Source organism: Tursiops truncatus, chromosome 15 (genome assembly GCF_011762595.2).
Source record: "Tursiops truncatus isolate mTurTru1 chromosome 15, mTurTru1.mat.Y, whole genome shotgun sequence".
In the NCBI taxonomy this organism is placed as follows: Eukaryota; Metazoa; Chordata; class Mammalia; order Artiodactyla; family Delphinidae; genus Tursiops; species Tursiops truncatus.
This window is the reverse complement of record NC_047048.1, coordinates 36,702,752-37,252,351: the sequence shown is the minus strand read 5'-3', so window position 1 is coordinate 37,252,351 and position 549,600 is coordinate 36,702,752. Positions and strand designations below refer to the sequence as shown.

The 549,600-nt window shown below is 55.2% G+C and overlaps 26 protein-coding genes, 4 long non-coding RNA genes, 1 other non-coding gene and 1 pseudogene across 141 annotated transcripts in view; 18 read left to right on the top strand and 14 right to left on the bottom strand.

The window, feature by feature from the left end:
• The first annotated feature begins 24,016 nt into the window (after positions 1-24,016).
• On the top strand, positions 24,017-51,686 carry CACNA1H (calcium voltage-gated channel subunit alpha1 H). 16 transcript variants are annotated; one of them, XM_073792510.1, is made up of 32 exons: positions 24,024-25,246; positions 25,352-25,485; positions 25,977-26,074; positions 28,218-28,377; positions 28,731-29,049; positions 29,178-29,270; positions 30,431-31,208; positions 32,394-32,836; positions 34,740-34,891; positions 35,664-35,849; positions 36,565-36,682; positions 36,978-37,133; positions 37,319-37,409; positions 37,567-37,775; positions 39,373-39,783; positions 40,293-40,393; positions 40,556-40,679; positions 40,758-40,826; positions 40,949-41,133; positions 41,411-41,537; positions 41,736-41,861; positions 42,089-42,178; positions 42,395-42,587; positions 43,192-43,209; positions 44,377-44,528; positions 45,352-45,461; positions 45,662-45,795; positions 45,993-46,067; positions 47,569-47,707; positions 48,396-48,510; positions 48,602-49,306; positions 49,910-51,686. In XM_073792510.1, exons 1-32 carry the CDS (start codon positions 25,154-25,156, stop codon positions 50,903-50,905), a joined length of 6,900 nt encoding a protein of 2,299 aa, XP_073648611.1. In that variant the 5' UTR covers positions 24,024-25,153; the 3' UTR covers positions 50,906-51,686. The 16 variants fall into 16 exon arrangements, 11 of the variants coding, with proteins under 11 accessions (XP_073648618.1, XP_073648620.1, XP_073648617.1 ...); XM_073792513.1 differs by lacking the exon at positions 43,192-43,209 and having other exon boundaries at positions 24,025-25,246; positions 42,395-42,614; positions 48,602-49,034; positions 49,149-49,306; XM_073792516.1 differs by lacking the exon at positions 43,192-43,209 and having other exon boundaries at positions 24,019-25,246; positions 42,395-42,614; positions 48,602-49,034; positions 49,910-50,271.
• Positions 51,687-53,492: 1,806 nt separating this feature from the next.
• On the bottom strand, positions 53,493-55,123 carry LOC101335427 (tryptase-2-like). The gene is made up of 5 exons (XM_019938889.3): positions 54,955-55,123; positions 54,617-54,788; positions 54,240-54,505; positions 53,924-54,087; positions 53,493-53,850 (listed from the first exon to the last, which is right to left on the bottom strand). The coding sequence occupies exons 1-5, from the start codon at positions 55,013-55,015 to the stop codon at positions 53,686-53,688; spliced, it is 828 nt and encodes a 275-aa protein (XP_019794448.2). The 5' UTR covers positions 55,016-55,123; the 3' UTR covers positions 53,493-53,685.
• An 18,440-nt stretch (positions 55,124-73,563) lies between these two features.
• LOC117308097 (tryptase-2-like) lies at positions 73,564-75,203 on the top strand. Its single transcript, XM_033839859.2, has 5 exons — positions 73,564-73,736; positions 73,908-74,079; positions 74,191-74,456; positions 74,609-74,772; positions 74,846-75,203. Exons 1-5 carry the CDS (start codon positions 73,676-73,678, stop codon positions 75,008-75,010), a joined length of 828 nt encoding a protein of 275 aa, XP_033695750.1. The 5' UTR covers positions 73,564-73,675; the 3' UTR covers positions 75,011-75,203.
• A 29,724-nt stretch (positions 75,204-104,927) lies between these two features.
• LOC141276501 (uncharacterized) lies at positions 104,928-109,498 on the top strand. Its single transcript, XR_012326153.1, has 2 exons — positions 104,928-105,271; positions 109,191-109,498. It is a non-coding gene; the product is annotated as an uncharacterized lncRNA (long non-coding RNA).
• A 2,415-nt stretch (positions 109,499-111,913) lies between these two features.
• On the bottom strand, positions 111,914-117,313 carry LOC141276502 (uncharacterized). Its single transcript, XR_012326154.1, has 2 exons — positions 114,759-117,313; positions 111,914-112,429 (listed from the first exon to the last, which is right to left on the bottom strand). It is a non-coding gene; the product is annotated as an uncharacterized lncRNA (long non-coding RNA).
• A 6,398-nt stretch (positions 117,314-123,711) lies between these two features.
• UBE2I (ubiquitin conjugating enzyme E2 I) lies at positions 123,712-139,089 on the top strand. Of its 4 annotated transcripts, none has more exons than XM_033839726.2 (7): positions 123,712-123,824; positions 129,696-129,771; positions 129,943-130,026; positions 130,968-131,040; positions 135,661-135,770; positions 135,895-135,974; positions 138,460-139,089. In XM_033839726.2, the coding sequence occupies exons 2-7, from the start codon at positions 129,706-129,708 to the stop codon at positions 138,521-138,523; spliced, it is 477 nt and encodes a 158-aa protein (XP_033695617.1). In that variant the 5' UTR covers positions 123,712-123,824; positions 129,696-129,705; the 3' UTR covers positions 138,524-139,089. The 4 variants fall into 4 exon arrangements, with proteins under 4 accessions (XP_033695617.1, XP_033695615.1, XP_033695618.1 ...); XM_033839724.2 differs by lacking the exon at positions 123,712-123,824 and adding an exon at positions 124,084-124,235; XM_033839727.2 differs by lacking the exon at positions 123,712-123,824 and adding an exon at positions 124,352-124,589.
• Positions 139,090-145,271: 6,182 nt separating this feature from the next.
• Positions 145,272-159,459, top strand: BAIAP3 (BAI1 associated protein 3). Of its 9 annotated transcripts, none has more exons than XM_073792500.1 (33): positions 145,272-145,391; positions 149,476-149,616; positions 149,871-149,958; positions 150,111-150,191; positions 150,513-150,620; positions 151,110-151,169; positions 151,301-151,367; positions 151,476-151,671; positions 151,920-151,964; positions 152,093-152,170; positions 152,282-152,384; positions 152,696-152,803; positions 152,896-152,991; positions 153,123-153,226; positions 153,466-153,586; positions 154,040-154,164; positions 154,257-154,545; positions 154,654-154,751; positions 154,855-154,906; positions 154,995-155,125; positions 155,281-155,404; positions 155,483-155,626; positions 155,719-155,811; positions 155,912-156,103; positions 156,183-156,251; positions 156,350-156,429; positions 156,498-156,606; positions 157,023-157,094; positions 157,239-157,319; positions 157,404-157,524; positions 157,608-157,731; positions 157,814-158,019; positions 158,112-159,459. In XM_073792500.1, the coding sequence occupies exons 2-33, from the start codon at positions 149,486-149,488 to the stop codon at positions 158,213-158,215; spliced, it is 3,600 nt and encodes a 1,199-aa protein (XP_073648601.1). In that variant the 5' UTR covers positions 145,272-145,391; positions 149,476-149,485; the 3' UTR covers positions 158,216-159,459. The 9 variants fall into 9 exon arrangements, with proteins under 9 accessions (XP_073648601.1, XP_073648603.1, XP_073648602.1 ...); XM_073792502.1 differs by lacking the exon at positions 145,272-145,391 and adding an exon at positions 145,429-145,766; XM_073792501.1 differs by lacking the exon at positions 145,272-145,391 and adding an exon at positions 145,798-148,016.
• Positions 159,243-161,799, bottom strand: TSR3 (TSR3 ribosome maturation factor). Of its 2 annotated transcripts, none has more exons than XM_033839722.2 (6): positions 161,664-161,799; positions 161,344-161,563; positions 160,795-160,988; positions 160,131-160,310; positions 159,894-159,957; positions 159,243-159,616 (listed from the first exon to the last, which is right to left on the bottom strand). In XM_033839722.2, exons 1-6 carry the CDS (start codon positions 161,773-161,775, stop codon positions 159,457-159,459), a joined length of 930 nt encoding a protein of 309 aa, XP_033695613.1. In that variant the 5' UTR covers positions 161,776-161,799; the 3' UTR covers positions 159,243-159,456. The 2 variants fall into 2 exon arrangements, with proteins under 2 accessions (XP_033695613.1, XP_033695614.1); XM_033839723.2 differs by having other exon boundaries at positions 161,365-161,563.
• On the top strand, positions 161,774-179,676 carry GNPTG (N-acetylglucosamine-1-phosphate transferase subunit gamma). Of its 2 annotated transcripts, XM_033839720.2 has the most exons (11): positions 161,893-161,992; positions 162,121-162,178; positions 162,263-162,330; positions 178,260-178,314; positions 178,381-178,464; positions 178,546-178,639; positions 178,707-178,821; positions 178,906-178,988; positions 179,068-179,199; positions 179,276-179,357; positions 179,452-179,676. In XM_033839720.2, exons 1-11 carry the CDS (start codon positions 161,941-161,943, stop codon positions 179,547-179,549), a joined length of 921 nt encoding a protein of 306 aa, XP_033695611.1. In that variant the 5' UTR covers positions 161,893-161,940; the 3' UTR covers positions 179,550-179,676. The 2 variants fall into 2 exon arrangements, with proteins under 2 accessions (XP_033695610.1, XP_033695611.1); XM_033839719.2 differs by lacking the exons at positions 162,121-162,178; positions 178,260-178,314 and having other exon boundaries at positions 161,774-161,992.
• UNKL (unk like zinc finger) lies at positions 179,654-224,719 on the bottom strand. 12 transcript variants are annotated; one of them, XM_073792508.1, is made up of 15 exons: positions 224,598-224,701; positions 223,099-223,308; positions 212,330-212,506; positions 211,849-211,982; positions 208,904-209,039; positions 207,334-207,451; positions 205,856-205,940; positions 205,226-205,311; positions 198,630-198,692; positions 192,291-192,468; positions 184,949-185,041; positions 183,905-184,132; positions 183,104-183,306; positions 182,755-183,016; positions 181,635-182,084 (listed from the first exon to the last, which is right to left on the bottom strand). In XM_073792508.1, exons 1-15 carry the CDS (start codon positions 224,672-224,674, stop codon positions 181,801-181,803), a joined length of 2,334 nt encoding a protein of 777 aa, XP_073648609.1. In that variant the 5' UTR covers positions 224,675-224,701; the 3' UTR covers positions 181,635-181,800. The 12 variants fall into 12 exon arrangements, with proteins under 12 accessions (XP_033695603.1, XP_073648609.1, XP_033695605.1 ...); XM_033839714.1 differs by having other exon boundaries at positions 182,759-183,016; XM_033839712.1 differs by lacking the exon at positions 181,635-182,084 and adding an exon at positions 179,654-181,414 and having other exon boundaries at positions 182,759-183,306.
• Positions 224,720-227,837: 3,118 nt separating this feature from the next.
• On the bottom strand, positions 227,838-228,899 carry UQCC4 (ubiquinol-cytochrome c reductase complex assembly factor 4). Its single transcript, XM_004310585.4, has 2 exons — positions 228,757-228,899; positions 227,838-228,680 (listed from the first exon to the last, which is right to left on the bottom strand). The coding sequence occupies exons 1-2, from the start codon at positions 228,786-228,788 to the stop codon at positions 228,305-228,307; spliced, it is 408 nt and encodes a 135-aa protein (XP_004310633.2). The 5' UTR covers positions 228,789-228,899; the 3' UTR covers positions 227,838-228,304.
• A 7,837-nt stretch (positions 228,900-236,736) lies between these two features.
• On the top strand, positions 236,737-237,534 carry PERCC1 (proline and glutamate rich with coiled coil 1). Its single transcript, XM_033841129.2, has one exon. The coding sequence runs from the start codon at positions 236,737-236,739 to the stop codon at positions 237,532-237,534; it is 798 nt and encodes a 265-aa protein (XP_033697020.1).
• A 657-nt stretch (positions 237,535-238,191) lies between these two features.
• CCDC154 (coiled-coil domain containing 154) lies at positions 238,192-247,583 on the bottom strand. The gene is given in 17 exon segments (XM_073792497.1): positions 238,192-238,575; positions 238,577-238,636; positions 238,927-239,010; positions 239,443-239,560; positions 239,933-240,009; positions 240,084-240,203; positions 241,226-241,363; positions 241,442-241,568; positions 241,918-242,042; positions 242,122-242,250; positions 242,323-242,424; positions 244,351-244,474; positions 244,825-244,920; positions 245,247-245,293; positions 245,481-245,652; positions 245,740-245,959; positions 246,074-247,583. Coding segments are annotated over 17 exon segments (1,977 nt in total). The 5' UTR covers positions 246,084-247,583; the 3' UTR covers positions 238,192-238,347.
• A 139-nt stretch (positions 247,584-247,722) lies between these two features.
• Positions 247,723-272,345, bottom strand: CLCN7 (chloride voltage-gated channel 7). 4 transcript variants are annotated; one of them, XM_033841125.2, is made up of 25 exons: positions 272,123-272,345; positions 264,517-264,588; positions 261,280-261,351; positions 261,120-261,185; positions 260,597-260,729; positions 260,255-260,364; positions 259,525-259,605; positions 258,591-258,653; positions 258,393-258,476; positions 257,792-257,885; positions 257,462-257,526; positions 256,952-257,068; positions 256,212-256,266; positions 255,814-255,874; positions 255,081-255,219; positions 254,183-254,276; positions 252,880-253,103; positions 251,341-251,392; positions 250,976-251,103; positions 250,704-250,789; positions 250,330-250,459; positions 249,702-249,761; positions 249,424-249,600; positions 249,082-249,162; positions 247,723-248,932 (listed from the first exon to the last, which is right to left on the bottom strand). In XM_033841125.2, the coding sequence occupies exons 1-25, from the start codon at positions 272,273-272,275 to the stop codon at positions 248,846-248,848; spliced, it is 2,484 nt and encodes an 827-aa protein (XP_033697016.1). In that variant the 5' UTR covers positions 272,276-272,345; the 3' UTR covers positions 247,723-248,845. The 4 variants fall into 4 exon arrangements, with proteins under 4 accessions (XP_033697016.1, XP_033697017.1, XP_033697018.1 ...); XM_033841126.2 differs by having other exon boundaries at positions 252,880-253,049; XM_033841127.2 differs by lacking the exon at positions 264,517-264,588.
• A 3,498-nt stretch (positions 272,346-275,843) lies between these two features.
• On the bottom strand, positions 275,844-280,887 carry PTX4 (pentraxin 4). Its single transcript, XM_073793240.1, is given in 5 exon segments — positions 275,844-277,393; positions 277,396-277,455; positions 279,129-279,330; positions 279,333-279,641; positions 280,271-280,887. Coding segments are annotated over 5 exon segments (1,293 nt in total). The 5' UTR covers positions 280,412-280,887; the 3' UTR covers positions 275,844-276,812.
• Positions 280,888-285,762: 4,875 nt separating this feature from the next.
• TELO2 (telomere maintenance 2) lies at positions 285,763-303,955 on the top strand. 2 transcript variants are annotated; one of them, XM_033840668.2, is made up of 21 exons: positions 285,763-286,070; positions 286,759-287,094; positions 287,608-287,885; positions 289,787-289,901; positions 290,074-290,244; positions 291,621-291,723; positions 291,894-291,962; positions 292,147-292,288; positions 292,378-292,514; positions 293,012-293,091; positions 293,312-293,413; positions 293,631-293,719; positions 293,812-293,903; positions 294,100-294,216; positions 294,327-294,398; positions 295,592-295,756; positions 296,205-296,296; positions 296,902-297,001; positions 297,179-297,243; positions 297,461-297,576; positions 298,351-303,955. In XM_033840668.2, the coding sequence occupies exons 2-21, from the start codon at positions 286,760-286,762 to the stop codon at positions 298,455-298,457; spliced, it is 2,547 nt and encodes an 848-aa protein (XP_033696559.1). In that variant the 5' UTR covers positions 285,763-286,070; position 286,759; the 3' UTR covers positions 298,458-303,955. The 2 variants fall into 2 exon arrangements, with proteins under 2 accessions (XP_033696559.1, XP_033696560.1); XM_033840669.2 differs by having other exon boundaries at positions 285,765-286,070; positions 289,833-289,901; positions 290,097-290,244.
• Positions 298,444-369,359, bottom strand: IFT140 (intraflagellar transport 140). 17 transcript variants are annotated; one of them, XM_073792487.1, is made up of 32 exons: positions 369,252-369,359; positions 368,435-368,493; positions 366,556-366,590; positions 365,475-365,652; positions 362,867-363,088; positions 356,574-356,695; positions 356,300-356,442; positions 354,580-354,755; positions 353,581-353,672; positions 352,886-352,992; positions 352,057-352,202; positions 348,872-349,075; positions 348,666-348,738; positions 346,672-346,763; positions 341,693-341,820; positions 340,015-340,132; positions 337,553-337,683; positions 336,986-337,154; positions 335,536-335,667; positions 331,635-331,834; positions 312,636-312,813; positions 311,876-312,066; positions 311,491-311,586; positions 311,158-311,290; positions 310,939-311,082; positions 310,451-310,579; positions 310,190-310,372; positions 306,772-306,978; positions 306,380-306,592; positions 306,142-306,308; positions 304,680-304,821; positions 298,897-299,677 (listed from the first exon to the last, which is right to left on the bottom strand). In XM_073792487.1, exons 4-32 carry the CDS (start codon positions 365,619-365,621, stop codon positions 299,471-299,473), a joined length of 4,392 nt encoding a protein of 1,463 aa, XP_073648588.1. In that variant the 5' UTR covers positions 365,622-365,652; positions 366,556-366,590; positions 368,435-368,493; positions 369,252-369,359; the 3' UTR covers positions 298,897-299,470. The 17 variants fall into 17 exon arrangements, with proteins under 17 accessions (XP_073648597.1, XP_073648588.1, XP_073648586.1 ...); XM_073792485.1 differs by having other exon boundaries at positions 368,435-368,576; positions 369,252-369,356; XM_073792482.1 differs by lacking the exon at positions 366,556-366,590.
• LOC141276498 (uncharacterized) lies at positions 305,170-307,878 on the top strand. The gene is made up of 3 exons (XR_012326151.1): positions 305,170-305,330; positions 305,704-305,761; positions 305,969-307,878. It is a non-coding gene; the product is annotated as an uncharacterized lncRNA (long non-coding RNA).
• On the top strand, positions 315,541-329,604 carry TMEM204 (transmembrane protein 204). Its single transcript, XM_033840670.2, has 3 exons — positions 315,541-316,429; positions 321,097-321,252; positions 328,858-329,604. The coding sequence occupies exons 1-3, from the start codon at positions 316,153-316,155 to the stop codon at positions 329,100-329,102; spliced, it is 678 nt and encodes a 225-aa protein (XP_033696561.1). The 5' UTR covers positions 315,541-316,152; the 3' UTR covers positions 329,103-329,604.
• Positions 363,980-364,051, top strand: TRNAE-UUC (transfer RNA glutamic acid (anticodon UUC)). The gene has a single exon. It is a non-coding gene; the product is annotated as a tRNA-Glu (tRNA).
• Positions 369,360-370,967: 1,608 nt separating the features above from the next.
• On the top strand, positions 370,968-438,982 carry CRAMP1 (cramped chromatin regulator homolog 1). Of its 7 annotated transcripts, none has more exons than XM_033840063.2 (21): positions 370,968-371,232; positions 373,288-373,634; positions 383,797-383,990; positions 390,099-390,252; positions 403,758-403,841; positions 407,059-407,107; positions 418,447-418,532; positions 418,995-419,118; positions 419,956-420,037; positions 420,527-421,693; positions 424,047-424,224; positions 425,900-426,081; positions 426,169-426,243; positions 428,265-428,346; positions 429,234-429,338; positions 429,456-429,634; positions 430,391-430,453; positions 430,944-431,190; positions 431,984-432,148; positions 433,080-433,225; positions 435,018-438,982. In XM_033840063.2, exons 2-21 carry the CDS (start codon positions 373,289-373,291, stop codon positions 435,180-435,182), a joined length of 3,873 nt encoding a protein of 1,290 aa, XP_033695954.1. In that variant the 5' UTR covers positions 370,968-371,232; position 373,288; the 3' UTR covers positions 435,183-438,982. The 7 variants fall into 7 exon arrangements, with proteins under 7 accessions (XP_033695954.1, XP_033695956.1, XP_033695953.1 ...); XM_033840064.2 differs by having other exon boundaries at positions 370,969-371,232; positions 430,959-431,190; XM_033840065.2 differs by lacking the exon at positions 429,234-429,338.
• LOC109550498 (protein BUD31 homolog pseudogene) lies at positions 407,114-414,826 on the top strand (annotated as a pseudogene).
• Positions 438,983-439,596: 614 nt separating the features above from the next.
• On the top strand, positions 439,597-456,406 carry JPT2 (Jupiter microtubule associated homolog 2). Of its 2 annotated transcripts, none has more exons than XM_019938781.3 (5): positions 439,597-439,751; positions 444,625-444,764; positions 449,929-450,071; positions 452,829-452,874; positions 453,760-456,406. In XM_019938781.3, the coding sequence occupies exons 1-5, from the start codon at positions 439,681-439,683 to the stop codon at positions 453,939-453,941; spliced, it is 582 nt and encodes a 193-aa protein (XP_019794340.1). In that variant the 5' UTR covers positions 439,597-439,680; the 3' UTR covers positions 453,942-456,406. The 2 variants fall into 2 exon arrangements, with proteins under 2 accessions (XP_019794340.1, XP_004332712.2); XM_004332664.4 differs by having other exon boundaries at positions 439,605-439,724.
• On the top strand, positions 441,283-443,891 carry LOC117308143 (uncharacterized). Its single transcript, XR_004522097.2, has 2 exons — positions 441,283-442,326; positions 442,655-443,891. It is a non-coding gene; the product is annotated as an uncharacterized lncRNA (long non-coding RNA).
• A 143-nt stretch (positions 456,407-456,549) lies between the features above and the next one.
• Positions 456,550-506,555, top strand: MAPK8IP3 (mitogen-activated protein kinase 8 interacting protein 3). Of its 12 annotated transcripts, none has more exons than XM_073792445.1 (34): positions 456,550-459,043; positions 459,199-459,906; positions 475,415-475,535; positions 477,690-477,760; positions 478,031-478,122; positions 481,436-481,459; positions 483,736-483,877; positions 487,137-487,383; positions 487,951-488,053; positions 488,299-488,417; positions 494,349-494,360; positions 495,222-495,239; positions 496,520-496,577; positions 496,873-497,025; positions 497,979-498,060; positions 499,304-499,434; positions 499,859-499,915; positions 500,007-500,177; positions 500,713-500,839; positions 501,017-501,112; positions 501,200-501,358; positions 501,874-502,039; positions 502,299-502,481; positions 502,552-502,741; positions 502,851-502,970; positions 503,046-503,126; positions 503,209-503,276; positions 503,398-503,546; positions 503,932-504,103; positions 504,187-504,300; positions 504,492-504,530; positions 504,721-504,900; positions 505,012-505,161; positions 505,237-506,555. In XM_073792445.1, the coding sequence occupies exons 2-34, from the start codon at positions 459,589-459,591 to the stop codon at positions 505,356-505,358; spliced, it is 4,035 nt and encodes a 1,344-aa protein (XP_073648546.1). In that variant the 5' UTR covers positions 456,550-459,043; positions 459,199-459,588; the 3' UTR covers positions 505,359-506,555. The 12 variants fall into 12 exon arrangements, with proteins under 12 accessions (XP_073648546.1, XP_073648547.1, XP_033695946.1 ...); XM_073792446.1 differs by having other exon boundaries at positions 459,176-459,906; XM_033840055.2 differs by lacking the exon at positions 481,436-481,459.
• A 338-nt stretch (positions 506,556-506,893) lies between these two features.
• Positions 506,894-508,228, bottom strand: NME3 (NME/NM23 nucleoside diphosphate kinase 3). Its single transcript, XM_033840083.2, has 5 exons — positions 508,093-508,228; positions 507,884-508,014; positions 507,618-507,719; positions 507,441-507,553; positions 506,894-507,325 (listed from the first exon to the last, which is right to left on the bottom strand). The coding sequence occupies exons 1-5, from the start codon at positions 508,136-508,138 to the stop codon at positions 507,208-507,210; spliced, it is 510 nt and encodes a 169-aa protein (XP_033695974.1). The 5' UTR covers positions 508,139-508,228; the 3' UTR covers positions 506,894-507,207.
• Positions 508,229-508,467: 239 nt separating this feature from the next.
• On the bottom strand, positions 508,468-509,722 carry MRPS34 (mitochondrial ribosomal protein S34). Its single transcript, XM_033840081.2, has 3 exons — positions 509,402-509,722; positions 509,210-509,252; positions 508,468-509,121 (listed from the first exon to the last, which is right to left on the bottom strand). Exons 1-3 carry the CDS (start codon positions 509,720-509,722, stop codon positions 508,829-508,831), a joined length of 657 nt encoding a protein of 218 aa, XP_033695972.1. The 3' UTR covers positions 508,468-508,828.
• Positions 509,723-509,948: 226 nt separating this feature from the next.
• On the top strand, positions 509,949-513,803 carry EME2 (essential meiotic structure-specific endonuclease subunit 2). 10 transcript variants are annotated; one of them, XR_004522096.2, is made up of 8 exons: positions 509,949-510,205; positions 510,309-510,445; positions 510,857-510,949; positions 511,924-512,017; positions 512,200-512,315; positions 512,510-512,683; positions 512,987-513,085; positions 513,567-513,618. XR_004522096.2 is itself a non-coding variant. In XM_033840074.2 (7 exons), exons 1-7 carry the CDS (start codon positions 510,073-510,075, stop codon positions 513,801-513,803), a joined length of 861 nt encoding a protein of 286 aa, XP_033695965.1. In that variant the 5' UTR covers positions 509,949-510,072. The 10 variants fall into 10 exon arrangements, 5 of the variants coding, with proteins under 5 accessions (XP_033695965.1, XP_033695964.1, XP_033695966.1 ...); XR_004522095.2 differs by having other exon boundaries at positions 513,176-513,618; XM_033840074.2 differs by lacking the exon at positions 512,987-513,085 and having other exon boundaries at positions 509,949-510,082; positions 513,567-513,803.
• Positions 513,529-518,381, bottom strand: SPSB3 (splA/ryanodine receptor domain and SOCS box containing 3). Of its 5 annotated transcripts, none has more exons than XM_073792473.1 (7): positions 518,244-518,375; positions 515,798-515,934; positions 515,222-515,391; positions 514,953-515,140; positions 514,771-514,873; positions 514,568-514,693; positions 513,529-514,339 (listed from the first exon to the last, which is right to left on the bottom strand). In XM_073792473.1, exons 1-7 carry the CDS (start codon positions 518,367-518,369, stop codon positions 514,005-514,007), a joined length of 1,185 nt encoding a protein of 394 aa, XP_073648574.1. In that variant the 5' UTR covers positions 518,370-518,375; the 3' UTR covers positions 513,529-514,004. The 5 variants fall into 5 exon arrangements, with proteins under 5 accessions (XP_073648574.1, XP_073648576.1, XP_073648575.1 ...); XM_073792476.1 differs by having other exon boundaries at positions 514,251-514,386; XM_073792475.1 differs by lacking the exon at positions 515,798-515,934 and having other exon boundaries at positions 518,244-518,381.
• Positions 518,382-519,361: 980 nt separating this feature from the next.
• NUBP2 (NUBP iron-sulfur cluster assembly factor 2, cytosolic) lies at positions 519,362-542,147 on the top strand. 19 transcript variants are annotated; one of them, XM_073792464.1, is made up of 10 exons: positions 519,362-520,200; positions 522,680-522,798; positions 523,840-523,994; positions 524,110-524,220; positions 524,326-524,395; positions 524,953-525,839; positions 526,186-526,292; positions 528,228-528,604; positions 528,710-531,740; positions 533,088-542,147. In XM_073792464.1, the coding sequence occupies exons 1-6, from the start codon at positions 519,362-519,364 to the stop codon at positions 525,096-525,098; spliced, it is 1,440 nt and encodes a 479-aa protein (XP_073648565.1). In that variant the 3' UTR covers positions 525,099-525,839; positions 526,186-526,292; positions 528,228-528,604; positions 528,710-531,740; positions 533,088-542,147. The 19 variants fall into 19 exon arrangements, with proteins under 19 accessions (XP_073648565.1, XP_073648571.1, XP_073648568.1 ...); XM_073792470.1 differs by having other exon boundaries at positions 524,953-528,604; positions 528,710-528,796; positions 531,069-531,140; positions 531,533-531,740; XM_073792467.1 differs by having other exon boundaries at positions 524,953-528,604; positions 528,710-528,872; positions 531,069-531,140; positions 531,533-531,740.
• Positions 526,485-529,723, bottom strand: IGFALS (insulin like growth factor binding protein acid labile subunit). Its single transcript, XM_033840068.2, has 2 exons — positions 529,589-529,723; positions 526,485-528,451 (listed from the first exon to the last, which is right to left on the bottom strand). Exons 1-2 carry the CDS (start codon positions 529,602-529,604, stop codon positions 526,647-526,649), a joined length of 1,821 nt encoding a protein of 606 aa, XP_033695959.1. The 5' UTR covers positions 529,605-529,723; the 3' UTR covers positions 526,485-526,646.
• A 1,818-nt stretch (positions 542,148-543,965) lies between the features above and the next one.
• Positions 543,966-549,600, bottom strand: part of HAGH (hydroxyacylglutathione hydrolase) — a 19,087-nt gene continuing 13,452 nt past the window's right edge. For 2 of the 3 annotated variants that reach the window (XM_073792478.1, XM_019938850.3), the window contains 2 exons: positions 544,746-544,825; positions 543,966-544,261 (listed from right to left, as the gene is read on the bottom strand). In XM_073792478.1, coding sequence (XP_073648579.1) covers positions 544,753-544,825 — 73 coding nt within the window. In that variant the 3' untranslated portion in view covers positions 543,966-544,261; positions 544,746-544,752. Of the gene's footprint in view, positions 544,262-544,745; positions 544,826-545,263; positions 545,373-549,600 lie in introns of those variants that run through there. The other variant, XR_002177049.3, reaches the window with a different exon arrangement.

The window sequence follows — 549,600 nt, the reverse complement described above, 5'->3', positions numbered from 1 at the left end:
CCGATTCAAACCGAGCAACCTGGACTGAGTGATAGGGATTCCCTGCATTTGTGTGTTTTCTCACTCAGGTGTCACCAGGACTCGGGGTGGGCAGGCCATTCAGTGTGGCCAGGATGGGGTGGCCAGGTCCTTCCCAGGATGTCCCTCGCCCTGGAAGGCCATGCTGGGCTCTGGGTCACGTTTCTGCATGCAGCAGATGGAAGGGGCCTTTGGGTCAGGCACCTGCTCACCTCTGACCTTGGGGCAGAGGAACAGTGGTGAAGAGGCTCACCGCACTTGCCGTGGGGGGCCCTTTACTCTGTCTCAGCCCTGGGCGGGGGAACTTCAGCACGTGAGTTCTGTCTACGGATGAGGAAACTAAGGGTCAGAGTGGATCCCTGCATGGCCCCCAGGATTCGGAGCTCAAGGCAGGCTGACGCAGGCGCCTGCTTTCTTTTAGTTTTGTTGAGATGTACACACATAAAGTGCTTCGTTCAGTGGTCTTTGTTATAGTCAGAGTTGTGCAACTATCACTACAGTCAATTTGGGAACTTTTTCATCACCCCAAAAGGAGACCCCGTCCCCATCAGCAGTCAACCCCCTCCCTCAGCCCCTGGCACCCACTGGCCTGCATTCTGTCTCTGGATGTGCCTGCTCTAGATGTTTCACAGAAATGGAATCTCATATAAGTGACCTTGTGTGTCTGGCGTCCTTCACTGAGTGTGTGTCCTCAGGACTCATCCAGGCTGTAGTGCGATGATGCGTCACTTCTTTTAGGGCTGATGCGGTGGGACGTTGTGTTCCTATTCACCCGTCGGTGGATGTGGCTCTTTGCACCTTTCAGCTGCTGTGAGTGGGGCTGCTGTGAGCAGTCGTGTCCAAGTTCTGTTGGGCATGTACCCAGGAGCGGAATTGCCCGGTTATGCAGAACCGCATCAGATTGCTTGAGATGCCAAAGCATTTTCTGAAACATTGCCTACTTCCTACCCCTTTGCGCCCTGGACTTGGGTCTCTGAGCCAGTGGGTCTGCAGCAACCTTCGCGGTAGTCCCCAAGAAGGCAGCCTTTGGGCACCGGACACCACACCCAGCCCGTGTCTGAGCCCACAAGTGAGCAGGACTCCCCCGCCTGACCTCCTGAAGATGCTCCTGGGGTGTCCCCCTGGGAGGCGGGCAGAAGAGGGGTCTTGGTGGCCTCCTGGGTTAAGCAGCCTTTCTGATCTGGATCTCCCTTCGATGGACCTTCCAGGCAGGGCCATCGGAACCACGTGGCCTGCCAGTCACTGCACATCCTGGCGCACAGGCGGGCACACGGGTGGGGTGGCGCCAAGCCCTGGGCCGGGTGGTGCCAGGCTGTGGGTGGGAGTAGCTGGTGTGTGTTTGCCCGGCATCCGTCCCTCCAACAGCCCTCTGGAGAATTTCAACACCCACACCAGGAATAAAAAAAAATTATTAATGAGCTTGGCGCGGTTGCCATGGGAACCTGTTGCTAATGAATCTCTGGGGTTTCCTTTTACCTCTGCAGAGCAGCTCGAGGCCCAAGCCGCGCTCCCAAAGACGACATGTTTCCGACTAATCAGGTTGCCGTGGCAACGCCTGTCACTAATCCCCAGCTGGGCTCCTGGTTTACTGGCTTGGCCTGAGTTACATAAAGCGATTTAGCACATTGAGGGCTGCTCCAGGATTAGAGACCCCTTGGCCCACCCACCCAGTGCCTTGGACACCAGTCTGCAGGGTGTCCCTGCTGCCCACCGTCCTACCTCCTAACAAGGGCCATCCCTAGGGTTCCCCAGACTCAGAATTCTAATGGAGGCGCCAGAGCCCGTGGTGTTTGGCGTTTTGTTAGAAGCCATGGAGGGTCAGATCTTTGCTTGGTCCAGCATGTGTGCGGTGCCCGGGGGCTGGCACCAGTAGGTGCTCATTGAATGCCAGGGAGACCAGCGGGTGGAGTGCTCATGGCTGGGAGCTGCGTCATTCCCAGGCAGCCTGGGGCCCCAGGGCCAGTACCCATGCCTCTGTCTGCCCCAGGCCTGGTGAAGGGAGGACATTCTAGCAGGAGCATGGGCTCCTGTACCCGAGCGATGGACCAGAAGCCTGGGGTGTGTGGTGGGAGGTGAAGGTGGAGTCCACCCTGTCATGTGATGGGAAGGATCCCTCGGTGACCGTCCACACCCTCAGCCCACTCAGTCCACATGGTCTGATCTGCTCGGATGCCAGCCTGATGCCCAGGACTGCACGCAGTGGGTGTCTGCAGTGGGCATCAAAGACCTTCCTGTTTTGTTTCTCCTGCTCGAGTATTTGAGGCACTACTGTGTGGCAGGTGCTGGCGCGGGGATGGGAAGTGCATGGATCCCACTCTCAGTGGTCCTTCTGTCTCCCTGGGGGCCCGGATCTAGGACAGGGTCAGCCATGCTGGGATGTACTGTGGACCCCCCCACCGACCTGGGTGGGGAGGCTATTGGACTTGGGGTTTGGGGTCTCTCTCCCGTGGCTGTTGGGCACCTTGCAACTGCCCAAGTGAGTGCTGGCTAGGAGGCAGGTGGCCCTTTCCCTGGTCACCCCCTATAGCTGCAGGTGGGGAGGGCTTCCCGGAGGAGGTGGTCTCCACAGAGCCCTGATAGCAGTGGGGTAAGAACAGGGTCCCAGTCAGGGTGATGCCCAGCATGTCTGTGGACCCCGATTACCCTGAGAGCCCCTCCGACGCCAGCTCAGGGGTCTGCTGGGGGCACCAAAGCCCGTGAACTGCTGAGCACACCCTCCCTCACACCCTTAGTCTGGAGCTGCCTTGTTCCAGGGCGTTTGGGACACCCTGAGCCGTGCCTTCTGAATTAGCCTGCTCAGGTGGCCATGCGGCTTAAACCACACAAACATGTTTCTGGACGTTGAGAGCAGGGCGTGGGCAGGGCTGGTTCCTCCTGAGGCCTGTCTCCTTGGCCTGTAGCTGTCTTCTCCCTGTATCCTCACATGGTGACCTTGTGTGCGTGTCGGTCCTGATCTTTTCTTACAAGGACATGGTCTGGATTAGGGTCCAACCCAGTGACCTCTTTTTTTTTTTTTTCTTTTTTTTAAGAAATTTATTTTATTTTTGGCTGCGTTGGGCCTTCGTTGCTGCGCACGGGCTTTCTCTAGTTGCGGCAAGCGGGCTTCTAACTGCAGTGGTTTCTCTCGTTGTGGAGCATGGGCTCTAAGCACACGGGCTTCAGTAGCTGTGGCACGCAGGCTTAGTAGCTGTGGCTCGCAGGCTCTAGAGTGCAGGCTCAGTAGTTGTGGTGCACAGGCTTAGTTGCTCCGCGGCATGTGGGATCTTCCTGGACCAGGGCTCGAACCTGTGTCACCTGCATTGGCAGGCGGATTCTTAACCACTGCGTCACCAGAGAAGTCCCCATTGACCTCGTTTTACTTTATCTCTCTAAAGACCCCTGCTCCAAATACAGCCACATTCTGAGGTCCTGCGGGCTAGGCTTCAACATAGGAATTTCCAGGGGAGGCCACTCTGCCCATAGCACATCCGCAGAGGCCCCCAGGCACTGGCTGGGCCCTCCCTTCATCTCTAGGGTTCTCTGGTCTTTCTGAGACCCAGGCAGCCCCCCTGGGGCACGAGGCAGAGCTCTTTCAGAGGGGAGCTTCCCCCACACCCTGCCGACAAGTGGTTCCCAACCCTCGTGGGTGCCTCCAGCCACAACCCCTTGGTTAGCCCTCTGCTGCTAGCCTTGGGGCCGCTGGCAGCACCCCACTCTGAAGCACCTGGCCGGTGAGGGTCTGAACCACAGACCTGAAACAAGGCCCACGGAGCTGTGCTTGTCCTGTGCCACAGCCCCATGGGGCCCTGGTGGAGGGGAGGCAGGAGCCACGGGACATTTGTTCTGAGAGGAGAGGAGGCTGGGGTCCCTCCCTGAGAACAGGGCTACAGCCTCATGGGGTCCTGGGTGGTGGGGTGGGGTCTGGAAATTGTTCCAGTTCCTCCGGTGAGCGGCGGCAGGTGGACGGATGGACAGGCGGAGGGTGAGACCCCGAAGCTTGACTGGTGTCTTGTGCTCACTGCCAGGCCATCTCACACACAGGGTGTCCCCTCCCTGGGCTGACACCACAGGCCGAGGGTCAGCTGTTGGATTGGAGGGTTGTCCCCTGGAGTTTGTAGCCACCCTGGGCTTGTCACACAGCAGCCCCCTCCTGACCACGTGCTCCTGCTCTGCTCTCCAGAGTCCTCGAGCCAGACAGGTTAATGCCTGGAGTGACCGCAGCCCCGCACGGAGCCATCCACACCTCATTCGTTACCCAGCAGTGCCCAGGGTGTGCGGGGCCCCCATTCCTCTGTGTGGCCGCCGAGGTCTTAGTCCAACTGCTCCGGCAATGTCAGGTTTCCTTCTGGAAGGAATGCATCTCACCTGTTGGTGGAGGTGCTGACCAGAGGCAAGAGGGCTGGGCGGCCGTGCCTCCCTCATGGCCGGGGCGTCCAAGCAGAGACATTGGGTGAACAGCCTGTGGAGGGATGTCTCCAGGGGGCTCTGCAGGCCCTCCCAGCCCAAGGCGGGACAGGGCAGAGGCAGGCTGGATAGTGTTTGGGGTCAGATGCCCAGTGTCCACTCTGGCCATCTGGGTTCTGCGGGTCAGCCCCCCAGGCCGTCTGTCACTCTCACAGTAGCTATGCCCTGAGGTGTGGCCGAGCTCATGTCTGCTGGCCCTTTGTGGCTGGGTGGAGGGGGGGGCCACGGGCCCGAGGTGCCCCCATGACTGGCCAGTGACTTCCTCTGCGTGCTGCTAGAGTAGGCAGATCTCTCGGCCACTGTTCCCCAGACACGTGGCCTGGGTGGGGGTGTCAGTTCAGGGATTGGAGTAGCCCCCGTGGCAGCGGACACCCCAGGGAAGCATCTCCTTCCCGGCCTGGGGCAGACCCAGATGGTGGCTGTGCAGGGGGCACTGTGCAGGGGGAGGGGCTCTCGGGAGCCCCCCGCCCCTTCATTGCTATTTGGCCCTCCCAGCTCCCGACATGCCACCTCCTCCCACCTGGGCCTTGGTCCTACATCATCTCTCTGGACCCCCGCAGGAAGGTGGCATCCTCTGGACCAGCCGCTTGGCCCACAGGCTGACCCACAGTGGAGCGGGCAGCCTCTGGCCCCACGCCTGGCGGCTGGAATTCAGGAATTAGCCCCTAAGTTCTGTTGAATGTCTGATGCCTGGAATTCCACCGCGGAGTGCACTCTGTCCCAGGGCTGCACCCAGTTCCAGGCAGGCCCACCCCCCACAGTCCCCCTGGGAGCGGGTGGGCAGGAAGCTGGGGGAGGTGAGCCCTGGAGCTTGGGGCAGGGGGTGCAGCCCTGCCCTCCACGGGGCCCCAGGCAGTGCTTGAGGGTGGACCTCTATGCCCAGCACACGCCAAGGCCTCTCCCGGGGCCAGGGTCGGGGCAGTGGGGAGGGTGTTCAACGTTCCCAGAGAGAGAGAGAGAGAGAGAGAGAGAGAGAGAGAGAGACACACACACACACACACACACACACACACACACACACGCTCTCTCTCACTCTCTCCCTCCCTCTCTCTCTCTCGCTCTCTCTCTCTCTCTCACTCTCTCTCTCCCTCTCTCTCTCTCTCTCTCTCCCCCCCCCCCATCGACAGCTGCAGGGGTCCCCATGCCTGCCGTGTGCCGAGCTTCCTTCTCAGGGGCTCGCAGGAGGCCCGGACAGGGTGGCATGACTCTGCTGGGGGCTGGGGTCCCAGCCCCCACTCTGTGCCTGCCAGTTCAACCTGGCCCTGGCCTGGGGTGAGCGGGTTGTGCGGTGTTTGATCTGCTCCCCTCTGCGTGGCCCAATCCTGCAGAACCACTTTGGGAAGTTCGGGGCTCCAGGAGGAGGCCGGGGTGTTTCCTGCACGTTTGAAATACGGCCGGTCTGCGGGCTGGTGGGAGCAAGCAGTGTTTTAATTCCTAATTTAGACTGTTTATCTGCAGAGCTCTGGAGGCGGGGCCGAAGAGACAGTGCCCCGCCTCACCCCTCCCAGGCGCCTCCCACCTCCAAAGTGCTCTAGCTGCCTGGTGGGCACGGGTGGGGGTCTGGCTTCTGGACCCACCCCCCCTGCCAGTCTCCTGGTGGCTTCCTAGACGGCCGTCTCTGCACCGTCAGCTGGGCACCACCCGCCCTCCACGAGGGACGGCCCCCTCCCCACGCCTTCTGGGCCTTTCTCTAGGAGTTGTGAGGAATCTGAGGCCAGGCAGACTCAGCTGTGGCCTCGTCTGAGTTTTACTGTGAAAGAGTAAAAGAGGGACTGGAGAAATGGGGGGAGGCACAGGAGGAAACCTGGTTGGGGAAAGCAAGCCTGCATCACCCCCCACCCAGGTCCCCCCACCTTGTTAATGACTGACTGCCCCAGGATCAGTGTCGTCTCTCCCACTTAATTAGAAAATACATTTCTTTCACTAGCCTTAACAATCTGGTTAAGGCCAGGCTGGCTTCCTGGTTGCCATGCTGACTGGGTTTGGACCCCTTCTGACGTCCCTCCCGCACATCCTCTGTGGAGGGGGCTGGGCAGGGGGTTGGCAGGCCCCGGGCCGGGACCCCTCTGCTGGCGGGGGACCCCAGTAAGCACCTGCTCTTGTCTCCTGTGTGAACCTCTGTATTTCGTCTTTGTCGCCGTGGTGTCCCCTTGCCTTGGGGTGCCTGTGAAATGCTTACTACTCGTGGGAACTTACGGCTGGGAGGGCGCTGGGCCGGGTGTACCCCTCATGCTGCAGAAGGCAGCATGTGGTCACCCTGGGGTCTGGGGGCCTGAGGGGCTGCGTGGGCCAGTGTGGGGCATCAGGTGTCCACGAGGTCATAGAGGGGTATGAGGGTGAGGTCCAAACTGGGGGGCTGGTGACAGCTTTTCTTGGAAAGGCCATCTGGGCTGGGGGAGCCAGTCCAGGCCTGCTGGAGGCTTTGCAGACCCCACAGCTGCCCCTCCAGGCAGCAAGCCTCCCCTCGGCCCACCTGCTGGCCGCAGCCCCCAGGTCCACCCCATCCAGAGCCAGCTGCCAAATTCCAAACCCTCACACCCCTGATCCTTGGCCTCATGGAAGCTTCCAGAAATGGGAGAGGGGCTCCGAAATGTACCTTCAGTGTCGGAGTGCGAAGGACACCCCCCGGGGCGGCTTCTGCCACCCCAGGCTCTGCCAGGCCCCCCAGGCCACCCTCCAAGCCCCCGTCCCTGCAGTGGGGCCTGGTCCACCTCCCCCAGGCAGCACGTGGCGCCGGCTCATGGCAGGAACCCGAGACATGGGAGCAGCAGGTGACCTGCGTGCTGGGAGCTTGGGGATTTCCTAATTAAAGGATTTATTATGAAAGCGCCCGGTGTCCTCCGCTGGGGCTTCCTGTAGCCACGGAGACAGATGTAGCCTTGTGGGGGCAGGGCGGGCTATGGGGGTCCCTGCCCCGGGAGGGTCCACCTGTGGGAAGGGTGGGGTTTGTTCCCCGCAGAGAGGCCTGCTGAGCCCTGGGTGGCCGGGCGGGGGTACATCTGGGATACTCTGGGCCCCAGCCAGCCCTGTGGTGATCTGCTCAGGCCTTGGGCAGATGCAGGAAGGGGGGACCTCGGGGTGCACGGGGTAGGGCCACTGACCCACACTGGGTGTGGGAATGGGCCTTTGTGTGGCCGGAAATGCTTCTGTCCCCTGTGGGTGTTGGGGCGTGTTTGTTCCTGGGGCGGGTCGGAACCCAGGGGTGACCTGTGGAGGGGCAGCGCGCCATAGGGAATTCATGAGAGGCAGTGGGTCCAGGACCTGGGGGTGGCAGGCCCAGTGGGCCCAGAAGGAAGCCCCCTGTTGGGGGGGGCTGGGGGGGCCTTGCAGGTGGCAGGGGTGGGGAGGGGACATCCTTCAGAGAGTGGGAGCCACTGGCATGGTGGGGCACCCAGACCCTGGGGTTGCCGGCTGCCCTGTTCTTCAGCCCCTGAAACAGAGGTTCCCGAACTCCAGGGCCTTGTGATTAATTGAAGCCCCCAGGGAGTCTCTGCATTGGGGCTCTGTCCTGCTGTTTATCTTCTTGGAATTTAGAGTTGAAGAGATTTAGAAATTGCTGTTTAGTCATTCATTTAAAACAATAATGAACTCATTAGTTATTAACATAGCATTTCCTTTTATGAAAAATGTATTTTCTGAAATGTAAAAATTTATCCGGAAAAGGGCCGTATTTAGGGTTTTGCAGGTCTCTTGACCGCCTGGCCTGATGGAAGAACCAGGGACAGCCGATCCTCTGCTCTGTGTGCCCGGGGGCGCCGGCAATGGAGGGGTGGGCCCCTGCCCCACCAGGGACAGCCAGCCTGGGGCAGCAGTGCTCACCTGAGGGAGGATTCTCCAGGCTCCTTCTGAAGTTCCTCTTCTTGGTGGGGATGCCATTGGGGTCCCCGCGTTGCAGATGAGACGTCAGGCCCCTCCCCCACTGCACCCACAGCCCCTCCCCACCCACACCTGTGGCCCCCTCCCCCAGCAGGGGCACCAGCCCCTTCCTGGATGTGTGGCAGCAGTGGCAGCAGTGAGAGTGGACAGCCCTGCTGTGCGGGGGAGGGGAGAGGCACCCCATTGTTGGTTTCCTTTTCCTGCCAGTTTCCAAGAATTCTACTCCAACATAATGGATCGAGTCATTAAGGGATCGATGCAGATGCGGGCGGCTGGAGGGGAGCCAGGATGGGCGAATCAGCACGCTGCACGGCTGTGAGCTCCCCAGGCCCAGGTCTGTGCTCAGGGGGCTGCTGGGCAGGTGGCAGCTGGTGGAAGGTGGTCACCACCACCAGCCCGGCCTCCAGCTTGTGGTGGAAGGTGGGGCCACGGGACCAGAGCCTCCTGTGCGTGTGGTCCATGCGTGTATGTCTGCACACATGCATGTCCTGATGAGGCTCCCCTTTGTTCGTGACTCAGAGGACAAGGGTCCTACTGTCTGCATAGCTTCTGTCCACAGCCCCACCTGATGTGAGGCCCTACTGTGTGCATAATCAATTGAGCGTGAATTCCTACTGTGCGCACAGGCCTAAATCCAAGCCCCGCATATTATAATTTGAGGTCCTGCTGAGTGTGTGATCCCATTGGGAGTAAGGCCCTACCCCTGCTGTGTGCATAGGTGTACCTACCACTTGAAGTCTGCTGTGTGCAGGGGTCTCCCGAGGGGCTGCCCTTAACTGGGGGGGTGAGCAGGGTGTGCTCTCAGGAGGGCCCCTCATCCCCCAGCAGGTGTGTGCGCACCCCATGAAGCCCCAGTTGTGGGGTGGGGAGGGGGTGTCCCACAGGACCCTTGCTCTTCATTATCCGATGCTGTGGGGGGCGGGTAAGGAATGTGGTCAGGAGGGGTTGCCTCAGTGACTTGGTGTCATTGGCCCCCGTTCTGCCTGTCCAGGCCCTCCTGTCCCTGCTGCTCTGTCATCCCCCACCCACTCCCACTCCAGGCCTGGGCTGGGGCTGGAGTGCCCCCAGATGGATCGCCTTGCTGGCACATGTAGCTGCTCGATGCATCACCTGTTCACTGTTCTCTGCCTGCCTCCAGGCAGGCTGCCCCTGTCTGTTCACTTGGTCCAAGGCCCTGGAGTAGTCCCTACACACAGTAGTTGCTCAGTAGAAGATTGAGTGAGGCAGAGGAGCTCTTGGGCTAGTTCAGGAAACTTCCTGGAGGAAGAGCCCTCGGCATGGGTTTTGAGGGATGGATAGGAGTCTTCCCAAGGCAGGAAGGTAGATGGGTATTGCAGGCAACAGACTTACTGGGACTGGACCCAGGAGGTCACATCAGGCAGGTGTGTCCCACTGCCTGCGTCACAAAGGGTCTGGGTCCTCCCCATTGCCCCATCATCCCCGCCCCCCACAGCCTGGGCTGTGCCCCTGGGTCCTCTGTCTACACCTGGCCTGGGGCTACCATGCTTCAGGGACATCCTGTTGGCTGTCCAGGGGATGGTGTCCCTGTGGCTGGGCCGCTGCCCCTCTGGTCAAGTGGCATGCCCCATTCGTGGGCTCCCATTTGGTGCTTTCCACTTCCCTGCAAATTGGCCAACATAATGGCTCAGTTGGGTTGTCAGCTTAAAGAATTTCAGCCCATTAAACGCAAATACTGTGCCATTTGAAATGTTTGTGCTGGGGCCCGCCCCTCTGATGGTATTGAGCGCGCGCCCCCCCCCACACACACAGCTCTAATTAGCATCTGATGGAGCTTGCAGTGCCATCCCGCCCCCCATCCGAATGTCTCCCACCCTTGTCTCGGCGTGTGGGGGTCCTGGGGGTCCCGGGCTGAGCACGTGCTGATGTTTTGGAAACGCCACAGCCCCAGACCCCACCTGCCTGTGCTCGTGGCTTTTCTGGAAGCTCTGAGGGCCCAGCTGTGCGTGGCCTGCCTGGGTTGGGTCTCTGTTGGGTCTGGGGGCCTGTACCTGTAGAGTCGGCGGTCGGCCACCTCTGCCTCTGGCAGCACAGGGAGCCCTGTCTGTGTGTGTGACCCAAGGTGCTGGGACTTCCTGTGGGATGAGGGGAAGGCAGCTTTGGCACTGAGGGTGGGGTGGGGCCACACCAGAGACTGCTGGCCCAGCTGCTCTGGGAGGCCAAGGGTGGGGTCTTCAGTGGGGCAGGTGGCCCCCAGTCATAGGCAGCAGGAAGCAGGGACCAAGTCTGTGTGTCTGGGAATGATTCCAGACACAAGAGCTTGGGACGAGGGACACAGGGTTGAGTGTCCACTGGGGCCTGGGGCTGGGCCGGGCCTGGGGCTGGGCCGGGCCTGGGTTCTCTGTGACCTGGTAGGTGACGTGCCCTGAGCCTTGGTTTATCCACTGGGAAAACTTCAGTGTTGGGAGGGCCCCCTGCAACAGGGGAGTCCCCAAGGTCCAGCTGTCTGTCTGGGCGACCAGAAACCGCCTCCCCCACCAAGCCACTAGGCCAAGTCTCTTCACCCAGCTAATGGAGCTTATGGGACAGGGCATCATGGCCATGCCGCCCCCCCCCCCCCGCCCAGGAGCTCCCAGCCAGGGGACAGGAAGGGTCTCCCAAGTATGTGGTGGCACTTGCTGTATTTGTCTGCACAGGGTGACTGTGACAAAGCACCACAGACAGGGCAGCTCAAACAACAGATGTTTATTTCCTCCCAGTCCTGGAGGCTGGACGTCCAAGATCAGGGCTGCTTTCTCCCGAGGCGCCTCTCTCTAGGCTAGTAAAGGGCCGTCTCCTCTGTCCTCACGTGGCCTTCCTTCAGTAGGTATCTGTGTCCCAATCTCCTCTTTTTATAAGGTACAGTCAGATGGCATTAGAACCCACCGTAATGATCTCATTTTCCCTTCATCACTTCTTTACAGATTCATCTACAAATAACAATCACATTCTGAGGTCCTGGGGGTAGTGTAGGAATTAGGAGGGGCCACAATTCAGCTCACACCAGGGAGGGCTGGGGGCCGGGGCCAAGAGGGGTCTCGAGTGAGAGGGAACAGCCCATGGGGGTATCCAGGCGGGGAAGGTGACCGCGACCAGGGCCAGAACGTGACCCTCACACTTGAGGTAAACGTGACTCTGACCCATGGTCAGGACTGTGCTCTGTTCTGTCCAACCCCCACCCCACAGCCCCGCACAGCAGGGGACCACCGGCCCTGAACTTTGGGCAGGATCTCCAAGGATGCCAGTGGTGGCGGTAGTGTGTAAATGTCATGGTCAGGTGCTGGGCGGAGGGGGAGCAGCGGGGCACCCGGTGGCCCTGGAGGGGCAGCGGCCTTGGGAGGTGCGGGGAGACAGCAGTACTGGGACACTGAGCCCAGGTCCAGTTACTTTCATTTTGAAATTGACTTTCTGAGGGTTTGGGTCTTCTTTTTAAAATGTCACTGCTGTTAATAACAGAGGCAGGGCTGAGGCTGGACACCTGGCATCCCAGCTCTATCCATTTTTACCCAAGATCCTGGGGGAATCTTGACCACCAGAAAGTTTGGAAAGGTGCCCGGGGGCTGGTGGTGAAGGTGTCTGGTCCCATCTGTGGTGGGGCGGCGGGGGCTCCAGGGTACCTGACCTCAGCCTTGAGGGGCCGTTCTCCTGTTCCACACCCCACCCCCACCCCAGAACAGGCCCTGGCTGACCCAGCCCTCAGCGCAGGGAGCCTGGGTGAACCCGGCATGTACCAGGTGCTGTGGGAGAGCAGGCAGGCCCCTGGCAGGCCAGGGCTGGCCTTCCTCCTCCTTAATAAGTGCCCGGTTGCTGGGCAACACTCATGGGGAAGCTGGGTTTGCAGAGAGCCGCCAGCGTGGGGTGTGGGCACAGGGTTGGCGCCTGCTGCGGAGCTGCCCGGGTGCCTGCTGTTGGGGTGACCAGGTACTGCGTGTGCAGAGATATATGTCCACACTTGAGTGTGTTCCCACCACGGTCACCAGGCTTCCCGGGTGTGAGCTGAGTCTTAACACAGAGGGTCAGACTGTGGCGTTACTGTCCAAGTGTGCAGAAGCATGAGGGACTCAGCTGCCGGGGGTCCCGCGCTTGGCGGGCAGAGCAGGGGGAGGCCAGGATGAGGCGGGCTGTGGGGGCCCAGCAGGGGGGCCCCAGGTGCGCTCACCCCAGTTCCCCCGTGGGAAGGAGCCTCCTGTAGCCAGCCTTCTGCAGACCCTGGGCCCCCTCTCTGGGGATGGCCTGCTGGCTGGGGGGGGCAGGGCACTCCAGACCACGTTCCCATGGAAGGAGTGAGCAGTCCCCCGGGGTCGCTAATTCCGGCCGCGGGCAGCTGTGCAGTGGCGCTGAGGCAGTTATTTCTGGCCTGGAGAATTCCTGCCCAGAGCAGGCCCCACAAGCCTGTCCCTTCAGCGGGGCGGTCATCTTCCCGAGGGGCCCCTCCTGGCCCCTCCTGGCTCTGTGCCCCCTGCCCACGCCTTTCCCTTCCAAGGTCCATGGGCTGTGCAGAGCCCCCCACAGAGAGACCAAGATGGGCGGAGGTGTGGCTGGAAGGGGGCCTCACCAGCGTTCGATCCCAGGACAGAGGCAGCCTGGGGGGACAGTTCCTGAGCCTTCAGCTGCTCCCAGCAGGAGCCACGCCAGAGCCATGACCTGGAGCTCCGTCAAGAAAGCTGGAAATGAGGGAGAGAATAGGGGCTGGGGGTTGGCTTCACTTTCAGGCAGCAACCTTCCTTGACGGTGGGGTGGGGGGGGCGGCGGCTCTGGGCCCCCAGGGCACTTGTGCATGCTGCCACCAAGTGGCTGACGGGGTCTTCACAAGGTTCCATGGCCTACACAGGGGCTTCCTGCCGGCATGGTGATTGGAGGTGGAGACAGGGCACTTTTCCACTTAATTATGCCTTGAAAAACTCCCGAATCCAGCTCTTTATTAAGAGCTGAATAGAGACGTTAGCACTCTTCCTAATTAGCATGGTCCTTAGAATCCCGTGCAATTAGGGAGCTGTGGGCATGTGCTCTGCTCCTAGGTGTCCTGTAGTCCTGGGGGTGGGGATCTTCCTCCCTGAGAAATATGACCGCTAGGCCTTCGGGGCCACCACCTGGAAGATGCGCACGTGTGTGTGTGTGTGTGTGTGTGTGTGTGTGCGCGCGCGCGCGCAAGAGCATGTGTATATGTGTGTGATGGTGTGTGTGCGTGATTATGTGTTTGGTGTACAGATGTGTGAGCGTGTACATGCAGTCCTGCTCGGATGCACGCCTGGACCGTGTATGGCTCGCAGGAACAGGCAGAGTACAGACATGCACACACCCAGCACACACAGGGGCAGAGGCTCACTCTTGCTGGGGCCTGGCTTTTGTGGGCTGCACCCGCCCCCTGGCCCTACCTGACTGGAGTCGAGGGGCTGCCCACTGTCCCGTTGCCCTGCTTGCCCTTCCCGTGGCACATGGTTGCGGACCACCAGGGTGAGAACAGTGCTTTGCCCGGATTAGCTCAGAAATCTCACAGGTGGTGGGGGCTGTGCGCCCAAGCTGCTCAGGATGACGTGGCAATTCAGACCCAGTGTCCTGGTGCTGGAGACCTGGGTCACGTCCTGCAGGCCCGAGTGCCCAGGGGACTGGGGGAGGGGTTCCGTGCAGACCTGGGTCAGAGCTGGCTTCCAGAGGAGCCTCTGGGCACAGCTCCGGAAGCCTCTTAGGGCCGCTGGCCCAGGGAGAAGCTCTCAGGAACACACTTGGGTCCAGGAGGAGAAAGAACGTTCCAGCAGCCTTGGCCAGCCACTTGTGGGGCGGTGAGCTCCCATCACTGGCGGGGGGGGGGGGGGGGGGGCGGCGGGCACCCGTGGGGAGTGGGCTTGCAGCCCCCCAGCTTCCCAAGGAGGTTGCCCTCCCAGGGACAGCTCAGCCCCGAGTCTCCCCCGCGTGACCTCGATCTTCAGCTGAGAACAAACAGCTCCATGTTTGGCTGACTCTCCTCGCTCCCCACCCGGCTGAGTAGAACTAGTGAGTCACACGGGCCCAGACTGTGGTGGGGGGACCAGGGTGGGGGGAGGCCAGATCCCTGCAGCAGGGGTCAGAGCAGAGGGACAGTCAGGGGAGGCCAACGGATGCCGCCTGGGCACAGGGGCCAGGAGAGCCCGCAGGTGGGACCCTCGCCCGCCTTGGTCCTCATGGTCTGCTCCTGACCCAGACCCCTGCCCCGCGTGACCACGGCAGGCCCCTGGCCCCCCGGGACGGAGCAGGAGGAGAGTGGGGTACTGTGCCCCACAGTGGCCTGGATGGATCCTGTTGCTGCGATGCTGGGTGAGCTGCGTCCAGGGAGTTCTAGGATAGGCAGGCAGACCTGTGCTTCCGAGGGGCACGAGTGGCCTCTGGGGACTGGCAGTCGTCTGTCCCCACAGATGTGGATGAGGGGGCAACTTGGAGCTGCCCATGGAAGACTGGGGCCCTTCCATGTGCAGAGCTGCTGTGGGCAGGGAGGGGGCCGACGGGCCCCTTTTATTTCTAACTTCAAATTACTCTGCCTGCAACTGCCATGAGGCCACACACCCTGCTCCTCACTGGTCCCTTGGGTCCCCCTCCTGCCCTCCCCACTTCTCAGACACTAACAGGATCCCTGTGGACCCCACCCCCTCCCCAAATTAAAACCCTGTGGTGGCTTCCTGTGGGCAGGTGGTGGAGACTGGGAGCTGAACTGAGGGGGTCCCTGGGCTGCGGGAGCCCCCGCCAGCCCTAAGCTGACCCAGGTCCCCCTCACCTGTTAGCAGCTTGTCGTCATGGCAACGGCGTCAGGGGAAAGGGAAACTTCCTTCTATCATGTCCTGAGCTGCCCCCTCCCTCTCCCCCTCAGAGGCCCCTTGGGAGACCCACCTTGCTCTTTCCTGGCCTTGGGATGGCCGTGCTCAGGCCCTGCTCTGGAAGTCCCTCGGGCACCAGTGGCTCCCACACCCTGTTGGGTTTGTCACCTGACTCTTGAGACAGGTCCTAGATGGCACAGTGGGCTTGAGTCCCTGGCAGCTGGCTTTGTTCTGAGCCCTTGGGGGCAGACACCTGCTCCCCACCAGGCCCTGGAGTCAGGACCCCTCCACGTTAGGAGGATCAGCACACCCTCAGGGGCAGGGGCCCTGCTTCTATGTCCCTGCAGGTAGTGGCCTGGGCACCCCCCAGGGAATGAAGGCAGCTGGCCTGGCTCACCCGCCAAGCTGCAGCTGAGGGGTGTAGCTGCAGAGGTGTCTGTGTCCACTTGGGGGGCTCCTGGTGGACGCAGCACAGCTGTGTTGGGGCCCCTTTGCCACCCAGATCCCCTTGTTTCAACCTGCCGGTCTTGGCCATGCTGGCCTATCTCCCCTGTCTGCAGTCCAGCGTGCGTGAACATGTGCATGTGTGTACACACATGTGCCAGGTGACCCAGATGCCTGTTCTGTCCCACTGTCTGGAGACCCCCAAATCTGCAGGAGAACATCCTGCCCCTGGCAGGGCCCCATCACTGTAGTAGGAACCTTAATTAATGAATTACTTCGCTAACTAATTAGCCAAGAGTGCTTGTGGAAGAACTGTCTCCAGCCTCTGGGGAAGGTGCATGTGCCCTGGGGTGCTGCACTGGTGCTACAAGTGAGACCAGACCCCCAGGCCAGGGCAGAAACGTTCAGGTTTCAGGGGTCTGTCTCTGCCTAGACCCTCTGGCTGCATGTGGAGGCTGGCAGCGGGGAAATGGGCCAAAGCCCACCCTGGGGTGGGGGAAGGCAGGCATACACAGGCCTCCATGCACACCCTCTGCCCTCTTAGTGCTGAGGGGGTTCAGTCCCAGGCTCCCAGGAAGCCCCCAGGCTGCCACACGGGCAGGATACCTGCCAGGGCCCTGAGACCAGGGAGCAGATCCCTGCCTGAGGGTCCAGCCTGAGTCCCTGGAGGTTTGGGCATCACTTGCAGAGGAAGGGGTGGAGACCCCCAGAGGTGGGGATCTGCTGAGGCCCTGGAGTGCAGGCCTGGAGCCCTGGGCCCTGCTGGGACCTGGGGGGTACACGAAGGGCCAGGCCCAGCCCTGGGGATACCCATGCTGACAGCCAGGGTGGATGCCAAACGGCATGGCCTCAGCACCACGTGTGCAGCTGCTGCCCTGCCTTTGAAGGCGGCGGAGGGTCCCCCATGTCCAAGGAGCCCTGCTCTCGCTTGGTCAGGCTCAGCCCCTGCCTGTTGGGCATCAGCTGCAGCCCCAGCCCCGTCTCATCCACACCCGTGAGCTGCTGACCCTGGGCAACCCTGAGCTCTGGATGCCCCACCCTGCCCCACCCCTCCCATTCCCACAGGCTGCACTGCCCTTGGGCCTGCCCATGGGAGGCACGTTTCAAACAGCATCACCCAAGATGAAGTTCACATATCATAAAATTAGCCATTATAAAGTGAACGGTTCGGGGACATTTAGTACATTAACAATGTGGCCGATCACTACGTCTCCCTAATTCTGGAATATTTTCTCATCTCAAAGGGACCCCCGCCCACCTTCTGCCAGCCCCTGGCACCCACTGATTCACTGCCTCAGGATTTGCCAGTTCTGGGTGTTTCATACAAATGGAACCATACAAAACATGGCCTTTGTGTCTGGTCTCTCGCTCACCACATTTTTAAGGCGCATCTGTGTTGTCACAGGTGTCGGTACTTCACTCCTCTTCATGGCTGAGTAACGCTCCAGTGCACAGATGGACCACACTCTGTCCATTTGCCTCTTGGACCTTGGGGTTGTCCCCACCTTTTGGCTGCTGTGAATGCGTGTGTATGTGTGTTAATCACTGGTTTTCGGGTCTTTTGGGTGTGAACTTGGACTGTGTGGGGACTTAGGGTTTAGCCGTCTGAGGAACTTCCAGGTGGTTTACTCCTCATCTCCCAGCCTCCCGGGTGTCCAGAGTGGGAGCTGCACTTGGACGGTGGCCATAGGTCCTGCCAGGAGCCTTCTGAGGTCTATGTGAGCTGGTGGTCCACAGAGGGCCCTGCTGGCCAGCTCAGCCATCACCATCCTGCCTGCTCCTCTGGGGGGTGCTCAGAACAGCCTGGGTGGAGGCCATCACAGGGCCACGGTCGTGGGTCCGGGGTGTGTGCCACCGGTCCTTCAGTGGGGTTCCTGCCGGTGTGAGGCTGATTAGGGCATCCTCTCTTGTTAGTGGTGTGTGTATCGGATTAAAAAAAAAACAACAACGCAGCTCTCTGTTCAGATACTGGCAAGGGGAGGCTGTTGTGAGTCTCCTTCCGTGGCAACGTTGGGAGATGTGGGTCACCGCCTGAGGGGCAGAGCAGGAGGCCCGTGGTCTCCCGCTGCCCTGGTGAGCATGGGGCTAAGTGTGTGTGCTTTGGGTGGGTGGGTAGCCCCAAAGCCAGGAAACTGGTCTGTCAACAGCCCACACGGGCCACAGCGCCTGGACTTCCTGACACCTCACCTTTGTCATTGCACCAACAATGCACGACTACAGTGTCCCCCTTCCTCTCCCCTGTCCTGGCCCCATCTTACCTCACCCGCAGCGGGCCACGTTCTCCCTGGAGTGAGGCTTCTGGACCTTTGCAGAGCTTGGCGTGCACGTTGCAAAGCAGCCTCCTGTGTTGCGCATTCTCCATAATGGGTCCCCTGTTCCCCACCGTGGGCTTTTCCTGCTCCATCGCAGGACGTGTTTGTGCCGATAGGACAGCACTGCCGCCTCCCTCACATTGAGACATTCGACGTGTTGGTCTTGGGATCGCAGATGCTGCTGCCTGGTGTGTGGTGGGCCCCCTGCACCTGGGCTGTGGACCTCAGGGTATCTGGGCCCACAGCCTCGGTGGGTCCGGGAATTGTCCGGTTCTTGGTGAACGTGTGGACAGAGGGCTCAGTTCTGGGGGCCGTGCTGTGCCAGGAGGGGGCCGGTCCTGGGGTCTCCCATGCCTCCCACTGATCCTCTGTCGCGGCTGGCTTGGGCCCCGTGGGGTATCGGGGCCCCGGGGCTGTCATTCTGCCTCAGCCAAGGCCTTAGGGCATGGGGCGCACTCACGCCCCCTCCTCAGTGGTCCAGCTGGTTCTTCCGCAAGACGCAGGAAGACAGTGCTTCCTCCCCCATAAATAAACATGTGCTTTCTTCCTCCAGCAGATTGGAAGCGCAAGGTTGAGTGCTTCCAGAGATGAAACCTGGGGCCACGTGGGCGTGCCGGCTGAAGGTGCCCGGGCGCAGAGCAGCAGGGAAGGGGCGGCCGCAGGGCCCCCTCCCCCAGGGCAGGGAAGGTTTTACCCACCAGGGCCCGCCTCCCCGGGCTGTGTGTCTACAGGTAGGTCTGGTGTAGGTCCGGTCGGGAGCCCCAGGACCAGCCTGGTGTCCACGCTTCAAGCTGGTCCTCACATCTCCCTGTCCGTTGGGGCAGCTCATCCATACCACACAGGAGGTCACGGCGCTGGATGTTGGGGTGGGTTTGGAAGCCCAGCCATCTCCGGCTCCCCACCCATGCACAGCAGCCCCGAGGGCCTCCCATATGGTGTGTCCAGCTTGGTCCTGCCTGTCTGCTAGGGGTCGAAATCACCTAGAGCCACCTCTTTCGTATGTGTGTCCTGGGCCCTGGCAGTGCGGGGAGGACGGGGCTTGGACGGCTGCTGTGGGAATAGGGCAGACAACAGGGGGAGAGAGGGGGTTGCCACGGTGGTTCCAGCTCAAGCCACTGTGGCCTGCCTGGGTGGTGGCCATGGCCATGGTGAGGAGGGCACAGGTGCTGACCCAGGCGTCCTGAGTCGGGGGCTCTGGGCCACCCTACCCTGGGCTCCCATTTTCCTGCTGCCGGGATCCCTCTGCTGCATCACTGGCCTGGGCACGTGGACGCTCACGTGGACTGTCGAGGGTTGGGCCTAAGGGAGCTGAGCTGGCCCAGCAGCTTGCTATGGGGAGCAGCCAGCTCAGGCCTTCTCATCCTCCTGAGAGCTTTGCCTCTGTGTTATCTCACGATGGCCATGGGGGGAGCATGGCCTGTGGGGTCAAGGCCTCGTTCCTACACAGCCCTGTGTGGGGGCCACTGTGACTGGAGGGGCCTGACTTCAGCCACTTCTGGAGACCCCTCCCTGCGGCCCTCGAGCCATCGTATTCCCCGTTGGTTTGTGGCTCTGGGTCCTGGAGCGGTGTCTCCTGATGAGGGACGCCCAGCTCCGCTGTCTGTCTCCTGGTGACAGCATCCAGCCCTTTGTCCCGCAGATCCTGCTTGCGTCCTCAGCATCCACAGCATGGGGAAGACATAACGTCCCCTCCCTCCGTGTGTCTGGGGCCAGCAGGGGGAGGGGCCGAGGTGGCCTTCATCAGGATGAGGGACGGGATGGGGGATACTTTATAGAAGGGGGTCTGGGAGAATCTCAGCATCTGAAAAGTAACTGTTGTCACCCCTGTTTTACAGGTAGGGAAACAGGCTAAGAAAGGGTGAGGGGTGGCTGGTGGTAGAATTGGGGGTCGGGTTCTCATCCCCGGACTCATGGAGTGAGAGATGGCCCATCTGTGGGCCCCAGAGACCCTGAGCCAGCAGGTCTGGGTGGGCTGTGGGCAGCTGCGTAATAATGAGAATTTGGTTTGGGGGGTCCAGGACCACCCTTTGGGTCACACCACCTTAAACCACACAGGCCTCGGGGACCCCCACCCTGTTCCAGGACCCTGGAGGCCACCATCATTGGTGAGAGACAGTGGCATGGCTGCCAGTGGGGTGCTGGCAGCCCGTGACGTGTGCTGATTGGCCTCGAGCCCCTTCTGGTCTCCACACACACTCCCCGCACGCCAGCTCCCCACCTCGCGGCATCATAGTGCAGAGATGACCATGTCTGCCCTGCTGCCCTCTGGGGTGGCCCCACTTCCGAGCTGGCTTCCAGGCGGGCCAGTGCCATGTTCCAAGCAGCCCTTGGTGTGCTTTTAACCATCTGGAAGTCCAGGAATAAGAAAGAACGTGGAACTAGAAACTCTGGAGTGGTGTGCCGCAAAACCTAGGCCCTGGGTGAGCAGGCCCTCTGGCTGCTGGGCGAGTGCCTCTCCCCAGCCCTGAGCTTGCCGGGACATGGCCACTTCAGCACCACGGACAGCGGCCACCATCCCTCTTGGCCTCCTGGCCCTCGGGGGCCGGGCATCGGATTTGTTTGGGGTGCATTGCTGTCATGGTCTGGGAGACCATGGAGCCAGCACCTGCTCTGCACTGACTGGGGGAGGCTGGCCCACGGGCATGGCTGCTGGGGTGGGAAGGTGGGTCAGTCCTTGCTGAGCCCCACCGAGGCTGCAGAAATGAGAAGGGAGGGAGGAGGGAGGAGACCGGAAGGAGGCTGATGCTGGGACAGGTCGGCCAAATGCTGGGAGGGCTTTGTGGGTGGAGTGTGGGACCCACGGGGGGGGTACAGCATTTGAGGGGTCCCTGGACGGACCAGTGCTCTGCTCCCACTGCTGATCCGTGCTCTAGCCCTGGCTCTGGGCTCATTTCCACACCTCTCTGGGGACCAGTTTCTCGCAAGTCCCCAGCCTGGGGACAGGCTGCCCCAGGGAGAGTCACTCCATGCCCCACTCTGCCCAGGCTGGACACCAGGGGCCTGTTAGGCCAGGGGACATCCCTGGGTCCTAATGGGTCAAGGCCTAGGGTGGTCTAGGAACATGGGTCAGGGGGCTCTCTGCCCTTCTTTCAACCTCTGGACCTGGGCAGAGCCTTCCTGGCTATGGGGTCCCATGGAGAGACCCATGCCCCCAGCCCCTCTGTGTGTGGCCAGGCCTCAGGCAGCACCACAGCCCCCCTGCCGTGCTGGCACAGCCGCCTCTTCCCAGCCACACATCAGCCTGGCTTCTCTGGACCCGCAGTGGAAATTGACTCTAATTTGTAGAATTTGGTTCAAAACCTAAAGGATTTTGAATTAAAACTCAGAAAATCCATCTGTGTAATTAAGCCTCTGGAAGTCAGTGGCCTTGTGATGAGAGTCCGGTTGGCACCGCCTGTCCTCAGCTGCCCACAAAGGCGTGACCAGGAAACGGCTGTGACGTGTGGGGCTGATGGAGCCCTCCCCCCACCGCTGGCGGATCACCTCTCTGGGCAGGGCCAGTGGGACCCTGTGCGTGGGGAGCTCCTCCCTGGGCAGGGTGGCTCTAAGTGCTTCTCCTGTGTGCACTTTGCACAGAAAGATGAGCAGGACCCCAGGAGCTCGTCCCTCCCAGGGTGTTTGGGGTGGTGGGGGAGGGGGGCTGGGGTGTATCATAGAATAGTAACCCCAAAGGGGGCATGCTCATGAGGATGGATAGGGAAATTTCTGGGCCGTGCTGACCGGGTTGGTCACCCCAGCCACATGGACAGTGTCCCCACCTCACACACAAACCTGTGCTCATCCTGCTGCATGGGGTCACTGTGGCCATGGAGGTTGTCCTGAGCCCCTAGGGCTTGCCTCCAGGGCAGGGGTGGCAGGTGGGGCCATGGGGCCAGTGGGGTCAGGAGAAAGCCGAGGTTGGTGGGTGGTTTTTGCTTGTTAGTGCTTTGGGAAGGTATCGAGGTAGGACCCCGGCCCAGGACCTCAAGCTGGGCTAACTTTGCAAGTTGCTGGGAGCCTAGTTTGTGGCTCTTGCTGGAGACTGGGCCCCCCTAGCCCCTGATCAAGTAACGTCTCATGGGTCCTGGCCAGCCCAGCCCAGGGCTCCAGACATGCACTGCACCGTTGAGGACCAAGGTTCTTAGCTCTGCTCAACGCCAGCTCCGGGGTCTATGGTGATCCCAGAGTGAACATGGGCATGGGCCTGGGAGAAATCGGGCAGCAGGCTCGCGACATCAGTCTGAGATGAGGGGCATGAAGCTGGTGGAAGAAGGGAAGAGCTGAGGGCTCAGAGGCAGGCTGGGCTGGGCTGGGCTGGGCTGGAAACCCTGATGCTCCTGGATGGAGCAGGATGTTCGCCATGTGGGAGGTGGGAGCTGGCCCGGCGGAAGCACTCGGGGTCAGGGGAGAGCTCGAAGAAGTGGGGCAAGGAAGGAGGGTCCCAGGACCCAGGAGCAGACAGTCCCCACACCCCCACTGCCTGTATGGGCAAACTGAGGGCCCAGGCTGCTCTGTGCTGTCTCCCTGCAGGGATTGGGGGGGGGGCCACGTGCCTGCAAGACCAAGGGTCCAGCCAGGCCTGGGGAGCATCTGAGCCTCGTGCGCCCAGACCCAGAGCTGCCTGCTCCCTGCTGTGTGGCAGTGTCCTCGCTGGTGGGACTGGGGGTGCTTGTCCTTCAGGCATGTCATCCACAGCTTTAGTGTTGAGAACCCACCCCACTCCTGGGAGACAGACAATGACACCCTTGCAGCCCCTCTTCCAGAGGTGCTGTTTGCAGCAGTGAAGGACAGAGGAGCCGTGCGCAGCTCCCAGGGGCTGCAGCCGGCGGGGTCAGGACACGGGGAGAGCTGCGGTGCCCTAGGACTGGCTTCAGTGTGTGGCCTCAGCATCCCATGACACAGCCTGGGACCCACGCCCGGTGCCCTCGGGCGAGTCACCAGAGCTCCCAGTCTGTGCAGGGCGGGCTGGACTGGCTGGCGCACAGTAGGTGCACTATGGGTGTTTGGAGCAGCTTTCGGCTGCAGCCCTCTCCTCCCCCCACCCCACCCACGGGGACCTTGCAGCACCCACAGGCCCTGACTGTGCGCCGAGCCACCCTGCCAGCCCTTCTCAGCCAGCTCCCGTTGCGCTGTCACAGGCCTGTGGGGTTGGGCCCTCAGCGCTGTCTTAGCAGGACGCTGATTTCTGTTTTTCTGCAGCCGAATCACAGCAAAGGCACTTGTTACTGCTGAACCCATTAAGTGTAATTATGGTGCTCTCAGTGGGAACGGGTAATTACATTGGTGGCCCAGTGCCACACTGTGCAGTGTGCCAAGGGCCAGGGGCTTCAGAGCGGCAACTGTTGGCCCTGCCCTTGCAGGGAGGCAGGGGGAGAGGGGTCTGGGCGGGGCAGGTTGCCGGGCCCCACAAAGGAAGGACACACATGGCCTGGCCTTCCTCCTGCCCTGATCCCGGGGCCTGTACACCTGAATAAGCATGCAGGCCCTGAACCTCCCCAGGCCTTGTCCTTCCCTGACTCCAGTCACAGCACAGCCTCTGCCAGTTTGTGAGGTACCCTTGGCATCAGAGCTCCTCACAGGTGGGGCCGCATGGACCCCTGGCCCAGTGCCCACATGTGGTGGAGCATGGAGTGGGCACTCATGGCCCTGGGACTGACCTTCATTTTGGGGAGCAGGGCCCTGCTGCTTTGGTCACCTCATTGATCCATGAGATACGCGTCCACCTACCCAGCTGGAGGAACACAGGGGAAACGGAGGGGCACCAAGGCTCCAGGTCACACAGCCAGTATGTGCTGCAGCCAAGGAACCTGAGGGTGGATGCGCTGTCCCTGTCATCCTGCCTCAGGCCCCTCAGCGCCGGGCGGGCTGGGGGCTGCAGGGCAGGGTGGGGACTGCAGGACGGGGTGGTCCCCAAGTGGGTAGGTGCAGGGTCTCAACACCAGGTTTCTCAGGCTGTCTACTGACACGCGGTGTTTTCCAAGTGCTGACTTCTCTCTCTTTAAAGGAAAGTCCCCCATCCACCCCGCACCAGCCCAGAGAAGACCTCTGGGGGCCTCCTGCTCGCGCCCTCACTCTCTCCAGCACAGGGCAGGACAGGCAGGCAGCCCCACAGAAAGCCCGCCTTGGAGGGTGAGGGTGGGTCGCGGTGGGAGGGGGTTCTTGACATGGGGGTGGTGTGTGGGGTACAAGGAATGCCTCCAGGGCCCTCCCATCTGACGGGCACTTACCTGCATCCAGGAGTTTGGGTGAAGCCCCAGTCCCCCAGCTGGGGATCCCCCCCACGCAGCCTATCCCCCATCGGGCAGCCCCTGGGTCACCTGCCTGGGGTGTGGGTCCCTTCCTCATACATGACACGGCCGGCCCACCACAGGGCTCCCCGATCTCCTGATGAGCCAACGGAAGCGAACATGGGGTGCACCCCTGTCTGGAGACAGCCACTGAGGGCGTCATAGCCAAAGTAATGCCATGGCCTCTGTGGCGCCACGGTGCCACCTGGTGGCCACTCCCAGAATGGCTGAGCATTCTGGGATCCTGGGTGACTTTTCGTTCTGAGGGCCAGCGACCCCACAGGGTGGCCAGGTTCACACAGCACAAGGGAATGCAGCCCTGGCTGCTGGCCCGGCGCCCTAAAGTCCTGGCTGGATACCCTCCTGCCAAAGGGAAGACTCTCCTGGACAGGACCCTTCACGGGCTGGCGGCTTCCACTCCCAGGACTAACTTGGGGCGGAGGGTGTCCTCACTCACCTGTCCTTCGTCCATGTCCCGGCCCCCTTCATCTGGGCACACAGTAGGGCTGCGGGTCCTCCGGGCCCAGGCACTGAGCTGGGCTCAAGTCCACATTGCTCATCGCCCATCGCTGTGGTCAGGGCGTTCTCCTTCTGCTGGGGTCACGGAGGGTTTCATGCAGGGCCAGGGGGAGAGGTCTTCAGGGCTGCCCTCATGAGGTGTCTGTGGTACTTGGGGTCCCAGCTGGACAGTGCTGGTGAGACTGCTAATTTGAGGGGCTGATCTCAGTTTAGGGCATCACAGTTGGGGGAGTCTGGCAGAGGGGCAGTGGCTGGCCTCCCGCCTCCATCCAGGGTCCTGCTGTACATGAGGGGTTGGCAGCAGTGTCCAGAGGCCGGTGTTGGGGGTCTGTCCCTCACTGCCCAGCTGATGGCCTGGGCACGGGGGCGCGGATTTTGAGGGACTGTCCCTGTGGCAGCTGTAGGGGGTGCTGGGGGTGGGTTCTGGGGCTCCCCCACCTGCCACATGGACCCTTAACTCGGCACCTGCCCCACATGGTTCGAGCACGTCAGCATGCTGGTCATCATGCTCAACTGCGTGACCCTGGGCATGTTCCGCCCCTGCGAGGACGTCGAGTGCCGCTCGGAGCGCTGCAGCATCCTGGAGGTGGGCGGGGCAGGCGGGGCGGGGCAGGCGGGGCGGGACTGGCCACAGGTGACCTGGGCTGGGTGTGAGGGGTGCAGGCCCAGCTCTCAGGCCCCTCTCCTGCAGGCGTTTGACGACTTCATCTTCGCCTTCTTCGCGGTGGAGATGGTCATCAAGATGATCGCCCTCGGGCTGTTCGGGCAGAAGTGCTACCTGGGCGACACGTGGAACAGGCTGGACTTCTTCATCGTCATGGCGGGGTATGGCCCTGCCCCACCGCAGACCAGACCAGGGCGGCCCCTGCGCCTGGCCAGGCCTGGCTGGGAGCCCTGCCCCCCTCAGACCCCATGGCAGCCCCTGGGTCCCCCAGGAAGAGGGATGGGGAGGTGTACTCAGGTGGTGCTGGGTCTGGGGGGTAGCTGGGTCTGGGGTGCCAGGGGCAGGACACTTGTCCAGGGCTCCCTGTGCCAGCACCAGGGACAGCAGGACAGACACAGGGTGATGGAGTGGCCTGTGAGTGGTGAGGAGCCCCCAGTGGTAACCTAAGGTTATACTTCCCCTGCGCTGGAGCCCACGCCAGGCTGGGTGCCTGGTGTGGGGACCAGGCCTCTGGCATGTGCTCACCTGCCCTGGGCCTCCTGGCCTCAGCTGGCAGGGTGCCCTGGAGAGAACCGTGTGCCCGCTGGCCTGGCTCTGACCCCAGAGCACCTGTCGGCCGCCTGAGCGCCCGTTCCCTCTGCCCCGCTCCTAGCATGATGGAGTACTCTCTGGATGGACACAACGTGAGCCTCTCGGCCATCCGGACAGTGCGTGTGCTGCGGCCCCTCCGTGCCATCAACCGTGTGCCCAGTAAGTGACTGTCACACCCGGGCCTGGGACAGGCGTGTCCTGCCAGCCCTGATGAGAGCTTTTGAGGACCCACTGGGGCACAAGGCCAGTAGGCCACACTGCCTGTGTGGCGTCTGGACGCTCTGGCCCCAGCCCAGACCCCAGTGCCGGGGTAGGAGAGGCTGGCCTCCTGCCACTCGCCATGGGAACCTGAGGATTTGCCACTGCTTTTCTGGGGAGGACAGAGCAACCCTGGGCCGAGTTGGGGTGTGATGCGCAGTCAGACTGTGTGGGGTCCCGACTCCCCACAGTGCTGCTGAGTGACAGGGGCCATTCTGAACCTCAGATTCCTCATCTGCACAGCATTTGGGGTCGTGCCCGGGAGCTGTGCAGGACTTGGTTGCTCTCTTGTCTGTCCCACCCTGGTTCTCAGGTCTGAGTTCTGCCAAAGGGTCTGGTGCTCAGGGAAGGGTGGAGAAGCTTCCAGGGGATCATGTGGCTGCTCGTTTGGAATGTGGTCTGTCCGGACCCAGGTCATCTGCCCACATGGGGCTGTTTGGGAGTTTCTGTGTCTTCCAAGTCTTCAGGGATGTGATCGAATTCAGCCGTTAATTTTCCTGGGGTTGTGTGTGGGTGGTGCCCGTGTGACTGTAAAGTGAGTATACACACACGTGCATGTGGGTCTGTGTGTGCTGTGTAGGTGTGCACAGCCTTTCTGGCTGCCTGGCCTGGGTCCTGGTGGCCTCAGCACTGAAGTCTGGGTGGTCAGGGTGTGTCCTGTGGCCCCTCCAAGAAGTCATACACCCCCAGTGTGGGTCACTCCCTCCCCCTGGGGCTGTCAGCTCCACCAAAGGGCAGGTGGGTGAGGTTTATGCTGTGAGACCCCTGGGCCTTCCTTCTGCTTGCCACCTGGCTATACCCTCAGGGATCAGACAGGGCTCAGATGCTATGTGATCCTGGGCAAGTACTGTACCTCTCTGAGCCTCGGTTTACCCAACTCTGAATATGATCCTCCTCAAGGATGGCTGTGGGTTGAGGTGAGGTGTCACACGTGGTTCTTGGCTCTGTGCCCAGCACCATCAGGCACTCAGTCTGCTCACCTGGACCCCCTTTCAGTGTGTGAAGTGATAATACAGCCCCTTTCACAACACAGATCTTCACTTTTCAGACCAAATGCCAGCAGCTTGGCCTTGCTCTGGGGACATGCCCTGGTCCCAAACAGGACCATGTGCCCCTCGCAGTGAGCCCCCAGTGTCTCAACTCTGGCTGCCTGGGGTCCACTCTGACGCTGGACCACATGTGGCCTTTTGAGCCAGCTGCTGTCTGGCCAGGGTGGTGCTCACTTTGTCCCTGATGAATCTTCCTCCTGGCCATTTCTGAAACTTAAGTGCTTCTCCCAGCTGTGATTCCCCGCTGTGACCCCAGGGGTCCCACCTCTGCCATCCAACAGCTCCAGGGTGCTCTCCACGAGGCCCCCTGGCTCAGCCCCCTGGCCCAGGGCTCTGCCTGCACCCTTAGGTCAGCTCTTGCTTGTTTCTGGAAACAAGTCTTATCTTCACTGAGGTCTGGGACGGGGGCAGGCCCGGGACCAAGGGGCGCATGGGGCTTGGCTGACCCACTCCCTCGAATAATTGGTGTACACGCAGCCCATCGCACCCAGGAACAAGAGCTTCAAAACTGCCTCTCAAAAGCCGCTTCCTGCCCTGGGGTGCCCATAGCCCCTGCTTCCCCTCCAGTGCAGGGCTCTGCTCAACGTGATTCTCACAGAGAATGGAAAGAACCGCTGGTTCCTGAACCCAGTATCTGCTGCAAGACCCCCAGGCTGCTGCTCGCATGCAGGAGCCTGGGGCCGCGGGACTCCTGGTCTGGTCACCCTGGGGGCCTGCCTGGCTGCAGTGTGTTCCCATACGGCATTCGCAAGGATCAGGGACCTCCCGCCCTGAGCCCCTCCAGGCCATGGCCTTGCTCCCCTCTGTGGTGTCTTACCGCAGATGTTTGTCCTTTGGGGCGTGCTGGACTTGGGGGGGCCCAGCTCATGTCCCTCACAGAGGTGCTGGTGTCCATCTGTGAATGGCAGAGGGCTCAGGGCTCCCAGGAGGGCCTGGCGCCTCAGGGATTACCAGGAGGGCTCTGCTGCACTGACCGGCTGCCCTGCCACCTGCAGGCATGAGGATCCTGGTCACGCTGCTGCTGGACACGCTGCCCATGCTCGGGAACGTCCTCCTGCTCTGCTTCTTTGTCTTCTTCATCTTCGGCATCGTGGGTGTCCAGCTTTGGGCTGGACTGCTGCGCAACCGCTGCTTCCTGGACAGCACCTTCGCCAGGTGCAGGGGCCCTGCCCACCCTGCAGGACATGCCCCAGTCTGCTCTTCCCAGGGCCTGCCCCCAGAGGCTCCTCCTCTAGCAGGCTCCTCCCCCTCCAGGCCCCTCCCCTCCCCACCCAGAGGTTCCTCCCCTAACGGGCTCTTCCACCAACAGTCTCCTCCTTCTCCAGGCTCATCCCCTAACAGGCCTCCTCCAGGCCCTGTTCCCAGGGACACACCCTTCCTGGAGCAGCACTAGCACTGGTGGGCCTGGGTCTGTCTCTGTTACTTTTGGTTTTTATTTGTGTTTCTATCTCTGTCTGACTGTGTCTGTTTGTCTGTTTCTCTCTGTCTCTCCATCTCTGTGCCTTCAGGAACAGCAACCTCAGCTTCCTGCGGCCATACTACCAGCCGGAGGAGGGTGAGGAAAACCCCTTCATCTGCTCCTCTCGCCGGGACAACGGCATGCAGAAGTGCTCGCACATCCCCAGCCGCCGCGAGCTGCGCGTGGAGTGCACGCTGGGCTGGGAGGCCTATGGGCAGCCACAGGCCGAGGGCGCAGGTGGCACGGGCCACCACACCTGCATCAACTGGAACCAGTACTACAATGTGTGCCGCTCAGGCGACTCCAACCCACACAACGGGGCCATCAGCTTCGACAACATCGGCTATGCCTGGATCGCCATCTTCCAGGTGGGCTCTGGGTCTCCCCTGCACTGGGCGCCCAGCACGCGGGGCCTGGGGGCTGGTACCAGGCAGGCGTGGAGGGCCCACTGCCCTCTCAGGGCCGTCCGTGTGTCCAGCCGCCTGCCCCCCACCAGGTGATCACGCTGGAGGGCTGGGTGGACATCATGTACTACGTCATGGACGCTCATTCCTTCTACAACTTCATCTACTTCATCCTGCTCATCATTGTAAGTGCAGGGGCGGAGTGGGATGCACGGGGCGAGGGGTGGGGGGGCGCCCCCGCTTTGCGACAGCCCTATCTCACATCCCAAGCTCCTCCTCTGTTAGCAGGCATCGTCCTGTCCCCGGGGTCCAGCGAGATCCTGCTTGTGCCCCTGGTGCAGCGCCGTCTTGGCCTTTGCTGGCCCTCTTGGGTCCCTGCACTTGACTGAGCTATAGGGCAGGGCGGGGGCAGCAGAGACCCAGGGCCGTCGTGTCCAGGGCAGGTGGGTGGGGGCCCTTGGTGGAGTTGGGGGGAGACTCTGTCCAGCCCCAGGAGGAGGTGGGCAGGGTTGGGAGGACAGAGAAGCCTGTGTGTGTGGGGAGGGGAGAGAGACCTCAGACAGTCCTTCAGGCCCTCCCATGGCCAGGTCCTATCAGGAGGCTGCAGGAGAGTCAGGATCACCTGTTGGGGTCACAGTCCCCCCACAGTGTACATGGGCTCTCAGCACAGTTCTCCACAGTATAGGTGTTTCCCCCAGGCACGGCCCTCCACAGGGATTGTGGCCCCCAGGGGTGGCCCTCACTTGGTTCTCTCAGTGGCCCCTGGTGCCTGGGGCGGGGTTTGAAAAGACCAGCAGTGAATTAAATCAGGCACCTGTCCTGCCTTATCTCAGACCATAATCACAAACAGCAGAGTGTCACCCGGTGACCCTGCCACAGAGGACAGTGCAGCCGTGGGGGCTGAGGAAGACCTGACCCGGGCGGGAGGGTGTGGCTGGGGACAGAGCTGAAGGACGAGGGGACAAACCACACAGATGACGGGAAGGCGGGTCTCCCCACATGTCCTGCAACTGTCCACAAACAGGCAAGGAGCACCTACCCTGCACCACCCATCCCAAATGCTGGGGCTCAACATCGGATCAGCAAGGACCCTGCCCATCACAGGGTGCCCTGCCGCCGCCGGCTACCCTGGGGCCATATCCCGGGCCCCTAGAACGGGCAGCGCACAGTGGGGCTCAGTATTTCTCTCATCAGGGGCTTGATTGTTGTGTAGAAACCACAGCTGCTGTCCTGGTCTCCTGCCCTGCCCAGTCCTGACGCCCAGGGCGGTGGGTCCCAGTGTCCCCGCTTCCCTGCCTCCCTGGGGCACTCGTCCGGTGAGCTCGCTGCCTCCCGCCCGCCACAGGTGGGTTCCTTCTTCATGATCAACCTGTGCCTAGTGGTGATCGCCACGCAGTTCTCGGAGACGAAGCAGCGGGAGAGCCAGCTGATGCGGGAGCAGCGGGCCCGCTACCTGTCCAATGACAGCACGCTGGCCAGCTTCTCAGAGCCTGGCAGCTGCTATGAGGAGCTCCTCCGGTACGTGGGCCATGTGTGCCGCAAGCTGAAGCGCCGTGGCCTCCGCCTCTATGCCCGCTGGCAGAGCCGCTGGCGCAAGAAGGTGGACCCCAGCGGCGCGCCGCACAGCCAGGGCGCTGGGCGGCGGCCACGGCGGGCGGGAGGGCGCGCCACCTCCATCCACCATCTTGTGTACCACCACCACCACCACCACCACCACCACTACCACTTCAGCCATGGCAGCCCACGCCGGCCAGGCCCCGAGCCAGGCGGCAGTGACACCAGGCTGGTGCGGGCCGGAGCACCTCCCTCGCCCGGACATGGGCCCCCTGACGCTGAGTCAGTGCACAGCGTGTACCATGCAGACTGCCACGTGGAGGGGCCACAGGAGAGGGCCCGGGCGGCACATGCTGTGGCCACCGCCGCCGCCGGCCTCAAGCTGGCCACTGGGCTGGGCGCCATGAACTACCCCACCATCCTGCCCTCGGCCGCAGGCAGTGGCAAAGGTGGCCCCGGGCCCAAGGGGAAGCGTCCTGGTGGACCCCTGGGAACCGGGGGGCACAGCCCACTGAGCCTGAGCAGCCCCGACCCCTGCGAGAAGATCCAGCATCTGGTCGGGGAGCACGGTAAGGACCTCACCCTGTGGGGAGCAGTGGGGAGTGGGGGATGGGCTCCTGGGACATCCCCGCCTGTGTGTGAACCCTCGTGAGTTCAGCCTTCCTCCCTTGGAGCCCTGGATGAAGGGAAGAAGGTGGGGGAGGTCCTGGGCACCTCAGATGGGAGAAGGTGCCCCCCCACCTCCATCCATCCTGTAGCCCTGAGCGTTTGCCACGTGGAAATAAGAATTCTGAAGCTAGAAAAAAAAAACCTGGGGCTGTGCTCCATTGCCCACGCCTGGCCCTGAGAGGGACCACCTGTCCATGGCCTGGTCATTTCTCAGGAGGAGTGGCCAGCCCCCTTTCTAGGTGGGGAGACTGAGGCTGGGGCAGAGGGAAGGGAAAGCCGAGGTCACAGAGCTCCCAAAGGCCGAGGAGAGAGGGGCCGGGGTGCCTCCCAGTATACTCGGTCCTCCCACCTGAGGTGCCGGCCTCACCCACCTGGGACGGGCAGGACACTGCGACCCCAGACACTGGCGTCCCATGCAGACTGAGGCCCTCCCAGGTGGCATGCGCGGGCAGTAGCCCTCAGGGTGCCTGGAGTGGGTAGAGGTGTGTGTGTCCTCACACAGTGAGGCACTGTGTCAAAATGCATGTGCCTATAGTCCTGCACTGCCCACTGGGGCAGGTTGGCCCCGCAGGGCTCCTGGCTGTGGGGCGTCTAAGCCGCCGCCGGTGCAGTCACCTGGGCCCCAGAGACTCAGCCGGGCAGGCAGCACCGAGCGACGATGGCTCCTGCGCGTCGTGACCTGGAATGTTCCCAGTCACGTCATCCGTTTAACGTGACTGCTGGAAAGTGGCTCACGTCACATTTCTGTGGACCGCGTGGCCCCCTGGTGGATGAGCCCCTCTGCCTCTTTTTAGCCTTGAGTGAACAGAGAGTACCTGTGCAGGGCGTGCATGTGCTCAGGTGTGAGTGCCCAGGCGTGGGCATGTGTGTCTGTGCATGTGCTCAGGCGTGTGCCGAGGTGTGTATGAATGTTCCCACATGTGTACATATACCCAGGTGTGAGTGCCCAGGCGTGTGCATGTGTACGATGTGCATGTCTACACAGACACCGTTCACCCCATGGCAGCCTGCTTGTGCATGTGGGTCCCAGGCACCTGGTGTTGCAGCTGAGCGGCCTGAGGCTGCCCACATCCTTCTCCCTGCAGGACTGGGCCAGGCCCCCAGCCGTCTGTCAGGCCTGAGCGTGCCCTGCCCCCTGCCCAGCCCCCAGGCGGGCACGCTGACCTGTGAGCTGAGTAGCTGCCCGTACTGCACCAGCGCCCTGGAGGACCCCGAGCTGGAGTTCAGCGACTCAGACAGCGGAGACTCGGACAGCAACGGGGTCTACGAATTCACACGGGATGTGCGGCATGGAGACCGCCGTGACCCCATGCAGCCACCCCCAGCGGCGGACACGCCAGACTCAGGAGGAACGCGGCGGAGGGCACAGCGTCGGGCGGTGGCAGGCGAGCAGGGAGGGCTGGGCCGTGTCTGGGCCTCCTTTAGCGGCAAGCTGTGCCGCATCGTGGACAGCAAGTACTTCAACCGCGGCATCATGGTAGCCATCCTCACCAACACGCTGAGCATGGGCATCGAGTACCATGAGCAGGTAGGCGGCCCGGTGCACCCTCCAGAGGTGAAGTGGGCCTGAATGGACAGCCCTTGGAGCGACCCCCGGGGAGCACGTTCCTCGTGTCTCCTTGAGACTTCAGTCTCTTACAGGGCCCCACAGAGGGGTTTCTGGGGGATGGGGAACAGGGATGGCGTTAGAGCTGAATGTCAGCTGTTGTGGCAGTTTTTATCAGCCACTCAGCAAACGCTCATGCTTCTCCTTGGCTGGGCCTCTGCTGAGGGGTGAATGGAGAAACCGTGGCTCCCGCCTGGAGGTCCTCCTGTCTGGGGTGGGGGTTTGAAATCACAATCCCAGAGGCAGCAGGGGGCTGAGGGCGCTCACCAGGCCACCCAGTGCTCTTCTCAGGATGGGACTCCCACAGCCCAGCTCTCACAGAGAGTGGCCCCCCCTTACATGAGCCAGAATGTGCCCACTGGAATGCCCCTGGGTGGCCCGGAGAGGCCAGTGGTATGGAATGGCCCCCAGAGGAGGAATTGTATGTGTGGTGCCTGGCCCCCCAGTAGCCCCTGCCCGGGACTGGGGCCTCGCCAGGGAGGAGCAGCGGCTGGGTCCGGCAGGGAGAGGGCGTCCACTCTGGGGACCGAGGCCAGTTCACTTTTTTTTTTTTTTTTTCCTGTTTTGGCTGCATTGGGTCTTCATTGCTGCATGCGGGCTTTTTTCTCTGGTTGCAGAGATCAGGGGCTACTCTTCGTTGTGGTGCACGGTCTTCTCATTTCTGTGGCTTCTCTTGTTGTGGAGCACGGGCTCTAGGGACACGGGCTCCAGTAGTTGTGGCTCGTGGGCTCTAGAGCGCAGGCTCAGTAATTGTGGCACACAGGCATAGTTGCTCCATGGCATGTGGGATCTTCCCGGACCAGGGCTTGAACCCATGTCCCCTGCATTGGCAGGCGGATTCTTAACCACTGCACCACGAGGGAAGCCCCGCGGCCAGTTCACTTTTTAATGACCAGGTTGCCTTCCTCGTTTTCCACCCTCTGGGCTTTTCAAGTCATTTAAGCTATGTTCTTTCATCCTGGAGCAATTCAGGGAAAATGCCAGCAGTGTTAGCCTCCAGCAGACCCGGCAGGGAGGTTCTCTTTGTGAGGGTGAGACCTAGGCAGGGACAGCAGCAGGCTGGAGGGAATCCCCGGCAAGGAAGAGCCTCTGCACACACACGTGTATACACACACGCACGTGCACACACGCACATACGCAAGGTTTACCTGTGCAGATGTGGACATGTGTACAGATGTGTACACGTGGGAGGCCCTGTGCACATGCACGGCACATGCAGGTACATGCAAACTCACATGTGCGCACAAACAGGCCACACACTGGCACACACACATACCAGCATTTACACTGGTGCAGGTGTGCACGCACACAGGCGGGCCAGCACATCCCCAGTAAGAGAGGGACCTCTGGGGCCTTCTGCTGACAGGGAAGGGTGTGCAAGGCCACCAGGGATCAGGGCAGCTCTTGGGAGGCACCAACTGTGTGCCCTGCACTCCGTGCACCCACATGCCCACCCTGGAACCCTGAGGCAGATGCTCCAGCCCCTTTTCCCATGGCCTGTGCTTGTGGGGTCTGGGGAAGTCTGTGGACTGTTTCTCAGACATGCTGGTGGGAAGGTCAGGCAGGGCCTGGGGAGGGCCAGGGACAGTCAGGGCCAGACAGGGAGGGCCAGGCAGGTTGGGGTCCAGCTGGAGGGGACATCGCTGGGGTCCTTGTTTTCTCCTCCAGACAGCAGCCAGTTGGGCTCCTTCTGAGATGCTGCCACAGCTCCTTGGCCCCTTGATGCAGACTTACCTGCTCCTAGTTCAGTGGAGCAGTCCCCCACCCCTGCTGAGGGGCACTGGGAGCCGTGGGTGGGCCCTGATGACGTCTCTGCTGCCCGCAGCCTGACGAGCTGACCAACGCCCTGGAGATCAGCAACATCGTGTTCACGAGTATGTTTGCCCTGGAGATGCTGCTGAAGCTGCTGGCCTTTGGTCCGCTGGGCTACATCCGGAATCCCTACAACATCTTTGATGGCATCATCGTGGTCATCAGGTGGGTCCCCACCGCCTGGGAGCCCACAGGGGCCGGGGAGGCTCTGGCTCGCCAGTGTCAGGAGACAGCCCCACACACATAGCAGAGTCCTAGCCAGCAGGAGAGGCCCTGCCAGCAGCATTTCATGGGATGGGATGTCTTGGGGCAGGATCCCCACCCCTCCCCACAAGCACTGTCGGGTACACACAGGTATGTCAGCTGCATCTCAGGTGGAAGTTTGTAGAACCTAGTGGAGCTGTTCCCTGCAGGAACAGAGTGGGCACTCAGTGGCCCTTCAGCCTCACAGCCGGACTCCACTCAGGGCTCAGAACCTTTGAGGAAGGCCAGCTTGCCTGAGGGGTGTCTGCTGCAGCAAAATCAACACAGAAATGAATTGGAGAATCTGGGGGAATTCCCTTCCCCAGGAGGAAGCAGGGCCCTCAGGAGTCAAGGGATCCCCCACTCTAACAAGAATAGACAAGCCAGGCACAGCTTGAAAGGCGGAGGAGCAGGAAAGGCCCTCACTTGAGAAGCTTCTGACTGGGCAGCTTCTAGGGGTCGGGCAGCCAGCAGGACAGCAGCTGATTAGGAGGCTTCAGAGATGTCACCGCCATCCCTCAGCCCTGTCGATGCCTTGATGCAGCTGAACCTGCTCCCAGAGTGGGGTTGAGTGGAGGCCACAGTGGCTCCCAGGCTGGTGTTCCTGCTTCTGGGAAGCGGGTATCCCAAGGTCAGGGTGGGCACAGGGATGCGCGGCCAGAGAAGGCCCCCCTGAGCCTCGGCCTGCCCACAGCGTGTGGGAGATCATCGGGCAGGCAGACGGCGGGCTGTCGGTGCTGCGGACCTTCCGGCTGCTGCGGGTGCTCAAGCTGGTGCGCTTCATGCCCGCGCTGCGGCGCCAGCTGGTGGTGCTCATGAAGACCATGGATAACGTGGCCACTTTCTGCATGCTGCTCATGCTGTTCATCTTCATCTTCAGGTGGGCGCGCCCGGTGGGCAAGGTCTGGGGCACTGAGCACATGCCTGCCCCCGAGGGGAGGCCCCTCCCACCGCGCTGGCCCCGTGCTGTGGCTTTGGGGCCCGGGGTGCCAGGAGCTTCAAAGTGGCAGCAGAAACTCAGTCACTGGTTCCTTTTGACAGGACTGACTGGGCACCTTCTGTGCCAGGCACCGGCGTACTGGGCTCTGCTCCCACGGCTCATAGCTGAGTGGGGTGATGGGACCGGCCCCCAGATGGATGGATTGGGGATCGTGCCCTCCCCAAAAGCCAAGAATGAGGGAGGCAGAGAAGGGGCGGGGCAGCCAGGCTGGAGTTTCTTGCTTCAGCTGCTGTTTGCTGAGCCCTTGCCGTGGGCCAGCTTGGCCCGGGGCCTCAGGCCTTGGGGAGGGGGCTAGGGCAGAGGGCAGCCCCAGGTAGGCTGGGTGAGACAGGCACCTCAGGTCCTGGCTGCTGCATGAAGCCAGAGTGGCCTCTGGTTGTCCCTCCTACTGCTGGCCTTGGTCTTCCCACCTATACAATGGAAACAGCTCGGCTGTGGGCACTTGGGAGGCCCCTGCAAATCAGAAAGCTGGGGGTCCGGGGGGAGGTGTAGAGGAACAGCTGCTGGGTGTGGAGGTGACCAGGCAGCACCCCCCATATCCCTCCACTTGTGCCTCCTCCCCCGCACTCACCGCATCCCTGTCTGCCGCCCTTAGCATCCTCGGAATGCACCTGTTTGGCTGCAAATTCAGCCTGAAAACAGACACTGGAGACACGGTCCCTGACAGGAAGAACTTTGACTCCCTGCTGTGGGCCATCGTCACAGTGTTCCAGGTAAAGCCAGGTGGGGCCGTCCCCTCATGTACATGGTAGTCCTTGGAGAGCCACAGCCCTGCTCAGAACAGCCCCAGGGCGGGCCGAGGCCTGTCCAAGGCCACAGTGAGTGACGAGCTGTGAACAGCAGCAGGGACATTGATTCTGGCCCCTGGGGTGGTGGACCTGGTCTCACTTGTCCAGAGCTCCTTCTGGTCCTAAGGGCCTGTCAGCATTTCTACAGCCAGACCCACCGTCCTGGCACCCCCTCGGCCCCATGTTGGGCCCACTCTGCCCCGCCACCCCTTTCCCCCAGATCCTCACCCAGGAGGACTGGAACGTTGTCCTCTACAACGGCATGGCCTCCACCTCCTCCTGGGCTGCCCTCTACTTCGTGGCCCTCATGACCTTTGGCAACTACGTGCTCTTCAACCTGCTGGTGGCCATCCTTGTGGAGGGCTTCCAGGCGGAGGTGAGGGGGGCTTCCAGGGGAGGCAGTGGGAGCCAGGCACATTGGGCAGACCAACATGGAGAGAATTCCGTCCTCCACCCGCTGGGCCCTTCCGTCCACACCTGCCCCCGTGCTGGCCTGGCCTTCCTGTAGGGGGGTTCCACCTGAGGGGAGCCTCACGTGTACTGTGTGCTCCTCGGGCACAGGGTGATGCCACCAGGTCCGACACAGATGAAGACAAGACCTCTACCCACTTGGAGGAGGACTTGGACAAGTTCAGAGACCTCAGGGCCACAGGTGCGCATGCGGGTGAGGGGGCGGGGCGGGGACAGGATGGAGAGGGAGCTGCCTGCCTGTCTGGGCACAGCTGGGACTCCTGTGGGCGGGTCCTGGGCGGGCAGATTATCCTTCCTGGGAGCCCTGCAGGCTCAAGCGGCCTCCTCCCCCCACCCAGAGATGAAGATGTACTCGCTGGCGGTGACCCCCAACGGGCACTTGGAGGGCCAGGCCAGCCTACCCCCTCCCCTCATCATGCGCACGGCAGCCACACCCATGCCCACCCCCAAGAGCTCCCCACACCTGGATGCGGCCCCTGGCCTCCTGGACTCACGACGTGGCAGCAGCAGCTCCGTGGACCCCCAGCTGGGGGACCAGAAGTCTCTGGTAGGGATGGTCCCCCGCCCTGGCCTCAGGGCACCTTCAGGCTCCACCCACCCAGTTCCTTAGGCCTTCCCCAGAGATGAGTGAGGGTCCCGCACACACACCCCCAGTCATACCCCAGGAATCCCTTGGCCCTGAGTGCTTTGTTTTCTATAAATGGAGCCAGAAACTGCCGTTTTTATGGGAGGAGTATGAACAGACGAGTAGACTGTCAGGCCGGAAGTTTATCTTCCAATTTGCAATCATAGATAAAAGCTGGCAAAGCGCACAGCATACAAGATGGGGAAAACAGAGAAGGATGGCAAAAAGGTGTAAAAAACTGAGTATGTGGGACTTCCCTGGTGGCGCAGTGGTTAAGAGTCCTCCTGCCGATGTAGGGGACACAGGTTGAAGCCTTGGTCCAGGAAGATCCCACGTGCCGCGGAGCAACTAAGCCCGTGTGCCCCAACTACTGAGCCTGCGCTCTAGAGCCTGCGAGCCACAACTACTGAGCCTGTACTCTGCAACAAGAGAAACCACCGCAATGCGAAGCCCGCGCACCGCAAGGAAGAGTAGTCCCCGCTCGCCGCAACTAGAGAAAGACTGCGTGCAGCAGTGAAGACCCAACCCAACCAAAAATAAAAATACAAAAAAAAACTAAGGATGTGAAGCAGGTGACAGAAGCCGGGTGGAGAGTTCCGTGCATCACGACCAACAGCACGCTGTGGAGCTGGAGCCCACAGGGTGTTTCCAGACAAACCCAGAAAACACCACCCCCAGCAGACACAGCCAGAGCCGGCTTCTGGGCTTCTCAGAAGGGCCCGGGAGGGGTGGGCAGAGCAGGACAAGCTAACCGTGGAGAGAAAGCGCAGGGATATGAACCTGGAGGAAAGTCCAGGCAAACCATCAAGGCAGGACGATCGTGTGTTGGTAACAGAAAAGGTGCAGGGCTGAGCCTTGGGTGGGCCGAGTGATCTAGCAACAAGATGCATCACAGCCAAGCTGCTAGGACGCTCTGGGAGGAGGACAAGGGCTGTTGAGCCAGGATTCCAGCTCAGCTCCTGCTGGACCCCTGAGGTGAAAACGATGAAGGGCAAAGAGGGTAGGTGCAGCAAAGGTGAAGTCCCCGGACCACAGTCCAGTTTATCTCCTGGATAAGCAGCACCCGGCTTCTCTTTGTGAGTCCAGAGTCTGCCAACTAGAAACTGATGTGGGGCCCCGCCCCAGAGATCCAGTTCAGCTGCTCGGTGGCATCTGAGGATGCCTGGTCCGTGGCTGGTCCCAGGCCCGCTGATAACCTTCGCCCACCCTCTGGTCCTCGAGCAGGCCCGGGAGGCCCACTCAGTGCTCTTGACGCTTGCTGGCCGTCTCTCCAGCTAGCTGTTGACCCACTGTGTGCCACAGGTGCCCCACTGAAGGTTCAGTGCCGCTAGTGTCTCTCCTTAGCAGGGCTGTCTGCTCGTTAAAGGAGATGATCCATGTACAGATGTCACGCATGGGTTTAAATGGTGATGCCATTGGATGCGAAAGGTCCCTGTGCCAGGTGCCCCTGAGGCCAGGATGTTTGGGGGTAACTTGGGGGGGGGCGTCCGACCTGCTCACTCCTGCCCCCTCCCCGCAGTCCAGCCTCCGCAGCTCGCCCTGCACCCACTGGGGCCCCAACAGCGCCTGGAGCAGCCGGCGCTCCAGCTGGAACAGCCTGGGCCGCGCACCTAGCCTCAAGCGCAGGAGCCAGTGCGGGGAGCGTGAGTCGCTGCTGTCCGGCGAGGGCAAGGGCAGCGGCAGCACAGACGAGGAGGCCGAGGACAGCAGGCCTGGTGTGGGAGCCTCGCCAGACACACGTGCCACACTGCTGCGGCGCACCGAGTCCCTGGACCACCGCAGCACGCTTGACCTGCGGCCCCTGCGGCCGGCTGCCCTGCTGCCCACCAAGCTCCACGACTGCAACGGGCTGGCCCTGCCCAGCGAGTTATTCCTGCGCATCGACAGCCACAAGGAGGACACGGCCGAGTTTGACGATGATGTGGAGGATGTGAGTGGGGGTGGGCCTCACGTCAGCCCCTCGCCTCCCCCTGTCGTGGGCTGGTTTCCCAGGTGGGGACTCGGGAGCAGCGTTCGTGGGAGGCCCTTGGGACGGGGGAGGGAAGCAGGACAAGCTGGGCAGGAGCTGATCCGACTGGTGTGGCCTCAGCTGATCCGCAGGGAGCTCTGGAGTGGGATTCGCCCCAGGGTCAGCCCCACCTCCAGCTGAGGGCTTGCTCTGAGCTGGAGTAGGTCAGCCAAGGAGAGCCCCATGGGAGGAGAGGGGAAGAGAGCAGAACCACCTTCTCAGCTAGGCACTTCTGCTGCCCTGGACAGTTTTGCTGGGAGGCCCACCTGGGCAGGGATCTGAGGATGGCCACTTACCGGCACCCCCCTGGACTCCCAGCGTAGGTCCCTCATCCAGTGCCCGGGTGGGTGGACAGGGCTGAGCCTGAAGGCAGGAGAGGCTGGGGGCTGCCCAGGCTGGGAGGGGCCCTGAGGACCCCCCCCCCTCCCCAGAGCTGCTGCTCCCGGCTGCAGAAAGTGCTGGAGCCCTACAAGCCCGAGTGCTGTCGGAGCCGCGAGCCCTGGGCCCTGTACCTCTTCTCCCCACAGAACAGGTATGGGGCACACCTGGGAGAAACCTGGGAAAGCTGACCCCTCCCTCTGGGCCCCTGCGTCCCTACCACGTGGTGAGCGCTGTGCTCCTCCCCTGGGACCTTGGGGACGGGAAGCAAGGGCTTGGCCAGGGCTGTCCCTGAACCCCCACCCCCGGCCCCCAGGCTCCGCATCTCCTGCCAGAAGATCATTGCTCACAAGATGTTTGATCACGTCGTCCTGGTCTTCATCTTCCTCAACTGCATCACGATCGCCCTGGAGAGGCCCGACATTGACCCCGGCAGCACCGTGAGGCGCCCTCCTTGCCTGGGAGGGGTGGGGTCCCGCCGTTGCGGCTGGCCCCTTCCATCATCCTGTCCTCTGCAGGAGCGCGTCTTCCTCAGCATCTCCAACTACATCTTCACGGCGATCTTCGTGGCCGAGATGATGGTGAAGGTACAGGGTGTCCAGGGGAGCCCAGGCATCTGTCCATCCGGCCTCACAGCCCTGCCCAGTGGCCCCACCCTGGCCCCGTGTGCAGCACGTATGTCCACCAGCCCCTCCTCTGTACCCACTAGGTGGTGGCCCTGGGCCTGGTCTCTGGTGAGCATGCCTACCTGCAGAGCAGCTGGAACATACTGGATGGGCTGCTGGTCCTGGTGTCCCTGGTTGACATCATCGTGGCCATGGCGTCGGCCGGTGGTGCCAAGATCCTGGGCATCCTGCGTGTGCTGCGCCTGCTGCGGACACTGCGGCCCCTGCGGTAGACTGGGCGGTGGGGCAGGGCCTGAATCGGGGATCGGAGCAGGGCTGGGGAAGGATGGGGTGGAGTTTGGGGAAGGTAAGGGTATGAATGGGCGGGGCTGTGGCTGGTTGGGGTGGGGCCAGAGGGTGGGGCGGAGCCAGAGGGTGGGGCAGAGCTGGGGAGGGAAAGGGCCTGGGGCCAGCAGGGGGTGGGGTCTTTGCAGCGCAGGGCTTTCTGTCTGGTGGCAGCTCCCTTGGGTGGGCTCAACAGCACATTTCTTCTGCTCCTCGTGCAGGGTTATCAGCCGTGCCCCAGGCCTCAAACTGGTGGTGGAGACTCTGATATCGTCACTCAGGCCCATCGGAAACATTGTCCTCATCTGCTGTGCCTTCTTCATCATCTTCGGCATCCTAGGGGTGCAGGTGCGTGGCTCTGCTTGTCTGTGGGACGGTGGTCTGTGGTCAGCAGCAGCATAGCAGCCCCGGGAGGGCCAAGGCCCAGGCAGGCAGCGAGAGAGACGTTGCTCTCTGTCCGGCTGCTCTGGGAGGCCCTGTGGGGGTGGGTCTGGAGCGTGGGGGTGCAAGGCCTGGCCCTCTGGGTGACTACCCCGCCCTGGTCAGCTCTTCAAGGGGAAGTTTTACTACTGCGAGGGCGCTGACACCAGGAACATCTCCACTAAAGCCGAGTGCTGGGCTGCGCACTACCGCTGGGTGCGACGCAAGTACAACTTCGACAACCTGGGCCAGGTGGGCAGGGCTGGGGGGTGGGGTGGTGGTCGGGATGGGGGGCAAGCCTGGCGGGGGTGACCTCACCTAACCTCGTCCTTATCTGTAAGGTGGGAGCGGCATGGCAGGTCTGCGAGTCGTGGGTGGGTCTGCTGTGTGTGGGGCTGTGGTAGGGGGTGTGGTCCTTTGGGGCGTCTCCCCAGCAGGAGGCCACGTCCAGAAGTAACCACCTTGCTCTGGCCTCGCAGGCGCTGATGTCCCTGTTCGTGCTCTCATCCAAGGACGGATGGGTGAACATCATGTACGACGGGCTGGACGCCGTGGGCATAGACCAGCAGGTGCAGTGGGCGGTGGGCAGCCCTGCTCCTTCAAGCAGACCTTTCTTCCCGTGTCCTTTGGTCATCTCAGGGAATGTCCCCCGAGAGGCCGCATTTGGCCTCTGAGAACTTCTGGAGAGTTCCACGTCGGGGGTCAGAGCTACCCTGCAGGCAGAGGCCATGCCCGGGAGGGGCGCCCTTGTGGGCAGGCACCCACGTGCCACTCCTGTGCCGCAGCCGGTGCCCAACCACAACCCCTGGATGCTGCTCTACTTCATCTCCTTCCTGCTCATCGTCAGCTTCTTTGTGCTCAACATGTTCGTGGGCGTCGTGGTGGAGAACTTCCACAAGTGCCGGCAGCACCAGGAGGCCGAGGAGGCGCGGCGGCGGGAAGAGAAGCGACAGCGGCGCCTGGAGAGGAAACGCAGGAGTAAGGCGCTCCCGGTGGCGGTGGCGGGTCGGTACCTGCGCGTCACCCCAGCCTTTTCCACCTGCCTGAGGCCCCCCTTTTGCCTGTGGGAGGGTGGCTGGGGACCGGGGGACCAGCCAAGGGGTGGCTCTGAGACCCGGCTGCTGCTGGCCTAAGCCCGGGTCTCCCTTGTGCTCGGCGCAGGGCTGTGCAGGCAGCAGCTCAGCAGCCTGGCCCCAGAGCCCCCTACCTGGCCCCAGTCCCCTTGCCCCACCCGCAACTCCGGCCTCACCGAGTGACTCTACACGCTTGCCCTTCTTGCCCTCAGAGAAGGATGGCTGCAGCAGGAGGTGGGGTCCCTTCCCAGGAGGTACAGGGGATGGATGAGGCCCCAGTTCCCACCCCCCACCACCGCAAGGGCAGGTTCACCCCATGAGTTTTCACGCCACGGTGGGGGGAGCAAGCAGAGCCATCCAAGACAGAGAGAGGGTCTTAGAAAACCCCACCCAGCTGGGGAGCAAAGAGGGCCTCTTCCAGGAGAGGCTGCTGAGCTGCCCGCCCACCCCATGGAGTCTCCTAGCCCTGCCCACCGCGGCCAGCTCAGACCATCTCCTTGTCTTTCCAGGCACTTTCCCCAACCCAGGTACCTGCCCCCGCCCTGCATGCCTTAACCCCCACTTCTGCAGGCCACTGCACAGGGCTGCGGACTGGCCTGACCTCCATCCCTCTGCCACTGCCACAGGGAAGGGTGGACATCGCAGGCGGGTGCCAAGCCCACTGGGGTCCACCGCAGGGTGGGCACGGGACGGCTGGGGTGGGCGCCGGGCGCCAGTGGGAGGAAGGGTTGCTGGCTCGCCTGCCTGGTGTCCATGCTGCTGCCTTCAAGCTCGTGTGTGTTCCTCCGCCCGGCCTGCATGCCTGACTGCTTCTCTGCTGCACTCTGGGAAGCCTGCCGGCCGGTGGCTACTCCATGTCCTCAGTGCTGGCCTGGCCCAACTGGTCACTGGCCCCTTTGGCTGCAAGAGCTGAGCCAAGCTTTCTAGTGACCGCATGCCAGACCAAGGAGCATGCGGGCCCCAGGGAGGGGTCGGTTCCCGTCGGCCCCCGCTCTACCTGGTCCCTGCCCACGGGCTTCTATGGCCGAGGTGGGTCCCCTATGCAGTGGTGGCAGCTATGCGCTCACCCAGTGGGAGCTCAATGGGCACTGATCTGCCCTAAAGAGTTAGAGCAGATGGAGCATTTAGTGCAGACAGACCTGCTGGGAGATGCACAACCTCCCCCCGCCACCCAGGTCATGGCCATCAACCTCAGATGTACCAGAGAGTGGGCAGACTCCAGACAGCAGGCAGTTGCCCACTGGCCTCCTGGAGTACAGGGAGTGGAGGGACTCTGGGCCTGGGGGCCAGGAGGCAGCACATGCCCAGCCTGGAAGATGGGGGTGTGGTAGCCACTCTGCCCTGCCCCCCAAGAAAGCTCCCATCTGCCCACCCTTCATCACTGAGGTGTCTCTGAACCCTGATGCCAGCTCAGGAGAGTAGATCACACAGGCCCTGGCTTGGGAGCTCCCGGCAGGGCGGGGTTTGGGCAGGGCCCCACGGCAGGACGCAGGTGGGGTCTCAGCTTCCAGGCCCACTCCTGGGGTCTGCCCTGGGGCTGGGGCCCTCTTGGTGGAGTAGGTCAGTGGGTGACCTGCCCCTGAGGCCCACGTCTGAGCCTGGGCCCTCCCCCAGCACCTCTACCCTCCAGCCCCTGGGAGGCAGCCCTCCCACCCCACCCCACCCACCCCCTCACCATGGCCCTCTTCCCACAGAGGCCCAGCGCCGGCCCTACTATGCGGACTACTCACCCACGCGTCGCTCCATCCACTCTCTGTGCACCAGCCACTATCTGGACCTCTTCATCACCTTCATCATCGGCGTCAACGTCATCACCATGTCCATGGAGCACTATAACCAGCCCAAGGTGGGGTTCGCTGCCTGGATACCCCACCCACCCTGCCTCTAGGCCTGCAGCGGGGAGGGCCGCGGCTGGGGTCCATTGCTCAGTGAGGTGGTGCCACACTAAGAACTGGGGGCCCCAGGTCTGCAGCAGTGCCTGAGCCCTCACCGGGGTTTATGGGGTACATGGATGTGTGGCTGGAACAAAGGGTCCTCCTTCCTTTAAAACCAGTGGAAACTCCCAGGGCACATCTGCCCCAAGGGCCTCCCCAACCCCATGAGAAGTCCCATCCAAAATGCTGGCTAAGGGAGTGTCCCCGAGTCCAGCAGCTTCCCAGACTGTGGATTTCACAGTCCAGGAAAGGCCAGACTGAGAGGGGGAGATGTCCTCTGATCGCATCGCCACCATTTCATTAAAGACGGGGACGCCCCCTCCTCCTAGAACAGCAGAGAGCCTCTGACTCTTTGGCTGAAGCTGAGCCCATCCGGAGGGCTGGCCCCTGCCCTGGGCTGTGGGTGGCTCTGGTCCAGGCAAGGCCAGAAGTCTGGGCTCCGAGGGGCAGGTTCCCCCACCTGGGAGTTGTCCCCAGAATGCCGCGAGCGTAAATCCAGGCGGCCCTCCCCAGCCCAGCACAGACCTGCATCCAGTAATAGCTGAGACCTGTCCCGTATCTGAGGAGGTGCCCAGGTCAGCAGAGGAGAGAGATGGAGCAGGGTGGACAGGGCACAGGTGCGGGGGCGGCGGGGGCGGGGGGGGCGTCCAGTGCTGCAAGGGGGCAGGAGGATGGGTGGGAAGGGGCAGCCGGCCAGGGAGCCTGACACTCAGGAGCCTGACACTCCATCCCCAGTCTCTGGACGAGGCCCTCAAGTACTGCAATTATGTGTTCACCATCGTCTTCGTCTTTGAGGCCCTGCTGAAGCTGGTGGCGTTTGGGTTCCGGAGGTTTTTCAAGGACAGGTGTGTGGAGCAGGGGCAGGAAAGAGCCGTGGCCTGAGGCCTGCCCAGGTGACGGTGCTGAGTAGAGGTGCAAGATGCCCTGTGGTGACACCAGGACATTTCCAGGGGACAGGGAGGGGACTCCTGGTGCTCTGAAGGGCTAGGGGTGCTGGGGAAGAGGCAGTGGCCAGCACTGAATCATGCCTGCCCGCCCGGCCCAGGTGGAACCAGCTGGACCTGGCCATCGTCCTGCTGTCCATCATGGGCATCACACTGGAGGAGATAGAGATGAACGCGGCGCTGCCCATCAACCCCACCATCATCCGCATCATGCGCGTGCTGCGCATCGCCCGCGGTAGGCCGCCCGCCTGTCCCGCCAGGGTCTCCGGGCTGTCAGGAGGGCCGGTAGACAGGGCTCAGGGGTCCACCTACCCCGTGTCGTTCCTCAACCCGCACTGGTGCGTCATGCTGGTGACGGGAAGTGGGGGGACGGGTGGTCCGGGTCTGGCCGGCCCCACCCCCTCCCCGCTAATGCTCGGCTCCCGGCCCTAGTGCTGAAGCTGCTCAAGATGGCCACGGGTATGCGGGCCCTGCTGGACACAGTGGTTCAGGCGCTGCCCCAGGTAGGTCGGCAGCTCGGGGGCTGGGCCTGGGTCTGGCTTCCCTGCTCCTAGGGTGGGCATCACAGACACCCCCAAGAGGACAGGCTGCAGGGAGGGCCTCACTCACTGTCAATCAGCACTCGTTCACCTGGTCGCCCCGTCTCGTGGCAACTGCAGTTACCAACCCCGCTCCCTGCCGGGTGCAGGGAGTAACTGAGCTGCTGGGCTGTGCTGTGAGAGGGGCGTGCTGCCTGCCTTCCGGGCCTCAGTCTAGTCTCTCTGGGGAAGACCAATGCCCAGTGCCCATATCCCCCAGTGCAATTCTGGACGCAGTGGGATTTGGGCAGAGGGCAGAGCCTGTGGCAAAGGTGTGCTTGTCGAGTTTGGAGGACCACACCCAGGGCTCAGGTGTTGGCCACAGGCCTCTCTCCTCTGGAGCCAGTTCAGGCCCTGCGACCTCGCGTCCTGTGCCCAACAGCCACCACACTGATCCTTTGTGGTCTCTTGAGCTGAAAGTCTTATTTCCCCATCTGTGCAGTACTCAGTCCCTCTGCCAGTCCACCTGACCAGCCATCCGTCCACATGTCCATCTGGCCGTGGATCTAGCCCTCTCAACTAGCCTTCCAGCTACCCAGCCACCCACATGTCTGTCTATCCATTCACACAGCTGTCTGTCCACCCATCTACCAGGTGTCCAGCTGTCCAGCATCCAGCCCTCCTGGCCAGCTGTCTGTCCACCAGCCCAGCATGTTTCTATCCACCCAGCTGCCTCCCCAGCTGCCCACTAACCCCCCAGCCCTCCACGCCCTCCACCTTCAGCCGGCCCCCACTGGTCCCCTTAGCAGCATTCCTCAGACCTGAGTTATACTCAGCTCTCCTTGCAGCCTGCCCAGTGTCTGTGGGAGTGACGGGAAGGGGTGGGGGTGGAGGATGGGAAACCCGGGCCTGGCCACGCCCCAGTGCCATGCCTCTGGGGGCCGGAGCAGGTGCTGGAGAAGAGGGGGAGCAGCCACATCAGGGTGAGGAGGCGTGTGAGGGTGCCCCTGCGCCGCCCCCCCACCCCATAGCCCAGAGTGAGCGTGAGCAGACGCTGGGAGGGTGGGCGGCAAGTTCACAGCAGAGCCTCGGGCAGGGGTCAGACCAGACCTCACTGTCTGCAGAGCTTCAGCCTTCACCTTGAGGTGGGGACCCTGAGGCTGGAGGCAGGCCCTGCACAGAGTCCACCAGAGCCCTCGGGAGGCCTCCCAGGTTCTGGGGAGCAGAGGAGCTGGAGGCAGCACCCTGGGTGCCGGGTGGGCATGAGGAGCCGAGCAGGGGCAGAGGCCAGCAGAGGGGCCTTGGGCACCAGGCAGGACAGGGAGCCCTGGGGGCCACAGGAGCTCCGAGGCCAAGAGGGATGGATTAAGAACAGGGCTCAAGGCAGTCCCCAGGAACTTGATGCCCTGCTGGGCGGGTCTTGGGTAAAGGGGGGTGGGGTGAGACTGAGGCCCCACTGACCTCATTCTGCTTCTCTCCTATGTAGGTAGGGAACCTCGGCCTGCTTTTCATGCTCCTGTTTTTTATCTATGCTGCCCTGGGAGTGGAGCTGTTTGGGAGGCTCGGTGAGTGCAGCCGCGCCGTGGCCCACACTCCAGACACGGGGTCCCAGAAGGCGCAGCATCACGCGTGAGCACACAGCCCGCGGATGGCTCCGGGTGCTGGCCAAGCTGAGGCCCTGGCCCCTGCTCCTGTCAGCCCTTCACTGTGAGGTGACTTGGCACATGCGAAAGTGCTGTGACAGACGCATGACGTGCACACAGACACGCACATGTGTTCATACCCAGGCCAGGAGGACAGAGCTGCACATGAGTGTGAGTGCACGTGCCCACACGCAGGTGTGACCTGAACTCCACCTGGTCCCCAGGGGACATGCTGCAGCAAGTCCTTAATTGTCACCAAGGATTTCCTCAGACCCCCAGGCGTGAGGCTCTGGCTAGTCCGGGCAGGGGTCCGTGGGGACCTTTCGTGGCAGCCCAGACCCTGTGGGAGCACCCTTCCTTTTGGGTGTCAATGAAGGCTCAGTGGGTTCAAGGGTCTGCCCAGAGGGGCTCCTCAGACCCAGCAGCTAGTGCCCCACAACCTGGATCTGGGCCGCCTCATGCCCAGGGCAGCCCTGTTACTCCTCAGAATAGAAGGGGGGCATGCTGATGCAGAGCTGGGCCTGTGCTGAAGGCATCCACCTGCCAGGGCCCCTGAGCTGTGCCACCACCCTGCATCCCAGAGGAGCGTGCCTTTCTCCCTGTGGGAGGGCAGGGCCTGTGTGCGGACTGGCCCCGACAGGCGGGCTGACCAGGTCCCTCCCGGCAGAGTGCAGTGAGGACAACCCCTGCGAGGGCCTGAGTAGACACGCCACCTTCTCCAACTTTGGCATGGCTTTCCTCACACTGTTCCGCGTGTCCACGGGGGACAACTGGAACGGGATCATGAAGGTACCGGCCCACGCGGTGGGCGGGGCGGTGGGAGTCCACGAGAGGCCCCGCAGACGGAGGTGGGAGCCTGCCCGCCGCCCTCCACCCGCAGGACACGCTGCGGGAGTGTGCCCGTGAGGACAGGCACTGCCTCAGCTACCTGCCGGCCATCTCGCCCATCTACTTCGTCACCTTCGTGCTGGTGGCCCAGTTCGTGCTGGTCAACGTGGTGGTGGCCGTGCTCATGAAGCACCTGGAGGAGAGCAACAAGGAGGCCCGCGAGGATGCCGAGCTGGACGCGGAGGTCGAGCTGGAGATGGCGCAGGGGCCCTCTGCCCGCCCCAGGCCCACGGCCCTGCCGAGCCCAGGTGCCTCGCCGGACGCCCCCAACCTGCTGGTCGTGCGCAAGGTGTCTGTGTCCAGGATGCTCTCACTGCCAAACGACAGCTACATGTTCCGGCCCGTGGCACCCGCTGCGGCCGCTCATCCCCACCCGCTGCAGGAGGTGGAGATGGAGACCTACGCGGGCGCCTCGGGCACCTCGGGTACAGCCCCATGTGGAGACAGCCAGGACCTGGGCGGGCGGGGCCGGCCAGGGCCGGCAGGGGCAGGGGTGGGGCCAGCGGCGAATGCACATTTCAGGCACCTTCTTGCCCCAGGCCCAGTCACCGCCCACTTGCCGCCTGTGGAGTCCTGCCCATCCCTCCAGGTCCCGTCGGCTATGTCCTCCCCGGCCAGGGGCGGCGACACCCTCCGTGCCCTGACCCCTCTGGGTGCAGCCCGCTCCCCTAGTCTCAGCTGGCTGCTCTGCACACAGGTAGGAGGAGACTTCCGGTCCGCAGCTGAGGCCTGGGGGCTCCGTGGGGGTTCCCTCCCCTTTTGAAGGATGAGTGACAGGGACATTGGGGAAGTAGGCGCTGTGTCCCTGGAGCCTGTGATGATGCCACCTGGCCATGGGGACCCGTGTCCCCTCAGGCGGCAGCCTCGCCCTCCCTCAGGCCCCCCCAGCAACCTTTCCTGTGGGCCTGGATGTACCCACAGACCACTCTCACCTGAGACTTCGGCCCCTCTCCCTTCCTCCCTCCTTGAGGTGTCAAGCTGAGCTGGTGGTGCCAGGCAGGCAGTGGTTGCAGCCTGGCTCTGTGCCCCATCGGGTCTCCAGAGGCCCATGGCAGATTCTGCCCATGGAAGCTTGGGCTCCAGCCCTCTGCTCATCACGGCCCCTTCCCAGCATGGCCAGCGTTGGTGGGGGCCCCTACACTAGGGTTGGGGGACAGTGCTTCCACACCAGTGCCTCGCAGCCCCATCTCACCCTGGCCCATAGCCTTGGGGGTCACGAGGTCTTCCTGGCCTGTGGTGGGGGGTGGGGTCCCTGTTGCCTGGGCTCTGGCTGGTCTCATATGACTCCATGTCTTTGCAGGAGGTAGTCTGCACAGAGTCCCTAGAAGGGCAGGTCGATGGTCCCAGGGACAGCAGCCCGGGCTGGGGAGAGCCTGGTGGGAAGACCCCAGTGAGGCAGGCGCCCCTGGGGCCCTCCTTGCGATCCCCACCCTCTTCCCCGCGGCCCACCAGCATCCGCATCCGCAAGCACACTTCTGGACAGAACTACATCTCCAGCCGGCCACCGGTCCTGGGCGCAGAGGAGGCTGAGGCCCCAGACCCGGCTGACGAGGAGGTCAGCCACATCACCAGCTCTGCCCACAGCCCCTCGGCCTCACCTGCTGCCTGTGGGGTGGTGGGCGGTGAGCCAGACCTGCACAGGCTCTACAGTGTCAATGCCCAGGGCTTCCTGGACCAGCCAGGCTGGGCGGACGAGCAGAGGCGGCCCTCCGTGGAGCAGGGCTGTGGGGACAGCTGCCCAGAGGCCGGGGAGGTGAAGACCCGGGCCCTGGAGGCCGAGCTGGCCCTGGGGGCACGCAGGAAGAAGAAGATGAGCCCCCCCTGCATCTCCATAGAGCCCCCCGCGGAGGACGAGGGTGCGGCCCGGGCCCCTGCAGCGGAGGGCGGTAGCACCACCCTGCGGCGGAGAACCCCATCCTGCGAGGCTGTGCCCCACAGGGACCCCCTGGAGCCCACAGACAGTGCAGGGTTGGACACTGCCGCCAAGGGGGAACGGCGGGTCCAGGTCCCCTGCCGCACGGAGCACCTGACCATCCCGAACTTTGCCTTTGAGCCGCTGGATGTGGGGGGCCCCAGGGGGGACCTGTTCTTGGATGGTGGCCATGGTGTCGCCCCAGAACCCAGACCTTCCTCCTCAGGCATCACGGCACCTCCCGAACCCCAGCAGACGGAGCCTCCAGTGGCCTCGGGAGACCCCCCAGAGGAAGGGTGGGGGCTGCACCTCACAGTCCCTGAGAGCCCACTGAAGAAGGGGTCCACCCCAGTCCTGGGTGACAGTGTGGACAAGCCCGTGTAGCTCGGGGTGCAGTGCCCACAGGCTTTGGCACTGGGGTTGGGGTGCACCCAGCAGGGTGGTGGCCCAGGCAGGGTTACACGTGGACCCTGGGTCCGGCCCCACTGAAGGCAAAGGTGCCGGAAGGATGTCATAACAGGGAGAAGGAGGCAGATGCAATTGTGGGCGAAGTGGAGCAGGGGGAGCCCACAGCCCGAAGCCTCAGTTAAAGTTGGGGATTTCCGAGTCTGCTGCCATGGTCCCAGGCCGTGCCAGTAGCCTGGTCAGCAGTCCCATAACGAGAGCTATGTCCAAGGGACAAGGACCAGAGAACACCAAAAGTAGAAAGGCAGAGGCCACCTAGCAGAGCCCCATTCTCACATCCGCTTATTTTTATACATGCTTAGGGCCATTTATGCCCTCCAGCTTCATCCCCAAGGCCACCGTGGTCACGCTTCACGTTGCTCACAGTTTGAGTTCTCATCCATTTGTCTCCACTGCTCATTGCTGTCTCATCCCCCCTCCAATACCCACTGCCCACCGTTCTGTCCCCCTCAGGATTCCGGAGAATGCTCTTGACTCCGGTCTCTGGGAAACAGCTGGTCACCAGGGAGTGGGGACCATGCAATAAGACCCTCACTGCCCGTGGGGCTTGGGCCGAGAGTTTCAGCTGATGCCCCCTTGTTTCATTTTGTTTCTGTTATAAATTCAGGTTAAACATTTGCAATAATCCGATGCAGAAAACTCGGCTTCTCAAGCCAAGGGGAGGGGAGGGGGGCAAAGCAGAGTGGAATAAATATTAACTTATTTAAGAAATGCGTTGGATTTCCACTGTCAGAATCGGTCCCTCACGTGGGTAGGTGGCAAGCCCATGGCCTTGGTGAGGGCCAACCTGGGTGATGCCTCCACCACCAGCAGCGGCACGGGGCTCCACAAAGCCCTCCTGCAGGCTCCCCCCCCCCCGCCACTTGGGCAGATCGAAGATAGAAAGCCCTCCTTCCCTGGAAAAGTAGAGCTCATCTTGGCAGCCAGAACCATGTGATATCATTCACACACTGGAGAAACAAGGACTGATCCAATTAGGAACAAGTTTCTGCCAGGGCTTCCAGCAGGAATGGGTGCTGTGGGAGCAGGGGGCAGGCCCCCGTGGGAGCGCTTCCCAGCTGGGCAGTCACCTGGGGTTGCAGGGGCCACCCCCCTCTCTGCTGTCTCCCTACCTGAAGGCTCTGACCCTAGACCCGCCCCACGCCTTGCTGGCTTCTCGGCCGCAGCCCTAGTGCACAGACCCCCAGTCACCCCTTCCCCGTGAGAGCAGGTACAGAAGGGGGCTGGGTCAGGATAGAACTTGTGATCCTCCACAAGTTCACAGACCGTGGCTGTGAACACAATGGGGGGCTGTACCCAACGCAGAGCTGGCTTCAGGTTAGGGTCCAAGCCCTTCTCTCCATGCAGCAAAGCAGGAGCCCAGCGACACTGGGACGGCAGGCCCCAGACGCTCTTCAGCTGCCTCTGGGCTGGGCTAGGTGGTGGGAGGTGCCATCCAGGGCTCTACCTGGCTGAGGCCGGGGCCTATTTGCTCTGACACGGGTGGGCAGTGAGTCCCCAGCATAGGGCCCAGGGCTGCACCCAGCCCCTCCCCCACTCCCCACCTGCCCAGCCCCTCCCCCACTCCCCACCTGCCCAGCCCCTCCCCCACTCCCCACCTGCCCAGCCCCTCACAGGAGGTGCCAGGGCTCCCTCTGGTGGAGGCTCCTGGAACTGCAGGGCTTCCCAGAGTGGGCGGCCCTGGTGTGGGCTTCGGGGCGGGGCACAGCTGGACCTGGAGTGATGGGGTCTGCAGACTCTCCTGCATGTGACCTTGGCCTCAGTTCCCACAGGGAGAATATGCTGACCTGGGCCGGACCCAGGGCTGCGGCAGTGGTTCTTCCCCCAGGCCCAGCCTCTGGCCTGCAATCTCCCTGCTGGAGAGGGGTCATAGGTCAAGGGTTAGAGGGCAGGAGGATGGGACAGTTGACTAGTTTCTGTGTAGAAACAAGGATGCGGAGCACAGCCCCTATCCAGTTCACCACACCGCCTGCAGTCAAGACCTGGCCCCTGGCCAACTAGAGGCCCTCCAGGTCATCCTGGAGGCAGAGGGAGTCGGGGAGTCCCCATCCTCAGCCTCGCATGCCAGGGATTGCCTGCCAGCCCTCCCCGGGGGCCATCCCCTGGGCTGGGTAGTCCTGGTTGTTGGTCTTGGGATGGGTAGGGTGGCGCTGGGGGAGGGGACAGGCTGCAAAAGCAAAATGGAGGGACCTGGCTGAGGGTGGTGATGCTCCGGCCCTTGACCCCATTGCTGGGTACCTGGTGCCCTGAGAATCATCTAAATGGCCCGTGTTTCTTTATCTGTCCCGAAACCACGATGCCACTCACCAAAAAGAGACACAAGCCAGTGTGCAGAGAAGTCAGCCCCGGGCACAAGGGGCAGGGTGAGGGCCATCCCCACAGCAAGGCATTTGCTCAGGGACCGGGGACCCACAGAGAGGGTGGCTGCACCTGGCTGGGCCCTGGACCCTTCCCTCTCCCTCAGCGACACCCACAGCCAGAAACACAGCGATGACCACATCTGCTTTTCATGATCTTTAATGAGCGTTAGTGCCCACTGTCCGCTCCCTGGGCTCGGGGCAGGGGCGTCAACAGGGGGTGCTCAGGGCAGGGGGCCAGGGAAGGTGGGGAAGGATGCCGCCTCAGCAGGAAGCAGCGGTGTGGGGACAGGAGGGGACTGGCTTCTCCGCTGATCCAGGTGGCAACCCTGGGGACCGGGCTCAGGGCTCCTCGGGGACGTACTGGTGGATCCAGTCCAAGTAGTGCGTGATGCGGGTGTAGATGCCTGGCCGGTTGGGCTGAGCACAGCCGTCGCCCCAGCTGACCACACCCGCCTGCAGCCAGGTGCCATTCACCTTGCAGACCAGGGGCCCTCCGGAGTCGCCCTGGGGAGGGGAGGGGTCAGCGGTGGCTGTGAGGCCTGGGCAGCTGGGGGCTGCAGGGGGACGCGAGACCCACCTGGCAGGAGTCTCTCTTGCTATTCCCGGCACAGAGCATGTCGTCCCGGACGATCGGGATGTTGTTCCCTGTGTACAGGCCAGTGTGGTATTTCATGTCACAGATGCTGTTTTCCACGACGGGGACCTTCACCTGCTTCAGGGGAAATGGCGGTGGCAGGGGTTCTGGGGGTGAGAGGAGAGGAAGGATGCTGCATCAGGAGAGTGTGGGATCACCGCCCTGAGCCGGCCGGTTGGGACCCTGTTCCCCAGAGGAAACCCCAGGTGGTGGAGCCGCGATGTGCCCAAGTCCCCCTCCAGCGGTCCCTGACACTCACGTCCCCTGTGCAAGTTGCCCCAGCCTGTCACCCAGCACTGAGTCCCCGGGCGAAAGGTCTCGGAGGCAGGGGGCAGGGTGACCGGATGGACGTGGCTGGAGATGTTCACGGGGTCCCCAAGCTCCAGCAGGGCGATGTCCGCCCCGTTCTCAGCTATGTAGTAGTTGGGGTGGGGGATGACCCTTCTGATGGGCAACAGCTCGTCCTGGTAATAGAGGTGCTGCTCCCGCAGCTGCACCCTGAGGACTGTGGGGTCTTGGACTTGCCTGGGGAGAGAGAGGGCCACCTACTCAGGGGCTGAGCCACCTCCGGGACACCCAGGAGCGTGAGTAGAGCCCCAGGCCCACCCCTACCCGCCCGGCCCTGTGGAGACTCACGGTCCGACGCAGTGGGCCGCGGTCAGCACCCACCAGGGGTGGATCAGGGAGCCCCCGCAGAAGTGTTTCCAGTACTGGGTGCTGAATCTCAGGCTCACCTGCCAGGGCCACTTGCTCCCAGGGGCCTCCCGTCCCCCTACGATGCCTGCTCGCTGCAGGGCCTGGTCTGGGGCTGGGGCAGGAAGTGCCTTCAGGACACGACACGACCCAGCCATCGGGCTCAGCCCTTCCCTGTGCCAGCACCACCCTGGGCTTCTCTGAACCCACCCACCCATCCCTGGGCTTGTGGGGGTGGGGTGAGGGGACAGAGACAGAACGGGCCCAGGGTCAGGACTCACCAGCGGCCGCATGGACCAGGCTCACCAGGAGGGTCAGCGCCAGCACCAGCAGATGGAGCATCTGGAAGGAGCGCGGAGGGGCAGCTGGAGCTTGGCTGGGGGTCTGTGGGGTTTGGGTTCTGTGGGGTGGGGTGTGTGTGGGGTGCGGGGTCTGCAGGCTGTGGGGTCTGCAGGGTATGGGGTGCAGGGTGTGGGGTGGAGGTGGAGTCGGGGCCCCTGGTGATCAGGGGCTCTGTCCAGGCCAGGGGGTCTGGGGCCTCAGTGCTCCGGATCTGAGGCTCGGCCACACTGCTCCACAGTGACACCCAGATGTTGGGGTCCCGCTGGGGGTTCTCACCTCGGTGGGCCCAGCTGCTTTTGCCCAGCCCTCTCTCCCTGCCTCTTATCCTCACAGAGCAGGACAGGGTCAGGGGAGGGATGCTGGTCATCCAATCCAGAGGGAGGAAGTGGATGACTCAGACTCAGTGCCTGAGTCCCTCTGGCCAGGAAGGGGCCCTGCCACACATCCCTGCCCCCCACCCTGCGATGGCAGAACCGATTCCTCAGTGAGGTCAAATAACGTCCATCTCTGGGTGTTATCTGAGCAGTTAACTCTGCCATCAGTGGAAACTTATTATCTGGGGATCTGAGTGCCATCAGCAGAGGGACAGGCAGAGGGAAGTAAAGGGGAGATGACAGGAGAGGCCAGTGCCAGCCTTCGCTGGACACTCCCCACCAGACCCAGCACCACTGTCCCTGTCCATCCATCGACCCCACTTCCTTACTCTCCCCTGGGCCTGCTCGTCACCCAGGGCCTCCAGCCCACCTCCTCACCCTACGGCATCCTGGGCCCCTGCTTCCCCCGACACCGCCACCCAAGTGGCTCCTCCTGTGCCCTAAGGGAGCCTTGCCCTGTCCCCACCCAGGACACCAACCTGGCTCTGGGGCCCGCCTGTCCCTGGCTATAGCAGAATCCGTCCCAGGTGACCAAGTGCTCAGCCCTGCCCCCTCCAGATTTTGTGTCAGCTGTTTGCCCTGTAACCTCGGGTCTCTAATGGGATCAAGAAAGTGTGTTGATTTGCAGTTTGTCTGGGGTGTGAGCAATGCTCTGTCTGGCTGTGGACATCTCTGAGTCTCTGAGTTGTGTATGATATTAGGTCAGACCCAGGCTCTGATTTTCCCATCAAGGTGTCTAGCTGTTTTAACACATTTTTGAAAAAACCATCCTTTTACCCACTGAATTACCTTGTCATCTTTCTCACAAATCACCTGGCCTTGTGTACGTCTATTTCAGGCTTTCTCCAGTTCCGCGCATTTTAACTAGAGCGCACTGTTGAGATTAGTTTGCTGAGAATTTCTGTTCGCCACAAATGGGTGTTGAATTTTGTAAAATTCTTTCTCTGCATCTAAGGAAGCGATAATACTTTTGCTGTTTTAGTTTGTTAATATGGTGAGTTACCTTGATTGATTTTCACATGTTAAACTAACCTTATATTCCTGCAATGAATTGTACTTGGCCATGATCTGTCATTCTTTTTATATTCTTAAGAACTCAATTTGCTAAAATTGTATTAAGTATTTTGGTGTCTCTTTATAGGACAGATGCTGGTCTGTGGTTTTCTTTTCTTATAATGTCTCTGTTTGGTTTTCTTATCAAAACTCCTCTTGGTCATGATGTATTATCTCCCTTGTATTTCTCTGCATTCAATTTGCTAATATTTTGTTTAATTCTTGTATCTATGTTGATAAGGGATATTGGTCTGTAGTTTCCTTTCTATAACGTCTTTGTCTAATTTTGGTAGACAGAGTAGTCCTGACCTTATCAAATCATTTGGGAAGCGTTTCTTCCTCTTCTATTTTCTGGAATAAATTATGTAGGTTTGATGTTATTTCTGCCTTAAATGTTTGGTAGATTTACCAGTGAAACCACCTGGGTTTGAAGTTTTGTTTGGGCAGTTGGGGGGGGGGGGCTAGAAATTCAATTTTAAAAATAGACATAGGACTACTCAGTGTATCTATTTCTTCTTAAGTGTTTTTGTGGTAGTTTGTATCTCTCAATGACTTAGTTCAATTCAAATTTCTGGGTACGGATTATTGACAATGTTCATTATTGGTTGGACATGTCGCAGGTCTGCAATGACGCCCCTCTTTCCTTCCGGGCGTTGGGGTTTGTGTCTTCTCTCTGTTTTTCTAGTATAGTCTGGATGACGTTTAATCCACTTTGCTTCTTTTCAAAGAGCCAGCTCTTGGGCTCGTGGGTTCTTCTTTGTCACTTCCCAGAGAGCGAGCCCCGTGCTGTCTCTCTCTTGCCTTGGATTTCAGGTTGGTTGTTTGCCCTGCAGCCCCAGTTCCTGAGACTTCAAGAAAAGCTGTGAGCTTGCAGTTTGTCTGACTTTTTGTTTTCTTTTAATGGTGAGAGTGATGCTCTTTTGAGTGTCTGAGGTCCCCAGGCAGAAGCCAGCACATGAATTCATTCTCTGCGTGCTCAACCCCCATCTAGTCTTTTTTTTTTAATAAGTTTATTTATTGTTGGCTGTGTTGGGTCTTCATTGCTGCGTGTGGGCTTTTTCTAGTTGCGACGAGCGGGGGCTACTCTTCATTGCAGTGTGCAAGCTTCTCATTGCAGTGGCTTCTCTTGTTGCGGAGCACGGGCTCTAGGTGTGTGGGTTTCAGTAGTTGTGGCACATGGGCTCAGTAGTTGTGGCTCGCAGCCTCTAGAGCGCAGGCTCAGTAGTTGTGGCACACGGGCTTAGTTGTTCTGCGGCATGTGGGATCTTCCCGGACCAGGGCTCGAACCTGTGTCCCCTGCATTGGCAGGCAGATCCTTAACCATTGCACCACCAGGGAAGTCCCCCCCGTCTAGTCTTGAAGGCAAGCTCCTGCCACACCAGGATCCCAGGCCTAGGCTCTAAATCTACCCCCTGCCCCCCCTCCACACTGGCTGCGTCTCCTGCAGCATCCTCTCATCTGGATCGGAACGCGCCCACTGACAGCCATGGCTGCACAGTTTGGTGGGAGAACGTGAGGGCCTTGGAGTGACCAGGCGAGCACGCTGATGCTCCCGCTGCTGGCAGGCCTTTGAGGGTGACCACAGGGCAGGGGGAGGGGCACCTGGCCCTCTCCAGACCCCTCCTGCCCTCCTTCTTGGCCCTGTGCCCTCACAGACCCCAACCAAACTCAGGCCCCAGGGCTCTGCTCTCTCAGGATCCGCCTCTGTGCAGATGGTCCTTGATGGATCTTACCACCAGGACCCTGCCCAGCCAGATGGAGGGGGATCAGTCACTGCAGGGGGTGGTGGCAGGAGAAAGAGCCTGGGGTGCTGAGGGCTGGAGACAAAGGTCCCTGCAGATGGGCTCCCGGAACGTTGGGACAAAGAGTAGGGAGGGCCAGGGTCCATCGGGCAAGGTGGGTGCTGAGGGCCCTGGGGTTCCCCATCCTGAGCGAGCCCTTGCAGCTATTCTGTGGCTGGAAGAGGCTGCTGTTGCCCTGGCGGATCCCAGGGTCACTCAGTAGAGACCGAGTCACAGCAGGATGCAGCCTGGGGGAGGGAGAAGGAGAGGGTCATGGCACAGTCCCAGCCCCAGCCCCCCTCCTGGCGTCAGGCTGCTCCCCCCGAGGATGGGCAGATGGTGGCCTCCCGGAGGAAGCTCCTAACTGGAGCAAGATCTGAGGCAAGCAGCGCCCCCGCTTTGTGGGTTCTCTATGTCGGGGGCACCCTGGGCCTTGGAAAGGGGCGGCAGGGCTCGGGGGCGCTTCTACCCCAGAGAAGGGCCAAGCTGAACCAGCATCCTCCCTAGGGGATGGCACCTGGGTGCTCAGGGCCCTGCACTCCGGGGCCCCGGGCTTATGGGCTGCAGGAGACCGCCCCAGGCCAGGAGGGCATCGCTGGGACCAGGATGCCCCTCCCTGTGCCTCCGCCTGCTTGCCTTCAAATGGGGACAGAAACAGCACCATGTCTCAGAGACCACGTCCAGGGGACCACACAACAGTGCCAGGATGGCCTCATTGGCCCGTGGGCTGTGCCACCACCTGGAGCCCCACACTCAGAAGGCCTCGTGCCCACTCACTGCTCTGCTGTCACCGTTTTGGGATCTGGAATAATTTTTTAACAAGGGGCCCTGCATTTTCAGTTTGTGCTGCCACCTCTCCCACCCCACCCAGATTACACAGCGGATCATGGGTGCCTGTGGCGTTTCTTCCAGGCAGCAGGCCTGAGCCCTGCAGGTAGGAAGCCTTGTGGGGAAGTGTGGTGTGCTCCTTTTCCATGGCCTCTGGAAGGAGTTACCAAACTTTGTCGTGTACCGACACATTTATTACCCTATGGTTCTGGAGGTCACGTGTCTGACATGGGTCTCCTGGGCTAAAGTCAAGTGTCGGCAGGTTGTGCTCTTCCTGGCGGCTCCAGGGGAGAATGTGTCTCCTCACTTTTGCAGCCTCTGGAGGCACTGCGTTCCTGGGCTCCTGGCTCCTCTGCCATCTTCAAAGCCACGTGGTGCAGCTCTCTGACACTGCAGCCTTCTTCCTGGCTCCTCTGACCACAGCTGGGGAAGAGCCTGTGATTTTTAAGGACTCACATGATGACATTGGGCCCATCAGGTAACCCAGGGTAACCTCCCATCTCATCACCAGAAGCACATCTGCGAAGCCCTGTAAACTGGCAGGATCACAGGTTCCGGGCATTAGGATGAGGACATCTTGGAGGGGCCATCCTTTTGCCCCCCACATATGCGATGGGGTGCAGGTGGGGAGTGGGGTCCCCAGTGCTGGAGTGAATTGAGCTGGGATAGGTGAGGGCCCTGAAGTGGGACCCAGGGATGGCCCTGGGGGGTCCCAGAGTCAGAGGACCTGGGTCTTTCCAGACCTGCCTCCGCCCTCCACACAGGGTGACCCCAGGCCTCCTGGGCCCTAGGAGGGGCAGCCTGGGCTCCGATTCCGCCCTCCCCCACCCTGTGCCTGGCTGATGGGGACAGGTCTCCTCCCCCAAGGCCACCCTCTCAGGTGTGTGGTCCTCACAGGCTCAGCGCAGGCCCCGTACACAGAAGTGGTGTCACTGTCATCCTTATGCGTATTTGTCACCGGGTCAAACGTGGAGCATGCGCTTTTTAGCCGCGGCTCCAGGCCTGGTGCTGGCGGGAAGGAGACAAGTCTGTGCCCCCCTCCCCCACCCTGTGGATCATCAGGTAGTTCTCCACCCTACCCCGGGATTCAGTTTTCCCCCACCTAAGAGGGGGTGGCTGACCTAGAAGATCTCAGAGGGACCCACAAGCGTGTGCTTAGGAGCCGGGCTGGGAGCTGGGGCAGGAAGGAGGGAGGGGCAGGAAAGTCCCGGCCCCTCCCAGAGGCCCTAATCAGCTCTGTCATCAGGCCCTGGCCGCACAGAGGACGGTTAGGAAGGGCAGCTGGGCAGCTGATGCTGTGCCTGACTGATGGAGACCACGGGACCTGGGGACAGGGACACTGGGCAGGGGGGCGAGCTGGCACAGAGACTCCAGTCACAGGGCCTGAGCTATCTCCACTGGGCTCAGTCTGGGCCTCAAACTGTATTCTGTATTTCTTTTTTTTTAATGTAATTTTTTAGAACAAGTTTAGATTTATAGAAAAATTTCAACGTTAGTGTAGATGCACCCGTGTATTCCTCATCCAAGCTCCTCTCTTGTTTTGTTTTGTTTTATTTGGTTTTGCTGGGTCTTAGTTGCAGCAGGCAGGCTCTTTAGTTGCAGCTCAAGGGCTCCTTAGTTGTGGCATGCGAACTCTTAGTTGTGGCATGCCTGTGGGATCTAGTAGTTCCCTGACCAAGGATCGAAACCAGGCCCCCTAGGAGCGCGGAGTCTTAACCGCTGGACCACCAGGGAAGTCCCTTCCTCTCTTGTTAACATCTTCCATTGGTATGAGTCATTTGTTAAAATGATGAACCAATATGATGCATTACTTAACTAAAGTCCATAGTTTATTCACATTTCCTTACTTTTCCCCTAGTGTCCTCTGTCTGTCCTAGGCCCCCTGTCCAGGCCCCACTTGACATTTAATTGTCTCATCTCCCTGGGCCCCTGTGGGCTGGGACAGAGTCTCCAGGCTCATTTGGTGTATTTCCTGCCTCAGTCCCAGAATCGGTCCCAGCATCATTTCTCCGAGGAGACCACTTCCCTTTACTGCAGGAGGACTTAGAGACCCAGATCCAGGCACAGGATGTGCTCGTTGCTCTTGGGGCGTCATTGCCCTCAGGCCCCCATGGCTGACAGAGCCAGGCTGTGTGTATACTGACTGGTGTGTATCCTCGTAGCCATGGTAACTTTATACGCATCCACCTGCGTCTACGTGAAGCTGCACTCTACTTCAGACTCACATCTCCACCTTGGATGCACCAGCACAGGGGTCACTCCAGCCTCCACCCCTGCTGATCTGGAACCTCCCACCCAGGCGAGAAGCTGGCTCCCTCGGGTCCCCATCCCGTCCCTCAGCTGCTCACGTCCAGCCTGGACGGCAGTGGGGAGACTACTCCCTACACCCCATGGGAACTGACTTCATCAACAGAGTGCATGCCCTGTGTGGCCCCTTAGCCCTTAGTCTCACGGTCCCACTCAGTCCTAGGGTGACCCAGGCAGCACCTGGTGCCCAGGGAGGTGGTTCCAAACACTCGTGAACGGTGGGTTGTCCTGCCTTGTCTGCACTTGGGTAGCAGGACTGCACCTCAGGATGTTCATCTCGCACCTGCGGGGGGACTTCTTGCTGTTTCCTGTTGGGCGCATGAACATGGGGCTGCTGTGAACGGTGCTGTTCAAGTCTTTTTGTGGAGGTCTCAGCTCTCTTTGAATGTTTCCCTGAACAAGAGGATTCCAGGCCCCTCCCGTCACTTCTCCAGGGAGCCCAGCGCCTCGGGGGCAAATGGTGCTTAGAAACCGAACCTTGTGATGGGTGACGCTGAGGCTCTTGGGGTTTCCTGGGATATAGCTAGGGAATGCGCACACGGGCTGACACGTGAGCACACACGGGCTCCCACACCTCACAGCTACAGTTCAGTATCTATATTGAAACCACCAGCTCTCCCCAGTCCCAGTTCCACACTGCGGGGTTTACTGCAATCCCCTCACCTGCCGGCAGCCCTCTCTGGCAGGTGAAACCCGGTTCCAGTCCCTAATCCCTCAACTTGTTTGGGTAGTGCTCACGTGTCACCATCTCCCACCCGTTACTCTCTCCCGAGCACAAGCCTTTTCGCTCAGCAGCACCCTCGCCTCTTCTCTGCAGCGTGACCTCCTCTCGGGCGAGCACAACTCCCACCCGAATCTGCCCAGCCCAGGCTTTGGACTGCACGGCTCAGAGGAAGGTGGGGGAGACTGTGGGCAGAGCCCGTGACTTTCCAGCATTTCAGAGGGTGTGTGGCAGCGTCTCCTTCCATCTGCACTTTCCCGATGGGTGAGCAGGTGTTTCTTGGTTGTGGCTCATCTTTGAGGAAGTATCTACACAAGCTGTTGCCCATTTAAATCATGTTGGGTGTTGTCTCAGAGGGTTGTAAGAGTTCTCTCCCCTCCCTCCTTTCTTTCTAAATCTGGATACAAGTCCTTTATCAGATACGTGCATTACAGATATTTTTCTCCAGTTAGGGGATTGTACTTTCATTTTCTTAACAGTGTCACTCTAAGTGTAAGTTTTAAATTTTGGCAAAGTCCCATTTACCAATTTTTTGTTTCTTTCAGTGCTTTTTGAGTCCCCTCTGCCTTCCTTCAGGTCATGAGGATTTTCTGCTATGGTTTCTTCTGGGTGTTTTACAGTTTTAATTTCTACATTTAAGTGTAAGATCCATTTGGAATGAATTACAAGTCGAGCATCAAGTCTCTTGTCTTCTCCCACACAGGTGACACAGTTGTTCCAGAAACATTTGTTAAGAAGGCCACACTTACCCTCTCTTGAAAACAAGTGACCATGTACGTGTGGGTCTTTTTCTGGGCCACTGTTCTATTGATCTGTACATTACCCTCCATTAATACCACACTCTCATGGTTACTGCATCTTTGTAGTAAGTCACCAAGGGCTCAGTGTGCAATCCACACTGTGAGTCGGTGCCTGGGGTCCCATGTGTGGACTTGTATCTGGGTAACTCCACAGCACAGGGCTGCTGCCCCCCTTTCCCTACAGCCTGTCCCCTACCCCAGAGCCTCCCCCACTGTCCCTCAGAGACCACCAGCCAGGAATACCCGGCCCAGGGGGCAGCCCCAATTGGCCAGACATGCTGTGTCCCCACGGCCTGGGGAGGCATGCCAGGCGAGCCCAGGCATGCGAGGCAGAGGATGGGGACTCCCTGACTCCCTGGCATCCTGGTCCTAACCCCACCCTGCCCCCAGGACAACCTGAAGGACCTTTGGTCGGCCAGTACCTGACTGCAGGTGGTGTGGTGAACTGAGTGAGGGCTTTGGCCACCCTAACTGACCCACATCCCAGGCTCTCCTGCCCTCCCGCCCTCTGACCCTTGACCCATGACCCTTCCTGGCAGGGAGGGCGCAGACCACAGGCTGGGCCTGGAGGAAGAACCACTGCAGCAGCCCTGGGTCCGGCCCAGCTCATCATCCTCTCCCCGTGGGAACTGGGGCCAAGGTCACACGTAGAAGAGTCTGCAGACCCCAGAACTCCAGGTCCAGCTGTCCACCTCCCACGCCCACGCGCAGTGCCGCCTGCTCCTCGGAGGTCCCAGGCCAGGGACGCAGCTGCAGTCGGACCTCCACTCTGCGACCGCGACCCAGTGGGCAGGTAAGGGGTGGCCGGGCGTCGAGTCCCTCCTGTCCCAGCATCTGTCCAGCCCTGCCCGGCAGGTGCTACGGGGCCTCTGCTTTTCAAGCCAGGCGCTCCCTCTGGTGAACACGCGGGAAACTGCAGGACTCCGGACGGAGCTGAGCTCGCGGCAGAAATAAATCCACTTTACTTGTGGGTGACACGATCACATACATAGAAAAACAAAAATCTTCTGCAAACACCAGAATAAGTGAATTCAGCGAGGCTGTGAGGCACAAAATCAATATGCAAAAATTACTGTATTTCTAAATATCATCCACCAGTAATTGGAAAATAAAAAACACAAAACAATTTCCTATAGAATTAAAAAAAAAACAACCCACTAATGATACATTTAAAGAAAGGTGTGCAAAGTCAATACAACAAAAAGTACAAAACGTCGCCGAGAGACATTTTAAGAGCCCTAAAGGGAGATGTGTCATGTTTCTGGATTGTTAAGATATCAATTAGATCCATTTTGATTTATAGCCTCATGCAATCCAAATCAATATGCCAGCGGCCCTACCTCTTGCAGAGATTGACAGTCTGATTCAAAAGTTAATATGAAAAGGGAAAGGACCTGGGATAGCCAAGAAAATTTAGAGGAAAAAGACAAAGATGGCTCACTCATCCTCTCCAACATCAAGACATACTCTAGAGCTGTAATAACCAAGACCATGCATTGGGGAAGGATGCACACAAAGATAAAAGGAACAGAACAGAGTAGATATAGATCCCAGAACTGCAGGACCACTTGATTCACGACCACGATGTCACTGATATTGAATGGGGAACGGGTGGCCTTTTCGATCAATGGTGCTGGGCTGATAAGATAAGCGTGTGGGAAGAAGTGAAACTGGGGCCCCATTTACACCAGACACAAAACTTAATTCACGATGGGTTTATGTGAAACGGGGGTGTTGACACAATGAAGCTTCTATACAAAACAGGAGAGTATCTTCAGTACCATGGAGTTCTTCTCACCCACAGAACGGAGTCAGTTCCATATGCACACAGCCACCTGGGTGGAACTCAGCATCGTTCCGCTGAGCAGAGGACATCCACACGGCACATGTGACACTTCCATGTGCAGCATTAGAATCAGCAAAACTAACCCACAGTGACAAAAATCATGACAGCGGCTGCCTCTGAGGGTGGTGGAGGAGGGTCTTGACTAGAAGGAGACGTGAGGAAACCTTCCAGGCGATATGTCTTGTTTTGGGTGGTGGTCACACAGGTGTTACAATCGTCACACTTCATTGAACTGGAGTCTCACAGTCTGTGAATTCTGTTGTATATTAGCGTTATCTCAGAAAAATATACATCTATAGACTTCCGGTTTCTGCTCTGACACATAAAGAGCTTGGAAGTCATGATTTCCATCCTCACAACAAGAAAGTGAAGAACAAACTGAAGGCCAAGTGAAGTCCCATGGGAGAATCTAGGTCACAGGGCAAACCTCTGTCCCCAAACCGGACAGGCAGATGATTACAGAGAAGCTCCCACTGAGCAGAAGCTTCAGAGCCTGAGAACACGTGCAGAGTGGCTGCTGGACACTGAGCCTGGAAGCTTGGGCATTAAAACTTCCTGGGGCACCAGTCCTGGGCGTGCTTGCACTTTGATGAGAGTTTCCTGCAGGAGCTGCACCAGGCTCTCAGGGAGAAGATCCAAGAAAAAAAGCCTTCAGGTTTCAAGCAGGGAGAGCAGAAATAATCAACTAGAAATGCACCCAGAGCTTTCTGTTGTCTGTGACAGAAGCCTGCCCTCAAGGAAAACCACTTCACCAGACCTGGGGAAGGACAGGTAGGCCACTCAGTCCCCTCCAGCCTTCCTGTAAGCCCACTAAAAAACTGAGACTTACTCATGGGATTATTGAACCTTTCCCCCACCCAATCAACAGGGCTCCAGCATAATAACAACTGGATCACAACTGAGAGGGCTGTGGACACAAGCTCTATTTAAGGAGGAGCTTCTAGGGAAACCAAAGGCAACAGAAGAGAAAGGACCAGGACACCAGAGGAATTTGAAGCCTCACAAACAGTCAACACACCCCAACTCCAGCCAGGTAAACACAAATCCTCACACTAAAGACCTATTTGTCTCGGCTCCTATTAGCCAGTACACTGTAGCCAGTTTCCACCAAAAAAATCACAAGGCATGCTAAAAGCAAGGAAAACAGTCTGAAAAGATAAAGCAAGCAATAAAACCAGACTCAGATAAGGCAGAGATTGGCAACTATCAGACTGAGAACTTAAAATAACTATGATAATATGCTAAGGGCTCTAATGGAAAGAGTGAACACTATGCAAGAACAGATGGGTAATGTAATCAGAGAGATGAAAACTCTAAGGAAGAACCAAAAGGAAATGCTAGAAATTAAGAACACTGTAACAGAAATGAAGAACTTCCAGTCAATATCTTACTGGAGTCCTCAATGATGTGATACGAAAAGGAAACAAAATGTGTACAGATTGGGAAGAAGACATAAAATTTTCTCTGTTTGAAGATGCCATGATTGTCCATTTAGAAAAATCCCAAAGAATAGACAACAAACAAATTCCTAGAACTAATATGGTATTGTAACAAGGTTGCAGGGTAGGTTAATATTACAGAGTCAGTTGTTATATTTTATATATTGCTATATACCAGAAGTGAAGAATTGGAATTTGAAATTAAAAACACAATGCCATTTACATTAACACTCCCCAAAATTAAGTGCTTAGGAATATTCTAACAAAGTATGTACAAGATCTATATGAGGAAAACAACACAGTTCTGATGAAAGAAATCAGGAGTCTAAATAAATGGAGAGATATCCATGTTCATGGATAGGAAGACAGTGTTATTAAGATGCCGAACATTCCCAACTTGATCATAGGTCCAGCACAATGCCAATCCAAATCCCAACAAGCTATTTTGTGAATGTTAACAGACTGATTCTAAAGTTTACGTGGAGGCTTCCCTGGTGGCGCAGTCGTTAAGAATCCGCCTGCCAATGCAGGGGGCATGGGTTCGAGCCCTGGTCCGGGAAGATCTCACATGCCGTGGAGCAACTAAGCCTGTACGCCACAACTACTGAGCCTGTGCTCTAGAGCCAGTGAGCCACAACTACTGAAGCCTGCGCGCCTAGAGCCCATGCTCCTCAACAAGAGAAACCACCGCAATGAGAAGCCCATGCACTGCAACAAAGAGTAGCCCCCACTCGCCGTAACTAGAGAAAACCCACGTGCAGCAATGAAGACCCAATGCAGCCAAAAATAAAATAAGTTAAATAAATTTTTTAAAAAAGTTTAAAAATATAAATAAATAAAGTTTACATGGAAAAGCAAAAGACACGAAATAGCCAACATGATATTGAAGAAAAAGAACAAAGTTAAAGGACGGACACTACCCAACTTCAAGACTTACTATAAAGCTATGATAATATTGATGAGAGAATAGACAAATAGATCAATGGAATAGGATAGAGAGCCCCAAAATGACTCATATAGAACAGTCATCTGATCTTTGACAAAGGAGCAAAGGCAATTCAATGGAGAAAAGACAAGCTTTTCAACAAATGGTGCTCAACATTGCTCGTCCACATGCAAAAAATGAATCTTAACACTGACCTTCCACCAAAATTAATTCAAAATGGATCATAGACCTAAATGTGAAATGAAAAATATAAAACTTCTAGAAGATAACATAGGAGAAAAATCTAGATGACCTCGGGTTTGGTGATGAGTTTTAAGATACAATACCAAAGGCAAGATCCATGAAGGAAAAAAATGGATAAGTTGGACTTCATAAAAATTATAAACTTCTGCTCTGTAAGAGACACAATTATAAGAATGAAAAGACAAGCCACAGAATGGGAGAAAATCTTTGCAAAACATGAATCACATAAAGGACTGTTATCCAAATATACAAAGAATTCTTAAAACTCAACAATAACAAAGCAGGCAATCCAAATACAAAAATAGGCAAAAAACCTAAGCAGACACCTCACCAAAGGAGATACAGAGATGGCAAATGAGCACATGAAAAGATGCTCAACATCATACGTCATTAAGAAACTGCAAATTAAAGCAACAATGAGCTACCACTACACACCTATTAGGATGGCTAAAAATCAAAAACACTGACAACACCAAACACTGGCGAGGATGTGAAGCAACAGGAACTCTTGTTCATTACTGGTGGGAATGCAAAATGGAACAGCTACTCTGGAAGACAGTTTAGCAGTTTCTCACCCTATGATCCAGCAATCACGCTCCTAGGTATTCATTTTCGCAAGTGAGTTGAAAAATTATGTCCACACAAAAACCTGCACACAGATGTTTATAGCAGGTTTATTCATAATTGCCAAAAACTGGAAGCAACCAAAGGGTCTTCAGTAGGTGAATGGATAAGCAAATTGTGGACCATCTCGACAGTGGAATATTCAGTGATAAAAAGAAATGCGGGGGGTGGTGGTCGCGGTGGGATGAATTGGGAGATTGGGATTGACATATATTGACTAACAAGAACCTGCTGTATAAAAAATAAAATAAAATTCAAAAATAAAAAAGAAATGCACTTTCAAGCCATGAAAAGACCTTAAATGTATACTGCTTAGTGAATGGAGCCCATCTGAAAAGACTGCATACATATGATTCCAACTCTAAGACATTCTGGAAAAGGCAAAACTATGGAGACAATAAAAAGATCAGGGGTTGCAAAGGGTTCAGGAGAGAAAGATGAATTGGGGGAGCACAGATGATTTTTTAGTGCAGTGAAACGCTTCTGTATGATACTGTAATGGTGGACACATGTCATTATGCGTTTGTCAAAACCCATAAAATATACAACACCAAGAGCGAACCCTAATGCCTACTGTGGATGTTAGTTAATAATAATGTATCAATACTGACTCATCAGGACTGACTTCCCTGGTGGTCCAGTGGGTAAGACTCTGTGCTCCCAACGCAGGGGGCCCAAGTTTCCCTGGTCGGGAACTAGATCCCACAAGCCACAGCTAAGAGTTCGCATGCCACAACTAAAGACCCCGCATGCCGTAAGTAAGACCTGGCACAGCCTAAATAAGTAAATAAAGTAAATATTTAAAAAATACCAACTCATCAATGATAACAATATACCTCACTAACACAAGATGTTCATGATGGGAAAATTGTGGGGGGCGGGTGTATCGGAACTCTGTACTCTCTGCTCAACTGTCTGTAAACCTAAAACTGCTCTAAAAAATAAAATTTTAGTTACTTTTAAATGATTATACAACTTCACATACAACTTCGCTTCATAACAATAGGCTTTAAATGTCTGCAGATCTTTTGTGTTACTGTGGTCACATACTTTACCTCCAAGTAGGCTATAAACCACACGGTACACTGTGTCAGTTGTTGCTTTAAAATAGTAACTTTTATCCTTTAAATGTTTTTTAAATGAGAAAAAAAAATCTTCTTATTCAGGCATTTCCATTTCCAGAGCTTCTCTTACTTTGTCCAGCTGTAGAGTTTTCCTCTGCTATCACATCCTACTGTCTCCAGAACATCCTTTTACATTGCTCGAAGTGCAGGTACACTGGCAATAGAGTCTCTCGGCCATTGTTTGACTGAAAAACTTTGTTTCACATTCCTTTTGTGAACGATATTTACTCTGGTTAAATAACTCAATGTACATAGTCTCTTTTTCTCTTTTCTTTTTTTTTTTTTTTTACTGATTTAACGATGACTCCCCCTCAGATTTTTTTTTTTTTTTTTTTTGGCTACTTTGGGTCTTCGTTGATGCTCACAGGCTTTCTCTAGTTGCGACGAGCGGGGCCTACTCTTCGTTGCAGTGTGTAGGCTTCTCATTGCGGTGGCTTCTTTTGCTGCAGAGCACGTGGGCTCAGTAGTTGTGGCTTGTGGGCTCTAGAGCGCAGGCTCAGTAGTTGTGGTGCACAGGCTTAGCTGCTCTGCATCATGTGGGATCTTCCCACACCAGGGATCAAACCCGTGTCCCCTGCATTGACAGGCGGATTCTTAACCACTGCGCCACCAGGGAAGTCCCCTGTCTTTGTTTCTGTGTACTGTGTTTTTCCTCCTGGGGATGTTTTTAATCTTCTCTCTCTCTCACTGGCTTTCAGCAATACACGACGTGCTTTGGCATGTTTTTCTTTAGGTTTATTCTATTTGGGATTCATTGAGATGGTTAGATCTCTGGTTATAGTTTCACCAAATATGGAAAGTTCAGGGCCATTAATTCCCCAAATATCATTTTAGTTTATTCCTCCTCCTCTCCTTCTGGGGCCCCAGATAATTTATGAGAGACTGTTCAATACTCCCAGGTGATTCTGTTAATTTTTTCCTGGCTTTTTCTCTCTGTGCTTCATTTTGGATGGTTTCTATTAGTATGTCTTCAATTTTACTGTTCTTTTCCTCTGTGTGTAATCCGTCAATAACTCCATCTAGGATGTATTGTTTTCAATGTAGAGATTTTATCGTTTGTGTCTAGATGTTTCATTCAGGTCTTTTTACAGCTTCCATTTTTCTCATCACACTCATGTTTCCTCTACCTGAACATACTTGTAACAGCTCTTTCAGCATCCCTGCCTGTGAACGCCATCATTTCTGGATCTGTTTAGAGTGACTGACTTTTTTTCTGGTTATAGGTCATCTTTTCTTAAAATTTCTTTTCATGCCTGGTAATTTTTTAAAACTTATTTTTTTAAATTGTGTCAAAATACGTATAACGTAAACTTGACCATCTTAACCATTTTTCAGTGTACAGTTCAGTAAAGTACATTCACATTGTGGTAAACCAATCTCCAGAACTCTTTTCATCTTGTAAAACTGAAACTCCATCCCCACTAAACAACCCCCCTCCCCATTCCCAAGCCCTGGCACCCAACTTTCTACTTTCTGTCTCTATGAATTTGACATCTCTAAGGACCTCATGCAAGGAGAGTCATACAGAATTCATCTTTTTGTGACCGTGCCTAGTAGTGTTTGATTGGACGCCAGACCTTGTGCACACTCTATGGTTGGTGGCTGGATTTTGCTATGTTACTTCAAACGTTTGGGGCTGTGTTCCTAAATGCCATTAAGTCATTTGGAATCTGCCAGATCCTTCTGAGCCTTGCTCGTCAACTTTGTCAGGGTGGGTCTGGAGAAGCGGTCCCTCTTGTGCTAACTTCACTGCACTGCTAAGTTGATGGGACTTGGCCAGAGCCGGGTATCACAAGGTTTCTCCAATCAGCTGGGGGACCATGAGACGTTCCCAGGCCTGTGTGAGCTCCCAGAATCCTCTGCCTGCTCCCCTCAGATGGTTCTTGTCCCTGACCTTGTTCCTGGTGTTGATGCTTTCCTCTCAAGCACTGGCAGGACCCCAGGGGACCCCTCCGGGGGCCTCTGGAACTCACTGTGTGCAGGTGTCTCCTCCCTGGCTCGCGGCCTCACGAGTTCTGGCTGCCTGGGGCTCCCCACCCCCTCACAGCTGCCTCCAGGTGCACTGTGGTCACTGTGGCTCTCGCCTCACCCTTTGCCCTTCTCTCAGGGGCAGTCCCACGCTGCCCCTTGCCCAATGTCTGAAACCACTATTTCGTGTACTTTCCCCAGTGTCTAGCTGCCTACAGTGGGGGGGTTGCACATGTCCCCTGTAACCCCATCTTGGCCGGAAGCAGGTATCCTGGGTGGAGGATCCTTACTGACCTCACTGGGCTGGATTCGGAAAGGTGGAGACGGCCTGGAGCACACGTTACCCTCACACGGAACGAACTCCCCTCCCAACACAGCAGAGCCTCTTCATCTCTTCTTTTCACGAGAACAGCGCTTGGAGCATGCCTGGTGGAGACCCTGAGGGTCCTGCGCTGGCTGTGTCCTCTGTCCTTCTGTTCACACTGTCCCAGATGTTACAGGGACCCTGAACTCCAGGTAGTTTGGAGAATATGGGCCAACAGTCCAGGGACAGGAGCATCTCTCTCTCTGAGATGGCTGGCAGGGTGGCTGTGCCTGTCCTGGAAGATGAGTGCCATGGGACACAGGCCATGTCCTCGGTGGATAGGTCTTTCCTTTACTCGGCTGTCACCAGGGCTGCAGAAGACAGTCCCCCCCACACACACACATGCCCCCAACTCTGATCTCCTCCATGCTCCCCCTGTCACCCCCAGAGCCCACCCCTGGGGAGGCCCACCCCCCAGGTCCCTCCTCCCCAGGGCAGCAGCCCACCCACCAAGGGTGGCCCAGCCCCACTTTCCTCTGGGTACCCCTGTCCCTGGCTGGCTGAGGCTCTCTGGGCATCTCCCAGGCTCCTCCCTGGGAGTCCTCCCCCTGACCCTTCTCACTTCAGGTCCCACCTCAGGCCAGTGGCTTGCGACGCCTGGGGAAGCAGGACCCCCTTGTCTGGCCGCAAAGACCACAGCCTCAGCCAGAGACCTCCCCATGGGCTACCCTGGAGCTGAATGCACCCATGGCCTTCACTTGTCACTCACTCATTCCACAGTTAGAAATCCACAGTAAGGTCAAGAGATCACTTGTTTTAAGGCCCTTGACGACACCACTTGTCAACAGCATCCCTTCCCAAGCCCGTGGGACACGTGGGACACAACCTTGCAACACAGGGAACTGCCTCTCAGAAACCTTGCAAACGTGACCCCCAAGATGATCGCTCAGTTTATATTGCATTTTCGTTATTAACTAGGTGAAATCTTTCTAATGTGCACATGGTCATTTACATTTCTTCAATGAATTGTTTATTTATTTGGTTATTACTGATTTTATATGAGGGACTTAAACTTTTTGTTATTACTGGGTTGCAAGCGTGAGGAGGTGGTCCTTGTGTACTAAGGATACTCACCTGAGAGGGTCTTCAGGGGGACCCATGTGGGATCTGTTAACTCCTTCCCATCACCTAGCCCCCTCCCACCCGCTTCGGTCTGGCCAGGTGTTGGTCCAATGTTAGCCAGTCAGAGCAATCACATCCTCGAGCTGCTGATTGGTCTGCTTCCCAGGGCTGAGCCAATCAGAGCCTTCCTTGGAGGTGCGGCCCTCTGTGCTCCCTAAGCCCCGCCAAGTCCCCTGGCGGGCCCTGGGCACCAGGGTGTCACCTGTTGTCCCTGCCTCCTCCACCGTGGTCTCCTAGGGTCCCATCTCCATCAATCCGGTGCATGGGACCCGGATGCAGCACCTGGAGGCGCTGGGACCAGTTTGTTGAGAGAATAAGTGAGCACCGTCTGCTAGAGGGAGGCCTGAGGTGGGGCAGTGGGCTGGAAGCCAAAGGTGACCAGCAGGCTCAGGGGAGAGTAAGGAGGTGGGGCGGATGGACGGACAAGTACAGTGGTCGCCTTGGCACTGCAGGACCGGGGACAGGGGTGGTGGGCCTGGTGGGGAGTGTCCAGCGAAGGCTGGCACTGGCCTCTCCTGTCATCTCCCCCTCACTTCCCTCTGCGGATGGCACTCAGATCCCCAGATAATAAGTTTCCACTGATGGCAGAGTTAACTGCTCAGATAACACCCAGAGATGGACGTTATTTGACCTCACTGAGGAATCGGTTCTGCCATCGCAGGGTGGGGGGCAGGGATGTGTGGCAGGGCCCCTTCCTGGCCAGAGGGACTCAGGCACTGAGTCTGAGTCATCCACTTCCTCCCTCTGGATTGGATGACCAGCATCCCTCCCCTGACCCTGTCCTGCTCTGTGAGGATAAGAGGCAGGGAGAGAGGGCTGGGCAAAAGCAGCTGGACCCACCGAGGTGAGAACCCCCAGCGGGACCCCAACATCTGGGTGTCACTGTGGAGCAGGGTGGCCGAGCCTCAGATCCGGAGCACTGAGGCCCCAGACCCCCTGGCCTGGACAGAGCCCCTGATCACCAGGGGCCCCGACTCCACCTCCACCCCACACCCTGCACCCCATACCCTGCAGACCCCACAGCCTGCAGACCCCGCACCCCACACACACCCCACCCCACAGAACCCAAACCCCACAGACCCCCAGCCAAGCTCCAGCTGCCCCTCCGCGCTCCTTCCAGATGCTCCATCTGCTGGTGCTGGCGCTGACCCTCCTGGTGAGCCTGGTCCATGCGGCCGCTGGTGAGTCCTGACCCTGGGCCCGTTCTGTCTCTGTCCCCTCACCCCACCCCCCACAAGCCCAGGGATGGGTGGGTGGATTCAGAGAAGCCCAGGGTGGTGCTGGCACAGGGAAGGGCTGAGCCCGATGGCTGGGTCGTGTCGTGTCCTGAAGGCACTTCCTGCCCGCCCCAGCCGCAGACCAGGCCCTGCAGCGAGCAGGCATCGTAGGGGGACGGGAGGCCCCTGGGAGCAAGTGGCCCTGGCAGGTGAGCCTGAGATTCAGCACCCAGTACTGGAAACACATCTGCGGGGGCTCCCTGATCCACCCCTGGTGGGTGCTGACCGCGGCCCACTGCGTCGGACCGTGAGTCTCCACAGGGCCTGGCGGGTAGGGGTGGGCCTGGGGCTCTACTCACGCTCCTGGGTGTCCCGGAGGTGGCTCAGCCCCTGAGTAGGTGGCCCTCTCTCTCCCCAGGCAAGTCCAAGACCCCACAGTCCTCAGGGTGCAGCTGCGGGAGCAGCACCTCTATTACCAGGACGAGCTGTTGCCCATCAGAAGGGTCATCCCCCACCCCAACTACTACATAGTTGAGAACGGGGCGGACATCGCCCTGCTGGAGCTTGGGGACCCCGTGAACATCTCCAGCCACGTCCATCCGGTCACCCTGCCCCCTGCCTCCGAGACCTTTCGCCCGGGGACTCGGTGCTGGGTGACAGGCTGGGGCAACTTGCACAGGGGACGTGAGTGTCAGGGACCGCTGGAGGGGGACTTGGGCACATCGCGGCTCCACCACCTGGGGTTTCCTCTGGGGAACAGGGTCCCAACCGGCCGGCTCAGGGCGGTGATCCCACACTCTCCTGATGCAGCATCCTTCCTCTCCTCTCACCCCCAGAACCCCTGCCACCGCCATTTCCCCTGAAGCAGGTGAAGGTCCCCGTCGTGGAAAACAGCATCTGTGACATGAAATACCACACTGGCCTGTACACAGGGAACAACATCCCGATCGTCCGGGACGACATGCTCTGTGCCGGGAATAGCAAGAGGGACTCCTGCCAGGTGGGTCTCGCGTCCCCCTGCAGCCCCCAGCCGCCCAGGCCTCACAGCCACCGCTGACCCCTCCCCTCCCCAGGGCGACTCCGGAGGGCCCCTGGTCTGCAAGGTGAATGGCACCTGGCTGCAGGCGGGTGTGGTCAGCTGGGACGACGGCTGTGCTCAGCCCAACCGGCCAGGCATCTACACCCGCATCACGCACTACTTGGACTGGATCCACCAGTACGTCCCCGAGGAGCCCTGAGCCAGGTCCCCAGGGTTGCCACCTGGGTCAGCGGAGAAGCCAGTCCCCTCCTGTCCCCACACCGCTGCTTCCTGCTGAGGCGGCATCCTTCCCCACCTTCCCTGGCCCCCTGCCCTGAGCACCCCCTGTTGACGCCCCTGCCCCGAGCCCAGGGAGCGGACAGTGGGCACTAACGCTCATTAAAGATCATGAAAAGCAGATGTGGTCGTCGCTGTGTTTCTGGCTGTGGGTGTCGCTGAGGGAGAGGAAAGGGTCCAGGGCCCAGCCAGGTGCAGCCACCCTCTCTGTGGGTCCCTGGGCCCTGAGCATCTGCCTTGCTGTGGGGATGGCCCTGCCCTGCCCCTTGCACCCAGGCCCACTTCTCTGCATGCTGGCTTGTATAGAGCACACATCTCCTAAAGGGAACAGCCGTCCCCTGCTATTGTCAGATCTCAGTCCCCAGAGGACTGCACCCCCCACGATTGTCTCATTTCATCTCACAGTCACGCCTGTTTCCCCTATCTCCCATCTGGCTTTTATTGGGAGTGTGTTCCTACTTATGAACAAGGCTGCTTTTCGATCTGCATTCTAGCACCGTCTCCTTATTGGTGATTGTGTTCTGGAGCAAATTCCCGGACAACCCCCGGGGGCGTTGCTACATCATTTTCAGAAAGGCTGTTCCCCTGTCTCCTCCTACCCGTGCACATCACAGCACTCCCCTCATAACTGCCAATGACAGAGATTCTTTGCTTGATCAAACTTTAGTCAGGCTCCTGAACCTTCTCCTGGGCCCAACTGTGCCCTTCCTGGTTATCTCCCATTTTACCAAGAACTCTGCTGAGTTGGTTTAGCAAGAACCCCTGCCCTTGGTACCCAATCTCCCTTGATATCTGATCAAAACCCCTCTCTCCCCGCCCTAGGTTTCATCTCCCTGGGATGTGTCAGTAGAAGCCTCTTTAGGGTGGTTTAAACAGAATTCCCCCAGACCTGCTGTCTCCTCTTGGAAATTCTCTGACCACCAACCCCTTGCTCCTTGGCTACAATCCCCACTTGTCCCTGCTTTCTTCGGAATGGCGCCCAGTTCTGTACTGGGGTCTCTTTTCCCCTGTTGCTCTGGTTTTCTTTGAATCCAACACCGTGACACAATGTGAAACACACTGGATACAAATGTGAGACGTAATATATCGTGTCGAAGCGTAATAATGTAAACATGATACAAGACACATAGTGTAATACATGTAATACACAAAACATAATCAAATCAATGTATCATACACTACACTGTGGGCAAAAAGGCATCATCCACATTCAGCATTTGAAATTCTTGTAATGAGTAGCATCCTTTTGCTGTTTCATTTTGCAGATTGCATTTATCTCATTCCTGGGGTGAGGGGAGGTGAACACTCCCTGTGTTTGTCTAACAGATCATTTCCTCCAGCAGCTCTGCTTCTCCTTGTTAGCGAGGCTCTTGGAGTCCTCGGTTTCTTTTCGTCATTTTAAGGTATTCAATGAAATGACTGCATTAACACTTTGTCTTCCACAGTTGCTGAAAATTGTTTTGTTGGCTTTGCAAAGTTGGAGGTGTTTGTGTTTACAGATTGAAGATTTGAATTGTTGCACACACAGGCACAGATACACTCATGCACATGTGTGTGCACTCACACACACAGACATACTTTGACGTTAATCCTCTAGAACCGGTTTCCACGTCAGGTGAGGCTCCAGAACCACTGAGGTAAGAGTTTCCTTTGTGTTTCCAAGTCCTTCCCCAGCCCCACCGGCCTCTGTCCCTGCATCCCCGCCGAGACTTGGGGACCGAGGGGCACTGAGGGTCCACCCAGCAGAGCCCTGGGGACCAGGGCCCTGGCTCTACACAGGCTCTCCCCCAACTTCCGACTCTGACTTGAAGCTACGTAATGGGGGAGGGGCCAAGGCTACTCATTATTCCTCTTAGTCTTGAATCATATTTAATTACAAACGTGGAGCATGTCCACTATAAACCCTTGAAGGATACATACATGTTACGAAGAAACCTCCTTCCCCTGTCCCACCAGGGATCATTCCTATCTGTTGTTGGGGTGATGACTTCCAGAATTTTCTTAAGCCTGTACAACATGGCCTTGGGCTGGATGGAGTGTGGAGGGAGGGGTATTTCAGGGGATCAGGTAGGTGGGAGGGTAAGAATTGGGCACTGGAGTCCCGGAGCTGCAGACCTGAGATGCTGCAGGCCGGGGGTGGGGCAGAGGAACAGGGCAGGGCATGAGCTTACACCCGGGGTGTCCCCGTATCCCTGAAAACCAGACCCAGATACTGACTACAGGTAAGAGTGAGCACGGCTCAATCTGGGAGGGTCAGGGCTCGGGCCAGAGGACAGACTGAGTGGGTGAGCTGTTGGTGCCAGGGGTGGGAGCCAGGAGGAGGGTCCAGTCCTAGATTTGGGACTGTCCAGGTGTCCTCCCAACATATGGGCCCACATGACCCAGTTATGCTGGGCGACAGGGCCCCTCACCCCATCCTGGGCCACGAGGGCATCCCCAGGGAGGGAGCACTTCGGGCAGGACACACCCCTCCCATGCCCCATGCCTCAGTTTGCCCTCCTGTCAAGTGGGAACAGAAACAGCACCGTGTCACAAAGATATCAAGGGGACATCGAGGGGATGGAATTCTGAGTTTCTTTCTCAACAGCAGGCTGGAACCCTGGGGGTGTTAAGGGCCCTGCAGGGAGCCATGTGATGGGGTGCAAGTAGGGAGAGAGGTCCCCAGTGCTGGAGTGAGTTGAGCCGGGACAGGTGGGGGCCCAGAAGTGGGACCCGGGGATGGCACTGGGGTTCCCAGAGTCAGAGGACCTGGGTCTTCCCAGACCTGCCTCCGCCCTCCATACAGGGTGACCCCAGGCCTCCTGGGCCCTAGGAGGGGCAGCCTGGGCTCCGATTCCTCCCTCCCCCACCCCGTGCCTGGCTGATGGGGACAGCCTCCCAGGTGTGCGGTCCTCAAGGGCTCAGCACAGGCCCCCCACACAGAGGTGGTGTCACTGTCATCCTTATTTGTCCTTATTTGTCACCAGGTCAAACGTGGAGTACACATGTCCAAGCCGTGGCTCCGGGCCTGGTGCTGGTGGGAAGAAGACAAATCTGTGCCCCCCTCCCCCACCCTGTGGATCATCAGGCAGCTCTCTACCCACCCCTGTGCCTCAGTTTCCCCCCATCTAAGAGGGGGTGGCTGACCTAGAAGGTCTCAGAGGGACCCACAAGGGTCCCGGTGCTTAGGAGCTGGGTTGGGAGCTGGGGCAGGAAGGAGGGAGGGGCAGGAAAGTCCCAGCCCCTCCCAGGGGCCCTAATCAGCTGTTATCAGGCCCTGGCCGGACAGAGGACAGTTAGGAAGGGCAGCTGGGCAGCTGGTGCTGTGCCTGACTGATGGAGACCATGGGACCTGGGGAAAGGTGGGGGGGAAAGAGACAATGGGGGGAGGGGGTGAGCTGGCACAGAGACTCCAGTCACAGGTCCTGAGCTGTCTCCACTGGGCTCAGTCTGGACCTTGAACTGGGACCCTCCTGAGAAACCCCAAAGACCAGGGTTGAGGAGAGGAGACAGTATGCTCAGCAGGAACCAGGGAGGGCTTCCTGGAGGGGGTGGCACTGACTCCAATCCCTGCCCAGGTGGGGAGAAAAGGCTTTGCAGCCAGGTCGCATAGGGTCTGACCTGGCCCTGCTGTAGTCTGTGTGCCCCTGAGTCGGCCACTTGCTACCAGGCCACAGTGTCCACATAGGGACAAATGCAGGTGACAGGCCCTCCCTGCCGGGTGTACAGAAGGAACAGGTGGAGCCTGCCAGTAGAGCCTGGCCTTCAGCTCCTCCTCTATCCCTCCTCCCCCATCCTGGGACTTCCCTGCTCCCTCTCCAGTTTCTGTGTGGGGAGGAGACTGGTTGCAAAGGGACAGGAGGGAATGTTTGGGATGGTGGGAATGTAGTAAACTTGATGGTGGTGGTGGTTACAGGGCTGTATACTTTTGTCCAAGTCTTTGAACTGTAGACTTAAAATTGGCAAATTTTAAATAAGTGGTTTTTTTTTTTTTTTTTTGCCACTTTGCAGCTTGTGGGATCTTAGTACCCCAACCAGGGATCGAACCCGTGCCCCCTGTAGTGGAACCATGGAGTCCTAGCCGCTGGACCTCCAGGGAAGTCCCAATAAGTGTGTTTTTAAATGATACCATAATAAAGCTGAATTTTTAAAAAAAGTTTGAATCATGGAAGTCTTTTTCCAAAGGTATTTGTCTTGAGATATGTGAGCACAAACCCATATTTGTCCCGGAAAAACAGTAACTTAGCATGGACTGAGCTGTGGGCACACAGACTTTCAGCTAATGAATATCTACAAAGCAGCCCCTGGGATGTGGTCATTTTCTAGCTGTGAGACCTCAGGCCAGTCAGCAAATCTTCCTGACCCCCAGCTGATTTCATTTATAAAAGGGAACTGACGTCGTTCCTTGGGGTCATGGTGGATGAAGCATGTCACGTGTGGGTCTGGAGCGGTGGGCGGCCCTGGGGCTCACGGGTCCCTTCCTCCTTCCTAATTTCTGGCCCTTGGGAACTCTGGCCCCGCTCAGAAGAAATCTTGCAAGGTGCCTAACCCACGCCACTGCTGCGTCTTGCTTGCTCCTCAGCCTCTCCCAGTGCCCCCACCACCCCACTACCAGCCCCTCTCATCACCCCCTCCCTTCCAACCCTCACTCAGCTCACAACAGCAATTTGCTACCGAGTAGGATGTGGCTGAGATGCTGGGAGACGCCTCACGCACCCAGAAGTCTCCATGAGGTGCCTGCACCCTAATCAGGAGACGCGTCCTGAGCCACAGCACCAGGGGGCCTCAGTCAGTGGAGAGCCTGATTCCAGGGCTGGGAAAGGAGACCCCGGGTCCCAGAGGGTGATGGACCTGGACAAAAGGGAATGCCTGCGGCTAGCTCAGCCCTTCTCCCAGTGGTCGGGGGCATCGGTGATGTGAGGGAATGCAGGTCTCCCGCCTCCAGCCAGGGCTGTGTGTACAGGTGCCTATGCACTTGTGTCTGAGCATCTCTCTCTCACGTAGGCTACCCTGCCCCCGGGGATGAATCCAGGGCTTGGAGTTGACACCAAGAACCCAGGGAGGAGGATGTGGGGGCTCAGGTTAGAGGTGCCCAGGAGCTGAGTTAGAGCATCTATCCCAGACCATCCTTGTATTAATGAGGAGTCTGGGGACCAGGGGGGATGTACTTTCCTGAGGCCATACAGCAGACAGCGGGAGCCGGGGGTTCTCAGGATCCATGCAGCCCCTCACCCAAGTGTCCCCTAAGAGCAGCCTCTTTCTCACACCCAATCAGCACACACGTGCACTGGGCCTTTCTCCGTACGGACGCCAAGGTCAGTCTAGCTGGTCAGCATCGGGAATCCAGAGGCTCCACCACAGTTTTTAGGTTTGGTGGGGGGGCCCCAGCAGGCTTTCAACAATGACCCTGGCTTCTTCCAGGGAGGGAAGAGGCCTTCCCAGGCTGGGACAGGCTACAGCAGCCGGGCCTGCCCTCCGCACAGGAGGCAGGGCAGCCGGGAGGCGCTGAGACGCAGACAGGAGGCAGGGGGCGTGCCTCGCGGTTCCACCAGGGACTCCAAGGCCCCAAGACCCCACCGCAGTCCCCTTTCGGCCTTGTCTGGACCCAGGAGCTGGGGCCCTGCCTGCTCGACCCCCGGACTGAGGAAGGTCCCCTCGGACTCTCTTCCTAGCCAGTGCCCGGTCCGGGTATAGGCAAGAAGCGGGGCCGAGACCCCCTTCCCAGCCAGGCCCGCGGGATTAGGCCAAGTCCAGGGGACCGAGCGCGCACAGGGACCCAATCAGGGCCGCCCTCCCTCCTTCGCCAGGGGCCACAGGGCGGGCCGGGCGCGCAGGCGCAGACCGCTGAGCTCTCTGCTCTCTCTGTAGGACGCCGGCAGAGCCTCTGACTTCAGGTGTGTGGCACAGGCAACGGGGCGGCTGCAGGTGAGGTTGGGAACTGGGCGTGCGGGAGGCACACCACAGGGTGGGGGTGGGGGGGGGCGCTCACGTTCTGTGCCTAGAAGGGTTGAGCAGGGCGGTTTTGGTGAAAAGTCCAGGTAAAGTCCCGGGATGGCGGAGCTACTGAGCAAGGTGGGGCAGGCCTGCTTCCCTACCCTCCCGGCTGCGCCCGCCCTGGAAGCTCCGCGCTCGCCCCGCAGTGTCCCGTGCCCCGAGGAGCGAGACTCGTGGAGAGACGCCAAAGAATGGGAAAAAGTCATTTCCTGCTTTTTAAACAAGAGACCCTGCCAGTTACACAGCCTACCCCGCCTAGGGCGAGCACCAGGCCTCTGCTTTGAGAGCTGGCGCCGTCCACAGCCTGCCCCCCTCTCCCCACCATACACACACACCCCACCCCAGACCACGGGCACACAGAGCACCCCTGGAGGGTCTCTGCTGAGGATAAGTGGTCCTGCAGCACCCCCCTGCCCCATGACAGTTCAAATGAACAGGCCAGAGAAACAGGTTACCAAGCATTTAGTGTTGGCGGGTGGGTGCCGGCAGCCCCCAGGGACCCCCCAGCTTGTGCTTCCATCCTGGCCCAGCTCTTTGCCTTAAACAGGTGCAAGTCAAACCGCTGTCATGCCTTGGCCATCTTTTGTCCGCTGGCCACATGGGGGTCAGGGTGGGGGTTGGGAGAGGCAGGGACAGCAAGGCAGAGTGGGGAAGAGTCGCACAGAAACGGGCAACTTGGGAGAGACGATGCAAGAATGGCAGGCCGCGCCCTGGGGAGGGGTCAGCCCCTGTGCAGGTGCCCTGGCAGGAACACTTGGCGCTGGATCCAGGGCTGGTAGGCAGAGACCCTGGCATACACCCCTGGGAGGCTGGGCTCAGCGCAGCCCCTGATGGAGCTCACCATTGCCACCTGCACTCAGCACTTGTCCTGGAGCTGGCAGACCAGGGGGCCTCCGGAGTCACCCTGAAAGAAGCAAGAATAGCAGACAAGTCCAGTGGGGCTCAGGTCTACGCTGCAGGGGGTGCGAGCTCTCAGACTGAGGCTGAAGTCGGGAAGCACAGGGACCGAAACGGCTGGATGCTGGGGCGGGGAGTGGGGGGATGCACAGGGCAAGCTCTTTGAGGCTCCAGGTAGCCAGGCAGGATCTCTGTCCTTGATCTGGTCCTCCTAGCAGCCCTGCATATCAGCTCTATCTGCCTCTTTTTTGTTTTTAAGAGCTGAGGCCTCTGAGGCTCAGAGAGGTCAAACAACTCGCTGAAGGTCACACAGCTAGTATACAGCATCGCTGAAATTCAATCACTTTATTATTATTCTGAAGCCTGGATGCTTCCCCCGATGTATGCTGCCTCCCTTACTAGTCACGTGGCCTCTTTGAGCCTGGACTCCTCTGTGTCTTTGCAGCACCTGCTCACCTCCCTGTGACAGCCGGAGCCCGAATTTTCTGGCTTTTTATTGTCAGAATGACTCTGGACCCATTCTTGTAAAAAGTATTCATCGAGCTCTGACTCCAAGCCAGACACTGTTCTACCTCGGGGATGAGACAAAGCCCCCAACCTCATGGAGCAAGATTGTAATATGTCCCCCCCTGGCCCAAGTCCAGGACCCAGCCTGCCTCTTGGGGTCACGTAGGGTAAGAGGGGACCTGGGGAGCCTGGCTAAGCACTGGGGAGGTGCATCACAGATCCTCTGTGAATGGGCCTCTGCTTCCTCACCCCACTGTACTTAAGGGGAAACAGGCCCAGAGGGAGCCAGTGACTCCCCAGGCCCTGCGGAGGATCGGGCCAGGAGCACTGGCCAGGGGTCCGACTTCGCAGAAGCCCTTCTGGCCCTGGAAATAGCCAGCACACAGCATCTCCTTGGCGATGGGCTCTGGGCGGTAGAACCTGCGGCACCCTGCAGGCTGATGATGTGCACATCCACCTCCTGCAGCCGGTGGGGGCTCCAGCAGAGCCACTGAGGGCAGAGTGGGCATCAGGGTGGGAGAAGGGGTCCTCGGGGACCACAGGTGGGGTGTGCAACCACGCCTGCTCTCTGGGGATGGCTAGGAGCAGCGATGGATGCGCCCCCTCCCCGGGTAGCCAGCTGCACGTCGTGTGGGCGGTGAGGCGGATGCCTGACCCGAGGTGAGTGGTGGTGCAAGATGAGGGCTGGGCCAGGCCCTTGGGGACAGGGTCGGGCAGAGAAGCTGCGGGTGACTCACTGCCTCCTCGCAGTGCGTTCTGCTCCACCTTGGGGCAGCTCCCTCCAGCCCCAGCCCCTTGCCTCTCACCCACCATTCTGCCTGAGGTCCCCCCAGCCAGTCACCCAGCAGAGGGTGCCCAGCAGGAAGTAGGAGCCTGGCGAGGCCAGAGGGGCCGATCTGATGGTGCAGGAGAAGGGCACGGGGCATGCCAGCTTCACCAGGGCCACGTCGCTGCCCTGCAGCACGTTCCCGTTGAAGGAGGGGTGCCGGACGATGCTGATGACGGCTGTGGAGACGGAGTCTTGGGGATTGGTGTACGGACAGACTCTCCGAGCTGGATGGTCAGGTCCTGCAGATTCACGGAGCTACGCGGGAAGCAGGAGGAGACATGATGGGCCATGAGGACAGAGAGTATGGTGGTGTCGGCCCCACCCAGACTGGCTCCTGCGGGGGGGAGAGGACCATGCACCTGGGAGCTTTGTTCAGTCCTGCAGACCCTCTCTGCTCAGCCCTGGCCCATGGGTCAGATCTAGGCTTGGGGGACACAGGGCTGGCCGCGTCTGGATGGGGAGAAAGACTCCAGCGTAAACATCCAGCCATGTGATAAGACGATTCATCCTTTGTCCAGAGCCCTCTGTGAGGCGGGGCCTGTGCTGCTGGGGGACAGAATGGACTGGGCCCCACTCTTCCCAGGCTAGACAGACAGCGAGGCAGGTGGTGCCCAGATGGTAGAGGGTGAGACCAGCAGTGGGCGGCAGGTGGGTTCTATGCCGGCAGGTGGGCAGGGCGGCCAGGGGAGCACAGTGGTTCCACAGGAAGTTGGGGAGGCATGTTCTCTGCAGGGGGTGGGGTGGCGGAGGGAGGCGGATGACCCCCTCCCAGCATTTGAGGACAGCTGAGCTGAGCCCTCAGGCAGGTAGGAAGTTGACCTGAGATGGGGACAGAAAGGGGTCCCCTGAAGAGAGAAGTGTGCAAAAGCTCCATGAGGCAGGGGACTCTTGATCAAAGCATCTTCTGAATTCCCACCAGGAAGCTGGTCTCTGCCCGAAGCCCTGTGCTTATTCAAGAGTGTCCTTGCTTTCCGGACACCGAGCGAGGTTTAAGTCACCCTGCAGGACTGTTCCTATTCCGAATGTCCCTTCTCAGGGTGTTGGGCTCACTGGGGCTGCAGAGGGTCCCACACTGCCTGGGTTCACATCCTGTATCTGCCGCCTGCTTATCATAGGGCCTCAGGCTCTGTGCCTCAGTTTCCCCATCTGGAAAATAGGGGTTTTAGTACCTACCTCAGGAGGTTGTCACGAGCAAAAAGTGATCCATGTAGTGTGCTTGGAACCATGCCTGCCTGCAGGAAGCCCCCAGGGACTGTTGATCATTATTCCTGGGACTTAATTCTACCAGGAACGTTCCAGAAAGGGTTCCAGCACCAACAGAAAGTGAAAGGTTTATTTACCCCCACATTACACTTGGGACCAGCCAGTTAGGTATTAATTATTGCACCTGTTAAAGTTAAGCTGACACCTTGGTTCAGCCTCGAGAGGGACTATCTTTGATTTCGAATTATCTCCGTGTGGAATTCAGCCTTGAGTTGCTTTAGGTTGGCTTTGTTTTGGTTTTGGTTTTCAAATACTGTCAAAGAGCATTTTGCTCTTTAAATGTTTTCTGCTTTCATGTACACCCATGTTCTTCGCAGCGTTATTCACAATAGTCAAAGGTGGAAACAACCCAAGTGTCCATCAGTGGGTGAATGGATCAATAAAATGTGGTCGGGGCTTCCCTGGTGGCGCAGTGGTTGAGAGTCCACCTGCCGATGCAGGGGACACGGGTTTGTGCCCCGGTCCGGGAAGATCCCACATGCCACGGAGCAGCTGGGCCCATGAGCCATGGCCACTGAGCCTGCGCATCCGGAGCCTGTGCTCCGCAACGGGAGAGGCCACAACAGTGAGAGGCCCGCGTACGGCAAAAAATAAATAAATAAATAAAATGTGGTCCATCCATACAGTGAAATATTATTCAGGCTTAAAAAGGAAGGAAATTCTGACACCTGCCACAACATAGATAAGCCTTGAGAACATTATGCCAAGTGAAATAAGCCAGATACAAAAGGACCGTTCTGTACGATACCACTTCTGTGCGGTCCTTACAGGAGTCAGATTCATAGAGACAGAAAGTGGAAGGCTGGGACTTCCCTGGTGGCACAGTGGTTAAGAATCCACCTGCCAATGCAGGGGACATGGGTTCAACCCCTGGTCCGGGAAGATCATGCTGTGGAGCAACTAAGCTCATGTGCCACAACTACTGAAGCCCGCGCGCCTAGAGCCTGTGCTCCGCAACAAGAGAAGCCACTGCAATGAGAAGCCCACACACCGCAACGAAGAGTAGCCCCCACTCACCGCAACTAGAGAAAGCCTGTGCGCGGCACCGAAGACCCAATGCAGCTAAAAATTAATTAATTAATTAATTAATTTAAAAAAGAAAGTGGAAGGATGGTCGCCAGGGGCTGGGGGAGGGGGATGGGCAGTTAGTATTTAATGGAACAGAGTTGCAGTTTTACAAGATGAAAAGAGTGCTGGAGAGGATGGTGGGTTTTGTTGTCCAACAACGTGAATGTATTTATTACCACTGAACTGGACACTTAGAAATGGCTGAGGTGGTAAATTTTATGTTATATGTATTGAACCACAATTTTAAAAATAGGAAAAAAGTGCCTACTTCCAAGTACTGTCAAATAATTAAAATATGTTTTCTTTCACAGTTTGAAGAAAATGCCAGTGTCTGAGGCAAATTGCTGAAGGAAAGCTGGATGCTGGAGTGACCCCAGCCTGCGGGCATCTGAGTCACCTGCGGGGGGCTGCAAACGGCAGTGAGTCCTGGGGGTGGTCGGGGGCCGGCACTGTCTTCCCCTCTAGCTGCCTGGGGCCTCTCAGCGAGTGGGAAGCAGGACTCACTTGGAGAAGAAGTGGGCGGCGGTCAGCACCCACCGGTGGCTGACGAGGCTGCCTCCGCAGACATGCTCTCCCTGCTCTCTCAGGCTTACCTGTCAGGGCCACTGCCAGGGGGACGCCACCATGCCCCCAACGATGCGGACCTCTGGGACAAAGCCGATCACTGGTGGAGAGATGGGTGGAAATGGCCCGAGGGTCACAGGTCAGCCCAGCAAGCCCCCCAGGTGGCCCCCCATGAGAACAAGGCCCAGGGGTGGGGCCCAAGGGTTGGCTCCCCTCCCACCTTCACCTCTAGATTCTGTCTAGATTCTGAACCCCAAACAGCTGCCCCATGGAACTTTCCACAGTGATGGACATGCTTGGTACCTGAAATGTGCTTGTGTGACTAAATTTTTAATTTAATGTTAATTAATTTAGATGCAAATGGTCCCTGTGGGTGGTGGATGGCTTCCAGGTTGGAGACCTGGGGAGGCCTCAGTCCCCTTGCTGGGAAGAGAGGCAGGGTCCCCTGGCTGTTGTTCTGAGGTTTAGGTGAGAGAAGGCCCGGGAAAGCTCGAGCACGTGGGGGGTTAGAAAGTCTTGGTCCCCCTTCTGGGTCTCAGTTTGCTCCTGAGCTGTGCACAGATGAGCTGCCTTGGGGAAGGACTTTGAAAGTTGTAAAAGGCACAGGACTGTGCGGATTCTCACACAGACCCGCAGGGCGCAGGGAGCAGGTTACGGTGCTTCAAGAACCGGTTGTTTTGGATGCGATCCCACACCTGTCTCTTGGGGGACAGAGCTGGGCAGAAAAAGTCAGGACAATTTGAGGGCCCAGGATGGACCTCAGAGCGAGGGGGACACAGGTGACTGGCCCCTGCCTCCCGGCCAGAGAATACCCAACACGGAGGGACCACAGACTGCCCAGGGGGGTTCTAGGGCAGCCGGACGCCCTGCCTCGGGACTCAGCCCTTTCTCCCAGGAAGGGAAACACGAGGAGCGCCAGAGGCAGCCACATCTACAGGCGGAGGAAGGTGGAGGATGCTGAGCCCCAGCACGGGGGTGAGGGGGGCAAGAGAGGCCTCCCAAGCTTTCCCCACAGCCATGGCCACGGCTGGGACGTGCTGCTGCCAGGGCTGGGGCACCTTCACTCACGTCCCCCCGCTGGAAAGACCAGGGATGCTGGAGAACCTGGCTCAGAGACGGCTTTGGCCCGGGGACCTGCCCGTGGGGGCCACAGCACCCCAGTCCCAGAAAGGACCACAAGAGAAGGTCTTCCCTCCTGCCCTCCAGGGACCCCCTCACCTGGAGGGACGTCTGCCGAGGGCCCAGTGGGGACTCCAGGTTCTCCTTGTGCCCTGGCGCCATCTGACACGGGGTTTGGGGCTCGGGGATCTGGTTCTCCACGTGCCAGCAGCCTGCGGCCAGGGTGATCAGCTGATCCCGGACAAGGCCAGGGCATTCTTCACTCCTTCCCTGCCCAGCCCGGCATCGCCTCCCCCACCCCTACCCCATGGGTCCTGCACAGGCTGAGAGCACTGTCTGGTGGGCCCCACCGGCCCCACCCAGGGCTGGCTGTGCCCCTGCCCAGCAGGGGGGTAAATCTCTCCTGGTCTGGGCTTACCTCCCATCAGGCCTGAGCCCTGTCCCCCCTGCAGGAGCGACCACAGGGTCCCCTGAGCATGAGTCACTGCCTGGGCCCTCTGGGCTTCCTCCTCTGGAAACTCTGGCCTCCAGTCTGTGGCCGCGAGCCCCAGGGTGATGGCTTTTCCTCAACCCTGCCCCTCACGTCCAAGCCCCTCAGAAGTAGCACTTCCTGAGGCCTGGGCTACGGCTGGAGAGGCTCCCAGCCCAGCTCTGTCCCCTCGTCCTACCCTCCCCGGGGAAGAGGGCCTGGTCCATCGCTGGCCACCCGGACCCCAGCTCCAGGCTCAGGGACATAGCTGCCTGAGGAAGGGACCTTACCTGGGGATCATTTTTCAGGGAACCAGGTGGGAATTCAGGGGAGAATCCCAGGCCTTGCGTGACGTTAAGTGTCTGCCTGGTCCAGGTGCTGAGGAAACCAGAGGAGGAGGGACGGGAGTTCCGGGAGCACCTGGCCTAGGAGCTGTGTCCCTGTTGACTCTGACAAGTGCCCGCGACACTGCAGCCGCCCTTATCTCTGGGCCCCTCAGCCAGTCACTCCCCTGCCTGCACCTGCCCTTGTGGCCCTTCAGCCTCGTTGGTGGAGGAGTGGTCGGAGGTGCTTAGAGCAGAGGCCCCAGGCTGAGGCCTGCGGACTCAGTGCCTGCGGACTTGCTGCCAGATCCAGGCCACAGGGCCCCAGAACGAGGCAGGAGGCACCGGAACAGGCCATGAGCCCAGTGCCCGCAGGTGCCCGGTGGGACCTGTCACAGGTACAGCTGGACAAAGCCTGGAAATGCAAACAGGGTCCTACCCATCCTGGAGGCATTTCGGGAGGAGACCCGGCAGCTGGGGGAGACCACCCCACTGGATGTTTCCTGTTTGAGTCGGTTCTTGGAATTATGTAAGATGGAGCAGCTGTGTCATGGCTACAGTCTGGTTATCCTGTAGTTAACATTTTCTTTTCCAGCCTTGCCACACAGCTTGCAGGATCTTAGCTCTTCGATCAGGGATTGAACCTGGGCCCCTGCAGTGGAAGCACAGAGTTCTAACCACTGGACCACCAGGGAATTCCTGCAGGTAGCTTTTTTTTTATTTGGTGGGAATTTCAGTATCTACAAAGCAGCTCAAAGAATATAGCTCAGAATATTATCTGTGGCCCTTGAGAAGACACTAAAAGTCCTTGACTTTGTTCAATGGCTAAACTATTATTTTTTTTGTCTTGCTTGACTGTTTTCCTTTGTTTCTGCATTTTTCTCATTTCTCTGATTAAATGTATTCCTTGGCTAAAGTTTTCCTCCAGACAAGAGGCAGGCAGAGGCATGGGGAGAGGGAGTGGCCTGTGCAGGGAAGGCCCCAGAGGGTCCTGTGCCATTACAACAGTGCTGTAACTCGGGGTTCCCAGAAGCTGGGGGACGGACGCCACCTCCCTGGATGTTCACATCTTAAGGAGAGACTCCCAGGTCCTTGAGAAAGACTCTACGGGGTCACAGAGCTGACAAGAGGCCTGTCTAGTCTTCAGAAGGGTTAGCAGGCATTTCAAAGAGAGGAGGGTGTTTACCCGTCTTCTAAGTAAATGATCTGAGGGAAGGGAGGGGGGATCTCTCCCCTTATTTTCTTTTTTTAAAAATTTATTTATTTTATTTATTTATTTTTGGCTGTGTTGGATCTTTGTTGCTGCGTACGGGCTTTTTCTAGTTGTGCCAAGCGGGGGCTACTCTTGGCTGTGGTGCACAGGCTTCTCATTGCGGTGGCTTCTTTTATTGCAGAGCATGGGCTCTAGGTTCGCAGGCTTCAGTAGTTGTGGCATTCGGGCTCAGTAGTTGTGGCTCGTGGGCTTAGTCCCTCTGCGGCATGTGAGATTTTCCCGGAGGAGGGATCAAACCCGTGTCCCCTGCATTGGCAGGCAGATTCTTAACCATTGCGCAACCAGGGAAGCCCTCTCCCCTTATTTTCTTTTTAATTAAATTAATTACTTACTTAACTTTTGGCTGCCTTGGGTCTTTGCTGCTGCGTGTGGGCTTTCTCTAGTTGCGGCGAGTGGGGGCTACTCTGCATTGTGGTGCACGGGTTTCTCATTGCAGTGGCTTCTCTTGTTGTGGAGCATGGGCTCTAGAGCGCAGGCTCAGTAGTTGCGGCGCACGGGCTTAGTTGCTCCGCAGCATGTGGGATCTTCCTGGACCAGGGCTCGAACCCGTGTCCCCTGCATTGGCAGGAGGATTCTTAACCACTGTGCCACCAGGGAAGTCCTCCCCTTATTTGCAACGGGGGAATTAAGCCTTTTATTTTAATCTTATTTGTCCTTAGAACACACACACTCACAAGTATTGGGTGCTTTCTGTGAAGAATTCCACAGGGAGGGAACAATACACTGGATACCACAGTGTCCACCAGGAGCTGAGGAAATCTTGTCTTGCTGTGATGGCTCTTTATTTTGTTGTTTTGGGTTTTTTTTAATTTTTTAATTGAAGTAGAGTTGATTTACAATGTTGTGTTAGTTTCAGGTGTACAGCACAGTGATCCAGTTACATATATGTATGTATTCTTTTTCATGTTCTTTCCATTATAGGTTATTAAAAGATATTGAATCTGGTTCCCTGTGCTCTACAGTGGATCGTTGTTGGTTGTCTATTTTATATATGGTAGTGTGTGTCTGTTAATCCCAAACTCCTAATTTATCCCTTCTCCTCCCCTTTCCCCTTTGGTCACCATAAGTTTGTTTTCTAAGTCTGTGAGTCTGTTTCTGTTTTTTAAATAAGTTCATTTGTATCATATTTTAGATTTCACGTATAAGTGATATATGAAATTTGTCTTTCTCCCACTTACTTCACTTAGTATGATCATCTTAGTATGATAATCATGTTGCTGCAAATGACATTATTTCATTCTTTTTTTAATGACTGAGTAGTATTCTATTGTATATACACCACATCTTCTTTATCCATTCATCTGTCGATGGACATCTAGGTACAGTTCCATGTCTTGGCAATTGTAAGTAGTGCTGCTATGAACATTGGGGTGCATGTATCTTTTCCAATTAGAGTTTTGTCTGTATGCTTGCCCAGGAGTGGGATTGCTGGATCATATGGCAACTCTATTTTTAGGTTTTTAAGGAAACTCCGTACTGTTCTCCACAGTGGCTGCACCAGTTTACATTCCCACCAACAGGGTGGCAGGGTTCCCTTTTCTCCACACCCTCTCCTGTGTTTGTCGTTTGTAGACTTTGTGGTGATGGCCATCTGACAGGGCATCTCTGCCTTGAATATGCTGCAGAGGAGCCGGGTGGCGCTCTCACTGTAGGGCGCGCTGCTTCACTCGCTTGGTGTTTTCAGTGGGTGATGCCTCGGCATCCGCGTGCCCAACCCCGTCCCCGTTCACGCACGTCTGCATCTGCAGTGACACCAGCATCGCCTCTTTCCGCGTCTGCCTGCAGTAGCCTGCACGGTAACAGGGCCACCCCCAACTCAGTCATTCATCTCAAACCTCAAGTTTGAGGTTGTGTCCTGATTCTGCTACCACGAACATGCACAGGGTGTTTCTGTTTGAATCAAGTACTGACAGGGCCGATCTCCCACCTCACACCCCCGAGGGCCGGCGGCCTGGCTCTGGAGCCTCACGGCCTCCAGCACCCGCCCTGCAGAGTGGTGGCACCTGTCATTGGCCTGAGAACGTCTGTATCCCTCGTTCTCCCATCTCTGGGTACCATCCTCTCAATCTTTACCCATCTGGGCTGCAAAATGGTACCTTCTGGATGCTTTAAAGAGCACTTCCTAGGGACGGGGCTGGGGGACCAGTTTTCTAATGCTCACATTCTGTCCCTTATTCTGAGAAGCCCCCTCGGTGTTTGTGGTCTGTCTCTGGGGCTGAGACTCATGGCCTGTTCATGGCAGCACGTGGCACCACGTGGCACCACGTAGCCTGGGCTTGGAGCCCCCATCACTCCCTGTCCTCACCCTGCCCTCAGCCTGAAAGGACCTCAGATCCCTGTTCTCCCGCATAAATCCTATCCAGACGACAGGAACCAGCTCAAAACTCGGCTCTCATCAAACGTGCCTGGTGAGAGCAGGGGCACGTGACCCACCTTCTACTCCATCGTCAGGACAGAGCCCCATGTCAGCCACGCAGTCTACAGGTGAAGACTCATCCCAGCAAAGACTCTCACACCCTGGCCCTGCTGTCGGTGCAGCTGGCTCACCTTCCAGAACCTACACAGCAAGACGGGATATCGGGCAGTTCCACCCACTGATGGGCTGGCTCCCTGGTCCCTCGGAAGGAATAACTCGGAGCCATATGTTCTCCTGGCTCCTGAAGAGCCTCGGTTACCCATAGTAGGAACACTCTCCACACACGTGTCACCAGCCATTGTCTCTTCCCCGCCACAGTTCCCTTCCTTTCCACATGGTGCCTCCCCTGAATCTTCCTCTCAGGGCAGAACTGAAAAAAAAGGCAGCGTGCAGCACCCTCCAGGGGCAGGGCTGGGCCGGGTGAGTCAGGCAGTTGGGGGATCCCGACTATGCCTAACGTTTTGAGAAGTCATAGATCATTTAAAAGAACACAAACCAGATGTTGTATCAGATCATTTGACAGCAAGTGGTGAAGAAAACAATTTAGAAGCAATCGAATGGCCATTTGAGGATGAGGGCAACATAAGCATATTCTCAGAAACCTTTGAACCTGTTTCAGTAAAGCTCTCATAAAAGGAAAATGTCCCAAGAGATATATTCGGCAAAGGAAATCAAATCTCATCATCAAGCCTACTGTTATCTTTCTAAAATAGATCATGTCAGAGAGAAAGAGAAGAGAGAACCACAGTAACCCAGAATTAACAGTCTAAATGATATCAAGATGTCAGATTCGAGGGGATGTGAGACCAGGAGATGTGAGCAGCTGATAAATGTCTTCTCTTATTGAGATTACATACAGACGTCTGTTCTAGAAGAAAGGGGAGAAGGAGGAAAAGACACGGAAATATTGGAACAGTATAAATGAGTAAATTAAGGTGGGAGAAACCAGTCTGACCATATCAGTGATTATATAAATGCAACAACAGTGAAGTCAACAATTAAAACACCACTGTTGAAGGTGGGTATCAGAAACACATCCGGATGCACACTGTTTACAAGAGAGGAGCAAATGTGGAAAGTAAAAGGATGCAAAAAGATATTACAAGCAAATACTAGCCAAAGGATAGCATGATTCATAAAAAGAAAATTTGGGATAAATTGATTTCACCACAATTTAGAACCTATGTTCCTCAAAAATCACTCCTAAGAAAATGAGAGGAGGAGTCACAGGGAGAAAATAATTGCAAAGCATAAAATACTTGTAACCAGAACATATAACAAATTCCCCAAATACCATCGTGAGAAAACAAAAACCCAATTAGAGAAATTGTTCAAAAGATGTAAACAGTTTGCAAGAGAAGCTATGAGGATGGCAAATAAGCACATGAAAATGCTCAATGGCCTTAGTCATTAGGAAAATGCAAATTAAAATAAAAGCAAACCAGTTAAAATGGCATTTTAATGCCATTGACAAAGCCAAGGGCTAGTGAGGATGAAGCAAAACACAGGCTTTCCGTGAACAAGGGAAATGGAAGCACATTCCCATGAAAACCTATATAAAAGGTTCAGGTTGGCCTTATGCATAATCACCAAAAACCTGAAACAATACCAATGTCCTAAACTGGTAAATTCAGGTGAAAAAAAAAAAGAAAGCAAGAAACTTCAAGTAAAAATAAATGAGAGGTTTTCCCTGGTGGCACAGTGGTTGGGAGTCCGCCTGCCGATGCAAGGGACACAGGTTCCTGCCCCAATCCGGGAAGATTCCACATGCCGTAGAGCAGCTGGGCCCGTGAGCCATGGCCGCTGAGCCTGTGCGTCCGGAGCCTGTGCTCCACAACGGGAGAGGCCGCAGCAGTGAGAGGCCCGCGTACCGCAAAAAAAAAAAAAAAAAAAAAGGGAGGTAAGCAAACAGCAGTGTATCCACGCAGCGGGGAGGGTTGGACAATGGATGCAGCCCAGAGGCCAGAGGCTGGGGCTGGGAGCGTGGCACACTGGGATTTTTTGGAGTGAGGTCATTGTTCTACACCTACAGTACAGTGGTGCATCTGTCAGAGCCCATAGCTCTGTACCCTGAAGTTGACAAATTTTACTGGATGTCCCTTACACCTCAATAAACCAGACCCTACAGAGAGATCATGGAAACAACAATTTGTGAAAATAATCGTGAAACTGGGACCATACAAAAAATCTTAAGGGAAAAATAAAAGCTCCAGGCATGGATATTTTAAAAATGAGCTCTACCAAAATTTCAAGCAATTGATCAGCCCAATTTTACACAAAGTCTTCCCCAAAGAGAGGGAAAGAGGGAGCCTTACACATCCTATTCTAAAATATCACCATAAGACTGATGTTGACACCAGATCAAAATCATAATAAGAAAGGAAAATGTAAACATCAACAGGGTTCTAAAAATTAATAAGTTGTACCCACCTGGGAACACAAGATAACATGACCAGGCTGGGTGTGTGCAGGAATTCAAGTTTGGCTTATTAATAATAGTCCATGAATGTAATCCACCACGTGGACAGACTAAAACAGAGAAATCATATGATCATCTCAATAAGCACAAAAAAAAATCATTCAATTCGTTAGGTAGAAGAATAAATCTCTTAGTCACAAGTGTTAGAAGGAAATGCCTTTACCTAGTAAAGCACATCTATAAAAAAAACCTAGAGGAAACATTACCCTAAGTGGATAATGATTAGAAGTTTCTTCTATAAAACAAACCAAAAAATAAGCCAAGGAATACTAGCCCCACTTTTATTTACCATGGTACTGGAAGTCCTAACAAGTGTAATGAAAAGAGGGGAAAAAGTGTCGCCTTTTTATATACCATCAGCAAACAGCTAGAAAGTCTAATGAGAGTACACCATTTTCAGAGTCTCTAGGAATAAATCTGTTAAAAGGGGTGCAAGAACTCTAAAAAGAGAAACTGTAATACATTATTAAGATTTTTCCAAGTTTTTATTGTGGTAAAATACACATAACATTTATCATCTTAAACACTTTAAGCGGACAGTTCAGTGGTATTAAATACATTCGTATTGTTGTACAACCATCCCCACCATCCTCTCCAGAACTCTATTCATTTTGTAAAACTGAAACTGTTTCCATTAAACACTAACTCATTATCCCCCTCCCCCAGACGCTGGTGACCACTATTCTACTTTTTGTCTCTGTGGATTTGACTCCTCTAGGGACCTCATAGAAGTAAGATCATAGAGTGTTTGTCCTTTTATGACTGGCTTATTTCACTCAGCATAATGTCCTCAAGGTTCACCCATGTTGTAGCCTGTGTCCCAATTTCCTTCCTTTTTAACCTGAATAATGTTCCACTGTACATATGGACCACGTTTTGCTTATCCATTCATCTGTCAATGGACACTTGGGTCGCTTCCACCTTTGAGCTGTTGTGAATAGTGCTGCTATGAACATGGATGTACTATTCGGATGCGTTTCTGAAGAGACCTAAATTGATGGAGAGATAGATCTTCGTCTTGGATAGGACAACATATCATGGAGATAGATGTTAATCTTTCTCCAAGTGACCTGCAGATTCAATGTGATTCCAGTGTAAATCCCAGCTGGATTTTTTTCATTGACTTTAATGAGATTTTCTGAAAGTAATACAGAATTCCTTTGGGCCAGCGATAGCACAGACAATTCCAAAGAACAGGGAGGGAGGACTTCCTCTATTAGCATCAGGACCTATTACCGACTGTTCTGGGGTCGTGCTTTCTCCCACTTCAGGTCAGATTGACTCTGGGCAGCCTGCCCCTCCCCCTTCCTCCTGGAGGGTGAGTGCTTGGCTGCCCCGTGTGGCCCCAGGTGGAACTGCAGGTCATTTGGCTCATCTGTCAGGCCTGTCCAGGAAGGTCCTTTGGGGGACAGGGGCGGGGGGCGGGGGGGTGGTGGTGGTGCGCCCAGGGGCAGGCAGGCAGCAGGTGACTTCTGCCTCGGTAAATGCAGCGAAGCTCCTGGAGCAGTGCCCAGTGCTGGGATGGTCAAGGGTGGCCCCGCTCAACCTTAGGCCACCAGTCCCAGCCAGGCCCGCCCCAGGGACCAGACCCCCAGGAGTGCTATATCAGAGGGGGTTCAGCTCCCGGCTTTGGGGGCCCAGCATCCCAGTGCCTTTTCCCTCTGGGAACAGCCTGCTTCCGACGGTGGTGGTCTCCACCCACTGTCCAGCCACGTCCGAGGCTGCCGCCATGGGTACAGGCCCTCCACAGTCTTGTGGGGTTGTTCCCTGTGGTTTGAAGGTGCCCACGGGGGCCCTCCAGGATGGGGAGAGCCTCCTCTGCCCATTTGAGGAAATGTGCTCCCGTTTCATGGAGGGGGCGGCTCGCCACCCCAGGGCTGTCCCCCTCCCCGTCACAGTCCTGGCCCCTAAGAACCCAGCACATAGCACCCTGAGCCTCAGGCCTCGTGTCCCTGAGGCACAGGCCAGGGTGGCTTCCTGCCCCCGGGATCCAGGTCTGGACAGAAACGTGGAGAGGGAGGAGAGAGCATCCTAGCTCCTCCAGAGTGGACCACACCATGGCCTGGGGCCCATACTCTCCTGGACCCCAAGCTTGTGAATGCTACAGAACGGGGCCGGATCCGTGTGTCCCCAGGCACCGCCAGGCCCCAGGTGGGACTGATTTTCCACAGCTGAGTCCTGAGCCTCAGGGAGAGAAATGAGGTCAGGTGAAAGGGGCTCACAGGATGGCCGGTCCCTGGGGGGTGGACCCTCCATCACCCGCAGCTCTGACCTCAACCAAGCAGGGGTGAGGGCCACACTCACCTTGCATCCCTGAAATGGGCACAGGTGGGCAGGATTCAGGGTCACCTTTACACCTCCTGGATTAAAACTCCTCCTACACTCTCTAGACCCCAGTCTTGTGGGTGAGTGTCCTGAATCAGCATCGCCGGGCTGGGGAGGTGGGGTTGGTGGTCAGAACAAACGCGCTGCCATTCCCGGTGGAAAGGTACAGACACTGAGATTAACCCACCTGAGCTCCCAGAAAGGTTCCTGGGAAAATGTCCCCATACCCAGACGGGGGAACCCAGCCTGATGCCAGAGCCCAGGGACCCCTCAGGGAGGACCCCCCACTGTTCCCTCAGCCAACACCATGATGCGTCCATGCCACTATCCCAAACCACAGCCAGGAGCTGGCTTTTCCAAGTTTAATGGGAAACAGGGTGAGCAGGAGGCTGCGGGCCACCCCACTGCTGAGAGACACCAGCATTCAGAGCTTCTTCCCATCTCTCCCTCCCCAAACAGGGGGGCCAGGAGGGTCTCGGGTGGTGAGGTGAAGGGGAGGTTTGAGAGGACAAGGCTGCCATTGGGGAAGAAGCAGCATATCAGCAGGGAAAGTTACCCATCTCCCCATCATGCAGACCCCAACCCGGCCCCATCTAGGGTCTGGGGGATGTACTGGCGGATCCAGGAGACATAGCTTGTCACCTGAGTGTAGACCCCAGGGAAGTCGCGATGGCCACAGACATCTCCCCAGCTCACGACCCCCACCTGGACCCAGGTGCCATTCCAGCTGCACACCAGGGGCCCCCGGAGTCACCCTGTGGGAAAGGCAGCCCTCAGCGAGCACCTCCACACGCCTCTGCAATGGAGCTTTGCGGGCTGGGAGGAGCCGGAGGACGGGTGGGCCTGGGGTCCCACCTGGCAGGAGTCCTGGCCCTCGCTCCTTTCGCACAGCATGTCGTCCTGGATGATCTGGTTGGTGGTGTCTGCAGAAGAGTTCTGATAGCGCTGGTTACAGACCTCGTTCCCCACGATGGGCACCTTCACCTCCTGCAGGTGGTAGGGTGGGGGCAGTGGCGCTGCAGGGAGGGGCTAGGTGAGTGCAGGTCCTCATTCTGCTCCAGCTGGCGTGGGGCTCCACTGGGTCTGTGGAGGGCATGGGGGCCCCACTGCCAGCCCTGACCCTGGGGTCTAGAACCAGCCACCCCTAGCCTTGGGACTCAGCTTCCCCACGGCCATTAACCCATCCAGCTCCAGGACGCAGGGCTCCATCAACTAGAATCTGGGCTCCATAAGCCTAAGGACAAGACGACCAAGGGCAGCATGTTCTCCCAGGAATTCTTTTTCCCTGGAAATGGATGGATCACGGGCTTGTCCTGAAGAAGTGCTCTGAGCCAGATGGGTTCAAGTGTTCACCTTCTGACACCTGAAACCACAGCAGGCCCCAGTTTCTCTCTTTTTTTTTTAGTTAATTTTTATTGGAGTATAGTTGATTTATAATGTTGTGTTCATTTCAGGTGTACAGCAAAGTGAATCAGTTATACATATACATATATCCACTCTTTTTTACATTCTTTTCCCATATAGATCATTAGAGAGTACTGAGTAGAGTTCTCTGTGCTATACAGTGGGTTCTTATTAGTTATCTATTTATAAATAGTAGCATGTATATGTCAATCCCAATCTCCCAATTTATCCCTCCCTAGCCCTTTCCCCCTTGGTAACCGTAAGTTTGTTTTCTACATCTGTGCCTGTATTTCTGTTTTGTAAATAGGTTCATTTGTACCATTTTTATTAGAGTCCACATATAAGTGATATCACATGATATTTGTCTTTCTCTGTCTGACTTACTTCACCAGTATGACAATCTTTAGGTCCATCCATGTTGCTGCAAATGGCATTATTTCATTCTTTTTTATGGCTGAGTAGTATTCCATTGTGTATATGTACCACATCTTCTTTATCCATTCATCTGTCAGTGGACGTTTAGGTTGCTTCCATGTCCTGGCTATTGTAAATAGTGCTACAATGAACATTGGGGTGCATGTATCTTTTTGAATTATGGTTTTCTCTGGATATATGCCCAGGAGTAGGCCCCAGCTTCTCGATTGCAGGTGTGTTCATCTACAGGAGGACAGTCAAGGTCCCAACACCTCCCAGCGGTCGCGGTGAGGACCACGTGAGAACCACGGGAGTGCCTGTCGTGGCCTGGCAGAGAATAAAGGCCCCGAATCCCCACGAACCTGCCCATCCGAGACCCCGGCCCTGTGCACATTCAGGTTCAAAGGGGAATTCCCCTCAAAAGATCAAACATAGAATTAGCATATGGCCCAGAAATTCTGTGCCTAGTATAGACCCAGAATAATTGAAAACAGCTGCTCTAACAGGTGCTGGTAGCCTCAGGCTCACAGCAGCGCGATTCTCAGGAGCCAAAAAATGGAAAACACTCAGGTGTCCATCAACGGAATGTGGTCCATCCATACTGTGGAATATTACTCGGCCATAAAAAAGGTCCATCCACACTGTGGAATATTACTCGGCCATAAAAAAGGAATGAAGCACTGACACTCACTACAACGTGGACGAGCCTTGAAAACATGTTCAGTGAGAGAAGCCAGACACAAAAGACCACACAATGTATGATTCCATTTATATGAAGCATCCAGAACAGGAAAATCCACAGAGATAGAAAGTAGATGGCAGTCGCCAGAGGCTGGGGAGGGGGAGTGAGTGCTTAATGGGGACGTAGCTTCTCTTTGGGAGGATGTTCTGGTGACGGATGGTGGTGATGGTCATACAACCATGTGAACGTATTTCATGCCTCTGAATTGTACAGTTAAAAATCATCAAAATGGTAACATTTTGTTGGGTATATTTTACCACAGTAAACAAGGAGAGGATTCGCCCAAATCACAGAGAATAAAGCATTTTCAGCAAAGCCACAAGCACCTGTATTCAACTAACATGACCCCTGTACCTCCTGGTCAGACTGGAGTAGGTGGCCACTCGATCCAGTGGTCGGTGTCCTTGTAAGAAGAGGTGGAGACGCTGGGAGATACACAGAGAGGACGGCCATGTGACCACGGAGGCAGAGGTTGGAGTGACGCAGCCGCCAGCCCAGGATGCTGGCATCACTGGAAGCTGGAGCCATCCTCCCCGGAGCCGCCCGGACACCTTGGTTTGGACTCCTGGCCTGCAGACTGTGAGGGTGCCTTCCTGCTGTTTTAAGCGCTCCCCCTACCTTCCCTAACCTTGATGCCCCCACCAGGAAGATCCCACCCACCAGCTGCCTTGGCCACACCCACAGGTAAGGACACAGCCCAGAGCCTGCTTTTCATGAGCTACAGAGGGAGGCAGGGGTCCTGGATACTCCCCCGACCCAAGCCCCACTTTAAGGCACAGTCTGGCCTCTACTTCTCAGCTGAGGGCAGGGCCAGGTGGGAGAGTCTCAGGGCAGGGGGACAGTGGAGGACGCCAGGTGAGGTGAAGAGCTGGCATCAGGGGCCCCGAACACCCTGGAGGGTCTGCCTTCAGCTCGTGCCGGCAGCACCCTGCTTCCCGCCCAGGGCTGAGGGGGTGAGCAGCCGCAGCGGTGGCCCCAGCACAGGTACGTGGTCACTCCAGGAAAGCTGGGGCGACTGCAGCCCTCCGACAGCTCACCACCCCTATCTGGAGCCAGGTTCCCTTCCAGGTACAGCACTGCACTGGGGCGAGGCCAAGTCTCCAGAGACCCTCACTCCCTCTTAGGGCCAGAGTCACTATCATCCTTGCCAAGATCCTGGTTACTCCAGGGGGGGCCAGAATCCCAGGAAATACTCAGGAAACAACCATGATCCAAAATGGCTGGGGGGGCCAGTAGGGAGGGGGAGTCCGCGTGCAGGAGGGTGGGGTCCTGCAGGCCCCGGGGCACAACCTCTGGGTGGGCGAGGGGCTTCTTCCCCTCATCCTCTGCTCACCGGCTGTGGTGGATGTGAGTTTGGGGCCTGTTCCCAGGGTCCAGCTGACAGGACAAGTCACAGAGGTGACAGCAAGAAGCCACAGGCCCTCGGGCCAAGCCTGATGCTGGAGCCAGACTTCCCGTCCCCCAGGGCCGGTGACCACAGCTTCTGAGAGGAGCCCCTGAGAGGTCCCTGGGGGCAAAGACAGCATCTGAACGTGACCCTCGGATAAGCCAGAACCAGAAATAAGAGGTTTGAGGGTTGTGGGAAAAATGTCTCACGACTATTATTGGCAAGTAATATGATTTCTTCCCGGAAAACCCAAAAGCCTCAACTAAAGAGGTTTTTAAATTAAGTTTCTTAAAATGTCGAGAAGGAAGATAAATGTTTTAAACACAAATAAGTAGAGAAAGAAGAAACTCATTCTTGTTTCCCAGTAATAACTGGGAGGGGCCGTAATGGTAAGGACTCGGTTTACAGCAGCACCCGCAGCACTGAACCCCCCATAATAGCTTTACGAGAAATGTTCAGAGTCCGTGATGACTACAAAACTCTCCTGAAAAGGAAAACAAAATGTCATGCAAGGTTACTGTCATCAAATGTCAACTCTTCAAAACTCCAAAGTGACATGAACTGCAGGAGAATCCGGTCGTTTTCATGAATGTTGAAGTGATTACCAAGTTTGTCTTGAGGGAAACACAGGGGAGGACGTCCACGGAGGCCACAAAGCAGAGCACGGGGCAGCCGGTGTCACAACGTTGTCACGGTGAAGACCAGGGGCTTCCAAACACACAGCAGTGGACGCACTGGCTCTCGAGCTCACCCCCTAAACCCCAGCCACAGAGACGGCAAAGTGGCTGCAGATAAATGGCAGCGAGGGACTTTCCTGGTGGCACAGTGGTTAAGGCTCCACGATCCCAAAGCAGAGGGCCCGGGTTCGATCCCTGGTCAGGGAACTAGATTCCCACATGCTGTAACTAAGGGTTCACATGCCACAACTAAGGTGCTCACCTGCCACAACTAAGAGCAGCACAACCAAATAAATAAATATTTAAACAGCATCAACTCAGGGGGACAAAGACAGAGGCCACAGCATCAATGTTGGACAGGCAACAAGCGAGTGTCTGGACACCGGATGGAGGAGACAGAGAAGCGGGGCCGGGGGAGCACAGCCCACTTTGCTGGTGGATTGAAGCCCCCTCACTCTGCTAGGAGGACACCCGGTGAAGGAGCCACCGTGTTCTAAGGGACCCAGGCGAGGGGGCTGGAAAGACAGTGTTCTCACAGGGTCTGTGAACAGGGAGGTTGTTTGAAACTCTGGTCACAGAGCTTCAGAGCCTCCTCGGGCGGGACGATGAGTTGCCCACCCGGGACACGGGCCCAGATTTACTCTTGGCAGAAAGTGAACAAGACTCAAGGCTTAGGACCACCCAGCACGGAGGAGGGTGGCAGAGGGGCATGAGGCTGAACACAGAAGGATTAGGAGGTCGGGGGAATTCCCTGGCCGTCCAGTGGTTAAGACTCCGAGCTTCCACTGCAGGGGGCACAGACGGGTTATATCCCAGATCGGGGGACTAAGATCCCACATGCCGCATGGATTGGCCAAAAAAAAAAAAAAAGGATTAGGAGGTCAGGACCCCAGCCTCCTTCCCCCTCCTGCACCCAGGGTCATGCCCCAAGGAGGAGGCTGAAAGATCCAGCTCTAGGTGACTGTGGGTCCCAGAAAAGACCAACAAACATGGGAATGGCACCTGGGAAGCCCAGTTTGTTGCCCAGTCATCTTCAAATAAAACAAAATAGTCGACAAGCCCAATGAGGGTGACAGATTCAAATCATCACCTGCGAGCCTCACTCGTATTGAACTTTTGATAAACACAGTTGTTCTCATCCATTAGGAAAATACCCTTGGCTATTCTGGGAGCTTTGGACATAAACCACCCTTAAAACCTAGGGATTTATTCTTTTTATCTTTTTTCTTTTTTTTTGGCTGGGCTGTGCAGCTTGTGGGATCTCAGTTCCCTGACCAGGGACTGAACCCAGGGTCATGACAGTGAAAGCACCAAGTCCTAACCACTGGACCGCCAGGGAACCCCCTTACTCTTTTTCTTTTTTTTTGAAGTATAGTTGATTTACAAGGTTGTGTTAATTTCTGCTGTAGAGCAAAGTGATTCATTTATATATACATACATTCTTTTTCATATTCTTTTCCATTATGGTTTATTACAGGATGTCGAAAATAGTTCTCTGTGCTATACGGTAGGATCTTGTTGTTTATCCATTCTAAATATAATAGTTTGCATCTGCTAACTGCAAACTCCCACTCCATCCCTCTCCCACTCCCCCTTCCCCTTGGCAACCACAAGCCTGTTCTCTATATCTGTGAGTCTGTCTCCTAGATGAGTTCATTTGTGTCGTATTTTAGATTCCACATATAAGTGATATCATATGGTGTTTGTCTTTCTCTTTCTGACTTACTTCACTTAGTATGATAATCTCTAGGTCCAGCCATGTTGCTGCAAATGGCATTATGTCATTCCTTTTTGTGGCTGAGTAGTATTCCACTGTATATTTATATACCACATCTTCTTTATTCATTCATTTGTTGATGGACATCCAGGTTGTTTCCATGTCTTGGCTACTGTAAATAGTGCTGGAATGAACATTGGGTTGCATGTATCTTTTCGAATTATAGTTTTGTCTGGGTATATGCCCAGGAGTAGGATTGCTGGATCATATGGTAACTCTATTTTTAGTTTTCTGAGGAACCTCCAAACTGTTTTCCATAGTGGTTGCACCAATTTACATTCCCACCAACAGTGTAGGAGGGTCTAGGGATTTATTCTTAAATAGGAAGGAAACAGTTGGGGGTCCCCGGAAAGTGGTGAATTAGAAACCAAAGTATAAAAACAAACCAAGACAAGTTATTCAAAGCTATTCAACTAACAATAGAGAGAATTAGAAGTTTAAGGAAACTCAGGGAGAAGATGCTGCTTTTGTGAAACAAGAACTACATACTGTGTGTTTTTTTAATATAAACTTATTTATTTATTTATTTTTGGCTGCGTTGTGTCTTTGTTGCTGTGCACAGGCTTTCTCTAGTTGCGGTGAGCAGGGGCTACTCTTCGTTGCAATGCTCAAGCTCTAGGCATGTGGACTTCAGTAGTTGTGGCACACGGGCTCAGTAGTTGTGGCTCACAGGCTCTTTAGGGCAGGCCCAGTAGTTGTGGCACACAGGTTTAGCTGCTCCGCAGCATGTGGGATCTTCCCGGACCAGGGCTCGAACCCATGTCCCCTGCATTGGTAGGAGGATTCTTAACCACTGCGCCACCAGGGAAGTCCCACTGTGTTCTTTTAATATGAAATAGAGAACAACCAGGTGCCCTTGAAAATTAAAAATATAACAAATTCAACATTCCATAAAAGAGTTGGAAAATCAATTCAAGGAAACTTCTTAGAAAATGGAACAAAAAGACAAAGAAGGGGTCTTTCCTATTCTCTTGACAACCTGAAAAGAGAACTGAGCTCAAGGTGGCCCCGTCCTGGCTGCACCAAGGGCTGTGCCTGCCCCAGCTGCCTGCCCTTCCCCCGGGGCAAGCTCTCGGGAACAGCCAGACAGAAAAGCAAACAGCTGTGACTCAGGCATAAGCCGCCTCAGCTGGGGAGGCAGCTGTTACTGGAACTCCACAGAAGCCCAGCCGCCCAGAGCCCATGGGCTCCCAGGGAGCCATTGCATGAGAAGCCAAGCTCTGGAACAGCCCAGCATTTGGGAGAAGTTGCAAAGTTGCAACCGTGGAGCCATCAGACACGGCTAGCCATTCTGGGTCACTCCAAGAGAGTTCCTGGGGTCACACTCTGAAAAAGTCCTGCTTTCTCCACAAGAGTGATGTCACACATCTCAAGAGACTGGAAACGAGGGAGGGGGCTCAGAATCCTCTACCCCCAGGGTGCAGGCGGAGTGGAGGTGTACTTGGCATGCAGAGACTCAGAGCATGCACCCCAAGGTCCCTGCTGCAGGTAGAGGGCAGTGTGCAGGAGGTTTCTGGGGAGTCAGCCACGGAGGGAGGCCCTGCTTCTTCCCAGCCAGGCCCTGGCCTTGGCAAGTAGACCCCGCTTTCTCTGCCCTGAGCCCCCGGGGGCCGGGCTGCGCTCACTCTCAGCCTTTAATTGCTGGTTAATCGCTCCCAGCTTCTTCTCTTTTAACGGGCACCTCCGCTGGGTTTACAATCACTGCTAAGCTCCCGGGCCCCAAAGCCCCCATCCTCCCCAGTTTCTCACACTGCCTGCTCCCCCGGCACAGCTGGACCCCACACTGCAGTCTCGTGCTACCCAGCGTCAGTGTGCGGGCCCAGCTCCAAGACCCCGCCCCAGAGTGGCCGCCTCGGGCCCTGCCTGGCTCCAGCTGCCATGGATCAGGCTCAGGAAGCCCACACTCAGGCGGGACTAGCACACAGGGAGTTTTATGAGGGTGGGGAGGAGGGCAGGACCGGGCAGAGGGAGAAGCTGGGCTGCCACGCAGTCAAGGGCTCAGCCGATGCCACATGGGGTTTGGGAGCAGGGAGGCCCCAGGCAGGAGGCTGGGGGGGGCCTATATAACCTCCTGTCGTCCGTTCGGGATACGGACGCCCGGGAGGGGGCCTGGCCTTGGTGAGCGGCCCCCCAGCCGTCCCTTAGAGATGAAGCGTGAGGGGCCTGCCCGCAGCCCTCCCAGCAGCGGGGGCAGCCGGGTCTCCCCAAAGGGATGTGTGAAGGGCATCTCTGAAGGAGCCACCGCTGACCACACAGCGCGTCCCAGGGCTGCGGGAAGGTGAGTCGGCCTCTTGCTTCTGTTCCTGGACAGGCTGCGTGGCCAAGCCTGATTCCCACAGGCAGGGGTGCATGACCCACTTTGGGGGGACAGTCACTACAGGGGCACAGACTAGGGTGGTCGGCTACACACCTCCCCATGTGCCAGGGAAGGAAGGAGAAATGGAGTTCCAGGAACAAGGGGAGCAGCACAGGGAAGGGCCTTCCATGCACCCTGGGATCCCGTGATGGAGGGAACCCGAGGAGGAGGGGTGCCGGGGCCCACAGGAGGCCGTGACACCCCTGTAGTGACGGTGGCTATGCAGTCAGTCATCCCTGGAGACCTGGGCGGGATGCCATGAACCAGGCCCCGGGTCACTCCCTCAACAGTTGCACCAACGTCCTGGCATGGCCCCACCTCCCCCCAGGCCCTGGAGGAAGTGGGGGCCGTGCAGATGGCCGGCCATTATGTCCTTCCTCCTGCTTCAGAGGGGGAGCCCCTAAATGCCCCAGAAGGAAGGGGAGGGAGCTCAGGACCCTCCGCTGCAGGGTAGTCAGCATCTCCCAGCACCTGTCACCATCCAGGTGTCACTGCTGAAATCTGCCCCCGTTTCCCACCCACCACAGCCCACCTGCAGGCGCGGCTCGGGGCTCAGGCCCCGGCGCCCTGGGAGGGGTCCGCACAGCTCAGCGCTGAGCCCGGCCTGGGGGGGAGTCGGGGAACTGCACTTTCCTCCACTCCGACCCCTCTCCAGCCGTTTACTCCAAAGCACCAGCCTTCCCGGGAGCCCTTGAGGGCAAGGCCGGGTCTCCAGTTTGTCTCTGGCCCGCGGGGGCTGGGGGGCTGGGCACGGAGTGGACACGTCTGGCGTTTGTACCACCCAGACGCCAACAGAAAACTGCCCAGGGGAGGGCGTCCGGCAGGCTGCGGCCACCAGGGGGCGGCAAAGAGCAAAGGCAGCTGCTCCTGGGAGTCCTTAACCTCCCCCATCTCCTGCCCCACGTTTTGTCTTTAAATTTGTTCAAATGTTGAATGAAACCTGGAATTTAAAAATCACATTGCTGTCAGAAGTGGAAAGCCAATATCACATTTCATGAGCAGAAAACCGACATTAAAGTGTGGAAAGTGGAAACAAAACATCTCTCGGCTCTGGGAGATGGGGGAACTGCCTGGCTCTCCAGCCCAGGGTGTGTCTGATGTGGGGGAGGGGAGAGAAACTGCCACTGTTCGGGGGGGGGGGAACCCCATCCCCTCTGGGCTCCAACCTCCTGGCTGCAGATGCAGGGCAGGCAGGTCACGGGAGCCTCAGAAACTGGGTGCTGTGGGCCCTCAGCAAGGCTCTTGGCCTCTCTGAGCCTGGGCTTTTCTGTCTCAAAATGAGGGGCGTTGTCTGCCCCTGGGGCATGGGAGGTGCAGGAGAGCTCAGGTCCTGCCTGGCCAGGCAGGCAGGAGGAAGACCAGGCTGTCGTGCTCGGAGAGTGAGGGGCCTCCATGTTCAGCAGGGTGATGTCTGCACCCCGCCAAGGCCAACAGGCTTTGGCTGAACTCGGGGTGCTGGGTTATATGGGTCATCTTCGTCGGCTGGCTGTGGTGGTAACATTTCAGCTGCCCAACGGGGACCCCATGTTTTGCAGTTATATAAGAAAGGAGGGGGTGGGGAGTTCTGAATGTTGGCTGTGCCCCTTCTGGAGCGTTCTGCAGGGAGTTCATCTGGTCTCTTCTTGGGGAGGGGCTGCACATCCCCCCACAAAACTTTTTAAACAAGATGCTCTTCTGTAATTGTCAGGTTGGAACTTGATGCAGGAAAAGCATCCCCAGGGGCTGACAGGGTCAGAGGGGACCCAGCTTGGTGGGGATCATCCAGGGAAGGTGTCGTGTAGGGAGGATACATACCTTTGTCGGACCCACAGAGGGCACGACATGGAACCAGCCTGGGGTAGACGGGGGTGGTGGTGGGGCTTCAGCCAGCAAGACTGTGTCCATATCAGATCATCAGTCCTAACATGGGCACCTCAGGATGAGGATGGCCACAGAAAACTGTGTGAGACCTGGACTTCCTGACACAGTTTTTCTCTAAATCTAAAAATGCTCTTGGGAATTCCCTGGAGGCCTAGTGGTTAGGATTCTGGGCTTTCACTGCCGAGGGCTCTAATTCAATCCCTGGTCGGGGAACTGATATCCTGCAAGCCACATGGCATGGCCAAAAGAAAAAAATATATATTCTTAAAGAATAAAGCCTAGGGACTTCCCTGGTGTGGGTAAGACTCCATACTCCCAGTGCAGGGGGCCTGGGTTCGATACCTGGTTGGGGAACTAGATCCCGCATGCATACCGCAACTAAGAGTCCACATGCCACAACTAAGATGCAGTGCAACCAAAATAAATAAATAAATATATTTTTTAAAAAAGAATAAAGTGTAGTTTGTATATATATATATATATATTTTTTTTTTTTTTTTTTTTTTTTTTTTGCCTATGTTGGGTCTTCGTTGCTGCGCGCGGTCTTTCTCTAGTTGCGGCAAGCAAGGGCTACTCTTCGTTGCGGTGCACAGGCTTCTCATTGCGGTGGCTTCTCTTGTTGCGGAGCATGGGCTCTAGGCACGTGGGCTTCAGTAGTTGTGGTGCACGGGCTTAGTTGCTCCGTGGCATGTGGGATCTCCCCGGACCTGGGATTGAATCCGTGTCCCCTGCATTGGCAGGCCGATTCTTAACCACGGTGCCAACCGGGAAGTCCCAAAGTCTATTTTAAATTGCTTGTAATTAACTAGGGGGAAGAAAAGAAAGTCTAAGACAGGCTCAAGGCATAGAGGGTGAGCTGGGGGAGGGGGCAGGTGTGGAGGTGACCAGTGGGGCCAGGCGGCCACAGAGCAGGATGCAGAGTGAAGGCACCATCAGATGGGCGGGCGTGAGATGTCACAGGAGACGCTGCATGTCCGGTCGCCAGGTAGAGTCCTCGGGGAGAAAGTGGCAGGAGCAACCCTCTCTATCCGCCCACCATGTCCACGAGAGAGGAGTGGTCCCTTCACTCGGCTGAGACACAGGATGCCAGCGACCCCTGCCACCTGGGCCTGCAGGACTTTCTGTCACCCAGGGGCAGAGGAAGGAAGGTGAGAACATCTGGCATCTGTGAGGACACCCTGCAAGTCCTGGGGACACATCCACGAGTGACAACTGCTGCAGGTGTGGGCAGAGCAGGGTGGAGGGGATGAATTGGGGCGCACGACCCACTGACCATGTGCCGGGGCTGCAGCCTTAGGAAGCCGTGTGTGGCTTCATGGCCGTGGGGTAGATGTGCAGGAACGTATGGGTTGGAAGTTACGTATCACCCAGTAAGCCGGGCAGACCTACAGGATCGGGGTGGGGGTCTCTTGCTGGCCCCTGCCTATGTGCCACCCTGCATCACACCGGTGGCGGTCCCCTGACCACACCTCTGGCTGACTCCTTGGTCAGTGACACCTGGGTGCCAGCCTCAGACACCGACTTCGCTGACTCAAGCAGAAGAGGGATTTCAGGAAAGGATGCTGGGAGTGCAGCTTCCACCTGGCGGGAAATAGGGCCCCATAGACTCCTGGCTCCCTTTCCCAGACTCAGTGAATTGGAATAGCATCCGCAAAAAATCCTGTCCACCCAGAACCTCAAAAGAGGACCTTATTCGAAAATACGGTCTTTGCAGGTGTAACAAGTCAAGGTCATACTGGATTAGGGCATCCTTAGGAGAGAAGACAGAGGCAGAGGGTGGAGTGATGTGTCCACAGGAAAGAGGATGACAAGGACGGCCAGGAGCTGGGAGAAGCCGGAGGGGCTAGAGCAGGTGCTCCCTCAGAGCCTCTGCAAAGAACCCACCTGCTGGCACCTCAATTGCAGACTTCTGGCCTCCAGAACCTTGAAAAAATTAATTTCTGTTGTTTTAAGTCATCCAGTTTGTGATACTTTGTTACAGCAGCCCCAGGAGAACAATACACCAGCCGAAACAAAATAATACCCTGGGAGTAGAAGGACGTGTGAGTTGGGGGCTGGGATCCCCGTGACAGAGGGCAGCTGAGGCCTGGCGTTGAGGGGAAATGGCTCAGGGCAGCAAGAACACCAGGACAGAGGGCTGAGCTGCTCACTAATTTCTCTGCCACATCAACCAGGCCGAACGTGAAGTCTTGTGTGATTGTGTACTTCTGTCAAAAACTCATCACATTGTATACTTAACGCTGATGAGTGTTATTAAATTACACCTCATTAAAGCTGCCTTTTTTAAAAGAGACTTTACAGGTACTGAAATAATGCACGCAGGACATTGGTGCAGAATTCTAAAGATCAACCGTCAGAAAGGAAAAATTTTAAACCTAGGTAATAACAAAATTTGGGGGAAGGCAGAGAAACGGGCGCTCTCGGTTCCAAGGTGAGTGGACTTGTTTCCCATGGCTGCTGTAACAAGCACCAAACTGATGGCTGAAAACAACAGAAATGTGTTAATTTTCTCTTTTTTTATTGGCGTGATGGCCACATCACTGCTGTCTCTGCCTCCATATCCACGTTGCCTCCGTGTCCCCTACGTGTGTCTATTATTAAGATGCATTCGGTTGCATTCAGGGCCCACACATGAAATCAAGACAGGCTTCTCCTCTCAGGAGCCGTCATCACATCGTTTGCCATATGATGTAACACCCACTGGTCCCAGAGGTGACGACACGGACAGATCTTTGGGGGTCAACATTCAACCCACTGCAGTGGAGTGGCGACAAGCACGGTCATCGGCCTGGTACTTAGTGAAGTGAGGCGTGCCTGTGCCCTGGCCCGACGTTCGCACCCCGGGCAGAGAGCCCAGAGAAGATTCCCTCACGGAGAATGAGATCACAAATCATCAAGATGCGAGCAGCATATGGAAGAAGAAGCAGCACATGAGAAGTTAACTCAGAGATGTGGCTGGAGTCCCCAGGCTTCACACTGAGTGAGAGGAGGAATCCCGGACTTCAGCTCTGCTTGGAGGGAACCTGACCCCAGATGGGCCCAGAGCAAACACCTGGGGGAGGGCTGGCAGGGAGGCCCTCCTGCCCCAGCAAGTGTTGCAACAGGGTTCCACCAGGGGGCGCAGCAAAGGCGGGTGGGAAGGACTGGGCGATTTCACACCCCAGGAGTATAAATCCCAACCGCTCGAACCCAGCACAAAGAGCAGGGCCCTCGGTCTTTCCCTCTGGGTCCTGATTCACCTTCCCTGAGGCAGGCGGGGCTGAGATACGAGGAGACGCATCCTCTCTGCCCTCAGACCTTCTCTCTGTCCACCAGGCTTCCTCCCCTCCTCTCCACAGCCCCGGGGTCACTCCCACACCTGGCTCCGAGGGCAGGAAGAAAACTGCAATGCTAGAGGTCAAGGGTGCAGACGGGGCCAGCAGCACACTTCACACTACAAGTGTCCACAAGAACCATGCGCGCGAAGGTGGAACTTTATAACCAAGATCTTTTTTCCCCTCTCAAGTCCCTGGTCTGTTTGAGTCAGCCAACTCAGTGCAGACGTTTCAGTTAGTGATCAGCGAGGGTTTGGCACGCAAATGTGAGCAGTTTCTGCAGCCCTAAAGCCCGTACCCGGAGCAAGAGTTTAAAAATCGGCGGTGGGTGGAGTTTACAGCGCCCGGCCGGCCGGCCCCCGGGGGGTGGGTGGGGGTGGGGCGTCCTAACAGCGCCGCCCCCACCTGCAGAGCCGCCAGGTGTCAAGAGACTGGTCCCACCTGCGGCCCGACCTTGGCCACGCCCCTCCTCCCGGCCCGCGCGCCCCCGTGTGGCCTGGAGGGGTAACTGCAGGCCCCATCTTTTTTTTTAAGATTTTTTTTTTTTTGCTGTGGACAATTTTTAAAGTCTTTGTTGAATTTGTTACAGTATTGCTTCTGTTTTATGTTTCGGTTTTTTGGCCGCGAGGCGTGTGGGATCTTGGCTCCCCCAACGAGGGACTGAACCCGCACCCCCTGCATTGGAAGGTGAAGTCCCAACCACTGGACCACCAGGGAAATCCCTGTTTTAAGCATCTTAACAGGCAGCGAGCAGTCAGTGCGCGGGCGGTCAGGGCCCCGCGGTCCTGCGGAAACTTGTCCCCGTGTCCCACCCACCACAGCCCACTTGCAGGCGCTGCTCTGGGCTCAGGCCCCCGTGCCCTGGGAGGGGCCCCCCACAGCTCAGCTCTGAGCCGGGCGGGGCGCACTTCCGTCCACTCCGGCCCATCTCTGGCCGTTTCCCCCAAAGCACCAGCCTTCCCGTGTCTCCGGTTTGTCTCTGGTCCCCGGGGGCGTGGGGGGAGGGTGCCGGGCATGGAGTGGACACTCCGTTTACACCACCCAGAGGCCAACAGAAAACTGCTCAGGGGAGGGCGTCCTGTAGGATGCGGCCACCAGGGGGCGGCAAAGAGCAAAGGCAGCTGCTCCTGGGAGTCCTTACCCTCCCCTATCTCTGCCCCACGTTTTGTCTTTAAATGTGTTCAAATGTTTAGCTAAGATCTGGATTAAAAACAAAAACTGTATAGCACAATCAGAAACGGAAGGCCAGTGACACTTGTCATAAATAGAACTACAACACAATAGTTAAAACGGTGAAAAATAAACTCAAAATGGATTAGAGACCTAAATGTAAGACTGGACACTTAAAACTCTTAGAGGAAAACATAGGAAGAACACTCTTTGACATAAATCACAGCAAGATCTTTTTTGATCCACCTCCTAGGGTAATGGAAATAAAAACAAACATAAACAAATGGGACCTAATGAAACTTAAAAGCTTTTGCACAGCAAAGGAAACTACAAACAAGACGAAAAGACAACCCTCAGAATGGGAGAAAATATTTGCAAACAAATCAACAGACAAAGGATTAATCTCCAAAATATATAAACAGCTTATGCAGCTCAATATTAAAAAAACAAACAACCCAATCAAAAAATGAGCAGAAGACCTAAATAGATATTTCTCCAAAGAAGACATACAGATGGCCAAGAAGCACATGAAACTTCTGCTCAACATCACTAATTATTAGAGAAATGCAAATCAAAACTATAATGAGGGGCTTCCCTGGTGGCGCAGTGATTGAGAGTCCGCCTGCCGATGCAGGGGACACGGGTTTGTGCCCCAGTCCGGGGAGATCCCACATGCTGCGGAGCGGCTGGGCCCGTGAGCCATGGCTGCTGAGCCTGCGCGTCCGGAGCCTGTGATCTGCAACGAGAGAGGCCACAACAGTTAGAGGTCCACGTACAGCAAAAAAAAAAAAAAAAAAACTATAATGAGGTATCACCTCACAGCAGTTAGAATGGGCATCATCAGAAAATCTACAAATAACAAATGCTGGAGAGGGTATGGAGAAGAGGGAACCCTCTTGCACTGTTGGTGGGAATGTAAATTGATACAGCCACTATGGAGAACAGTATGGAGGTTCCTTAAAAACTAAAAATAGAACTACCACATGATGCAGCAATCACACTACTGGGCATATACCCTGAGAAAACCATAATTCAAAAAGACACATGCACCCCAATGTTCATCGCATCACTATTTACAATAGCCAGGTCATGGAAGCAAGCTAAATACCCATCGACAGACGAATGGATAAAGAAGACGTGGTTCATATATACAATGGAATATTACTCAGCCATAAAAAGGAACGAAACCGGGTCATTTGTAGAGACGTGGATGATCTAGAGACTGTCATACAGAGTGAAGTAAGTCAGAAAGAGAAAAACGAATATCGTATATTAACGCATATATGTGGAATCTAGAAAAATGGTACAGATGAACCAGTTTGCAGGGCAGAAATACAGACACAGATGTAGAGAACAAACGTAGGGACACCAAGGGGGGAAAGTGGCGGGGGGGGGGGTGGGGGTTGGTGGTGTGATGAATTGGGGGATTGGGATTGACATATATACACTAATAGGTATGAAATGGATAACTAATAAGAACCTGCTGTATAAAAAAATAAATTAAATAAAATTCAAAACCAAAAACAGTGAAAATGGGGACTTCCCTGGAGGTCCAGTGGTTAAGACTCCAAGTTCTCAATGCAGGTGGCACGGGTTCCATCCCTGGTCGGGGAACTAAGATCCCACATGCCGTGTGGTGTGGCCACAAAAAAGAAGAGAAAAGAAAAGAAAACGGTGAAAATGAAGCATTGTTGCCAGATTCTGACTATGTACTGCTGTCCATCAAGAGGTGCCACCTCCTCCATCCCAGGACTCAGGGGAAGGAGGACAGAGAGCAGTGAGCCCCGTTTTCCCAGAGGGAAGTCTCAGATCCGCTGTGGAGCCTTTATGGTGGGAAGGCCTTCTCCTCTCCCAGCCAAGTCTGTAAGTCAGATGCAACAGGACATCCAGCAGGACCAGCCAAGACCGGGCCACACTCAAGACTTCAGTGATGCAGGGTGGTCCTCATCACGTCCCCTGAACACACCACTACAGCCCTGCAAAAACCACACGGATCCTCGTGGATATTTGGTAACTTTGACTGTAGATGCTGGGCTGGAATCTTCACCAGGACAGATCAACAAGTCTTTGGCACCTGGAATGTGGCTACGGATCTGGTGGGTGTGTTCTTTCCAATCCTCATCAGCAAGGAGGATGGAAGAGTTTACCTGGGGGGGACAGCAGTGCATGCACGTGGTCTTGCCCTGGAGCATCCAGCCATCCCGTTGATGACATCATGATGATGGGACTTGGTAAGACACACACCTGCCAGGGGTGTGGTTCATTGATGAGTTTTTCAGGGTACAGTGCTTTGGGGGCATCCCTTCCAAGAAAAAGGACAACTTCCATGTTGCACCTCCTGCTGTCAACAAAGCAGCACAGCACTCAGCAGCACCTCTGGTTCTGGAGGTGTGTGGACCACACTGGGAATGCTGCACCAACACGTTATCAGGTGAGGACCAATTATCAACTGCCGATTCTGAGTGGAGCCCAGCAAGAAGGGGCCCCACAGCAGACTCAGGCTAGTCCAAGTGGCCCTGCTGCCTGGGCTGTACGACTTGGTGCTGTGAAGGCATGATCTTCCCAGGGTCTCACCGGGTAGAGCTGGCACTGGAATTCTGTGCCCCATGGCTTGTGGTCTATTCAGACCCCCTGAGCATTCAGCACACAGGACTGGGGCTGGGGCAACGGCTGGGCTTTCTCCCACCTCACAACGACCACCCCCACACTCCACACCCCCACTCCAGCCAGGAGATCCATCCCAGGTGTGAAGAGGCCCTCCCGCACGCTCTCTCTGCCTCAGGATCGGGCTGGTGTGAAACAGGCAGAACACTCCTGCCCTGTGCTCCCAGTTCCTCCCCGGATGCAGGAGTGCCATGCCCTCCTGCCGGGCCTTGGTAACACGTCCTCCCACCCTCCCGCCTCTAGGACTTCCGGCCCAGAGATGGGCCGGAAGAGTCCCACGCGATTCATTCATTTGTTCATTGATTCAACACACCTCTCCCCAGGCTCTCTGCCTGCGCTGAGCACCATGAAAGTGGCCTGAATAAGACACTCCCCCGCCTCAGGGCTGCTGCACCGCTCACCTGGAGCTGCTCCAAGGATCCCTCAGGCCCCTCTGCACCCGCCTGCCACTTCTCCCCCCTGAGCAGGCACCCCTGCTCAGCTCTCGGCTCTCTGCCCTCTGCAGACCACCAGGGGGCACCACTTAAATAGCAGGCCCCGTAGGTGGGCAGCCAAAGGGCCGGACACATGGAAGGACAGTGGACAGTCATCCAGACCTCACAGCAGTGGATGGTGCCTCAGTCTGCTCGGCCCCGTAACAAACCACAGACATTTACTTCTCACAGCTCTGGAAGTGGGAGGTGCAGGACCAGTGTGGCTTTAACGTAACAGATTGGCAGGGTCACAATTCAGCCCAGAGCAAACAGTGTGAGCACCCAGTCCTGACTCGCACCCTGAGTGATCTCGGAATCTGAGCGTCACCCCTCAACCCGGGCAGGAGGCAGTGTCCTGTGGGATTCCCCCCCACTCTTCTTCTCCAGCTTTGCTCCCCAAGCTCTCCTTCTCACACATCCTTCCTTGCAAGGCCGCGGAGAGGCTCAGTGAGGCCCATCTGGACCCAGAAACTCGGCAGGGAGGGCTCGGCAAGCCCTGCCCGGTGACCCCACACCCAGGGACCCCGCCGCACCCTGGGTGGGCCTCAGTTTCCCCTCTGTTACCCCAATCTCATTCTTCTGCTGTGAATCATTGGCCTCTGGTCTCCCTTGGCCAACCAGCTTTTCAGGTTTTGGTGTTTGTTTATGAAGTTACTTACCTCTTCTTGGGTCATTCTTGCTGAGAATATTTCTCTTTCCCTATTTAGAAAAAAAAAGTTTTTTTAATGCATGGCACCAACTGAGTTTCTTATCAGCATTCAAACACACCTCAAATTGCTTGGATTTAGAAACAAAACAACAAACGCTCTCCCCTGACCGGCACTTTCCTCCAGCTTCCTCTCTGCTGCGTTCTCTGGTCCACGCAAGCTGCTTCCTTGTCCTCCCTACTCCCCTCCTGCCTCTCGCCCCGCAGCCCCGCAGCTGCTCTGCCGAGGTCAACATCGACCTCCACGCGTTCTCTGTCCCAGTCTGTATATGGTGGTGGCCTGCCATCCTGACCTGTCCAGACTGAGGGGGCTCCCAGGAGGTGAGATTTCAGGACATTATTACAGTATTATTACCATTATTATTATAAAACACACAACATAAAATTTGCCATTGTAATCATTTACGGTGAAGGATTCAGTGGCATTTAGTGTATTCACAATGTTGTGCAACACCCACCTCTTTCTGGTTCGAGAACATTTCCAAGCCCCAAAAGGAACCCCATCCCCATGAATCCATTGCTCCCCATTCCTCCTCGCCCCCAGCCCCTGGTGACCACCGATCCGCTTCCTGTCTGTCTGTGGATTTCCCTGTTCTGAACACTTTGCCCAAGTGGAGACACACGCTCTGTGGTCTTCAGTGTCTGGCTTCCCTCGCTCAGCACGTTGCCGGGCGCGTCCACGTGGTGCGGGGCGTGGGGCCTGACGATGCTCCACTGTCTGGATGGAGCAGTCTGCTGCTCCCTCTTCCGCTGACGAGCCTGTGAGTTGCTCCCGCTTTTTGCCTGTCATGAACAGCAATGCTGTGAACACGTGTGTACACATTTTAGTGTGAGTGACTGGTTTCAATTCTTTTGCATCTACGCCTAAGAGTGGGATTGCTGGGTCCTATGGGAAGGGACTCTCAGTGTTAAACCCAAACTGTGGGTGGTGGGCCACCCCCCGCCCCCATATTGCCTGACCTCCCAGCTGCCTTCACCCCACTCTTCTGGGCTCCTTGACAAGCTGCCTCCGCCATCCTGCTCCACATCCACTCCTCCGCAGGCTCCTCTGCCCGAGCCCTATAAGTGGCATCACAGCCTGCCAGGTGGGGAGTGGTGGGCAAGGCCAGGGAGGTGGCAAAAGTGGCTGTCAGCCCCTGGGAGAGGCCCTGTCGGACAGGGGCCCTGGTGAAGGGAAGGTGGCAGGGGAGCCCATGACAAGGCTGGGCTGCCCTCCCTGGCTCAGGGCTCTGGGCCATGCATCCGCCACCTGAGACTGTCCCCCTCCTCAAGGTCAGACTACCGGGGACAGAGACCCCGCTCAGCTTCAGGGACACACACGCTTGGTCCTGAGCATCACTGAGACCTGGAGACCAGGGTGTGGAGTCTGAGCACCAGGCAACTGGGAAGGGATGCATCAAAATGGCCTTGGAGCATGTTGGCTTTGACTCTACACAAATCATTCAGAGTGGGGACAAGGAGAACATGTGTCCACAGATGGTTCTGGGGGCTCAAGGAGCCTGTGTTTAAAAAAAACATTGAATTATAGAATGAAGGAGACATAACAGTTTCTTGTAGAATCCCTCAGATTAAAACAAAGAGAAAGGTTTCCCTTTGGGCCACTGTGGTTACTTTTTTTTTTTTGGCCATGCAGCATGTGGGATCTTGGTTCCCCCACCAGGACTTGAACCTGTACCCCCTGTGGTGGAAGCGAGAAGTCCTAACCACTGGACAGCCAGGGAAGTCCCTAGCCACTGTGGTTGCTCTAACACATCTCCAAGTCCTGGCGTCCTCGACCCCTCCCACCCCCCACCCCCACTTTAACAAGGACAGGTGCAGCCAAAATCTTGTCAGGTAACCTTATCAGGCTTCAAACTCAAAGTATGGTCAGGTTTGCACTGTATTTCTTTGGGTGCAAGGCATAGGGACCCAGCCCCTATTCAGCTGTGATGGGAAGCCTCCTTTCATCACGCTTACTTGCCAGCTGAGTGAGCAAACAAATGGCTAGCCTGCCGCCGCAGCACCTGGCGCACAATGGGGCGGGCGGGGGTCGAACCTGCGTTACCTGCCGCTGCCTCCGTGGGGCGGGGGCGGAGAAGCGGCGCTTTGCTGCCACTTGGCGGCCGAGCGCAGGGCAGGGAGGCGCCGCTGCCGCATCGGAACAAGCCGAGCCAGGTAAGCGCTGTTTCCTGATTCTTCCGCCTGACACATTATAAACTCCTCCCACCACCTGGGCGCAGGTTGGGAGGGAGCCCCCCAAACCGAGGGTTGTAGCTCCAGCGAGCAAGGCCTTCCAGCGCTGGGAGAAGGCAGGGAGGGGGCTGGGGTTTAGAGCAGGTAGGAGGGGAAGGGTGGAGGGAGCCACCTGGCTGCAGTGTTGGGGGAGAGGAAGGGAGGCCGGCGGAGGGGACAGCGAGCAGAGGCCTGGAGGCGGGAGCGACTTGGTGTCTCAGCCTCATCCTTTGAGGCAGAGTTGCTGCGGGGGGTGGGGGCGGAGGGGCGAGATTGGGGGATTTGACCTGCCCAGATGGGCGAGGAAGAATGCTGGCAGCGGCTCTGGGGTCCCCAGAATGCCTATTTAGATGTGGATGACTGAGTCTGATAGGGGGAGATGCTGAAGCAAGGCTCAGGCTGGGCGGGGGGGGGGGGGGGGGGGGGGGGGGGGGAGCTCTGGAAATGCCTCCAGGAGCGTGTGCACCTGCGGGGGGGTGGAAGCCAGGTCCCTCCACTGTGTGCCCTCGATCCATGCCGTGTGCTCTCGATCCATGCCTCTCTCTCTCTCTCCCTCTCTCTCGCACACACACTGTCTTGCGGTAGCAAACATATTCTCCAATCTTAAGATGAAATAAAAACCAACCAACCCTTCTTTGGCCCCACGCTCAATGACCAGGGAGAGAGGGAGTGAATGAATGTATGACCAGGTGGGAAGTCACCTGGAGAGAGAAGGAGGCCCCCCCCACCCCATGTGTCCTCCATCTGTTTCATGGGGGTTGGGGCCCAAGCTCTGTTAGTGCCACATTCTTCCTACACAGCAGTGAAGAGGCTGTCCAGCTGCCCCAGGCAGCCTTATTCTCCACTCACGGAAATGCTCCTGACAATCAAAAACTATCTCTCATCCTGGTGGCTCATCTCTCTGCAGGCCAGGGGGAGTGGAAGTAGAGACTCGCCCTCTCTGAGTCCCACCACCTGGGCGCTGGGAGGGACGCACAGCAGGGGGTCCACCCTCCGCCAAGTTCTGAGCATCCAGCCTGATCCCAGCCTCTCTCTTCGGTGACAGTGGCAATTTAGCAGCCGGCAGTGATGGGCATCCAACGACCATCTTCCTTTCTCATTTGGGACACAGAAAAGCAATCACACCCACAGTTCACGGCACAGGCAATCAGAGACAGTCCCAGACTTTGCTCCTTCCTGTTCTAATGTACAAAACCATCCAGTGGATGAGACAAGCAAGCTCGGGGACCCTGACCAGGTTAACACGTGCACAGATGGGGGGGAGTGACACTTTCACACGGCCCCAGCATCCCAGCTTGGGCCTCTAGAAAGCGTCCTCTGGGCCCTGTGGGGCCAGGCCAGGGCCTGAGGAGCCATGCGGGGGTCTGAGAGGTGCCCCAGCCCTTTCAGGTCAGAGGGTTCCCTCGGGGAGCTTGCAAGGGGAGCCCCTTAAAAAGGGAACAGTAGAACCCATCACAGCTGAGTCACTGCTACTTAGGAACATCTTGCAAAGGGCTCAGCCTGGCTCAGCTGGACTGCAGCGGGGGAGTCTGTCAGAGGCTCAGGGGGTGTCCTCTATGGACCTGGAGAGCCTGAGGGCAGCACTGCCCACCAGAGCCTGGAGGACGAAGCAGAGGGCACTGGGGCTGGGCCTGAGGAGAGGGAGACTTTGGGGAGCAGATGTGGGCACCCATCCAGTGCCTCCCAGCACCCCCTGCAATCCACATGTACCCCCATAGCAGAAAGATGGGGCTCCTCATCCTCCAAGGACTGTTCCCAAGCTCAGGGAGACAGATGCAGCCCTTCCCAAGCCCCTGGCCTTCCCGCCTTCCAGATTTTTCCACAGCAACTGCATCATTTTACATAACCACCAGCAATGCTCAAGGCTTCCCGTTTCTCCACATTCTTGCCAATGCTCATTATTTCCTGTACTTATTTATTTATCTGCCACACCGCAGCAGCATGCAGAACTTCCCTGACCAGGGTTCAAACCCATGCCCCATGCAGTGAAAGCGCAGAGTCTTAATCAACCACCGGAGGCCAGGGAAGTCCAGTTTGTTTGTTTTTAAAATTACCATCCAATGGGTGTGAGGTAGTATTTTAGAGGGGTTTGATTTGCATTGTTCTAGTGACTAGTGGTGTTGAGCATCTTTTTTTTTTTTTTTTTGCGGATCACAGGCTCCGGACGCGCAGGCTCAGCGGCCATGGCTCACGGGCCCAGCCGCTCCACGGCATGAGGGATCTTCCTGGACTGGGGCACGAACCCGTATCCCCTGCATCGGCAGGCGGACTCTCAACCACTGCGCCACCAGGGAAGACCTGTTGAGCATCTTTTCACGTGCTTATTGGCCATTTGTATGCCTTCTTTGGAGAAATGTCTTTTCAGACACTTTGCCCATTTTTGAACTGGGTTTGTTTTGTTGATGTTGAGTTGTAGGAGTTCTTTATATATTCTAAATATTAACCCCTTATCAGGTATGTAATTTGCAAATATTTTCTCCTATTCTATGGGTTGCCTTTTTACTCTGTCAATAATGTCCTTTGATGCACAAAAGTTTTCAATCTTTTTTTTTAAATACATTTATTTATTTATTTTTGGCTGCATTGGGTCTTCGTTGCTGTGTGCGGGCCTTCTCTAGTGTGGCAAGCAGGGGCTACTCTTCGTTGCGGTGTGCGGGCTTCTCATTGAGTTGGCTTCTCATTGCAGTGGCTTCTCTTGTTGCGGAGCACAAGTTCTAGGTGCGCAGGCTCAGTAGCTGTGGCACATGGGCTTAGTTGCTCCATGGCATGGGGGATCTTCCCAGACCAGGGCTCGAACCCTTGTCCCCTGCATTGGCAGGGGGATTCTCAATCACTGCGCCACCAGGGAATTCCCGAAAGTTTTAAATCTTGATGAAGTTGGATTCATCTAGTTTTTTCCTTTACCTGCCTGTGCTTTTGGTGTCACATCCAAGAAATAATTGCCAAATTCAGTGTCATGAGGGTTTTCCCTTGTTTTCTTCTATGAGTTTTATAGTTTTAGCTCTTATGTTTAGGTCTTTGAGTTGGTTTTGTATGTGGTGTGAGGTAGGGATCCAACTTCATTCTTTTGCATGTGGACTTTCTTCCTTTTTAATCCAGCCCCTGGAGCAGCAGCCCCTGCACACAAACCTCCCAGATGCCCATGGCCTGACCCTCAGCAGGCACCCGGGGGAGCTGGGGGTGCTGCCCCTACTCTAGGCAGCTCCCAGTCACACTTACCCCCTCCCCACATGGTGGGCACATGACCTGGCTCAGTCAGCCAGAATCCTTCCCCAGGGCTTTATATTTACTGACATTGCACAACGCCCCCCCCCCCCCCCCGCAAGCCTCAGTTTTTCCGTTGTACCCAGGGAGCTGGACCCAATCAAATCCCCCCTCTCTCACGAGAACTGTTGCACTTTGGACACAGCAAACTCCTCAGCACAGTGGAAATGTCACTTGTGGTCTGGTCTCAACTGCATATCCCACCCCACGCCTTCCCCTCCTCCCCTCCCCCTTGCTTGCTCTGCCCCATACACACTGGCCTTTCCCTACTCAGCCCACCTCCCTCTCCTTCTGCCGGGAAGGCTCTTCCCCCAGCCCTCCCCATAGGCCTGTTTGGAGGTCACCTTCTCGGAGACCTCCCTGTCTAAACCAGGTGCTTTAGGCAGTGCTTGCTGTGTAACAAGTCACCACAAACTCAGTGGCTTTAAAGAAGGCACCTCTTTTTTTAAAATCTTGGTTTCTGTGCCTCAGAAGCCCTGGCTTAGTGGGGTCCCCTGCTCAGGGTCTCGGAAGACTGGGGTCACCTTCTCCAGTCCTCTTGGGGCTCAGGGTCTCCCGCAGACTCCACGATTGTTGGCAGCTGTCAGCTTCCTGCTATTGAAGGCTTGGGATCCCTGCTTTCTTGCTGGCTGTCAGTGGGGGGGCCATTCTCAGTTCCTGGATGTCACCCCCTGTTCCATGCCATGTGGCCCTCCCTACAACATGGCAGTGTGCTTCTTCATGGACTGTCAGTTCTGGATACACGTTTGTGAATGACTGATGAGGGGGATCACCGAGAGGCCACCATGGAGAACCTGTGTGCAGGGGTGCAGGCTGCTCACATAAGGCTTCTGAAGGTTGAGGATTCCAGAGCCTGCCCACTCCCTGCCCTCCTCCAACCCACCCTCCAGCTAAACGTCCCTCCTCTCTCCAACGATCCCAGCACCCTTTCTCCCCGCCAGCATGAGGACCCCACACCACCTTCCACTGGGATAGGAGTTCTCTTTGCTGGTTGGAACTCAGCCACCTGGGCTGAGGGCCACACCTCCGCCACCTCCGGGTGTCCCCTCACCAGGACTTTGTCTTGCATCTCCTGCTCCACAGCCTTCTATGGCTCCCCATGGCCCACAGAATCAGGCCCAGGCCCTCCACAACCACATGCCACATCCAGTCTGCCTCCTCACACTATACCCACCATTACCCCTCCAGCCTACCTGCCCCCACCTCACTGTGAGCCCTACCCTCTCTTTGCCCCCTTGGCTGTGCAGAGCCCATGTGGGCCCCTAGTTCTCCTCTCCTTCCTCCAGCAATGGCCACCACCTTTCACTGGCCACTGCTACTTGCTGGGTGCCTTCCTCATGCAGCCCTGTGCAAACCTCCTGGTATTCTCACAAGAAAGATGGCACTGGCACCTGAGACCTATGCTCCTGGGGTTTCTTAAAGTGTAGCTCTGCAGCCAGGTGCTGTGCAGCAGGCCCACCTGGGGCATTTGTTAAAATGCACACTTGCAGGACCACTCAGAGCCAGCGAACCAGGGCTGGGGACCCAGAGAACAGATGTCTCAGACAATCCCTGATCCTGGCATTTGCCTCAGTGGAGGGACAAAGGGAGGCAGCGCCTCAGGCCAGGCCCACGCTGGGTCACTGTGGGGACCCAGGAGTGGGCAGTCCCTTTGGACTTCAGAGCCTAGGAGAGACTTGGAATGCTCACATGCGGCTCAAGGGGGCTGGGCCCTCTGGCCTTTGTTACCTGGGACCCCAATCACTATAACCAGGCCCTCTCGCTGGGCCACTGCTGACCAGGAGGTACCCTAGACAGACCCCCTCTCCAGCCCAAGAGAGCCACCAGACCCAGCAGACTACCCCCGACACACACCGCTGCCCACCCCCCATCTCAGGGCTTGTGGCCTTCCTCACTGTACTCCTCCAGAATAACAGAACTGCTGGGAGCACACGCAATTCATCCACTGAACACCCGCTGAGAGCTTTGGGCCAAATGTGGGCCTTGGGACACCAGACCTAGGGTCCCTGCCCTGGAGGCCAACAGTCTCAGCACAGTGCCAACTAGGGGACTGGGGTGGGGAGGGGGAATGCAAGGAAATGGAGGAGAGGAAGGAGGAAGGAGACAGAGGGAGACTGTGAAAGGGAAAGAAGCAGTGAATGAGAGCAAGCCCTCTCTGCTGTCCAGGGCCGCCAGGAGCCCTGCACCGGCCCCGCGGCCCGGGTCGGGGCCCGGGACACCTCTCGCCACCTGATCCCAAAGCGCCCAAGGGCGAGGCGGCCTGACCTTGGAAAGCGCCCTCTCCCACCGCGAGCGGGGGAGCGGGGGTCAGGGGCCGCCCGACGGGGAGGCGCCCAGCGTGGTCGGGAAGGACCCGCGTTTGCACACAGGTTCAGGGTGGACCCGAGACCGGGACGTCAGAGACTTGGCCGTGATTCGGCCAGCCTCCTTTCCCCTCCCCCACCTGCTCCCAGCCCCGACGCCCCTCCCCCCAGTGCCAGCCCCCGGGTTAGGGAGCGTCCGCACTTCTCCTTCCGTCGGTCGGGCCACCACTCGGCCTTTTGTACGGGGTCTGCTCATTGGGCAGATTCGACAAACGCCCCGCCCAGAGCCCCGAACTGGCCAATTGCAAGGGGCTTCACAGTGTGCCGTACTCGAGGGATCGTCACCTTGCTGCGACGCTTTGGGGATCCCTAGGCCTCAGTAGTCTTTGCTCCCCTGCCCCGGATCCTAGCCTCAAGGAGACCTCTGGGAGCCGTGCCCGGGGAGGTGCCCGCGGGGCATCCGGGGAGCCCTTGGAGATCTCGGCCTCCCCGTTACCCCGCCGCTCGCCGGTGTGTCCTCGGGTGGACGCGTGCCCCGCGAAGGGGAGTTTGCAGACGCTCCCTCACATCGGGGACGCGGCTCCTTTAAGAGAGCAGGTGTCCAGGGCGCCGCCTGACTGGAAAGCCGCCCCCGGGCCGGGCTCCCGGGCCGGTGCCGGGGCGCGGGCGCGCGGCGGCGGAACGCGGGCGGTGGGCGGCGAACGGCCTAGCGGCCGGCGCGGGGCGGGCGGCGGCGGCGGCGGGTTGCTGGGTAGGCGCGCGGTGGGCAGGCCTCGCAGGCCCCGCCCCGCCCCGCCCGCTCCGGGGTCCTCGAGCGCTCGGGCTGCGCGCGGAGCGGGCTCGGGAGGGAAGTCCCGAGACAAAGGGAGCGCCGCCGCCGCCGCCTCGTCCGCCTCGCTCGCCGGGCCGCGGCCGCCCGAGGTGAGCGCGCGGGGCGGACGGGCCGGGGGCCAGGCCTCGGCGGGCCGCGGCCTCCGGCGCTGTCGGGCCCGGCCGGGCGGGCGCCCTACACCCGCGGCCCGGCCCGCTCCCGGGAACCGGCCCGCCCCGGGCTGCTGACGCCGTGGCGGGGGCCGACCCGCTGGGCTCACCGGCCCGCGGCCCGAGCCCCGGCCCGTCGCAGCCCGGGGGGGCGGGGGACGTTCGCTCGGGCGCGCGCTCGGGCGGTTCGCGGCGCGCGGGTCGCGTCCGGGGCCGCAGACGGCGCCCGCCGCTCGGGCCGCGGTGACAGGAGCGCCGAGCCCTCCGCCAAGGCGGAGCGTTTCCGGGGTCAAGGTGTGCGCGCGAACCTGTGGCGCGTTCTAGCCCGGGAGAGGACGCACCGCACAAAGAGTGCAAAGCCGCGCGCTGCAGAAGCGCGGGCGCGTTTGGGGGGGTGGCGTGTGATGCCTAGAAATGAAAACAAGTCCGAGCTCTTGCGCCTCCGGAGCTCCGCTCCCAGTTGGTGGGACACTGAGTGTTAGCGCTCCCCTTAACGGGGAGATTTCCTCCCAAGACTGCTTTGTACCAATTGCATGGAGGCTGGAACTGGTAGTTAGGCGAGTAGGAGGAAGGCGAGGCGATGATTAGCTGGGATCATGGTAACAACGACAACACCTGCTCCTAAATCACGGAATTAACTGGTCTGGTTTGTATGATTTGGAAATAAGCTTAGTTCTTCAGTTAGCAAAGTTACTGTTCTGTGTTTGCGGAACTGGCTTTTGTTGGTCTCCTTTTAAAGCCTGTAGTCGTAAATGTTTCTTGTTCTTAAGGAAACCGTGCGTTTGGATAGAAAACCTACCCAACAGGAAAGAGAGATGGATCCCAAGTTTGTCCTGACTTGTTTATGGCCTTTCGGGTGGTTTAGGCGTGAATTTTGTATCTTGTTGCACCTTTGTCTGGTGAATCTTGCTGGGGGTTTGGGGCCTTGCTTCAGAAACGGCTTGGGGTCCTGGGAAGTAATGTCAGGAAAGAACAGGGAACTGCACCTGGTCTGGAGTGTCTCCTGAGTGCAGGGTGCCTGCATCAGGTGAAGCCAGTGCCTTCCCCTGGGGAGTTTACTTTGGGTGAAAAAAACCCATCCGGGGCTGCTGATCCTTTATCAGTTTCATCCCCGGCCAACCTGTGGGGTCACAGTGCTATTGTCCATTTTACAGGTGAGAAGGTTGAGGGTGGTAGAATCCACTCGCCCACATATGCAGCCAGTAAGTGGCTCTGAAGTCTCCTGTCAACTAGAAGAGCGGGTTCAAGTACAGCCCGATCTGGAAGAAGGTGACGGCAGATTTCCAGGGTCTCCCTGGAGAACCCGGGTCCTCCCCTGCAGGCTGTGTTTAGCAGTTCATAGATATCTTATTTTCATATCTTACGATTTTGCTGTTTTAAAGTGTCTAGTAACACTTAACTGCTCCTTAAGTGCCTCTCTGTCATTTGGGGAAGGCAGATTCGATCCTAAGTGCGATTCTGAAGTAGTGGCTCCATGTTGTAATTAAAATGTACCAAATTGGCTGCTTTCTCCTGGGGAGCAGGAGGCCAGGTCTCTGCTTGGGACAGTGCAGGTGTGCACCTGTGGCTGTTTGCCCTGGTGGTGGAAGTGGTCTTTTTGGTTCCCACTCTGGTCCATTGGCACCCCTAAGGAAGGGGCTGCAGGAACTCCTGTGGGGACCCCCCCCCCGTTACCTTTTGCACCTGAGACAACCACAGCTGGTGCTTGGACAGGGCCTGCAGAGGCAGCTTTGTCCGTTGTCAGCAGAAGAGGTGGCCTGTGGCAGGGTCCTGGCATGCGGTCAGCATACAGGCGGTGCTCAGGATTGCCCTGCTGGCCTCTCCTGCGTCCTGGCCCAGCCCTGCCCCTCCAGAGCCGCCTGAGTACTGGCTTGCCAGTACTCAAGGCGGAATCCACGGATCCTCGGTGTCCAGAGTGCTGCCCTGGGGCTCCAGAAACCAGTCTTGATGCCTGGCCGAGCGCAGACTCGGGAACCTCACGCCAGCTGCTTGTCTTCTGCTGCTGAACTTCTGCGTTCATTAGTTCAGAGGTGGCCGCCAGCCTATGCTGCGTGCTCTGCCCTGGCTGGTGAGGGGCTTGCTGTGGACATCCTCCACATCCCTCAAGCCCCGTGGGGGGGGGGGTCGTTCCCACCAGCCCTGGGGATGAGGTGGGGTTGAGCCCTATTTAGAAGAGCCATTTGAAGGGTTTGAAAAAGTCTCAGGAATGAAGGTTTTACAGTTTTACAGACTTTGGGGTTACTGCCCTAGCCTCCGACAAGAGAGTCTTAAAGACAAAAGCGGCTGGCGCTCTCCTGTGCCCTGATCCGCTGCATCTCCCTGCCTCCCTCAAGCAATCCCAGGCCCTCAGGACCAGTGCCCACCCTTCCGGCTCTTTCTTATGTTCCTGCACTGAGCCCATTGCTGCAGGCTGTGTCCAGGCAGCCACCTGACCACCATTAGGACCCAGGTGCCGCCCGTCTCGTAGTCGTCCTGCTTTGTGTCTCCTGGCACCTAGCACTTCTCCCCATGTCAGCCGTCCGGGCAGCGACACTCATACCATTCCTCAATTTATGTTGCATGAATGAATGAAAATAGCAGATAGAGGTGTGCCATCCAGGGAAGGAGATCCTAGACGTGTTACTGACGGTCGGGTCCACGGATGGGGAGGAAGCGGGCAGACCAGAGCTCTGGGGTTGGGGGTGGCAAAGAGAAATTGTGTTTTGGGTGCAGGCCTGGTGTTACTTGTCTTGGACTTAATCTTGAGGTTGGGCAAGTTTATAGCCTTTTAGAAGGTGTGCTTGGGTCAGAGTGCTGCCAGGGCAACAGCTCCTGTCACCGTGCCTGCTGAGTGGGGGGCTTTGATTTTTTTATATATATAAATTTATTTATTTTTGTCTGTGTTGGGTCTTCGTTGCTGCACGCGGGCTTTCTCTAGTTGTGGCGAGCTGGGGCTACTCTTCGTTGCCGTGTGTGGGCTTTTCATTGTGGTGGATTCTCTTGTGGAGCACGGGCTCTAGAGTGCAGGCTCAGTAGTTGTGGTGCAGGGGCTTAGTTGCTCCACAGCACGTGCTCGACCAGGGCTCGAACCCATGTCCCCTGCATTGGCAGGCGGATTCTTAACCACTGTGTCACCAGGGAAACCCGGGCTTTGATTTTTGACCCTCGCTTTTTTTCATGATGACATGAGTATATGTGTTTCTTGATGACACACCACATCCCGTTGCTCTGGTGTTTTGCAGTAACTCACCCCACTTCCTGAGACCTGGGCTCGTGGGTGATGCTGGAGGCTGCGGTGGCCATCCCAAACCCGCCCTCCCCCCCAGCTATGCTTACTTCTTGGGGAGTCGTCCAAGAGCCAGATCCCTGCAGAGTTCCTGGCTCCATGGGGCCACTGGGCCTGGGGACGTGCCCTTGTAACCAGCACCCAGTGAGTTAGCCGCCCAGGGCCCCACTGATCGGCTGGTCTGCTGTTGCATTGTTGACCTGACTCCACCTCTCCTGCAGGAACGTGGGCGTGTTTGTGTTGTCTGAGGCCTGGGGGCAGAGTGTCCCAGCAGATGCTGCAACAAGGTTTTGATTTGGATTGCTGGTGCACTTGGGGGTCAGCCTTAGCCAAGGGAGGGGGCTGCAGGAGTGAGTATGAGGCAGGGGCTGCAGAGAGGAGCAGCCCTCCTGCCGGAAGTGGGAAGACCCCCTGGGTTTGAGTTGAGGCTTCTCCCTCAGTGGGCAGGTTACTTCTGATCTTCCCTTCTCAGGTCTAAAACGGGCTTGGTGGTCCCCAACTCTGGGTCAGGGCCGGCACAGCTGGGAAGCACGGCTGGTTTCCAGTTCTGTCTTTGGCAGAAGTTTGTTCTTCTGTGCCTGGTTGAGAGCTGTGTTGTGGTTGCGGAGGGTGCCCCGTGTTGTCCTAGGGAACTCGAGGTGCTGGACCTCTTCCCTGCCAGAGGTGCAGAGGGGGCCTGTCCCCGGGCCCTCCAGTGCAAGCCTGCAGGGTGGGGACAAGCCACCAGCCATGCACGTGTAGGATACACTCTCTTCGGTCTTGTTAAAGTCTTGCTTAATGGAAATACTTGATTCAGGGTATCTTTAATGTTCCCATGGACTCTGAAGACCAGCAAACACACTTGGGATCAAATTCTTCAGCAAGTTTTCGGGTCTTAGTTGCGGCGTGTGGGCTTAGTTGCCCCGCGGCATGTGGGACCTTAGTTCCCCCATCAGGGATCGAACCCGCGTCCTGTGCATTGGAAGGCAGATTCTTAACCACTGGATCATCAGGGAAGTCCCTAAGGGTCGCGTTCTTGTGGGCAGAAGGAGGCCGAGGGCAGCAGGGGTTACGATAGAGTGCCACATGCCTGGTCTGGTCTGGTCTGCGTGCTGCATTAGCAGCACCTGGGAGATGGGCTGACAGCTCCGGGCAATGAATCTGAGTGGCTGATGCCGCCAAGCCCTGAGGGTCTGTGGTCCAGAGGTGCAGGGGAGCCGATATTCAGGAGAGACCAGGAGTTTGCATAGCTTGGCTGCAGGGCCTGCTCCCCCTTTTGTTGACTTTCCCAAAGTCACTGGGAGACAGGTCTTGGCCCACTCACAACAGGTGGAGTGGCAGTGGGTCCTAGGGTGGGGCTGTAGGATGAGAAAGTGGCAGGGGCCAGGGAAGGCCCGAGCCCCCAGGCCTGGTGACAGGTGGGTCTGTTGGATGCTGGTGGGAGGGGGGGTGCTGCCTCTGGACTTGTGCAGCCCCCACCCCTTGCATGGTTAAACTGCTCTCTGCCCAGGGCTGCCTTCCTCTTGGTTGCCTTCCAGGACCAGGGCTCTCCTCCTGGCCGGGCATGAGTCTAGATTCTGAGCCCCCGATTCTGGGCCGGAGGCCTGCCAGCACCCCCACGTCCCTGCACCGGGAAAGGGGAGTGCTCAGAGACTGCCCCTCCCAGGTCTCGGGCCTGCGCTCTGGACATCCCCATCTTGTCCCTGCCTCTGCTACGGAGTCTGGTGGAATTGGGGTCCCTGTCACTCCAGCAGGTGCACAGGAGAAAGAGGGCAGGGCTAGTGGGCAGGTGGCTGCTGCGAGTGCACGGCGCCCCTCCCCATGCAGCACCTGGCAGCTATGTGACCTGGGCCTGGGGCTTTGCTTCTCTGGAGCTCTGTGTCACCATGAAATGCAGGTCACAGCGTATGCCATGGGGGCCTGGGGATGGGAGACCCGCTCCCTGTTCCCTGGCGAGCTGCCTGCACCAGGAGGCTGGGAGGCTGGGGTGGGGGGAGCCGTGACAGCTTGTCCAGAGCGGCGTGTGGGGCTGGGCGGGAACCTTGGTTTCCCTGCTTCTTGGAAGCGAGTCTGTTGGGCTGGGCTGGGCACGGGGTGAGGGGGCAGAGGGCCCACAGCTGCCGGTGCTCATCGCACACTCTGCCCATCTCTTCTAGGGACGCAAACATGTCGGGGATCGCTCTCAGCAGACTCGCCCAGGAGAGGAAAGCTTGGAGAAAAGACCACCCGTTTGTAAGGAAAGCTTTACTTCTGCGTGTGGCAGGGTGATGGTTTCCCCTTGACAAGAACGTCAGGTCCCTGCGGGTCAGCCATTTGGCCTCTGGGCTGATGCTGGCGGGTTTATCCCGGGAGCAGGGAACTGGCTGCCACGGCGCTGATGTGCCCTGTGTTGTTTTCTCTCAGGGTTTTGTGGCCGTCCCAACAAAAAATCCCGACGGCACGATGAACCTCATGAACTGGGAGTGCGCCATTCCCGGGAAGAAGGGGGTAAGAGGGGCTGCCCCCCTTCAGAAGGACTCAGGTTCAAGTGTGTGTGATGATTGTGATGGTCACGCGGGCCGTGGTCCCATCCCCTGGCCAGGGGGACAAGGTTAGGGTGACATGTGGCCCTCCGGGCAGTCTTAATTCAGAAAGAAGCTGGGCTCTAGCAGATGGGGAGGGGTGGCGTCATGCAGCCCCCCTGCCACGTCCCAGGAGCAGGAGGAGCCCTGGAGGGGGTGGAGGGGGGCTGAGGTTGAAGCAGCCCGGACATGGTGGTGCTCTGGGGCACGGGGGGTGTGGGTCTTGAGCCTGGGACACCTGCAGATCCTTAGACACAGAGGCCCGGCATCAGCCACCTAAGACAGCCATGTGGGGCCCCACATGTCCTGCACTCATGGGCCACGGTGCTGCCTCCTCCGCTCACCTGAGTGTGCCTGGGTCCGTTAGGACTGGCACGTTGGAAGCATTTGGGAGGGAGGGTCTCTTCTTGGGTGAACTGGAAGGAAGGAGGAGACTCCTGAGGTGTCTGGGTGATGACAGGGCTTCATCGTCTCCATTTTCTCCTACCCATGGTTGGTTGTAAGCATACAGCAGTAGGCCTGGGGGTGGCGAGTGGGGAGGGGTGTTGGGCCGTGGAACTGGGAGGTTGCCCAGGGACCCATGGGACCTGAGGGAGGAGCCTCACAGAGCCGCCAAGTCTTCACTGTACCCACTCAGTGTCGGCGGGAGCCCCCCAGGGCCTCCTGTCTCTCCAGGGAAGGCCCTTTCCAACTCGGGGGTCATGGAGGCCCCAACAGTCCTGCTAGTGGGCTGTGAGCCATTAGGAGCTGCCTCTGGGGGGCCCTCACCATCCTGGGGTGCAGCTGGAGCAAGCTCCTTGCCCTTCCTGGGCCCAGCCCGCCGCAGAGACCCGCAGCACACCTGATCACAGTTTTATTTCCCAACAGACTCCGTGGGAAGGAGGCTTGTTTAAACTACGGATGCTGTTCAAAGACGATTATCCATCCTCACCTCCGAAATGTAAGTAGAACGCAGTCCTCAGAAGTCGGTCGGCTTCTGCCTGTTCCTTCAGAGAGCTTGGGCCTGTGGAGCTTCAATTATGTCCTGCTCTGCTCCTGGGGTGGCTCCAGGGACTCTGATCCCTGGGGCTGGCTGTGGATTTGAGTCTGTTTGTACCCCCAGTGGCTAGAGGTGCACATAATAGGCCCAGTCTCAGACCCAGAATCCCAGCTCTCATCACTGAGAGGTGGGCCCTTAGTGCCACCAAGTTCCAGCCCTGGATGGGGTAGACATGCAGAAGGACAGCGGTCCAGAGCCTCACCCCACAGAGGGTTTTGTTGCCTGTTAGAATTTGATACTTATGTGGTGCAGCGTGTGCACCCTGGGTGGATAGCGTGCTGAAGTCTCCAGAGAAAGCGGCAGGAAGAAAGAGCCAGGGCTGCATCTGAGATAGTGCAGTGGCCAGACCATCAGAACACATTTCAGCAAAACTCGGAAGGGACCCCAGGTCCCTCCCTTTTTGTAGCTGGAAATGAGCAAATGCTATCTGTGTCTGGTTAATTGGGTGTTTTAACGCATGCCCCAGCATGTGAAGAGTGCCCCCAGCACCAAGACTGTCAGCGTTCACTCTGGTGGTCAGTAATTCAAGATGTCTGTTATAAAGACACAACCAGAAGAATTTCTAAAACTAACAGTTAACCACTGGGATGGAGACTTATTTCATATGGGGTGGTTCTTTGCTGTTTGAATTTTTTTGCCACGTGCAGGTATTACCTTAAAGAATGTCTTTAATCAGGGACTTCCCTGGTGGCGCAGTGGTGAAGAACCACCTGCCAATGCAGGGGACATGGGTTTGATCCCTGGTCTGGGAAGATTCCACATGCTGTGGAGCATCTAAGCCCATGTGCCACAACTACTGAGCCTACACTCTGGAGCCCACGTGCCTGGAGCCCATGCTCCGCAACAAGAGAAGCCACCGCAATGAGAAGCCCGCACACTGCAATGAAAGAGTAGCCCCCTCGCCGCAACTAGAGAAAACCCATGCCAGCAACAAAGACCCAATGCTGCCCCCAAAAAATTTAAAAAGAATATCTTTAATCAAGAAATGAGACATTGTAGCTACGTTCATCACTTCTATTCTACATTGTATTGGAATTCCAAGAAGATAGAGCCCGACAAGAAAAAGAAATCCCAGCAGAAGAACTGGAAGACAAGACTGCAGACAATCTTTCCCTGAGTCTAAGATTGCTGAATAAAAGACTAATTCACAAAATTTTTTATTTAATTTAAAGGGGGGGGGGCTTCCCTGGTGGCGCAGTGGTTGAGAGTCCACCTGCGGTTGCAGGGGACACGGGTTCGTGCCCCGGTCCGGGAAGATCCCACATGCCACGGAGCAGCTGGGCCCGTGAGCCATGGCCGCTGAGCCTGCGTGTCCAGAGCCTGTGCTCTGCAACGGGAGAGGCCACAGCAGTGAGAGGCCCACGTATAGAAAAGAAAATAAATAAAGGGGGGGACTTCCCTGGTGGTCCAGTGGTAAAGAATCCGCATTCCAATGCAGGGGACATGGGTTTGATCTCTGGTCGGGGAACTAAGATCCCACATGCCGTGGGGCAGCTAAGCCCGCGCACCACAACTACTGAGCCTGCGTGCCGCAAACTACAGAACCTACGCCCTCTGGAGCCCGCGTGCCACAGCTAGAGAGAGAAAACCTGCACACCACAACTAGAGAGAAGCCTGCACGCCGCAACGGAGTATCTTGCATGCCCAACAAAGATCCCACGTACTGCAACTAAGACCCAGTGTAGCCAAAAAAATAATAAATATAAATTTAAAAGGGAATTCTCTGGTCCAGCTTTCACTGCCAAGGGCGTGGGTTCAATCCCTAGTCGGGGAACTAAGATCCCACAAGCCCCAAGGCGTGGCCAAAAAAAAAAAGATCTCTCCGCTGAAAATGATCAGATGTTTCTGCAAGGATCAGGGGCAGCCTTGATCCCTGGCAGGGCAGGCCGTGTGCACAGCTCGGAAGACTGAGTGCATGTGCCTGTTCTCTCCCAGCTCTTCTGCAGGTTCAGTGTGATCCCAGTCACAACACAAGCAGACTTTTTTGGAAACTGTCACGCAGACTCTAAAATGCAGGAAATGCAGGGTGCTGAGAACAGCCATGCCCTTGGAGATCTGTGGGGGGAGATTGTGAGGCCTAGGCTGAGGCCGCTTGGGTGAGGAGAGCACCCAGACCTGTAGGACGGCAAGATGGAAAGCAGGCTGAGATCTGCTGCAGGGACACTGAGACACAGGCCTGCAAGGCAGAGTCCAGAGAGGCCAGCCGTATACAAGCTTGGCTGATGACAGAGGCAACTCTGGGAGGCATGGGGGGCCCAGTGGAAGGAGAGCTCGCTCTCCTGCGGATCTTGGTGCCCGGTGGGAAGTACAGCTGTGGAGGAGACGGGAGGACCTCTCCATCACGTGGGCAGGCTGAGAGCACTTTAACCATAAGGAGAGAAAGAATGAGCTGGACTGCATTTAAATCAAGACCATCTCCTCATCAGGAGACACCAGTGAGAGTGAGGAGAGAGATGGGATGTGTTTGTCAGTTCTCGTTCCAAATACATCAAGAGCGTTTGCACTTCAGTGAGAAAGGGCAAACTGCCATTAGCTCAGGCCCTTCCCAAAAGAGGCTCTCCACCCAGCCAGTGGGCACAGGGAAAGGTGCCTGACCTCATCACCAGACACTGCAAGTGACAACCCAGCAGGAACAGGCAGGCAGTGGGGGGCGAGGGGCCCAGCTCTAGAGAGCACTTCCCTCGGAAAGCTCTCGGTTTGTCTACTGAGGCTACACTTAACACCTGCCCTGGGACCGGCTGTTCACTGAGGAGAGACCCAGTGCAAGTGTGCACACCGAAAGGCCTGGGCAGCATGTGTCTGGAAAAAGCTGGGGGCAGTGCAGGTGTCTGTTCACAGTAGAATGGACAGATGAACGGTGGGACAGTCTGCAGCAGAGAGAAGGAAGAGTCTGTGAGCGTTCATGACATGAGTGAGTCTCCCAGATGCCAAGGAGCTGGACCAGGTTCCGTTTGTGGAGGTCAGCAGTCCATGTGATGGCAGTGTTAGGAGTCAGGAGGGTGACCTGGTGCAGAGGGAAGGCAGCCAGTCACCTGAGATGGGGGTGAGGGGCTGAGGGGTGCTGGGAGACAAATAACAAAGGGCCTGTGTCCTGCGTATATAAAGAGCATCTGCAAGTCAACAAGAAAAGCGTGTGAGAGGTTTAAAGAAGAGCTTCTCCAAAGAAGCAGCAAGTGCGTCGCAGGGAGTGAAAGGAAAATGCAAATCAGAACCATGAGAGGCAGCCACTGTCATCAGGGTGGCTGAATTCCATGGCTGACACCACCAGGGGCTGGCAAAGTCACAAAGCGTGGGAACATGCAGACCCTGCTGGCGGCATGTAAGTTGATACAGCTGCTGTGGAAATGAGCAGTATCTACTCAAGTTCAACATGGACACCTTAAAACCCCGCATTTTCACATTGTGTGCACTAGAATTCACGTTCAGGAATGTTTGCAGCTTCAGTCGTAGTAGCTCAGATGTGCACCTACGGTGGGGTGGGCAAGTCCATGGGCAGCTTCTCCCAGCGAGGCCTGTGTGGCAGCAAGGTGCAAACTGACCCCTGGGTGTAGAGCTGCGAGTCCTGGTCTGGGGGCAGGGCAGGTGTACAAGTTGGGATAATGAGGCAGGTGAGGGAGGGAGTTTTCTGGAAGCTGTTGGTATGAGTGGGTGTGTTCATTTTTGGTAATTCATCAAGTGTACTAGCTGAACTTTTCTGGGTATAATTAAATAATGTTTTAAAAATCAAGAGAAAGGGGGAAAGCGCCCAGATGAGAGAAAAACACACGTTAGGTGAGTTAACGGACCCTGGGTGGGGCTCATAATGGCAATTTTTTCCTACCTTTTTTTTTTCCTTTATTATTTTTGTCCATGTCACAAGGCATGCAGGATCTTAGTTCCCCAACCAGGGATTGAACCTACGTCTCCTGCAGTGGAAGCGCAGAGTCCTAACCACTGGACCATCAGGGAAGTCCCTGCTGCTCTCTGCTCTTTTATGTTTTCAAATTTCCTACATGTATTCTTTCTTATTTTTATTTTTTAAAAAGAAAATTAACTTTTTTTGCTTTGTGTTATTTTATTTTTGAAGGAAGAATGTGGGGTCATAAAAGTCTCTGTTTTGAAGCAGGATGATCTGCTTTGAAAATGGCCACTTGTTTGGAAGGGCCTCTGAGTTTCTGCCCTTGGCCTTCCCGCAGGACCCTCCTCACCTGCTGCAGTGGCCCCTTCCCATTTTCCTGAGTCGGGCCGCAGCCCGGCTGGGAGGACATGGGGGCAGCCATCTGGGGCTCTGTGCTCTGAATGCCAGTACCCCGGGTGGCGTCCTGGGAGCACGTGGCTTCCCCTCTGAGTCTGTCAGGAAGGTGGCTGCTTACTCCTCCCACCTCAGGGCCAGTTTCGTTTTTCTAAGTAGTTCTTGGCCAGGTGCCTGGTGACCAGCCGGGTGCCCCAGTGTAGGGGGAGAGGCCCCGTCGGGGCAGGACATTACTTGGTAGGAAGATACCTGCCACCAGAAACATGTTTCTTTCATTCCCTTTGCTCCAGGCAAGTTTGAACCGCCGTTATTTCATCCAAACGTGTACCCCTCAGGCACAGTGTGCCTGTCCATCCTGGAGGAGGACAAGGACTGGAGGCCGGCCATCACGATTAAGCAGGTATGGAGTGCGAGCTCCCTCCACCCTTCAGGGCCCGAGGGCCAGTGGTCCTCCATCCCGGGAAAGTTTGCCTTTCAGCCCGCTGGCCTCTCATCTTGCTCTGTTTGTTTTGTCTCTTACACAGATCTTATTAGGAATACAGGAACTTCTAAATGAACCAAATATCCAAGACCCAGCTCAAGCAGAGGCCTACACGATCTACTGGTTAGTAGCAGTCCAGCCCCGTTTGCTGCAACTTCTTCTTGGCCTCCCTGAAGTCTGGTCTAGGCTGCCCCTGACAGCCTGGCTGGGAGGCAGCGGTAGGGGGGGTGAGACACGGCAGCCGGGCTGTCCTGCAGCCAAGGGAGCTGCGTGTGCAGAAACAGGTGACCCGCGGGGGGGTGGGTGTCAGGAAGCCGAGCTCAGGTGTTGGCCACTTTGTGTCTGAGCTGTGGCCGGGCCGGCCCTGGGACTCTGGTCCAGCTCAGAGGGAACATCCCCCTGAGTGGGGCCCTGAGGGAGGGATGTCCAACAACCCAGCTCAACCAGGGACCCCAGACCTTCCACCTTGGCCCTCCTGCTGCTCTCCCCATCTCCAGCCCCTCTTCCTGGTCCCGCCTGGGTGTGGTGCCTCCAATGGGGGTGGTCAGTGGGGGCGTGATGATCAGGTTGCTCTTGGCCACCCAGCTGCTGTGATCCCTACCCCCCCACCCCCCAGTGCCAGGCGTCCACTCCATGCCTGGCCCTTCCCCGCATGGCACGTGGGTCCTGCGTCCACTCTCCGTGATGAGGGAGGAGGCCTGGTATGACGTAACTGGGGTGAGCAGTGGTTAAATGTGGCGTGTGAGCCTGTGGTCCTCCCCAGGCTGGTCTGGACGGGGCCTTAAGCTAGTCTGGGGCTCTGACGCCCATTGCTCCATCTGCCCATGTTCAGAAACCCAGGCCCACACCTGAGGGGAATTGGGGAACGGAGAGTAGCATTTTCTGAGAACAGTGCCCAGGTGCCCCAGTGGCCTGGGACCCAAGGGGCTGGCCCTCGGGAGAGGCCAGGCAGGAGCCTGTTCCTTCCTGGAGGGCATCTGGAGTGGGAGGTGGAGGGTAAAGCAGAGGCTGAGACTGTCCTGGGGCTGCTCTGAGCAGCCGGCACCCCAGCTGTTGCGAGTCCACCTGAGAGAAGCACCACGTTGCAGGAGAGGTATTTGTCTTCCCAAGATGGCTCAGGTCTCTGGGCCCAGCCCAGTGTTGTCTAAGGGCAGAAGAACCCCCCGGCAGGGCCAAGGTCCCAGAGCCCCCTGGCCCACCCCCTCCGGACTTCAATCTGGCCTTTTCCCTGGGGCTTCCCGCCAGGGGGCATTGCTCAGTGGCTCGAGTGGAGCGTCAGCGACTCCTGCCCTGACCTCAAGCTGGGCGCTGTGTGCTTTCACTGCCGCGCCCCGTTGGCCCTGCACCCTTTGTAAATAAGGCCACTGGGGTACTCGTTTGAGCTGAGTCCTTGCGACAGAGGCGTGTGGCCCTCAAGCCCGAGATGTCTCCTTGCTGCTCATAGAGCAGAGCCGGGGTTTCCTGGGTTCTCTGTGTTGGTGGCAGCGGCGTGTGGCCGAGGTACCATGGGACACTGCTCTGCACCGTCAGGCACCGAGGCTCTTCTGGTTTTGTGGTCGGTGCTGGCCCAGGCTGGTGGGATCTGCCTGTATTCCCACCTTGCTCCCAAAAGGTCACAGGGCACATCCTACACTGGCAGGTGCCTGCAGCCCCGTCCCGGCCTTCACTTGGTCAGTGGCGGAGCTGGACTTGGCTGTTCCGCCCACTCCTTCCAAAGCTCCCCGGCCACTGCCTCCGCCCTGGGGCTGTGGTGGCCTGGGCTTGACACAACACTGGGAGCCAGGGTCGAAGGTTAGGGGCCGGGGGTGGGTGTGCTCAGACCACTGTAGGCGCTGGTCCCGTGACCTCACTCTCCAGCTCTCAGGGCCACACCAGCCTCCTTGGCGCTGGGCCAGCACAGGGCCGCACCAGCAGCTCTGCCTCTCCTGCTGCTGGCACTGCAGCCGTTCCCCAGGGAGGCCACAGGCAGGGTCCTGGGCACTGGAGCCGTCGGCGCCATGGTGCAGCTGAGGAGCTTCTGCCACCCCGTGCCTGGGCTGTGGTTACAGCTGGGCCTCAGGCCGTGGGCTGCGCTCTGAGGGGCCTCGCTGGTTGCACAGCACAGCTTGGAAAGACCCCTGACTTTCTTAGCGGGGGCTTTGCACACCTTCGTGAGGGTCACTGACCAGCCCCAGCACTGGGTGTCCAGGAACCCTGTCTGCAAATATCTCCTCTCGGGGCGATGCACAATTGGCCCCTTTTATCAGCGGTGGTTCTCACCCTAGAGCCCCAGCTGGGGTCCTGCCTGGCTGCCGTAAGCTGCTCGCACCTTCTCCCATGGTACTGAGAGCTGAGGGCAAACCCCCCAGAGGTTTGTGTCTGGTTTTGAAGCAGATGGTACTGGGAGATCTGTTTCCTCCAGTGACGGGTATGATGGATGCTGCCTCAGAGGTGGGGAAAGAAGCTGCTGGTCGCTGGCTAGACCGGCAAACCCACAGGGCTCACCCTTCTCCCAGTTTGGCCCAGGACCGGTGCCCCCGAGACCTCCTCGCTCATGCGCTCCAGGCTTCCTGGGCGCCCTCGGGCAGCGGCCGCACATTCTAACATGTCTCTCTTTTGACCTCCTCAGCCAAAACAGAGTGGAATACGAGAAAAGGGTTCGAGCACAAGCCAAGAAGTTTGCTCCCTCATAAGCAGCGACCTGTGGCATCATAAAAAGGAAGGGATTGGTGTGGCAAGAACTTGTTTACAACATTTTTGCAAATCTAACGTTGCTCTCTACAATTACTGGTCACCTGGGGAGGGTTGGGCGGGCGCCATTTTCCATTTCCGCCACTGGTACAGTCTCGGCTCGCTGAATCGCCCAGTTTTTCATACAGGGTCTCTTCCTTCAGTCTTTTGTATTTTTGATTGTTATGTAAAACTTGCTTTTATTTTAATATTGATGTCAGTATTTCAACTGCTGTAAAATTATAAACTTTTATACTTCAATGAGTCCCAAGGAGCTAGTTCCTTTGCTCGCGGATGCAGGCATGCTTCACGCCGTCTAGAGCTGCACTTAGCCTTCAGCTGGCTGCACGAAACAGAAAATCAGACCTGCCCCGCCCCACCGCCTCCTCTCCCAGAGCCCGGCTTGTGTTGCTTACGAGCCTCAGATCCACAGTCAGCCAGCGTTGCGTTTCCGCATCACTTCCTTTGTGTTTATATGGCGTTTGTCTGTGTTGCTGTTTAGAGTAAATAAACTGTTTATATAAAGGTTTTTGTTGCATTATCATCATTAAAAGTGAGGAGGTGACCTCCGTGTGCCCAGCACCCCCCACTCGGCCCCATCCTCTGTAAATAGTGTTGTGTATTCTGTCCCCCCGATGCCAGTGCTCTGGGTTGCAGAGTGCTAGAGAGTTCTGGTCTGGTCAGGTTGGAACTGGCATCAAGACATTTGTAAAGCTCGCACCGCCTGGGCCATCAGGAGGACAAGATGCCTAACCCAGGCCAGGCGGGCCCGGGGAGGACTGCCGTTCAAGCAGCTCACCCCCTCAGTGCCATCGCAGGCGGCTGAGGGTGGCGGGGCCCTGACAATGGAGCCCAACCTGCGGGTGAGGCGTGTGGCCTCCTCTTGCCCAGCAGCGCCCTGGCCTCAGCAGCTGCCCCAGCCTCTACGTGTAGCACCTGCGCCATCCCTCCCCGCAACTCCCACCAACCCCCACTCCTGTGCTCGCGCATCAGCGTCCCCGTGTCCCCGCCAGACGCAGGTGGTCCTGGCACCAGGACACCCTGAAAGAGCAGCAACCGGCCACCGCCTGCCCCTCAGGCTCTTCCCTTTTCCTGAAGCATCTGATCCTGCTCTGCCTGGAGGCTGCTCTCCTCAAAGCACCGCGGATGAGGCCGCTGAAGCTGCAGAACTTCCTTGACATCCTCGACGCTGTCAGAGTGGGCCTGGGTCCCGGCTCAGCAGGAGGTGCCGAAGATGGAGCCGGGAAGTGGCAGAGGGGGCCGGGCCCGTGTCCTGCACCCCGGCACTGCCAAGGCGGGTACTTGGCCTCCGGGTCCCAACGAAGCCTGGAGCCGGCCTGCCCTCCCACCCTGAAGACCCTTGCTGGGGGACCCCTGCACCTGTGGCTCCGGCCCACAGACCCAGGGGCAGGATGATCCCCATAGGAGCTCGAGGAGGACTGGTCACCCGGGCCCCTGGTCAGGAAGGGCCAAGGCTCGCCTTGAGAAACATGTGGCCTGGCAACAGGATCGTGGTGGAAGTTGGGGGCCCCTGAGCCCACAGCACCTGTGGCTCAAGGTCCCAGTGCCTTCCCAGCTCACTGAGCTGGATGTGTCGAGCTGCTGAGCTCCCAGTTTGATGTCCACAATGTGTTGGGCACAGAGGGCCTTCGGGGGATCCAACGGGTTGTGTATTTGTAGCCTCTCCCAGAATGTCTTATTTTGTAATGACCGAACTACTCTTAGTAATAGTTATACATGTATATGGTTAATATATATGGAAATTCAATATATTTTCTAGTTAAAGCATTCTAAAGTAATCAGTGTTTCTAGCAAATTGTCGTGACTTCGGCTAATGAAATGTCCTTTTGTGCCACAGTCCTTGGCTTAACAAAGATGTGAATCTTGTAACACAAGAACTATGAAATGCGATGATTCTGTTTCTACTGTAAGGGAAGAGCGTGTGTTCCCAGCATGAGGCGCCTAATAATTAGTAAGGAATTGTGGGCTATAGATTAACCACTGTATCTAAAAATCCTCTAATTAAAATATTTCCACTAACTGCCGCCTGCAGGGTGTCCTTTTCCTGCTCCGTCTGCACAGGCTGCTTCATGCTCGGTGTCAGGGGGGCCATGCTGGCCAATTCCAGGGTCCTGTGCTGCTGGCCCAGGAGCTGCTGGAGCCGCCTCCTCCCTCGGCTTCCAGCATCAGATGCTCAGTGACCCGCAAGTGGCAGAGGGTGACATTCCCTAGAGCCAAGGTTGAATCCCCCGGTCTGTGCCTCTGAGGCTGGGGCGTGGGCAGCCAAGGCTGGGCCCACATCCTGCACTGACCCCTGGCCCTGTCCCCTGAGTCTCGCCTGTACCTCCCTGGCCTACTGGAGCAGGTTCCCCCCATGGGGACCTCCTTCTCACCGCCAGGGTGGACCTCCCTGGGGCACCAGGATGCCGTCCTCATGGTGCCAAGGTGCCTGTGAGCCCTTGGCTCAGACGCTGACCAGGCCCCTGGGACACTGTGTCCAGGACTGGCTCGGGCCAGGCTGTTACATGGGTGCAGAGCAAGGAACCCAGCGTTGGGGCTTCTAGGAGAACTTGACCACAGGTAGGACAAGCTGGGAGCCTATCTCCCCAGGAACCACTCTGCCTGGAGCCCAGATAGGCTCCTGGATGGGCTCTGGGTCCCTGGGGGTCCCCCCCGGCCTCCCTGGACTGTCCTGGCCGAGTCAGCACCGTGTCCTCACACCTGCCCGCCCCCATGAGGCCACCTTGCTCCCTGACCAGGCAGCCCAAAGCCCTCCTACAATACATCAGGCCCTGCCTCCAGTTTGAGCTTGCCATGGCGACGTGTTGCCAGGTTGGAGGGCCCCCGAGCACTGACTTGGGCCGGCTCCAACTGGTCTAAGTCAACTCCAGCAGGGAGGGGCCCAAGGAGTGCTGGTCCAGATCTGCCCCCAGCCGACCCTGGTGCTGAGCCTGGGGGTGTCCTGCCTCAGTGGTCAGGAGGCTCATCTGGAGGCCTCCAGACTACTGTGACCCCATCTGCAGAGGCCATGGGCCTGGCAGAGGAGCTAGAGCACTGGGTCCCATCCACCCTTAGTTCCTCAGACCCTACGGACTTTGCCACTTGCCCAAAGCCTCGGGCCTCAGTCAGGAAGCTGTTTTATCTGAGCTTTTAGAAGAAAATAATGAGGGAGCAGCAAAAGAAAGTTACAGGGCCCCAGCCTGGGTTCCTCCCTCCCAGCCTCTGCTCTTACAGGTGACCCATCCCAAGGGGGTTTTTCTTGCCTTGAGGAAGGAATCAGGGGCCCCAGAGCCAGGACAAGTGCCTCGGCCTCCTGTGTGCAGAGGGATGTGCGTGGAGGAGCCAGGCACCTGACCCATTCCCAGCTCTGCCGCCGGTCGCCTGGGCCTCACGCAGACCTGCAGAGCCCTGGCTGGGCTGCTGCTCTGTCCCCACCCCCAGCCCCACGAAAACCTCGGGCCTGAGGCCCCAGAGCACCCAGCCTGGCACAGGCTCCACCCGCACAGATGCTGGCAGCAGGACCCCCACTGGGCTTCTGGTTAAGTGCCCCAGGCAAGGGGTCACATGTGGGCCAGACCCCCTCTCAACTGGAGCCACCACTTCTGCTGGCAGAACCACCCAGGACAGCACAGGTAATGGGACAGATTCCTGCAGTCCCTCAGGGTCCTCCAGCCCAGGGCAGGCAGGGACGCTGACCCGAATTCCCGGGCTATGTGCCTGTGAGTTCCCTGTGATCCACCTCCCTTCCCGCTTTTCCTGCCATTGTCCTCCGACAGGTGCTATGGGGGTCAGAGAGCTGTGGGAGAAGCCTGACTGCTAGGAGGCTGTGCCTGCAATTCCAAGGGCTGCCACCATAGGGCGTGATTTCATGCATTATTAAAAGTGATGGCAGTGCCCTGGACTTACCAGGATGCCTCTCACCTCTGAGGCCCCTTCTCCCTGCCCGTCAGCAGCCATCAGAGTGTTTGCCCAGAGCCTGGTGCTTTTCTCCTGGCCCTAAGAAGGAAAAGCCACTCACCCTGTCTTCCAGACCCTTTCCAGCTGGAAGCTCCACGAGTAAACCCACCTCCCCACAAGACCCACCGAGCCCTGATCCCCATAGTCAGGGTGTCTTGTGCCCTAACTCCTGTGCATGCCCCGAGCTGCCCCCTCACAGCCCGTCAAGCTCAGAACCGCTGTGGGGGGCCTGGGGCAAGGGGGCCAACGTAAATCCTTCAGCTCAAGGCCTGGGGCACAGGCACAGGGCAAGGGGCATCCCTCCCTGTCCTCTACTGGCTGTGGGATCGCACAAGGATGAGCTTAAACCTCCAACCTGCGGAGGCCAAAACTAAGTCCCTGAAGGAAAGAGACCCTCCCAAGGCCACTGGAGGGTCCTGGGCAATGGTGGCTCCAGTTCCCATCCCCCGTGGACTGGAGGAGCTGCAGCTGACTCTAACCAGCACTTGCTCCGCGGTAAGGTCATCCCCTCCCCTTGCTGAGAGGTGGGCTCTGCTGCTGCTATCCCCATTTTACTAATGAGGGAAACTGAGGCCCAAGGCAGTGGAGGAGTGTGGCAGGGCAGGAGTCTGACCCAGGAGGTTGGGGGACAATGAAGGGGTCGGCACGAACGGGACCATCATTCCCTCCCCAGGAAATGTTTGTGGAGGGAAGGACCCTGAAGATTATGCTTTCCTGGGGAAACAGAGGCCCAGAGTTGGCTTTGGGACCCAGCCTGTTGCTGTGTAGCCCTGGACAAGCCCTTTCCCCTCTCTGGGCCTCTCTGGGCCTCAGTTTCCCTACCTGCAAAAGAGAGTGGTGAGGCCTCCAGGCGCCCTCTGCCCCGACAGGCTGCGTGGTGTTAGTCTTAGCGGCTGGTGCATCTTCGTGACGTCGCTGGCCCCCAGCCCCTTAGCTCCCCTCAGAGCTTGGGATGGGGGTGTGAGTAGGGGCCCCCTCCACTGGCAGCTGCCCCTCCTAACTTCCTGTTTACAGCAGCTGCAGGCTCTCCTAGGCTCTCGTCTCTTCACCCCAAAGCCATTAGGATCACCATGGCAACCAGGCGGTGTTTGTTCCAACAGGTTGGCAGAACCTGATGCAAGACTGCAGAGGTGGGGGGCATCAGCTACAAGACCCTGGCTCAGGACCTGCCAAATCCCCAGGGAAGGACATTAGCTGCCCCCAAACCATTCCCACCCCCTGCAGAAGGAAGCCAAGGGGCAGCGGGTGGCATGGGATCCAGGCCCCTCCCCTGCTCACCTGACTCATCTGTCCCAAGCCATTGTGCATTTCCTGAGCACCCCCTCCCCCATCTGCCTGGCTGTGCTGGGTCAGGATGGAAGCAGGGCCTAGGGCCAGAACTTCCAGAAGGAGAACCCACCCTTCAGTGCTGTCTCCCACTCTGCAGGGCTGTCTTCCCCGAACAAGGTGGTTCTGTGTCTTATCCTGCACAGACAGGCACGCATGGCATGGCTGTGAGTCTGGGTCTAGAAATTGAGACAGGTGGTAGCCGCATCCTGGGGCGAGGGGAAGCACCTGGTCTCCTCTGGACTGGGGAGTGAAGAAAGCACAGGTGGGCTGCCTCCCAGCATGCAGCTCTGTTCTGGAACCCTGCTCCTCCAGACTCTGGCCCTCTCCTAAGTTCAGCTGACCCCTGGCCTCCCCAGCGCCAACTGTCTTTTGCCTCTGGGTCTGAGCTGAAGTGGGTTCCAGGTCTGTCTGTTCCCCATCTGGCCTGGAGTACCTCCATTAGAGACGAAGTCTCTGGGGTGAAAACTTATCCAAACCACAGTCTTGATCCCCAAGTAAAAGGTGCTCTGAGGGTCCAGCAGGATCCGCCAAATGCAGGGAAGGCGCTCTGAGGGTCCAGCAGGATCCGCCAAAGGCAGGGCTGGGATACAGGGACCCTGTGCGTCTCTGACAAGTTCAGAACCTCTGAGCAGCCCCCAGGGTTCTCCAAGTGTGGTGGGAGGAGCCTCAGATGATGGGGCCCCAGCCCAGACTTTGGGAATCAGCAGGTCCCGGGTGGGCCGAGCAATCTGTTTTTACAAGCTCTCCAGGTGACCACGGTGCGGTGGAGGGGCACCGAGGATGGGCTGGGAATGGCGCTAGAGGGGGTCCAGCGCATGACGGCGGTTCCAGCCAGAGGGGCAACCCAGCAAGCGACCCAGGATGGGCCATGGGGTTCGGTCACCCCAACAGGTGATCAGGATTGTTGTGGGCATCCCGGGTTGGTGCCTGCAGCACCCCCTTGCCCCGGGTGCGGACTGTCCCTTCTGAGAAAAGCGATTAGGCCCGCGGTGGAGGAGTCCCCAGACCAAGGTCCGCTCCATGTTTGTGTTGGGGACAGCTCTGGGCTGGTAGGGCGACTTCGGAGATGACTGCGCAGGCTTTCCAGAAAAGTCTGCGCTGCGGACCCGGGCATATCTTGTTCCGTTTCGGCGACTCTGGCTTCCCTGGGGCCCCCAGGAGGGGGTCCTGACGCAGAGCAGATCCTGCTCCCGCGCTGCACCCACCTGTGGGTTGACTGACAGCCCCGAACCCCGCCCCTTGGGGGAGGGGGTGCCCGGCAGAGCACGGGGGTCGCGGGGATCCTCGCCCGGCGCTCCTTGCGGCGGGGTCGCGGTGGTGGGACTCAAGGGAGGCGGGGGCGGGGCGGAAGCGAGCCCGGAGCGGCGGGGCGGGGCGGGGCGAGCAGACCCGGCCCCGCCCCCGGCCCCTGCAGCCGCTGCGCCCGCGCTGTGCTGTGTGCTCTGGCAGCTGCGAGCGGTTGCGCAGCCAAAGCCTCCCCGGAGCCGGTGCCGAGCGCGGCGCTCGCAGGAGCACTGTCCCCACTTCTCAGCCACCCGGCCCACGGTGAGTGCCGCGGGCTCCCGCCCGGCCGTCGAAGCTCGGCCCGGCGCCCCACCGACGTACAGGAGAGCCGCCGGTCCAGCTCCCGCGCCGCGCTCGTGGCCACCCCGGGCCCCGGGAGGTCGAGAAGACAAGCCGTCTGCCCCGGGGAGACGGAGGCCGGCGTGCGCTTGGAGGAGCGGCCCTCGCTGTTGCGGCCCTCGGAGCGCGGAAGCAGGACCCGGCGGGAGCGGGGTGCGCACTGCGCAGGGGCGGGGGGACCAGACCTCCCTGCCGCGGGGGGCGCGGGACTCCAGGACCACCGTCTGCCGGCGGCCCCCGGGATGCGCAGGGTGACCCCGCTCCTACCCGGCGCGCCAACCCCGGGGGAAGCCGCAGGTGGGCCGGGGCCGAGGACCTCCCCGCCCTGCTCTGAGACGCTCCGCGGGGGTTTCCCAGCCAACCCTCCAGGGAGGAAGACGCCCCTAGAGCCCAGTTCCGTCCCCCTCCTGCCGATCCTGGCAGGACCCCTTGCTTTCCCCAAATCCCTCCAGACGTCTGGGTGGGTCCAAAAAAAATACACCCTCACCAGGTTTCCAAACTGCCCCAGAACCGAGCGCCCACCAACGAGAGAAGCACCCCGACAGAACTGGGGGGCCTGAGGTTCTCACGGGGAGCTTCGGGAAGAGGGGGGACGGGAGGAAGGGGCGAGAGGGGATGTCACTGAGAGAAGTGGGAGGGAGGAACGCCGCGTGAACAGGTGAGGGAAGACAGGTAAGAGGGGGCCGGCCTGGCCAAGTGGGAGGGGACCTCGGAGGATTTCATTTTAAATGCGTTCATTCTAGAAGCATCTAGCTCGCCTCAAGCTTCAGAGCTCTAGGTCCACCTACAGAGTTGGTTACAATACAGATTCCCAGGTCCTTCCCTGGGGATTAAGTGGGGATGAGACCCTAATATTTGTAATGGGCACGCTAGGTGATTTGCAGTGAGGCACTGCAGCTGTGCTGTGTGCAGGGGAGCACTGTGTGCAGAGTCAATGAGGACAGGGAGAGGTGGGAGCCAGAAATCCTATAGGAAGAGTGAGGGGGGTCAGGTGGGGGCTGGGCTGGGAAGAGAAGACCAACAGGGCAGCAGGGACAGCTAGCTGGTGGGGCCAGACATCCTGCCATCCCCTTACACATGCCCACGGCGGCATCAGTGGACCCCCGACCCCCAAGTCTCCAGGGACTGATTTCAGTAAGAAGGCCCCAGCGCCCTGAAAGTGTTTATTCACTCCAAGGGTGGCCAGCTAGCCACTAAGGACTCTGACTAGAGAGAGAGCTGGCCCTCCAGTTCAGCTCAGCTGCTCCAGACCTACCTGCTTCAGTGCCACCCCGGCTCCCCAGTGGGCTAGCAGGAGACAGCTTGGCTTTGAGCCCTGGGCTCGAGGCCTGGCTCAGGGCAGCTCACCCCAGCCCTGGGATGTGAAATGGGACAGTGACATCCACTTTGCAAATTATCATTTCCCATTCAACCCTGGGCCTTGGGCACAGCCCGGGAACACGGCGGGCCTGTCACTTTCAGCTGGGCCCGGTGCCTGTGTGGCGTTCAGCTCCTTGGCCCGCGTCACTTTGTTCGTTGGATAAATGGGAACTGGTGGCCAGGCATACGCAGGGGTATAGGCATGTCCTGCTCTGAGCTGCCGGCCAGACCTGGGACCGAGAAATGGAGAGCTCAGGAAGGAGTCCCATGGGGCCCGTCAGACAGATGGGGGGGTCCCCTGCAGCCCTGTACCCAGCTCACTATGCCCTGTACAGGCTGAGGGCCCCTGCAGCCAGTGACTGCTTCCTGGGGGTCGGCCACATGCCCACTGTCAAAGGCAGCTCTGGGGGAGGTGCTGGCTGGCTCCCAGGCTGTTGGGTGCAGTGAGGTCATCACTGCTCAGGCGGCCCAGGGTTTCCAGGGGAACAAAGGGAATTTCTGGGCTCTCAGGATGAGCCATCTCTCCTGGACCCCTGCACCCAGACGCCACTATTGCCCCATCCTGGCAATGGGCTGAGGAAGGGAGCAGGGAGGGGCCGCGCAGCACAGGGGAAGGCCAGCCCATCTGGATGGACCCCAAGACTCAAGCCGAGCCAAGAGCTTAGCGCTCGGACACCAGAGCTGGGGAGATCTCGACTCCATTCCGGGCCTCCTGCTGGCTCTGTGGCCTTGGGTGGGTTCCTAACCCCGGGACCTCAGTTTCCTCATCTAGGTGGGGGAGCAGAGTGGCACCCCCTCTCCAGGGCTGGTCTGAGGATTATCAGGGGAGGTGGCCTGCCTTGCCTTGAACATTTCGTTCTCACAGAGAAAGCCCCCAACCCTGCAGCTCAGGCCACTTGGCTCCTGCGTCATCTTCATCTCTGGGAATGTGAGCCCTGGAGCCCCTGTCACATGCAGACGCAGCTGGCGGTTGCCGTGGCAACAGCTAAAGCAGTGGCTGCTCCCTGGCTTTGGGGGTCTGTGGGGGGAGCAGCCTCTTCCACTCAGCTAGAGAGGAAAAGGGGGCCTGTGACGCCTAGCCCCCTCGGGACCTCACTGCCAGCTGTAGGGTGACAGCTTCGGGAAGTGCGTGCAGAGGCTGCGGAGCCCCCATCTTGGGTAGAGCCCCCCAGGGGCAGGCGCTGACAGGTATGGTGGGGGGAGCTCGTGGGGGCTGAGCCACCTGCCTTCCCTGTCCCAGCTCTCGTGTCTGGCCAGATGAGACCCTCTGAGCCCAGTGTCCCCTGGGCCCCACAGGTCCGGGGTTGGAGGATCAGGGAGCAGGACGAGGAGCTAAGAGCTGGTGGGGGGTCGCAGACCAGGGATGGCAGCCTGGGCCCACCCAGAGACAGACCTGGTTTGCTCAAAAAGTCTGTTTAGGACCCACAAGGTGGCAGGCGTGCCTGGCCCTGGCTCTCCCAGCATAGCATAAGAGTCCAGGAAGGGGCAGCGCTGGTAAACGGAGACTTGCACAAGCACAGGCCCAGCCCCTGAGCCCCGGGCACACAGGGCAGGGGCGGGTCTCACCTGGCTCTCACATTGCTAAGTGCCTGTGAGATCAGGGCAAGTAGAGTTGGATCTGGCTGGGTCCCCATTTCCTATTTTGTCAAATGAAAATGGCAGGCTCAGGCTGATGTGCCTGGCCCTGTGGGGGTGGGGGAGTGCTCAAGAGTGGACAATGAGGGGACCCAGACAGTGGGAAGGCCCCCAGGTGGGCCGAGGGGAGCACGGTGTGTCCTGCACAAGAGGCCGGCAAGCTTGGGGCAGGGAGCCCGAGTGGTGGCACCGAGTGGCAGAGGTGGCCCGGGAAAGGGTCTTCACTTTGCCCTGATGGTTTTCAACGGGGGAACAGAAGACCACCCTGGGGATCCAGGGGGCCCAGGGCCGGAGGTTGTTGCCTGACCCAGGTGAGAGGCGGGTGCCTGGGCCAGGCCATGGGGTGGAAGAGGCAGGCTCAGGGGCCCTTGGTGGCTTAGCTATCATCTTGCCCTTCCCAGCGGGGTCTGCAGGGGACACTGAGACCCCTGGAGGACGTGTGTGGGTGTAACAGCAAAGGCTGGTCAGGCCGGGGGAACTGGAGTTGGCAGTGAGAGCCGCTTGCCCCTCAGGGGCATCCCAGGGCCTAGCCACCTGGACAGGAAGGTGTCCCCAGAGCAGGGCCTACTCCTCTTTTGGCAAGTGTGGGTTGTGGGGCCACAGCTCCCGCTCACTCTCCTGTCCGGCTCCAGTTGCCCATGTTGCCATGGCAACTGAGCCACCATGTAGCATCCTGCCTGGAGCAGCCCAGATACCACACTGGGACGGAGAGGGATCCTCTGTGTCGAGTGAGGAATGGGCCCCGGGCATCCCCTGAAGCCAGCTCAGTACTTGTCATTCTGGTCTGGGTGGCCAGAATCTGTGGGAAGGGATAGGGCTTGGACTGAGCAAGTCTGCAGCCCTGTGAGGGGCTGGAGCCCATGACCCCAGCAGTGGGCACCTCTGAGCAACGGGGGACACCTCAGTCATTGCTCAGGGTGGCATCTGATTTGATCATTGGGGACAGTCTGGCAACACCAGCGAATGAGCAAGTGGCCCGACCGGAGGTTGTGGCTGTGCTCTCTGCCCGCAGGCTACCCACCATGTCCACCTTGCTGGAGATCAAGAGCAGCGTGCTCAGGCAGGTGCAGGTGTGCCCGTCCTTCCGCCGAAGGACTGAGGAGGAGCCGGCGAGCAGCAGCACCGAAGTGCAGGAGCCTGCGGCTGGGGCCTGGTGGGTACCCCACAGCCTGCTCCGCATGGTCATGGTCACCTGCACCGGGCCCCCCTTCCTTCGCTGACCTCACACACCAGCTGCCCAGCATGGCCCCTGGGGGAAGCCCAGGAGGCTCTGAACCCAAGGCCATGGGAGGCATCATACCTCACCCCCAGACATGCAGAGACCCTTGAGTCGTGTGGGCCAGCACGTGCCGTGAACTGTAGCTTCAGGGAGGGTCTGCTGACCCCGAGTCTGGGCTTTCTTGGCAGGAAACCCGGAGATGGTGTGGAGTTCTTTGCCCAGATGCGCCTCATCCTGAAGAAGGGGGAAAGCAGACAGGGCCTGCCGTGCCCCGAGGTGCGGATAGCACGGGCACTGCTGCCTGGCATGGGGTGCTGGGCCAGGCCTCCCCACCTGCCCCTCCGCCCTCCACTCCCTCCCTCCCTGGAGCACTCTGCGCCCCACTGGCCCCGGGAGCCACAGAGGCCCTCACCCGGTGCCCTTCACAGGTCCTCCTGCGCAGTAGCTCCCCAGCCCCCACAGAGCCCGTGGACCCCAGCCGTGGCCTTAGAGCCCTGACCCAAGAGGAGGTAAGGGGGAAGGGGGCCTGGCCCCAGGAGGGGCTGTAAGTACCTCTGTGTGCCAGACTTAGGGTCTGGGGTGGGTGGGCCAGGCCTCCCCATGGAAGCGAACAGAGATCAAGGGTGAGGAGGGACCCCCAATGGAGGGCCTGCTAGGTGCAAAGGCACAGAGGCAGGGATTGGGCTCTGCCAGTGGGAGGAGCTGCTGGGGGCTGGGCACACAGGGTGGACTCGAGGAGCCTGAGACCCCCTGTGTCCAGAGCCCGGGGCTGAGGAGAGACAGGGACAGGGTGGCCAGGACTCAGCATGTGCTCCCCTCCCCACCTGCAGGTGGAGATGCTCTATGAGGAAGCCTTGTACACAGTCCTTTACCGCGCAGGGACCATGGGCCCCGACCAGGTGGATGACCAGGGGGCCCTACTGAGCTACCTGCAGCAGGTGAGCCCCATTGGCCCCACCCACCCTCCTGGCCTGGCCCCTCCCCATCTCTGGGGAGGACTGAGACACTTTCCCCCACGTGCTTATGTCACTATCACCTGAAGAACACACACAGATTTGCCCCATGTACACAAGGCACACACACACACATGCACAGGCAGACACAAACGGGCTGATAGGCATGCCCAGAAAGATGGAGTGATGGACGGACACACAGACACATTCAAACAGAAGAACACAAAAACAGATAGATGAACACAGAGACAAATATAAACAACACAGGAAAGGACAGGTAGACAGATATAGGACATACAAAGAAAGATGGACAGACAGACACACAGAAAAAAAGTAGAAAGGACAAACCAACAGATGGACAGACACCTTTATTCCTCACTTGTGTGTGCTCCCCCAACCCTGTGAGGCCCCCAGGACAATAGCCAGCCCTGCTTCAGCGGTACCTGGGCCCTCACACCTGCCTGCCCTGTGCAGGTGTTCGGTACCAGCCCCGAGCAACATGCTGAGGCCATGGAGCGTGTGAAGAAGGCCAAGGTGAGGCTGCTGCCCACCTGGGCAGACGCTGACCAGCGCAGTGCTCGTGTGCAGGGGCTCAGGGTGGAGGGGGCACAGGGCTGGGTACACGCTGAGCCCCGAGAGGCCCTCACACCCCCACCCACCCACAGGCTCCCACATATGCCCTGAAAGTCTCCGTCATGCGTGCCAAGAACTTGCTGGCCAAAGACCCCAACGGTGAGTGGGGTTGGCTAGCTCAGCCGGGACATTGGCTAGCTCAGGTCTGGGGGTCACGGGAGGGCCTGGGGTCAGGGGTCGGGGGCTGAGACACCTGCCATGTCCCAGGTTTCAGTGACCCGTACTGCATGTTGGGCATCCTGCCGGCCTCAGGCACCCTGAGGGAGCCGGGCCCACACAAGGAGCAGCGCTTCAGCTTCCGCAAGGGCAGCAAGCGTGGTGGCCCACTGCCGGCCAAGTGCATCCAGGTCACTGAGGTCAAGAGCAGCACCCTGAACCCTGTGTGGAAGGAGCACTTCCTCTTGTAAGGCCCCTTGTCCAGCTGGATGGCAGGGTGGTTGGGCAGGGTCTGCTGCGGTGCCAGGCTGGTCCTGGGGTTGCATGTGGCAGCTGTGCCTGTATGCGGTCTCAGTGCCTGCCCCAGGGAACTGAGAGACTGGTCCTATGCCCATTTTTCAGAGGAGGAGACTGAGGCTCAGAAATGGTCCCTGCCCCAGCTCCGGGCAGAGGATCACCTGGACCCTAAAGGGTATCTCTCTGTTCTCCTTATAGTGAGATTGAGGATGTCAGCACCGACCAGCTGCACCTGGACATCTGGTATAGGCCCCTGTGCCCTGCAGGGCAGGGGATGTGGGCGCCTCTGGTCTGGGGAGAGCGGGAGGGGGCAGTCAGGGCCAGGCTGGGCTCCAGACCAGCCAGGTACCCCCACCTCGCCCCACCCTTAGGGATCATGATGATGATGTGTCCCTGGTGGAAGCATGCAGGAAGCTGAATGAAGTCATTGGCCTAAAAGGCATGAGCAGGTATGGCAGGTGGGACCCTTGTGCTCCTGACACTCACAGCTCGGCCACGGGGGCCAGCAGGTGGTGGCTCCTCAGGGACCTCAGGTGTGACGCCCACCCTACCGCCCCCAGGTATTTCAAACAGATTGTCAAGTCTGCCCGCACAAATGGGACAGCAGGGCCCACGGAGGACCACACCGATGACTTCCTGGGGTGCCTCAACATACCCATCAGGGTGAGTGGCTGTCGGGGCGTCACTCATGGAACACCTGCTCATGGGTGCCCCGCCTTCCTGCGATACCACTGCTGGCTATGTCCTGTGATTCCCCCAACAGTCTCCCATCTTTCTGGGGCTGGGGGGGCACCATGCTGGGAGGAGTGGGGGAGGGACAGCCTCCAGGGGTCCAGGCGCCCCTAAGCGCTCCCTGTGCTGGTTACCCGTGTTCAGTGGGAAGCGGAGGCCTGTTTTCTCCCCACGGTCCTGCAAACAGTCTGTGCGGGAGGAAGAGGGAGGCAGAATCGCCAATCTGAACCCCCTTTCCCCAGGAGGTGCCCGTGGCTGGTGAGGACCGCTGGTTCAAACTGGAACCGCGCTCCAGCGCCTCCCGCGTGCAGGGGGACTGCCAGCTGGTCCTCAAGCTGATCACCACACAGGTGGGAAGCCAAGGGGGACCCCCGGCCTGCGGCCCTGCGCCCCAGCCCATGGGCTTGGGCAGGGCTGGTGACCGGCGGGCCCTGCGTTCCAGAGGGACACGAGCATGAGCCAGCGCGGGCGCTCGGGCTTCCTGTCCTACCTGCTGCTGCTCAGCCGTCTGCTGCAGTTCGAGCACCAAGCCGAGGAGGTAGCGCCGCCCTCGGGCCCCCGGGGCAGCCAAGCGCGGCGTGGGGAGGGTGAGAGGGGGAGGCCGGGGACCTGGGGGATGAGAGGGGATGGGGGTCTCCCGCCTCCACCCACACCCGGCCCGTCCCCCAGCCCAACTCGAGCAGCTGGCGCGGTGAGCTCAGCGGGCCTGCGGCCACCGTGCTCTGCCTGCACGGCGCCCAGAGCAACCTGTCGGCGCTGCAGCTGGCTGTGCTGTGAGTGGGCGAGGCCGCGACGCAAGAGGGCAGGGCCCCGACGGGGCGGAAGGGCGGTGGGAGGGGCGGAGCCTCAGCGAGCGAAACTGCAAGTACATGGGCGGGGCCGTGTCCCGAGGGGCGGGACACTGGAGGGGCGGGTCTCGGAAAGGGGCTGTGCTGTGAGTTGGAGGGGCGCCGGCTTCCTCCTGGTCCCGGCCCCAAGGCCGCTGCCCTGAGCCTGGGCTGGGGCCCCGCAGGCACTGGCAGGTCAGCAGCCGCCACCATCAGACGCGCACCCTGGACTACGGCTACCTTCTGGGGCTGCTGGAAGATATGCAGGCACACTGGGAAGAGGCGGCCTCGCTGCCCCAGGAGCAGGTGGGTTCGGCTGAAAATGCTGTTTCTGGGGGGTGTGCTGTGGAGCTGCTCGGGCTGGGGCAGGCAGGGACGGCCAGAGTCCTGCCCTGGTGGGATGCACAGCCTGCGGGTGCGGTAGGTGGTTAAAAACAAACGGACAAACTGCGGGACCTAGGAGAGGGCACGTGCTGTGCGGTCCCAGGATCGGGTGTGCGATACCTTGATGGAGTCCCGAGCAACAGAGGGAGTGGGCCAGCTCGCAGGAGGCACAGCTGGTGGTGCAAAGGCCCTGAGGGCGTCTGTGCCTCCAGGGGGAGCTGCGGAGGCAGGGGCTGGAGAGGTCATCACTGCAAGGCCAGTGGGGTTGGAGGTGGTGGTAGGGAGGGTGCTCCTCAGGGCAGAGCCTTGTAGACTGGCTGGTTCTGCCGTGGAGCGGGCACTCAGGAGTCAGTTCTTAAGGGCCCTGTCCCCCAGGAGGAGGGACTGGCAGACAGCTTCTCCGCCTTCTCTGAGTTTGGGCTTCGGTTGCTGCGCCAGCTCCGAGACTACTTCCCTGCCACCAACAGCACAGCCATCTACCGCCTGGAGCTGCTGTTGAAGTGGGTGCAGCCGCTGGCACGAGGGGTGGGGGTGGGGTAGGGGTAGGGGACTGGGTGGGGCACCCCCAGTCAGTGGGTGACCGGTCGCCCAGGTGTCTTGGCAAGCTGCAGCTCTTCCAGCCTTCCTTTGAGATCTGCCCCTTCGAGACGGAGCTAAACATGGACATTGCTGCTGCCCTGAAGGTGTGTCTGGTAGCTTGGTCTGGGCTAACTGCTCCGGTCCTGCCCGTGCCCCTGCCTCCGCCTGGACCTGCTGTACCACACACACTTTATTGTCCTTCTTCCCTCCCACCCACCACGCTGCTTTGGCGGCTTCCCTTGCAGAGAGGGAACCGTGAATGGTTCGACAAGCTCCTGAACTCCCAGAGTCCTCGTGAGCAGGTGTGACTCAGGGTGGGCATGGGTCAGGGGGAGCAGGTGTGGCTCAGGGGAGGGGGGGGCAGCATGTGGGTGCAGGCCAGAAGGTCAGTGTGCTGGGCTTCCTTGCAGCCGGGGCCACAGCGCCTTGCAGGGCTGGTCAAGCTGGCTGACACTGTCTACGAGGATCTGCAGTCCTGCTATGGCATCTATGCCAGCCTCTTCCACAGGTGGGGCCAGCGCTCTCCCTGCTGCCCCTGCATCCAGCCCCTCAAGTTCTGCCGCTGGAGTGGGGAGCAGGGAGAGCAGATGTCTGAGGTGTGTCCTTTGCAGCATCATCAAGATCGACTTCTTCACCCTCACCTTTCGGCAGCTGGAGCGTCTGGTGAGGAGGTCGCCTGGGGAGAGCCCCCTGGCTGGGAAGGGACCTGGGTTTCCTGTTGTTGGCAGTCTGACTCCCCCCTCCTGGGCAGGTGGCTGAAGAGGTGTGGGTGCTGACGGAGGAGCTGAGCCCGAAGATGACCCTCGAGGTGGCCTCAGGGCTTTTTGAGCTCTACCTGACCCTGGCAGACATCCAGTGCTTCTGGAGCAGCATCCCGGGCCGGTGGGTGTCCTGCCCCCCACCTGTCCTCCAGTCTGCTCTAGGAGGACTCTGTGCAAGAGACTCTCCTCGGGGCCTCCTTAGGCTAGGAACCTGGGACATGTTGGCTCAAGGTGTCTGAGTTGGGGTGAGCTCTGACTGCTGGCCTCCCGCTGCAGGGACAGCCGCTCCCTTGCCCTGGCTGGCATCCATGCCCCATTCCTGCCTGCTGTGAAGCTTTGGCTGCAGGTGCTGCGGGACCAAGCCAGGTGGAGGCTTCAGGGAGCCGTGGATGTGGACACGGTGAGTGAGCACCTAGACCTGAGGGTGCTGGGCTCATCCAGGGCACCCTCACAACCAAGGCTTCCCCCTGCTTCCTAGCTGGAGCCCATGGATTCCTCCTCCAAGCACAGCAGCTCCGCAGCCACTGCAAGCCTCTGCTTCAGCCACATCCAGGAGCTGTGGGCCCGCCTGGCATGGCCAGACCCTGCCCAGGCCCAGGGGCTGGGCACCCAGCTCAGCCAGGTGGGGACTCCCGAGAGGAGATCGGGGTCTAGAGGGGCAACAGGGCCAGGGGACATGTCCCACAACTCCTGAGCCCCCATCTTCCACCCCAGGACCTGTGTGAAGCCGCCCTCTTCTACACAGAGCTGCTGCGGAAGAAGGTGGACACTCAGCCTGGGGCAGCAGGCGAGGCAGTGAGCGAGCCAGTGAGCCGACGGGCGGGGAGGGGCCAGTTGCGGGGAGGAGGAGGCACGGTGGGGCCACCACCTGACTGCCAACCCACACATGTCCGGCACACCTCCCCAGCTCTGCGTGGTCCTCAACGACGTGGAGCTCCTGCGCAAGGCTGCTGGCCAGGCGCTACGTGGCCTGGCGTGGCCGGAGGGGTCTCCAGGGCTCGAGGGTGTGCTCCCGCGCCCCCTGCTTAGCTGCATGCAGGCCCTGGATGAGGACCTGCAGCGGGAGGCCCGAACCGTGACAGCACACCTGACCTCCAAGGTGGGCAAGGATGGTGGGGCGGGACCTGGCTGCCCCCTCCCTGCACCCCAACTTGGTGCTGAACGCCGTCCTCCCACAGATGGTGGGTGACATCAGGAAGTACGTGCAGCACATCAGCCTCTCGCCTGACTCCATCCAGAACGAGGAGGTGAGTGCCTAGCCAAGGTGAGGGCTTGGGCATGGTGGGGAATGCGTGTGTGGGGTGGGGGTCCAGGCTCAGTCCCAGCCTGAGGACCCTGCCTGCAGGCCATGGCCCCGCTCCTGAAGTACCTGGACGAGAAGCTGGCTCTGCTGAACGCCTCGCTGGTGAAGGAGAACCTGAGCAGGTATGGTCCCGGGCAGGTGGAGCAGGGCTGGCCCAGTGTCCAGTCACAGATGCCGAGTGTCCCTACAGGGTGCTGGAGGCCCTCTGGGAGCTGCTGCTACAGGCTATTCTGCAGGCTCTGGGCGCAAACCGTGACGTGTCTGCTGACTTCTATGGGCGCTTCCACTTCACGCTGGAGGTAGGGCCATGTGGAAGAGCCCTTCCTGCTGCAGCTCCCAGTTCCTGGCTCCCCGCAACCCCAGGCCCAGGGCAACAAGGCTGCTGACCCTTCCCAGCTGCCCTGCTGCACCGTGCTGGGATGCCAGGCCCTCCCTGGACACCCCTCCTCTGGGAACCCACCAGGGCAGCATCTCCTTCCCCCAGCCCACCTGTGTCAGAAGCACCTGGACCACCTGTTAAGACAGCTATCTGGCCTCAGGCACCGACATTTTCCCAAGCTTCCTGGGGGCTTCTGATGCGCCCCAGGTGTGAGTGGCTCTGCCCGGGGCTCCCGAGAGCCCGAGCTGGGTGCTGCTCAAGTCTCCATTTGTCTCCACTCTCGGTCCCCAGCACCCACCTCGCCCCTGATATCTCTCCCTTCTTGCCCCGCCGCAGGCCCTGGTCAATTTTTTCCACGCTGAGGGCCAGGGTTTGCCCCTGGAGAGCCTGAGGGATGGAAGCTACAAGGTGAAGTTTGGCCCTCGGGCCTCTGACAGAGGAAGGGGGAGGGGTGGACACCAGAGACCCAAGTTTGAGTTCATCCATGCCCCACACGTGAAATGGGGCCGTGAGGAGCTGCCGGCATCACCAGGGGCCTCCTCCTTCCTGCAGAGGCTGGAGGAGGAGCTGCGCCTGCATCAGTGCTCCACCCGGGAGTGCATCGAGCAGTACTACTTGGACAAGCTCAAGCAGGTAGTGCGGCCCAAGTGTGGGCACGAGGCCCCGCCTCCGGGAGTCCCCGGGCTCCAGCTCACCGGCCCCCTGGCTTTTCCACAGAGGTCCCTGGAGCACAACCGGTTTGGGCGCCTGAGCGTCCGCTGCCACTACGAGGCGGCCGAACAGCGGCTGGTGGTGGAGGTGCTGCACGCCGCCGACCTGCTCCCCCTGGACGCCAACGGTGCGGGGGAGGGGTGCGGCGGGGCGGGGCGAGGCGGGGCTGGCGGGGACGGCGGCGTGGTCCGCTCACAGCCGTGTCCCTAGGCCTGAGCGACCCCTTTGTGATCGTGGAGCTGGGCCCGCCGCACCTTTTCCCTCTGGTCCGCAGTCAGAGGACCCAGGTCAAGAGCCGGACGCTGCACCCCGTGTACGACGAGCTCTTCTACTTGTGAGTGTCCCTCCCTGCCCTGCCTGTCCGGAGCCGGGAGCAGGGTTCCAGGTGACCACCGCCCGCCTCCCCCCGCCCCCAGCTCCGTGCCCGCAGAGGCCTGCCGCCGCCGGGGCGCCTGCGTGCTGTTCACCGTCATGGACCACGACTGGCTGTCCACCAACGACTTCGCAGGGGAGGCAGCCCTGGGCCTGGGCAGCATTGGTGGCGTCGCGAGGCCCCAGGTGGGAGGGAGCGCGAGGGCCGGGCAGCCGGTCACCCTGCACCTGCGCCGGCCCAGAGCCCAGGGTGAGTGAGGGGCGGGGCAGGGGCAAGGCTAAGGGCGGGGCCAGCCGGGGCTGACACTGGCCCCGTCCCGTCCCCCCACCACCCGCCCGCAGTGAGATCAGCGCTTAGGATGCTGGAGGGCCGCAACAACAAGGAGGCGCAGGAGTTTGTCAAGAGACTCAAGGAGCTGGAGAAGTACATGGAGGCGGACCCCTGAGGCCCTGCGGCTGCCAGCCAGGCCCTCCCCAAGTCCCCGTGTTGTTTTCTCGCCGTGGTCAGCTTTGTGCAGCCGGGCTCGTGGTGCCCCTTCCCCTGCTTTGTGGTGTGTATGCTGTGGCTGGACTCCCTGGGCTCCCTTTTGCCCTGGTCATGTCTCTCTGGTGTGTGCTGTGAACCTTCTGTGCCCAGTAAGCCCCACCCCACTGGATCAGGACGGCCGACTGGGCAAGGTCTGGCCAGCAGCTACCCCCCCCACCCCGGAGCAGAGAGAGCAGGCCTGGCCGCCAGGTGAGCTTCCCACCTTCCCTCAGGTTCCACAGCCACAGGGCAGGAGGGTGCTGGTCTTAAAGCAGGGCTCTCGTGGGGCAGCCTTGCCCCCCAGGGGACATTAGGTGCTGCCTGGAGACATTTTTGGTAGTGAGTCACAACTGGGGAGTGGGTGAAGGCTGTGCTATTAGCACCAGTGGGTAGAGACTAGGCTTGACATCCTGCCATGAACCCTCCCCCCCAACAAAGAATGGTTCATCCCTAAATGTCACCAGTGCTACAGAGGACAGCCCTGTCCTAAAGGAAGTTCTGTCCTCGTCTCTCCAGGGCTGAGGCAAGGCCTCACTAGCTGGAGAGGCAGGAAGGTGCGTTTTGAGTCTGGCCAATCCAGGCTTTGGAGGGAGAGGGTGAACATGTGCAGTGTCCCCACCCTTCTCCAGGGACCCTCCATCCCAGAGGGCATGTGGAAGGTGGTTTGCCTGAGAGCTGCACAGGTCTCCAGTCCCCACCCAGCTGACAGGCCCAGGGTCTCTGGCTGAGGATGTCATTCAAGGCTGGTCAGTGTAAGGGGCTCCATGCCAACTGGCCAGCTATCTGGCATTTCTTTTCACGAATGCATGGGTGCCCACACAAGACCTACCCCTCAGCCCCATCCCCACACCCCAGACCCTTCTAGGCAGGGTCTGCCTCACTAGAGGCTGAGGGTCCCCCCAAACCCCCAGGCCAAGCGCAGAGAAGCAGAGGCTCACACAGGGTACTCCTTGGCTTGCAGCTTCATTGGGAGGGCTCTGAGGCAGGACCCAGAGCAAGGCCGGGTTAGAAGCACAGGGAGAAAACCCAGACAGAGTCCAGTCCTGCTGGCAGCTGCAGGGGCTGAGGCCACCAGGCCTGTGTGTGTGTTCCCGCAAGTTCCACTGCCATCTCTAGATGTCCTCGTCACTCTGCCTCGGAAAATATACATGTCTGCAGCTTTCAGTCTCTCTGCCGTTTCTTGATTCCTTTCCAAATCTCTGTGGGGACCCTGGTCTCTGTCTCTTCAGGGCTGCTGCTGCTGCCTCCCCCGTCCTTGGAGTCAGGCCCAAGTTCCTCAGACTCCTCCTCGGTGTCACTGTCAGCCCTGTCTCTGGGCAGCCTGGGAGGGAGGGGTGCATTCACTGGCCAGTCTGAGTTAACATCCCTCCCCACTCATTCACCAAAGCCCCTAAGCTGAGGACAGATTCCTATTCCCTGTCCTCTCAAAACTGAAATCCCTCCATTAGGACCTCCACCTTCCCTTCTCTGCACTCAGAAAGGCATCCTGGTGTTGTTTAGGACACCACCCCACCCTGCAGCAGGAGTGGCTGAGGCCAGAGGCGGAGGGGAGCCCTGGGTCTGAGCTGTCGTGAAACTTGGGAAGCCCGAGGACCTACCGGGGGCCAGACACAGGCCTGTTGGGGTTTGCAAACTCTCGCCCTGAATCCACATCAAAGGGATCTGAATCGAGGAATCAAAGAGGAAAGCGACCTGTAGGTGAGCCTGGAGCAGAACCAAGCATCCCACAGCTGTGGCAGGAAGGCTCCCCCCAACCCCCAGGCTTCTCAAAGGAGGTGGCAGGCCTGAGGGTGCTGGCTCCCACCCAGGGGGCTTGTGTCTGTGCCAGGCCTCACCGATTTCCTCCTCTTCCTCGGGGTGCTCCTTGGTGTGGGCCAGGAACTCCTGCTCTGCCTGCAGCACCTCCTCTGGGCCACTGCAGGCTGCATACTTGTCCAGGAGCTGGCGGTTCAGGTCTAGGAAGCCCTTGCCCCACTTGAACTTCCGTAGCAAAATGACAGCAAGGTCTGAAAAACCTGTTGGTGCAGGAAACAGGAATTCCAAGGATGTGGACAATCCCTCTCCTGTCACCCTTGCCGCTGGTTCCTTCTGTCCCAGGAACTAAAAGTCCCGCTGACACTTTCCCACGGTCCAGAGAGCCCATGCCCACTCACGAGCCTCTGCCTCAGTAGCCCATTAAGTCCCTTTCCCCACAGGGAGTCTCACAGGGCCACCCACCTGGGCCTCCATGTGGACCATAAGGTCTCTGGGGGTGAGCTTTGGTAACAAAGGACTCTCAGGGCGGTGGTGCCCTGACAACGAGGGCCAAATACGGGTGCATGTAGGCCAGCGAAGTGTTCTGCCTCCACCTCAACCCCACATGGCGAGGACTTAAGTGGGAGTTAGGACGAAACCTTGGCCACCTCCCCGTACATGGTCATGCTCCTCCTGGGACTTGCAGCAGAAAACACACTGCTGGGAGCACAGCCAGACTCCAGGCTGCCAGGCCCTGACACTCACCCAGGATGCAGAAGGTGGCAGCAAAGGCCTCCACGCAGGACAGCCTGCAAGGCCGGCCATAGTTCACAGGGTTGGCAGCCACCAGGTGGGGCAGGATCCGCAAGTGACTCCCTCTCATCTTCCCAAACGGAGTCTCATCCAGTCTGGCCCAGGAGCAGTCGATGACAGCGACCCCGGACTGTGCCACCAACTGTCTGCCAGGAACAGCGTAGGGCTTGGTTCTGGGGTCAACTTGGTGCTGGCCCCACTGGGGATTCAGCGGCATCATTTCCCCATCCCAATGACCCCCAGGGACTCTCATGGGCCAAGCTTTTGAGGCAGCTGGGGGGGAGGTGTTCCTCGACAAAGCTCATTTATTCACTCAACAAACGTTTATTGAAACCTGCGGCATCCTAGACTTTGCCCTAGGTAATGGGGGCAAACTAGACAGATCAGTGCAAATAGGTGAGCCCTGAAAAGAAGGATGCGCCAGAGTAGGGGACTCATTAAGAAAAGACCCAGGAGGCACCCCGCCCTCCCCACCTCCACACCCTGTCCCCTCCCGCCTACCTGTCTGCGGGGGAAACGTACTGGGAGCCCACGGGGCTGAGCACGAGGCCGCCGAACCTGTGGCCCAGACGTAGGCAGCGCACCAGTCCCAGGCGCGCCAGCTTGCGGCCGGTGCAGCGCCGGGGGTCGCAGTGGCCCAGCTCCCACATGGCCAGAGCGCAGGGCAGGTGCGCAGGGCCCGGGGCGCCCTCGTCCTCGGCCGCCTCTGACTCCACGGACGCTACACCGGGCACAGAAGGGGACCCGGCCTCAGCCGCGGCTCCGCGACCCGACCCTGGGCCTCCGGCCCCCGCCCCCGCTCCGGATCACGCCCCACTCACCGCGTAGCGCGGCGCCCACCTCCTCCGCGAAAGCCTCCAGAGAGCGGCCCGCGGGGCGCCGAGTGCGGCCACCTTCGGCCCCCGGCCCACAGGCTGCCCTGCGGCGGCCCATGGCTAGGAGCAGGGCCCGGGAATCCCGCCCGCTCGCAACTTCTCAGGCAGCCGAGGCGCGCCTCTGCGCCGGAGCCGGACGCCACATCCGGTTCCGGCGTTCATGTGATAAGTGCGCTCACGTGACCACGCGCGGCGGCGGCGGCGGCGGCGGCGGCGGCGCGAGATGGTGGCAAGGTTGGCGCGTTTCGTGCTGCTGCTGGGGCTCGCAGCGCGCGGTTAGTGTCCGGGCTGCCGACGCCCGCGCCCCTCCACCCATGCCCAGGCCCCTGCGTCCCGGAGCCCCCTCCTCCCCGTCCCCGCACCCCTGCCGCACGCCCGCCTCCTCACTGCGTGTTCCCCGTAGGGCCCGCGCCCGCAGGTGCCGCCAAGATGAAGGTGGTGGAGGAGCCCAACACGTTCGGGTGAGCGGCGTCGCGGGGAGCGGCGTCGCGGGGTTCCCGCGGCGGTCCGTGCCCGGTTCCCCCTGACTGTGTCGCTTGTCTCAGGCTCAACAACCCGTTCCTGCCCCAGACCAGTCGCCTCCAGCCCAGGAGGGATCCTTCTCCCGTGTCTGGTGAGTTCGGGGCCCTGGCCGCGGGCGTGCTGGGGGCCTGGGAGGGAGCAGGGAGCTGGCCTGGCTTCCCGACCGGTGGTGCGCGTCAGCTCTCGGGAGCCTGCTCCAGGGGGGCAGGGAGGGAGGGAGGCCACGGATGAGGGGCCCTGAAAGTTAGGGCCTGGAGGGTCATGTTGTCGTTTGTCAATAATTCTAAAATTATTTTTAAGTGCGCGGTAACATTCCAGACTGTGATTGTACCAAGTTGAGTAGTTATCCCGGATATAGTCCTTAATTTTTTTCGCTAGAGTTGATTTTTGTTACAGTTCGGTGTTTGTTTTTCCAAACGTTTTTTATGCTTTTACAAGAAAAAACGTGTAGTTTTGTGTGTGTGTTTGTGTAAATTATTTTTGTGATGTTTGCCTTTTTTTGAGCAGTACTACTATACAGGTGTGCTCATTTGCTGTTGTTGCTCACGGTGTTTCTTCACGGTGGATGTGGGTCTTCACTGTTTTCACTTGGTGTTTGGTATTCCATAGGATGGCTCTGCATTCTTTTGTTGTCCAGCAAAGTGTTGTTTATGGTTTTTGGTCACTAGAAACATTGCTGAGGAGAACATCCCTCCAGGGACTGCCGCCTTCTACCCTTCTGTGAGTGGTTTCCTGAGACAGGATCTAAGAAGTGGAACTGCTGGGTTGTTAAATGAGTATTAAATATAACAAACAAAAATCCAAGAATTTTTTTTTTGGCTGTGTTGGGTCTTCGTTGCTGTGTGCGGACTTTCTTTAGTTGTGGCAATTGGGGTCTACTCTTAGTTGTGGTGTGCAGGCTTCTCATTGCAGTGGCTTCTCTTGTTGCGGAGCACAGGCTCTAGGAGCGCGGGCTTCAGTTAGTTGTGGCACGCGGGCTCAGTAGTTGTGGCACACAGGCTTAGTTGCTCCACGGCATGTGGGGTCTTCCCGGACAAGGGCTCGAACCTGTGTCCCCTGCATCGGCAGGCAGATTCTTAACCACTGCACCACAAGGGAAGTCCCAAGATCTTTTTTTCTTGAATACTACCACATGTCAGGGTGTGTCTGTGCTGGGGATGTAGAAATGAAAAAAACATACAGTGTGCTCATGGAGTTGACAGTTTAAGTGGGGGGGTAGATAGGCCATAAACAAAAAAGTAGGTAAAATGTGAAATGCTTGATGGTGAAAAACACTCTGTAGGTATGGAAAGCATTGAAGAGTGAGTGTTTGGGGGGGTTGTTTTGAGGACTGCTGTTTTAAATGGGTTCAGGAAAAGACTGAGAAGTGAAATTTTGTTCAAAAGTTGAAGGGGAACAGGAGTAAGGGATGTGAATATCTGGGGAAGAGTGGTCTAGCAAAAGGAGTGGCCAAATAAAGGCTTTGAGCAAGGATGCCAGGGCCAGAGGCATTGGCCGCAGGGGTACGGTGAGATCAGAGATAGAGGGTACAGCTGTGAGCTTTCACACTAAACAAATCGATTCCAGCTTTTTACTGTGAAAATATTGAATAGAAAAATGGAGGAATGTGGCTGTGCACAGCAGCATACTCTCCACCTCAGTACAAGAGTTGACATTTTGCCATGCTTGCTTTATCTTCTCGTTTTCACTTTGAAAAAAGTGAACTTTCATTTTGCTGAACCATTTGAAAGTCAGCTACAGACATCATGACGTTCTATTCCTAAATATTCACAGTATGGATCTCCCACTCCCCAAGTTAGCAGAAATTCTATAATATAACCAATTCACATCCACATTTCCCTGTTGTCTCAGGAATGCCTTCTACAGCTGTCCCAGGACCCACCCCACACGGGAATCAGTCAAGGGGTTGTGTGCCGGGCCAGTTGTCTTACAGGATGTTTGACCAGATCTGTCTGGTTTGTGAGGTCATTAGCTTGTTCTGCTTTCCCCAGTATATTCTGTAAATGGCCTGGAAGCTTGATTACAGTCAGGTTAAGCAGTTTGGGCACAAATACTTTGTAGGTAGGCATCATGTCAGAGGGCTGCAGTCGACTGCGGCTGAGTGCTGCCAGGGTCTAGCGGTGGGAGGCAGGTTTCTCTGCCCTCAGCGTGCCGTCCGTGAGCACTCCTTTGGTGCTGAGTGGACATGCTGCCCCCGGTGGCCTCCTGCTTCAGTCTGATGGGGTAGAGGAGTGCAGAACTCTGCTTCTCTCATGCCTTCTGCATTTATTGTTGGCTGGTGGTCTCTGGTAAAGAGGAGTGTTCCTTTTCCCCCGCTTTCTTTCTCTCTCCTTTTTGAACATCATTATTGGCTCAGATTTAAACCCTATTTTTATTGAGGTATAATTGACATGTTCAGTTTGATAAAGTTTGTAAATTGAGCACATGAATGTAATCACCACCCCCAAACAAGACTGAGAACATTTCCACCACCCAGAAGATGCCTACGTGTCCCTTTTAAATCCCCCCACCCATCACTTTCTGGCTCAGATTCAAACCCTATTTTTTTATTTTTTTAAATTTATTTTTGGCTGCGATGGGTCTTCGTTGCTCTGCATGGGCTTTCTCTAGTTGTGGTGAGCGGGGGCTACTCTTTGTTGCAGTGTGTGGGCTTCTCACTGCGGTGGCTTCTCTTGTTGCGGAGCACGGGCTCTAGGTGCACGGGCTTCAGTAGTTGTGGCTCGTGGGCTCTAGAGTGAAGGCGCAGGCTCGGTAGTTATGGCGCACGGGCTTAGTTGCTTTGCGACATGTGGGATCTTCCTGGACCAGGGATTGAACCTGTGTCCCCTGCATTGACAGGCGGATTCTTAACCACTGCGCCACCAGGGAAGTCCCTCAAACCCTATTTTTATTGAGGTAAAATTGATATGTTCAGTTTGATAAAGTTTGTAAATTGAGCACATGCATGTAATCACCACCCTCAAACAAAACTGAGAACATTTCCATCACCCAGAAGATTCCTATGTGTCCCTTTTAAATACCCCACCCCATCACTCTCTGGCTTCTATTGCTTTAGAATAGTGTCATCCGTGCTTGGATTTCAGCTGAGCAAGTCAGCATACACTTCCATGTCTGGAGTCTTCCTCAGCATCATGTTTTTGGGATTCATCTGTGTTGTTGCATGTATCAGTAGCTTTTTCTTATTGCTGAACACATACAAAAACTGAAATCCGAGTACGGTTTGTAGTCTAGTTAGTTGTATTGTGCCAACGCCAGTTTCCTAGTTTTGGTGATGTACTGCGGTTGTAAGTTTATGATTATTTCAAGGTAAAAAGCATGCACACACATACACACACATAGATGTATTTGTGCTGGAAGAATAGATGAAACCTATGTGATTTTAAGTTTCAAATTGAAATGCAGTATTACAGGGTTTTTATTTTCCCCATTCTTTTTTTTTTTTACTTTTTTAAATACTTTATTTATTTTGGCTGCATTGGGTCTTCATTGCTGTGCGTGGGCTTTCTCTAGTTGTGGCGAGCTACTCTTCGTTGCGGTGCGCAGGCTTCTCATTGCGGTGGCTTCTCTTGTTGCGGAGCATGGGCTCTAGGCACGTGGGCTTCAGTAGTTGTGGCATGCGGGTTCAATAGTTGTGGCTCACGGGCTTAGTTGCTTGGCAGCATGTGGGATCTTCCCAGAACAGGGCTTGAACCCATGTCCCCTGCATTGGCAGGCGGATTCTTAACCACTGCGCCACCAGGGAAGCCCTCCCCTTTATTTTCTGCTCCTGTCTTTTCCCCTAACACTAAAAAGCTGGGTTCTTTAGTCACATAAATATATTTACTGGGTTTTCCCTATAATTTACATAAAATAGTTTCAGATTTAAAATAGCAATATTACTACTAAACATGAAACGAGTGAGGTTTTCTTGCAGTTTATTTTGGAGTGTATCCAGCCAAAGATGGACAGCAGGGCACTGTGGTCCAGCCTTCACCAGGTCATTGTTTTCTCTGTCATCAATTTGACTTGCAGTTGGATCCATAACGTTTCTGCTTATGTTCAGTTTTAGTGCTTGCCATACATATTTTTACTTTTGTTTTTTCCTTAACTTAAAAAAAAATAGTGTGTTACAATTTCAAGCACATGCATAAGTGGAGAAAGGGTATGTGAGGCACCAGGCACCCTCACCCAGCCCCGACCCTCACCCTGCCACTGCAGTTACTTTGAAACAAATTTCCCACAACTTATTTCATTTGTAAATATTTTGGTATGTGTCTCTTCAAGGGCATAGCCACAGTATCAAGCAACAAAAATCCCCTCTGTGCTTCTGTATGTTGCTAATACTGTCTCATAATTTTTTAATATAAATTTATTTATTTTATTTATTTATTTTTGGCTGTGTTGAGTCTTCATTGCTGTGCGCGGGCTTTCTCTAGTTGCGGCGAGCAGGGGCTACTCTTCTTTGCGGTGCGCGGGCTTCTCATTGCAGTGGCTTTTCTCATTGTGGAGCACGGGCTCTAGGCGTGTGGGCTTCAGTAGTTGCGGCATGCAGGCTCAGTATTTGTGGCTCACGGGCTCTAGAGCACAGGCTTATTAGTTGTGGCACACGAGCTTAGTTGCTCCGTGGCATGTGGGATCTTCCCGGACCAGGGATTGAACCCATGTCCCCTGCATTGGCAGGCGGATTCTCAACCACTGCGCCACCAGGCAAGCCCCAGTCTCATAATTTTTAATAGGTGGTTGGTTTGTCTGAGTCAGTATGAAAGGTCTGTGTGTTGTGTGTGCTTGACACGTGTGCTTCAGTTTCCTTGAATCTATAGATGCCCTCCATTTTCTTGCAATTTATTGAGGAAACTGGGTCTCTTGTTTCCCACATTCTGGATTTTGTTCATTGCATTCCCGTGGTGTTTAACGTTTCTTCATCTATTAGCTGGAGTGCAGTTGTGTGCCTTCACCCTGGCTGGGCCTCCAATTTCGGGAGAGCAGTGGGGAGAGGCTTCCCCCCAACCTGGCCTCGGTCTCCCACCTTCAGTTCAGGGTCTGCAGAGGGGCATTTGTAGCCCTTTCTCAGGTGGAGGACCTTCCCTGCTGTTCCTGGTCGCTGAGCTTTTACCACGAATGGGTATTGGGTTCTGTCAAATGCTTTTTTTAAACCTATCAAGAGGATGATGGGTTTTCTCATTTAGGCTGTTTACATAGTGGGTAGCATTGGTTTTTGAATGTTGAGCCAACACTGTGTTCTTGGAGTAAGCTCCACTTGGGCACAGTGAATACATATGTTTTATATATTGCTGGATTTAAATTGCTAATTATTTCTGACTTTTTTAATTTCTAGACTTTCTGTTCTTTTTCTAATTTCTATTTATCTGCTGAGATTCCCTATCTCTTTATTACCATGTTTTACTTTACACCCTGGAACATAGTTGCAATAGCTGCTTTAAAATCCTCTTCTACTTCCAACATCATCTGTGTTTGTTGGGGTCAGTCTCCCATGTTTGCCTGTTCTCTCGGGGGTGGGTCGCATTTGCCTGCTTTTATGTCTAATACTTTTGGATACACCCTTGGCCCGGCTCTCCCTTGGGAGAATGTGGTGTGCTGAGGCAGCTGGCTGGGCAGAGCTCACCCAGGACCGACCTCCCTGCTTGGTGGTTCATGCATGCAGGGCTCAGCCAGAGAGCTGGGCAGGCTTCCCTCCCTCCACCCCCGCTGTCCTTTTTGATACCACCCCACGCCTTCCAGCTGCTGGGTAGGCTCCCTCTGTCCCAGATCCTATGGCCAGAGACTGGGGCAGGTTATGCCATTGCCTGCCCCAGGCGGGAACCCACAGGAATCAGTGCCCTCTTCTTCCAAGCCGGCCCCGCCGCACCACGCCGCCACCCCCCGCCGCCCCTCAGTCCCCTCCACAGCCTCATTCTCTACAGGGGGATCTGTAGGAGACTTGGTCCCATGTTAGTGGCTGTGGCTTCTGATACCTGGTATCGTCACATGGTCATTTGCTCTATTCTACAGCACATATATAATGGCCTGAAAACTAATATGGCATTACTGCTGTTAACTCATTAACAGTACTTGTTCTTAAGTCACTGAGAGTGATTCTTCTTCCGGTGAAGTGACGTTACTGTGTATAGTTCGGTTCGTTTGCTTTGATTTCAGCTGTAGGGGCTTTAATGTCATCCTTTTATTTTACCTTTGAGCACATTAGCATGCCTACGTGGTTCACATGTAAACCTTAGGACAGATACGCCCTGAGCTCTCCTTCATGCCTTGTGCTCCCTGTCCAGGGCCATTTGCTGTTTTGTTTGTTTGTTTGTTTGTTTTAAGGTATAATTGACATATTAGTTTCAGGTATACAACATAATGATTCACTGTTTGTATATTTTGCAAAATGATGGGAATAAGTCTAGTTATTCTCTGACACCACACAGTTACCAAAACCTTTTTTTCTTCTTGTGATGAAGACGTTTAAGATGTAAAAAAAAATTTTTTTATACAGCAGGTTTTTATTACTTATTTTATACATATTAGTGTATACATGTCAATCCCAATCTCCCACTTCATCCCACCACCACCGCCCACACCCCAACCCCGCTTTCCCCCCTTGGTGTCCATATGTTCTCTACATCTGTGTCTCTCTCTTTTTTTTTAAATTTATTTATTTTCGGCTGTGTTGGGTCTTCGTTGCTGTGTGTGGGCCCTCTCCAGCTGCGGCGAGCGGGGGCCACTCCTCGTTGTGGTGCATGGGCCCCTCATTGCGGTGGCCTCTCCCGTTGCAGAGCTCTAGACATGCAGGCTTCAGTAGCTGTGGCTCACGGGCTCCAGAGTGCAGGCTCAGCAGTCATGGTGCACGGGCCTAGTTGCTCTGTGGCATGTGGGATCCTCCCGGACCAGGGATCGAACCTGTGTCCCCTGCACTGGCAGGCAGATTCCTATCCACTGCGCCACCAGGGAAGCTGTGTGTCTCTATTTTTGCCTTGCAAACCAGTTAATCTGTAACCATTTTTCTAGATTCCACATATATGCGTTAATATACGATATTTGTTTTTTTGACTTGTTTCACCCTATGATTGTCTCTAGGTCCATCCACGGCTCTACAAATGACCCAATTTCGTTCCTTTTTATGGCTGAGTAATGTTCCATTGTATGTATGCACCACATCTTCTTTATCCATTCGTCTGTTGATGGAACATTTAGGTTGCTTCCATGACCTGGCTATTGTAAACAGTGCTGCAGTGAACATTGGGGGTGCATGTGCCTTTTTGAATTATGGTTTTCTCTGGGTATATGCCCAGTAGTAAGATTGCTGGGTCATATGGTAATTCTATTTTTAGTTTTTTAAGAAATCTCCATACTGTTCTCCATAGCGGCTGTATCAGTTTACATTCCCACCAACGGTGCAAGAGGGTTCCCTTTTCTCCACACCCTCTCCAGCATTTGTAGATTTTCTGATGATGCCCATTCTGACTGGTGTGAGGTGATATCTCATTGTAGTTTTGATTTGCATTTCTCTAATAATTAGTGATGTTGAGCAGCTTTTCATGTGCTTCTTGGCCATCTGTATGTCTTCTTTGGATAGGACGTTTAAGATTTACTTTCTTAAGATGTGGTACATATATACAATGGAATACTACTCAGCTATAAAAAAAAGAACGAAATAATGCCATTTGTAGCGACGTGGATGCAACTAGAGATTATCATACTAAGTGAAGTTAAGCCAGAAAGGGAAAGACAAATACCATATGATATCACTTATATGTGGAATCTAAATATGACACAAATGAACATATCTACACAACAGAAACAGACTCAGACATAGAGAACAGAGTTGTGGTTGCTAAGGGGGGGGGGTGTTGGGGGAGAAATGGAGTGGGAGTTCGGGGTTAGCAGATGTAAGCTTTTATATATAGAACGGATAAACAACAGGGTCCTACTGTGTAGCACGGAGAACTATATTCAATAGCCTATGATAAAGCATAATGGAAAAGAATATATATATGTATAAATGAATCACTTTGCTGTACAGCAGAAATTGAGCACAACATTGTAAATCGACTATACTTCAATTTAAAAAAAAGATATACTTTCTTAGCAACTTTCAGATACGCAATTCAATATTATTAACTGTAGTCACTGTGCTGTACATTATATCCTCAGGACTTATTTATTACTGGAAGTTTATATCTTTTGACCATTTCACTCACTTTGTGTCCCCCCCAATCCCCTGCTTCTGGCAAACACTGATCTGTTCTTTGTATCTATAAGCTTGGTGTTTTGTTTTCCACATAAGTGAGATCATAACGTATTTGTCTTTCTCTGACATATTTCACTTAGGATAATGCCCTAAAGGTCCATCCGTGTTGCAGATGGCAATTTCTTGTTTTACGGCTGAATAATACTCTGTTGTATATGTATACTCCACCTTCTTTATCCATCAGTGGACACTTAGGTAGTTTCCATATCTTGACTATTGTAAATAATGCTGCTGTGAACAGGGGGGTGGAGATATCTTTCCAAGTTAGTGATTTTGTTTTCTTTGGATAAATACCCAGAAGTGGAATTGCTGGATTATATGGTAGTTCTATATTTAATTTTGGTGGGAACCTCCATCCTGTTTTCCATAGTGGCCACACCAATTTCCATTCCTACCAACAGTGTGCAAGTTTTCCTTTTCTCCACATCCTTGCCAACACTTGTCTTTTTTATAGTGGCTGTTCTGATAGGTGTGAGGTGATATCTCATTGTGGTTTTGATTTGCATTTCCCTGATGATTAATGACGTTGAGCATCTTTTCATGTGCCTGTTGGTCATTTGTCTTCTTTGGAAAAATGTCTATTCAGACGCTCTGCCCATTTTTTAACTGGATTGTTTGTTTTTTTGCTATTGTGTGAGTTCTTTATACATTTTGGATATTAGCCCCTTATGTATATGATTTGCTAGATGTTTTATCCCATTCAGTAGGTTGCCTTTCATTTTGTTGATGGTTTCCTTGGCTGTGCAGACCTTTGTAGTAAGATATTGTCCCATTTGTTTATTTTTGCTTTTGTTTGTGGAGTCAGATTTTGAAAATCATCACTGAGACTGATGTCAAAGAGCTTATCACCTATGTTTTCTTCTAGGAGTTTCATAGTTTCTGGTCTTACATTCAACTTAAATTTTTGTGTATGGTGTAAGATAGTGGTCCAGTTTAACCAGCACCGTTTATTGAAGAGATTATACTTTCCTCATTGTATATCCTTGGCTCCTTTGTTGTAAATTAATTGACTGTATATGTGTGGCTTTATTTCTGGACTCCCTGTTTTTATGCCAGTGCCATACTGCCTTGATTCTTTGTATGTATGTATGTATTTATTTACCTGGCTGCATTGGGTCTTCGTTGCTGCACGTGGGCGTTCTCTAGTTGCAGCGAGCGGGGGCTACTCTTTGTTGCGGTGCGCGGGCTTCTCATGGCAGTGGCTTCTCTTGTTGCGGAGCATGGGCTCTAGGCATGCAGGCTCAGTAGTTGTGGTGCATGGGCTTAGTTGCTCCGAGGCATGTGGGATCTTCCCAGACCAGGGATCGAACCTGTGGCCCCTGCACTGGCAGGTGGATTCTTAACTACTGTACCACCAGGGAAGTCCCATACTGCCTTGATTCTGTTTGTTGTTATTTTATGTTTAGTCTTCTGGTGTTTCTTTTTGCTAGTATAAGAAAATATGAATTACCCTCTTTTTACTGTGGTAAAATATACATAAAAATTACCATTTTAACCATTATTAGATGTTCGGTTATTAAGCACATCCATATTGTTGGGCAAACATCACCTCTATCATCCCCAGAACTTTTTCATCTTCCCAAACTGAACCTCTGTCCCCATTAAACAACTCCCCACCCCTCCCAGCCTCTGGCCCCGGACATTCTACTTTCTGTCTCTATGAATTTAATGACTCTAGATCCCTGCTGTGGTCACTGTGTGTACACAGGTTGACATTCACAGGTTGAAATCGTAACTGAAAAAGATGATGGTGTTAGGAGTTGAGGTCTTTGGAAGGTGCTTAAGTCATGAGAGTGGAGCCCTCAATAATGGGATTGATGCCCTTATAATAGAAAGAGGCTCCAGAGATCCCTAGTCCCTTCTACCATGTGAAGACACAGTGAGAAGGCACCCTCTGTGAACTAGAACGCGACTGTGCTGGTGCCCTGATCTTGGGCTTCAAACCCCCACAGAACTGTGAAAAATAAACTTCTGTAGTTGTAAAATTACCCAGTGGTATTTTGTTATAGCAGCTCGAATGAACTAAGTACCTCATGTAAGTGGAATCATATAATTCTTGTCCTTTTGTGACTGGCGTGTTTCACTTAGCATAATATCTTGAAGGTTCATTTATGTGGCAGGATTTCCTTCCTTTTTAAGGCTGAATAATATTCCATTGCACATATATACTACATTCTGCTTATTCATCTATCAGTGTACACTTGGGTTGTTTTTACTTTTTGGTTACTGTGAATAATGCTGATCTGAACATGGGTGTGCAGCATCTGAGTTCCTGCTTTCAGCTCACATACCCAGGAGTCGATTTGCTGTATCATATAAATCTACGTTTAAGCTTTATGAGGAACCACCAAACTGTTTTCAACAGCGCTGCACCGTTTTACATTCCCGCCAGCAGCGCACAAAGGTTTCAATTTCTCCACATCCTAACCAACATTTATTCTTTTCTGTGTTGTTGTTGTTGGATAGTAGCCATCCTAATGGATGTGAGGTGATATCTCATTGTGGATTTTATTTGTATTTACTTATTTTTCACTTCTTCAGGAAAATGTCTAGTAATCCTTGGCCCATTTTTTAATTGGGTTGTTTGGGGCGTTGCTGTTGTTGTTAATAGGAGTTCTTTATATGTTTTGGATATTACCCTTGTTAGAAATGTGATTTGCAAATACTTTCTCACTTTCTGTATTTCAACACTTCCTTGCAAAGTTTTAAATTCTGAAGTCCCATTTATCTAGTTTTCCTTTTGGTGCCTTTGCCTTTGATGTTGTATCCAAGAAATCATTTCCAAAGCACAAAGCCAATGTCAAAGATTTCCCCTTATGTTTTGTAGTTTCAGTCTCAGATCCATTTTAAGTTAATTTCTGTACATGGTGTGAGGTAAGGGTCCACCTTCATTCCTGTGCATATGAACATCCAGCTTCCCGACTCCATTTGTTGAAAAGTCTGTCCTTTCCCCCACTGAATGGTCTCAGCACCTGACAGAGCCTTTGAGCATATATTCAAGGGTTTGTTTCTGGGCTCTCTGTTCTGTTTCGTTGGTCTACATGTCTGTCTTTATACTGATGCTGCACTGGTTTAATTACTGTAGCATTGAAGTAAGCTTTGTGGGGTTTTTTGGTGTTTTTTTTTTTTTTTTTTTTTTTTGACGGTGTTGCGTGTCTTGTGGGATCTTAGTTCCTCAACCAGGGATCAAACCTGGGTCCCTGGCAGTGGGAGCACCAAGTCCTAACCACTAGACCACCAGGGAATTCCCCTTGAAGTAAGCTTTGAAATCAGTAATTGTGAGTCATTCAACTTTTCTATTTCAATATAGTTTTGACTATTTGGGGTCCTTTGGGAATCCAGCTTTGTTGCTGCGTGTGGGATCTTCATTGTGGCATGTGGGATCTAGTTCCTCCTGACCAGCGATTGAACCCAGGCCCCCTGTCTTAGGAGCGCAGAGTCTTAACCACGGGACCACCAGGGAAATCCCTGGAATTGTTTCATTGAATTTCCTTTTTGGGTTGTCTGTTGGGTTGTCGTATAGAAACGCAACTGGTTTTTAGTGTCACTTCTGTATCCTACAACTTTGCTGAATTTAGTAGCTCTAATATATTTCTGTGGACTCTTTAGGGTTTTCTATATATATGATCATGTCATCTGCAAACACCGCATTGTAATTTTATTTCTTCCTTCCTAATTAGGATGCCTTTCCTTTTTTTTGCCTAATTGCTCTGGCTAGAACCTCCAGTACAGTGTGGAATAGTGAATAGTGCTGAGAGCTTCCTTGTGTTCCTGCTTTTGGGAGGAAAGCTTTTTCAGTCTTTCACCGTTCAGTAAGATACTCACTGTGGGTTTTGCATATATGGCCTTTAATGCGTTGAGGAAGTTTCCTCCTAATCCTCCTTTGTTGAGTGTTTTCATCATGAAAGAGTGTTGAATTTTGATAGGTGCTTTTTTCTGCAACAATTCAGATGATAATTCCCTCCCTTTATTCTGTTAATGGGGTGTATTACATTAAAAAAAATTTTTTTTTTAAATTTTGAACCATCCTTACATTCCAGGAACAAACCCCACTTTTTCACACTGTAGAATCCTTTTAATGTGCTGCTGATCTCAGTTTGCCAGTATTTTGTTCAGGATTTTTGCACTGATGTTCACAAGGGATGTTGACGTCTGTAGTTTTCCTTTCTTGTCAGGTATCTTTTTGGCCTTGATATCAGGGGAATGCTGGCCTCATAGAATTGAGTCAGGAGGTGTTCCCCCTTCTTCAATTTTCATAGTATTTTCTTGTAATCCTTTTTATTTCTGTAAAATTGGTAGTAATGTCCCCTCCTTTTGTTTATGATTTTAGTAATTTGAATCTTTTTTTTTAATTAATTATTTTGGGCCATGTTGGGTCTTTGTTGCTGCACACGGGCTTTCTCTAGTTGCGGCAAGTGGGGCTACTCTTCGTTGTGGTGTGTGGGCTTCTTATTGCAGTGGCTTCTCTTGTTGCAGAGCATGGGCTCTAGGTGTGCAGGCTTGCTTCAGTAGTTGTGGCTCATGGGCTCTAGAGCATAGGCTCAGTAGTTGTGGCGCACGGGCTTAGGTGCTCCGCAGATGGAATCTGGAAGATTCCATCTTCCCAGACCAGGGCTCAAACCCGTGTCTCTTGCATTGGGAGGCAGATTTTTAACCACTGCCCCACCAGGGAAGCCCATCTTCTTTTTTGTTACAGTAAATCTAGTTTAAAGGTTTGTCGATTTTGTTGATCTTTTCAAAGAACCAACTTCTGGTTTTACTGATTTTTCTTTGTTTTATTTATCTCTGCTCTAATCTTTATTTTCTTCCTTTTGCTTGCTAGTTTTGTTTGTTTGTTTGTTTGTTTTTTGCTGTGCCATGCAGGATGTGGGATCTTAGTTCCCCAACCAGGGACTGGACCCACACCCCCTGCATTGGAAGTGTGGAGTCTTAACCACTGGACCACCAGGGAAGTCCAGCTTGCTAGCTTTCTTTTTCTAGTTTCTTAAAGTGTAAAAGTTAGGTTATTGATTTGAGATCTTATTTTGAATATGTTTACAGCTGTTAATTTCCCTCTTAGCATTGCTTTCACTGTATCTGATAATTTTTGGTACCTTGTATTTAGAAAATATTTTGAAACAAAAACAAGTTTCCCTTGTGAATTCTGTGAGCCATTGGTTCTTTAAGATTGTTAATTTCCATATGTTTGTGGATTTCCCACATTGCTTTTGCTATTGATTTCTGGTTTCCATTGTGTTCAGAAAAGAAACTATGATTTCACTCTTCTTAAGTTTGTTAAGTGGCCTAACATATGGTGTGTCCTGGAGAATGTTCCACGTACACTGAAAAAATGTAATTTCTGCTGTTGTTGGGTGGGATATTCTGTATATGTTGATTAGGTCTGGTGGTTTTAGTGTTGTTCAGGTCCTCTGTGTCCCTAGAACTGGGGTGTCGAATGTCCAAGGATTGTGGAACTGCCTGTTTCTCCCTTCAGTTGTCAATGCTTGCTTTGTTTTCGAGCTCTGGTGTTTGGTGCCCATATGTTTGTAATTGTTATAATCTTGGTGAATGGACCTTTTTTATCAATGAATAATGTCTTCCTTTATCTCCTTTAACAGTGTTTGAATGATAGTCTTTTTTTTTTTTGGCTGTATCGGGTCTGTCAGGCCACAGTTGCGGCAGGGATCTTCATTTTGGCATGTGGGATCCTCTGTTGCAGCGAGTGGGCTCTTCGTTGCAGCGCAGGCCCCTCTTTAGTTGTGGCACGTGGGCTATCTAGTTGTGGTGCGCAGGCTCAGTAGTTGTGGCATGCAGGCTTAGTTGCCCTGAGGCATGTGGGATCTTAGTTCCCTGACCAGGGATCGAACCTGAATCCCCTGCATTGGAAGGCGGATTCCTAACCACTGGACCAGCAAGGGAAGTCCCTGATAGTCTATTTTGTCTGATGTTAGTGTGGCCATTCCTGCTTTCTCTCATTATTTGCGTATCTTTTTCCATCCTTTCACTTTCAGCCTGCTTGTGTCTTTGATCTTAAATGCATCTCTTACAAACAGTATATATAGTTGGATCACATTTTTTTTACCCATTTGGCCAATCTGTGCCTTTTGAATGGGAGAGTTTAACCTGTTTACATTTAAAGTAGTCATTGATAAGGAAGGATTTAGAGGAAACAAAACAGCAAAATTTGTCTTATAGTTTTTTTGTCTCATTCCCTCCATTGTGACATGTTTTGACGTCCTTTTTACTTTTGTGTATTAGTCTGTGTAGCTATTTCCTCTACGGTTGCCAGGGGATTACATACGATCATAAAGCTGTTAAGTCTAATTTGTACATGATTGAAATTGGTATAAATTCAAAGACTTCTCCTGTACAGCTCTGTCCCTCCCCCAACTTTGTTATTGATTTCAGAAATTACCTCTTTAAATGTAGATTTGTAATTATTTTTATGCATCTTTTTAAACCCTGTAGTTTGCAGATCAGAATCACATACTGCTTTGGGTTTGCCAGTGTATTTGCCTTTACTGGAAGGACTCTCTCCAGGGCAGGCCTCGTGGTAACGAAATCCCTCAGCTTGTTTATCTGGGAGTGTCTTGATTTTGCCCTCATTTTTGGAGGATAGTTTCCTGGATGTAGACTCCTCAGTCGACAGTTTTTTCTGCCATCCCACAGCTTTCTGGCCTCTGAAGTGTCGCAGAGAAATGGGCGGGTAGTCTTATTAAGGATCCCTTGATGTGATGAGTCACTCCTTGCTGCTCTGGACTTGGTTTTTGACAGTTTTCTTCTGTGTCTTGGTGTGGGTCTGTCTGAGTTTATTGTACTTGGAGTTCAGTGAGCTGCTTGGATGTGTAGGTTCATGTGTTTTGTCAAGTTGGGAGAGTCATTTCCTCAGATACTCTCTCTGCCCCTCTCTTCCTTCAGGGACTCCCACTGTGTGTCCTGCCATCTCTTCACTGGTTCTTTTCTCTGCTCAAAATCTGTTAACCCCTTTTGTGGATTTATTTCAGTTGTATTTTTCAGCTCCAGATTTTTTTGGTTCCTTTCGATACTGTTCGTCTCTCTGCCTACATGTCATTTGCCTGATAGACTTTAGTTCTTTGTGTTTCCCTCCAGGTCCTTAAGCATATTTCAGACATTTGTTTAACTGAAGTCTTCTATCAGTCCAGTGTCTGGGCTTCTCCCAGGTGGTTCTGTTGGGTTTTCCTTTGAAGAGGCTGCAGTTCCTTTGCAGCCTGGCCCCATGCTGGGGCGGCCTTCACCACCAGGCTGGGTGTGTTCGGAGTCTAGGGGCAGCTGTGTGCACGCTGCTCCTGGTTGTCTTTGGTTCTCCAAGAGTCTCACCCCAGCTCCTCCTCAGGTCCTGGATGGCCTGTTGTGTGTGTCCAGCCATAACCCCTTGCCCTGCTGCAGCCCTCGTGAGCAGCTCCCTTTCCTTCCTGGTGATCTGAGTTGGGCAAAACAGAGACCAGTCCTCCCGGCAGCCCCCAGCTAGGCTGGGATGTTGCAGGTGAGGTCAGCCTGCTCCTCACAACCACGCTGGGGTGGTGGCTTTGCTGCGTTGTGCTCACTTGGTTGCTGTAGACCTGATTTGCAGAACTGGGTTAGCTCAGCTGGTTTGTAGTGGTTCACTTGCTGTTTTCACAGGGATATGAGCTTGGAGCTTCCTAGTCTGGTACTTTGCTGATGTTGCCCCAACTCTTTTGCTCCAGTTTTAAAGTTTAAACTACTGGATCTTTTCCTAAATGGCCCTGGTTCTGTGGCTTTCTGCACGCCTGCTCTTTGCACTGCACTCAGCGGGCCGTGCTCTCCCCTTCCAGGGCCCGTGCATCTCTCCAGACTTTCTGGCAAGTGCTTCAGCCTGGTGGAGTCCACGTGAGTGAGGGCAGGGGCAGGCGTGGCCAGGGCCTGGGACGCCCCCTGACAGCGCTGTGCCCCCAGGTACAAGTACGAGCTCTGCCCGTTCCATAACGTGACGCAGCACGAGCAGACCTTCCGCTGGAACGCCTACAGTGGGATCCTCGGGTGAGCGGCACTGGGGGTGGCTGCGGCTCCACCTGCCCATTGTCCACCCCACCCAGCCTCACCCACTCTGCTCCTCCCCAGCATCTGGCACGAGTGGGAAATCGCCAACAACACCTTCAGGGGCATGTGGATGAGGGACGGTGACTCCTGCCACTCCCGGAGCCGGCAGAGCAAGGTGGGCTGGGCGGGAGGGTGGGATTGGGGCCTGCTCCCCCCACCTGCTCACCAAGGTTTCCCACCAGGTGGAGCTCACCTGTGGCAAAACCAACCGGTTGGCCCACGTGTCTGAGCCAAGCACCTGTGTCTACGCACTGACGTTCGAGACGCCCCTCGTCTGCCACCCCCACTCCTTGTTAGGTGGGCGCCGGGGCCGGCAGGGGGCACTGGGGGACGTGGGGGGCAGAGGGGCTCTGCTTAGTCTGGTTTCTGTTGGATTCTCAGTGTACCCGGCCCTGCCCACGGCCCTGCAGCTGAGGTGGGATCGGCTGGAGCAGGACCTGGCGGATGAGCTGATCACATCCCAGGTGAGCGACAGGGCGGGCACCGCCTGGGCAGGGAGCAGTGCAGCTGCAGTAGTGCTCCCTCCTCGTCCTCCACCTGCAGGGCTACGAGAAGTCACTCAGGGCGATTTTTGAGGATGCTGGTTATTTAAAGACCCCAAAACAAAGTGAATCGGTGCAGCAGGAAGGAGGTGCCAAGGGCCTGGTGTTTCAGACGCTGGAGAGCTGTAACGAGGTACAGACGGCGCTCTCAGGCCTGGGACCGGCCTCCCACCAAGGGCCTGACTGCTCCATTTCAACTCCTGTTCTAGGCTCATAAAGCCCTGTCAAAGGAGATGAAAAGACTTACAAGCATACTGACCCAGCACGGCCTCCCCTACGTGAAGCCTGCAGGTCAGTTGTGCCCAGGGGTTGGGGCTAAGCCCACCTTGGGACCTGCCGCCCTGTAGGTCAGGTCCTGACCTCCTGCCGCCTGGTGTTTTGGCAGAAACTTCCAGCTCTGAGCACTTGGGTCCCAGGACACCCACGGACAAGACAGCAGAGCTGCTACGAGGCGACCCTGGACTGCGTGGGAACACCCTGTGATCTGGGGCAGGAGGAGCAGGGTGACAGGTCACAGCCAGAGGACACCTTCCTGTTCCTTCTGTGCCAGCAGGCTCTCGGGGTTGTGTGCAAAGATGCAGACAAAATAAAGATTCAAAGTTTTAATTAATTTCCCTACTGATAAAAATAATTCCATGAATTCTGTAAACCATTGCATAAATGCTATAGTGTAAAAAAATTTGAACAAGTGTTAACTTTAAACAATTCACTACAAGTAAATGATTATGCATTATAAATACTACCTTCTGGGTTAAGAAAATTCCATTCCAATAACATTCTCCTCTAAATACTCAAAACAGACATACAGATTGGGGCTTCCATAAATTAATCCACATGAAGCATCCACACTGAGTCGTGGTCTTCTGCTGACCACAGTTACACAAATGGTGTGACAATGTAACATCACCGCTAATACTGAACACTCAGGAGCTGACAGATTCGGCAACAAGAACGGCCTCGCCGAGCACCACGCAGCTTCAGCTGCTACACCCAGCGCCCCCCTTCATCACCTGACTGCAGGGCGGTGACACCCTGAGACGCCGAGCCTGGCTGAGCCCAGCATGGGTGGCCCCTCAGAACACCAGGGCCACCGCAGACAGGCAGCAGGGGTGGGAGGGCCCCGAGGTAGCCCCGGGAGCTCCACTCTGGGTGGTTCTTTGGTCCTCCCACCACACACCTGTCCTCAGAGCCAGCGAGTGCCTGGGAGGGGGCGCCTCCAACCCCCACCCCGAACCCCACAGAAAGAACTGACCGGAATAGCTTATAAATACACCTAAAGCTTAATTGTTCTTGCTTATAATTTGAAAATATCTAGGCTAGATGTCAATAACAAACGTCCTATTTTCCCCCCAAAAGACCAAAGGCCTGAAATGGGAAACAAGTGCATAAATATTAATAAAATAAAGAATTTTAAACAGTGATAACAGTAGCACAAAATATACGTAATTTCTAAGAGCTACTAAATCATTATCAGTATAATTAGAAACAAAGTAGATTCACTACAACCAAGTTATATAGTTACCTTTAGCAGCGGGCGAGCTGCACGATGCCATGGACCCACCTTAAAAAATGACAGCTTTCCTATCAGTTTGCCTTATGTTAAAAAAAAAAAAAAGATCTTAAACTTCTCACTATAGTAAATACATTCTAATTTGGTCACTGATAAAAATTTTTACCTAGTCACCTTGCACTTAAAAAATGCTATATAAAGTCTTTGGCACAGCCCCAAGCAGGGGGCATCCTGTCCCTTCCGGGCCAGGGCCCAGCCCCTGCTCCGCACCTGGCGGCAGACTCTGGGAAGATTCTCAAGCCAATCTGGATCTGCCACGAGCAAAGTCTGGGTCAACTACAGACAGGTTTTACTTCCTCCCAGATTCCTAGGGAAAGTGACCCAATGCAGACAGAAAAGACTGAAGCCGGCACTAAAATCTGACCCGTTCCCAGCAGCCTTTCTGCCACCCTGCCCCCGCACGGCGGCCGGGTCCTCCCCAACCCCATGGTCCCTCGAACATAACACCTGCACAAACAGATCCAGTGCAGTGTCGCCCTGGAGGCTGGCTAGGGTCTCCCACATGGGTGGAGAGAGGCTCCAGCCAGGATGCCTGCCAGCAAGCTCTGGGAAGGGGGAGCACCACATGGCTCTGCACAGTCAGTATGACGCCCGCCCCGTCGGGTCTCCCACCCCACTGCCCTGCTCACTGTCACCGCGCTGACCAAGTCCAGGGGAGAAAGGACAGCACGCAGCTCCTTGGCTTTCCTAGGCGCAGGCACTTGAGCGGGAGGCCGCAGGCGCAGGGCGCTGTCACTGACGCTCCAGTTAATGTGCACGTGTTCAGGAAATGAGTTCCCTTCATAAAATTAAAAACATCTACATGTATATGTGTCTCTCAATAATCACTCTGCTATAAATACTATTAGTTTGCACTTAATTTGGAAACTAAAAATCCTAGGCATTTCTCACTACTAGATAAATGCTCACTTCATAAGTACTAATTTCAGATATGAAACCTAATGTGTTTACCGTACTATGGATTAACAATAGACCGATAGGAAATACTCTGTTCACAGTACACGTATAAAGCTTCATATTATCGCATATTAAAAACATGAACCTCAAAGCAGCTTATAGCAACTCGGAACGTCTGCCTAAACGCTTCCGTCTACAAAGTGCTTCTCGGGATGTGAACTCCCAGGATCCGGTCACAGTGGCGTCAGGACCACAAACCCCGCAGAGTCACCCTGCCCGCCGAGCCCCCCACACGGCCTTCAGGGTCTGTGAGGAGAGTACGAGACCGTGGGTGGTCTGTTTGGGGCTGGGGTCCCGACGTCGGTGGCACCAGGAGGCGGGCGACAAGGCGGCCGTCACCAGGGCAGGGGCTGGCCCGCGCAGTAGGGGCACTCGGGTGCGCTGGCTGCGCACGGCTCGCAGAGCACACGATGCTGGCAGGGCCGCAGGACAGCGCTGCGGGCCCGCTCCCCGCACACCCCGCACTGCTTCGCTTGCAGCTGGAAGATCACCTGCGGGGGAGACGCAGTCAGGGGGTACCCCGCCCCCACCCAGGCCGGGCCCAGGGTCAGGGTGGGGTGGACTCCCCTGCTGGGGGCCACCCAGGAACAAAAAGATGGGGTGGGAGAGGCTTCACCAGAAGACCCTTGGGTGGGGACGGGCTCCCGGGGCCAGAGCCACCACGTGGTGGGGGAAGAGTAGCCAGGCAGGTGGCCACACGGAGGGGCCAGGTCAGGATGGACCCCAACTTGGGACCCAGCCTCCGGCCGACAGCACCCAAAACCTGGATGATGGCGCCTTGGAGATGGATGCGAGGTGTGCATCCCAACGGCCTGGGCCGTGAGCCAGGGAGGGGACAGTGTTTGAGAGGCAGAGCTGTGGAGCCTTCCCAATGCCCCAAGTTCTAACAAAATGCCCGGGTGTGGAAGGATTTTCCAACTAAGCTGAGGGCAGCGGCTTTCACGCTACACCAGGCAAGGGGGTGACCAGGGACCCTGGAGGGTGACCCAGGGAGGTGCCCCAAACACCACCAGACCTCCAGCCGCGTGAGGCGACATGGCCCCTGTCCACGAGGGCATGGCCTCCAAGAGGAGGCGAAGGTGGGAGTGGACGGAAGCTGCTCGGCCGGCTCCCCACCACCTCCATGCACCCCCTCCAGTGCCTTGAAAACGAGACCCGGACTCACCCCATCCACTGCTTCCAAATCGAGGCGCAGCTGACTCTGCAGCGAATGCAGCTTCGGCAGGGGGATGGCGCTGATGTCACCACAGCTGCGCAGCCCGGGGAGCATGGAGGCCAAGCCTCGGCCCTCCAGCTCCTCCTGCAGCCGTCGGAACTGGGCCTCCACCTCATCCTTCTTCTGCAGCGCCAGCTGCCGGGCGCTGTCGGCTGCGAGCGCCCGCTCCTTGGCCTCCTTGGCCTCCCGCTGCCACGCGTCACAGGCCTGAAACCCAGGGGCTGCAGTGACGGGGCCGGCAGCCGCCACACACAGGCCTGTCTCACCTGCGCGGCGGCCCCTTCCCAGGCTCACCTGCTTCACCTGTTGCCAGGACTCCTCCCACTGCCGGATCTTCCTCTTGGCCTCCTCCAGCTGCCGCCTGACCCGCGCCAGCTCGGCACTGTTTGGACTCGCGCCTGAAGGGGCCGTGGGGCCAGCATTCAGGATGGGTGACGGGCTGGGAGAGAAGCTGCCAGAGACAAAGTCCCAGATGCTGCCGGGGACGCCATTCAAGCCTGAGTGTGGAGGAGCCGGATGTCAGCCTGCTTTTGTGCTGGGACCTCACAAGCATCTCCCCAGCAAGCTCTGGGGACCCCAATCTCTCCACCAGAAAAGGAAACAAATCCGTTTCTGTGGCTGCATCCTGGAGGCAGCAGTGCTCAGACTCTTGTCCCAGAACCCTTTACGCACTTAGAATCTGGAGGACCCCAAAGGGTTTTTGTTTGCATGGGCGACATCCATTGACATCCATGTTTCATTAGAAATTAAAACAGATACTTTAAAATATCAACTCTTTTAAAACAAAACAGATCGCATAACATTTCTCAAGGAAAGAAATTTAAATCAAGTTTCCTGTTTTTGCAAATCTGTCTGGTTCTGCGCTTGGTCTCTGGCGATATCACACCCCCGCAGCCTGCAGGTGAGACAGGTCTCGCCATGGTGGTGTCACGAGAGCGGCTCGGGGTCCCAGGCACAATGACACCCCCACAGAGGTTCAGGTGCAAACCCCAGGCCCCCTGCCCAGGGCACCTTGCGCCGAGCAGCAGACACGGGGATGGGATGGGCCACACTGTGGCCGCCTCCCGCACCTGGAGCCCCAAGAGCCCCGCTCACCGAAGGAGTTGTAGGACGGGGCTGGGGGGCCCAGCGCTCGGGGCTCCGACTTGAGGGCTTGAGGCTGCTGGGGGGGCGTCATGGCTGAGGAGACGAGCGGCCCCGACAGGGACTGGGAGAAGGAGCCGAGTGGGGAGGCGGACAGGGACGACGAGGACTGCAGGGACGGGGAGCGGGGCAGGCAGCCTGGGATGGCCACGGGCGCCGAGCCCCCCAGCGACCGCTGACCTGCGTGGGGCGGAGGGGCCGGGTTAGCGAGGGGTGGAGCAAGATCCTCTGCCCCAGGAATCCCCCAGCACCGCTCCGAGCTGATGGAGCGGGTGGACACCGGGGGTGGGGGTGCTGGGGGGACCCCCACCCAGAGAGGCGTGGCTGCACCCCTCACTGCTCAGACACTAGGCCCTGCCCGGCCGACCTGTCCATGGGCATGGTGGTCCCAGTACTTTTTGGGCCCCCCAGAAATGGTTTCTTTTAATAATAGAAGAGGGATTTCCTTGGTGGTCCAGTGGTAAAAAATCTACCTTACAATGCAGGAGACGAGGGTTGGATCCCTGGTCAGGGTACTAAGATCCCACATGCCTCAGGGCAACTAAGCCCTCGCGCCACAATTACTGAGCCCGGGCACCTCAATTAGAGAGCCTCCATGCCGCAAACTACAGAGCCCATGCACCACAACTAGAGAGGGAAAACCCACATGCCACAACTAGAGAGAAGCCTGTGCGCCGCAACGAAATATCCCGCATGCCTCAACTAACACCTGACACAGCCAAAAATAAATTAATTGAATAAATAATAAATAAATCTTTAAAAAAGTAACAGAAGAAGAAAGATAAACTTTTAGGTCAAACAGAATGATTCAGTATCTAATGTTAACACATTTGTCTTCATGCCAATGCAGTGGTTAAACATCTCAGAAGGGCCACAAAGCCCTGACCCCCACCTCTGCAGGGACCTCAGGGTGGGGGGTGCAGGGATGGAGACAGGACCCCTCCCACCTTAGAGCCACAACAGAAGGCCCTGGAAAGCACCGGGTGCAGGCACTACCTGTGGGTCCGAGGTCACGGCTGTCGTGCTCCTCCAGGTCCTTATCTGGGGGCACGAGGCTGATGTCACCAAGGTGAAGGTCTAAGGAGGATCCTGCAGGACAGAACCGGCGTCATCGCAGGGGAAAGCCAGGCTCTCGTGGCGGAGGGGACCCGTCTGAGCTTGGGGCCAATCTACTAGCCTCAGCAACACAGCCCTCATCTCACTGACTCAACTTCTAATCATTTGGTAAAATCTAACCAAATAAACATGCTTGACTAGTAAAGAAAATTCCAGGACGGCCACGTCCAGGGGAAAGCGGCTCACGGACGACTCAGGTGGCACCTGCGCTGACCTCCTCAGCCAGGTCACAGCAGAGACCCACATCCATTCTCCCCTGGGGCACTGAGCTGGGTGTTCTGCTGCAGCCCTCGGTGCCCCCCAGGCCTGTCTGTTAAAGGGACAGGGGAATGGAACATGGCCCCCTCGGCGCTGAGCCCACCTGACACTCCCTCCTGGGGTCCTGTACCCTGGGGACCTGACACCAAGCAGGAAGCTGTCTTGGGGTGGCCAAGATCAGGCCTGCCAACCCCCGAAGTTCCCACAGCCCCACAGGGTCGACTCAGGGAAGTTGTGGACTGGGAACCGAGGGGAGGGGCTGCAGGAGCTCCTGGGACACAGCGTGGGGCCAGAGAGACCTCCCCAGCACAAAGTCACAGGCAGGTCCGCAGCAAACCATGGTGACATCGAAGGCACAGCACACAAGGAGCTCTGCCACCTCAGAACCTTTCTCCCCAACCCCCCTCTGGGGTCTGCTCTCCCAAAGCACCCCTTCCAGGAGGCAGGTGAGCCTCTCCTGTGTGGCTCAGTCCCATGCCCCCTGCTGGCCGCAGGGCCCCTCAGTGCCCCATGACGCCTGGTCAGATGCACCAAGTCCCATTTCAAGAGGCCACAAAGGCACTCAACGCCCCCAGCCCAGGGGTGGACCATGGGGACCCTCGTCAGAACTGCCTGCTCTGGGTCAGCCTCCCACCTCTGCCCCTCCCCCAGCTGCCTGGTGCCAAGTGTCAGAGTCCCTGGACAGTGTCCAACCCAATGAGCAGCATCAAGTCAGACCCACCCCAGAGAGGAGGAAGCTCAGCTCTGACTACGCCCCCCCACCCCCTGGGGCTCAGCCAGACCCCCAGGAGCAGAGGAAGGAGGAGCCGGGAGGCTGGGGTGGCCGCATTTGATCCAAGAGTCAAGAGGGCAAGGTGGGGACTTCCCTGGCGGCACAGTGGTTAAGAATCCGCCTGCAAATGCAGGGGACACGGGTTCAATCCCTGGTCTGGGAAGATCCCACATGCCGCGGAGCAACTAAGCCTGTGCACCACAACTACTGAGCCTGCACTCTAGAGCCCGCGAGCCACAACTACTGAAGGCCACACGCCACGACTACTGAAGCCCATGCACCTAGAGCCCATGCTCCGCAACAAGAGAAGCCACCGCAATGAGAAGCCCCCACTCGCCACAACTAGAGAAAGGCCACGGCAGCAACGAAGACCCAACACAGCCAAAAATAAATAGATAAACAGATAAATTTATTAAAAAAAAAAAAAAGAGGGCAAGGGGATGAGACTGTGGCTCTGGAACAGAGAGACCCACGCCCAGGGAGGGGGCTGCTGCCTTTCAAATGAAAGACCCTCTACCACACTCAGGGGGGAAAAATGGGGCAGGAGACGTGTGACTTCTGAGGAGTCAGGAGCCAGACACATGCAGAGCAGACTTGGGGTCCAGCCTAATGGGCAGCCCCATCCCTTCCCTGCCTGGCCCCCATGGGGACCACTGAGCCAACCACGGGGAGGGCTCCCACCCGATGCCAGCGCTTAGCGGCCCACTGGGGTCCCAGCGCAGCTTCTGCCCCAGGGCGAGGCTACCATGCGCACCCGGGAAGGCGGACGAGGGGGCCCCGCGTCTGTTTCCTTCCCTGTTTCATCCCCGCCACCTGCAGACACGACCTGGTCCTGGCCCCACTGGCAACGACAGCCAGGAGCACGGAATGGGGCACAGGCTCCCTCGGCCCAGAGGGATCCCCCGACTGTACGGCACTGCAGGAAGAACTATTTGAAGGGCTGGTGAACACAGGGTGGCAACCGGGCCAGGGCCCCTGGAGTTTCCACCTCTGCTCTGGGGTGTGAGGAGGCCAAAGGAGCTGAGCCTGTGACACCGGACGCTGTGGACATCAATGCAGGCCCTGGGCTGGCAGCACCCCAAGCTCCTCAGTCCTGGGGCAGCGGCAGGAAGACGTGAAGCGCTGCTCACAGCGCTGTCCCAACTGTGACAATAGCGCCTGCACAGCTGGACCAGCCCCGCCAACAGTTTCATGTGACGCACCCGATGCCCACATCCAAGGATGGAGGCGACTAGAAGGTGGCCTGATGCAAGAGTGGTGACAGGAAGAAAAGACCAACCCGAGCCCCTCAGGGAGACAGCGGGGCTGGGACCGTGGGGGCAGCACCCGCCTCTGGCCTGCACAGTCCCCCTTTCCTCCTGGGGGCTCCACTCCCCTCTGTGGGTGCCCCCTCCAGGCCCTGCTTCTCAACGCTTCTTTGCAGCAAGTGCCTCCTGCTCCCCAGGATGCCTCCCGACATCTAGAAGCACGCAGGGCCATTCGTGTCCGGGAGCCGCCAAAACCAAGCACCACATACCAGGTGGCCTCCAGCAACACAATTCTACTCATGCAAATCCACTCTGGGGCCAGAGGCTGAGGTCAAGGTGCACAGGGCTGGGCTCCCTCTGAGGCTCCAGGGACTCTCCCTCCTGCCTCTTCTGCTGGCAATCCTTGGCATTCCTTGGCTTGTGGACACACCAGCCCTACCTCTGCCTCTGTCCTCATGTGGTCTTCCCTCCCCTGTGTTTGTGTGTCCAAATTTCCTTCTTATAAGAACACCAGTCATATCAAATTAGGGCCCATCCTAATGGCCTCATTTTACCTTAATTACATCTGCAGAGACTTGTTTCTTTTTTTTGGCAGCACCGCACAGCTTGCAGGATCTTAGTTCCCCAACCAGGGATTTAACCCAGGCCCGTGGCAGTGAAAGCGTGGAGTCCTAACCACTGGACCACCAGGGAATTCCCTGCAAAGACTTGTTTCTAAATAAGGTCACACTCCCAAGTACAGGGGCGGAGAGTTTACAGCGGAGGCATATCTTTTGGGGAGCACATAATTTAACTCACAACAATCGAGACCACCTGGAAACACCCCCCCCAACACACACCGACCTGTCCTCTCCAGGCTGTGCTGTGGTGCTCGAACGGGTGCCTCCCGCAGACCTAGGGGCCCAGACCTGTCAGGACTCCTCCACAGACAGACCTGTCTCCTGTTAATGTGAACTCCACACAGAGGGTACAGCCTCTGGCTCCCACCTGCTCCCCAGGACATGACCACAGGCCCTGTAGCCCCTCACCCAACTCTGCCCCTAGTCGGGTGACCCCCTCCTTCTTGCTGTCCCCAGTTTCCAGCTCTTTAAACTGTCACCCCAGCCTTGCCTTCCAGCCCTGCACTGTACCCCCAAACCCCTCCGGTCAAAGGTGGCCCTGTCCCTCTTTCCTCCCCTGCCTGGGGCCACATCCTGGCCCTGCCACCCTCCATGGGAGCCCGGCAGCCCCTCCTGTGCCTGGTCCACACCCGGACACAGGTGACTTCTGCAGTGCTCATCTGCAGACGCCCCAGCCGTCCCCCAGCATGGCCACACTGCCTCCTCCTAGCAGGAGTGGCCCCACTGCAGCATTGGCTCCTTATCAAACCGCACACAGGTGCCTCCTTTGAGCTGGTGCACCTGGGCCCACATGCTGAGCAGAAGCCCAGAGGAGCCCTCAACTCCTCCTCCTCTGACCCACACCAGTTAGGGCTCCCAGCTCTAGCCATCTCTGCAGGCTGCCCCTTCACCCCGACCTGCTCTGTCCCAGGAGTAACCTTTCTGTGATGACAACCTCTTCGTGTCCTGAGTCCTGCCTCCCAGAAAGGATGTACCCCTTGGCGAGCCAGTCCACACTCCCCCAGCAGGACCCTTTCCCACCCTGCCCCTCCCCACCCCAGCAATGGCTCCTCCTTTGTCTTTTAAGCCATGACACTGCTGTGGGCTACAGCCTGCCACAGCTTCCATTAGCCTCACTAGTCCTGAGAAAACTCCTGCCCAGACTCCAAAACCCTTCTCAGAATCACCCCCTGCTCCATCCCTGCATGTCACCTGGACTGTGCGGTCCAGCCCAGGCCTGGACCACTGCTGGCTGATGTGCAGACTCACCCGCTGACAGCAAGCACCCTGACCCACCCACTACACGCCTGACCTGCCACCACCACCCACGCTCCCTGTGCTGGCCTGGCACATCTGCTCTGCCTGGGGTTCTGAGCTCCTGTCCTGGACATGCTGGTCAGGAGGACCTGACAACATGGACTTAGCCCTTCACACCTGGAGTGGTGGGATCAGGTTAGGGGTGGTCTGCTTCAAAGCTGGCAGAGTTCCAGAAACATTTTTTTAATAACAAAGGCACATAAAATGAAGGAAGGGATGGACGGATGGATGGAAATAAACTGTGTGCAGGAGCCTTTTCTTACCTTGAAGTGATTTATCTCATCCCACTCCCCCACCCCATGACTCAGCATAAAGGGGCACCTCTGTTGCCCTGCCCCGCTCAGGTGCAGGCAGGGCACAATAGGGGCCAAATCTCACCCGACAAACCACAGCCTGTGTTGCGGAGGCGGGGGTTGGGGGGTGGCGGCGGTTACTGGCGTTCCCAGGAGGTGTCCTGGCCCACTTTTTCACCAGCACTATGTCTCTTATCCTATTACACACCCCACTGTTCCCTAAGATCAGACCCAGGTCTTCTGAGATGTTCTCTTAAAGGAAGAACTGACAACACTCAAAATCTATGTGAACCCAGTTAGGTAAACTGTGCCATGTGACCCGGAGCCCGCCTTGCCAAAGTACCAGTAACCGCCCAGGTGTTAACAAGCAATTAGCTGAAAGCTGCTGAGTAATGGCCCTGGCAAAGCTCGGTTCCCGACGTGACACAGCACATTCAAGAGGTGCCCAGGTCCCCAGGACCATGGGACACACGGGAACAATGCACACAGTCAGTGCTCGAATTAGAGGCCAGAATGGGGAACCCCTGACGTGGGGGTGCTCCCCTGCACCCACGGGGAGGGGGCAGGATGCCCCCTGGCGGTCTGTCCTTCCCCTAACTAGAGGATGGAGAAGCACCTGGCAAACCCGCTCACTGCTGGTCTGAGTTTCCGACAGTGCAGGCGGCGATTCGATTCGCAGCAGGACAAGGCAGGAACCCCGTCCTCCTCGGGGAGCGAGAGACCCCCTTCCGTCCTCGGGGAGCGAGAGACCCCCTTCCGCTAGGCGATGCAGGCTTCCCTGGAGAAGCCCGCGGCTGGCGCCCACGCAGGGAAGCAGCGGGCGCCTCTGCAGAGCAGGTTCCTAAAGGGGGGATGTTTGTATTCGCCTCATTCCGCAACCCCGAAGACCTTGGTACCAACCCCTGGCTGTCACACCTGGCCCGGGGCGCGGGTACCGCAGACCGGTAAGAGGAGCACCGGGAGGGGAGGGGAAAGATCTGGGGGAGGGGAGGAGGGGGAGACGCACCTCACATGGGAGCGGATTTGGCCCACCTGGAGAGACGGGAGTTGGCCCACCTGGGGAGAAGGGAAGGCGCACCTAGCACAGGGAGTTGGCGCACCGCTCTATCTGAAGCTCCGGGTAACGACGACCCGCACCCTGACGGCGCGGGACTGACGATGCTGACTCACCGTCCCGGCGTCCGGCGCCCCGCGCTGCTGCTGCTGCTGCCGCCGCCGCCGCCGCTGCCGATTCAAACACGGCCCTCGCCCCGCCCGGCCCGCGCCGGCCCCGCCCCTGGTGACGCAAATGTTAGATCGCCCCGCCCCCGACTTGCCCCGCCCCGGTGACGCAAACCTCGGGATGCCCCCGCCCCCGACATACTCCGTCCCACCCTGGAGACGCAAGCCGTAGGCTGCCCCGCCCCTCACCTCCTCTTACCAGCACCTGCCCCTCCCGGCGCTGCGAGGCGGCGTGCCGGGACCCCGGACCCAGGTTGTGCGAAAACCATCGCGGGGCCGGGCTGCTTTGCTCGGATTAAAGTGGGGTCTCCGCGGCAAGTCCCGAGCCCTGCCGCCTGCCGGTTGCTCCTACCCTGCCCGCCTGCCGCGGCTCAGGCTGGACCCCACTCAGGTAAAACATGCTCAACCCAACGCCATGTGGGTCAGGATGAACAGGCCGTGACCCTGCCCTCGGAGGTCACTTAGAGTCAGCTGCCCACAGCCCTGAGGTCCCTCCACAGTCGATCTAGTCTTTCCACCCTTTGCCAGCCACCCGGCAATGAACTCCGGAGGTTCCCGCCTGTTCATATGAAGTGGAAGGCAAAAGAAAGGAACCTGCCCAGTGGCCCTGAAATGATTCCACTGAATCCATTAAACACAGAAAATCTGGAACCAGCACCTGTTTATTTCAGAGTTTACCCCTTCTATTCATGCAGTGCATTAGTAAGGATACAACCTGAATGAAACTACATGGGAAAACAATCCAGTCTACACCTGTTAGCCCCAAAGCGGGTGGGGTGTGCACTCTGGGTCCTGGGTCCCAACTGCAGAAAGGCCAGCAAGGGCCCTCCTCCTGGGGCCAGAGGGCAGTTCTGAGGATTCCGTTACTTCCCAAAACTGGCTAGTATTATTGGTGCAGCCAGGTGCACCCAGACGTGGCCTGAGAGGGCCAGGTGACCCGTATGGCCCTGACAGGCACCATCTCACCCACCAGCTCCACTCTTCCCTTAGCTTTCACGACAGCCCCAACCTGGGCTCTGCGCCTCCATCCAGCTGCCAGACAGGTCCCCCGGGTCCAATCACACCAGTCATCAGTCCACAAACCCTCAAGGACTCCCAGCGGCCAAGAACCCCTCTGCAGCCGGTAGCCGTGCCCATGCCTTGTGACCTCATCCCCGCTCCTCACTCTTGTCACCGTCCCCCGTCTTCAGGTGCCCTCACCACCCCTCACAGCCCCCATTTCATTTCTCTGAAGCCTCCTGTTGTTGGTGGTCTCAGGCTGGGTGGCACTGCCCGCTCTGCCTTGCCCTGTGGGGCCTGTCCAGCTGCCCCACCTGAGGGCTCCTCATCCCCTCTGCAGCCCAAGGCCCCCAGCGAGGCAGGCATTTCCTAGACCACGGGCAACACAGCCAAAGTGGCAGGTGACCGAAAATGCTCTTCTACAAACTGAGCATGAGCATACACCATGCATACTGGAAGGCGTCAAGGGAAGTGCAAAGAGGCGTCGGGGAGATGGGAGCAGAGCCCCAGACTTACCTGGGACCGCCTCGACGGCGCTGCCAGTGGGGTCAAGAGGGTGGGCACGAGCTGAGACAGTGGGCAGAGCGGTGGGCGAGGAGCCGCCTGAGCCAGTGCTGGATGCCAGGCTGGATGCGAGGCTGGAACTCACGCTGGGAGCGAGGGGGTGACCCACTGCCAACACTGCCAGGTGGCTCTGTGCAAAGACATAACAAGATGAGCCAGCGCCCTGCTCAGGGACAGCAATGTGATGGCAGCACAGTGACAGAGAATGACAGAATCGAGACGGATGGGCTGGCCCACTTTTATCCCCAAAACAAAATAAAGAAAGTCGACTACTTTTCCAGAGATTCTAGAGAGGCTTTAAACATCTGGTTAGTTACAATAACTATGACAGCAGAATCACGAGCTGTCGATCACCCAGGGACGGGAACAAATGTATCCAGGGAGTGTCCCATCTAATGATGATAATAAGAATCATGATAATAAAGATTCAGAGAAGGACGTTCACAAGCAGATGAGGCAGCCTAAGAACAACCCACCACAGACGTGAGCAGACAGCCAGCACTGCTTCTGAAGACGTCGACAAAATAATCCTGTGAGGGGCTTCCCTGGTGGCGCAGTGGTTAAGAATCTGCCTGCCAATGCAGGGGACACAGGTTGGAGCCCTGGTCCGGGAAGATCCCACATGCCGCAGAGCAACTAAGCCCGTGCGCCACAACTACTGAGCCTGTGCTCTAGAGCCCACATGCCACAACTACTAAAGCCGCGTGCCTAGAGCCCGTGCACCGCAACGAAGAGTAGCCCCCGCTCACCGCAACTAGAGAAAGCCCGCGTGCAGCAACGAAGACCCAAAGCAGCCAAAAATAAATTTATTAAAAAAAATAATCCTATGACCTCATTACCCAACAAAAGAAAAAGATTGGGGCAATTCACATTATCTTTGATAGATTAAAAGAATTGGCACAATTTTGGATGAATAGCCAGTAATGTGGAGGGCACTGTGCACAGAAAAGGATGTGATAAAAATGAACCAGGACAGACCTACGAAGTCAGACCTCAGGGCTTTCCACACTGTACACAGTCATGTCTGGGTGCACACTCAGAGGCTGCTAGGAAATCAAGAGTCAGAAGCTATACTAAAGTGAAATGGTATGTCGTCTGGGTTTTGCCTCAAAATAATATAGGAAAAGTTAACCGTGGTGGGGGGGGAGGGAAGGGGTGCTATAAGACCAAGTGCAAGGAGATGGGGTTCCTAGTGAAATTCTCATAATAAAAAGGAAATTCACTGAACAGTGTGTAAGAGACCAATCTGGCACAGAATAGCTTCTCCGAGCAAGTGTTCCCAGCCCTGAGGCCTCCTTCTTGGCGTTCACGGTCTACCCCCAGCAACTGGCTTTGCTCAAGAGAGGCCCCAGGTGACAACCCATTGCTCCATGACTGCAGAGACCCTGGGACTGATCGCCATTGTATGCTTGAGACTAAAACTTAAAAATAGTAACTCGGGGGCTTCCCTGGTGGCACAGTGGTTGAGAGTCCGCCTGCCGATGCAGGGGACACGGGTTCGTGCCCCGGTCTGGGAAGATCCCACATGCCGTGGAGCGGCTGGGCCCGTGAGCCATGGCCGCTGAGCCTGCGCGTCCGGAGCCTGTGCTCCGCAACGGGAGAGGCCACAACAGTAAGAGGCCCGTGTACCGCAAAAAAAAAAAAAAAAAGTAGTAACTCAAACTACAGAGGTCTGGAGAGCAACGTCCCCCAGCTCTCCCTGGGCTTCAGCTCAGAGGTGGGCCCACCTGCCCATCCACAACCTGGCTTTCCATCCCTCCAGCCGTGGGAGGTGTGACCACAGGCCTTCTTCCTCTCTCCCGCCGCAGCCACTGCCCCGTCCCCGGGCGAGGCAGGAATGGCAGGAACCTACCCATGGCACTGCAGACACCCCATGTTAAACCCCACGCATGGAGCCTAGCTGGGAGCTGCCGTGACTTCACCCACCCAAAAAATTCATACTGCAGGAGCACGTGCCCCCTTGAAGACATCAGGTGACACTTTGTCCTGAAAATCGATGACAACATCCTGGTTGGTCCTTTCCCTGAGGCCACCCACGGTGATTACAGATGTAGCAGGATGGGTGGAGAGTGGGGTCTCTGTCACCAGGAGAGCCAGACGTGACACAGCAAAATGGGGGAGGCGTGCCCCTCCTTACGCCAGCTTTGTCTGCACGGTTTCTCTTTTTCGTGGTAAAATACACATAACATAGCATTGACCATCTTACCACTGTTAAGCATACAATCCAGCAGTATTAAATACATTGACAGCTATGCAGCCATCACTACCATCATCTCCAGAACTTTCTCATCTTCCCAAACTGAAACTCTGTCCTATTAAACACTAACTCCCCACCCTCCCCGAGTCCCTGACACCCACCCTTCCATTCTCTGTCTCTATGAATTTGACAGCTGCAGGGACCTCATATAAGCAGGATCAAACAGGATCCCACTGTATGGGGTGGGGGGCATCCCACTGTATGGCTGCTCATCGCAGCATGTAGAATCTTGGTTCCCCAACCAGGGATCAAACCCTCACCCCCTGCAGTGGAAGTGAGGAGTCTTAACCACTGGACCGCCAGGGAAGTCCCAGGATTTGTCCTTTGTGTCTAGCTTATTTCACTGAGCATAATGTCTTTGCTGTGGACTGTGTGTCCCCCCAAAATCCGAATGTTCAAGCCCTAACCTCCAATGTGACTGTATCTAGAGATCGGGCCTTTAAGGTGACAGTTAAATGAGGTCATAAGAGGGGGTTCTGATCCGATAGGTCTGGTGTCCTTATAAGAGGAAGGGACTCCAGGGATGCACAGGCACAGAGGAAAGGATGTGCAGGCACATAGCAAGACGCCAGCCACCGGCACCACACCTGCCTACACTTTGATCTTGGATGTCCAGCCTCCAGAACTGTGAGAAAATAAATTTCCAGTATGTTAGCCAGCCAGTCTAGTGTTTTGTTATGGCAGCCTGAGCTAACACAGTCTTCAGGGTTGATCCATGTTGTAGCATGTGATGGAATTTCCTTCCTTTTTATGGCTGAATAATATTCCACTGTATGGATGGACCACATTATGCTCATCCATTCATCCGCCAATGGGCACTTGGGTTGCTCACACCTTCTGGCTTCATGAATAATGCTGCTGTGAAAATGGGTGTACAAATACCTCTTCGAGACACTGCTTGCAATTCATTTGGGTATATACCCAGAAATGGGATTGCTGGATCATAAGGTAATTCTATTTTTAATTTTTCAAGGAAACACCATACTGTTTTCCACAGCGGCTGCACCATTTTACATTCTTACCAGCAATGCAAAAAAGCTTCAATTTCTCTACATCATTGCCAACACCTGTTATTCTTTGTTTTGTTTTTTTAATAGCAGCTGTCCCCTAATGGGCATGAAGTGGTACCTCATGGTGGTTTTGGTTTGCATGTTCCTAGAGACAACTGGTATTGAGCATCTTTTCATGTGCTTGTGGGCTATTTGTGTATCTTCTTTGGAGAAATGTCTACTCAAGTCCTTGGCCCATTTTTTTTTTTTTTTTTTTTTTTTTGCGGTACGCGGGCCTCTCACTGTTGCGGCCTCTCCTGTTGAGGAGCACAGGCTCCGGATGCGCAGGCTCAACGGCCATGGCTCATGGGCCCAGCCGCTCCGCGGCATGTGGGATCTTCCCGGACCGGGGCACGAACCCGTGTCCCCTGCATCAGCAGGCGGACTCTCAACCCCGGCGCCACCAGGGAAGCCCCCTTTGCCCATTTTTTAATCAGGTTGCTTGTGTTGTTGATGTTGAGTTGTAGGAGTTCTTTCTATGTTCTGAATATTAACCCCTTATCAGATAAATAATTTGCAGATATTTTTCCCATTCCATGAGCTGTCTTTTCACTCTGTTTGTTGACAGTGTCCTTTGATGCACGAAAGTTTTTAATTTCAATGAAGTCTCATTTATCTATTTTCTCTTCTGTTGCCTATGCTTTTGGTGTCACATCCATGAAATTGTTGCCAATCCCAAAGTCAGGAAGCTTTCCCATCTGCCTGTCTTTGAGTAGCAGAGACACACTCGTGTGCTAGGGTAAGCTTGGGGTGACCTGGGGACTCATCAGACTGACAACTTGGAAAGCCCGCCTGTTCGCTGAGAACTGAGTCCCCCAATTGCTCTGCTCTCACGAGGTGACACCACTGGCTGCCTCTCAGAACGGGACAGAGCGAGTCCTGGAGGGCTGGGGTCTGCGCACCGCGGACACTGTCTCCATGGTCTCAGAGCCTGGACTCTGCAGCGATGGGCGGCTACAGCACAGAGCTGCTTTCCTCGGCAGGAACCACCGAGTGCCGCCCAGCAAGCAGGGGGTGTCTAAGAAAGGGGCCCCCTGGGAAGGAAGACGGACACTGGGGAGTGGGCTGGGCTAACCAGCGAACTGAACCGCCTCAGTTTATCAAGGAAAACACCACACGCCCTGTGTTCCCCACTCTGACCCAATGATCGAAGGCCCAGAAACAAGAGCTGCTGCTGAGGCCCAGGGACATGGGGTCCTGCGGCCGCCTCAGAGGAGATGGGAGGTCCCAGGGACAGGTGGCCAGAATTCTCCTCCAGCCAGAGCGGACGGCGCCCACATGCAGGGAAGGGGTGCCTGGAGCAGCATCTGAGCACCATTCACCCGAGAGAGCCACCAGGCTGGCCTCATAGCCACGGCGTCCACTGGGCATTCCAGCCGACCCTTCAAACAGAGCGGGAACTTCAGGGGTCCCAGGGGAAATGCTGGGACCAGTGAACCTGGCCTAGGGGCCCTCTGGCTTTCCAACCGGGCCTGGCTTTGGGACAGGATGGAGGGGGTCTCTGAGTGCAGGTGAGTGCTGGCTGGTAGATGAACTTGGCCAGTCTACTCACAGCGCCCAAGGGGGAGGGCAGCTCGCACACTGGGAACCTCCCAGCCATCTTGGGCTCCCCCGCCGTGAGCCCCACTCCTTTCCAGGCCCTTCCTCCTCAGCCCTGAGACTGCGGTCACGTACCCTGTTGGTTACACTACTGTTAACATTTCATGTTTCAGATTCTTAATGAACAACTTCTCGATTTCAATCTCTTTAAAAAAAAAAAAAAAAGACAAGATAACTGGGTTGTATTTTTACTTTCAACCACCCTGCTGATTTCAAAAATGTGCTTCAGAAGCTTCTAATGGAAAAATAGTGCCTGAACATCTTGCCCTGAAAAATCCCCCAGGAGGTACCTTCAGGGCACTAAGAAAACCAGAAGAAAAGGAACTGTGAGGGCCTGTCCACTTGGGAATTTAAAATAAAGCTCAGAGCAGAGACAGGTGACAAGCCGCCAGAGAGAGTGAGTGCTCGCTGCGCATCCTGCCAAGCCCAGGCCTTCCGGAGCATGTAAAGCTCCCTCTGCCTTTTACAGTGATAGGAAAACAAGCATCCTTGTGTCCAGAGAAAAAAACCTGTTTCTCAAACAACTTGGTTTACCAAGCGTACAGGAAGCTATGTCGCACAGAACAGAGAGAAAGGGCCTGACTTAGCAGAAGCCTGGGGGCGGGGGCGGGGGGGGGGGCACGGCGGGAAGCCCCCATGTAGCCTCCCTTGGAGGAGAAAGAATGCATCGATCACTAGTTTCTGATCACTAGTTCTCTCAGAGGTGAAAACAACTCCAGACTGTGACCCGAGAGAGGGAGACCAAGCCAGGCTCACCCTGGATGCTGCCATGGGCTCAACTGTGCCCCCAAAACTCAGATGTTGGGGTCCTGACCCCCAGCACCTCTGAACGGGACCTGCTTAGAGTCAGGGTCTTTACTGAGGGAATCAAGTTAAGACAAGGTTGATGGGGGGGGGGTCCTGATCAATAGCACTGATGTCCTGATGGAAAAGGGACCACTGGAGACAGACACAGACACAGAGGGAAGACGGCGCCTGCAGGCCAAGAACGGAGGTCCCCAAAAGGAACCAACCTTGCTGACACCCTTGTCTCCGACTTCGGGCTCCAGACGGAATCACTGCGTGTTGTTTAAGCCTCGGTCTGTGGAGCTTTGTCACGGCTGCCCCGGGGACGCTCACACAGAAGGGCCACGAAGGGCACCTCTTATTTCCCCGTGGGGGAAACTTTAAGAGGTTTTGGTTCTGTTGTTTCCAAGGTACGGCACACTTTTTAAAACATTAAAACAAAGGACACATGGAAGAGATGACTTTAAGAAGAATATAAGAATGTAGCTGTTTTATAAATGGATGTTAACCAGGTCACGGCGTGAGTCAGGGGTAAGTGACGGGCTACACAGGCAGCAGTCTAGTCGCAAAGAGAACGTGAAATCTCGCCTCGGGTAGTACCTGCTTACTGTCCTGCTCGCTGGCCTTCTGGCTGCCTTCAGCAGGTGAATCTCTCCGCTTTGCCTGCAACAGAAAAAGCACTGGCTGTTGGAAGAAAAAGCAGCTGATTAAAAACACACAGAGACCTAAGCTTTGCTCGGAAGGCAGAAAAGGCTGAGGACTAGGACTTTCCTGGTGGCGCAGTGGTTAAGAATCCACCTGCCAATGCAGGGGACACGGGTTCGAGCCCTGGTCCAGGAAGATCCCACGTGCCGCGGAGCAACTAAGCCCGTGTGCCACAACTACTGAGTCTGCTCTCTAGAAGCCTGTGCACCTAGAGCCTGTGCTCCTCAACAAGAAAAGCCACCATAGTGAGAAGCCTGCGCACCGCAACAAAGACCCAACATAGCCCAAAATAAACAAACAAATAAAGGGGGGAAAAGAAAAAGAAAAGGCCAAGGACTGAAGTCCATGAAACAGAAAGGCTTTCAAATCTGCTGCCTCTGCATCAGTTTTCTTGGATTCCAGTTCCTACACCTGATGTGGATCTCTGCGCTCCTTGCCGGTCCGTGTGAAGGCAGGTGAGAGCTCCCTGAACCCACAACGGCGAACCCCAAAGAAAGCCTCCCAGGCAGGGCTGCATCTCCAGAGCCGGGAAAGTCGCGGGAAGTCCAACACCTGAGACAAATGATTTCCTGGAAGGCTATTCTCTGCCCTCACCCTTTCTGCCTGGAGACAGCCTATAAATTTCCCTTCATAAAGGCGATCCCTTCCCTCCCAAGAGGAAGGGAACAGCTTAACCACCTGAGAACGCTAATCACCCAAAGGACTGCAGGAGGCTGAGCCTCACAACAAACTCACTAAAATAACCCTCATCCTCCCTTACTTCCCCCATATCTTTACCTTCCCAAATTTAGTTCCCTGTAAGCAGAAACCCTTTTTGTCTTGTCACTTCTCCACAATTTATTGCTCTTTGTTAAAAGGGTAGATAAGCCCCCAGGTCTAGCCTCCAAATGAATAAGAAATAAACATTTTCTCCAGTTAATTTGCCTTTGGTCAGTTTAATTTGTGGGACCCCAGACACTAAACCTAAATGGATAGAGGGAACAGTTTTGGTTTTTTTTTAAAATTTATTTATTTATTTTTGGCTGTGTTGGGTCTTCGTTGCTGCGCACAGGCTTTTCTCTACTTGCGGCGAGCATGGGCTCCTCTTCATTGCAGTGCGCGGGCTTCGCACTGCGGTGGCTTCTCTTGTTGCAGAGCACGGGCTCTAGGCGCTCGGGGTTCAGTAGTTGTGGCTCGTGGGCTCTGGAGCGCAGGCTCAGTAGTTGTGGCGCACAGGCTTAGTTGCTCCGCAGCATGTGGGATCTTCCCAGACCAGGGCTCAAATCCGTGTCCCCTGCATTGGCAGGCGAATTCTTAACCACTGCGCCACCAGGGAAGCCCGAGGGAATAGTTTTTTCCTCTCTCTCGCATGTAAAAATCCTGACTCCCATGAGCCACCTTCTGGGGAAACTGCACGAGGATGGCTTTGCATGCAGAGCTCAGGACCTGTACTCTCAGGTCAAACATAAGCATGAAAACTGCACCAAGGGACTTTCCTGGTGGTGCAGTGGTTAAGAATCTGTCTGCCAATGCAGGGGACATGGGTTCAATCCATGGTCCAGGAAGATCCCATATGCCACAGAGCAACTAAGCCCGTGTGCCATGACTACTGAGCCTGCACTCTAGAGCCCGCGAGCCACAACTACTGAGCCCACGTGCCACAACCACTGAAGCCCATGCACCCTAGAGCCCACGTGATGCAACTACTGAAGCCCACGTGCTCTAGGGCCTGCATGCCACAACTACCGAAGCCCATATGCCTAGAGCCCGTGCTCCACAAGAGAAGCTACCTCAATGAGAAGTCTGCGCACCACAATGAAAAGTGCCCCCCCTCACCACAACTAGAGAAAGCCCACGCACAGCAACGAAGACCCAACACAGCCAAAAACAAAAAACAAAACAAAAAAACGTTCTTTAGATCTGAGTGTTATTCTGATTTTTGTGCCTAATCTTATGTTAAGTGAACTTGAACTTGTGGCGGTGGCTTAGGTCATCCCTTCCTTCCTTGTTTGATTTCTGGATTTGTAGAAGGACCCAGAAGACTCACAGAAGGCAGAGAAGAAGCCATGTTCACACAGGCCCTGACTGGGGCCCCTTCCTCCTGCCTGATGCCCAACACCCAGCTCAACTCTGAGCCCGTCCTGGTTTCTCTGGTTTCCTTGCATTCTTTTCACCCAGAAGTGACCCCCCCACACACCCCAATTTGGTTGTTGGCCTCCGAAGGCCTTGACCAGAGACCTGAGACCCTCGCTCTAAGGAGAAGCTACATTGTGAAGAAACCAGGTTGCCCTGAAACAGCTCTGCTCGCCTTCAGGATAAAGTCCCAGAGCTCCTGCGTGGGGCCTTGTCCCCGTCCAGGGGCCCTCCTGACTCTTCCCTGGGCCTGCACCTGTGCTGGGCGGGGAGGGGAGCTCATGCTCTGCAATGTCAGCAACCCACCATCACACAGGAGCTTTCAGGTGTGCTGAGCAGGCACCTAGCTGTGCGTGAATGTTCTGGAACGGGGCAAGAGGGCGGCCGGTGAGAGCAGCTTGCCCCGGATAGAGCACAGAGTTCTTTCACTTACGTTCAGTTCTGCTGTCAAAGTTGACTGAGATTCAGGAAAATGGGGAAGGGAAGCTGTCCTCTATTCCTCACCCCCAATTTAAACGAAAATGGTTCGTTTGGGACAGTGAGACCCATGCTGAGGTCCGAGCTTCTCCAAACACCCCAATCGACGTATTCCCTTAGGGTCACGACCAAACCACATGCCCCTGAACCCATGCCCAGAGGCGGCCCGAGTTGACCCCAGCGCCTCAGATCCCACATGATTCTTGGATGCTCAAAATCTATTTGAGCATGTGCTGAAAATGTCAGGCAGGAGGACGAGCCAGTTCCCAGTTCCAATGTTGTGGTCCTCCAGGGGAAGACTGGATGTTTCACATTGAAACACTTTGCTTGAATCTTTTTAACGGAAACTTTGTAATAGGGAAGAACAAATCTGACTCCATATTGGATTGTTTCTTTTGCTTTAACCTTTGTATTCTATTGCTTTTGCTACAAGTTAATCACTAAAAGAATGTTGCCTATAGCCTGAAATACACAGGATAGCCCATTCTCAAAGTTCTGACCTTTAAAGGTTTATCACTTTTCCATTCATATAGAGATAAAAAGTTGCAAAACAGAGCATAACATTTATCTTGTTGGAGGTTTATAGGAACGTGACCAGACCTATGCAGACAGCTTTGAGAACAAAGGATTCCAAGAAGTTCGCAACAACTAACCATACGCCCTCTCCTTTTAGTACAAAAGAAGCCTAAATTCTAACTGGGTTCTTTGGGACACTAGTCCACTGTCCTCCTGGTCTGCTGGCTTTCCGGATAAAGTTGCTATTCCTTGCCCCAACAACTCATCTTTCGACTTACTGGCCTGTCATGCGGTGAGCAGTACAACGGACTCGGTAACTTCTTGGAGGATTTTAACTTCTCCCTCAATTTCCAGTCCTGGCCTTAGGCCCACCTGAATGAGTTCTGTCTCACATAAGGACGAGCAGAGGTGGTGGCCACACGAGGCGCTGCTGTTCATTCTGAAACGGTTACACTGACACACTCGAGTCCCACCTCAGGGTAACTGAGGACCTGTGAGGTGGGCGAATCCAGGTGCACCCTGCCTAAAGCAGCTGTGGGGCTGGAAGCCTGACCCGGGGAGCAGGGTGGGCATCACCCAGGAGAGCAGCCCAGCTCCCTGCCTCACCAAAGGAACTCAGCTGCGTCTGCAGCCAGACATGAGAGGCAGCACGCAGAAAGGTTGTGCTAAAGTCACAGCTGGTGAAGAGGAAACACTCCTCTGTGACACTCGCTACCTGGAGACAGCGCAGACCCCCACAGACTGAGGGCTGTTCCACGAGACACAGCTGCACCTCAGACGCCAATCCAAGTCCCAAGTTGTCACCTGTGCGCCTGACCAACCAGCTGTAAACCAGGGTTTCCATGACCCCCTCCTTGGGTTCCATCTACAATGGAACCCAAGCCATTGTACTATGGCTCACAGAACTCCAGGAAACATGTAACTATGTTTACTGGCTCATTATGTAATAGAGGATGTGATAAAGGACACAGATGCACAGCCAGGTGAAGACGCACTCCGGGCAAGGTCCGGAGGGGTCCCAAGTGCAGGAGCTTCTGTCCCCGTGGAGCTGGGGTGCACCACCCTCCCGCACATGGATGTGTTCCCCAACCTGGATGCTCTCCAAACCTCATACTTTAGAGATTTTTATGGAGGGTCATCACGTGGGCACGATCCACTATTGACTCAATCTCCAGCCCCTTCCCCCTCCCCAGAGGATGGGGGTAGGGCTGAAAGTTCCAGGCTTCTAATCACACCTGGTCTTTCTTGTGACCAGCCCCATCCAGGAGCCCACCAAGAGTCACCTCACTGGAACAAAAGAATTATGAGGGTCTTGGAGTCCTGTGTGAGGAGCCAGGGGGAGAAGAGACCAATATACATATTTTCTATTATTTCACAATGTGTTTCTGTTGAGAGATGCCAGCAGGTCACATGATGTGGCCAGTTCTGGACACAGTGAGGAGAGGGTGCCGGCAGCGGGAGCCGACGCACAGCTACGTGGGCCCCACAGCCGGAAGCAAGCAGTGGGGAAGCCACCTCCCTCTCCCCGGTCGTAGAGGAGGGATTCAAACCCAAGACGGACTCCTCAAACCCAGGACCACATCTACAGGTGATGAGACTCCAGGCATCTCTCCCCCACCAGGGTGAAGTATGCATACTGAGGTTCATGGTTTGTCTGTTCACCCAGACTCTCTCTACACTGAAAAGGAAGCAGCGGGAACACCCACTGTGCACAAGGCTGGATTCGGGACTTGTGACAATCCTCACAAACAAATATACTCAGGATGGAGGGGGCAACCAGTAGAGAATGAGAACCTCGCCCCCCCAACCCCACCCCCCGCCACCTGCCCCAAGCACAATGCCCTCCCCTGCACGATCTTCCCGTTCAGACCTGGCAGGGCTGCCGGGCGCTCCCTGCGGGGCTGCTGCAACAGGAGACCTGAGAGAGACAAAACCAGGGCTCCCGCTCAGCCAAAGTCGCCCAATACACAGCTGGAGCCCAGCACCATGCAGGAAGATGGTGTTGCCAGGCCTGCCCTGAGGCTGTCTACGTCCTGGGCCCGAAAGTCAGAGCCAGCCCCAAACAGGATGCTTCATTACTTTTTTTAGTTTTTTAAAAAATCGCGGCAAAATTCACACAAGAGTAATTTTTAAAAAGTGAAGGATTCAGTGGCATTTGGCACATTTACGATGTTGTGCGAACCCCACCTTTATCCAGTTCCACATTTCCATCTGCAAAGGAACCCTCCCCACTGAGCCCTCACTGCCATCCCTTCCCCAGCCCTGGCACCCACTATGTGTTCTAGCACGGTGACTTTTAAGTTGCAAAATAATTAACAAAAGACAAAGGATGCCCTGAGAGTCTGTCTGCAGGGGTGGGCGCACTGTTCTGGCACCGCCCAGCAGCCGGAGGCGCCTCCTGCAGGGTCCCAGCTTCCCCGTCCAAACACCCTGGTTGTTGCTTCTTCAGGTACAAGCCACACCGAGGATCCATCCACCCTGGCCCTCAGTGGGAGCCAAGCCAGTGGCCCTCTGACCACCACCTGAAACCACGACTGTCACACCCCCTGGGAGCCACCAAGAAGGTGAGGAGGGGACTAGCTTCTGCCTCTGCCAAGCGCCGGCTCTGCTACTGGAAGAGAGTGGCAGTCCCGAATGCTCCTGCGCGCTGAAGGAGCAGCGATGAGCTGTGCGCCTGGCAGGGCTCCTCCAAGCAAACCCCACCTCAGCTGTCCTCACCTTTCCTGTCCTTCTGTTTTTTTCAGAAAAGCACCAAGTGGAAAGAAAGACAGGATGGGGAAACACCTGAGTTTTCTTCAGTTTCCTTCCTAGAACCAATCCCAGGCGGCCACCTCCTCAGTGACACCAACACGACAGATAAAAACGCGTGCGAGGAAGAGGATCATCCTCAGAGACGTAAGGCAGAGCCAAGGAGCCCACAACCATGCCCACGACCATGCCACAGTGACGGACGGGACGCAGGATGGAGCCCCCCATTGTCCCCTCCACCTGCACGGGCACAAGGGTCCTAACCCACAAGGCCCCCCATCTCTCACTGCACAACTCTCACTGAGACGCCTGGGTCTGCCCTCACACCTCGTTGGGGACCCGCCTCTCCTGCCCTTCAGGGATCCCCACGGACTCGGGGCCCCTCTTCACACTCAGCCAGAGACCGCGCCTCACACATGGCCAATATGTGCGTGTCTGGCAAAAGGCAAGGCCAGGCAAGTACACCCGGGCCAGGACTCAGCCAGGATTCTTCTAGACTCTTCTATAAGGAGCCGCCAACCCTGCAGGCAGGCCGCCTCCAACCATGTCACCCAGAGATCACATCCATCCGTGTACCTAATGCTGGATTCAAACCAAACAGCAGAGCGGGCACCCTCCTCGGGACGCCGTCCACTTACGTGTCCGGGCTGCCCGCTGGGGGCCACGGGGCCGCTGGTGGAGGTGAGGTCTCGGCAGCCCCAGTCGCTGGCCATTCCAAGACTCTCTGCCGAGAAAGGGGGTGGCAGGCTTTGAGTGGCTGCTGGCTGAGACTTTGGTTAAAAAGACCCCACAGATCAGGGAGAGCAAGCGTGCGCTAGTCTCTAACGGGTCGGCCAGAGCCGCTGTGAGCCGAGCCGACCGCATGGGACCCTGGCGTCTTCCAGAGCAAATCATGAACAACTCCAACAGCAGAAAGTAATGGAAAATTTCAACAGGAAAAGCCACCCTCCTCATTAAAATAAAAAATAGTAAAAGCAGAATTTGCAACTATGCTCATAAGAACAGGAATCCCAAATCAAAAAGCTTTAAGAGGAAGCTCTCGGGAACCCCGGGGAAGGGCCGTGTCTATACATTTCCCGTCACCGACATGGTTTCTGCCTTTGGGGACTTTATGGGCTCACCTGGCCAAAATTACTACACTCATGGCCCTGGGGTGTCCAGAGGCAGGGCCATGCTGAACCCCATGAAGCCCAGAGCCCCGCCGACCCTCCCAGCCGCCCCCGACCGAGGCTGAGCCCTGCCTGCTCCGGGTGCACCAAGGTACTCACTCTCCACGTGCGCAAAAGCACAGAAGGGGCCCCGAGGGCAGTGCCCAGTCTGTCGCATGTCGTTGCACTTGGTAGACTTGTAGATCTAGGAAATGAAAATAAAACAGCAAATAGAGAGGCTGGACCTGTTTCCGTGGGAGGCCCAGAGCTGGCTGGGCCTGGCCTCCTCCTTCCAGCTGGAGGCCCAGAGCTGGTAATCACAAGGGGGTATCCTGAAAAAGAAGGATGTGGACACCGCACCCCTCGTCCCCACTCCTCCCAGCAGTCCCAGGATGCCCTGTCTGCGCAGGGCCAGTCAGCCTGGGAAACCGTGTGGGCCTGAGGCTGCTCCTGCAGCACCTGTCCTTGAAATCACGTATCAGGTCAGCTTGTCCACTTGGCACTTCCTGAAAGATACACCTGGTTCAGTGCCTGGTATACAGCAGGTGGGCAAGAAATGCCTGTTAAGTGACCACGTGCGTCCACTCCATGGCCAGACCCAAGGCTGCTTCACTTGGGTGTGGCCCCGCAGCACAGCCTGCCCAGAAGGGACAGCGGCCTCTAGGCCCCAGACACCCTCATGGGTGCTGCCACCCGCCCCCTTCCCTGCCCGAAACACTGCTCGTTCCCTGTGGCTCTTTGACCATCCCCTGAGCACCTGCACTGAAATTTTAAGGGTCACCAACAGAAGCAATTTCAAAAGGTCTCCAATTCAGAACTCCAAATATCAGGAATCTAAGTGTTGTTTTATGCACGCTTTGAAGCACTGAATCTCTAGACAGAAGAAACTTTTAAGAAATGAAACACCACAGCCTTTCAGACCAGGAGCCCACCCCTCCCTGGAGCCCAGGTGCCCCAGTGGGCACAGCTGGGTGCTCCTTCACCGCAGAGCCTGCTCCCAGACTGGCCCTGACCCTCCTGGTCCCAGTGCTCTGATGCTCTCCCATTGGTCCAGGGGCTTTGTGTGCTTGTTCGTTTTTAACACAAATCCGAGTGTGCAGCAAAGGGTTAACTCCATGGCTTCCCTGTCCATACCCGCATGCCCCAAAGGAAGGACTGGCTTTGATGGGCTCAGGGAGGTGATGTCTGAGTCCCTGGAATGTCCTGCCTGGTCGGGTCTCTGTTTACCTAGGGCCCTGGGCCATGCCACATGGTGACTTAAGGTGGGCCTGGGCCACGCAGCATTGGCTCAGCCTCTGCAGGGGCCAGAGACTGAGGTTAGCCACGTCTGCTGACCGACCCCCAGTAAAAACCCTAGATGCCAAGGCTTGGGTGACTTCCCAGCTGGCAGCACTGTGAGTATGGCCACAAATACGGCCACACACGGTGGCTAGGAGAAGGACACACCGTCCACAGTGCGTGCCTGGTCTCCCCAGGACCCGCCCCTGTGGCCTTGATCCTTTGCTGATTTTAATCGCATTCTTTCCGTGTAAAGAACCATAGGTGCTCAGCCCTGCGAGTCCTTTGAGCCCGTCCCTGGACCGAGGGTGCTCCCGTACCTCGGGGTGGAACTGCTGCTCTGTGCGCGAGTGGCAGTACTGACAGCTGTCCCCGCTCTCGCACCTGGAGGGCTCGCCCCACTCGTCACCGTGCTTCACGCTGGGGCAGGGGGTGGACCTGGGGGACAAGGAGGAGTCAGCGGAGGATGGATGTCCTCCCCACATGCCCTGGGGCGTCAGGCTGTCCGCACAGTGCTGAGCACACGTGCACCACCAGGGGACATGGGTGCCAGCCCCGGAAGCACTGGCCCCTTCCTCACCAGGACAGGCAAAAAAAAAAAGCAGGGCAGGGATTTCCCTGGCCGTCCAGTGGTTAGGACTCTGCGCTTCCACTGCAGGGGGCGTGGGTTCGATCCCTGGTCAGGGAACTAAGATTCCACATGCCGCAGAGGGCGGCCAAAAAATAAATAAATAAATAAATAAAAAGGAGTGCAGGTGCCTGGTGGAACCCAGAAGGCATTCAGGAGCCCGTTTTCATTTTCCACAAAATGTGAAGTGAGTGAGTCAGAGCCACCGATGCCACTGTGACAAGCACCTCGGAGACGCAGCCAGGCCTCCTGTAGCAGGAGGAGACCAGGCCCAGCCCCCGCCCAGCCCACCAGGGGACCACACTCTGTCTCCCCGTGAAACTATTTCAAAATTGAACCTGAGACTTTGGTCCTACAATATGAAAACCCTACCCAATACCCTCTATTCTTCAGGTACTTCCTGACAGCTTTATTGTATTGGATTTATTTAAAAAATTATCATCTGTGGGAAATAAAACTTTTATTTTTTACGATTTTCCATCCCTTTGATACACAGTAAATTCACTTCACCTTCTCAAGATGACATCGGGTGACTAAAAGCCAAAGGTCCTCTGTCCCTCAACTGAAACTACTCAGAACAGTGACTGTCATAAAAACAACTTTATCTGAAAGTGAGGGCTCTCGGGCAGGTGAGGTGGCATCCAATTATTAGAGAGAGGCTCTTTGCTCCAAGAACAAGCTCTACACAGAGCTCGGGACCCAAGGGAGGAGCGAGGTGAGGGCCAAGGTGCCCAGGCACCGCTGGGGTTCTGTGTCCCCAGTCCCCCACCCCGCTCAGTGCCAGGTCCATCCAACAAGTTGGCAAACCCAAGGCTAAGCTGGGCACCAAGGTGAGGGCAGCTGGAGTGAGGAGGAGACGGCCTAGGAAGAGACCAGGACTGCCAGGTGCATGAAACCAGATGAGGCCCAAACCCACCACCCCGAGGACATCAGTCCCCCGGAGAGGGTGAAGTTAGGCTGTGGGCACTGGGACTCTCAGCCTCGCAAGGGCCAGTTCCTTGCCAGTAGGTGCTATTGCTGGCAGGGACACACAGGTCACAGGAGGGAGGCCGGGGGAGGGGGGGAAATGGAGGAGCCACGCCCTGACCGCACCTGCCGGCTGGCTGGACACCAGAGCCTCTGGGGAGAGTGAAGGGAGCAGAGGGGTGGCTGCCTAAACTAGAGCCTCGAGCCAACGTGAGTGTGAACAGAGGGGACGGCCGGGCTGGGCCCACACCAGAGAAGTCGGCCAGGGCCCTGTGGCGCCCGTGGCCCAGGCTCACCTGTACTGGAACCTCCGGGGGTCCCGCCGCCGGTCCCTGCTATTGTGGAAGTGCGGGCATGCGTAGCCCTGGCGGCACAGGCGCGGCGGCTTGGGGCACTGCTCTGTCTTGTAGCTGCCTAGCACGAAGTTGGTATCTGAAAAACAGGGGTCCACACGGAAACGTGCACACGTGTGCTCACGGCAGCCACACAGCCAAAAGGTGTCCATCAGCAGATGATGGGTAAACGCCATGTGGCCCAGCCATGTGGTGGAGCATCACTCGGCCATGAAGAGGAGTGAAGCACTGGCACGTGCTACAACGTGGATGAGACTTTAACAATCTGAACACACAATGCTCAGTGAGAGAAGCAGACACAGAAGGCACATGTTGTATGATTCTACTTATAGGAAACATCCAAAACAGGCAAATCCATAGACAGAAAGTAGATTAGTGGGTATCAGGGGCTGGGGCTTCCTTGGGGAGACTAGATAGAGTTTTAGAACCAGATAAAAGTGATGGGTGCACAACACTGTGAACATACTAAAAACCTCTGAAATACACTTTAAAATGGCTCATTTTACACCCAATAAAGTACCATACAAATTTAAAAAATAAATAAATAAAAATAAATTAAATGGCTCATTTTAACCCCAAGGTACATGATGGGCGCTGGGTGATGCTGACATGTCAATGCAGGCTCTCAGCTGTGACAAACATCCCACTGCAGGGGGGCTGCCGTGTGTATGGAGGTACCAGGTATGTGAGGACTCCCTGAACTTTCCACAATGTGGAACCTAAAACTGCTCTAAAAAAAATAAAGTCTATTTTTTAAGTAGTTAATTTCATGTTACCTGAATTTTATCTCAAAGCAAAAATAAACACAAAAACCACCAGGGGTCATTTAAAAGCAGTAATGGATGAAAGGAGATTCTTGAAAATCATACCCATTCTTGGGTTGGTTAATAACTGACCCTCCCCATTTTTTTTTTTTTAAACAAAGGACATTGTTTTTAATTACACTTGCCCAGGGGGGCTGACCCTCAAGGCATGGAGGGGAAGACAGTGGAGGGAGGCTGTGTTGCCGGGCCAACCCCGGGAGCCACGCCCAGGACACGCTTCCACACCCACATTTAATGGCACCACCCCCCACACACCAAACTCAGTTCCAAATAACTGATAAAATGACAAGGGACGTGAACCACACAGCAGGGCACAGAGAGGACAAAAGGAGTTTAAACAGAAAAGACGATTTTAAGAAAATAAAAATTGTAAGACATTTGTTCACAAGCATTGACAGAGGACCTCCAACAGACATGAGGTCCTGCGCTGAGTGGCATGAACCACAAAGAAGTGAGAGGCGTGGCAGTGCCTATGAGTCACAAGGGCTCCGGGACGCCCTTTAGTGGGTGACGGATGAACGGTCCACCCAGATGTGGAGAATTATTCAGCAATAAGAAGAAAGGTGCTAAGATAATATGAGAAAAAAAAAGAAGAAAGGTGCTACCAAGCCCCAAAGAGACACAGGGAACCCTGAATGCACAGCACTAAGTGCAAAGGCTACACACTGTGTGGTCCCAACTGTAAGACAAAACAATGGGGCGAAAGATCAGTGGCCACCAGCAGTGGAGCAGAGAGGACCTTAGGGCAGTGACACTACCTGCATGACATCATAATGGAGGATCCATGTCTTTACACATTTGCCCAAACCCGGAGAATGCACAATGCAGGGGTAAACTGTGCTGTTAATTAATAATCATGTATCAATATTGGTTGTCAATTCTAACAAATGTTACCTCATCAACACAAGACATTCATGATGTGTAATTTTTTTGTTAACCGAAAACTTCCCTAAAAAATAAAATCTACTAATTAAAAATCCAAACCATGGGCGCTGAGGGTTAGTTACCCGGCCAGACCCGACCCAGCGCCTCCTCCCACCTTCCCTTCCTCAAGCTCAGCCCACCTGACAGTGACAAGAGAGGACCTGTACCCCCACCTGCACCACAAGCCAGAGCTCACAGGTGGAGCCTGTGGTCCAGGACCAGGGAGACCGAGGGGCTGCAACAAGAGAAGGACAAGCCCCGAGGCAGGGAGCTGTGGGCGCAGCCCTCCCTCTGTGCAATCCTCTCCCCAGAGGGACATGGCGATGCTGGGACCCCCATATATGCTGTGGGTCCAGGCCCCCCACACCACAGGCGCGATGGAAGGCTAGGATCCTCAGCGCTCCTGCAGGGCCCGGCCTGAGGCCTGGGCATCAGGAAGGCCTGGGCAGTCACCTTTGTTAATTCGTCCCTGGGCCCAGGGTGGCACAGGATTCGGCGGGTGGGGGAAAGACCCTTGTAGGGAATTCATCACTGAAGTAAGCGCAGCCTTGAAGCGTTTACGTGCGTGAGAGCAAAGCCAGTCCAAGGAGACATGGCATTACTGAGGGGGTTTCTCTTAAAACCGCACCACCCTCGGGAAACATCCAAACAGGCAGCTCCACGGAGACACAGCCAGGCTAGTGGGTGCCAGGGCTGGGAAGGGGAGACCACTGATGGGCACGGGTTTCTGTCCGAGGTGATGGAAATGTTCTGGAACCAGACAGAGTTGATGGTTGCCCAACACTGTGGTGCACCAAATGCCACAGACCTGTGACTTTCAGATGGTTAAAATGGCACATTTACATGATGGGTATTTTACAATTAAGCAAACCTCACTGCCCATAGCCATCATCTGTGGAGGCTGCTGGGGACCAGGCTGGCTCTGGGACCAGACACCTAGCAGGAGCTGTGCCAGCCGTGCAGGCCCCTCCCCCAGAGCAGCCTGGGGACCAGATGGGCTGCTGGAGGGGCTGAGGGTAATGTGCTCGAATGGAACCTTGGTCTCCCCTCCTGACCTGTAAAGGGGTCGACGAGGTCCACCATGCAGGCACTTTACAGACAGAGGTGAGCCCCCCGCCCCAGCAGCGGCTGCAGGGTTACCTTGCCACCGGGGGTCCTCGCCCAGGATCTTCTCCATCAGGGCCTGGCTGGCCAAGACCCCAGGCTGCAGGTCAGGGACGCCATCCCCAGCACTGAGCTGGCCGTTCTGCAGGGCTTCCTGGGCCTGCAGCTCCCTGCAACCAAACGGCACGTGGTCACGGTGCTGCAGCCTGTCCGAAGCCTCCGACAGTGAGATAGCCACCGGCTTCTGTCACTTTATGAAGCCGCCTACGTGAGGGTTCAGGACGTGCAGCCCACAGCCTTGGGGCCCCCGTTCCAGGATGACAGTCTTGGCCCAAATCCCAAGAGCCTCAGAGCCGAGCGTGCGAGACGCCACAAGCTCCCTCGGGTCCGGGTCAGGAGGGAGGAGAAGGGTCACTTTCTCATTAGCAGTAAAATCAAGGCTCAGAAAGAGCTGCTTGAGGCAAGCAATGCCCGAAACACAGGGAGGAGAGTGGCTCCCGGCAGGACGGCCACTCACCTGATGTCACACACGGGCGGCCGCAGGTCCAGGGGGCCGTGCGCGAAGGCGCAGTGCAGCCCGTTCTTCACGCAGTGGCCCCGGGCATCTGTCTCATGGATGCATGTGCCCGTCTTATAGTAGCGCAGGTGATACTTGCGCTCCGTGTCCCCGGTCGTCCGGTGCAGGTACGGACATCTGGGAAGCAGAAGACGACATGCACCGTCTGGGCCCTGGGGCCACCACGGTGTCAACCTGCTCCCAGCAGCTGGTTCTTGTCTCCTTTTCCCAAACACCTGCTCTAGTCGGAGGATGAACAGCACTGGACAGAGCACCCGTCCCTGCTCCAGACCCTCCCCCACGGCACTCAGACCCCCACAAATCCCTCAATTACACATGGGAGAAAAATACAACACCCAAGTTACCCGAAAATCACCCTTCATAATTTTTTGAATAAAGTGGAAAACAAAGTTCCCCCATCAAGTAAGGGGCTGGCGGCCTCTCCCATCCCCCGTCCAGGTCCTTTCAGGGACCCCTTGAGGGAGGTGGAGGAGCCTGGAAGGGCTGGAGAAGGACGCTGGGGGGAGACAGGCTGGGGAGAAGCAGCTGGGGGGAGGCACGGATGGGGCAGCATCCCACAGGCCACACAAAGGCCCAGAGCCACACACTTCCAGGGAGAGCCACACGCGGCTCCCTGAGCAGCAAGGGTTAGGGTTAGGGTAAGGGCTCCCGCTGCAGGGATGTGGCAGCGGCAGAGGTGGCAGTGGCAGAGGTGGCATGGACGGTTCCAGAAGACATGGGGCAGGGCACTGAGCCCGCCTCAAGGTCAGTCCCTCCAGACAAGAGCCAGAGACCCAGAAGAAAGAGAGGGGATACGCAGAGAACTCTGAGCAGCCCCGGAGTGGCCCAAGGCCAAGGCAGAGCCATGGCTGCAAGTCCCCAGATCTAAAAACAAGGGCATCACCCCCAGAGATGGCTGGGGAGCACTGTGTGGGGCTTGGGAAAGGTCCACTCCCACCTCACTGCCTTGCAGGCTGTGGACCTGGGTGCTGGGAGCACCTGTGGGGGTGGGGGGCTCCCCATGCAGAGCACAGATGGATGGACAAGACCAAAAGTAAAAGAAAAAACGACTTAGGGACCAACCAGTTTAAACCCCCATCTGGTAAGATGAAGAAACAGAGGCTCAGAGTTCGGACAGCTCACCCCAGACCTTAAGGAACACCTTGGGTGTGCAGGCCATGAGAGCAGGACAGAGAGGACGCCATGCCCCGGCAAGTCCCCAGGTCCCCTAGAGCCAACCAAGCAAAAGGCAAATGCTGTGGGCCCAGAAGATCCAGATGCACTCCTGGAAAAGCTGGGGTCTCGAAGATACATGTGCCCCCACGATCACAGCAGCACGAGTCACAAGAGCTTAAAGCTGGAAATAACCCGAGTGTCCACCAGCTGATGGATGGATGAACAAAAACATGGTCCATCCAGACAGTGGAATGAGCACTGGTACAGGCTACAACAGGGATGAACCTTGAAAACATTCTGTTAAGTGAAAGAAGCCAGACACAAAAGGACAAATACTGTGTGGGTCCATTCCCATGAGGTCCCTAAAGCAGTCAAATTCATAGCAACAGAAAGTAGAGAGTGGGGGTAGGATAGGGAGGGTGGGAGGGAGGGAGATGCAAAGAGGGAAGAGATATGGGGACATATGTATATGTATAACCGATCCACTTTGTTATAAAGCAGAAACTGACACACCATTGTAAAGCAATTATCCTCTAATAAAGATGTTTTAAAAAAAAGAAAGAAAAAAAGAAAGAAAAAAAATATATATCATGTACTACCTAAATCTTTTTATAGCATGCTGATGAAACAGAGAATAATATATTACTGTTTCAAAGAACGTGTTTGAAAACAATTATACTAAGCATTTTCTCATTTTTATTAAGTCAATAAATATGTATTAAATATGTGAGTATAATAAACAGAATAAAGAAAACAAACAAACAAAAAAAGAAAGTAGAGGGTGGGTGCCAGGGGCTGGGGGAGGGAGAGGGGGAGTGAGTGTGTAATGGGACAAAATTTCTGTCTGGAAGGAAGAATCTGGAAATAGATGGAGGTCATGGTTGTACAACTTTGTGAATGTAATTAATGCCACTGAATTGCACATTTAAAAATGGTTAAGTGCACCACAACTACTGAGCCTGCGCTCTAGAGCCTGTGAGCCACAACTACTGAGCCCATGTGCCACAACTACTGAAGCCTGCATGCCTAGAGCCCATGCTCCGCAACAAGAGAAGTCACCGCAGTGAGAAGCCCCCGCTCGCCAGAACTAGTGAAAGCCTGCACGCAGCAGCGAAGACGCAACGCAGCCAAAAATAAATTAATTAATTAATTTAAAAGATGGTTAAAATGGCAAACTTTATGAATGTTATCACAACTTTAAACAAAGCCCATTGGAGACAGAGAAGAGAGAGATGGTCTCTATGTTTGTGTTGAAATACACCACACTTACAGGGAAGTGTGTCACAGGTCATACCTGGATGGCCTGTGGCATTTCACAAACTGACACCTGAGTGACAGCACCCAGTTCAAGAGGACAGAACACAGCCAGCCCCTCGGGCCCCTCACATGGGCACAAGGTGGAGGTGATGACCACACACTCTTGTGAGTGGCGGGAACTGAAAATGAGGCAATTCCTCCAATTAACTCTGCACAAACACTTCTGGGGCAATCCCAGCTGTCGTTGCCAATCACCAAAGATCCGTGAGAAAAAGGAAAAGCAGAAGATGGAGAAAGCAGTTTACGAGACTAGCTGGTCCCCACCTTGTGAAAAGAGAAAAGAAAAAACTTAAAGAATTATGACTGCATTACATACAGACAAGAAAAAGGAAACACTGCCTGTGCAGACAGTGCTCTCTGTGCCCAAATAGGAGCTGTCTCCTTCGTGTGCTTAAAGATAAGTTCCAAGGAACATTTTCAGGACGTGTGAGTGAAATGGTCAAATATCTGCTTAGGATTTTTACTATATTAGGTACTGACGCAGCCTTGATTAAAATCCCTCACTATAGAGTTACATCTTACATTTTGAGCTCCTCCAAGAGCTCCTGTGCATCTCCTCACAAGCACTGGTGTGTAACTCAGTCTCTGGGTCCCCAGAGAGGTGAGGCTGTCATGGAGCAGTCTCTGCCACACCAAGGAACCTGTTCTAGAACAAGGAACCCCCTCCCACTTTTCACATTAATATATAGACTAATATCACTAACAAAGAATGTGTAGAAATAGAGACGCCAGGAACTCACAGAACAATGGGCTAGAGAAATAAACAAGGAACTTATAAAAGAGAAAATGCAAAGGGTCTCGACCACTGAGAGGCACTCATCTTGCTTCTGATAAGAGAAATACACCTGGAGGCCCACCTGTTCCCGGGCAAAACCCCAGGAGCAGGGCTATAGTAAACCAACACTGCTGCTGGCAAGAACGCCAAGTGAAAGGCATCAAGAGGATAGGTGCCATTACCCTCTGACCCAGCAATCCCCAAAGACAGACTGGCACACAGAGGTAAAAAGAAGTTTTGTTCGTAATCACCAAAGGCTGGAGACAACCGAGTTGTGGGATAAACTTCAAGGGAGCTCAGCGTGGCTTGGAGGAATGGGCAGTCTGTGTGGACGGCTTTGGAGGGGGCACCAGGTGGTACCGTGAGGGAAAAGCACTAAGAAGAGGGAGTGCAGGACTTCCCTTGTGGCACAGTGGTTAAGAATCCGCCTGCCAATGTAGGGGACATGGGTTTGAGCCCTGGTCTGGGAATATCCCACATGCTGTGGAGCAATTAAGTCCATGTGCCACAACTACTGAGCCTGCGCTCTAGAGCCCGTGAGCCACAACTGCTGAGCCCACATGGCATAACTACTGAAGCCCACGCACCTAGAGCCCGTGCTCCGCAACAAGAGAAGCCACCGCAATGAGAAGCCCGCACACCACAACGAAGAGTAGTCTTCGCTCGCCGCAACTGGAGAAAGCCCGCGTGCAGCAACAAAGACCCAACACAGCCAAAAATAAAATAAATAAATAAATAAATAAATTTATTAAAAAAATAAAGAAAAGGGAGTGTCGCACCCTGTGGTTTACATCGGAAGGTGGGGGAGGGGAACAAGAATACAGATACGTCTGCTTATATCAAAAATTATGGAAGGAGGAGCTATTGTTTCATGGGGACAGAGTTTCAGTTTGAAGATGGAAAAGTTCTGGAGGTGGATGATGGTGATGGCTGCACAACACTGCAAATGAACTTAACTCCACTAAACTGTACAATTAAAAAAGCTAAGATGATAAATTTAATGTTATGTATGTTTTACTACAATAAAAAATAAAATAAAATGACTTTAATAGGAAAATGGCCATTTTGCAAAAACAGTTCCAATCTTCAGAAACACTCACAATCTACTATAAGTTAAAGCAAAAGAATTCCAGAGTCTGGGGAGAAGGGGACCAGCACATCAGAGCTGAGGCACTGCCTGTTGGTTTATCTACAGAACCCAGTCCGCATAGCCGTGCTGAAGCAGGACCACACGGACCACAGGCATCGCCAATGCGCTAACTGCAGGGTGTGGCAAAGGCTGCGTGCACCCCCACAGCTCAGGGGAGTGAATGTGGTGGGTGACACCTCCCCCATTTCCTCATGTTCCCTAATGGTCCCTCAGGTCAGCTCTAAGCATCATTTTGTTTCCTTGCCAGTACCATCACTGGGGCAACCAGAGCCCGGCCAAGGTTCCCCCTCTCGCCAGCACTGAGCACCGAACAGGCAGTATTATTTCACTAGGGGCATGTCACCTCTGCGTATTACATGACTTCAAAGCATAAGCTAAGATTAAAATATTGGAGGACATTTAATGAAAAGAAAATGGCTTCACCTAAGAACATCTAAGAGGCAAAAGGGAAAACCTTAGAGAAAACACAGTGGCAGAACGTAGACCCTCACTGAAGCGGGGAAGAGGCTGGTGGGAACCCCAGGGGTCAGCCCAATACAACGTGCAGATGCTTCCTCACCACAGGAGTTCACTCATCCATCCGGGGGGGCCACTGACAGCCCTGTAGCACCTGTAATGTGATTCAGTTCCACAGCCCGCCAAATTCAGGGTGGCACCTGTGGTTCTCAAAACCATCCAGGACAATTAGTGACCCAATCAGTGTAAATAAAACAAGGCTCCATGGATGGTGTGATGCAGCAGTACATGCCAGACACAGGTCTGCCATGATGCTCTGGAACCACTGAAACTAGGAGGGAGGGGTAAAGAGGAACATGGCAGGGGCTTGAGGCTGCTGTCTGTGTTTCCAGGAGAGCCAGAAATCATCCCCTTCCTTCCTGAAACTCACCCAAAACAAAGGTGGACCCACAAACTCAGTTCCACTATACATCAACATCGGTCAGCAAGCCAGGCTGGAGCGCATCACAACCACCTGGATGGTCTGCTAACCCCAGACCATCTGATCTCGGCGGAAACCTTGGGTAGAAACTGCTGGCAAGTTCCCAGGTGATGCTGCTGCTGCTGATCTGGGGGCCGCACTGGGAGAACCACTGGGCTGAGACGGACACTCAAGCACAACATGATGCTCTCCTAGTCCTCAGGGAGCTCAGGCATAGGTGGGGACCAGAATACAGCACAGAAATAACTGAGGTGTGAACTGGACCAGAACCGAGCAGCAGATATGGAAAATGAGTGGCAGCAGAAAAATGGGAAAAGGAAGACCTGTGTGCCACAGACAACTGGGGATGGCGAAAAGGTGGGGCTTGTGGGGAGAAGCTTGAGTGTCCCCCTCTCCTGTGACACTAGGGGTGGGGGGTTGCCAGTTAACCCCATGTGGACCACACACCCATCCATTCAGCCCGGCACCCCCAGCCTCTGGCTTCCAAGGGCTGCCCTGGACTCTCGAGCCAGGCCAGCGACCCCTCATTAATCCCTAACATGGACCATCAGCTCGGCAACAAGTCCACCTCCCCCCTCTGTGCCCAAAAAGCTGCCACCCTCTCCGAGGAACCTGTCTCTGCTGAGGCCGTCTCCCCACTAGCCTCCAAGGAGCACCAGAGCTCCCTGTGCCAGTCGCTCCCTCCCAGTCACCTCCTCATCCCTGGCCCTTCAATCAAAGCAGGAGGGCCTGAAATGCTACAATCACTCTCACATTCTTCTGCTTCTTCTACATACTGGTCTCTGACAGGTCCAACTCAGTCACCTAATTGTAATTTCTTTCCTTAAGTTGGCTGATTTGTAAAGCCTGTGTCTTCCTCTAGACTGTTAAGTAGCTCCCTGACTCCTAAATATTATGTTCTAACGTGGCCTGCCCTTGGCTTTCACCTCACCCCGAATGCCCAAGCAGAGTTCACTTATATGGTCAGTTTAAACAGCAACAGCTTATAACCATCCTGAAGTGAACGGACTTTCACCTAAGCCTTAGGTCCTAGGATACCTGACTTTTTAAAATTAAACATTGCAGGAGCATCTCTCAACAGACAAGTCAGACTAAGGACAAGTATGACACAGCAGGCACACCAAGACTTGGGCATATAGAAAAGTTTCTGTACATCAGCAAGCTCCCACAGTGCCCAAATTCACGGCTGGGAGGTCCCAGGCAACGTGCAGTGAGGAGGGAGGGAGCTGTGGGGAAAAATGCTGGGCCTGCCAGGTGAAAACATGGTAGGGAGCCCTACCAACAACAAGGCAGATCTCTAGAGCCAATCTGGAAAGTTATAGCACAGTAATGGGGCAGGCTCACTTCTTATTAAAACCAAGAAAACCTATAAAATGTGGGGTCTGGAGGGCCGCCTCCAGGGACTGCCTGCTTGTGGGAGAAGGAGGGTTATCAGAAAAGAGGATGGTCACTTTGTACTCTGTATAGTTGGGGACTGCTTGTATTGTCTGCCAATGAAAATGTTCCCCTGGAGGGGCCCCTCAGACCCCTAGAAGGGCCTTTGCTTTTTATGCGTCAGAACCTACCTCTGTAAACGCACCTGACATGCATTTACAAGCACAAAACGGACACATGGTCTCCTGGGAGCGGAAGCACACCTAGGTTACAGGTGGGAAGACCCGCCCTGATGGTCTATGGTCCAGCGCAGCAAACAGGACTAGCTGGGGGCTGGGTCTGTCCCCACCCACTGCCTCTCTCAGAGTAGATTTCAGGATGTGGCTGGACCGCGACAAACCTCCGGCCAAGCTTCGCTCCGGCAAGCAAGCATCGCTTTCTTCAAAATCCCAGCCTGAGAAATACCTGCGACGGATCCGCACGGGTGGGAACAGCGACCCTGTGGGGTGGGCCGGCCCTCAAGCTCGGAGGCAGCGCCCGCTCAGCCGACTCGCTCTTGGCCGACTACAGAGGGCGCGTAGCGAGCTGCAGACCCAGGCGGTCCAGCCGCGCCGCGGGGAGGCCAGTTCCCACGGGGGCGGGGCGGGGCTCACGTGACCTGGACGGCCAATCGAGGCCCGCGCCGGGGAAGGGGCGTGCCCGCCAGAACAAAGGGCGCCGCGAGAGGGAGGACCTGGGGCGCTAGCACTGAGGGGCCTTCCCGGCCACAGGGTGCCCGCTGGCGGAGGGTGACAGCGGGGTGGGGTGGTGGGGGGATGTGGCGGACGGGGAGGGGCCACGGAAGGAGGGGTGACAGAGAGAGGGGGAGGGTGACTGCGCACGGAGTAAAAGGGGTGACAGAGGGGGTGCCCATGGGGAGGAGGAGATGAGGGGGCTACCCAGAGATGACAGCTGGAGTACTCACAGGGGGTGGAGGTGACAGATGGGGAGGGGTCACTGGGAGGAGGATGACAGTGAGAGGGGAAGGGTGACGGACTACCCGCTAATGAAAAGGGGTGACAGCGGGGGTGTGACAGCGGGGGAGGAGTGCCTGCAAATGAAAAGGGGTGACAGAAGGGGAGGGGGCCCCAGGAGGAGAGGTGACAGCAAGGGGGGAGAATGACCACCTGCCTAGGACAGGAGTTGACATCACAGGGGTGCCAACCCTCTTGGGGGTCCCACCCTCCTGGCCACGGCTCAGCCCCACAGCGCCCCCATCAAGCTCCAAGAACTTGTGCTTATGTCACCTGATATTGGCTGAAGGGTCTTTGGTCTCTGATACATATTCATGATTTACAATAACAGGTTGGTAGTACATATGCCCAAAATAGACATTTCAAGAACCAATGAACTGAAATAAAAGGAAAGCCCTTTCCTTGCTCTGAAAAGTAGTATCTATTTACAGATTCCATGGCAACGCTGCACGAGCTAGAATATGTAATTCAACAGGACAAACTCTGGGAAAGTCTATCTCCCGTGGAATGAGTGGTAATTACTAAGGAGAGATTCTCAGGGGAGATGTCTGGCCTGTCAAACACTTCCTATGGGACTGAAGCAAGTCATGTCTTGTGCTCACTAAAAGTCACAAACAAAATCTTTAATAAGACACATGTACTTTCATACTGTGTGTACATGTACACAGGATGCACCCAAAACAGTATCAAACAACCATCTTAGTCCCATTCTTCTTCTCAGTGATAACCTGCTAACCTGCATGCTATCTGGACTATATGTTAATTTTTTTTTTTTTGGCTGCACCATGCGGCTTGTGGGATCTTAGCTCCCTTACCAGGGACTGAACCTGGGCCCTCGGCAGTGAAAGCCCGGAGTCGTAACCACTGGACCGCCAGGGAATTCCCCATGTTAATGTTTTTGCAATAAATAATTGTAATATTTAACTAATATTTGAGTCCAGCTTAAAATGACCATCCACAGGTAGGTGTCCACTGCAGCACTCTTCATTCCGTAGGAACTGGACCCCACCCTGGATATCCAGCAATGGGGCCAAATCCATACCAGGACATTCAGACTCCGGAACCCAAAACAGCTGTTAAAATATGCTTTCTTTCTGGCACAGTGGTTAAGAATATGCCTGCCAATGCAAAGGACACGGGTTCAAGCCCTGGTCTGGGAAGATCCCATATGCTGGGGAGCAACTAAGCCCGTGCACCACAACTACTGAGCCTGCACTCTAGAGCCCACGAGTCACAACTACTGAGCCTGCATGCCACAACTACTGAAGCCCGCGCGTCTAGAGCCCATGCTCCACAACAAGAGAAGCCACCACAATGAGAAGCCCGCGCACCACAACGAAGAGTAGCCCCCGCTCTCTGCAACTAAAGAAAGCCCTCACGGAACAACGAAGACCGAACACAGCCAAAAAATAAAATTAATTAATTAATTTAAAAAATATATATGCTTTCTTTTCATGCATTAAAAGCATCACCAGTTAAAAAAAAAAAAAAAAAAAAGCATCACCAGTGAGGGGACTTCCCTGGCAGCCCAGAGGTTAAGAATCTATGCTTCTGCTGCAGGGGGTGCAGGTTCGATCCCTCATGGGGGAAACTAAGATCCCACATGCCATGCAGTGCAGCCAAAAAAAAAAAAAAAGCTTCACCAGTGAATACTGCCAAATAGTCCAAATAGTCCCCCATCCTGGACTCTGGAATGGGGTCAGACATGCTAGGTGACTGGATCCCTGCATCAGGGTCTCAGCAGTGGCCCCTGGGGGCAACTCAGGACTTAAGGTCCAGAGAGGTGACTGACGTGGCCAAGGGATATGAGGGACCAGAGGCCAGGCCTTAGCTAGACAAAAATATCTCTCTTCTGTAGACCCATTTGCAGAAAACAGCAGCTCAAGATGCAATTAAATAATGCATTTTTAAAACTTCACAGAAGTACAATACCATCTTAACCAAAGTGGAGCTGGCTACATTATTTCCACAGGCTCCAGGCTGCCTTAACAACAACCCTATGTAACTATCTGGTGTTCAATTAAAAACCTTTCAAGAAATATATAAAGCTTTAAAGATGATCACCATAGGTCAAAAGTTTACTCCCTGACCTAAGCATTTTTGAAAATGAAGAACAGATTCACATGGGTCTCCCTGTGCAGCAGCGTGAAAGTTGTCTTTAAAAGGGACCATACCTGGAGAACCACCTCCCTTCAGAGGGTCAGGGGAGGAAGCCTACAGCGCCTCCCCCAGATCAGACCAGGATCCAACAGAAGCTGAACAAGCTGCTCTTTCCAAGAGGCCCTGGGGCACAGCGCCACCACCTCACCTCCAGGTGGGGATGGATAGGCTCTTCTCAAACGGCCCACAGGAAAAAAGCAAGACCTCCCTCTACCAATCTCTGCCAGTTATATGAATGTACAATCTGACTTGTACTTTCCGTGTTTTCCTATTCTACATATTTCAAAATGAAGACATCTGTTCACAACACCATTAGAAAACTTGTGGAAAAAAAAAGGCAACCAAAACAAAACCTTGATTTCCTAAACTTTAAAAGTGCTACACAAATAACTTTCCTATCAATTTTTTAAAAAATAAACATATAAACAGAAAGAAAGGAACCATTCCAGAAACATTTGCACAATGTGAGCAAACCTTCTAACAAGCTCTCTGACCAAAAGGCAACTGACAACTACAAAATGGTTCTAAACTCAAAAGGTTTACCTCATAAGGGTTGGTTCTAATGCAGGGAATTTACAGAACTGGGTGGCAATCAAAAGTGGGAAGTGCAGCAAAATCGGTTTGTCCCGTACAAGGTTATCCCCCAGCCAGATGTGGTTCTTCCCACACTGGCCAAGAAATAGGGAAATGTCCCCACCAAGACCAGCGGTCACGGGAAAACTTCATAGTGAAGACTGGGCCCTGCAGGTGCCAGGTGCTGGAAAGCCCAGGTCCGCCACCCACTCAGGTGTGGGGGCCATGCTGCCCCGCGCAGCCGCGCACACTCACTCGTCGCCGTCGGGGCACAAGCCGCTGGCCTCGTCGTACTTGGAGCAGTACACGTCCGGGCTGTAGTTAAAAGTGCCGTCGCGCCTGCGGAGCGGTCTGCGCCGACGCTGATTTAGGAAATGCCAATGGAAACAGGTAAATGGCCTGTGCTGGGTGCACTTGTGCTGCACAAACAGGGAGCACTGCTCTGTCCTAAACTCCTTTAGATACCTAAAAAGACAAACAGCGTTGGGGTCGCTTCCGTCGCCACCGCCGCCGGCGGGCGGCCCGAGGACTCGTGGGCAGGGGTCAGATCCCGTGCGCCCGAGGGCCCCGACCCCAGGCGCGATCCCCCACTCTGCCGACCCCCTTCCCGCCTCTCCCCACCCAGGTGCGTTTCTCAGACCCCAGGCACGATCCCACATCCCCGACCCCAGATGCGACCTTCGACCCCAGGTGCAAACCCCCATCCTCTATCCCAGGCATGGTCCCAGATTCCAGGTGCGACCCCAGACCCCAGGTGCAGCCCCCCATCTCCAATCGCAGGCACAATCCCCTAACCCAGGTGAAACTCCCCATCCCCGACCCCAAGTGCGACCCCCGACCCCAGGCGCCGCTATCCATCCCAGACCCCAGGTGTGATCCCCAAGCTCAGGTGCAACCTCTCACTCCGAGTTCAGACACCCTACCCACCCCACCCGCCCCCGCAAGCCCAGTCGCGTTCCTCGGGTCCCAGGAATGGTTTGCCAATCCCAGACACGGTCCCCGACCCCAGGCGCGACCCCGCAGAATCCAGGCGCGGACTCCTGGCCCAAGGCGCAGCGCCCCCCATCTCCGATCTCAGGCGTAACACCCACTCCGACTCCAGACGATCCCTGACGGCCTCCCCCCCGCGGAGCCCGGGCGAGTTCCCGGACCTCAGGCGCGATCCCTCAGACCCCATGCACAGCCTCCTCATGCAAAACACAGACGCGACCCCCAATTTCAGGTGCGATACCCCGACTCCAGGAACGCCCGGGTCCCCAAGCCCCGGAACCATCCCTGACCCCAGGAGGAGGCAGCCGGAGCCCAGATGGCCGCCCTCCGCCCGAGCCCAGACGCGGTCCCCAATCCCCGACTACAGGCGCATTCTCGGCGGCCCCCGACCCACGACCCCAGGGGCTGTTCCCCGATCCCCAACCCAGGCGCGTGGACCCCCGACCTCGTCCTCCAGCCCCCAAGCCCAGGTGCCACCCCAGACCCTGGGCGCCGCCTCCTGAGCTCAGGCGGCGGTAGCTGAGTAGGATGGTGGTCCACCAGCCCAGAGTCCAGGCGCGGCGCGGAGGCTGGAGGGCCGGCTGGCCAGGGGGCTGCAAGGGAGAGGCAGGGGGCGGGGGGAACGGGGAGAGGGGCGGCGCGGGGCCCCAGGCCGCACCCGGAGGCAGCTCCCAGGCCCAGGGGCGCGGGGGCGCGGGCCGGGGGCGCGCGGGGCCGCCCCCTGCCCCGCCCCCGCTCCCGCCGCGGCCGGCCCGGGCACTGACCTGTAGTGGGTCGGCTTCTCGGTCTGCGGGGGGGACCCGCTCAACGCCGCCGCCGCCGCTTTCGAAACCGACGGCATTTTCAGTCAAAACAATGCAGCGCGCATGCGCCGCGCGGGCCCGCCCCCGCCCCTCCGGATCTCCCCCCTCGCGGAGCCCACCCGCGCCCCCCGCCGGGACGGCCACGCCCCCGCCACGCCCCCATCCGGCGCCCAGCGCAGTGCCGGAGGCCCAGTGAACTTCCCAGCACCAGGCGCCAAGCGGGGACCCGCGCGCACCCCAAACCACGCCATGCCCCGAGCCCGCCGCCTCGGCCGGACGCCTCCACCCACCGTGCCCCCCAGGCCTCCACGTTCACAGCCCATCTTGCACTTGCTTGGTCCCGTTCCCGCTGCCGCCTTCAACGCACCACGGCTGCCCCACGCGCCCTGAACGCCCTGACAGCGCCCTGAGCAGCTCCAGGCTCCGAGACGGAGTCAACAGGTCCCGAGCAGACAGCGCGCCCAGGCTGCTCACACTCGCCTTCATTCGTTCTATGACCCCCGGGTTGGGTGCTGACACCGCAAAGAGTGGCTACAGTTGCTTAGGGCTTGGTGTGGGGGAGAGAGGGGGAAAGGAGGCCTGACTGCTCATGGGTAGCGAGTTTCTTTTAGGAGTACGCACAGGCCCTAAAATTACATCGTGGTAATGGTTGCCCCTACGAATACACTAAAAAATCAATTGTATACTTTAAATGGGTGAATTGAATAATATGTGAACTACATTATCAATAGAGCTGATTTTTAAAAAAGAATCCAAAGGCTCGAGGTCAAGGGGGAGACAGACCGACAGACAGACAGACACACACACACACACACACACACACACACGCGCGCGCGCGCCCTCTTCATCAACAGGGTGGGCGGGGATGCACAGAGGGTGGGAACTCTGGGAGGCAGGCACCAGCTGCCACCCCCGGTAAGCCCTACCACTCAGGGCCCCAGCTCATCTGACCCTGGAGGAGGAAGCAGGGTGTGTATTTCGGGAGGGAGAACCCAGACCCAGAGTACATTGTTTTGTAAATATATAGCATGAAACACTTTTTTTTTTTGGCCGGGCTGCACGGTTTGAGATCTCAGAGTTCTAACCACTGGACCGCCAGGGAATTCCTGAGACATTATTTAAAATTTTCAACCTCGCTAGTAATTTTTTTTAATGCAAATTAAAACAAGGAAGAGCCCATGGAGCAGGCAGACTTTTTGTTGTTCTTAACAGCAACCCACAATGCTGGTGACCTGCAGCAAGAAAAGCCCTTAAAGGAAGTGTGGCTGCGAGGACGAATGGGTACTGACCTTTACAGAAAATAATGTTCCATTTCTAGAAACTCCAACCTAAAAAAGAATGAGATTCAGACAAAGATGTACAAAGATAATTATCAAAGTTATTTGGCAAAAACTTAAAGAGCACCTCACAGAGAATGACAATGCTTCCTGAGAATTGTTAATGACAAGAAAAATGCTCCTACTTAAGTAACAAAACGAAGCAAGATACTGCAGTTCCATACGTTTGTTCCCAAGCATGTAAGTTTCTGGTTTTTTTTTTTAAACACAAGTAATACAGTAAAATAAGCCATCACTTGCTGGTGGGATGAATGACTACTTTCTTTATATGTTCACATTGTCTAAAGGAATTACTACCTCTACAAACATTACATTTAAACCTGGAAATTAAAATGGCAAAAAATCAACATGATACTTTTGAAGAAAATCAAGCAGAAGAATGAAACAAGGCCCATGAATTCTTTGGAGGAGGACTAAACAGATCTTGAAGACTGCCAGGATGCAGGGAATGAGAAAGAAGTTTAGGATATTTCCAAAGTCCCGAGCTGGGAAGGATACAGAGCAAAGAAACAGGTTTGGGGAGAGCTTAACTCTGTTTTGGACCTAAGGAGCTTGAGGAACCTGTAAAGTCCAGTAGAGAAGTATAGAGAGCCACCTCGAGCTTAAAAAAGGAAGTTGGGGGCTCAAGATAAAGAAATTTGGGGATCTTTGCTGTAGAGGTGGGAGAAAAGATGCCTACCCAAGAGGCACCTTCCTTGAAGAGAGCAAAGAGAACTGTGACAGGCTGTAAAGATTGTCATTTTTCATGCTTTTGAAGAATGTTCTTAAAAGGCTGGAGTAGTACCCAGACGTTAAAATTTTTAAAAATCCAAGGAAAAGAGTTTACCTAAGTCGATGGCCTCATATCTTCCAAGCCTCAGCAGCTTGGAAGATATGAGGCCATCGACTTAGGTAAACTCTTTTCCTTGGATTTTTTAAAATACAATCTTCTCCATCTTCTGCCCAACAGTGCTCACAGCAGTTACCTCTAGGTGGTGGGATTATTACTGTTTCTGATTCTCTACCTTTTGCTTATTACACTGTTTAACTTTTCCAGATAAATCATATTGCTTTGGTCATATGAAAATTATTTTTAATTAAAACAAAATTTCTTCTTGTTAGTTCTGACTTTTTTTCCTGCAGGAGCTAGTGAGAGTAAAGTCAGGGTTCAGGTTTGAATGACTGTTGCTCAAATAAAATGGTTCACAACCAAATAGGTCACAACCACACCAGGTCAGAGAAAGGACATCTTAGTTCTTTGCTCCCAGTGGAACTAATGATGTAGCCTGAGCCATGATCAGGTCAATCCTTCTGAATCTTGGTCTCTTCATCTTTAAAAAAAATATATACTTGTCTTAGCACCACCTCCCTGACAAGCATAATTTACCAAGGCGGGCCAGACCTTGGCCAAGGCCTTGTGAGAATAAGGCCTTGTGCCATACAGTCAGTGGTCTTCAACCATCCGAGTGAGAGAAATTTCCAGTTAACTTTGGCACCAAAGATATGCCATGATAAAACGTTCCACTAGAACCTTAAGTAAATAAAATCTTCCCTTTTATGCATCTTGTATTTAATCCAGAATTAAGAAAGTTTCCTACTAAGCAGTACTTGAAAACATATCATTTACATACCCCAAATATTGCCTCTAAATTGTCCATAAAAATATTTATCAATGTTATTCCACTCAGAAAGTTGTTGCCTTGCTAAAATTAAAAACTGGAAGAGAGGTGAGAAAGTGTTCCACAATTAACGTTTAGGTTTCTTTCCTCAGTTCCTATTCTGGAAAAAACAAACAAACAAACAAAGGAACTGAAAAGACTAGAAGGCTCCCTTTTTTAAATGAAATGCAAAAAAAAAAAAACCAAAAAACCAAACATTGGCTTAATTCCACATTACCAAATTAATATTTATTGTTAGTCTGTTAAACTAACATCAATTTATACACATCATGGTACACTGTAAAACAAAACGTTTAACTCTTGTGCCAGTTATTCTGTCTCAGAAAGCAAATGACCTGCAAAGTGGATCACACTGGATTACAAGTGTCACCAGCATCCCTTTGGAAACGTGATAATGTTGTACAAAGACATCCCAAATCCAACAGCACACGCTGCAGCCAAAACTCTTTCTATAGACCTGAAAAGTCTTTTGGACGTATTCGATGGCAACAAGTATCAGGCAAAGAGCCGGTTCCGATTTGCTGACATTCTGCTGTGCCTTCAACGAGTCAGCTTTGCCAGGCGCGCCATCCAAGTCCTTCAGTCTGGGGACGCGCATAACCAGGACAGAAACGGTCAAACGCGACGTCAAAGCCTAAAGACTGAGGTCTGTTCCCTCGCTGCTGGCACCCCGTTAAGTTCTCGCCCCATGGGCCACCGGACTTCCAGGCTCTTCAAAACGATCGCTGGGCTCCGGTACCTCTTCTTCCAACATCCGTCCCAACCACCGGTCCGCGCTGGTCTCCTGTCTAAAAAAGCACCAGATGACCAGAACCATGAGGCACAAGCTGAAGGGCAGCACCCTCCACCAGGGCCGCTGCTGCTCCCTTCCTAGGGAGTGCTTCACTGTCCAGCGGAACGGGATGGCTTTGCTGGAAGAAAACTGAAGGGGGCGGTCAGGGTCAACCTCTTCCTCACCCTCGGCCGCGGGCTGGGCACGAGCCCGGCCACCGGGCGGAGGATGCAGACTTCGGAAAGGCCAGCGCACGAGCCTCAGTACCCGGAGGGCCCTGGAAGAGAGAGAACAGTGAGCGCACCCGCCCGCCGTTCTCACCCTAGGTCCCGCCGAGACCGCGCGGACCTCACCCAGCAGCCGGCGCCCGCAGCACGCAGCTCATCGCGACCCCGGCTCCGCACTCGGCGCCGCCGCGCGCAGCGTCGCGTCACTTCCGTCGCGCGAAGCCGGAAGCCGCGCGCTGTTCCTGGCCTCCGCTCACGACTACAGAACGTGGACCCACTCGCGCAACGGAAATGACTCACGTCCTCAGGCGGCCTCTTCCGTCGTAGACCCGCCCCCGGCCGGCCGCGCTGGCATGCCGGGAAATGTAGTTCGCCGCCGGTCCTAAGAGGAACTAGCGGGCAGGTTCCTAGGCTTCCGCGCCGGGCTTGAGGCCGGCCGACGGGGACGGGATGCTGGCGTCGTCCTCCGACGAGCTCGCATCAGCGCGGGTCTCACCGTCGGCCGGGCTCGCCTGAGATCGGGGCCCTGAGCCCACCCTCCACACCCTTCCCGCCAGGCAGGCGCAGCCCCTGGACGCCTCCGCCCCGGGGCCTGGCGACGCCGTTTTGCTCTTTTCATTGGACTTTCAGCCACGGAGTCATCTTGTCCCCTCGACTAGTGTCCGCCGCCCCATGGCCGCGGACCCTCACCCAGCCCTGGCGCTTTGCGTTGCTCTGTGCTGCGCACGAATAGCCGCGTCTACACCACCCGCCCTGCGGGACAGGCATTTCTGCGCACTGCTCAGCCGCAGGGCCGCCATCTCTCACCCACCGCAGCAGAGCACGCCCACGGCTGTCACCGGGAAGCCAGCAGGCACTCGGACAAGTCTCTCTCTCCAGGCCAGCGGAACCACCAGTGCAGAGCCTAGCGCGCCATCATCTTTGTGGATGGAGGCTGCAGCCTGCTCGGGGGGAACCTTCCCATCCACCTTAGGAGTCAGGCCGGGAGGGTCACCCTCGGGCTGTCCTGGGACTTCCTGTCTACCCGGTTCCCCAGTTGACTTCATAGGGAAGCTGCTGGAGCCTTCTGCCTTCAAGGCAAACTAGCCCTGGCTCTGCTGAGCCGTCCTGTCTGGAGACCACATAGGAGCACCCAGGCGTCATCGCAGACTATGTGGAGACGTGGAGATGTGCTGGGGGTTGGGGGTGGGGGTTGACGGTGACAAAATCAGGTTACGAGGCCACCTTGTGAACTGTGACGACTGAAAAAAAAAAAAAAAAAAGCACAACGTGTGAGTTTTTCTGCCAGTTTTTGCCAGAGCACAGAGGGCCTCATTCCTGATCTCTGCCCTGAACTCCTTTAAGGGTGTGTTGAAGGTCAGTGACTGCAGTGTCAGGTGACTTCATTCTTGTAGAACCGGGTGACAAGCAACAATTTTCAGTTGGCAGCTGTAATGTGCTGCCTCCTGGTTCAGAATCTTTGCCTCTGGAACATCTCCTGCACCTGCTTTCTAGCAGGAGAAGCACCAGCCTCGGGGACCAGTTCTTCACCTCTCAGGAAGTCTAGAGACACTTAAGCAAGGGTGGCGGGCTGGAGGTGTTCCTAGCTCAGCAGCATCTGGGAGATCTCCCCACCCTGGGAAGACCAAACCTGGACGCCTGGTGGCAGCTCAGCTGCAAAGCCAGGACTGTGTTCAGAGCTGCTGTGTCAACAGAGGCACCTGTGTGCCCACATCCTCCTCACTGGGCCCCACCCCACCTGTTCCACCCCAGAACCCCACCCAGAATCACTGCCAAACCAGTTCGACCACAGGGAACCCCAGGAGCACCTACTGTGGGCGGGAGGATGGACCAGAATCATTCTGGTGTGCAGCCTGTAGGGCTTCCTGGAGGAGGTGGAGATCAAAGAGGCCTGAGGTTGGGGTGGAGCTGCTGACTGCAGCTTATGCAGCCACCTGGTTGGTATGCTGATTTAGGGCATCTGGGTACAAGCTGCCCTGGGACAGCAGAGGGGGTGCAGAGCTGGGGGTCAACGGCAGGGGCTAGGGCTTCACCCCCAGGCAGGGCAGCCTCCAAAGGGTCACTAAACCTGTCCCACTGCTTTGGATGGGTGACAGAAATAAGACATCTCAGACAAGCACCCCTCGAGCCTCTGCTTCCTCAGTTGTAAAATGGGCATCTCCTGTCCTTCGCAGGCTGCTTCCAGGACTGGTGCTATGCCTGGGAAGCCCTCTGCCAGTCCCTGAGATAGTTGTTAAGACTGATAAGGGGACGGCATGGAAGTGTCCTTCCATCCTGAGGCAGTGGAGGGCTCCTTTACTGCCATCAGGCTCCTAGGGTGCTCTGAGGCCAGAGTCTGGGAGGAGCAGCGCAGGCCCACAACAAAGACTTAGCAAATCCACATGTCCAGTGGACCTCTCCTCTGTCCCCAAGTCCTGCTGGCACTGGTCTCCATTCTAGGTGAAGGCATGATGCAAAGGACGTGGGTCCTGCAGAGTCTGAGGAGGACAGCAGGCCTTGATCTCCGGGAGCTGGCCTGATGCTCAGAGCTGGGCTCTCCTGTAGGACGTAAACAATTTCAGAGAACACCAGTGTTGGACCAGGCTTCTCCGTGACCATGGTGGCTCAAGACCCCTTTATAATCACATCTGAACACAGGCAAAACATGGAAGTGGCCCAAAAAAGACCAAATACCCCCTTCCTGGCTGATGGGAGGGACCCTGGTCCTTTACCAACCATGGCTGGAGCCTTGCCTCATCTGCCCTCCTTCTGGATAAGATATATTAAAGATGCTATACTGGGTAGAATGATGTCCCTCCAAATTCTTATCCCCCTGGAGCCTCAGCACGTGACCCTATTTGGAAATAGGGTCTTTGTGGGTGTAATTAGTTAAAACTATGTCATAATGGATAGGGTGGGCCCTAAATGATGTCCTTATAAGAGGAGAAAAGACCCAGAGACGCACAGGGGAGCAGGCCATGTGAAGAGGCAGGCAGAGACTGGAGTGATGCGGCCACCAGCCAAGGAACACGGAGGACTGACGGCTACACCAGAAGCTAAGATTCTCCCCCAGAGCCTTCGTGGTTTCATATTTCTGGCCTCCAGAACTGTGAGAAAGTAACTTCTGTTGTTTTAAACCAGCAGTTGGTGGTCCTTTGTTATGGCAGCCCCTGGAGACTGATACAGATGCCCAGTCACAGTTACCCTGCTTGCTGACAGCACACAGCCCAGAGCAGAGCCCCTCACCCAACAATGGCTGAACCCAGAGCCCATTCTAACGCCCGCCTCCTGAGACACCCATGTCCCGGGCTGTGAATTCTCCCTTGTGAAGTCCACCTTGTTCAGTGACACATGTGTCCCTGGCAGCCTCTGGCTGGAGGGTGACAACAGCCCCAAATGCTGTGGTTTGCTTGACCCTCTCTGATGCGGTGGAGCCCAGAGTGGGAAAAGCCACAGCCAGATGCGGCCGGTGGCCCGGTGTCTCCAGGGCCCTCCCCTTCCTGACCCCAGCAGTCTCGGCAGGGCACTGGGTGACAGGTGCCCAGCACTGCCAGCGATGCCGCTCTTGTCCAAGGTCCCCCTCCTCCCAGAGGCATAAACCAACACCTCAGCCTTCATTATCTCAAAGCACACAGAGAAACCTCACACGAGGACTAATGTCCCACTAATGGGAGGGAGGCTGCAGCCCTTGTGTGCCCGATGGCAGGAGTAATTTACTGTAGCGCCACTTGAGAGCTGACATATTGGAGCTATTGATTTTCCCTGGGAAGATCAATATGGGGTGCATGGGGACAGGCAGGGCCACCACCTTTGGAAAGGCAGAGCCTTTCTCCCAGGGGCTGAGGCCTGACAGCAGGGGTGGGGGCTGGTGGGGGCAGGGTGAGCACAGAGCTCTGAAGGCCCCATACTGCCCACAATGGGGGCCTGGCTGGGAGCAGATGCCAGGGCATATGCTCAGGCCCCAAGCCTGGCAGCCTGAGTGCCTCAGCCCCCAGCCCCAGCCAGGAGCCCCCATGGGCACAGGGGGCTTGGGACACCCATGCCACTTGGCCTGGCACTGGCTGGCCACCCAATACCGGCGGGACATGTGTGGGCAGTGATTCTGGGAAAGTGCGTCTCTCCACCTACCCAGGGTCCCCCTGGCTGCCATAACCCAGCCCAGCCTCACCTGTAACAAAAGCTGGAGTTCAGCCTCCACCCACCAGACTCCTGTGTCTATCTTGAGCATGGCTCTGACTCAGGAGGGGCAAGGAAGGGGATAATTCCACTAAGACCCAAGATCTGCTTCTTGAATCCCTCTCACGCCTGTCTCCCACCCTCACCTCCACATACTGTGCCTTGTTAGGCCCCATCGTTGATCGCTAGGACTGGTGCAGTGGCACCCTCCCCAAGTCTCCAGTCTCAGCCCTCCTGTGTCCAGAGCCCCACCCCACACTGTGCTGCTGAGGTTCCTCTCCCCAAACACCTGCCTGCTCTGGGTTCTCTCTGACTCTAGAACTCTCCATCCTAGACTGGGGTTTCCTCCTTGTCTCTGGTCAGGCAGAAAAAGGCACTGGGATTCTGCCACCAGAGGACAAGTGTCTGGCTGTCTGTGGACAGTCTTCCCACAGCTGGCATGAATGGACACCTCGCTGGGTCACTCTTGGGACCCAGAGCCCCTTCCACAGCCCCAGTTCCACTGACTGGGAGCCTGAGGCAGAGGCCAGGATGGAAAAGTGGGCCTGTGGGGTGGGGGGTGAAAACCACCCTGGGGCCTCTTTCCTGCAAAAGCCCCACTGCCACTCTGCGATTTGGTTCCAGTGATGCTGGGAAGAGCTGAGGCCCTGGCCGACTTGGCTCCCGGTACAGGAGGAAGGTCCGAGCTCCAGGGCCAGGCCAGGAGGTCCTGTGTGCCACCCACCCCACTTTCCAGCCAATGCTTCCACCTCTGGGCTTCCTGTTGCTGCTGAAACAGGGAGCACAAACTGAGTGGCTTAAAACAACACTGATTTGTTGTGCAGTCCTGGAGGTCCGAGGTCCCAAGTGGGTTTCCCTGGCCCCAAATCAAGGTGTCTGCAGGTTTGTGCCCTGAAGGCTCCAGGGGAGAATCTCCTTGTCTTCCGGATTTTAGAGGCCGCTCCATTCCTTGGATTGCAGCCCCTCCACCTTCAAAGGTGACCTTCTGCTTCAGTTGCCACATCTCCCCCCACCCCCACTCGGACCCTCCTGCTTCCCTCTGTGACACACAAGCCCACTGGATAATCCAGGGCCATCTCCCATCTCAGGGTCCTTATCTCAGTCACCTCTGCTGGGTCCCTTTGCCAAGTGGGGTGAGGACGCAATTCCCAGGGATCAGGGTGTGGACATCTTTGGGGCCATCACTCAGCCTACCACAGGGGTGCCAGCTCCTCGCGATCTGGTTCCTTTCCAGGCTGTCCCCTCTGCCGGAACACCTTTACTTCCCCCGGCTTGGCTGGGTGAGCACCTGCCCCATCAGCGCCTGCAAACCACCTCCTTTGTGAAGCCCCTCCTCTGGCCACAAAGGCCAGGACCTTCTCCATGACAGGGCTGCATCTCACCTTCCCCAGCCCAGCCCCCATGCCCAGCACTTCCCTCGGGCCCCTGAGGCCCCACCCTGCGGGGCTGACCCCAACCCAGCCGGTCTCCAGGCCCTTCCCAGACCCCGGCCCTGGCTGTTCCCAATAGGCAGCAGTGAGCACTGCAGCTACAGCCAGAACAGCTGCTGAGGTCCAGCCCTGGGTCCTGGGCAGGTCATGGTGGGCGTTCCCTGCACTGGCAGAGGGGCAGGGGCCGTATCTGGGCAAAGAGGGATTCTGGGGTCCCAGCAGTCCTGGGGAGCCACCGGGGACCCCAACCCCCAGCCTCCCCCAGGTCTTGGCTGACACCTGGGCTGTGCTGGGTCAGAGAGAGGCTGGCTAAGGCTGGGGCAGGGTCGACCCACAACCAGGACCTGGCAAGTGTCATTGGACCCCAGGGTATAAGGACAGAACTGTGGCTGTGGCCAAGGTCGGTTTCCGGGGACGGGGAAACTTGGACTGGACTCATGGGACTCACGGTGAAGGGGCTGTAATGGTGGGTGGTAACCACAGTGAGGACGCCCCAGGGCAGGACCCACGGGGCTGGAGGGGCCACCAAGCCCCTTAGGGGAAGGCACAGGAGCTAAAAAAGGAGCCAGAGAAGGGAGGTGTCACCTCAGCCTGGACGTGGGGATGAAGCCCTTGGGGGAGCAGTGATTCAATGGGGTTTGTTGCAAATGCACCTGCAGCTCTGGAACGGTGGGAAGTGGCAGGAGGGGGCTGGGCAGGGACTCTGGGGTCCCCACCTGCATAAACCCACCACCTAGGCCCTGGCTGGTGGTCCCTGGCCCTCCTGGGGCTTCCCAGGTCCTGCTGCTGGCCCAGAGCCCGTTCACCCAGAGCGCTGCAGAAGCAGGATGTCCTCTAGAGAAGGCTACTCCAGGAGTCAAAATAGCATGAAATTTAATTTTCCGCCTATTTGACAAGGCTTCGTCCAGGCCCCAATCAGCGGTGGAGATAAGGGTCCTCGGCCCCGGGTGTGAGCCAGCTGGGCGAGCGGCAAACACTCCACGGTCCCCCGGGCAGGCTGAGGCTCCCCCCGGCGGGGCCCTGGTTGCCGGGCGCTAAAGCAAACGGGCTCTATTTGCCCAGTCTGCGATGACAATGCAGTCACCAAATATTTGCCAGCCGGGCCAGCCACAGAGCTTGGCTATAAATGCTTGAGCCCAGGTGGAGGTGGGCCTGCCCAGCGGGAGCTGCAGGCCTTGGCAGGTAGGAGCCAGGCTGGGCGGCGGGCGGGAGGGTGCTGGTGGCAGAGGTCCTGGGAAGGCTGTGGGGTTCCTCTGCCCTGGTGGTCTTTGGGGACCACCCACCCACGGGGAGGGGTCAACAGCAGGGCTGAGCGGGGCTGGGTCATTGAGGTGGGCTGGCCAGGGAAAGGGGGGCACCTGAGTCTTGGCTCCCCACCAGCGGCCATGCCAACGCCCAACGCTGGGGCCACGGTTCACCCCAACAGGGAAGAGGGGCCCTAGAACTGCAGAGCATGATGGCAGGGAGGAGGGGGAGGTCCGAGAGGCCCCCCTGACTCTGAGGGCGGCCTGTGGACTTCCCGCCCCTCCCCCCACATGGGGAGTGGTTTCCTGAAGCTGTGAGCCCCCCCTTCTCTCTAACCCCTCTTCCCTTTCTTCCTCCCCCTTGCCCAGGGCTCCCGCTAGAAGGCCTCCTGGTCCAAGGGCTGGCCCCCCTGCCTCCCTGCAGTACAGGAGCTGGGGCCCTGTTCGGCGGGGGGCCTCCCACATTCACAATCAGCTCCCCTAATCCCACCCCCTCCACAGTCCTGCCAGCCCCCCCCATCCCCAGGTTAGAGATGCTAGAGGTGACCTCACCAACCCTCCACCCCCGACAGGGAGCACAGGGAAGCCTGCGACTGTGGGGACAGAGAAATGGCTCTGCCCTCCCCTGAAGATCCCCGGAGCTCACCTCACAGCCCCTGAAGCCTCTGAAGCCCCCAAAACTGCAAGGGACAGAGCACCCAGGTCGAGGCAGCCAGGCCCGGCTCCCGGGCTCAGCATGGTCACTTCAGGCACAGAGGGACCCTGCCAACCACAGACACTCAGGGAGGGGATGTGTCAAGGGGGTCCCTCCCCACCCTGCACCTGGGCAGACTCTACGTCAACAAGCCTGTTTATCAAGAGCTACAGCGACCCTGAGCTGGGGCGAGGGCTCTGCTCTCCAGACCCCAAACCTGCCCGAAGCCCAGCCCCTGGGCCAGCTCCCTTCCCACCTGCCCAGCTTCTCTCTCTCCAAGTCACTATTCCAACAGCACTGTCAGCCACCCTCCCTACAGATGTACCCTCCTCTGGCGGGTGACTGAGGCCTGCACCCTGCAGCTCACCCCTGCCATGCCCCCCCCGCCATGCCCCCCCGCCACAGTGCCCACCACCTCCGTCTCTCCAAGTGTCACCTGCCTCTGAGCTCAGCGCCCGCCCCAACCCTGCAGTGACTATTCCCCTAGGAGGGCTGCGGGCCCTGACTGCTAACCTGTCCCCTCTCCACCTCCCTCCCCAGCTAGCGCCCAGTGCCCGAGAGCCCCCAGAAGCTCGGCGGAGAGATGGCCGCGGGTGTGATCTGGCCTCTCTGTGACTTCCGGCTGCCTCTGCCATACCATGGGCCCTTCCTGCCCTCAGACCCGGAGCCCCCAGACTCTTCTGAGGAGGAGGAGGAGGAGGATGGGGAAGAGGAACTGGAGGTCGAGGGGCCAGAGGGCCACAGCCCGGCCCCCCAGAGCTCAGGTTGGGCCCCAGAAGTGGCCCCTCTGGACCCCGGTGGCCCAGAGACGCCGCTGCAGCTCCTGCGGTTCTCTGAGCTCATCAGTGGCGACATCCAGCGGTACTTCGGCCACAAGGACCGGGGGCAGGACCCCGACGCCTGCGACATCTACGCCGATGGCCACACGGCCAGCAACTCAGCCAGGGAGCTCTCCTGCGCCAACCTTGTGCGCCTGGCCCAGGGCGAGGCCCCAGAAAATGAGGCCACTGAGCCCGGGGTCTGCTCCCCTGGGGCCCCCGAGGGGCAGGCGTGCGGGCCGGGCCTCGGTGGGGAAGGGCTGCAGCCGCTGGGACCCCTGGCCGAGCTCTTCGACTACGGGCTGCGGCAGTACTTGGGACCCAGGGCCGCGGCCGGCCGCCGACTCAGGCTGGAGCAGAAGTACGGCCACATCACCCCCATGACCCAAAGGAAGCTTCCCCCCTCCTTCTGGAAGGAGCCGGCACCCAGCCCCCTGGGTCTGCTGCACCCCGGCACGCCTGACTTCAGCGACCTGCTGGCCAGCTGGTCAGCAGAGGCCGGCCCCGAGCTGCTGGGCTGGGGGGGCCAGGCCCTGGAGGGGGTGCAGCTGGCCGAGGCCTAGTGATTGAGCAAGGATCAGCGGGGGTGAGCTGAGGGCAACAAGGGCCCGGACTCTCCTTATTGCTGTCCTGAGAGGAGCCCTCGGGGACCTCCAATCAGGGCAGCCACCAGGGGACAAATCAGCTCAGGTAGGGACTTCCCAGGCCAGGGCCGGGAATGGGCAGGGGCCACCCAAGAGCTCTGCCCACAGGAGGGAGGATGGGGCAGGAGCTGCAGCCTCTTGGAGGCGGTGGGCTCAGGGCGTCTACACGCTGGGTTCCCCTCTGGGCAAGCCACATTTCCTCAAAGACCAGCCCCCAAAGTTCCAGTCAGTGGTGAAGGGCAGCCCTCCACGCTGCCCATCCAACTGGCCCCAGGGTGGCTCTTCCTCGTGGCACCCGCGCAGGTGGCAGGGCCAGCTACCATGGGGGTGACAGCTTTCTTGGAGGGGCAGGAAGGGGGGCACTGTCTGAGTGGCCAAGCTAACGTGCTGTTGGCTCCGGGTGGGGCTCGGGCTGCAGTGCCTGTGGGTGGGAGGCCCTGGGGAGCGGTGGGGTCTGGGGCTCAGCAGCCAGGACAGGGGCAGGGGTTCTGGGAGTCTAGGGAAGGTCCTCTTGGCCACTCCCCTGCCCAGGGCCTCCTGAACCCCTGGAGGGAACTCCAGCCTCAGACAGGCGTGGGGCGGGCATGTTTATTTCTGGGAAAGGAGCAGGGACAAGAGCTAGTGGGCGGGCTTCTAGCCGAGGGGCTTCTCCGAGACCGCCCTTGGCCTCCGCCAGGCCGCCAGCTTCATGAGGACCGCCTTCCACCGCAGCCACCTGCCCAGAGACACGGCTCATGGCCCGGAACCCGCCTCCGCCCACTGCCCTCGGGGTCCGCCCAGCCCCGAACCCGGGCCTGGAGGGGGCTCTGGAAGGCGGCTCCCCGCTGCCCACCTCACGGCCTGATACATGCCCCAGTGGTTCATGGGGACCACCTCGTCAGGGGCCACATCCTTGATGAAGAACTGCTGCCTCACCAGGGACATGAGGACCCTTCTGCTGCCTAGCGTCAGGGCCCAGGGGGCCCCCCTCGCTCCACAGGTGCATCACGCTTGACAGCGGAGTGGCCATCTCCTCCGTGCGCTGTGGACACGGGAATCAGACCAGAGGGGCGGGACAGCCAACGGGATTTATCTCCCTCTGGGCTAGCCTGGGCCTTATCTGCCCAGAAACTCTGCTTGGGCCAGACACGCAGACAGACGGCTGGGCAGACCAAAAAGCTACAGGGTGGCCAGGCTGGGGGTGGTGAGGGCAGCTGGAAGTCAGGCTCTGCACAGAGAAAGGCGGCCCACCCACAGGGCCTGGTAAGCCCTGGAGCTTGGGTGGTGGGGGCGGGGGCACGGCCAGGGCCCAGTTCAGGGGCCACCTCTCACCCGCTTGGTTTCTGTATTAAACTTGAGATTCTGAATGGTCTTGTACTGGATGCTGCTTTCCAACTTCATCATTTGGTTCTGAAACTAAACACGGCCCCCATTCGTGGGCACAGATGCAGGAAGTCTGCAGACTCGGGGGAGGCCCCCGCCCTAATCACTCGTGGCAGGAGCCGGCCTCTGACACATGGGTCCTCGCCCCTCAGTGGGAGCCGGTCGCATCACTCAGCCCGATGACAAGGGGGGACCCGGCCAGAACTCAGGGCTGCTCTTTTCACTAGCTGCTGATGCACCTCAGCATCTGGGGGCTCTAGACAGAAGCCCCCACTTGGTACTTCCAGAGGCTGATATGTGCAGAGCCGCCCAGCAGGATGGCTGGTTCCATGCGCCTCGCCCCCCACATTCCCAGGGGGGTGTCCTGGATCTGAGCCTCCCTGGGTGGGGGGAGGTCTGCCCCTGTCTGAGCCAGCCCCCCACCGCCCCCCACCGAGTGTGCCAAGCCCAGGGGCCCAGGGGTACCGTGGCCAGCTTGCCCTGGATCTCGGCGATCTTCCGCCCGGGGTTGCCCTCTCTGAGCAGCTGCACAGAGGACGGCAGAGCAGCCAGCTCCTGCCTCACGGCCTCGCCCTCGAGCTCTCTGTGAGCACAGGAGGCCGGGGCTGACGGGCTCTGGCGGGCATCTGGGGGGTGGGGCAGCTGGAGAGAGGAGGCCCTGGGCAGAGCATAGGGTGCTCGGCACTGCCGCCCCACCAGTGGGCACTGGGGGGTCCCCAGCAGGTGATAGAGTGAAAGGCTGCCCCCAGCAGGGGCCAAACCCAAAGCTGGGCCAGGCCTGGGGTGGGGAGGGGTCGGGACTGCCACAGGTGCAGGGGCTTGGGGAGGATGGACCACTGTCAGGAAGCCCTGTGATGCAGCAGGGTCATTCTGAGACGGCTGTGCCCTCCTGCAGTGGGACCAGCCCACTCCCTGAAGGTCCTGCCAGGCTATGACAGGGAGCCGGGGGCCTCACCTGGCTTTGGCCTCGGCAGGGATCTTGAAGTCTGAGTCACTCTTGTGAAGGATGCACGTGTCGGCGATGGCCTCTATCTGAAACGCAGAGCCGGCGGGCGGCTCAGGGTGGGCACAGCGGGGAGGGGGAGGCCAGCCCAGCCCTCACCCACCTGCCGGGGCAGGCTGTCCACTCTCTGCTGCACCTCCCGTAGGTGCGCCTCGGCCTCCTCTCGACACCGGGCCAGGGCTTCCCGCCATCGCTGCTCTGCAACTCCCCACTCACTCTGTGCCTGGGGCGCAGACACCAGTGAGGGCTGGAACCCGCCCAGAGAGGGTGGACAGGCCGACTGACTGGCTCCACTGGAGCCATAGTCAGACCTGAGACGGCGAGTCCCACGCAGCAGAGCTCCTGGAGGGCACAGGGCCCCTGCCTCAACTCAGAGCATGTCCACACTGACCGGACACAGCCCGGGTGGCCTGGCCTGGCACAGTCTGGGTGCCCCAGTCCTCCCAGGCAGGGCTACCAGGCTGAGCAGAGCCACATCCCTAAGAAGGCCTGGCTTCGCTCCCTCCCCTGAGCCAGACCCAGCTGCCTGTGAGTCGGCAGCGACAGAGAACAGGCAGCTGGCCTACAAGCACAGGATGGGGGACCCAGCCCCGCTGCCAAAGGGTGTATACCTGTGTTCACGGCAGCACTAAGGGCTTCAGAAGGACACCAGCTCAGTGTCATCAGCTGACAAATGAATAAGCTATGATCCATCCACACAGTGAAATGTGACAGCCATAAAAAGGAAAGGAGCACTGACACATGCCACAGAGTGGATGAACTTCAAACATGGAACATTCAGCGAGAGAAGCTCACAAAAGGCCACAGAGCATTTGATTCCATTTATACGAAATGTCCAGAGCAGGCAAATCCAGAGAGACGGAAAGCAGACCAGTGTTTGCCAGGGGCTGGGGGAGGGGTTGTGACCTCTAATGCACGGGGTTTCCTTTTCGGGGATGGAAAAGTTCTAAAAGTGATTGTGGTGGTGGCTGTACAACTCTGAATAGACAAAGAACCACGGAAGTACACACTTTGAAAGGGGGAATTGTCTGGTGGGTGCACTGAACCTCAATAAAGCTGTTAGAAAAAGAGCAAAAAGAACCCAAAGGTGTAGGCTGCTTTGCTGGTCACTCAGTGGAGCCCCCGTGTGGTTGGGGCCCTGGGCCTTGTGGACAGCTGTTGGGTGGGTTGGGACCTGCCGCCCTGAGGGGCAGCAGGACCCCTCCCACCTAGGTGCACCTTCCCCGGGCTGCTCTGTGCACTCACCTCGCACAGCCTCAGGCTCAGCGTCTGCTCCTGCAGGTCCAGCCTCCAGCTCAGGGCCAGGAAGTGGTCACTCATGTCCTTCACCTGCCTGACCAGCTCAGCCACGGACACCTCCAGGGCCTGGCTCTTCTCTCAGAGCTGTGGGAGGCTGGGCTGAGTGTACTGCCTGCATAAGCAGGGAACCCTGCAGGCCCGGCCCTGGCCCTGCCGTCTCACCAGCTCCAGGGCACTGTACATCTCCTGCTGGGCCAGCTTGCTGGCCAGCTGCATGGTCTCCAGGTTCTCCTGCAGGTAGGTAGCCAGCTCCCCGGCCCGGCTGTTCTCCAACTTCCCTTTAGCATCCCTAGGGGTGGGTGCCACTGAGAGAGACTGTCCCTCAGCCAAGGCTGGCCCACCCCTTGGCATTGTGCCAGGGCAGCGAGCCCGGCTACTGGCTTCAGAACCTTCCAGGTGGCCCCAGGGAGAGGATGAGGGTCATCACAGGGACCACCGAGACAGGGCTGAGTCCACCGCTGCCACTCAGAGCTCCCCCGCGAGGGACAGGCTGGGGGAGGGATGGGAGCCCCCCACTAAAGGGCAGCTTCTCTGCCCCAGGGCACCCTGCTGGGCCTCGAGCCAGGCTCAGGACGTTGGGGTCAGGGGAGCAGGGCCGTTCCCACCTGCCCCACCTGAGGCCCCGCTCGGACACCCACCAGGCCTTCTGCTCGGCCAGCAGGATGTGGCTCAGCGATGCTTGGTTCTGACGCACGAACTCGGTCAGCTGGACCACGGCCTTGTCCAGGCCCCGACGCTGCTCCAGGAGGTGGCACTCTTCCTGCTGCCAGGCAGAGGCAACCTGAGACCTGCCCAGCTCCAGCCGGGGCCCCGCCTGTGCTGGTGCCCACTGTGCCACCCACCTGCCTCTGCCCCTGCAGGGCCCACGTGCACTCTGCGTCCAGCTCCTGGAGTTGCTGCCACTGGCTCTCCAGCTCCTCCCATAGGCCGCTCTCCGGCGGCAGCCATGCGCTCTCTGAGGCCTTCATTCTCTGTGGGGAGACCCCGCCCGCCATGAGCTGGGGAGAGGGGGACTGGATGGCCTGCCGCCGGCAGGCACTCACCTTCTCCAGGGCCAGAAAGCTCTTCTGCAGGAAGCTGCATAGCTTGGCCTCCCTCTTGAGAAAGCGGAGGCTCATCTCCTCCCTGAGCTTGGTCATCTGGGCCTGTGGAGTGGGGGCCACATGGTCACCGTGCACCTCCCCAAGGGCGTCCCCCTTGCCCATCCCCATACCCATAGCGCCATCAGGGACTTGCTGTTCTCCTGCCCAACCATCTCTGTCGGAGGGGACCCTGGTCCTGTGTGCCCTGCAGGGGTGGGCCTGTCACACCCTCCTCAGGAAGGAAGGCAGGGCAGGCAGGGGCCACATGTCCCAGAGAGCCAGGCGCAAGGGCTGTGAAGGGTCTGAAGGCCACGCTCCACGGGCCCAGGACACACATGGTCCTCACAGTGACTGCCAGACCCCACCAGGGGAGGCGGCAGAGCAGCCATCGGATCATACCCCTGCCAGGAGCCCCGGGCAAGGAGGCTGAGTGTACATGTGAGCACACACTCACACATGTACACACACTCATGCACATGTGCACATCCCCGTTCACACGTGTGCACACACACACTGTCTGCCCTCGTCCTCCAGGCCCAGGGTGGGACCCCTTCTCTCTTCTCCCTCCATCAGCTCCTTTCCTGCTGCACTGAGGGTCTGGATGCAGGAGACAGGGGTCTAGGCCCACAGGCACAAGGCAGCCTCTCCACGGCCACAAGTCCTTCTAGGGCCAGGAGGGCTGCCCACAGCCCAGAGCAGGTGTGCCCTGAGTCCCCACCAGCCTCCCTGTCCCATGCAGGGTGACCCAGAGCAGGGCTTGGCTGTTTCTATAAAGAACCAGAAGGCAGGGCTTCCCTGGTGGCGCAGTGGTTGAGAGTCCGCCTGCCGATGCAGGGGACACGGGTTCGTGCCCCGATCTGGGAAGATCCCACATGCCGCGGAGCGGCTAGGCCTGTGAGCCATGGCCGCTGAGCCTGTGCGTCCGGAGCCTGTGCTCCACAATGGGAGAGGCCACAACAGTGAGAGGCCCGTGTACCGCCAAAAAAACCCCCAAAAAACAGAAGGCAGACGTTTGGCGTTTATGGGCCACAGTGTCTCTGTCATAACCCCTCAGCTTTGTGGTTCCAGCACAAAAGCAGCCGTGGGCAACAATAAACGAATGGCCATGTGCCAATAAAACTTTATTCACAAAACCAGACAGCAGTGGCAGGGCACTGACCCCAGCCCCATGGCACACTTGGGGAGATGCGTGCCAGCCAGGCATCGGGGATCCCGGGCCCCGATGCCGCCTGGGGCTCCTGCCTCTCAGTGGAGCCAAGGCACCAGCTTCCCACAGGGCAGCGGGAGGGGCACGCATGGAGCTGGGCAGCTGAGCTATGAGGGCAGCAGCTGGGGACGCGGCACAGTCCCTGGTCTCTATTTGCAGAGCTGAAGAGGCTGGGTCCAGAGGCGCCCCACCCCGGCCCCTGCCCCACCTTCTAGGCCACACGCACCAGCCGGGAGCAGGGCCACCGGAAGATGCGTCTTCAGGAAGGGACTTCCACTTTGCACGGAGGGAAGCATTGAAGCTGGAAATGGCCGAGGAAGGGGCCTCGGGCTATGAGATTCTACTTCTTGGTCTGGGTGCTGATCACATGGGGAAGGGGAGGTGGGGGAGCAGTGGCCACAACAGCACTCGTGCTAATGATGGACTTTCTGTGATGGAGGACGCACTCCACCTCAGCACAGCCAAATCGACAGCCACCAGCCACAGGTAGCCACAGTGCACTGCAATGTGGCTCCTGTGACCAAGGAACTGAGTTTTAAATTGCAACAGAGCCACCCGTGGCCAATGGCCACCGTAGTGGACAGTGTAGGACTTGGGGGTTGGCCACCAGGTCCAAACACGTGAACGGAACCAAAAGGAGAGCTGGGGTGAAGGAAGACCCCAGCAGTGGAGAAGATGTGGGATGGGGAGTTGGGGGTCTCCTGCACAGACTGCCTTGTTGGCAGCTTGCTGGCTGCTGATGCCAGAGCCCTGCCTGGATCTGCCCCTGGCCTCCCAGGTACCTGCATCCTGGCCACCTCATGGTCCACCCTCTGGCTGGCCTCCTCCTGGCTCTTCTGCAGGGCTCCACAGGCCACCTTCCGGTCCCGTTCCTCCTGCTTCAGCTTCTCGGTCAGCTCAGACAACCTAGGGGCAACGGCTGCAGGTCACAGCACCCCAGTCGGCCAGAGGCCTGATGGGGAGCCTCAGGGAGGCTGGTGGGGCCCTGGACACCAAATCCTTTTCGGGCCAGGCCTGCATCCGGGGGGCCCAGGCTGACCTAGCAGGAGGTCCAACCCTGCCCGGGTAAACACACAGAGAGGCCAGAAGCCCACTCTGTGTCTCCACCTGGGACAGAGAGAGCTAGAATCCCCGTGAGCGTAACTGATGGGGAAGGGGAAGAGGTGGGGACCCTGGGCTGGAGGGTCACCTGCCCTCCTTGATGACTCCCACACAACCCCTCGGTGGGTCCAGAGTCAGCCTCCTGAGGGGCCCACCAAAGGCTGGCCTCCTGCTCGGCGCCCTTCCGCTCAGAGTCCTGGAGTGCCTGCTTCCTCCTGATCTGGGTCAGGGCCTCCCGGACCTCCACCAGCCTGGCACACAAGAGCTGCTTCTGCCTGGGGCCTGCCCTGCCACCTCCTGGCAGCCAGGAGCAGGCTGGGCAGCCTTTGGGGTGGGGGTTCAGCCAAGGGGCCCAGCAGCAAGCCTTCTGCCCCTTTCCCAAGCTCCACAGGCTGCCGGGCTCCAGCAACCTGACCTTCTGGAGTTGGGCCGTGGATGTGTTTGCTTACCTGAGCAAGATACCAAATTGGAGACAACAAAAGCCAGGGGCTGATGCCCAGACTGGCCTGGCAGCAGTCGCTGCTTCCCCAAAGCCCCCCTCCCTCCTGTTAAGCCTGCTTCAAGGGTGCAGGGGTACCTCTTGTCCAGGGCCTGCATCTGGTTCTGGATCTGCAGGCTGGGGAACTGCAAGGTGGAGGGGTGAGCTGAGTACAGGCCAGGGGCCCTCCTAGCTCGACCAGCACGGACATGGGGGCCCACGGAGTGGGACCCGAGGCCCTGGCTTGAGCAGCAGGGGCTGAGTGGGGCTCAGGGTCCAGGAAACAGCTGCCCTGACACCCGGGGATGTCGCCTCCCAGCTGACGCATCCCACCTGGAGAGCCTCCTTCTCGGGGGCCTGAGCCGCCTGCTGAAGCCTCTTCAGCTCTGAGTCCTGCAGCTGCAAGCAGGTGTGGACCTGCAGCAGCTCCTGCAGCAGGCTCAGCGTGGTACGCTCACAGCAGGCCTTGTGTCCCCGCAGCGACACCTCGTGCAGGTCGGCCACCCTGGTGGGGTGAGGAGCGGGCTGTGTTGGCTGCGTGTGCGGGGCACTGACTACATGGCTCCCCCGCCCCTGGTCTCTAGGGGCTTACCAGTGCTCCAGCTGCTTCCAGTGCTTGGGGGTGTCCCGCTCTGGGACAGAAGCGGTGGACGGCAGGCAGCTGGACTCATACCTCTCCGAGCTCTCCTCCAGACTCAAGGGCTCGGAGCTGGCCAGCCCGTCCTCCAGGAGGAGTTCCAGGTCCTCCGGGGTGATGGTACCCGGCTGGGAGGGTGGCGAGGTCCCTAACGAGAGGTTGCTGTCTGACAGCTCTACAAGAAGGTACCTTGGGGTTTGCCTTTAGAGCCAACGGGGGGAGATGCTCGCAAATGGAGCCCAGGATAACAGGGATCCAAAACCTTGCTGAGTGCGCCCACTGAGCTCACCGTGGCTCATCCCGCTGGGTCCCACAGCAAGGCCCAGCTCTCACTGTCCATGTAGGAAGCTCAGCCTCAGAAAAGTAGGGCCCCACCTGAGGACACACAGCATTGGGCAGCAGGAATAGGACAGTGCCTGCCTGGCCAGCTTCAGATGGAGCGCCTGGGCTCTGAGGAGAGCTGGGGGTCAGGAAGCAAAGCCGTCCCACGTGGCCCAGACCCTCGTGCAGGCTCTTGCCTGGTGGTCTTCCCAGCTCCGCTTCAACTCACCTGATACAGCTTTACCAACAGCCCTGCCTGTGGTTTTGGCCGTTGCCAAGAAGCCCTGGGCCTAGCACCCCACGGCTGCCCACAGCTGGACCCCAGGGCGGTTGCAGGAGGGGGATAGGGGAAGGCGGAGAGAGGCAGGAAAAGTCAGAGCTGAAGGCTCTGGGATCCAGGGGGAGCACGTGAGGTGTGGAGTGGTAGCTCTGCCCTCACATCTCTCCTTCCAAGACAAAACCAAGGTAGGCAGGGCAGCGGGGGCTCTTCTGGAACCTTCTTTTTCTCACCAGAACCTCCTGACTTCACAGCCCAACTGCCGGTGGAACCTGAGCCCTCAGCTTTCCCATTCCGTCAAGGCCTCCCCAACTTCCCGTTTTTAGAAGGATCTGAGCGGGTACCACTTGGCCAGCCAGCAGGGATGGCTGCTGGCCTGACACGGGCAGGAACCCCCTGGCCTGGGCAGGAAGGGAGGGAGGCCCAGGAGCAATCACTGGCCCTCTGGTCAGAGAACCCGAGCAGGGAAGCTGGAGCCCAGGACCTGCTGAACACAGCCAGCCCAACAACCAGGCCGAGGGCACAGGGTGCCACAGGGGGACATGGCCAGAGCAGAGCCACCAAGAAAGGGTGCCGGCCACAGAGCAGTTGCACTGGTGATTTGAGCAACCTCAGTGAGAGAGACAGGTGGAGTGAATTTTATTTAACCCAGTGTAACTACAATATCACCCCCTTAACACATAACCAACACCTGAGCAGCTGAGAACACAGTGCCTGCGCTCTCCCCACACCGGGTCCTGAAGCCGGGTGCGCTGTGGCCAGTCTTGCTTCAGGCCAGCACTGACACTCAGGTGCCTCACCCCACCCAGGTGGCCCTGCTCTCTACTGTTGCCCAGACTCGCCCACGAGGGCTGTTGGGGGGCTTCCCTGTGACAAGGTCAGTGTCTCAGAGGCAACCCCTTGCCCAGGAAACCCAACGCCCCGCAGCCACACCACACACCTTGGAGCCCAGCGGGTCTGCGTGCTGACGGGGCGGCCCGTGTTTTGGGTGCACCTGAGCTTGCAGACAAGGACAGTGGCCAGGATGCAAGGAGAGGGAAAGAGTGCCTTCCCCGAGGGCTCTGCAGCGGCCCCAGGAGCAATGGGGACAAGGATGCAGTGGCCAGGGGCCTCCCTTCCATGGGCGTGGGGCGGCCCCAGGTGCTTCCCCACTTGTGGGTCTCTGAGCCTCTCGCCTGCATCTCTCTCTCGGCGGTGTCCCCGCTGGGGCACTGCCTACCTGCACCACACATGAAGGAGGGCTGCATCCTGGGTTGCCCCCCCCCCCCACCAGTGGGCCTGTGAATACTGGGAAACTGGACCGTGGCCCACGCTGGATGGGAACGAGAAGCCGGCACCAGTTGTCTGGGTACAATTCCTTTATTTCTCCCATTCAGATCCCCACACTTGGACCCCTGTGCCCCCCATGGAGGGCTCCCCTGCCAGGATGGAAGAGGTCTTTTGCGGCCCCATCCCCTTGAAAGAGGCTAAAAGCCAGGTGGAGTGCCCGCCAACCTACCACAAAGGAATCCACGGACCTCATCACAGAAGTGGGCTGGGGACGTGAGTCACTTTAGAAAAAAAGTCCCGTGGGGCACTGGGGACACAGGATCCCAAATCTGGCACTGCCCAGCCTGGGAGGGGTGCATCCCTGCTCTGGGCTCGCCAGCTCTTCCCAGAAACAACCTGCCCCCAACACACTGGAAGCAAAGCTGCCCCAGAACATCACTCGGGGCTGGGGGTCCTCAGGGGCCCATGGGGCCCCCGTGTGCTGAGAAGACCCGCCTTCCCTGTGCCATCCACATGGGCGCTGTGATAGAGGCATGGCTGGACTTGGGGGTCCGGGCCCACAGGAATGTCTCAGCTCTCCCCTTTGGCCCAGACCCCGGCTCAGAGCCCACTGCACCAAGTGGGTGTGGCTTGGGGTGCACGGGTGTCTGGGAGTGCGGCTCCAGGGTCTGCTCTCCAGGTGGTCCTGCTCCCCCGAGCCCTCGCCTTCATGAGTTCAGCTTGTGTTTCTGCCCAGACCCCAAATCTCACGGCTGCAAACTGAGCTGAGGGCTGAGAGGGACAGGACCAGAGGCCTCTGCTGCAGCGAGTCGCCCAGGCCTCCAGCTGGCGGTGCTTAGGGTGCACTGCTTCCAGGCAATGGGCCCGTCCTGGGGGCTGCAGTACTCGGACCCACAGGGCCCAGCCTGCCAGCTGTCACACGTGCACACACATGCAGATACATACGCACACTTGCGGTCTCTCAGAAAAAAGAGCAGCAGTTCTACAAACTGACTCCTCGAAGTCAGGAAACAGGAGGCTGACGTGTGAAATCTTGGAGGGTGAAGGAATGAGGTCGGGGGGGAGGGGGGCACTGAGAACACGAAGAGACCACATGTGTCACACGCTGGCTGGGCTGTCCCCGAGGTCTGGAGGACGCTGGATCCGCCGCTGCCTGGGGAGCGAGGCAGGCACCCCGGGGGAGGTGCCAGGGCCTCACGTCTGGGCCAGAGAGAGCTCCTCTAGGCCCCCCTTCCCAAGCCGGTACCTGGCGAGGTCCTTCCTGGTCACCAGCCCGACCACCTGTGGGAGCAAAGCCAGGTCATGGGATCTAGCGGCCTCTGCCTCTGTGGATGCCGCTGTCCCGTGTGCAGAGGACAGCACAGTCTGGGGGAGCCCTGCGGGTGGGCAGGCAGGTTGGTAGGCTGCAGGCAGTGGGCTCCCCCCATCACCTGATTGCAGTTGTCCACCACCACGAGGTGCCTGAGGCCCAGGGCCCGAAACAGCTTGAACACCCGCGGGAGAGATGCCTCCTGCAATGCAGACGCAGCCTCAGCTCGCCCGCCGGCCCCTGCCCCACCCCGGGACAGGAGCGGGCCAGGACCTGCCGCCCCCCTGCCACACCCCCGCCTCAGCTAGCACATCCTGCTCTGTAGCCACCTCCACCCTCCTACAAAGCTCGCCCCCCACCCGTCTGCAATGGCCAGTGAAGCCAGAATGCCACCAGGGGTGGTGGCTGCATGAGGCTCTGGAAGTGGGGGTCAGGCCCCTGCTCCCCACCGCCCCTGCGGCACCTGGGGCACCGTGTAGGGGGAGGGGTTCATGAACTCGGAGAGGTCCATGGTGCACTCTCGCTCGTCCTGGGACACATGGATGGACTGGATGGGGGGGAAGCGCGGGTAGGCATCACGGAAGTCCTTCAGCCGCAGCCGGCGCCGTAGCAGGCCCATATAAGAGCGTTCTATGAACACCTGTGGGCGGGGGGCAGGCAGTGGGTGGCAGCGCCTCAGAGCCCAGGGCCCTGCCCGGCATCTCCTGCCACCCCCTTCTCCTGCCACCCCTGACAGCCTACCTTGTGCTTGAGCAGGACGATGAGCTGGGAGCGCAGGATTAAGCCCTGGAGCCGGGCTGGCTGCACAAGAAACAAAACACCCTTGTCTGCGGAGGACCTGGGACTTGGGACCTAGGGCCTGCCCTGCTGGCTGGTCCAGAGGGGCCAGGCAACAGCACCGGGACGCCTGGGGGCTCCAGCCAGGGTCCCCAGCGATGCTGGCTGCCTATGGGCACTGGCCCTGCTACAGGCATTTCACCTGCACAGGCTCATGGATCCCCAAACGCCCAGGAGGGGAGGCAGGACCCCAATCACGAGGTGCTGAGAGACCATAGCATTTGTGGGGGCGAAAAGCGGACCGTGGCCCAGACGTCGCTGCACCTTCCATCAGGACCTCCTGACAGGCACAGCTGTGACTCCTCAGCTGGGGGTGCAGCTTGGGGTGTGACCACAGGACACATAGGCGCATCAGTAACTACCCAAGCTGCGGGAACAGCGCTCACATGGACCTGTCTTCACAGCCGTGTGACCAGCGGAATTCTTCCAGAAACCCCAGAGCAGGGCGTCCACATTCACGGGAACCATGGCCCCCAACACGCCCCACTCGCCAGCACAGATGATGAGCCCGCTTCCTGCAGCTGGGTGGTACCTGCGTGCCGTCGGCATCCTCCACCACAGGGAAGCCATTATGATTGGACGCCGTGCTGCTCAGCACATCCACAATAATGCCCACCTTCTCCCTCCTCCGCAGACAGGTGACTGGTGTGCTCATCACCTCCCTGTAGAAGAGAGACGCTGTGATCCACCACGGGGCAGAGGAAGCTTCCCGAACAGCTCAACATGCAGGAAGTGGCCGGACTCAGGAAACCTGGAGACAAGGTGGGCCAGGAGCGCAGACCCCCAGGTGCTGCCCTGGGGGAACCAGCCCTGCACCCACGTCCTGCTCCAGGCTGCCCCCACCAAGCCTCCCAGGGCGTCCAGCACCCGCCCCCCAGCCTGCGGGCCTGCCCCGGGGAGGGGTACCTGGCGGTGAGCGAGTGTGAGGTGACTGGGGCTTCCCAGTGCAGGAAGGGCACACTCTGCAGCTGGATGTGCATGTCGTACAGGCCCTGGGGAGAGGACGGGTACGGCCATGCAAGAGGCTGCTTGCGGGGCAGCCTCCACAGGGCCCCCTCCCTTGCGGCGGCCGAAGACCGCCAGTCTTTCTCCCAGCCTCAGGCTCCGAGGCCAGGGGCACAGGGAGGGGCTGCAGAGCGAGGGCGAGCAAGGCAGGCGGCCTCTCCCACAGGCCGCACCTCGATGAAGACATCCCCGACAATCTTGGCGGTCATCAGCACCAGCATGATGGGGAAGCCGTAGGTCACATTGCTGGTGGCCTCCATCATGATGACTGTCAGGCTCAGCGTCATCCTCACAATCCCACCTGCCAGGAGGCGGGGAGGGGAAGGGAGGGTTGGGGGCACGAGCCTCTGCAGGCTGCGCCGCCGGCCCCTCCCATGTTCCCGTGCCGTGTTCCCTGTGCAGCTCCCGCTCTGTCCGTGCAACCCTGTGTACCGGCCCCCCCAGATAGCACCAGATGGGGACAGTGACCCTGCCCAGCCACACGCTGGGGGAGTGGCCCTCCTGACCTCCGGACGCCCATGTTGCAGCCAGCACTCACCCAGCTGGGCAGCTGCTCCCATCAGGGCGTACTTGCCAGGGTCTGCCCAGACCTGCAGGGAAGACAGAGGGGATGCTGGGGGAAAGTGGCAGCCAAACCCACCAAGATGCACTGACAGCACTGGGCCCAGGAGGAAATCCTACAGTTTACACAAAAAATGGTCTGTGGCAGCATCACCTGAGTTTGTAAATACCCTAGCTGTGCCCGCTCAGGGATGCACTGAATGAACTCTGCCACCTGCAGAACTCGGCAGCCTAAGACAGGAGGGTATGCACTATGGCCGGGGCGGGGGGGCGGGGGCACCCCGCGTGTGTGCAGTGACCGGAGTCCGTGGACAAATGCCTGCGCCACACCAGGGAGCCTAAAAAGGAGTGAAAATCGGACTCGTGCTACAACATGGATGAGCCCTGAAAACATGGTGCTCAATGATGAGGCCAGACACAGAAGGCCATGAAGCGTGATTTCGTGAATCTACAACAATCAGAAGAGGCGCATCCATGGAGGCAGAAAGCTGATTAGTGGCCACCAGGGGCTGGGGAAGGGGGACACAGATGTGACTGCTTAATGGGGACAGGTTTCTTTTTGGAGTGATGAGAACATCCTGGAACTAAGCAGTGATCACGGTTACACAGCTCTGTGAACAGGCTAAAGAGCCACCCAACCGTTCACTTACAGAAGGAGAGAGTTTATGGCAGGGGTCCCCAACCTCCGGGCCATGGACTGGACCGCACAGCAGGAGGTGGGCAGTGGGCAAGCGAGTGAAGCTTCATCTGCTGCCCCCCACTGCTCGCATTACTGCCTGAACCATCCCCCCACCCCCGTCCACAGATGTCTTCCACAAAACCGGTCCCTGGTGCCAAAAAAGGTTGGGGACCACTGGTTTATGGTACGTGAGTTACGTACCAATTAAAAAAAAACAAAATTAAACTAAAAACCGTGTCTGGAAGGAAACCTGGGATACATGACCTGGACCCAGTGAGGGGAGGCTTGCTGTGCGTCTCTTACAGTTTTTGTTTTTTTTTTGCGGTACACGGGCCTCTCACTGTTGTGGCCTCTCCCGTTGCGGAGCACAGGCTCCGGACGCACAGGCTCAGCGGCCATGGCTCATGGGCCCAGCCGCTCCGCGGCATGTGGGATCCTCCCGAACCGGGGCACAAACCCGTGTCCCCTGCATTGGCAGGCGGACTCTCAACCACTGCACCACCAGGGAAGCCCCTCTTACAGTTTTTTAAAGTCTTACTTGAACAACTAAGATGCAAATAGAAGACTCACAGAATAAAGACCAAGGAGCCCACGGAGGCAGGTGGGAGGAAGAAGCCAGAAGGCAGCTCCAGGGCCAAGGCCTGGACACCGCACTCCCAGGCCCCAACTCCTGCACCTGCCCCCATCCTTCTACACCACGCTCTCTCCCAACACCCATGCCCTCCCTGAAGGCCACACGCACGCACGACCCCTGCTCTGGCCCACGGTGGCCCTAGTGGGCACCGGGAACACCGTCCCTTCCTCCCAGCCCAGCCGGCCCCTAAGACCCCCACTCACTGCGGCCCCGGTGAGGTAGGACAGGGAGATGCCAAAGAGCCGGCCCCAGGCAGCTCCGATGAGCAGGGATGGGATGAAGACACCGGCCGACACCGTGAGCCCGTAGGTCCAGCAGGCCAAGAAGAAGTAGACCAGGGTGAAGAGGCCGAGCGTCATGGGGTTGTAGGAGCCTGCAGACAGGGCGCTGGCCAGGGCTTGCCACACGGATTCAACCCCAGGCGGAGCTGCCTGCCCAGCAGCCCGTCAGAGCCTACTGGTCACACCCAGACCCCCAGAGTCACCCCCTTCTCAGAGGCCAGGGTGCCGGGTCTTGGGGGCCCAGCACTCAAGAGTGTGAGCACGGCAGCCCAGCGGGCAGGGCAGAGGGGAGCTGGGGCCACCGGGGCCCAGAGCTGCCAGCAGGATGGTGACCTGGGCCAAGGGAAGGTGGCTGCTGAGGTCTGCATGGAAAAGGGTGGCACTGAGACCACCAGGGGTCAGGGGAGGGTGCAGGAGGGAGGCCATGGCCGCCACGGCCACCACCCTGCACCAGATGACTCCAGAAGTGGGAAGACGTCACACAAACCCCGGAGCCAGCACCCCCAGGGGGCCTGTATGGCCCGCTCAGCATCTTTGGGGGCTCGGCCTCCCCCCCGTTTAAAAGCCTTTCTGCTAAATTGCGTGAACTCCCACAGCGCGCGCGCGCGCACACACACGCACGCATGCGCGCGCACAAATGTGAGAACCAGGGAGTTCCCAGAACTAGTATGTCAGGAAACAACTAGAGCCACAGACAGACGGGCAAGCACGTCGCAGCAGCCACTCTGGATCTCGGGGGTGTGCCCCTCCTCCCCGCCCCCACCCCGCGGAACCGAAAACAGGGGAAGTGGAAGCAGGTCTGTGCCCAGTCTGAGCCTGTTTGTTATTAAGAACATGAAGCTGGGCAAGGCACCTCGCTGGTATACGAGTCACCAGGCTGTTTTCTGACTGAGAGTGACCTCTGCGAGCAGCGCCCAGAAGAAAAACTCATCCTGGGAGGTGAGACTGTCTTAATGAATGACAGGACGGCCTCCAGGGAGGGAAGGAGACACGTGGGGAGCTTGGCTGGGCCCCTCCCAAGCACTGGCCACCAGCCAACCCCAGGCTGCCAGCCCCCACGCTCCAGTGCACTCAGCCCTGCAGGGAGGCAGTGGGGGCTTGGCCAGAAGCCATCAGCCAGGCCTGGGCCCAGTGTCTGTGGGCTGGCTGCAGACCAGGCCAGAGGGAACAGGCCCACATGGGGACCTGCGTCTGACAGCACAGAGTGCAAAGCATGGGCACACACCTGGGGGGTCGTGGAAAAGGCTGACCACGCTCTTCTCTGGGGTGTTGAAGAAGGCTGCAGCCATCGAATTATACTCGCCATCGGCACAGAACAGCTGCAAAGTCAGGAAAGAGAACAAGCCAGTGGGACACAGTGTCCTGGCCTGGACAGCATCAGGCACCAAGCACACAACAGGCGGGTCAGGCTGCTGTCTTGGAGGGGAGGCAGGACCCAAGAGCCAGACCCTGGCCCAGTGAGGGCTTCAGAAGCCATCCGGCCAGGCAGGGGCTGCATGGCGAGTCTGTCCCTGGGGTACGTGGGGATCCAAAGGCTCACGTTTGGAGCACGCTCCCACAGTTCACTGGGCAGACTGTGGGTCCCTGCAGGCCTTGACCAGGGCAGGGGCTCCGTGCAAAGCTGTGTGGGTCAACCCCACAACCCCACCAGAGCCAGCCATGCACCCCAGACCCACATCTGTGACAAGCCTGTGAGTACACACTCCACAGCCACCGGCAACCAGCAACCGCTTTCGGTTCTGGATGTTTCCCATAAACAGAAACCACACGATGTGTGGCCCTTGCTGTCTGGCTTCTTTCACTCAGCAGTGTTTGCCAGGTTCATCTGTGTGGGAGCACGTGTCAGAGCTCCAACCCTTCCTACAACTGAGGAAACCCACTGTGTGGACGGACAGGCCGTGTTCACCTGCTCGTCACCGACGGGCACAGGGGCTGCGGGCAGTTGTGCCGCGGTGAGCGTGTGCACGCGAGTTTCCGCCTGCAGGCCCACAACCCCACCTCCATAGTCCCCTTGCAGAACCTGTCAGGCCGCTGCTCTGAGAGGACCGGGGTGAGACCCCAGGCCGACGTGGCACCCACCCATGTCTGGGAAGGCTCACCCTGCCCCTGCCCCGGCTGCCTACCTGGAGTGGATAGGACACGGAGCTCCCCTGCAGGGGCTGGCAATCCCGGGACGAATAAATCAGCACGAAGGCAACCGTGGCCGTGACGGCGGCCACCAGCATGGCCTCGATCACCTGAAGGCAGGGCCGGTGGATGTACCTGGAGCAAAGAGCCGGGGTGGACTGAGCTGTGGGATGGCTGGGGCGGCAGCCAGGGCAACCTGAGCCTGCAACTCGGGAGAGCCGTCCAGGATGCTGAGCTCATCTGATGACCAACCCGCCCTGGCTCCTGAACACTCTCAGGCTGCCTCCCGGATGCTCCCCAACCTCATTTTATGTTAGTGCAAAAAGACAAGAAAGGAGAATGCCAAGACCCACCCCTACGGCTTCAGAAAACCAGAAAGCTCTCATGATGGCTCTCCTAACAGCAGAGGACCTGTGTTGGACCAAACGTGCCCAAGTCAGGACGGCCCCGTACAAACTGCGCTGGCGCTGACATGAGAGGCCCAGAAGAGCATCAACCCAGGGCCGCGCCAGATCCATGGGCTGTGCCTTCCCTGCCAGGGGCCATCCTCCAGGCCCCACACGTCCCCCTGCCGAGTGGGTCTGTCTCCTCAGGTACAAACCACCGTGGAGGAGTGTGCTTGGCACGTGGCTTCCCCATGGCCCCGTGGGCAAGAGCCCATGACCGGTCAGTTTTCAGATGCCCTGTGTGGCCACACCTCTCAACTCAGTCCCTGAACAGGTTTCTCACCTGATTCGAAACATCGTCAACCAGTAATTCAAGGCGTTGAACACAGCTCCGAGAATGCCACCTGGGACAAGGAAGGAGCTGCGTGTCCGGGACTCGGGAGGAGAAGCAGGCTGCCCAGGCAGCAAACGCCCGCTGGGTGGAGGGCTCACGTCCCACGGGCTTTCAGAGTAAGGAGTGTTGCCCAGGTCCGTCTGCTTCCCAAGGGGCTGTCATCAGCCAGAGTGCAGCTCCGGTCCTCCCAGGGTCGGGCTCCCTCCCCACTGCCCCGGGCGGTCCTGGGACAGCCAGCAGGGGTGGAGACCACGTGCTTCTCTGGCCCTCGAAGCCGGGTCAGGCCTGGAGCCCCGCAGGCCCTGTCCCCACTGGTCGGCGCTGTCCCACGCGGGGACGGCCCTTACCCACCACGCCCATGGCGATGAAGATGGGGATCTCATGGATTGTGTACACCATCGTCTGTGCAGAGGGAGGAAGAGGAGACCTTCTGTGAGGAAAACTGCCACCAGCTCCTGCTCAGACTCGGGATCGGACGTTTCACAGGACACACCTGTGCACGGGAACCCTGGTGCTTTCCTGCAGGGCGAGGAGGCCCCCAGAGAGAAAGGCCGGGTGCTTGGGCAGACCGCCTGCCTTCTCACACGGCGGCTCCGGGGGGCCGCCTGAGCTTTTGCCAAAGGGTAAGTGAGGGGCCATGAGCAAGGGAGAGGATGCTGGTGACCTAGCCACCCAGGACCTCTGACGCATCCACAGGTGAGGACCAGCCCCTGAGAGGCTCCCTGGGCTCAGCAATGGCAGTGTGCAGCGCAGGCCGCCCCAGAAATGCTGCCTGCGCCTCTCGGCCTCCAGAAACTGCTGCAGGAGCGCTGGCCACCAGTCTAGTGATGTTGCCTGACAGTCTGCAGGCACCTGAGCCACTCCTGGAGTGCCCGCTGGCTGACGGGCGCCACAACCTGTGTGGCCGGGTCACGTGCACCCTCCTGGAGCACCTCCAGCTCCAGGTGCTCACAAACAAGGGGCCTATCCCACGGCTAACAGCTAGACCTTTCCAGAAGCCCGGCTCTCAGGCCGAACCTTGAGTAAACAACCTGGGCCCTGCTCATAGAAAGAACCAGAGAAAAAAGGGGACGATGCAGTGGGTTACCTCAGTGTCAAATCTTCCAAAATTGATGAGACCGGGGCTGGACAGATCCCACACGTTTCCATGGTAAATGCTTAAGACGAAATTCAGGGTGAAGGTGGAAATCATGGAAGCAAAGAACTGCAGGCGGAAAAAGATGAGTGCCGTCAGAGCCGTGGTGATGAGTTGCGGCAGTGTGTACAGCGGCTGAGCCCAGGGCCAGAGGGTGGGGAGGGGCTGCAGCAAAAGGGCTGTCTCCCCTCCTGTCACCTGGGTGGTGCCTAGACCCTCCGAAGGCTGAGGGAAGGTGGCTCGGAGCCCCACTGGCTCGGCCAGGGTAAGAACGTGTGCGGGGCCTGGGGTCCCGATGAGGACGGAGGAGAAACAGGCCTACGGCTCAGGGACCCACCAGCTGGACGGGAAGCTCAGGTGCAGACCCCACAGTGTGGGCCAAGAGCCATGCGTCCACCCAGCCATGAAGGCCCAGTGCCAGGGCTGCCCGAACTCGGGAAGGTGGCCGTCCCAGGCACTTACAATTCTCCACGTCAGGAACTGATTCCAGAAGGATGCACCCTCCTCCAAGCTGAACAGGACCCCACCTGGGAACAGCCAGTGGCCCAGCCCTGAAGTGCCCGCCCAGCCACAGACAGCCCCTCACCCACTGCCACCCATGCCCCCAGACCCCAGGACACCAAGCCCACGACAGAGGCAGCCATCAGGGCCTCTTGAGAAGCCCACCCCACACCCTCACCAGGCACTGAGTCCATAAACCCCAAAACCACCCCTCTCACAGCAGGGAGAGCCTGGCTCCCCCTACACGGGCAGTCACCAAGCTCTCAGACCAGGCAGGGCCGCCCTCCTCACCTACAGGGGCCCCAAACGCAGCAGACACTCCAGCCGCAGCTCCTGCTGAGACAAAGTCCCGTTTCTCTGTGTCTCTGCGGAAGTACTCAAAGATCTGAACCAAGACAGACAGAGACAGGGTCTCAGCCAGTGCCTCCAAGGGCACTTCTCTCAGAAAGGGGGGAGGTGGGCCCAAAAGTGAGGAGGGAGGGGAGGGAGGAATGTGGGGAGGCCTCTGGACAAGCCACTCATCAACCATGGGGCTCACAACCCGCAGAACTGAAGAGTTGGGTCTCGGGCAGCTTGCCTGCCCACCAACATCCAGAGAAAATAACCCATTCACAGCAATATTTAAACACTGAGGTTTGTGCAATAAAGACCAGAACTGAGCACCAGCAGCCCACACACATGACCTTCCCGACCTCTCTAGGCCACGCATTCCTGTGAGCTTATAGCTACAGGTCATTTCCTTGCAGAAATGCACACTCATCCAGAGCACCAAGGCAACAGGATGCCCCCATGGACAGGATGCTAGGGACCCTCAGAGGCGAAGGGAAGGAGGCTGCAGGGGAGGCAGGGGCCCAGCCCTGGGGGTATGGACGTGGGCGCAGGGAAGACCCACCTTGAAATCCCGCTTCAGTGACGTGGACCTCCCCTGGGAGACCCCAGCAGCAATCACGGAGCCCGAATGGATCATTGGTCCCTCCTGGAAGGCACAAACGGCTGCGTTCAGATGGGCGCGGCTCCGGGGCGGGGACACACCGGCCCCAGGCCCCACGGGTGCAGAGGGACTCAGGCAGGGGTAGCTGCACTCTTTTACCTTCCCCACAGCCAGTCCCCCAACCACGGACAGGATCACGCCAGACACTTTGATCACCAGCGTCTGGAACACAAAGGAAATTGCACCAAGTCTGATTAAAGGCCACACGTGGTCCAAGAACCTGAGCGACAAACTGCACACGGGAAGGGACCTAATCATGTGAGCCCTCGGCAGGCATGAGCACCAAAGAGGGGGCCGGCACCCACGGCGGGCGTCCTGGGGGAGGGGGAGCTGGCAGCTGATGCTCTCCTGACGCCCATCTCTTCAGCCCTTCTGTCCCAGGTGGTCATGTACACACAGAAGACACGCAAACAGCAGCTATCACTCCGTCCTCGGGCTCCGGGCTCCAGGCTCCTGCACCCGCACCTACCTCGGGCCCTGCCCTCCTGCTGCAGGGCACGGAGCACAGGCACCCCCACCCCTCCTGTCCGCTCCCCGGAGTACCTCCTCCCCAGACAGAGCAGGAGAGATGCTGCCAGCAAACCCTAGACCAAGGCACACCAGCTGCACACCCTGAAATGATCACGGGAGGAAACCTGACCTCCCAACCCCCTTGGAATCAGTGTGTTACCCAGAAGATCATGCACAATGAGATTAAAGAAAATTCTGAAAAAACTCACCACTCAACACAGCTACTCTCATTCTGAAATACTAACCACCGTATGGAACTTAAAATGTCTACGTGGTTGCAATCGTGACAGATGTACCTTCAAGTATTTTTGCGTCATTCAGAATGTACGACAGTTTTACCATTTTCCAAAGAAAGTTCACATAAAACCTTCCAGCACACCCACACGCAGGCTCGTCAGCAGCAAACAGCACGGGTCTGGGCGAGTTTTGGAGGCGGAGGTGGACAAATGACACACTTCTCACCCAGCAAGGAAGCCCCTTGGGCTAAGCCCTGAGCTCCCGGCGGGGCCGCCTCGTGTCTCACCTTGAGCCGGACCACGTGGGGGATCTTCACCCCGTTGAGGAAGCACTTGATCTGGGGGATCCCGCTGCCAGCAGCGACTGGCTGGAAGGAGGGGCGCCAGCACTGAGTCCGCAGGCCGAGTGAGCCGCCACTGCCGCCGCCACCGCCACCAGGCCCAGGAAGACGCGCCACGCAGTGCCCAGGTCGCCCAGGGTAGCGGCTTCTCGCCTCTCCCCACTGATACACAGAGCAACCACCGAGGGGAGGAAACGCCTCGGGCATGGGAAGGCTTGGTGTCCCCAAGGCAGACGGGGGTGCCCAGGATGATGGGAGGCCCACGTCACACACCCGCTGAGGGGCCAGCACTGTCGCACCCTCTGGGGGACACTGCACTGCACCCCAGACAGAAGCTCCTGGACGCTGCCCCTTCTTCCTTCCAACGCCCCGAGGGAAAAGCAAGGGGGCACAGGAAGGAAGGGTGCCCCAGGAGCGTCTGACCCCTCGGGTGGGTCCCTCCACCCGGACCCCTGGGCTGAGCGCTGCCTCTGCTCCCTGCTGTGTGAAGTGGGCGAGGGAGTGTGCGGGTGGATGGGCACGGCCGCCAGGGCCAGGGTTGGAAGGCCCAGGTGGGCTTCGTTTTGGCTGAACCGCCTGATGCCTAGCAAGGATTCCACTACAGTCTAGCCAGTGAGTCTCACCGGGAAGACGCTGCGGGGGGTTGGGGTGGGGAGCGGTGGAGGGGCCCACCTACCTCTATGAAGGCGACGATCACAGAGCCCAGGAGCACAAAGGCCACATTGAGCGAGGCCCACAGCAGGAGGGAGAAGGACAGCCCGCCCCGCGCCGTGAACTTGTCAATGTCTGGGCTCGTCAAGGACCACGCGGGGTGGTGTCACCCAGGCGCCACTCCCCAGTGGGCTGCACTCTGGACTCTGGGACCTGGAGCACTTACTGGGCATCTCAGGGTCACCACAAAGCCTGACCCCCAGACATGCAGCCCCTGCCCAGTCACGTCCCCCGGCCAATGGCATAACACAGGTGGGGGCTCCTCCTGTGGACCCGCTGGCTCTGGGCAATCACAGACAAAGGATACTGTCCTTGACGACCCGGTACTTTAGGCCGGCCAGCTTCTCCACCACGATGTCGATGAAGCAGGCCACGAGGCCCGTGAGGATCCCGATCATGGCACAGATGACCCAGCGCTTTATCTCCACGGTCCGGAAGGCCTGCGGCAGCGGGCATGAAGGGGGGCGCTGTCACAGGAGGGTGCAGAGGCGGGACGTCCCGTCGTGGCCTGCTCTAGTGACTGCCACCATGCACAGGGCTGCCCTCAGGACCCTGAGTCCCAGGAAGAGCAGCCCCACCGACATCTCAGAGGCCGTGGAGCACTGGTGGGACAGAACTCCCCAACCCGGTCATAACTGGATGCTGACGCTCCAGCCGCCACAGCCACCACCCCTAAGAACAGCTTCCTCAGTGGTAATGATGTGACACCCGCACAGGTCTCTGTGCCGGGCAGCGGCCAGCGCTCACTCCGGGACACCAGCTGGAGCCAAGAGGGGAGGGAGGTGGTGGGGACACCGTGGCCATGAGGCCCAGCTGCCCGCCAGACTCACTGTGTGATTGATGCGCCGCTCCTCCTCCAGGAACAGCTGGTTCTCGCTGTTGTCATAGTCCAAGCTCTGCGGACCGGGCAGTAGAAACACTAGTAACTGACCCCAGCTCGCAGGTTCAGGTCGGCCACCGCGGGAGAGGGCAGGGAGCAGGGGGGCCCACCTCATACTTGAGGGACAGAAGCTTCTCGTTGTGCGGGATCTCCTTGGGGAAGGGGTGAAGGGGGTCCATGTCCTGCGGGAGGAAGAGGCAGAGCTTGACAACCCAGCATATGTAAGAACGAAGCAGAACGAGGAAAGGGCCATGCTCACTCGTCCCGCAGGGCGGGGACTCTCCTGAGCCCAAAGCTAGACAAGCACAAGGCAGGAACTGGCAGACACAGACTCTCCACAGGACACCAGCAGGCAAGGTCCCACAACACCACAGCCAGGCGGGTTTATCCCAGGAACACAAGGTGAGTTGACCCCCAAAAAGCAATTAGTGTGGTGGGTTGACCCCCAAAAAGCAATTAGTGTGGTGGGTTGACCCCAAAAAAGCAATTAGTGTAAGATGTCTGTGGTCCACGTCCAGGTTCTGGCACCAGCCTCTGACCCACCCGCTTGGCATCTCTGGGTGACGAGTGTGTCTGGGCTGGGGCTGGAAGACCATCACAGGATTAGCGGGCTGGAGACACAAGCAGCTCATCTCTAACGGCCAAGGATTTAATCAGTCCTGCCTGTGTAATGCAGCCTCCACACAAACCCCAAATGGAGGGGTTCAGGGAGATTGCAGCTGGTGAATGTGGAGGTGCTGGGAAGGTGGCTCCTAGGGAGAACGTGGGGGCTCTGCACCCCTTCCCACACCTTCCCGGGGCATCTCTCCCACCTGGTTGTTCTCAAGTCATGTCCTTTATGATAAACCAGTAACATAAGCAAAGTGTTCCCTGAGTTCTGCAAGCCATTCTGGCAAGTTATGGAACCCGAGGAGGAGGCGTGGGAACCCCGATTTACAGCTGGTCAGTCAGAAGCACAGGTGACAGCCTGGACTTGTCACTGGCATCTGAGGTCGGGGGGTCTCGTGGGACTGAGCCCTCAGCCTGTGGGTCTGCACGGATGCTGGGAAGTTAGGGTCTGAACAAACTGACCTGCAGGACACTCAGGTGGTGTCTGGACAATCAGAGGGTGAGTTGGTATGAAAGTAAAAACAGTTTGATACTGTTCCAATAGAATAAAGGACCAAGTCCACATGAAATGAACACCTCAGTAGTCACAAAAAGCATCTGACAAAACTCAACCCTTCGTGATAAAAACACTCAATAAACCAGGAATAAAGGGAACTTCCTCAACCTGATCAAGACACCTATAAAAAACCCACAGGTGGGCTTCCCTGGTGGCGCAGTGGTTGAGAGTCTGCCTGCCGATGCAGGGGACGTGGGTTCATGCCCCAGTCCGGGAAGATCCCACATGCCGCGGAGCGGCTGGACCCGTGAGCCATGGCCACTGAGCCTGAGCGTCCGGAGCCTGTGCTCCGCAACAGGAGAGGCCACAACAGTGAGAGGCCTGCGTACTGCAAAAAAAAAAAAAACCCACAGGTAACTTCATGCTCAGTGGTGAAAGACTGAAGCTCTTCCTCTGAGATCAGGAACAAGACAAGGATGCCTGCTCTGGCATTTCTACTCAGCACTGTCCTTGTCCAATTAGGCAAGAGAGAAAAGTGAAAAGCATCCAGATTAGAAAGGAAGTGAAACTCTTCTTTGCAGATGACATGGTCTTATGTGTAGAAAACCCCCAAAAGTACACTAAAAACAATTAGTATTAATAACACATTTAGTAAGATTGAAGAATATAAGATCAGTTTACAAAATCAAATGCATTTCTACGTACTTGCAATGAACGATCCAAAATGAAATTGAGAAAACAACTCTATTTACAATAGCATAAAAAGATACAGAAAATAAACTTATTCCTAAAACACGTTTAACAAAAGAAGTGTAAGACTTGTACACCAAGAGTTGCAAAATATTGTTGAAAAAAACTGAAGACGTTAATAAATGGAAAGCTATACTGTGGCTCGGGACATTTGATGTTAAGAGTCAATGCCACCTCTAAGTTCCAGCTGGCATTTCTGAAGAAACTGACAAACTGAGCCTAAACCCCACACGGAGATACGCAAGGGATCTCGAAAGGCCAACACCTCCTTGAGAAAGAAAAACGATGTGGGATGATTCAAAGTTCCTACTTTTGAAACTTACTACAAAGCTAGTCATTAGCAGAGTGTGGCCCGGGCGCAAGGACAGACAGAGAGCCCAGAAACAAATCCGTAATGCAGACCCAATGCAGCCAAAAATAAATAAATAAATTTTTAAAAAGTGAAAAAAACCCCCACAGAAACTGACCTTCAACAATGGTGCTGAGACAATTCAACAGGGAAAGAGTAGTTTTCTCAAGAAATGGTGCTGAGAAAACTGAGCATCCATATGCAAAAGAATGAATTTGGACCCTTATCTCATACCATGTACAAAATTAGCAAAAAACAGATCAAAGATCTAAACTACAGAACTCTTATAAGAAAAGACGAGCAAATCTTTGTAACCTTGGCTTAGGTGATGGTTTCTTAGACATGACACCCAAAGCACAAGCAACAGAAAACAGATCAAATGGACTTCATCAAAATTAAAAGCTTTTGTGCTTCCAAGGACACTGGCAGAAAGTGAGACCACCTATGGACCAAGCGGAAGTTTTTGCAAATCCTGTAACTGATGAGCAACTTGTGTTTAAAGTATATGAAGATCTCTTACAGCTTCATTATAAAAACACAACCTGATTAAGAAACATGCACGCGGTCTGAACAGAGTTCCTCCAGAAGACATGAAGGACACACGGTACCAGCAGCCTCAGGGAAATGCAAGTCGGAACCATGAGCCACCTCCAAGGAGGAAGTCAAGTGCAAGTCTGGGGGAGGGGGTTTCGGGAAATGCTCCCCTGGCAGCTGCTGGACAGTTCGACCCCAGCACAGGGGCAGGAGAAGTGGACATCACCCATCCAAGGGCCCACCACCCCGAGACGCCCTCCTGCAGGCCCCACACCTGCCCACGGCACCTGCCCCCCAGCTCGCACACAGCAGCTAGCTCAACGGTCCTGGCCTGACATGTACTCCCCAACCTCTGCTCATCGGGCAGCCTCAGGGGACAGGGCCCCGCAGAGCAGCCTTCCCTGGTCGCCCAGACTCTGCAGACCCCACTGTCTGCACGTCACTCTGTCCCCATGCTCTGCACAGAACCGCCAGTGTCTGCCATCCTCTTGTTCAGGTTTTCCGTCTGCCCTCTGCTAGGCTGTGGCTCCACAAGAGCAGGCCTGACTTTCCCAGGAAGGGGCCTGGCATGAGCAGGAGCTCCAAAAATGGGAAAGGACGACCACTCACAGGGTCCAGAAGCTCATCATCCAGTTCCACGTTGCTCATCTGTCCGATCCGGAAAAATGCTGAATGGGGTGACTAGAAGCAGAAGAGAAATCATAGGCCGCTTAGCTATGGGGCCGGGCTGCACTGTGCACTACCCCATTGCCTGGCCCTGCACTGTGCACTACCCCATTGCCTGGCCCTGCCTGTGGAGCACAGAGCCGCACCTGCCGTGTGGGAGACTCCAGCAGGGCCAGTGCTGGACCCCAGGCCCATCCCCATGACCCACAGCCTGTCACTGAGGAGCCCAACCTCCAGATGGGAAGCCCCACCCTCCCCTGTTCTACAGTGTCCTCCTGGCCACCCTCCTTCCCCGGCCTGGAAAACCCTGGTGATTGAGGGCCCCTCCTCCAGGAGCCTTTCTATCCCCCCACCTCCAAACCCCATCTTTCTCTGTTCAGCCCCATCATGACACTGAGTGGCTACCAGGTGGGGACCCATCACAGGCCTCCAGGCAGGCCCCCCAGATATGTGCCCCTTTCCGGGGCAGGACCTTTCTGAAGCGGGGCTGCACTCCTGGGCACAGGGGCAGGTCAACCACAGAGGACGGACACCCTGGCACATGACTGCCCTCATGCCCACTGCCAGGCATGGTGGAGGCCAGGACTAGGGAACAAAACACAGGCTGCTCACAGATGCATTTCAGAGAAACAAGTCATGCTGCAGGACACAAACACTGTGTGGAACATACGGCATAAAAACACAACCTGTGGCTTCCCTGGTGGCGCAGTGGTTGAGAGTCTGCCTGCCGATGTAGGAGACGTGGGTTCGTGCCCCGGTCTGGGAGGATCCCACATGCCGCGAAGCGGCTGGGCCTGTGAGCCATGGCCGCTGAGCCTGCGCGTCCGGAGCCTGTGCTCCGCAATGGGAGAGGCCACAACAGTGAGAGGCCCGCGTACCACAAAAAAAACAAAAAAACAAACAAACAAAAAACACAACCCGGTGCTCCTCTGAAACGCAGCCTGGCGCCCTGCCCTGCCTCTCCTCTGGCGGAAACCACAAAGCAGTGCAGGAACAAGGACCACAGAGCCCGCCATGCCAGAGCCCTGAGCACACAGTGACTCCAGCACAGAAAGTTTAATTCAGCAGCACTAGTCCTACGGCTACTGGTGGTTACCAGAGGGTAGGGGGGATGAGGGGGCTTTGGGGACACTGGTGACTCCTCTGGGGGATGTCGAGCCTCCTGGGGCTGCTGTGCCCAATCACACAGCCTAGGCGTCTGAAAAACAAGAAACGTGTTCTCTCCAAGCTCTTGCACCACAAGTCCAAACTTGAGGTGTCAACAGGGACGGCCCCCTCTCAGGGTCGTGTGGAGGATCTTCCAGCCTCTGATGGATGCCGGCAATCCTTAGTGTTCATTCCCTGGCTTGTGGCCACATCACTCCAATCTCTGCTCCGTTGCCACCGGCCTCGTGTGTGCGTGTATACATGCACGCATGTCTCTCCTCTCCCATGAGGACACCAGCCTGACCACATCGTAACTTGACCACAGCTGCAAAGGTCTCAGACACGGGTTCCAGGTCAGGGGTGGAGACATTCCGGGGGGCACTGCGCACCCCACGGCAGGTGGTAACTTGTCAGGTGTGTTCACTAGATCATCATCCTGCTCCACCGTGTGACTGCACTTTTCTCTATGTATATACAGCAAACGTCGGTACAATAAGTGGGTGAGGAGAGAAATATAGCCATTTTCTTTCTTAAAAACAATCGACAATGCCCCCAAACTGCTGAATCTGATGAGAAAGGCAGGGCGGGCCCTCCAGCTCCAAGCACGGGCAGGAATGCCTGGCCCGCTGGCCCAGAAAGGATCGCAGTTCCAGAGTGAACTCAACCCAGGAGGGGGCCTGGAGCTGCAGCCTCTGCTCCCTATGCATACACGAGTCATCAGGAAAGGTGTGCCAGTCGCCAGCCCGCCCACAGCAACACGGAACAGGGACGTCTCCACGGAGAAGACGGCGTGCAAAGACAGGCAGATCTGAAAGTCGGACTGTGAAAACAGAAGACCCATCTGCCGTCCAACCCAAGACGGAGGCCACAGACCAGGTGGTCTGGCCGTTTGTACCTCACTCTTCACTGATGGACTGCACCCCATGATCACTCCCACCACACCAAGTCAGCCCCCGCAGAGCAGCGCCTCTGCCACCTAAACAGTCCCCGAGGCTGAGGCTGCAACCGCGCACACGGCTGGGGGAGAGGGGGGCAGAACGGTCCACATGGCACGGACTCACTCGCTCAGGTGACAACAGGTCCTCAGCACCCGGCTGGGAGGACGCCAGGTGAGCACACACCTGCACCAGACAGCTCCATTCTGGACCCGGAAATGCGCTCATGCGGAGATGGCGCCCCCATTACAACTCCCAGGCACACCCTCTCCCACCTCCAGCACCTTCCTGGTTTCATCACCTCTTTTCTGAACTTTATGGGCATCTCTTAGGAAATATCTTTTGTGATGAAAGAAGCCATTTACTGGAAGTTCAGTGATTCATCTGTTCTGTCTGTTCCTTTCTCATTTCTTAAATGCAAGTTAATTACTAGCAGTTCCTCAAACTATTGATACACACAACAGCCTGGATGAAATCTCCATGCTTTCGAAAGAACTGAAAGATTTCAGACCATGTGGCTCCAGAGACTGGATGTGCTCGTAAGGTCAGACCCGGAGGGAGGACAGATTTGGGGGGGAGGGGGTGACTGTAAGAGGCAGGACAACGGCACTGATGGACGTGCTCACACACATCCACACGTGTGACAATGGCAGGGTGCTACTCACACACATTGTGCCAACATCAATGCCGGGTTCGGCACAGTACTACCGTGAGGTAAGACGGAACCATCTTGGGAAACTGGAGGAAGGCACACAGGCCCTCTCTGTACTGTCTTTTCAACTTCCCGTAAGTCTACAATTATTTTAAAATTTAAACGCAAATGATACTACATCAAAGTGAAGAACTTCTGGGCTTCCCTGGTGGCGCAGTGGTTGGGAGTCCGCCTGCCGATGCAGGGGACGCGGGTTCGTGCCCCGGTCGGGGAGGATCCCACATGCCGTGGAGAAGCTGGGCCTGTAAGCCATGGCCGCTGGGCCTGCACGTCCGGAGCCTGTGCTCCGCAACGGGAGAGGCCAAAACAGTGAGAAGCCCGCGTACCGCAAAAAAAATTTAAAGAAAAAGTGAAGAACTTCTGTGTACCAAAGGAAACAACAGAGTGAAAAGGAACTAGCCCTACAGAATGGGAGAAAATTACAGATCATGTAACCGATAAGGGTTAATATCCAGAATACGTAAAGAACCCCTACAACCCAACAACAACGAACAAGCGGATTAAAAAAAACAGGCCAAAGACTTGGGACATGAAGATCAAAACCACAATGAGATACCACCTCACAGCTGTGAGGATGGCCAGGGTTAAAAAACAGAATAACAAGCACTGGTGAAGATGTGCAGAAACAGGAACCCTTGTGCACAATTGCTGGGAGTGTTATATGGAGCAGCTGCTGTGGAAAACAGTATGGCGGTTCCTCAAAAAATTAAAAATAGAAATTACCTTATGATCCAGCAATTCCACCTCTTGCTATCTACCCAAATGAACTGAAAGCAGGGTCTCAAAGAGGTATTTGTACACCCACGTGCCCAGCAGCATTTTTACAGTAGCCAAGGGGTGGACGGAGCCCAAATGCCCATCGACAGATGAATGTATAAACCTAAGGTGGTCCATCCACACAATGGAATATTATTCAGCCTTAAAAACAGGGAAATCCTGTCACATGCTACAGCATGGATGAATCTGGAGGACGTTGTACTAACAGAAAGAAGCCAGTCAACAAAAAAACAAATACCCTATGATACCACTGCTATGAGACGTCAAATTCACAGAGACAGAAAGCAGAATGGCCTTTGCCAAGGGCTGGGGGAGGGGTGGGGAGTCAGTGTTTACTGGGACAGAGGTTCAGTGTGAGAGAATGAGAAAGTTCTGGAGGTACTGGGGTGATGGCGGCACGACACTGTGGATGGACCTCATGCTGCCAGACTGTACACTTAGACATGGTTAGGATGGTAAATTGTGTTATGTGCTTTTACCATCATTAAAACAAAGTTCACAGACAATTTAAAGGCCGCCTGCCGCCCACTCTGCCACTTTGCATTTTAACCGCCCCTCCCAGCCCAATGCCCCCAAGCACTGAGGGCACAGGGCCTCCGTAGCCAGGGGCTTACAGTCAGAAAAACCAAGCTTCCCATAAACAAAAGTCAGTGTAAACCGTGAGAAAGGCTTTGAGGGCGATAACAGAGCCTGAGGGAGAGGCCTGCCCGATTCGGGGTTGGGGAGGCGCATTAGGCTGAGACCTGATGAATGATGTGCAGAGGGGGCCGGATGGGAACAGCCCCGCCACTGCACCTCACTTTCTGAGTGCTGCAGCCTCTGCCCGGAAGGCCTCCCAGGACCCTCTGCCTAGGCTGGGCCCACCCTGGTCCTCAGCTCTCTGCACTGTCCGGTGGTACCCACATCCTCTCCTGCCCTCCCCCAGACTCTGAGCCCCTCACACTAGACCTGGGCAGGTACCACTAAAGGCCTGAGGGAGTCCTCAGGGGAGGGTCAGCTGAGGGGGCAGGCCTGGACTCTGCAAAGCGGGGGAGGAGGGGGAGAGGAGGGGGGGAAGGAGGAGGAGGAGGAGGATAGTACAGGGCGCTGAGGCAGAGGGACTTCCTGGAGGGGCTGCCCTGGGGCTGGGAGCCAGCTATGAGAAAGATGGGGTGCTCCCTTACATTGAGCAGAGCTCAAGGGGCCAGTGGGGATGGTGATGACCTGCCCCTGCAGCCTGCCTGCACATGACCCCCTCCTGGCCCCCCATACTCCGACCGTAGCCCGTGGCTCCAGGTCACCAGGGCAGAACACCCCAGTTCCCAGAGGAGTAAGTGCCCCAAAACTGATACTAAACACTAACCTGAGGGTCCTACCCCTCAGGCTGCCTCAGGCGGAGCTTCCCGAAGCTGAGGTCCCTGGAAAGGACCCGCACTTACAACACTGCAAATACCCACCCCCACACCCGCAGCCTCTGTTTCTGGCTCAGATTTCCCTCTGTAAGTTTTCAAAATGCTCTGCTTCCTGCTGCCCACATGACCATGACTTGCTGGCTGACCTCACCCTCTCCTTGCCCCAGGGGTGGACAGGCAGCAACTTGCTGGATGACCCACCCTCACCCCACACTCAGGCACAACAGGCCGAGGGCCGGAGAGAGGGTAGAGCAACCCTGAATGGCCTGGTTCCAGCCAGATGGAGGCTGAGCTCAGGCCGGCCCCCAGCCCACCCTGCCTGGGGCTGCCCAGAGCAGCCACCTCATGGTGCCTGGCAGGTTCCCATGCCGGGTGCAAGAACACCAGCCTCCAACTCTGGACGCCCTGCAACAAACCATGAAGGACCAGGAGGTGGCAAGACAAGCTCTCCTGTCCAGCTCACCAGAACATTCTCATAGAGCGGTTGTTGGCCTGGGCTGTCACTTTAGTTCAAACGACCCTGGTCTGAGAGCAGCTTACAAGCCGCCGTCTGCTACAGCGAACTCAGCCCTCTGGTCCAGAGCCGACCCTCCTGCAAGAAAGCCGGCCTCGAGGAGTTCAGTCATTTGCACGGGAGTCGCCCCAGGAACAGCAACTCAGAGATGATCACTTCCAAGCTGCCGTTTTTAATACCTCTGAGAGTAACTAGCGTTTACCACCTTGTGACAGGTGGTGCTCGGGGCTGGAAGCATATTAGCTTTCCTGCTGGTGAGGAGCCTGAGGCACAGGAGGCTGCAGCACTTGCCTCTGCTGGTCCAGAGCAGAGTTCCTAGCACCAATGCCTCCAGTGCCCCCCTACCCCATCCACGCAAGGCCGTCTAAGGATCCTTCAAGGCTGGACTCTCCAGCTTCTGAAGGATTCTCCCACAAGATAAAGCTAAATTCGAAGCCCGCAGCTGTCCCCTGCAGGTCGACCCCGGTTCCTTCCCCCAAGCCTCCACTCCCCACTCCGACTTACTTCCCAAATGCTCACTCCCTTTATCTTTCCCCTCTGTCCACCCATCTGAGGATCATGCACTCTTCCAAGACAGGACCTAGTGTGACCTCTCCTGCTTTTGGGGTCCCTCACACCTTCCTCACAGAGCACTGGGCCTGGTTTTCCAGGAGCCTGGAGCCAGGAGGAAGGAAGCTGTATCATGTACCTCTGAGTCCCAGGCAAACTGCATGCAGCCGAGGACACGACACGCACACAATAAATTATGTTTTAAGTCACTTAAGAGCAGCTAGTCACTTGTTATTAAATGCAAATGAACAAACAAAAAAGGTCGCAAAGGTTCTTTTAAGGGAATGAGTTTTAAGGGAAGAAATCAACAGGTTATTTCAAAAAAAAAGCCAACTCCTGTGTCTATGCATAAAGAAAAGTGGGAAACTCTTGAGCACATTCAGTCCCGAAATAAACCCCAATTCAACCTCGAAGCTTCCAATCTCTCTACCTGTCACCCTTAAAGCCAAGCCAGTTTCATACTTCTGGTTTGTAAACTTCAGATTACCTTCTTTTAAAGAGTAAAAAAAGAAGCAAATGTTGTGAGAAGAAAACAACAAAGCATCCATATCCCCACCACTGCAAATTCTCCCCTTTCACGTCACTTCTCATGCAGACACAGAAAGCACTTCAACAGAAAATCCCACTCAAGGAACAGACTTTGACCTTCATTGTCTGATGCATTTCTGGGGGCTGGGGAAACCTAGATAAGCTCTAGACAAACAGCCTGATACTTGAATTCTTCCTCATTAAACACCACACAAGTGTTTAATGGACAGATCTAGGATAGGAGGAGAAAAACGAAAAAACAATCACAAAACCGAGTAAGGCCAAGCAATCAACAAAAGAAGTTCATTAGCTCAAAATTAACACACACGGAAATTCACTTAAGGACGCAAACTTCTGTGCTGACCTGCAAAGCACATTTCAACCACTGTGCTTCAATTTCAATGAACTGCTAAGGGAAACTGAACGCACATATTTGTCATTCCTAAGGTCGCCCTGAAGGCCTGTCCCGCTCCCTGTAAAGATGCAGCCCCCCAGATATTCCCACTGCAAAAGCAAACTCTGCAACCTAACCTCTTAAAATCTCTTGGGGTTCAAAAGCAGTAAAAATAGTTGCTCGTGTATACAGTGTTCCAAAAAAAAGAAAAAGAAAAGGTTACCTAAGCAGAAGACCATCTGCCTTCCCTTTAAATCCACTAAGAAATAAACTGTGAGGAGATAAATTAGCTTCATGCTACCGGGACTCTACAGCAGCGTGCGACTGGGCTCTCCCACGCTCCTTAACACCAAGATAATGGGCCGGCTCCTCGACCCCGAGAGTCACCGGGCCGAGCGCCTCCCAGCGTCTCCCAGGACTCCAGAACCCCGGGTCCCAGGTTCCGAGCTCGCCCTGCCGTTTACCAAGGGGTACCCGAGGCGCGTTCCCGCCTCTGCCACTAGGACTGCCCGAGCACGGACTCGCCGCGTCCCCGCGGGCCCGGCTCCCGGCACCGGCAACCGCGGCGCGGACCCGACCCGGCCCGCCTCTCCCTGGGCTCACCGCGCGGACGGCCGCAGGCCCAGCCCCGTTCAACAGCGGCGTGGCCTCCCCGGCTGGCGCCCCAGGCCGCGCCGCCCTCCGCAGCAGCGGCGCCGCCTCGTCGTCGTCCACGTCGCGTCCGGACCACGACACCTTTTTGGAGACGTTGGCCATGTCCCGCCGCAGAGGACCAGCCAGGCAGCGCCTTGGCCGTGTTTGTTCTCGTGACCCGCGCCTCGGCCACGTGACCCGGACGGCCGTCACGTGGCCCAGACGGCACCCGCGTGCCCCGGCGGCGGCTGCGGGACGCGCGCGCGCGCGGCCTTCTGGGAGTTGTAGTCCCGCCGCCTGGTGGACTCGCCTGTCAGGCCCGATCACCACGTAGCAAACGGTTGTGCTGAGGACACAACACAGCCCTGTGGCCTTCCTGCGGAAAACGCTCCACTGATCCCATCCCAGGGGGAAAATGCAGATGAACCCAAATTGAGGGACACCTGCTAAACAGCTAGCCAGCTCGTCCCCTAGTGTCAGCGTCACGAAAGACCAAGAAAGACTGAGTGACTGCCTTGGATGGAAGATAAAGAGATGGGCAACTGAAGGCTGCTCGTGGGCCTGGCATTTTGGGGACAATTGGCAAAGATTGGATCTGCACTGTACATTACATAGCGGTGTTATAGCTGCGCCCAGTCCCCCAAGGGTGATCTTTGTCTGGGGGTCATATCAGAAAAGTCCTTTTTCTCAGTAGACATACACTGAGATATTCAGGGGTTGTGATGTGATGTCTGCAACGTAGTCTCAGATGATTCACAAGCTAATGGTAATCACAATACGTAGCTATCAATAGTGGGAGAAAGAAAATGTGGTAGGATGTTAGCAGGTGATGAATATGGGGTAAATATAAATGACGTGCAATGTAGTCCTCTTGTAACTTTTTTCTTTAAACTTGAAACTTTTCAAAATAAAAAGATTTTAGAAGTTCTTTATAGGCTCTTCCTCCACATATTTCAAAATAAAACCAAAATTGAAACTAAAATAAGAGGAAGGAAGCCCAACAGGATTAAGTTTTCCCACGATCACTGTGCAACAATTTTTTGAAAATACTAAGAACAACATTCTTTCAGAAAAGGTGTTTTCTCCTTAGTGTGACCTGGCTTTGCCCTTTCGAGGGATGTTGACAAGCATGTGATGGCCCTGGCTGTGGAGGAGGGCCTGGAGGCTGCAGAGTGAAGCTGGCACCGGCTCCAACGAGCCTCAGGGCTGGTCCCAGGCTGGTTTGACTGAACGAAGTGGACGAGTGTGGTTTGCGTGAAACCGTCCAGGCAGGAGGAGAGCTGCACACAGCGATGGGGAAGTGAGAACAGTCCCGGGGACGGAGGGGTGGTGCTGGGGAAGCCCCTCTGGATCCTTCTGTCCTCCCCCCACTCAGGAACGCAGCAGACGCAGGTCAAAGGTGGGATTGATGGGGTTCAAGGTGGATGTGGCTCATGCCACTCACTCAGTGGGGATGGTGGATCACATGAGATGCGTGCTCACACTCCCCTGCTCAAAACCTGGATGGGCTGCCCTCGACAGAGCCCAGGCTCCTCAGCTGGACAAGCCAGCCCTTCCCAAATTCCTATCGACCTGAGCTCCCACGAAGCTCCTCCCCAAGCCCTTTCCCAGGTTGCCCTGCCCTCGTGGAGACTCTCAGATGCGATGCGGCTGGCCGCCCACAGCCATGATGCTTCTGCCAAATACCCACTGTCTTAGGGTCTGTGAACCTTGGCAGAAATGCTGCTGTAGAAGTGAAATATCCTGGGTCCCGCATGGTGTTGTAAGCACCTGAAAGCGGGGGAGGGGAGGGTGGGAAATACCCTGTGTGGTCTTTTAGTGCTAGGGACCTCAAGAAACACTTCCTAATCAAATTAACAGTCTTCCCCCCAAAAGATGTCATCTCTCCCACCTCAATAGAATGAGATGGAGCACGGGCTCCAAAATAGGCAAGAGGATCCTGGGAAAGAGGACGCTTTGAGAAGGGCAGCTCTCCATGAAGATGGATGCGTCCTGGGGAAGTGCCAGGGGAAGCAGAAGTCCGTGATTACAGGACCTTCCCGTGGCCACCCAGGGGTGTTTCCAGACCTAGGATGCATCCCCTGACCTTGACTCACAGACCAGGGGTGGGGGTGGGGGTGGGGGTTGGGGGGCGGGCAGGTGGTGGCTGGCCAAGTCTCTGAGCTGAAGGCCTGGGATTGCTGGGGCCACAGACAGCTCTGCAGAGATGGGAGCACTGCTAAGAGGCCCCAGAGACTGATTTCAGGCCCCTCTCCATGGAGCAGTGCCCTCCAGCCACCTCCTCAATGCAGAGCTGAAACCAGGCCCCTCGCGGTTCCGTCAGACCTCTCTAGTTTGTCTCCTCACTTTTTTTTTAAAAGTTATCTTTTCCAACTTTTAAAAAAATTAATTTATTTATTTATATTTGGCTGCATTGGGTCTTCGTTGACACACGCGGGCTTTCTCTAGTTGGTGAGCGGAGGCTACTCTTCATTGTGGTGAACAGGGCTCTAGGCATGCAGGCTTCAGTGGTTGCAGCACGTGAGCTCAGTAGTTGTGGCTCGTGGGCTGTAGAGCGCAGGCTCAGTAGTTGTGGCGTGCACGGGCTTAGTTGCTCCACGGCATGTGGGATCTTCCCGGACCAGGGCTCGAACCCGTGTCCCCTGAATTGGCAGGCGGATTCTTAATCACAGAACCACCAGGGAAGTCCCTGTTTCCTCACTTTTAAAATGGATTGGGGACTTCCTGGTGGCGCAGTGGTTAAGAATCCGCCTGCCAATGCAGGGGACACGGGTTTGAGCCCTGGTCCGGGAAGATCCCACATGCCACGGAGCAACTAAGCCTGTGCACCACAACTACTGAGCCTGTACTCTAGAGCCCAGGAGCCACAACTACTGAGCCTGCATGCCGCAACCACTGAAGCTTGCATGCCTAGAGCCCGTGCTCCGCAACAAGAGAAGCCACCGCAATGAGAAGCCCGTGCACTGCAACGAAGAGTAGCCTCGCTTGCCGCAACTAGAGAAATCCCACGCGCAGCAACGAAGACTCAATGCAGCCAAAAATAAATAAAATAAAAAAAAATAAATTTGCTTAAAAAAAAAAAGAATATTAAAAAAAAACATGATTCTATCATACAACCCAGCAATTCCATGGCTAGGTATCCACTCAAGAGAAACAGAAGCATATGCCTACACAACCCTTCACATGAGACTGTGCACAGAATCTTCACTCACAAGGGCCCCCAACTGGAAACCACCCAAGTTTCCATTGACTGATGTACAAAACAAACAAAACAAAACATGGTCCATTACAACATAAGGTCATTCAGCCATACAAAGGAACGCAGCACTGACACACAACAACACAGATGAAACTATAAAACACGATACTCGGTGAGAGACGCCAGACACCAAGGATCACACAGTGAATGAGTCCATTTATGTGAAACGTCCAGAGCAGGCAAATCCACAGAAACGGAAAGCAGGTGAGTGGGTGCAGAGCTGGGGGAGGGGCTGGGTGGGGACAGGAGTGACCCCAACAGGCATGATTTCTTGGGGGGGGGCAATGGAAATGTTCTAAAACTGGATCGTGATGATGGTTGCACACTCGACAAATTTACTGAAAATCTTTGAACTGCAGATTTAAAATGGGTGAATTTCATAGTATGTAAATTATACCCCAATACAGACTCTTTAAAAGCATTGCCCACCCGGGCTTCCCTGGTGGTGCAGTGGTTAAGAATCTGCCTACAAATGCAGGGGACACGGGTTCAAATCCTGGTCCGGGAAGATCCCACATGCTGCGGAGAAGCTAAGCCCGTGCTCCACAACTACTGAGCCCGTGTGCCACAACTACTGAAGCCTGCACACCTAGAGCCCGTGCTCTGCAACAAGAGAAGCCACTGCAATGAGAAGCCCGCGCGCCACAATGAAAAGTAGCCCCCACTCTCTGCAACTAGAGAGAAAGCCCACACACAGAAATGAAGACCCAATGCAGCTAAAAATAAATAATTAAAAAAAAAAAAAGCATTGCCCACCCATCCTTAATGTGTGTTTCTGAGTAGCTTGCTCCCTCTGCAGGCCCCCTTCCCAGCAGCTCTAGTGGCCTTACCAGCTGCCACAGAACCTTGATGGAACCCCCAGGGCGAAGGAGCTGTGGGGCCAGGAAATGGACTCCCCAGCCCTTCTCATGAGAGATGTTGGAACAAGGAGCACTCAAAGAGAAACTTTCTCAAGCCACATGGAGAGAGGACCACAGAAGTTAATGCAAGGAAAATAAGAGTTCTCCAGGAGCCAGCCTGTGGTTGCCCCAATCCCATGCCCAAGGAGAGGCAGAGCTGAAGCGCAGCTCTGCCATGTGGCAAGTTGGGCTGTGTTGAAATGACTTCGTACTATGGGGGGTGTTGGTTGGTGTAAGAATGCCGCAGAGAGGGAAAGAATGCAGTCATGGGGATCCTGAGGCCCGGCTCTGCCTGTGGGCCCTCCCCCAACCCTGTGGAATACCCACATCCTATGTTAGAGAGCAGGTGTGCCTGGCCCAGGCCAGAGGCAGCAGCCTGATCCTCAGTGTGGGTGGGGGGCCCTCTATGGAGTGTGCTGGGGTCGGGGGTGGCCGAGAGTGGCTGAAGACTTGCTCTTCCCGCCGGCCCACCGTGTGAGCACAGCTGCTGTGTAGCGAGGCCTCAGGAACAGAGCTGTAGGCAGGTGCAGTTCACCCTTTGCACGAATCCGTCTACCGATGCGGCGTTGGCCAGTGTTAGGATGGCACCCATCAGGAACTCCTTCCCAGTGGCCAGGTTTGAGACCTCCCTGGGGACCAGCACCCGATGCCATATGGCCAGGCCTGCTAGGCTCCCCACAAAGGCCTCAGGGCCATCAAACCCGCCCCCAATGCTCTCGTGCTCCTGGCCTAGCATGAGGGAGCCCCCCGGAGGAATCTCATAGCCTTCCCCAAAGCGGGAGCCAGTGGCCACTAGCCTTCGGCCCATGTGGAGCCAGTACCTGCCCAGGCCCAGAATGGACGTCCAGATGACACACACATGGTGCCAACAGCTGTCTGGCAGTGGCTGGAGGGGCAGCTCCCTGAAGGCCGGGTCTCCAATCACAGAGTGGATGGAGCCGGGGGGCAGGGAGTCTCGGCCATGCAGAACCAGCTTGTCATTTTCTTTGCTGGTGTACGAGAGGAGGGTGCCCAGGTGGCCCAAGGCTGTGCAGACCCAGCTGCAGACAGACAGGGCCCGTAGGCCAGTGAAGAAGCCGGGCGGAAGAAGATCACATTCACAGTGGACGCGTTCGGAAAGATGAGTGCAGGGCCCACGTTGCAAACTAGAAACAGAGGGGCGAGAGTCAGCCCACACTGCAAGGGGCAGCGGCTCACTTATTCTCACGTGATCAGCCTCTTACCGGTGGGAGGACTGAGAAGAAGGACACCTGGCTGAGCCACACTCCTCACCAGCAGGGGGCCCTGGATGAGTGTCTGTGGCTGCTGGAACAAATCCCCACAAACACAGTGGCTCAAAACAACACAAATTTGGCATCTCACAGTCTGGAGGTCAGAAGTCCCTGCAGGTCTCCCCGGGCTTAAAATCACAGTGTGGGCTGAGCTGGTTCCTCTGGAGGCTCCAAGGAGAAGCCCTTTGCTGCCCTCTGATGTCTGCTCCTGCCCTTGTATCTGCATCCCTGACACTGAGCCTCCTGCCTCCCTCTTATAAGGACCCTGTGATGACACTGGTCCACGGGATAATCCAGGATCAGCTCCCATCTCAAAATCCTTAATCACACCGGAAAGTCTTCTTGTCACGTGAAGTGACACATCCACAGGGTCTGGAACCAGGACATGGACATCTTTGGGGGCTTCCTGCTGACCAGACTTCCTGCCAGATCTGCTTGCCAGAAGAGTAGGCGGGGCAGGGGTGGGGCACCCAGCCAGAAGCTGGGGGCAGAGCCAGGGAACGCACATTTCTAGGCCACTGGCCCCTTGGGTTCCAGGGTGGAGGGCGTTCTGTGGCCAGCCCCCACCTCCTCTCTTCACCTGGGGGCTTTTGTCATAATCTTTGGCAGTGGTCCTCAATTGGAGATGACTGTGCCCCTGGGGGACATCTAGCAGTGTCTGCGGACAGTTTCGGTTGTCAGAACTTTGGTGGCCCCCAAACCTACAGCCCCCCTTTCCCGGGACCCCTGGTGGTGCCCTCCAGGTCAGCCCATCAGCCCTGTCTTACTGGTGAGGCCCCTAGAACCACACAGATGGGGAGGGACCTGCTTCAGATTAATGGGCCCTGTGGGCTGCAAGGCCAGACAGGGAGCAGCCTGGTCACAGCTGAGAGTTCAAGCTGAGCGGGCATCTAGTAGTCGGAGGCCAGGGATGCTGCTTAACACCGTTCAATGCCCTGGACGCTCCTACAACTAGGGACTACCCGACCCCAGACGCCAGTACAGTAGTGCCGCCATAGAGAAACCCTTACCTGGAGATGAGAGGTGGCAAAGCAGAACCGGCTTTGCAAAGGCCGGGGGGCCTCCATTGGTGGGCACAGACCCCATGGGATGCAGGCCAGGGCCCTGCAGAGAGGGTTCCTGCTGGCTACGGCTGAGGACGTCCTTGGGACCCCACCAGCCCTGACCAGGGTGATCACCAACTCTGAGTGGGCATTTACTGCCTGCGGGCAGCACCTCACTGGTGTGTGCATTGGGTGGCCTGACCTGCAGGCAGGTCATCACCTGGACGGTTCCTTTCTTTGAGGGCGGGTTTTGTGGGGTGTAAAGCAGTGTCTTCTCCGCTAAGCCTGGGGAGAAGTCCTCCTGGAGGGGACTGGAGGCCTAAGGAGGCACCAGAGGGAAAAGTGGACACTGATGGGGAAGGGCAGGCCACGGTGCTTACTCTCTCCTGGGCTCTCGCTGGGCCACGTCTGCTGGCTGCCTGGGCCTGGGGACTCCTGCGTCTCTTGGAGACAGCGAGCGAAGTCCAGAGGTGGGTCCCTGAGCTCAGGCGGAGCTCTGGGTGCCTGCCTGCCTGCCTGCCTGCAGCTGTGGGGAGCTTGGGCTCGATGGTCTAGGTGGGGCCGGGGTCACGCGCAGGGCGGCGGTGCCAGGGCTGGCTACTTGCAGCCGCCCCTTGAAAGCTGCCAGCCTGGCGCCCTGGCTCTGGACGAGGGGCATCAGGCGAGCCAGCATGCCGTGCACGGCCCGCACGTCCAGGGCCAGCAAGAGAGGGCGTTCCTCTGCTCCTCCTGCCCCTTCCTCTCCTGGGCGCGCTGCTTGCTCCTCTCACTCAGGGCGGCGCCCAAGGCCAGCAGCCTGTTGTCCACCTTCTGGCCTCTGCACTGAGTCTTCCACACCCAGGTCTTGAGGTGGCCCAGGTCGCCCTGCACGGCGGCCTGCAGCTGGCTGAGTGCCAGGGCCACGGCCTGGCTCTCGTGGGCCAGGCTCCAGAACCAGGCCTCCATGATGAAGGACAGGTTGTAGTTGCTGGCGATGCCCTGCAGGTGCTTTAGGGTTGCCTCTTGGAACCTCCAAAACTGTAGAGAGGACACAGGCACTCCTGGGGATTAGATCCTCAGGGCAACGCGGTGAGGCGGCTGATCACTGCCACTAGCCCCCTCGCACCAAGCTAGAGCTCGCAGCGGCAGACAGCCCCAGGTCTGTGCTGCAGTGGGTGAGGGCGCCACAGGCGGCTCCCATCCCTCCCCGAGCGCCACACTCTTTACCCCTCGACCCTCAGGGTCCTACCTGCCAGCGAGATGGCTGTGCATGGGGATCAAAGTGGGGAGTGCTTGGCGCAGCCCTGATGCCTGCAGGGCATCCGGGAACTGGCCACGGACCCGGACAGGAGTCTCTGCTCTGTGGGGGACCCGGGACATTGCTCCCCATGCCCAGCGGGCTGGCCCCCACCACCCCAGCACACCTGCAGCTACACTCCTCAGGTGGCCCCCAGCTCCACCCACCCTCAGCTGGCTCGGCTTTAGAACAAACTCCCCAAACCCATTTTGCTATTCCAGCCATAGGTGAAAACAGGCAGCCGATAAGACCTGCAAACTCTACGCTGAGCCCATAGAGCACAGAAGCTTACTACTGTTTCTATGACTTCTGTGCTTTGTCTGGTGTCAGTTAAAAAAACTCTACTGCCCCCAACAGTGGGTATACTCACCTGTGCTTCTAGTCTACAGAGCCTCTCAAGGAATGGTTTTCTTTGCCTCTCAGGTGCGGTTTCTTGCAACAAAGCCCCACATAGATATATGGGCACAAAAATGAGGAAGAAAGGCAGGGTTTTCCTCCCCAGGCAGCCCATTTTGAGAAGGAGCGAGAGGCACCCCGGCTGCAGGAGAAGCCATCTGCTTGGAGCTCCTGCCTCCCCCACGCTTGCCCATCTCTCCTGGGCAGTGGTTTCCCTTCTTCCTCTCTGGCTTGCAGTCAGGTACCTCCTGACACCTTAACAAAAGGCATTTGCTCTGAAGACTTGGAGGTTCCCAAGGACACAAGCTTAAAACAGATGCGAACAGTTTCTTTGGAAAATAACTCTACTGGGTGCAAGCTCTGGTCCAGCTGGCTCAGAGGCAGACAGGGGCGATTGTTTTAGCAGGACCACACGGACTCATGTTCCCAGAGAAGTTGAAGCAGGACACGGATCCCAGTGGGGGCCGGGGAGTCCTTAGAGCCAAGTCTGCGTCAGGGACAGCAGATCCGATGAGGCCCCTCTCTTGCCCTTGGACAAGGCAAAGGAAATGGGATTGGAGCCACTTACATTTGTCTTGGGACCCAGGTTGTGTAGTGGGCTGAGTGGTAGGTCTCAGTCCTAACCCTGGTGCCTGTGAATGGGAGTTTATTTGAAAAAAGGGTCTTTGCAAATGTAATTAAGGATCTTGAGATGAGGTCATCTTGGATTATCCATATGAGTCCTAAAGTGTCTTTCTGAGACAAAGAGAAGATCACATGGGGAGAAAGCCATGTGAAGATGGAGGCCGAGGCTGGGGTGAAGCTGACACAGGAGCACAAGGAGCTGGGCGGGGCAGGAAGGATCCTCCCCAGGAGCCTTTGGAGGGAACGTGGTCCTGCTGACACCTTGATCTTGGATTTCTGGCCTCCAGAGATGCAAGGGAAAAATGTTCTTGCTGTTTTAAGCTCCCCTATTTGTTGCCATTGGTTACAGCAGCCCCCAGAAACAAACACAGGCTGTCTAAGTAAATAGGGGGCGTGGGACCTCATTCTAGGGCCAGGTCCATGGACAGTTGTGACCCAGTGAGGGGAGCAGGATAAAACCATGGTCAAGGCCAAGACTTGCAGTTAAACAAGACGGCTGTGCAGAGAAGCTGGTCTCCTCTCACTCCTCAAGCGTCACTTTGATGGCAGCAAAGGAATAAAGCCTGAAGGAGACACAGGGCAAGGAGAGCAGGCAAGGAGAACTGACCCGGCGGAGCAGAGAGAACTGCAGAGGGGAGCCGGAGGGGCAAGCAGCGTGTCGGTGTCCTGGGGCTGCTGCACCCGATGACTACACTGGGGGGTGGGAGCAGGAATTCATTCTCCCACGGCTCTGGAGGCCGCAAGTCAGAAATCAAGGTGTCAGCAGGACCACACTCCATCCGAAGGCTCCTGGGGAGGATCCTTCCTGCCTCATCCAGCTCCTGCTGTTCCTGTGGCAGCATCACCCCAACCTTGGCCTCTGTCTTCACATGGCCTTCTCCCCTGTGTGTCTCTCCTCTTCTAACAAGGACACCAGTCATTGGATCAAGAGCCCACCTGGATAATCCAGGGTGATCTTATCTTGAGATCCATAACTTAGGTACGTCCGCAAAGATCCTTTTTCCAAATAAGGTCACATTCACAGGTACAGGGATTAGGACTTGGACGTGTCTTTTTGGGGGCCACCATTCATCCCATTACAGGGAGGTTTGAGAGGCTGGGGGGTGTCCAGGGATGGTGGGGGGCTGGGGCGAGGTGCAGGCTGGAGTGAAGAGACTCATGTCAGTCTGGATACAGAGTTGCCGGACCCCTGTCTCCTCCCTGACCCCCTGTGCTGGGCAACTGCTCCTGCACACCAGCCCAGCCCCAGCACGTGGTCCGCTGGCTCTCTGGAGCCGCACTATCCAATACCAGAGCCCCAGCCACATGCGACTGTTGAGCCCTTCATGAGGCTAGTCTGAGTGGAGATCCGCTGCAGGTGAAAAGTGCACACTGGATTCAAAGACTTAGTACAAAAAAGGAATGTAAAATACCTCACTATCAACAGATTTTATGTGTGATTACATTTTAAATTTTATTTATTTATTTATTTGGCAGCACCAGTTCTTAGTTACGGCATTCGGGATCTTCGTTGCTGCGTGTGGAATCCAGTTCCCTGACCGGGGAGGGAGCGTGGAGTCCTAACCACTGGACCACCAGGGAAGTTCCATGATTACATGTTGAAATGGTAGTATTGTGGATGGACTGGGTTAAATAAAACACATTATTAAAATTAACTTCAGGGGCTCCCCTGGTGGCGCAGTGGTTAAGAATCTGCCTGCCAACACAGGGGACACGGGTTCGAGCCCTGGTCTGGGAAGATCCCACATGCCGCAGAGCAACTAAGCCCATGCACCACAGCTACTGAGCCCACATGCCACAACTACTGAAGCCTAGAGCCCATGCTCCGCAACAAGAGAAGCCACCGTAATGAGAAGCCCGCGCACTGCAACAAAGAGTAGTCCCTGCTCGCTCCAACTAGAGAAAGCCCACGTGCAGCAGCAAAGACCCAACTCAGTCAAAAATAAATAAATAAATAAACAAATAAATAAATATATTTTTAAAAATAAAAAATAAATAAAATTAACTTCAGGACTTCCCTGGTGGTCCAGTGGTTAAGAACCTGCCTTCCAATGCAGGGGGCGTGTGTTCAATCCCTGGTTGGGGAACTAAGATCCCACATGCCGCGGGGCAACTAAGCTCATGCACTCTGGGGCCCATGCAATGCAACTACTGAGCCCGCGCACACTGGAGCCCACGCGCCTCAACTAGAGAGAAGCCTGCGTGCTGCAACCAAGACCCAAAGCAGCCAAATAAATAAATAAATAAAATTAACTTCACCTGTTTCTTTTTACTTTTTTTAGTATGGCTATAAAATACTTAAAATTAAATATGGGACTCACGTCATAGTTGGATTGGACAGCGTTGCACTGGAGAAAGACTCCAGGTCTGCAGGCCCCCGGGCACAGAGACAGGGGCTTTCCTTTCAATCTCTTTCATCATCCATTCTTTTTTAAAAAAATTTAGTGGAAAGCACACATATCATAAAATTCACTCATTTTAAGTGTAATGCTAACAACAAGGTATTAAAATAAATGTCTACCTATTGGACTGTGAAAGTCTGAGGGTTCTGCCAGCTTCTGGAAAGCAGCAGCCACAGCCAGGCACCTGCCCCCAGGCTGGAGAGGGGAGGGAGCTTCTTTAGCCCCAGCAGAAAACCTGCACTTACTGACAGGCAAGAGCTTCCCTGCACCCCACCAAACAAAATCCCATCCACAGGTGAGACAGAAATCTGCCCAAACAGAAGAGAAACTGGGAGACGTGCAGAGGGCCAAGGAAAGGCTCAAAGGCATTCTAAATAATACCCTCAGAGAGATAAGAAAAGCTTTGTGTCCACAAGGCAAGAAACGGGGACTTCCCTGGCGGTCCAGTGGTTAAGACTTGGTGCTTCCACTGCAGGGGGTGCGGGTTTGATCCCTGGTCAGGGAATTAAGATGCCGCATGCCTCATGGCCCAGCCAAAACAAACAAAACAACAACAAAAAAACACAAGGCAAGAAACGATGCTGTGAAAAAAGAAATAATCAGAAAAGAAGAAGTTGCTCTTGGAAATGAAAATTATGATTTTCCCCAAAATCAAAAAAGTAATAAAATGACTAAATAATAAAATAAAATAAAATGCAAACAAATAGATAAGTATAACAGAAAAGCTAAAAGGCGAAGTTAAGGCAATTTGTCAGAAAGAAGGCAAAAAGGCAAAGAGATAGAAAAGAAGAGAGAAAACATTGGATTGAGATCAATCTTAGAGAATGAGACTACAAGATATAGTGGAGGAAATTTTAGGAAGACAATACAGGAAGGTGCTGCAGACAAGGGTACCCATCATTTCAAGACCACATGGCAGAGAGAGCCAGGTCAAGGAACGGGGCCTGACTCCAAAGCTCATCTTGCCAAGTGTCAGACACCACAGATGAAATCCTAAACGTGTCCAGAGAGAAAAACCTGGTCACATGCGAAGGATTGGGACTTTCTCCAGAGGGCTGTGGGCCACCTCAGCAGCAAAGCTGGCTGCCAAAGACAGAGGAGCAAAGTGATTTTCATTTAAAATTAAGCAGTCAGAGTGGGTGGTTAGCCCAGATGGTTAGAGTGTAGTGCTGATAAAATTGTGCATCTAGCTCAAATGTGAATCCACCTGGAGCAAAGAATAAAGGCATTTTTCAGATATGCAAAGGCTTAAGAAATTTATCCTCTGTGCAGGATCTCTTGAGAAGTTACTGGGTAACAGGATTCAGGAAAATGTGGGGAATAGAGAAGGAAGCTGTAATAGGAACCGGGAGTGAGAGCCCTAGTCCAGGAGCGGCCCGGGAGAAGTTCTCGGAGAGTCCCAGCAAGGCATCATCCTCCGCTCCTCGCTCACTCGCACCCACGTCCAACCCATCCGGTCCAGCCCAGGTCAGCTCCTTCTCACCACCTGGCCCACCCTTGTCCACGCACCGGACGCCCCGCGGGGCTTTCTGCATCCGCGGTTGCCCCCTACCGTCCATTTTTCTAACTGCACCCAGGGTGGAGCTTTTAAAAGGAGACCGCTCTTGGTCACTCATTTTCTTACTCTCCCTAATTTTTCTTACCATTATCTGCCATCTGATGTATTGTATGTGTACTTTATTTGCCCCCTTTACGTGTGAACAGGAACTTTGCTTCATTCTGTGCCCTGGAAGAGTGCTTGCTACCTCAGCAGGCAATTAGTTAATGTATGTTGAATGAATAAATGTTTTCCATGTCACCTCAACGGCCTTCTGGGCTGAAATAGTACCTCTTTGAGAAGTCTTCCCAGATCGCTCCCCAAGGTTCTGCCAAGACTGAAGGTCCTATATCTACGCTGTGCATTGTGTCAGGTGGCTAACGAGCCCTTGACACGTGGACAGTGCAACCAAGGAACTGACCCGGTGGCTGATGGCTACCGTGCTGAACGGTGAAGCACCTGTCCCAGGACATCCATCAATACCCGAAATCACCCCAGTTGCGACTTCTTCCTAGTCTGTGGCCCGTTTCCCTGCAAAGGTCGTGGCCTGCGGAGAGCGGGCCATACCTCTGGGCGGGCGGCGAGGCCGCACACGCGTTTGGTGCCCAGTAGGAGTTTGTGGAGGCACGCACGTGTGAGCTCAGGAGAGATTGGGGCTCGCGAGCGGGGGAAGGGCGGGAGGAGGTCACTCCGGGAAGACCGACGCGGAGGCTGAGGGAAGGCAGGCGGGCGCAGAAGTGCTGGACTCCAAGCCACCTGCCGCGCAGCCCAAAGCACACTGCCCCGCCCACCAGGAACCACGCCCACTAGGGCCCCGCCCCCTTTGCCCCGCCCCAGCGCAGGCGCAGATACAGCCGCCTGTCCCGCGCGTCTTCCGGCTCGCAGGTTCGCCGCAGATTCGTCAACAGCTGCCCCCAGTACCGGCGCCACAGGCTCAAAAAATTCAGCACCAGCTCTACCAGGGCCCCGGGAACTTTTGCTCTGCGGCCGCGTGAGCTGGACCGCGAACCGAGCGCAGAGCTGGGCCGCGGGGGCTGTGACGAATCGGCGACGGGTCGGTATTGGCGGAGTGAGCGGGACGCAGCGCGCCGTGGCGACTCTGCGGACCCGGCGGGTGCGCGCTTCCCTGTGACCGCTGCCCGTCCGGAGGTCCCCGCCCGCCCCGACACCCCATCCCGTCCCCCGAGGACCGCTGCCCGCCGCGCCACTAGGTGGGCTCCGGGCGCACGCTGGGGAGCGGGCGCGGGGCCGGGCGATCGCTAGCCGGTCTCCACACCCCGAGAAGGAGCGCGCGTGGACCGGGCTGGGCGAGGAGGCCCAGGCCAGTGGGGACACTTCTTGGGCCCCTAGTGCATCCCGACCTAGTGGCTGGGTGCACTGGTGACAGACAGGTGTCTACTTAATGGCGCTCGTGCTGCAGGGGCGCCCGACCCGAAGTAAATGCAACCTGCAGATGGTTTTGGTTTCTGGGAAGGAAGGGAGCTTGGCAAGGTGAACCACAGGTGGATACGTCAGGGAGTTAGAAGTGCTGATGGGTCTCCCAACCTCAGCTCCCTTGACATTTGGGTTTGGATACTCCTGTTTTGGGGGCTGTCCTGCGTAATGGGGTATATGGGATGTTTACCAGCATCCCTGGCCTCAGCCACCCATTAGAGGCAGACTAGCACCTCCGGTTGTGACATCTAAGGTGTCTCCAGACATGGGTCCCTGGGGCGTGGTTGCCCTTCTGCAGAGGGCACCATGGAAGCCTTGGACCATGAAACCTTCCCTCCTCGAGGGCGGGAGAGCGGGCTTTCTGAGAATATGTGAAAAGTGCTTCCTTATCCGAGACTGAGTCCCACGTGGATGATGACAGGTCCCTGGACTTCCTTTCTCACATGCCTTTCCTGTGAACTCCAGGATGGATCCTGAGGTCTCTGCCGTCCGGCTCACCGTCTGGGAGGCTGTTCACATCCTTTCATCTTCTGAGGATGGGGGCCGCATCTTCTGTACCCTGGGGTCCCTGAAGCGCTATCTTGGTGCAACGGAGAATCCAGCCCTCCCTGAGGAGCAGGAGGAGTTTGTCAGGATCCACTTTTCCACCTTTCTCAGATGTCTGGTCAGCAAGCTGAGCCCCGACTGGCTGGAGCTGCTGCCTGACGGCCAAATGGAGGAGCTGTGGGCCAGCTTCTTCCTGGAGGGCCCGGCTGACCAAGCCTTCCTGGTGCTGATGGAGTCCATCGAGGGTGCTGCCAGGTGAGCTGGGCTGGGTCTGATTATGGGGTTGCTTTAACACCTGAAGGATTTCGAACCAACGGGTTCTCCAAATTCTGTGAGAGTTTGGCATCCTGAAAGGTGAGAGAATAAAACCTGTGCATGTCAGAGCACTGAACTAAAAGCGGGTTGCGTTAATCTCCTGCGATGGGAAGGCCCTAGCCCTCTGTCTTGCCATGTGGGCCAGGGGGCAGCAGGAGTGTTTGCATCCGGGCTTAGGTGGTCTAGGTAGGCAGTGGGCATGGCCATCCTCCTGGGGCCCCTTAACTCTGTGGCCCCCAGCTCTGTGTGAGGCACCCCAGCAAACTCATTCCCTCAACATCAAGCCCACCACGGTCCTTGCGGGGAAGCTGTGTCATTGGGAAGCTGGATTTTCAGCAGTTGCTGTGGAAGTCAGTGGGTCAGGTGATTCCAAGGTGGGGAAGGTGCGTGGGGTTGGCAGGCTTTCATGCCCCTCCTAGGAAGCGAGGCTGTTTACACCTGCTCTTGGTTCAGCCCCAGCTTCTGTCTGATGAAGATGGCGCAACTGCTGGCCAGGTTCCTGAGCGTGGGCAGGATGGCCGCTGTGATGGAGGGGCAGTGTCGGCAGCAGGCAGGGCCAGCCTTCCCCCTGCTCCAGGAGACACTTCTCACCAAGGTGGTGGGCCTGCCCGATCGCCTGGGCAACCGTCTGCAGCGGGAGAACCTGGCCACATTCCTCCCTCAGAACTACTTCCCTCTGCTGGGCGAGGAAGTCCTGCGGGTGCTGCAGGTGGTCGTGGACTCTCTCCGAGGTGAGAGCCCCTCTTCTAATAGCCTCCTCAGGCCATCGTCCCCTCCCTCCCTCCCAGGGCTCCAGGGACTTTGCCATCTCTGGCAGTGCCATCATCCAGTCAGACGTTATCACATGTCTGGGGCGGCAGCCACCCAGCCGTGAAGTTTCACCCACAGCTCTGCTGCCTGGGAGGTGGAGCTGACCCGTAAGCCCTGCAGTCCTTGGTTGGATGTCCAGGTGGGGCTGCTCACCGCCCGGCCCCTCACTCAGAATAAGGGAACGTCCACAGTCTGGAAACCAAAAAGCTCTTGCTGTGAGGAGGGTCCGTCCAAGGTGGCTGCCGGCTGCGGTGCCCATGGCCTTGTCATCGTGGGTGGAGGACCTCGGTGCTCTGGTGTCTGGTGGCGGTGCTGGGGGCCGACTCTGAGGGAGCTCTCTGTACCTGGGGGCCATGGGAGCAGCTTCCTGCCCACCCTCTCCACTAATCATGGTCTCTGGAGCATTAGGGACGTGGCTCCCCACGTGTGTGTTCCAAGAGCCGAGAGAAGCCAGGGGCCATGGCGGCCTGAGTGGGGGTGGGCGTCAGGTGGTGAACAGCGGGCGGGCTGTCCGAGCCACTGCCCTTTCCCCCAGTGAGGCCCTGCCTTCCCTGCGGCCCCGGCCCCTGCACTGCCCCCACCCCGGCCCGAGTCCCTCATCTCGCCTGGATTCTTACCACAGTCTCCCACGTGCCCTCCTGTCTTGTCTGAGCTGAGCAACTGCATGATGCTGTTACCATGAGCCACACTCAGAACCTTCCAGCATCTCTGCTCCCGCCTCCTCCCAGCTCTGGACTGGCGGGCGTTCCTGTTTGGGATGCCCCATGCTCTGGCCTCAAGTGCCTCTTCTCAGGGCCGCCTTTCTGGTCACCCTGTTTAGTGTCGTAGCTGCTGGCTTGTCCTCTCCCTGGAACTGACCATCCTCTACGGTGCTCAGAGGGGCCCCGCCCTGTTGTCCGACCCCCCCCCCCCCGAGTGAGCTGTGGGCTGGGGCTTGTGCGCACCGCCGACCCGGCGCTCAGAGTGGTGGCTGATGCAGGCCGGTGGTCCTCACGGGTGTTGAGAGAAATAGACCTAAGTATTGTGTCCTTGGGGCTGGAGTTGTGCCCACATCTCGCAGACTGTTCTGCCTTCGTGGACGCGGGTCGTGAGGGGTCGCCTGTCTGCCCACATGGCGAGTGGCTGCCCTGGGAGACGGCCAGGTGGCACTCGGCAGGGGGCCGCAGGGGTGAGGCCTGTGCTGCTCTGTGGGGCCCCCTTGTGTTTGCACACCCCTGCTTGCCCTGCTGTGTCCTTGAGCATTACTGTCTTGGGTGAGGGAACCACTCCGGGGTAGGTGTGCGCCTGCGTTTCTCCAGCCCAAGTGTCCAAGCGGGGTTCCAGCTGGGCCGCCCAGCCTCTGCTCTGGCTGGGAGGGGCGGCCTGCCCGGGTGTCCTGAATGCCTCCGGAGCAATGTCCCCTTCATCCTGTGAGTGGCTGCATTGAATTCTGTCTTGGCAGGATCCCAAACGCCCATCTTTAGATCTCAGATACTGCGTTTGCATCATGCGCGGGGCCATCTGTCTCCTGGTCGGTCCCATCACCCCTGGCTCCTCTGGGGCTGCTGCCGCCACCCACCCTCTCCTTGTTCCTCCGTCCTCATTTCCTCCCTGTGGCGCTTAGAGCCCCTCCTCTTCACTGGGCCCCTCTGGTGCTGCCGCCTCCTGGTGCCCCGCAGTGGTCCCTGCTTTGTAGGATCACTGTGAACATAATGCTTTTTAAATGATTATTTTCATTGGCTCTTTGAGTTGGAAACAATGCTGGTGCGGTTGGAATTAGACTGAACAAGTTGGCAGTTTTACAATGTGGGATCTGCCTGGAACAAGGTCTGTCTCTGCTCAGCCAGGTGCACGTTGATGGCCTTACCACCGTCTCCTTCCTGTCCCAGGTGGCCTGGACTGCTCCGTCTCCTTCCTGTCTCAGGTCCTGGGGAAAGCCTGCGTCCACGGGAGACAGAGTGAGTGTTCGTCGTGGGAGAAGCTGCGGCACGTCCCGGGAGGGGTGCAGGGAGTTGCTGAGGTCCCCTTGCCTGGGTCTGGCCCTGCTGGGCCCCTGGGTAGGGGCTTGGCTCTGTGACAGGTGGGCCTGTGGGCTGCAGACACTGGACGCCCCATGGCCCCTGGGCTCAGGGCCCCTGTGTGCTTCCCCTCAGAGGAGGTCCTGGGCGTGCTTGTGCCCCGGCTGACGGTGCTCACCCAGGGCAGCTGCCTCTGGCAGCGGGTCTGCTGGTGCCTGGTGGAGCGCGTGCCCGACTGGGCCATGGAGGCCGTGCTGAAGGGGTTCGTGGAGGCTGCCCCAGGGTAAGAAGTAAGGCATCCTTCCTGCTGCAAACGCTTCTCCCCCAGGAGGGCGGGCAGTGGGGATCCAAACGACTCCTGCCTATGTGGGGTCAACACTCACGGGACGTGGGCGGTGGCCCCTTTGTCTGGTGGCCGGTCATTTTGTAGAGTTTGGCTGTGCAAAAGCCCATCTTTCCCACTCCTGACGGCTGGTCTGGGCCCCCCAGTCCACACCTGGCTGGACCGAGACAGAGGCTGCAGCTTCTCTGCAGCCTGAGGGTCCCTGTTCTCAGAAAACCCAAATCATGCAGGAGGGTGTGCGGGGAACACAGCTTCCTCCCACCTGGTGGCTGTGGTGACTTTCCTGTGTGCCCGTCCACCTCTGTGTCGGTGAGCAAGGGGGTCTGCGGGCCATGTTCCTGAAAGGGCAGTGCTGGGTCGCTTGGTTGTCATCGACGTTCCTTCAGACCATCTCCCGGCATGAAGGGCCTGTTTCTCTGCCAAAGACTTTTCTTCCCTGTTTGACTTCACATTTCTTTGATCCTGGCTGAGGGTGTGTGTTTTGAAGGCATCACGAACCATCTGATCGAGTCTTTTACTCGCCTGTGTGAAGGCTCCTCGTGAGGGCGGGCCCCCACCTTAACACAGGCCTGGGTCTGTCCTGGCCGCACCACTGGTTTGGCTTCTCTGAGACGTCCTAACTACCCTGTGAGCCCAGCATACCGTGGGTCACTGGGTAGGGCTCAGCCTTCTCTGTCACCGGGGCTGTTGTGCTGTCTGCCCCAGGGCTGTAGGTCACTTTGCCTGGGTCTTTCTCTTCGACTTTATCAGTTTTCTTGTTTTTTCTTTTTCTTTTAACCTTCACGTCTTTGATTTGAGGGACGAGGAGGGGAACACAGCCTCACCTCCTTCCGTGCTGGCGTGAGCGTGTGTTGAGCTCTCACTCGCTAAAGGAAGCAGGGGTCTCAGTCTAGATTGGGATCTGCAGACTACGGCCTTTGGGTCGAACATGGCTTACTGTGTTTTTGTAAGTAAAGTTTTATCAGCAAACAGCCACACTCAGCCGTGTACCTACCTGCCGTCGCTGCTCTCAGCTACCGTGTCTCTACAGAGCCTGATGGCCTGTCAGCCTGGCCCTTCACAGAGAAAGCTGGCTGCCCTGGTCTAGGCAGAGCATTTCACCTGGACTGGTCGGGGCAGGCAAGGGATGTCCTCTTGTGTCTAGTCGCTGGGCTCCCTGGTTTCCACATTTACTGGGAGGAGGGAGAGTTAGGACTGACTCAGGGCTGAAGCACCTGCGCGGCTCCCTGGTGGTTAGCGCGGAGCCCGGGGGTCCAGTGCGGATCCATGGGATTCGGAGTTGTGCTTCTCTCTCTCCCCACCGCTATGCCTCGCAGGCCTGAAGTCCTCTCACGGCTGCTGGGGAATGTGGTGACAAAGAGTAAGAAGGCCCAGTTTGTAATGACCCGGAAGCTGCTATTCCTACAGTACAGCTGCACGGTGAGGGTGCCGGCCGGGGGTGGTAGCTGCGGCAGGCGGGGCTGGAGCAGTGCTGGGCGCCCGGACATGTCGCGGTCCTTCAGCCCAGACTCGTCCCGCCCCTGGGCTCCCCGGGCCGGGCGGGTGGTGTCTGCCTGGCAGACGGTAAGAGGACGCCGGCTCTGTCGCAGATGCCCATGCTGCAGAGCCTGCTGGGCTACCTGGCCATGGACAGCCAGCGGCGCTCACTCCTCATGCAGGTAAGCGCTGCCTGTGCAGGTAAGGGACCTTCAGTCCCTGCGGGAGAGCATTCCTGCCTGGGGTGGAGGGCGCTGGCTGGAGCCTCTCTGGGGCTGTGGGGACATGGGCACCAAGGCCCACGAGGTTCCGGGATGCGTTGGGGAGGCGGGGGCTGTCTGCCAGGCCGAGCCTACCACCCACCAGGCGCTGAAGGAGCTCCTGGAGACGTGGGGCAGCAGCAGTGCCATCCGCCATGTGCCCCTGGTGCAGCAGCGCTACGTCAGCAAGGCCATCCTCATCTGCCTGGCACACCTGGGGGAGGCAGAGCTCCGGGACAGCCGGGACGGTGAGCACGCAGTGGGTGCCCCATCCCCACTGCCCCCGCCGGAGCCCCATCCTCCCCCCAGCTCAGCCCATGCACATCGGTGCTTTCAGAGTTGTTGGCCAGCCTGATGGAGGGAGTGAAGAGCCGCCTGGACAGCAGCCTACCCCCTGTGCGCCGCTTGGGCATGATCGTGGCTGAGGTGGCCAGCGCCCGGATCCACCCCGAGGGGCCTCCCCTGAAGTTCCAGGTGAGCAAAGGCTGCGCCTGCCATGCTCTCCCTGAGCTGCCGACACTCCTGCCCCAATGTCACCCTGCCTGCCTGTGTCCAGGACCACAGAGATCTGTGCTTGGTGTCAAGTTGGACCTGGTGGCGCTGCTGAGGCCGCGGCTGGGCGGGGAGGGGAGGCGCAGCCCCTCAGCTGGTGCCTGAGCACGTGTCCCCAGGTGGATTCTCTAGACGGGACTCTCAGGCCTCCCCTCCATCTGCCGAGCCCTCTGGGATGTCCTTGGAGACGGTGCCACATCTGCTCTGTGTCTGGGGGATTCCCAAGCCCTCCAGCCTTCAGCCCCCCAAGTGCCACCCTCTGCAGAGGGGGAAACCTGGACAGTTGCTCTTGAAAGACCGTTGGCTGCCAGAGGCCAGAAGCGCAGACTGCGGGCTGTGATGGGAGGGCCTCGCAGGGGCCCAGCTGTACCACTCCCACTGCTCCCGTCCCAGCCAACTCCAGCACATCTGCGTTGCAGTATGAAGAGGATGAGCTGACCCGCGAGATGCTGGCTTTGGCCATGCCCCGGCCCGCGGCTGACGGCCCCTCAGAGGCGGGGTGAGGGTCTCTGTGCCCCGATCCCTGGTCCCCACCTGGAGCTCTGGGCATGGTGGGCCAGGTGGGGTGGCTGCTGCACACCTGTTACTCCTGTCCTGCTATCGCTGAGGCAGAAGCTAAGATGAGGGCGGGGGCGGTGAGGGCGCTTCCTCGGGAAGCATGGGTTCTGGGATGAGAGACTTGTGGGGCACCCCTGAGGGATCCTTCTCTGTCCCCAAAGCCCGTCTTTCGCTCCGGTCAGTGGAGAGACTCCTGACAGAGAGACTGTGGACCGCAGTGGACCCCAGACTGGGCCTGAGGGCTCCGACTCCGAGCTGGACAGGTGGGGGCAGCCCCACGGGGGAGAGTGCGAGGGTCCTGGCGGGGCCCACCTCAGGGTGTGGGCCCTGCGGCGCCGGTTCCCTCTGCCTCACGAGTCCTCCTCCCACCTGGAAATCAGCCCACGGGACTCTCAGCCCGGCAGCCATTCCCAAAGCTTCAGGGACTGGGGGTGAGTCCTGGGTGACAGGCAGGTCTGCGTGTCTGTTCTTCTTCCTCAGCGATGATGAGTTTGTCCCCTACGACATGTCGGTAGACAGGGAGCAGAGAAGCAGCAAGGCGCCCTCGTATGTGCGGGGCTGCTTGGAAGGTATGCCCCCGCCCCTGCCCCGGGTCCCCCGCATGCTGCCCACCCTGCCCGCCGGCTCCGCCTCACTCAGGCACCATGTGGGTTCTGGGCAGCTCTGACTGGGTCCGAGGACTGGGAACGCTGGGAGGCGGCCCTGTGGGCCCTCGAGGGGCTGATCTTCAGGAGCCCGGCTGCCACTCAGGAGGTGAGCGCATGAGGGCTGGGCTGTCAGGGTTGCAGGAGGTGGGTGATGGCTTGGCAAGGGCATGTGTCTTCAGGGAGCCCCATGTGGCCCACATGGGCCTTGGCAGCGGGGCCTCTGCCGGGGTGGGGGGCGGGGGGCGCAGCCCAGGCTCCTCAAGACAGGCCCCTTCTGTCGAGCACCCTAACCCTGTGCGCAGGTGAGCGTGGAGCTGGCCAAGGTGCTGCTGCACCTGGAGGAGAAGACAGCCGTGGTGGGGTTCGAGGGGCTGCGCCAGAGGGCCCTGGTGGCCCTCACAGTCACAGACCCGGCTCGGGTGAGTCCCCGCGGCTGAGTGGAGCCCGGGTTGTGCCCCCAGCAGGGGCTGTGCTGGGACCCTGTCTCCGGGATTGTGGTCCTCAGAGGCCTCTCGTCCGCCCGGCCTAGGTGGCGGAGTACCTGACCACACAGTTCTACGCCCTCAACTACAGCCTCCGGCAGCGCATGGACATTCTGGACGTAAGTGCCTGGGCCTCTGTCCCACTCATCAGGGCTGGACTGGCAGGCCTGGTGCAAAGCCCCTGGAGGGGGAACAAGCATTTGCCAGAATCTATAGGGATGGGACCACAGGCCTCCCCAAGCCCCTTGTTGCCAGACCTGAGAGGCTGGGACCAGCGTCTGTCTGATGTTTTCTTGACAGAGCATGGGCTTCAGGGGCTGCATTCTTTGTTTTAGATAACAGCGTTACTGAGGTATGATGCACACACCGTAAAATTCAGTCCTAAAATAAGTAGAACGTGGTGGGTTCATACAGTGGAATATTACTTGGTCTTAAAAAGGAACGAAATTCTGACACCGTGCTCAGGGAAATAAGCCAGACTCAAAAGGACAAATAGCGTACGATTCCACTTACGTGAGGTCCCTGCAGCCATCAGATTCACAGGAAGAGAGCAGATGGTGGGTGCCAGGGGCTGAGGGAGGGGTGGGGAGTCAGGGTTTAATGGGACAGAGGTTCAGTTTGGGAGGATGAGAAGGTTCTGGAGGTGCTGGTGGTGACGGCGGCACCATGAGTTTACCTGGTGCCGCTGAGCCGTGCTGAACAACGATTACCATGGTGAACGATACACCACGTGTGTTCGTCACAGTGACACAGAGACTAAGACAAAGCTGAAAAAAAGTTCAGCGTTTCTGTGTTTACAGTTCAAGGGCGTTTGGTACTTTCCCGACGTCATGTGACCATCACGTCCACCTGCTTTCAGGACGTCCCATGTCACCCTCAAAAGAACCCAAGACGCTCCCTCCCCACCCCCAGCCCCGCAGTCAGTCTGCTCTGTCTGTGCATCTGCTTGTCCTGGGTGCTTCCTAAAAACGAGGTTGCACGTGTGGCCTCCGGGTCCGGCTCCGTTCACATATGGCCTGGGCTGGGGTTCCTTCCCTTATCCTGAGAGGTGGGGGTGGCGGGATTGGATGGGCTTCGGGAGAAGTGACCAAAGGTTTCAGGCTCGTCAGCAGGGAGCACGCCCACCTCCTTTCTGTCACCCGACAAAGTGAAGCGAGCCTAAGGGACTCTAACTGACTAGCATGGGGTTCCCAGAACCTCCCCCCTGAGGACTGCTGGGGCCTTCGAGGGCACCTGATTCACCTTGAAATTTGGAAGATGTCATCCTTCCCCAGTGGGATGGCGGCTACCCCAGGTGTCTCCTCTCTTCTAGGTCCTGACTCTGGCCGCCCAGGAGCTGTCTCGGCCGGGGCGCCTTGGGAAGGCTCCCCAGCGGGGCTCCCCAGACCCCGGCTCCCAGCCTGGTGGTGCTGTGGTCCCGGCCTGGCGGGCGGTGGTGGAGGAGCGCGTCAGACGTAAGACCCGGCGGTTTTCCAAGGTCAGCCAGGCCCTGGGGTGGCCTCTTGGGTGGGACCTCTGCCCCGAGGGGACAGTGACCACAGTGTCCTGTGAAGGGAGGGTTTTTGGTACAAACTGAGTGATGTGACACATGCTGTTAGGGCATCACACTGAAGTGACTTTAAAACGTGAATGCAGCGTTAAAACGTGTGAAAACAGCCCTGAGGGTTCTCTGTCGGCAACAACTGGCCTGGCGTGTGCTGGGTCATTGGGGTCCCTCTAGGCCGGGGCTGAATGTGGTCTCCTGGGACGTTGGGCCATGTCTGGAGACATTCTCAGTCATCACTGGGGGTGGGGGGTGGTGCCTGCTCCTCTGGTGCTCAGGACCACCCCTCCCACGTGTCCCCGAGTGTCCCTGGTGTGAGGTCTCCAGGCAAGGCTGTGCCCTGTGCCCTGCCTGGCGCCTTGTGAGCACGTGTGTTTGGCAGGGCTCTGCGGGGCGGGCACCAGCCGTTGGCCCCAACGAATTCAACTCGGTGGCTGGCTACTTCTTCTTCCCCCTCCTTCAACATTTTGACAGGTGAGAGAGTTTTCTGGAGGCCTGTGATTTGGGGAACAGGAGCCCTGGCATCCGTGGGTGGGAGGGTCCCTAGGGTGGGGGCTAAGGTGGGATTTGGGTTCGGGGGGTCAGGAACTCGGCTGTGATTGTTTGTAGCTTAAATCAAGTGACGTGAGGGCATTAGGCGTCAGGGTGTCCGCTATCTCCGGATGCTGGGTTCATGGTGGGGCTGGGGCCAGAGCCTCACCCTCGTGCCTCGACCCGGCGTGCCCTGCCGCCCCCGTGTGCATCCTTGTCCTGCCTCAGCCCGAGCGGGGTGCAGATATCCCCCAGCCATCGCCACGTGGGTGCAAGGCTCTGTGGACAGAGGGAAGGGCCTGGAGCCCTTTGCTGCAGAGGCCCTGCAGGCAGTGGTCCTGCTTCCTGATCCAGGCCCGGGCTTGACCAGGTGGCCTTGCAAAGTGACGGGGAGTCTGTCCAACACCTTCTTGTGGCTCTGGGCGCCATGTGGGGACAGGCAGTGAGGAGGGGCGTCCAGGGGCTTGGGGTGCCCTTGGTGGCCCACGAGGTTGGGGAGCCGGCCCTGAGTGCCTGGCCTGCACCATTCACTGGGTTCTGTGTTGTAGGCCTCTAGTGACTTTCGACCTTTTGGGAGATGACCAGTTGGTTCTTGGGAGACTGGCCCACACCTTAGGGGCCCTGATGTACCTGGCTGTGAACACCACGGTGAGCTGGGACCCCGTTCCTCTGGCATCTGATGGCTCACCTCCTGTGGGGTCTGCGCCATGTTCTGTCCCCCTGTGGGCCTTGCCTTGGGACAGGAGTGTTTGGACCCGAGGATGGGGTCTGAGGCGGGGACTGCTGTGTGCCAGGACCCCTGCCTACTGGCTTCTGCTGTTTCAGGTGGCTGTGCCCATGGGCAAGGCCCTGCTGGAGTTCGTGTGGGCCCTTCGTTTCCATGGTGATGCGTGAGTAGCTACAGGGCTGAGGGGAGTCAGGTGGGGTGAGGGTCCTGAATCCTGCTGGAAAGTGGACAGTGGGAGGTGGGTGGCGGCTTCTGGGGTGGCCGAGAGGCAGCCTGGCTGGGCGCTCCTGCAGCAGGAAGGGCTGGCAGGGCTTGCCTGGCGTGGGTGGAGGGCGCCAGGCTGCGGCTCCTCATGGCTCAGGCTCCTGCCTTCTCCGCAGCTATGTGCGCCAGGGCTTGCTGTCTGCTGTCTCCGCCGTCCTCCTCAGCGTTCCGGCTGAGCGGCTGCTGGCAGACCTGCTGGACGAGCTGCTGGAGGCCCGGTCCTGGCTGGGAGGTGAGTGCTAGGCCGGGGTCACCGTGGCCAGGCGGCGGGAGGCCGTCAGCTCGTGGGCAGCATGGCCCAGTCCCCGGCCCAGCATGAGCGTCATGTGGCTCCCGTTTGTGTGCTGAGTGTCCTCAGTGTGGGGGTGGGGACATGGCTGCTGTCGGGTCACTTTGACTTTGGGGAGTCCTGCAGGGAAGGCGCCCAGATGTGGGGGTGGCACCTGTATATGCTGGAAAGTTCCATCCTCAGCAGAGTTACAGTGGTGATTGGCATTTTGCCACATTTTCTCTGGCGGCCACCCCTTCCCCACACACGTGCTCTTTTTAAAAAGTCTCTGTGGCCAGTAGTACCCCCACCTGTGGGCACTTGAGCCATGGCCCTCAGAGCCACCGTGCCCGTGTCCACCCTCAGGGCTCGCAGCTCATCTGCATCCACACTGGCAGGCCCGGTGGTTCTGATGGCGGCCTTTCTCTCCCTTTCTGCCAACCCTGCCCGGCGAGGCAGCCCATGAGCCTCCTAGGCTCCTGCAGGCCAGCCCCCCCACATGGGTGTCTGAGCACATCTGCATTCGGTGTGTTGGGACGGCTCGGGGCCTTGTGCTGTGGGTGCAGGTGCCTCCCCGGCCGGGCTCCTAGCCCCAGGTGCTAAGGAGCCCTTTGCCGGCGTCTGAGGAGATTCTGGTGCCACGCGGGGCTCATTCAGGAGGGCTCAAATGAGCAGCTGAAGAGGGCTGGCCCGCTCAGTGCTGTGACGCTGCCCACGCTTCCATTTCTCTCTTTGCAGACGTGGCCGAGAAGGACCCAGACAAGGACTGCAGGCTGCTGGCGGTGAAGGCACTACTGCTTCTGGAGAAGCTCCGAGATAAGCTCCTCCCGCTCTCCTCTCCTTAGCCCCCGACCCTCGGAAGGCACGTCCCACTGGAAGAGTGTGGGCTGGGGGCCAGCACGTGGGGCGGAGGTGCAGCTGGTACAGCCTGGAGTGTCTGCGGCTCAGCGAAGACTCTGCATCAGGGCCTCGGGTTCTGGCCCCCACAGACTGGGACTGGGATGTGGCCTCTGAGGCTTGGGCTCCAGGATGGCTGCTCAGCCCGGTGCCTCCGTGCAGCCTGTAGACTGCAGAGCTGGGGCCACTGGGCCTGGGGGCTTCTTAGCAATGTGCCCCCACCCCTTCCTCACCGAAAAGGCCAGGGACTTTAAGAACAACAGAAAAGGAAGAATAAAAGAGGTGCAGGAGCTCTTTATGGTTCTCACTCCTGCAGGGAGCCTGGTGCCCACACACGGCCCCCTGAAGGGGAGACATGGAAATGGGGGCAGGAAGGGGACACGGGCCTCTGAGAAAACAGACTTTATTTGGAGAATTTCGGCAGCTGGTGGGTGGAGCTGGGGGTGGGAAAGCATGAGGCAGCCCCCCCGCCCCCATCATGGTGCTGTCCCTGATTGGCCCCTTATGGTGGGAGCTGGTGACGGAAAGGGCATGGCCTAGATGGACAGAGCCTCCCGCTGCAGCCCAGTGCCAACCGTTGTCTCCCGGTGGTCAGGACGGGGTGTCCTGTGGGAACCAGTCAGATGCACTGCTGGGCAACCTGTGTGGGTGCCAGGAGTGGGGGGGCGGGAATATGGGGACACCCTCAGTTTCTTAGGCTTTACACCCTGTACTTGGGGGAATGTCATGGGAAAAATGAACCAACTCCCTTGACTGCCAAGGGGCTAAAACAAAATCCTGCAGGGGTCAGGGACTCAGAAGGGGTGGCTTAGAGACCTCCCCCTGATGCCCCTCGGAGGCTAGCGCATTTTCCCACAGCTCTACCTACGGACTCAGACACAAAACTTTCACCAGGAACGTCAGGCTCCTGGTACTGATAATGACTGGCAAGTCCCAGAAGAGCCTGGGCAGCGGCAGGCCCTCAGGGGCCATTCTCCACCTCCTCCATCACCTCCTCGTCCATCTCCTTGTGATCCTCCATGTTGTTGTGGCGCATCTGCTCCGGCATGGTGCACATCAGAGGGATGCCCAGGCCCTGGTGCACGGCGTCCACAGTGTGCTGGCTCACGTAGTACGACACGTTGGCGGAGGGCACTCTCTTCCGCATCTCCTCCAGGTACTTGTAGGCCTGGGTCACACACAACAGCCGTGACTGGTCAGCGCACAGTGGGAACAAGGGGCCCAGCCCGGGGGCAGAGTGAATAGGGGAGGGACACCTTTGGTAAAGGGGCTCGGGTGGCCTCCCGACCTTCCCAAGCGTTGGTGGCATCTGCGGACAGCGAGGCTCAGGCTCCGGTGGTCAGTGCTGTGAGCTCCCCCAGGGAGTCCCATGGGCAGCCTGTTACCAGGACCCTGTGTGTCTGGGGACCACGTCCCAGAGGGTCCGCCCACCCTGGATACACACAGGGAGACCTCGAGGAAAGGATGGATTCATGTCTCCCGTTTGTTTCATTCACTCTGGGGTGTGTGCTTGTTGGGCCAGAGGGCTGGCAGCAACATACAAATGGTTTGTCTTGTGTATTTTGACCAGGCCTCCAATTTACCCCAGTTAATTGGCCTGTGGTTAGTGAGTCTCATGTGTGCGTGGTCCTTGGCCCGGGGCTGGTGAACTATGGGATTGTCAGTGGTTTTCCTGTAGGACTTCCTCTGGTCCTACCAGTGGGAATATGTGGGGGGGGGGCATGGGGGCCGCACAGCAGCTTGGGGTGGGGTCTGAGCCAGGACGGGTGTGCTTACACCTGCTCCACCTGCCTGCACCCACCCACACCTCCTTACACCTGCTCCACCTGCTCACCCACAGGGAGGGTCATGTGCAAGCACAAGGAGCTGGAACAGGGCCTCACGTGGCTTCTACGGGTACACTGAGTATCAATTCAGAATATGAACAAAATTTCCAGGAGCTTTTTGACTTTATGAGGAAATAATCACATCTTAGCATTTCTTAAAGATGATAAAATTTTAGACTGATCTTATTTCAGACAGATATAACTCTGATATAAACAATAAAGATCATAAAGATAAAATAGGGTGTTTGGAGGGATGGGGGATGCAGCGTGCAAGTGCCCAGGAGCCCTCCAACGATGGAAGGAGATACCCAGGCACCAGGGACGCCCCTCGGTGTCTGCTGAGGGCCAGCTGTGAGCCGTGCTGGGCACACAGGACACAGGTACAAGGGAGGACCAAGCCAGGCCACTGGGCGCTTCGGTGAGAAGCCCGGCCCAGCAAGGGTAGAGGGAGTTGGGCAGCCGTGGGGTTTGGGTTGGAGAGCCTACGCAGAGGGGAGGGGGTGGGAGTCGGTGGGGAAGCCAGAGAGAACACCTGGGGGCGAGGAACGACACAGCCAGGCGCACTGGGGGCAAGGGAAGCAGCGTCTCCAGAAGGAGGGTCGGCAGTCTGTCAGGATTGGACTCAGGATGGGGCCATGAGGACTGAGCGGGAGGGACGTCCCAGGGACGGGGAGACCCTGGAGCAGCAGTGGGGGCTTCTGTGTCCCCTGCCCACACCCGGGGAGGAAACTCATGCAGGCCTATCCTTTCTCAATGTATTTATAGATTTTTTAAAATTTAAAATTACTAAATCCTACGGGCTTCAAACAAGGCTTGAGACAACAAAGAATTTGGTGAAATACTTGAAATGTGATTTTTCTGTTAATTTTGAGGATTCAGTGGTCTGAGCATCTCTGCAGTCCACTTTTGTTTTATTCTCCAAAAAAGTGGGAACCTGTTGGGATTCACTTTAGAGCTGTTTCCCCAACAACAAAAGGGGTCGGTGAGTGGAAGTGGCAGGGCCGGGAGGATGTGAGCAAGTTGGCCGGGAAGTCTGAGTTCATGGTGCTGACCCCCCAGACCTGGGCCACAGACGCTTGGCTTTCCTGGGAATCTGGGAACTGCGCCCCGTGAGGCCAGCCTGGCCCACTGGCAACGCTTCTGAATGAGTTGTCAATCCTGGGTTTGCCAGCACTTGGGAAGGGAAAGCGGGGGTCCCTCGGGGTCACTGCAGCCTCACCAGGAACTACCTGCGAGGGACAGGCCGTGGGCAGAGCACGTGGACTATAGCACAGTCTGTGTGCTGTCCTTTAAAAGATGAAGGGAAAATGCAGCCAGGTGGGGTTCTGCTGCTGGTTTCAGAGGACGAAGACCGAAAAGAACGAGGACAGAGGCTTCTGGTGAGGGCAGGGTAACTCACATTAGACCAGCCCCCCTCCCAAACGACAAGGACAAACTGGGCAAAATGCAAAAGGCTCTGGAGAACAACCGTGGGCAGGTGGGCAGGGGGAGCCGACACTTGGGTGAGTTTTCTGCTTGTTGTAACTGCCTCGGGGAGGCCCAGTCAGGGCCACTGGGGGAAGTAAAAGGCACAAAGAAACTGGCCAAAAGAACCAGAATCAGAACTGCATCCACCACAGCAGCTGGCATGTAAGGAAATGGTGAAGACAGTCGTGGAGCAGACAGATTCTGAGTGTGGGCTCTGCCCTGACCTCTGCTTGACCCTGACTCTGCATGTGGTGGGGACCAGCCACACGCCAAGGAGCCTGAGCAAAGCCACGTACTGAGCAGAGAGCCCCGCTGCCCACCACGGTGGGGGGGCTTACACTCTGAGCTCAACAAAGATGGCTGCCTAAGGAAAGCAGGACAGAAAGAAGACATAGCAGAAGCCAGGGTCTCTACAATGTGTTATCCACGATGTCCGGGATACAAAAAACTGCTGGACATAGAAAGAAACAGGAAAACCTGACCTATACTCAAGAGAAAAGACAAATAATGGAGATGTCCAGATGTTTGAATTAGTGGCACAGACTTTGGAGCAGCAATTACAACTATGCTCAGGAGTATAAAGTGTTCCTTCTTAATGAATCAACAAATAGGAAATTTTAGCAGAAAACTAAAAAAAAAGAACTAAGTGTAAATTCTAGAACAGAAAAATACAAAATCTAAAATGAAAAATCTGCTGGACAGGTTAACAGCGGATTGAAGATAGTCAGAGAGAGTCAGTATATTTGAAGATAGTTATGTTACCTAATTCAAGTAATAGGAAGAAAAGATTAATAACAATGAACATCAATTACAAATGTGTATCCACTTAATATGAAAAGGCCTAACACTCAACTGGAGACCCAGAAAGGGAGAATAAGGCAGAAAAAAAATATTTGAAGGAAAAATAATTACAGATTTCCCAAATACAGTCACAAAAGGATCAAATTTGTTTCCAAGTAACTTACCCTTATCCCAGGAGAAAACTCAACAATATTGAAAAGAACACACACACAGACTCCAGCACTTGACAACCTAAAACATTTACAGTGTCTGGAATCCAATAAATAATTGCAGACCTGCGAAGCAGGAAAATACGAACCATAACAAAGAGAAGAATCGACCAATAGGGACAACCGGAATTGACATGGAGCCGAGGACTTTACAGTAGTAAATATTTCACGTGCTCAGTAAGGCAGAGGAAAAAGTAGCAGAATAAAGAGACACAGGAGACGGAGGGAGGAGAGCCGGTTCAGACCCACTGGAGGTGAAACTACGGAAGGAGCAATACCAGAGCGGACTCTGCAGAAGGAAGACAGTCAACTTGCAGCAACAGCAAAGCAACCGCCCCAAATGAAAATAGGAAAAATTCTGGGAAAAAGAATCAGTTGAGCCAGGGGCCAATATATACAAGTGGCTGGAGTCCAGAAGGAGGGGGAGGGCAAGGGATGAAAGGGAACTCCCTACAGACGGGGAGAAAACACGGCAGCTCGCACATCTGATGCAGACAACGTCCAGGCCACACTCAATAAGAAGACAAACACCCAATGAAGCAAGGAGCAGTGTGAGCACTTGCAGGAGGGGACCTGAGCAGGGGCTTGCCACCAGCCACGCAGACAGGGTGTGTTACAACCACAGTGAGACACCACCACACACCTACCTACATCGCAGCCACCACCAGCTGCGTGTCCACTCAATACTTGGACTTTCCTGATGAGATCGCTGCCAACAGGATTTCTTGTGTGTAATGAAATGTTTTGACATTTGCACAACCCAGTGAACCAGTATTTTCCAAACGACCACCATGATGTTACAAAATCATGTATGTGTAAAAGATGGAAGGTAGACCAACGGGTTTTAAGGTAACAAGTACAAAAAGCATGCTGACATGGTTTCAGATTGCTCATTGCAACTAACTTAGGAAACACCACTTGTGGAGTGTGGTGTGGTGTCTAAGACCCGCGAATACTTGACAGGGCTGCTACAAGGTCCTCCCCTTCTCACCTACACATTGGGGTGAAGCTGCGTTTTCATCACAGATTTCATATTTCAGTGAAAACTTATTTTACCACATTGAATGCAGAAGCAGACATGGAGAGTCTGGCTGTCCTGTATTACGTCAGACATTAAAGAGATTTGCAACAATGTAAAACAAAGTTACTTTTCTCACTAAATGTCTTTGTTTTGAAAAATACAGTTATTTTAAATGAAAATGTTACTTATGTTACCATGTAGTGGGTTTTATTTTTAAGTAAATTAACAAATATTTTACAAATTTATTAGCTTATTTTCTAATACAGTAAATATTCATAGATATAACCCACATAAAGCTCTTAGGGTCCTCAATAACTTCCCCAGCGTAAAGGGGTCCCAAGACCAAAATGTTTGAGAACTGCTCTGTTAAACTGAATTATCAAAACCCTTCCACAAAGAAAGCTCCAGGACCAGTGGGTTCACTTACACATTCTATCCTACATTTAAGGAAGTGACACCCATCTTACATACACTCTCTCAACTCCAGGAGGTGGGCACCCCAAGTGTTATTAGCAAACTGAGGAGTGAAGGGACAGGAAAGGATGTCTGTGCCTGTCAAATGGCTCAGAAAATACCCATTTTATGTATAAAATAGAAAATTTAAAACATAGAATGAATACATAAATGTGGCAAAATGTTAAAAAAAATGAATCTGGTAAAGGGTTGGGTTCTATTATTCTTGTAACTTCTCAGTTTGAAATTATTTCAAAATAAGAAAGGCTGAAAAGTCAAAAAGAAAATCAAAACTTGGGGAGGTGCCTCCCCCACTGCGAGCTCCGCAGGGGGCTCTGCAGCCAGGATACCCCCATCACCCCGCAACCCCATCAGCCCCAGGTGCGGCCTCACCGTCTGCAGGTCCTCCATCTGCACGTGGCGCTCAACCAGGAAGCCGTATACGTCCCCGACGCGGACGGTGCTGTCCAGGTCTGGCTCCTCCAGGAGCAGCTTGCACTGCCTGACCGACTCCTTGGGGTCCTCGGTGTATGTCCTGCTGGGAGCAGGGACATTCTGAGCCCCAACCCAGGGCACGGCTACACGTCAGGGGTTAGGGCAGGCTCTCGGCCTGGAGGATGCAGCTTTTTTGTTTGTTTTGTTTTTGTTTTTGTTTTTTTGCGGTACGCGGGCCTCTCACTGTGGTGGCCTCTCCCATTGTGGAGCACAGGCTCCGGACGCACAGGCTCAGCGGCCATGGCTCACGGGCCCAGCTACTCCGCGGCATGTGGGATCTTCCCGGACCGGGGCACGAACCTGTGTCCCCTGCATCGGCAGGCAGACTCTCAACCACTGCGCCACCAGGGAAGCCCAAGGATGCAGCTTTTGAGAAGGTAATTCCCGTGAACTAAATTAATTCTTTATTGAGTCAATTCATAAATTCACTAATTTGTTTTAACAAAACGTATTGACCGCTTGCAGGGCTGGTACTGGTGCTGCACTAGACTCTGGAGGGCACGGCCTGTCAATGCCAGTCCCGCCCAGGGAGCAGCCTGGGGCAGAGAGGTGAGGGCATGGAGGGGGTGCGTCACTGTGGGGAAGCGTCAGGGAGGGCAGCCCAGGCAAAGGCCAACGCAGTGACGCCCAGGGTCTCCGCAATGCCTGGTGCGGTGCGTGCAGGCGGGGGTGGGACCAGGAGGCCCTGTGAGTCCCCCACAGGCTGGCCCTCTGGCCCCCGCATTCCCCTCCCTCTGTCCAAGCACCCTGCCCTGTGGCTGAGCCCCCTCCCTCCTGCAGCCCTGACGTTCCTGAAGCTACACATCTGAGTGGGGGAGCACCCTTCAAAGAGCCCCACTCCATAAACAGCATTCAAAATGTTTTTGGAAGTCTTTGGAAAGCCTCTTCTCAGATAAGCAAAGTGCTTTCATTGGTTTGGCAGGAGCTGAGCCCTGCTGTCCACACAGGGGTCTTGGAAGCACTGGACTAGCTGCCAGTAGGTAAACACTAAGACCCCATACGCATTTGGATTTGTGGCCTGTCCTAAAACAGGCGGCGTGCTGCCCGAGCCTCCACCCCACGGGCCCCCTCCCCAGAACCACCTGCTGGACCCCTGCACGCACCTAAGCAGGCCCTGGGCTCCCCTCAGACACAGCCTCTCCTGACACCAACCTGCCTCCCCCGACCACCACTTTCCTCCCTCAAAGGTCTCGGCTGTTTCTGGAACAACCTCCCAAGAGTCGGCCCAGTTCTGCAGGAACCAGAGGAGCCCCGACGTGCATAGAGCAATGGCACACCCTGCCCTTCCCGTCCAGCTGTCCAAGGAGTTCCTTAGAAGAATGTCCATTGGAAGTGCCATGCTGCCCCACGGCTGACGCACCTGCGGGCCTGCATGAAGCGCTTCACCAGTGCCATTTTGCTCTGCAGCTGCGCCAGCCTGGCCTCCTGGTCCAGTGGGCTCCTGGCCTTGGCCTTGGACAGGCACTTGTAGGCCTCAGTCAGTGCCCCGTGGGCCTTGTCGTAGTTCTGGTACTCGTCGATCTCTACCTGCAGGAGGAGGCGTCAGGACCCATGGGTCCTCCACCCACCCGGGGCCCCTGGAAGTGGGGGGTCGGTACCTGGGCACAGGCATCGTAGAAGCCGGCCAGGAGGTCCAGGGCCCGGCCCTTGGTGTAGAAGCTGATGATGCTCTTCATGATCTCCGGGTCCTTCCGCCAGTCCAGGGACTGCAGGTAGTTGGCTGCCATGATGTAGATCTCCTTTTGCCTCGAGACGCCCGCAAAGAACACAATTTTCTCAGTGTCCCCAGACTTGAGCAGTGCTCTCATGGCCTGGACAGAGAAAGAGCCGGGCTGGCCCCTTCCTGGCAAGGTGGACAGAGCTCCCGCCCGACGCTGCAGGTGTGTCTTCAGGACAAGCGAGCTCTGGGCTGCAAAGTCTTGGCAGGCGCCCTCGGAACCCTGCCCAGAAGCTCATCCCACAGGGCACCCATGCGCCGGGCCGCACTCACCTTCAGCCTGTCCCCTGCCTGCGTGTACTTCTTGGTGGCCAGGTGGTAGTTGCCCTGGCGCATGCAGCAGCTGGCAATCTGCTCCAGCAGCTCACGCCGGGACTCTTCAGACAGCTCCTTGCAGTCCTTGGACACCGTCATCTTTTCAGCCATCTCCTCAGTGATGGTCAAGTTCTGCTCCAGGCAGAGCTGCAGGGCTTCGTGATACTGGGAAGGGCCACAGAAACCAAGGGGCAGTCACCTGTGGCCTGGGGGAGAGCCACACCTCCCCGCCTCCTGGGGTGGGGGTGGGGGGAACAGTGCGGCCAGGTGGGGGCACGTGACCTTCTCTTGCTATTGATACTCTAGAGGCAACCAAGGAAACGTGCAGCCCAAAAGGAAGTTATATTCATTGTGGGAGGAAAAGGAGACCAGAAACTAATTTCCTTCTATAATTCTTTTCAAGTTTTCAAAGTAAGGAGTTTAATTAATTTAATTAACTTTCCTTAAAAATTCAAGAAAAATTATATATTCTTCACTTAAGAACGTGTCTTGGGGGGCTTCCCTGGTGGCTCAGTGGTTAAGAATCTGCCTGCCGGGGCTTCCCTGGTGGCGCAGTGGTTGAGAGTCCGCCTGCCGATGCAGGGGGCATGGGTTCGTGCCCCGGTCCGGGAAGATCCCACATGCCGCGGAGCAGCTGGGCCCGTGAGCCATGGCCGCTGAGCCTACGCGTCCGGAGCCTGTGCTCCGCAACGGGAGAGGCCACAACAGTGAGAGGCCTGTGTACCGCAAAAAAAAAAAAAAAAAAGAATCTGCCTGCCAATGCAGGGGACGTGGGATCGAGCCCTGGTCCGGGAAGATCCCACACGCCGTGGAGCAACTAAGCCCGTGCGCCACAACTACTGAGACCACGCGCTGCAACTACTGAAGCCCAAGCGCTCTAGAGCCCGCGAGCCACAACCACTGAAGCCCGCGCGCCTAGGCCCATGCTCCTCAACAAAGACACCGCAATGAAAAGCCTGCGCACCGCAACGAAGAGTAGCCCCCGCTCGCCCAACTAGAGAAACACCGTGCGCAACAACGAACTCAACGCAGCCAAAAATAAAATAAATTAAAAAAAAAATAAAACAGCCCATTGTGGATTAATAAAAAAGAATGTGTCTTGGGAAGAAAAAGAACTATATCTTGGAGATGATTTGCCCTGCTGACGGCTGTGCTGGGAACCTGCAGGGCATCCTGCCCAGACTCAGAGGGTGGTCCTGCAGGTGCGGAGGTCCTTGTGCCTATGCCACTCACTCATGTATAAGTGTGTTGTTAGCATGACTGCTGACGATAGGAAGCACTGGACCAAGGAAGATGTGCTTGTCACCTGTGGCAGGCGCCACTGCCATGTTCCTACCCGCAGCCTGAGCACAACTGTTTCCCACTACAACCTGGCGGGTTTTCTAGCCTTTTTACTTTACTAGCCTAATTCACAAACAATGGCATCTCCTCACGTCTGATCTGTATTCCCCTGATATGAGTGAGGCTGTGTATCGGACATTCAGGAACCATCCAGATTTCCTTTTTTTAAAACAAACTGACCATACTCTTTGTCCTTCCTCTTGAGTTGTTGGTAGATTTCTTATTGGTTTATAGAAACTCTATACATATTAAGAAGATTGGCCTTTCGGGATATAGGTAGAATACATTTTTTCCCATTTTATTATTCATCTTTGCTTTGTTTATGCTGTGTTTTCCATGTGCTATTTTCAAATTTGTATTTGGTCAAATTGATCAGTCTTTCCCACTATGGCTGTTGGGTTTTGAGTTGTATTTAGAAAATGCCTTCCCTCCTTCAAGGTCATACGAGACACATATGGCTTCTGGTGGCACTGGGCCGCCTCCCTATGCACTTAGATCTCTGACCTGCCTGTAGTTTCCTCAGACGCAGCGGGTGAGAAGGGTTTAACTTCACTTTTCCCAAGTGGCCACCTGGCTGTGTCAACCCCATTCACCGAAGGGCTCATCCCCACTGTTGTGAGATGCTCCTTCACCACATGTAAATGTGCATCCGTATGTGGCTCTATTTCTGGATTTTCTAGTATTTCCTACTGATCTATAGGCCCGATCACGCACTAAACCCCAATTATTCTAGCACTGATATAGTTTATGATCTGGGAGGTTTAATCACCTCTTGCTATACTCTTCTTTCCAAATTTTTCTTGGCTCTTCTGGCTTATCTGGTTTTCACTGTAAAACTACAGAATCCACTTATCTAACTAGAGGAAGCCCTGTGGTATTTTTCCTGGGGTCAGAGTCAGTCTGAAGCGGCTTTAGGGAGGCCAGTCAGTAGGTCTCTCTAACCAAGTACGTGGTGTGTGTGCCTTTTCACTTGCTCAGGAATTCTCCTATCACTCATAATGAGAGACGACACTGCACGTGTGATTCTGGCTGCAGGAAAAAAGATCTTCCAATTAGGACAGGCTGATTCTGGGTGACTAACCATTTTCTATATCTCCATTCAGTTTCCATCAAGGGGAATTTTTCTCCTTAAGGAAGATTAGTGCACATACCCATTAAGACGGCTACTATCAGAAACTAGAAGACAGGGAGTGTTGCGGAGGATGTGGAGAAACTGGGACCCTGGTGCTCTGCTGGTGGGAGCATCAAACGGTTCAGCCGCCGTGGAAACAGTGTGGCGGTTCCACAGAATGTTAGAGCAGAGTTATCATGTGACCCAGCACTTCCCTCTCTGGGTAAATTCCCCAAAGAACTGAAAGCAGGGTCTTGAAGAGATGTTCGCACATTCATGCTCATTCACAACGGTCAAAAGGTAGAGAGAATTCCCTGGCGGTTAGGACGCTGCGCTCTCACTGCCGAGGGCCCAGGTTCCATCCCTAGTTGGCGAACTAAGATCCCACAAGCTGTGCTGGTGTGGCCAAAAAAAAAGGGTAGAAGCAACCCGAACGTCCACCTGTGGATGCTGGACAAGCCAGGTGTGGTCTGTCCGTGCAGAGGCATACGGTTCAGTCTCAAACAGCAGGGACCTTCCAACACACGCTGCAGCGTGGACGGCCTGGGGGACTCTATGCTCGGGCGAAAAGCCAGTCGCAAAGACAAGCGACTCCGCTGACACACGTCCCTAGACTCACACTCAGAGAGACAGAAAGGCGGAGGGTGCGTGCCAGGGGACGGAAGAGTTTGAGTTCTGCGAGACCAGTAGGGTCTTGGAGATCAGCTGCACGAACACGTGAATGTGCTTAACACCACTGAGTTGTACACTCAAAAACCCCTAAGATGGGAACTTTCACGTTATGTGCTCTTTACAACACACACACAGAAGAAAGTGGACTCCTTAGCTATGACTGGAAACAGGCGGCTAGTCCCGCACAGGCCGGCCTGGCCTTCCTGGTGAGCGTGGTTGGTGAGGGTGGCCGCCCGCCCGCAGGGCCCGTACCTTCTTGGCGGCTAGCAGCAGCTCCACCGCCTTCTCGTACTGACTGTGCTCCAGGAAGAAATCGGAGCAGCGGGCCAGGAGGGCGGGGTCTGACTTCTCGTCCAGGTCCTCTGCCACAAGCTGCAGGGCCACAAACTGCTGTGTGGCGAAGGCCAGCTCCAGGGCCTTGGAGAAGTGGCCGGCCTGTGGACAGCGGGGGAGCTCTGAGCAGCACCGTCTGGGCGCCCCACTGTGCCCGGGGCCTGGAGCGGGTGGCCTCACCTTGTGGTACAGCATGACCGCCTGGTCCATCTGCTCACCCTTCTCCTCGTAGTAGCGTGCGGCCTCGATCATGTCCTTGGGGGAGCTCAGCAGGGCCAAATTCATAAGCTGGTCATCCAGGCCGTGCTCCTGTGGGAGCACAGAACGTTGGGGAACTACCTGACATGAGGGCTCTCCCCCTTTTCGACTTTTCTTGAAGTGGGACCCTGGGCTGGAAGACTTTTATGGATGCAGAGCGTCCGATGGCTTCCTAGGTAGGTCTACTGAGTACGAGGCGTGAACAGCCTCCCTGCTGCTCAGGAGCCTGGATAGCAGGGAGCGTCCCCGAGCGCACTTGGGCAGAGTGAGGCGTGAGACGTAGACACCTGCCTGGGTAGGGGTATGACACTCACGACATGAGTCTCTAACTTTCTGTTTGAAACTCTCTCAACAGAAGGTGGGAAGCAGCCTCCCCCACGCGGAGGCGCTGGCAGGGGCTGGGCGCGCACCTTACAGAGGCGAATGGCATTGTTGAAGGCCTGGGCGCGTGTGTAGAAGTGCACGGCCTGCCGCACCTCGTCCTGGCTCTCGTACTGGCGGGCCAGGTGGTAGGAGGCCGCCCAGTTCCCGGTCTCGCTGGCTATCTCTGCGGCCTAGAGACACCAGGGACAGGGGTTTTGCGTGCAGCCTCCTCTGCCAAGCAGCCCGCCTCCCTCCGGAGCTCCTACCTTCTGGATATTGCCCTGGAAGCAGTAAACGCGGACCAGAGAGAAGTAGTCGTGCGCCAGCTCATAGTAGCGAAGTGCGGCATCCATCTCGGCCTGGCTCTCCAGGTACTGGGCCCACCACCTCCACAGGGTCCTGCGAAGAGCCGCATGCGCTCCCTCAGGCCCCTCTCCCGCCGGAAGTGAGCCCTGGGTCCCACACCAGCAGCCAGGAGACATGGACGCTGGGTGGATGAGCCCGAGTGAGGTCCCTGGGGGAGGCCCCCGCCCGGTGCCCTGGGGACCAGCTCACGTGTGAGGCTCTGGGGGGAAGCCCTCCCAGGCCCAGCCACTCACTTGTCCTTCATCTTGTTGATGTATAGCTCCAGGGCCTGCAGGTCCTCCGCCAGCATCCGTGGCACCTCGAAGCGGTGCGTGTCTGATTTCTCGTAGCTGCGGGAGAAGAGAAAGCGCCGCTCACTCCCTGGTTCAGCTTGCAGCTCAATGGCCTGTGCACCCGACTAAAAGCTCCACCACTAGCACTGTCCGGTGGGCACAGGCCCGACCAGCGCTGCGGCCTAGAGACCCAGAGCCTGGCAGGTCCTCCTAAAGCACAGAGCTCAGGCCCCCCCAAAGCCCTCCCACCAAGATGGTGCTGGTCTGGATCTTCCTCTGAGAACCTCCGAGGCCCCCTCACTGGGGCAGCAGAGGCAAGAGGTCCTGGCTGCCCGCCCGTGCTCACTAGCTGAGGGCCAGGCTGCAGTCCCCGCTGGCCTCCAGGTGCCGGGCGTAATTGTAGTAGGTGGTGCGCAGGTGCACGCGGTCGTGTCGCTCAGCCACCTCAATGGCCCTCTGCCACTGGCCCTCTGCCTGCAGGAGCCTATTGAGGAGGTCGTAGCGCCCGCATTTCTTGTACAGATGCTCCGCATCCTCCTGAGGGAAGGAAGTGTGCCTGTTGGCGCCGACGATGCCCCCAACGGCAGCCAAAAGTCACCAGGGATCCACCGTGGCAGGCGGCAGGGCAGCCAGGCCATCAACCCGCCCACGACTGAGACCACAACACACCCTGGGTGGGATGGACACTTTGGGGCATGGGCGGGGATGGTCAAGACGACACTGGAGAGGGCAGGCCTGCCCGTCAGCCAGTGGGTCTGAGCTCCACCCAGACCCCATCAGACCTGTGGGTGTCTGCTCCCGACTGTCCCCAGCCCGACAGTGAGCTGTGCCCGGCCACTCGGCCTGCATCTCCTGCGACTTCCATCGGCCTCTCTGGGCCACAGGGGTACGAGGGGCCGTGAGCTCCGCAAACACGCAGGAGGCAGGGAGGGGACCGGCGTGGAGTGGGGTGGCCTCGGGGGCTCTGCAGGGGGCTCCCTCCCCCCCACCCCCATTTTGGCCTCAGCTTGTTTGAGGGGGTTTCTGTTCCCTGCAACCCAAGGGCCCGGACAAGCACACACTGTGTGTGGGAGGCTGGCCTGCCCATCGGGGTGGTGCCCACTCACCAGCATGCCCAGCTGTATGGCCAACACGGCCACCCTGGCCTCTGGCTCTGGCTCCTGCTCAGCCTCCCGCAGCGCTCGGGCTCCGCGCGCGTGGCCCATGTGCCCCAGGCACACCTTGGCAACATCCAGCCGCTGAGTCTTCACGCACATGCGCGCCATGTTCTCCCAGACAGCCTCGCTGCAGTGAAGGACACGTGGCTCCAATGAGCTGCCGCTCCCATGACTCGGGCCCCAGCAAGACCCGTGCCAGGCAGCACGGGGACCCAGCTGGACACATGGTCTCCGAGAAGGGGGCCGTGTGCGAGCCCAACAGCTTCACCCACAGAGCAACGTGGCAAACTGGGACCCACATGGCCTCCCGGGAAGAAAACGGGTGAGACACCTGTGTCCCAGGGGTGCAGGGGCTGGTGTACCTCTCACGGCTGGCCCTGGGGCCTGCTCCTTGAGCAGGCTCCCTCCCTCGGCCACAAGGGGTCCCGTGAAGACCCCGGAGAGTGTCTTGTGCAGGCTGCCAGGCCCCACCGTGCCCCTCAGTGAACACTTGCTTCTCCCCCCCGGCACCTGGCACCTCTGTCCCAGGCTGAACTCCTAGTGCTCCCTCCACCCTCACACAGAGCCCCTGGGTCAGGCGGGGAGTGGGGTCCCCCAACTCCAAGGACAAGCATGACACCCAGGTGGGCCCTGCCATGTGCTGAATGGAGGCGGGGGGCCCGGGGGCGGACCTGCAGAGCTGCCCTCTGACACCCCTGGCACAGGCTTGGGCCAGGCTCTTCCTTCCTTGTTTGGAGGTTTCTAGCATCTCTCTCCCTCCAATGCTGATGGGGGCTCCTGCCCGTCCCCTAGCAGGTCCCAGGACAACCTCAGACCCAGGACGGCCTCCCTGAGAAAAGATGCTGGCAGGAGGGAGGATGCCCTGGGGCCCCTCCTCCTGGGGCTTCATCCCCTGATGACCCCAGAGCCCTGAGAACAGACCAGTAAGTAACTTCTGGGATGCGAGCGGCTGGTGGCCCTCAGGATGCGTGAGTCACTGCGGACTCCACCCGTCCGTTCTCAAGGAGCCCCTGGGCGAGCAGCGTGGAAGCAGGGTGCCAGCCACTCCCAACAGCCTTTCCGTGGGCAGCTTTACCCCATGTGAGTCCTGGGGTCTGTGCATCCAACCGAAAGTCCATGTGGACACCCGCCTAGTCCCCGCCAGAGCCGTGAGCGCTTCCTGCTGTCTGGTAGCGTCTGCACCCTGTCAAGTGAGGGGCAGATGGGCTCCGAGCGGCCTGACGCTTGGGAAAGACTTGTCCTCTGAGAAGCTCCCAGAGCGAGCCAGAGGACCCTCCTCTTGGGCTGCTCTGTGGAGACCCTGGTGGGACGGAGCAGTGGTTGACTACTCCCAGCTTCACGTCCCACCAAGCGGCACACACGCTGTGTCCAAACCTCCTGTGTGTCTCTGCTCTAAGACAACACTGCTGCTGGTCCGCGTGAAGGAGCAGGGGAGGCCTTGACAGGGCCAAAGACCTGGACCGCGGAGAACAGGAAGGGCCCCTGGGGTGGCACACGATGGATGAGGGGGTCCTTGGAGGACTCGGTCATCCTGACTCAAGGTCTGCTCCCAGGCCGGCCACCCTCCCCCTCCCCAGCCCAGCTGTCCACTCCACCCAAGCCCGAGGCTGGGGGCTGGTCCGATAGGAGCCCCAGCAGGTGGCCCGGCCTGCTCCCCGCCCAGCCTGGGAGAGAGCTGGATGGCTCAAGGGCTGTTCCCAGGACAAGCAAAGCAGGGGCTACAGTTCCTGAAACCCCCTGCTTGCTTTTCAACGGAAATTAGCCACTTAAAGACTGGCTCAGGATAAGCGATTCTAATGAGTAAGGAGGGAAATCAACGCTCTTTTAATGGAAACTTTGAGGAAAACTTCCTTTTCGAGGCGATCTACTGCACTGTGTGCACAGGAGCCCCAGCCCTAGTCCTCAGAGTGGGTGCCCTCCCACAGGGTCTTCTGAGCTGACAGACCCCCAGATGCCTCCCCACCCACAGAGCGGCTGGAGTGAGAGCAGGGGGAGCAGGGGGGCAACCCCGCTTCTGGCACAGCCGAGGGAAGAGGGAAAGTGGCAAGAACTCAGCTGACACGTTTGCTACAAGCTCTGGTGGGAAAAATCCAAAGGACATAAAATTCCTCCGGGAGCTGATGGACAGATGTTTCTTGAGAACCTTGATTCTCCAAAGACCCTCTGCCTTTTAGGAATGTAAACTTGGGGCGGGAACTTCCAGGGCCGACCAGTTTGGTTTCAGCACAGGCCCAGGCTGAATGAGTCGCAGCCCAGAGGATTTGAGCAGAGCAGATGACTATCTCTCTGAGCGCCCCTCAGCCTGACGGCTTATGCGACACAGGGCAGGGCACCCAGTGCAGGACCTGGGCCCTTGCTGCCCACACACACCCCGTCAGCAGCAGACAGGGCCCAGGCCCTCAGGCCTCGCCGGGTGCACGGCTCGTCCAGAACCCAGCCTCTTGCACCTCAAGGACGATGGCCTGTTCTGGCAGGTCTCCAAGTATGGGTGAGGGTCTCAGCTGGGAGGTGGAGGAGTCCAGGGGGCCTCCCCACCACACTGGCCCTTCTCTGCTGCGCACCTATGGGTGCGTGGCACCCATATGCTGGGGGAGTGACCGATGGCTGGGGGACGCCCAGTCCCCAAGGTGGGCGACTGGTCACCAGCGCCCTGCCTGCCCCGAGCCACCGGGTCGAGACAGACAGCGGGGCCTGTGGGCCTGCCAGGCCGGCATCCCTGGCCTCCACTTTCAGGGAAGGTGGGGAGGGCGGGGGAGGGTCCCGGAGCAGGCCTCCAGAAGAAGGCCCCCCTGCCTTTCCTATCAGGAAACACATCCTGTTAGTGTCTGGCTGCTATTTGTTGCAGTTGGCTACGCCCTCCAGCTCACCAAAAACAGCCTCAAAAACAACCATTTCCTCTCTGCTGAGAGACAGGGGGAAAACGCAGGCGCGAGGCACACACACACTCACTCACACACGCACGCGCATCCCTGCAGCAACCCGTTTGCTTTCCAGGACCAGCTGTTGGGTGGCGGAGGCACCGGGAAGGGGCTCAGGCAGCGGAGGCCCCAGTGGCTCACTTGTGCTGCTCCCAGCGGCCCTGCTCAGAGCCCTGCTCCGCACTGGTCCTGAGAGTGAGGCCCAGGCACCCCGCGTTGCTGCCTGCCTTGCAAGTGATTTCTGTTCTCTTCGCCTCCTCCTCCTCCCAGGAAGACGGCGCGCTCACGACTCTGGACTCTCGCTGGTGCCCCTGCTTCCTCCCCGGGATGGGCAGCTCGGAAGGCTTCAGCTCAGGCCTGGCCCTGCTCCAGGTGCAGGAAGGAGGGTAAGGAGGGCCGCGAGGCGGGCGCCCCCGCACCTGTCGCATGGGCCTTCCTGACACCTCCAAGCATGAGCGGTGATGTCCTCTAGCCACCCCTGGTGACAGCAGCTGACCGACTGGGACTGGGACTTTCTCCACGACAAGGGGACGGCACCGCAGTCCGCAATGACTGTCCAGAAAGTGGTGGCCACGGCCGTGCTGGTGGCCCTCGTCTCTCTCATTCTCAACAACGCGGCGGCCTTCACCCCCAACTGGGTGTACCAGACGCTGGAGGACGGGCGCAGGCGGAGCGTGGGGCTGTGGCGGTCCTGCTGGCTGGACAGGGCCAGGGGAGGGCCAAGCCCGGGGGCCAGGCCCGGGCAGGCGGACGCGCGGGACTGCGAGGCCCTGGGCTGGGGCTCCGAGGCAGCGGGCTTCCAGGAGTCGCGAGGCACCGTCAAACGTAAGTCTGCTTATTTTCCTTCCTCCTTTAAAGCGGCTGTGGATGCAGGCACATCTGCTGACGGGTGATGGGTGCTCTGCTCACAGGGGCAACCTTGGCTCTTGGGGACCCAAGCGAGCCCCAAGCTCCAAGCCCACCCTGCTCCGGCCCCTTTGGTACAGAATTCTTCCTGTGCAGGAGGGGGCTTTCTCTCTGCCGTCATGCATAGCTACAGTACGGATACATTAACCAAAGCAAGGAAAATATGTTTTTCCTGGTGGAAAATAAAGATTGTTAATGAGTAAAATAAACAAGAAGCTTAAAAACATGCGGCTGGGTTTGGACTTCATTCCACAGTTGTCAGGGTCGTTAATGCAGTGGGCAGCATAGAGGGAGACGCTCCAGGAACCGCCTGTAGGTGGGATGCCCAGGAGAGACTGGGAGACTGATGGCCTTCAGAGGGCAGAGAAGAGCCGACTCCTGCGAGCAGGGGCCTGGCTCCCTTCTGCCCAGTGGTCCTGTCTGGTTTGTCACATCCGGCACAGGGTCCATTACAGCTCTGAAAAGTGGGAACTTGACTTTGAAAGGGGGGTAGGGTTTGAGTGTACGGGAAGGAAGGTTCATAAATATGAAACGCTTGTCACCTAATGTGTAGACACATGGCAACAGCAGCTGATGGGCAAAGGTCTCCCCAGTGACGACCCTTTAAAACTGCAGACAAGAGTCTAACACGTAGACCACATCACCTGTTCTGAATACACCACTTGTCCTTAGGAAAACGTGGCTCTGGCCAGGCCTCTGCTGGCTGCTCCAGAGGGCACGCCTCACTCAACTCAGGCGTGATGGCCCTCAGAATCCTGACCCACGAGGGAATGGGAGTGGGGGGATGTTGCCTCCACTTCACAGGCAAAGAGACTGAGGCTGCAGGAGGCGTGTGGCTCCGTTCAGGTCCCCGAGGGGATGTGAACCCGTCTTTGCACGTGGACCCCCTCGCAGCACAGCCTGGGGGTGTCTTTCATCGGGAGTGGCTGGCTTGCCAGCCCGCCCCCACCCTTTGCAAGCAGAGAGCCACAACCTCCCTTAAAAAGGGCGGGGCTTCCCTGGTGGCACAGTGGTTGAGAGTCCGCCTGCCGATGCAGGGGACACGGGTTTGTGCCCCGGTCCGGGAAGATCCCACATGCCGCGGAGCGGCTGGGCCCATGAGCCATGGCCGCTGAGTCTGCGCGTCCGGAGCCTGCCTGTCCTCCGCAATGGGAGAGGCCACAACAGTGAGAGGCCCACGTACCGCAAAAAAACAAAACAAAACAAACAAAAAAGGGCGAAGAGCCTGAATGAATCAATGAGCTTCTGTGAGCTCTCAGATCAGGGGCCTGTGGGGGGCTGGGTAGGTCAGCTGAACTTGGGTCGCTGTGACCTGCCGGTCAGACTGGTCCCTCTGGGCTCTAGGTCTGTCCTGAGGAGCAGTGAAAGCCAGTGACTGGGGCTCTAGCGTGGGCTCCGCGCAGGCCACGCCTCTCCCACCCCACAAGTGCACTGCACGCCCCCCACCCCCCGCCACAGAGCAACCCCCCACCCCGGGGGGAGGCCCCACGTCAGCCCAGCCCCTGCCCTGGGCTCAAGGCCTCCAATGCCGCACAGGTGCCCCCTCCGGGCATCCGTCCCCCCCGCCCCCTTGTTGAGCCGCGTCGGGTCAGGTCAGGCCAGGAAGACACAGGCCGGGACGCTCTCTGCCTCCAGACCGCACAGCCACCCTGCTGCATGTCCCGAGCGCACCGCTCACCTGCCCTCGTTTGCTGTCCCTCCCTGACCACCTGATAAGTCCCCTGAACAACTTTTAAAACATCCTCCTGCCATAACACGGCATTTGTGGCAGCTGACCTTTAATGATGCCCTGAGCATCAGAGGTTTTCCCAGAACAAGGGAAATGTCTTTGGAGCTTCTCGTGAACGAGGCTGAGACCAGGGAGAGGGGCTGGCAGATGTCTCACCAACTCCCAGGGACGGAGCACTGCTGCCCTGGGGGTTCCGGAGCTGGGGGCTTCTGGCCTGGTTTCTGGGCTGCCCCCTTCAATCAAACCAGCTCCCAGTCTCATCAGCTCTCATGCAAAACCTCAGCCCAGGCTTTGCCCCCGATGGTCCAGCCTCCAGCCAGGCTAGGGACAGGGAGAAGGAGTGGGTGGCCTCGACCATGGAATCACCTCCGTCTGTCCATCCCGAGCCCCGTGTGGGGGTACCGAGGGGGCGAGACTCGTGTTGCTTCACCCTAGAATCCCAGACATGATGCAGGTGGCCAGGGCAGCTCTCAGGGACAGCAGCCATGCTCCTGCCGGCTCTGTGCCCAAGTCCTGGCAGAGCCCGCAGAGCTGAGCCAGAGCCACTTGGCACATTGGGCCAACACCACCGTCCCCCAACGTAACAAGCTCTAGTGAGGGTGTCCCGAGCATGCTGGGTCAGGGGACGACCCTGGGTCAGGCCCTCCAGCTGCCCCCATGTCACGCCAGGTCCCGTCCTCGAGGACAAGGCCCTTCCCCACGCTGGCTCACTGGGCATGTGCAGCCGCTGTGATTTTTTGTTACTCATCAGGTGGGGGCCTGGAGGTACCTCACAGCCCAGGACGGGGTCAGTCTTGCTTTCTGGCCCCCGTTCTCTCTGCCACTTTTCATCTCTCTAAGTTTTGTGTATTCTGTCGGGCACCTGTGTCCTTGCCCTGAAGCCAGGGGGGATGTGAATAAACACGTAATTAAATCTCCTGGGGTGACCGCTGCTGTCTCCTGGGAGGCAGCCTCACAGGGCACTGGGGTGGGAAGGGGCACAGCGACTGTCCAGCCAGCAGACACTCACGGCCACGTTCTCATGGCTCCTCAAAGCCCAGTGCTGCTGCCCAGGCCGTGCACACAGCAAGTGTGAGGACCCGTCAAACGTCCAGGCTTGGTGGGTGCTAGTGAGGACTGGTCCCCTCTGGGTGGCTGGGAAAGGGGGCATGGCCAAGGGGAGAGTCCGCCACCTCAGCCTTTACAGCCTCGGGCAACTGAGTACTAGGCAGCGGCCCAGCTCGAATGCTTGGAGGGTGGATTGCTGCCAGGGTGTGTGGCATGGGCCTGAGCGCTCAGAGCCGCTGGGGCCACCGGGAGGGCAGGGCCTCGTGGTGCCAGCACCAACACACTGCAGCGCAGACACTCCCGGCATGGCCAGCCCGTTGGTGCACGTCTTTCCTTGCCTGTGAGGCTGGGCCCCGGAACCGGAAGGACATTCCTGGGCCCAGAATGGATCCAGGTTCTGCCCTGTGTTGTGAACACCCATCACGTTTTAACAGCCCTCATCTCTGAGGCCACCTCCACTTCCAAACTCTATGACCTCTTAGAGTAGCAGGACCTTCTGTACGGGCGTTTGAAGGGTAAAAATTGTTGCAAAGAAAACAGCGTGAAAAAGGCAGGAAGAGTGTGATGAACAGCAGCCTCCATGGGAAGCCAGCTGGTGTTCCAGAGTCTGTGGCCCGAGTAACTGGACCCCCGTGCTGACAGAGGAGCCGCGTGTCCTCCTGCTCCCACGTGTGGTCACGGGGACGCGAGACCTCATGAGCAGCCAGGAAGGTTTCTGTAAATCTTGAGCGCTAGCAGCCCTGCCGCCCCAGCCTTGGGGGAGAGGAGGGGTCTGAGCCTGTGTGCGGGGAGCCCACTTTGTTCTCCGGCCCAGCCTCTGTCCTTTCTTCGAGTTGCTCCGGAGCTGCTGCCACACCACTGCCAGAAGCCCTGCGCTCACCAGGCTGCACCGCCCACCCCCGGCTCCTCGTCTCCCTGAGTTTTAAAGGGTCAGGGTTCCCAGCGACTGCAGCTATGCTTTGTGGTAACTTTGAAGACTACAGAACCCAGAACATGAGCGCTCGGTCACCCGGCAGTGAGGTCCACGGAGCATGTGCGGCCGCGCAAGGAGCAGGCGAGAGTGTCACAGGCAGCGTCAAGCCCTGGCAGAGGCGCCGTCCGTCCATCTGTCTGCCTGGGAATGCTCCTTGGCCCTCAGTGCCAGGCTCTCCTTCCAGAAGCCCTCTGCCCCTCCACCCTCAGGGCTGCTCTGACTTCGCAGCAGCCCGAGGCTCCTGCACCACAGTCCAGAGCCAGGCCTGGGATCTGGGAAGGGTGAAACCCCTCAAGCTCCGGACAGCAGGAGGGAGGCCAGCGGGAAGCAGCAGGTCGAGACCCCTGGGCAGGAGGAGCTGACCCTCCGTGGCAGGAAGCGGCACAACGCCCCCACGAGACTCTGGACTCCACAAGCGCTAAATGTGAATGCCACCTGCCCGCAGAGCATGAATCAGACAGCGCTGCACTTGAAGCCTGGGGGGCGGGGGGCACTTTTACAGCATGGAAGGACCACAGGGAAGGGGCCTGACTTCACGGTGGATGGCTTTGCCCTCCAGCACATGGGTGGGAAAATTGACTCCCCTGATGGCCTCTTGATGACACCTCCATGGCCCCCACCTTTGCAGTCCAAGCATTGGGCTGCCCCATCCTCCTTCTGCCCTGTGTGCACAGCCTCCAAATGCCTTGCTCAGGGACCAGGGGCAGGTGGGGGCTGGGAAGGGAGTGGTGAGACTCGCTGAGACGGAGGGAGGAGTCCCGGGAGGGGCAGGCAGCCCAGTCTCGAGCGGTCTCGCCCGTGCTGACCGCCTGCTTCTCTCCCTCCGGCCCCTCACAGTGCAGTTCGACATGATGCGAGCCTGCAACCTGGTGGCCACGGCGGCACTTGCCGCAGGCCAGCTCACCTTCGTCTTGGGGCTGACGGGCCTGCCCCTGATGTCACCCGATTCCCAGTGCTGGGAGGAGGCCATGGCTGCTGCGTTCCAGCTGGCAAGTAAGTATCCTCACCCGGGTCCCGGCCAGGCTGAGCAGCCGCATCCCCAGCTCCTGTCAGGGCTGGCAGGTTGGCTGTGGCTTCTAAAGTCATGGTGACCCCTGTGGGTCACGCTCCCACCCCACCCATCACTGTGGGCAGCAGCAAAACAGAAATACACACAGGGGTGGAGCACTGAGGTGCAACCAGATGGGTTTCTGTCTGTTTGCTCAAGGCCTCCTGGCCCTTCCCATCTAAGACAAGGTGCCAAGGCTCACGGTGACCTGCTTTGCTTTCCAAAGTCTTCGGCATCTGGTGTTTTCTTTGCCCCTCTGTAGCCTGTGTGGCAGGCAGCCTGGGTTCACGCTCCTCCCATGAGGGTGCAGCAGCCTGCTGCAGGCACTTGGGCACATGGGCAGAGGGGGGCGCCCTTCTGACCCCTTGCCTGCCTCCATGGCCTTCCTGGCTAACGGTTAGCAGACGGGGAGTTCTGGGCACACATGGTTCCCAGCCGGCGACCTGCATGCTCGGTTATAAATGCAGCTTCCTGGGGCCCGGCTGGGGTGAGCAGGGCCCTCCTGTAAGAAGCACAGACAAAGCGTGGAGGACCCCGCCAAGCACACAGGGACGCACATGCAACACTAGGGCCAGAAAAGCGTGATGGGGGCAGTGTGGAGGAGAGCAGCGAGGCTTTGGCCATCAGCAAACAATCCAGAAGCCACCTCGGCCTCTGGGGGCGACTGCAGGCTGAAATGGGGCAGGGCCTGGGCACACTGTAGTCTTCACAGGGCGAGTGCAGCAGCGCCGTGGATGATCAATGGAACTGTTCCAGGAGGCTCTGCACAATGACCACGGAAGCCCCAAAGCGTCCACCCGGCACCCCAGAGAGCGGAGGGGCGTCTGTGCTGGTTTCCCCTCTCCCTCTGCCTGCCTCACTGGCCCAGGTTTAATGATCACGGGAACCTGGGAGCTCAGGTTTCCTGCTGCCTATGGGGAAGGTCAGATGGGTGGCTGATGGGACAGAGGAAGGGCCAGGACGTCACCAGCCCACCGCCTGCCTCTCCGGCTCGGTGGAGAAGGCAGTGTCCCAACCATGAGGGTGCAGTTTCAACACACGCGGCGGGAGGAACGGCAGGAAATACGAGTGAATCACTTGGGGAATAATGGATCCTGGCCCTCATCGTCCTGGAGAAACACAATTTCCAGAATGCAGCTGACAGGCTGGCAGCACTCGTGCTGGAAAGTGCCGGGTGGGACTCGGAAACAGGCCCTGTTCACAGAAGGCCAGTCACTTCCCTGTGGCCGGGCAGGACAGAGGGCGTCGCCAAGGCCTAGGAAAGAGCGCAGGCTTTGATGTCAGGAGAACAGAACTGTGTCCGGCCCTACGGCTTACCAGCCATGTGAACGGGGCAAAGCCACACCTCAGTTCACCCAACTGCAAAATGGGGTAATGCCCACCCTGCCTGGGGCAATTCTGAGAGTTAACCAGGTACATGAAGCGGGACCTCGGACCTCCACCTCCTCCCTCCTCTAGGACTGTGAGGAAAAACACGGACATTCCAATGCCACACATGTAGGAAAATCACCCACCTGCCCTCTGCTGACCTTAGGGCTGTAAATCAAGCAGTTTCCTCGCCTCACTGAAACCACCCACCTCTCTCACGTGGGATCATCTGAAATTCCATCCCTTCAAGAAGGAAGTGGAAGATTTTGCAACGTGATTGGAAAAGCTGGATTAGAAACAGATATTTTAGTGGCATTAAAGGAATAAAAGTAACAGCTCTTGATTCTGAAAGTAACTCCTCCTAGCAGGATGATCAAATCTGTCATTGCATTTCTTAAGAAACTTCTTTGAGACACTTATTCAGAATTATTAGAAAAAATATTGTGGGTTTGGTGTCAAAACTGACGTCTTACTTTCTGTAAACTCTTGTTTCAGAACAAAATATTGTTTCCAAATAACACAACAAAAAAATGGAAACAGGGGAACCCCCATTAACTAAAATCAAACTGTCTTGCATCAGTCGGTGGGGGTTGGGGGGCACTGCCAAAGGTCTGGGGGTCAGGGGCTGTCCTGGCCAAGTGGGGGCTGGGGGCACATGCTGCTTTCCTGAGTATTTCCAGGCCAGCACAGCCTCTGGAAAGGTTGGACCAGGTTCTGTCCAAAAACCATCAGACAGGCAGAGGCCCACGGAAAAAGCCAGAAGCCCCGAGCAGCACCTGTGGCACTTCAGATGGTCCCTCTGCCTCCGCAGGCCCCCTCTCCCCGTGGTGTCCGACGGTTACCCCCAGTGGGTCTGCTGTGCCCAAAAAGGAAATGCATTTGGCCCTGTTTAGACTTGTTTCATTGACAAACAGTACAGAACATAGCTCTGTGCCTTTCTTCTATCACACTGCTAATTTTAGAGTTAGGTTTTTTCCTGTGCTCTGGTCTGTTTTAAACAGTCAGGGAGAGACTGAAGGGCGCCAGGATATCCTGTCCCAGGAGGGGGAAATGCCTGCTGGTACCTGTTATGCAAGGGAACCTTGAGTCCCCAGTGCTGGGGCCAGAGGGTGGGCGGGGGGAGAGAGGTGCTCGTGAAGGGGGGAAGCACACGGATTCCCCGGGAGGCCGGGACCAGCCGGAGAGCAACACCCCAGTGGGAGGAGACAGGAGGCCGGCCGCTTGCCCATTCATCCCACGGCCGTTTCTGGCTGTTTCCACCACGCTTGCGTGATGCCCAGCCCGGGTCTGTGAAAGGGCGGCCCCCGCTTCTCAGGGCTGTGGCTCCAAAGGACGCTGTCCCAGACACCAGGGAGAACCCAGGAAACGCTGCTCTTGCAGGGCAACAGCGTGACTACCAACCGTTTCACCGGGTTTGCTCTACTGAACTCAGGCCACCGCATGCAATAGTTTGCAATTTCTTTGCAGAATTTTCCGAGTGTGATTTTAATTTACCTTAAAGTTGAAAAAAGTCCTTTCAGTCCCTTATTCCACCCCCACCCATAAGCTGAACACTCTGTGAAAGCACTGTGTTCGCTGGGGTCACAGCAGCTGTCCACCAGCCCCAGCCTGGCCCACCCCGCCTCAGACCCAGCAGGACGATTTCAAGAGCGGCATTTCGTGGACCTTGTGGGCTTCACATCTGCAGGCTTTCTCTCTCCACTTCTGGAAATCCTAAGACTTTTTCTTATGATGAAAAACTTACACCCTAAGGGCCGCTTACTCCGCGCCGTGAGAAGGCTGACTTTATCGTCCCAAAGGTCAGTCGGGGTGATGCACGGTGTCTGTCTTGTCAACTTGTGAGCTGGTGGAGATCATGCTGTTCTCGCAAACCTGCTCATAGGAACGTACCACTTTCTGTGCTTTACTATAAAGCAGCACTTGGCTTGGGCCAGACACTTCGCTTTCCTGTCTTCTGAGCCCACTTCCCAAGCCCAGTCCTGCCCCCGCACCCTGGGGAGAGTGTCACCTTCTCCTTCCCTAGACTCTCTCCCTAAGGGGGAGGCACTTGTCCCCACCTTCTGCTGCTCACAGCTGAGCCTCGAGTGCTCTGTACATGTTCCAGGGCCTTGGCCAGCGCTGCCCTGTGGATGCTGAGGCAGGTGTGATGCTTGAGGGCTCAGGGCTCAGTCACATGGTCTTCCCACCTGTGGGCCCTGCGTGTGCTTGATGGCCACTCCAGAGGAAGGCCTGTGACCGCCAGTGGAGCCCTGGGAAGCCGGCAGGAAGGAATAGAGGAGAGGGCGCTGTGAACCACAGCGCCACAGCCGCCGGCTCACAGAAAGGGACTATTTGCTTTGGAAACAAGTTCATGAGGACGGAATTGACTCCACGTGCAGAAGTCCGTGCATTTGCTAAAAACTCTCCCCTTAGATTCGTTTCTGTACAAACAGCGATGTCACTGAAAAATTCAGGAGAAAGGGGACCTGAACATCAGGAGAATGGAGAAACTGCACTTCAGGCTGGCGGTGGCGAGAGAAACTTATCAAAGTAAAAGGCCAGTTTGATTTCAGGAGGATGTGCCCACACGGCCAGCGCAGGCAGCCGTTACCTCTCTGCGTCTCTGTGGCTTTCCGCCATTGCCGCGTGGCACACGCTTGGTCCCCACATCCCATGCATCTGCTCAGGCCACACTGCCCCCACTGGCCCAGGGCAGAGTCCACGTGTCCCTGAGCCAGCCCCACTGTGACATCCACCCACGGCCCAGCCCCTGGGCCCACTGTTCCAGTCAGTTCTTTGTATTTTCCTACTGCAGGAATAAATGTATTTTTTTTTATGTTAGGGAAGCATATCCCTTCTCTGACTGTACGTGTTCCAAGTTGAACTAAGATAAAGCAAAAGGGCTTCCCTGGTCGCGCAGTGGTTGAGAGTCCGCCTGCCGATGCAGCGGACACGGGTTCGTGCCCCGGTCCGGGAAGATCCCACATGCTGTGGAGCAGCTGGGCCCGTGAGCCATAGCCGCTGAGCCTGCGCGTCTGGAGCCTGTGCTCCGCAACGGGAGAGGCCACAACAGTGAGAGGCCCGCGTACCGCAAAAAAAAAAAAAAAAAAAGTCCCTCCAAGAGGCTCCGCGCTCCCCCAGCCTGTCACCCCCACCACTCTTCCTGCTGGTTTTGCAGACGTGGGTGGCTGTGCCCGGCTGTGCCCGGCTGTCTGTTCACATGTGAATTCATACTTCTTTCATCTTGTGACATAAGAAGGAGTCTTCTCCATTGTAGGCCGTACAGCTGAACATACGGAGGAAGTTAATAAGCTGAGTAAAACGGCAACAAAGTAACAGCCTGCCCCGTTTCCAAAAAAACGGACGATGTGATCTTAAGAACCATAGTAGCCCTGACGCTGGCAAGTGGGTGGGTGTTCCCCACCTGAAGGGAGCAGCGCCTCCCCCACCCTCACCCCCACAGCCCTCATCCTAAACAGGGGCACCTGGATCAACAGGTGGGTGACTGCCCAACTGAGCGCTCAGGGGCCAGGACAGGAGGACGGGAGGCGCCCTCCCACCAGGCAGATGGAGCTCAGGATGGTGGTGCCAGGAAAGGCAGGGGGACCAGCACGCAGCGTGAGAAGACTCAAGGCCAGGCGTGTCTTGAGGGCCGGGAGACGCTAAAGCGTGTCCTCTACGGCCTCCACAGGGCGACCAGCGCAGCCGTGGGAACGTGGCAACGAGAGGCACGTGGCCAGAGTCGTGACACGCTTTAGGAAGTGCTTGTTAATAGAAGACTGTAAAGTTAGTTGCACTTCTAGAATATTCTAACTGCCTTACTATGAACCTTATGTACAAAGGACTCAGGAGACACACAAGTGACACCGAGAAGCCCATGTGCGCTGCCTCCAGCCCCGGTCAGTGGTGGCCGCCCGTTGGCTGGGCCTGTCTGAACCGAGCACAGAGCAGCTGTGTCTCCCCCGTGGCCCGTGGCCCGTGGCCCGTGGCCCAGCATCTCGTCTCCAAGGACGCGCATTTCAGATGCTCTGATGTGGGGTCCCGGTCATGTTTCCTGTGACCTGTGACAAGCAGGGTCTCATTCGGGCGCAGTCCTGGGAGTGGGTCGCGGGTCCCAGGGCCATGTGTGTGCCCTGCTGGCATGCCCCGTGCTTTCCTCAGTCAGGCCCTGTCCAGGTCGGGGTCTCACAATTCCCAAGTCTCCACTGGACGGCCTTGCAGTAAATTCAAGGTCTTCTGTTCTCAGTGACGCAAACCAACCCCATGTCAGATAGCCGATGGCCCTGGAGGCTGTGCGGAAGCCCAGTTCCTTCGCCTGTTCCCTTCTGATGGACGACGCTGCAGATCTGTGCTGAGGCCAGGAGGCTGGTCCATGTGGCCTGTTGCTCCTCCGACCCCACTCCCCCGAGATCATCAAACCCCTTGGCTAGGTAGCCCAGGGAGCCCCACCCTCTGCTGTGGTGACCAGGGTGAGTCAATTTCTTGGAACCCAACATGCCTGAGGAGGACAAAGGCCCTCGGGGGCCCAGCGTGGTCCAGACAGGACTCCCAGCCCCTCCTGGACTTGTCTCGTCTCCTGCCCTGGGCTCTGGCCAGGCCGAACTGCCCGCTGCAGCCCCTCCACCTGCCCTGCACTGTGACATCTGCACATCTGTTCATGCTGGTCCCCCACTCCCTGTGGCCTCCTGGCTTTCCTCAGGAAACCAGATCATGTATGACCTGGTGTGGCCCCGGAGCAAAGGGCAGCAGTGATGCCCGCTGACGATTCTAATAGCTGTGTCATGACTTAGTGCTGGGGCACAGGCTGGAGTTTTCTAGAAACACAAGCATTCTGGAAGCATTTCTGCGCCTTCCAGAAAGTATGAATTAAACATTTAACTGCCCCGGTCGTGTCCTAAACAATGGTGATGGTGACTAATCCCTGTGCTAATTCTCTATGGTACTTTGTGGAGCTTTTTATACATGGAAAGCTTCTCGATACTTCCTTTCTGTTAAAAATAACTAATTCTGTTTGTCATGCACACTGGCAAAAAGAAACTTCTGGCATTCCTCTCTCCCAGCTAGGAGTACATACATCCTCTGCCCATGATTTTGTGCCACCCGAGTTTTGCGTTAGTGAGGGAAGGAGTTAGGACCTGTGTTTTGTGTAATGCAAATGAAAGTACTTTGTGTGTTCCCTTGTTTTCACTATGTCTTTGGGCATTTTTTGCCAGCCAGGGAGCTTGTTGTGCCTTCTTTCAACAAGACTCAGAAGGACGGGGTGGGATGGGGCGATGGGAGCGAGGCCTCTGCCCCGTCCCAGCCATCAGGGGTTCCAGCCCAGATTCAGTGCCCTGTTAGCCTAGCTGACAGATCTTGGGTGCGAAATCCTGGTTTTCCTATTGTAAGAACTAATAAAATCAAGTCTTTGGAGCTCCTTAAAGATACAACTATGGAAATGACGATGTGACGGTATTAACAGCTGACCGAGAGGGGACATGGCCGACTTAACTGAGTCCACACAGGACGCTGTGCACAGTCCTGGACCCCCCCGTGTCACCTGGAGAGAGGAGGGGACGGAGGGAGACCCGCAGGGGACCGGGTGGGTGAGGGGGACATTCTAGAACCAGCCGAGTCTATTCAGCCACAGTTCAGCTCTCCCCCCACTCCCCCCACCCCGAATGTGCAGGCCCTCCGCCGTCTCAGGTTTTGAAAGAAAATATTTCCTCTGGAAGCAAACACTAAGAATAAGAAAACTCTTAAAAACAGGAATTCAAACTAAGTTAAATACAAATCTGAGTTGTTTCCAGGTAAGACTTAGAAAATATCTGCGTTTGCTTTCACTTTGAATGAATTAGGCGTTTATAAGCCAGAGCGGACCTTCCACGGAGTTACCGCTGGACTGTTCGGGGTGGGGAAGTGGGTGTCAGTGTCACCTCCATGGGGAGGGCGGCCAAGGAAGTGGCTTGACACCTGCCAGGTCACAGGAAGCACGTGAGCCCCTATGACCATCCAGGGTCAGGATTGAGCAGACAGCCCCCGCAACAGCCACCAGACCCAAAAGTCCCATAAAATTCAGCTTGACCCCAAGGCACCAGCACCGAGTGGAGCTGGGCTCTCAGCCCCAGGAGGACAGGGTTGGGTGGGAGGAGAAGCGGGAGCGGCCCCACGGCTGGACCCGCGGCCTCCCCCGCTCCCTGTCTCACCCTGTCCTTCGTCCGCAGGTTTTGTTCTGGTCATCGGGCTGGTAACGTTCTACAGAATCGGCCCGTACACCAACCTGTCCTGGTCTTGCTACCTGAACATCGGGGCCTGCCTGCTGGCCACCCTGGCTGCGGCCATGCTCATCTGGAACGTCCTGCACAGGAGGGAGGACTGCATGGCCCCCCGCGTCATCGTCATCAGCCGCTCCCTGACTGCACGCTTCCGCCGCGGGCTGGACAATGACTACGTGGAGTCGCCGTGCTGAGGGCGGCGGGAGGCCGCTCGGGGCTCCGTCCACCGCAGGGACCATCTGAGAAGCAGGGCGCTGCCTGCGCGGCTTCCCATGAGAGCACATGTATGACACTCATTCACTACGTTATACACGAACACAGGGCGTGACCACATACTGGCTGCGTCCCACCCCCACCCCCCCAACCCCGCCACGGCCCACTTCACGCTCGCGCACGTCCTGTCCTGGAGACCAGCTCCGGAGAGGCACGTCCGGGATGGCAGCCACCTCGCTCTCTGCCCTGGCCCAGGAGTAATTTATTCTGTATCTGCCAAGAGGGGCGTCCTGGGTCATATTTACTTTGATAAAGCAGAACACAGGGAATAGTTCTGAACTGTCCGTGATCTTCCTCCAGGGACTCAGAATTTACAGTCAGATGGTTACGGCTTTACAACAGGACTGTGTTAGTGATGTCCATTTACTCCTGATTATCTTCCTAAGTTAAAATAAAACACAAACCTCTTACCACGGTTTAAAACTTGTGTTTATCCATTACACTGCCACCTGGTGAAGGAATATAGCTTATTCTTCTGTAGCTTTGTGGGTCAGCAGTCAGAGGAAGGGTTGACACATTTTACAGGCCAGGGGGCAGAGCGCTGGGGACCACTCATGGCTCACTCATGTTTCCGTTCAGAAGTCCCCGTTTCTACAGACCCTAAGCACTGGCTGGACAGCGGCAGGTCCACAGTTGGCACAGTATGAAGGAAAAAGTCTATTGGCTTAAAAAATTTCAGAGATTGATTCACTTTTTTCCCTAGAAAAGTCTTCAGTGCATCCAGCCAAACTTGGTGGGCTACAGAAGACCTTCCCAGCACCAGCCTGGTGCCAGCAGCCCTGGACCTGACTCCGTAGCAGGGACTAAGCCCCAGGCTGAACACAAGCACCTAAGAGCTGCCTCAGGGGCTCAAAACCAGCCCACGTCCCCTGGGACCGGGCTGGGTTGCCCGGCCACACCCGCAAGGACAGTCCCCCGAGAGCGCGCAGCTGCTTGTTCCCGTGCCACGAAGCGCATCTTCCAGCCCAGGAAACGAGGGACAGTGGTGGGCACTGTGCAAAGTCCGTGGTCGTGGTGTGGGGGTGGTCACTGTCTGGCTGCTGCCCCCACGCTAGGCCAACCCTTTAAGAAACATTTAGCTTTGCTACCCAGACGATGTGCGGTGACCAGTCTGGAATTCGAAGGCCACGCTGCCCCAGAAATTTGTCTTTAGTCAGAGCAAGAGGTAGATCCGGTTGTTGCTTTAAAAAAACATAAAGCAACAGAGAATGACTTAAAGCACGTCTGGGCTGACCACGGATAGAAGCGCAGCTCAGGGCAGAGGTACAGTCGGCACATTAGGGGACCCAAAGGGCTGCCCTTCCTCCCCTGGGCACCTCAAGCTGTACAGTCTTAGCAGTGTTACATACACGACTACGTATACTGCATGGGCCATGTGCTTACCTATGGTCTGTGATAGAGTTCCTATGAAACGGATAGTGCCTCCAGCCACTCTTCACTTCCCTGATCAAAAGCCTCTTGCCCACCTGCAGCAGGGAAAAGCCCCTTTGCTGTGGACCAAGACCAGGTCTCAGGCTGCTTCTGGGTTACAGACCCATCACTGCAGACGAGGGTTGCTGGGGTGCCCTATCTCCCGTCCTCCTCTTCCCACTTGAATTTCACCCTTCAATAGTTTTTCTACTCTTTGGCAATTAAAATCTGTCAAATGCTCCTGAGAAGCTCTGAATTCTCACAGGCACAGAGAGGAAGCTGCTTATAGGTAGCCCTTGATTGACAACTTAGAGCAATTTTAATTGCATTTTGCCTGCCGTTTTGAGAGTTTACTACCAAAACCTTTACTGTTTAGGGCTTCCCTCGTGGCACAGCGGTTAAGAATCTGCCTGCCAATGCAGGGGACACGGGTTCAAGCCCTGGTCCGGGAAGATCCCACATTCCGCAGAGCAACTAAGCCCTGCGTGCCACAACTACCGAGCCTGCACTCTAGAGCCTGCGAGCCACAACTCCTGAGCCTGTGTGCCACAACTACTGAAGCTCGGGTGCCTAGAGCCCATGCTCTGCAACAAGAGAAGCCACTGCAATGAGAAGCCTACGCACCGCAAGGAAAAGTAGCCCCCGTTCACCGCAACTAGAGAAAGCCTGTGCGCAGCAACGAAGACCCAACGCAGCCAAAAACAAAAAACAAAAAAAACTTTTCTGTTTAGTGCAATTATTCCTGGACAGACAGATGTTATAAATATTTAGCAACTGCAGAACTTTCAACTAGGAAGTGTCCACTGTAAAGTAAATCAAAACAACTAAATCACAGCCCACGAGACACCAAGCATTGCGAGGCCAGCCAGGTGCCCATATACAACAGGGTTTCCACCAGCACCAGCATCCCCTTGAGTGAAAACCCATGAGACACCAGGAACACCAAGAAGAGTCAGCGACGATGAGACTCGTGGGGAGGGAAGAGACCCGAAGGAGGGTCACAGGGAGTTGGGTGCGGCACACCTCGCGAGCAGAACCCTCACCTTTTGATGAGCTTGATGGACCGGAAGGCTTCGTCCATGTCCCCGACAGCCAGGAAGAAGGTGAAGTTGAGCATGGCGTCCTGCGTGGGCTTGTCACAGTCTTCTAGCCCCACGAAGTCCCGCAGGGGCCTCCTGCCCACCGTCTGGGGGATGCGCTGGGACCCGGAGTCCACCTGGTCCTCGAGGTCCACTTCTCCCGGCTGAACGACAAAGGGCACTGTTTATTTGTGGATCCCTGTAAAGCCAGGGCCCACCCCGGGCCTCTCCCTGGGGGTACTCGTCAGCTGCGGGGACCCTCTGCACACAGACCCAATATTCAGCAATGCTCTCGGCAAACACAACGCACGTCCGCAGGCCCCCTGAAGTTACCAGAACTTGGGGCTCTGGCTTCAGACAGCGGGTGACGCAGGCTGTCAACGCACAGAGACCTGCCAGCCGCTAAGGCACTAACATCAGCTGCTCAACAGCCGTGAACAGTCATGAAAATCCCTACCTCCCAGGGCCATTTGTAAAATTCCTAGAAAGAGCTTTTACTATCAAGTCAGACCTGTGTACATGTGCAGAGGGTATTAAAATCGACGCCAGCATCACTGCAGGTAGAAGTTTCCAAAATGTAACCTGGATTAGTGGTGGTGAGCCCTCTGCTGGTGCTTCTCAGAAACTTCACCTAGTGCAGCCCACCCCCCACCCCTGCCACACCCCCAATGCAGGCAGAGGAAGGAAATCCTGTGGTCCCAGCACAAGCACAGTTTAGTGCACTGTCTGGACCATGCCTTCTGCACCAGCTCCAGCCACAAATCCTTCTCAAGTCCACTTCCCTCCTCCCAGCTAGACGGGGTTCCATGCCCTCCACTCACCCCTGGGCTGGATCCACACACACACCCCTTGGTCTCCCACCTGGCTTGCTCTCTCTCTGCAGCGTCCATTCGTCTGATTACACAGGCTCCCCCGTGTAGAGAGTTCATGATCCATCTCCTTGGACCCCACTCCCCTACCCTGGCAGTTTCGTATCTGCTGTGACTCTGACTCCTTCACCACCTGCCTCTGACTCAGTTCCCAGAAGCTCCTGTGTCACGGATCCTTCTGAAGTTCAACTGTAGCCCCCAACTTTGGGGGCACTTGATCTGGGCCTTGAAACCCTGGTAGGATTTATCAGACCCAGGTGTGGACGGGGAGACCCTCCAGGCACAGAGCAGAGCATAAGCAGAGGCCAAGAGCAGCCCTGGTCAGGGTTTGTGGCCGAGTGGTGGGCTCACATCCGGCGGGAAGCTGAGTCCTCAAGTTTGGGCTGATTTTGCACTGAGTGGGAAACCTTCAGAAAACGTGGACACAAAAACCATGGGGGGTGGTACTTGCTGTCTGCTGTGGTGTCACAAATCACGAGACAGCAGCCTGACCTCCGTCAGCCTTGCTGTGGGTCTGATGCCCCGTCCTCATTAGAGCCCTGCTCCCCGCGAGCACACGCAGGAATTCTCACAGAAACAAGTGCACCCACGGTCACAGCTCACGGTGCCCCCTGCCTGCATTCACCTTGGGTTCTGCTCTCGAGGGGATGAGCCGCCTGCCCTGAACACATGTGGGAGCTGGGGGCCCAGGGCTGTTCGACTGACACCACACCCTTGAGTGTGCGGACAGGAACCTCGGGACGCCAGGCGCTTCAGGGAAATAGGCTGCGTAGGCCCCTCCTCTCCCGCACTGAGAGATCAAATGAATAAGACTTCCTGTGTTGCAAACACAGGTAAGTGAAATACTTCCTCACCGCAAGCATTAGGAGACAAGACTGTTCGTGCTGCCCCAACGAGGAGCTGATGCCCTGCCAGGCCCCTGACAAAGCTGGAGCATGTGAGGTGGGAGGTGTCAGGACACAGACAGCTGTCGCTTAAAACAAAGAAAACCACATCTTGGGGCAACTGCAAAGCTCAGGTAACAGGGAGGAGCATCACGCAGGCCTCTGCTGGGCCAACAGCTCCAAGTGGATGCTCGGGGGGAAGAGATCTGAGGGGCTGGCGGAGGGGAGGATGGTGCTCAGACTGAAGGAAACAAGCCCAGGCGTGAAGACGAGGGAGACGCCCAAGAGAAGGAGCTCAAAGGCTGTCTCTATGTTTTGAGTCTCAAATCAAAGAGAAATGAAAACGTATAAAAGCACTAAATAAGAATGAAATTCAGAAAAATGCTGGTCTGGAGGCACTGGTCTATTCAAAAGAGGAAACTCAGAAAACCTGCATGGACGGAGCGCAGGGGGTCCTGGAATCGAAACCACACAGCCTCACAAAGTTCACTGCAACGGATCACAAGTCAAAGTGCAGAAAAGACTATTCGCTGCCGACCTCGATGGCTGGGGATACTGTTCCCAGGGGCAACCCTGGCCTGTGGTCTCAGGGGGGCACGTTGCACGAGGGCTTCAGCACAGCCTGAGACCCACAGACCCACACGGCTCGCCCATGACAGTCACAGAACAAAGAGCAGAGAGCCCACCCTGGGCCTTCCTGCCAAACCTCTTCAGGTCAGTAATAACCCTGGGAGGGGCCCGGGGAGACCTGCGTCCTGGCTTCTGAGCAGACAGCCGTTCACACAGGCAAGAGGCCTCAGCTCTGGAGCTGGCAGAGATAGCCAAGCTCAGATGGCATGTCCACCATCTCTGGGGGTCCTCTGGGGTCTGCCCTTACCCCTGGCTAAAAAAAGAACACTTGCTAATGGCAAAAAATACAGAGTTCATGTTTAAGGTTGATTTTAAATCACCCTATGCTAAGAGCCAAAAAATATCCAAGTAAAAGTCTACATACTTCAGTCCTTCTTCTGACACAACAGTAAAGAAAGACGCGGCAGGGGAGCCCAAAGAGCTGACGACGGGGAGGAGTCTGCAGATTTTACGAGAATAGGAGCAGCAGCGGCCAGCACATTCACAGTCCTGCAGAACGGAAGGCACGAACGACAGGCTGCAGCCTTCAGGTCCCAGCGCGGCCGCGCCTCCTCTGTGCAGGCGGTGTTGGCGCCCGGCTGAGAACAGGTGGCTCAGCCAGTGTTTCAACTCGTCTGGACATTCCGCCACCCCTACCCCCCAGATGCACCCACCCCCGTGATCAGCACGGCATCTCAGGGCAGAGGATGGCTGATTTCAGGTCTAGGAGGGACCGTGGGGACGTGGAGACCAGGTTCCAGGGAAGGCAAATAACTCATCCAAAATACCCTTGTTGGTGGTGGGGGAGGGGGTGGGTGGTGTGTGCTGAAAACAACCCTGTTTGATCAAAAATTTAAAAACACACCCGTGGGACTTCCCTGGTGGTCCAGTGTTTGGGACTTCGCCTTCCAATGCGGGGGTGCGGGTTCGATCCCTGGTGGGAGAGCTAAGATCCCACATGCCTCAGGGCCAAAACACCAAAACATAAAACAGAAGCAACAGTGTAACAAATTCAGTGAAGACTTTAAAAACGGTCCACATCAAAAAAATAAATAAAAATAAAAAAAATAAAAACAACCAGTGTATGTAACGCACACACACGTGGGCAAAGGACAAGACCTCTCCTGAAAGGCTGCCCGCCAGCCTTTCCTAGCAACCATCTCTGGGGGCTGCGACCACGGAGATTTGCAGCATCCTCGGTCTTTATTTCTTTATTTGAAGCTTCTGAATTTCCTACAGTGAATATAGGAATACGTACTTTTAAAAAAACAGCTAGAATTTTTAAAAAGAAGACAGGAAAGTGGAAGGGTACGGTGCCTTTGGGGGACGCCGGAAGGGACAACCCTCAGCAGCACTGCTGCCTGCCTGCCTTTCCCCACACAGAAACCTCGGATCTGCGGGAATCTCAGGCGACAAATCAGGGCACACGGTTTGCTTGTTTAACGGAAGAGCCCCGGTGGGGAGGAGGGCCTGAGACACGGCCGCACACATAGAGGCTCCCACCTTTCTCATGAAGTAATAATGGGGCACTTGGATTCCCAGGAGTGCCTGGAAGACGGGAGGCCGGAGGAAGCTGTCCTGCAACAGGAAGCCGTGCTCTTCAGAGACGAAGAAAGACAGGACCAGCACGTCTGCCTGCAGAGGGAGACGTTCTGTCTTAGTTTGGCAATAACTTTCCTGAATCTCGTCCAATCCCATTTTCACTGCTGGGATATTTACATAAAACACAAAGAAAGTAGAGGGGCCAACACATAGGCACACAGATAACCCCCTTCCTCCTCGGGGCACACAGCAACGACACCAGGCTCCGCTATTCTCTGACGCCCCTCCTGGAGGACACACCTCGTCCGGCCTGGGAGCCACTAGACCCATCTCGCTGACCTTGTGGTGAAAACTAACCCTTCCACCCGCGCTGGTGAGTGAAGCTCAGGAGCTTCAAGAGTAGCCCCTTCAGTTTCTTGACTTTGACATGGAGACTCTGCTCTGCTCTCAGGCAGGGACAGTGGAGAGGCCGATGCTCGGCGGGACCCTGTCCTGCAGGACTCGGCTGCAGACCCTTCTGCCCAGGAGACGCGGAGGCCGAGGGGCTGGTGGCTGCCCTGCTGTGTGAGTGCCTGCGTCTCCTCACCAACTTCACCCACGACCAGGAGCCCTTCGCCGGCCATGCCCCCACCCTCCAAGTGGGAGCAAGTGCCCCCAACTTGCTCGTCACTAGATCCTCTCTCTCATCTTCGAGTCTCCACTCCAGTGACACAGATGCCAACAGGGCCCCTCTCGCCACTCATGTTTCAGACCCAGAGACCGATTTGCTTCTGAAAACATCAGGGTGTGGAAACCCGCTGCTGGTAGCCTCAGGGGATCCAGCCTCTCACATCCTGGAAGGAAGTCCCTTTGGCAGGGACACAAGTCACCTGAAGCTCTAGGGCCGGCGGGCCTTTGCTGACCTACTGAGGACCCTACGAAAGATCCCTCTGGGTCACAGAGAGGCGCATGCAGCCCCCGGGCTTTCTCAGGGATCACTGGGTGTCCTGCAGGACCCAAGACTTGGAAAGTGTTGGAGTCCTGGGCCCGAGAGTCACCAGTTTTGGGGAGGGACGCCCTGCAAAGCCGGGGATTGGGGTGGAGACAGGGGCGAGGGGGCCCATTGTTCGGGGGATGACTGAGGAGTCGGCCTCAGTAACTGGACCCCACAGGATGAGCTGAAATCAAGGGGTAAGTTCACGTTAACTGTTTTGATAAAGAGCTCTGAGCTGCCGAGAGAAAATGGCATGTGACAGAGGGTGGGGCCAGCCCTCAGTGTCAACCCAGAGGGGATAGGTGTCCCCCGGCATCCTGGGGGTGAGCGCTTGCTCTCCTGAATCCATTCCCCAGAACTTCCCTGTGGACCATGTTGGGAAGACAGAGCCTGCCACGTCCCCACCAATCTAAACACAAAGGCGACAGCATGTGGTACCGTGGGGCCTGTGCTGGCCTCGCCCAGGGCCTTCCTGTCCGTTGGCTGCAGCGGGGCGCCCGGCACTTCCTGCAAGGCTTCACACACAAACAGCCTGGGCTCACTCTGATCCCAGAAGTGGCTCACAGGCACGAGATTCGTCAGCCTCTCATCTGCAAGGGCCTGGCTTCTGAAAGAGAGAGACAGACCCTCACACACGTGGTACATCAATGCCCCACTGTGTTTTCAGAAACACTCTCCATGCCAACAGAGATGCTGATGGGCCCTCTGTGCCCCAAGACTCAGGCTGCCCTTGTGGACACTCGAGTTGCAGCCCTTTCAGAAGCTCGAGTTCCGACCCCATGACTCCAGAACCTTAGAACCTGGAAAACAGATTAGAGACTCAAGTCCACCCCGACTGACCAGGGGAGTTTGTTTCTATTTCACCTCTGGTTTCCACCACTCGTGATCTCTGAGCTCTTCCAAGGGTGAAGTAAACTTAGCGACAACCTGCCTCGAAGCCAACAAGTAACTGAACATCGTTTTCAACATTTTTTTCAACAAAATCCTCCCAAACCACAATCTTACTTCTTAGTCGCCTGTCCATTAAAGGACAACGTCTCTCTCTGATCTATCTGTCCCCTCTTGAAGTCGAGGATGGTCACTGTGTCCATTTCCACATCGTAGAAGCAGATTCTGGAATCGGGGCTGTTGTCAGCCTGGGGAAGAGAGAGCTGGAGCTCAGGGTACCCGCCCACTGAGAGCCACACGCCTGGAAGAGATGCCCGGGTCATCCACCCAGCCGCTCCCATGAGCGGGCCTCCAGCATTCGTAATTCGAACGTCAGCTTACGTTCATCCTGCTGAAATGGCTATGGATTTACTACTTTCTAATTTCAGAAAACTGAAGACAAATTCTCAGACTGTGCAGGTCGACTATGGCTGTCTAGCTGTTCTTAATACAGACGTGAGTGTGATGTCATCTTACCTGAGGTGGATTAACCATGGGCACAAGGAGGGACCGAGATTCTGATAAACAAATTCTCACGCAAGTGAGTAAAAATGAAGTAAACACCATAGAGAAGCTTCAGAAAAGCTGAGAAAAGGGAACCAGCTTGGTTGTTGGGGCAAAATGCCAAGAACTCATGTAGACTGTTAAACCTTTATCCCCACAGATACCGGGACGGTAAAGGAACGTGCTTACTTAAGAAAAGAAAGGCAAGAAAATGAAAAATTACCGATATCTTAGACAAAAGAAAATACTGTAAGCTTAAAAGCAATGGAAGAAATCACAAATTAAAAATCATCGATAGGTTTGACTAAATAAAAACGCAAGCTTCTGGTCATCACAATTCCCTAAGCAAAATGACAAACAACGAAGTGTCTGGGACACGGTAAGATGGTCCAGGACTCAGTCTCCACCCCAGACACCACGCCCACCCTGCCCCGTCTGCAAGGAGAGGGGCTTCATCCCATCCTCCTCCTCCTGCTTCTCCCAGCCTCTCCTCCCCTGGGGAATGCCAGTGGGGCAGGGGAGCTATCTTTCACTGCAAGCCCCCTCAACCTAGCTCAACTTTTCTTTCTTTGATTTTTTTCTTTCACCAGGGCGAGCATTCCTGACCCTGGTCTGAGCGTTGAGCTCCCTCAAGCTCGCTCTGCTCTTTAGAATCAGGCCTCCGGAGACAATGGTCACTCAGCAGTCCGCACTTCTCACCAGCGTCCACACCCAGCACCAAGGAAAATGCCCTTCCCGGGACTGCCCAGCACCATGTCCCGATACCCTGCCTACCTCCTGTGTGGGTGTCTCCTGCCTGTGTGTGGATACCCGGGCAGTGTCCTGGCCACTGAAGGAATGAGTGACCCAGGACTGCCTGGTGTGCGGTGCCTGCCTGTCTCTCCCCATCAGCTCAGCTGCTTCCCCTCCCTCAGCCTCCCCAGGTCCACCCTGGCCTCCGGCTGGTAGGACCCCCACCTCCAGCCAGACCTCCTGGCTGAGACTCAGGCTTGTGTCTAACTGCCCACAGGCCGCCCTTCAAATCCCTTAACTCAACAACCAGACAGGACCCCCCTCCGTCCCCCAAAGGCTCCTCACCCAGCTCCTCTCAGACCCTGTCCTTCCCTGCCCTACAGCCAAGTATGGCTGTGATGGGCCCCAAGGGATCTTCCACCTTGTGATAGCCCACTGACCACTCAGCCTGGGCCTCCCCCTCTGCCAGTGACCAGAGACCTTGGTGAAGCCATGCTTCTGCCACGGGGTCGCACTCTGACGCCTTGGCGGGGCTGTGCCCCCATCACTTGCCCACCTGGCGAGCCCACACCTGGGCTCAACCTCCACCTCCCCTGGAAGCCTCCGGAACTCTTGAGAGCTGTTCCACCTACCACTGACCTCCAGCCCTTCACCTCTCCTCTCAGCTCTCACCATGTAAAAATTTACTCGAGTCTGCTTCTCCGAGGGGAGGGGCCGATTCCCTGATTTAACCGATCAGTTTGTGTTTACAGTGGCCAGCAAAGTGTGTGGTACATGGAGGGCAACCAGCAATCCACTCTTAAATGAACGAGTGAGAGAATGAGTGAATAAATAAGTGAGCGAATGTGTGAGTGAATGAGTGAGCAAATGAACGTGTGAGTGAATGCATGAGGAGAGCATGAACAGACACTGCCAGGTGGGAAGGCAGTAGCTCCTCCAGAACAGGCAACCCAGCCACCTGCCTCCTTCACACCCACGTCGTGTGTTTCTCTAAGCAAGAGGCTCCAAGGTCCTTCCACAGTCATCACCCCTGGTGCCCAGAGAATTTAGTCGGGTGATGGAAAGAGGCAGAAAAGGGAAGAGGTGAGGGTCTCTGCAAAGCAGAAACCACTGCTCCTGATGAAACACGGAGTGAAGGAAGGTGGGGAGGCGAAGGGTGGCCCCAGGCAAGAGGAGAGGCCAGACAGAAAGCTCCCCCACCACTCCGCCCAGCCAGGGAGGAGGGGACGTCAAGAGCGCGGGGTGTGGGGCACAGAAGGGCCAGCTGGAGGGGTGGGAGGAGCTGTGCGCACGAGCGGACTCACCTTGCTGAGGAGGATGCTGATCTTGCTGCCGCTGGCATTGCACCTGAGGGAGGCCATGCCCCCAACGCCCGGGACCAGCCCTGCCAGGCTCTTGCAGCTGCAGTGCACCTTCGCCTCTCTGCGGGGAGGGACGCGGTCTCAGTGGCACCGCCGTGGGATGGCAGGCGCCCCTTCTCCTTGCGGCCTGGAACCTGGGCCCAGAGAACTGAGCTCCGCTTGGGCCCAACTGCTCTCACTTCGGTAATGTGAGACCCAGGAAATGGGCTGAGCTCAGACATAGGGTGATTTTTTATTTTTACATTTTTTTTGTCAAGGTATAATTGACACACACGTTATCTTAGTTTCAGCTGTACAACATAACAATCTGCTACTTGGTGGGTGAGGTTTTAAAATTCTGTTTCTGTGAACAAACACGAACACGTATTTTGTCCCTGTCTCGCACAGGAGGAGCTTATTAAGGCTGCTTCATCGTCCCCACAGCACAGCTGGCCGGGGTCTCTGCTGCCCATACTTCATTACAGCTGTGTGCTTTTCCGCTGTGTGGACAAACTAAAATTTATTTAATTAATTCCCTGTTTAGTTGTTTCAGTTTGTTGCCATTAGAAACAACGCTGGCTTGTAGAGGTATCTCATTATGATTTTTTTTGCTTTATTCACATTTCCTTACTTTTCTCCTAGTGTCCTCTGTCTGTCCTAGGCCCCCTGTCCAGGCCCCACTTGACATTTAATTGTCTCGTCTCCCTGGGCCCCTCTGGGCTGGGACAGAGTCTCCAGGCTCATTTGGTGTATTTCCTGCTTCAGTCCCAGTATCAGTCCCAGCATCATTTCTCCGAGGAGATCAGTTCCCTTTACTGCAGGACTTAGAGACCCAGATCCGGGCACGGGATGTGCTCGTTGCTCTTGGGGTGTCATTGCCCTCAGGCCCCCACGGCTGACAGAGCAAGGCTGTGTGTATACTGACTGGTGTGTATCCTCGTAGCCATGGTAACTTTATACGCATCCACCTGCGTCTACGTGAAGCTGCACTCTACTTCAGACTCACATCTCCACCTTGGATGCACCAGCACAGGGGTCACTCCAGCCTCCACCCCTGCTGATCTGGAACCTCCCACCCAGGCGAGAAGCTGGCTCCCTCGGGCTCCCATCCCATCCCTCGGCTGCTCATGTCCAGCCTGGATGGCAGTGTGGGTACTGCTCCCCGAGCCCCGTGGGAACTGACTTCGTCTGCAGAGCACATGCCGCGTGCGGCCCCTTAGCCCTTAGTCTCACGGTCCCACTCGGTGCCAGGGTGACCCAGGCGGCACCTGGTTCCCAGGGAGGCAGTTCCACACACTCACGAATGGTGGGTAGTCCTGCCTCGTCTGCATTCCATCCTGGGATCCCCTGAACTGATTTTTTAAATTTGCAGACATTAAGGCTCACTTTGAGCTGTAAAGTTCTATGGATTTTGACAAATGCACTGTCATGTGTCCATCACATAGTGATGCTGGTCCCTTACCCTTCATGCAAAGATGAAGAATTTAAATCAAGACATAAGACATTTCAAAAAAGTAAGTTGCACATTAATGTTGAAATGAGAACATAAGTAGTTTGCTTCCTCCTCTCCATTTTCTACCCACCACACTACCTCCTGACTAATTTTAAAAATATAATACTTTTATTTGGACAAACACTGTACCTTCGGGATAGATCAAAGCTTTTAAAGTGAGCCAAGTCTGTCCCTACAACCAGGAAATTTCCACAGATGTCGAAGAAGCATGGGTTCCCCTCTGTTTCGGAAAATGGCAGGAGTTGTTTCACAGTCCCCTGAAGAAAAAAGGAGGGAACAGGGAATTCAGGGAGGCTTTATTCACAGGGCCCTGCCATCTGCTGGAGTCTCACCCCACACGGGGAGGGGAGGACGGGGCCCTGCCCCGGGGGGATCCCTGATGCTTACGTTCAGAGGAGGAGACAGGTAGCAGCCAGGTCAACAAGCAAGTACGCACATAACTCAACCTGAGCAAGTGTAGACAGGTGACGGACAGAATGCTAAAACAAAACTATCAAGGTGGCGAGACATTGAATTCCACCTGCTTGGGTTGGTCCAGGAGGTACTGCCTGCAAGGTCTTATGTTAAAGCCCCAATGAAACTGACTGTGTGGCTAGTGTCCTCTAAGTGGTCACATCCAGGGGAGGCCGTGAGTGGAAGGGATGGTGGTCGCGTCACGGATACGTCCATCTGTGAAAACTCACTGAGCTGCACACACAACATGCTTGCTTTCCTGTGTGTACATCATACGTCAGTAAATGCCTGAGAAACAGGTCTTGTCTGTGGGGCAAACCTGAACTGAGACTGGGGAGAAGGAGCCACCTATTGGAGAGCTGAGCCTGGCTTTCCAGGACAAGGAGGAGCCAGCACAGCAGGAAGGAATGTGGTGGCCAAGGGGTGGCCCCCGAGGTGGGCAGTGAGCAGAGGCCAAGTGGGTAATCAGTGCAGGCCAAGGTGGAGAGCCAGATTTTGTTCTACGTGAAGTTGGAAGACTCTGGAGGGTTTTAAAGTGTCACTCTTACTTTAAGAGCATTTTGGAAAGAGTGACTACAGTCAGGCCTGCACAGAGCTTAGGCTTTCGTGTGTCTTGTGCATGGACCGACCCTTGTCCTTGGAGCTGAGAGAGGCTCCTGGCTCAATTCAAGCAGCGCCCAGTAAGTGTCTGCGTGGCATGGTGCTGGGCTGGGAGCAGGGCACCCCAACAGTGAGTGGGCGGCAGGTGGAGGCCTGGTCCCAGTGCAGGGGTAGCGGGGAGCAGGCTGGACGACCGGGGATGGGGGGGCGTTCCAACAGAACTTAGTAGACTCCTAGTGCCAGGCACAGAGACTTGAGGAGCAGGCCAGGAAGCTGCATAACCCGTCCAGGAAACTCAGAGTGAGGGATAAACAGCATGGGGGTGAGTTCCAAGCTGAGGAATCTGATCTTCATATTGATGCACCCAGTAGGGAGGTTAGTATACGTTTGTGGAACAAGCAAACAACAGTCACAGGCAATGGCTCACGGTGAGGACAGGCTCACTGGTGAGGACAGAGCGAGGCTCTCAGCCTCCTCTGCTCGACCTCTCCTCTGCCGCTCCTGACACGTTGTACGCAGTGCAAACCTGACCTCCTCTCCTTCCACACTGCCTCAATGATATGTCCCAATTCCCAACCCCAGCTTCAGAGCATGGCCTGGGCTCCTGCCTCCAGAGCAGTGTTTCCAGCTGGCTCTGGTGTAAGGATATAGGCTGGGGCGGGGTGGTGGTGGGGGTTCCTGGAGAAAGAAAACCAGGACTGGTATTCTTGACATAAGAGGACCCATTTTAGCCTAAGCCATTTTGTGATCTAAGCCTGGCCACAGTGCTGGTCCTAGAACAGGCCTCAGCAATTAATGATCTTAGGGAGGGAATGCAGAAACAAGGGAGGAGCAGCCTTGGGGCAGGTCCTGGTTCCTCAAGGGATATACATAATAATACACCTTTGAGTTCTGCAGGAAGTAACGCTCCCACCGACTTCAATCCACAGCCTGGACTCTGTTGACCTTTGCCCCAATTCTACCCTGAATTCTCCTCTGCTCAAATGCTTTTGTGAATATGCTTGTGCCCTTAGCTTAAAACTTCCCCAATTTTGCTGTTCAAGAGACACTGTTTTGGGAAAGATCCCCCGTGTTCTCCTTCCTGGCTGCAAGTAATAAATCCTTCCTTCTCCCGATCTTAGCTTGGTTGTGTCTATTGGCTGACATCCACCGAGAGGTGAACCTCGTTTTCAGGTAACACTGGGACATCTCTGAAGGGTGTCCGAGGCACCTCACACTTGCACCCTTCCCCCCCAGCCCTGCTCTGCTTCTGTACTTTCCACCTTAAGGCTCCACAATTAGCACAGACACGCAAACTAGACAACTAGAATGTCCTCAGTTCCTCCCTCCTACACCAGTTGCTCACCACGCCCCTAACTGCTGACTCTGGCCTGGCTCCCTGCCCATTGTCGCGCTCCAAGCCCCCGGACCTCTCACCTGTGGCCTCTCCTATCTGCCTTCACTGCTCACCAGCTGCCCTAGTCCTTCCCACACAGAAGTGATCTTCTAGGAAGAAAACACAAAACCAAGAAAAAACAAGCCAAAACGCACCGTGTTACTGGGGCTCCACACCTCCTGCCTTCCAACTTCCACATGGTCCCCCGAGCCTTTGCCTCCACGGGTGTCTGTCAGACACCAGCCCCCGCTCAGCTCCCGCCTCTCCTCGCAGTGCCTGGCAGGAAGCACGGGAACCAGCGGGGCTCTGCGCTCCCGCCTGGAGGAAGCTTCTGCGAGAACCATGAGGTACATAATGGCTGTCCCATCACCACACAAACCAGCAACAACTGCAGTTTGTGTGTCATGGATGCACGGGCAGGGAGAAAGGTCTGGAGACACACTCCAGCTTTCCAACGAGAGGAGAGGTGCTAATGGATTCCTTACACAGGCTGGCATTACTTTACTAATCACCATGGTCACATATTCCTTAACCTAAAAATCAACTAAAAAGTCTAAACTCTAGACTGTCTGTGGTCAGACGCTCCTAAGTTCCCTCCAGCTGATTTTTCACCCCTTCCCCAGCAAACCTTTCACCCCTTTCCCAGTATGCCTTTCACCTCTTCCCAGCAGGCCTATCATTCTTTCCCGGTATGCCTTTCACCCCTTTCCCAGCATGCCTTTCGCCCTTTCCCAGCAGGCCTATCATTCTTTCCCAGTATGCCTTTTGCCCCTTCCAGGCAGGCCTTTTCTTCTTTCCCAGTATGCATCTCACCCCTTCCTACAGGCCTATCATTCTTTCCCAGTATGCTTTTCACCCCTTTCCCATCATGCCTTTTGCTCCTTCCCATCAGGCCTATCATTCTTTCCCAGTATGCCTTTCCCCCTTCTCCAGCAGGCCTATCCTTCTTTCCCAGCATGCCTTTCGCCCTTTCCCAGCACGTCTTTCATTCTCTCCCATTATGCCTTTTGCCCCTTTCCCAGTATGCCTCTTGCCCCTTCCCAGCATGCTCTTTGCACCTTCCCATCAGACCTATCATTCTTTCCCAGTATGCCATTCCCCCATTTTCCAGCAGGCCTATCCTTCTTTCCCAGTATGCCTTTCGCCCCTTCCCTGAAGATCTTTCCTTCTTTCCTTGGATGCCTCCACTCTCCAGCTCCTCAGGTCACTCCTCTGATAACCCAGCTGCTCCCTCATCTTTTGTTAGGAGGGCCCCTCCCTGCCTCGGCTTTATGTCCACAGCTGATGCCCCTACACAACTATCAGCAGTATGCAAGGCCCATCCCTCCTTCCCTCCAGCCTCTCTGCCTCCCTTTTGACCTGAAGCAGGGCAGGTATCTCAACAGGCCCCAGCTCCTTCCACCTGCACTTTGCCCCAGGAGGCGAGTGGGGCTGCGGGCGCTTCCCTGACTTGTCAGGTCTCTATTCCAATGCCACCCCCTGCAATACTTCCCACCCACCTCCACACTTCAGTGTGCACCTTTACTGTCTGACCCTCCTGCTAGAAAGTAGAACTGCATGGAAGCTCTTTCAGGAATTGCTGAATGCAAGAGTGGACGTGCAGGCTGTGAGGTACAAGGACACGGACATGGCAGCCCTGGGAAATCAAATGCTGGACCCCAGGAAAGAACTCAGAGCTGGACAAAGCAGTCATACTGAGAGCTAAAACCAGTGCCATAACAAATGTCCTCAACCATGATGCAGAACACTATTGCATGTACTGGGCTGAATGGTAGCCCCTGAAAGATACATCCATTTGGATGTATCTTGGAAAAAGGGTCTTTGCAGATATAATTAAGGATCTCAAAAGGAGACAACTCTGGATTAGGGTGGACCCTAAATCCAAGGACAAGTGTCCTTCTAAGACACAGGGAGAAGGCCATGTAAAGATGGAGGCAAAGACTGGAGTGATCTGTCTACAGGCTGAGGAACGCAAGGAATGCCGGCAACACCAAAAGCTGGAAGGGGCATGGGACCAATTCACCCTCAGAGCCTCAGAAGGAGCCAATCTTGCCCACACCTAGATTTAGGACTTCTGGCCTCCTGAACTGCAAAGAAAATAAATTTCTATTGTTTTAAGCCATAAGTTTGTGGTCATTGGTTATGGCAGGCTCAGGAAACTAATACACCATGTCAGCCCTGGGGGTCCAGCAAGTGTGCATGGGATGTGGGCAGGGTTTCCTTACTGCACACCACCCGGAGGGAACAGAATGGTGTGTTAAAGGCCTGTAATCCTGGAGGCACACATTGCTCCCATCCTGGCCTCACCCTCAGACACATGCAGGGAAAAAGGTCTGCCTAAAGATATGTCCTGAACTGATGACCCCTCAGTCCTCAAGATGCGCATTAAACACAGCAAAATTTCCTCCCATTTCACACCCCCATGCACTCAAGGTCCAGCCATGTAGTCTTTTTCACTGCAAAGGCCACTGCCTCACCTCCTGACTTCTGAAGTCACAGAGCTGTCGATGGAGGGGCTATCCAACAATCCATTTTTACAACCAAGCACCCAGTGGGGGCAATCTGATGTGGTTGAGTGAAGTCATTAAGCAGGCTCTGGCTTGATTTAGAGATGGCATTTTAAACTCTGCTCTAATTGTCTTTAACGTCACAGGCCACTCACTCTAGAGCAGCAATTTACCTGCCAGGTTCGAACTTGGACTCGGTTTGGCTCCACCGTATAAACGTTTTCTTCGTGCATGGCTAACACTGGAGACTCACACAGGAAGGTACCTAAAATTAAAGATAAAGGTCAGGACAGCAGCAGCTAGTCTTGTCATAGCTCCTTAGAGTTTAAGAAGCATTCTCACACTAAAACTAGAACTTTTTGTAGGGCAACTATTGATGAGAAAGACTGAAACCTAGCAGAAAAGATCTTCTACAACTAAGGATATAAAGAAGGAACCACGGTGAGACGGGTAGAAGGGGTGGAGCTGCGGTATAGTCAAGAAGTGTTCTCATGTGTGTTCCCTAATTTTCCTTGGCACCCACAATAGCCTTGTGAAAGGTGCGTTTTCTTTATCTTGCAGATGAGGAAAGTGAGGCTCTGAGACACAGGGACCTGCCAGGGCCACAGCTGCCGGTGATGGCCAGGAGTGGGGACTCAGTGCTGGGCACCCTGCCCTCACCAGTCACTGATGGTCTCTCCTCTTTTATCCCATCTAGCAGTGGTGCTTCCAGTAGCACAGCATCTATGACAGCATGATTGTTCAAGCATCTGCTTATCTTATGTGGAACTTTGGAGACCACAAGCTCTAGTGTCTGGCTCTAGACAGGTTCTTATCTAGTTAGGAAGATGATGACACACACAAAACAGAAAATAGCTCAGCACCTGTTGTGCTATCCTCTTGGGAGGATAAGTTCACCCTTGCCCCTCAAGGGGTCTATGGTAGAAGAGAGGCGAAGACGTGAATTATCAGCACAATACAGGGCAGGATGGGAAAAGTGTTCCAAGAGAACTTTAGGCAACAAAGTGTTAGAGGAGGAAAAAAAAGTGAGGGAATAATATGAGGGAGAGAGTTGATAACCTGTGGAAAAACATCCCCAGGGAGGTGTGAGGTATTCAAACAAGCACGTGGGGGCATCACCCTGGGAACAGTGCAATGACGAATCCCCCTGTGAGGTAGGAGGGCCTAGGTCAGGATGGGTGAAGACAAGAATTGTGCAGAAGGAGATCTTGCCGAGGAGCACGTCCTGATGGTCACTGTGCTTGGTGGGAAGATGTCCCCAAAGAGATCAGGTCCTAATCCCTGAAACCCATGAATATTAGCTTATATGGCCAAAGATGTTAAGGTCTTGAGATGGGGAGATTATCTTGGATTATGCAAATGGGCCCCAAATGAAATCACAAGTGTCCCTGTAAGAGGGAGGGAGATTTTTAGACAGGAACAATGTGACAGTGGAGGCAGAGACTGGAATGATGTGACCCCAAGCCAAGGACTGCTGGCAGCCACCAAAAGCTGTAAGAAGCAAGGAGCAGAGTCTTCCCTAGAGCCTCTGGGGCTCTGCCAACACCTTGATTTTGGCCAGTGAAACTAATTTTGGACATCTGGCCTCAAGAACTGTGAGAGAATAACTCCTAAACAGCCACTCGTTTTGTGGTCCTTGTTACAGCAGCCCCGTAACTCATACAGACATGTGCTAAAGAGCAGAAGATAAAGTGAAACAGAGAGTCGGAGCGATGGATGGGACAGGTGGAACAGCTCTGAAGATCCACCCTGAAATTTTCAGACAGAGGCTGGCCTTGGTCGAGACCCCACGGGCTCACTGCTGTGCGTGCTCTGGGAAGTTCAGAAGTCAGGTGTGTAGCATCCCTTTCCCCGGAAAGCACTGTGGTTCTCACACTCATGCCAACTTATTTCTGAGCTGTTTCATCGTCCTGGAGCCCAGGAGGGCTGCTGGCCCCAGATCTGGCTGCACTTAACTACCTCAACTAGCTTCTGTAGGGAGGCTGGGGAGGCCCTGGTTGCACAGGGCTAGAGTGGCAGCACCGGCTCTGGAAACGCAGGCCCAGGCACGAGAACTGACATAAGGGTCTCCCCATGGCCCTGGGCCTGCCCTTTGCCCACCTCACAGGCACCAGCACCCACCCCCATTAGATGTGAGTCCCCTTCGTGGGGCTGAAAAGACTCCTACCTGCACTTCGTAATGTGGCTCCAGAAGGCTCAAAGATCACCACCTGTTTTCCATTCCAGACGGCAACAGCATCCTACAAAGAACCACGGAAATTAAAAAGCAACCGGCTGTCTGGGCCTCGCTGTCCCGAATGACCCTAACAACCGACCAGGTCTTCCGTCTGTATCGATGATCCCGCCCAAGCCCATGGTCACCCTGGCAGTGACCTTGGTGGCGAACACTCCGCTGATGTACATGTCTGTGCGCAGGCTGTGCGTCACCCCCGTGGACAGGAAGGACACGCTGAGTAGGCTCGGGGAGACCTGCACCGCGGCCACCTGCTGGTGGAAGTGGGACGACATGGCCTGCTCGCGGAGGATGAGCACGGAGCTGATGCTGTTCACTGCCAGGAGGCTCTTCCTGGAGCCCCACTTCATTCCCACGTTGAGAGACAGAAAGGAGAGGTGCAGTCAGGGCAATGTTATAAGTACGAGGATTCATAAACAATTTCCAAGCACTATTTCTTCTTCTTGTTTAAAAACATGATTTTAAAAATTTATAAATATAAAATGTATAATTTGTAGAAAAACTTTAAAATAACAACACTCAGAGTTTAGATCCAGCGGGTAAACTTGTGTGGTTGTTCTCGCTCATGTCTATCCTGACTGGTTGAGCATCTTCTAGAGTTTACTTTACTGACATGAACTTAGGGGCGTCTATGTTTTATAAATGGAAAGCAAATTTACACACTCTAGTGAACTATCCAGACTTCCTCTAGTGATGTCAAGTACCACTTTCATAATTTCATATTAAACTTCCAAATCCATACAAATCCATTTCTGGATTTCCAACTTTACTCCACTGATATATTTATCCATTCCTAGTAAGCATGCCATGTTAATTGCTATACCTTTCAGATATATTCTGGTATAGGATACAGAAATGGTCTGATTCTTTTTAAAATTTTTTCTCGGCCATTTGCTCTACCAAATGAGTTTAGAATTATTGTGTTGAATTCCCTCAGGAAAAAAAAAAAACCTCCTTATTTTCACTGGATAAACATGTAATTTGTAGATTTATTTGGAAAGAGCGATGGATGGGACAGGTAATTACAAGATTGAGGCTTCTCTTTGAGGAACATGGTCTACTGAGTCAATTTTTCTTTTACGTCTTTCAAGAAAGTTAGTGTGGCTCTCACTATTATTTAAAATGGGCATTTCTTTCATTACCACTGAGGTTACACGTTTTCCATGGATTCTACTAACCACCCTTAGGTAAATTATCTGCACTCTCCTTCATCACTTATCCATTTACATTCTTTTCTTTTTGGCCGCACAGTGCAGCATGCAGGCTTAGTTCCCCAACCAGGGATCGAACCCGGGCTCCCACAGTGAAAGCACTGAGTCCTAACCACTGGACCGCCAGGGAATTCCCTCCATTGGCATTCTTAATATTTTTCTTATAAATGTGAGTATTTTTCACGTCCATTATTCTAAGATATCACTAAAGGTAAGATGAGCCATCAGTTTAAAACAGCACCTTTCTTCTCCCACAAAAAAACAAAAATACTTTCAATGTACACATCAACTGGGATTGGTGTTCAAATGAAGAAAAAAATTATGCATTGAAAATTGGGAAAATTTGGTGTTTTAGAGATTAACCTTTTAAAGTGAATTTTTACCCAGCTCAGTTTTCCTTTCATCCCAGCCTTCCTGTTCACATTGCCCGGTGTGACATGTTCTTATGGACTCAACCTTGTCCCTCTGCTTTTGCAACTTCTTTTATTACTTAAAATCTAAGAAAGTTACACTTTCTCTACAGATCTGATTATATTCTGTGTTTTTAGCCAGTTATTCTGACCCAACTTTTAATTTTTTAAATTTTATTTTCAACAGGTGGACCATTTTTAAAGTCTTTATTGAATTTGTTACAATATTGCTTCTGTTTTATGTTTTGGTTTTTTGGCTGCAAGGCATGTGGGATCTCAGCTCCCAGACCAGGGATCGAACCCACACCCCCTCCACTGGAAGGCGAAGTCTTAACCACTGGACCGCCAGGGAAGTCCCTGACCTAACTTTTAAAAATATTTAACTCGTTAATTCATGCAGAAACTATGTTTATTTATGACCTGAGATGAGGATCTAAAAGTAATTCCCAAAATTGCTCTAAGGTATCCCTAAACTGTTTACCATGTAAGTTTTCATTTCCTGATTAGTATAGATTAAGTAAACTTTATCTTAAAAAATTCAGGGACTTCCCTGGCGGTCCAGTGGTTAAGATGTCACACTTCCACTGTAAGGGGCGTGGGTTCGATCCCTGATCGGGGAACTAAGATCCTGAGTGCCATTTGGTGCAGCCAAAACTTAAAAAAAAAAAAAAAAAAAAAAAATCACACAGAGCAGATCTGAGAGGCAAGTTCCAGAAAGGCAGGTGAGGAGCCCCGAGGACATAGTAGGCATAACTGGTGAAAATTATGAAAACACAACCATGTACTTCTCTGGGAATTGGGCACAGAGTAAATGAAGAAAGACTTATTGAAGAAAGTCTACTAAGTCTGGTAAGAAGAGCAGAGTCTGTGGCAGGTGAGCTCGGCAGGCAGGTTTGGCCAAGAAACCAGGGCTCCCTCTCCTCCGGCATTTTCCTGGGAGGGGCGGCTGCCAGCATCTCTCACTCCCCTAGCTCCGGCACAGAGGCCAGGTCCAGGTGGGTCGGAGGGAGGCTCTGCATCTGGAGCGGGAGCCAGACCACATGGGGCCCCCAGGCCCTTGCCCCAGCTTGCTCCTCTCTGGGAGAGGCCATCCGGGACCAGAGGCTCCTGTGTCCAGCTCCCAGCTCCCAAAGCAGGGTGTCACCCCAGAAAGCCAGCTACTCTCCCCACTACCAGGCTGTGGAGCAGTGACTCAGAAATCTTTTCCTGAGGGGAAAGGCAGTCCACAAGAACAGCAAGCTCCCCAACAGAATGACTTTGTTTGAAACAGAATAGGGGCAAGTTCAAGCCTCAGGATGACCAGAAAACAGTGGAGTTTTGGAGCATTAAGAGGAAGCTGGGGCAGGAATTCCCTGGCGGTCCAGTGGTTAGGACTTGGTATTTCCACTGCTGGGGTGCAGATTCAATCCCTGGTCGGGGAGCTAAGATTCTGCAAGTCGTGCGGCACAGCCAAATAAATAACTAAATAAGACAAATAGATGATAGAGATAAATGGACATGTAGATAGATTTAAAAAGATAAATATAGATTACTACAGATCCACAATCCCTTATCTGTAGTTCTGAAACCCAAAAGGCCTTTAAAAATATTTTACTGTTGTTATTTTTTATCTTAATTTGAATAACTGACAAAAATAGGTTCAGAGCAATTACTGCCTCCACTTCTGCAGAAAATGAGTGCACCCAGCGCCCCGTCGAGGCATACCTTTATCTGTGTGATGTTTCCTTCAAGCTCAGTGGGGATCTGAAGGGTCCACCTGTCTTTGCCCTCCACCCCTTGGCTGCTCTGGGGGCCTGGCACTTTTCTCCACATGGCTACGCGCCCTTTATCGGTACCTGCTGCCAGAAGACCTGTAGGTAAAAAGAAAGTTCACATTGAGTTGAAAAGGGATAAAAACAGCAGCAAGCTCACTTCTCTGACCACCCTCTCTAAAATACCAGCCTGTCGGCTCTCCGTCCAGGAACTGCCCAGCCTCGTACCTGGCCGTGTCTTCCTTAGCAGGAGTTCGCTACTCGCAGTGACGCAGTGTGTACATGTGTGGATGGGGGATTGGGGCAGTGGTGCTGCTTGCTCTCTGGTTTCTCCCATGAGAGAGGAGCCTGCTTGCCTGTGTTCAGGGCTGCTTTCCCAATGCCACACAGCACTTAGCACTCAGCGGGCACGGAAGTGCTGCTCTGGTGCATTTCCTATTCTTTCTGTCATATTTGTGTGTGCGTGTGTGTGCACATACGCACATCCATGTACACATATATATTTAATGTTTCTCACACTGACTTTTTCTTGAGGTTTCAGGAGGAACAGACACCAATTCACGCAGCCAGGCTGGTCACATTCCTGACCAAATTCCTTGACCACTACGTGGGACAACACAGCTTTCCTGCCTCTTTTTTGCTCTTGGCTGACTGTACTCGAGTGACTGACATAGTTGTAACTGAGGTATGGTTCTTAGAACAGCCCTGAGTTCCATGTCATGACAGCACACGCCAGAGCAAAGCCTGAGGTGGGCTCTCCCTCTGACGCTGGGAAGTCTCACCTTTGACTCTACAGTAAGAAACACAGTTCATATTCTCTCCTTTTTCAAAACCAAACTTCTCCTCTGGACTCAGTACGTAATTCTCTCCTCGTTCTAAATCCCAGAATCTACAAGGCAAGGAGGAAAGTCCCACGGGGGGGGACTGTGTTAGTGGGCTTCCCTCAGCTGTGAGGGTCTTGTTCAACTCGCAGAGTAAACTTTAAAGATCAGGAAAAAGACATGGCCCTTTGGACTCTGAGGAGAAAAGCATGTCGTTGTTACGTTATCTATGTTACGTCTTGTTCATAACAAAGGGAGCAGTTGTTAATAAAAGAGGGTTCCTGTGTGACACCGGGTCACGATGAGAACAAGGGAACTCCAAGCACCCAACCAGGGAGAACCCCTGAATGTCACATGAGCTAAAGCAGCCGGACCCAAGAGAACACAACATGGGATTCCATCTACCCGGGGATCAAAAAGGCAGGCAGATGTCAGGACAGTGTGACCCCTGCGGGGGTGGGCGGAATGCCTAGGGTCTCTGATATGTTCTGCTCTTCCATCTCAGGGCTGGTTACGTGGATGTGCCCAATTAGTAACACTTCATCATAATTTGTGCATTTTTCTATATGTATGTTACACTCCAACACAAAGTGTACTCAAGAGACTGTATGGGACAGAATTTTCAACCCCAGCGCTCTGCAGAGTCGGGATCTCACCTGAGGACCGCCTCCCCAGTGGCGGTCACAAGAAGGCTGCTGTTGATCAGGGCGACATTTGCCTGGCGACCCATATTTCCACTCAGCTTTACCTGCACAACAACAACCCGAAAGGAGCACGTCGCCCTTGTCGAGACCAGGTCCCTGTTCAGCAGCTGGACTCTCTGGCAGTGACTCCCCGCAGACTCACCAAGCGGAGGAAGTGAGGGTGGCTGTGGACACTTGGAAGGGCAGCCCCAGCCTTTCAGGCCAAAGCAGCGACCACTGCACACTATGTAGTTAATGACAGGGGTGCCCCGCGTTGGGTGAGGCAGCTTGTCACAGCCTGTGTTCAGAGAAAACCTGCCAGCAAGGGGCTGAGGGGGGATTTGAACCCAGGTTCACAGGACTCAGTGACCACATTTCAACTGCTGTGTAGACAGAGGTGCACAAAGGACCCCTGAACACCGACTTTTCTGCATCGACCAGAGCATCTTAGGGAAGGTTCGGAGTACTCTGAGAACCATAGAATCCTTGGGTGTAAACCAACAAAGTGGCAGGAGAGTGGCATGCAGTCCTCAGGGAGCTGCACGCGCTGCCTGACCAACAACCAACGCCCCAGGCTTCCTGGCGTCCTCCCGTGAGTGAGTGCCCCGGCCCGGGGCGAGGCACCCACGCGGATGGCAGGGTGTCCAGAGTTGTGATTATCACACACCCCTCGGATAAAGCAATGCATATGTGTGGGCCAGCGGTAGTGTCACAGAGGGAACACTGGTGACAACCCTCAAGGTCTGCACATAGCCAGGCGTCCCCGCCACAGCCCCGTACCTCCCGTGGCTCTGGGAGGCCCCGTCCCCTGGTGTCTCCCCCACCTGTGACCGCAATGGTGCACAATAAATTAGGTGCTAAAGCTCTGGTGGTGGCCCTGAAACACAGACTCCTCAACCAAAACGAAGGGGTGTATGAGGTGGGCAAGAGAGGCTGGAGACCCCCTGGGGCACCCCCCCATCACCTCCTCACCTTCATCACCTCCTCGGCTGTGCCCTCGGGCATCACCGTGAACAGACACAGCAGCAGGCTCTCGGTGACTGCCACCAGCACCTCTCTCTCCTCCAGGTAGAACAGCGTCTGAATGGAGCTGTCCGTGGACGCCACCCGGGCCGTCCTGCCCTTCTCGTCCACGTAGTGCACGGTCCCTGCGGGAAAGCGATGTGTCCATGGAGGCTGGACACTCCCTGGAAGCCATTCTACCTACTTAGGGACACTTTCAACGTAAACATCTTCATCATAACCATTTACAAATAAGCTATTTTAAAAACACTGGTACATGACCCCTGCGTCTGCCATCTCTGGGTCAGTCCAGCCAGGACCCCTGTGTCTGCCATCCTCCCTCCACCACTGTCCAGCGCTCACACTGACCACCCTCCTGATGCACAGCCTCCATGCTCTGGTCATCTCAGTCCCCTAGGTACACGTCCATCACCCGTCTGCCGGGGCATTAACTATGACCCTCCCCGGAGCCTCGGCCTGCACCCTCCATCCTGGGTACCGGGTATCGCTGGCTGGCGTCTGGCCTGCACCCTCTTGCCTTCCCCAGGCCCTCGCGTCGGCCCCAGGGCCCCTCCCAGCTTGGATACCCTCCTCTTGCCCCCGAGCTGTCTCCTGGTTCTGCTTTCAGGCTTCTGAGCATGGTGGCAGCACCTCCTGTGAGTTCTCAGGATTGGGTTCATTCTGCTGCTCTCAGGAGCCTCCTCACCCTCCATGCCGCCTCCCATCTCACTCCCAGTGGACAACTTGAGTTCTTATTAAGCTTAAAGGTTCAAGGTTGTCTGGAGGCTAATCATAACAGTAACTAGTATTTACTGAGCACAGATGTGTGCGGGCTCCGTGTACAGAGGCTCTGGAGGCAGGTACTATCCCGATCCCCACTGTACATGTTCGGAAGCTAAGGCACAAAGACACCGGATCATTTGCCCCAGTTGCACGGCTGCTGGGCGGGGGCAGCACTGACACCCCCTGCAGAGCCAGGCCTCCAGTCGCCACGTCTCCTTCCTCCCTCAGCGCCCCCGCCGCCCCCACAGTGCCCACATTGGGTCCCTCCAACTCCCCTCCTTAAATGCCAAGTCTCTCTACTTTTAAACTGACAAATGCCCCAGCCCCTCCCAGCTGTCACCTGTCACAGTTAAGCTGCCTGGCCACACACGTCCTCGAACCCCATCACCCCAGGAAGGGCCCCTTTCCCATGGGAGAAGGCACTCATGAATGTCTCGTGAGTGTACGAGACCCTCTATCTCTCTGAACCTCACACTGCATCTATTGGCCACCGCCTGCCTCCTAGCACACCGCGGGGGAGCCGTGTTAAATCAGCACGGACCGCCCAGCCCTGCCAGGGCTGCTGGTCCAGCGTGCCCCGGTCACACCCACCCCAGAGCTGAGCCCCGCTGCTGGCTTGGAGACCACGCCGGGTGCCCCTGGCATCGATTCATCTTGGGCTGCACATCCTGGACAGCTTCCTCCTGAAAAACCTTCAAATGCAAATAAAGCTCAATTTGTTTCTATCAGGTCAAGGTGAAGCCACCCTTTGGATCCTGGATAAACACCTGCACAAGCCAGCTAAGGCATCCATCTGGGAATGGCGCACAGCCTGCAATTTTATGCAGAAACGCCATCCATTCGCTTATAATCTCCCAGACACTCCGAAACACTGCAGTGTCCCCAGACCCCAACCTGAGTGTCTTACCATCGGTCAAGCTGACAAAGAATGAGAGTCCCTCTTGAGGTCCCATTTTCAGGAAACTTCCAAAGCCACACTTCCTCCAGTTAAACTTGTCCAGGGCTTTCTCATCACCACTCACAGCTGCCTTCGCCAACTGAACGAGGTCCCTAAGAGCAAATGTGACAGAGATTCCTTGTTGCTCCCTGGACGAAGGTGGTATAACCACAGAGGAGACCCCTCCAGTGTCAGGAGGAGCCACATCCCCGGCCCCGCCAGCCACCACCCAAGCTCTACTTACTCGCCGGGAGGGGGGAGCCGGAAGATGCAGTGAGTGAGGTGTTTTCCATACTCGTGTTTCAGCAGCGGTGCCCCTTGTACTTGACCCCTTTGGTCCAACTTCCATAAGAGCAGGATACCAAGCTGGAAAACCCAAGGTCACATTCTTAGCAAGTGACTGGTGGAGGGTGAGGGTGATACTGTGCAACAGAGCATGGGCTTACTCCTTTTTTTCTTTTAAAATTATACTACTACTATATGTGCACCATGAAAAACTCAAAACAATTTTAGTGTTCAGTGAAGGAACCAGAAACTCCTCTCTGTGCCCCATCCCATCTTCACTCCCTGGAGATAACAAGTGTCACATGTTCAGTTTTTAAAACAAATCTTTAATTTTGGGATAGATTCAGATTTAAGGAAAAGTGGCAAAGATAGTTCAGAGACGCTCCATACCTCACAACTAGCTTCTCCTATTACTGACCCTACATTACTGTGGCGCATGATACTAACTAAAGTTGGTACTTCATTCACCTCTCCTCAGTTCTTCCTGCCCTGGGACCCTGTCCAGGCCCCACAGACATCTGGTCGCCATGTCTCCTTGGGCCCCCTGGGCTGGGACGGTGGCTCAGACACCCCTGTTCTGGACGCCTGGACAGTGTTGAGGAAGACCGATCAGGGGTTTTGTAGAATGTCCCTCCGGCAGGATTTGCCTGATGTTTTTCTCATTGTTGTCGGGGTGGTGGGTTTGAGAGGAAGACCAGAGGTCAAGTGCTGCTGTCGACATGTCGGATCAGGGGTCCCTGTCCTTGGCGTGACCTGTCTGCTGAGGTCATGTCTGTGACCTCCCTCACTGGGGAGTTTCTTCTTCCTTCCATCCTGTCCTGCCTGGAAGGAAGTCACTGTGTGCAGCCCACACGTAGGAAGGGGAGTTATGTCTCACCTCCTAAATCATCTGGAGAGATATGCCTCTTGTCCACCATTTACTGATTTATTAAATCATAGATTTACATCAATATGGACGCACGGATGGACCCATGAATATTTATTTTCTACTCTGGGTTATGACCCAATATTCCCTTGTTTGTTTAGATACTCAAATTGTTCCAGCTCCGCCATCGGGAGCTCTTTCCTCAGGCTCTGTTGTCCCTTCGATGCACCCGTCGCTGTGGGTTTGTGAGCACCTCCTCACGTCCTGGCCTACAGATCCTCCGGGCTTGCCATCCTGCCCCAGCCCGAGGATCAGCCATTTCTCCAAGTAGCCCTGGTTCATTTTATTGGAAGAAACCAAGATCTGGGTGCCAGGTGTACTATATGTTCAACATCAAAGTCATCAAAATCTCAAGTTAATGGCTCAGACAACTGCTAGAAAAGTTCAAGTTGCGGGGAAGACGACTTGGTCCAGGAGCAATTTTCCAGGAGGGCTTCTGGCTGGGACAAGCTAAGCTTTGCCAAATGGCAGTGTTTCCCTCGAACCCTGAGGCCGCTTTGCTGCGCTGCCCGAGCAGTCCTCAAGGTCTGTTTCCTGCTCACGGTCAGTGGGTATAACATTGCTTTACTGTATATAAGAATATGATTTTCAAATAATGTGGGCCTTGGGACGTCCCTGGAAGCCCAGTGGTTAAGACTCCACGTTTCCACTGCAGGGGACGCGGGTTCGATCCCTGGTCAGGGAACTAAGATCCTGCATGCTGTGTGGCACAGCCAAAAAAAAAAAAAAAAGTGGGCCTTAAAAAGCAACTTGTACAGTGGACCTCTAAGAAAAGTATATAAGATCAGAAATAGTATGTAACATGAGTATATATAGAATTCAAATCCTATATTATTATACAGATTCTTCTTGACTTTGCCAGCTTTATAAAGATAAGAATAAAAACATTGGGGGGCTTCCCTGGTGGCGCAGTGGTTGAGAGTCTGCCTGCAGATGCAGGGGACACAGGTTTGTGCTCCGGTCCGGGAAGATCCCACATGCCACGGAGCGGCTGGGCCCGTGAGCCATGGCCGCTGAGCCTGCGCGTCCGGAGCCTGTGCTCTGCAACGGGAGAGGCCACAACAGTGAGAGGCCTGCGTACCACAAAACAAAACAAAACAAAACAAAACAAAACAAAACAAAACAAAACAAACATTGGGGCTTCCCTGGTGGCGCAGTGATTGAGAATCCGCCTGCCAATGCAGGGGACACGGGTTCGATCCCTGGTCTGGGAAGATCCCACATGCTGCGGAGCAACTAAGCGCGTGCGCCACAACTACTGAGCCTGCGTGCCACAACTACTGAAGCCCGTGTGCCTAAAGCCCGTGCTCCACAACGAGAGAAGCCACCACAGTGAGAAGCCTGCGCACTGCAACGAAGAGTAGCCCATGCTCGCCGCAATTAGAGAAAGCCTGCGCGCAGCAACAAAGACCCAACACAGCCAGAAATAAATACATAAAATAAATTTATAAAAAAAAAAATAAAAACATTATTTTTTGTGTGTTTACAAATTACTCTTAAAATAAAATTAAAAAAATAATACTTGCACAGCGAAACACACATAAGGGCAGAAATGGGAAGGCTTCCTTCCCCGTCACCTAGCCTCCTCCCTAGAGGAGCCAGCAGTTGGGCCCTGCTGTGTGTTTTAGGCACACACGGCCCCTGTGGAGATGGCCTTCTGCTCTGCCCTGCAAGTACAATCGTCCAGCACGTAATTTTTCTTTTCTTTTTTCTTTTTGGCCCGGCTGCGCAGCTTCCGGGACCTTAGCTCTCCAAACAGGGATTGAACACAGGACCCTGCAGTAAAAGTGCCGAGTCCTAACCACTGGACTGCCAGGGAACTCCTGTCCAGCACTTAATTTTTAACACAGTAAATGACTCTGTTTTATTAGTATACACGAGCTTCCAGCTGACAGCTCATTAGGCACCTGAACACAAACATGAGCACTCGGCCTGTCCAGATCCCCCGACTGTTGAGCTGGGGAAGAAGTTGAAGGATGGAAATGTCCGGAGTCCCTGGAGTAGTGGTTTCTGCTCAGATGACTGCAGACCCCTGTTCTGATACAAGGACAGACAGACAGACACACACACACACACACACACACACACACACACACACACACAAGAAGGGGAAGCCACAGGAAGTCACCTCAGGTCTCCTGTAACCAGATAGACACGCAGACGCCAAGTAGAAGATGGCAAAGCAGATGCCTCTTCGGGGCCTCCTGCTCATTGCCCCTAAATTCTAAGTGGTTTTTGCATCTCTTACTACTCCTGAGGGGGGATCCTTTGTGTTCAGAGTGGTCTCTTTACTCGCTGCCATTCCTTCCAGGTCACTTCATTCAAATAACTTTATCCCGTAAGACTTGAAAGAAAAGTGAGAGCATCTCACCCTCAGGTGGGAAACCAGTCCCATGCAGAGCAGGAGGTGAACGTACTAAGGGACTAGTGTGAAGTTAGGGCTCAGATACGACTGTCGGGACACGTTGTCACTTCACAGCTGGCTCACTAATGGTTTATCTCAGAGATCAGGAAGCGACTTGCCCTTTCCTGTGTGTAGGTGCACTTACTCCTCGCCCTCAGCTCTTGTCCAGCAGGAGAGTGAGAGGGAGATGAGCCCTGGACATGCATTGTCCTCCCCGCTTCTTCACCGACCAAGTGTTCGCTTGGTGCCCTCTTCCAGGGATCTCCCCACTGCCCCAGGCCCAAGGGTGGCTGCACAGAGGGCACCTGGCCCGAGCTGGACTTGGGACAGAGGAGGAAGGGCAGGTCATCTCTGGGGTTAAACTGGAGCGGGTAGATTCCTTTGTTTCCAGCAGCCTCCTGGACGGATGGCACAGGAGAGAGACGGTTGTGCAGGAAGAGGCCCTGAGAGGCGGATGTTGGCAGCAGACACCTCACTCGTGGTTCTGGATGTCGGAAGCCAGCTCTGCTCCTGTCCCTGGAGACTGTGGGGCACTCTGAGGGCTGCAGATTACGTGTGTCTTCCTGCTTCAGCAGGTTTGGTCGGTCTCATGGTAATCAAACTGGGTCTCTGGTGGGAGAGTGGAAAAGACCCTGGGCCAAGCCTGCGAGCAGGTGTCTCAGAGGTTAGTGCTCTGAGTGTGTCTGTTCATTTGTTATTACTTCTCTGCCTGCCTGAGTCCAGTAAGAAATTAGGACCAGCACAGTTGTAGATTTTCTTAGAGAAGTGCTAGGTATTTCTGTTCTTAAATCCTGACTCCAAGACTTGGTCAGCACCAACCTGGGCTTTGTTTCATGCCTCAGTCATCTACTCTGTTAGTTGCTTCTTAATAAAGGCAAGATGAGAATGATGGCATTCAATGACCCTGAATTCTTTTATTCCTCTAGGGGATTTTCTGAGCAAGGAGGTGGGAAAGATCACCAAAGAAGTAGGAATCTGGGGGCAGAGCAATGCCATTAGGTGGGAATAGACTAGAAAAATAGAAGAAAAATCCAGACAAAAGGATAAATAGAACAGTGGATGAGTGATATGAACAGAAAGGAAGTATAAATGGCTCTTCTAAGTTATATTCACCCTCAAGAGGAAGAGAAACTCAAACTAGAACACGACCGAGATAGCACTTTTCCAGGCAAAATTCTGAGCTTGGATACGACATGCTTGTGGGTTGGTGGGAGCTGGTCAAGCCCCATGGAGGGAGGTGTAGGGACACTCACCAAACCACAAGCGCATGCCCTGGATCCCACCTCCAGGAATTTCTCTAAACTTTCACACGTGCAAAAGGACAAAAGCATGAGGCCAGCCACTGTGTCACTGTCCAGCAAAGGACTGGAGACCGTTTATCCACAGAGGCTGGGGAAGTAAATGATAACACGTTGGTGTAATGAAGCGCAGATTAAAAGAGAGCAAGGAGGTTCGCCGTGCACCACCATGGAAAGACCTGGAAGATGCAGCATCAGGTGAAAAGCCAGAAACAGAACAGGGTGCACTGGGCACTGCCCTCATGTGAAAAGGACCGAGGAAGATAGGAAAGAGACGACGCCCTCTGTGTGAAGCTCCCAGCCAAGATGTTTAACCTGAAGGCAGTCATGAGGAGACAACCACACAGATCTAAACCGAGGGACATTCTACAGGGTAACTAGTCTGGACCCCTCAAAATGTTGATATCATGAAAGACCAAAAAAAAAAAAAAAAAATGAGAGAGAAGAAAGAAAAGACAAGACCATGGACCAGTTCTGATGAAAGGAGACCAAAGAGAAATGACGGCCAAACACAAAGCGTGGTGCTTGGCTGGCTTCTGGGTAAGGACAAAATCAGCACAGACATTACTGGGACAGCAGGAAAAGCTGTCACACCGATGGCACAGCAGTGGAAACCAGTTCATGGGCTTCACCCTCCTGAGTGTGACAGCACACGTGGTCACGCTCCTAGGAGATCGATGCCAAAGCATTTACGGATGAAGTATGATGTCTGTGACAAACTCTCAAATATACGGGGAAAAAATACAGATGTACAGAGAGAGCAGATGTGTCAAAACATTAACAGCTACTGAATTCATGGGAAGGGTAAAAGGGTGTTGTTTGTACTATTCTTTCAACTCCCCTAAAGGTTTGAAATTTTTCAAAATTGGAAGTTGGGGATGCATTGTGTGTTCCTGTGTGTACTGAAGGAGCACTGGAGAGACTTGAAGAAGCTGTAGGTGCTGGAGGGCAGGGAAGGGGAGGTAGTGGATGGGGTGGGGCTGGAGAGTCTTTACAGTATATACCTTTTCGTATTTTTTGAACTTTGAAACATATAAATGTATTACCTTAAATGTGTAAAATAAATAAACACATTGTACAATTTCTGCTGTCATTTTTGAATCAAACAGATCTAGAGCTGGTAATTCTCTGCTGTGGGGTCTGCCCTGAGCATCGGAGGATGTTGAGCAGTATCTCTGGCCTCCACCCACCAGATGCCAGTAGAAAGAACCCCCAACACCACCACTGTGACAACAAAAAATCTCCCCAGACACAGCAAAGTGTCCCCTGGGGGCAAACTGACCTGCTTAGGAAGCCCTGGGCCAGATGATCAGGACCAGGGACTCCTAGGCAATGAAGCGGTGTGCTCAGGGAAGGTGGGGTTTGGGGGTACATGAAGCACCACCCCATCTTTGTGAATGTACTTACCTAGAAATGTTCATTTAAAAAATTACAAACTTTTGCCACAGAGTGAGATGATAGAATAAAACATTCAAACCTTCCTCCCAATATAAAACAAAATCTGCCATGACAGCTGACAAAATCAGTTGAACTCGGCAACCGCAAGTTTCTAATAACTTGGTCCCTAAGAGCATGTACAGGGCAATGCAGAGATCTGAAGTCAGTGTCTCAGCATGTCTGCTCACCCTATCCCCCGATACCAGGCAGTTCCCGTTGGGGCTCCAGTTGAGGACGGTGATGTCGGCGGTTTGCGTAGGGGGGACCACATGCTGCTCCTTGTCTTGCTTATTAAACACGACCACTTCTCCGGTCTCCCAGCCAATAGCCAGGATCAGCCGCGTCGGGTGCCAGCAGAGGGAGGTGACCCGGAACGACCTCTCGATATGCGTGTCTGGCACGCACTCACCCTGTGACACACGAGGTAAATTCTTTATTTTACAGGGAGTGGCCGCTACTCTAAGAATTTCTGCCTCGTCAATGGAATGACATCAGCTAGAGGACATAATGAGCAGTTTGTTAAGGAAATATTCTATTTAATTTTCATAGAAACACCCATCTTGCCTCAGCTGAACTATGAAAGCGTAAGGTAAACATTCAACTGACCCCATGGACCAGTTTATCAATAAAATTTTATTTACTTAAAATGTTTTTCCATTTATTTTTATTTATTTTTTTGGCCACACCGTGTGGCTTGTGGGATCTTAGTTCCCTGACCAGGGATCAAACCTGGGCCCCCTGAAGTGGAAGCTCTGAGTCCTAACCACTGGACCGCCAGGGAGCTCAATAAAACTTTATTTACAAAAAGAAGTGGGCCAGCGGGTGAAGTGTGTTGACCCAAGGTTCTCAAAGTGTAGTGAGGTGACCCTAGAACGTTTTTGGGGTCTGTGACGCCAAAGTCATGTTCAGGATGATATGATCTGCCCTGTTAACTCTCGTTCTCTCATGAGTGTACAGTGCAGTTTTCCAGAGCTCTGTGATGTGTGATGATGTCATTGCTGTGACAGCCAATTGAATACGTGCTGGTATATTCTTGTGTTTTCTAGAATTTTCTAAGGCAGTAGGTTTAAGGTATAAATGTGTTTTCAGAGATTAATTCAGTTTGTTCTCAGTACTTCTACTGGGCTCTTCCTAGTAAACTCAGTTACACCTGCTACATCTGTGACCTCATTATCATCCAATAAATCATTATTTTGAAATCCTAATGGTCTCCTTGTGCCAATTAGAAACACAGGAAGTACACTTTGTTTTGTAATAGTATATTTTAAATTTTCTAAAATTTAAAATTTTATCTAGGGAATTCCCTGGTGGTCCAGTGGTTAGGACTTGGCACTTTCACTGCCATGGCCCGGGTTCAATCCCTGGTTGGGGAACTAAGATCCCACAAGCTGCACGGTGCAGAAAAAAAAAATCTAAAATTGCTATTATTTTGGATTTAATAATACTTACTCTAAAGAAAATTTTATGATACATATTGGAGAGTTGTCTGACTCCCAGAAGGGAGGCATCTACTCTGAAATAGTTGGTGACACTGTGCTTGGCACTGGGGCCAAATACTGACCCATACCTGGGATGAGACCAAGATGAGCATACCAGGAGGGTTTGCCCTTTGTGGAGCATGAGGGGAGGGCTTGCTCAGGGGTTGGGGGGGGAGTGGTGGGCTGGAGCCACAGGCTTGTAAGTCATCCACTGATAGATGGTAATGCAACCCCAGGAGGAGGAAATAGAGGGAGAAGAGGCCTGGATGTGCTCTGAGGGGGGCCAACGGCAGGCCTGTCTGGGACGGGGGGAAGGCTGGAGGGCCCGGCGGGGAAGGGGGTGGCCTGGATGAAGGGGGCCGGGTGAGGAAGACCCTCAGGTGTGCTCTCTGGAGGACCCTACAAGAGTGTGGAATGTGGGGGGGGGGGGCAGGGACAGCAGGACACGTTATGTAGCCATCGCTGATGAGTGTGGCTGCTTGGGTGAAATTTCAGGGGTCACATTGAGACTGCAGAGGGCAGAGGAGGGAGTGGGAAAGGAAATCCATCTTTCTTGGTGAAGTAGGAGAAGCGTCTAGAAAGTTTCTGTTATGAATTGAATTGGGCACCCCAAAAAGATGTGTTCAGGTCCTAACCCCTGGTACTTGTGATGTGACCTTACCTGAAAATAGGGTCTTTGCAGATGATCAAGTTAAGACAAGGTCATTAGAGTGGGCCCTAGTCCAGTATGACTGGTGCCCTTATGTGAGGAGGAAAGAGACATGGCCACACAGAGCAGGTGGCTGTGTGAGGATGGAGGGAGAGGCTGGAGTGATACAGGTCCCAGCCGAGGAGCACCAAGGACTGCTGGCTACACTGGAAGCTAATATGAAGCATGGAACAGATCCTCCACTAGAGCCTTCAGAGAGGACAGGGCCCTGCTAACCTGTTGTTGGAGACTTCTGGCCTCCAGAACTATGAGAGAATAAATTTCTGTTGTTTTAAGTCACCCAATTTGTGGTAATTTGTTATGGCACCTCCAGGAAACAAATAGTTTCGAATGGCCAACGGGAGGCTGGAGAGGGATGGACAGACAACCCTGCTGGTGACCGTGAACTGACTGTGGATTCTGCCTTGAGCATTCCTAAATATGTCCCCCAAACTAAATAGCAGGGGTAAAAGAGTTATTCACATAATAGGGCTTTTATAATATTGGGAGTTTGGACCTCAGTGAGAAACACACACACACACACACACACACACACACACACACACACGAACAAAAGAGAGACAAGAGCCAGAAGCTACTGCAGTCAGAATTGCTGCTTTCCGCACTCACTTGCTCCCGATATATATCCACACTGCCTCCTGAGGCTGTGCTAATGGAAGCGACTGCCAGGAATGGGTGAACGGGGTGCCAACTGATGTGGGAGGGAGACCCAACTGCATCTGGGGCTTCTATGCGGTGGTCAAAGTAGAGGGCCATGACGAAACGCAGGCCTGGTCAGGGCTGAAACCTGGAGGGAAAAGACAACCAAGTCCTGTTGGTCTTGAACAAAACGAAACTACTATATATAGAATTAGGAAAAAGAAGCATCACAGACCTACAAGACATTCGGCAACTTATCAGCACCCCTTCAGACCAATAACAGGCAATTTTATGCGGAAGAGGTCTCTAACAGGAAAAATATACAATTAGAGGCAAGGGATTAGACCTGAAAGATGGAAAGGAATAACACATACTGCCATCAAAACAATAAAGAAAAGCCCCGTGGACTAGACTACATGTGTAAACCTTGATCATTTTTATCCCAATCATAATAAGGACAATTTATATTTCTATAGCTCCCTATTAAGCAACATTTCCAAACAAACAAACAAACAAAAAAAGCAAACTGCTTCACAAAAGAGAAAAGTACAAAAAAACGTAGCACCCAATTTCTGATAGAAAACCAAGGCTGTCCCTGCCTTCCTCTGAGGTGTCAGGAGCAAAAGGATTCATTTGCTACGGAGTCAAGCAAAGCCAGAGCACCTGGGGAGAAGATGAACTTGATCAGTTACATGAACTTAACATCTTTCTTTCTTTCCTGGAAAAGATGTGCATATTGTCCCTTTGTGGGAGGGGTAGGAAGGTGAATGGAATGACAGTCTGACTACTGCCCACTTTTTCACATCCTACAGTCAGTTTGGGGAAGCTAACTAGCAGAGAAAAGCCTATTTGTGAGTTGGTTTGCTACCATTTAAAATTATTCAACTTCATCCCCATTAGGATGGCTATTATCAGAAAAACAGAAAGTAAAAAGTTTTGGTGAGGATGTGGAGCAATTGGAACCCTTGTGAGTTGCTGGTAGGAGTGTAAAATGGTACAGATGCTGTGGAAAACAGTATGGTGGGTCTCTAAATATCAAACATAGAATTACCATATAATTCAGCAATTCCAGTTCTGGATATATACCTAAAAGAATTGAAAGCAGGGATTTGAACAGATATTTAAACACAATATTCATAGCAGCATTATTCATAGTGAAAAGGTGGACACAACCCAAATGTCTATCAACAAATGAATGAATAAACAAAATGTGGTATATTCATACAATGGAGTATTATTTAGCCTTAAAATGGAATGAAATTCTGACTCATGTTACAACATAGATGAACCTAGAAGAAGTGAAATAAGCCAGACACAAAAGAACAAACACTGTATGATTCACTTATATAATGTACTTAGAGTCATCAAATTCATAGAGACAGAAAGTAGACTGGTAGTTGACAGGGCCTGCTGCAGACAGGGATGGGGTATTAGAGTTTATTGTATACAAGGTTTCAGTTTGGGAAGATGAAAAAAATTCTGGAGATGGATGGTGGTGATGACTGCACAACAATGTGAATGTACTTAATGCCGCTGCGGAACTGTATACTTACAAACAGTTAAAATAGTAAATCTTATATTATGTATATTTAACCACAAGAAAAAAATTGTGCAAAAAAGTTATCCAGAACCTGCAAAATTCTACCATTAGAGTAGGGAATGGACTATGCCATTTGCTTTTAGCAATACAATAGTTGTATCAGAGGAAGCCATGAAGGCTCAGATTGGGTCTAGAGAGGGAAACCCTGTTCTTCCAGAAGCTAGAAGGCAGGTGGGTAGAAATGAACAGTCACATTTCAAATGTTTATCTTATGAATATATACCCACCACAAGCTGAAGAGCAACCCATTCAGGACTCCTAGCAGAGTAGCTGGACACTGGCCAGAGGAGCAGGGGGATGTGGGGCTGGAGTCAGGGGAGAGGGCAGGAACTGGGTCCTGCACACATCACTTAGGGGATATGCACACTGGTCAGGGCTCTGGCTTCCTTGAGTAAAGACTTCATGCAAATGTTCACACAGAGCCACTGACAATGAGACATATCAGGTTAAAAACTGGTCAGTCTAATGCAGCAAGGAAACATTTTAAAGTGAGTTTTAATGTGTTGCATCCAATCAAGGGTCTACATTCTGGGCTATGGGAAATTCTTATTCATGTTTAACAAGTTTACTTTCTAAAAATATGCCTTGGAAAAATGAATAACATTAATTTTGTTGTAATGATAGAGAAAGAATTATAATAGCACTTGAAAAAGTTAAACCTGATTTCCTCTATCTTTTATTTCAAACATAACTTTGTAATAAGAAAGTATGCTGAAAGATCTTTAAATTACTTTCTTCCTGCCTGGGGCTTTCCCAGAAGCTCTCTCCCCGACACCCCTGCTTTGGGTACTCAAGAAGCCTCTTTTCCACCATTGAGCTCTTGGACTTGATTTCTACGTTGTCTAGTGCTTCTGCCCAGAGTCCTCATAGAACCCTGCATTTGTCCACTGCTGCATTCAGAGTTTACTGTAAATGTGTGTTTGACTGACCATCCTCCACTCCCTACCAGATTATCTGCCCCACAGGGTGAGGGGCCATCGGAGCATCCCCAGCCCTGGAACAGTTGTAAAAAGGGGGTTAGGGCTTCCCTGGTGGCGCAGCGGTTGAGAGTCCGCCTGCCGATGCAGGGGACACGGGTTCGTGCCCCGGTCCGGGAAGATCCCACATGCCGCGGAGCGGCTGGGCCCGTGAGCCATGGCCGCTGGGCCTGCGCGTCCGGAGCCTGTCCTCCGCAACGGGAGAGGCCACAACAGTGAGAGGTCCGCGTACCGCAAAAACAAAAACAAACAAACAAAAAAACCAAAAAAAAAACCTCAGGGTCTCTAGAACATAAGGCGATTTGGCAATATATAAATTTTGGGGGAAAGAAAAAAATTTCATTTATTCTCACCGATTTGATCCTCTCACCTCCAGCGGTGCAAGGTCTTTACGCCTCCGTTAAACCACCTTCTGGGAAAGAAAATGTTACGGTCTTTCAACTGCGCGGCTCGTGGTACTAAGGATAACTTCAGTTGCATTACTGCTTGGAGATGCTGCGGGAGGGAACCAGAGGACTTAGAGGCAATGGCGGCAGAGTGGAGAGGTGTAGGGGCAGGCACTAGGGGCCACCCCGAAAAGCCTCACCACCGCCCCCACCACAGCCCCCGGGGCCTCGGCAGTGCAGGGTCATAGCTGCATCCCATGGACAAGAAGGAACGCCATCTCTGGTTTGGACCATGCGTGCGGTTCCCCGGGCCGCACTACTGACAGCGCAGAAAGGTGGTTTTCTGATTCCCTCCCAGGCCCAGCGTTACCGCGAGCGCCTCCGGCACCGCCTCCTCGCCACCGGGTCAGCTCCCCCGTGCCTCAAGTAGCCACGCGGCCCTCAGTCAGACCTGTCTGCGCCGGTGGCCCTTGTCTCGCGCTGACCGTTCGGACGCCCGCCCCGCACCCCGAAGCCTCAGCCTGACCAGCCACGCGCTCGGGCGCTCGGCCCAAGCAGGATTTCTGGACGAAAATAATCCGGGAGGCCGCGCGAAGGAAGTCCCGCGCACTTCGACGTTGCCCTCCTCCCGGCCCCAGGCTCCGGGCCCCCGGAACCGCCCGACACCGCGAGCCGCCCCGGCCTCCCGAGCCCCTCCCCGGCCCCGCCTCGTCGTCGCCCTCCTCCCCGGCTCCCGGCCCCCAGACCCTCTGCTCCTGGGCCCGGGGCAGGGGACCGCACTCACCTTGGTTTGGTCGCAGCGCCGCCGCGCGTTACCGGGACAACGGCTGCGAGCCCAAGGCGGATACAGCCGAAGCTGAGCTAGCGGACGCCGAGGCCGCCCGAAACTCCACGAGAGGCCGGAAAGAGCCGAAGACGATCGGGAATGTTCGTGCGGAGCCGAGGGCAGGATTCCTCCAGCGGGTGGCGAGCTCCGCGGTGCTGCAGGGCAATTTACACCCTTCGCAGCCGCTGTCTAGACTTAAAAAAGCTAGCTCTAGAGGGGGGTCAAGAGGCCAGATATGCCTTTCTAAGCAGAGAAGGGAAGCTGATAAATTCTAGATGTGATAGGAATACACGGCCGGTTGGGGACCCGCTCCTGTAGTTACGTTTCCAACCGCGTAGGTCAGGTGGAGGAAGGCAGCAGAGAGACTGGGAAAGAGACGGAACGCCATCTTTAAGATTCTTTCCTCTCTCGTTAATCTTATTGCTGGGTCTTTTGGACCCTAAAAGGTTTGCTAGACTCTGCTTTGTCTGCTTTGTTTCGAGGAGGGTGTCGTTCAAGAGAATTTATGAGTAAAGCCAGTTGATTCAATATGGTTCCTTGAAGCTGTTAACTTATGACATGCGCTCAGTGCTTTGGGGGCCTTATGGACGCCATTGGAGAGAAAATAGTAGCCAACGATACGAGTTCATCCGGTTAGAAACTAACCTGGTTTCTAACCCTGGAGGCAGACTGCATTCCCTAAGGCATTAGCAACGTGCTGCCCTGGCCTAACGGTCTGGTGGGTTAAACTAATTTTGGAAAAAAAAGAAGTAATGTCATTCATTTAAAAAACTTACTATAGCAAAAAGGTCCACATTGTTAAATAAAAAAAATAGGAAAATGTAGGTACTACCTAATAGGAGGAGCTAGGCGCTGGATCACACACATACAAGGAAAATTCTATTTAAAAAAAAAAATTTTCATAAACACTAGAATTTTATTGAATAAATTTGACATTTAACATTGCGTAAGTTTAAGGTATACAGAACGTTGCTTTGATACATTTGTATATTATATGATTAGCATGTAGAGATATTTATCACATTACATATAGTACAATATTATTGTCTGTATCCATTATACTGTGCATTAGATACTACGCCTTACAAGTTTGTACCCTTAAACACCATCGCTCTTATCAGGGGTCATAAACACTAGAATTTAAAACACTCCTTTATCGCCGAAACGAAGAAAAACAACCTAAATGCCCAGCACCAGCCGCAACGCTAAGGAACTTGAAAAGTATGCACTCAACTCAATAAAGGGTGTGTTTATCTGCCTCAGTTACACTTTTACACTTTTTCGTTAAAAACCCCGTTCGCGCCGGATTCAAGACTCAGAGCTCAGGCGGCGTTTTCTTCTCACGCATCCGTCAACACGGCCCGGGCCAATCACAGCCTAGGCTCTCACTCTATTGGCTGTCTATTCACCAATCCGGAGAGACGTACCAGTCCGCACTGCTGCGAGACTGGCGTCACAACATTACCCACTTTGCGGGCCCGCCCTCCGCCCCCGCCCAGCGTCCGTGCGTGCAAGCGCGCGTTCCCGCCGCCGACCAATGGGAGCGCCCCTGAGGGGGCGCGCCCGCTGGAAACCTCGGCGTGCTCGGTCCCGCGCGCGTCGCCCCGCCCCGGCCCGCGCTCCCGCCGCTCCGGCCCCGCCCCGCGTGTCGGTCCCGCGGACTTCGCCGGCCGCCGTAGCCGGAACTGCTCCTGTACGCCGCGGGCCGGGCCTCTGGGAGGCTGAGCGGCCGCAGCACCGGGGCTCGCAACCCCGTCAGCCACACGCCGGCAGCGGAGGGGACGTGCCGGGGCGAGGGCCGCTCGGCGACTTCTTCCAAGGCGGGAGGACCACACCGGCGTTGCGGCCTCTCAGCAGCCGGCGCTCGGGAGCCGGGGCTGCCCGACAGGACCCCGGGGGACCCGGGAAGCCTGGCTGCTGCGAGGCTTTGATGAAAAAGGTGACGGCAGGCTGGGGCTCGGGTGGGGTGGGCCACCCCGACCGGCCGTCACGGCGAGGCCCGGATCCCAGCCGGAGCGGGGCTGAGGGAGAAGTTGCCTAAGCCCTGGCGGCGGTGGTTACTACGCGGTGCTTTGTCGGGGCGGCTCGCGGGAGCCCGGACTCACAAGTGTTGCGTTGACAGCGCTCTTTGTGTGCAGCCAGAAATCCGCCGGAGAGGGAAGGTTTTGCTTTTCCTTTCCCGAAATGTGGCAAATGCTGCCCAGCCGGGATTGGGTTTGAGGTGATCCCACCTCTGTGCACTGTCAGGAAGTAAGGTTGGAGGTATTGGGTAAAAGGATTCCATCTCCATGTTTTCTTTTTCCCTTCAGGGAAAACTGAAATGTGTTAATATCTTTTTAATTCTGAAAAGCAACGTCCTTTTGTATTCAGTTTAGTGTCTTCCAATATTCAACCTGGCGAACGGGCAAGTTTATTCTGTTGCAGCTGATGTAACCTTTGCCCGGGTCCTGGGTTATGTGGGTAGCTTTGGGATGATAGGTCCCTGGGGATAGGGTTTTCCACATTATAACCCAGAGGAAGGCCCTTTAGGATATTTTCAGGTTTCTTAAGCAGAAATGGATAGGATAAGTGAATAGTGAAATGTCCTATGCCATGAAGTCCTTTAAGTTTGGGTAGTATCTGTCTTGTATAGTTCTATTTTTGGCAGGTTTTTTTTTTAAACTGGTATGAATTCAGATGATTTATGACATCAATTTCAACAGATGAATGCTATAACAGATAGTTTTGAGGCATAATACTTAAGAGCAGTAGCAGATATTGTCATGATTTTAATCATTTCTAAATCTTTCTTTGAAAGGTCCTTACTCCTGTTAATGTATTTCATTGTTGGCCTTGATGTCTTGCTCTCATTTTCCTTTTAAATGAAAATGTTCCCATTCTCAGCAGTCGTGTTGAGCATGTCAAACAGAGTTTGGGCATAGTATCAACACCTGTTGATCTTTCTTGCTTCATCGCATGTACACATTACTATTTCTGGGTTTACAATATTGATAGTGTCTGATTCTCTTTGCATAAACTGAGTGGATCTGCTTTTTGGTCCACATTTTAGAGTTGTCACATTTTGTTGTTGACATTGCTCACAACAGAGGGTAGCAAAGTTAATGCGAGATTTTTATTCATGGTTACCGAGAGTTTTAACACAATTCTCTTTTATCCATTCTTACCTGGACATAACTGTGCTGTCACTTTCATAGGTGGCTCCAACCTGTTCCATGCAACAGGCTCCTTTGTTGCAAAAGCATTTTCAATTCGTAAATCCCGCAGCAGCACACATATCCCACCCTCCGAAGCAAGATTCCCAGAAACCCCGAGCTTATTATTCTTTATGTCTGTTTTAAAATAAGCAGGCGGACCGGCAGCCGCGGGCCACCATGGAGTTCCCTGTGCACGCAGGCGAGCCCGCGCCTCTCCCCTGCCGGGGTCGATCCGGGCCCCTCGACCCCGCTCCGGGTCTAACTTTGGGGGCAGGCTTGCGGGGCAGGTGCGCGGGCCCGGAGTCCTGTGCGTTTTGGGGGGCGGGGAGGGGTGGGGTCGGGGGACGCGGGCGCGGAGGCCAGGCCGGCCCAGGCAGCGCTGGGAGCGAGGCCGGCGCGCGGGCTGCCCAGCGCGCAGGCCATGAGCCGTGGGCCCGCTGGGTAGGTGGCTCCGGGACCCCGGGACCCCAGCCCGGGCCACATGCCCCCTTCCCGACCCCGGGCCGGGGCGCCGCACGGGCAGGGCCGTCCGGGTGCGGCCGCCCAGCTGCCGCCCCGCCGCCTCCTCGCCGCCGGCCGCCGTTTCCTGGACGTCGGGCGGGCGGGCGCGCGGGGGTCCGGGCTGGGGTCGGGCGGGCGGCGGCTCAGGCCCGGCTGGCCGGGCTGGGGCGGGCGGGCCGCGGGAGGGGATCTGGAACAAACAACGGCGGCCATGTTGAGAGGGGATCGGTGCGGCTAAACTTCTCGCAGGCTGCGGGCCGCGCGCCTCACCGGGGTCCCCTCTTCCCCTCCCCGGCCAGGATGACAGTGAAGTTGGGAGACGGCGGCGGCGGGGAGGAAGGGCTCAAGAGGCTGGGCAAGAGGTCGGCCGATGAGGACTCGCTGGAAGGAGAGGGGCCCGGCAGCGGGGACGCGGCCGAGGAGAGCGGTGGCACAAAGAGGGACGGCAAGACCCCCCGGGACGGCGGCGACGGCCCCCAGGCCCCCTCGGGCGGCCCGCAGGCCCCGTCCCCGCCGCCCGCCTGCCCCCAGGACCAGCACCACTTCCTCAGGTCCAGCGTGAGGCCGCAAAGCAAGAGGCTCAGGAAGGACTCGTCCTGCGCCGGGGGGAGCAGCAGCGCGGGCAGCTCAGGGCCCCGCGGAAAAGGTACGGGGGACCCCAGCCCCTTTCAGGGTGTGCCCTGCGCTCCCCGGGGGTGGAGAAGGGACCCTTCCCTCCCCGCCTCCCTGCCTCCACCCAGCTCCTGCTCCCACATTTGTCCAGCACCCACACTTTAGGTGGCACTTTGCAGGGGGACATGACTCTTTCCTCCTCCAAAGAGACTCTTTCTGTATTTAAACTATGTTAAGAGGCAGTAAGTATTCCTTCTCTGGGCAAACACAATAGATTTCTGAAGGTTGGGTTTTTTCCCCCCAAAGGCTCCTTGATGATTTATATGGTAGGTTATTTTAAACAGCAGACAATAGTTTAGAAATAGATTGAGAAAATACGTGCTGTGTCTCTTCCCCAGACTCAGATGTGTGGAAATACAACAAAGAAATGGGCTTTTGAAACTCATTTGGGGAAAGATTGATAAGCCGAAAATGAGTGATCCGAAGGGTCTGACTTGGGCTCATCACCCTCCACTTCAAGTATGCTAGGCTTGAAAATTTTAAGGGCATCAAGATGTGGCCTTTGAGTTTCAACTAAGGTTTCCTTGGGTGCCATGAAAACATCTCCCCTGGTGTAGTAAGTGGTGAAAACATCTGTGGCCTGATGTAAATGAGTAACAGTCTACAGTATTTGTCGTGGTATTCTCAGGTTGTTGAGAATATTACGGCTTTTTTGTTCCCGATCTGCCAGTTCCCCATTGTTTTCAGCTTGTGTCTATTTATATTTTAGCATTCTGTTTTTTGTTAATTGTACAAGTGAATTTTTTTTTTTTTAATAAATTTGGTTATTTATTTTTGGCTGTGTTAGGTCTTCCTTGCTGTGCACGGGCTTTCTGTAGTTGCAGCGAGCGGGGGCTACTTTTCGTTGCGGTGTGCGGGCTTCTCATTGCGGTGGCTTCTCTTGTTGTGGAGCGCAGGCTCTAGGTGCACGGGCTTCAGTAGTTGTGGCACGCAGGCTCAGTAGTTGTGGCACGCAGTCTCTAGAGCACATGCTCAGTAGTTGTGGTGCACAGGCTTAGTTGCTCTGTGGCATGTGGGGTCTTCCCGGACCAGGGATCGAACCTGTGTCCCCTGCATTGGCAGGCGGATTTTTAACCACGGCGCCACCAGGGAAGTCCAAGTGAATTGTTCTTAACATCCCTTTTGTTTCAGGCCACGTTTGCAGCATTTTTATAGGTAGCAAATGTAACACCATTTTCTAGTGAGTTCTGCATGAAAAAACTGTCAGTTAGCTCCTTGGGAAATGGCAATTTAAATTTACTACGTGGTCCTGATAATTTTAAGAAGGAAATACCTCAGGCGCTAATGGAGGGCCCATTTTGGAGATCTGGGCCAAATGTGTGCAGTTAGGCTTGCTGCTTCTGCCTCCTCAGCTGAGGAGGACTGGCCTTTGAAATCATGGCCTTACTTGGTTTTTTGGTAGACTTTTGATGTAAGTATACTTACTTGAAGATGTACGTATAAGGTCATTCTGTATGTTTCAGAAGTCAAAACTTGCCTCATAGAAGCTTATTTTGGTGTGAAAGTTGCTGATCAATTAGGGAAATGTTAATTTGTTTTATTGGCTTTGTTTTGTAAAAAAATAGGTTTTCGTTCCCAGTTACAGATATGTGTAAGTTATTATGTGTGAGCTGCTGTGGTTCCTTCGAGGGTTTGTTTGTGGCTTCAGAAGCCCTGGCTCTGGTGCCCAATCAAGTTCTTGGCCTCATTCCTCTGGTCCTCTGACCTTGGTCTGCTTGCTTGACTTCAAGCCTGCTTTTCTGTTGGAGAGGCATCCTCACCTGTGAAAGGAGGAACAGCAGGGACTGACTGCTCCACTCTCTCCACGTGTGGCTGCTAAAATGAAACGAGGCGCTGGCGTGAAAGTGCTCTGTCCCCTGTAAATGACTACCTGTATGTGAGGTCAAGTGATGCTGAAACTTCAGTTAGAATTTTGGCAGTCAGGTGAGGAGAAGTTTGCTTTCGTTTGCATACTTGAGTGTGGCTCGGATGGAGAAGGTTTCCTGGGTTAGCCTTGTGTCAGATCTGTTCTTGGTTCTTGCCCAAGGTGTGGCTTGGAGCAGCAATCCACTTTCCACTAGTAAAATGGAGAGTTGTTAGAATTTGTGCTTCTTGTGACTTATGCATTTTCCTATTTTAGCAAGCAGATGTTTGTTTAAGTGAATAATAAAGCTAAACTGTAATGGTGGCATTTAGGAAAGGAGTAGAAAGCATGTTTCCTCTGCTTCACAGAACTTCTCGGCCTGCTTCTGGCCTTGAGCTTTCTAGTGAGGCCTCCTCTGGGATGTGCCCTGAGCTTCCTTTGGATGCACTTACCACGCCCAGGACATCCCCCTTCCTGCCTCAGGGCAACCTCTGCTTCCCTCACGGCCCCCTTAACAGGCAGAAAGAAGGTCAGTTGTGACAGCATGCCCGTAACCTTTGGAAAGGATTCTTGGAGGAGCTATTTGTCTTACCGACCATGGAAATCTCCACCTGGAGTGATGAGCATGGACCAGTAAGGGAGTGAACAGTACTGGCATTTTACAGTTTTTTCACTTCAGAAAAATAAAATTTCCATTATATTTGAGAAATAATCACAGCCTAGCTGTGGGAGGTCCCTTTGGCTGATTACTTACCGCTTTCCAGTTTCAATTTTAATGGATGGAGAACTTTGCTGTGGGTTTGGGAGGAAAAGGCTTGTGGAGGAAAGGAAGTTCTCATTTGGCTTCTCTCCACACAAATATGTCTTTTCTTTTTTTATAAGAATAGACTCTTGCCAACTTCAGTAAAAAATAAATTTTTTTGTAGTACATGTCTGAATTAAATTTTTTTTGAGTTGGTAAAGGGAAAGTAGCAATGGTTTAGTGCCAGTGCACCAAGCATCTTGCATTTTTGTTGCTTAGCTTTTAAATGTGTGCAGACACTGGGGTTTGTTGTTCAAACAGCGTGCTTAGCTAGACAGAAGGTAAGCTGCAGATCAGAAACCAGTGGATCTGCTTGATACCAAAATAAATGCTCCTCTGGCCCTACCATGTGCCCAGAGTGGCCTGAGGGCACACTTGAGACTGGATTCACAGTCTTTGGAAACACGGGCCAGGAAACAGCCCTCATGCCCTTCCCCGTTTCGCCAGTTCACAATCTGGATGATTCTGGGTGAACTAGTGCGTCTCAATTTCTCGGTCTATAAATGGGGATAATGCTAGTGCCTGCCTCACCGCAATAAATAATGCTGTGAAGCCCTGCATGGCTGAGTAACAGGCTTCTCTTAGGGAAAATGTGCCTGGCTGCGAGGTCAGGGGAGCTGCAGGCTGAGTTTGAACAGGTGGACAGGGTGGGAGGAGGTCACCTGTCGGGAGGTAGGGGGTAGAGGTCCCAGGAATGCCCTGAAGTTGCTGCCCTGGCAGGACAGTTGGGCTGAGGGGATGCCTGAGGTGGAGGCAGAGTCAGACCCTCCGTTTCCATTGCTGTCCGTTTCCCTCCCCCACCCAGGTACTTTGTTCCACAGAGTCGGGGGAGCCAGTCCTAAGATGCACCGTCTCCACAGTCGGGTGGTGTCACCTGGCTTTACTGTGCTTGTGCTTAAGAATCAGTGAATCAGTGTACAGAAAGTATATTTTTCATAATCTGGGGCCTGCCTGTAGCTTCTAGGTGTTTTTAAAAGACATCTTATGAGGTACCTCACCCCGAGGCGGTCGACCTTTGGGAGAAGGTTGTCCTTTAGGGAAGAAGGGTGAGCCAGCAGTCAGGAGACCCGGTTTCCCCACCCAGAGCCCCTGTGTCCAGTTCAGCTGGGGGCAGCGGAGAGGTGCTCAACCTGCCTGAACTTCAGGTTCCTTACTTTCAAAGTGGGTCCGGTATGCCAGCGGCTGAAGCTGCACTTAATTCAGGGGCGAAGGAGTCTGCCGTGCAGGATGACTGGGGTCCTGGGGTGCCCGAAGTCAGGGCAGTTGTCTCCCTGGCGGGCTCTGCTTAGCCCTTGCCTCTCGGAGGCCCCGGGCTTGGTGTGGCTTCACCTACAGTCTGCACTGCGGTCACTCTTGTCCTCCCTCACCAGGCACTTGGGCCAGGCCTGGGCGGCTGGGTGAAGTCCCTGCTTCCTGTACCCTCTGAGGGCAGGGGGACACATCTGACCCTCTCGAAACCACCAAGGCTGGAGCTCTGTGGCTCTTGTGCCCAGTCTGATCCAGTACATGACGACTGTCATCCCAGTGTCCCACCTGGGTGGGGACGTCAAGCTCTGTGAAAGCCCTCAGACCTTGTTGGGAGAAGAGGAGGGAAGCTAGGACATTCTCCCACCTCTGTCCAGTACACACCACACTCCTCATGTGATGCTACGTATGGGGAATACATAACAACCATGACACGTGGTCCTGTTGTGTGACACAGGCCCCCCCCCCCCCCGCCCCGGTCACAGTAGGTCAGGAGACCTGTGGCCCAGGCCACTTCAGAGACCATGATGTAGCCATGCAGGACAGAGAGGAAAATACCTGTAAACCAGAGGTTCTGGGTGAATGATTCAGTTCAGAGTTGTACAGATGGCATTTGCTTCACATCAAAGATGTGAATAGATAGTATGGACAAGTAGGTAAGGTAACAGTTGCGTTTTGGTTTGAAGGCTGAGCTAATTTTCAAGTACTTCCTTGACTTTTAGTGTCAACAGCAGTGTTGTTTCCATGGTGTCTCGTGAACGTCTGGAATTGTCTTGTGCCTGCCAACCATACATATTTCAGGATTTTCATTTCATGTAGTACGTTGTGTCTTGTTTTGGTGATACAAAGATACAAGGATAGCAGAGGGGTGATTTCAGATAGCAGAGTCACAAATGTGAAAAACAGCTTTGTCCTGGATGGTGGTGTGCAGTTTATCACATCAAGTAATGGCAGTGTTCTTACCACTGAAGAACCACGTGTGAAATGCTGGGAGAAGACGACGTTCCTGGCGTCTGTGGTTTGGGTGGGAGATCAAGAATTACCTACAGAAACATTAGGAAACCATCATAGTATTCGATGAGGAGGGCATATGTTTTAGTAGGAACACAGGGATTGTAGTTGTGTTTTTCTCATTCGTTTGCAGGAGGAACAAGAAGTCTTGGAGGGTGGCTGGCCCTGGTCTGCATGTGGAGGGCGCTGAGGGGGACCCGGGACGGGCCCTAGAGACAGATGGAGCGACTAATGCCCAGGAGGGATCCTTGTGGGAGGCCCGCAGCTCTCGGGGCAGCAGCAGGCCCAGGGGAGGCATTTGGATTTGTCTGTTGGGTGACACTCTGACTGGGAATTGGCTTGCTTGACGTCTTCCCCTCTGCGTGGCCCTGGTAGGGAGGGTGTCCCCTGAGCCACGTCTGGCTGTTCAGCATGTGACACGGATGTGTGTGTTATGAGAGGCACGGAAGCACCTCTGGGAGCCTTGGCATCGCACCTCCCGTCTGGACTGACCGCGACCTGAGGGGGCCGTGTTGGGACCACATGGTGTGTGCCGCCCCTCCCGGGCTGTGCTCTCTGCTGCGCCAGGAGGTGCCCCGAGCTGGGGTGGGGGCAGGGGCGCGTGGCCACAAAGACACCAGGAATGCCCTTCTAGTCTAGAGCAGGTGGAGCCGGTCAGGGAGGCCCGTGTGTCCCCTCCTGCTGGGATGGACATTTCTGACGCCCTTGAGTTCGGCGGGTTTTCCGTCCCTCTGGGATTTTGATATATCGCTTGGAAAGAAGTTCGGCAAGCTCCAGAGGAAGGCTCAGGACGGGATTGTATGCTGTGATGGACTGTGACTACATCCTCTGCGTCTCCCCTAGTTAAGTCACAGCATCCTCCGGAGTCTTGAGCCCTGCCACTCCCTGGCTGGTGGCACCAGGCAGTCATTGAACCTATTTCCTCATCTGTCACAGACTGAGGGGGACGTTGAGATCAAGTTCCCTCTAGCTTCTGACTTTTGTGGCTCTGGTGTCATAAATACCAAAGCAGCCTTGACACGGTGGCAGCCACCACGATGTCATGTGTCCCAGGAGGACAATGCCCAGGTCTGGAGTGTGAGTCCGGGGCTCTGGTTTGGCTCCTGCTGCCCAGGGACTGTACGGCTTTCCCGCCTTCAGAGCCTCCGTTTCGCCGTCCTGAAAAGAGGTGACTGCACACCATGGGGACGGAAGGGAGCAGGCGTTTGGACGTGCTCCATGGGGCTGTGCACCTCTGTGTCCCTCACATCCAGGCCCGCGGGCACGGTGGCAGGGTGGCAATGTGTTGGGTAGGCTGCTCCACCTGTGTCTGGGCTTCCCTGGCGGGCAGATGGGTGGTTCTCTGCTGCTCAGGTGTTGGGAGGGTGCATGTGGAGGAGGGCGGGCAGTCTAGCTTGTCCGGAGTGGATGGATGGATGGGCAGTGGAAAAGGTGGACCGAGGCCATGCGTCTGTGTCCCTCAAATGTGAGCCCGGGAGAGTGGCTGCGGCGGGGTTGGTGGTCTGGGAGACCAGAGAGGGGGTTGTTAGAATCATCTTGCTCAGAGGTGGTGTGGAGCTGGCCTGGGAAAGTGGCAGCAGAAACGGGAAAGGGGAGAAGCCAGGTGGCCCCTGAGCGGCTAGAGGACTGTGGCTTGAAGTGGGTTATGAGGGAAGGCACTGGGTCCCAGGGGCCTGGGTGGGCGAGGGGCAGGGCAAGCTGTGGAGCCCCCAGCCTGTGCCGCGTCAGTTCCCAAGCTCTCACTGAGCCTTTGCTGTGTGATGCCTGGTGTGGCTCTTCCTGCTTTCACAGAGCTCGCTGCGGGGCTCCCATTCTTGTGCATCGTTTCTCTTCTGGTTCCTCGGATACTGACGTCTCACGGTGCAGACTCTCGCTAACCCTCTTTATGGCCTCAGAAACACAGACACAGGTAGAGTGTTGACTTCGGCCCTGTGCTTTTGGCTGGGCACACACCCACTCCCACCCCCAGGGAGAGCCCCCACGCCCACTCAGTCTTGTTCAAAATTGTCTCCCCCCCTTACCTTCCTGCTGCTTCTGTCCTCTTTGCTTGCTTCTCTGTCTTCCCCCTTCGGTCATCACTGTTTTTGTCTGAACTTTTCCTGGGTCACCATCTCGTTCTACCAGTGTCTCTGATCCTGCTTCCTGGTTTTTTTTCTGCTTGAGCTGCGGCCCTTGAAGGAGCCTGAGGTAAAGCGGTGATGCCTCTCTCTTCTCTTCCTTATCTGAAATTTCAGGGATGTACCAGGTGCCATGTTCTCCTTCCCTCCTAAAGTTTTGTGATTTTACTTTACTTTTAAAAATCATTCAAGGTCTAGAATGACTAGCATCAAATGTTAGAAATGGTTGCCTGAGGGTGATTTGCTTTCTTTTCTGAAAGTTCGTTTTGCTTTATTTTCCTCTACTGAGGACATACCGTTTTTGAAATGAGAGCAGGAGAGGCTGAGCATCTGTGCAGCTGACCTCTGGCGGGGGGAGAGTGGCTCGCTGCTCCGCAGTGTGGTTGGCTGCCTCATGGGCCTCCACGGAGCCACTTTTACTGTTGTACCTTCTTTCACATCTGCTGGTTTGGTGTATTCTGTGTGCTACCCCTTAGGTCCTTTTCAGCTCAGTGACGCTTCCATTCTGTTTTTCTTCAATGTTCATCCTCCGTGTCTCAGGTCACCAGTGTTGTAATACAGTGAAATTTCATAAAAGCCAGCAAGACGTTTGCCTTATAGAATTTTTAACAATGTGTGTGTGTTACTTTCAAGTATATTGACACCAGCGTGAGCTGGCAAAGGTAAACCTGAGCTGTGACTGTCAGCAAGTTGCCATTGTTTTGGAAAAAGAGAGTTTAGTGAGGGTTTTGTCAAAAGTTGAGAATGACACTGAAATCCTTTGTTGTGGGTGGTGCAGAGGTAGACAGACAGCCCTTCCTCAGATGAGTACACATGAGGAACTGTGGGCTCCAAATCAACCAGAACTTCTTTTGAGAGTGGAGTTTATTTATTTATTTATTAAATATTTATTTACTTGGTTGTGCCAGGTCTTAGTTTCAGCATGCAGGATCTAGTTCCCTGACCAGGGATCGAACCTGGGTCCCCTGCATTGGGAGCAGGGACTCTTAGCCGCTGGACCACCAGGGAAGTCCCGAGAGTGGAGTTTAAACAGCACTCATAACCCAGTCTTCAGCTCATAACAAAGCGTCTCTGACCTACTAGAAATGGAATGAAACCGATTATCCCTGCAAATGTGCTCTAAGTTGCCACACCTGTTGAAAACATCTCCGGATGTGCTAAGCTCATTAATTAGGTCAGGGTTTGGTTTGGTTTGGTGAGGAATGGACAAAGTCAGACCACGTGTTCAGTGCGTCCTTTGCCCACCCTGGAACTCAGAGATCCTGAGGTGCAGTTCTGTTGTGCCTGTGGGATGGGAAGGGAGCAGCCGTGAAACGCTTTAAACCTGATTATGTCTTATTCTGTAACAGTGTGTTTAGGACCGTGAAGGTTGAACATTCAAATATAGTGCTGGCCAGTGGCACTTTCTGCGGTGATAGTAAGGTCCTGTGCTGTCCAGCACAGGAGCAGCTGGCCACATGTGGACACTGACTACTAGAAATGAGACTGGTATGACTGAGGAACTGGGGTTTTTATTTTATTTAATTTTAATTAGTATTTAAATTTAAATAGCCTTGTTAGTGGCTGTCTAATTGGGCACTACAGCTCTGATGAACAGTGATTTCTGTTACCCACTCGTGTCGCTTTATGAAGGTAGCTCACTGCTAGCCTGATACACCTTTCCACATGAGAGAATCAAACGCATTCCATGTAGCCGAGTAGTTTTTTCTGCATGTATGAAACATTCTGCTTTCTGATAGCTGACTGATGGGATCAACTGTTTTCAGAAACTCATGTTGATGTAATTACATGGACCCACAGTGCACAAAGACACAACAAGGTGTAAGAGGGGAGACTGACTCCCCCCCACACCCCCTGCCCCATACCCCAGGCAGCCCCTGCTCTTGTGTTTCTTCAGGGATAGTCTTTGCAAACATATGTGGAATAACGGACTTTTACTTTTTCATTTCTTTTATTTCTCATGATTGTCTTTCATCCCCTTTGGAGGCAGAGCCCTGTCAAGGGGGTGAGGGAAACGTGGCCCTGAGCCCCAGTGTGCACATGGCTGTCCAGGGCCCCCACCAGATTGACAAAGAAGCGGATCTTTATGGAAAAGTTCACGATTATCTCATTAAGAAAGCATTTAACAATAATCTGTATTTGTTTAGCTTTTCCTTTTTAAAGTACTTTTATTTTTATGATATTCTTTTCACCCTCGTTGTTCAGAGTTTGCAGATTTCTCACCATTGGATGGTCCTGCAGTTCCGTGAAAAGAGAATGCTGGTTATCACAGGGATATGCTGGGGAGTTCCCCTTCCCTCTGAGAGGAAGGAACTGAGATGGGTGGGAGGTTTGGGTCAGGTCGTAAAATTGTTATCTGTGACCTTTACCTCTGGTTTATTGCCTGCATTCTCCTGGGAGCACAGAGTTCTCAGTCCCGGCCTGGCGTTTGGGCCCCCATGCTGTACTTTACGTGCTCTCCCCTCTTGGCGGGTTTTTCAAGGACTTGTCTTGAGATTAGGAACTGATGCTTTAAGAGCATTTGTGGGTTGTCGGTCACTCTCAGAACACCAGATTTTGTTGGTGGAAAGTGATCAGGAAAAAGGAGTTTTAAGACCTTTTTTTTTTGGCCGCACTATGCGGCATGTGGGATCTTAGTTCCCTGAACAGGAATCGAACCCTTGCCCCCTGCAGTGGAAGCATGGAGTCCTAACCACTGGACCACCAGGGAAGTCCCAGGACTTTTAAAAGGTGCTGAGGTATCACGTGGTCCATATTTAAGTATTGATTGTACCTCAAAGAAGGTAGTGTCTTATATACATTTAAATGTTTTCTTGAGTTTGAATTTCAATTTATTTGAAAAAATTTAACCTCAAACCTCAATTGAGAAGGAAAGATGCCATGTGGTTTTAGTTCACAGTGGGAAAGGAGCTGTGTGCTTCGGCGGGACCTTGTCCTTGTGCTCTAGTGGTGCCACATAAATGCTCTCCTTTTACTCACTGTTTAAACTTTTCTCTCGAGAGTCAGAGGTCAGGGCAGGACAATGTCACTCACTGGTGGAGCTGGGGGCGGGGCCCGGGTGGGCCCCGGGGCAGCCCGCTTTCCGACACAGATGGCTATATGGTTCTTTCTCTCGAAGGAGCTGACGGTGGCGGATCATCAGCTGGAAATGGGTCCGGGGTTGCCCCCGCTGCCCCTGCAGGGGGCTCTCGCTCCTCTTCCCGGAACTTAGGGTCTTCAGGCGGTGAGAAGGAAGAAGGCAAGAAGGTGCGGCGTCAGTGGGAGTCGTGGAGCACGGAGGACAAGAACACCTTCTTCGAGGGGCTGTACGAGGTGAGTGGGTCCTGCAGCCCAAGGAGGCGGCTGAAGCTCCTGGCTTCTTACCCCTTGCCTGTGGGTCCCCAGGCACAGGCCTTGACCTCTGACCTTGGCCCTTTACCTCCTCACTGTGACTTTCAAAGCTGTTACTAGTGAGGTGGCTGTTAGGAAGTGTTTTCGTTTGCTTCTTTTCTTTTCTAAGATTCTCTGAAATACGTTCTGGTCTGAAGAGTGGTGCCCTTCCCTCTGGGCCTTCCTCTCACAGCTGAGTGGGCCGATTCAGGAGGGATGTCGCCGAGAGGGAGGGGCCAGGGGACACTTGCCACATCAGTCAGAGCAGCCAGCACAACCCAGAGAGACATCACAGCTGACTGGGGACAGAGTGGCAAGTCCTAAACATAGAGAAGCTCCTCCCCCATCCCACAGCCCAATGAAACGGCCGTGCTCCCTGCCAGCCATCTTTACTTCCGGGTTTTGTTTCTCCACATCTTTGTAGTTATAGAGAACATACTTTTTTATTAACGTTAAATGCATTTTTCATGGTGTTTTGTAGTTCTTTTGCTCAGTATTTTTTTAATGCTTATAAATATTCTGCTTCAGATGAAGGCAACTATGACCCACATGCTCACTGCCTGTTTTTTGTAAATCAAGTTTTATTGGAACACAGCTCAGCCTCTTCACTTGTACATTGTCTTTGACTACAGTGTGGTTCCTGCAGTACCTGTGGCCCTGCAACACCTAAATATTTACCCTCTGGCCAGTCCTTGTTCTACTTAACCATTTTCGTATTGTTGATTGTTGTGGTTCCTTCTAGATTCTGTTGTAAATAATGCTACCATGGACATCTTTGTGCACATTCCATATTTTAGACTTCTTCTTTGGGATGTAGTATCAAGAGTAGGTTACTTGGTCAGTGAGCCTTATTCTTTTACTAGTGAACTAATTGGAGTGATAGAAAAGTCTAGCCAAGCCTGTGAAACAAGGCTCAGAGGAAGGAGGCTTTGGAACTGAAGCCATGGAGTGTTCATAGATCAGGAGACACCTGACTGTGGGCAGAGAACAGGACGCAGAGCCGAGTTCAGAGCTTTCCCGTGGCTGGCCTGCCCCATTCCGGGGTCGATGGTTCAGTTCTGCCCTTCCTGGATAGAGGAGGCCACGTGTTGGTGCTGCCTGACTCTGTTGTCCGAGGAGAGAATGAAATGTCCACATGAGGCTTGTTCCAGTAGACGCGAAGTCATTCAAACACATTCAAGTGTGTTCCTTTTCTTCCCTGGACAGTTCTAGGGTAAAGTACAGAGGCTGTTCTTTTATAGATTATATGCCCAAATGGTGCCTTCTTTAAGCTGTTTGTTAGGCATAGAAGACTTGTGATTCCTGGAGGGTCCTCAGAATCAGCAGCCATTGCTGACTCTCACCTGAAATAGTTACTGCTTTGGTGTGGCCCCTCTGTCTTGGGGAGAAAGTGGGCTCTGCAGGCAGTCTGGCTACTCAGTTGCAGGAGCGTGGGGGAGACATGGTTGTTGATGAAAAGCAGAAGAAATCCGTGTTAATGACCTGCCCTTACCTTTCTTCAGGGGAATTAGTTCATTCCCCTCTCATCGGGCTAGGCTTCTTGTTTTAACTTTTCTACCAGGTAGGTGTTTTGAGGTCTCCTGAAATCCTTGCTTAATAATAATAATAATTAATAATTGGCTATTCAGGTCACTTAATGCTTTCTACGGTTGGTACTATTGGTGTATCCCAAATTGTATGTGTGTGTATGTATGTGTGTGAGAGAGAGAGCAAGAGAGCGCATGCACAAGTGTGGGCTTTATGTCTGTTGCTGCGTGTGTCTGACCAAAACTCAGTGGGGGGGGGGGGGGAGGAGAGAGAGAGAGAGAGAGAGAGAGAGAGAGAGAGAGAGAGAGAGAGAGAGAGAGAGAGAGAGAGAGAGGGAGAACGCATGCACAAGTGTGGGCTTTATGTCTGTTGCTTCGTGTGTCTGACCAAAACTCAGCGGGACTCTGGTGGGGTGATGACCGGCTGGTCAGCTAGGGCATATGTAACCACGAGCATCTTCACCCGTGGGGCGTGGTGCTCAGCACAGGCCTCTGCAGTGTTGATGAGGGTCTTCCCTGCCTTTCTGATGCACTCTCGTCTGACTGAGCTATGCCTCAAGTGAAGAGACCCAGCACAGAGTAGCGCAGAGGGGCAAGACCGAGCATTGAGCAGCTCTCAGAACTGAACTGGGAGGGAGCCGGAGGGACTGGATCAAGCCTGACTGTGTGCAGGGACTCCCACGGTGTCACTGGGCCTCTGCCTGTAACCCCGTGTGTTGGGGGTGACATTTCTGTGCTTATTCTCTCCTGCTTCAGGTGCTCCCCAGGGGCGAGAGTGCCTCCCCAACCCCTCCTCCATGCTAGTTAGGACAGTTCTGGGCACAACTCAGCTTGGCTGGTCCCATCCCAGACTCCTCCCTGTGGCCAGGGGTAAAGGTTGTGACCCCCATGACAGGGAGCTGGCGGGAAGACCAGTGGGATGAACGCCTGGACCAGCGTGGTTGTCCTCAACATCCTCTATACTCCATTTCACAAAGCCTGTTGCCAACTTTTCCTTTTCCCTTCTTACGTCTGTCTGTCCATATTGCTGTCCAGTCTTGATTCCTATCTTACTCGCAGCCGCGTGGCCAGCATCTTCTGCTTGCTTTTCACTGGGTCGATAATTGCTGGAGGCCTCATCTCTGCTGTGCTTCCCCTCCCGTGTTCTGTCTGCACTTCCCAGTGTCCCACAAATCCAGCTGCTGGGCATCTCCTGTTTCCTGCCATCTCTGTGACAGCTGTACGAGTACTGCGAGTTCTCATTTCAGTCTTTGAAATGTGTGCTTCACCTCCATATAGTTTTCTCTTTCAACTTTGCCTTTTTCACTGTTGCTGTTGTTGCCACCACCCTTTATTTACCTAGTTCATGGCTAAGTATAGAAATGCAAAGAAGTCCCCCCTAAGGGGCTGGCAGTCTTACTGGGAAAACGTAACAGGCACAGAAGAAGTGGGACTCTCAGAAGGTATATGCTGACAGATGCCACAGGAGTTCAGAAGGCAGCGTCCTTTGAGAACGTGGGATGAGGAGTCGCAAAGCCCAGATTCTAGTCCCCATCTGGGCTGTCAGGTCACCTCTGGGTTCGTTAACTCAGCTATGAAACGAAGTCCTGAGATTTAGAGGCTGTGTGTGTTTGTTTGCATCACGGTTCTTGGTCAAGAGCTGAGGGGAGTTTTGTGGGAGAGGTGGTGCCTGAGCTGGACGCTGGAGGAAGGCACTTTAGGTGCAGCTCTGCCTTGCTCTGGTTCACCTGCCATTGCTTCTTTTAAAACAATGAGTGAGCTTTCATTCTTTGAGGATTTTTACGCTTTGTTTTGGCTGCACTGTACGACATGTGGGATCTTAATTCGCTGACCAGGGATTGAACCCGTGCCCCATGCAGTAGAAGCGTGTAGTCTTAACCACTGGACTGCCAGGGAAGTCCCATAGCACTTTTACTTTTTGACCTTAATTTTTTTTTTTTTTTGTGGTACATGGGCCTCTCACTGTTGTGGCCTCTCCCGTTGCGGAGCACAGGCTCCGGACACACAGCCTCAGCGGCCATGGCTTACGGGCCTAGCCACTCTGCGGCATGTGGGATCCTCCCGGACCGGGGCATGAACCCGTGTCCCCTGCATCGGCAGGCAGACTCTCAACCACTGCGCCACGAGGGAAGCCCTTGACCTTAAATTTTGAAACGATTTCAGAGTTGGAAAAAGCTGCAAAAAGAGTACAGAGAATGCTCACATGCCCTTTAACCCGCTTTCCTGACACCCACGTAACTGCAGGGTGACCGGCAAAATGAGGAGAGTTAGTGTAATGTCATCAGTATTTGCACTGATGTCCTATTCTGGTTCAGGACCCCACGTTGCATTTGGTTGCCATGGCTCCTGGGTCCTCCCACCTGGGACAGGTCCCTCAGTATTCCCTTTTTTTCCTGGTCTCTCACGACCTTGACATTTTTGAAGATTCCAAGTCTGTTCATTCATAGAGTGCCCCTCATTGGGCTTACCTGATGTTTCCGCACGGATAAGTTCATGTTTTGTGTTTTCTGTCAAGAGTACTGTGGGATTGCTGTGCATCCTTGGTGCATCCTGTCCAGAGTGTGCAGTGTGATCTGTCTCAGGCCTGGCTGTGTGAACCTTGATCACTGCATTCAGGTGGCATCTCCCAGGTTCTCCACTGCCAAGTCTTTTTTTCTTTTTTTTTTTTTACTTTGAGACTATGTAAATACCCTGTTTCTCATGATTCTTTCTCCCACTAATTTAAGCAACCATTGCCTCTTCTTACCTGGAACAACTATTACTGTGGTGTTTACCCAGTGATGACCTTCTGATTCTGTTATTCTTTCTACATTTATTAAGTGGAAATCCCATGCAAGGAAAAGCTCTCCCTTCTCCTCCATTTATGTATTTATTCAATTATTTCTTTATACCTGTATGGACCCAGGGATACTTATTCTCTTCCATGGGTCATAATCCATTCATATCATTGTGATTTTGTTGCCCATATTGTTCTAGATTTGCCCACTGGGAGCCTCTTCAGGTTGGCTGCTGTGTCCTTCTAACATGTTCCCCTTATGCTTTGAGCACTTTCTCACTTTCTGGCACCACAAGATATTCTAGACTCACCTGGTATTTTCCCTGCCCCAGACCTGGCATTGGCCATTTTTCCAAGGAGCCGTGGTTCCTTTTGGAAAGTGGGATTTAGAAACCAAGATCTGGGTACCAGAGGTGCTCAATGCTGCTGGGGTGCCGTTACCTCCAGGTCCTTCCCAGTGCTTCCTGCTGGCTTGGTTTTGATAAAAGTATCAGTAGTTGATGAGTAGTATCAGTAGTTGGTTCTCGTTGCATCAGTACCAGAACAGCACTGATGGGGACTGTTCTCTGGAAAATAAATTCCATTCTGAAAATCTAAGATGTACTCAGCTTTTGCATGGAGGTGTTGAAGGAAGGCCCACAGATGTATTCAGAGCATATTCTGCATGATTCTCTTAATAAACATTCATATTTGTTATCCTTGTTCAAACATAGAATACCTTTTGTATGATCAAATCAGTGAAGCTGTTTCTGAATAGTTGATGTGTTGTTTTATTTTAAGATGCCAGATGTACAGCACCCTGAGCTCCTCCATCCTTGTGTTGTGTCTTCTGATTATTGTCTTCGTGGGGGTATGTCATTTCATGGGCTCTAAAGAACTCTGGAGATTAAGCCCTTTGTCTAAGTCATGAGCTTCATGTTTCTACTGCTCCGGGGTCCTTGCCTCATTGGTATCCACATGCTATGATAGTTCTGTTGCTGCATTATCCATTATTCTAATTGAAACCTGAGGTTCTGGGGAAGCCAGGTTGAAGTTCATGCACAAGTAGGAGCCATGAAGGATACTTGCTTAACCACAGCAGTCCCTTTTCTCCCTTTTCAGGAAGTGTCTGCATTGTACAGAAGGCTGCCTTGTTGTAACCTCGTGTTGTTTTTTTTTTTTTTAACGTCTTTATTGGAGTATAATTGCTCTACAATGGTGTGTTAGTTCCTGCTTTATAACAAAGTGAATCAACCATACATATACATATATCCCCATATCTCCTCCCTCTTGTGTCTCCCTCCCACCTTCCCTATAACCTCGTGCTTTTTTTTAAAGTTAGCTTTATTATCGCCCTTTGTGTTATTTTATAAAGTATAAGACAATCTAGTTTTTTTTTATAAATTTATTTATTTATTCATTTATTTAATTTTTGGCTGCATTGGGTCTTTGCTGCTGCACGCCGGCTTTCTCTAGTTGCAGTGAGTGGGGGCTACTCTTTGTTGCGGGGCACAGGCTTCTCATTGTGGTGGCTTCTCTTGTTGCAGAGCACAGGCTGTAGGCGCGCGGACTTCAGTAGTTGTGGCTCACGGGCTCTAGAGCGCAGGCTCAGTAGTTGTGGCGCACGGGCTTAGTTGCTCCGCAGCATGTGGTATCTTCCCGGACCAGGGCTCGAACCCGTGTCCCCTGCATTGGCAGGCAGATTCTTAACTACTGCGCCACCAGGGAAGCCCCTAACCTCGTGCTTTTAATGTGGACTTTCTTTTCCAGCATGGGAAAGACTTTGAAGCGATTCAGAACAACATTGCTCTGAAATACAAGAAGAAAGGCAAGCCCGCCAGCATGGTGAAGAACAAGGAGCAGGTCCGGCACTTCTACTACCGCACGTGGCACAAGATCACCAAGTACATTGACTTCGACAATGGTGAGTGCCTAGGCTGGCTTCCTGGGGCCAGAGGCGGGGTGGCTTCTGGTCCAGGAGCGTGGCTTCCGCAAACCTGCAGGCCACACCTTCTGGCATTATTCTCACCCAGCCACACGGCCTGGGGTGTTCTCACCTCTGGTGCTTTGGCTGACAGGAGACCTCGTAACTGGTGGTCAGGCTGAGTTACAAGGAAGCCTGTGGTGTCTGAGTCCCTGGCTCGCTCCCCCCTGGGAGGGAGGGCACCGTGGTCCAGAATCACACCTCCCCGTTGCCTGCCCTTCTCCCATGGGAGCCCCAGTGGGGTGAGGGTCGGGCAGGGCCTGGTGTGCGTCGGCCCGGGTGGACGGCTGGCGTTCCAGGGCTTTTCCCAGGCTCTTTTTCCAGGCTCTGTGTTTGAGTCCAGTTTGCGTGGCTCCATCTTTATTTATTTATTTATATATTTATTTTTCTATTTTTTTTTTTTTACATCTTTATTGGAGTATAATTGCTTTACAATGGTGTGTTAGTTTCTGCTTTATAACAAAGTGAATCAGTTATACATATACATATGTTCCCAAATCTCTTCCTTCTTGCATCTCCCTCCCTCCCACCCTCCCTATCCCACCCCTCTAGGTGGTCACAAAGCACCGAGCTGATCTCCCTGTGCTATGCGGCTGCTTCCCACTAGCTATCTGTTTTACATTTGATAGTATGTATATGTCCATGCCACTCTCTCACTTTATCACAGCTTACCCTTCCCCCTCCCCATATCCTCAAGTCCATTCTCTAGTAGGTCTGTGTCTTTATTCCTGTCTTACCCCTAGGTTCTTCATGACATTTTTTTTTCTTAAATTCCATATATATGTGTTAGCATACGGTATTTGTCTTTCTCTTTCTGACATACTTCACTCTGTATGACAGACTCTAGGTCCATCCACCTCATTACAAATAGCTCAATTTCATTTCTTTTTATGGCTGAGTAATATTCCATTGTATATATGTGCCACATCTTCTTTATCCATTCATCTGTTGATGGACACTAGGTTGCTTCCATGTCCTGGCTATTGTAAATAGAGCTGCAATGAACATTTTGGTACATGACTCTTTTTGAATTATGGTTTTCTCAGGGTATATGCCCAGTAGTGGGATTGCTGGGTCATATGGTAATTCTATTTTTAGTTTTTTAAGGAACCTTCATACTGTTCTCCATAGTGGCTGTACCAATTCACATTCCCACCAACAGTGCAAGAGGGTTCTCTTTTCTCCACACCCTCTCCAGCATTTATTGTTTCTAGATTTTTTGATGATGGCCATTCTGACTGGTGTGAGATGACAACTCATTGTAGTTTTGATTTGCATTTCTCTAATAATTAGTGATGTTGAGCAGCTTTTCATGTGCTTCTTGGCCATCTGTATGTCTTCTTTGGAGAAATGTCTATTTAGGTCTTCTGCCCATTTTTGGATTGGGTTGTTTGTTTTTTTAATACTGAGCTGCATGAGCTGTTATATTTTGGGGATTAATCCTTTGTCTATTGATTCGTTTGCAAATATTTTCTCCCATTCTGAGGGTTGTCTTTTGGTCTTGTTTATGGTTTCCTTTGCTGTGCAAAAGCTTTGAAGTTTCATTAGGTCCCATTTGTTTATTTTTGTTTTTATTTCCATTTCTCTAGGAGGTGGGTCAAAAAGGATCTTGCTGTGATTTATGTCCTAGAGTGTTCTGCCTATGTTTTCCTCTAAGAGTTTGATAGTTTCTGGCCTTACATTTAGGTCTTTAATCCATTTTGAGCTTATTTTTGTATATGGTGTTAGGGAGTGATCTAATCTCATACTTTTACATGTGCCTGTCCAGTTTTCCCAGCACCACTTATTGAAGAGGCTGTCCTTTCTCCACTGTACATTCCTGCCTCCTTTATCAAAGATAAGGTGACCATATGTGTGTGGGTTTATCTCTGGGCTTTCTATCCTGTTCCATTGATCTATCTTTCTGTTTTTGTGCCAGTACCATACTGTCTTGATTACTGTAGCGTTGTAGTATAGTCTGAAGTCAGGGAGCCTGATTCCTCCAGCTCCGTTTTTCGTTCTAAAGATTGCTTTGGCTATTCGGGGTCTTTTGTGTTTCCATGCAAATTGTGAAATTTTTTGTTCTAGTTCTGTGAAAAATGCCAGTGGTAGTTTGATAGAGATTGCATTGAATCTGTAGATGGCTTTGGGTAGTAGAGTCATTTTCACAATGTTGATTCTTCCAATCCAAGAACATGGTATATCTCTCCATCTGTTTGTATCATCTTTAATTTCTTTCATCAGTGTCTTATAATTTTCTGCATACAGGTCTTTTGTCTCCTTAGGTAGGTATTCCTAGATATTTTATTCTTTTTGTTGCAATGGTAAATGGGAGTGTTTTCTTGATTTCACTTTCAGATTTTTCATCATTAGTGTATAGGAATGCCAGAGATTTCTGTGCATTAATTTTGTATCCTGCTACTTTACCAAATTCATTGATTAGCTCCAGTAGTTTTCTGGTGACATCTTTAGGATTCTCTATGTATAGTATCATGTCATCTGCAAACAGTGACAGCTTTACTTCTTCTTTTCCGATTTGGATTCCTTTTATTTCCTTTTCTTCTCTGATTGCTGTGGCTAAAACTTCCAAAACTATGTTGAATAAGAGTGGTGAGAGTGGGCAACCTTGTCTTGTTCCTGATCTTAGTGGAAATGCTTTCAGTTTTTCACCATTGAGGACGATGTTGGCTGTGGGTTTGTCATATATGGCCTTTATTATGTTGAGGAAAGTTCCCTCTATGCCTACTTTCTGGAGGGTTTTTATCATAAATGGGTGTTGAATTTTGTCAAAAGCTTTCTCTGCATCTATTGACATGACCATATGGTTTTTCTCCTTCTGTTTGTTAATATGGTGTATCACATTGATTGATTTGCGTATATTGAAGAATCCTTGCATTCCTGGAATAAACCCCACTTGATCATGGTGTATGATCCTTTTAATGTGCTGTTGGATTCTGTTTGCTAGTATTTTGTTGAGGATATTTGTATCTATGTTCATCAGTGATATTGGCCTGTAGTTTTCTTTCTTTGTGACATCCTTGTCTGGTTTTCATATCAGGGTGATGGTGGCCTCGTAGAATGCGTTTGGGAATGTTCCACCCTCTGCCATATTTTGGAAGAGTTTGAGAAGGATAGGTGTCAGCTCTTCTCTAAATGTTTGATAGAATTCGCCTGTGAAGCCATCTGGTCCTGAGCTTTTGTTTGTTGGAAGTTTTTGTTGTTGTTGTTGTTTTTTGCGGTACGCGGGCCTCTCACTGCTGTGACCTCTCCTGTTGCGGAACACAGGCTCTGGATGCGCAGACCCAGTGGCCATGGCTCACAGGCCCAGCCACTCCGCGGCACGTGGGATCCTCCCGGACTGGGGCATGAACCTGTGTCCCCTGCATCGGCAGGCGGACTCCCAACCACTGCGCCACCAGGGAAGCCCCTGTTGGAAGATTTTTAATCACAGTTTCAATTTCAGTGCTTGTGATTGGTCTGTTCATATTTTCTGTTTCTTCCTGATTCAGTCTTGGCAGGTTGTGCATTTCTAAGAATTTGTCCATTTCTTCCAGGTTGTCCGTTTTATTGGCATAGAGTTGCTTGTAGTAATCTCATGATCTTTTGTATTTCTGCAGTGTCAGTTGTTACTTCTCTTTTTTCATTTCTAATTCTATTGATTTGAGTCTTCTCCCTTTTTTTCTTGATGAGTCTGGCTAATTGTTTATCAATTTTGTTTATCTTCTCAAAGAACCAGCTTTTAGTTTTATTGATCTTTGCTATCATTTCCTTCATTTCTTTTTCATTGATTTCTGATCTGATCTTTATGATTTCTTTCCTTCTGCTAACTTTGGGGTTTTATTGTTCTTTCTCTAATTGCTTTAGGTGCAAGGTTAGGTTGTTTATTCGAGATGTTTCCTGTTTCTTAAGGTAGGATTGTATTGCTATAAACTTCCCTCTTAGAACTGCTTTTGCTGCATCCCATAGGTTTTGGGTCTTCGTGTCTCCATTGTCCTTTGTTTCTAGGTATTTTTTGATTTCCTCTTTGATTTCTTCAGTGATCACTTCATTATTAAGTAGTGTATTGTTTAGCCTCCATGTGTTTATATTTTTTACAGATCTTTTCCTGTAATTGATATCTAGTCTCATAGCATTGTGGTCGGAAAAGATACTTGATACAATTTCAGTTTTCTTAAATTTACCAAGGCTTGATTTGTGACCCAAGATATGATCTATCCTGGAGAATGTTCCATGAGCACTTGAGAAAAATGTGTATTCTGTTGTTTTTGGATGGAATGTCCTATAAATATCAATTAAGTCCATCTTGTTTAATGTATCATTTAAAGCTTGTGTTTCCTTATTTATTTTCATTTTGGATGATCTGTCCATTGGTGAAAGTGGGGTGTTAAAGTCCCCTACTATGAATGTGTTACTGTCGATTTCCCCTTTTATGGCTGTTAGTATTTGCCTTATGTATTGAGGTGCTCCTATGTTGGGTGCATAAATATTTACAATTGTTATATCTTCTTCTTGGATCGATCCGTTGATCATTATGTAGTGTCCTTCTTTGTCTCTTCTAATAGTCTTTATTTTAAAGTCCATTTTGTCTGATATGAGAATTGCTACTCCAGCTTTCTTTTGGTTTCCATTTGCATGGAATATTTTTCCATCCCCTCACTTTCAGTCTGTATGTGTCTCTAGGTCTGAAGTGGGTCTCTTGTAGACAGCATTTATATGGGTCTTGTTTTTGTATCCATTCAGCCAGTTTGTGTCTTTTGGTGGGAGCATTTAATCCATTTACATTTAAGGTCATTATAGATATGTATGTTCCTATACCCATTTTCTTAATTGTTTTGGGTTTGTTATTATAGGTCTTTTCCTTTTGTGTTTCTTGCCTAGAGAAGATCCTTTAGCATTTGTTGTAAAGCTGGTTTGGTGGTGCTGAACTCTCTCAGCTTTTGCTTGTCTGTAAAGGTTTTAATTTCTCCATCAAACCTGAATGAGATCCTTGCTGGGTAGAGTAATCTTGGTTGTAGGTTTTTCTCCTTCAACACTTTAAATATGTCCTGCCAGTCCCTTCTGGCTTGCAGAGTTTCTGCTGAAAGATCAGCTGTTAACCTTATGGGGATTCCCTTGTTTGTTATTTTTCCCTTGCTGCTTTTAATATGTTTTCTTTGTATTTAATTTTTGACAGTTTGATTAATATGTGTCTTGGTGTGTTTCTGCTTGGATTTATCCTGTATGGGACTCTGTGTGCTTCCTGGACTTGATTAACTATTTCCTTTCCCATATTAGGGAAGTTTTCAACTATAATCTCTTCAAATATTTTCTCAGTGCCTTTCTTTTTCTCTTCTTCTTCTGGAACCCCTATAATTCAAATGTTGGTACGTTTAATGTTGTCCCAGAGGTCTCTGAGACTGTCCTCAGTTCTTTTCATTCTTTTTTCTGCTCTGCAGTAGTTATTTCCACTATTTCTTCCAGGTCACTTATCCGTTCTTCTGCCTCAATTATTCTGCTATTGATCCCTTCTAGAGTATTTTTAATTTCATTTATTGTGTTGTTCATCGTTGCTTGTTTCATCTTTAGTTCTTCTAGGTCATTGTTAAATGTTTCTTGTGTTTTCTCTATTCTATTTCCAAGATTTTGGATCATCTTTACTGTCATTATTCTGAATTGTTTTTCAGGTAGACTGCCTATTTCCTCTTCATTTGTTAGGTCTGGTGGGGTTTTATCTTGCTCCTTCATCGGCAGTGTGTTTTTCTGTCTTCTCATTTTGCTTATCTTACTGTGTTTGGGATCTCCTTTTTGCAGACTGCAGGTTCGTAGTTCCCGTTGTTTTTGGTGTCTGTCCCCAGTGGGTAAAGTTGGTGGGTGGGTTGTGAAGGCTTCCTGGTGGAGGGGACTAGTGCCTTTGTTCTGATGGATGAGGCTGGATCTTGTCTTTCTGGTGGGCAGGTCCATGTCTGGTGGTGTGTTTTGGGGTGTCTGTGGCTTTATTATGATTTTAGGCAGCCTCTCTGCTAATGGGTGGGGTTGTGTTCCTGTCTTGCTAGTTGTTTGGCATAGGGTGTGCAGCACTGTAGCTTGCTGGTCGTTGAGTGAAGCTGGGTGTTGGTGTTGAGATGGATATCTCTGGGAGATTTTCGCCGTTTGATATTACGTGGAGCTGGGAGGTTTCTTGTGGACCAGTGTCCTGAAGTTGGTTCTCCCACCTCAGAGGCACAGCACTGACTCCTGGCTGCAGCACCAAGAGCCTTTCATCCACACGGCTCAGAATAAAAGGGAGAAAAAGTAGAAAGAAAGAGGATAAAAGAAAATAAAGTAAGGTAAAATAAAATAAAATTATTAAAATAAAAAAATAATTATTAAGAAAAAAAATTTTTTTTAAAAATTTTAAAAAACGGACGGATAGAACCCTAGGACAAATGGTGAAAGCAAAGATATACAGACAAAATCTCACACAGAAGCATACACATACACACTCACAAAAAGAGGAAAAGGGGAAAAACTAATAAATCTTGCTCTCAAAGTCCACCTCCTCAATTTGGGATGATTCCTTGTCTATTCAGGTCTTCCACAGATGCAGGGTACATCAAGTTGATGGTGGAGATTTAATCCACTGCTCCTGAGGCTGCTGGGAGAGCTTTCCCTTTCTCTTCTTTGTTCGCACAGCTCCTGGGGTTCAGCTTTGGATTTGGCCCCGCCTCTGCATGTAGGTCGCTGGAGGGCGTCTGTTCTTCGCTCAGACAGGACGGGGTTAAAGGAGCCGCTGATTTGGGGGCTCTGGCTCACTCAAGCTGGGGGGAGGGAGGGGTACAGAGTGCGGGGCGAGCCTGCGGCGGCAGAGGCTGGCATGACTTTGCACCAGCCTGAGGCGTGCCATGTGTTCTCCCGGGGAAGTTGTCCCTGGATCCTGGGACCCTGGCAGTGGCGGGCTGCACAGGCTCCCCGGAAGGGAGGTGTGGAGAGTGACCTGTGCTTGCACACAGGCTTCTTGGTGGCGGCAGCAGCAGCCTTAGTGTCTCATGCCTGTCTCTGGGGTCCGCGCTGTTAGCCCTGGCTAAGGCCTGTCTCTGGAGCTCCTTTAAGTAGCGCTCTTAATCCTATCTCCTCGAGCACTGGGACACAAAGAGGAAAGAAAAAGTCTCTTGCCTCTTCAGCAGCTCCAGACTTTTTCCTGGACTCCTTCCCGGCTAGCCGTGGTGCACTAACCCCCTGCAGGCTGTGTTCACACCGCCAACCCCATCCCGGTGCTCCGACCGCAGCCCGAGCCTCAACCCCCAGCCCCGCCTGCCCCGGCGGGTGAGCAGGCAAGCCTCTCAGCCTGGTGAGTGCCGGTTGGCCCTGATCCTCTGTGCGGGAATCTCTCCGCTTTGCCCTCCGCATCCCTGTTGCTGCGCTCTCCTCCGCGGCTCCGAAGCTTCCCCCCTCCGCCACCCGCAGTCTCCGCCCTCGAAGGGGCTCCTAGTGTGTGGAAACCTTTCCTCCTTCACGGCTCCCTCCCACTGGTGCAGGTCCCGTCCCTATTCTTTTGTCTCTGTTTATTCTTTATTCTTTTGCCCAGCCCAGGTACATGGGGAGTTTCTTGCCTTTTGGGAGGTCTGAGGTCTTCTGCCAGCATTCAATAGGTGTTCTGTAGGGGTTGTTCCACCTGTAGATGTATTTCTGATGTATCTGTGGGGAGGAAGGTAATCTCCGCGTCTTACTCTTCCGCCATCTTCACCTAGATCCGTGGCTCCATCTTTAATTCATTAGTCTAGGTCATCGCCAGGTGCGGTTCTGACTTCCTGCTCAGAGCACCTCTGTCCTACGGGGAGGAATTGCTGCCTCCTGTGTCCGCACGCCAGGAGAATCCTGTGTCTGTGTCATTCCTGCTGCTTCTCTCGTCGATCGGTCTCTCCACATGTGTGCTTCCACTGACTGCACTGATTTCTGACACACCCTCCAAATAACATCAGTTCTGATCCAGATTAATCGTGGTTGCTGTGGTCACGTTACTCCCCTTTGTACCTTTGTCTGTACCCTGCAGGTGTTCTCTTGGCCAGTCAGTGTGTCCTGGCCTCCCCCCGCTGACCCATCTGGCTCTCTTCGCTGGCTTTCCTTTAGGTCGGGATGCCAGGGCCAGGGATTCCTCCTCTGGCCTTAGAAAAGCCCAGAGACAGTGATTCAAGCTGTCTTTTTCTGTAAAAGGTCAGATGGTGAATATAGATATTTTTGGCTTTGGGGTTTTATGGTCTTTATTGAAACCACTTCACTCTGCTTTCTAGCTCATTGTGGATAATACATAGAGGAACACATGTTGCTGCATTTGCCTGTTTAAAAAGAGAGCCCTTGGGCCAGATCTGGCCTGCGATTTGCTGTCCTCTGCCCTGGAGAAGTCCTTCCTCCCTGCCATCGGCCAGCACTAGGCCTCTCAGGGACTGGGAGGTCCCAGGGTCTGGTGATGGTTGTTATGGTCACTGCATTTCCCATCTGCTTCTGTCTTTTTTTTTTTTTTTTTTTTGGCCACGCCACGTGGCTTGCAGGATCTTAGTTCCCTGACCAAGGACTGAACCCCGGCCCCAGCAGTGAAAGCGCAGAGTCCTAACCACTGGACCGCCAGGGAATCCCCATCTGGTTCTGTCCTACGACACTGTCCCCTGAATGTATTTCCCTTTGAATCCTTGGGGGCACCTCTTACTCACCTATCAGTGTTTCTGGTTCTACTCCGAGCTTCTCAGATCTGTTCTCACTACCTGGCCTGCCTTGGTCCTGCCCTAGACCAGTGCTGCTGGTCCTGCCCTTCGTAACCCAGCCTTTGAGCTGTGAGATCCACACAAAATGTTCATCTGCCCGGCCGCTCCCTTGCCTGAGCCCCCTTCCTCTGCCCCACCAGAGACCCGCACCATGACCTGCCACGGCCCCGGCAATGGAGTCACCTGCCTCCTTACGTGCACTTTCCTTCACACCTTGACTCCTGCCACACTCCTGCCACTCCCACCTGGTCGTCCTCCCTAACCTGTTCACCAGGACTCAGCTCCTGTGTCAGTTGTCCCAGAAATCCTCCCCTGAATCCTCTCTTGTCCCCACTGCCGCCTGTGGTTGGGCACGTGGCATGCTCTTCCCTGGAGGTGCCTGTAATGCGCTTGATCGGGTGGAGGAGAAAGCCCCGGCTCGGCAGTGGAGGCCCTGGCCCCTGTCCACTCCAACGATGCGGGGAGTGGAGGTCCAAGTCCAGGCAGCATCCTCTTCCCATTGTACCCCTCTCGCTCTGTCTCCTGACTTTTGTCTGCCTTACAAGTACTGTTTTCACACCACCTTTTCATGTCGATGTAGAATTTCTCCATGTGTTTGTTTTTTAAATGACATCTGTTTTAGTTTTTTCAGTATTAGTAAGTTTTCTTAACCTAATGCTTGGTGATCAGTTCTTTAATTAATTAATTAATTAATTTTTTTTATTTGGCTGCATCAGGTCTTAGTAGCGGCATGCAGTATCTTTCATTGTGGTGCACGGGCTTCTTTCTGTTTGTGGCACGTGGGCTTAGTAGTTGTGGCATGGCATGTGAGATCTTAGTTCCCTGACCAGGGCTTGAACCTGCGTCCCCTGCGTAGGAAGGTGGATTCTTAACCACTGGACCACCGGGGAAGTCCCTCCGTGTGGTGTGTGTGTGTGTGTGTGTGTGTGTGTGTGTGTGTGTGTATACACACACACATAATTTATTTATTTATTTTTGGCTCTGTTGGGTCTTCATTTCTGTGCGAGGGCTTTTTCCAGTTGTGGCGAGCGGGGGCCACTCTTCATCGCGGTGTGCGGGCCTCTCACTGTCACGGCCTCTCGTTGTGAAGCACAGGCTCCAGATGCGCAGGCTCAGTAGTTGTGGCTCACGGGCCCAGTTGCTCCGCGGCATGTGGGATCCTCCCAGACCAGGGCTCGAACCCGTGTCCCCTGCATCGGCAGGCAGATTCTCAACCACTGTGCCACCAGGGGAGCCCTCCATGTGTTTTTTATTAAATTTATTTGTTTGAGTGGAGATACTACAAATGAATACATTTTACCTTTCCTTTTGGATTTGGAAGTCACTTATAGTGTTTTTAAATAACACAGGGTGGATATCTTTATTCATATAGCACTCTTATTCAGATAAATTCACACAATTGTGGTAAAATTATACTAACGTTACTGCTAATTGTCTCATTGTGAACATCCCGTCACAGCACTGTCTGACAACCCTCCCGGAAGGTGCGTGTCCGGCCCTCTGTCCTGGGGGTCTGTGTGCCTCTCCCTGCATTTCCCATCTGGTTCTGTCCATGACAAAGGCAGAAAGGAGTACCTGACAGACGAGTGCATGTTGCTCTGGGCAAGTCCTGTTTCATGCGATGCCCCACGTGCAGTGCCTGCTTTCTGCTGAGTTTATGACCCCACCGAGGTTCTCTCTGGCCAGTTAAATCCTTGTGCTTCTCACGAGTCTTTTTAAGGTATCTTTCCTGCTTAAAAGCCTTCTGCTTCAGGGGCCGCCCGTCCAGCCTGACATCTTGATGAGGAAGATACAACACAAAGAGAATGGTGGCTCCAACCTCTTCTAGTGCCATATCTGTGTAGTGATGTTGCTGCTCCTTCTAGGGACCCTGGGAAGTGGGCGCTCAGTTTCCATGCTTTGCAGCAGTCCCTCGGTCTGACTCACAAGTCTTTTGCTACTGGTGTGTGTGCGTGTGCACGTGCGCGTGGGCTGCTCTCAGTGTCCACGTGGCCATGAACGTAAGCCTCTCGATGGCTGTGGTGCTTTGTGGCAAGTTGGCAGCATTTTGTTCTTTGTCAGGCCGTCTCCACGGAGTCTGTGTTTCTGCTGGCTGTGCCCATCCTTAGCTCAGACTGTTGCTCAGATCCCTAGTTGATTTGAAAATATCGACTCTGGTCCTGTCGAGTCCAGTGTGCTGTTGTTAATATCTGTCATCATCACGAACACCCTCCCTCCCTCCAGGCTGACACGCAGAAACGAGTTTTAGCTGTTTGGCTCTTTCTCTGTCTTCCACATTTCTCTTTTTTGTTGTTACATAGTCTGTTCTTTCTGAAAGTCATTCCACGAGAGCAGGTCTTTCATCTGCTTTGGCTGGTCTCGAAACACTCACTTCCAATGTGAAGGCCTCAGCAACACGAGAAGAGGAAGGGGGTAGGAAGCTACCTGGAGATCAGGCGGTGGGGGGTCATTCCTGGAGCCGTGCTCTAGCACGTTCTGTGCTTTCACCGCCACCAGGCTATGGGCAGGGTGGACCACCCAGGCTCCCGGTGTGGACGTGGTGCATCGTCTGCCCTGAGGTCCAGAGGCGTGTCGCAGGGCGGCCACACTGGGCTCTGTGGGACATCTAGAGTGGTTGTGTCTTTCCTGGGCATTTTTATCACCTCCCCCTGCTGGACAGCCTCCTAAACTCCCCTCCCCCACTGGAGGTATCATTCCCCTTCAGCCCTTTTTCCAACTTGGATGAAGGGTGGATGCATCAGCTGCCCTCAGTTCCACAGTTAGCTCTGCAGGGTCAGCCCCGCTGGCGCCATTCTCCCTTCTCTGCAGTGTCTTCTTTTTTTAAACTTTTTAAAAAAAATTTATTTATTTTTGGCTGCGTTGGGTCTTCGTTGCTGCGCTTGGGCTTTCTCTAGTTGCAGTGAGCCGGGGCTACTCTTCATTGCAGTACACAGGCTTCTCATTGCAGTGGCTTCTCTTGTTGCAGAGCATGGGCTCTAGGCACATGGGCTTCAGTAGTTGCAGCACACAGGCTCAGTAGTTGTGGCTTACAGGCTCTAGAGTGCAGGCTCAGTAGTTGTGGCACATGGGCTTAGTTGCTCTGTGGCATGTGGGATCTTCCCAGACCGGGGCTCGAACCCTTGTCCCCTGCATAGGCAGGCGGATTCTTAACCACTGTGCCACCAGGGAAGCCCCTCTGCAGTGTCTTCTGCCTGACCCACATGCCCTTGGTGTCCCGGTGTGGCCCCATGGGAAGTGCCTTCTTTCTGTTGAGCCGAGGGCTGCACCGAGGTCTCTCACTGGTCCTGATCACCTTTCAGAGCTGGTGGCAGCCGGTTGACCGTGTGAGGCCAGAGGCCTGCCCGCCTCTTGGTGCTGCACTGGTGGTCACACTGGGTTCCACGCTGTGCAGCTGTTTTGCAGCCCCTCCCCCAGCCCCGGCAACCACGGAGCCACAGATCTTTGTCTCTCCTGGACGCTTCATATCAGTGGAGTCATACAATGCAGGGCCTTTAGTGTCCGGTTTCTTTCACTGAGCATGACGTTTTCCAGGTGCTTCCAGGTTGTACGGTGTGTTAGGCTTTTGTAGGGTCCGTTCATTCCTTTCTGTGGCTGAGTACTGTTCCATTGTCTGAAAGCCCACATTTGTTTATCGACTGCATAGTGGATCGTAAGTTTCCCGAGTAGCGGTCCCTGTAAGAGTCTGCTGAGACTGTCAGTCTTTCTCTCAGGAGAACCTTCGGGAATGGTTGGCGTGTGATCTTAGCAGAGCCCCAGGCTCCTCAGAGACTATCCAAGGTTCAGAATCCTTGTTTTAGGTCATTCATTCAGAACTTTACTTTCTATTTACTAATATACTTTTCTTTTCCTTTCCTATTGTTGTAATCACACACAGCCAAATCTTTGAAAGGGGGTCTCTGGGGAGAGAACAGTTGTGAGAGGGACACATGGCAGTGGTCACTGCCCTGTGAGATGATCAGAAAGGGGCCAACTGGGCAGTAACCAGACTTACAAGGCACCGTCAGGCTTGGCTTCACACAATACACTGAAGGTAACAGTGGCTTGAGCACGTGAGGATTTCTTTCCTGGCGTCAGAGACGCCTGCAGGTAGGTGTCCAGGGCGGGCATCGGGGCCGAATCAGTCTGTTACAGAGCCTCTGGAGCCTCCCTCAGCACTTCTGCTCATACCTGGTGATGTGGTCTCCTCCAGCCACAAGCAGGCTATACATGGGCTGGCTTAACCCTGGATGTTGCCTCCCAAATCACGCTGTGGTCTGCTGCTGACAAGCAAGGGGGCGTCCGGAGCACTCAAGCCACATTTCCTCTTCCTTCTGGCCCCAGGCCTGGGGCGAGTTGTCTGTCGTCCCAGGAGGCATGAGAGGTGGGCCTCCTTGGTTCCAGTGCTGCCAGCCCCTCGTTGAGCTTGGGTGGGTTCTGTGCACAGAGAAGGTGGTCCTGACACTCCTCTGCCTCGCGGAAGCCGGCCATGCTGGACGTCCCGTTTTCCTCTCTGGGGAAATTGCTGTGCCTGTTACGACTAGTTTTCTAAACCACCCCCTTTTTCTCTTTTAACTTTTTATTTTGAAAATTGCAAAAACAGCACCATGTTGCCGTGTACTCTGCCCAGTATCCCCTGATGTTAACGCCCCATGGTCCATGGTGCAGTGGTCAAAGCCAAGAAGTGTCCCCCAGCACCCTGGTGTGCACAAGCTGGGCAAGCCCCGCACATCTGTGTTTTCTCCTTCTAAAGCCGCAACCTTTCCTCATTTTCAGTGTTCTCTCGCGGGCTGAAGAAGTCGTCCCAGGAGCTGTATGGCCTGATCTGCTATGGGGAGCTGCGCAAGAAGATCGGGGGCTGTGAGTACCCTTTGTTCAGGGGTGGCCTCCTCCCGGCAGGGCCTGCCTGCTATCCTCTTACAGTTGGAGTTTTAGTACTGGGGGCTCTTCTGTTTTCTCTCCGACTTACATTTTGAAAACATTTTAACGCACAGAACGTTTTAATATACCGAAAAATCGAAGGAGAACGTAACAACCCCCACATACCATCATTTAGATTCATGGGTCCTGAACCTTGGCCTTGTTTGTGTTACTGTCTCTCCCGTTCCTGTCCCTCCTCCACAAACTTGCATTTTTTCTTGCTCAGCTGTGTGACTGTAAGTTGCAGCCGTCTGAGCCCCCTCTAAACCCCTCAGCCATTGGCCCCAGTGAACAACGACATTCTCCTGCATGCCCAGCAAGCACATTTAAGATTTATCAAGTGGGTACCACAGCCTCACCTGGTATCCTGTCCAAACTCAGATCTCCCAGTGCGTCCCACCATGCCAGGCAGGGCATGCCTATCGGGAACAGTGCCCGCTCACAGCTGCTGTGTCTCTTGAGTCTTGACCTAGAACAGCCCCCACTTTCTGGCCTTTCCCGACCCTGGTACACTGAAGGGTCTGGGCCCCTCCCTTTGCCTTGCTCTGAGCATCTCCTTGTAACTAGATTCCTTTTAGATGCACAGGTGCTCTGGCCTCCGCATGTGACCACAGACAAGAGGCCTCAGCCTCGCCTCTCCAGCCCCCAGTTGTCCGCCTGTCACGTGGGTTGGAAGGGCACACACCCGCAGGGCCACTCTGAAGATTAAATGAGACACTATGAGATGATTGTAAGCTGTCACCTAACACGTCATAGCCGGGCAGGAGGGCGGGCAGGGTGGGCATTCCCTGGGTGACCCGCCCTTCCTGAAACAGGCAAGAAGTCCAGGAGCCTCTGAAGGAAGGGACAGGCGGCCTGGCTCCCCACCCCATGCTCCTGCAGGCTGACGACTTACTTAAACAAACCCCCGGCTCCTGCTTTGAGTGCTGTTGAGGGGGCTCTGGGGCCCCACCCCCTGGAATCCCTGCTTCCTTGTCCATCCTCCTCTCTGTCCTTGCCCTAAAATGCTCCTGGTCCTGGCAACATGCTGGGGCCCCGTCCTCCATCTCCCACATCCCAGCATCCCAGCCCGAGTGCTCCCCACAGGAGGCAGGCCTCATCCTCTTGTCAGCTTCCTGTTACCCTTGGGGTGTCACCTGGGTCCCCCGACCCAAGGGGCCTCTGCACTTGGACTTCAACACGTCTTCCTGCCTGGCGTCCCCTCCAGCTCATCTGCTCCTGCTGGTGACACCTGGTTGGTCCCTCTTGGTCCAGCAGCACTCAAGTGCACGTGTACACACATATGCACACACACACACACACACACACACATATACACACACACGCACGCACATCCCCGTGAGGCCCCACCTGGGCTTGGGGCTCCCAAAGCTGCTTCACAGCACTCCACCCTGGTGGGGCCCTCATTCTGAGCCCCCACTGCACCCACCCACTGATCCACCTGCTGGGACACTATTGTGTCCTTTGGTGAAGGTTTGTGGGGGAAGGAGCTCGCTGGGATGGGCAGTTGTCCACGTGCCCTGCACACAGTGGTAGCCTTTTCTGGGCTACTGGGAACACGTGTCTGAGCTCCAGTGGTCAGAGCGTGCTCTTTGTTAACATACTTTTTGTAACTGAGGTCTCCAGACATCCAATTCTTAAGACATAGACTGAGTCTCTGCTGGGTTCCTGGTCCTTTGACACACCTCACCTTGTGTCACAGCAGCTGCGTGAGCTGGGCGGCGTTCCCCCTTGAAAAGGGCCTGAGGACCCTCAGTTTCGATGGAAACGGATGACCATTCAAGCCTCCTGGGCTATTGAGTGACAAGTCACACTTTGCCCCAGGCCTGGTGCCATGCGGGTATCAGGACAGGCCGGGGAAGACCTTGGCTGTCTGCAGTCCTCACCAGTTGGTTGAAATGGCTTCTCTTCAAAAGGAGGTTGCTTGCATGGTGCTCCCATCTGGTGACTTGAACCCTGAAGTTGTGGTGGTCCCACCCTCTGGGCCTTCTGTCTGTCACTCTGTCCCTCCAGGCTACCAGATGCAGGACCTGTGGGCCCTTCCCTCCCCTTTGGTCTCAGCTCACAGGTCCATGAACGTCCCCGACAGGCTGGCTCTAGTGTCACATGCTCACACATAGCCCCAGCGGTCACTTACGCTGACTGTGCTTGTGTGGTCCATGCTGTTGGAGGGCAGGGTTGCATCTGGCTTGTTTAGGGATGGGGTCTGCGTTTGCCCTCCCTGGTGCCAAGCACTGTTTCCTGAAGATCCGTTTCCATCTGGCACATGTCCCTTCAGCCTGCTGGGCTTCCTTCAGGCTTTCTCACCATGCCTCTGTGCCGGCTGTGAATTCTTTCCATTATCATTTATCTGAAAAGTCTTTATTTCATCTTTGTTCTTAAAAGGTATTTTTGCCGGATGTGGGATTTTGATGACAGTTCTTTCTTCATGGCTGAGAGGTCACTGGCCATTTATATCCTTTCTCCTCTGTAGGGGATGCGTTGTTTTTCTCCGCCTGCTTTTAAGGTTTTGTCCTTGTCTTTGGTTTTCAGCCTGGCTGCGTGTTTGTGGCCCGTTGTGTTTTATTCCCCAAATATTCAGCAGGGTTCAAAGAATCTCACAGTGGCCTGCACATATGTACCACCTCCATCCTCCTTTTACCTGATTACTACACTTCCTATCTCGCGTGTCCTGAGGGCAGCAATGAGTGGGGGGTGGGGCAGAGGAAAGGAGCGTCTGCTCTAGTAAACACGCAGGGTGTCAGTCCGTAGTTCAGAGCTGACGGAGGCGGGCCCACAGGTAACCCAGGAGCCACGCAGGACAAGAGTGCGTGGGGCAAGGTGGGCCCGGAGAAAGGGGAGTCTCTGACTGGGGCGAGTGGCAGTCCAGCGCGGCAGGGGGGCTGGGGCGGGGGTTTGGAGGCGTGATGAGCTGTGCAGAGGTGGGAGTGGTCCCCTCCCCGAGGATGTCCAGGTGGGCAAAGACAGTGCTCTCAGCACAGGTGACGTGTGCGGGCCCTGGGGGAGGGCCTGCAGCTAACATGGGGTCTTAACTGTGGAAGACCTTGACTACCCCATTGAGTGGTTTGGAGTCTGCGTTGGAGATTATTATGTGGGGTCTTGCTGGGCTTCGCTCCTGACTACTTGATGTTCACGTGTGTTTGTTTTTCCATCAAAGGCATGGACGACAAGAACGCCACGAAGCTGAATGAGCTCATTCAGGCTGGGTGAGTAGAGCTGTGTGTGAGGCAGGCCGGCTCCTTGTGGGAATTTGCACTTTTCTCTCAAATATAGACCTCGAAATATGTGCAGTTTTCTCCCCTTTTCTCAGTGAGGACCATTAAATCCTGAAGTCCTCAGAGTTAGCCCTGACACCCTCACAGTTAAGCATCTGCCCGTGAGGAGGTGGCCAGCCCGGGGAACTGATTGACCTGCCCCCAGCTTCTCCCCGTCCTGGGGGCCCCGTCCTTGTTCTTCTGCGGGTCTCCACTCAGCCCTCACCTTCTCACTGTCTCACTCTTTTCCTCAACCTTGTGCATTTCATGGTGTGGGGGTCTCCTTTGCTTCTAGAAGGCCTGCCCTCCCGGCCTTCCTGGTGCATGTTTCTGGTCCTCCCACGCTTCCTCTGCCTGCCGTTCCTCCTTGTGCCTCTCGAGGTCAAGCTGAGTCTGACTCTGTTCTGCTCTCACACTCCTGGCCTCCCGATCACACAAAACCACTGGGGACCCCCACGCAGCTCTGACCTGACTGCTGTGACCGTTTCTGCCCCAGAGAGGCCGTACCAGGACTTGCTGCATGGAAAAGCCACGGTGCCCTGTCCTTGAGTTGCCCAGTGGCCCTTTGGCTTGCCCGCTGCCCCCTGCACTCTGACAGCCTTGCTAGTAGGTCCCTGGGCACCAGCCAGGTGTCTGACCCTGAGCTGCTCTCCAGCTTCCGGAACCGCCCTCCTGGGGCTGTCCCGGCACTGCCCCCAGGCTCTCCTGTCCCTGCACCCTCTCCTTTGGCTACTTTAACTCTTCCCAGGGCCTCTGTTACCTTTTCTGGGTGAAGGATCCCAGATCTGACTTGTCCCCCATTTCTCTGCCTCGATGTACAAGTCCCATTACGGCCTGGATATTTCCTGTGTTCCAGCTGGAAGCCTCCAGCATCTTTTCCTGGGAAGGATGCCCCCGACCTTGCACTCTGAGGGTCTCTCAGTCAGCGCCTCTCACTCCTCTCTGCAAGTAGCTGGAAGCATGGCAGGCGGGCCTGTCCGTCTCTCGCAGCCCCTTGCCTCTCTCATGGCTGCTGTGGCCTAGTCCCTCAGCACTGCGGCTGTGCTGGACTCCAAGTCACAGCCTGACCATCCCCCGTTACATGGTCTGGATTTCTCACCTGTTGTGGGGTCCTCATTGGCAGCCACCCTGTCCCTCCCACTCACCCCATCAGAGCCTCTGCGCTCCCACGTGGACCTCTCCACTCCTCATCTTAGACAGACCCGCCCGCCATCCCCAGGCCCCTGCTGCTCGATGGCCAGCTGTCCTGTAGGTCGAGCCATCCCTGGGAAGTTTCCCTGGCCTCTGCTACATCAGCGGGACGTTGTCTTGCACCCTAGTTTTTTCCTCCCTCGGCCTGGTGTTGGACGACCAGCGAGCCCCCATCCCTCAGGTTGAGTCCCTGCCAGGTTGACTGTGTGCATTTCTGCTTTGGCTCCAGCCCAGCGTCTGACCTTACAGAGGCTCATGTTGGACCCTCCAGGCTCTGTGTCTATGAACTACCATCAGTTTGGAGCCAGGCCTGAGAGTGACTAGGTTGTACGTATCACTGCCATGTGAAAAAGCAGTGATTCTCCCCAGCGGCTGAGGAGTGAAGGTGACCTGGCCAGCTGGTACCACTGGGCACATGGAGCCTCCCAGAGGTGTGTGGGGTGGTCAGAGGCAAGTAGGAAGAGAGGCCACCAGCCTTAGCCCTGGGGGTTGTCTATTGCACCTCCCTATTCACCTGCTGCAGCTTTAGCATCTGGCCTTCCTTCCTACCCTCACACCTGCCCTGTGCCCATCAGGTGGAAGCTATGTTTGCTCCAGGGTCTAAGATGTTCGAGCAGTGTTGTGCATACACACCTTTCCCGGAATGTCATCTCAGTGAGATTGTACCGTGTGTGGCCTTCCAAGGTTGGCATCTTCCACTCAGCAGTACACCCTGAGATTTGTCCATGTGGCTGCGTGTGTCTGTGGTCCATGCCTCTGTGGAGTAGTGTCCCTGGTATGGCTGTTCTGTGGTCTGTTGATCCAACCCCCAGTGAGGGACACGGGCTGTTTACAGAGAGTAAATGACTCGGCATTGGCCTCCAGCTTTTTGCCTCATCTTGCCTGAGCAAATCCCCAGGGGAGGAGGTCGTGAGCACATGCAGACTTTATAAGGAGCTGCCAGCCTGCTTTCCAGGTGGGGTTCTGGGTGCTCCTCACACTTGGTGTGTTTAGTCTGTTCTTCACCCAGTGGTGAAGGGGTGTCTCATTGTGGTTTTGACTTCGTTTCCCTGAGGACTAGTGATGTTGAACACCATTGTTATGCTCATTGGCCATCTGTGTATCTTCTTTGGTGAGGTGCCTCTTCAAATCTTGTGCCCATTGCGTTTGAGTGTCCTTTATATATTCCAGACACAAGCCTTTTGTCAGGTAGGCGATTTGCCAATCTTTCCTCCCAGTCTGTGGCCCGCCTTCTCACTCTCTTCAGCAGTGTCCTTCAAAGGGTAGACGTTTTCAGCTGTGATGAAGTCCAGTTTGTCATCTTTTTCATTTATGGATTGTGTTTTAGTGTCACATCTAAGAAGTCGTTGCTTAACTTGAGGTCATGAAGTTTTTTCCTGTGTTTTCTTCTAAAAGTTTTATGGTCTGACATATAAATCCACAATCCACTCTGAATTAACTTTTGTACACGATGTGATGTTTATGCCAAGGTTCAGTTTGTGGCCTGTGGGTGTCCGGTTGTTTTGGCCCCCTCTGCTGGAGGGTCCATCCTTCCTCCATTAGCTGCTTTTTCACCTTCATCTCAGGTCTGTTGACTGGGCTATGTGGGTCTATTTCCAGACTTGAAATTCTGTTCTGTTGATTTACTGTGTGTTCTTTCACCAACACATCATCAGTTTTTAAGAACAAAGCAAAAGGCCTGTAAAAGTGAGACAGAGATGGGGGAAATTAGTAAGGTGCCTGTGGAAAAGTACTCCTTGACTTAAGACCAAAAAGCATTGAGTATTTAACTAACTTCCTGTTCCTGCCTCTCATGCAGACCTTTTCCAGTTAACTGTCAATCTCCCTTTGTTATAAAATGGTAGAATTGGATTAAGGAGTAAATGAATTGAGAAAAGCTCTAAAGTTGAATCTTATTACATTGGTCACAGACCCAGCAGCATAGAACTTAGCACATGCTTATTAGATTTATCAAGTAACTTTGCAGAGAAGAAAATGAACCTCATATCAGAAAGGAAAGCCTGACTCCCATGCACATAGAGGGATTACTCTGTTGCTTGTTTTGTGACACTAGTGGAGGATTCAAATAGGACCCTCTGCATTGTTCCATCTGACAGAGGGCAGGACCTGATTCTCCTGCAGGTGCACCTCTGCAGCCTGCGCTGGGGCCAGGCTTCACCTGTGCCGGCTCCAGCCTCAGGCTGCTCATAGAACTTCCATTTGTGAGAAAGGGAAGGGGCTCGTAACCTCGGAATGGTTCTCTACATAAAGCAGAGGCTGTTCAATTTCACTAAAAAAAAAAAAAAAAAGGAAGTCACAAAACAGCAGTTTAACGGAAAATGTGGTTATCACAAACACAAGTGCCACGTGACACGGCTCCCTCTGCTCTTTAAATCTTTCCTGCTACTGTTGTGTTTTGTTTGGGATGGATGGCAGAAACATCCACTTGTTCCCAGCACCCTTCTTTGGAGGCGATTAAGAACTGACTTGATGTTCTTGGTTCCCACTCCTGCACCCCCACTCCAGCCTCATCAGCACATCCCTGGGAGTGCTCTGCTGCCTGTATTTCCCCTGGGTTGAGGTAGTTAAGACTCAAGCACTTGGTCTCAGTGGAGGCCTTGGTCACTGCAGACTCCCATCCTCTCTGAATCTCCCCTCCTAACACAATGGCAGGGGAGCTGGCTTCCTGGAGTTTTCTTGTCCAGATAACTGGAGAAATATAAGTAAAATGAAAAAGCAGGGGAACTACTCCCAGTTAAAAGAACAAGAGGATAGAGAAGGGGCATCCGACAGCGACAGAGGTTCTGATAAGACTGAGGACCAGAGAGGGAATGTGATCTCCCCAAAGTCATGTACTGATTGGTAGAGCTGGACAAGTACCTACGTCTGTAACTGAAGAGACCAGGGATCTTTCTGTTATACTCTTGGGAAACAGACACTAAGATCTTTGCAAATTATCTTGTGGGAAAAATGCCTAAAGTCAGAAGAAGCTGGAAAGCTCCCCTAGATGACTGGGAGTTGATGGAGCCAACATTGGATGAATTAGATCAAAAGATGAGAGAAGCTGAAACAGAACCTCATGAGGAAAAGAGGAAAGTGGAATCTGTGTGTCCCATCTTCAAGATCCACTACCAGAAAACCCACTATATTTTTGATCTCTTCTAAAAGCGGAAAGACGTAAAAAGAACTATATGAGTATTGTATCAAAGAAGGCTATGCAGGTAAAACCTAATCGCAGAACGGAAAAAGCAGGTGTATGAGAAATCATGCTGCCTGAGGTGCATTCAGACATGGAACACCGATTTGAGGACAAACTGCGTTTGCCAGGACCCCAAAATAAGCTGTCAGTGGACCGGATCATCAAGTGCATGCTCTGTGGCTGCTGGGGCTGCTCTGGCAGAGGCCCTTGGGCCCCCTGACCCCACTCCGCCCTGGACTTTGGACTGTGCAGGTTTCTGCATGTCAAGCCACCCCTTTCCTGGGAACAGCTGTTCCTGTAGAGTGGTGCCCACGTATGAAGGTTTCATGTTCATCAGCTGTGATTTGTAGAAATAAGATTTTTAAATCTTTAAAAAAATAAAGTAAAAGAACAAGAGAAATCCTCTGAGAGAACAAATGATGAAACAGACCTCTCTAGTCTACCAAACCCCGAGCTCAAAAAGGAGGTAATAAAAATGCTGAAGGAATTAAGAAAGACTGTTGTTAGAAATGTAGATCACTGTCATAAGGATCTAGAAAGTATAAAGAGGAACCAGTCAAAATCAGACAACTCAATTACCAAGATGAAAACTGAGCTAAAGACAGTAAATAGCAACTAAATAATGTAGAAGAATGAATAAGTGATCTGGAAGATAGAATAACAGAAATCACCCAATCAAAACAGCAGACAGACAAATGAAAAAAAATGAAAGCAACATATGAGATCTATGGATTAATATAAAGTGTGCCAATCTATGCATAAAAGGAATTCCAGAAGGAGAAGAAAGAGAAAAGGGGATCAAAAATGTATTTGAAGAAATTATAGCTGAAAACTTCCCAAACCTAAAGAAGGAAACGTATCAAGGGACAGGAAGCACAGAGGGTCCAAAACAATATGAACCCAAACAGACCTACTCTAAGACATATCATAGTTAAAATGACAAAAGTTAAAGAGGGTACTTCCCTGGTGGCGCAGTGGTTGAGAGTCCGCCTGCCGATGCAGGGGACACGGGTTTGTGCCCCGGTCCGGGAGGATCCCACATGCCGCGGAGTGGCTGGGCCCGTGAGCTATGGCCGCTGAGCCTGCGCGTCCGGAGCCTGTGCTCTGCAACGGGAGAGGCCACGACAGTGAGAGGCCCACGTACCGCAAAAAAAAAAGTTAAAGAGAGGATTGTAAAGACAGCAAGAGAAAAACAGTCAGTTACAAAGGAACCCACATAAGGCTATCAGCTGATTTCTCTACAGAAACTTTTGCAGGCCAGAAGGGAGTGGCAAGATAAATTCAAAGTCCTGAAAGGGAAAAACCTGCAACCAGGGACACTCTACCCAGCAGGATTATCATTTAGAACTGAAGGAGAGATAAAGAATTTCTCAGACAAGCAAAAACTAAAGGAATACAGCAATACCAAACTTATCCTAAAAAGAATATTGAAAGGTCTTCTCTAAATAAAAGAGAACAAGAATCTATAGGAAAGGGAAACATCACAGTAGGAAAGGGAAATACATAAAAGGATTGAAGGTCACTTTAAATAAGCTAATACATAGATTATTATTTATTTTTTTAAAGCTGCTCGGTTCCCTAGCTCCACAACAAGTTTATCCTATTACATATATGTATTTAAAATTTATTTATTTATTTATGTATTTATCTCTGCCTGTGTTGGGTCTTTGTTGCTGCATGCCGGCTTTCTTTAGTTGTGGTGAGCGGGGGCCACTCTTCGTTGTGGTGCACGGGCTTCTCATTGTGGTGGCTTCTCTTGTTGCGGAGCACAGGCTCTGGGTGCACGGGCTTCAGTAGTTGCGGCACACGGGCTCTAGAGCGCAGGCTCAGTAGTTGTGGCGCACAGGCTTAGTTGCTCCGTGGCATATGAGATCTTCCTGTTTCAGGCTCAATCCCATTTCCCCTGCATTGTCAGGTGGATTCTTAACTACTGTGCCACCAGGGAAGTCCCACCAGCACATACATTTAAAAAATAATAAAAGAAATTCTATGAAAGCGATTATAACTACAATGAACAGCAAAAGGATAAACATGAAGATGTAAAATAAGACCTCACAATCACAAAATATGGGGGAGGAAAGTAAGAAAATGCGGATCTTTTAGAATGTGTTTGAGCTTCTATGACTACCAGTTTAAAGCAAGTAGATACAGTTATGGGTTAACATACTTGAAAACCAGGGTAACCACAAATCAAAAACATGCAGTATATTCACAAAAACCAAACAGAAAGGAACTCAAGAATGATACAAAAGAAAACCATCAAGCCACAAAAGGAAAAACGAAAAGAAGAAAAGAACAAAGAAATACAAAGTCAACTGGAAAACACTGTTTAAAATGGCAATAAATACATACTTGTCAGTAATTATTTTAAATGTCAATGGACTAAATGTTCTGATCAAAAGACACAGAGTGGCAGATTGGATAGTAAAACAAGAACCTACAACAGACTGCCCACTTTAGAGAGAAAGACACGTTATAGATTGAAAGTGAGGGAATGGAAAAAGATATTTCATGCAAATGCAAATGACAAGAAAGCAGGGATAGCGATACTCAGACAAAATAGACTTTAAAACAAAGGCCATAGGGAATTCCCTGGCTGTCCATTGGTTAGGACTCGGTGCTTTCACTGCTGTGGCCCAGGTTCAATCCCTGGTTGAGGAACTAAGATCTCACAAGCCACATGGCGCAGCCAAAAAAAAAAGACCACAAAGAGAGAGAAAGAAGGACACTATATAGCAGTAAAAGGATCAGTACGAGAAGGAGATCTCACAGTCATTAACATATATATGCACCTAATATAGGAGCACCTGTATACATAAAACAAATACTAACAGACACAAAGGGAGAAATTAATGGGAGTACAATAATAGTAGGAGACTTTAACACCCCACTGACATCAACGGACAGATCTTCCAGACAGAAAATCAGTGAGGCAACAGAGATCCTAAATGACACAGTAGAACAGTTAGACTTGATTGATATCTATAGGACATTAATTTTAAAAAACCCAGAATATATATTCTTTTTAAGTGTACATGGAACATTCTCTAGGGTAGACCACATAGTAGGACACAAAACAAACCTCAACAAATTTAAGAGAATAGAAATTATTTCAGGCATCTTTTCTGACCACAACAGCATGAAATAGAAATCAACCACAGAAAGAGAAATGAGAAAAAAAAGATTACACGGAGACTAAAGAACATGCTGTGAAATAACGAGTGGGTCAGTGATGAAATCAAAGAGGAAAAAAAAAAAAATTTTTAAAACCCTCAAGACAATGAAAACACAACCATACAAAATCTATAGCAAAAGCAGTCCTGAAAAGTTCATAGTGATACAGGCTTTCCTCAAAAAACAAGAAAAATCCCAAGTAAACCTAACCTACCACCTAAAAGAATTAGAAAAAGAAGAACAAACAAAAGCTAAAGTCAGTAGAAGGAAGGAATAATAAAGATCAGAGAGGAAGTAAATAGAGATTTAAAAATAGAAAAAAAATCAGTAAAACCAAGAGCTGTTTTTTTTTTAAAGGACAAACAAGATTGACAAACCTCTGGCAGGCTCACCAAGAAGAAAAGAGAGGGGAGCCAAATAAAATAAGAAATGAAAGAGGAGAAATAACAACTGATACCTCAGAAATATAAAAAATCATTAAAAAATATTATGAACGGTACATTCCAACAAAATGGACAACCTAGAAGAAATGGACAAGTTTCTAGGTATACATAGCCCACCAAAACTGAATCAAGAAGAAACAGATAATTTGAACAGACCAATCACTGGAAATGAAATAGAATCTGTAATAAAAAAGCTCCCTCAAAACAAAAGTGCAGGACCAGATGGCTTCACTGGGGGATTCTACCAAACATACAAAGAACTTAGACCTATTCTTCTCAAATGCTTCTAAAAGATTGAAGAGGGAACACTTCCAAAGTCAATCTATGAAGCCACCATCACCCTGATACCAAAACCAGACAAAGACACTACCAAAAAAGAAAATTACAGGCCAGTATCTTTGACAAATTTAGATGCAAAAACTCTCAGCAAAATATGAGCAAACTGAATCCAGCAACACATAAAAAAGATCATACATCACCATCAAGTTGGATTCATCCCAGGGTCACAGGATGGTTCAACATATGAGAATCAGTCAGTGCGATTCACCACATCAACAAAAGAAAAGACAAAAACCACATGATCATCTCACTAGATGGCAAAAAAAGCATTTGACTGTCACCAAAGTGGGTATAGAGGGAACATATCTCAACATAATAAAAACCATTTATGACAAACCCACAGCCAGCATAATACCAAACGGCAAAAAGCTGAATGCCTTTCCGCTAAATTCTGGAACAAGACAAGGATGCCCACTCTCACTACTTCTAATTAACGTAGTATTGTAAGTCCTAGCCACAGCAATTGGACAAGAAAAAGAAATAAAAGGTATCCAGATTGGAAGAGGTAAAATTATCATTATATGCAGATGACGTGATTCTCTGTGTAGAAAACCCTAAAGGCTCAGCACAAAAACTATTAGAACTGATAAATGAATTCGGTAAGGTAGCAGGATACAAGATTAATATACAGAAATCTGTTGCATTTCTTTACCCTAACAATGAAATATCAGAAAGAGAAAGTTTAAAAAAAAAATCCTGTTTAAAATCACACCCCTCCCACCAAAAAAAAAATAAAACAACTTAGGAATAAACCTGACCAAGGAGGTGAAAAACTTATATGTTGAAAACTATAAAACACTGATAAAGCAAATAAAAAATGATTCAAGAAAATGGAAAGTTATCCCATGCTCTTGGATTGGAAGAATTAATATAGTTAAAATGGCCATACTGTGCAAACCAATCTATAGATTTATTGTGATCCCTATCAAATTACCCACGACAATTTTTCACAGAGCTAGAACAAATAATCCTAAAATTTACATGGAACTACAAAAGACCCAGAATTGCCAAAGCAATCCTGAGGAAAAAGAACAAAGCTGGAGGCATAACTCTTCCAGACTTCAGACAATACTACAGAGCTACAGTAATCAAAACAGTGTAGTATTGGCACAAAAGCAGACATATAGATCAATGGAATAGAATGGAGAGCCTATAAGTAAACCCACACACCTATGGTCAATTAATCTTCGACAAAAGAGGCAAGAATATGCAATAGAGAAAAGACAGTCTCTATAGCAAGTGGTGTTGGGAAAGCTGGACAGCCGCATGTAAATCAATGAAGTTAGAACACTCCCTCCCACCATACACAAAAACAAATTCAAAATGGCTTAAAAACTTAAATATGGGCTTCCCTGGTGGCGCAATGGTTGAGAGTCCACCTGCCGATGCAGGGGACATGGGTTCGTGCCCCGGTCTGGGAGGATCCCACATACCGTGGAGTGGCTGGGCCCGTGAGCTATGGCCGCTGAGCCTGTGCGTCCAGAGCCTGTGCTCTGCAACGAGTGAGGCCACAACAGTGAGAGGCCCGCGTACCGCAAAAACAAAACAAAAAAAACTTAAATATAAGACACGACACCATAAAACTCCTAGAAGAGAACATAGACAAAACATTTTCTGACATATGTGGAATCTAAAAAACAGTACGAATGAACTTATTTACAATACAGAAACAGACTGACAGACATAGAAAACAAACTTATGGTTACCAGAGGCAGGGGGGTGAGGTGGAGGGATAAATTAAGAGTTTGGGATTAACAGATCCACATTACCATATATAAAGTAGAGAAGGGTTTACTGTATAGCAGAGGGAACTATATTCAATACCTTATAATATTGAAATATACTGTAAGAATCAATAAAGGATGTATATGTGTATAACAGAATCACTTTGCTGTACATCTGAAACTAACACAATATTGTAATTCGAGTTTTAAAAAACAGGTAAAAAACAAAGCAAGGTCATAAAAACAATATAGACGGACCTTGAACCTTTCGTAAAACAAACTTAGGTTTGTTCACCAACCATTTGGTGGCTGGCCAACACCTTTTCTTGGTGGCTTGCTCCTCGGAGTTCTGTGGTGTTTTTATTTGGAAGCTCTAGCCAAGATGCATCATTTGTGATTTCCTGTTTTCAAGTGGAACAAGAATGTAGGCTCTCAAAGCAGTGGGACTGCAGGGTCCTTCCCTGTCATTTTTCATAGTTGTCTTGCTCACACTTAATTTGTGTGCCATCTTTTAAAAACAATCTACCTTTATTGAGTATTCCCAAAGCACTCCAAGTGTGTTTCTTAGAGGGAGCTATTTTTTACGGTTTTCATATTCCTTTCATTAGTTAATAGTAGTATTTCTTTAATTTATGTAATCCTAACATTATATAAGTTACTGTCACAGCAGTATTCAGGTAGAGCGTCACCCATATCTGTGGGCCTGCCTGCAGATCAGTGTGGGGAGCACAAGCATGTTGCACTCATGCCTGCTGGCCTCCAATGTCCCGTCCTCTCTGGGCCCCCCTAGTGTGGTTTGCAGAGGGACTGACTGGGGAATGTCACTGACCTGCAGAGGTGGTCACCTAGGGGCGGGTTGAGAGGTCATGTAGAGGTGGGTGAGCCCTTCTGCTCTGGGGACCTGGAGGAGGGGAAGGGGCATTCCTTCTGACGTCCGATTGGGGCTCCAGTGAGAGGGCTCTCGGGGTCACCAGGCAGGAGGGCAGGGTACGTCCTGAACATCAGGTGCCCTCTTTGCAGCATGACGCGTGCTCAGGAAGGTCCAGAGTCAGCTCTGTCGTTTGTCATGCGCATCTGCCTACGATTCCAGGAGCTTGTTGGGGACGTGTGGGGCCCCCTCGTGGGGCCGAGCATGAGCCCTGGAGGCCAGGGTGTTTGCTTAGCCGGGGCCCGTAGTTACTGCGCGGGGTGGGAGTGACTTCATTTAGAGGCCTCAGCGCTTCTTTAACACTCCTCTCCCAGGGCCACCACAGTCCGGTACAAAGGGAGGAACCTGCGGATCAAAGCGCCCATGTGCCGTGCCCTGAAGAAGCTCTGTGACCCAGATGGTACGTCAGACACGGGCTGGGCTGGGCCGCGCACCTGGGGCTCACTCCTGTCGGGGAGGCTCGCTGTCTGGCTCCAGCTGGGCTGAGCTGGAACACGGCGGCCGAGCCTGCATGATCCAGTCCTGCCAGCAGCCAGCTCCTGGACCCGAAACCCCGTGTCATAGCGGTGTGTCCTCTCGTGAGTCAAGTCCAGCTCAGAAGTCCCAGCCGTCCTCAATGGAGCATCAGAGGTGTCAGGGCGAGTCTCCCATGGCCGGTCCGCGGCTCTGGTGTAGCAGATGTGCAGCTGGCCACGCTGGCACCTTTAGACCAGGTCCTTGCTGGGGCTCCTGCCAGTCCCACTTTCACTGAGGGCTGTTTGCCCCTTGCTCCTCTCTGGGTCCCTTAGCTGTCTGGCTGAGGACTTCACCTTCTCATCAGGGTCCGTCTGTGCCAGGCTCTCATGGCCCTTTCCTGTTGCAGGCTTGAGTGACGAAGAGGACCAGAAGCCAGTGCGCCTGCCCCTGAAAGTCCCCGTAGAGCTGCAGCCACGGAACAACCACGCCTGGGCCCGCGTGCAGAGCCTCGCACAGAACCCGCGGCTCAGGTAACACGCTATGCGTTTTGGGGGAGCGAGCTGCGAGGGACGGGGCTGGAGGGGAGGTGTTGGGTCCCTGGGTGAGCAGCAGATGCCACTCCAGTACTCTGACACCACCTGGGGGTAGTGTGGGGGATGCCTTTAGATTCAGGTAAAATTCACATAATACGGAATTAACTGTGAGCCCTTTTAAGGGGCCCGGTTCAGGGGTATTGGGTACCTTCACAGTGTTGTACAACTATGACCTCTCTCTAGTTCCAGAAATTTTCAGTCCCCCGAGAGGAAACCCCATGCCCACTAAACACTCACTGTGCATCCTCCTCCCACTCCCCAGGGCACCACTGGTCTACTTTCTGGCCCTATAGATTTGCCCATTCTGACATTTCATGTAAATAGAATCATATACTGGTCCTTTCTGTCTGGCTTTTCTCAGTGAGCATCATGGTTTCAGGGTTCATCCGTGTCGTAGCCTGCATCAGGACTTCATTCCTTCCATGTGTATTTTTATTTTCTTGGGTTTAATTGAGTCTAGAGCCGCCCTCTTGACCGCACAGGGAGCTGGTAGAAGAGAAGGGTGTGTTGTACCAAGGCCCCTGTCCTGGTTGAGACCTCATACTGTAAAGGGCACTCAGGATCTCTGTTACTTTTTCTTGCAGTTTCTCGTGAGTCTCCTGTTATCTCAAATTAAAGAGTTAGTTTTTAGAAAAGGAGCCAGTGGCTCTACAGGGACATTATGGCTCTGGCCTTGAGACCCCCTGGCATCATCTTCCTGCCACAGCCTCTGGGGCTCCTAGAAGGTACCCTCACATCCCAGCCTCCCATTCCCCATCTGTCTTTTCTCTGTAGGATGATCGTGGAGCTCCATCGAAAGGTCTCCAGCCTCATCGAGTTCCTGAAGCAGAAGTGGGCACTTCATGAAGTGCGAGTTGTATCCTTTTCCTACTTAAAGCCACCCCCAGGCTCTGCAGCACCTGCTGCCTGAGAGTGAAGTCTCCTTCTCAGTCCTGGAATTGCAGCAGGGCCCCCAGGCGTGTAGCAGGTGTGCCATGAGATGGTGTAGAACCAGAACTAAAACCCACAGCCCCTCATCCTCTGGGTTTTGGGTCTGAACCCCCTTTTTGACCTCCTTGCAGTGTTAGAACTCTGTCACAGCAGCCGTCCTTGCTGTAAGTGGCTGCCATCTGGCCCACAGGGTGTGGCCGAAGCATCCCTGCCAGCAGGTTGAACAAAGTGACCGAGGACAGCCCCACACCTCCATCTTCGTGTCCTTGGCTGGCTTGTAGCCCTGCCCAGTTCCCAGCTAGGAGGGTGAGTGTTGGGTGTGGAGCCCGGAAAGAAGGAAGTACCTGTCGTGTCTCCCCGCTGGACCTCAGGGTGTGAGCTGCTGCTGCAGGTGGTTCCTTGACGGTGCGCTCAGCGGAAGACGTTTGAGGAGCAGCAGCTGCAGGACTCGTTCATGGAGCCATCGCAGGAGAAGGTGGCACTTCACCTGTTCCCGGGGGAGAACTGCACCCTGACCCCGCTGCCGGGCGTGGCCCGAGTGGTACACTCAAAGGCCTTCTGCACGGTGCACTGGCAGGAGGGTGGCCGGTGCAAGCAGAGCACCAAGGACACCCACTCGCTGCCCCCAGCCCAGATCCTGGGCATCCAGAGCGGGCAGGGCACAGCCAGGGGCCAGCTGAAGTGCCCACGGGGCGGCGCCGAGGCCAAGGGCGGGGGGCGGCCCCCTCCCTCCACCGATGCTTTGCAGAGCTCTGGGGAGAGTTCCCCTGAAAGTGCACCTGGGGAGGGGGCTGCTGCAAGTTTCAGCAGCCCGGATGCCTCCGACAGGCTTCCCCCTGGGCTCCAGGATGCTGGTGGACAGCTTGAGAAGACCCCTGCGGCCGCTGCTGCAGAGGGTGGGGACGGCCCTGCCCGAGAGTCCGGGCCCCTGGCGTGTGCCTGTGGCCAGCTCCCAGACCTGGAAGATGAGCTCTCCCTCCTCGACCCCTTCCCCCGCTACATGAAGTCCTGTCAGGACCTCATCATCCCCGAGCAGTGCCGCTGCGCAGACTCACGGCCTTCAGGGTGCCCCTCCCCAGAGACCCTCGTCCCCAGCAGCGCAGAGGTGGCCGACCTCGCCCGGGCCAGGGCACCATCCCCCGTCCGCGTCCCTCCCGGCCCAGAGCCTCAGCCCAGCCCCGGGCTCCAGCCGGACGTTTGCACTAAAGACTTGGCGGACGCGCCTGCGGAGGAACCCCAGGAGAAAGCGAGCCCCTTGGACCCCCCGCCACCTCAGGGTCAGCCTGCTGTCAAGCCTCCGAAGGACGTCCCTGCCAGCCGGTTCGCCCAGCAGCTCCGCGAGGAGGGCTGGAACCTGCAGACCTCTGAAAGCCTCACGCTGGCTGAAGTCTACCTCATGATGGGCAAGCCCAACAAGCTGCAGCTAGAGTACGACTGGCTGGCAGTGCTGGGCCCTGAGGGCCAGGCCCTGGGAGGGCAGGCCCAGGGCTCCCGGGCCGGCTCCCCGCCTACCACCTTCCACAAGCAGCGCCTCCTCAGCTGCCTCCTGAAGCTCATCTCCACCGAGGTCAACCCCAGGCTGGTAAGTGTGGGTCAGAGCACGGCCCTTTTGGCCCCCCAAGGGCTCGCGGCTGGGTGGCTGTGGTCCAGAGAGGAAAGACCGGCCTTGTGGCAGGTGGTCTGGGGCCCCACAGGCTCCTTGGAGGAAGTGGTCTGGGGGTCGCCTTTCGTTCCCTGGAGTGGGCTGCACAGAGCACGTGGTTGGGGCTCCAGTTCCCTGCAGTGCAGGCCCTCGTCCCGTGGGGCTCACACGGGCTGCACCTTGCCCGGCTCCAGAGATGCCACTGAGCCCAAGTATGTGGGCCGAGGGGACAGAGCCTGGGACAGAGGCGCAGAGGTGAGGTGGCAGCCATGGCCAGGAGCCGAGCTGGGCTGGGAGCGTTACAGGTTTCTGCAGCAGGAACGGCGAGGTCGAGTGTGTGCTTTGGAAAGGCCATCCTTGGAGGCCAGTGGGGGTGCAGCCTGGGTGCAGGGAGTGGAGCTGGGAGGGGCTGCGCTGGGTGGGCTGCGCCCAGGAGACCCTGTCAGGAGGTGGCTGGTTGGAGTGGTCTCAGGTTCCTTGAGAGGCTCCTGTGGGGGGCAGTGGCTGCCATGGCCCAGGGAAAGGGCACCCGGCCAGGTGGGCCTGGCCACGGCTTGTAACTGCCCCCCCACCCCTGCTCCTGGGAGGCCGGCCAGCAAAGCCCACACGTGGGCTGGAAGGTGCTGCAACCGGAAAGTCTAGTCCGCTCTCTGGGCACAAGAGCAGCGTACTGAGGCAGGTCGATCCCGAAAGGTGCGTGTGCACTAGAAGGTGAGGCTCACAAGTTCCAGGAGGAGGCGCCGAAGCTCAGCATGGTGGCCTCACAGGAGTGGGGCTCGGGTCACAGTCAGAACCAAACTTGAGGTGCGCCCATGTCACCGCTGTGACGGGTACCCGCCTCCTGCTCCCCGAGGCAGACAGCACGTGGTCTGTGTTCTGCCCTTCCCGGAGCCTCTGCCCTAGGCTCCTGCCCACCATCTTCTGGCGGCACTCAGCAGAGCTCATGGTGGGGAAAGAGCGCCACGTGGGACCAGTTCTCGTGGGGGTGCGTGGGGCCCGAGGGCCAGCAGTGGACTTTGGATTCAGGTGTGGATGTGACCTGCGGGCAGACATGGGCAGTATTGCAGTGACTGGACAGAGATGATGAGTTTAAAACACTTTTTCAAGTTTGGCTTTTGGAGGGGTCAGGAGCAGAGATGGGGGAGACCGGAGCGTGTCCAGACCCCTAGGGAAGGAGGCCAGGCCAGGCCGGCTCCTAAGGATGCGGGAGTTCTGGTACACGGCCGAGGTGCTGGCCTTGGCCTCAGCCTCAACTGGGAGAGGAGAGTAGAGCAAGTTGGAAGTGCAGAGTATGCAGAGCAAGGCGCTCAGATCTGTGGTTCCTGAAGCGGGGTCCCCGGCCAGCAGCCTTGGCATCACCTGGGAACTCGTTAGGGATGCAGGTTCTTGCAGCCCAGGAGATTGTTTTGACGAGACGCCCCCACCCCCATGCCCTGTTTGGTGATTCTGATGCAGCTCAGGTGTGAGAATCCCTTGCTCAAGGCCCCAGGAGAAATAGAGGACCTTGAATTAGAGATGGCCTGCCTGGCCAGGCGGCCCCTCCCTGCGATATCTCTGTAGGTGGGACGCTGACAAACAAGTGCAGCAATGGCCGCCCCGCCCCAGGAGGCTGACGGGCACTCAGGTGGGAGGTGGGGGTGTTGAGATCCAGTGAATGGAGTAGGAAGGGACACAGCAGGGGTCCCAGGGAAAGGAGAAGGTGGGTCAGGCCAGGGCGAAGGGCATGGGAGACACAGAAAGAGGTGCAGGGTAGGTGGGGCTGGGTGAGAGCATGGGGAGTGGGTGCTGGGAAGAACTGAGGGGGCGGGGCAGGATGGTGGAGTCATGGGAGAGAACAGGTGAGTAGAAGGGGTGCCTCTATGGCCGAGGAGCCCAACACTCAGTGACAGCCAGGAGAGTGGAGGCAGCGGCCTCAGGTAGGGGCCCACGAAACCCCTGAGGTGGAGGTTTTGACTAAGCAGAGGACTCCTTGGCTGTGATTGTGTTTGATTTTAGAAATTAATCTGTATTTCCTTCCTCTGACTCACAATCAGAAGAAGCTTTAAGAAGGAGAGTCCCTGTCGCTTGCCACTCAGCCTCCCCTCCCGTCAGTGCAGGGGTACGCCCTGTCCGTGCCACCGCAGCAGTGAACGCAGAAGGGCTCCTGGAGGACAGCGGTTGTTCCCCTGAGGGCCTGGGGGCACCAACCTGTGCGTCATGGAGTATGACCCTGGGTCCTTTGCTGTCCTGTCACACTCCACAAGCATTGTTCCGTGCTGAGTTTGGCCAATGTTTTGGCCCGTTTCTGTCCCAGGCTCCAGAAGCGAACACTGGCTCCACGGCCTCAGTGAGGCCCGTCCAGGAGGAGCAGTCGACGACGCCCCCGGGGAAGGTGGTGACTGTCAGCACCCGCAGCCCACGCTGCCCTCGAAACCAGGCTGCCCTCCGTCACGGCAAGACCTTCTCCCCCAGCTCCACACCTTGCTCCTCAGGTGAGGCTCAGACAGCCACAGGCACCCTCCTGGGTCCTTGCTGGGCGTTGCGGGCTACACAGAGCTGAGAGCTCTGGGCTGCCTGAGGCCTCGCCCCACTCAGTCAGCTGCAGTCCAGCGGATGGTGTGGGGTACAGAAATCACTGCCTCCTCAAGGGGAGGGTGAGCACAGGGCCTGTCACAGAGGCTCTGGGGTCCTGGGTGCGGGAGCCGACAGGAAACATAGGGGACCCTTGCCAGTCTGGTCACTTTGGGGGATCTGGCTTTGTGAGGTCAACAGCAGCCTCCATATCATGCCGAGTTGGTGGCTTAAAGCATGAGAAAGGTTGGTTCTTTCTGAGTCTTACAGGGACTGTTTTTCTTTACATCTAAAGTATTAGAATAAAGAAACCTTCAGTTAAAGGATACCCCCGCAGTTGAACACAAGTCTTAGAAAGAAAGATGGGCTTACCTGCTGGTCCATGGTTGTATCTAGGAAGTAATTTAAATTCAGCGTCCTTTTTTGGGTTACGTGGCACATAACCCTAGGATAAACATGACTCGTTTCTCTGAGTCATCAGTTTACTTGCTTAGTATTTTTCTTTTAATAAAACAGGTTGTCATGGCTAGAATAGTTAATTCTGCATGAATTTTAAAGAATAAGCTGCTGTGGTGTCAGGCTCCCCACCTCCTGCAGTTCTTGTTTTCCATTTCCCTCCTGACCTTTATCCTGTTTCCTTGCTGTGGCTCACGAGGGGGCAGCAGCAGACTCTGAATCGGTTGTCTTTAAGGCAAAGGTGCGTTCCTCAGGCGTCAACCAGTGGTGGGCTAGCTGGGAGCCTGTATAGTCTTTGCCGCCTCCCTCTGGCTTTAAAGTTTTGTAATTCTGTGAACTCTTAAATATCCACACTCTTCCTCAATCGAGGATGCTTTTAGCCCAGTGCGCCTGCAGTGCTAGAATCCAGACAGGTGCTTAAAAGACCTGGTCTCTGGACTCTGTGCGTGTTGATTTAACCTCACAGATTTGCAAATAAAGAATAAAGAAAGGGGACCCGTCCCTATCATGAAGTGAGGGTGCTTTGCAGCAGCGCCTATGATGATGAGAACAGCAAGGAGAGTCCCCAGATAGTAGTTCCTAAATAAATATTTTCTGTCTTTTTATCTCTAGGTCTGTTTTCTGTATGATTAGAGATTTAGACCAAGGATCAGCAGACCGTGGTCCACAGCCTGCTTGTTGTAAATGAAGTTTTATTGGCACATGGCCACATCCAGTGGCTCACGTGGCTGCCTTTGTGCTGCAGCCGTAGAGCTGAGTTCAACAGAGACTGTGAGGCCCTCAAGGCTGACTTTTGTTGTCTGTCCGTGTCCAGAGAACATTTGCTGACCTCTGGTCTGCACTAGATGATCTGGAAGGTTCTTCTAGCTCTGAAAAGTCTTTGAAGGTGACTCTGCCCTTCCCACTGAGATCAGAGATCAAGGAAAGCTCTGATCTGCTTACATGGTGGGAACTAGAATTTCAGGGAGAAAGGGAGAAAAGCAGATTTTTACAGCACTGAGATATAGGAAATTCCCTTTAAGGACACCAGAGAGGCCGTCAAGGATTCCTTTCTGATTTTCTTCCCGGTGGAACCCCTCCCATGCGGGAGGCGTTACTGGGTGAGCGCCATTGTATCTGTTCTCCCTTCTCCTTCCCTAGGTTTGAGAAACCCCCCGAGGCCCCTCTTGGTGGCTGGTCCCTCCAGTGCCGGAAGTGGTGACTCAGATGGTGGCCTTTTTGCTGTCCCGACAACTTTGCCACCCAACAGCCGACACGGGAAGCTCTTCTCTCCCAACAAGGAAACAGAATTGACGTTCCGTCAGCATCTGAACTCCATCAGTGTAAGTGGGGCCCACGCCTCCCCGCTGCTGGCCTGCCCCATGTGTGTGGAGAAAACACTCTCAGGGTCAGTACTGTCTTCCTCACAGATGCAGTCGGATTTCTTCCTGCCAAAGCCCAGGAAGCTGCGGAACCGGCACCTGCGGAAGCCGTTGGTGGTCCAGGTCAGGAGCCCATCCACGTCTGTGTGTGCCTGGCCTCAAGGGCTGGCCTCTCCCTCCCACCAGCTGAGCTGCCCAGGACACGCTAGTGTCCTCCTGTGTCTCAGGTTTTCATGTGAAGTGGGGAGAATCCCTGCCCCTTCTTTTCTTCTTTTTAGCAGGATAAAGTAGTAACAGTGACCCTAACTGTACCTGAAAATAAAGGTAATCTTGGTACAGCATGAAAACCGCTTGCAAAAAAGACACAAAGTTCTTGGTATTTGGGTTCCAAGGATGTTCCAGATTGGAATATATGTGAGGACGCTCAGAATATCTGTTTATAAGTATGTAGTAAATGGAAGCAGTTGGCAAGGTATATGGATTGACCAGAGGCCAGACCTCTCCCAAGCTGGTAATGAACTCTGGGAGGACCTGTGGATGCCACCTGCAGACCCAGAGGGGTGATCCAGGGATGAGAGGCACAGAAGAAAGAGGGTATTTTTATTTGGAGGTGAAAAGATAACAGAGGTGAAGCTGAAATAACTATGGGCCTGGAAATTTATGAATGTTTTTGAATTAATGCATAGGTCTCCTTTTGTTAGACTCAGAAATCTCTTCCTCTCTTGGAAGTAATTTATTTAGAAATGAGAGATTGCATGACAGATCTCAGGAAGGAAAATTTATTCCAAGTCCCACAGGTTTTTTTGTGCAGACTAATTCAATGTTAGGGCATTTAATTTTGGTATATTTGGTTAAATACATTAACCATCTGTCCTGGGCATGGGAGCACACTCCCTGGCTGAGAGGATACCTCACGGCCCAGGGTCGCAGCCATGGTGCCCTCAGCTGCCTGTTGTTGTTTTGTTTGTAAACAGCTTTATTGATATATAATTCACATACCATGAAGCCTACCTGTTTAAAGCGTACAGTTCAGGGTTTTTAGTATATTCACAGGGGTGTGCAGCCCCCACTGCTGTGTCATCACCCCAAACAGAAGCTCGGCCTATTACCTGCACCGCCCCTTCCTCAACCCTTGAGCCACTTCCTGTCTCTAGGGATCACATAATTTCACATAAATGGAATCACACTTCATATGTGGTTCTTTCACTTACTGTTTTTATAAAAAGTTTCATGGGCATGTGGCCACGGTACTTCATTTCCCTGCTGTCCACGGCTGCTTTCACACCACCGGGGCGCACTTGAGTAGCTGTGACAGAGACCGCGAGGCCCAGAGCCTAAAGGATCTCCCACCTGGCTCTTTCAAAGAGGCGTGAGGCTGGCAGGGGACACCAGGGCCTGTCACCTCGTGTACAGTCACCCTGTTGCCTTGCGGCACCTGGTAGACCCTTGGGGAGCCCCAGTGGGGCGAGAGCCCAGCTGTACGCCCAGAGCTGCAGTGCCTCTGGACACTTTCAGCCTGAGAGATGCTTTCTGTCAGTGCTTCACCTCAACAGCTAACAGTGTTGGCAGTGAACTCCATTTCCTCTTAGGTGGTAGTCGTCACACCATGAAGGCGCCCTGAGCACATTGGGACCTGATGTTTCACACATGGGAGCCCTGGGCGTGTGACAGGGAGGAGCAGGCACCAGACCGTGGATGGGGTGGAGAGCCGCATGGCCTTGACCCCCTGCGATACAGGCGGCAACTTGATTTTGTTCACCCAAACAAGGGATATCTCGTAACAGTCCATATCAAGTGGTTATAAATATTTATAGGACTAGTTGCATTCCAGCCAAATCCAGATGTTCTAGATAAAAGGTGGATTGTTCTGACATTCCCCCAGTTTTCCCTGGGGAGCTTCAATTCCCTAGGTTCTTTTTAGAGAGAACCCAGTGTTTAGGGGTCTGGGGTCTACAGAGCACAGCCATCCTCAGACTGTCTTGGAAGCCCTTGTGTCAGCAACTCTAGAACCAGAACCCCCATCTGGCTACACTCAGCTTCCTCTTCTCTAGAACATTCCTTTACAATCCAGCACTAGTTTCCTGGGTGATTTTCGGTATTGGGGTCTTTCCATCACCTGAATATTGCCAATTTTCCCTCCACAGAGAACACTGCTTCCTAGACCGTCTGAAAACCAGTCCCACAATGTCTGTTCCTTCTCCATCCTGTCGAATTCTTCCATAACTGGTAAGTGCCAGGGCTTCTCAGGGAAGCTTTCGCTCCTTACGTGCGCGGCCCCGTCTTTGGGAATTGCAGGCATTTGTTTCTGTGGCCCTTTGAATGACATTTCAAGCCTTCCTGGGTCTGTTCTATCAACATGGGCAGCGGTGTGGGCAGGCATGGTCCCCTGACTGGTGGTCCACAGGCAGCTTCCTCCCAAGGTGGGCTCATACGGCCCTGGTTGGGGTGCTCCGCTTGGTTCAGTTTAGAGAAGGGTCTGTGGTCCACCCCATCCATGACATATTCTTGTCAGGCGTTTTATGGATCAGACGTGTCCTTAGGGTGTGCGACTCACGCTTTCATTTGGTCTGTAAGCTCAGTGGGGCCCTCACACTTTGCAGTAAATCTTACACAGTGAGACTCCTTCAGTGAAACACACATTCCATGACTTACCTTTTTATCAGTCTTGATTTTCACAAGACCCAGACAATTGCTCATTCTCACACCTACTTTTCAATGGCAGCCTGCCAGGAAGGAGCCCGCTTGCAGAGGCAGCACCTTGATCCTAGTCTGGTGCTCTGACCCCCTCAGAGGAGCCTGTAGCTCAGCTCAGGTGTGACAGACCCTTAAAGGGCTGTTCCCGTGGGCTGACAGTAGTGACCACAGCCATTCAGCAGCCCCCAGGAAGCGCAGTGGTGCCGCTGTCACGGGCGACAGTGCTTTCTCCCCACCGGGGCCCTGTGTGACCATTAACTTCCCCAAGTTAGCAAGTGTTGGGACGTTTGGTGGTTTCCAGCTCGGCTTCCATGATCCGGACGGTGGCCATGAAGGGGAGCTCGTGCAGCCCCCGCCGTGTGGCAAGAGACCATCAGCTCATGTGCCTGACGCGTCTGCTTCCACTCTCATCCTCACAGGGAGAGGCTCCTTCCGGCCCATTCAGTCCTCCCTGACCAAAGCGGCTCTGTCCCGGCCGATTGTGCCCAAGGTCCTGCCACCCCAGGCCCCAGGCCACCTGGCCAGTAAGTCTCTGCGACTCTGCCCTGGCATGAAAATGAGGCCTGCACATGGGCTGTCCCCTCTGGGGCGCGTTTCAGGACGTCAGGAGACAAAGACTTGCACGTTGCTTCTGTTGCCAGGCGCTATCGACTTAGCAGCTAAAAGCGCCGGCATCATCCCTGGGAGCCCCCTCCCCGTCCTGGATGCCGATGGCTTGTCTGGCATCTCCCCGCTGTCTTCAGATGAGGTGACGGTGACTGTCTCGGGGCAGGACTCCACCGGCACCCACCAGAATGGAGACCCCATCCCCGCTGTAGGGGTGAGTGTGTTTAGAAGGGCTTCTCTGAGCTGCCACCAGCTTTTGGGATGGGATGGTCAGTCTCCAGTCCTGGTTTGAAAGCCAAGGCCATGAGCTGAGGTCGTGCTGGACTCCAGCTCTGCCTCTGGAGGGGACGGGCCTGCTGAGCGAGAGGAGCGTCACTGAACAGGGAAGTCTCAGCCTGAGTGAGACCATGTGGCGCAGCGGGTGGGGTGGGCTTGCCATGTGACCCAGGGAATCCGCAACTAAGATGGGCATGGAGGTCTGCCCGCAGTGAAGGTAGCCGGCCTGAACAGGAGGTCTGCCTGCAGCGAAGGTAGCCGGCCTGAACAGCAATGTCACCAAGTTGGCTGTCAGTCCACCCCTGACTCCCTGCTACTTGGGTGCTGCTTCAGCGGGCCCTGCTCTGCAGCCCCGCCAGCACTCCAGCTCCTCTGGTTCCTCCACCTGTTTGAGGGCTGCCTGAGGTGGGCAGGGCAGGCGGCCACTTAGGACTGCAGAGCCCAGCCCTGCCTGAGGACCCTGAGGTCGACCTCTTGCTAGGACTGGAATTGATTGTGAATTGACAAATGGTCTCAAGTTTGGGGATGTGGGGGCGCACATTCTGAGAGCAATGGGCTTTCCTGTGCTCCCAGGGAAAGCTCTCCAGCCTACACCCCCGTGCTCCTGCCTGTTAGGAGCCGTGGGGTGGATGGCACTCCTCAGGAGCCAGGTGCTGGACCAGCGCTCACTGGCATATTCCTGGTGTTCTCGTAGGGCACAAGCGACCCGTTCATCAGTGTCCCCTCGAGGCAGGAGACGGTGGCAGACGGTTTCCAGGTAGAGTGTGCTGTTGGCTGCTGAGCAAAGTAGCTGCCCCAGGACCTCGTCCGGCGCTGGGCCCTACCCTCGTGGTCCTGCTCGTGGGCCCGGGCTTCCTCCTCATGATGCCCAGCGGCCGTCCTTCCCCGCACCTTGCCTCCTTGGTGCACATGCGGCTCCCATCTCAGGCTTCCTTTCTCCCCTCTCGGGCTGGCTGATTGAGACACAGTTCTGGAAGGACTAAGTTTTCTGGGCCGGGTTCGAGGAGGTCATCAGCTGGGGGTGGAAGCAGATCCAGGCCACCTCGGCCCGGCCTCCCAACTGTGCCATCCCTCAAGGGTTTCAGGAGAAGGAAGTTCCCTGAGTGTGTTTCTCGCTGGATGGATGAGTGACCGCTGGGGTCACTGCGTCTCTGTTGGTGTCCCCATCACTCAGTCACTGCTCTGCGGGACCAAGGTTGCTTTTTCATTGCTTGGTATGGACTGTCTGCTCTGTCGTGTCTCAACAGTATCTGTCTCCGCAGAACTCGCCCGTTCTCTCCTTATCCGAGCTGTCCAAGGCTCCTCTCCACAATGGGCTTTCCACACCGTTGGCCTCGTCGGAGGCCTCCAGCACCCGGCTCTCTCCGCCCAACGTCTCTGCTCTGCTGGACATCTCCCTGCCCGGCCCGCCCGAGGACGTGCTCTCTCAGGGAGAGCCCGCCACGCAGATCAGCGACTCCATCATCGAGATCGCCATCAGCTCCGGCCAGTACAGTAAGGAGCAGGGTGCCTCTGCACAGCCCTCCTGGAGTCAGTTCTCCCAGGGGCCTTGACCTCCCACCTGAGTGTTTGCCAGCCTCCAGGCACCTTGCTGTCCAGCTGTCCTGGGTGTTGAGCCTCTGCACCTACAAGGCACTGCCCAGCCTTGGCAGGGGGAGCGCAGGCGGACAAGGCCTGTACAGGACCTGAGCCTGTTTGTGGTCTGGCAGGGCTGCCCCTGGCCTTGGGAGATAGAGCGGGCCCACGAGGCGTCTCCAGCCTGGGGATCAGGCAGGGCCGTTTCCTTGTCAGTTCTGAACCTGGGTTGGACACCTGCGGGGTTGTGGGTTTTAGGAGGGGTTGGACTGGTACCTGTGGGCCTTGGCTCCCCGAGCCTGTGGGGATGGTGCTGTGGGGCAGCGGTATGGTGGGCGCCAGCTGGTAGAGTTCAGACCGTGGATTCAGAGCTAATAGCTGGCAGCGTGTGGCCGTGGGCTGGTCACCGGCTCATTAGAGCCTGTTCTCCTTAGCAGTGTGTTGGGAGCCGCGGACATCTTGCAGGGCTGTCGTCAGCAGCAGGAGAGGGTGTAGGTGACGCCCTCAGCACAGGGCCTGCCTCCATCCGCTGTGGCCAGTGTCATTCTCTGAAGATGGGCACGGGTCCCTACTGTTGGGGGGCCCAGTGGGGTCCTGGGCCTCCCAGTTCAGCCGCGCATGCCACGCCACTCCATGGCCTTCTTGGTGGCAGGTGGGGGAAGTGGGGCTGTTCACTCCACATGTCGGCTCTGACCCAGATTTTGGTTGACAGGTGAAGGAGTCCCTCTTTCTCCAGCAAAACTGAACGGCAGTGACAGTTCCAAGAGTCTCCCCTCCCCGTCCAGCAGCCCCCAGCCAGACTGGATCGCCTCCCCGACCCACGACCCCCAGTGGTGCCCCAGCGACCCCACGGACTCCTCACTCAGCAGCTTGTTTGGTGAGTCTCTGTGGAGGGCAGCCGGAACAAGCAGAGCCAGAGTCTGGACTCTCCACGCTCCTGGCAGAGGGCCCCTCCAGGGCTGTTCCTTGGTATTTAGGGGTTTTTTCTGCATCAGTTACATGTGGGAAAGTGCCCAGGCCCCAGTGTGCAGGTCACTAGGCTTTGGCAGATGTGTAAACCCCGTAACCATGGCCACGTCCATCCTGCGGTCAGTCCCTTGTGCCCCTCCCCGCAGGCTCACTGACAAGGGCAGGGTGGAAGGAGCTGGCGTGTTGCGCCCTCTTTGCTCCCCTCCTTCTGTTCTGTGGTGGCACGGCAATGACAGATCGGAGCCTTCACAGGATGTGTTCATCCTCGTCACCACCGGTGCCTGTGGGACAGGAAGGGGCTGTTAGGGAAAGACGCACCAGCTTTGGTTTCCTGCACAGAGGAGTTTCTGAGGCACATCTGGGGTCCGTGCACTTTGCATTTGTAGAGAGCAGCCAGGGTGTGCACCCTGGCGTGGGGCGTGCTGTTTGCTGACCAACTGGGTCAGCACCGTGTGGGAGCACCACACCTGAAGGCCCCGAACAAGCCGGGGCTCTGGTCTGGGTGGTGCGGGAGAGCCAGCCCCCAATGCGCATTGCCTGCTCAGAAAGTCACAGAGAGCAGTGCAGACTCTGCAAAGTCGAACAGAAATCATGAGAAATTGGAAACAACCTTACATTGAGGTAGCAGTGGTGACCAGACAGTGGAACACTGTGGGGCCCCTAGAAAAATGAGATAGACTTTCCCAAGGCTCACCATGGGAGGAAAGGCAGGTATGGCCTGATGCCTCCGTCTGGAGCACCGTGCCCATGCAAGCAACGAGATGCCTGCAGGGCCCAGCCGGGCCTCCCTGGACCAGTCCAGGCCTAGCCAGCTCAGGGCCTCTCCTTCCTCTCTGCAGCGAGCTTCATCTCCCCAGAGAAGAGCCGGAAGATGCTGCCAACCCCTGTCGGAACCAATAGCGGCACCTCCCTTCTGGGCCCCAGCCTGCTGGATGGCAACTCTCGCGACTCGTTTGTGTCCCGGTCCCTGGCTGATGTCGCCGAGGTAAGCGCACGACCTTTCCCCCAAGCCTGGGTGCCAGCCTCCATCCCAGAGCTGCCAGACCCTCTGGCAGACCCGTGTGGTTACTCAGAACTGCTCACCAAGATTTACATGTCAGGAGCCGTCATGGACAGAGCCCAGCCTCTGACTGCTCCTGAATGGGAATCTCTGCCAGTACTGGCCCGGCATTTGTCCCACTGGCAGCAGGTGACAGACCCTGAGTCAGGGCTGAGCCCGGGGCTCTGAAGGCAGCTCTGGGTCTTGTGTATCCTCCACCAGCTGTGTGACCTCGGGCAGGGACTCTGTGTCCCCCTGCTCAGTCTCCTGATCTGCAGAGGAGAAGAGGCAGTAGTGGCGGTGCTGCCACCTGACAGAGGGGACCCTTGAGCAGCATCTTGGTGTCGTTGCTCGTGGCTGACCTGCCGAATGGAGGGAGGGCTGCTGCAGAGGCTCCTCTGCGATCACGTGATGACCCGGGAGTCATGCTGTGGCAGTGTGTCACCCACATGTTCTGCCTGGAATGCAGCATCCCTCTTTTCTTTGTCCAGGCCGCTGCCTCACACAACCACCCAGGCCTCCATCCCACTAGGTTTGAGTGGTATCTGTGGGCAAGTAGGGCTGAGGGAGTGAAGACGGGTACATTTAACTAAGACTCCAGGCGTGAAGTAACAGGTACTGTAGGAGTTTAGACAGAGGCTGTGCTGAGTGGAGAACCTAAGTCTAGAATGCCCCTGGCCCAACCCCCAGCTCATTGTTGAAGTCCTAGAGCAGCATCTCCCCAACACCGGCTCCCTGGGCTGTCGAGGCACTTGTGGGGGGCCCTCGAGCATTTCATAGTCGATACTCGGGGGGAACCTGGATCAAACAAAGCTCACACAGCTGCTTCCCAGGATGCCTCAGCTTCTCGGTGTCCGGACGTAAATCTCGAGATCCGAGGGGATTTTGAAGACAAATTTCAGTTTTTTTGAAATTTCTTGTAGTTAAAAAGTTTAAAGTTCAGTCCATCCTGTGCTCTACTCAGAATTTTCCGAAGGCTTCTCATCTGTATTTGTTCATTACATCAAGCAGTTTGTTAATGAATATTAATTGAGGGCCTACTAGATGCCGGGCACTGCTACAGGCCCAGAATGGACAAATTAAAGGCCCCATCCCCATGAGGCCGACAGTCCGGTGCTGGAGGTGCGGGAGGAGACAGTAAACTCCCTGGCTCTGCCCACAGGACAGTCCTGATGCGTGAGGCCCCACTGTGCACACTCTGGTCTCCTCTACTCTCTGCCTTACTCACTGTCACATCCACCATCTTTCTTGTTTCTTGAACAGCCGGCTGTTCCCACCTTAGGGCCTTTGCACCTGCTGTTTCTTCTCACGGGAATGTGCTTCCCTCGTGGCTTTACATGACTTGCTCCCACACTTCTGCTCACACCCCGCCTCAGAAAACCCTCCTCTGACACGCAAGCCCGTGGCAAACTCTCTCCTCCACTTCTGTCTCCTTCAGGCCACCCCACAGTCCCTAGTTCTGCTGCCTTCCCTCTGCCTCTCTGTCCACTGACCGTCCTCCCCGGGGACCCACCACTCTGACCCGACAGCTGGGCGGCCGGGCTCACAGTGCATACTTGTCCACAGAGCGAGTGTTCGCATTGATGGAGGTGATTCTGAGGTTGTCCCTGTAGTGCGGGGGCTGCTGTTACGTGGCCGCCGGAGGGACTCTCACCCTCATTGTAGAGGGAGTTGCGCTTAAGTCTGGCTGTGGTGGCCAGCTGCATGCTCACTCGTCTCCCCGTGTCCTCTCCCACAGGTTGTGGATTCCCAGCTGGTGTGCATGATGAACGAAAACAGCATCGATTACATATCCCGGTTCAACGATCTGGCCCAAGAGCTGTCCATCGCTGAGCCTGGCCGCCGAGAGGTTCTGTTTGATGGCGGTGGAGGTGGCCCCCCGGTCGGTGACCTGTCCCAGTGACTGTGCCTCATGGCTGGGGCAGCCCGGAGGCTGCAGAGGACAGCTTACGGGGTTGGTGGTCCTCGAGCATCATAGGGGTGGCCCTCTTTAGAAGAGAGAAAACATAAATCAAGCCTGGACTCCCAGGAGACAGTCTGAACAGAGGCACCTCTGCACCCAGAACGTGCAACGTGCACACAGCCATGTCCCAGCAGGCCGAGGCAGTGGTGGCCAGGCGATGAGGGAGCGTCCTCGGCAAGGCCAGTGTCAGATGTGGCCCTGGCGTCGGACCCACCCCCTGCCAGGAGCATGTGTTAGGGTCTGCATGGTACCCACGCTTCTGCCTCAGTCATTGTGTCAGACGTTTCAGGGTGTTTTCTTTCTGAGAGAAAAGAGTGGTGGGCCTGGCTGTCGTCGTTATGGCCTGGGAGCTGTGACCTCCTGCTCTCTGCAGGGAGGCTCCAGGGCATTGCTGCCTTCTTTGCGCCAAACCCACTCCCTGCTTCAGTTTTTCCCTCTGCAATGCGAGGACGAGGAGGACAGCTGGGCATGACCTGAGACAGCGGGCACTGCAGAGGACACTCCAATCATGGGGCAGTGGGAGGGTCCCAGGTCAGTGCAACTGGTGCCACCTCCCCAGAAATCCTGACCATGGCCTAGTGCTTCCTCATCTGGAGCTTTTGTTCTGACTGACTCAACAGGAAGGGGGAAAAGAATCATGTCTTATGCGGGTTGTGTGGACTTTTTAAAAAATCCCGCTAAGCTGGTCAGAAAATGCTTTTCTCATATTTTGAGAATTAGGAGACATTGGAGAGGAAGAACAGGGTTCCTATTTGGTTGGTTTCTTCCCCGCGTCTATCTGCACACTTCTTCTCGGTGACCTGAGATGTTATTTCTCTCTATTAGGGTGATCCCCAAGCGCTCATTTGACTACAGATAAGACTTTCCTGATGATCTTGAACTTCTGACATGTTTCTGCCTAGCATTTTGGACAGATGCCATTTGCAGGGAAAGTTCTCTCTTCCTTTCCTTGGCATCAGTGCAGAGTATGCCCCAATGCATATGTCTAATCCCTTGCTTGTATTTCTGCCTCATGGTCTCCTGTTTCTCTTCCTCCTGTTCAGGGAATCCAGGCAAGGGTCAGACATCACGCGCAGTCAGGGTGCACTGAAACCACATCCCTCTGGTGTGCTCCTTGAGCCTCCTCGGATGACCAGCCGTCACCATCTCGGGTAGTGCAACATCCAGTCTTTCCCCAGAATGGAGTTAACACAGCTCCTCTGCCTTCTCAGCCTTGCGGGGCCAAACACACAAACCACCATCCAGGCACACCTATGTGGCTGGGCACCAGTGCTGTGGTGTTGGGGCACCACCCCACCTGCTGCTTACCCCTGCCCGGCAGCTGCAGTCAGTGTGGCTTCTTGAATCCGCCCCAGCTCACTACTGTTAGTGTTCATCACCTTGCCTCTCTCCCAGCTCACTGTGGACCGGCAGCCTTCGAGGCCAGCTGGGCCCTCTCCTGTGGTTCCTCCCCCTGCCCGCCCACCCCCCCCCCCCGCCCCCCGCGAAGAGATGAGCCAGTGTGCAAGGAGAGGGGAAGGTCCTTCGCGAGTACAAGCAGAAGGGCCGCTCTTGATCCTGCCGCCTCCCCAGCGTGGTCAGCTGCTCCAGGCTGCAGGCCGGGTTGTCCCCTCCAAGCTGCAGAGGAAGTGGGACAGTGGCTTCCAGGTGATAGCTTCCTTCCTTCCTCTCCAGCTTTCCTCAGAGCTCTTGCCTGTCATGTGGCCTCCCTCTTTCAGATCTGGATTTAGGCACAAACATCACTAAGAAAAGCCTGTGTGGGCAGCCCTCCTGGGCTCTTGAAAAAACAGTCCCAAAGCTCTGGAGGTCTGAAAGAAAGGGATGTGGTACCACTTTAAGAGAGATAGACAGCAGTATTTGAGTCCAGAGTCTCTTTAAACTAGCTTGTGTTTTGTGATCAATGTATCAGCTTCCTGAAATTAGCACCTTATTGAGCCAAACAAGATCAGTAGGTCTGTCTCTGGGCATCCGACCCGGTTAGATCCACAGTGGATCAGGCCAAGGTTAGGCCACTGCCAGCTTTCTTGTATTCCCACTGTCTGGGACCAGAGATGCCAAGTAGCATTACTGCATCAATGCGGGGGGCAGTGCCCAGTGGCAGTGGGCACTGTGCCAGGGACAGTAGCGATCCCGAGCTGCTTATCCATCAGGGGACACCCCACAGTAGTCTGGTCGGTAGGTTGGCACCTGTCACCTGGTGGACGTCCAGCAGGAGGAAAACTCTGGAGATCTGGATAAGACTTTGTCGGCCGTTTATTCAGCAGCATGTCCCTCTTGGGTCTCCCACACAGACTCCATTTGGGAGTAGCTGACTGCCCAGTGTCATCCAGTGGGGAGGTGAGTTGCGGAGGAGAGTGGACTGACTCTTCTCAAACCTTTAATAAAGCTGACATGATTTCAGAGAACCCTGCTTCTCTAGCAACCAGACAGGTATAAGCATTTGCCTGCCATATTAAGGAAAAATGGTGTCATCTGTAGCATTAAAATGATGGATGCCTTTTCTCCCAACCTAAATGATTATATATGTATGAAAATAAGCAACTGTTATGTTAAAGGCTGGAATTTTTCAAAAGACCCAAGCAGAGACACCTCCCACTTCTGCGTCTCCCTCTGCCCTTCCAGCGGAAGTTGTGACAGTGTCAGTATACACCTGTGGCTTCCTCTGTGCATTTGAGCATGTTGTGATTAAGACCAGGTCAGTTTCTCAGAAAAATCTTCCCCTAGTCACTCTAACGTTGTTAGGGATCTTTTTGCTGATTTATCTCTTCTAAAGATTGAGACTGAATATCTTCGGTCTCAAGGGAGTTGTTTTTGCCTTGATTCTTCATTGTGAATATCCCGTGATGAGCATTCCATTCTTCAGAAGGTGCAGAGGCAAGTTGAAGTTCGTGATTCCACATAAGGTTCGTGATGGCATTTTTCTCATCCCTCTGTGTCTTCTGGGCGTAGGGTACTTGCTCAGGGAGTGGGGGTATTTGGAACCATTTCATCGGTTCATCCACTTGCTTTCCCACCTCAGTCCCATTCTCTAGCATTCTGTACCATAGCCTCATTACTGGTGGTGTCTTTTCAGTTTAATAGCATCTTTAACTAGATCACACCATTGAATCCAAACATGTACAAAGAACAGTCATAGAATAAAAGACACTTGAAACAAGTGGAGGAGGAAAACAGCAGTTGCTTTTTCTTTTTCTTTTAACATTGAGATCTATCAGATGCATTTAGGAGGTAATATGGCACTTTGTCTTAAGAAAAAAAAGAAAGAAACCCACAGCAAACCTTTCCTGACTTGTCAAAACTCTCCTAATCCTACAGTAACTTGTAAGTCGTGTTAGGTGAGGTAAGTCTTGGAAGCACTACAGTAGCCCATGCCCTTTGTTCTGTAACAGGATAACCGGCTCTAGAGCTTCTGGGCAGCAGAACTTATTGCTGTTTTTTATAATAATCGTTAAGCCATATCATCTAAGGTTTTCGGCTTGAGATGTGAATTTGTTTTATAGATTATAAATATACATATACAGTGTATGTATAAAGCAGAATGCCTGTCCTTCCTGATTATTTTTTGTACCATATTGTAAATTATATTATTTATTCTTTATCAATTTGGGGAATAAAAGGTGTTTGGTTATTTAATATAATAAACAAAAGCTGTTAAACTTCTTATGTTTAAATTTCCAGTTCAACTTGTAAATCTGTTTTTATTATTGTGCATAAATACATACTAATACTTGATCTAATAATTACTGTTTCTGCTTCTTTCTTTTTAAGTGTGCACTTTGCAAACAGCCCAAGTGGCTCTCATCTGGTGCGATCTCAGAGGAATCGATGGGCTGTCCACAGTGTAACTGAGCAACAATACAATGCTGAATGTGTTTTGTTTTTTTGAGCTAGAAATCAGACAGCTGGCATAGTTTATCCCTTGCTTCCCATTTCTGAGTTAGTGTTCTTGCCCCCACGACGTGCAGGACAGAGGAACTGCGATTCCGTTTCCTTTGGCCACGTATCGACGTGCCATTGACTGGCTGGCGAAAACCAAGCGTCTCCGGACAGGCTGGACCCAGCTCGGTGCTGCTTGGTGCCGGCACGGCAGACCCGGGAGGCGGGCGGGAGGCCCCCGCGGGGCTGCGGGGAGTTTCGGCCAGGTGCCCGGATAGTGCCCGACCCCGCCCACCTCGGGGGAGTGGGGAGGGGCAGTCCCCCGCCGGGTTACTGCCCAATGGCGGCGTGAGCGGTACCTGTTCTCACCAATCGGCCGCGAGCGCGGCGCAGGCCTCACCAAGCTTCCGGCTCGTGGGGCGGAGTTCGGCACCACGATAGGCTGATGCAGCTTGACTGGTGTCGGCGGCGCCCAATAAGAGCGAGAAGGCGGGCCTCGGGTCGCGCGGGGCCGAGCGGGAAGGACGGCGAGGCGGCCGGGAGGCTCCGAGTGGCGGCCGACATGTTCCGGGCGCCAGAGAGCAAGGGAGGCCGGGCCGGCTCCAGGTGCGGCGCGGGCGCAGCCACGGTCACGTAAGATGCGCGGGGGCGGCGGGGCGGCCGCGGTGAGCTCACAGAGCCAGGGCCTCCGGGGCCGGATCGGGGAGGTGGGCGCGCCCGCGGGACCCAGAGGCCTGAGCGCGCCTCCCCGCGCGTCCGGTCCCAGCACGTGCTCCTTCATTGACGAGCGCGCCGGAGATGCTGGCCGAGCCGTCTGCTGCGGGGGGGCGGGCGTGGCGGCGCTGCTGGGATTCTGGGGCCCTGCGGCGTGTGCGCGAGTGGATGGGCCTCGGGGCAAAGTCTCGTCCCGGGAGCCCTCAGCACTGCCGCAGCCCGGGAGCCAGGCGGCGCCCTCCCCCACTTTACTGACAAGGAAACAGGCGGGACAGCAAGTGATAGAAGGAGTTTCGACTGGGTTTAAACACTCAGGAACACATAGCAGCGCGCTTGCTTTCTTTTTAGCTTGTAGAGCAATGGGTATTGGGAGTCACATAGAGTCGCCAGAGCTAGCAGTGTCCTGCCGCTGGAGGAGCCAGCTTGCGTTGTCCAGCTGGTTCTTCAGCTGCCTAAGAGTTTTCTTTATTGTGAGCCTTTTCTGTGACCCAGCCCCACAATAAAAGCAGAAGAGTGTGACGTCTGTTGAGGTAAACAGTATATAAAATTAAAGAATTGTTTCGAGTGATAAAATCCCTGTAAATTTGAGGGAGTTAGGTCAGTATTCAGTAATACTCCTACCCAAATAATGAGTCCTTATCCCACGTAACAGTGACTATTAATCACTCTCGTCTAGATCTGTGCTGATATGGGGCCAGAAGTATATCCTGGAGTGCTCAGAATGAGTCAGGTTTCTGGTGCCTGAAAGCTGCTGTTCTGCACCACCCACACCAGCTGGGCAAGGGCTGCTTCCCAGCACTTTCTCCGTTGTGTCCACTAAGTACACTCTTTCTTTGTTTACACAGCCTGGCACTGGATGCCTAGCAAACATTGGTCCAGTTAGCGAATAAGCACTGTGAGGAACGCTGATGTGAGGCTGACTTCCAAGCTGTAGGCGACAGTGCAGAGCTGGTGTTCTAAACTGATACCCACATTTCTTTGGGGCATTAGTTTTTGGAGAGGATAAGGAGAAAATTCTTCCTTTTAGGATGTTGGAGAAGGAAAACCCATCTTAATTGGATGATCGATTGGAAGCTCCTGCTTGGGATCAGTTAGCAGCTTTGTCTTAGAGGAATTGACTAGCTCGACAGGCCTTTTTACTTAGCTGTGAAGGGAATCAAGTGGTGGCTGTAAGATTACTGGGCCAGGTTTTCCTCTCTTAAAACCCTACTTTTGTTTTCTTGCTGAAGGATTATCTGGTGTTAAAGGGATTTTGAACTATAAAAGCATTATGCTTTAGCCATCATTAATCTGAGGTCTTTTAAGCTGCAGGATGTATATTTGTAAAGAATTTAATCTAGGTCTATTTTGCAGCTTCACTCCAAACCTGGCAGGTCCCCCATAGCTTTTCTGGGATACAGGAATAAGCTGTTGGAAGGGGGGTCACGAGCATGGATCCCTCCAGGTGAGCGTCGATGTGGCCTCTGCTGTTTCTGTGGTCCACTTGAGCTGTGTGTATTTTCTTATCACGTGCCCCTTAGTTTCTGTTTTGTACTTGGAATGTCTTCATTGAAATGTATCCAAGGGGTACTGAAAAAGGAAGCCATAACTGGGAGGCATCCCCATGTAGTGAGGTCATCCCCAAGACGTCTGAGCTACTGGTATTCCCATCCCCCTCCTGTAATTAGGGTTGAAGTGATACCTGCACTTGATAGCGAGCCTGTGAGGGCCGCCTTGAGCCATTGTTGGAGCTTCTGTTTTTATGGAAATGTCTATTTAACTCTCAGTCCGGTTTATTCGAGACCCAGCTTGTGTGATTTGCTTGACGCTTCTGTGATTTGCTTGACGCTTCTGTGATTTGCTTGACTGCTGCAAGGCTGTGCGACCCTAGTGCCACCCCATAGCTTTTGTAGTGGAGACGCTTGCCACCTCTTCCCAGGAAACTTGGCCATTGTGTACGATAATCTCTCTGCTACAACATTCTTGGGCACCACTTTCCTTCCCTTCTTTTCAAAGTAAAGTAAAATAAAATTCAGAAAAGTACACAATATAATAACATCTTTCCACCACCCCAAATTAACATTTGGCAGTTTCAAATGAATATTGCTTACCTCCTGTGCTGCAGTGGTTCTCTTTCCTCATGGAGACTGCAGACACAATTTGAGCCTTACCTACTCCAAAGGTGTCTTTGGAGTTCCAGTGACACTCAGTGCCTCTGTGGCATCACTCATGCAGAACATGGAAACTGCCTCTGCACAGCTCTAGCCTTCCCAGAAAGCGGGGAGCTTCTCCAGGCCCAGGACTTGCTCTTGCTTGTCTTTCCATCCACAGGGTCTGGTGCAGGCCCACCCGTGGTAGGTGCTTAGGGAACGTGCAAGTTAGAGTGAAGCAAGCGGTGGAGGCCAGGGAGAGGCGTGTATCCAGGGATGTGGAATGTGAGAGGAGAGAGTGCTGGGGAGCCTACCCCACATCTGGTCTGACAATTTGAGGGTTTGAAAGAAAAGCTGTGTTGCAAGTAAGTCAGTAAAATAGGAATTTTAATTCATGCCAGTATGAGACTTGATGTTAAGTTCAGTTCAGTTCTGAGGATGGCAGATCTCAGAGACCGAAGCCTGTTGGACCTGCTTGAAAATATGCCAAGAAAAATCAGGAATGTCATTGTGTTGGGGCTGTGAGATTTATAATGGGTGTGGGAGTCGGATGGCCTCGGGTGTCCCCCACCAGAGGGCCTGACGTGAGGTCTTACTACTGCCTTTCTAATTTAAGCCTGGTTATTGGTCATTTATTTAAAAAAGGTTTTTTCCCTTAAACCGAGTAATTTTTTTCTTTATCAAATCCTTAAGGAGATGCTAACTGCTGGACAGGCATCCCTGGCCCCTTCCTTCAAGCTGATGTGACTGAACCCATGTGGAAGGCTGGCCCACTGCGCACTCGGCTTGGGTGGCGGCTTGGGTGGTGGCGAGCAGCCTGCCTGCGGTCTCCGTCCCAGTGAGCAGGCACACTGGTGGCCCTCGGAGCAGACGAGCACTTTCTGCTGTCCTGCTTTACAGCCAGAGAGCAGAAAACTCTGTTCCCTTTAAATTACAACGAATGATCAGCTCCCTTTCTAGCTCTGTTGAGGAAACAGCATGTTAAACATCCTATTCTTCTAGTGTCTGCATCGCTTTTGTGTGGCGAGCTCCGCAGTTTCACTTTCTAAATGTCTGGGGTCACAGGCAGTCCTCTTGCTTAGGACTGGTGAAAGAGCAGGGGCCACTCAGCAGTTTAAAACTCTGCTTTAAAATACGTTTGAAAATCTAGGTGTCCTGGGACTTTCCTGGCGGTCCAGTGGTTAGGCCTCCACGCTTTCACTGCAGGCAGCACAGGTTCCATCCCTGGTGGGAGAGCTAAGATCCTGCAGTGTGGCCATAGGTTTCCTGTAAAGATGCATATGAATTCAGTGTTATGCTGCCCTGCTGAAGGAGACCGATGCTCTTGGGGTGTCAGGGAAGAGCTTTATGGAATTTTCTTAATCCTTCAGTTATTGCAATAAAAAGTGACTCAAGGTCCTGCTCATCCACTTCTGAAATACCCAGCCTCCAAGTGCATGGCAGATTCCCAAAGATCGAGACCACAGTAGATTCGGCTGGTGGTGACTGAGTGTGGGAATAGCACTGATCTCTGTGGGTGTTTAATTAAAATCCACACTTGAAGGATGCCAGTGTGTGCTGGGGTGACACTCTGCACATGTGTTGATCTAAAGTGAACAGTGGTCCAGCTGGTGTGTTCTGATCTGTCTGATGTTTAACTTGTCATTGGTGGTACCAGACCTTGGGACTGGAAATCATCAGCCTGGTGTAGATTCCCAGGACTCACGTGGGTTAGTGGGGGTGGTGCTCCCCATGGTCTGAGCTGACACTTTCCATTAGAAATGTGAGCCACATAAGGAATTTTAAATTTTCTAGTAGCCACACTTTAAAATGTAAAAAGATTCAGGAAAAATTAAGTTTAATAGATATTATTCAACTTAATATGTACAAAACATTATTTCAACATGTGATCAATGTAAAAGATACAATTAAAGAGATATTTTTGCCTTTTCTTCTTTGTGCTGAGTCTTCAAAGTCTGGTGTGTAATCTATACCTACAGCACATCATAGCTCAGACCCCCATGTCCAAGTGCCCACTGGCCACAGTGGCCAGTGGCTGCCCTTTTGAGGATGCAGCTCTCTGGGTCAAGCTTACTCTGGGTAAGTGGTGCACTGCCCCGTCGTTTCTTTCTAGAGGATGTTGAGGATTATTAGGGTGTAGTCTGAGCTCTGCAGCCAGACTGCCTGGGTCTGAGTCCTGGCTCTGCTACTTCCTGTGTGGCCCTCTCTTTAGCTCACACTCATCTCTATGAAAATCATGCCTGCCTTAGAGGGTGGCCGTGTCAGTTCTTTGGAACAGGAGCTAGCGTGTATAAACGCTGAGGGAGTGTGAGCTACAACACCCAGCACTATTGTCTGCTAATTAAAGTGACTATTAAATTCTACTGAACTGGCTCAGTTTGCCTGTTTTATGGAAACTTTAATTTTACTAATGAGAGGTTACAGGAGTAACTTCAGAGTATGCACATCTCTGGAGGTCTTGGCATAATCAAGATGTGCAGAGAAAACCTTTAAGGGAACTCAGGGGCAAGGAGGGAGGTTTGCCGGCTGGCCAACGGCCATGAGCTTGTCGTGCCACGGTGTGTGGTTTTCCCACAGATGTGTGCCCTGTCTGGCTGTGCCACAGCCCCTGGATGGTGGCGCCCGGGCCATCTGTCGGTCCCTCACACCCTGTCTGCTTGCAGGGCCATGAAGCCCCCGGGAGGAGAGCCGAGTGATCGTCCAGAAGAAGCCGCATCTCCACGCAGGCCCGACAGGATGGCATCTAATATTTTTGGATCAACTGAAGAACCTCAGAACATACCCAAAAGGACCAATCCCCCTGGTATGGGCTTTTGACTCCTTAACCCTTTGGCCTCTACCTGTTCTCTTTTGTGCTGCTCTTTTGATAAAAATTTCCCTTTCTTTATATTGATCCTTTCAGATATTTTCTGGTGCAGGTTATCCCCTGCCATCAGAGTCCTAGAGTGGAAGGAAAGTTTTATCCTGACTTGTGCTTTGTGTCCTGAAGGTGGCTCGGTCATTTTGGAACTCCCCCTCATCTGTCACCAGATACTGGCTGTGTACGGGCACTGAGGGTACAAAGGCAGATGGTGGGGTTCTGGTTCCCACCACGGAGGCTCCCCAAATTGTCCCATGGACTCCTTGAGATTCTTGAAATTGCATGCAAATTGTGCATTTAGAGTAGTTTTAATCAGATTGTTAGTGGGATTGAAACTAAAAAGGGTGGCTGAGCCTGGCACACATCTGTGTGGCTCCTCACTACTTACCCACCTTCTAGTGGCTCCAGTGGGAGGGAATCTCAGAAGAGTGTTTCTCTTGGCTGATGGACGGTCCAGCTGAGCGACTGCACAGTGATAGTTACCTGAGGAGCTTTCCCCTGTCTGTATCTACGAGGGGAAGACAAGGTTTGTTCCATCCTTAAAGATCTGAGAGACCCAACACAGGAGTCAGAATTTCAGACAAGTAACGAAATCAAGCAGAACCAGAGCTGGAACTGCTCCCTACCCCACCCCAATTCTGGGTACAAATATTGCTTGACAGACCTAGAGGACACACAAAGCAATAGATTCAAAAGCTAGTTTTTTGGTTGTTTGGTTGTTTTCAGTGGTTTGGGGTGGGGGGTAAGGAGGGGTGGAGGTTAGTGGTACCTTTGGATTTAGTTATAGCAGAGAAGCAGGTGGTTCTTGCTGAGTAACATTCTCCCCTACCCAGTTTGTGGGGGTGCAGGGCCAGGAGTGCTCAGCCCTGCTCATCCTTTGTACCAACAATGTGATGCGGCAGATAGACTCAGACTGGAGGCACTGGAGGTGGGTGCACCAGCAGCCGTGGCTCTGGCTCGGCACCATGCGCGGCTGCAGCTGTCTCTGGGGCTTCGGGTTCTCTAGACAGTGTGGCAGCGTGGGGCGGTGCTGCTTTGCCAGGCCCTCAGAATCTCATGCTCCCCCGCCCATCTCGTGCCCTGTGGGCAGCCTGGGCCCCTCCTGACTGGAGAGTTAGAAAACCCCTACGTTGTGCACAGTCGCAAGGTATCATGACAGCGACAGGACGCCCTGTGCCAAAATGTCTGCTTCTCATGGTCCTGTTGTTTGGGGTTTGTTTTCTGTCCTGCCAAGTGCTCTGTGGTGATAGTTGAGCATTTAACAAACGCCGGAGTCCCCCCTCTGCCTCCTCCTGTCACCCAAGAACCCTTTCTAACTGATGAATGAAATTACATTTAAAAAAAAGAGAGAGAGGAAGGAGGGAAGCAAGGAAAGAAGGAAGAAAATCACCTGTGATGAATTTCAAGGGCAGCCCAGAAGGGAACCTGCTGGTATGTCCAGCCCCGCAGACTCGACCCCGCAGACTCGACCCTGCAGACTCCGGGGAGGGCCTAATGGAGCACGTTCGGAGCAAGGGACTTGCCACTGGCCGTCGCTGGAAGTTAACCCAGGCTGGTCGGGTGCCGTGTTTCATCTATGCTTCTGGTTTAGACCTCCTCCTGACAGTGGTGATTGATACGGGTGGGTCATTTGGTGTTTTTCAGGGGCTGTGCTGGGTGCCGGTCTTCTCCACAGCTTGGGGGATAGGTGGCGTTACCCCCTTTACAGAGGAGGAAGCTGAGGCTCGGGGTTCACTGGCCTGCCTGAGTCCACAGCTCACTGGGGTGGCAGAACTAGCCTTTGGATGCAGGTTTTCCTGACTCCAAAGCCCGTGCTCCCAACTTACCTCCTGAATATATCAATTGGGGTAAATTTCCTGAAATGGAATTGCTGGGTCAGTTTAAAATGATGGTTCTAGGGCTTCCCTGGTGGCGCAGTGGTTAAGAATCTGCCTGCCGGTGGAGGGGACACAGATTTGATCCCTGGCCCTGGAAGATCCCACATGCCGCAGAGCAACTAAGCCCATGTGTCACAACTACTGAGCCTGCGTTCTAGAGCCCGCGAGCCACAACTACTGAGCCCTCGTGCCACAACTACTAAAGCCTGCGCACCTAGAGCCCGTACTCTACAACAAGAGAAGCCACCGCAATGAGAAGCCCACGCACCGCAACGAAGAGTAGCCCCCGCTCACCGCAGCGAGAGAAAGCCCGCGTGCAGCAACGAAGACCCAACACAGCCAAAAATAAATAATCATAATATAAATAAATAAAATGCTGGTGCTTCCACTGGTCTTCAGACGTGTGCTCCAGGATGTCTGTAGCACTTGCTCCCCACGCAAGGCGCTGTGCCTTGTGATTTGGTTCTTTAAAAAGCATATCTTGAATTTATTTTTCTTCAATTATGAGTGAATTGAGCATCTTTTCCACCTTCATAGCCGAATTCATCTTTCAGGTAAAATGTTGAATAATAGATGTGCAGTGTGTCTGTTATTTTACTTTTCATAAAATTCAAAAACAGAACTGTGTTGTTTAGGGTTGGACATATACATGGTAAAACTAGAAGAAGTTTGTAGTTTCCAGAAAATTCGGACACAGAACCACACAGGTTTTTGGGAGTTGATAACATTCTGTAAGACGCGTGATTGTCTGTGATCGTTACTTGGGTGTTTGCTTTATTTATATCTTAGGTACTTATCTGTGTCATGTTTCATAGTTTTTAAAATGTTTTTAAATGAGCAGTGCCTTTAACCAAAAACTTGAAATTGAGTTACTTTTATTTTTATCTTGCATTTTAAAATAAGCTGAATGCGATCTTAGAAAGAATTTACTTAAGCATGACCAGCAACAGCGTGGTAACAAGCAGCGAGGGGTGACCTCGGGCAGCAGCTTTTCTCCACTTTGTAGTCCAAACATTTCTTCTGCTGACGACACCCTGTTTGTAACAGCAGCCCAGCAGCATGACTGGGAGCTTCCTCTCCACGCTCTGCTCTGCCCACTCCACGTGTCGACTCACTTATCTCACCAATGACCCCAGCCAGGTGCTGTCACACAGTTGGTTAGTGGCTGAGCAGGATCCCGCCTGGCACTGGGTCCTGACCCCATGCTGTGCCGCCTGCCCCAGCCCGAGGGCTGCGGGTCCCTGGGAGGCTGTGGCTGGGGCTGGAAGGCTTGTGATTGGCCTCAAACGACACGAATGTGTGCATCTTCCTGCAGTCGGTCCCACCCATTCTCTAAGCTTCTCCTGGCCCAGAAAAGCTTCCAGGGCCAGGTTCCCGTCCTTGTGGAGCTGTGCTTTGTGTCCCCCAGACAACCAACCGGCGTCCCGAAAGGCTGGTCAAGTCTGAGGGCTTGCGAGGGGACAAGCGCCCCATGGAGCCTCCTCCTCCTTGGAGCTCCGTGCTCCTCTCACGGTGCACTGTCCCCTGTTCTAACAGTATGGGTTATTACAGCCAAGAAGTGACTGTTTAAAATTGAATTTCCTGGAGACAGTCAACAAAAATCACAACTATAAAAATGAATATGTTTAGCAGTCCTAAGCCCCTGTACCACAGCCACCCCATTTCCTGAGCAGACACATGGCCCCCAGAGGGGAGCACTTTGCAGGGAGGAAAGTGGAGTAACCAATGCCCTTTATTCACATACAGGTGGATAAGAATACCCTTCCTTTTACAGTAAGACGCTGTGTGCTGTCTAGATCGTTTTGTGCCTTTTTCACTGAACAGTGTCCAAGGGAAGCTTCTTTAGCAAATGCTCACTGAGCATTTACGTCCCCAGTGTTGTCGTAAGCATTTGACACACAAGCGACAGTGAGTCACTGAATCCCCTCACAGCGCCGTGAGGAAGGGCCTTGTACCACCGCCGTTCAAAGGGTGAGGAATGTGGGGCGCAGAGGGGCCGAGCAACTTGTGTCTGGTCTCATAGCCATTTGTGGATGCACCTTTCTTCTGTAAGATTATAAATCTTAGTGGGCGCTTGGTGGAAGGGGGGCACTGGTTGCTGAGTGCAGAGGGGGATGGGCTGGTGGCATGTGCTAGCATCTTCCTGTTTAACGTCAGCATTTACTTCTCATGTCCATGCCTTAGCCATCAGCTTATAAGAACTTACATCTGAGGGCTTCCCTGGTGATGCAGTGGTTGAGAGTCCACCTGCCGAAGCAGGGGACACGGGTTCGTGCCCTGGTCTGGAAAGATCCCACATGCCGCGGAGCGGCTAGGCCCGTGAACCATGGCTGCTGAGCCTGTGCGTCCGCAGCCTGTGCTCCGCAACGGGAGAGGCCCGCGTACCGCAAAAAAAAAAAAGAACTTACATCTAAGATGCATATTTTCATTGTAGCTCATCAAATCATTTCTGTTTGGCAGCAAAGATGTTAAATGTCTGTAATTCAGTGACACATCTAGTTGTCACTGGAAGCTCCAGACAGATTGAGGTGAGGAGAGTAGTCATTCTCAGTAAATGTTGTTTTCCAGATTACAGGTTTGCCTTGAATAGGGCATGTTATTAATTCAGTTCTGTCTGTCTGACCTCAAAATTTAACGGATGTTTGCTTTTTTTTTTTTTTTGGTGGTACGTGGACCTCTCACTGCTGTGGCCTCTCCCGCTGCGGAGCACAGGCTCCGGACGCGCCGGCCCAGCGGCCATGGCTCACGGACCTAGCCCGCTCTGCGGCATGTGGGATCTTCCCGGACCGGGGCACGAACCCATGCCCCCTGCATCGGCAGGCGGACTCTCAACCACTGCGCCACCAGGGAAGCCCCAGGTGTTTGCTTTTAATCTATGAAAGAACTTTTCATGGCTTTAATGTAGAAGATTCTTCAGCAGGAAAACATGAAAAGTTCAGGGTTAAGGAAATTCTAGAGGGGAAAATGCTGTTTTATGCCATCTTACCGTCTCACTCCTAGCGGCAAGCCCGGGACAGCTCAGTAATCGTGAGGAAGGCCCCAGCTGGCCCCCAGAAAGGGGCTGGGTTTGACATGGGTCTTTAGGGATGCTCGTCAACCTGATCACCCCACCCTTCTTGGCCTGAATTCAGGACTGGCACTGCGGTGAGAGGAGGTCTCTGAAGTCACGAGTGTGGAGGGTGGGTGGGGTAGATGTTCCGGGTTGCTAACCATCCTGATTTTTTCTTCAGGGGGGAAAGGAAGTGGTATATTTGACGAATCCATGCCTGTGCAGACTCGACAGCGTCTGAACCCCCCTGGTGGGAAGACCAGTGACATTTTTGGCTCCCCGGTCGCTGCTACTTCACCCATGGCACACCCAAACAAACCCAAGGTATGGACTGCATACAGATAGCAGACATGAGAGTAAGAAAAGCAAAACTTGAGCCAGGTACTCTTAAAAAGGCTCTGAGGAAGGTGTGACATGTTATTAGGAAGAGACAAGATGGGTGACAGTGCTTTTCCTGGCTGTAGTCATTAGTCACCAAGTTTCAGAGCTCTCCTGAGTCATCAGAGGAATGTATTCCAGCCTCGTGATGACTCGAGCCTTGGGGGTCGCTGGTGGTGGGGGCAGCCCACTGCAGGTAGGCCACTGCCCTTCTCTGCACATCATGGATGGATGCTGAGGATATTTATAATACTGAATGTAAAACAGGGGAGTTCACCTCATAAACATTCCACTATTTTTAGTGGTCATCAATCAATAAGTACAGTAACTGCATCGGATTAAAATTCACCAAATACTTAGAATTTATGCGTTCCTGATATTTTTTTTTTTTTTTTTTTTTTTTTTTTTTTGCGGTACGCGGGTCTCTCACTGTTGTGGCCTCTCCCGTTGCGGAGCACAGGCTGCGGACGCACAGGCTCAGCAGCCATGGCTCACGGGCCCAGCCACTCCACAGCATGTGGGATCTTCCCGGACCGGAGCACGAACCCGTGTCCCCTGCATCGGCAGGCGGACTCTCAACCACTGTGCCACCAGGGAAGCCCCATGGACCATCTTTGAATTCTTATCAAAACAACCAAGCCTCAGTCAGACCAATCCTCATATCAATCAACACCACAGGGATTTAGTCAGAGTAATACAAGATATAGGAAACTACATGGAGTCAATAGGGGGAGATCTTAGTAATTTTTAAAAAGACTGAGGATTGCAATCCCTATCAAAGTTCCAACAGTGGTGTGGTTTGGTTTTTTGGTTTGTTTTTGTGTGTGGTGTTTTGTTTGTTTGTTTTTTAAAAAAAATGGAAAGACCTATCCTAAAATTCATATGGAATCTCAAGGGACCCTGAATGGCCAAACAATCTTGAAAATGAAGTACAAGATTGGAGGGTCACACTTCCCAATTTCAAAGCTTACTACAAAACTACATGAATCAAAACAGCATGGTGCTGGCATGTAGACCAACAGAATAGAATTGAGAGCTGAGAAATAACTCACATCTGTGGCTCATTGATATTTCCACAAGAGTGCCAAGATCATTCGTGAGGGGAGAGCGATCTCTCCAACAAATGGTGCTGGGAAATTGAATGTGCACATGAGAAGAATGAAGGTGGACCCTTACCTTACACCATGTACAAAAATGAACTCAAAATATAGGGACAGATATTATTCTTGGATTCAGCAGTGGTTTCTTAAATGTGACACCAAAAACAGGCAACAAAATTTAAATAAATAAGTTGAACTTCCTTAAAATTAAAAACTTTTGTGCATCAAAAGATACTATTAAGAGAATGAAAAGGCAGCTCACAGAATGGGAGAAAGTATTTGCACATCACATATCTGACAAAGATTTGCTATCTAGCCAGAATATGTAAAAAACCCTTACAATTCAGCAACAAAAAGACAACCACATTCAAAAATGGGCAGAGGCAAGGGGGAGGGATGGCATGGGAGTTTGGGGTTAGCAGATGCAAACTATTACATATAGAATGGATAAACAAGATCCTCCTACTGTATAGCACAGGGAACTATATTCAGTATCCTGTGATAAACCATAATGGAAAAGAATATGAAAAAGAATGTATATGTATAACTGAATCACTGTGCTGTACAGCAGAAATTAACACGACATTGTAAATCAACTATACTTGAATAAAATAAATTTTTTTAAAATAAAAATTTCAGAACCAGAAAAAAGGAGGCAAAGCATTTGAATAGACATTTCTCCAAAGAAGACATACAAATGGTCGATCAACATATGAAAAGATGCTGACCATCCTTAGTGGGGAAATGCCAATCAAAATCACAATGAGATACCACTTAACACCCGCTAGGATGGCTATTATCAGAAAAAACAGAAAATAAGAAATGGTGAGGATGTGGAGAAATTGGAACCCTCATACACTGCTCTTGGGAATGTATAATGGTTCAGTCACTGGAAAACAGTTTGGCCGTTTCTGAAGAAGTTAAACATAGAATTTATCATATGATCCAGCAGTTTTACTCTTAGATATATACCCCCAATTGTGCAAACAAGAACTCAAACAGATACTTGTACACTTAATTTTAATAGCATTATTCACAATAACAAGACTGGAAACAACCCAAGTGTCCATCGGCAGTTGAATGGGTGAACAGAATGTGCTGTGCTGTACACATGTGATGTTATATTATTCAGCCCTAAAGAGGAATTAAGTTCTGACACAGTGCAACACGGATGACTGTGAGAACATGTGCTGAGTTTAAACTTGACTACGTGTTAAGACATTTAAGGAGTCGTTAATATTTGCAGTTGTGAGAGAGTTTTTTAGGACATTTTAAAGAGCCACATCTTGAAATATTTATGGATAAATGAAATATGGGATTTGCTTTCAAATAATCCCACTAAGGGGTGGAGGGCTGGAAGTTGGGAGGCATGTGTGGCTGAGACCAGAATGGAGGCGAGCAAGCTGATGTCACTTGCTGTAGAGCAGGTTACCTGGGGGCTCACGGGGCTCTTCTCTCTGCTTTGTTTATGGTTAAAATTGTCCAAATAAAAACTTTTTAAAGGTAAAAATAGACCCAGGTCATCCACGCCTTTCCCATCGTCTGCCTGCGCGAGGTAGGAGGTGTCCGAGTGGCGGATTGACCTGGGTTTGCCTCGTTACAGGACCACGTGTTCCTGTGTGAGGGAGAGGACACACTGGACCTTAGAGGTGAGCTTATTTTCTGTCCCTTCCCTGGGGCCCACGCTTTGCAGAGGCCGCTGGTGGGTGGGGAGGGAAAACCTGGTGCCCCCACAGCCTGCTGGTGAAGACAGCAGAGTTGTGATTGCGGGAGGGTTTTGTGTTGGAAGGAGGCAGGGGAAATGGGCTCAGTTACTTCTGGTGACAGCATTCCCACTTTTCTGCACCTCCTGTCAGTGCTGGTCAGCCTGGGCCTAAGGCCAAGGCGTCCTCTTCTAGAAGCTCATCTCATGTAGTGAAGGGCAAGGGTCCAAAGCCTTCAATGAACTTGTGACCAAGGGCAGCGCTTTCAGACCTGGCAGAAGAGAGGGCGTGAAGGAGGGGAAGACGGGGGGGGGGGGGGGGTGCGGTGAGGAGGAGCAGTGCGGGGCTGTGGTAGGGGCGGGGCTCCCCCCTGATGGATCGCTCCGCAGTGAGCCACCCCGCTCGTGGGCTTGGGTGTCAGGCCCAGTCAGTCCCCCATTGTCCTCTGAGCTGACTGCAGGCACTGATTTCTGCCTTCGGGTCACCATTTCCCTTTGTCGATTAGGAAGAGATGGGAATTTGTTCATTCAGAAAGTCCAGAGTAACCTTGCCTTGCCTTGCCTTGCTGGGCCCCTCACTTAAGACGAGCTCACTTTGAGGATGTTTCCTTTTCATACTTGAGGTGGGATGGAGGGGAGGGGAGTCCAGCAAGCAGTGTGGAGATAACCCCTCAAGGATTTTTCCAAGCATGTTTCAGTACAAGCCTGGCTTCAGCCCAGCCCTGGGGCAGGCAGAACCTGCTCTGCTTTCACATTTCCCTGGACGGCATGCCCTTGCCCGTTGGGTGGCAGGCAGCCTCTAACAGGACGCTGTGCTGACTTTGTCCCGCAGCCACAGCCAGCGCCTCCCCCAGACAAGAGCCGGGTGAGCCAGGTGGCCCGAGAGAAGCAGCCCGCGCCCAGGAGCCTGCGCCCACCGTTGACAGCCATGAGCCCAGGCTGGGCCCGAGGCCTCGCTCCCACAACAAAGTCCTGAACCCGCCTGGAGGCAAGTCCAGCATCTCCTTCTACTAAGATGCTGCTGCGTCCCCCATAGCCAGACAAGAAACTCGAGAGATAGGATTTCAAAATTATAGTTTCTTTAGCCTGAAGGAGCGGGGTGGGGAGAGGGTCTGTTGGGTGGACACCTGAAGCTGCTGCTCCGGCTCCACTGCCATCACGAGAAGCCGGAGACCTCGCCTCCCAGAAACCAAGGGAGGAAACGTGATCCCTGGTGTGAGAGGAGCTCTCGGGTGGGTGGGCAGGGAGGTGGTGCCAGGCAGGTGCGCCTGAGGTGTGGGGTCTTCACGTCCTTGGTGTGTTGGCTAATTGGGTATCTAGGAGTCACTAACACAGTAGCAGAGTTTAAAGCCTTTGAGAGAAATCCAGAAACCACGTGTCCGTTACCGTGGGATAGAAGAGCAAGACACGCTGAAACCCTAGTGGGGTGGGGAGGGTGGGTATCTGGATAGACCCCTCAGATCCTGATGCTGTTTACCCTTCATGGACACGGTCTCTGTTTCTGGGACTTCGGCCCCAGTGTTTTTCACTTCAATTCCACAGATTTTCTTGAAACATCTTCATTGCTTTTCCTCAGCAGCTGTCAACAAAAAACCAAAATGTTGTTCTCAGTCTGATGCTTTATGGAAAGATTTTGTACCCTGATCTCCCAAGGTGCCCCGCTTCTGCCCTCTCAATCCTTGGCCAGATCTTACGTAGAAATCTCTCCCTTTCATCCACGAGAGACTGGTTTTGGGCTCTTTACAGGCAGTTTTGCTTGTGAATTGTTCCTTTTTTCCTCATCAGCCTTAAGTCTAGGCCTTTGCACCTCACCAATGATGTGGACAGTTCCCTTCACCAGCAACACTTCCTATCTACAAGGCCACTAACTTCTATAGGACTTTGAAACTACCCAGATATATCCAGGTAATGGGATTATTTAACTCCTTCATGTGTCTTCATTTATATTCCTGCTGACAGTGGGAAGAAGAGATGCTTGAGAACCGTGGGTTCTTAGGTTTGGGTTCTGTCATAATAGCTCAAGACCTGTTCTCAAGTACCAGCTTTACATCAGTAACTATTGACTCTGGTCTGTTTCTGACACCTTTCTAGAAAAAGTCTGTTGCTCAGGTACACCAAAGAGGAAGGAAAGTGTTCTTAGGCCACCCTTTATAAAGCTTTGCAGAACCTCTGGATCATATTCACAGTTTCCAGACGAGTCTTAGAGACCTTAGGCCAAGAGATTAAATAGTTTGGCAGTAAAGTCTCAACTGGCCCATTCCATGGTATTTGCCAGCAAAGATAATGGGCTGGCAAGAATCGTGGTGCTGTAGTCTGTCAGGTGGAAGTTTCTCCCATTGAGCCTCTAAAGGGCTACGGTGTCGGTTCCTGTACTGCAGTCACGTGGGACCAACAGTCTGGGTTGGAGCTACTGGTACGAGTGCCTACAAAGCTAATGCAGGTGCTAAAAATGTCTTCATCGTTAAAATGTAGTCACACTTCTAGTGGCCTGGACGCTCAAGTGCCTGCAGGAACTCCCTGCCAAGCTCCACATCCTCCACGGGCGCTGGGGGGGTTCACACAGTGCTTTGCCAAGCAAAGACACTTTGCTTTTCTGTCCCCCTGCTGACTTTGGAGCCAAGAAACACTGATTCTATGTGACTCTCAAGTGCTTCCTATCTCCTCCATCCTTCAGATGGTCATTTATAGGAAAGTTGTCTGGAATTCATTTTTTTCCACATTAAAAAATGTCATAAATGGTGGTTAGCTTTTAAGCTCAAACACACTAACTTATTTAACTTACAATAAGATGTTCCAAAGGTAGAAATGAACTGCTATTTATAACTTTTTTTTTAATATACAAGAAAATGATTTATGAATTCCAAATTGGATTGCCAAGAAGACCCTGACATGCTGCTGGCCCTCGGGGCTTCAGTCTCACCGTCAGTTATATGAGGGGAAGAGCTTTCTAGATCTGTCCCCTGGCAGGGACTTCCGGAGCAGAGCTGGGGTTAGAGGCCTGGGGGAAGGAGGAAAACAACTAGAGCAGAGCCTCTGGGCAGCAGTGACCACATCACCTTATTTTTGTTCCCATCTTCCCTCTTCCTTTCCCTCCTTGGGGCCGTGGGCATGGATTTAGAGAGCCCCGAGCAGTCTGGTCACTGGGAGGAGCAGCAGAAAAGTTTTTGCTCGTTTGAACCTGATGGGGGAGGCCACTTGCATTTGGAAAATGCTCTGTACATTGGGGACTGCCTGTATTTGGAAGCTTCATTAACTCTTAGAATCCTTTTCTCAACCTCCAAGCTGCATTGAGAAATTACTCATCTGTATTTTTATTAAGCCTTAAAACTTTATGTGCATTTGGTGCCAACTTTTTGTAAAGCTGTATCAAAAACAACAAACCTGTGCTCACATCTCGATGTAACTTTGAGAGGAGCATTCTGTTATTTTTACAAGGCAGGAGTGGGTGTAGCCGTTGAATTAAACTTAGCAGTCACGTACTCAGTCTTTGCCTATTGGTTGTGTGCACAGTGTGTGTGCATGCAGGTGGGTGGGTGGACATGTTCACGTGTTTCCTCCACGTCCATTCTCCAGAGTGCCTGAACTCTGCTCCTTCCCTTACAGCTTTTCATTGGTTGATGGGGTTTGCCTTTTTTTTTTTAAAACTAGAAGATGCCAAAATTAATCTTCTCAAAGTTTATGGATTTAAGGTTTTTTCATTTGAAAACCAAAGACTTGGCTTTGAATAGAATGGACAGGAATGCGGCAGTGTTCTTTTAGTTTACGTAAATTGAAGGTAATAATTCTTTTTTCACTTAACACCACTTGTTTTCCTGAAGAATTTGCCTCTGAGTTGACTTTGAAACTTCCACGAAAGCCTGACAGTGAGTAGATGAAATGCTGAGCTATTAGAATCTGCCTATAGATTCAGGTCCTGTAGAGAAAGCATAGATTTTTCTTCTTTCTTATATATTAGCTATTTTCATATGTCCTACAAGCAAACTTAATATCTTTATGTGTGTTAAGTGGACTCAGGGTGATGGAGCTTCTCAGACTGCCTGCCTGGAGAGCTCCACTAGAGGAGGCTTCCTTCTAGAAGACTGCTGCATCAGGGCCAACTAACTGGACAGCACTTCAGAAGGAAACCCAGCATGGGTGACCTGACACTGTCTTCACTTGTTCATCTGAGAGCATGTTCCCAGAACTGGGCTAGGCACTGGCACCAGTACATCACCTATTTGTAGCAGCTGCTCCAGCTGCAGGCAAGCACTGAGGTTTTGGAGTGTCACAGCCTGTTTGTCTCCAGAGGTCAGGCAGTGGCTGAGTCAGAGGAGCAAGGTGGGCTCCCCTGCATTATGGTGAAGAAGTGGAAGACATCTAAGGGTTCCCTCTTCAGGGCCTGTGCCTTGTCCAGAAATACACGGCTCTTTGGACAGAGCATAACTTGTTCTAACATCTTTGTGAGTTGAACCCTGCAAGGATGTCTACACCTCCTCCTATATTATCCCGTTTGTTTCTTCTGAACTCGTTATATTCTTAATCCTTAGCGTTCTTGGAGCTCATGAATGAAATCTTCCTGTTCTGTGTGTGACTACAAAGTGCTATCTAAACTTGAACTTAGGAAGAAATGAGGGGGACATTACAGGGACCTAGGTGAGTTTTTAGCAGGCATTAGGGGTGGATACTTCGAAGTTAAAGTATTGATAGAACTTTTGAAACCTGTGTGCCCAAATTACATTTTAGGGTCTTGTAATGAAGAAAGAGAAAAAGTTGAATAGCGAATTATCTTTACAAATTGTAAAGGAAGCAAGTTCTAATTCAGTTAGCTTGAGCTCTCAAGAGTGTACTAGTGTTCTTCAGTAAGCATCAAGAATTATCCAGCATATCATTTTGTTAAAACTCCTTTTTCTTTAACCAGTTTCAAGTAACAAATCTGCCCATACATGTTAGTGGTAAAAACTAATAAAGTTGATGACAAGTCAGTTGGCCTCTGACTGTGGTAGTGGTGGCTGGCTTACTGTATTCGCTATTTTAGGAATTGAAAAGGGGCCATATTTCTTGGAACGGCTTAGAGCAGAAGTCAGAAACATTCCCCAAAACATTCACCAGCTTTCTCTGTAACTTGCTTACCAGAAGAAATTATATATTTCATGTTTGTCCTGGCTTATTTTGAGAATATAAAACAAGTCTATATTGCATGCTTACTATTTGCTAGAGATTGTACTAAGCCTCTTTTGTGATCTTCATAGCACTCCTAGTAGGTTGGTAATTGTTTTAGGCTCAGTTTTACAGTTAGCTAGGATCAAAACCCAGGCAGTCTGAATGTGAGACTGAAACCTCAGATCGTCTCTTAGTGGGGTGGGTGAGCATCCATACAGCACAGTACATTGCAAGGGGAAAATTGTGCAACAGTATTTAGGGCATCACCTGCAGGAACGTTCATTGGTGCAATCAGGTTAGGATGAACTCCCCTTGAAGCATCGCATCAGGTAAAAGGCAGGGGTAAGAGCATTTCTGTTAACACTAAGCTGTCACTCATGGGTTTATGATCAGGATTCATGCCACCTGTGTGGCCCCCAAAGCTGAAAGTGTAAGTCTTAGATTCATGGTGTCCTCAAGATACCAGAGAAAGAAAATGCAAATCAACTGGCTAAAAGTGGAAGAAATAAGGGCCTATCAAAACTGGTAGAATATAAGAAAGTCAAACAGGACAAATGGAAATTAAAAATATAACTGTTGAGGGACTTCCCTAGCAGTCCGGTGGTTAGGACTCTGCGCTTCCACTGCAGGGGGTGCAGGTTCCATCCCTGGTCAGGGAACTAAGATCCCACATGCCGCGGGGAGAGGCCAAAAAAAAAAAAAAAAAAGTTGAAATAACTCAGCGTAGAGGTTAGACTACACATAGCTGAAGTGAAACTGGTAAATTTGAAGAAGTTACGCAACATCAGGACACAGAAGTGGACCAAGTGAGAGTTTGTTACTGGATTTTAGGATGAGACGGGCAACTTGCATTTAATTGGAATCCCAGGAGGGACCATGGAAAGCACAGCCGCTCTGAAGGGAGCTCTGAGTACCTACTGTGTAGGAGTACATACTGCTGTGCAGTGAGGCTACAAAGGCAAGTCACATTTAACCAGGTCAGTATCGCGGTCAACTCCGGAAGGGAGGGAGGGGCGCACAAAGATAACGGCCATTTCTTTGGAGGGTAGGGTGGGCACACGGACGCTCGCTTAAGTCTAAACCGTACAAAGTCATTTGTATATACTTAGGACATAACGCTGTCACTTTGTAGAAGTCCACGCCTGCGTCGTCGGAGCTGGCAGACAGCTGCTCTGATGAGCCTGACCGGAAGCGCTCCCAGCCCCGCTCGGCCGAGCTTCTGGCGCGGGGACTGGCTTCTTCCTACGTTAGGACCCCTGCGGCCTCTAGCGGCGTCAGGCCGCGGGGCTCCGGCTGGACGGGCGGGCACCGCCCCCGCTGTCTAGGGGGCGGGACTTCCGGGCGGCGGGACTTCCGGCCGCTGAGCGACGGGCGCAGCATCAGCATCAGTATCAGCTGGCGGCGGCTGAGGCGACAGCGGCTGCGGCGCAGGCAACGGGCCGCGGCCTGCGGACTACGGGCAGCCGGAGCGGGCGGGCGCGCCGGCGGACAGCAGGCCGCGCTGGCGGCGGCGGTGGCCGCGATGATGGAGATCCAGATGGACGAGGGCGGCGGCGTGGTCGTGTACCAGGACGACTACTGCTCTGGCTCGGTGATGTCGGAGCGGGTGTCGGGCCTGGCGGGCTCCATCTACCGCGAGTTCGAGCGCCTCATCCACTGCTACGACGAGGAGGTCGTCAAGGAGCTGATGCCACTCGTGGTCAACGTGCTCGAGAATCTGGACTCGGTGCTCAGCGAGAACCAGGAGCACGAGGTGGAGCTGGAGCTGCTGCGCGAGGACAACGAGCAGCTGCTCACCCAGTACGAGCGGGAGAAGGCGCTGCGCAAGCAGGCCGAGGAGGTGCGTGGGCCGGGAGGCGCCGGGGCCCCTCCCGGGGACCCCAGTCCTTCCCGGCCCGGGGACCCCGCCCTTAGCCCCCGCCCTGCCCGGGCCCCAGCTCACGCCCCGCCCATCCCACCAACGCCCCCGACGCCGAGCCCGGCCCAGGGGCTGATGCCTGGCTCCCACATCCTCCTGGCCTGCTGCTCCAGCCAGGAACCCTAGCCCTGAACCACCTGGCGTCACTGGGGGACCTTGCATCCTAAACTGCCTCAGGCCTCCGTCTCCCCTCCATACCCACTTCTCATTGCAGACGCCAGTTCTTTTTGCTTTTGTGTGTGTTTTTCCGCAAACGTGTCCTAGACCCCAGTTACAACTTCTGGTTGCTGCAGTTTTAATTTTAATTTTAAACCCTTCCAGAAAGGGGATTTCTGATCTTCTTATGGTTCTGCAGCCAGAAGAGGTGTTGTCAGATCTTTGCCTTATCCCTAATCCAATGTTTTGACGGTCTGTGACATGGGTGAATTTGGTGATTGAGGTAAACACATTACCAAAGCCACAGTTAGGCTGCTCCTGTGGCACCAGGTGAAAGACTCCAGGTTTCCGGAGGTGATTTCTTTGCCCTGTGGTTCCCTCCGTTGGGAATATTGTTAGCTTATGTGGACAATGCTGAGAAATTCCACTGTGGCTTCTGAGGAGTTGAAAGTAGAATTTTGAAGTACTTGATCGTGTTTTAGGATACCTCCATAACCTGGAAATCACTTATTTGTGAACCAGTTCGAAGAACCATGCATTGCAGGGAATACCACTTACCTTCATTCATTCACTATGAAATATTTAGCCCTGTTGTCAGACCCAGGTGGATTCAGGGGACCTGGGTTCTCATTCCTGCCTTGCCTTTGTGACCTTGTCCATGTCGCCTGCCCCCCTCTGGATTTTGATTTTCCTTCAGTCATATGAGTCAGTTGCCCTAGATGATCTCTAAGCCCTGACATTCTGTTGTTCCAGGCATTAGGTGATGGCTTTTTGGTTTATGAATGGGAAGTTTCTTATTAAATGAGCTAAATTCCTTTTTAACTAATTTGGATTAACACATTCTTGATTTTAGTATTGAAATGGAAGACTGTTTCGGTATTTTGGCTTTTTCTTAAGCTAGGGCAGTTTATGTTCTCCTAGTTTGGTTTAAAGTATGTTTATAAAAATTAAGAGTGCCTTGTATCGTTCCTACTTACGGTGGTTTACGTTGATCTTGGGTTTTTTCATTCATCTGTCAAGAGGCTCTTGCCTATTGATTGGGGTGCCAGGCTCCACCAAAAACTGATTTAGAGCTCTCAACTTAAGGGAGATGCAAGAGCTCGTAGGATTTTAGAGTTCAGAGTGGCCATAGGCATTTACTAGGGAAAGAACTGGCCGCAAGAAGGAGTGGGGGTGGACCAAGGTCACATGCTCTAGAAGAACCAGGCCAAGACGCAGTCTACCCTGACCCCTGGAGTGGGCTCTTCGTTCCACTGCTGTGGGAGGTCAGAGAGCGTACCCCCAGAAGACGAGCTCTGGGGCTCCCCTCACTGGCCGTGGGGCAGTGGCTGCCTCCCTCATGCTGGGCAGCACCTCCCACTTCTCTGACTGCTCTCAGCGGCCATTTGATGCCTAACTGAGGTTTTGAGTAGGTTTGTTTTCTTTCACTATGTACCGATGTGGTCAATATAGTGGACGAGAAGGAACTAAAAGGAGAAAGATGGACAACCTTAAGGCTAAGAATCATAACCATCTACCTTAAAAATTTGCTCTGCGTGGATGAAGCCCCTGCTCTGCTCTGCATGGTTCAAGTGCAGCCGCAAGCGAGTGTGGTTCTGGCCTCCCACTTACGCCCTGGACTAAGAGCTGAGGGTGCGCATGTGGTATGGAGGAGAGTGCCCTGGAGGCCGAGACCCATCCTTGCCCCAGCTATTAAGAGATGCTGAACAGAGAGCCACAGAGTGAACAAAACGCTTGGCTGGCCGGCATAAAGGCTGTGATTTGATGCTAAATAGTATGCCCTTGGAGAGACCTCATGTGATGTTACAACCAAGAAAAGGGCCAAAATCTGTAACCATTTTGGTATTCTAGCTCATTTACTAAATCCAGTAGACATTCATTTTCAGTTTTGTGGAAAAGACCAGTGTACACTGTGGCCTGGCTTCTTTTTCCACACAGGGCATGAGATCCTAGATGTGTGTCTGATAACACGGGAGGCTGAACAGCATGGGCTGCAGGCGTGTGCGTGATGCAGAGTAGCTTCTGCCTCCCCGGCCACTCTGCTCAAGAAGGCTTAGTCAGAGCTGAGTAACCTGAGCCGCCTGCAGCCTTCCTAGCACACAGAATCTGCAGATTTAAAAAGAAAGAGCCTTGAGCAGAGCAAACACCTCTGCCTGCTACATCTTGCCTGTAATAACTGCAGTGAGAGATTGCGAGTCTGTTCTGGTCCCAGGGTGACTCTCTCGATGGGAGTGACGGTAGCTAGAGGTGGTGGGGTCCAGGGAGGGGGGCCAGGCCCCAGAGTTTGCAGATGCTTGAGTGTCAGCCTCGCCTTTGGGAGCTGCACACCCTGTGACCAGTCTTCCCCTCTCTGGCCTCACTGGCCGCTTCTGTAAAGTGCGTGGGTTGCCAGACGTGGCAAGTTTCTTTCATCTCAAGTGCCAAGTCCCGTGATTGGCTGTTGTTTGCCTGGAGAATTGCAGCAAGGCAGATCTAGCCAAGCCAGGGAAGAGCACCTTGATGGGGCAGCCGCGGGTGGCAAGCGTGGGGCATCTCAGTCTCTGTGCGGGTTTTATGCTTGTCATCGAGACCAGTGAGTGCCGCTCAGACTTGCAGAGCTAAATGGATGTTGCTGGCTTCTAAAACCTCTACAGAGACCTTAAAAATGCTGAAACTGTATCCAATACAAAGTTTTGAAAACCCACTGAGTTCTTTCCCATTAGAAAAGAAGGTTGGAAATGGGCATTTGACCAGGATGGCCGGGACCGAGTGGGCGCCCCTGGGCAGTGCTGCCCACCGTGGCCCCCAGGGAGGAGGCAGCAGAGGACTCCATTCACTCCAGTCCTGAGCAGCAAAGAGCCTTCCTCGCAGGGATCAAGTATTAGGCTCACAGGAGGAAAAACAGTGTTTGAGAGACAAGGTGTGAGTTTAGTAGCCATCATTCACCTTAAAGTCTTCTTGGCCCTAAGGAAACTACTGGTAACATCCCCCACTCATCACAAGCAACTCAAGTGGACGTTCTGTCCATGAGACATGGCTGTGGGTATTTGCTGATACCTCAGTGTCTGGTGCTGTGTAAGGAAAGCATCCAACTGGAAAGTTTTACCCAAAACTGTGTTTTTCTAGTTGTACAAAAGTAATGCATTTTGTAGAAGAATATTTGGACAGGATGAAGCTGGAGGGGGCAGAAGCCATCATTCTACTCTATAGAGATGATCATTTGGCATTTTTTTTAATAAGTGAATTAATATATTGAATCAGAAGTTTTTCTTCTTGTGTCCCATATTACAAATAGTAAATTCACCCCAGCTTAGACAAAGTATGCAATTTCTTCCGCTGCCATGTTGTCGTATTAAAAGAGAGGTTTTTGTTTTGTTTTGTTTTGTTTTGGGTTTTTTTGGCTGTGCCACACTCAGCATGTGGGATCCCAGTTCCCTGACCAGGGATCAAACTTGTGTCCACTGTGGTGGAAGCGTGGAGTCCTAATCACTGGACCACCAGGGAAGTCCCAGGGCAGTTTTTTTCAATTGTTAACTTTTTTTACATGAAGCCATTAAGATTTGGTGCCCAGAGCTGCCTTTCCTCGTTGCCTCTAAATACTGGTCCATTATAGCTCTCTTACTAGAGTCACCAGGAGTACAACAGACTCTCCCTAAAAAAATGGGAACAAATAGGCACAGGAGAGGGCTTGCCTGGTGGTGCAGTGGTTAAGAATCCACCTGCCAATGCAGAGAACATAGGTTCAAGCCCTGGTCAGGGAAGATCCCACATGCCGTGGAGCAGCTAAGCTCATGCACCACAACTACTGAGCCTGCGCTCTAAAGCCCGCGAGCCACAACTACTGAGCCCACGTGCTGCAATTACTGAAGCCCACGCACCTAGAGCCCCTGCTCTGCAACAAGAGAAGCCACTGCCATGAGAAGCCAGCACACTGCACTGAAGAGTAGCCCCCACTTGCCGCAACTAGAGAAAGCCCGCACTCAGCAACAAAGAACCAATGCAGCCAAAATTAAATAAAAGTAAATTAAATTTAAAAAAACAAAAAACAAATAGGCACAGGAGAGCAGAGAGAGGCGCTTTCCAGCCAGAGAGAACAGAACATGCGGAATAAGCCCCACCGCCCTGCCAGGCTCACCCAGCGGGAACCCTTGGAACCCTCAAGGCCCTGTGGTGGCCGTTAGGCAGCGGGGCAGGGACTGGGGCAAGTTAGTTCTCCCAAAACTAGAATTTCTAAGTTAAATTTTAAATCTGTCTTTTTTTAAAGTTTCTGTTTTGGAATAATTTATAGAAAAATATAGAAATAATTTATGGACAATCTCACCCAGATTACCCAAGGTGAACGTTTTTCCACATTACTCTTCTCTCTCCATCTCCCTCCCTCCCTCCTGCTCTGCTAAGACCTGAGGGCTCCTGCAAGTCCTATGGTGTCCTCAGTTCCCTATCGGCTTCTCACTTTGTGCTTTTTACAACCTTGATGATGTGATATCACAGGCCAGTTATCTTGCAGGATGTCCCTTAGTTTGGCTTTCGTGTGACCTCATGACCAGTTGCAGGATGGAAGCTGGGGAGGGACACTCGTGTGGGGGGCAGGGTCCCTTTTCCCAAGGGTGGTCAGCAGCCAGACGGCTCATGTTACAGGCTTTTGCTCTGTTGAAAGTCAGGGCCCCAGGGGTCATCCTCACAACCTCCCATGTCCAGTGACTCACTAAGTCCTGGCCATTCTTTTGGCCTGATTTTTTTTTTTTTTTGTACTTTTTGTGCTTCTTTTTTATCTCCTTTGCTACCATCCTGGCTCGAGTCACCACTGTCATGCTGCTCCCCCAGCCACTTTCTCCCCCTCCCAACCCTTCTGTGGCATGAACTGGTCCGCAGGCAGGTCCCATCTCCCACTCTCTCTTGTTCGGTAACTCAGTCAACTAAGCATAGTGAGGGCCAGGCTTGCTGCCGGGGATGGGTCTGTGCTGCCCTGATGCAGGTGCTCGGATGGGGAGGTCCTGCCACACTGTCAGATGGTGAGAAAATGGCAACGTGGGATGGAGAGCGAAGGGTATGGATGGGAACAGAGGAAGGGACGCTCCCAGGAGGAGACCGCCTTCTCCCGGGGTCCCCAGCACCCACCCCCCCCAGCACCGCGTGCCCTGTCCCCTGCCCTTCCACTTCCTTCTGCCCCCTCTGCATGTACTTTTGCTGCGTACACCTGACTCCCTTGCGTCTAGCACCGTGACATTCAGATGTGGGTGCTCAAGTGAGTCCCTGTCACCCCAGAGTCCACACGTGGGGGCTCTTTCCTGGTTAGCCAAGGGCAGTGTCCTTCTGGTTCTTTCAGCCCCAAGGCTGGTTCTTTTCTCTCTGACACATGTCCCACAGAGATACCAGCTGCCTGTGCGTGTGCAGGTGAGGAAGGAGGGCAACCTTTCTCTGCTTCCACGTGCTGCACCGAGCTGTTGGTTCCTGGAGGGCCGGAACCAACTTTCTGTGGTTTTCAGCCATCCATCTGTCCAACACAGCTCTGTGTGAGGACGGAAATTTCTGTTCTGCTGTGTGTCCACACAGGGCCACTGACACTTCACATGTGCCTCATGCAGTTTAGGATGAGTTTTTATTTTTATGTCATTTAAATTAATTTAAGTTTATTTTTTTAAATTATTTATTTATTTATTTTTGGCTAGGTTGGGTCATCGTTGCTGTGCGTGGGCTTTCTCTAGTTGTGGCAAGCTGGGGCTACTCCTCATTGCGGTGCGGGGGCTTCTCATTGCAGTGGCTTTTCTTGTTGTGGAGCATGGGCTCTAGGCACACGGGCTTCAGTAGTTGTGGCGTGTAGGCTCAGTAGTTGTGGCTCCCGGGCTCTAGAGCGCAGGCTCAGTAATTGTGGTACACGGGCTTAGTTGCTCCGCGGCGTGTGGGATCTTCCCAGACCAGGGCTTGAACCCGTGTCCCCTGCATTGGCAGGCAGATTCCCAACCACTGCACCACCGGGGAATTCTTTAAATTAAGTTTAAATACCCACACGTGGCTGTGGCTAAGGTACTGGGCAGTGTAGCCGTGGACGGTCTAGCTCAATCACTGTTCTGTAAGGACAGGCAGTAAATGTTTCTTTGACCTGTTACATAACGTCAGGCAAGAAAGGAAGATGCTTAAAAGGTGGGGTGTTTTTCTTCAGTGAACATGTTCTAGAAAGAGGGGAGACCCCAAAGTGTAGTGGGTTTTGAAACAGGAGAATAGAAGAAAATATTGTGAGATGAGGAAAAAGAAAAAAAGCATTGCAGCTGTTTAGGAAACAACAGAGAGGTGATGAAATTCTTGAAAGGCTGAGAAGAGGTCTGGAGGGAAATCCCAGCACCTAGAAAGCAGCTAGTGCTTACGGCGCACCATGAAATCTTCGACCATAGCCTTCAGTTCTGTTCTGTTCTTTCTTTGTAACAACTTTGTTGAGGTCAGTGCACTAAGCTGTACATATTTGAAGTGTGCAATTTGGTGAGTTTTAACACGTCTACACCTGAAAAAACATCCTCACAATCAAGATGATGATCTCCATCGTCCCCAAAGTTTCCTTGTGGCCCTCAATACTCTCTCCCCGCTTCCCCCATCCCTAGGTAACCACGGTCTGCTTTCTGTCACTGTAGATTGATTTGCATTTTCTAGAACCTTATATAAACTGAATCCTGCAGTGTACACTCTTTTTTTGACTGGCTCCTCTCACACGGCATAATGATTTGAGATTACCCAGGTTGTTGCCGTTCTTTCATTCATCCGTTCATTGCTAGTGTAGCCTGCTGTGTGGGTGTCCATCTATCTCCTCTGGTGGAGCAGGAGCTCGCCGTCCACACCTGCGCCCTGTTTCTCGGGACCTTGGGAGGCTCCGGCGCAGCCTGTCCTGCATGCAGCTGCACACAGGGAGCCCCGCTGGAAGATGGTCAGGGAAACCAAGCGGTTAAAATCAGTTGGTGGCTGGCTAGCGCTTCCTAAGAAAGCATCCCTGTCACCAGGGTGGGAAAGGCTCGACCCAAGGAAAGGAAATATACACAGACACTTAGAGCCCGCGGAATCATAAGTCAGTTACCTTCTTTTGAACGCCTCTCATGGGCAAGAGATTTGGGGAATGCCAAGATCAGTGGAGTGGAGCTCCATTGGCGGGGTTTGTGAGACAGGGGTCAGGGCATTTGGATTCTGATTATCTACAGTGGTGGGTTCAAGGTGATGCCTTTTGTTCAAGTTCTCTGGGTGCCCTTCCTTCCACTCAACTTCAGCTTGTGCTCCTGCTCCCTGACCTTCCCACGCCGGCCTCTTACCTCTTCCTTCTCTCAGTGAATTGGACCCAGATCCAGGCGGGATCCCATGGATTCTGCCCAAGCTTGTGGCCTCGGGTCTTCAGTGTACGCTTCTGGACAGCGAGACCCTGTGTCCACCAAAGGGCGACCATGGGCGTCCTCAGGTCTCTCCTGTTAAATGGAGTGAGAGGGATGTAGAAGCCAGGTGGATTAGGAAGTTGAAGAAATCAGTGTAAACTGCTAAGAATGCTTCAGAGATGGACTTCCCTGGGCGCAGTGGTTAAGAATCTGCCTGCCAGTGCAGGGGATATGGGTTTGAACCCTGGTCCAAGAAGATCCCACATGCTGTGGAGCAACTAAGTCCATGTGCCACAGTTACTGAGCCTGCGCTCTAGAGCCCGCAAGCCACAACTACTGAGCTCGTGTGCCACAACTACTGAAGCCCTTGCACCTAGAGCCTGTGCCCCACAATAAGAGAAGCCACCACAATGAGATGCCCACGCACCGCAATGAAGAGTAACCCCTGCTCACCACAACTAGAGAGAGCCCATGTGCAGCAGCGAAGACCCAATGCAGCCAAAAATAAATAAATTAATTAATTAATTTAAAAAAAGAATGCTTCAAAGAACGCAGTCTAGTTAAGAATAACTTCTCCCAGGGAAATTTCTCCCAGGACGGGGCATTTATAGTTTTCATCGTATCTTCCTTTTTCTTATTTCCCTCCAGAACCAATCATGCCGTATATCATAAATAATATAATAAATGTAATGTATATTTTAAGATACAAAATATATATTAGTATCTAACATAAAATACTTAAATATGTAATATATTAAAATATGTATTTTTTACAGACATCTTTCCTATCTTACCAATTCTTTTTTTTTCTTTTTAATATTTATTTTATTTATTTGGTTGCGCTGGGTCTTAGTTGTGGCAGGTGGACTCCTTAGTTGCAGCTCACAGGCTCCTTTGTTGTGGCATGCGAACTCTTAGTTGTGGCCTGCGTGTGGGATCTGGTTCCCTGACCAGGGATCAAACCCGGCCCCCCTGCATTCGGAGCATGGAGTCTTAACCATTGAGCCACCAGGGAAGTCCCTATCTTACCAATTCTTGAAAATCAGTGTGAGTTAAACCAATGCCATTTGTTGGGATTCATCTCAGGCAGATGCTGAACCAGTGGTTCCTTTAACCGAAATGAGGAATCTATGCTTTTTAGAAAATGAATCCAACCTTGTTCTTGGGTTCCTGCATAGTGGCCTGATCTCAGACGTATGTCTAAAACTTGAATGCAGAAATGCCCTTCCCTCCCTCTCTGTCCACCTGCCCACACTGCATTTTAGATGTAAATGGTAACAGTCATGGAATATGGGAAAAAGCTGGGAAAAAAAACCTCTGAGGTTTGAGGTCTCATGAGTTCAGCACCCCTGTGAGCACCCAGTAAATATTTGATCATGATGGGAGTGACCGACAGGAGCAGGGAATTACCCATCCATAAAGGGCATCTCCCCTGGGAACAGCCTGTGCCCAGCACCCCAGTGCACCACTCTGCCTAAGATAAAAGACCCAAAAAGAGCGTTTTTCTTTTGGACATTCACTCTACCCCCTCACCGCCAGGAAGGAATTACATGCAAAAGAACAAAATCTTTGATTCCTGTTTTATTTCTAACAATTCAACCAGAATTGAATTATTTCCTATGTGTGACCCTGGCCTAAAGGACATATAAGAGGAAAGGATTGGATTTAATGTCTTAATTTACTTTGCCTTTAATTAAAATAGCCTTCAATTATGAAAGTTACCAGAATTCTAATGATTATGTTATAAAAGAGTGTTTACCTAGTAATCTCTCTTGCATTCTGGGATTAGGAATGCTGGCTTCTGTTGTCTTAATTTTATATTTGACATGAAAAGTCAGTTTATTTCTTTTTTAAAAAATAAATTTATTTATTTTTGGCTGCGTTGGGTATTCGTTGCTGCGCGCAGGCTTTTTCTAGTTGCAGCGAGCAGGGGCTACTCTTCATTGCAGTGCACGGACTTATTGCAGTGGCTTCTCTTGTTGCAGAGCATGGGCTGTAGGCACACGGGCTCAGTAGTTGTGGCTCGCAGGCTCTAGAGCACAGGCTCAGTAGTGTGGTGCGCGGGCTTAGATGCTCTGCGGCATGTGGGATCTTCCCGGACCAGGGCTCAAACCTGTGTCCCCTGCATTGGCAGGCGGATTCCTAACCACTGTGCCACCAGGGAAGTCCTGAAAAAGTCAGTTTTATTTCTTAAGTTTGGTTTTATGCATGAGTTAGATAGAATGATCTCATTCCATGGGATATTGAGAAAAGCTTCCTCTGGTTCCTGGAGTTTTGGAAGTTCCCACACTCTCAGGTTACTTCAGTATGTACCTTGAAATTCACCAAAAAGCAAATTCTGAAAACCAGTTGAATTTAATTTTAAAACAGAGCAATTTGTTAGTAAGAGGGAGGGGTAGAAGTATATCTTAAAAACAAAATCTAAAAAGGGAATCATGGGGGCTTCCTTGGTGGCACAGTGGTTGAGAGTCTACCTGCTGATGCAGGGGACACGGGTTCGTGCCCTGGTCCGGGAGGATCCCACATGCTGCGGACCGGCTAGGCCCGTGAGCCATGGCCGCTGAGCCTGTGCGTCCGGAGCCTGTGCTCCGCGACGGGAGAGGCCACAACAGTGAGAGGCCCGCGTACTGCAAAAACAACAAAAAAAAAGGGGAATCATGTAGTAGATTGGTATTTAGCAGTAAGAATCAGGTATTTCCTAGCTCAGTGTTCATGTTAAGACACCTGGTACCTTTTCCTCTATTGTTAGTTGCTCCTCATTGCTCTTCGGGAGGCTCAAAAGATTTGTTGTGAGGTGGCCTTAAACCTCTGTGTGTTATCAGGTGCTAAGTGGCATTTTGACTAGACTCGGTTAGACAGATGACAATTCCAGACAAACTCAAATCTGTAGTGCATGTAATTGGCTTGTGTACGAGTTTTTCACTTTGGCATGTCTCGGACGGTAGATTCCTTCTGTTTCACAGTCCAGCAACAGGCAGACCCACTCAACCCAAATGCTGTTAAAAATTTTATTCTTCTCATTTCCATTCATACTGGATAAATTGAATTGGACAAATTCAATAGAAGTTGAAAAACGTTTAGCTTTCTTTTGGACGACTTCCTTATAGAGATAACTTACCCTGTCCCCCACCACTGAAAATTCTTGATTCTCTTAAATCTAAAGTAAATGATCTGTAAATAAAAATATTTTCTGCTTCCTTGAAAACATCTATTGTTTTGTGACTCTAACCCAGTTACTAGAGTTCCCTCCTGACACCTCCCCCGCCACAGCTGCCCCCCTCGTTTTGGAGGAGAACTTGTATTTTCCTCACTTATTCATTTAACCACCAACCACAAAGCCCCTGCTTTATTCCATCAACTACTCCTTACTTGTCCAGGTGATTCTTACTTCATCCCAAGTCTAGCCCCAAGCATTTCCTCATAAAAAGCAATGATTAAAAAAAAAAAAAAAGGAGCAATGATTAAATATCTGTTTAGTCTTGGCCAGGCACTGGTCCTTCACGTTATTTATCCCTCATAATATTTGATGAAGGTGGCATTGCATCTTCCATTTCAGTTAAACAGTTAGCTTGCATTTCTGTTAACTAAAATTACTGTAATAACGTTGAAAGAGTTTTTTCAGGAGGGGAAGAAAGAGGATGCCTTTTAAGCTGTAGAATAGCATATTGTGTTTGTGATGTTTTCGTGGACTTGGAGCCCCTGAGATGCCCCCTAGTCAGCTCTGTCTGGTTCGATGCTGTCCCTCAAGGTAGCGGGGAAGAGCTGTTCTTCCCCAAATGCCAAGTGCGGTGGTCGCCAACCTGCAGAGCCTGCAGTGTCCCGGTGTCCCAGTGTGTGATCCAGCCCAGCAGGGAAGCTGAGGGCTGGCCCTTTAGTATGCTGGTGGTCCCTTGTGGGTTCCTTGGGGCTTTTTGTTCATCTGGGGAGTTGCTGCCACGTGATTGTGATCGTGATCACTCACACCCCTTGTCTGCAGGTGGTTACTGATGACTGACCATTCCCATCACAGGACTGTCCCTTGGCTCCAGGATTCCTTGTGGCCTGGGAACCACAACTGTCCTGTGCGTTCATGTCTCCCTGCCACTTGGGGTGCCCTCTGCCTTTGGCCTTGAGGACATACATGTACACAGCTTACCTAGATGTTTTCTCTCTCAGTTAATGTCTCAGTATTTCCTAGGGCTGAAAGGCCTTACAATATCATAACATCAGAGGATTTCTGCATGTCACCTGGTTTGGGGCCAACTTCGTCGGGGATCTCAAAGCATATCGGTTGTTTTATGGCATGACAAAGCTTTTTGGGACTGTCATCTACATTGGATTTTAACGATCACCTATCAGGATAGATTTAGGAACATCTGTCTGACCTTCTTAAGAATCTGGAGGAATTCCCTGGCGGTCCAGTGGTTAAGACTCCACGCTTCCACTGTAGGGCCCATGGGTTTGATCCCTGGTCAGGGAACTAAGATCCCACATGCTGCATGGGGCAGCCAGTCATCTTTCATCTAGAAATCTTTTTAGCTGGCTCTCAGCTATGAAATGCAGGTAATATGATGAAATACCGATGGGAATTCTAGAGAAATGGTGTTAGCACCACAGAACGCTTTTCTTTGTGTAAAACTTTGGTGCTCCAGCTTGGAGGTAGGACAGGGCTCAGTTTACAGAAAGGGAGCATTTTCCATCCTCCAGCCCCAGTCGCCCCATCATTCAGCTCTTCACTGGCTCAAGACGAGCTTTCCATTCAGCCCAAGTCCAGCCCTGAGCATTTTGTCATGAAAAACAGGGACCCTTCCTGAGGACCAGAGAACTGATGCTTTCTGACAGGCAAAATGTTGATTCAAAAAATAAATATATAAGTGATTCAGGATGATTCTCAACTTAATCTAGAACAATTCACAAGTGGGAGTAACCAAGAAAATACTGAAAAGGAAGAGTTAAGAGGGTAAATGTATATCAGCTATTAAAAGATGCTATTACACTACAAGTTTAAAAAAACCTTTGGGGACTTCCCTGGTGGCGCAGTGGTTGAGAATCTGCCTGCCAATGCAGGGGACACGGGTTCGAGCCCTGGTCTGGGAAGATCCCACATGCTGCGGAGCAATTAGGCCCGTGAGCCACAGCTACTGAGCCTGCGCGTCTGGAGCCTGTGCTCTGCAACAAGAGAGGCTACGACAGTGAGAGGCCTGCACACCGCGATGAAGAGTGGGCCCCGCTCGCCACAACTGGAGAAAGCCCTCGCACAGAAACGAAGACCCAACACAGCCAAAAATAAATAAATAATTAAATTTTTTTTAGAAAGTGATTAAAAAAACCTTTGGTTACTGGCTCAGAAATAGACCGAAATATGCCTTAGAAGGTACCATATCATAAAGGTAGCATTCAGAGCAATGAAGAAAGGGTAAATTATTAAGTAAATGGTGTAGAAGTAAGTAAACTACTGTACACACACAGACTACATCCTGGGAAAAGTACTTGCAGCGTAGAAGACAAATTCTTGAATGGGTCTAATAAGTCCTTACAAATTGTTAAGAAAAATAACCTGTAGTAGAAAATCGGACAAAGGACATAATGAGCTGTTAGATGTAGTGTATATGACTAATGAATTTATTCAGTCTCACTAGTAATCCAGGAGCTGAAAATTAAGACAGTTATGCTCTGCCGTTTTCCCACCTGTCGGGTTGGCAGCACAGAGGCCATGGGGGCTCCGGGAAGGGCGCCACCCGACCTGGGGGGTGTGGGCTGGGGTGCCTGTCTGGCCTGGGGAGCAGGATGCCACTGGGCATATACACAAGTAGTAACAATAATAACGGACATTTTAAAGCAGCCTGAAAGTCCAACAGGAGGCGATCAGTTGAGTAAACTATGCTCTGCAGACACACACCGACAGGGGAACACACAACTGTTAGAAGTAGGAGTGGCAGAGCACAGTTCTCAGTGTGGAGAGACATTTCCAGTGTAAACGAGTGAATAAGTCAGGTAACGATACCGTGTACAAAATGATGGCACATCCGCTCCACACACTTACACACATGTCTGGAAGAATGTCACCCAATTTTAACTGACCCTCTCTGGTTGGTAGAATTATGGTTTTGTTGTTGTTGTTGTTTCTTAACCATTGATAGCATGGCAGAATTACGGTTTTTTAAAAGTATTATTTTCACTTAACACTCTCTTCTGATTTTTCTACAAAAGAATATGTTTATATCATTCTTTTAATTTTTTTTAAGTAATAGGAATTAAAATTACCCAAGTTAAATAATTTCTTTACCAGCCAATTAATAGCATTTGTTTATTCTTCATATGCTGGTCATGGCCACAGTCATTCAAAACCGCTTACTTTAAATTTTTGTGCCGCTGCACCATTTGTGTGCATTTTCCTGGCAATGGGGTGGGTGTTCTTCATTTTAGTTAAGTTGTGAGTGATGTCATCAATACAGATTTTCTTTCTGATGCACCCCCGCCCGCCCCCGCCCCCGCCCCGGTTGTTTTTGCCCTCTGTCACTGCACTGGGTGAGTCATCCTTTGGGCAGGAGCCCCAGTGCTTTTCAGCACAAAGACCTCTGAGAAGCCGCTGTAGGAAGAAGCATCTCTGGGGCCCAGAGTTGGGGTGGGGGACTGGGTGCAGTTTTTACGGGAAATACAGCTATGGCCACCATGAACTCATTGCCTCTCCCAGACACCCAAAACCTGGAACCAACAGCCCGTTTTATATTCCCATCTTCTGCGACACTGTTAGTGTCTTAAGAACCCAGCTGACATTTATGCTTCCTACAAATGAAATTTCTAATATTTCCATTTTGTACGCTGTAAAATCAAGGTGTTAACAGTTCCCATCAGGGCTGTTGCAGGGCTGTGGCCTTCAGGCCATCACCTAGCCAAGGGGTGGGGGGGCGGTTTGCTGCCCAGTGCCCATCCCCCCAGACCCTGCCTTTACCCTGGGCTGTCAGTGTTAACCTAGGTCTCCTCCTAAGAACATTTAGGATTTTCTTTTATTTTACAAAGTGCTTTCTTTTCACTTGATTCGATAGTAATTTTGCTCAGAAACTTACCATATAAAGTGCAGATTCCAAATCTAGGCCAACAACCCCCCATCTTGTTTTTAAAAGAATCGGAACAGTACTATGCATTGCCGGTTACTCCACGAAGGATGGCTTCCTGAACTAAGCAGTGACTGAGATACAGGTTAAGAGGAAAGTACACCTGGCCTCTTTATTTTTATTTTTGAAAATTAGAGACTTTTTTTTTTTTAATTTATTTTTGGCTGCATTGGGTCTTTGTTGTTGCGCGCGGGCTTTCTCTAGTTGCAGCGAGTGGGGGCTACTCTTTGTTGTGGTGCATGGGCTTCTCGTTGCGGTGGCTTCTCTTGTTGTGGAGCACGGGCTCTAGGCGTGTGGGCTTCAGTACTTGTGGCACGCGGGCTCTAGAGCGCAGGCTCAGTAGTTGTGGTGCACAGGCTTAGTTGCTCTGCGGCATGTGGGATCTTCCCAGACCAGGGATCAAACCCATATCCCCTGCATTGGCAGGCAGATTCTTAACCACTGCGCCACCAGGGAAGTCCACACCTGGCCTCTTTTAGATGTGCAGTGTTGAGAGGAATAATATTACTCCATTGCCTAAGGACCAGCTACATAATTTGTGGGGCTCAGTGCAAAACTGGAAATGGGGGCCCCTTGTTCAAAAACTATTAAGAATTTCAAGATTAAAGCCAGCGTGTGTAGGCTTTTCCAACTTCAGGGCCCCGGGTGACTGGCGGATAGCTGGTTAGAAAGCTGTGGTATCTACTGTTGGGAAGCTCTCCACAGGGCTGTGGCGGGTGGTGGACGGGAAGGGAAGCCGGCTCTGGGGTGCAGAAACCACATTCTGGGCCTGAGCGTGAGCCCTTCTGAGGGGCTGCTGTCATCTGACCGTCCCACATTCATGACGCCTGCTGTTTTTCTTCCTTGCACGTATAGAAATTTATTGAGTTTGAAGATGCCTTGGAACAAGAGAAGAAAGAGCTACAAACCCAGGTGGAACACTACGACTTTCAGACCCGCCAGCTGGAACTGAAGGCCAAAAACTACGCAGATCAGAGTAAGTCGCTAGCCCGGAGAGATGAAATTGCATTTTGAATGCATTTGTTGTTCTCAGACCAACCCAGCTGGGAGGGATGTTGAGAGCCTTTGATAAAAAGAGAGTGAGAAAACCCAAGGAGAGCCTTATCTTACTTTCATTGTGATTCCCTCAATAATTTGTTTTCTATCTTTACACTGCTCTGTATTTCTGTAAATGGCCTCAAATCCTTTGTGGAAATAAATAAAATTTATAAATAAGGCCCCTCTGATGACAGAGCACTTTTGCTTAGTGTTGCAGTCTGACCCAAAATTCACAGATCTGTGAACTTTGTGTGGCCCTTTAGGACAGAGCTCCTGGCTGCTGTCTGGGGCTCCTGTCTGTGAGCTGCTTGAGGAGCGGGTGCTCTTTTGTGACCTGAAAGTTGGGCCCAACAATGGTGCCCCTGTAATGACAGTTCCTAGGGGGCACTCATGGCCGACCAGGGTGCCTATGGGAACACCCTGTTTCTTTACAAGGAGAGACGAGGAAAGGGTTTTGTGTTGTTTTGTTTTTGTTTTTTGGTTTTTTTAAAATAAGAACTATTATTTTACCTTTAGAAGTCTTTGTTTAAACTATATTCTCAAAGTTATAACGACCCTGTAATTTCAGTTTTCTGTAATTAGTGGTTTTGATGGTTGAGACCTAGTTTGCTGCTTTACCTCATTACCTTGGATAACAGGTGCCTTCGTTCCTCTGGAAAGTTAAGATCATATCAAAAAAAAAAAAAAAGAAAGAGGGACTTCCCTGGTGGTGCAGTGGTTACGAATCCGCCTGCCAATTCAGGTGATGGGTTCGAGCCCTGGTCTGGGGAGATCCCACATGCCACAGAGCAGCTAAGCCCGTGCACCACAACTACTGAGCCTGTGCTCTAGAGCCCACAAGCCACAATTACTGAGCCTGCGTGCCACAACTACTGAAGCCCGCTCACCTAGAGCCCATGCTCCCAACAAGAGAAGCCACCACAATGAGAAGCCTGCGCACCGCAACGAAGAGTAGCCCCCACTTGCTGCAACTAGAGAAAGCCTGCTTGCAGCAATGAAGACCCAACACAGCCAAAAATAAAATTTAATTAATTAATTTAAAAAAAAAATGGTTTGATGGTTGGGTCTATCCGTATCCCAAACCAAAACTGGAAACCCATTTTGCTAAAGCCAATACCCCCCGAGTGTTGTAGGTGAGCACAGCTAGTGGCAACACAAACACACACAAACATGCTAGTCTTTGTGGAGCAGAGGCAAACCGAAAGGCCCATTTTAGTTTTGCATAGATCCACCCTTTCTATAACTACACAGAATCCTTAATATTCCCTTTGCTTAGAATAATTTTCATGTGAAACCTTTTCATCTTTTCTTAGAAGGAAAACATGTAAACTCCAGGGTACAGTCTGAAGTTTTCCATTTGGTCAGCATCAGGGGCAAGGACTGAGGAGAGGGGAGAACAAGGCTGCTGTGTGTCCTGTCTCGCTCTGTACAGAGTTCAACAGAACTGACGTTGGAACAAAGGGCCACAGACGCAAGGTGTCTGAGGCCCGCGGCATGCTGGCTCCGTGGCTTGGCTGTCCAGTTAGCCCGTGGCACTCAGGTGCTTCCCTGTGCCTCTTGGTCAGAGCACACGTGGTGGGGACCATCCTGGGTGTCACAGGGGTGACACAGCTGCCAGCCCAGAGGTGGCACGATCGTGACTTGGTCTTTCCAGCCCCTGGTCCGTGTGAGGGACACCTGTGTGTTCCATCCTGTGTTCAGATATTCTTCTCTTTAGTGTGTCTCAGAGGCTGCTTACTTCCGAATTCTGCCTCTGTCCACAAGCCACCTGCTCGTTCCTTGTCTACATGTGACACAACGTGACTTAGACATAGAGAGCAAGGCTTGTGTGAGTTTCACCCAGCTCTGCCTCTCTGTAGCAGGATTGAATAGCCTCAGATAACTGCACACACGGTGATGCACCCAGACCCGGGCCCATCAGAACCGCCTGCTAGGGTCCCCAGGGTGTTTTGCGCTGATGAGGCCACCTCTGAGCTCAGGGTCCAGGCAGGGTTTGTCTGGAATACTCTGTCCCCCAGCAGTCAAGTCCAGAGAAGTACGTGCCCTGGAGAAGCGGGTTGTGCAGTTGACAAACATTGGTTGTGTTTTCTAGTTTCCCGGCTGGAGGAGCGGGAGTCGGAGATGAAGAAGGAGTACAATGCCCTGCACCAGCGGCACACAGAGGTGGGTATCCCCGCCACGGGGCCAGGGCCACAAGGAAGTGGTAAAGCCCCACACGTGGGGTTGGCTGCCGCCCTTGACTGCCTTTTCATTCCCTGGGGTTCACCTGCTGAACCTGAAAGCCCTGGGCCTCATGTGGCCAGACTCCCTTCCCTGAACTCTGCCTTCTTCTCTGTCCGAGCCCAGTGGGGGTGAAAGTGGCACAGGCTAGAGGGGGTGGGCGGGTGGACCTCGTGGGCAGGGAGCACTCACTCGGATGTGTCCTCTTCACAGATGATCCAGACCTACGTGGAGCACATCGAGAGGTCCAAGATGCAGCAGGTCGGGGGGAACAGCCAGACCGAGAGCACCCTGCCGGGGAGGAGGTAGGGCGGGAAGCCGGGTGCCAGAGCTTGGTGCCCTCCCCCAAGAGGAGCCGTGGCCCCCACCCCCGACTCAGGGAGAGGGGTGTCCGGTCGGAGTGTGTGGCTTGAGCCGGGGTGTGTGCAGAGGACGGCACCAAGCAGGTGAGGGGCTGGGGTGGGCCTGCTGCGGGCCCGCAGGCCGTCACAGAGACCCAGGGAAAACCATGTAGTCCGTCCTAATACCTGCAAATTCTGTTTCTGAATTCGCCTACTCTGTAAAATTTATTTGTAGCCTCAAAATCACCACTCATGGCACTTTCACAGTCATCTGCAGATGTGCGCAGAGCAGTGAAAAATTTGAGTCACCCAGAGCACAGGGTGCCAGCTGAGTTGGTGCCAGGCGACGCTCCACCTCCTGCAGAGATGCCCAGGGATGGGGGCAGCGGGTGGTGCAGTGTCCTGCAAGACGCTGGGGTCCAGGGGCCAGTCAGTGGGGACTGGATGGAGCCCAGCTCTGGCCCCTGTCCTCTAAGACATGTTAAATACTTCTAGCACCTCGTTTTCTGTTTTGTAAAATAAAGGAAACAGTGTACCAGGATGAGTGAGGAATGGAGATTCTAATCTGTGTGAGATGTGTACCTACCTATGTACATGTTTCTTCTACAAGCAAACGTGTTTGCGGTGACTTTGTGGAATACAACCAGCTCGAATTGCGAGAATCGACTCTAGGTGGTAGGGGAGGCCTGCACACCTCGGTGACCAGCAGACACAGTCACACCCCGCCATGCTGGTTTTATTCGGGGAGCAGAGAGAAGCCTGCAGAGGCCAGGTTCCTGCTTCATCTTCATTCAGGATAAAACCACACCTCAGTACCCCAGGAGCAGATTGTCAGAGATCTTCTCCAGGGTGTTACCATGGGAGGCCATGGCTCCATCAGGCTGGAGGAGGGAGGAGGTGCCTGAGGCTGGAACCCCAGGCCCAATGGATGGAGCTCGCCGTTCGTGCCTCTGCAGCTGTGGCCCCTTGTTCCTGCAGCGAACACCGGAAGCCCCAGGTCTGGTCACGAAAAAGCTCTATTTTCTCTGCACCTGTCTGCTTGATGGGTGATGTCTGCAAACAAGGAGATTCAGGCCCTTCCATTCTGGGCATCGTCAGCTACTCACTGGACCATGGTGGGTGAAGCTGTTGAGTCTTCCAGTTTGAAAACGGAAAGTGTAATATGTCAGCGGAGGCCTAGCAGGGCCTAGGAAGAGCAGTCATCCAGGGGACCACTGACATGTTTTTAGACAGTCTCGCCGCTTCTCGTGGGGAGTAGGGGATACAGCTGTTGTGGATGCTTTCTTTCTGTAAATGTGTGTGCCCCAGGAAAGGGTATCAGGGGGTCATTAGCTGACCCCCCTGGCTCTGTGAGAATTAAGTGAGAGATTGTGTATCAAAGAGTGTGTTAAACTACAAAACCCTTTGCAGATATTGTTTCTGGGTTAGTTTTATCTGAAGGTAGGAAATACCCATCTCCAAGCCACCGTTTCCCAACACACTGTGAAAGCCTCACTCCTGGCCCTTAGAAGTTGCTGAGGGAATTTCCAAGGAACTGCACCAAAGCCAACCTGGAATCGGGAGCTCCTCGTGTTGTTTTGGGGCTGCAGAGGCTGGCTGTTCGGGCATTACCTAGAGTTTGGGCTCAGGCCCAGATTCCTGCCCAGCCTTGTGTCCCCATCTGATCCTCCTCAGGGTGTCACCAAGGCCAGGGTGCACTTGGCTGTGTGTCCATCCTCTCCAGGCCCTGGACACTCTCTGCTAAGACACCTTCCTGAGCCCCACGGGGGTAGAGATGCCTGCCAGCAGGAAGGAGGAGCCTGGGGCTGTCAGCTGCGACCCTCCTGTGCCTTGGCAGTGAAGAGGCGCCTTCCTGTGTGTGTGTGTGTTGCGGGGCGGTGGCCGGAGCAGAGCTTGTTTGGGAAGCAGAGAGGCAGGGCTGCGTTTGGGCTGCCTCCATTGCTCTGTCAGCTGGCTAGAGACATTTAACCTCACTGTGGCACACGAAATCGCTTGCCCCATGCTTGCTGCCACAGTGTATGAGACTCTGGGCTCCTGCTGGCCCTGTAGCCGCCCTTGCCCCGCCAGCCTGGACACTGGGCTGTGATGGAGATGTTCCCAGGGCCCACTGTACGTCTCTGACGGTCCTGGGCCCACTTTCCGACGAATGGATGTGGATGGCAGCCATGCCTCCCATGTCCAGCGGGCACGCTGGTGGAAGGAGAGAAAGCACAGGCCTTCTCTCACTGCGCTGGGCGTTGGCCTCTGTAGGGCTCAGAGAGTGCAGACATCCCACTGTGGCCTGTGCTACTGCAGCAGATGAAGGGGAAAGCCCTGTTCTGCCCTCCTGGCCTGCTCTTCTCTGGGGTGTACCCCTCTAGCCACAACTCTGTATCCTTTGGGGACAGATGTGTGTCTGCCCATCTTAGCTTAGACTCTCCGGCTCCCCGAGGAGGCTCGTCCTTAGTGCCGGGGAGCTGCTGGCCACTGCTGAGCCCAGACAGGCACAGTTTTCCTTCAGTCCTGGCTTGGTTTTGTGAATCTGTGTGTCTTTAGAATAAAACCGGTGGTGAGGGCTTCCATCGTGGCGCAGTGGTTAAGAATCCGCCTGCCAATGCAGGGGACACGGTTTCGAGCCCTGGTCTGGGAAGATCCCACATGCTGTGGAGGAGCAACTAAGCCCGTGCACCACAACTACTGAGCCTGTACTCTAGAGCCCGTGATTCACAACTTCTGAGCCTGCGTGCCACAACTACTGAAGCCTGCGCACCTAGAGCCCATGCTCCACAACAAGAGAAACCACCACAATGAGAGGCCTGTGTACCGCAGCAAAGAGTAGCGCTCGCTCACCGCAGCTAGAGAAAGCCCACACACAGCAACAAAGACCCAACACAGCCAAAAATAAATAAATAAAATAAATCAATTAAAACAAAACAAAACCGGTGGTGAGCGTGCGTGGGCCCGTGAACGTGGCGTATGCAATCGTGTGCCCTGTCACTGCACACTCGAGTGCTTGCGTGTGCCAGGAGCATCGTGGGGAGGACGCTCACCCACTGCCCAGGGCTGAGTGGGCGCACCCTGCCGTCCAAGCCAAGGGGGTGTGTGTCTGTGTGCCCTGTGTCCATCCTGCATAGGATCTGCGTGTTCCACATTTGTCTGTCTCCATGGGGGCCTCCCTCTCCATGTGCGCACACATGCCCCCAGAGCCCCCAACCTTCCCTCTCTAATGTTGCCTTCTTGTCTTGCCCTCTGTGCTGTCCCCGCCGTGTGCTGGCCTTCGTCTGTCACTGCCCTGCAGTCCTCGCCAGTCGCGGAGGAGAAGGTAAAGGCTGCAGCTGTCCCTGGGCCTCGGGTTGGGGGAGCTCGGATGGCTGCCGGAATCATACAGATTGGAGGCTCTGGACTTGGCGTTGACAGGGCCTGCTGCCAAGGAGAGGCAGGCGGATCCCAGGCCCCAAGGCAGCCCTGAAGCAGGTAGCAGTGCAGGCCCCACTAGCAAACGTCCACCCGGCCTGCGGGTCGGGGCCGCATGTCTGCACCCCCAGGAGGTGGCGGGCAGGGGTGGAGACCCTGCGCCTGGTGTTAGGCAGCCCAGCTCAGTCACTTAGGACCCAGAGCCAGTGGCGTGACCTCTGCGAGCAGCGTGACGCCCTCGGGCTATAGCCTCTGAAGTGGACGAGCATTGGCATCTCCCGGGGGAGCTGCAGGGCTATAACAAGAGGACACGGTGGGTGAGCCTTGGATGGGCTCTGGCCGGCAGTCAGCAGCACCCAGCGAATGCTCTTGAGGCTTGCGGTTGCGGGGAGCAGCGGAGAGGACGCAGGACTCGATCCTCGTGAGGATTTCCATCGGGGAGTGCGGCCTGGCTGTCTGTTGACGCATAGAGTCGTGGAGGCGGGCGATGGATACGGGCTCTCATCCTGGGGGGCAGGTGGCCCCACCCTGCCCTGCCGTCATGTTACCCTGTGGTATCTGGTGACAGCCTGGGCCGAGGAACCCCTTATGTGCGTCCCCCACCGAGGTCAGAGCTGGGCCCCAGGAGAGGCACCCCCATATGGGCACTGGGAGCCCAGTGGAGGAGCAGTGGTGGATGAGGGGCTGGGAGCCCTGAAGGAGCAGCCCACGGAGCAGTGGCTGCCTTCCCGGACGCCGAGGGCCTGGGGGCTGTGGTCAGAGAACAGCCTGGCGAGGACTGAGCCATGGGCTGCTGAGCTTGGGATGAATCTGCAGACCCAGAGCTTTCTAATTTGACGTCTGAGCTCTTAACCAAGAAAGTGTCGTCTGTCATGGGGGACAACGGCTGCATGAGGCACTTGAGGTCGTCAGCAGGAAACTGCCTTCCTGAGCGGCCGAGGCCCCTGTCCAGCCCTGCAGGCCTCCTCTGGCCCTGTCCCTCCCACAGCTTAGCCCCCAGAGGCACAGCCAGGTCCCAACAGGTCTGGGGACCCTGCTCTGCGGGAGGCAGTGTCTTCCTGAACAGAACAGACCCAACAGCTCGAGCAGCTCGGAGGGGCTTCCAGATTCGGAGTTCTCCTCCTGCTGCGCCCCAGCCCCGCCGCCCTGGAGCCGTTGGGGCACCCCCAGAGAGACATTCTTCCCAGAGTCGTGCCTCAGGCAGCTGCCCGCCAGCCATAGGAAGTTCTGGTCATGGCGGCCGCTCCGCTCCCCTGTCCATCACCTGCATCCTCCAGGCACTGTGAGGAAGCCACCATCCTCCCTCCAGGACAGCCCAGCCTCTGGACCCAGCTCCGTGGGACCCCTGAGGAAGCCTTGTCACCCCTCCCACCTCAGCCCCTGTGTGTCAGGGATTCGGATGCTTGGCCTGAACAGCTCTGAGCAGCATGGACTCCATGCAGCCACCGACAGGCTCTGGGGCGCCATGTGTCTGCCCTGGGCCTGGGCTCCATTCCCTCGCCGCTAACAGCCCGCGAGGCATATCCCAGGGACTGAGCCCACGGCAGGCGGCTTTGAGCATCAGTCCAGCCCACTGGACATTCTCAGTTGGCTAGCATAGCTTTATAAGGTGCCTCTGTGGTGTCAGTGCTCCGTGACGGGGGGAACTGCTCGGGGCAAGAGAAAAGCGCCCCATGAGAAACTCCGTACCCAGGTCTCCTGAAAACAGTGATGGGGTGTTGGGGGAGGGCGAGGAACAAAGAACAGGGGAGAAAGGGTTGACTCCTCCTGGCTGGCTCCAGGAGGCAGAAGTAGGGCCAAGGAGGAACCAGGCAATGCTGCCTGTGATGCCAAAGGGCCTATCACAGGCACTGCTGTGCAGGTGTCTGTTTACAATGGAAATAAATAAAAGTGATAAATGACAGTGTAACGGAGGGGAAATGTTCTATGGGATCACAGCGGAGTGGCGATGCCCTGAGCGGGTGAACACGCTGATTAGTGCGGCTGCAGGTCAGAGGGGTCTGAGGTCCTGTGTGCCTGGCCACCCAGAAGGTCACGCCCTTCCCTACAGCCCGTGGTCAGGGGCGTCTTTTAGAGCAGCTCCAGCTGCAGAATAAGCATCTGCATGTCCAGAAAGAGTTTGCAGCCCTGTTTCAGGAGCCACTGTCTAATCCCCCCTCTCCTTCTCTCCCCACATTTCAACAGGAAGGAGCGCCCCACCTCCCTGAGCGTCTTCCCCCTGACCGACGGTATGGTACGTGCACAGATGGGGGGCAAGCTCATGCCTGCGGGGGACCACTGGCACCTGAGTGACCTCGGCCAGCTGCAGCTCAGCTCCAGCTACCAGGTTTTGTAGCCGTGCTATGGAGTGAGGGCTCCCCGTTGCCCCACATTCTTTCAGGAGGGTGTGGCCGCAGCCGGGACTCTTGGCTGCTCGGGGACCTGCCTACAGCCAGGGCGTGCCCATCGGGCAGGGCTGAGCGTAGTGACCATCCCCGAACATAACCCAGAGCCTCGCAACCAGACTGGGCTTCACCCCACACGTGTTGTCCTTCTAGCATCTGAGGTTTGCACTCCAACCAGGAGAAAGTCAAAGGCCAGGGGTCAGCTTCTCTTCTTTGGGCTGTTCTTACCGGCCTACCCGTGCTAACCACCTGAGTTTGAGAAGGAAGACATCTTGGGTGTGCTCAGCTCAGCAGTGAGAGCACCCACCCTCCATCCCCAGCACTGGGGCCCTGGGAAGGCCAAGGGCAGGCACTTGTGCAGGGCCCCTGGGCACTTGCTGCCAGTCTTGGTCTGTGAGCTCAGCCCATCTGGTGAAGGCAGGCTGTGGCAGGACGGAACGCGGGCCCCATTGCTCGTTGAAGAGACCAGACCCTCGCCCTGGGTCTGGTGATTCCCCACTGAGGCCATCAGAGGATACCCTCTGGGCCGGGTCGAGCAGTGGATGTGGGCCCAGTCTTCCCCACAGCTTCCTTCCCACCGCAATTCATTGCCAGCTGTCCTCCTGCCTCGCAGTGTCCAGCTGGGCTGCAGGAGGTCACCACAAGCTGTCAGCTGTATCGGAAAGCGACCCCACTCACTCGGCGTCTGTTCCGCGGAGTGAGCACTCCTCGTGCCCGCCAGTCACTGGCTGTCCTGCCAGCAAGTGGGGTCCGGGCAGAAGGGGCGGGGCCCACAGCTGGCGTGTACCCCCAAGCCCCTGCGGGGGCGTTGAGCCTCAGAAAGCTGGGAGGCTGGGGTCTCCAGACGGCCCCTTGGGCTAGCCTGTGTTCTCATGCGTCTCTCTTTCTCCTGCGTCGTCTGAAATCATTCTCTCTTAATAAATTATAGTCCTTTATATGTTTTAGTTCATAGGTGTGTTTTGTTTGATTTTTTTTAATAATTACTTTTAAGTTCTTTTTATTTTATGCTCTAGGTTTTCAAGTTTTTCTAATTTTTTAATTTGTTTTGTTGTTTTTATTTTGTTTTTTGTTTTTATGTACTGTATTTTCAGTGTTTTAACCAAACAGTTGTGGCTCCTCATGGGAGGCATGGCCGCTGGGATGTGGGTTCTTTGCATTTGGAGGTCACTGCTGCACGTTGGTGTTAGAGGTTGGCAGGTTTCTTTAGGTAAGTGGTGGCCAGGGGGAGTGTCCTGTGGGTAAGTGGTGGCCTGCAGGCGACAGACAGCTAGGGGAGTAGGGGGAGGCCTGGTTATGCCGCAGAATTACCCACGGTGACTACCAGAGTCAGGAGGCCCACGGAAACAGTGTTCAAATCACGGACAGGTGGGGAGCGTGGCCATTGAGTCAGGTGGTCTGACAGTGTGTGCTTCCGTGAGGCATGGGCTCATGTGTCCGGCCGTCTTTGTGGAAGTCCCTGTGCATCAGCCTGGAGCATAGCCCTCCTCGGGTACCACTCTCCTCGGAACCCTCCCTGTGGGAGAGCACTCGGGCCCCCACCACAGAGGCGTGCAGTGTGCACGGTGCTGTGAAGAGGAAAGGGTTTTTTCTTTACAAATTGGCCCTGAGCTGCAGAACCCAAACCCAAACCAAAAATGTTTGCAGGGGGCGCTTCTCACCACAGCTCATCAGCAACCCGGATGAGTGTTGTTGGCTATGGGGGCCATCCTGTTCCCTGTGGGGTGTTGTGGGCACCTTGCCTCCACCCATCCCCAGCTCTGGTCACCACAAGTGTCTCCAGACATCACCAAGTGTCCCTCGGGGACACAGCTGCTGGGATGGGAGCCCTGTCGAGAGGAGAACGAGGATGTGAGGTTCCGGGTAGAAGAGTCTCAGCCCAGGGAGAGGCGGCGCCTGGCGGGGACCAGGCTGCTCGGGAAAAGGCAGATCCCACAAGGCTCCCAAACCACTCTGACTCCTAGTCACCTGGAGGTGGCCATGGGAGCACAGTCAGCCCTTCCTAGTTAAAGGTGGGGGTAGGTTGGTCCCAGCATCCATCCAGCTTCACAGAGAAGGCCGACACCCCGTCATCAGCTCCTCTTGTAAGAAAGTTCTCCTGAAAGTGTGTCCTCTGAGGAAACCGTGTGATCTGGCGCCGATGGGAACATGTACCCAGAGTGGCCTCTCAGTGCTGCCCCCCTCCGCCCCCATGGGCCTCAGCCCCTCCTGAGGCCATGCCCCTTCTCGGCACCAGGCAAGAAAGAGGCTGCGGGGGCCCCACGGCACCTGCTCAGGGATGAGTCGGGGGTGAGTCTGGGGTTACCGATGTTAGTTCGTAGAAGAGCAGAGACTATTTTTATTGAGGTTCCCTGATGGTTTCACCAGGAAAGACGGTAGGAGAGGAATGTTTGTTTGCTGTCCACATTTATTCAAACAATGTGTTCTCTCTCCAGGGAGATTCTTAAGGTCAACAGTTGATTGCAGTTTTTACTAATCTGGTCTTTTTTCACTCTCGGAACATTTGGGGGACGTCCCATTCTGTGGAATTTGCATTTGCGTAGGTGTTGAAGGCAAATTTTGGTTCGGTTGGGCCGTGGAGATTAAGCGAGACCCATCCCCTGGTGTCTCTTTGTTGGGGAGGCCACCACTGGCAGAACTGGGGAGGTGCCCACTTGTCACAGCCCCTGACTGTGGCCAGGGCGGGAGGCAGGAGGCAGGAACGAGAGGGACCAGCCCTCGAGGGCCTCGCAGTGGAGCAGTAACTTGATCAGAAGGCACGCCGGCCTCCCCGGCCTCCTTCCCAGCCGGGGAGCTTCTGCCCTGACCTGGGCTGGGGCTTAGCTCGGCCCACCCACCGGCTGCAAGGGGTTACCGGCCACATCCACATAGCTTCGTGTCTAGCCCCATACTGGAAAGCGTGCAAGCCAAAAGCCCGGCCCAAGCCATTTAAATAAGGTGTAGCCGCCTCTGGAAAGCCAGAGGCTGGATGAGTCAAGTGAAGAGGCTGGGAGGAATCAGCCCAGCGGGAGAGAAGTGGCCTCCTGTCACTTCCATTCTGGCACGGAGTGCTGTTTTACTGCGGCCGAGTGGCAAAGACCCCAAGCAAGGGGGCCTTGTGGTGGTGGCCGAGGCCCTGCCGGCCCTGTGTGGTCCACCCCTCGTGGCCTCCCCGGGGGACCTGACCCGCGCCACAAGCTTCCCTCTTCCTGTGTTTGGCCCCAGTGTCCGCAGGATGAGATGTCCGAGTCAGGCCAGTCCTCAGCGGCGGCCACGCCCAGCACCACGGGCACCAAGTCCAACACGCCCACGTCCTCTGTGCCCTCGGCTGCGGTCACACCCCTCAGCGAGGGCCTGCAACCTCTGGGCGACTACAGCGGCAGCTCCAAGAACAACAAGAGAGCGCGGGAGAAGCGCAACAGCCGCAACATGGAGGTGCAGGTCACACAGGAGATGCGCAACGTCAGCATAGGTACTGGCCGCCCTGCCTGCCCAGCGCCCCACCCTCACCAGCACCACGCATGTCTCCTCCCAGTTCGCAGGGCTGGTCGCTCCTGAGGCCTCTCCTTGGCTGCCCTGTCCTCAAGTGGTCATGCCTCTGTATGTGTGTCCTGACCGACCCCTGCTTTTTATAAGGAAACAGTCAGATGAGACCAGGGCCCACCCTTTGGCCTCATTTTACCTTCATCACCTCTTTAAAAACCCATCTCCAATACAGTCACATTCTGAGGAACTGGGGTCCAGGGCTTCAGCCTGTGAATTTGGGGGACACAACTCAGCCTGACAGTAGACCACTGTCATCCAGCAGACACAGTCTAATCAGAGAAAAGGGAAGGAAAAAATGGCCTGTTCAGATGGGATCACAGTTCTGGGGGACAGGCCCCATCCAGCCACCAGCTCGGGAAGATCCCCCACCATGACCGTCCCTGCCTGTGGTGGCCTAGCGTGGGGTCTCCGGACAAGGGGCCCCAGGGCAGCCATGAGTGGTACAGGGAACTGCTGGTCACCCCCTGACCCTGGGCTCCACTGTTTCCCCCAGGCATGGGCAGCAGTGACGAGTGGTCTGATGTTCAGGACATTATCGACTCCACCCCAGAGCTGGACATGGGCCGGGAGCCCCGCCTGGACCGCACGGGCAGCAGGTGCTCACTGGGCCCAAAGCCAGTCCCGAATGGCTCAGCACTCACCCTGGGAGTTGGTGCCCCTGGTAGAGGTGCCTCGCAGCCCCTCGAGGTGGGAGAACTGCCCAGGACACTGACCCGCCACCCGCCACACCTGCACTTGCGCCAGCGGTGTTGGCATCGAGTGGCCCCTCAGAGGTGTCCCCGTGTGCGGTCCAGTGGTGCTGCCCACTCACTCCACCTTCCTTGGCTGCGTGTCCCCACAGCCCAACCCAGGGGATCGTGAACAAGGCTTTTGGCATCAACACTGACTCCCTGTACCACGAGCTGTCGACTGCGGGGTCCGAGGTCATCGGGGATGTGGACGAAGGGGCCGACCTGCTAGGTAAAAACAACCATCCCCGGGACCCTGTTGTGGTTGAGTTTGTGATGAAAGCAAAGTCTCTGTGAGCCAGGAAGTTCTTTTTACAAACTGAATATTGAGATGTATTCACTTACCGTAACTCGCCTCTTAAAGTGTGCCGCTCGGTGGGGTTTGGGGTGCTCACGGATTCGAGCAACTGTCTATAGACCATCTTGTCAGCCCAAGAAGAAACCCATTCCCAGTAGCCCTCAGCCCAGCCCTGCTCCAAGCCCCTCCCCTGGGCAGCCCACTTTCTAGGAACGTTTTGGGAGGGTGGTGGTTGCCAGCTCCTCCAGTCCACGAGGAGCGTGCCCAGACAGTGTCAGTGCCCTCTGGGAGCCCTGTGAGGCTATGTCTGAGACGGGTGCAGAGACAGCCTGCCTGATGCAGACTTGCTCCTGGTCCTCCCTCCCTGCCCGAGCCAGGCCCCGTGTGCCAGCGTATGCCTGTACCTGAGGGCAGCCTGCATGGCTCTGAGGCCAGGCTGTGGCCCTCGGGGCAGTGGAGGGAAGTCACGCTGTCTCTCAGTGGGGTTCAAGCTCCCCTGGCCCAGATGTGTGTCCGGAGCCCCAGCCTGGAGAAGCGGCCTTGTCCCCGAAGCCCTCTCTCCTGCTCAGCAGCCAGCAAGGTGGGCGTCAGGGCCGTGGTTCTGTTCTGTCCCCTCCCCACACCCCAAGGAAGGGTCCTCTTGTTTCTCCTTGGGGAGGGGCAGCAGCTGCCTCCACTGGATACGTGGCAAGCAGGGTGGTAGCGATTCCACTAAGAGAATCCGGGAAGGCTGCCTTCTGATGTTTGATCCATGTTTTATCATCTGCTGCCTGAGGAGGCGGAGCTGTCTGGCATCTGAGGGTTTCTGTTGCCAGCCTCTCTGCTGCTCTCACTCCCCCCTGATAGACGCACCAGCAGGGACTCGGGGGCATCTTTGGACCGGTTCCCCGGGTAGACAGCGCCGCCCGGCCGGCCTGCCAGCTGCACACACCACCAGGCCTGACCTGCAAACGAAGGGGGCCCAGCTGGCGTTTTTAGCTGGAACAGCCTCGCTTTCTTTGCAGTGGGCCTGCATTCCTATTAGTTCTCATAAGTTGATTGTCTTACTCAGGGTGGGGAGACCTCCAGGCAGCAGCATCATCTGGGGTGTTTAGCACCAGCACGCCTTGTGCCTGGAACAGAAGTTTTTTCAGCCAGAATTTAAATTTTTCAGCCAGAATTTTCAGCCAGAGATACAGGTACACAACTGTATATATCAAATTGTGGTAAAACCATAATGTAAAACTTATCAGTTTTTAGGTGTACATTTCAGTAAAGTACATTCATACTCAATGGTGAAAGACTGAAAGCGTCCCCTCTAAGATTAGGAACAAGACAGAGATGCCCGCTTTTGGCAGTATATATTTTTAATGGAATTTTTCTCACAAGCATTGTAAAAATATATATTTAAAAATACACAAAAGCTGTTAGTATTCAGAAAAGGTCTACTCATTAGGGATAGTCACTTTTAGTATTTTGACATCCTTCTCTTCTTTACATATTTCAGATACTACCATATAAATTCAATTTTTAGGCATTTTTTTATTTTTAGAAAAAAGATACATGCTGATAATAATATTAAAGTAATATCAGACATTGCCAAGAAGGAAGTAAAAACCAGAGGAGCCCCCAAGCCGTGATGAGTGACACCCTCCCAGGTGCCAGGGCCCCAGCATGCGCACCTGGGACGTGGAGTGGCAGCTTTTGTCTGGCCTTTTCTTCATGGCTGATGTTAATGTTTCCCTGAACCACTAAGATTCCTCTGCACGTTTTAATTTCCGTATCTTTGTGTGACTGTGAATTGCCTAATCAATTCTAATTTTTGCTGTTTGAATACCACTGTCATAGCTACCTGCGGGCGTAGATCTTTCTAGATGTGGGAACCCCCTGGACAGGTGTGGACTCGTGGGGATGGGCTGTAGGCTGCTCCCCTGCATGTGCTCACACCAGCAGGGCCGGGCGTGGCCGGGAGGAGGCACCTGGGATCCAGGCTGTGACGGGTGGTCACTGGAAGGAGTGCCTTTCTGCCCGGGCAACGTTGGAGCCGCACCGGGCCTGGGGGGCAGCCTCCTGCACTAGAGAGCTTACACAGCAGGGCACCACACTTTCTTGAGCTTTTGAGAACCTGATAAAAAGGTAAAAGGCATCTCCCTAGGAAGACATACAGACATAGGATGTTTTGCATTTCCATGTCAGGGTCGGAGGCCCAGCTTCGCATTCCCGCTCCTGGTGCAGAGCTCTGGAGGAGGTCTGAGGGGCGAAGCGGGGGCCCCTGCACCTCGTACCTTTCTTCAGTCTCGTCATGTGACAAGATTCCAACACTCATCACGGGCCTTACAAGAAGAGCGACACCAATGTTTTATATACCCAGCCACCGTTAATGCCTCATACTGCTAGTGTCTCCATTTCACAGATGAAGAAACTGAGGTCACAGAGGCCGAGGTGAAGTGGCAGAGCCAGGACTTGAACTCTGGTCCCACCCAGGGTGGCAGCCCTGCCTCCGACCACCGCTGTGCTTTTTTTAACAGCCTTATTGAGATGGAATTTCCACACCATACAATCCACCCACTTTCAGTGTACGCCTCAGTGACTTTTAGCACGTTCGGATTTGTGCAGTCATCACCACATAGCTTTAGAACATTTTACACCGCCCCTCAAACGAAACCTGTACCCAGTAGCAGTCGCTCCCCGCCACCACCCTGGCACTGCTGCTCTACTTCCTATCTCTGCAGACTTGCCTGTTCTGGACATTTCACGTCAGTGACCTTTTCCATCTGGCTACCTTCATTTAGCATCATGCCTTTAAGGTTCGTCCATGTTGGAGTGTGTCAGAGTTTCATTCCTTTTTATGGCTGAATAATGTTTCAGTGTGGATAGGCCACATTTCATGTATCCATTCAGCCACTGATGGACATTTGGGTCATTTCACTTTTGACTGTTGTGACTGATGCTTCTGCTACACTTGTGATGCCTCGCATGGTTCTATGAGATCACCGGAGCTCACTGGCCTCCTCGCTACCTGGTGGCACTGGGTGGCCTGCCAGTCAGTCCATCCCGTTGGCCACGTTTCCTGCCTTGCCCTGTGGCCCCAGGCTGCAGAGCTGTCCCCTCCCCTGCAGCGCCCACAGGTGCAGTGCTGATGGTGTGCGTGCTCACTCCATGTGACTGCCCCCCACCCATCCTGGCGCCCCCGGGGCTGGCAGATGCTCTAGCATACGGCCACATCCTGTGGTTCAGACAGCACCGTTCCGGACGCCAGAGTCTCCATAAAGAGTGATGGGAGAGAAAAGCAGAGAACTAGAAACTGCACACCAGTGAGTTTTACCTGGAGCCACATTGACTGAGTCAGTAGATAGAGGTGCAGTCTGTTGCAGCAGGGTTCCTGAGAGGGAAATGATGTCTGATGCATCTCCTGAGGTCAGTTCCCTCAAGCAGGAGTGCCTGACGTGAGAAGCTCTAACCAGTGCATCTGATGGGTCTGTGTTGAGGGGCTGAAGTGAGAATCGTCTTCTCACCTGATGGTGAGTGCCCAGGCACTTGCGCTGCAACGCTTGGCGGGCGGGGGCCCTCTCAGGCACCACTTAGTTCTGGTTGGAATGAGACCCCACTCTTGGGAGTGATGGGCCTTTGGGTGCCTTTCTGGAGCCTTCATCACGAGGAGCACAGGCAAGGCAGGCAGCCCTGAGATGTTGAGGAGAACCGCGAGCTCCTGTGATCTGTGGACAGAGCCCTGGAGTGAGGGGCCGGCCCTTTGTCCAGCAGGGTGGAGGGATGAGCTGGGGTCTGCTCGAGTCCCCAGAGTCTGGCTCAGCTGGAGGAAGTGTCAGTGACAGGAGGCCTGGTCCCCCATCACCAGTTCCTGAAGACATTCAGATGATGGATTATTCAATATGTGTACTGGATTCGTTGACTAGCCACTTGGAAAAAAATGATGTCTAATTCAACCTCACTCCGAACACAAAAATAATTTCTAGGTGGAGCAAAGATCTAAACATAAAAATACAAGGATAACAGAACTGGAAGAGAATATTGGAGAGTATTTTCATAATCTGGGCTTCTCTTCATTGCCAAAACCAAAGAGAGAGAGAGTGAGTGTGTGTGTGTGTGTGTATGTACGTATGTGTATGTATATATATGTATTTATGGTCTCCACCATTAACGTTAAAAGAAGTGAAGTACAATAGGAAGCTTCCCTAGTGGTGCAGTGGTTAAGAATCTGCCTGCCAATGCAAGGGACACAGGTTCGAGCCCTAGTCTGGTAAGATCCCACATGCCACGGAGCAACTAAACCCGTGCGCCACAACTACTGAGCCTGTGCTCTAGAGCCCGCGAGCCACAATTACTGAGCCCACATGCCACGACTGCTGAAGCCCTTGCACCTAGAGCCTGTGCTCCACAACAAGAGAAGCCACCGCAACGAGAAGTCTGCACACCGGAACAAAGAGTTGCCCCCACTCGCCGCAACTAGAGATAGCCTGTGTGCAGCAATGAAGACCCAATGCAGGCAAAAATTAATTTAAAAAAAATTTTTTTAATATGAAATGAGTAGAGGATAAAGCAGGACATTCACAGAAGAGACCCACAAACCTGAAAAGATGTTTAACTTCAAGAATAACACAGAAATGAATAGTGAGAGAGTATACAGCTAACTCTTTTTCCTCAAATGATTGATAAAAATGAAGTGGGTACTGTCCACCCCGCTGATGGGAGGTGGCCGGCAGAGGCCAGCCGGCAGAGGCCAGCTGGCAGGGTACGGCCAGGCTGGACCTGGAGGGAGCGGGACCACCTCTCCTCAGATAGGACCAAGGCACCCACAGGAGCCCGTACGCGAGTCCTGGTGCCCACACACAACCGTGCAGGCCCGAAATACCTGTCAAAGGAGCCGATGCCCTAGGAAACGATGGGACGTCTCCATATGGAAATACATCGAAGCTTTCAAGGTGATCGTGGATCCTTCATGTGGAAGGGGTCCTGGGATACCGTGTGAGGTGCAACGGAGGAAGTTGCGCAAGAGGATGGAGAGTGGTGGTCACGATTTTGTTTTTTAGAAACTGATGTCTGCCTAGAAAGATGTCTGAGAAGGAGAATATCAAGCGTGAACAGCAGCTGCCTGGGAAGTAGAGATGAGAGGGGACACATCCACTTCTGAACCGCCTATCAAAATGATAAATCCACTTTATCATTTGAATTCCTTCCACAGATTCTGTAGTTTGTCATTTAAGTCAGGCGACTTTTTGTACCAATTCTGCGTGAAATGAACCAAATAGAACAGCATCATTTCCTCAAGTCTTCAGCTGGGTGGCAGAGAGCAGTTTGGTACAAGCGTCCCCCCCCACCCCTCACATCCTGACTCAGTGATTCCCTCCCTGCACAGTAGGGCCCTTGTCTTCTGGTTGCCCTTGACCTAAGCTCTTGCCCTTCCCCTAAGACCTGGGCTGGCCAGGGCCCCACCCCCACCCCCCACCGAGGCCAGGTCCTTGTCCGTGGCTCACTCACTCTGGGGGCGCCTGTGAGGCTGGATGCCCAGCACCCACCACACCACACCCACACACACGTTAGCTTTACAGGGGTCTGGCCCTCCTGATGGTGGTGGGAGTACAGGGGCAAGCAGGCTTTAGATCTGCACGCCTGCCCCAGGGCCCCCAGGACTGAGGAGCGTGATGTTCTGACCTCCCCTTTCCTTCAGGGTTCCTGCCTTGGATGCATTTGGCACCCACAGGCCTGGGGTCGTCTGCTCGTATGCTTTTGGGCCCTTCAACGTGGAAATGGCTGATCATCGTCGCTTTTTCTTTAATAAGAGTTTCTTCATTTTGTTGGTTTCAGTCACCAATTAACCTTTGTCACTTCCTTCCCCGTCTCTCTGTGCTTCGCTGGACACGGCCCCAGGGGAGTTCTCAGGTGTGTATCTCTGCTGTCTGTTTGCGGACCCTCTTCCCCATGGTGGCGTCCAGGTGGAGGGGGTGGCACCCTGGGACACCCCACTGCTGCTGCCCAGTCACCGCCAGCTGTGCAGCCTGTCCCCTCCCAATCCTGGTCCAGGCCACTAAGGCACACGTGCTTTTGCTCACCAGCCTACTGCTGCTCGGAAGCTTTTGGTTTGCTCCACCAGCCCACTGACAGTGACCTTGACAATTGAGGGAGAGCTGCTGTGCCCTTGACCCCTGTCTCTCTCTGTAGGCCATTTCTTAAGGTCCTACAGAGCCGATAGAGGTGGAGGGTAGTTAACTGGACACAGAGTACAGACTCAGTGCTGTGGCATCTCCCCTCTGTTGGGTACACCCTCGAAGTCAGGGGTCCTCTCCCCACGGGGCACATGGACCAAGCTCCTGCTTTTCTGCTTTCAGCAGAGGCTCTGAGGTCCTGCCCATCCCCGTGCTACTTCCCCACTATGTTCAAGGGCACCCGGGGCCTGGTCACAGCTCTCCCTCATTTGCAGAGACCTCTGTCCTTAGCCCCCACCCCCCACCCCACCACCCCACCAACCCAGGATTTTAGTGTAAGATGTCAGTTGTGTTGCCCTGATCCTCCACCTCACCACCCAAGGTAAACTTTCTGGAAGGAGTAGCTGGCCCCATCCCATCTCCCGCCCCTCCTGTCCCACTCCTGTGTCCACCCCTAACCCAGCGAGAATTAGCCCTGAAGTCCCCCCGCCTGCTTATCACACGGGCTTAACGCGCTTCTTTTCTCTCCCCTCCTCTCTCCCTCTCCTTCCTCCCGCCCTGGTCGCCCATCTCCCTGGGACTGGGACGGCGCCCATAGTGCGCGATGATTTTTTTGGTAAGGCCGAGGCCCTGTTTCAGTATGTGTTTCCCTGCTTCTGGCTTCCTCTGCCTCCCTGACACCTTCTCATGCTTCATGAGCCATTTGCTTTGTTGAGCCCGGTGGGGCAGCCGTGGGGGCAGTGGTATCTGTGGCTTCAGGGGTGGGGGTGGAGCCTCCAGCAGGCATGGTGAGCAGGCACCTGACTCCCTCAGAGCAGACCCTTGACGGGCTGAGGAGGGGACCCCAGCCTCTCTCAGCACCCCCCATTAGTTCAGGAAGGCCTGAGCCCAGTGCCTGCTGCATCCCATCTGAAGGGCAGGCAGGCCACGTTTGAGGCGAGGAGGTGAGAATAGAAACAACCAGCAGAACCCTAAGCTCGCCACACCGTGTGTGTGGGTCATCTCGTCTCATAGTTGTGTTAAGGCTGTGGAGGAGGGAAGTGAACGAGAGGAACAGACCTTGGGCTTCGAGGCAGTCCTGAAGGATTAGATATGGTGCTTTGGGGGTTTTGTGACACGCCTGCAGAGACCTCAGTCTGCGGGGCCCACTTTGGGGTCTGGCCATCCCCTCTGGGCACCAGCCCCCGGAGTGCTGTCCTCACCTCCACTCCCACCTTCTGGCTCCTGAAGGCCTGCTCCCAGCCTGGTGGAGGGCTGCACCTGCCATGGACCATCCCATCTCCTTGGCCAGGGCTCTCTGTCCCCATCACCACAGCTCCAACCTCCATTCTCCGAGGCGGCAGCTCTGAAAAGGGTCTGCTTCATGATGGCCTGGAAGTCACAGGGCTGGGGGAAGGCAGTGATACTGGGCCAGGGGTGGGCATTGATTGAGGAGGTTGCACAGAGGCCATAAGGGTACTGTCCAGGCCCTGCTGGTACCCAGACTTCATGTTGGTAGAGAGCTGTGAGAGCCCATCACTGAATTCCAGAATGTAAGCCCAGGGCTGCTGCATCCATCGGGGCAGAGGAGACCTGCTCATTGCCCTCCAGAGGCCAGTCTGAGACCCCCACGGGGCTCACACGCAGCAGGTCCTTTCCTGACTGCGTTGCTTGGTGGAGAGCCTGCCTCAAGACCGGCAGAGGCCTCTCTTAAGGTCGCCCGGCCTCCCCGGGCAGGCGTCTTCCTGCAGATCGGGCCTCTGTTCCTTATCCTTTCACATCAGCCCTCCCGGGGGGGGGCCATCCTTCCAGGGGTGGGCCGCCCCCCGGCAGGACGTCTGTTATTCTGAGGCAGGTGTGAGCATCAGGGTCTGGCTTCACCAGGCACACGTAATAACTCCATACCTTTTGTTTCAGGAATGGGCAAGGAAGTGGGGAATCTGCTGCTGGAGAACTCACAGCTTCTAGAAACCAAGTAAGGATGTTCTTCCTCAGCACCACAGTTACTGAGACAGCCCCCAACCAGGACCAGGGGCTCCTGTAACAACTGCGTTGGCCCAGCCTCAGGGCAGTCCCCAGGGAGGACCTGGACCCACTGGACTGAGCTCACCCCTCCTGGGGAGAGGATGGGGTGGTCACCTCCTCTCACCACTTTCAAGGCCAGGATGTGTCTGCTCAGATACACCAGGGTGGGCAGACTCCTTTGAAACCCCATCGCTTAATGTACACACCGGCTCACAAGGAGCTCCCCTCTTTCTGCCTTTTCAAAGAAACGCTCTGAACGTGGTGAAGAACGACCTCATCGCCAAGGTGGACCAGCTCTCGGGGGAGCAGGAGGTGCTGAAGGGGGACTTGGAAGCCGCCAGGCAGGCCAAACTCAGACTGGAGAACCGCATCAAGGACCTGGAGGAGGAGCTGAGGAGGTGAGCGGGGCTCCTTGAGGGGCGGGGCTCCCACGGAGGCTGGGCCACCAGGCGTGGAGAGCAGGGTCAGGCCCTGCCCAGGTCCCTCCGGTCCTCTCCGCACCTCTCCGCAATTCCCTGGCATCTGCTCTCTAGCTAAGCACACCCCCTGAGGTCATTCCTTCCCAAAGTGGCTCACTTTGCGTGCTCACTGCTCAGCCTCCTGCTCATCCCTGAGCTACATCTCATATTCGACCCATCCAGACCCAACTACTGTGTTGGCAACCCACCCCTCCCCTCTGGTCTCCACCATCCTCGGGGGAATAATCCCACACGAGGGACAGTGTCCTGTCTTGGGTGTCCTTTTTCTGGCGGCTGAGCGGGGCCTTCCCACTCCTCTCACACTATTACATTCGTTCAGGAGGAGGGAAGGGAGGATAATGGCCTCTGGCCACCGAAGGTCCCCCGCACTCCCCTCTGCTCCCCAGCCCTCAATCAGCTGAGGTTGGGTCACAGAGCCTTGCTGGGAAGCTCTGGGGTGTCCTCCCCAGCACTCTGCACGTCCCTGTGGCCTTTCTCTTCCAGCCTGATCCTCACCCCATTCTCCCAAAGTGGTGCCTTTGGCTCCAGACAGGAAAGGGGAGGTGTTAGGGGCGGGCCCTAGGCAGGTGGCACCTGTGCCAGGTTTGTGGGACTGGGAGCCAGGTCTCCTCTGGCCCTGCCTGAAGCCAGCACTGCCCTTACCTTCCCATTAGCAATTGACCACCTGAATTGGAGGTCCTGTTCCTTGGCTGGGCTTCAGGGCACATGTGGGCAGGGGTGTGGAGCCACCCGTCCCCAAGGCACTGGCAGGAATGCTCAGGGCCTAGAACCTGAGGGGAGAGCCCTGAGTGCAGCTGAGAGGTGGGACACATCCTCTGGGCCAGTGCCCAGTGGGGCCCTCACCCTGCCCCGCTTCCTTCCTCATCCTGTAGAGTGAAGTCAGAGGCCATCATTGCCCACCGTGAACCCAAAGAAGAGGTGGAGGATGTAAGCAGCTATCTCTGTACAGAATTGGTATATTCCACTATTAACATGTGGGCATGGGGGGTGGGCAGTGTGGGCGGGCTTCCCGGGGATGTGCTAGTTCTTCTGGGTCTCTGGCTCCTCCTCACCCTTCCTGTGTGATGACTGCACCCAGCAGCAGCCCCACCACCCCACTGCCCCGGTGACTTCGTACGGTCAGAACCAGCCCCCTCTCTGCGGGATGCCCCCTTACCTAGGTCCTAGCAGATGTGGATTGCACTGTCACAAGTGGGGTCTCCCTGCTTACCGGCCCAACTGCTGCCCCCCAGACAGAACAGTTTGAGTGCCCGAGGCCCTCAGATGCCTCATCTGTCCTCACAAACCCCCGGAGATGCATGGAATGTTCTGAGAAAAGCCCTAGGAGTGGCTGTAGGGAAGGGTTTGTAGGGGCCTTTGCCCTTCCCAGATCCTCTCCAGAATAGGGGCCCCAGCCCAGCGACCTGGCCGCCTTCCTTACAGAGAGAGCAGGCGTGGGTCTTTTAAGCCAAGGTGAAGTTTGGACGCCAACCTCACCACTCATCCACTGTTATTTTGGGGGTTGTGGGATGCACGTAACAGGATGCCGATCCCATAGCAGTCACTTGGGAAACTGTAGCTGTTCACCTTGCTCATCCTGCGCAGCCCCTCACCTCCAAATACTATAGGAAAGAAACAAAGCCGCAGGTGTATTAGGCAGCTGCGGCTCCTCAAGACCCTCCCACTCGGGCATGGAGGGCACCCAATTGGTGCCTTGACCTCCTGGTGGGGGGCCTGGGGCTGCCGATGCTCCTGTGAACTCCGAGTGCCGGTGGTGGGGCACGAGGGGAGGGCAGCCCAGGGCAGGGCTGCGTAAGGAGACAGTCCTGCCAGGGACAGCAGATCCCATGCAGATCCGCTGGTACAAGTGTCCAGCTCCGAGGCAGTGACCAGGGTCCTGCTCGCCAGACCTTCCCCAGAACCTTTCTTCCTGCTATGCCACCGTGGGCCAGTCCCACCTGTTAGCATTGACCGGTGGCATTTGGGATTGCCAGGGTGTCTGGGAGCTTGTAGGAAAACACACTGTGGGTGTTGTACCCCTCGAGTGTGTCATGTGACCTTCTGGAAAGAAGGGAGGCCCTTTCGGGGTGGTGGCTCCTGTTCCTGTGCCCACCCCTCCCCACCGCGTTTACCTGAAGCTCTGTGGGAAAGCGCCCTTGGGTGCGCCCACTCCCGGAGGCGGCCCCTTGCTGGCTGAGCAGCGGCACTCTCCCCGCAGGACAAAATCCCCATGGCGCAGCGCCGCCGCTTCACGCGTGTGGAGATGGCCCGCGTGCTCATGGAGCGCAACCAGTACAAGGAGCGGCTGATGGAGCTGCAGGAGGCCGTGCGGTGGACCGAGATGATCAGGTGGGCCTCCCGGCTCCTGTGGGCTCCAGAAGACACGCTCCCATCTCCATCTGTGAGCTGTGGTTGCTCTAGGAGGTCCTGGGGATGGGATTGAGGCTGACCACCCCTACACCTCCCTCTCTTCCGGGAGAATTAAGGGTGTCGGGTCATCCCTGGTGGAAGCCTGCAGGGGGCCAGCAGAACTGGGCCTCTGGTGCAGCCCTGGCCAGTGGATGTACCTGGTTTGTTGGGGCCAGTGCACCAGGGTCTCTCTAGGAAGTTACGGGTGACTCGCCTGGGACCCCCTCTTGTCTGATGCTCCAGTCCGTGTGTCCATGGGGAGGGTCCCAAGCAAGGGAGGCAAGAGGGGCCCGGTGAGAGGGGGGCTTGGTTGGACTGGGTGGGCATGGCTGAGTGGGGCCTCTCCCCCTGCCGTCCCCTGTAGAGCATCCCGAGAGCATCCAACTGTCCAGGAGAAGAAGAAGTCCACCATCTGGCAATTGTGAGTTGGGGGCACTGGGAGGGCACTGGCAGTGACTGCTGGGGAGGTCTCCCCTCAGGCCACCCCTCACCCCCTATGCTTCGGCTGGCAGCTTCAGCCGCCTCTTCAGCTCCTCCTCAAGCCCCCCTCCGGCCAAGCGGTCCTACCCCTCAGTGAACATCCATTACAAGTCACCCACCACGGCCGGCTTCAGTCAGCGCCGCAGCCACGCCATGTGCCAGATCTCCGCCGGCAGCCGGCCCCTGGAGTTCTTCCCAGATGAGTGAGTTTCCCAGGCCTGCCCTGCCCTTCCCCGCTGGCCTGCACAGGGGGAGTCCCTGTGTCCCAGGGCCCCTCCCCTCCAAGCTCTGAAGCAGGACCGGTTTCCACCTTGCTGCTTTGGTGGCTGTGCTCAGGGGATGGGGTCCATAGTGGGAAGGACACTGACCAGGCATCAGGGGTCACGACCTCTCCGTGCACACCGTGCTTACCCTTCCACCCCCAGTGGGAGCATTGGATGTCCCTCAGCAGAGGCTGTGCTCCCCCACAGTCCCTCCACTTAGTCCCAGAGGCCTGCGCCTTGCTCCTCGGGTGACCCCTAGCAGGCAGCCCGCAGCCATTTCAGGTGCCACCAGGGCTGTGGGTCCCTGCCAGCTGGCCCAGGGCAACGGCTGGATGTGGCCTCCAAGCCTAGAGCTGGGGAGAGCCCCCTGCCGTCAGATGGGCCCCCGGCAAGGACGGTCCAGGTCCAGCAGGGAGAGCTCCGGGGCGGCAGGCGTGCTCCCTGCAGACGCAGTAACCTGCCCTTCCTCCGCCAGCGACTGCACATCCTCTGCAAGGCGGGAGCAGAAGCGTGAGCAGTACCGCCAGGTGCGCGAGCACGTGCGCAATGACGACGGGCGGCTGCAGGCCTGTGGCTGGAGCCTACCAGCCAAGTACAAGCAGGTGCTGGGCGCAGGGCAGCATGGGGGGCGCCGCAGGCAGGGAGCCCCTGGGGAGCCCCGTAGGCGCCCAGGGCCCCAAGTCCAAAACCTGGAGGACCGGGGGTAGTGGACTGCAGCCCCACACATGTAAGCCGGCCAGGCCTGGCGCCCACAGCGCCCCTCTGCCTTGTTCCTGCAGCTGAGTCCCAACGGAGGCCAGGAGGACACCCGCATGAAGAACGTGCCTGTCCCTGTGTACTGCCGCCCTCTGGTGGAGAAGGACCCGACCATGAAGGTGAGCCCCGCGGAAGGCGCGAGGCTGGGAGAGGTCCCCCTGCCCCAGAAGCCCATGAGGCCGGACCTCATGGCCCTGTCCTCCCAGCTGTGGTGTGCCGCGGGCGTCAACCTGAGCGGCTGGAAACTGAGTGAGGATGACCCCGGGAATGGAGTCAAGCCTGTGCCAGGCCGCGACCCTCTGACCTGCGACCGGGAAGTAGAAGGAGAGACCAAAAGCAACCACGCGTCCCCCGAGAAGAAGAAGGTCAGAGTGGCAGGCAGGGCCAGGGCCATCTTCTGCTTCTGCCATCCCGATGGCTCTGCTATGACTAGTCTGGGTGGGAGTGACAGAAACGGAGGACAGCTGGGGACAGTGGCGGGAGACTGGGGTGGCCCGGTCCCCTGCCGGTGGGTGGGGCAGCAAGGAGGAGCGGAGGCTCAGGGCAGCCAGGCTGGAGCAGGTCTGTGCCTGCCCAGGAGCCGTGTGAGGGGCTTAGTGCCTGGAGGCTTCACTTTCTGTCCCGGCTCGATGTGGGGGCCAGTGACTTAATCACCGGGAGCTCAGCCTTCCTCTGAGGAAGGGAGGCCGTGAGTGCCACGACCTAGGCACAATGTGCAGTTCAGAGTTCTCACCGTCCTGGCGACAAGGGAGGACATTCAGGTCCCCTAAGGCCACGGGTAAGGCTAGATCCTGAGATTCCAAGATCCCCCCACTCGCCCCCCATTGCTGCTACAATAGTGAGTGCTCAGGCACCAGCCTGTCCCTGTGCTCGGAAACAGGCAAAGGAGCTCCCTGAGGCGGACGCCACCTCCAGCCGCGTGTGGATCCTCACCAGCACCCTGACCACCAGCAAAGTGGTGATCATCGATGCCAACCAGCCGGGCACCGTCGTGGACCAGTTCACCGTGTGCAATGCCCACGTCCTATGCATCTCCAGCATCCCTGGTGAGTGCTGGGCCCCTGCTGCTGGCCGGGAGTCAATGCGGAGCGTCCAGGGAGGAGCTGTCTGAGCTCTCTGCTCAGTCCTGTTAATGATGCAGGAGGAGACCCCTGTATGACGCTCACCCGGTGACAAGGAGATGGGGTGGCATCACAAACAGCCCCTCCCTTCCCCCTGCACCCTCACCGGGACTGGAGCTCTGGGTAGGGTCCTGTCATGGGGGCTTCTCAGCGCGGGGTGACAGGGCTGTGACTCTCCCTCCAGCGGCCAGCGATGGTGACTACCCTCCGGGGGAGATCTTCCTGGACAGCGACGTGAACCCTGAGGACTCTAGTGCAGACGGCGTGCTGGCCGGCATCACCCTGGTGGGCTGTGCCACCCGCTGCAACGTGCCGCGCAGCAACTGCTCCTCCCGTGGGGACACCCCAGTGCTGGACAAGGGCCAGGGTGAGTCCTGGGCCTGAGCCCGGGCGGCCGTCTTCTCTCACCCAGCCAAGCTCACCCCTCCCTTCCACAGGGGAGGTGGCTGCTGTCGCCAATGGGAAGGTCAACCCATCTCAGTCCACGGAGGAGGCCACGGAGGCCATGGAGGTGCCAGACTCTGGGCCCAGTGAGGCAGAGGCAGCTGCGGTGCGGCCTGGGCCCCTCACAGAGCACGTCTTCACCGACCCGGCCCCTGCCCCACCCACCAGCACCCAGCCTGACAGGTGGGCTCTCTCAGGATGGGGCAGCAGGGGAGGAGGGGGGCGGGGACTGGCAGAGGTGGGCAGGGACGGGCTTCCATGGGCTGCCCTGGAGCTGCCATCCTCCCTGCAGTGAGAACGGGCTGGAGACGGACGTGAGCGGTGTGCAGCCTGAGCCGGAGCCCAGTGGGGACGCCGCGGGGGCCAGCAGCAGTGCTGCACCCACCATGTGGCTGGGAGCCCAGAACGGCTGGTAGGCTGGGTCTTGGGGGTCGGGGTGGAGAGGGTCCCCTGGGCGAGCCCCCGCCCACCGTGCCTCCTCCCGCAGGCTCTACGTGCACTCGGCTGTGGCCAACTGGAAGAAGTGTCTGCACTCCATCAAGCTGAAGGACTCCGTGCTGAGCCTGGTGTGCGTAACCCCCGCCGGGGGCCGGGGTCGGGAGGGCCGAGGGCAGCCGGCCTGAGCCTGGCTCACCACCTTCCCATTGCAGGCACGTAAAAGGGCGAGTGCTGGTGGCTCTGGCCGATGGGACCCTGGCCATCTTCCACCGAGGTGAAGGTGAGGCCTGGCACGGTGGGTGGGGGAGCAGCATCTGACGTCCAGGCAGGGCGTGAACCACCCGCACCGTGAGCAGAGGTGGCCTGGCCAGGCCTGAGCAGGGGTCGCGGGCTCTCTACAGACAGCCAGTGGGACCTGAGCAACTATCACCTGATGGACCTGGGCCACCCACACCACTCCATCCGCTGCATGGCCGTCGTGTATGACCGCGTCTGGTGCGGCTACAAGAACAAGGTGCATGTCATCCAGCCCAAGACGATGCAGATTGAGGCAAGTGCAGGCTGGGGCTTCCACACACCTTCTAATGGACTCTGGTGGGGGCTTCGTGGGGTCAAACAAAATGCACTTAGGGAAGTGACTGGTTCATCCAAAGTCATGGGCCAACAAAGGGCAGCTGGGCTGTGAATGCCTGTCTTTCTGGAGCCCACCTGCTGCTTCTCTCTGAAACAAGCAGATCGGTGTCTGAATGGGCTCCCCCGCACCTCCCTCAGGCACTGCTGTGGGGTGGGGCTGGGGTGCTGGGGCTCCTCCTAGGAGCCAGGACCCAAGGGAGCAAAGAGGCCCTAGAAAGGTGCCCATGAGCTGCTTCAGGGACTCTTGGCCATGGCAGCTTCAGGGCCCCCCACCCCATTGACGGGCTGCCCTGACCCCACAGAAGTCGTTCGACGCCCACCCACGGCGGGAGAGCCAGGTACGGCAACTGGCGTGGATTGGTGATGGGGTGTGGGTGTCCATCCGCCTGGACTCCACGCTGCGGCTCTACCACGCCCACACCCACCAGCACCTGCAGGACGTGGATATTGAGCCCTACGTCAGCAAGATGCTGGGTGAGGGGCCACCCCAGCCGGGCATGTGGGGGCAGGAGGGTCCCCCGAGCCCTCCCCGCTGACCCGCCTCCCCCCACCCCCAGGGACAGGCAAGCTGGGCTTCTCCTTCGTGCGCATCACAGCCCTGCTCATCGCAGGCAACCGCCTCTGGGTGGGCACCGGCAACGGAGTTGTCATCTCCATCCCGCTGACTGAGAGTGAGTGACCCACAGACATCTGTAGAGATGGCCTGGCTGCCACTCACAGGCGCATGTCAGGGTCCCAGGGGCAGGTGCGCCCTGCCAGGACAGAGGAGGACGCGGGCTGCCCTAGCCGCAGCCATCCTCAGCCAGTCCCTCCTGTGACTTCTCTCCTCTCTCTTCCATGCTCCGCCCCTCACCTCCCCCAGCTGTGGTCCTGCACCGAGGCCAGCTCCTGGGGCTCCGAGGTAAGTCCAGAGCGCCTGCCTCCTGCTCTCAGAAGGAAGCCCCCCACTGTGGACACCCTGGGGGCTGAGGCTGCCCTTGCCCCTCGGACTGGCTCTGGCACCAGGCAGGCCCCACCCTCTGCCCTCGGCTGCTGGAAAACTGGTCCTCCCAGTCAGCAGGTTCAGCCCCTCCGGGACCCTCTCTCTCCAGCCAACAAGTCGTCCCCCACATCTGGGGAGGGGGCCCGCCCAGGAGGCATCATCCACGTGTACGGAGACGACAGCAGTGACAAATCAGCCAGCAGCTTCATCCCTTACTGCTCCATGGCCCAGGCTCAGCTCTGCTTCCACGGGCACCGTGACGCTGTCAAATTCTTTGTCTCCGTGCCAGGTGAGGGGCCGGGCCCCACTCCCCGCAGGGCTGCAGCCGCGGCCTCCCTTCAGGAGCCTGTGGGGGGGGTGCTCTGGCTGCCCCGCTGAGGTCCCTGTGCCCCGATGACAGGGAACGTGTTGGCCACTCTGAACGGCAGCGTGCTCGACAGCCCCTCCGAGAGTCCCGGGCCCACTGCCCCCACCGCAGACACCGAGGCCCAGAAGCTGAAGAACGTGCTGGTGCTTAGTGGCGGGGAGGGCTACATTGACTTCCGCATCGGTAAGTGGGTGCCGCTGGGGCCCCAGGTGTCCCCGGACAGGGGTGGCCCCTTCATGGCAGCTGTGCTCTCTCCAGGCGACGGAGAAGACGATGAGCCCGAGGAGGGTGCAGGGGACGTGAGCCAAGTGAAGCCCCTGCTGTCCAAGGCCGAGCGCAGCCACATCATCGTGTGGCAGGTGTCCTACACCCCCGAGTGAGGCTGCGGCCTGCCGCCACCCCGCCCCGCCTGATGCCATCTGCCACATGTACATACAGCCCCGCCCACCTGCCCACCACCCACCCAGGGGGCAGCCTGCCCGCAGGCAGCCAGGTGCCCGTCCACCCCACTTCTAGCCTCTCAACCTGCAGCTTTCACCTTCAGTCCGGGCCTCCCCATGAGCTGGCAGAGAGCATAGGGTCTGGCTGGGAGCGGGTAGTGGGGTGGCGTCCTGACCAGGGAGGGGCAGAGCCTCTCGGGACACCCTCTCCCCAGCAGCTCCTGGCTGGCACCCAGCCCAAAGCCCTCCAGGCCCGAGGGCACTTCAGGGCCAGAGCGAGGCAGAACCCCAGGGTGGGTCGGGCCAGGGAAGCCCCTACAGGTGGCTCCGAGCTCCACCCTGGGCTCCCCACTCCAGTCACTCATTCCCAGGATCTCTCCAGGGAGTCGAGCAGGGACTTCACCCCGCTGAGTCTTCCCACCCTGAGTTCACTTGCCTTTGGCTGCTGCCCATGGGAGTGGGGATCCAACCCTCAGGGAGTTGGCCCAGTTGCTAGCCTTCCCTGGGCTCCCCCTCCCCCATCCCTACCGCCCTGGGAACTGGCATGAAAGCATGTAACCAGGCTCCCTGGGGCAGCTGCCTGAGAAGACACACACACACCCTCATCCCGCTCAAGCCCCATAATCGTCCTGTGTGGTGGGCTCTCACTGGCCCTCACTGACCTGTGTCCTCCCCGACCCTGCTAACTCTCCCTGGGTGAACACTCACCTTGTAGGAGCAGGCCCCTTGAGTCCCACCCCTCCCGGAAGCCCCTAGGGTGGAATTTCTCAGGCTGCCAGGGCAGGCCCAAGCCTCAGGAAGAAGGGGAGGCCCCTGGTCTCTCCCGGGGTCAGTCCTTGGATGTAGGCTCAGCCTCAGGGTGATGGGGAAAGGTGTGCTCCAGGGCCTGCCTCCTGTGCAGTCTCCAAGGAGCCCAGCTCCCAAGACACGCTACTAAGTGCCTAGGGATAAGCGGTGTGGCCTGCTCCCTTGAGGGCATCTGATGATAGGCCACCGAGCAGAGGCCCAAGGGTTAAGGACAGGAGCCGCCTCCAGCCGGTTCTCGGCGATGGCGCGTGCCTGCTTTGAGGGGCACCGCCCTGGACTGCCAACTCCCCCACCTGCCCAGGCCTTATTCCTGTTCCTCGAGGCACCGATCAGGGCAGCCCCAGGCACTGCTGCCCACCCACCTCCCACCAGAGAAGCACAGATCTTGGGCAGCCATCCCACGAGCCCAGCTGGCCACTGCTGCAGCCACCAGCAGCTGCAGGCTTCTCCCCACCACCCTGCCACTCTCCACTGTGATGTACGTCAAGTCCCTTGTCTGTCCTCACAGGGCCTGAAGTGACTCGGGGGTTAGCTGGGTGGGTGCAACTGGGTGACACGATTCTCCTCAGGCTTTGGCCCTGCAAGTGAACCTACATATCTGCTCTGTAAGTAATAAATGTCTTAACATCATGCGTCTGTGTCCCTGAGCCCAAACCAACTGGAGCACAAAAGTTTTCCTCAATTTATTATAAAAAGAAGTACTGGGACAAGCAAAGTACTACGGTGGCACCCTGCCGCATTCCAGACGTGCTGTAAACAGGCGCAGGCCGGGCTGGGCCTCCTGAGAACCTCAGCCAGGACAGGAAGGCCTGTAGCAACCAGAGCTCCGCAGGCGTGCACCACCTGCCCTCCTGTGCCCCGTGCCACAGGAAGGGTATTCTGAGCTCCTAGGGGTTGGGTCCACACGTGTGCACACCTCCGGGGCCTGGAGAATGCGGAATCACCCACAGCCCACTGCAGACGGGCACATCTGCCCGACCGGCTACTCGTACAGCCAGTGCCCGGCGCTGTCCTCCCAGCACAGAAGCTCGTCTGCGCGGAACCAGAGCGCTATCTCGCGGCGGGCGCTCTCCACCGAGTCGCTGCCGTGAATCACGTTCCTGTGCAGGAGAGGCGCGGGTGAGCGCAGGCCCGGAGCAGAGAGGGCCCGGAGCAGAGAGAGCTCGGGCAGAGAGCCCCGCGCAGCCCGGTTCGGGGAGTTGGAACCGGACTTACTTGCCGACCTCGATGCAGAAATCGCCACGGATGGTACCGGGCGTGGCGTCGGCCGGGTTCGTGGCCCCGATGAGCGCCCGCGAAGCGCGCACAACGTCCAGACCCTGCCACACCTGCAGACGGGTTCCGGGGTCAGCACGGGGTCAGCGCGCCGCCCTCCCGCCAGCCAGCACTCACCATGGCCACCACCGGCCCGGAGCCCATGTACTTGACCAGGCGCCCGTAGAAAGGGCGCTCACGCAGCTCGGCGTAGTGCTGGCGCAGCAGCTCCTCGGAGGCCTGGGGAGGGAGGGGGGAAGGGACGCGTGCTCCTGGGACCCCCATCCCCCACGCGCGGGGACACCGTCTCCCCCTGCACCCCACCCCGCCGCGCTCCCCACGCCCGGGGACCTCTCCCCAACACCCCCGTCCCACTCCCCACGCCTGGGGACCCCGGCCCTCACCAGCACCAGCTTCAGCGCCACCAGCTTGAAGCCCTTCCTCTCGAAGCGCCGAACGATCTCGCCCACGAGCCGCCGCTGCACGCCGTCAGGCTTCACGGCCAGGAAAGTGCGCTCGTGCACGCCGGTGTACGCTGTGGGAACCGCCGGAGTAGGGGCGCATCAGACCCGGTCGCACCCCCTACCCGCCCCGCCCAGCCCGCGCCGCTCACCCGCCGGGAAGAGGTTGGCGAAGATGGTCAGCACCAGGCAGATCATGATGGCGGCAACGGGGCTCGGGCGGCTCGAGGGCCGGGGCGGGGGAGACGCGCGGGCCGGGGCGGGGCCTGTGCTTAAAGCCGCCTGGTCGCCGGGCGCCGCCACCTCGGCGGACGCGGAGAGGGGGTGCCTGTCGTTCACGCCGACGCCGGGACCTCTGCGGCCGCGCCTGTGACTCCCGAATCCCCTCGGGTCTCCCCACCACCGGGCGCCTGCGCGGAACTCCTCTCACCACCCGGCCGTAAGCAGCAGTGTCAGCCTGCTCCTCCCCCACAGCCCTGCCAACAGCCCGCTTTGGTACCCCAAACTCAAAAAAGTCACAACCCAGGGCTGCTTCATGTGCCTTTATTCGCGTTCAGTTTCTACCTGGGTCCCGGCAGAGGCAACAGGTCATAGGGAGGGAAGCCAGCGTGGAAGTGACAGGAGCCAGCAGCGGGGCTCCAAACCTGCGGCTTTCCCCCAGCAGCCACCTCCTAAGAGGCCCCCTCAGTCAGATCTGCGTGTTGGGGCAGCGGGGACAGAGGAAAGACACAAGGTGCAAGGTCTGACCCCACCCTTTTCCAAGAAAATGTAGAACCTCAACAAGTCACGGGGAGGTAGGATCCAAGCTCCCAGGGGGCTGCTTCAGGTGTAACCGAAAATGGTGGCCACTGCCTTGCACCCTTGCGGCAGCCTGCCCGCTCTGGCATTTTAGACTGCAGTGCCCTTGGTCTTTCTCTTCGACTCCTGGTTCTCAGGATAGTCCCAGGGATCAATGCGTATCCTCTTCAGATTGAGCATGGGCTCCTCCGTGCTGGTGTCTCCATTTCTCTGTCGCTCTGCTAGAATCATTGCGCGGAGGAGCGGCGGGTAGGGCACAGTGCGCAGAGTGTCCTCCGGCGCCGGCGTGAAAGCGGTGAAGGCTTCCTCCTCGTGCTTGGGCACCAGCCGCCAGTCGTGGTACATGACCTGTTCTATCTCCCGAGCCTCACTCTCCGTCTTTCCTGGGGAAAGAAGAACGAGGCTTCTTGCACACACGTTGACGGAACAATCTGTTGCCGGCAGCCTCCCCACCGGGTTTGGACGCCTTACCTTTGAAGGTCAGGACGCCCCAGGCCTTCCCATGGTCCAAGTTCTGCAAAGCAAGTGGGGAGGAGATCAGCTCAGAAAGCTCGCTTGCCCAGGGATCGGGCGACAGGATATGCCGTCCCACAAAGTCGCGCGCAGAGGAGACAGTGGTGCCCCGCGGTGCCGGAAGCTGAGGGGTGGGCACCGTGCACGCACCTGCGCCGTGTAGTCGGGCCGGACCCGCGTGAGGCGCCAGTAGCACGGCTCGTCGTGCTGCCACAGCCAGGACTTGCGCGTGACAAGGCGGCCCAGGCCGAAGAGCGGGAGGCGGCCAAGCAACTGCAGGAGGCGGCTCTCGCGGCGCACATCGGCCCAGGCTCGCGCGGGCAGCTTGCGGCCCGAGTGCGGCCGCGTCAGCGTCTCGTAGTCCAGGGCGTAGCGCTCCGAATCGCGCGGCCGCTCCCGCTGCTCGCGCAGGGCCCGCACGCGGCGGGCCAGCTCGGCGATCAGCCGCGGCCCCACCTTCTTCCGCGCCATGGCCGGGCAGCCTCCGCGCTCCGGCCGGAAGATGCCACCGCGCGCCGCGGGGCGAGCCCGACGCCGGAAGCGGCGGGTGTCCCCCGCAAAGGCGTCCGGGCGCTGCCGGAAGGGGAGAAGAGGCCGGGCGGGCCGTGGCGAGGGCTGGGTCTGGGAGGGCTGGGGGCTCGCGCCGGGGCCGGGGATAGCTGCAGCCCCCGACCTGGGAGATATCGGACTCGGACATCGAGGGCCCCGCGGGCGAGGAGGCCGCCGCCAGGGTCCGAGACCCGGCGGAAGAGCACAGGGCGGCGGCCGAGGTGGTGCGGCGGCTGCGGCCCGAGCAAGCCGTGCGGCGCCTGGCGGTGCTCATGGACCCAGGTGCGGGCGGGCGCGGGCAGCGGCCCGGGATGGGGAGCTCGGCCTTGAGGAGCTTGTTTATCTGCGCTCTGGGAGCCGGACGGGAATCAGCCGGACGGGAATCAGGACGGGAATCAGTTGTTGGTAACACGCTGTGCAGGCTGTGGGGCTGCTGTCCCCACCCAAGTAGTGTCCTGTCGTGGGGGAAAGAAGGAGTGACAGCTGACTGCCCCTCTGCCCCATCCAGCCATTCTGGAAGATGCCGGTGCCGACATCCTGATGGAGGCTCTGGACGCCCTGAGCTGTGAGTGCCGCGTGGAGCCCGAACGCCCTGCATGGAGCCTCGGGTGGAGCAGAGTGAAGCCAGACCCTTGCTCCCTCAGTGTGAGTGTCCTGGGTTTATGGAATGCAGCCCTGGGTTGGGTGTTTTATGTGACAAAGCTCTTTTGAGAGGCAGCTGCAGCAATTGTGCACGTTTTACATACCAGTAAACGGAGAACGGGGAACGCTGAGTGAGTGATGCACAGGCCACTTTTGGTAAGTTGCGGGCTGGGAGCCAGAGCCTGAACGCAGCTGCTGCTGATTGATGCTCCATCCCATCCAGGCTGTGGCCACAGGTGTTGCTGCCTGGCAGACCTGCGCTGCTTTTAGTCTCAGTAGAAGGTGGGACGCTGGGTTTCTGTAGAGCAGTCCGGGAAGAACCTGCGCAAGCCTCAGGACTCCTGGGGTGCCCAGGCCATGGCCCGGGGTGCACGAGGCCACGGGTGGGCAACAGCGCCGTGTATGTTCCCACAGGTGCCTCCTGAGGTGTGGGCTGCGGATGAGCAGGACCGGCTGCTGCTGCTGGAGCCTGAGGAGTTTCTGCAGGGCGTTGTCCAGCTGACCCAGGTGCGGGAGGGAGGGAGGAAGGAGTAATCCCTGACCACAGATCGTGAGGGGCTGGGTTCCCTATTTTGGATGTTGTGGGTGAGATGGGGGAAGCCAGCCGGGCTCTTGGCCTGGGAGCAGGTGGGAGCCACGGCTGCTTCTTGAGGGTAGAAGCCAGGATAAGGAGGGTTCTCTTGAGAACTGAGTCGGAAGTCAGGTGGTAAACTGCTGAGAGGGGGCCTGGGGACTAGGGCTGCAGGCTGGCTGTGCAGTCCACCTTGTGACACCCAACCGCTCAGCTGCCGCCTGGCGGGAGAAATAGGGATTGCTCAGCTGATGTTTGCACCAGAGCGTCATTAGGTTAGACCCTCTGCCAGGTCCCAGAGTTCAAGGTTCTCTGTTTATCAAGCACCTGTGTATGTCAAGCAAATGCCAGGCTGGGGTGCAGAGGTGGACCAGGAATGGGGAGGAGGGTTGAGTCCAACTCTTCTAGGAGCCTGGGGTGTGCCCGGGTTCTTTCATAGATCTTCTTGATCATGTGGAAGGCACAGAGCTAGATTTCTAAAGAGAACTGGTTGGGCGGAGGAGTCCACCCCTGTTTCCTCCCAGCACTGTGGGGTTGTTCTTGGGCTCACTCCCCTGCTTCCTGCAAACTGGTGGTGGCCGGTGGGCCCCGCCTGCCGCGGCCCCCGAGGAACAGGTATGGTAAACCTTCTTGGTTTGCAGACATGTGGCCCAACCTGTTCTGTGCCCCGGATCAGTCCTGAGAGCCCTGCCTGCCTCCACCTGGCTGTCATTGGGCTGATGTTTACCTGTGGTACCGGTCACCCTAACACCCTTAGCCAGCCTGCCTGGGATGGGAGAGTTCGGGCGAAAGGCAGGGGTGGCCCTGGGGGCTGGTGTCACAGCTAACCCTCTCTCTTGGGCGGGCTCTGGGGGGCAGGAGGAGAACTCATGGAGGGTAGGGAGCCAGAGGGATGGTTACCTCTGCATAGGTCTTACCAGTCCAGTACCCAGGAGGCATGGCAGCCAGAGCGTCTAGTGGTGACTCGTGCCTAGGTGGCAGTTGGCTGGCCCGAGGTGGAGGAGGTGAGGACAGTTGGGTTGGGCCAGATGGTTGGCATGGGCTCTGGCCCTTGGGCTGCTCTCCGAGACCCAGCAGGGGCTGGTTTGGCACGGGGCGGGGGGGGGGGGCATTTGGGGTTGGTCTCAGCTGGGTGTCACCCATGGGAACTCTCTGACCCACACCCACAGGCTCATCTCCTTCTCAGGCCCTGGTGCTTCTGCAGCTCTGGGTAAACGTGGATGTGCTGTTGGTGGCCTCCTGGTAGGAGCTGAGTCAGCATGTGTGTGCCTTCACCAAGGCCCTCACCCAGCGTCCCTTCAAGTGTGTGACCCTCACCCTGCTGGGGGCTGCAGCGGGAGGGATGGGAGTGCCGGGCGGGGTGGCAGTGCTGGGCAGGGTGGCGCCTCTCTGGCCTCTAGAGCAGAGGGGGCTGTGGGTTTTGTTGAGCTGGGGGCGGGGCGCTCAGTAGAGGTGATGAAGAATCTAGGCACTTCCCTGCATCCTCCCCTTCCCAGGCAGTCCCGGGAGTTGCACCACCGCGTGCTGGGCAGCAGCCGAGAAGAGTGGCAAGAGATGGCACCGGCCTGCGGGGGGCCTGCTGGCAGCAGATCAGGCAGTTCAACTGCGTCAGCCCGGCTGTGGCCAATGCTGTTGTTGCTGCCTTCCCTTCCCCCTGCCTTCTGCAACAGGTGGGCCCCCCGCCCCCCAACCAGACTCCCAGATATGGAGGCCAGGTCCCCCGAGGCCTGCCCCGCCCATCCCCATGCCCGCCCTAGGTGTGCGTGGCCTGTGGCATGGAGCAGGGGTGCCTAGCCCTCCTGGCTGACCTCCCTGTGAGGATGGGCAAGGGTGTGCGGCCCCATAGGTTGGGACCTGACCTCTCCTGCTGCATCTGCCTCTTCCTGATGACCACCATCCCCGACCTCCCGCTGGACCTGGGCTCCTGACCACGCCTGTGGTACCTGACGGGCCCTTCTCCCACCTACCGGCAGGACTGAATGCAGCCCGCCCAGGGAACAGACTAGAAACCACGAGCGGTGGTGTGCGGGAGCAAGACACTCAGTATGACCTGCATCGGGGCTCTCAGACAGGTCTGACCCCAAGATGGGGGCGCAGGAGGGGCAGCAGAGAAAGTTCTTGTGTAACTGGGATGGGCAGAAGAGGAAATTCTTTCTCTCCAGGAGATGCCAAGCCAGCTGGAAAGTCTGGAGAAGATGTGGGCAGGGCTCATATGCCCTGGGCCCTGTACACACTGGCAGAGGGGCTGCTAGCCAGCTACGACAGGCAGGAAGGGCTGGGCAGCCTCAGGGCCCCACAGGGCAAATGCCGGTCACCTGGAGGCTGCGGGGGCGGGGGAGGCAGGCCCCTTCAGAAAGGAGAAGTATTAAGACAAGGTCTTGAGGGAGAAAAGAGAACCAGGCCGTGACTCCTCAAGGGTGTTGTGACCCGCCCCCCCACAACAGGAGAAAAGCTGTGGACACCTGTGAGCCCCAGGCCTCAGTCCGACCCCTTTCATTCCATGGGTATGTAAGCATCAGACATAAACTCTAAGTTTATTACGGTCGTTTTCAGCCTCAGACGAGAGGAACAGCAGCTGACAACATGCAAAGCAAGTTAAGAAAAACCCAAGGCCGGCGGCGACAGCAGGAAGAGCCGACCTCTCACGAAGCCGTCCTCCTCACAGGCAGCAGACCAGCCTCCCAGGCCTGCAGCCTGAGTCCAGACATGCTGGGGCAGCAGCTCCCCAGAGACTTCCCAGAGAAGGAAAGTGGCTGCTCCCACACCCGGCACAGGAAGCAGACAGACTAGGAAGTCCGGGTCTCCGGATCACAGGGATAATGGCCCCGGAGCCCCTGTAGCAAGGCCTCTCCCAGCCTCGGGTGGCAGGGGGGCAGCCGAGACAAACCTTGGTTCAGTCCTCCCTCTGCTGTTGCCCTGGGGGTGGTCCAAAGGGAGAAACAGAGAAAACGCCATCCCAGCTGTAGAAGGCAGTTTTCACTGGGAAACAAGCTAGGTCCTTCGGCAGCGCTTCCTCTGGCAGCGCCGGGTCTCAGGGCTGCTGGGATTGGCCATGGGCGAGGGTGTGGGGGGCTTGCGGTGGCCGCAGCTCATGCTCAGGACCCAGCCCAGCTTGTGGTGCAGCACCTGCTTGAGGCCGGGCGGCAGGGGCAGGCCCTCGAGCGTGTCCCCAGAGTCAGGCCGCAGCTGGCGCAGGCGGTAGCAGCACAGGTATTGCAGGGAGGTGATGCTGGCACAGGAGCGGATCACCTTCATGCTGCTCTTGGCCGCCGTGGAGCACACCATTGGGTAGAACCTCTTGTTCTGCAGCTTGGTGGCTGCCACTCCTGGGGGTGGGGAGGTGGCACAGCCTGAACCCTAAGCTCAGGCTCTCCTAAGGGGACGAAGGATGCTGGGATTTCCACCTACCCCCCGGCCTTGCCCGGTTCTGGGGACCCCGAGACCTCAGGGATGCAAGGATGGCCTTGCAAGGATAGCCTTTCAGGGCCCTCAACCTCACCAGGAGCTCAGTGGCAGCCACGCTCTGCGGGCATGTGTCAGAGTCACCTCCTCACCTATGCACTTCCTGTTCTTAAAAAAGGTCAGCGTCCCATGCCAGGTGTCCAGGTGCACGCCAATGATGGAGCCCTGGCCGAACCGGGAGGAGAAGCTCGTCTTGTCACCCTTGTGGTGGAGGAGGCCTGGGGGCAGCAGGGTCGGGGTGAGCCCTGCAGCCTCGGGGCCCCCCAGCCCTGCCCACCCTGGGGGCCCCACGCACCCGTGTAGGAGAGGCCCCAGCTGTCCTCGTCCCGGCCGAGCAGGCTGCAGAACGTGTGGTGGTACTTGTCCAGGTCCACGTCCGATGTCCCGATGCCCACCATCTGGAAACGGCAGAACTGGCAGAGGGGGCTGGGGACCAAGGTGCCCGGCACCCCTCCCCCAACCCTGCCGGCCACTTACCATGTCAGTGCCATAGACGGGCGAGGTCATCTTGATCTCCCAGAAGTGCTGGCCCTCCCCCAGCTCCTTTGTACCCCGGATGGCCGCTGTGCCACAGCTGTATTCCATGTGGAAGTTGACCTTCCGGTTGTCACAGCTCAGCAGGGTGGCTGAGGACTTATTCAGGTCATCCCAGACCCAGTCAAAATCTGTGAGAGAAGAGGCCCAGGCTCGCCAGGCCCCCCCCCAGCCCAGAGGTCCGCCCACCCGCCGCAGGCCCCCACACTCACACTCGTCCTCCTCCCCGCAGCGGCAGTCCCTGCCCCGGTGGGCGGCGTGCAGACTGCCGCAGAAGGCCTCACTCTGACTGTCACAGTCGCAGAAGGACTCCCCAGTCACAGGCACGGCGCTGGGGATGGATGACGGCAGAGATGCATACTCGGGGTCGGAATCTGAGTCGCTGTGCTGAGGGGAAAGGGCCAGCTGTTCCTGCCTCCTGCCCTCTGCCGGCCCAACCGACCCCTTCCCCCACCTGCCCTGCCACCCACCCCAGGCCCACGGGTGAACGGCCGCACGCCCCAAGGAAGGGATCTGGGGCTTTGGCCTCAAAGGGCCTCCTCAGGTCTCAAGGGCTCAGCCAGCCAGCCACAGTGACCCTGGACATCTTTTCTGGCTCAGGAGCTGCAAGGGGGCCTCCTTGCCAAAGGCCTACCACGCCGGTGGCTTCCTGGGAGTGGAGTGGAGGGCCCCGGAGGCCTAGCCACTAATAAGCCCCAAGACAGGGCTGCATGTTTAGCCATCGTCGTTGTCCAGAGAACATCTAGATTGTGATAAATGGGAGCGTGACAGCAAAGTCCGTTGCTGACCTAATGAAGGCACCTGGTCTCCCCGTGGCAGCAGCTGGGCTCCAGGGGGGCCGATGGCCGTGGTCCCCTTGTCCGTGCAAGGGTGTGCTCTCAACCCCCATCACAGGACCCTGACGAGCAAGCCCCATGGTCTCAGGCTGTGGCAGGAAAACATTCAGTTGGGCCTTGGCCCTCTGCGTGTGGCTCTCAGTCCTCACCGAATGGACTCCAAGCCTTGAGGGCCTGATCTTGGCCCAGGGGCCAGATGCTAAGGCTGAGCTGGTCTGGTTCCGGGGACCAGCTGACCCACAGACCCTCCTGGAGGCCAGTGAGGGTGCCTCTGTACACCTTGTTGTTCCTGTTCTGGAGCCACGTGGGCCCCTCAAGACACCCACCCAGGCTCTGACATCTGGCCGACCAGTGAGGGCCTGGAGTCTCAGGCCCCAGGGGTGCAGGCAGCCTCTGCATGCCTGCTCTCTGAGCCCTCCCAGCTTCGCCTGGGGTCCTGGTGGGGCTCTGGCCTCCACCCTCACTCTCTTGGCCTCTGGGTGCTGCTCTGGGCCCCGCGGAAATGCCCTCTGCACAGTGGTCTGGGTGACCTGTTCAGACCTGGGAATCCTGCTGCCCTGAGAATCCTGCTGCCCTGAGAACAAAGCCCACAGACTTAACTCTCGTCAGAGAATATAAGACCCCCTCCTTGCCCAGCCTCCTCCTCTGCCCTGTCCACCCCTGTCCCCATGGGGCAGGAGTGGGGGTCTGTTTGCCCCTGGATGGCTTTTGGATACCATTTCAAAGAGGCTCTTTCAGCCTCTCATGCTGCGTCCTCTTCCTTCTCTTCCTTTCTCGTAGGCTTCCCTGACGCTCTCCTGGGTCCTGCTCACCTGCCTCCTCCCACCGGAACTGAGTTCCTTTGTTATTACACTCAGCCCCAAGTGCCACACAGGAGCTCTGGGAACCGATGGCAGAGACAGCTCAGGGAGCGAGGAGGCCGAGCCCCAGTTGGAGACAGACGCCAGCGAGGACAGTGGCAGCAGGCCCAAAGCACCCCGCTCACGGGGAAGAGCGATCCCCCACAAGCCAAGGCAGGCCCACTGCTGCCAGGGGAGACGATCCCTTCCCACTGAGTCAGGAGCCAGGGGCACAGACCTGAGCACTGCTGGCCCCGGGGGTCATACTGCTTGGCACCCACCACACAACCCCCCTGTGCAGAGGGCAGACCCGGCCCCACCACAAGCTGTAAGGAGAGCTTAGAGCAGCGGAGACAAGGACATGTGTGTTCGGCCTTCAAAGGTGCTGGGGTGACACGCTCTCTCCATCCACACGTGCACACAAGTACCCCGGGCCCATTAGGTGACCGGATGAGCCACAGGTGTGTATCAGACACTGCACCCCCAGCCCCTGGACGCCTCCCACAACCCACAGCGATGAGCCAGAGAGGCAGAGACAGACAGGAGAAAAGACTGCTCCAGGCCACGTGGTCAGTGGAAGCTGGAGGCGGGACAGGAATGCAGGCCGAGGCCTCTCGCTGGCCCAGGCAGGGAGCTAAGGGAGGCCCCAGGAAGGGGACCCAGGATGTCGCCTCCAATTCTGCCCCAAGCCCTGGTGCTTCCACGGGACTCAGCTGCCCTCACTGAGGGCTGGGGAGGATAGGCACTCGTCCCCACCCAGACACCTGGCTGAGCCAGGGCACCCAGGCAGGGTGGCTGTGACAGAGCAGAACCAAGTCACCCGAAGATCACCCTGAAAACAACAGAGGTGACTCAGGGCAAAGCCAAAGCCCAGCTCTGATCTGAGAGGTTCAGGAAACTGACTTGTGAAGCCCTCCCCACATGCCCCCCACGGCAGGCACAGAGGCCACAGAGCCCCACCACCCCACCCCTGTGGCGGGAGTCAGCGTGGTGAGGCTCTGGTTGCAAACCCCTCAGGTCCATCAGGAACCTCCACTGCAGACAGACAGCTGAGCCGCCCTCCTCACGGCCTCTGTATTACTGGGCCTTGCAGAGCTCAGGGTCCTGAGCACAGGAAGGCTCAGGAATGTCGGTCTTTAAAGATCAAAATTATTTTTTTAGATGCATATACACAAACGTTGAGTACAGACTTCAACAGGCAGAGAAAACGTCCAGAAGGTTGCACACAGAAGTAACAACAGCTACCCTTGAAAAGCGGTTGGGTAAATGGAATGGAGAAGTTTTCGTTAAATGAACTGACCAAAGTACCCACTGACACCCTCCTCAAAGAAAAAAGTCTACAGAGGAACGTAGTATATGCCTTGAGGTCCTGCTACCCAGGGCCACGTGTGTCCTTAACCGTGTGAAGAGCCTAGGGGAGCAGAAGCAGAGTGCACGCAGGGGACGGTCCGACAAGCCTGGCCCTGTTTTCTGCCCTCAGAGGCATCTTTCTCTTTCAGTCTCAGTTCAGGCAATATTTAGTCCAGCCATGCCCACCATGCTCACCCACTGGAACCTACCTGCCCATCAGAGTCGTAGCCCCAGTTGGTGGACCCTGCCAGAGCCACGGCCCGGGCATCCGCATCTCGGCGAGCTGCACTCAGGACAAAATGCCACGCTCTGCTGCTCCGTGGGCGCCTGGCCATGGTGGGCAGGATCTGGAAGGAAGCACAAGGTCTGAGCAAAGAAAGACATATGACACACCAGTAGGTCCCCCAGCACCCCCTGCACTTGGCCCCCAGACTGTGCCAGCCCACCCAGGGTCCGGAACTCTCTTCACAAGCTCATACCTCACTCCAGTGTCCGAGTACCTTGATGAAGCCCAGGTGGAGAGCATGGAATGCCATCCTGACATCCATGACTCTCAAATGCCTAGCTCAGCCCCTCTCCGAGCTCGGCCTCAGGATTGCAAGTGTCCCTCCTGCACATCCCTCAAGCATCTCAAACCTTGCCTGCCCCTCCTCCATTCTCCATTTTGACAAACGGCATCTCTAGCCTCCGAGTTCCTCATGCCAGACACACAGCAGTCATCCCCAACACTTCTTTCCTCCCTCCCACCACGGCCTCACAGCCCTCCGCGCCCCACACCGTCTCCAAAACATGTCCTGAATCCCTCTCCACCCCTGCTGCCACCTTGCCTGCCCCACCCGCACACAACTCGTCTTCGCTCTGGCTCCTCCCACTTCACTCACTACAACCGAGCTTTTTTTGAAATACAAATCTTAAAATTTTAAATTAACGAGTTAACTCCTCAGGGCTTGCCACTGTTCTTAGAATAAAGTACAATATTCTACAAAGCCTACAAGTTCCGGCCCTGTTCCGGCTGGTAGCTCTTTCCAGCCCTTTGCCCACAACGCTTTCCCCTCCCCTCTTTGGCTCTCAACTTCCATGCCCGACTTACAGTAATAAGTCGCCCTCTGTGATCGTCTACTTCCCGGCTCTGCCCTGGTTTGAAATCCCCAGAAGGGCCCTGCCACGACCCCGAGGGGCGGCAGTGAATTAGCGCAGACAGAGCTTTTGAGGGATAGGAGCCCGTCCGCAGACCAGGGTTGGTTACTGAAACTGGCCAGAGTGGGCCCGGCCTAATCCTCGCCCGCCACCGCCGCAGCAACAGTAAGCGCCAGGCCGTGCACGCGCAATGCACGACCCCGAGACTGACCCCGCTGCAGTAGGGGTTGCTTCCCCATCAGGCATCTCACTGTCTCAGGATCGGTGGGATTGCGGGGTTCCTCCCGCCCGCCGCCCCGCCCGGTCTGCGGCGCAGCGCCTCGGCAGCCTCGCCCGGCCCTGCCGCTGCCGATGCCGCCGCAGGAACAAAGGCGCGCCGGCCCCGCCGCCCGCAGCTCCGAAAGGTCGGCGGGCGCGGCGGGGTCGAGCCGGGCGGGGCGGCCGGGCCCGGGAGACCCAGGGAGGCGCGGACGCGGCCCGCCGCTCACCTGCAGCCGCCCTGCGCCGCTGCGCTCAACCCGGCCTGCTGTGCCCTACTTTCAGCTCCGGAGCTAGACGTAAACAATCCCCGCCCTCGCGGCCCGCCCCCTGCGCCGCATTGGCCCCGCAGCGTGCGCGGCTCGGGGCTACGGCGGAGGGGCGGTCCTCGTGGCACACGCCTCTTGCTGAGAGGCTGCTGGATCTGTCAATCCTGACCCGACGTCCCCATTGGCCACATCTCAAGCGGTCGGAGACAAGGCCCGCACGCCCATTGGACGCGGGGCGAGGAAAAGAAGCGGCCTCACGCTGGGGCGTTGACACGGAAGTGGGTCCAGGTCCTGTACGTCGTCTGCGCCGGAACTTTCGTGAACCCCTCGTGCGATCTGATTGGCTGAGGGTAGCGCAAGTGGGCCTATCAAGAGGAGTCGTGGGGGGGGTCGCGCTGCCCATTGGTCCGAAGGCACTTCACTCAGGCAGGGAGGCGGACTGTGCGAGGAGGAAGTGGCTGGAAGCCGTACGACCACCCGGGTGGGATGGAGGCGGCAGGAGGTGAGTGCGCTGGCCTGCGGGGCGTTCTCGGTCCGCGGGCACCGAGGGAAGAGGGAAGGGGCCGGCCCGCAGCTGCTGGTCAGGGCTCCGGGTTTTAGCACACCGTCTTATTTACAGTGTAAAGGTCTCAGAGGTGCTCGCGTGCGTCATTACGGCGCTTAGAAAGAAGTCTTGTTTGAATAAGGAACTCTAAGAAGGAGAAATTGGAACGTCACATACTCGCAGTTGTTTGTAGAAGTATTATTTTGTCTTTTAAGCTTTGATATATATATATATGTGTATATGTGTGTGTGTGTGTATATATATATATATAATTTAAAGGGAAGTTGCGTGGGATGGAATACGTACATTGGGCACGATAGGATTCTCACAGCTTAACCACGTTATCTTCCAAAAGATTTCAGGTCTGGTACCATGAGCACAAAGCTCTTACAACGCTGCATTCATCCATTGGATTATAAACGTAATACTGGAGAGAAAAACCTGAAAAAGTTTGTTATGATAAGGGCAGACTTGCTACAAGGTGAGAGGAATAGCTTCTAGATTGATGGATGAAAGTTTCTCTTTTAACTAAGGGGGAAGTACACATGGAAAGTAGGAAAGTACAAAAGCCTAACGGGCTTTGCAGTAAACCTCCCTGTGCCCAGAGGCAACTCCTGCTGTCCCTCTTATTTTTCTGGAAGGATTTTTTACATATAAAAACTTCCATATTTGTCCAGCGTATCAAATAGTCATGGTTTGGTTGAACCAGACTTAAGGTTTGACTGGGCTTTTTATCCATACAGAGGGCCCTTTACTTCCCTCCATGGGGAGATACTGCTTTCCTTTGCCTCTCACATCTAATAGGCACTCGGATTATCGTTGATGATCTGTTTATAAACTTTTTCAGTATATTTATAAGTGGAAGTTTCTTCTGGTTGGCTCCTAAGGATTGTTGTGTGAGAAGTGACTTGGGAGCAGCAGTGACTTGGGAGCAGCGGTGACTTGGGAGCAGCAGTGTCCTGTGTGATGCTCAAGCAGATAAAGTTCCCCAGTCCCACCAGTGAGGAGAGCAAGTCTTCACTGTTAGGGGCCTGGCAGTGCAGCACCCGCACAAAGGGCGAGTAGGAATCAGGACCCACATCTGGCTTGTTCTTTCCCTAGTTTCTACCAGAGCACCCCTCCCCACACCAAAGAAAGGTGAAATTGATTCCCAAGTAGTTTTTGATATTAAAGCAATTTAAGTAATAGCCTTTTAAGTTGATGCAGAGGTGGCCTGAGGCATGGTGTCCAAGGTATTTGTAGGCAATGATCTGGGTGGTTGGGGGGGGTGCCCTTTCCTTGTCACCTTACGAGATCTCTCGGCCCCCAGTACCAGACGGAGACCCAGGACAGGCGCTAGAACGCACTTGTGACAAGGACCTGCTGGAAAGCCAGGCCAGGAGCACTCTGAGTTTCTAGGGAGGCTTTGGTGGCGGGGGCCTTTGAACCTACCCATGAGAGATGGGTCAGGAGGGGGGTCAGTGTTTACTCACCTTTCGTTGAGCCCCTCCTGGGGACCTGGGTATGCAGTGAGGGTGGTGGAGTGAGTGAGCAGCTTGCTGCAGGCCAGGCAGGAGTCTCGATGGTGAGGTCCTGAGGGCGCTGGGGCAAGAAGGTGGGCATTTTGCCGGGGGTTTGAGGGTTGTTTGTATGCAGATGGCAGCCGCTGTGGGGAGGCAGGGATTGGAATGGTGAGTATTTACAGGGTGGCATTTCAGGCTCATTGAAAGGAAGAGCAGCTGGGGCAGAGCGACCAACAGGGCTTCCCAGAGTGGTTGGACCCGGGCCTGCCTGGGGCATGGCACTGATGCCTTGGCCACCCTTGCGTACCCAGGGTTTCTGAAGGCACGATCTTCAGCCATCCAGGTGACCTGACATCCGCACCCACACGATTGTGGTTGCTTCCCCAGACCTGTGGCCTCCCTCCTGAGAACTGGAGGCCAGGGCTGCCTTGAGTGCCTCTTCTGACCCCAGGGGAGGGGGTTGGGCACCTACAGTCAGACCTCAGAGCCGTGAGTGCTGCCCTGGCACAGATGTACCTCCTGACTGTAACGAGCACCCTGTTTACGTTAGTCTCCACCCATTTCCCTTGGAATCAGCTGGGAGTCTTTGGCTTGAATTGGCCTTGTGCGCATGAGCTCACAGGTGCACATGAGCTCACAGGTGTGCATGCTGGAAAGAGGAGCAGTTTGAGGCATTTCCTGCCCCAGCAGCCCCACTCCAGACAGAGTGGGAGCAGCCATTTTTGAGGAACTGGTAGGTTGGGTCTGGGGCCTGCTGGAAGCCCTTTCACAGGGGCGTGTTTGCTCACGCCGGGGTGATGGAGCAGGTCTCAGGACTGCCCTGGTCTCAGGATCTGGGATGTAGGAATATCTGGTGATCCCGCAGTGAATGAACATGGAGGGCAGCTGGTATGAAGGAGAGCCCTGCCCTCCTCCCCTGTTGTCCTTCTGACTAGAGCCTGGAAACCTGGCTGGCGTCCGGCACATCATCCTCGTTCTTTCGGGAAAGGGGGGTGTTGGGAAAAGCACCATCTCCACGGAGCTGGCCCTGGCCCTGCGCCACGCGGGCAAGAAGGTGAGTGCCTCCCATCTCCTGAGCCGCCACCCCTGCCCCTTGTGGGCCTTGGCCGGTTCCCTGCATGCCGCGTGGACGTCCCGCCTCCTTGCAGGTGGGTATCCTCGACGTGGACCTGTGTGGCCCCAGCATCCCCCGCATGCTCCAGGTGCAGGGCAAGGCTGTGCATCAGTGCGACAGTGGCTGGGTGCCTGTCTTCGTGGACCAGGAGCAGAGCATCTCCCTCATGTCTGTGGGCTTCCTGCTAGAGAAGCCGGATGAGGCAGTGGTGTGGAGAGGCCCCAAGAAGAACGGTAATGACCGGACAGGAGACAGCACTGTCAGCCTGCTGGCCTCCCCAGCTGCCCTCTTGGTGCAGAAGCCCCAGGGCTGCTGGCTCTCCTCCACACAGCCCTCCCCCCACAGCACCAGCCTCGGGTAAAGTTCGAAAGACAGTAGTGCTGGCCTTTTCATTTCCAGGACTCTCCCGCTGTGCACCTAAGCAGTCAGCCCGCAAGTATTCGGACAGCGGGCCTGGGGGGCAAGAGCATGAGACTCAGCTGTGAAGCCTTCAGCCACCTGGTCCATCCCCTGGGGCTCAGACCACCCAGTGTGGGGTGCCTGGTGGGGCTCTGGTGCCTTTGAACAAGCAGATGGCATTAAACTCCCTCTGGTGGGCAGAGCGAGGCTGCCGGGTGTGAGAGCAAGCTCAGGGTGGGGGCTGCTTCCAGGACACACCGGCGTGGCATTCCACCACAGGCCACCTCTCTCAGGCACAGATGCCTACCCCAGGAGGATCCGCACTAGCCATCCTCAGCTAAGGCCCGATCAGAAGTCCTAGGGGTGGGGTGGGGTGGGAGGGGTCTCCCCACCTTGCTGTACTCATCCTGCCCCTGGTGAGGAATGGCACACGCAGCTCTCGGGGTGCCCGGTTGTACCGGAACCCACAGACACCACCCTGCCCCAGGGCTGGGAGGAGGCAGCGGGCTTCGTGTGACCCCTTTGTGAGATCCTGCCTCGCCTGCTCTCTCCCCGACCCCGGGCCACCCTGGGTCTCCACAGCACTGATAAAGCAGTTTGTGTCCGATGTGGCCTGGGGGCAGCTGGACTACCTGGTTGTGGACACGCCCCCAGGGACCTCTGATGAGCACATGGCCGTGGTGGACACCCTGCGCCCCTACAGCCCCCTGGGGGCCCTCGTGGTCACCACGCCCCAGGTACTACGGGAGCACCCTCACCCTGGGGCAGGCGCTTTGCCCTACTCTTTCCGCTCATCTTGGCTGAGTTTTCGGGATGCCCATCAGCTGGTCCCGTCTCTTTCCTGGTCTCCAGGCAGTGTCCGTGGGGGATGTGAGGCGGGAGCTGACCTTCTGTAAGAAGGTGGGGTTGCGGGTGATCGGGGTCGTGGAGAACATGAGCGGCTTCGTCTGCCCACACTGCGCGGTGAGTTGTAGGAAGTCGCAGGAAGTCGGGGGTGTGGGTGGTCGGCCTATCCCCTTTGAGGGTGGTGAGAGGCCTGGAGGTGGACCCCTCACCTCTGTGTTCTAGGAGTGCACCAACGTCTTCTCCAGGGGAGGCGGCGAAGAGCTGGCCAGACACGCTGGAGTCCCCTTCCTGGGTAAGCGAGCCAGGGCTGCCCCGGGGCCCCTGCTCTAGGTGGCCTTACCTCTCTACGCCTCCTGCACCCAGGGAAGAGGAGAGGAGGGTGGAAAGTCCTGTCCTCCCTGAGCTGCGAGTGTCAGCTCATCTCTAACAAATTGGTTCCCACCAACTGGAGAGAGGCAGCCCCCCAGGCTTTGAGCAGGTGTCTGCGGCTAAGACACCTGCTGAGACCACGGAGGTGCAGAGGGGCGGCCGAGGCTCTGCAAGCCTGTATCAGGGACGCCAGTGGCACGGGACCATGTCCCCAGCACTCACCCTGTGCTTTCTTACAGTGGCCGGAGCCTGAGAGGTGGTGGGGCCGGGCCTGCTGGGTGGGTTGCTGGCCGTTCCAGTGGAAACTGAGGCCAAGAGTACATTCCTGCCAGGCACCTCAGCAAGAGGTGTCTGCTCTCGGTTAAAGCGGCACTGCCAGTGGGCTCCTGGGCCGTGGGGAGTGTGGACGTGGCCTCCCGGCCCCGGGCTTTGCTCTCACCACCTGGCCCCTTCTCTGCCCCCTTCCTTTCTCTCTCCCAGGCTCTGTGCCCCTGGACCCCGAGCTCACGCGGAGCCTGGAGGAGGGCCGAGACTTCATCCAGGGGTTCCCCGAGAGCCCCGCGTTTCCTGCGCTCTCTTGCATAGCCCAGAAGATTCTGAATGAGGCGCCTGTTGGACTCTCCTGACCAAGGCAGTTTGAGTGTCTCCTCTGTGTGCTGTGGGGCTCATGCTCACAGCCTGGAACAGAGGCGGTGGCACAGTTCCTGAAACCCGTGGCCCTGGGTTGCCGTCACCATGTGCTCCTCTCCCCGTGGGCCTGCCCTGGACGTTTCTGGTGCTTCAGCAGCATCTCAGCATCAGAGCCACTGACAGTCAGTGGTTCCGCCTGGTCGGCCTGTGGCAGGGCCCGGGGATAGCGTGAGGTCGCGATGCCGTGGCCTGACCTCCCTGGTGGTGCAGCTCAGTACTCACATGCCCCAGATAGACGGGCTGCTCCCGACAGCCAAGTCTCCACGTTGTTCACAAAGCTTGTGTGTCTGGGAGCGCGCTGGGCCTATAATCCTGGTGAAATAGGCAGCAGCACCCAGGAAGGTGTCAAACTTGTAATTCAGAGGAGCCCAAAATAAACCCGTCCCACCGCCGTGGTTACAGGTCTGACCTTTCTAGATCATTCTGCTCTGGTCCCGCCTCTCTGGCTTAGTGTCACCACGTCCTGTGGCAGACAGTGTCCACTCCCTAAGTCCCAGGAACTGGGCCAACAGCCCTGTCATCGACAGGCTCCTGGAGACTCTGGTGAAGATACGTTTGGGGAGAGTTTGTCAGGTAACTTGCGATGTGTGAGTGGCCGTGCTTGGCCCAGTGAGAGCTAAGTGCCCGCCCCGCCCTCCGTGCTGTGGGCCTGAAGGGTTGAGCTGAAGAGCAGAAAGGTGAGTGTGAAACAGAGTCCCAGGAGTTTTCCCTGCACGGCTTCAAGGAAGGCCAGGAGGGGGAGGTTCTGGAAAGCAGGATGGTGGCATGGTGTGCTGTTCTTCCCAATGGGAGAGGTGGGGTGCTCAGTAGAGAATGTGGAACGGTCCCTGGGGCACGGGTGGCAGGGGGCCTGGGGAAGCAGCCCTCAGATATCACTTCTTGGGGGCAGATGGGGAGGCGAGGAGTGTACCAAGGATGGATGTTTCTTGTGGGGGTGGGGGGAGCAGGGGCAGAACTGTTGAGGGGTTTGGCCAGGAGCACAGGGACCTGGAGAGTGAGGGTCTGCACCCCCTCTGGCCCCAGGCTGGCCCCAGCAGGAGCAGCTGGGCCCCGGCTTCCCAGGACCAGGCCACCTCCAAGGACGCTGCCCAGCGAGGGGCCTGAGATGCCGAGGTTCCTGGAGGACCTGAGTAAGTGCCCCCCGCTCCTCAGGTGGGGATGGGGCCTGGGGACTAGTGGACGAGAATTGTCTGGGCACAGGACAGGAAGGGTTGTGGTTGGGCATGTGGGACCAAGGCAGCCAGAGGTGGGGCAGGCATGGCATAGAGGGGCCTGCGGCCCAGCCAGCACTCCTCCCTCCCTGAGCTCCCCGCACAACCTCATACGTGGCCACATTTATTGGGTTGCTTTTAATTGATAGTTGGGGAGGCTGTGTCCCCGACCCTCCCGGTCAGGCCCTCAGGGACCAGGCTGGGGCCCACAGGTCCCAGGTCCATGTCCCCTGGGGTGGCAAGGGCCCGTCCAGACCGCAGGGCAGCCTTGGGTCAGCAGTGGGCAAAGTGGGCCTCGCCGATGTCGCGCAGGTCAAGGCCCGAGATGCTTGGGGGACTGGCGCAGGTGATGTTGTTGTAGGCGTATGCGGGCGGCTGGTGGCCGTCATCTCCCTCTGCCATGGCCTGGACGAAGCGGGGCACGACGCCCGGGTGCTGCAGGGTGAAGGCCCTCAGGGCCTTGAGGGGGCAGCCGCAGTCCCAGGGGTTGCCCTCGAGCCACAGGCGCTCCAGGCCGGGGGGCTGCGGCACAAAGGTCCGCAGCGAGTTGTTCCGGAGGCTGAGGTAGCGCAGCCGCCCCAGTGGCGCGAGCACAGTCTCAGGCAGCGCCTCCAGGCGGTTGTGCGACACATCCAGCCAGAAGATGCGCTGCAGGGGCCCCAGGGCATCCACCGATAGCGCAGACAGCCGGTTGCGGGACAGGAGGAGGTACTCCAGGTGGCTGAGGCCCTGGAAGAGCTGGCCAGGCAGGTGCGTGAGCTGGTTGGAGGTGAGGTCCAGCTCTAGCAGCTCGGCCAGCCCCCCTAGGCTCTGCTCATCGATGGCCGCAATGCCGTTGTCCTTGAGGAAGAGCCGGCGCAGCCCCGAGAGGCCGGTGAAGGTGTGTGGGCCGAGGCAGCCCAGGCAGCTGCCCTCCAGGTGCAGGCTGTGCAGCTTGCCCAGGCCCTGGAACGCCTGCTCTGGAAGGTTCCTCAGACAGTTGCCAGAGAGGTTCATGACGGCCAGGTTGTAGAGGCCCAGGAAGACGCCTGCCTTGAGCTCCTGTAGCTGGTTGTTGTTGAGCGCCAGCACCTCCAGCTGGTCCAGGCCCTCGAAGGCCTCTTCCGGCAGCTGCCGGATACGGTTGTAGCCAAGCTGCAGCTCCTCCAGGAAGTGAAGGTCCTTGAAGGTCCGGGGCCGTAGGCCGGCGATGGCATTGTGTGAGAGGCGCAGAACGTGCAGGCCCAGCAGCCCCGGGAAGGTGTCCTCCAGGAGGCCACCCACGCGGTTGTGTGACAGGTCCAGCCAGCGCAGCGTCTTCATGCCCAGGAAGGCACCTGGGGCCACAGCGGTGATGAGGTTGTGGTCCAGGTAGAGCTTCTGGAGCTTGGGCAACTTGACGAAGACATTGGGTTTGACGCTCCGCAGGGCATTCCTGCTCAGGTCCAGCTCGCGGAGCTCACTGAGGCCGCAGAAGAGCGCGGGCTGCAAGTAGGCCAGCTTGTTGCCCGCCAGCACCAGCTCGCGTAGGCTGGCCAGGTCCTGGAATGCAGTGTCGGGCAGCACGGCCAGGCTGTTCCAGCCCAGGTTGAGGTCCCAGAGGTGGGCAAGGCCCCTGAAGAGGTCCTCGTCTACCCGGCTGAGCAGGTTGTTGTTGAGGCCGAGTGAGGCCAGGCCCGGCGTGTGCAGGAAGGTGCGGGCTGCCAGGCTGCGCAGCTGGTTCCGCTCCAGGTGCAGGTAGTACAGGTTCTGCAGGCCCAGCAGCGCCTGTGGCTCCAGGCTGGCCAGCCCGCTGCCCTGCAGGTTGAGGAAGCCCAGGCTGGAGAGGTTCCGGAAGGTGGCCGCGGGAATGAAGGAGAAGTTGTTTCCATCCAGCCACAGGGCCCTGGTGCCGTCCGGGATGCCGCTGGGCAGCCGCGTGAGGTTCCGAGAGCTGCAGAAGACGCTGAGCTCATCTGTGTAGTCGTCGTGGCCGCAGGAGCAGACGGCTGGGCACTGGGGGCCCTCAGGGTCTGCTGGTGCCGCGGACTCCACTTCCTCCAGGCTGTGGGAGCCCAGCACTGCCCAGGAGACTAGCAGCACCACCAGGGCCGGGCCTCCTGTGGGGAGAGGGGCTTGGGGAGGCAGCACTGAGGCAGCCCAGGATGTAAGCCCAGGGCAAGCAAGACATGGAACCTTCCAGGCCTCAGCCACACACCTGGACCACAGCACACAACTATTTAGAGAAGGCACTGCTGACCGGACCAGAGAAGGTATGGGCTGAGATCTGGGTCCCCCACTTAAATGGGAAGCGGAGACCAGGCAGGACGACTGGGATGTTCTCTGGTTCAAAACCAACTGCCCTTTCCACCCCACAGGACCAACGGGGTGGCAGTGCCTGTTCCAGAGAAAACTGAAGGCTGGGGACCTGGCCACTAGGCCGTGTGTTCATCTGCGTCCCCAAGGTGGACACTCAAGCCAGGCTAGGCTGCCAGGCAGGCCTGGAGGAAAGTGTGAGAGAACGTTCTGGAGCAGGCTCGGGTGGGTATGCACTTGCTGCCCTGATTGTCTGGACAGTGAGCTGGATGCCCGCTGCCCCAGCTAGACCCCTGACTGGGGGGTACTCACCTCCATAGTGTGTCCGGCATGCACCCAGGGACTTGGCCCAGTGCTGGTGTGGGGAGAGGAAGAGGGTGCAGGCCTCAAGGGCAGATGGGGACCCCAGGCCACTGACCCACCAGAGGTTGGGTAGTGGCACAGGACAAAGGATGCCAGGCTTCACAGCAACAATCCCCATAAGTTCCACTGGGCACTGGGCTGCCCACCACATCAGGCCTCTCTCTGGTCTCTGAGAGTTCCGGGTCCCAGGGTGGACACGCCAGCTGGATTGGGCTAGGCTCCGAGAGGGGACAGAGTGGCAATGGACTGGCCTCCGAGCAGCTGGGAAGGCAGCATGCCCTGGCCCAGTGGAGGGTCTAAGGCAGGGCCCCTGGGGTAGCAGTGTGGGTGCCCTTCCTCCCCTGCGCTGCCAGCCTGGGCCCTCGGGTAGGAGAGGAGGGAGCAGGAGGCAACAGCGATTCTCCAGGGCCAGGCACCCCACCACCCTGAGTGGCCACATTTCCCCCATGGGCTCCCAGAGCCCCAGCCCACCTAAAGCTGAGCCCTCCCTGGGGGCAGCCCCTACCCCAGTGAGCTTGGGGGCACACGGTCGCCGCCCCCACCCCGAAGTGAGTGGCTGGGGCACGTGGGGGCCTCACCTCTCCTCAGGGCCATCCCTCGTGCAGAGCAGTCCGCAGGCGGGCAGGGAGTGGGGCGCGTCTGTTGGGGCCGGCTGCTCCTGCCCTCTGGATTTCCCCACTGCCTCTGGGACAGCCAGCACCCTTGTCACTGGCCAGCCCAGCCTGCTGGCCCCAGCTCCATTAACCCCCTCCTGCCGGGCTGCCAGCATCAGCACTGGGGCCCAGGGTGCAGATGGCACAGGGGACAGGCTGGGGGCTGCATCTGCCCTGACGCATCTTCAGGGTGCAAGGTGGCCCGGGGTGCAGCTCTAAGGGACAACAGGGGCCCATACCCCCATCTTCCCAACCCCCCCATCTTCCCATCCCCCTGCAGGGCTGGGTGGAGCAGAGCTGGGGCTGCAGGCAATACTGGGGGGGGGGTCTCCCTTGGAGCAGCCTGTGAGGAGCTGGTGCTCAGCCAGCTGCCCTGCCTGTGGGTAGGGGCCCCTCAGGGGGCTCCTAGGGTCTTCCCTCCCAGCAGATGGCCATGTGGGAGTTAAGCAGGAACCACACGTCTCCAAATGGGCCTGCCCATCTACCCCCGGCATGCTGACCACTCCCCCCCTCCTCCCCATTTCCTAACTGCCTGGGTGGGGTCCTTGTTCAAGCTCCCAGGGGCCTGGCCCAGCCTTGGCTTCTCCCGTGACCTCAGGGTCAGCTGCTGTCTGGCCACTGCCCCTCCCCCTAGCCTCTTCTAGGAATGCTTGGCAGGGCCCCGGCCACTTTGTGTTTGTTTTCCCCAACAATGTCCTCCCAGGAAGAGAGTGGGGGATGGCTGGCCTCGGGCGCGAGGTCTTGTGGCTGTGAGACCAGCCCCCACCAGCAGTGGGCCCCATCCTGCCCTTCAGGGCTCCTTTGGGGCCACGGCCACCCTGCACTGCACAGGCCCTGGGACAGGTACCCAGTGCCCAGCCTGAGGTCAGCCACAGGTCAGACATGGTAAGAAGGGGTGTGGCTGCTTGATTCAGGGCACCATCCTCCCCTCCACCTGGGGAGCCCTGGGCTCTGCTCTTCCAGATCTGACCACATCTACCCCAGGCTGCCAGGTACCATGCTGCCCTCCAGCCACCCCTTCCTCCTTTGCTGAGGACCCTTCCTCTGGCTGCCAGACGTGCCTGCCCACCAGTCCCTCTGCTCTGCCTGGGGCGGGGGGCCTGTGCGGGAAGGGGCCAGAAGGCACTGAAAAAGGCAAAACTGAGTCTGGGGAGGGCAAGGCTTGTCAAGCTTTAGGAGACTCTTGAACCTCTTGGTGAGGCAGAGAAGGAGTCAGGTCTGCCTCCTGAAAGGTGCATGGGTGAGGAGAGAAGAAGTGAGGTACGCAGGAGCTGTACGGGCCCAGGAGAGGCTGGAGGCCAGCCCCGCCCCCAACCTCGTGGCGCCCCCTCCCCAGCTCATCCTGCAGCAGTGCCGAGGGGCGGCTTTGTCTTCCTCCCTTTATTGAGCTTTGATTTTTTTCCAGGTCGTTTCTCAGCTTCTCTTCTGAGAAATTATAGATCTGCAGGGAGAAAGTCCACACCCAGAAATTTACACGGTAAACATACATTTACACAGTAGAAAGTGCGGACTCAGCAGGAGTCCGGGGCCATGGGGCCTCTTCACTGGGAAGCTCTCGGCATGCGGGCCAGACGCACGTGGACTGGAAGGAGGGTTAGCATTCCTGTCTCCTCACACTTGGAGGGTTGGGGCTGGAAACTTCCTGTAAATCCCCAGTCGAGCTTGTGTGGCAGAGAACCCTTATCGGGACTGTGGCAGGCAGGTTAGGTATTTGTAAACCTTTCTCGGGTCCTGCAGTAACACTGGTGTTCAGCCTGCTGAGTTCAGAAAAGACCTCTATTCTGGCCGCCCGGGGCCAGCTCTGTCCCTGCTCCCCCAAAGCGGCCAGTCCTGACCCAGGCTGACTACTGCCCTGGTCTCTCTTTATAGTTCACCCCCTGAGGGTCCCCCCGAGGAGTCTGGTTTCTGGTCTTTGTGGAAATGGTGTTGTACAGAAGCCCCAGGCCCAGCCACTCGTGTGCCAAGTCATAGCATCCCTTCCCTCCTTCCTGTCGTGGTGCTACGACCCTGTGGGGCCCTTGTGCGTTCCTGTGGTCCTGAGTGGACCCACTGGGACCAGCCTGTGTCATCCTTGCAGGTAAGGCCAACCCCTTCCGGGGTAGTTAGGGGTCACACCTTCCTGGAGCCAATAGGGGTGCCCTCAACACCACCCCCACCCTGTCTTCTCAGCCCTGAAGGTGGGGGGACAGTGGCTTTCATTGTCCTGTGTTTGTTCAATCACTAATGATGGCAGCTGTTCACAGGGAGGTTCATTGGCCAGTGGATTGTCCTTTTCTGTAAAGTACATGTTTAAGTCTTTTGCTGTCAGTGTAACTTATGTTTTTTTTAAAACTGTATGCTGGATGCAAGCCCCTTGTTAGGTATGTGTGGCCAGTGTTGTCTTCTGCACTGTGGTTTGCCTCCATTCTCTTCATTGTGATTCTGGTGAGAGTTCTTAATTTTAACATGGTCTCATAAGGTGTTCCTTAAATGGAAAAACTGCAAAAAAAGTTTTTTTTATCTAGGCTGATGTATGTATCATGATTTCAGGTCCCGTTCAGCACATGGACTTGAGTGTATTCTCTTAAAATACTGTGTGAACGCGTCACTGCCCTACCTTTCTCTGTGACGTCTTTGGGCCACCCTTTCACTTCCTAAGAGTGAGGTGATGCTCAAGTTTCATTCTTTCTGGTGGGTTATGATCGCCTCCCCACATTTAGTGCAGTGGCTTTCCTTCCCTCTTCACTCCTGGACGCCACCCTTGACGTGGTCAGGGGCCGCATAGCCTGGCCCTTTCTGGGCTCCCCCTGAACCATGGAGGCAGAGCAGATCCTCCTCTGTCTGCAAGAGCTTCCAGGCTCTTCGTGGTCCATGTGTTTCCTTGTCTACGGTGGGAGCAGCCTGTCCAGGTTTGACTTGTGTTGCAGTTTGAGTCTTCCAGTCTGTGGACATGGCATAATTAGGTCGTCTTCAGTTTCTTTCAGTGGTGTTTTTGTAGATTTCCATGTTACGATCTTGCATATATTTTTTAGATTTTTTTTTCTGGTAGGTGGTTGTTACTTTTTTTTATTTTTAAAGAAGATGTTGGGGGTAGGAGTTTATTTATTTTTGCTGTGTTGGGTCTTCGTTTCTGTGTGAGGGCTTTCTCTAGTTGTGGCAAGCGGGGGCCACTCTTCATCGCCGTGCGCGGGCCTCTCACTATCGTGACCTCTCGTTGCAGAGCACAGGCTCCAGACACGCAGGCTCAGTAGTTGTGGCTCACGGGCCTAGTTGCTCCGCGGCATGTGGGATCCTCCCAGACCAGAGCTCAAACCCATGTCCCCTGCATTAGCAGGCAGATTCTCAACCACTGCGTCACCAGGGAAGCCCTGGTTGTTATTTATTTTTTTTTTTTTGCGGTACGCGGGCCTCTCACTGTTGTGGCCTCTCCCGTTGCGGAGCACAGGCTCCGGACACACAGGCTCAGCGGCCATGGCTCACGGGCCCAGCAGCTCCGCAGCATGTGGGATCTTCCTGGACCGGGGCACGAACCCGTGTCCCCTGCATCGGCAGGCGGACTCTCAACCACGGCGCCACCAGGGAAGCCCGGTTGTTACTTTTGATACTATTGTAAGTGTTATCTTTTTTCCTCTTTCATTTCATTTTGTCTAAGCTGAAATATTTTTCTAGAAGTATGTTGGGATAATGTAATAAAGTATTAATTGTGGTGCCTTTACCCAACGATTGTTTCTAAAACAGCTTGATTGATGTACAATTCTCACACCATAAAGTTCACCCACTGTCGATATAAAATTCAGTGATTCTTAGTAAATGTGTACAGCTGTGCAGCCACACGCACAGTCCAGCTTTAGAACATCCCCATACAATCGGTGGCCTTCTGTATCTCACCTTTTGCACTGAGCATGTTTTCAGGGTTCATCTACATAGTGTATATCAGTACTTCATTCCTTGTTATGGCTGGACAATATTCTGTTTTATGGATTTGCAACATTTGTTTATTCATTCATCAGATGATAGGCATCTGGTTTGTTCCTATTTTGGGGTTATTATGAATAATGTTGCCATGAACATTTGTGTATGAGTTTTTGTGTGGACGTAGCTTTCACTCCTCTTGGGTAGATTCTTAGGAGTGGAATTACTGGTTCACATAGTATTTATGTCTAGTTTTTAAAAAACTGTTTTCCAAAATGATTGTATCATTTTACAAATTACGAGAATTCCAATTCCACATCCTCACTACTATTTGGTATGGTCAGTTTTGTTTTCTTTTGTTTTTTAGCTCTTCTGTTTCTCTGACAATTGATATTGGGCACCTATTCATGTGTTTGTTGGCATTCTTATCTCTTCTTTGGTGAAGTGTCTGTTCAAGACTTTTGTTCATTTTTTAACTGAGTTGACTCCTTACTGAGTTGCAACACTATATATTATGGATATGAGACTTTATATATTATGGATTATCAAGGATAACATTTGCAGATATTTTTCTGTTCGTGGTTTGTCGCCTTTTTTTCATGTTGTCTTTTGAAGTACGAAAGTTTATTTTAATGAAGTCCAAAATTTATCAGTTTTTTTCTCTCATGGCTCATGATTTTGGTGTGGTGTCTGAGAACTCTTTGCCTAACCCAAGATCACAAAGATCTTCTAATCAAGGATTATAGGATCTTTCCATTTACTTACATCTTCTTTCTCTTAGTTTGCAGTGTATAAATCTTGCACTAATTTTGATCATTTCTAAGTATTTTGTTAGTTTTGATGCTATTATGGAGTTGTTTTAATTTTGTTTTCAGACTGTCATTAGTATGTGCAAATACAACAGATTTCTCTTGTTAATCTTGTGTTCTAGGACCTTACTGAACTTATTAGTTCCAGGTATGTGTGTGTATCTGGATTCCTTAGGATAAGCCACATATAGGATCACACCATCTGTGAATAAGGACATTTTTACTTATTTTTACTCCTTTCCAATATGTATACTGCCGTGTGTGTGTGTGTATGCCTTATTGCACATCAGTACAACGTTGAGAAGTGGCAAGAGCAGATATCCTTGCCTTGTTCCTGATTTTAGTGGGAAGCATTCAGTCATCCATTGTGAACTATGATGCTGGCTTATGTTTTTCATTGATGCTGTCACAGGCAGAATAATGCTCCCAAACCAAAGATGTCTGTGTCTTTATCCCTGGAATCATGAATGTGTCAGGTTACATGGCAAAGGGGAATTGAGGTTGCTAATCAGCTGACCTTAAGATAGTGAGATTAATGTGGATTTTCCAGGTGGACCCATTGTAATTACAAGTGTCCTCTAAAGTGGCAGAGGGCATCAGAAGAGGTCGGTGTGAGGCAATGAGAGAAGGACTCAACCCACAGCTGCTGACCTTTGAAGATGGAGGAAGGAGGTCAGGAGCCAAGAATGCAGGCGCCTCTAGCAGCAGGAAAGGGCAAGGAAACAGATTCTCCCTTAGAGCCTGAAGAAGGAACCAGCTCTGTGGACACTTTTAGTCCAGTGAGACTCATGTCAGACTTCTGACCTCCAGAACTGTTAGATGATACATTTGTGTGGTTTATTTCTTTTATTTATTTATCGATTGATTAGCTGCGTTGGGTCTTCATTGCTGCGTGCAGTCTTTCTCTAGTTGCGGCGAGCGGGGGCTACTCTTCATTGCAGTGCGTGGGCTTCTCATTGTGGTGGCTTCTCCCATTGTGGAGCACAGGCTCTAGGTGCACAGGCTTCAGTTGTTGTGGCACGTGGTCTCAGTAGCTGTGGCTGGCGGGCTCCAGAGCGCAGGCTCAGTAGTTGCGGCGCATGGGCTCAGTTGCTCCACGGCATGTGGAATCCTCCCAGACCAGGCCTCGAACCCGTGTCCCCCTGCATTGGCAGGTGGATTCTTAACCACTGCGCAACCAGGGAAGTCCCCATTTATGTTGTTTTAAACAACTAAGTTTGTAATGATTTGATACAGCAGCATTTGGAAATTACAGATGTCCTTTAAACAGGTCGAAGAGGCTCCCTTCTATTCCTAGTTTGTTGACTTTTTATCACGAACAGGTGTGGGATTTTGTCAAATGTTTTCCTTCATCCACTGAGATGATCTTGTGGATTTTGTCCTTTATTCTATGACTGTGGTTTATGTTAATTGATTTTTAGATGTTTAACCAACCTTGCATTCCTGTGATAAATCCCACCTGGTTGTGTATAATGTTGCTGTATTTGGGTTGCTAACGTTTTAAAGATTTTACATCTGTATTCATGAGGGACATTGATCTCTCGTTTTGTTTGGTATCAGGATAACATTAGCCTCATAGAATGAGTTGGGAAGTGTCCCCTCCTGTATTTTCTGGAAGAGTTTGTGAGTGATTAGTGTTACTGATAGAATGCACTAGTGAAGCCATGTGGACCTGAGCTTTCCTTTGCATGAAGACTTCAGACTTTTGTTAAATCAATTTAAGGAATTTGTCCATTTCATCTAAAATCTAATTTGTTGGTATAGTTTCCCTAGTATTCCTTTGTAAGTCCTGTTCATTTCTGTAGGATTGGTAGTGATGTACCCTTTTTCATTCATGATTTTGGTATTTGTGTGTTACTTTGTTGGTCAGTGGTTTTTGTTTTTTGTTTCATTGATCTCCTTGCTAATCATTACTATTTCTTTTCTTCTGCTTCCTTTGGGTTTTGTTTGCTCTTCTTTAGTGTTTTAAGGTAGAAGCCTAGGTTTTGTGAGGCCTTTCTTCTTTTCTCATACAGGTGTTTAAAAGCTATATACATTTCCCTCCAGCACTGCTTTAGCTGCATCCCACAAATTTTGTGTTTTGATTTCCACTCTTTTTGACCCACACACTATTTAGATGTGTTAACTTCCAAACATTTGGGGGTTTTCCAGGCTTCATTTTGTTGTAAATATCTAATTCCACTGGAGTTTGAAATTACAAAGTATACTCTGTCTTTTAAAATTCATTGTGATTTGTAGTCTAAGATATTGTCTATCCTGGAGAATGTTCCATGAGCACCTGAAAATGCTGGTGGAATGTTCTATAAATAGGTTCAGTTGAGTGACAGTGTCCTGTTATCAACTAGACTATTAAAGAATCTCCATTATTTTAAGAGTTTTTTTTAAATTATTTATTTTTGGCTGCATTGGGTCTTCGTTGCTGCACACAGGCTTTCTCTAGTTGCAGAGAGTGGGGGCTACTCTTCGTTGCAGTGCGCAGGCTTCTCATCACAGTAGCTTCTCTTGTTGTACAGCATAGGCTCTAGGCACGCGGGCTTTAGTAGTTGTGGCACATGGGCTCAGTAGTTGTGGCTCATGGGCTGTAGAGTGCAGGTTCAGTAGTTGTGGTGCACGGGCTTAGTTGCTCCCCAGCATGTGGGATCTTCCCAGAACAGGGTTCGAACCCATGTCCCCTTCATTGGCAGGCAGATTCTTAACCACTGTGCCACCAGGGAATCCCTCCATCATTGTTGAATTACTTATTTTATCTTTGAATTTCTAAAATTCTTTGGTCCCTGACCATTCAGACTAGACATGAGGTATTCATTCCTTCAAAAGAGGGTTGTTAGAACAGAAATCAGAGGAAAGAAAAGAGATTATTGGAACCTTAAAAAGTCAAGATTCTGGCCTAAGAAAATATTCTGACAAAGAATAAGAAAACTCTTTCTTTGAGCTACAGAGCAGGAGAAAGGCTGGAGAAGAAAGGAAGAGAAGGAACCTGATTTTCTGCCACCTCAGTGGAATCCCAGATGGGCCTAAGGGCCCCAGAGCAGAGGTGACCCTGACCTTTGCTGAGGACTGACTGAGACACGGTGGAACAGGTGTGTGTACCCTGGGGACACACATGGCTGCAGGACCAGCCTTCCTCTCTGGATCCACAGCACCTGGGCCAGGCTCTCTCCCAGATCCACTGAGATCCAATTCTTCTCCAGGCCTCTCTGCTGCCCCAACTCAGAACCAGTGTCCATAGAAGTGGATGGTCCAGGAAAAGCCTCTCCTTTTACAGTTTTACTGACAGATTAATAGTTAAAAGTTTCAGATTATTAGAGAGAGGTGGGGGATGCACAACATTGTGAATGTACGAAATGCCACTGAATTGTTGTCCCTGGTGGTCCAGTGGTTAAGACTCTGTGCTTCCAATGCAGAGGGCACGGGTTTGATCCCTGATCAGGGAACTAAGATCCTGTATGTTGTGCAGCGCAGCCAAGAAAGTAAAAAAAAAAAGGCCACTGAATTATAAACTTAATTGTATGTTGTGTGAATCTCACCTCAATTTAAATAAGTTTTAAAAGTTCTGTTTAGTAAAATACAGTCACTCCTAAAATCTAAGCAGTGTTACAGCTGGAGAGAAATATATCACATTGGGATAGCACATGACACACAGGTCAGGTGGGTGGCTGTCAGAAAAGCAGCAAGGACCTAGTGTGCTGGCTGTGGGAAGTAAGACCACCACCTGGGGGCACCTCCCAGAGAGTCAGGGTAAATGCACAGAGGTGTAGCTTGGTGAGAGACGGAGCCTCCACCCAGACAGTTAACTGAGCAGTCAGGAAATACTTTAAAATAAAAATCCTCAGAGGGAAGCAGGCAGGCACTGGGTCAGGGATCAGGAACTAGTGAAGAAAATGCTTGGGCTCTGTTTATACTAGTGCCCGGGAAGAAACTGAGGCGTTGTGGCAGTTTACATGGCCAGATTGTAGGGCTTCACAACAGACGCTCTGGGGGAGTTTTTACCTTTACATTCTCAAGAAAAAGGATGAGAGATCCCTGAGGAGCTAAGAAAGCAGGACCCCAAAGCCATAGGACAGACAGCAAAGGGCTCAGATAGGAATGGGGAGGGAAGACAAATGCCCACGTCAGAGACAAGAGGACATTACAGACCAGATTTGAAAATGTAGGAAAGAAAACAACTTACCAAAAGCAGCTGAAGAAGGATAGAAGTAACAGCCCTTATAACCATTAAAAAACAGGATCACTAGTTTTTAAAATACCCGCAAAAGAAAGCACAAGGCTCAGACTAGCATTACCTTCTACAAACTCCCCAAGAAGTGAGGAAACGTTCCATGTCACCTTATTTCCAAAACCAGACAGGGACTGTACAAGGAGAGCAAGCCAGCTGCAGAAGTTCCGATGAAATGGGATCTCGCCCAAGAATAAAATGACTAGGCACTGAAAACTGTTGGGATAATTCAGCCGACCAAAGGAGAGTATGTGGTAAGACCCAGCTCCCACTCGGATGACCAGCAAGCTAGGAAGACTTGCTCAGCTTGAAAACAGCTACTCAGCCCGCCTGCCAGCCTTCCAGGGACTAGGGTGCTTCCTCCTGGCAATACACCCCCTCTAGTTCTCCCCCTACCCCTGACATCTCCATCTCACTCTCATGTGATGGTGCCATCTCCTGGCTTTGGACTCACCCACATGCTGGAGACATTTTAAATTTGACCTGCCCAAAGCCAACCGCTCAAGCCTGTGAGCCCCTCACAGTCTCCCCATCCTGGGAAATGGATGTGGAGTCTCCCTAACTCATCACTCACAGCTCAGATCCAAGCTGGGACCAAATACTGCTGCCTCCACCTCAGCTCCCACTGGGAACCCTGCCACCACTCCCTCCTCCACCGGCCCTCCCTGGGCTGCTGCCCCAGACTTGTCTCCAGGGGCCCTGCCACGACACACTGAGAAGTCCTGGTAAAGCTCAGCTCTGACCCCGCCTCTGCACAGCTCAGAGTGGACGCCGAGGTCCTTGCATGTCCTGTACATTGACCCTCGCCTGGCTCAGCTATGCCGGCCTCTTGCTCTTCTGCAGACCTGCTCCAGGGCCTTTGTACTTGCTTTTCTCACCCAGATATCTGCATGTCTCATTCTCTCCATCCTCTCATTGTCACTCACATGTCACCTTAGCAAGGCCCCAGCCACTCTACTTAAGAAGGCTGACATCCTCGGCTCCCTCTGTACCTTTTTCTGCCTTATTTTCTCCACAGTACTTCTGTGTGACCTGCTTGGTATTCCACTCATCTTGTCTCCTCTACCAGGACAGAAGCTCCACAAGGGCAGGAATTTCTGTCTGTTCACTCTGAATCCCCAGAGCATCTCAGTACCTGCCACATCGTCAGCATTCAGGTATTTGTTAAACCAATCAATGAAGCCAGGAATAAAGGCCCGCTTGCCTCGGGGAGACATGAAAAACAAAAGCCCTGTTGATAGTACCACAAAGGCCCACAAAAGAAACAGTTACCATCAGGCTGGGCAAGCGTAGCAGGGTCCCCAGGAACAAGGCTGACTGCACTCCTATACGCTCCTGACCCCTGGAGTGATTTAAAACAAAACACCATTTATAACAGCATCAAAAGACATACTACTGAGGGGCCAGAGTCCCCACAGAACCAGCCTCTAGGGAGGAAGTTATAAACCCTGATGGAAAAGTTTGTCTGGTCTTGTCCCTGGTTTGGGGAGGGAGACTCTAACTCCTGGGAGTGTCCTGAGGGGTGAGGACTTCGTCATTTACAGTATAGTGAGCACCTGAGTTTATGCTAATGTAGTGACTCAGAGCTGTCACCAGGGAGCCCCACCTGTGATCAGAGGGTGGAATGGCTGGGGGGCGCTGGAGTTCATGCTGTGGATGACACAGTGACACCCCAACCCAACTGGAATACTGAGGCTCAGTGAGCTTCCTGATGTGCCAGCACGGTGGGAGCCTGCATTCCATGGAGTGAGGGCATGGCTTGGCCACCCAGACCCTCCCCACCTCGCCCTGTGGGTCTCTTCACTTGGCTGGTCCCAGTTTGTATCCTTTATAATAAAACTGTAAAATCGGGCTTCCCTGGTGGTGCAGTGGTTGAGAGTCCGCCTGCCAATGCAGGGGACACGGGTTCGTGCCCCAGTCCGGGAAGATCCCACATGCCGCGGAGCGGCTGGGCCCGTGAGCCATGGCCGCTGAGCCTGCGCGTCCGGAGCCTGTGCTCCGCAACGGGAGAGGCCACAACAGTGAGAGGCCCGCGTACTGCAAAAAAAAAAAACAAAAAAAACCCTGTAAAATCATAAGTGTTGAGCTTCCCTGAATTCTGAATCAACCTAGTGAGTTACTGAATCTGAGAGGTCATGAGAACCTCTGAACTTGTAGCCAGCTGGTTAGAAGTGCAGGTGGCCAGGGACCCCCAAGCTTCTGGCTGGAGTCTGAGGTGAGGGCGGTCTTGATGGGGGACCGTGCCCTTGCCCTGTGCTTGTGCTAATGCTGTGGTTGATAGCAGAGTTGCCCTGCACACACAGCATCAGAGACCCAAGTGGATGGATGGATAAGCAGCGTGTCATAATTGGAAACTCCCCACGTCACAAAAAAGTCACTTCTTCCCAATCTAACAAGTCAACATTATTCCAGTCCAAATCCCAGACATAAATACCCTAATCTTTATACATAAGAGCAAAGGGCCAAGACTCTCCTGATGAGGTTGGGCAGCATTCCTGGAATTGAAGGTCCTAAAGCTGTTGTAACAGGGAATGTGGGGCCAGCGTCAGGACAGACAGACATACCAGTGGGATGGAGAGCCACAAAACAGGTCTGGACCCCTGGATGCTGGCTCACCACAGCTAGCAGTGCAGAGGGGGTGGGATATCAGGTGTCCGTCTCCCAGACACCAGCATAAACAGCTCAGTCACAAGAATCACAAACCTGAGTGTGAAAAGCAAAACAAAAAACTACTGGATGAAATTATAGGAAGGCATCAGAGGTGGGAAAGAGTTATTACACAGGACACAAAAGCATTTATCATGAAGGAAAAAATATACATTTGACTACGTTAAGAATTTCTTCAACAAGACACCAGTGTGAAGCCACAACAAACTAGCAGGAAACTGCAAACACACAGAACCAAAGAAATCATAAAATATGCAACATGAAACATAGAACTCCTAACTGATCAGTAAGAAACAAAAACCTGGTAGAAAACCCAGGAGAAACCTAAGAGGCAGCCCCCAGGTGAGGAAATCCACGTGGCCAATAAGCGTGTGGAAAGCAGTCAACCTCCCCCCCACCCCCGAACCAGGTAAACACCCGTGAAACCTCCACAAAGTGCCATCCACACCCACAGATGAGCGAAAACAAAGGTGTCTGACAGTGGGTGTGGCAGGCGTCTGCAAACACAGTGGGAGATGCTCTCCAAGAATGAAATCCCACTTGCCCAGCGCAGCAGCCGGAGCCTGGATGAGAGCGCTTCAGAGCCCATGTCGCAGACACACGACACAGGGCACCAGACATAGCTCTGAGAACTCGCCCCATAGCCCGGCAGCAGCGTCATCACCAAGGGTAAAACATGCAAAGTGGGGCTTCCCTAGTGGCGCAGTGGTTGAGAGTCCGCCTGCCGATGCAGGGGACACGGGTTCTTGCCCTGGTCCAGGAAGATCCCACGTGCCGCGGAGCGGCTGGGCCCGTGAGCCATGGCCGCTGAGCCTGCGCGTCCGGAGCCTGTGGTCTGCAACGGGAGAGACCACAACAGTGAGAGGCCCATGTACTGCCAAAAAAAAAAAAAAAAACAAAACATGCAAAGCGAAATGCCCACTCTTGAAAGCTCTGGGCTCTTGGAGGACAAGGAGTGACCTCCTTGTCCTGTGGCCTCGGAAGCAGGGTGGTGGGGTGCGTTTTTCTTTACGTTTCTTTAGATGAGGGACGCAGGACTAGGGTGGACACCAGTGGGAAAGGGGGCTTTTGGCAGCTGGTTCCAAGGAGAAGCACTCACCCCTAGTGCAGGTGCTATGCTGCTGGTGGAAACTAGCGAGGAGCTCAGTGTCCCTGGGGAGGGGCTGCCAACAACATGAGCCACCTGGGGGGATGGGCACAGCACCCACAGGTCCACAGTGACCCTCGGGCATCGCAGACCGAGGCCTCAGCATGTCCTGAGACGCCTGCACCTGCACGTCCAGTCGCTGGTACAAAGCCACGAAACAAAGCACCAGGAGGACCCGTGCAGACCCCACTCCATGACACCCTGGGGGTGGGGGCTGCTGCTCACAGGGAGCTTTGGTTCCACCTAGAACATCATCGTCTTTGGAGAAGCCCACACAGGCAGCTGCGGAGTGACACGGGCCCATGCTTGGCCAGGACAGGGACCTGAGGAATCCAGGGGGGCGGCGACAACCACGCTGCATCATGACCCATCTGTATGAGGCGTACAGGGGGGTGACATCAACAGCAGCAGCAGCGGGCCTCAGCTGGACAGGAAGTGTTCAGTGAGCATCACCACATCAGGTGAGACCCAAAGACTTGAGCACCCGGCTCAGCAAGCAGAGCCTCACAGACCCTGGGTCTGTTCTCATCACAGACCAAGGCAATATGGAGAATCTCCAGATCCAGAAATGCGTTAGTTGGGAGGGCTCCCCGCAGCCCTTCCTGCCCCCACCGTTCCCCAGTCTCATCCTGTCCTCCTCGCGCCTCGGGGCCCTGGATGCCCCCGTGACCCTCTGGGCCCACCCTCCCCATCCCCCCAGCTCGGACCTCCCGCCGGCTCTGCCTGAGATGTGAGGCGGGGTAACCAGGACCAGCCTGAGACTGCAGGAGAGGAGCCAGTTCCCAGGATGGCCAACCAAGAGCAGAAGGAACAGCTACAGAGCAGGGACACCACATCACAATCTCAACAGCAGGCTCCCTGCACACTGCCACCAGGAGGAAGGACTCGGGGCCTCTCCCTGCCAGGGGCCCAAGAGGCCCGCCCCCAAGCAGGGGCGGCGCAGTGCCAGCAGTGGTGCTGACGCCACATAGGCGCCCAGGGCATCCTCACCGCACACAGATCCCTCCCGTCAGCTCCTCTGCCCACACGAGGCACAGTGCCCCACACTGGTTCCTAGGAACATCCCCAGAACTGGCCAGCCTTTACAGGGACGAGTATGCAGAGCTTGGAGCTCCTCGGGTACCACATGCCACAGCCTCCCAGCCTGTACTCTCCCTGCCCAAGCCCCCAGACCCAGCCCCACACTGGAGGCAGCTCTTCAGCATCACCCCAGCCCAGGTAGGTGCTCTGGGCCTGCCCGGCCCTGGAATTCCACTGCACATCAACACAGACACGAGAACATGATGATGTCATCAAACATTAGAGAATGACTTCCTCTAGAGGTAGCTGGGGGAGGGGGTAGGAGAGGGAGGGGACGATGCCAGGTAAGGGGAGTGTGCCCCTCCCAGGGGCCTTCTTCTGGTAAGCACAGACTTTGAACCAGGGCGTGCCGGCCTCACCGGGGGCAGGGCGGGTACGACTCTTACTGGGGCATCATATGGGGGCTCACACGGCAACTATGGGGGCCCCATGGAAAGGCTGGAGACAACACAGTCTGCAAGCAGAGCTTCCGGGAATAAACACTTTCTAAACTTCTTCTCTTATAAATATGTATTAGAACATTTGATAACACAAGCAAAATGCTCTGAAATTAATTTAAAATTAAACTGTGACTGAATTTCCTGCACTCCTAGCCAGAAATTCACCTAACACATCTGAATACCCAAATGTGGTTGAAGGTGGCCGCAGCTGCAGCAGCAGCCTTGGACACCCAGGCCCCGCAGCCACCTCAGTCCCGCGGCACCTTGAACTGGTCCTTCTCTTTGCGGATGGCCCTCATGGTGGTCACAGGGTCCGTCTCACCTGCATGCTGCTGCACAGTCTTCTCCCTGCGGAAGCCAAGCACCAGGCTGCAGGCCGCACCCTGCACCCGCGGACCCACCACCCCTCCCATGGCACCAGGGAAGAAAAGAGCCTGTAGGAGGCGGGACGTTCTTAAAAATGAAGTGTGACAGCCAACGGCCAACTCAGGTGTTTCTAACTGTGGGAAACATGCTGGCCGAGCCAGTCCTGCTGGTGACCTGGAAAGCGGGGACACCAACTCCACGCTGGCATCCGGCACTGCCCAGCGCCTAGAGGCTCCCCAAGCACAAGTCTCGTCCACCTATGGATCCAGACTCCAGGGTCAGAAAGGACCCTACACCCTAGCCAGGGCGTCAAGAAAAGCGTCCCCCTTTAAGAAGAGATGTCTCATTCTTTGGCAACACTTTAAACAGAGATTTCAGGGCAGCCTCCTCTCCCACCCGGGCTCTTCAGGAGTCGGGGTGGTGGAGGCGGAGATGCCCGAGGACAGCGTGGGACCCGCTCCCTCACCTCACTCTCATGAATGGGTTGTAGGTGAACTCCTCTGCAATGGTGGATGGCACTGTGGGCTCCCCGATGCTGTACTTCTCCTGCAAGAAAAGTGGGTCCCTTTAATGCGGAAACTTCTAAAGCTGACACTTCAAAAAGCCTCCTAATGGTCTTCCAATGTCGTCCGACTGAGAAGATAAAGTGAGCAGTGGGTCAGTACCAGGACAGGCCCTTCCCCGCCCGCGGAGAAGAGATGTGAGTGCTCCAGCTGCCACCAACAACCTCTCTCCTTCCCTTGCTGTCTTGGAGGTGCAGGGGCACAAGGAGCTTTCTTTTCATTAATACAGAAGTCATAACTAGCAAAAATGCAGAAGACAGAAAAGAAGAAAACATAGCCCTACCCCCAAGACAGCATGTGGGTCGTGAGCACCTCACTGCCAGGAAGAACAGCAAGGCAACAGGTTCCCGGGGTCCCTCCCCTGCGGTGACAGCCCCCCAGAGGGCAGCTCTCATCACAGGGTGTTCAGGCAGCTTGTCACCTCCACTCAGGACCAGGATGGCCTTGCTTCTAATCAACACTGACCAGGGCAGGCGGAGAGAAGACGCATACTGGGACATCTGGCCAACTGTTCACTCCTATAGAAATGCCTACAGGAAGGAGGTCAGAGTTAACAGCTGGGGGTTTCCACCCTGCCCACAGCCCCTGCCCTGCTACTGCTGGGCTCACCCTGAGGGCCACAGGGCCAGTGATTGGACAGCCACTGTCAGCACCCACACCCAGGCTTCCTGACCATCAGGGGCCCTCAGACCCAAAGGTCCCAATCCCACCCACACTGTGAGCAGTGGCATCGAGAAGTAATCCTTTAACCGCTGGAGGTGGGTCAAGTTGGAGTCTGGTGGGAGGTCAAGATGAAGGCTTAGGGACTTCCCTGGTGGTGCAGTGGTTAAGAATCCGCCTGCCAGTGCAGGGGACACAGATTTGAGCCCTGGTCCGGGAAGATCCCACATGCGGAATAACTAAGCCCGTGCGCCACAGCTACTGAGCCTGCGCACCACAATTACTGAAGCCCATGTGCCTAGAGCCCATGCTCCACAACAAGAGAAGCCACCAAAATGAGAAGCCTGCGCACCACAATGAAGAGTAGTCCCCGCTCACCGCAGGTAGAGAAAGCCCGTGCAGCAACGAAGACCCAACACAGCCCAAAAATTATTTTTTTAAAAAAAAGATGAAGGCTTATTGCTAATCTCTGAACTTTCCCTTCTGGTGAAATCAAGCATAGAATGTTTTATAATATTCCCTGCACTTCCTCCGATATTCTCACTCCTCCTAAGAAATCTTCCTCCACCTTTTATGAAGGAAGAAAACCACTGAATTATTCTAAGGATAATTTTAAAACAGGTCCTTGTAGGCATAGTTGGGGGAGTGTAAACTGTCATAACCTTTTGGATTATCTATTAAGATAAGCGTTAACATGCAGAGACTTTTCCTACAGAAGTATGAAGCACACAAATGTAAAGACTTACATTTGAGGATGTTGTTCACTGTAGCACAATTTATAAGAGCAAAAATGTTGGAAAGTCTAACTGTTCTCCCTAATTGTATTGGTAAAATGATTTACAGTTGACATCCACACATTAGTATGTTTTACTTATTAAAAAGAATGAAAGTAAGATGGATAAATAGGCAGTGATAAAATTAGTAAAATGTTACTAGAAAGGTGTTAGGTATATGACTGTTCACTATAAAATTCTTTCATCTTTTCTGTATGTGTGAAAATTTTCATAATAAAAAGTTGAAAAGGCTAAAAAACAGTTTAACACAGTTCAGTATAACCTAGGTGTCAAAGAAGAAATCACAAGGGATATATTAAAATATTTCAAATTGAAGATAATGAAAATAAAACATGTCAAAATTTGTGCTGCTAAAAGCAGTACTTGGGGGTAAGTTTTTAGCTTTAAGTGCTTATATTAGAAAAGAAAAAAGATCTAAAATCAATGACTGGGACTTCCCTGGTGGCACAGTGGTTAAGAATCTGCCTGCCAATGCAGGGGGACATGGGTTTGAGCCCTGGTCTGGGAAAATCCCACATGCCATGGAGCAACTAAGCTAATAATTATAAAAATAATTATTTTTATTAAAAAATAAAATCAATGACCTTGGGTTCCATACTAAGAATCTATAGGGCTTCCCTGGTGGCGCAGTGGTCGAGAGTCCGCCTGCCAATGCAGGAGACATGGGTTTGTGCCCCAGTCCGGGAAGATCCCACATGCCGCGGAGCAGCTAGGCCTGTGAGCCATGGCCGCTGAGCCTGCGCATCCGGAGCCTGTGCTCTGCAACGGGAGAGGCCACAACAGTGAGAGGCCCGCGTACCGCCAAAAAAAAGGAAGAACAAAGCAAATCCAAAGTAAGTAGAAGGAAAGAGTTTTTTAAACTTTATCTTTTTAAGAACAGAAATCAGTGCAATGGAAAAACAAACAAGGAAAATTAAGGCAAAAGTTATGCTTTTAAAAGATCAACAAAATTGATAAGAACAATGAAAAAAATTGGCAACATCAGAAATGAAAGAGGGGCAATTACTACAGATCCAACAAATATTGGCAGTGGGCGGCAGGGGGGTTGGCGGTTTAAGTCATATTGATCTAACAGTAAAAGCTAAAACTATAAAGGTTCCAAAAGAAAACACAGGAGGTTTCTTTGACCTTGGCAAAAGCAAAGATTTCTTAGATGGGAGATAAAAAGTATGAACCACAAAAGAAAATTAATATGCTGGACTTCATCAGAATTTAAAATGTTTGCTCTTCAAAAGACACTGTTGAGAAAACAAAAGGCAAGTCACAGAATGGGAGAAACTATTCACAATACACATATCTGAAAAAGGACTTGTACCTATACTTAAAAAAAAAAACATTATTCAATAATAAGACAATCCAGTTTTTTAAATAGGCAAAAAATCTGAACAAACACTTCACAAAATGGCCAACAGGCACATGGAAAGATGTTCAACATTATTAGGCACTAGGGAACTGCAAATTAAAACCATAATGAAACACTACTACACACCCATTAAAATGACTAAAATTAAAAAGACAGACAATACCAAGTGTTGTTGAGGATGTGGAACACCTGGAACTCGCATACTTTGCTGGTGGGAATGTAAAACAATACATTCGCTCTTTAGAAAACAGCCTGGCAGTTTCTTTACAAGTTTCAACTTGGGACTTCCCTGGTGGTCCAGTGGTAAAGAATCCGTCCTGCAATGCAGGGGATGTGGGTTTGATCCCTGGTCAGGGAACTAAGGACCCACATGCCATGGGACAACTAAGCCCGTGCGCCACAACTACTGAGCCTGTGCGCCTCAACTAGAGAGCCCCACATGCCGCGAACTACAGAGCCCATGTGCTCTGAAGCCCATGCGCCACAACTACAGAGAGAAAACCCCCCTGCCACCAGAGAGAAGCCCGCGCACTGCAATGAAAGATCCCATGTGCCGCAACTAAAGACCCAATGCAGCCAAAAATTAAAAATAAAATAAATTTTAAAAAAGACTGAACAAGTTTCGACTTAATACATACACCTAATACAACCCTGCCATTCCACTCCTAGATATTTACTCAAGAGTAATTAAAACATATGTCACACAAAGACTTGTACACAAACGTTCATAGCAGCTTTATTCACAATGGCCAATAACTAGAAACACAAATGTCTATTGACAGGTGAATGGATAAACAAAATGTGGTATAACCAAACAAAGGAATACTACCTGGCAGTGAAAAGGAATGAACTGATACATGTAGCAACATGAATGAATCTCAAAATCATTCTGCTGAGTAAAAAAAGATGAAAGAGTACATACTGTATAGTTCCATTTATATGAAGTTCTAGAAAATGTGAACTAAGTTCTAATGGCATACTGGAGCAGGGCAGAGAAAATGAGGCATGAGGAAGTTCTGGGGGGTGATGGAAATGTTATGTATCTTAAATATAGTGGGAGTTGTTTAATTGGTATATACGTCTGTCAAAATTCACTCAATTGTTCACTTCAAATGGATGCAATTTATTACATGTGAACTAAACCTCAACAAGCTTGATAATAAAAAGGGAAACTATGAAAACTATGCCAGTAAATTTGAAAACCTTGATGAAATGGACAAATTCCTTGAAGATACTAGTTGCTAACAAAACTGACTCAAGAAAATATAAAAATCTAACAGCCCCACACAAATTAAAGACATTAATTCATATGTCTTTATGAATTATGTCTCATAATTCATAACAAAAAAATCTTTCCACAAAAAAGAATTCAACGTCTAGAATGCTATGTCAGTGAATTCTAACAAACACTAAAGGAAGAAATAATAACAATCATAGAAAAACTCTTTCAGAAAATAGGAGGAAGCACTTCTAACTCATTTTATGAGGCCAGCATTACCCTATTAGACAAAGACATTACAAGAAAATAAAACTACAGACCAATATCCCTTATGAACACAGACACAAAAATAGACACCATGACTAAGGTTTATCCAGAAAGCAAGGTTGGTTTAACATTTGAAACCAAGTGATATACTTCACCAGATTAAAAGAGTAAGGGAGAAAAATAATGTATGATTACATAATAGATGAAGAAAAATCATTTGACAAAATTCAACACCCCACTCATGACAAAAACTCTCAGAAAACCAGGAATATATGTGAACTTCAACAACTTGATAAAGAAGACTTACAAAAAACTCACAGCAAATATCATACTTAATGGTGAAAGACTAAATGCTTTCCCCCTAAGACTGGGAACAAGCCAAAGGTGTCCACTCTCACCATGTCTACTTAACACTGTCCTGACGATCTTAGCCAGTGCAACAAGGCAAGAAAAAT

Bases quoted from the DNA above. Each gene is read 5' to 3' on its own strand.
- CACNA1H (XM_073792509.1), top strand. From the start codon at position 25,154: ATGCTGGTCATCATGCTCAACTGCGTGACCCTGGGCATGTTCCGCCCC. The intron at 25,486-25,976 runs GTATGGCCCTGC...CCCCGCTCCTAG, and splicing joins TTCTTCATCGTCATGGCGGG to CATGATGGAGTACTCTCTGG. The intron at 41,134-41,410 runs GTAGACTGGGCG...CTCCTCGTGCAG, and splicing joins CGGACACTGCGGCCCCTGCG to GGTTATCAGCCGTGCCCCAG.
- LOC101335427 (XM_019938889.3), bottom strand. From the start codon at position 55,015: ATGCTCCATCTGCTGGTGCTGGCGCTGACCCTCCTGGTGAGCCTGGTC. The intron at 54,506-54,616 runs GTGAGTCTCCAC...CTCTCTCCCCAG, and splicing joins GCGGCCCACTGCGTCGGACC to GCAAGTCCAAGACCCCACAG. The intron at 54,088-54,239 runs GTGAGTGTCAGG...TCTCACCCCCAG, and splicing joins GGGCAACTTGCACAGGGGAC to AACCCCTGCCACCGCCATTT.
- LOC117308097 (XM_033839859.2), top strand. From the start codon at position 73,676: ATGCTCCATCTGCTGGTGCTGGCGCTGACCCTCCTGGTGAGCCTGGTC. The intron at 73,737-73,907 runs GTGAGTCCTGAC...TGCCCGCCCCAG, and splicing joins CCTGGTCCATGCGGCCGCTG to CCGCAGACCAGGCCCTGCAG. The intron at 74,457-74,608 runs GTGAGTGTCAGG...TCTCACCCCCAG, and splicing joins GGGCAACTTGCACAGGGGAC to AACCCCTGCCACCGCCATTT.
- UBE2I (XM_033839726.2), top strand. From the start codon at position 129,706: ATGTCGGGGATCGCTCTCAGCAGACTCGCCCAGGAGAGGAAAGCTTGG. The intron at 129,772-129,942 runs GTAAGGAAAGCT...GTTTTCTCTCAG, and splicing joins GGAGAAAAGACCACCCGTTT to GGTTTTGTGGCCGTCCCAAC. The intron at 135,771-135,894 runs GTATGGAGTGCG...TCTCTTACACAG, and splicing joins CGGCCATCACGATTAAGCAG to ATCTTATTAGGAATACAGGA.
- BAIAP3 (XM_073792498.1), top strand. From the start codon at position 149,324: ATGACCCCAGCAGTGGGCACCTCTGAGCAACGGGGGACACCTCAGTCA. The intron at 151,170-151,300 runs GTGAGGCTGCTG...ACCCACCCACAG, and splicing joins AGCGTGTGAAGAAGGCCAAG to GCTCCCACATATGCCCTGAA. The intron at 152,804-152,895 runs GTGGGAAGCCAA...CCTGCGTTCCAG, and splicing joins TCAAGCTGATCACCACACAG to AGGGACACGAGCATGAGCCA.
- GNPTG (XM_033839719.2), top strand. From the start codon at position 161,774: ATGGCTAGGAGCAGGGCCCGGGAATCCCGCCCGCTCGCAACTTCTCAG. The intron at 161,993-162,262 runs GTTAGTGTCCGG...CGCTTGTCTCAG, and splicing joins GCTGGGGCTCGCAGCGCGCG to GCTCAACAACCCGTTCCTGC. The intron at 178,640-178,706 runs GTGGGCTGGGCG...GTTTCCCACCAG, and splicing joins CCCGGAGCCGGCAGAGCAAG to GTGGAGCTCACCTGTGGCAA.
- TSR3 (XM_033839722.2), bottom strand. From the start codon at position 161,775: ATGGGCCGCCGCAGGGCAGCCTGTGGGCCGGGGGCCGAAGGTGGCCGC. The intron at 161,564-161,663 runs GTGAGTGGGGCG...TGCCCGGTGTAG, and splicing joins GGTGGGCGCCGCGCTACGCG to CGTCCGTGGAGTCAGAGGCG. The intron at 160,311-160,794 runs GTGAGTGTCAGG...CTGCACCAACAG, and splicing joins TGCCACCTTCTGCATCCTGG to GTTTTTCAGACCTTGCTGTC.
- UNKL (XM_033839708.2), bottom strand. From the start codon at position 224,674: ATGCCGTCGGTTTCGAAAGCGGCGGCGGCGGCGTTGAGCGGGTCCCCC. The intron at 212,507-223,098 runs GTGAGTGTGCGC...TCTGCTTCCCAG, and splicing joins TTGTGCCCCGACGGCGACGA to ATGTCCGTACCTGCACCGGA. The intron at 205,941-207,333 runs GTACGGGAGCAC...TTCATTTCCTAG, and splicing joins AGCAGCAGTTCCACCCCGAG to ATCTACAAGTCTACCAAGTG.
- UQCC4 (XM_004310585.4), bottom strand. From the start codon at position 228,788: ATGAGCTGCGTGCTGCGGGCGCCGGCTGCTGG. The intron at 228,681-228,756 runs GTGAGGTCCGCG...TCTCTCTTCCAG, and splicing joins CTGCGGGCGCCGGCTGCTGG to GGCCCTCCGGGTACTGAGGC.
- PERCC1 (XM_033841129.2), top strand. From the start codon at position 236,737: ATGGCCGCGGGTGTGATCTGGCCTCTCTGTGACTTCCGGCTGCCTCTG.
- CLCN7 (XM_033841125.2), bottom strand. From the start codon at position 272,275: ATGGCCAACGTCTCCAAAAAGGTGTCGTGGTCCGGACGCGACGTGGAC. The intron at 264,589-272,122 runs GTGAGCCCAGGG...TTCTGCTTCTAG, and splicing joins GGCCTGCGGCCGTCCGCGCG to TCACCCCATTCAGCATTTTT. The intron at 258,477-258,590 runs GTAAAAGAGTGC...TGTGCCTTCCAG, and splicing joins GGGGACTGGCTGTGGGGAAG to GAGGGACCAATGATCCATTC.
- TELO2 (XM_033840668.2), top strand. From the start codon at position 286,760: ATGGATCCTGAGGTCTCTGCCGTCCGGCTCACCGTCTGGGAGGCTGTT. The intron at 293,904-294,099 runs GTGAGCGCATGA...CCCTGTGCGCAG, and splicing joins GCCCGGCTGCCACTCAGGAG to GTGAGCGTGGAGCTGGCCAA. The intron at 296,297-296,901 runs GTGAGAGAGTTT...TCTGTGTTGTAG, and splicing joins CTCCTTCAACATTTTGACAG to GCCTCTAGTGACTTTCGACC.
- TMEM204 (XM_033840670.2), top strand. From the start codon at position 316,153: ATGACTGTCCAGAAAGTGGTGGCCACGGCCGTGCTGGTGGCCCTCGTC. The intron at 316,430-321,096 runs GTAAGTCTGCTT...GGCCCCTCACAG, and splicing joins GTCGCGAGGCACCGTCAAAC to TGCAGTTCGACATGATGCGA. The intron at 321,253-328,857 runs GTAAGTATCCTC...CTTCGTCCGCAG, and splicing joins TGCTGCGTTCCAGCTGGCAA to GTTTTGTTCTGGTCATCGGG.
- IFT140 (XM_073792487.1), bottom strand. From the start codon at position 365,621: ATGGCCCTCTACTTTGACCACCGCATAGAAGCCCCAGATGCAGTTGGG. The intron at 311,083-311,157 runs GTAGGAGCTCCG...TGGTGTCTCTAG, and splicing joins TCCAGGGCAATATCCAGAAG to GCCGCAGAGATAGCCAGCGA. The intron at 306,979-310,189 runs GTACGGGCCCTG...GGCCCTTCCCAG, and splicing joins TGCTGCTAGCCGCCAAGAAG to TATCACGAAGCCCTGCAGCT.
- CRAMP1 (XM_033840061.2), top strand. From the start codon at position 373,289: ATGACAGTGAAGTTGGGAGACGGCGGCGGCGGGGAGGAAGGGCTCAAG. The intron at 419,119-419,955 runs GTAACACGCTAT...TTTTCTCTGTAG, and splicing joins GCACAGAACCCGCGGCTCAG to GATGATCGTGGAGCTCCATC. The intron at 433,226-435,017 runs GTAAGCGCACGA...CCTCTCCCACAG, and splicing joins CCCTGGCTGATGTCGCCGAG to GTTGTGGATTCCCAGCTGGT.
- JPT2 (XM_019938781.3), top strand. From the start codon at position 439,681: ATGTTCCGGGCGCCAGAGAGCAAGGGAGGCCGGGCCGGCTCCAGGTGC. The intron at 444,765-449,928 runs GTATGGGCTTTT...TTTTTTCTTCAG, and splicing joins CAAAAGGACCAATCCCCCTG to GGGGGAAAGGAAGTGGTATA. The intron at 452,875-453,759 runs GTGAGCTTATTT...TTTGTCCCGCAG, and splicing joins GGACACACTGGACCTTAGAG to CCACAGCCAGCGCCTCCCCC.
- MAPK8IP3 (XM_073792445.1), top strand. From the start codon at position 459,589: ATGATGGAGATCCAGATGGACGAGGGCGGCGGCGTGGTCGTGTACCAG. The intron at 475,536-477,689 runs GTAAGTCGCTAG...TGTGTTTTCTAG, and splicing joins CAAAAACTACGCAGATCAGA to TTTCCCGGCTGGAGGAGCGG. The intron at 505,162-505,236 runs GTAAGTGGGTGC...TGCTCTCTCCAG, and splicing joins CTACATTGACTTCCGCATCG to GCGACGGAGAAGACGATGAG.
- NME3 (XM_033840083.2), bottom strand. From the start codon at position 508,138: ATGATCTGCCTGGTGCTGACCATCTTCGCCAACCTCTTCCCGGCGG. The intron at 507,720-507,883 runs GTGAGGGCCGGG...CTCCCTCCCCAG, and splicing joins TGGCGCTGAAGCTGGTGCTG to GCCTCCGAGGAGCTGCTGCG. The intron at 507,326-507,440 runs GTAAGTCCGGTT...TCTCCTGCACAG, and splicing joins TTCTGCATCGAGGTCGGCAA to GAACGTGATTCACGGCAGCG.
- MRPS34 (XM_033840081.2), bottom strand. From the start codon at position 509,722: ATGGCGCGGAAGAAGGTGGGGCCGCGGCTGATCGCCGAGCTGGCCCGC. The intron at 509,253-509,401 runs GTGCGTGCACGG...CTTGCTTTGCAG, and splicing joins GGCCCGACTACACGGCGCAG to AACTTGGACCATGGGAAGGC. The intron at 509,122-509,209 runs GTAAGGCGTCCA...TTCTTTCCCCAG, and splicing joins GGGCGTCCTGACCTTCAAAG to GAAAGACGGAGAGTGAGGCT.
- EME2 (XM_033840073.2), top strand. From the start codon at position 510,073: ATGGACCCAGGTGCGGGCGGGCGCGGGCAGCGGCCCGGGATGGGGAGC. The intron at 510,446-510,856 runs GTGAGTGTCCTG...ATGTTCCCACAG, and splicing joins CAGACCCTTGCTCCCTCAGT to GTGCCTCCTGAGGTGTGGGC. The intron at 512,316-512,509 runs GTGTGTGACCCT...TCCCCTTCCCAG, and splicing joins CTCACCCAGCGTCCCTTCAA to GCAGTCCCGGGAGTTGCACC.
- SPSB3 (XM_073792473.1), bottom strand. From the start codon at position 518,369: ATGGCCAGGCGCCCACGGAGCAGCAGAGCGTGGCATTTTGTCCTGAGT. The intron at 514,874-514,952 runs GTAAGTGGCCGG...TGCCGTTTCCAG, and splicing joins CCGTCTATGGCACTGACATG to ATGGTGGGCATCGGGACATC. The intron at 514,694-514,770 runs GTGCGTGGGGCC...TGCTGCCCCCAG, and splicing joins CTGGGGCCTCTCCTACACGG to GCCTCCTCCACCACAAGGGT.
- NUBP2 (XM_073792464.1), top strand. From the start codon at position 519,362: ATGCACGACCCCGAGACTGACCCCGCTGCAGTAGGGGTTGCTTCCCCA. The intron at 520,201-522,679 runs GTGAGTGCGCTG...CCTTCTGACTAG, and splicing joins TGGGATGGAGGCGGCAGGAG to AGCCTGGAAACCTGGCTGGC. The intron at 523,995-524,109 runs GTACTACGGGAG...CCTGGTCTCCAG, and splicing joins TCGTGGTCACCACGCCCCAG to GCAGTGTCCGTGGGGGATGT.